At 46.3% G+C, this 483,611-nt stretch overlaps 6 protein-coding genes, 5 long non-coding RNA genes and 2 pseudogenes across 25 annotated transcripts; 7 read left to right on the top strand and 6 right to left on the bottom strand.

Annotated features, from left to right (window-relative positions):
• Positions 1-23,343: 23,343 nt before the first annotated feature.
• Positions 23,344-23,958, bottom strand: LOC123852784 (uncharacterized). The gene is made up of 2 exons (XR_006793007.3): positions 23,791-23,958; positions 23,344-23,504 (listed from the first exon to the last, which is right to left on the bottom strand). It is a non-coding gene; the product is annotated as an uncharacterized LOC123852784 (long non-coding RNA).
• A 706-nt stretch (positions 23,959-24,664) lies between these two features.
• On the top strand, positions 24,665-35,544 carry LOC123852783 (uncharacterized). Of its 2 annotated transcripts, none has more exons than XR_010407342.1 (4): positions 24,665-24,897; positions 27,912-28,053; positions 29,658-30,411; positions 31,803-35,544. It is a non-coding gene; the product is annotated as an uncharacterized LOC123852783 (long non-coding RNA). The 2 variants fall into 2 exon arrangements; XR_006793006.3 differs by having other exon boundaries at positions 31,806-35,544.
• A 1,068-nt stretch (positions 35,545-36,612) lies between these two features.
• IMPA2 (inositol monophosphatase 2) lies at positions 36,613-81,097 on the bottom strand. Its single transcript, XM_045887097.3, has 8 exons — positions 80,782-81,097; positions 64,415-64,548; positions 56,466-56,570; positions 54,144-54,189; positions 51,833-51,941; positions 39,166-39,274; positions 38,275-38,426; positions 36,613-37,160 (listed from the first exon to the last, which is right to left on the bottom strand). Exons 1-8 carry the CDS (start codon positions 80,875-80,877, stop codon positions 37,045-37,047), a joined length of 867 nt encoding a protein of 288 aa, XP_045743053.1. The 5' UTR covers positions 80,878-81,097; the 3' UTR covers positions 36,613-37,044.
• A 42,012-nt stretch (positions 81,098-123,109) lies between these two features.
• LOC123842358 (uncharacterized) lies at positions 123,110-129,879 on the top strand. Its single transcript, XR_010407343.1, has 5 exons — positions 123,110-123,230; positions 125,721-125,875; positions 126,078-127,002; positions 127,495-127,634; positions 128,129-129,879. It is a non-coding gene; the product is annotated as an uncharacterized LOC123842358 (long non-coding RNA).
• Positions 129,880-140,622: 10,743 nt separating this feature from the next.
• On the top strand, positions 140,623-158,083 carry LOC135362524 (uncharacterized). Its single transcript, XR_010407344.1, has 5 exons — positions 140,623-140,808; positions 143,910-144,033; positions 153,946-154,137; positions 157,176-157,351; positions 157,830-158,083. It is a non-coding gene; the product is annotated as an uncharacterized LOC135362524 (long non-coding RNA).
• Positions 158,084-173,634: 15,551 nt separating this feature from the next.
• On the top strand, positions 173,635-189,923 carry LOC135362525 (uncharacterized). The gene is made up of 5 exons (XR_010407345.1): positions 173,635-173,681; positions 185,915-186,056; positions 186,726-186,880; positions 188,027-188,226; positions 188,603-189,923. It is a non-coding gene; the product is annotated as an uncharacterized LOC135362525 (long non-coding RNA).
• A 94-nt stretch (positions 189,924-190,017) lies between these two features.
• On the top strand, positions 190,018-243,854 carry LOC123842162 (protein sidekick-1-like). Its single transcript, XM_064577996.1, has 11 exons — positions 190,018-190,476; positions 190,837-191,023; positions 203,596-203,636; positions 203,927-204,169; positions 205,179-205,277; positions 206,227-206,419; positions 209,758-209,893; positions 210,314-210,413; positions 241,976-242,056; positions 243,059-243,206; positions 243,711-243,854. The coding sequence occupies exons 6-8, from the start codon at positions 206,309-206,311 to the stop codon at positions 210,346-210,348; spliced, it is 282 nt and encodes a 93-aa protein (XP_064434066.1). The 5' UTR covers positions 190,018-190,476; positions 190,837-191,023; positions 203,596-203,636; positions 203,927-204,169; positions 205,179-205,277; positions 206,227-206,308; the 3' UTR covers positions 210,349-210,413; positions 241,976-242,056; positions 243,059-243,206; positions 243,711-243,854.
• Positions 219,542-241,994, bottom strand: LOC135362526 (uncharacterized). Of its 3 annotated transcripts, none has more exons than XM_064577994.1 (11): positions 232,394-241,994; positions 230,924-230,994; positions 230,426-230,450; positions 228,625-228,692; positions 227,955-227,979; positions 226,484-226,557; positions 226,045-226,069; positions 222,338-222,412; positions 221,007-221,091; positions 220,539-220,624; positions 219,542-219,680 (listed from the first exon to the last, which is right to left on the bottom strand). In XM_064577994.1, the coding sequence occupies exons 1-10, from the start codon at positions 232,560-232,562 to the stop codon at positions 220,582-220,584; spliced, it is 660 nt and encodes a 219-aa protein (XP_064434064.1). In that variant the 5' UTR covers positions 232,563-241,994; the 3' UTR covers positions 219,542-219,680; positions 220,539-220,581. The 3 variants fall into 3 exon arrangements, with proteins under 3 accessions (XP_064434064.1, XP_064434063.1, XP_064434065.1); XM_064577993.1 differs by having other exon boundaries at positions 219,544-219,683; XM_064577995.1 differs by having other exon boundaries at positions 219,548-219,816.
• Positions 243,855-250,292: 6,438 nt separating the features above from the next.
• LOC123842678 (protein FAM246B-like) lies at positions 250,293-252,184 on the top strand (annotated as a pseudogene).
• Positions 252,185-252,333: 149 nt separating this feature from the next.
• MPPE1 (metallophosphoesterase 1) lies at positions 252,334-301,318 on the top strand. 9 transcript variants are annotated; one of them, XM_064577998.1, is made up of 17 exons: positions 252,334-254,987; positions 256,847-257,032; positions 257,699-257,853; positions 259,000-261,547; positions 265,891-266,008; positions 269,103-269,271; positions 270,121-270,251; positions 277,507-277,682; positions 288,344-288,716; positions 291,717-291,825; positions 295,243-295,346; positions 296,508-296,582; positions 298,408-298,540; positions 298,672-298,737; positions 298,869-298,991; positions 299,741-299,881; positions 300,854-301,318. In XM_064577998.1, the coding sequence occupies exons 9-17, from the start codon at positions 288,448-288,450 to the stop codon at positions 301,034-301,036; spliced, it is 1,203 nt and encodes a 400-aa protein (XP_064434068.1). In that variant the 5' UTR covers positions 252,334-254,987; positions 256,847-257,032; positions 257,699-257,853; positions 259,000-261,547; positions 265,891-266,008; positions 269,103-269,271; positions 270,121-270,251; positions 277,507-277,682; positions 288,344-288,447; the 3' UTR covers positions 301,037-301,318. The 9 variants fall into 9 exon arrangements, with proteins under 9 accessions (XP_064434068.1, XP_064434069.1, XP_045743060.1 ...); XM_064577999.1 differs by lacking the exon at positions 277,507-277,682; XM_045887101.3 differs by lacking the exons at positions 252,334-254,987; positions 256,847-257,032; positions 257,699-257,853; ... (2 more) ...; positions 269,103-269,271; positions 270,121-270,251 and adding an exon at positions 278,428-278,621 and having other exon boundaries at positions 276,918-277,682.
• Positions 296,489-445,671, bottom strand: GNAL (G protein subunit alpha L). 4 transcript variants are annotated; one of them, XM_064577997.1, is made up of 14 exons: positions 444,908-445,049; positions 403,044-403,290; positions 402,704-402,776; positions 401,948-402,002; positions 401,679-401,798; positions 345,268-345,365; positions 314,594-314,648; positions 313,338-313,411; positions 312,754-312,812; positions 312,326-312,446; positions 310,248-310,378; positions 307,877-307,944; positions 303,782-303,912; positions 296,489-297,382 (listed from the first exon to the last, which is right to left on the bottom strand). In XM_064577997.1, the coding sequence occupies exons 2-14, from the start codon at positions 403,183-403,185 to the stop codon at positions 297,319-297,321; spliced, it is 1,191 nt and encodes a 396-aa protein (XP_064434067.1). In that variant the 5' UTR covers positions 403,186-403,290; positions 444,908-445,049; the 3' UTR covers positions 296,489-297,318. The 4 variants fall into 4 exon arrangements, with proteins under 4 accessions (XP_064434067.1, XP_054366351.1, XP_045743055.1 ...); XM_054510376.2 differs by lacking the exon at positions 403,044-403,290 and having other exon boundaries at positions 444,908-445,671; XM_045887099.3 differs by lacking the exon at positions 296,489-297,382 and having other exon boundaries at positions 299,877-303,912.
• Positions 320,458-323,004, bottom strand: CHMP1B (charged multivesicular body protein 1B). Its single transcript, XM_045887106.3, has one exon. The coding sequence runs from the start codon at positions 322,875-322,877 to the stop codon at positions 322,278-322,280; it is 600 nt and encodes a 199-aa protein (XP_045743062.1). The 5' UTR covers positions 322,878-323,004; the 3' UTR covers positions 320,458-322,277.
• A 964-nt stretch (positions 445,672-446,635) lies between the features above and the next one.
• On the bottom strand, positions 446,636-447,446 carry LOC123853283 (large ribosomal subunit protein eL8-like; annotated as a pseudogene).
• Between the last annotated feature and the right edge of the window lie 36,165 nt (positions 447,447-483,611).

A 483,611-nucleotide genomic window follows, 5' to 3' on the forward strand; every position in this document is an offset into this window, starting at 1 on the left:
GGTCAACAAACCTCATTTGACTTGCTTGAAGGGGTGTTGAAGCCAAAAGCAATTTCCTTCCAGAGTCCTGGACTCCACAGGGTCTGCTGTGGAGCACAGAGCTGTGTTTTCTGCTTGATGCCACTGGGACTGAGGCTCCTCCCACTGAGACCCTGCTGTGGCCTGGATGTTTGTGTCCCACCCCCAAATTCATATATTGAAGTCGTAATGCCCAATGTGATGGTATGAGAAGGTGGGACTCTGGGAAGGTGCTTCAGCCAGGAGGGTGAAGCCCTCACGCGTAGGATTAATGCCTTCTGAAAGAGGTTCCAGAAAGATCCCTAGCTCCTTCTGCTGTGGGAGGACAGAGCAAGAAGGTGCCGGCTATGAACCAGGAAGAGAGCTCTCACCAGCTCTCACCCTATCTCAGGCTTCCAGCCTCCAGAACTGTGAGCAGTGAATTTCTGCTGTTGATAAGCTGTCCATTCTGTGGTATGTTGTTATAGCAGCCCACATGGACTAAAGCATATCCCCGATCTGATGGACGAGAACGGGGTCCAGGTAAGTCAACTCAATTCACCTTTTAGAAAACTTTTTATTGTGAAAAATTTCAAATGTAGGGACATATAGCCAGAACGTTACGTGAGCACCCTTACGCCCAGGGCCTGGATTCAAGCACTGCTAACGTTTTGACATATTTGCTTGTTATTTATCTGTATCTTTATCGAACCTCTTCACATAAAATTCTTCAGCTTGCATCTCTGAAGAAACAAGGACCTTCTCACACATACCACAGTGACATTAGCACTCCTAACAAAATAAAAATGATCTCTTAATAACACCTAGTACTCAGTCTATAGTCAAGCTCCCCAAACATCCCCACCTTATGTATAAGGCACTTTTCTTGTGCCTGAGAGACAAATGTATTAGACCTGTTCTGGAACAGTGAAGGTTAAGATCACAGGAGATTCTGACACACCAATAACCAATCAGGGGAATAGGTGCAATTAATTTACATCTTTTTAGGGTCTAGAGAGGCATCTGGATGTTAAGGCACTTGGGGTAGGCTTGTTAAGGACTGATGAATGAATGAATGAGGTGCTATGTTCATGGTAATATGTGAATGCAAATTACAAAGGGAACAAAATGTTGACTTCTGCCTGCAGGGAGTCCAGGAAGGGACCCTGGAGCTGAGGCTTGAAGCGTGAGAGAGCATGTGGTGCACGGGGGCGCTATCCTGCATTGCTTGGCGTGTCTGGCATCCTGGGTGGGTGTGTGGGGGCTTCTAGAGGAGAATGCCCCGTGACCAGTCCAGGCAGCCATGCTGGAGTGAACCACTCCGAACACATAGCCACCGTTGCTCTCAGTGGGGAACCAGCAGAGGTGGTGGGGTGACCTGCTCAGACGTAGATCTGAGAAGACCACTCTGGGGTGGCTCAGAAGCTGGACTGGGCCAGGGGGCCTGTAGGTGACCCACGTGACGGATGTCAAGGGCACTGACAGTGTGGGGGAGGGGAAGGAGTAGAGAGGGGGCAGGGAACATTTCACAAGACCTGATGATGGACAAAAAGGAAAGCAGCTGGAGAGACTCTGATAAAATTTCTGATCGGATAGCTGGCGAGGCAGTGAAGCCCTTACTGGGAGGAGAAACACAGGAGGGGCAGCGAGGTTGTAGCTGAGATGGACATTATGCTGAAACGCACTGGCCGGTGGGCTGTGCCAGGCAGAGATGCGGGGTGGGCCCCTGGGCCCGTGGCCCACACTCAGGAGGCCCTCAGGGCGAGGACCCAGCTGGAAGCCAAGGCTGGCCAGCTACCTATCTGCCCCTAAGTGGGGACTTGTGCCATACGAGTGGGTGGGTGGTCCCAGGAGGGCATGTGGAGAGGGAGTGGAGGGCAGGGGCATGTGTTGTTCCTCCGCGTGTGGTGGCCAAGCCCAGGAGACCGTGGAGAAGAAAGTGGGTGAGAGACTGCACGTGCCCGCCGTGAGGAAAGTGCTTTCTAGCACATTTCCACAATAAGCTCCTTTCTCAGGCAACATAATTTAATACACCTTTATTCAGCAACTCCCATGTTCCAGTGCAACCTATGTTCCACCAACAGCCCATCTGGCCACGCTGCCTAGGCTGGTGATGTCAATCACTCCAGCTCCCAGAACGTGCAAGATCAGAAATCCAGTGTTCTGTGTGGACTTCAGCCACTGTTTGTCCACAGAGTCCCTGCAGAGTCTGTGTGCGGTGCCCCCTTGGTGTCGTGCCTCAGGGCAGGCTTCCAGAGGCTGACCTCCCTGGCTCCCCGCTCCCTCTGGGGGTCCATGCAGCCTGGTCTCCTTCTCCCAGGTGGGCCTTCCCTCTCCCTCTCCAAGTCCTGGCCGAGCACCCCCTCTGGAGCACGGGCTCCTAGCCTGGCCGGACCGCGTTCCAGTGCGACCGTGGGCAGGTCACCTAACGTCTCTCAGGCCACAGTCTTCATCTGTAAAAAGGTGCAGGGCTCTTTCGCTCATCAGGCCGGGGGGAGAATCAAGTCCCGTGAGGGAAGAGTGCCCAGGCGCAGTGCCCGCCAGAGGGCTCTGTCAGTGCGGGTGACCAAGGCCACCGTGATGCAGGTGATGGCCAGCTGGACTTCCACTCCCAGCCAAGGGTCAGTACCTGCTACAGAGCTGGACGACATTATGGAGGACACAGGTGCTTAAAGCTCAGAGACACTTGAGCAAGCATCTAACCCGATTTCATGTGTTTTACAACAAAGTGGATAAAACAATGAACACTGAGTCGGAACCCTGGACTTGCAACTTCCAGATTCTGTGACTGTGCGCAAGTTTTCCTTGCATTGCTTTTCTTATGAGCTTCACTTTCTTTATTTCTAGTAATCCCTGACCTTCTGTATTCCTTACCAACTCTCACGGGGTTGCAATGAGGGTTAAATGAGATAAGTTTTTGAAATACATCATCAGCTGTCAAGCACTAGAAAGTGTTAGGTCTTATTACGGCACTGATAAGGAAATTGAGCTCTGGAAAGGGGCTAACTCGAATTCTGTTGACCGCATAACCAGGGCATCTTCTGCAGAACTGTCAGTAAGGCAAAGAATTACTTTCACTTCCCATAGTCAAAGTGCCCAGTATTCTCCTATTTCCATATTGCTTTCCAGGAAAGCTTACCGTTAGAAAAAAAAATCCCATATATTTACTTATACTAAGGTATAATGATTGCTCTCCCACTCAGCAAACATTTACGGGGCATTGCCCTAGTTATCCCGCACCCCAGCCTCAATCCATTCTCTGCTCTTCTTTGCCCAGCCCTAGGCTCCAGGACGCTGACCCTTGGGGTTGCACTAGAGGTGCCTTGCCCTTTGGCTTCCAACTGGTTTCATTAATGGGAGGCACTGGTGGCCTTTCTCTAAAATTAAAAACAATTGTATTGCAAACTCTAATATGCATACAATAAAGTGCACAGTTCTTTATTGTATGACTCATAGAATTTGTATGTTTATAAGACACTCAGATCAAGATAAAGAATATTTGCAACACCCCAGTAGGCTTTCTCTTGCCCCTTCTTGGCAGTACCCCCGCCCTCCCGCCCACAGTGGTAACACTATTTTGGCTTCTATCACTATCGCCACAGATGAGTTTTGCATGCTTTTGAACTTCAGATAAACTGAATCCTACAGGATCTTCTCTTTTATACTTGGCTTTATTTGCTCCACCATTTGTCTGTGAAATTCATCCACATCGTTGCATAAATTAGTAGTTTGCTCATCTTTATTATAACCAAATAGAATTCCATTGTGCATTCCAGTTTCTCTCATTGGGACTGGGCTTGAGAGATGGGTCAGAGGAGCTCACCCTGAGTGAGGGTGCAGACATGTACCCAGATATTTACAGCAAGGGATGCCATGGGAGGAAGGGGGAAAAGCATCCATTTTTCCCCTCTAGAAAGGCAGGGAAGATTTCAGAGAGGAGCTGAGTGTTGACCGCATGGAGGAATTGTCTAGAAAAAAGTAAAGAGCCATCCAAGGGGCAAAAGTAGTGTATCTAAGACATACAGGCATGTAGTGCCTGGTTCTCTCTACATAAAATGGCTCATTTAGTTGGATGGAGGGCAGAGCAGTCAGAGGGACAGAGTGACATGGGGAGGGGACACATTTGAAGAGAGGGAAGATTTTGCAAATCTCCGGAATACAGTTCTCATGGAAAGACATGTCTCAGGAACAGGCTTGTCCTGAGGTCTGGCCTGGGCATCTGCATTTCCACCAGAGCGGCTTTGGGTTCTGGGGCCTCTGAAACCAAGTCACAGACACAGAGAACGATGCCTTGGCCATGAGCCAGGTAACAAAAATTCGCGGTGAATTTTCACAAAATTGGGGAGCATTGCTTGTGGTCGACTACACTGTCTTTTTTCTCACGCTTTCACTAAGGTCGAGACCCGGGATCACAATTAGGAAAGAGGAACTGGAAGATGAGGCAGATAGATGTGTTTATAGGCAGGAGGGCAGGGCTATGGATGGGGCATCCGCCCATTCGCACTTTAAAGTCCCAGGGGCTGCCGAGGCCAAGGTATGGCAGAGGTCTCCAGAAAGCCAGAGTACACTTTCTTCAGTATTCCAGTAGCTTCCGTTCCTCACCCAGAGGAACCATAACCAGGCCAGAGTGTCAGGCACACTGTGTGCGGGGGTGTTCCAGCTCCGCCACGCACTGGGAGTGAGACCCTGGACAAGTCACCCAGCCCAGCTGAGGCCATGGATCTGAATCCGAGTGGGGTCAGCATGCAACCCCGTGAGAGGCGGGGCAGGCAGGACACCTCTGTGGAGTGAGGAGCCCTCGGTCTGGACAGCTGTTTCTCCAACTAGATTAAAGGCCAAAGTGACTTTAGATTCTGGAATGGGCATTAAGGTTTTCATGATTTCTTGTGTAGCCTGCATGGAAACCTCGGTGTTGAGTTACTGCCTGCCTAAGCCACCGTGTCACCCCAATGCAGTGACTCAACCTTTTCGGGTTCAAGATCCCTTGAACAGCTGAGGAAAGCTCTAGACCTTTTCTCCAGAAGGTCTCCTATGATCAACCCTCTTTGTGGGGTTCCATGTGCCACAGGCTGCGAGGCCTGCTCAGCTGGGAGGAAGGGCCTACCCCTGTGGCCCCAGGCTGGCCCTCGGTGAGCAGACTGCCGGGCTAGGAACAATCCAGGGTCATCGGCTCCCTGTCCCTGACCAACACTCGTGTTGCTGTTCTCATTACTAGGGATGGATGTTTCTTTTCCCTCAAAATATAGGAACAAAGGTGATGTTCTGTTCTGCCGACTTCAATTTGAATTTTTCTCTCCAAAGAAAGTGCCCAAAGAAGCCTGTGTTTTGGGGCTAATTCCAGGGTGAACAGTCCTTGCCTTTCCCAACTGGGCAGAAGGGCAAAGCAGAACTCTGTTTTTCGCAACGAGTTGTGCCAACATCAACAACAACATGTCTATAAAAAATAGCACTGGACTCTTCACACAAATACCTTGTCATTATGAGACATTTTTACAGATAGGGCAACATTTCAGACCGCTGTCACCAGTTCTGGCCCCATTCCTGCCAGTTCCTCTGTCCTGTGTGAATCCTTTCATGCCCTTTTCTAGGTGATCATATACAGACGAGTATTACTGTGTGTATTTGCTTACATAACTGGGGTTGTATTATATGTAGTGCTCTGCAACTTGCTTTTTCTTTTTTCTTTTTTTAAAGATTTTATTTATTTATTTATTTGAGAGAGTGAGAATGAGAGAGAAAGAGAGAGCACATGAGAGGGGGGAGGGTCAGAGGGAGAAGCAGACTCCCTGCCGAGCAGGGAGCCCGATGCGGGACTCGATCCCGGGACTCCAGGATCATGACCTGAGCCGAAGGCAGTCGCCTAACCAACTGAGCCACCCAGGTGCCCGCAACTTGCTTTTTCATTCACCAATATGTAGTTCTTCCTGTCTTAGTACGCATCGCCCACCTCAGACTTTTGAACTGCTTCATCATATTTCACAGCATGGCTATAACCTATTATTCTCAACATCTCCCCTCTTGCTCAATTTTGAGCTGTTTTCAGTTGTTCATGAGTAGAAACAGTTGCTGTACTAAACATCTCTAAATGCATCCTGTGTGCATGGGTGTTTCTCTGGGGTATAACACCAAGAAATGGAATTGTTGCTCTTAGGGTATGCACATTTTTTTTTCAGTGGGCTCCTCGCCCAGCGCGGAGCCCAACACAGGGCTTAAACTCACGAGCCTGAGATCAAGATCTGAACGGAGATCAAGAGTCGGACACTTGACCGACTGGGCCACCCAGGCGCCCCATTTTTTTAAGTAGGTTCCATACCCAGTGTGGGGCTTGAACTCATGACCCTGAGATCAAGAGTCACAGGTCCCACTAACTGAGCCAGCCAGGCGCCCCAGGGTATGCACTTTTTAAAATGCAAATAGATACCACTTTCTTATTTCTGACATGTATGTAGGCTTCTTGGCACCCTGTCCTTCCTCACTGGTCATTAAGCCGGCTGGCAGGCCTCCCTGGATGGCCCTTCTTCCCACTTCTGTTAAACTGTTTTCATTACAATAATAATTTAATAGCTGTCACTTATGCTTTCCTTCAAAACTTATTCAAAAACTTACCTTTTAATTTTTTTAATTAAAAAAAAATATTTTATTTATTTATTTGACAGAGAGACACAGCGAGAAAGGGAACACAAGCAGGGGGAGTGGGAGAGGGAGAAGCAGGCCTCCCGCCGAGCAGGGAGCCCGATGCGGGGCTCGATCCCAGGACCCTGGGTTCATGACCTGAACAGAAGGCAGACGCTTAACGACTGAGCCACTCAGGCGCCCCTCAAAAACTTACCTTTTTAAAGCATGTAAAAATGGTTTTCAAAAACTGAAAAAGAGTGACTTGTGAGGAATATGCTTAAGGAAATGTCCAAACTCACTAGTGATCAAAGGAATATATATTTTAAAAATAAATTAATTTTTTTTTAAAGATTTTATTTATTTATTTGAGAGACAGAGAATGAGAGAGAGAGAGCATGAGAGGAGGAGGGTCAGAGGGAGAAGCAGACTCTCCGCCAAGCAGGGAGCCCGATGCGGGACTCGATCCCGGGACTCCAGGATCATGACCTGAGCCGAAGGCAGTCGCTTAACTGACTGAGCCACCCAGGCGCCCTAAATTAATTTTTATTTATTTAAAATAAATGCCACCTTCTGCCTCCTGTCCTTTAGTAAAGATTTTTTAAAAACCAACACTAGTAAGAGAGCAGTAAAATAGGAATTTATACTCTTCCTGCTGGTTGGTGTCTAAACTGTTCCACCTCTTTGGAAAGTAGTTCAAGAGCATGTATCATGAACATGAAAAATGATCATTACCCTTGATCTGTTCATTCTGCTTCAGGGAATTGATTCTGGCAAACCCTGGTATCGTTCATGCGTGTTTTATCGTCTCCATCGGCCCCTAAGCTCCCAGCATCTCCCCCAGACCAGGTACCCCAGGGGGGATCCAGCCAAGGCTGCAACATCACGTGGCTCAGAACACACGCACACACCCCTCAGTGGCCCCGTTCCTTACCTGCGGTGGGCCTGAGCCTTAGTCCCTGGCCTGGGGCCTCGCCCTCCGCAGCCACCAGCCTCCACTTCCCCTCTGCAGGAACGATCCTCTCTGACCTTGTCTGGTTGAGGAAACCTGCCCTTGCCTCTTCCCTGTGTGGTTCAGTGTCTTCGGGTGGATGGAGCACAGACCTCGGGGCCTGGAGAGGAGGCAGCTCCCACCTCCGCTTGTGCGTGTCCAAGCCCCCCAGGACTCGGGGTGCCCCCTGCCAGTCAGGGTCAGCCCTGGCTGCCAGGACTCAAGGCTTCAGCACCTTGATGGGGTTGGTCATGTTCTCAGGACAGACTCTTCTGGTCCTGACTGCAACCCCTGGGTGGGAACAGAGAGGCCTTGTGTGAAAACGGTGTGGTTTTGACACTTCGGGAGGATTTATAGCAGGGCAATCAATAAAGCCTGTGTTTCAGGCTCTTTCACTTTATGAATTAGTCAGCACATTGATTAAATGAGGTGTTTGGATTCAATGGCCACGCACTCAGAAAGGGGGAAGCTTTCGTGCAAAAGAAATGAACAAAATACCAAACAGACTCTTACATACAGAGAACGAACTGGTGTTTGCCGAGGGCAGGTGGCTGGGGGAGGGGGTGCTGAAATAGGTGAAGGGGACTCAGATGCACCAACTTCCAGTTATAAAGTCAGTCAATCACGGAGGCGCGTGGGTGGCTCAGTCGTTAAGCGCCTGCCTTTGGGTCAGGTCACGATCCCAGGGTCCTGGGATCGAGCCCCGCATCGGGTTCCCCGCTCAGTGGGAAGCCTGCTTCTCCCTCTCCTACTCCCCCTGCTTGTGTTCCCTCTCTCGCTGTCTCTCTCTCTGTCAAATAAATAAAATCTTAAAAAAAAAAAAAAAGACTGTAATAAGGTGGTGTGGTGATGGATGGTGACTGCGCTTGTGGGTACTGCTCACAGAATGGTCACTATGTTGTATCTGACTAACATGACCTTGTATGGCAGCTAGGCTTCAATAACAATAACAACAACAACAATAATAAAAGGAATTGTGCTAAAGCAGAATCTTCTACATCTTCTCTACTTCATTATTACATAACACCTAGGATTGGCTTAGAGACAGGCGGTTCCTGCCTTTCCACTTTATAATGAAGCCAATTTGTGATGGGGGAATCCCAAGGATCATGCCCATAGATGGTAATTGCTCGAGGGAGAGCAAAAAACCCAGGAATCCCCTAATAAGAGCTGTCTACAGATTGCATTCACAATTCATATACAACATGCATTTTATTTTTGCTTTTTAATAGATATATCCTAATTAGTATTGTCTTCCTGAGCCCCTCCATTTTTTTTTCTTTTAAATTTGCAATTTCTGACAGTCATTCAGTATATGGATCTGATGAGTTGGTCAATAAATATTGTCAAAAATAGAAAGAAAAGATGAGAAGGGAAAAAACCTTGCCACCTTTTCTTCTCTGTGAATTGAAAAATCATATCATGTTTCTCTTTATCTACCTAAGTAAGTGGGAAGGAGATAATTAAATAAGGCCCGGGGTGCCTGGGTGGCTCAGTCGTTAAGCGTCTGCCTTCAGCTCAGGTCATGATCCCAGGGTCCTGGGATCGAGTCCTACATCGGGCTCCCTGCTCCGCGGGAAGCCTGCTTCTCCTTCTCCCTCTCCCACTCCCCCTGCTTGTGTTCCCTCTCTCGCTGTGTCTCTCTCTGTCAAATAAATAAATAAAATCCTTAAAAAAAAAAATAAGGCCTGTAAAAAATTCTTAGGCGTTGCTTATAATGTCTCAGGTGAATCTTTTAGAATGAGCTAGGAACGATTTGTAATACCCAAATCATACTTTGTACCTGTGACACACACATAAGCGCGCACACACACACACACACACACACACGCTCACACATATTCACAGGCCTTGGTCAGAATCTCAGTGTTGAATTACGTGAAGCCTGTCTTTTTAAGTTGCTCAGAGAACTACTAATAGCATTTGTCTTAGTGGATGGCACCGGGGATAAGAGAGACAGAGATGGAGAGGAAATTTAATTTTTATTCTATAATCTTTTTGAATTTTGTACCTTTTAACTGAGAACACATACATGTATTACCAATTCAAAATATTAATCGATCAGTGTTATTTTTTTTTTATTGAGAGTGCGCATGGCAGTGGGGGAGGGGCAGAGGGAGAGAGAGAATCTTTTTTTTTTTTTTAATTTTTTTAAAAGATTTTATTTATTTATTTATTTGAGACAGAGAGAATGAGAGACAGAGAGCATGAGAGGGAGGAGGGTCAGAGGGAGAAGCAGACTCCCCGCCAAGCAGGGAGCACGATGCGGGACTCGATCCAGGGACTCCAGGATCATGACCTGAGCCGAAGGCAGTCGCTTAACCAACTGAGCCACCCAGGCGCCCGAGAGAGAGAATCTTAAGCAGACTCCATGCCCAGTGCCAAACCCAAGACAGGGCTCCATCTCCAACCCCAAGATCATGACCTGAGCCAAAATCAAGAGTTGGATATTTATTTATTATTATTTTTTTAAAGATTTATTTATTTATTTGAGAGAGCAAGAATGAGAGAGAGAGAAGAGAGTACATGAGAAGGGGGAGGGTCAGAGGGAGAAGCAGGCTCCTCACTGAGCAGGGAGCCCGATGCGGGACTTGATCCCGGCACTCCGGGATCATGACCTGAGCCGAAGGCAGTCACTTAACCAACTGAGCCACCCAGGCGCCCAAGAGTTGGACATTTAAACAACTAAGCCACCCAGGTGCCCTGATCAGTGTTATTTTTTTTTTTAAGATTTTATTTATTTATTTGATAGAGAGAGACACAGCGAAAGAGGGAACACAAGCGGGGGGAGTGGGAGAGGGAGAAGCAGGCTTCCTGCCCAGCAAGGAGCCCGATGCGGGGCCCGATCCCAGGACCCTGGGATCATGACCTGAGCCAAAGGCAGATGCTTAACGACTGAGCCACCCAGGCGCCGCTGATCAGTGTTATTTTTTTTAATTTAGCTCCAAATGCTCTTTAGTTGTTTCTGTGTAAATATACAGACATAAAATTATGGAGAAATCCTAAAAAGAAAACTAAGACTGACTGAATGGCAAGTCAATCCAATAGGCAAAAGGAAAGTCTTTTTTTAACAGGGCCAGAAGAGCTAGATATTTATATAGAAAAAATAATTTTTGGCCCATATTTCACTCCATCTACAAATCTTAATTCAAGATGGATCACAGGTCTCAGTATAAGAGCCAGAACCATAAAGCTTCTAGAAGAAAACAATAGGAAACAATCTTTGCGACTTTAGGGTAGACAAAGATTTCTTGGACATGACAAAAAGCACTAATTACAAAACAAAAATTTGATAAATTGTACTTCATTAAATTTTAACATGTTCTGCTTATCAAACAATAATCTTCAGAAATTGAATAATCAAGCTACAAACCGGAGAAATATTTGGAAAAATATATCTTTTAGCCAGCGTGTTTAGAGAACTCCTACCAGTTAACAATAAAAAGATGAACAATCCAAATAAAATTGGACAAGAGACTTGAACAGTCACTTCACAGAAGATCTACAAATGGCTAGTAAACACATGAATGGTGCTCAGTGACATGGTCATTACTGGTCAAGGCAGTTTCAGTATCTGAAGATCAATCAAGATTGTTCACATCAACAGACTAAAGAAGAAAAACCAGGGGCGCCTGGGCTCAGTCTGTTAAGCGTCTGCCTTTGGCTCAGGTCATGATCCCAGGGTCCTGGGATCCAGCCCCAAATTGGGTTCCATGCTCAGTGGGGAGTCTGCTTCTCCCTCTGACCTTCCCCCCTCTCATGCTCTCTCTCTCACACTCTTTCTCTCAAATAAATATATAAAATCTAAAAGAAAAAAGAAAAGAAAAACCATACAATTATCTCCGTAGATGCAGAGAAAGCATTTGACAAAATTCAATAACCGTTCATGATGAAAACTCTTAGCAAAATAAACATAGGAAAGAATTTCCCCAAGCTGGTTAAGGGTATCTACGAAATAAAACAAAACAACTACACTGGAGTTCATGAAAATTTAAAACTTTCATGCATCAAAGGACACTAACGGGAAAGTGAAAAGACAAGACACAGAATAGGAGAAAATATTTGTAAATCTGATAAGGTTGTAATGTCCAGAATATATAAAGAATTTTAACAACTCAACAATAAAAATAACTCAATTAAAAAAATAGTCAAAGAATATAAATAGACATCTCCCCAAAGAAGATATACAAATGACAAATAAGCACATGCAAAGATGTTCAACATAATTAGACATTAGGGAAATGCAAATCAAAACCACAATGAGATAGTACTTTACACCCAGTAGGGTGGCAATTTAAAAAAAAAAAAAAAGGAGAACAAGTGTTGGTGAGTATGTGGAGAAATTGGAAGCTTTGTGCATTGTGGATGGAAATATAAAATGGTACAGATGCTGGGGAAAACAGTACGGTGGTTCCTCAAAAAATTAAAAACAGAATTACCATATGATCCAGCAACTTTACTTCTGGGTATAAACACAAAAGAATTCAAAGCAGGGACTCAAACAGATATTTGTACATTCTTGTTTATAGCAGCCTTATTCACAATAGTCAAAAGGTGGAAGCCACCCAAGTATCTGTCAAGGGACGATTGGATAAGCAAAATGTGGTACACCCATACAAGGGAATACTATTCTGCCTTCAAAAGGAAAGAATTCTGACACATTCTACAACATGGATGAGCCTTGAGAACATTACACTAAATGAAATAAGCCAGTCACAGACGGACAAATACTGTGTGATTCAACCTCTATGAAATAGTCAAATTCATAGTGACAGAAAGTAGAACAGAGGTAACCCAGGGCTAGGGAAAGGGAAGGAATGAGAAATTATCATTTTGGGGGGCTTTTTAATTTTTTTTTAAAGATTTATTTATTTGAGAGAGACAGAGTGAGAGAGAGAGTGAGCACATAAACAGAGGGAGGGGCAGAATGAGATGGAGAGAGAGAACCTCAAGTAGACTTCCTGCTGAGTGCGAAGCCCAACCCTGGGCTCGGGCCCACCACCCATGAGATCATGACCTGAGCCAAAACCGAGAGTCCGGCACTTAACCAACTGAGCGACCCCGGTGCCCCTGGGGGCTTTTAATTATTTTATTTTATTTTTAAATTTCAATCCCAATATAGTTAACATACAGTATTATATTAGTTTCAGGTGTACAATGAGTGATTCAACAATTCTATACAACACTCAGTGCTCATCATGATTAAGTGTGAGAAGTTAACATTTAGTGGATACAGAGTTTCAGTTTGGGATGATGAAGAAGTTCTGAAAATGGTTAGTGGTGATGAATGTACAACAATGTGAATGTATTAATGCCACTGAACTACATATACTTAAAAATGGTTAAAATGGTCAAATTTTACATCACATGTATTTTACCACAATAAAAAATAGCAAAAACAACAACAAAATACTTGAGTAGAAATCTAACAAAATACATTCAAGATCTGTATTCTGAAAACCACAAAACATGGACTAAGAAATCAAGGAAGATATAAATAAATGGGGACCAGACATCTTGTTTGTGGATTCAATATTGTTCAATACTGATAAGATGCCAATTCTCTCCAAACCAAAGCAACCCCAAATCAAAATGCTAGCAGGAATTCTTTCTTTTGGAAATCAAGAAGGTGATTCTAAACTTTAGATGGCAAGTCAAAGGAGCCAAAAGAATTTTGAAAAAGAAGAATAAAATTGAAAGACTAACTCTGCCTGATGTAAAAACTTACTATAAAGCTACAGTCATGGAGACAGTGTGGTATTGGTGAAAGGAGAGACACACTGACCAAAATGGAACAGAAGAGAGTTCAGAAATAGATCCACACATATATGGTCAACTGATTTTCAACCAAGTGTAAAGTCTGTGAAAAAAGGCTAGTCTTTCAACAAATGATTCTGGAATGTTGCATATCCATATGAAAAAATGAACTTTGATCCATACCTCGTACCATATACAAAATTAACTCAACCTGGATCATAGACCTAAATGTACAACCTAAAACTATAACACTTTTAGAATATAAAATAGGAGAAAAATATTCTGAGCTTGGGTTAGGCAGACATTTCTTAGCTACAATGTCAAAGTCATGAACCATAACAGAAAAAAAAATGATAAATTGAACTTTATCAAAATTAAGAACGTTGGGCGCCTGGGTGGCTCAGATGGTTAAGCGTCTGCCTTCGGCTCAGGTCATGATCCCAGGGTCCTGGGATCGAGTCCCGCATCGGGCTCCCTGCTCCTTGGGAGCCTGCTTCTCCCTCTGCCTCTCTCTCTCTCTCTCTGTCTCTCATGAATAAATAAATAAAATCTTTAAAAAAAAAAATTAAGAACGTTTACTCTTCAAAAGGATTGTCAGGAAAATGAAAAGTCAAGCCATGGATGTGGAGAAAATATTTGCAAATCACATATCTGATAAAGGTTTTCTTTTATTTTTTTAGAAGATTTTATTTATTTATTTGTCAGAGAGAGAGCACAAGCAGGCGGGAGCAACAGGTAGAGGGAGAAGCAGGTTCCCTGCTGAGCAAGGAGCTCAATGCGGGACTCGATCCCAGGACTGGGATCATGACCCCGGCCAAAGGCAGATGCTTAACTGACTGAGCCACTGATAAAGGTTTTCTATCTAGAATAAATAACTCAATGACAAGAAAAGAAACAACTCAATAGAAAATGGGCAAGAGATTTGGAGAGACACTTCACTAAAAAAGATAATTCATGTACAAATAAGCACACTAAAAGAAGGGCAACATTATTAGTCATTAGAGAAATGCAAATTAGAATCATGATGAGGTACCACTATAAGGATTGTGAAATTTATCTATTTATTCATTCATTCATTCATTCATTTACTTATTTTTGAAGGAGAGAGAGAGCGCGCGCACATTTGTGCGCGCAAGTGGGGTTAGGGTGGGGTGAGGCGGGGCAGAGGGAGCAGGAGAAAGAGATTTCCAAGCAGGCTCCATGCTCAGTGGAATAGAAACTTCCACCCAGTGGAATAGAAACTTATGTTCACATAGAAGCCTATATGAGAATGTTTATAGCGGCTTTATTCATGATGGCCCCAAACTGGAAATAACCACCTAAATGTGCCTCAACTGGGATTCGGTAAACAGACTGGTATATCCACATAAGGGACTACTACTTGGCAGTAAAAAGGAATGAATTCCTGCTGTGTGCAACAACATGCATGAGCCCGAAATGCCTTCTGCTAAGTGAAAGAAGCCAGATTCAAAAGACTATGGACTGGGGCGCCTGGGTGGCTCAGTCGTTAAGCGTCTGCCTTCGGCTCAGGTCATGATCCCAGGGTCCTGGGATCGAGCCCCACATCGGGCTCTCTGCTCAGTGGGAAGCCTGCTTCTCCCTCTCCCACTCCCCCTGCTTGTGTTCCCTCTCTCGCTGTGTCTCTGTCAAATAAATAAATAAAATCTTAAAAAAAAAAAAAAAAGACTATGGACTGTGTAATTCCATTTATATGACATTTTGGAAAAGGCAAAAATATAGCCACCCCAGAAGCTGGGGTTGAGGAGAGAGTGACTACAAAGAGTATACCGGGGAATTTTCGGTGGGGGGTGATGGGCTGGTTGAAACTCTTGGTTGTGGTGGTAGTTACACAGCTGTATGCATTGTCAAGTTTTGCAGAGATGTACATTACAAAGGGTGAGCCCTACCATATGTAAATCATACTTCAATTTAAAAAAAAGACTGGTAGGAGTGCAAAATGGTATCACCCTGGAATTCTCTTCAGCAGTGTTGTGTTTTTTTTTTTTAAAGATTTTATTTATTTATTTGAGAGAGAGAGAATGAGAGACAGAGAGCACGAGAGGGAAGAGGGCAGAGGGAGAAGCAGACCCTGTGCTGAGCAGGGAGCCCGATATGGGACTCGATCCCGGGACTCCAGGATCATGACCTGAGCCGAAGGCAGTCGCTTAACCAACTGAGCCACCCAGGCGCCCTAAAAAAAAGACTGGTAGGAGCGCAAAATGGTATCACCCTGGAATTCTCTTCAGCAGTGTTTTGTGTTTTTTTTTTTTAAGATCTTAAAGAGGGAGAAGCAGGCTCGCCGCTAAATGAGGAGCCCGATGCAGGGTTTGATCCATGGGATCATGACTTGAGCCGAAGGCAGATGCTTAACTAAGGCACTAAGCCACCCAGGCACCCAGACCATCTTTTGTCACCTTTTACTTCCTTTTCTTCATTGACCTTGCTGCTGATCAGAAATTCATCAGAGGCCAGTGCAGTAACAGAGTATGAGACCCATACCAAGCACTGAATCCCGACAGTGACCCTGGGTGAGCAAAAGCTCATGCTTTTCTCAAAGCCTAAAATGTGTCTTTGGAGGTAATGTAGAAACACAGTTGGAAGTTATTCCAAGCCAAAGACAGCAAAGGTCATCTTTTGTATGTACCCAGGGACAAGATCTTCTGGACTGTAGTAGCAGCTCTTTCTTACACAACAGCTCCTGGCCCCATTTGGCTCCTGGCTTGGCCCTCTACCCCTACCCCAGGTGCCCCAGAAAGCCTGCAGGGAAGGATGAGGTGTGTATCTATTGCCAGCCACTAGGTGGCATTAAACACACCACGCTCCCAGGCACTGGGGGACGTAGAGAGTGCGTTCCAACATGACTGGCTTTTTCACCCACCTGCTATCTTCTCTCTTGCCCCACACCAGTCCTCCTTCTCACATTCTAGGCTTTGCATAAAGTTTCTCTAGCCATAGTTGTCAATAGGCGAATTGGCAATAGCCCTGGGGAAGCCCTGAGGTTTATACTCATGTCTGTTGGTTTGCAAGCTTGGATATTCTATAATGCTCTGGACAAGACAAGATTATGGCCAATGTATCCAATCGCTTAGGGCTTTTCAGAATTTGGAGTAGCAATTATGTCATTTTTGCATGCCCTGCACATAGGCTCAACACAGGACGGCTTCTTGTGTCCCCGAACAAGACCTTACAAGTCCGCTGGAGAGCCAAAACCAGCTTCAGGTACACTTAACAGGCTGGGAAGCTAGGGATTTGGCTTCGGCTGGAAACACCATTTCCCCATATCCTTACCACCGGAATGGGGACTGTACATCCCCTCCAGCCATGGCCCCCGAATGACTGCATTCTGTCATAAAGCAGGGGTTAATCTCCTCCCCGCTGCCTCAGGAATAAGATGCTAAGATAAATCCATACTTGTTATGGTTCAAGCTTTGTAGAGCAGTGACCTTTGATAGAAACCGCTTCCCTACTTGGCTTCATAGTTTTCACTGATTCTAAAATAAGCCATGTGTCTTGAATGAACCTACTCATTCCTTCTAGGTATCAAGTACATTTGAACCACGCCATTACTAAGAGTTTATTTTGTAGCTTTCATACCTGTATAGGACTTGCCACCATTTATACTCTACCGCCAGCCAGTTTAATTTAATCTGACAGGTGTTTACCAAGAGCCTGTTGTGTGCTCCATCCTTCTGCAAATAGGGACCTGCTCAGATAGCTTTGATGGTACCTCATTGCCTGTAAGACAAATCACAGTCTTTAGCATGGCTCATAGGGCCCCGTGATCTTCTTCCAGTTCGTGGGGCCTGGCATTGGTTAAGTAAGCCTTCACCAGAGGCTCACTATTGATTATGATCATTTCTCTGGCCTCCCCGTCAGCCCTCACTCCTATCTCCCACCCTCTGGTCACACTGGCCACTGGCTGATGCTGAATTTACTACACACTGTCATGATGATTCAGCATCGTTGTTCATGTGATTTCTTCTGCTCAGACCGCTTCTCTTCGTCCATCCAAATCCTAACTCATCCTTCGAGATTTAGCTCAGATGTTACCCCTCCTGTAAGGCCTTCTGGTGTCCTTCCCCTGTGACATAATACATTTCTCCTGTCCATTGTCCCCCAGCACCTTGTTCTTACGTTTTTTACAGCACTGATCATTGATAATCTTATATGCCTGTTCGTATACATCTTTAGTTCAAATGGTAAATTTCCTGAGGACAGGAATCATGTCTTATTATGAGTAACTCCAGCACTTAGCTCAGAACTTAACTGTGGTAGATGTAAAAATAATAACAAACATTTCCTGTGAGTCCTCTGTCTGGCCAAGAATGGTGCTGAGTGCGCTACGGATCATTTACTCCTCACCCTATAAGTAGGTGATATTATTACCTATTTTACAGAGGATGAAACCTAGGCACAGAGAGTACAAGAAGCCTAAGGTCTTACACAGGAAGTTAGTAGTGTTATTGGGATATGTTCAATAAATTATTATTAGTATGTTGAATGGAGTTGAATTAAGATTCATCCTATTCTGGGAAGATGTCAAAAAAAAAAAAAAAAAAAAAGCCATGATCCCTGTCCTTGAAATACTTAACTGACAACACTTTTTTTTTCAAGCATTTTTTTAAATTAACAAAAGAGATCGGAACACTCAAATTCAAAGGCACTGTGGGACTCAAAAAGCTCGTTTCCAGGGCGCCTGGGTGGCTCAGTTGGTTAAGCGACTGCCTTCAGCTCAGGTCATGATCCTGGAGTCCCGGGATTGAGTCCCGCATCGGGCTTCCTGCTTGGCAGGGAGTCTGCTTCGTCCTCTGACCCTATCCCCTCTCAGGTATTCTCTCTCTCTCATTCTCTCTCAAATAAATAAATAAAAATCTTTAAAAAAAAAAAAAAGCTCGTTTCTAAGTTGCAGAATCAGCACATACTGGAAAAATTCAGTGACGTTTGAAAATGTAAGATTAACTCTTTTCCTTGAGTTCCTTTCCTTGCATTTGCAAACGGATCGAGTGGCCACCGTTTGAGGGATTCTGTGGCCTTGGCAGGATCTCTTAACTTGTACTGCACCACATGGAATGCCATTGCTTTGATTTCTCATGCAGGAAATGAAGAAACTGCGTACCCTTAACAGCTGATACCTATGATTCTGTCGAGTGACTACGAAGTATGCAAAAAAGACCATGGAATTTGCAAATGTGCTGAGGTTTGTCACTGGTTCCATCACATCCCAGGAGTACACCCAGTGGGGGAGCCATGCCACTGGGCCCCCGAAATGGACCCACGGCCGCTGGTTTTGGCTCCTGAGCGAGATACGATTCCAGCTTTGATCTGTTGGAGAGGCCACGGCTGTCCCTTCAGGTGGTCGGTTTTCTCCAGTAAACGGTGCTCTTTTTCTGAAACTCTTCTTTTTTTTTTTTTTTTTTTTTTTAAGATTTTATTTATTTATTTGACAGAGAGACAGTAAGAGAGGGAACACAAGCAGGGGGAGTGGGAGAGGGAGAAGCAGGCTCCCCACAGAGCGGGGAGCCCGATGCGGGGCTCGATCCCAGGACCCCGGGATCATGACCTAAGCCGAAGGCAGACGCTTAACGACTGAGCCACCCAGGCGCCCCTTTCTGAAACTCTTCTAAACGCAAAGCTGTAAACAGTCTGTGAACCAAAGATTTCCCATTTTTCCATGCTCCATGTTCAGTTTTTTTCTTTCTTGGGGCATCATACCTCTTAATGACAAGTTTAAAATCATTCGTTAGCAAAATTTCCATCAAGGTTGAAGCTGCAATTTCACTGCCATCTGCTGTGAAGATGGCGGCAGTTTGACACCTTAATCTTCCTTTTGGAGGAAGGAACCGACTGCTGTTAACGCCGGTTTGACCACAAATCGACAGCGCGCTCTTCTGGATGGCCAAGTTAAGTGTTAGCAAGGGAAGGCCGACTCTGTCGTTAACTGTTCCTTCATCACGGGGCACCGCTGAACTCCGAAGACCGGACTGATAGTGTTGGAGATTTCCACACCGCTTCACACACACAACCTGGTGCGTCCGCGATCGCGGCCGCGCAGGCGCTCGGCCCTGGGGTCCGGGGGTCGGCAGCAGCCGCGGGCGCCGCGGCCAGGGGCGCCTCCGGACAAGGTCAGCGGGCCCGGGCCAGCGCCCCGCAGCGGCCCCCCCACCCCCACCCCGCATTCTCGGGGCGCCCTGCCCTCCCGGCGCCTCCTGCTGGCCCCCGCCCCACAACACTCTGTAGCTCACAAAACTCTGCGTGTCAGTGTCCAGAAGCAGGGCTCCAATTCCATCTTAAATTTCACTTAAAGTCATTAAATGCCTTTTCCAAAGTAATTATTGCAGCCATGAAAAACAAAAAACAACCTTCTGCCAAACACTTGAGTAACCTCTGGATGAACTCGTTCAATTCCATCTTGTTCTCTTACCGGACTCAAATTTTACATCGTATCTTTACTTTGGCCATGACCTATGTTGACATTTTGGGGTTATCCACGCACTATGGCATATTGCATGGAATAATGGCATTTACTCTGTCACGATGCCTAAATCCCGTGTCCGCACAGTCATGGATACGGAAAAGCAGAGCAGCGAGGTTCTCCCTGCCTTCAACGGACAGGCATCTCAAATCACACCCTAAGGCTCCGCATAAACTCCGAGCCGAATTTTTTGCAGGGCGCCAACGTCTGAGAGCGCCTGCGGCCTCGGGCGCCGCGCAGTTCGCCACCGCCGACAGCAGGGGGCGGCCTCGGCCCAGCACCGCGCGGCCTCCGCCGGGACCCCAGTCCCAGGCCCAGGGGCGCAGAGAATCACCGGCGGGGCGGGGGGTGCCGGGCCAGTTTCCCCAGAAGCTGAGCTCCTCTCTGGGGAATTTGGTCCAGAAGGTTCGGTCCGCAGAAGTCACCGCCCAGTGGCTTGTTCTGGCGAGGATGTGCCTCCCAGGACCCTCGCGGCCCTGGCTCCATGAAGAGGAGGGGATCGCAGGTGGGAGGCGGGACTCCCGGGGAATAGATGTAGTCCGGGGTCCAAAAGCTTTGGTGCGCCCTGGTTTGCAGTGAGACCATAACGCGGGGACACCCCTTGGGCGTTGGAAGCTGGTTGCGACATTCTTCCCAGCCTCAGGGGGCTAACTGCAGCTGGCTCTTAAGAAGGACACACCCTGTCCAAATATCTCTTTCTCTCCTGGCAAACCTTCCTTCTCTGGGGAGTAAGGGAGTGATTCACAGGGAGGCTGGCCCTGAGCTACGGGCAGTAGGGGGGTGGGGTGGGGGTGGAGGGTGGGGGTGGGGGGTGGGGAAGTTAGACCATGTAACATGAGGGCGTGGGAAACTCACCTGCCTCCCTCGCCTGGGTGCCTTAGTGCTGGCAGGATTTCAATAAAATGAAGAGAGAATCAGAATCCCCAAAGATCTAAAGGCCATGCTGAGAAGATGGACTGCTACAGGGAAAAAATAAAAAGCCCTACATAGAAGTCTAAAAAGCTACCTCTGCAGGACCATGACCAGGGAGGCATACCTTCATAGCAACACATGTGATTAAGGATTTTTTTTTTTGAAGGCTTTATTTATTTATTTGATAGAGAGAGAGAGTGAGTGTGCACACAGAGGGAGAGGGAGAAGCAGACTCCCTGCTGAGCAGGGAGCCCAACTCAGGGCTGGATCCCAGGACCCTGGGATCATGACCTGAACCAAAAGCAGATGCTTAGCCAACTGAGTCACCCACGGGCCCGGTGATTAAGGATTTTGACTTAATTTTTGTTGTTGAAAACTGAAGAAGAAAACTGCATACCTGCTGTGTGTGTGACCTTAAGTCATTAATATCTTTTTTAAAAAAAGATTTATTTATTTAGAGAGAGGGAGAGCAGGGGAAGGGGCAGAAGGAGAGAATCCTGAGCAGACTTCCTGCTGAGCTTGGAGCCTGAGGGGAGAGGGGGAAGTGGACTCGATTTTAGGACCCTGAGATGAACTGAGCTGAAATCAAGAGTCGGATGCTCAACAAACTGAGCCACTCAGTTGCCCCTTAAGTCATTAATATCTTCGTGAGAGTCACTCTTCTCCAAGCCAGGGAGGCTGCAGACCTGGCCCTCTGTGCCACGTGGGTCCTGCAGCATGAGAAGGGTGGGGAACTGCCTCCCTGTCCAGGGCAGAAGCCTTGGGGGCACCTTGCTGAGATTTGAGATGTGGAGAACCAAAGAAGTCACAACATGGAAACACTTCTGGTAAGCGGCAGTTGGAGGCTGAAACCTAAAACAAGGATGAAAGGGCTTTTCATCATCCGGACCCTTACTGAGATGGTTTTGGTGAATCTGGTCCGGGTGCCAGATGTGCACAGAGCTTGGCCGACTCTGGGGGTGAGAAGCGAGGCCATCCGGGGGATGGGGAGGGGACAGAGGCCTGCCCGTGCTGGGTCAGGCCATCTAGACCTACGCAGGCGAAATGAGATTGCACAGCATTTCAGCATATCGGAGTGGCCCTGAGCCATTCGGGCCCTGCACGTCTTCCTCCTCCCCCAAGGCTGATGGGGAAACTAAATGACTGTTACTGTTGCTTTTCTGGCAGCGAATCCGTCAGGCATACCTGCAATCTACTGTAAGGCTAGTGACGGGAGTGGGGGGGGAATCTGTAGGATAGAGACCAGGTCATTTACCTGGGCAGGAGGTTGGACCAGGTGATTCCTATGCCTCCCCCACCCCCACCTGAGAGACTCCCTTGTTAGGTGGAAGAAACCTCCAGGAGATATTGTCCAAGTCCCCAGATAAGTTATGCATGGATGTATCAGATCATCCTACCGAACAGAAGACACCCTGTTGCATGCCTGGTGAACAATGAAATTGCCTCATGGAATCACAGCTCGCCTACCAACCGCTGGAGAGGCCGGGTGACAAAAGTACTCTCTGAGTGTTTTCAGCATGAAGTGGTAACTGCTGTGCTTAGTGCCCAAGGCCCTCTGAGTTGGCCCTGTGTCTTTAGCATCACCTCCCTGTCCCTCTCCCGGATGACACCATGCCCCTCCCCAGCCACGCAGCACTCGGAGCTCTCCTTGCATGGCATTCCCGCGGCCAGTGCTCCCACTCCACCTGGAATGCCCTGCTCCTGATTCCTGACCTAACCCTCCCCCCCACCTCCTCAAACTCCACGAAGCCTGGGCCCCATGCTCACGGGTGCTGCCGGAGCCGGGGGCGAGCCCCTCCTGTCAGCCCTCTCCAGTGGGACTTCTCGGGGCCGGGCACTGGAGGGTAGGGGCTCCAGGGTTACCCAGGCCTATGTTTGGTTTTTGCCCCAATCAGTACACAACTTTCATTGCATCTTTGAAATACCACAAATAAGTCTGAGGACTCATCAGTCATCTTGCTGCTTCTGTAGCTGGACAATTGAAATCTTATTCATCAGCCATCTCTTGAACTGTTTCTTTTTCAGAAACATAGATACCATCCCCAAACTTTCTGGTACCCTTGTTTTGTTTTTGTTTGTTTGTTTTTTATTTTTTATTGTTATGGTACCCTTGTTTTTAACTGTTGTGGCTTGCTGAATCAAAGCAGCTGAATTTGATACAAGTTCAATGTCATTTCAAGAATTAACTCATCTTGGGGCGCCTGGGTGGCTCAGTTGGTTAGGCGACTGCCTTCGGCTCAGGTCATGATCCTGGAGTCCCGGGATCGAGTCCCGCATCCGGCTCCCTGCTCAGCAGGGAGTCTGCTTCTCCCTCTGACCCTCCTCTCTCTCATGCTCTCTGTCTCTCATTAAAAAAAAAAAGAATTAACTCATCTTTCTGGGCCTCAGCCACACCCTGCAGATGTATTTTTACCCAAGAAATGGCAGATTTCAACAAGAGAACCATTCTCCTGTAGAACGATGTTGATGGGGAAGTGAGCAGACCAGACCTTACGTTTTGCTGGAAGCCAGTGTAACACTTGCTCACATTCTGGACGTGAGCACAGATGTGCGAACAGTAGCCAGTTCCTTTCTGTGTCCCCACCATTTGTAACCTGGAGCCTCTTCTTTTTCTTCTCAAGGAGATGGACTTCTACACCGATGTGATCCAAGTCTCTCTGCAGGCTCCTCTGGGGCCCTTCATAATAACAGCGCGTCCCTGCGGAGTCCTGTCGACATTTTCTGGAAGGTCGACCGTCTAATTGCTGAGAATGGCCTTCATTCCTGTCGTGGATACAGCAGAGCCAGAGGCGGACGAAGAGTCAGACGGGAACCTCTGACCCTCAGGAGCCGAAACGAAGCCGGCTGCTCCTCGCATGTGAATGTGTGTATTCTGAATCTCGCCGTCCCCCATCCCCCGAGGCCCCAAATCATGCCCCACCTGCCACGCCCACCCTTGCGATCCCTCCCCTCCCAACCCCAGGCTCCTGGGGCCTCCCTGGCCGGGTGTGGTGGTGGCGGTCCTGCCCCCGGGCCACCTCCCCGCGCCCTGGGTGCCTAGAACCCGCACCCGGAGTTGAAGCAGCCCTTGGGACCTCCTTTCCGACACTAGGTCCTCAGCTTTCTTTCCCTGCCGTCCGCCTCTGTTTGGCTGGGAGTTCCGAGCGTGGCACCGGGCTGGGGCTGCGTGGTGTCGGCGCGGCGGGGGAGGGCCGGGAGCCGCGGGGGAGGGCCAGGCGCGGGCGGGGGAGGGCCGGGAGCCGCGGGGGAGGGCCAGGCGCGGGCGGGGGAGGGCCAGGCGCGGGCGAGGGAGGGCCGGGAGCCGCGGGGGAGGGCCGGGAGCCGCGGGGGAGGGCCAGGCGCGGGCGGGGGAGGGCCGGGAGCCACGGGGGAGGGCCAGGCGCGGGCGGGGGAGGGCCAGGCGCGGGCGGGGGAGGGCCAGGCGCGGGCGGGGGAGGGCCAGGCGCGGGCGAGGGAGGGCCGGGAGCCGCGGGGGAGGGCCGGGAGCCGCGGGGGAGGGCCAGGCGCGGGCGGGGGAGGGCCGGGAGCCGCGGGGGAGGGCCAGGCGCGGGCGGGGGAGGGCCAGGCGCGGGCGGGGGAGGGCCGGGAGCCGCGGGGGAGGGCCGGGAGCCGCGGGGGAGGGCCAGGCGCGGGCGGGGGAGGGCCAGGCGCGGGCGGGGGAGGGCCAGGCGCGGGCGGGGGAGGGCCGGGAGCCGCGGGGGAGGGCCGGGAGCCGCGGGGGAGGGCCAGGCGCGGGCGGGGGAGGGCCGGGAGCCACGGGGGAGGGCCAGGCGCGGGCGGGGGAGGGCCGGGAGCCGCGGGGGAGGGGGAGGGCCAGGCGCAGGCGACGGCCCCGTTTCGGGTGAAGCTCAGCCACAGAACTCCGCACACTTCCAGATCTTCGTCTTCCCACGTCCTTTACAGGAGGCCTTTAGGAGGTGACAGAGTGCCCCCCCCCCCCCCGCCATGTCTTTACCAGCGGTAAGGGAAGGTCAAAGCCGCTGAGAGGGAAGCCTTTGGCTCCTGCAAGTCTGTCTGCTCTTGTGGTGCGTCTGTCGGATGCAGCCATGTGCGCGCAGGTTCACATACTCTGCCCGACCCCGGGAGCAGCCCAGGTTAACCTGTTTCACTCGGAGGCCCAGAGAGGCTCCACGGGTAGCTCGGGATCGCCCAGCTGGTGAGTGGCGCCCACGGGCACGGCCCCCGCACGTCCCACCATCCACTGGGAACGCAAAGGGTTGGTGCAGAGGGCCTGCTGCTTCTGGAAATCATCCGGACTTTGAGGCCACTGATTTGGTTCTTTGCTTATGCTTTTAAAAGTCTGTTCTAAGGGCGCCTTGGATGGCTCCGTAGTTAAGCCTCTGACTCTTGATTTCGGCTCAGGTCATGATCTCGGGCTTGTGGGATCCAGCACCCCCCGCCAACCCCCCCAGCGCTGCTGAGCGTGGAGCCTGCTTGGGATTCTCTCTCCCTCTCCTTCTGCCCTCCCCCCAGGCACTCTCTCTCTCTTAAAAAAAAAAAAAAAGGTCTGATCTATTTTTATAGCTTGCCTCCATGGAAAAAAGCATGATGATTAAAGCGTGTTGCATATTTTAATGTGGTTACTACTGAGGAAAGCAAGGGGAGGTATTTTCTGAGATTGCCTAAAGTCTTGAGTGCAGAATGATTATAGAACTGATTGTGAATGGCTTAACAAGTCAGGCAAAGCCTGTGTAAGCTATGGTGTAATCTGACTAAATATTTCTAGCTTCCTCCAATACCTGAACCATTCCATTTGGCTGTGAAAGATACCATGATCCCTTTCACTCTTGAATATTCAATAGTAAAAAAAAAAAAAAATCACCTAGCATTTCACAGCTCTGGATACCGCCACATATTGTCCTGTGACATCTTCTCAATAGCCCTGGGAGAGGGGTTGGACAGGTTCCACGTTCCACCAAAGACCGAGAGAGGGCAAGGGACTTCAAGGTTACACAGCTACTTTAGTGTGAACTTGGGACCAGAATCTGTTTTCTGACTCCTGGTTTGGATAGTGACATTCAGTGATGTGCTAAGACAAATGTTCTCCCTTTTATTTTGGGCTAGATCATCAAAGAGTAGGTGAACAGTATTTTGCAAGGAAGTCAATGATAGGGTGAGCAGTTTGGTTGACTCTGAAGATCATAAAAGTGGGCAGCTTGTTTGAGCTCGTTTGGCTTCTGGGAGGCTTGTCGGGGCAGCGGCACTCGGGCGTCAAGTTCCACGGTGGGCTGTGCTCTGTGCCCCAGCCTGGCCTCTGGCTTCAGGGTCTCAGGCACCTCCCTGTTCTCCAGGGGGTCTCTCCGCTTCTCTGGAAGAGGCAGTGACAATGTTCATGCCAAAAGCTTCCCAAAGCCAGCTCGGGACTCTGAGCAAGTGCAGAGCGCAGAAGTAAACACAGGTGGAGACACCCATTTAGGCCGCTCGTAGGGTGCTCTCTCAAAGGCTTTTCCTGTGGGGAGTTATTTCTTTGAAGAAATCTTCCATTAGACACTGAAGAACTAAAAGGCATCATGTGATTAATAATTGTTACACCTCGAAATGCATGAAGAAAGTAAGGAATTTCTTGTGTGTCTGCATTTTTACTCAGAACTGTTTGAGTATATCCTGAGCAAATAAAATTTTGCAAATCTAAGCCTAAGAAGATCATCAACAATTTGGTGAGACATGAGCATATATTTTATTTTATTTATTTTTTATTTTATTATTATTTTTTTTAAGATTTTATTTATTTATTTGAGAGAGAGAGTGAGAGAGAGAGCACAAGAGGGGGGAGCAGGAGAGGGAGAAGCAAACTCCCTGCCGAGCAGGTAGCCCGATGCGGGACTCGATCCCGGGACTCCAGGATCATGACCTGGGCCGAAGGCAGTCGCTTAACCAACTGAGCCACCCAGGCGCCCCGTGAGCATATATTTTAAACATTCATTCAAAAAAGCCATACCATTTATTAGAAAGTCCCATTCAACAAAGTCATAAAATGGCAAATCGGGCTGTTTCCAGAGAGGAAAGAAAACCCAGCCTCCTCAAAGATGACTGTCATTGTGATTCAGGAACTAGTCAGGAGCACAGAGCATTAGAGCAGTTCTGGGTTTTCTCGAGGGTGGTCAGACTTGGAGTAGGCTCCGTATCCTCAAAGACACGACTATTACAAAAGGTAATTAAGATACGGTGCTCACAAGAATGTGAACCTATGGAAATATACAAAGAACCCAGAGTTGCTTAAAAACAAAATGTATTTGCTATTCGAGCTGGATAATACACACCTCTTCTCCATTCCTGCTGGGAACTTTGGCGAGGTGTGGTCTTTACTAGTTCATAGGCTGAGGGAACAGAATCTAGAAAAAGCCTTGGAGAACTGTAATGCACAAATGTTAGGTATCAAGTGGGGCCTCGGTTTCTTTCCGTGGTTTGCCCAAGGTCGCATGGCTAGTTGGTATAGAGCCAGGAGTTGAATACAGAACCAGTTCTGATCCTTGTCCAGTGTGCTACTCACACTTCTGTACGCTTCCCCTTGAATCTTAAGCATTAAAAAGTTATGCTCAGTAACCCACATCAGTGTTTTCAGAGTCACAGATGTATGCCTAAAAGATACTAATTTATGTTCGGAATGACCTTACCATAATATTAAATTACCTTAATAGTTTGGTATTGCTTTTAAGTTTCTCTTTCTTCCTTCCAATACATGTGGGTTTTGAGGAAGGCTCTCTTCTACTACTATCTTTGTATCATAAGTAGGTTCCCTCGAGGCAGTATAAAAACGGATAAAGGTTGTCTGTGTATACATGTAAATAACCTACAGATTAGGAGACTGATACTTAGGGAAAATTTTTTTGAAATGATCACTGTCAGGGTACAAGACGTCTCTCCAACAGCGCATGTGCTGAGCCCAGGTGATAAAACAGTGGTCTGAACACCAACAGCTGCTCTCAGAGCCCAGCGGTTTCCAGGAAGCTTGGAGAACCAAGAGGGCAGGTGTGTTGTGCGTGCTCTTATTAACCACGGCCTCCACGTGTATTTAGTATGGACACGGTCACTGCAAGGATGGTGGGACAGCTGTACTTGGAGCATGCCCCTAATGTAATAATGCCATTTATTTTTACCTTTGGCGTTTTTGTATGAAGCAATGACTCACATCCGTATCTGAAGCCTACTGAACTCTTCGCCTTTCTCCAGGTTCTTCGTTAGGCAATGGAAACACATCCCAACTCTGGCAGCCCCAAAGTTTGCGTCTTTGGTATTTCACGTGCAAGTCATTAAGTGTCTGCTCAACACGGAGGACAGAAGCCTGTCGTGATGACAGCAGGGGCGGTTCATGGTGAGAGACACATTTTAGGGAGGGGACTCATTAACGCAATTTAAAAAAGTGACCCTAATCTTCTCTAATGGAAAACTTAGTAAGTTAGCTACACAACTTAGAAAATTAAGTTTACAAAGGGTCTCATTTGCTTACATAACTATTTTTAGTAAGAATGTGAAGGCTCCCCTCTGGGCTCTGAAGTTCCCTGGAGCCCGGTCCTGCTCGTCCCCCCGCCAGATCTGCATGGCCTGCTCCCTTTAGCTGGAGTAGCTTGTTTCCATTTATGTCAGTAATCGTTTTTGTTTTTAAGATTTATTTGAGGGGCGCCTGGGTGGCTCAGTTGGTTAAGCGACTGCCTTCAGCTCAGGTCATGATCCCAGGGTTCTGGGATCGAGCCCCGCATCGGGCTCCCTGCTCTGCGGGGAGCCTGCTTCTCCCTCTCCCACTCCCCCTGCTTGTGTTCCCTCTCTCGCTGTGTCTCTCTCTGTCAAATAAACAAATAAAATCTTTAAAAAAAAAAAAAAAGATTTATTTGAGAGAGAGAGTGAGACAGCATGCAGAGGAAGAGGGAGAGAAGCAGATTCCCCGCTGAGCGTGGAGCCTGATGCAGGGCTCCATCCCATGACCCTGAGATCATGGCCTGAGTGAAAAATCAAGAGTTGGATCCTTAGCCAACCGAGCCACCCAGGCACCCCTATGTCACTAATCTTTAAAATGTATTAAAACTAAAGTCATTCAGAAAACCTTCGTTGAGTGCTTACATATTTCAGTTGCTCCAAATTAACTTGAACAAAGAACATTTTAATGATATGAAAGATCTGGGTGTGGGGGTGCTTGCTGGAGGAATGGTGTGCCTCTCCTGGGGTTCAGCAAGAGGCTGGATGCTGGTCAACAGGGCATGCAGGACACTCGAGACTCCCAGGGGTGGCAGAAGCTTCAAGTAGTTAAGGCCCTTGGCCCTGAAGTTCTATGGCCCTGTATGCCATGTGCCAACTTCCTGCAGGTATCAAAATGGGGGGCCTCCCCTGCACATTAGACTCCTTAGTCCCAAAGGAGATCCCAGTCCTCACATCTGAGCCCTTGAACTGTGCACCTTTTGGGGGTTCATCTGATCACCCCATTCAGATCAGAAAAAGAAACTCCTTTTTGATAGCAAATTTACCAATTAATAACCCAAGGGGATGTGGTGGTAGGCATCTGGGTAACTGACTCCCAAAGGGACTAATCCTCTGGGGAAGTTCACTGGGGGCTCTACTCTTTGCATTGAGCAGGGGGCCTGCATGCAGCTTGCGTGTGAGAGGAGAGGCGGGTGGTGTGGGGGAGTTAGCAGTGAAGGGTCCACCAGTGTCCAGAGAGGAGACACCTTGGGGGTCAGCCTGGGGCGTGCCGAGGACTCCTCACAGGTATGGCCCGATGAAAGTGGCCGGGGTTATTGTACAGGCAACCTCTGAATTTGAGGAGCCAGAGACAGCAGATGCCACGGAGGCTCCCAAACACTCCATATTTGTTGGCATTGATGGTAAATTAGGAACATGAGGGAAAAAGGGCAGGTTGCAGTTTTCTCCATCTTAGCCTGACTTTCTATCTTTTTTGTTTGTTTGTTTGTTTGTTTGTTTTTAAAGTAGGCTCCAGGCCCAGCATGGAGCCCAACCTGGGGCTTGAACTCAGGAGCCTGAGATCAAGAGCCAGACGCTTAACCAACTGAGCCACCCAGGGGCCCCTGACTTTCCCAATTCTTAAACTTCAGAAAGGATACCTGGCTAGTCAGCGAACATCCTTTATGTAATTCCATCTCCTACAGAGGGAAAAAATAAAGCCCAGAAAGTACAATTTCTCCTCATTAAATAAATGGATCACAGAAGCAATCTAATTTCTCAGAGATTTGTTTTTGAGTTATTCATGTTTCTTCAGTTTGTCCCATGTCTTGGATTTCATATACTAACATGTGTTAGGTTAATGAAACAAGGAGGCCATCAGACCGACAGGGCTCTAAACCAACCCAAACCATCTAAGCCTGTAAATGCCTCAAGGTTACAAAAGTGAAACCTAAGGACCACCAATCCCAAGCAGCCAGCTAGGACTCATGCTCTATTTCCTCACTTTACTTCTGCCTTTTCTCTATAAAAGTTTCCCCCCAACTCCTGTCAGTGGATCTCTCTTAACTACCTCCAGTTTGGCACTGCCTGGTTGGAAGCCATTTTTGCTCAAACTAAAATGTTAACATGCCTCAGTTGATCTTTCAACAGTTTTGGTGTATATGAAGGTGAACCACCTCCCCCCACCCCCATGGCCCCCAGGAGCAAGGAGCAACCAGGGGCAGATACCTGCTGAGCCCAGTGGGCTCACTGCTTTTCTCACTGCATCTGGATGCTGCGGGTAAGAACTGAGCTCTGCAGTTTCCACATTTAAAAGAGCTCTCTGAGTTTACTTGAGGATTTCTTTTGGTCCTTGAGGTCCAGGGCCAGACTAGGTCCAACTTAAGCTGGACTGGACCAAGTGAGGCCTCAGGGAATAAACGGGGGGGGGGGGGGGGGGGTTGGGCAGGGAATCGGGGTAGAAAATGGGTTCCTTTGAGTCCAAACAATCTGGGACTCCTCCATCTGGGACCCTGGCTAACTATACATACCCAGGATCCTCTTGCATTATGGTGGTCAAATTGGGAACTTATAACCTAGATGAGCTTATCCATTTATGAAATGCTCTAGAGAAAAGAAAGTTCCGAATTTCCCCAAAACAAAGGAATGCATTTTTTATTGATATGCAGAAGCTTCTAAGAAACTGAATGAATCAAAAAATGTTTCTTTAAAAGATTCTGTACAAAAGGCAAATGAAAAGCTTATACAACAATGGTGGTGAATCTAAAAAGAAGTATACACTAACTTGTCTGAGTGCTCCTTCCCTGTACCCTCCTCTCCCCAAATATTCTGAATCTGTGGGTCCCTTCACTCCATTGCCTTTGCACTCTGAAGATGAGCTAGAGGTTAAACCAATGCCTTTTAAAGTGAGGTCATCTGCAGAGCCTGGAATACCAGATGTAACCACCTTTCTCCATGGTCAAAGGCTGAAGCTTCAAAGATTCTCCAAACACTAAAGGGAGTCCTTGAAAATTTTATGAGTAATTTATAATTTTTTTAAAAAGATTTTATGTAATCTCTACAGCCAACACGGGGCTGGAACTCACCACCCCAAGAATAAGAGTTGTATGCTCTACCAACTGAACCAGCCCCTAAATGTCTGCCTTCATTATAAACAAGGGCATTGGAAAAAGGAAGGCCTGCTGCCAAACCTATCGTTTTATAGACCTCTACCTATTAATTCACACTATTTTTCCATCAGGGGAGGGCTTAAAAAATTTAATTATCAAAATAATAAGCATTGATGGAGTTCCAAGGGATTCTCCAGGAAACTGCTCCCCATGATACCTCTAAACGAGCAAGGGGAAATGAAGAAAAAATCAATGGAGAATCCTACACAGTATTGGTGGGTCTGCATAAGCTTTATCAACAATAAATCCCACTTTCATAAAATAGCCAATCCCTCAGAGTAAAGAAAATACTTCTGTAGTAAGGGTTTCTCACCAAATCAAAGGGTACCTGTATCTAACCCAGTCCAGATGATATTAGGGCCATTTCCAGGAAACCATACTTTCCTTTTGTGTGGCACTGACCCCGTAAACCTGTTAGGAGAAGATTGGCCTTCTGAACTGAGGAGTCATATACAATTTAACTAGGAGGAAAAATGACCTGAGCTGCTCTCCTCTCTCCAAGCAGGACTTGATGAAATGGAGACCGGAAAGTGTGAAAGTCCCGATCTCTCAGAAGTGCCTGAATGCCTATGGGCTTCTTCCTCAACCAACAAAGGCAAAATTAAGAGTGCTGAACCCATAGAAATCCAAATAGATCATTCCAAACCTCTGCCTAAATTGTCTCAATATTCATCAAGACCAGAATCTCCTGAAGAGCTCTCACCGACTACAGAAGACTTAACTAAGGACTCCAAATCCCATGCACTAGTCCCTGTAATGCTCCAATCTTCCCATTAAAAGACCAAATGGACAAGGTGTGTCCAGGATCTGCATGCAATCAATAAAATTGTGATCTGAAGGTTCCCGTCGTTCCAAATCTCAACACCTTGTTATCTAATGTGAAGTGGATCACAGTGGTGGGTCTTTGCTCTGCTTTCTTCAGCATCCCAGTTGACAGCAAGAATCAATATTTATTCATCTTTACTTGGAAAAACCAACAATATACCTGGATGATAACGCCACAAGGGGTCACTGAAGCCCCATTCTGTTTGTCCTGGGTTTTATATCAAGATCTTACAGTTCCTCAAGAATGCTATATTCATCAGTATGTAGATGCCTTATTGCTATGCTTCCCTCTAAGGGAAGACTCAGAAATAGATTCAGTTTAACTATTACAGCAATGAGCTTGTAAAGGCTGTAAAGCTTCCAAGGAAAAAGTCCAATTCTCAAAAGAGAAGGTCCGCTATCTAAGACATGATTTGAATGCAGAAGGCATTTTCCTCTCACCTAAAAGAATAAAGACCACCCAAAACTTCCCCAGAACTACAACTAATAACAATTTCCTGAACTTGCAGGGTATTGTAGGTCTCGGGTTCCACATTTTTCTCTGATTGCATCGCCTCTGTATGAGCTTACAAGGAACTCAATTCCAGAGCCCTTATCCTCGGAAGCTAATCATGAACAAGCCTTTTTTTTTTTTTTTTAAAGATTTTATTTTATTTATTTGAGAGAGAGAGAATGAGAGACAGAGAGCATGAGAGGGAGGAGGGTCAGAGGGAGAAGCAGACTCCCTGCCGAGCAGGGAGCCCGATGCGGGACTCGATCCTGGGACTCCAGGATCATGACCTGAGCCGAAGGCAGTCGCTTAACCAACTGAGCCACCCAGGCGCCCCCATGAACAAGCCTTTAGCCAACTAAAATTAGCCCTGCAACAAACTCTGGCCCTAGGGCTCCCAAATTATACTAAACCTTTCACCTTATTTGTCCATGAGAGCAATAACCAGGCTCTAGGAATTCTAACCCAAGAGCATGGAGGAAAACACAGATCTACTGCTGACCACAGCTTACAGGTAGACCCAGGAACCAGAGGACATCCAAGCAGTAGCCACAGCGTCTCAACTGGGGGGGGGGGATCCTCAGCTGAACCGGTGTTAGAACATGACCTAATATTACAAGTACCTCAGGCTGGTCAGAGTCTATTACACTGCGATCAGATTCAACATTTTCAGCAAGTAGATGAACGTCTTGTGAGAGTCTTCTCCTTTCACCTTCGAACCTCCTTCTATTGTGCTGCAAGTCACTCAAGCCTGCTGCCCTGGCCCAGTGATGGTATGGATCTGCGTAAACGTGTAGATGTGGTATCACGGTTCTTGACCCTTCGCATGACTTACAGGACAAATCATTAGAAATCCCAGATTTGATACTCTTGGTCAATGGGTCCTATGCTAAGAATGCAGGAGGGCAGTATCAAGCAGGAACAGCGGAGTTACATGCCCTCACGTGTTAGCCACCCAAGGATACCTCGAGCACATATGCCTTTGGGTGGTCTTTGCCTTTGCTCCATGATGGAAACAGAAAGTTCCTCACTTCTGGAAAACTGGACTTGGAGTAAATGAACTGCTCTCTGCCATTCTATCCCCTGACTGAATTGGAAGGATTAAAAACGAAGTTCATACTAGAAGACAGAACCTGAGTATCAGGGAAATGCTCTAGCAGACTTCGATGTGAAATCAGCCAGCACTAAAACTGTTCCAATATACAACTTGAATGAACTCCTAAGACCGAGTCTAACCAAATTATTTATGATAATCTATATAAAAGACAAAATCAGGCACTTGAGCTGGAACGACAAATGTTGAGACCAAGCGTGCAAATTTAATATTAGATGAGGATATGCTGAGGGCCTGGATGGGCTCCTGGTTCTTCCCGAGTCCTTAAAACTGCCATTACTAGAAGTGCTACCTTCTGCAACTCAATGTGGCACAGAAGAAAATGACCTAAATTATGAAAAGTATTGGTGGGAGACCGCTCCAAGGTCGCAATGTCTGATTGATCAAACCCCTAACCCTGGGAAGACCATTAAGATGGCCCATTAGATGGAGCATTCTACCATCTTTGGGGCCATCTGAACACTTACAAATGGATTTCATTCAATTGCTCCCACAATGGGTTATCAATATGTCCTTGTCATTGTTTGCATTTTCTCAGGACAGACTGAAACCTTGCAGAAGGGCTGATGCCATCACCACGGCTAAGAAACGCTTAGAAAAGACAATTTTCTTTATGGGGTATCCCCAGAGAGACCTCCAGTGATGGGGAACTCATTTCATTGGGCAAATAAACAAATAGGGTGCTGCTAACGCAATGGCCTGACTACTGTCCTTACCATTCTCAGTCATCCAGTAAAGTCGAATGGACACATGGTAACTTAAAACTAAAGCTAGCTAAATTAACAGAATCGACTGGACTGCCCTGGCCAGAAGTTCTACCATTGGTTTTGATGGCAATGAGATCGACACTTACGGGAAAGCACAAATTAACATCTCATAAAATAGTAATAGGAAGACCTATGCCTTTGATGATAGAACCACATGTGTCTCCCGCACTCATAAATTCTGGTATGACTCAGTATTGTAAAGCTTTAATGTATTATGCCAAAGTGTATTTCTACCAGGTAAAGGAAGCTTTTCATGACCCTCCTGCAGATGGTTTAACCTTCCACAACTTAGAACCTGGAGAGTGGGTCGTTTTGGAAACGACACCTAAGAAAGACTTGAATGAACTGCTAAGTAGAAGGGACCATACCAGGTTCTCCTCACTACCCAGATGGCAGCCTAACTTCAGGAACTTGAACCCTGGGTCCACAGCTCATAGTTGAAAGGGCTCCTCCAGACTCTCGGAACTATGTATCAGCCAGAGATGTGAAGTTAAAATTGACCACAGAGGTTCTTCCTCAGAATCATATGACGCTTGGGGTGGACAACTCTCCCAAGATCATGGATCCAAATCTTCATCTCCAGCATGAAACCTTTATCCCTTTTGCCTATTGGCTATCTGCCTTTTCTATTAATGTGTGGGAAGACAATACTATAATTAGGATTTCATGAAAACAACAGCTACCGTAGGAAACTAACTGCTGGATTCGTCATGCTAAACCAAAATCAGGACTTGAAGGGCATCCTGAAGGCCACTGTGTGCCTAAATTGTCCTGCAGGTCCGTTTTATAAAGTTAACATACTAAATCTACATACTCTTGTTTCTTGCCTCAATTTAACCCAATCCTGGGATGGGAAAACAGGATTCACTGAATGCATAGACAAAAGATGCTGCAGGACAGCCAGTGTCGGTCAGACCATTTGTAGGCTTGCTGTTAGGCCCGTCCATTTGGGCAGTCTTTCAACATGTGATAATACACTATGTGAGTCTTGGATGAAGAATGCCAACCTCTATACCCGGGAATGGGTCTATGAATGCTAATACTTGAGGGAGCCCTATATGTACCTCCTGGCTACACCTTTACATGCAGAGTTTGGGGCAGTGTCCTGACATCTGGAGGGTGAAAGGACAAAGTGCCCTGGCTGTGTTTACTGTTCCATTGTCCCTTCATAATACCTTGGAAACGCAACAGTGTTCCATTCCCGTGAATTTACCTAAAAGAAGTTTACTGGCAGATGTTAACCCCTCTAGAGGCGCGTCATTTGGAAGGTCCCTTCCTCCTTGGCTTGGAGTTATTACAAGTGAACATTCCATTAGAAACTTACCCTTACCTCTGGCAACCCCCGCTGAGTCTAACAGCCGTCTCTCGCTGCGGTGGTTTTACATAATGGGACTGCTTTAGGTTACTTGTTGGCTGAACAAGGGGGAGTCTGTGCCATGGCAAGTAGCCCGTGCTGTTCCTAGATCAACACCCCTGGTTTTGTAGAAACTCCAACGCAAGAAATGAACTGTTTAAGCTCCTCCTATACAGGTTGATACCTCATCTGATACATCCTCTGATTCATTTGAAACCAACTGGTTTGGTTCACGGCCGGGGGCCAGGGCGAGGAGTTTATTTACTCAGTGTCCTGGTATTTTCCTCCTAATAGGATCACGGTCAGTCCGGTGTGCGTGTTCGCTCAGGTCTCGCACGCTTGCAGCCATCAGCACGCTAGACAGTCGCACTGCGCTCGGGTCCTACGAGGTTTCAAACCAGAGTCAATGGCTGAGTCCCTTACTTTGCTTTCGCCTTTTCTCTATGAAGGTTTTTCCCCAGCTCCCGTGGCCAGAGTGCTTCCGGCCACTTCTGCTTTGGTGCTGCCCGACTGGAGTTGGTTTTGCTCACATAAATTCCTAAAGCTTTCCTATGCCTCACTTTTCTCTGTTAACACACACATGATAATTACTGAAGTCGTGTTCGCAGTGCTTATCAAAGGCAGCAGAGAGCAAACGCTGCCAACTTTGGGCTTTAATATGCAAGCTTTCCCAAAGAGCCTGGATCTCCAGCCATGGGTGCTGTGGGTTGTTTGGGGAAACAGGTGACACACTTACGGAGGGACACAGATAAGCAGCAGAGCGCCATTACTTTGATTTATTGCATTCTGAAGTACCATGGGGGAGGGCCTGAGAACAAGTCCGCTTTATCAGCAGTTCTAAAGCCGCATTACCTGAGATTTACATTCTGGAGGGAAAAAATAGAGACTGAATTTTTAATATGTACATCATCCAAAATTGGGGTTTTGGCCCTGATAGAAGAACTTGTATGAGCCTGATAAAGGCTGTGTGAGATTAAAGAGAGACACCAGCTAAACACTGCATCCCGGTGAAAGACGTGGATTTAACCAGAAAGCCACATACTTTAGCATAACACCTCCCTTTGGGGCTTGTCAGAGACACTTGATGCGTGCAGACCGCTCGAGGCAGCTTCATCCCTCGGGCTCGCCGCCAGCCCCAGCATTCCCGGGAAGGCCCAGTCCGTGGGTCACATTTCTCTGCCTCTCTGCTCCCTTTCACTTCTCATCATCCCGCCCATAGTTAATCGTCTGTAAGGCCTGAGCTATGAGCGTCGCCATTTCTCGGGTGCCCGCAGCAACCACTCTGCAAGACATGAGGTCGAGAGGTCCACCTGAGGACAGAGAGAGAAGAGAGGGCGCCTGAGTTCCTGGAGAAGGCAGAACAGTCCCAAATGAGGACTCGGCACACGCACATTCCAAGGAAAACAAAGGTCCAGGGCCAGGCGCGAGGCAGGACCGAACAGCAAGGTCTGGACGCGGGCCTGACCTGAGCGAGGGTGCGGCCTCTCGGCACCTGCTCTGCTGTCCCAGCAAGACAGCGGTCGAGGCTGTGCTGGGGGAATGCAGGCTCAGGTCCAGCAATTGGGACCGAGGTTCACAGGATCAGTTAGACCAGGACAGGGGAGAGTTCTCAAACGTCTGCTGCATGGGTGGCACCGGGGACCCCATGTGATGGAAGTGCCAACCTACAGGTCTGGGTGGGGCCTGTCTGAGCCGTAACCCAATGCAGGCTGGCTAACGAGTCGTGACTAAAAAGCTAGAGAATGGGATCTAAAAGGATCGACCCAGTCTCAGACCCCTTGTTCCTAAAAGTTAGACTAGGAGGGGTCTGCCTGAAGCTAAGCAGAGTTCCGGGGGCAGAGACACTATGGGATTTGCCCCCAGGGGGTCAGTCACTGGGACATGAGGACCTTGAAGTTGAAGGACAGGTCAGCTTTTGGGGTCCATTCCCCTAAAACCTCACAGGGTGCTGAGCTACAGGGTGTGGGGGTGCTAGCCTCCTCTTCATGGGTTGGCGAGCGTGGGGTCTGGTGGGGTCAGAACGTGCACGCCAGAAAACGGTCAAGTGTACGTGAGTGTGTAGTGGTGGTGCTGCCACCGTGTGGCCTTATCCCGACCCTGGGGTCTCTCTCCCTGCCCCGAGGGGTAGCGTAGCGAAGCACAGAAGCTGAGAAGGCACTGGCCCACTGCTTTTCCAACGTCCTCACATGGTCTCTCACCAACAGATTCGGGGTGGGGGGGGGCATTTGGTCTGGTAGTGTTACTGGCTCTAATCTGGGGGACACTGGGTCTGGTGGCCTCACCTGGTTTAGCCTGGGGATGCTGGGTCTGGTGGTGTGACCACGTCTAGACTGGGAGGACACTGGGTCTGGTGGGACACTGGATCTGGTCTCTGCTGTCATTTCCCTGGGGATGGACAGCGGGCCGAGGGTCAGAGGGGCTCACCTGAAGTGTCCATCACAATGCCACCTGCCTCTCTAATGATGACTGTGGCAGCGGCCAGGTCCCAGCAGTGCAGGCCAAACTGGTAATAGGCATCCGCGGCCCCCGAGGCCAGGTGGCAGAGCGCCAAGGTGGAGCTCCCGATCACTCGGACCCTGGAGGAGAGGGAAGGGGGCAAAGGCTCCCGTGAGTGCCGCTGGGCCCGAGTCGGATGTCTCTTCAATAGCTGACGTCATCCAAAGTCACCCCCTTGCCGGGCATTCCCAGTCATTAAACATGAGCCATGGGGCTTCTCTAATAAGCTCTAGATTCAAGATCTGGGGCGCAGAGCAGCGCCACCCAAGAGAACTTCCTGTGAGGATAGAAACGTTCTGCACGGTGGGAGTTACTGGCCGCCGGTGGCTGCTGGGCACTTGAAATGTGACCACTGCAACTGAAGAACTCAAGTCTTAACTCTACGGCACTTTCCCTTAAATTTAAACTGCCTCGTGGGGCTAGTACCGCATAGACTAGAGAGGGTGGGAGGTGGGAGCAGATTCACTTGGACTTGGATTTACTTTTCCTGAATGTTTGCTGAAGTGATGTCATTTATGAAGGGCTCTAAGCCCACACACGATTCGCTGGTTGGGGGCCTTAAGGTCCGTCACTTGGCTTCTGGAAGCTGCTTGGAAAGGAACAAAGGTCTCCTGCCGGTTCCCTGACAGCTGGCTGCACGAGGTACACCCCGGCCGCTGAAGCGTCATGCGGCTCCCCCGGCATCCACGTGGGGTGCGGGTGGGCCACCTCCCATCACGGGGGATCTCTTCCTCTCTCCCCGGGGAGCTGTGAGCAAGACCGTGTGCTTGGCACTTTCCTCTTTGGCCCCGGGGTGTTCTGGGAACTGAAAAGTCATACCCATGAGCTTTGGCGTGCAGTAACCTCTCCATGTTGCTCAGGAACAATTTCAGAGTGGCAGGGTCACGTTTGGGGCCGATTTCCGTTAGAACCAAGGCCTTGGAGATATCTGCAGTAGAAAGAATGCCCCGTGATCAGGAAAATCAAGTCTCGGTTCTAACTGAATAGTCAGGGTTCCCTCTGAAGCAAACCTCAAGTATCTGCCTCTCCTTCCCATTCACGAAAGTACCATCTGTTGAGAGGTTTACGCCATGAAGTTTTTCTGATAGCTGTGTTGAAACGGAAGGACACGGTGAAGAGCGGTCAACAAAACCCGCACCTGACTATTCCATCCTCACTCCTTTAAGGCTGCTTTCTGTTTCAGATTTCAGAGGGAGCAGATTCTCAGTTCTCTCTCTTTTCAGGGATAGTTAGCATTGAAGAACCTGGAAGAGTCAGGTGGCTAATGAAAATCACCATCATTCAGTCATAAATAAAAGCAAAATGACTCCAAACTGGGACCACCCAATGTTTGAAAGACAAAAAAGAGAAAAAAGCCTCATCAAGTACATCTGCCTTTAAAAACCTTTCTCTAGGGATGTCTGAGTGGTGCCGGTTAAGCTTCTTACTCTTGGTTTTGACTCAGGTCTGATCTTGGTGTTGTGAGATTGAGCCCCATGTCGGGCTCCATGCTCAGTGTGGAGTCTGCTTGGGTTTCTCTCTCCCTCTCCCTCTGCCCCTCTCCGCTCTCTCTCTCTCAAATAAATAAATAAATCTTAAAAACAAACAAACAAACAAACCTTTCTCTAACTGCTACGATAACAAAGATAGAAATACCATCGCTGCGGAGAAAGCAACTTTTAAATAACAACTTTGGAAAGGGAGTTCTCAGGAGTAACCCCACTGGGCGTAAAGAAGGCCAACCCCGTGGCCTATGGCCACCTCGGTGGGGGGAGGGTGGCAGGGAGCTCAGGCCAAGCAGCCGGTTCCAGGGCGGGAGCAGGAAGCTGGCCCAAGGGTGCCAGGGGACGTGCCCGGGCCCCCTTCCCGTGCCTGACTCACGGGTAGGCGGTCACAAGCAGTTTGTCTTTGCTTTGCTATAGGCCCAAACACAACCACATTTAGTCTGTCGTGTCTGGTCAGGTCTTCTGGCTGAGCACAGTCAGCCGCAGCAACGTATTCAGATAACAGAACCAGGCCACTCCACGAACTGGAAGGGAAGCACACTCCGCAAGTTATGTCCCTCAATGGGTCCAATCCTACGTCGACACCTGCAAAGTCTCTCACTGAGGGGCCGGATAACGGTCCTCCTCTCAGAATCTATATCCATTTCCCCTTTTCTTAAATCAGAGGCTCTCATTGTCTACTTTAAACCACTTTGTGAAAATTGCTTGGCTCCACACCAGTTACCTGCCTAGGAGGCAAGGCCTGAATCACTCCCTGCCACACACACCAGCACCAAAGCTGAGCTACTGACGTACCTCCCACGTGTCCAGTGTGCATGCGAGGGGCTCTGGCCACGAGCAGCCGGGATCCCCGGGGACAGGCCACCGCCCAAGCTCCTGATTCTCTCTCTGGGCTGCACACTGAAAACATATTTTCCCAGGGGAGGGAAAGAAGACCTCTGTCGAAGAAAACGACATCAACGGAACTAGGGACAGTAAGTGCTTTAAATAAACAGTCACTGAAGCAATGAGCACTTTCCTTCAAACACTAGCATTAAAGCAACATTGGTAAGAGTCTTCTTGTTCAGGTTGATTTGTTAAATTAGTAGTATTTTAAAAATTTATGAGAGGAATGTTGGAGTTAAGTAGAATTTGGCTGGCTAGTGTAAGAATCTAATCACTAGGGATAACACTTTTGGTGGGGGGGGGAATGAATTCTAAATGATAAATATTTTCTTCTGTTATAAACATTCTCGAAAGATAACATATTGAAATTTGGGGAGTGACTGTTAAATTAAAAAGGACGAGGTGTCCTAGAGGAGGCCAAGGAGGGAAACAGAAGTGAAGCAGCAGGGCATGTTGCCTGATCTTGCTTCTAATTTCCTTATCTAACTTCAAATCTTCCACACCCACCCACATACAAACACTGTACTTTAAAAAGCAATTCATTCTGTTACTTGCTGGTTTGAGAACACATCGTATCAAGTACATCTTTCTCCACCATCCCATACTCGTGAGGGGCTGCATGCTGTTCCACTCAATGGAAGGACTGCCATTGGTTCAGCCACCCCCACAGATAAACATTCTCAACTCCTGTTATTATAAACAATGCCGTCTCTTCTCCTCTGTAGGCTTGCCCACCTATGTTGATAGTGTTTTCAGGATAGAAAGATAGAAGTGGGATTTCTGAGAGTACGCATATTTTAGATTTTGATAATTTTTCTCCAAATTGGCCCCCCCCAGCTGTATCAGTAGACCATTGTCCCCTCCCCACTAAGGTATGATTCTGTACTATTATCAAGACCCTAACAGTATCCCTCACTCTGCAGTATATGCTTCAAGAGTGATTTTCTCAGAAAGCTAAGATCAAGAGAATAATCCCTACATATAAGGCATTTCCTGGCTCCAGGATCTCAGTCACCCTGGGAGGATATTAAGGAAGACATTGACAATTTCCTTCCAGGAACTAGAAAGCCAATTTCGATAGGGAGATAGCACCTACTTTTAATCAGGTTCCTAAGAAGTGACTACTTGGATGTTACCTAGACTTACTGTGATGATCATTTTGCAATATATACACATGTTGAATCATGATGCTGTGCACCTGATACTACACAATCTAGATGGCAACTACACCGCATTACAAAAATGTGACTACTCGTTCAGGCCAAGGCCTAGCCCAGTCTGTCCTTATCAGAGGGCTGGGCTGGCTGCAGGGTGAGGGAAGAGGAAAGTCCCTGGAGGGCCAGCCCAGACAAGTAGATACCCCTACACGCAGGGCTGGTGCAGGAAGAGCAGAGGGTTTCAGACTAAGTGCCCACAAGGCCATTTCACAAAGAGAAACTAAGCAAAGTGTGGACACAGTAGCTCACATTTACCAAGCTCTTGGTCTCTCCAGACAGGCCAGTGCTAAGCACTTTCTACTTACGCCTCCATTCCTCTGCTCCATTTATGATACATTTATGATCCCACTCCTCCTTTGCCTTCACTACTGCACTGCCCTTGTTTCACAGATGGGGAAACCAAGCCTAAAGAAGTGACCTGCACGACCCTCTCCCCTCTCATGCTGTTTCTCTCTCTCTCTATATATCTTAGAGATAAAGGCCCTTAGGTGGTGAGGCCAGACTTAAACTCAAGCTGTCCAGTGATTATGTGAAAGAAAGGATTTCTTCCCATAGTTTTCAAATCTGTGAGGAAATATCTCTGTATCCAGTTCTTCCCTCTCCCACTGCTATGTATCCATTCTTTCTCACTCTGGCTAATATTTTTTCCCAAATGAAATCAAGAACAAGGAAAAAGGAAGCCTGAGTACTGCCACCTACAGGCAAAATGGTCTCTATGGTTTTATTTTGCCGCAGACAAAACAATCTTTATTTATCATCTTATGATTATTTCTAGCTACCCATAATCACTGATTTTTGCATTTTGTTATCCCTTATACTATATTTACCATAATATTTTAGCTCAATTAAATGCTAACAGATATATGTATCTTTTAAAGATTTATTCATTTTAGAGAGGAAGAGCGCGAGCAAGCAGAGGGAGCGCAGAGGGAGAGGGAAAGAATCCCAAGTAGACTCCCCGCTGAGTGCAGAACTGAGGCAGGGTGATCCCAGGACCCTGAGACCATGGCCTGAGCCGAAATCAAGAGTCAGACGCTCACTGAGCCACCCAGGCGCCCCCCACCATGTACATATTTTTTAATTTAAAATATTCTGGGGGCGCCTGGGTGGCTCAGTCGTTAAGCGGCTGCCTTCGGCTCAGGTCGTGATCCCAGGGTCCTGGGATCGAGTCCTGCATCGGGCTCCCTGCTCGGCGGGAAGCCTGCTTCTCCCTCTCCCACTCGCCCTGCTTGTGTTCCCTCTCTCGCTGTGTCTCTCTCTGTCAAATAAATAAATAAAATCTTTAAAAAAAAAAAATTCTGTAATTTCATGGGTGTGTTTGTGGGAGGCAGTTATTGCTTAATGGGTAGAGAGTTTCATTTGGAGAGATAAAAATTTTGGAAACAGATGGTGGTGACGGTTGGAAGACACTATATGTAATTAATGCCACTAAATTACACATTTTATTTTTTTTAAGATTTTATTTATTTGAGAGAGATAAAGAGAGAGAGAGAGAAACAGCATGAGAGGGGAGAGGGTCAGACAGAGAAGCAGGCTCCCCGCTGAGCTGGGAGCCCGATGCGGGGCTCGATCCCAGGACCCTGGGATCATGACCTGAGTCGAAGGCAGTTGCTTAACCAACTGAGCCACCCAGGCACACTAAATTACACATTTTATTTATTTTTTTAAAGATTTTATTTTATTTATTTGAAAGAGAGAGAGAACGCGAGAGAGGGAACACAAGCAGGAGAAGTGGGAGAGGGAGAAGCAGGCTTCCTGTCAAGCAGGGAGCCCGATGCGGGGCTCGATCCCAGGACCCTGGGATCATGACCTGAGCTGAAGGCAGACGCTTAATGACTGAGCCACCCAGGCGCACCCAAAATTACACATTTTAAATGACAAATTTTATGTTATATATATTTTGCCACAATAAAAAAAATCCAAAAATTTTGAAGTAGAGCATCTCTGTATACTTTTTCAACAAACAGATTTTAGGATGAAAAAAATTGTCCATTAATAGGGACTTCCAACAGTTTGAAAACCCTTGTTCTGGCTGAGCAAGGTTAAAATACCCCAAGTATCAAAGAATAATGTTGTCTTAAGAGAAATTTTACAACTTAAAGGTAAGAGAAGAAGTCATTTGTAGACACCAAAATATGTACTCATGGAAAAAGAGCTGATCATGCTTTAACGTCTGGGAAACACCCCCTATGAACACAAACTGCTTTTGCTGAACACACAGCCCCCGTGACGGCCCTTACACCAGTGGGTATTTTTACACACATGTCCTAATTCTTTCAGACTTCTTATAGACCATTAACAGCTACTCATATGAAAATAAAATTTAATTCGATTTAACTTAAAAACATAAGTACTAGAAAAAAAAAAACAAACATAAGTACTAGACAGATGGAAGGTTGATGGTTTGGTGGGGGCCAGGGGAGAGACAGAGTGTGGGGAAAAGGTGCTCAGTGGGCACAGGGTTAGAACTCGAAGCCCCAAGTGAATGTGCAGCATTGTGAATGCACTAATTATCAGTGAACGGCTCACTCTAAAATGGTTAATTTTAGGGGCACCTAGGTGGCTCAGCTGGTTAAGCGTCTGACGCTTGATTTTGGCTCAGGTCGTGATCTCCGGGTTGTGAGATCGGGCCCTGCATCGGGCTCCATGCTGGGCGTGGAGCCTGCTTTTAAGATTCTCTCTCTCCCTCTGCCCTCCCCTTCCCCCACACGCTCTCTCTCTCTAAAAATAAAATAAAATGGTTAATTTTATGGTATTTGACTTTCAGTTCAATATATTATTTTAAAATATTTTAAAACTTGTTCTTAATAAACAAGTAATTTGAGGGAAAAAAAGTATTGTTTAGAATTCTGGTGAAGAATTGGAAACTTCTATAATGGCCACATAGTTTTTAACTTCTCCAAATCCCCTCTGATAAAAACAGAACAACTACAAGAGCAAAAACGCAAAACTGCAGACACCACCTACGAAAGAAACTACATCTACAAAGTATATCCAAACCACAAAACACAAGTGGGTGGGGGAAACCTCCAACAGCTACAAGACCATGTGTCATCAGGAGGAACAGAGAAGCACTGAGCATCTGCTGCACACGCCAGAACAGGAGAACCTCAAAATCACCAACAGCCACTCCCTGGAAACCAGCGTGGGCCAATGTGAGAAGCTCACATGGAGAGAGGCCACGCACACCCCAGTTCATGAGTCCGTGGCACTAGGGTGCATGGTCAGGGCTGAAGGGAGGGAGCTACCAGCCCTACGATCTCTCATAACTGACTTCTAAGGACCTCTTAGGGGAAGAATACAGCACTGGACAGAAACACATGGGAGTAAACTTCAAATTCCAGAGCTAGAAAAAAATACCAAAAATGTCCCGAACTCACCCCCACCCCCACTCTCCACAAGCTCCTCCCAATTTCAGGAATACAGATTTCAAGTAGAAATAAATAATTAAAAAGAATTATGGGTGGGGCGCCTGGGTGGCTCAGTTGTTAAGCATCTGCCTTTGGCTTGGGTCATGATCCCAGTGTCATGGGATTGAGCCCCACGTCGGGCTCCCTGCTCCGCGGGAAGCCTCCTTCTCCCTTTCCCACTCCCCCTGCTTGTGTTCCTGCTCTCGCTGTGTCTCTCTCTGTCAAATAAATAAATAAAATCTTAAAAAAAAAAAAAAAGAATGATGGGTGAGTCTCACACACACTTACATGGGGAAAAAAAAAGAATAAGGAGAAGAACAACATCTCTCCAGTCAATCAAGGATTGAAAGAAAGATTTGTCCAAAAAACAGAAGTACTTTTATATAAAAGAAAGAAAGAAAGAAAGAAAGAAAGAAAGAAAGAATGAAAGAAAGAAAGAAAGAAAGAGATACATTAAAAAATAGCCTAACTAGAAAGTGGAGGGGACAAAACTTAGGAAGACTTGGAAAAGAAAATATTTCAGAAAATAAGACTAAACTGAAGGAAAAAGAATAAATAAACAAAATAGATTGTGCTTTATAAGAAATGAAGGGCAAAAAAAAAAAAAAATTGGTGGAACTGGTAAAAAGGATTAAAGCGAAAGTGACAAATAGAAAAGATAAGCAGAGAAGATCCAACATCCGTATAATAGAAGACCCAGAAGACAAAAACAAAAGAATTTGGAAATGAACAAATACTAAAAACTATAATTCAAGAAAATTCTTCTGAAAGTTAAAAAAAAAAGTCTTGAAATTGAATACTGAAATGATGTACCATGACACCTTTAAAAAAAAAAAGAAGAAAGAAATGGTGAGCCATGATGTGCCTAGGAAACTGAAAACAAGAACACTGAGATATACTCTATTAAAATTACTGTACTCTAAAGAAAGAGAAAAAAAAATCCTTTGGGCATTCAAGCAGAAAACTGAAGTCCCTTATAAGGTAAAGAAAATGAAACTGTCTTCAGACTTTTCAACAACAAGGTTATGCCAGAAGATGACCGAGACAACTTGACTGTCAACACAAGAAAATGTGAGCCATGTGTTTTATTACAAGAAGAATGGATTTCCAAGTATAAAGGCCACTGATAAGCTGTTATAGACATGTAAGAACACAGGGAAGGATTGTTATTATTATTCCCAGGAGGTCTTCCTGAGAGACCAATTGGAGGAAGTTCTCGGAGTGTGGTCCCTGAGCCTCTTTCAGGAATCTGTGAAGTTAAACTAAAGTATTATTTGCCTTTTTCATGGTATTAACACTTGCACAGAGTAGATAAAGCAAGGCAGGACATCCCGGTTCTGGTGGTCAATGCAATCTTCTCTGCTACACTCACATTCTGGGGGAAAATGTGTCCGTTTTACTCCAGAATGAAGAAGCTGCAAATATTATGAATTGTATTAAGTCTTGAAGCCTAAGCACACGTCTTTTCAATATTCTGTGTGATGAGGTGGGAAGTACACATGGAGGGCTTAGATAAGCTATACAGATTCAGAACTGGGTATTTGGAAGACATTTTCTTGAAAATGAAAGAAATGAGCCCATCACTTCAATTGCTAAGGTTGCCAATGATAAAATTCAAGCTTTCAAGTGGAAATTAGAATTTGGGAAGACTTGTATCTACCACCAAAAGCTTGACACCTTCCCAACACTTAAAGATTTCGCATAAGAGTGGTGATACTAATGAATATGACTTCTTAGCATTTTAAGATGCAATAGGTCAACATTTAAAAGACCCTGAAAATCTCAGCAAACCCATATTTCCAAATGACCAATGCATGATGTTACAAAGTCATCCATAAGCAAAAGATCCATTCAAAGTAGGAGACTGCCCAATGGATTTCACAGTCACAGGGTACAAAAAAATTCATTGATATGTCATTAGATTTCACACTGCAACTAACCTTTAAGAAACCACCCCACTTCTTGAGTTTGGGTGAGGCATCAAAGAATATCCTCAATTATCTGAAAAGTCTGTTAAAATATTCCTCACTCGTCCCTTTTCCAGCTATTAATCTGTGTAAGACCCGATCCTCTTCATACATCAAGATAATACATTACAACAGACTGAATATAGAAGCAGATATGAGAATCCAGTTGTCTTCTCTTAAGCCAGACATTATAAAGGGATTTGGAGAAAATGTAAAACAAGGCTACTCATGAAAAACTGTTTGGGAAAATATTGTTTCTCATTAAAAATATATATATATTATTCATGTTAACATGTAATGAGTTGCTTATTTTAAAAGTTTCTGTTTAAGTTTCAAATGCATAAATACCAACAGATAACTTACATAAATGAAAGCTCTTTGGGGGTCTTCAGTAATTTTTTCATTAGTATAAATGTATTGGTCCTAAGATCAAAAAGTTTGAGAAATGCTGTACTGGTGAATGAGTTTAAGCTTCACACAACCAAAACGACTGGAGATACATCAACATAAAGGGCTGGTGGGGGGTAGTAAATCTAATTTATTTGTGGAACCAAGACCACCCACTAACCGATAATTCTAGGGTGAGAGCTTCACACATGTGGCTGGTTGCCCTGCCAACCAACACACATACAGCACAACCAACCAAAGGTGGAAAGGTAACAAGGAGAGGGTGTGACTAGTAGGATGAGCTAGCCAACTGCCTTGTCGTAACTTAGAGTAAAAGGCTATTGTGCTTTAATCATATACTGGAGTATATGAGGAGGGGGAAGAAGAGGTTACAAGCTAACTTAAATACTACTGAGAATAGGGAACCAAGAGACAGTAACCCAAAAAAGAGGACTAGGGATAGTACAGAAAAATTTTATATAAAGGAAATCACTGGAACAAAAATATAAACCTTTCTAAATATGAAAGTTATACCAAAACAGAGAATAAAAGCAAAAAGAAAAAAAAAACCAACTGCTTATTTAAAAAAAAAAAAAAACATACACATACCTAAAATAAACAATGGAACAATAACCACCTCTTAGATGGTATTCCTCAGGGGGAGGAAGAGACTAAAGGACAAGGACAGAAGCTAAACCTCTTCAAATATACTAGGTTTTATAGATTTGACTTTGGAACAATGTACCTTTTATAATTATATATTATAAAACTATATAATATGTCACGTAATTATATATAATACCTTATATAATTATAAAATAAAATCAATTTTTTAAAAACTAGTCCTCCTAAATTAAAAACAAAGTGGGGCGCCTGGGTGGCTCAGATGGTTAGGCGTCTGCCTTCGGCTCGGGTCATGATCTCAGGGTCCTGGGATCGAGTCCCACATCGGGCTCCCTGCTCCTTGGAGCCTGCTTCTTCCTCTGCCTCTCTCTCTCTCTCTCTCTGTCTCTCATGAATAAATAAATAAAATCTTAAAAAAACAAACAAACAAAAAAAAAAACAAAGTGAAACAACTGCATCTAAGTGATTATCCTCAGTTGGTGGGATAGGCAAAGGGGACAAAGAACCGCTTCAGAGATTCTCACAGCAGTCCAACTCCAGACCCTTGTGGGACAGACATTCGCTAAGGACGGAAAGAACTCTAAAAGACAAGACAACACAAAACATCCTTCCCACTGCTTTGGGTAGTGGTTTGTCGTTAGTAGGCCAGTATTTTTATTTAGAATCTATAACTAGTGTATGTTGTGGGACAAAGAGGAAAAGTGACTGTGTGACATTACCGAATTTATCGTTCCTGGTGTCACCGTGCATGCAGGTTCCAGCACAGGGAGAGGAGACATAGAGTTAGGTAGAGACTTGTCGTCATGAATATGAACTGAAAACACCAGTATGAACTCATAATGTTTTTTATATTTAAAGACAACTTCCTAGCTCTGTCCACTGAGAAGACCTAGCAACAAAGACTGACCCAAGAGCCACAAGGAGCCCTGAGAATTCAGGGTGGGGCCTTGAAGGGCTGTTTCCCACAGGATGAGACAACTGGAAATTTGAACACTGGGTACTTAATGACTTTAGGAGTAAGTGATAATTTTTAGAGGGGTGTGTCATTGGTATTGTGATTATGCATTCCAAAGAATCATGTGTGTTATAGAGATACATATTGAAATACTGACTAGAAAGTGATACTTAGTCTGGAATTTGTATCAGGGACTCGCTGGGGGTGGTGCGAACTGGGTGGCGCTATCAGGGTCGGCCTTGAGTTGACAATATTGGACACATGGTGAGTCACGAGGGTTGACTGTACTTTGTCTACCTTATATATGTTTGAAATTCTGCATGGTGGGATGTGAAGAAAAAGGTTCTAACTGAAATTCTGGCCTCAACTGAATCCTCTACCCCACCCAGTGTAGTTCTGTTTGCTTTTTACTTTGTAAGTGGAAGCCTCCTGGAAAGGTGTAAAAGGAGTAAGGAAAGGAGATAGAAGGATCGGTGGTGGGCGTCCTGTTTCCTCCAGAAACGTGTCGTAACCTTAACAATGGGCGTTAAGGATCTCGTGCAAAGACTGAAGTTTCTTCTTTGATAACGACTCTCATCTTTGGGTACCACGTACCAGGGACTTTACTGAGCACTTTCCCTCGTAGAACTGCATTTAGTCCTCAGTTCCCATCATGTCACCCCGCCCAGCACGTGAGGACGAAGGTTCGGGAGGCTAACTGACAGCTCACAGCACTGCAGGGGGGGCAGAACCGGGACCGCAACCAGGTCTGCACGACGCCTAACAACTGTGCCGCAGGGTGCGCTCTGTCCTCTCCATAGAAACCTCGTCACCCCGCAAGTACTAAACGACCAGCGCCGAAAACAGCACATCAGCCTCTTTTTAGAATTTTTAAAAAATGAGCTCCAGAACACGGGCGGTTTTGAGACAGGTGGGAGCCCCAGCTGTGCTGCAGAAGGGGTTTGTGGCAGGGTTTGCGCAGGACCAGAGGGCCTACGACGGGCCAGATGTAGAGGTGATCCCAAGGTCCTGCCCACGTGGGGCTGAGAGCCCTGCTGAGGACGTGAAGTTGTCAGGCATGACTGAGCCACACAGGCAGCCGACCAGGAAGCCAAGTGTGTGTGAATGGAACTGAGTGTTCTAACCGAACGGAATATAGAGTAAAGCTCACGTAAGCGTGTTTAATGACATGCTTCCTCACTACTGACTTACAGTTTGGCCTGAGTGGTTACCTCTTGGCATGTGTACCTACAATTAATGCTACTTTTTGTACAGCCAAACAAAACATTTCTGGGAGAGGGAGACATGGGGCAGGGCTGGAGGCTGTTCTGGAATCTCTCTGGGACTCAGAAGCAGTAACTGGTTAGCGTGTCCTGCTGGTCCCACCTCTGTCTGAAGGCTCATGTGATCTTCCCCTTCCCCTGGGCATGCGCGTGACTCTCAGGGGCCCCTGGGGGAGCCTCCTTGGTTTCCCCGCGGGGCTGGACTGCCGGCTCTAGGAACACAGGGCTCCTGTCTGCCCACCCACCCAGGGCCCCTTGATCGGCGACGCTCTCGCCAGACCGCAGATCACAGCTGGAGAACTCACTCTCCTCACTCACTGAGGGGCAGCTGGAGGGCAGGGACACACCGTACTCCTCTCACTGCCTCTAAGGCCATCTAGACACACAGGTATCATCCAGGGAGGAAGACAAGGCAGAAAAGAAAAGGAAGAATGAAGACAGGGGGAGCATGCCTCATGATGTCCTGCTGCAGAAATGTGCAAGTGAGAGGTTCGCAGCAACTGTGCTTAATACCTTTTTAGACCCAAACGTGGACACGAGGGAGCTTTCAAAGTCTCTCCTCATCTAGCTGCTTCGAGGCTAGGGCTCGTCTTTGACTTCTCCCCCCTACAGTACGGTGCTTGTCCCACAATGTGAAAAAATATCACTGACATCATCGGTGTGAAAGAAAGGCCCAAAAGATGCCGAAAAACCTAAGCTGGCGTATTGTTACCGATACGCAGTTATACACAGTTTGACATAACTACAGTCGCCTTATGGAAGCTACTGGATGTCCTTGAGGTTCTGGTTTAGGAATAACGCTGTGGTGTGTGGAAACACCACTTATTTACACAACTCATTCCCATGGCCACCCATCTTACAGAAACTGAACCCATGGCAGTCCATCCACACCCAGGGGGCCACGGACTGCATCTGGGTGACGTTGCCCCGGGGACGTCGGGATGACCGATGTCTACCTGGACGCTCTGAGGGCCCAAGCACACTTCTGACTCTGCCCTTGTCCTTGGATTGCTAGAGACCAAACCATACTGGTGACTGGGTTTCTCTGAGCATGAAAGCTGAAATATTCGAGGGTAAAACAGAACGAGACTATTTAAAGCTCCTGGCCACATCCACAAAAACATGAAGACCCAGAACTGGCTGGCTTTCCAGGTCCTCAGGGACGCAATGTCCCTAAAGAACTTGAACCCTCAGCAGGGGAGTTCCAGCACCGTCTCCCAGGATGGTGATTTTGGCATTTTCCATTCACACTTCTCACTCTGAAAGGAGCGGAGACGAGCCGCATGAAGCCCCACCTGTCTCCCCGGAGACCCGGAGTCGCTGGCCATTGCAGAAGGCGCCCCGGCCCCTCCGGCCCGTGTACAGCCGCTCCTCTGTGCAGTGGTAAATCACTCCAAATTCAAGCTGCGGGGTGCAGGGGCAGGACGGAAAACAAACATGCTTCACTAATTTGACAGAGACAGTAACACAGTAATTCAAAGGGGAAGGATTCTAGGTGTTATGACCAATGTAATGGAAACTACCTTTCAAAAGGGAGTTGGAAAAAAAATTAGTCTCTCGGTTCAAAACCGGACATGAAAGCAAACTGCCTTTAAAAATGTATTAAAACGAATACAGCTTTATTAAAAATTAACCTCATAGGGCGCCTGGGTGGCTTAGTCGTTAAGCGCCTGCCTTTGGCTCAGGTCATGATCCCAGGGTCCTGGGATCGAGTCCCACATCGGGCTCCCTGCTCAGCAAGAAGCCTGCTTCTCCCTCTCCCATTCCCCCTGCTTATGTTCCTGCTCTCGCTATCTCTCTCTCTGTCAAATAAATAAATAAAATCTTAAAAAAAAAAAATTAACCTCATAATCAAACATTAGTAACTGGAAGTTACTGAAAAAGCTTAACTCTTCAGAAAGGCCTCTGTTTTGGGGGGTGGGGGCTGGGGAAGGCTACTTGTGACTAACGCACTCCCATAGAAACCCTCAAAGTTGCTGACGTGTGAAGAATTAAGAATACACCTGTAAAGCCTATGGACTCGGACTCCAGGACGGCCAAGCAGGAGAGGTGATTCACCAAGGAGGGGCGCGGCGCTGAGCAGGCGGGGCGCCAAACCACTGCCACGCTGCGTACAGCAGGTGACAAACGCCTCAGAAAGCAGCCTCCCAGTCGCAAACAGTAAAAAGAGGCGAGCATGGAAAAAAACGCTGCCTTACACTCCTGTGCTTTGTTTCTTTCCTCCACCGACTCGTCACTATTCGGGGTTAACAGGGGCAAGTGTGTGTGGTCTGGGGGTTGGCCATGTTTTCGTCTCGCTGGAAAATGGAGAGAGACCCGGGCCTAGTCTCTGGGGAAGAGTCTCAGCTGGCCTGGGGTGAGCTCGACCACAGTGGAATGGACTCCCTGACAATGCAGGAAAAGGGTTTATTTCTGGGGAGGATCATTCAGTCAGCTTTCCAGCAACACTTAACTATCTTCCCTCCTTCCCACCACCCTGGCTTTAAGGGGGTTTCCAAATCAGAGTTGTCCTAGAACCATGCAGGCCTCTAGACCCTGTGCCCCCAGGGTGGTCGGGTGGCCCGGAGGCCTTTGCCAGAAGGAGAAACGGGTGAGGAAGGCTGGAATGCGCCCCTTGACGAGAGCCCTCCACTACACACCCGGCCCACCTGCACGCACTCACACCAGGCCCATCAGGCCCATCGGAGCTGCAGGCCTCCCCTCCAGAGACCTTGCCCGCTCACCGCAGTTTTGTCCTCCCCACCCAGCTACGGACATGCCGTCATGAGTCTCACCCTCTGAGCTTATAGCTCAACCTCCTACTTGGTCTCAATGACACCGAACAGAGAAACAAGGGAGCATGTAACTCCTTAACCAGATTTTGATATTAAAATTCTTATGTATCTTCACCTTCACCTTTTATGCAGGTATAAACATCCCTGGGTCTCCATGCCAGGGAAATCGCTGCTAGTGTTGAGGATGAAGACGAGAAAACAGTGCCTAGTGGAGGGCTGCTTTTGGAAAACACTGAAGCCCCAGTCCTATTTAAATGTAACTATGGTGACTGCACAGAAGTGAAGTCTTTCCTCAGCATTGCTGCTTAAACTGATTAATGCCCTTGATGTGGGTCTCATGCTGTCGCTTAGCTCCAAGGGTGATGGGAACCCTGAGGCAGCCGTGTTCTCAGGCTAACAGCTAGGGAAAGATGGAGAAGAACTAATGAAAGACAGGGATTAAAAACGTCCTTCAAAAATAGGAGTTTCTTCTGTGTGGGACTAGATCACACGCCCCAGGGGTCAGAGGGGGACTAACGTGGAATATTTGCTCAGAACTTTCCTTTCCATGCTTCTTTAGTAGCATCACAGAAAGACCATGGGGGCAACAAGGGCCTGCCACCACGGGGGTGGGCTGGCCATGGAGCCCCAAACCCACACACCCCAAAACCAGTGTTCCTTTGTTTATTTTCCTGGATCTGAAAAACACATGCTTGGATTTACTAGTCATGACTAAGGCACATGACAAAGACAGAAAAACAGGAGTATGGGGACCAAATCCAAAAAGGACGATGCTAAGCCAGGCCCAAGGGGTTTAGGACCACCGGCCTCGGGGAACCCATCCACCACGTACCTCTTGGTCTACAGCAAATCCAATGCTCACTGCCACGGTGGGAAATCTGCAAAGAAAAACAGAATGGTTTACACTCTAGAACGTAAACCGTCTCATGCAAATTCTTAGGAGCCTCTGTGTGGCTACGCAACATTGTCATTGGAGGTGCAGAAGGACCTTTCTACAGTGCGGGTGGGCTTGTTCATTTTAAATTCCTTCCCACAATTTCACTAACTGCTTCCAAGACAAACAGGCTTAGCGGTGTGTAAGACAGCTAACCCTGAAAGAAGTATTCTGAAAGTCGTGTACAACTGCTGTAATTCAACAATGACCATCAAGTACCCAACTGAGAGGGATTTTAATGATCAGCTGTCCGGTTTTCAGAGACATAAAGGGACAGTAGAGACCTCCAAAAAGGCCAGACCCATGTCCCCGGTAAGGTGAGGAGGGGCCCCCAGGAGGCGGTATCATAGCCTCCCTGCAGAGGCCGGATCTGGGTGACAACACCCCCCACCCTGTCTCCTGAGTGAGCTCCCAAGCGGCCAACTGCAGGCCTAGGCCATCGGAGGTGGGCTGTGACGTCGCAGATTGCCCGTGGTTTTATTTTGTGATTTTGTTGCTACTGCTGTACCTCTTCAAGATAATCTGTCTTTTATGTGAAGATCAGCAGAGCTCACCAGCAAGTAGGAAGGAGAAGCCGGGTACTTCTAACCTACAGGAAAACTATGACACCAGTCCTCCGCAGAGGTGAGCCTGGACTGAGGCTGCGGCGGCCGGCACGGTCATCGGGTGGTTGGCTCCCCGAGCAAACACACCACACGCCAGGCTCCACTTTAGTACCTGGGAAAGCTCTCGCCCCCACCTGCTTCAGCCCTGACGCTGCCGGACCCAAGAATGAACAGACTACCTGAGCTGCAGTGGGCAAAGGCTTCTGATGTCTTTAGGCCACAAGGATCGCCGCACTGTGGCCCTTCAAGGTGTTCTGGAAGCTGAGGGCCACCGGGGCCCACAAGAGGCCCTCTGGTGGCTGTGCAGGTTTTGCCGCATGACACGGCTCAGCGCCCCCGCCCCCGTTACCAGCACAGCACTGACAAGTGAGACAGAAGAACGGGAGCTTCACTCAGTGAAACACACCTATGAGGGGAGACCTGAGGCTCCGCCGAATTCCTGCCTGGGGCGGGGCGGGGCGGGGCGCGCGCGTGCCTGCGTGCGTGCGCGTGTGTGTGTGTGACGCTTTAGTTCACATTCGTCTGTTGACGCTGTTGCGGTCACCAGATGGCACTATTCCATTGCCTCAAAAGGCAACGTGTGGGCATGACCGACTACATTCTCAAGACAAGCCACGTTAAGAAAAGGGTGATGATTAACACGATAGATCAGGATGACTTTACATATTTACAAATAAACACACGATTTGATGCAAACACAGAGCACAGCACCGGGAACGAAGGCCACCCTAGTCTGGCTGTGCTCCTACTTTTTCACTCTATATAAGGAAACAGAGTGTTTCCCGCTCATCTGGGGAGGGGGCTCTCAGAGTGGGGTTCTGCACTGCCGGTGTTGCCTGTGTGCTGAGAAATGCACACGCAGGGGTGCCTGGCCTGGAAGGGCCCGGGGAGGGGTCCGGAACCTGCGCCAACCAGCTCTCCAGGAGGCCCCACGTATGTTCGTGTCGGAGAACCAACCATCTGTGGAAACCAGGTCACTTTCGGTGCCCTTGTGTCCTTGGACAGCCCCAACAGCCCCGCAGGGGTCAGAGCTTCTGGAGTCGAGGCCGCGACCCTATCACCTCCCTGAGCTGCAGCTCGCCTCCCCTCCCCCCGAGGGCCTCTCTGACCTCCCTGAAACCTCCTGCTTTTTGGCTGTTATTTGCTCAGTCAGATTAGGCCTGGCCCGCTGCCAGTGGGTTCCTCATCCCGCCTCATGACTGCATGAGGCTTACTCTCACCTCCACGGGCAGCTCTGGAACGCCAGCCCTCGGGTGCTGCTGTCTACACCCGGGCTCCTGAGGCTGCTGGGCTGCACATGCTTGTTTCATAGCCCTGCTCGTTTCTCCAGGGGCTTCCTTAAGGGGTCCTTGTTAATTCAACCCAACATTTTAAAGATGACAAACACAACAGTTTTAAACAAATGAGTATCTCCTACATGCTGAGAGTATCTCACAGAAGGAGAACCTCCTTTTAAAAAAGATCAATACAGACCACCTTTCTAATGAGACTATCAACCTACTAGCGGTTTGTTTATATGCTCCTGCCTCAAAGAATGCTGCTTTGGAAAAGACAAAGTCTTAGAGAAGAGGACAGGTTAAGGGCCAGAACAGGGGCGGCCCGTGCTGATGCTTACCTGTGCACAAAGTTGCAGGTGCCGTCAATGGGGTCGACAATCCAGGTGGGGCTGGGGGTGAGCACGCACTTGGCCCCGGCGGCTGCAGACTCTTCCGCAATGAACCTGTGGTGGGCAGGGGCTCAGCCTGAGAAAACTCGCCAAGAACTCAAGACAAAGCGCTTCAAACTGCTTCTGGTCCCATCAAAGACAAAGCAGACACAGCAGAGATTTCATTTTGGCTTCTCTGGGTCAAACAGAGGCAGAGTCTGTAAAGGATCATCTGCTTTTCGATCTGTCTGCTAGCCTACTTACTCAGCAGGACTTAGAAAACATGAAGTGACACCTCAACGTAGGAGTTTTGGGAAAGCATCGGGACATGTGAGTGGGCCAGGGGGACAAATATGAGAATGAAGAATGCTGGGAAACAGACCTTATCACGCAAAGCTAAACTCTGCTCTAATTTTAGTCTGGAGGAGGAAAGGCCAAACACAAATGATAGAGCACGAGGAACACTGGCCAGGGAGCAGAGCCCAGGACTTGGGCTTTAGCTCTCCCACCAGTGGTGCTGTGGCTGGCGTGGACTGAAGCTGGACCCGAGGCACTGAATGTCACCTACAGCTGACACCTCCCAGGTCTGTCCCCAGCCTGGCCTCCTCTGAACTGAAGACGAGGTGACAACTGTATCCGCCCACCATCCGGGCTCAACAGGAGCTGCCGTATCTCCTGAGGCCCTTTCCACCCTGGTATCTGGCCTAGGAGCCCCTCGGTGGGCCACACCTTCTCCTTCATGCTCTGGTATCCCCCAGCCTGTAGGAACACAGCCAGCCCAGGACTCAGGCTGCATGTTGTCCTGCACCAGCGACAGTGGCCCCTATTCCCGGGCCCTGCCTTTACAATTAGGCCTCTGCAGACAGGCGCTCTTGGAACCATCCTCACTTGAGCAAGCTATTTCCCGTTAGGAACCCAAACAAGCAAAACACATCCTGATCGAAAGCTTACTCAACAGGGCTTGGCACACTGAGTGCTTGGCCCACGTCTCTGTCACGTAACAAACCCAGGTCCACCAAGAGTGGGGCCTTCGCCCCGTGTACTGCCTTGTCACCAGGGCCTGGTCCACGGCAGGTGCTGAGCAACCACGTGTTCTATGCGTGAATACAAGGCCTCGTGGAGAGCTTTCTAGCAGGTTCTCATGCTATGTCCAGTCTATACTGGAGAAAAAGGAGGCCTGAAGATAGTATGTTTGTCCTGAGAAGGATACATGAGTCCTGCTCATTTATCTGTCCTCCTGTGGCATCTGGTGTGTCGTCAGTTGTGGTCATCAGGCAGCTGCTTGGCCCCTCCTGCTCGGCTTCAAAGCGCTCCCGGAAACCACTTTCTCTAGAGGAACCAGGTGTCCTAAGATGTGGCAACAACGAACTTGCAGATGAGATGGACATCATACTGTCAATAAGAACACTGAGCTGGAAACCTCTAACTGCTCCGCCCCAACACGGTACCAATGAGCTACTGGTTCAAACTATTTAAATAATTTAAATTAACAAACTATTTAAATAATTGAAATTAAATGCAATTTCAAAAAACTAAGAAGTTCTTTACTCTCACTAGCTGCCTCTCAAGTGCTGACCTCAACTGCAACACTGAGAAAGAAGAACCAGTGCATTCTGATGTCACTGCTCGCCCCCCAGCACCGTCACATGCCCCGTAACTCATCTGGGACCACCCCTTTCCATTTCACGGACTATGAAAGTCACGCCGTCCATGCACACGCAGAGTTGTCTACCCCCTCTCTCTGATAAAGGATCTGAAATAGGTCCGTGTGTGGGAGGAGTGAACATGTATCATTCTCCGGTTATGTGTTTCTACCGCCCCAGCTGTTGCCCCTGGAGAAACCCCCGCAGGAGAGGCAGAGCACTGGGGCCGGGCAGCACCGACGAAGGCGCCTGAGAAATCCATCCCCTGAAAAACAGCTGCAGTGCAGAGAAAGCTTGGGCCAGCAGCCCGAGCCCAGAAGCTTACAATCTGGGGATGCATGCTCCTGGTCCCCTCCTCCTGCTGGGAACTGTGCCCCTCCCCTCATTCCCCTCCGCGGAGTTTTGGGTCATCTGGATCATGTGATCCAGGCAGGCAGGTCTACACCGCAGACACGGCATCAGGAAAGACATGAAATTGGAGGAGCCAAGCCGGGCACGCTGTGACTCCTGACCATGGTGGGGAGGCAGGTGATGAACATGCAGAATCACTGATGATTATGCGTGGCATGAGCTCTGCCAAGTTTTCTTAGCCAAAGACTTAAGGAACTACATCTCTTTTCAATGTCTTCTTCTATAGCTACATGCTTTTCCTCCCATGCAATGGCTTGTGATTATGTTTCCAAAGAAAAGGGTCCACACCCTAAGAACACACACATATAGGGATCAAGTGCCAAATCTTAAATTGGGCACAAGGTTGATAAAGCAGTGAGACGACTTACTAGTAGGTCAAGATAGAAATGGAAGTAACTCACATCCAAAAACAAATTCCTAGGAACTGAGGAGGAATGTGGAAATTTCTTCCTTTTTAAACCTGATTTAAGTGGGAAGCTGGTACCTACTAGAGTTGTGGGGTCTCACTGAAGGAAGAGGGAAGAGCATCTCTGCAGGGCTGGCAGCAGACGCGCCCGTCAGGGAGCATGCCCGCGGCGCACCGGTGTGGCTTCTCAGGACACGCAGGGCCCGGAGCGCTGCTGGCTCACTAGCAGAGTAGGTGGGACGGATGCGGTCTATAGGGTCACCAAGCAGCATGTTCAAAGCAGCACCCACAATGCTCCTGTTGACATAGCTTTTGTCCTGCACAGCATTTCTGGTAGGGTAGGAAGCACTCAAAGGAACCACACCGAGCCCTGGACTTTCCCAGCAGTGGATTCATGCCCAAGAGTTCTTGTCTCTACTCAGCTGCCCAAGTCAACGGAGGGGGAAGGAACGTCCGTCACCTCGCTATTTGCTTCGCACCCGTGGGTGACACTTTGGGGCAGGGCCTTGGCCCGTGTCCCCTCCTCTGAGGCACCAAAAATACCTCCCTGGTATGTGAGGAGGGATGTAGTTTATTCACTGAAACCTGACTGTCTTCATGTGGGAAGCAGAGAGAACATTCTTCAGTTCTCTGCAGAGGGAGTGGGGAAATCAACTTGGACAGACGGAGGTGTGAAATAACAGAGACCTTAATAAAAGCATTTGGACAGCTACATAAAATCCATAACATAAATAGAAAAAAAACAAGCCATGTGCCTAAATTTAGGGAGCTCAAGGGCCTTTTCATAAACCTATCTACCATACAAGAGGAAAGCAGCAACTGGGGTAAGGTTCAAAGCTTGGTAACAAGTTAGAATGATATCTTTTTGCATAATTTAACTACTTTTTTTTTCCTTAGAGTCCTAACAAACCCTTATAATTTTTTCCCCCTCTAAACCCTTATAATTTTTTTTTTAAGATTTTATTTATTTATTTGACAGAGAAAGACACAGCAAGAGAGGGAACACAAGCAGGGGGAGTGGAAGACGGAGAAACAGGCTTCCCGCCAAACAGGGAGCCCGACGCGGGGCTCGATCCCAGGACCCTGGGATCGTGACCTGAGCCAAAGGCAGACGCTTAATGACTGAGCCACTCAGGCACCCCTAAACCCTTATAATTTTGACAGCCAAGTGTGTTTAGGCCTTTTTCCCCTGGCTGGTTTGTTTATTCTGTGACAAGGTCAGGGTCACCCTTCGGTTCACTAGGGAACCAATTAATGCTCTTAGGCCTGGCCACCATTGCAGCAGGCTCCGCAGCCCGATGACATGAGTGCCCGGCGCAAAACAGTGCGAAAGTGGTGGAAAGTAAGCGTTAGCCGGTGGTGGCTAGGAACATATTTTTTCCAAGTCCAGGGCACACAGGGCACGCCACAGGGCCTGGGAGTCACCACGACAGACAAGGCTGCGTCCTGCTGAGGGGAGCCCAGACCGGGACAGAGGAGGCAGCTGGGTGTACTGAGCGGCTGGGCTGCTCTCCCCGCTCTGCCTGCGCTAACCCAGACAAAAGGGACACGGACAGGGTGTATATAAATATGGTTCAGTGATGCTGCTGAATTATTTCCAAAGTTGCAGAACTTGGACCTGATTCAAAATCATCAACTAAAAACAGGTTTAGGCACCCCACAAAGGCAGGCCTGGATGGAGACTGAGCTAATGTGGTCAATGCCAATACTGTGCTTTAACTGTCCACCTCGACCTGCTGGTTTGCTTTCTGTCATTACCACCTTATGATGACCTTGGCTGGGTGCCTCGGTCCTAGATGAGGAGGCTGAGACCCTGAGAACGGGTGATGGGTGATTTTCCAAAGCTGCGGGCAGTAGCAAGTTTAAATCTAGAGTTCTCGGGTACTCCTATCTTCCAGATCGGGGACACAGACTTTGGATTTCAGAAATGAGTACAATAAAATAATAAAACAGGGAGCCTATGCCAAGTTGTTGCTTATTTTATTAAAAAAACAGTTGCATTCTTGGGGCACCTGGTGGCTCAGTCGGTTGGGCGGCTGCCTTCGGCTCGGGTCATGATCCCAGGGTCCTGGGATCAAGCCCCGCATCGGGCTCCCTGCTTGGCGGGAAGCCTGCTTCTCCCTCTCCCTCTCCCCCTGCTTGTGTTCCCTCTCTTGCTATGTCTCTCTCTGTCAAATAAATAAATAAAATCTTAAAAAAAACCAAAAACCTATATATTATAAAACTCCCAATCATGTGATATAATTTGTAGCATAATTTGTTAAGTCATTTTAGTAATTTTCAATCACTTTTTGATTTTTAGGAAATGTTCATGTGATCTCCCTGTATAACTTGGTGGCTGCTAGCTAAAAGATGCCATTGTCTGAGCCATGGTCTGACACAGGGAGTGACATCGATAGACATTGGGTGACTTGTATGGAGACTCCTCTTCACGTCAATGGTATTGCTCTTGGTATTCACGAGTTCTACAAAACCAACAGTAATTCCATTCAAAGGACTTCTAGACTTCTCTAACACTGCCTAAGATTTTATACAATATCTCTGTCGTTAACCAAGCCGTGAAAACACATTATTAGAATGCCATTATTTATTAAATGGCTTCATCTTGTTGATTTTTATTCATTTTCAAGCCATGGAACATAATTCAATAACCTGAAATAGTGTAAAACATTGTTCTGGGGCGCCTGGGTGGCTCAGTCGGTTGGGCGGCTGCCTTCGGCTCGGGTCGTGGTCCCAGAGTCCTGGGATCAAGCCCCACGTCGGGCTCCCTGCTCCACGGGGAGCCTGCTTCTCCCTCTCCCTCTGTCTGCCACTCTGCCTGCTTGTGCTCTCTATCTCTGTTAAATAAATAAAAAATAAATAAAAAAAAAACAGTTGCACTCTTTAATAGTTTCATAAATGACTAGAAATGGGGACCAGCATAAGCTCAAAATAACAGGGAGTACTTCCTAAAAAAAGACGATAGGCCAGTTTATGCTAACTTATTGTTCTGAATGCAGAAAAATTACAATACGCTACTTTACTATGTGTATGCAATGTTTTCTCATTGCAAATTTATCAATTTGTCTATGATCTAAAATACAATTAAATGCTCCCAAATTCTTCTGAATCCTAGTCATTGGCAAAAACCAAAAAAAAAAAAAAAAACCCACTCCACACTTGGTATAGATATGTTGAGAAATGATTTCATCTACCTAAGTTTTCTAGGCAAACCGAGCAGAGTACAAGGACATCCAGGCTTCCCCGAGTCCTGGTATTGCCCTCAGAGCTGAGAAGCAAGTGGCTAAGAGCCAGAAGTGACCATGGGGCAGCCACATCTCATCCATCCCAGCCTGGCCAGTATGAGCTGGAAGTGCTTTGTGAACTGCTACTTTAAATCATGGATTCCTGGTCAGGTGTGTGTATCTGCTTCTCCCAGGGCTTTTCAGAGAAGGAGGCCTGGCATTAGCAGGTTGGAGAAGCCCACGTGGGCCTGGCACACACCCTAGGTAGGGTCCACTGCTCTGGGTCAATGGTTTTCTAAGGGGGCTTCCGAGTTTGGCGATCCCCTGGCGACCCCGGGCTGCAGGGCAGAGCGGGGGTGGGGGTGGCTGGTGGGGGGGCCTGGGCAGGTACGATCACTCATATAACACACTGACTTTTATCCGGGGATATGCAGCAATGAATATTTAAATACACCTTGTACAAATGGAATCCATGCCCCATACTGACACAAGAGTGGACCCAAACCACTTAGCAACTGCTGCCAAGACATGCAGCACGTATGTAATTCCATAATTGGGGTTCTCGGGAGTAATCTAACTGAAACCTTCCGGAAGCCTGATACATATGTCTAGTCTTGCAGTGACCTCCAGGCCTTTACCAGGACCCCACAGAGCCGAGCCAGCCCTCACTTTTGCCACAGCCACCTGGGCCAATACCACAGAAACCTCAAGTACCAAAACAGTTCCTCAACCAGAAACAACATGTCGGTTACTGTGTCCTTTTTCCTCTCAAAGAATAAAATCAATCTATAGAATTCTTTTGACATTATCATTTAACTTGCGTTTCAAAAAGTTAAAAAATCATAAATGTTTTAGAGCTTGTAAATATCCTAACAGGTGTCAGGAATCCTGACTTCACACTGAATAAGGAAGTAGGAAATAACAGACGCTCACAAACAAAGGTTGTCAACAAAACAAAACAAACACGACCCATTGGCAGAGAGAATTTTGACCCTGAGATGACCTAACCAGTTAAGAGGAAACAACAGGGGAAAGAGGAGGTATGTTTGAATGCTGGCTTGTCCCTTCTTTCATTTAATCATTCACAGGGAAAAACTCTATTGCGCCCACCCTGTGCCAGACGGATGCTGAGGGAGACTACCCTCCACGCCTCTGCTGTGTAAGCCCATCAAACATGGAACCTTACTGTAATCAGCAACCCATACCCAGAAATCCAATCCCACAGGCAGCCTCCCCTGAGGAGAGGGAGCCCTCCCTTGTCAGGAGGAGGATTTCCAACTCTCTCCTGCAGAGCTCCAGGGGTGAGGGAGGGCCTGAGGACTGCCCTGCTTTGCCCAGAGTTCAAGGGGAGTCTTCCTCTGAGGTCTAGGGTTCCCTTGGAACTAGATGCAAAATGCTGCGTACATATCTGAATTTTCCTGAGGAAAAGATTAATGGTTTGCATTGGATTCTCCACATGGTGACCCCAAAAGCGTTAAGAACTTCTGCTCTAAATGAATAAATAAAATCTTAAAAAAAAAGGGGGGGGGCCCGCCTGGGTGGCTCAGTCATTAAGCGGCTGCCTTCGGCTCCGGTCATGGTCCCAGGGTCCTGGGATCGAGTCCCGCATCGGGCTCCCTGCCCAGCAGGAAGCCTGCTCCTCCCTCTCCCACTCCCTCTGCTTGTGTTCCCTCTCTCGCTGTGTCTCTTTCTGTCAAATAAATAAATAAAATCTTTAAAAAAAAAAAAAAGAACTTCTGCTCTAGAGAAGGTGGAGTCCTCATAAGGGCCTTCTAGGGTGGAGAGCAGCTTTCCCTGTCACATGTGCTGGCCTAACAGGGGAGAACGCGTCCCTGAGAACCAGCAGGGCCGCACCAACAGACGTGGACCTGGGGACGCATCCCTCTTGGAAAGTCTGCGTGGGGCCACCATGCAGACACAGGCAGGGAATGTTACTTGCTCCAAGTCCTCCCAGAAATATGTCAAGTGGCTTAGCAGAGGGGAGCAGAGCACTTCCCCTGAGCATGTTAGAGAAGTGGAGCCTTTTCAGTGTTTGTAAGGTAACAGACTGACGTGAGCGTTGTCAAGATGACAGTAAGATGAATGAAAACATTATGTTTACCATGCGATCAAAACACGGGAGGCCGACTGTGAGGCTCCCTGTTTCACATGTGCCCCCAGCGACCGGCGGCGTGGTACCCCGCGTCAGACAATGGCAGCATGTTAACGGGGTCCCTTCTGGAGGAACACACCTACCTGTGTGAAGGAAACCTTTTTTGCAGCTCAGAAATAATTAAACCTTCCACAAGGTGATCTGTTTCTGTCACGAGGTCAGCAGCTGATGTTTTTGTGGAGACGCGTTTTTCCTCAGAAAGGGCTTTTCTGATGATCTGAAATAGAAGTACAAAAAAGTACAGGAGGCAGTGAAATGGATGAGCAGCCTGGTCCTCCAAATATGCTCTCGCCTCTGGGCGTCAACTCTGAACAAAGTGGGTGGCGGGCGTGGGTCTGAGGGCCACTGGCTGCTTCCATCACGGGCAGGCCGTGGGGGCTTAACATCATACCCAAGAGCTCCTGTTGGGGCGTCTAGTGAGCCTAACTACCCACTGTTCTTTCACCAGAAAGACGGGCTAACTTGTTGAAGCTTGTCCTACCTGTGGAGCAATTATTCTTTGAAGGAAGAGAAAAAAGAGCATGAAGTGGTTCTAAAGAGCATGAAGCTTCATCCAATGTAAGATGATGTAACTAACATACCTTTGCCCCCAGAGTCCCAAGAATTTGCTCTCATTGTAAAAGCGTATTTTCCCTAATTCACTTTACGCATCACATGGAGTGGATCACATGCTCTTGAATCCAGATTATAAACATTCAAATGGGGAGACCTGGGAGAGGTTAAGAGGTACTTTACCAGGAAGGCACGCTCTCCCTGCCGCTCTGGTCAGGGCGACACCTACCGGCCAGGGCGGATGCGCCTACCGGCTGGCTTCGACCCCAAAACCTCGCTGACCCCCTGGTCTGGGCTCACAGGCAGACTACCCAGTGCAAACCTGCTGCAGCCAAATACAGAGGCAAGGCTTGGAGGGTGCCTCCCGGTGCCTCTCTGCCCAGCCCAATCCAGCTCCAGAAACCCCTGGAAGGCCCAAACAGGAAGGCATGTGGAGTGGTTAATCAGTCACAGGACACTTTGGGAAGGACCAGGTCTACTCTGTGAAATAAAAAGCACTCCTTCTCCAGCCTGGGCCTTTCTTTCCATTTCCGTCTGTTGTAACAACTCAGTGCCTCCCTCAGCGTGACGACAAAGTCAGGACACCTAAAAACGACTTCAGACCTTTCCTCCAAAACTGGCTACCACCCCAAAATCCTGCATTTCTTCCCAAAGCACCATCAGTCACTCAGTTACCCAGACTCCACATCCTTTGCCCCCCATGAGCCTTACCCGTCCACCTTAGATCATGTTTCCCGCGGGCCTGCTTCATGTCCAGCCTGTGCTGGTACTGACGGTGCTGAAGAGGACAGCAGGAGATGACCCTCAAGTCTGCAGGGAGGAGGAGGGCTGCATGTGGAATTTCAAAGAATAAGCAGGAGACCCCGAGACATCGAACGATCCCCACGTTTCATGCTCGTCACATTACCGGCCCCTGCCAGTGCCAGACCCAACAGTGCTGAGCCTGGACAGGTTTCCTTCTGTTTTTCATCTTGGTTGCTAACAGATACATATTACAGAAAATCTAAAGTGTAATTTTGTAAATAATGCAAAAGACAAAGCATCTAGTGCTCACGCAGAATCCATTAACATTTCTGTGCCAGTCCCCAGACTGTCTGCCACTTGGGACCTTCCTGGCCCTTCTATGTGCAACATCCTGCTTAGCACAGTCGGGCTAATTAATCTTCTTAAAACGTCGATTTGCACACAGTACGTTCCCACCAAATGAATCTCCACAGGTTCCTTGTTTACAGGTTTGAAACTCCTCAAATCTAACTCATGTAGCACTGCCTTGTCCTCTAGGGATCCCTGAATTTTGGGCTAGTCCAGACCTCCTCTCTATAGGTCACTTGGCAATGAGCTTGTATCTTATACGGCAATTCAGCGTGGTGCATGGGGGTGTGTGTGGTGGTGTGTGTTTATATGTGCACGTACGTGGTGTTTGTGTGGTTTATGCATGTGCATGTGAGGTATGTCATTTGTGTATTTGTGTGTGTACCTGTGTGGTTTATGTATATGTGCATGTGATGCGGGTGTGGTCCCTTGTGTGTGGGGGGAGGTGTGAAGGGAGTGTGTGGTTGTGTGGGGTGTGTATGCATACGGTTAGAGGGAAGGAGAGAGGAAGACCAGACGACATGCCACCAGAGTTTCTCAAACTTCACTGTGCATGAGTCACCTGAGGTCTTGCTGGCATGAAAACTGGTCAAGTAGGTGTGGGGTTTGGGGTCTGACATTGCATTTCTGACAAATTCTGTGGTGACCCCAATGCTGGGGGCCACACTGGAATAGTTGGGCTGAGAGCAGGTTCTCAAACCCCAGAAGGAGGAAGGGTCCTCAGGGGGCTGGGATGTTCTGACCCAGTGCCACACATGAGTCCAGGGACCGCCACCCTGAGGGGACACGGGCTTCATGTTACACTTGCCCCTCTCCACGTGTCTCGTTGAGCATTCACACAGTTCAGTGTTGGGATTCCAACCATGCACCCTGCAGTCTCTGTGGTGGAACTAGACCAATTTTTCAACATGCATCAGCTCCTATGACATTAATGCTTAGAACTGCCCAACAACTGCCATGGCTTTAGGAAAAAGCCCCAGACCTACAAATCTCACCTCTCACAGGTCACCCCCATGCTCGCCATCCTTCCGCCATTCTGGTCTTCTGGCTGATCCTCACCAAATCTCTTTCTGTCCCAGGGACTTTATATTTTCTAGTCTATCTGGAACTTCGTGCCATCTGAAATTACCCTGTTTGTCCCTTTGTTGACGGTATGTCTCCCCAGGAGAGCAGGAGCCGCTCGCTTTGGTTCCCTGCCACGACCGCTTGCCTCTAGAATCGTCCCTGGCATAGAGCAGGTGCACAAAATTCTTTGAATCATGAAGAAAATACACATCAGACTGCTTGAGTAGATTTTGCACATTTTTTCCAACTGGACCATTACTGTGTATGAACACTGACCACCTTGGTCTCTTTGTTTTACATCACTGTGGGTTTTGGTGACCGTGTGAGAAAGTTAAGATGAGCTTGGAGTCTCCTCCGGTAGCCTCCATCCAGTGGCCCCACCTCCTGTAGCCAGCCCCAATCGGCTTTAGGACACCCGTGTCCACTTACCACACGACAGCCAGAAGGGCTTGCTAAACCCCTGATCTTAGGCATGGGTCTTCCCAGCATAACGCACTTCGTGGCTCCCTAGCACTCTGAGGATACAAAACCCCCGGAAGTGACCTAACCTTCTTGAGAGTTGATCTCTAGCAGAGACTATTTGATCCCAAATAGCTAGTATTCTCTTCTTTCTTTCACGAACAGAAGCCCCAGGTTTAGCAAGGCTCAACAGTCCACATCTCTTTGCCTCTTGTGCAGGGAGGTGTGGCCCTGTGTTCTGCCCAAGAGGGGTGAATGGAAGGGATATGTGCAACTTCTGAGTCACACCCTTAAAAGGCCACTCTTTGCACACTACGCCCTCCTGTCCTTTTCCCCCTCGCCACCAGCTGGCGATGTGGCTGTGGTGAGAGGTCAGCTTTGGTCACGTGGGGAGAGAGCACCTCCTTAAAGCAACAAGCGACAAGGCACCCTGATCCCTGAGTGACTTCGAGAAGCAGAGCCCCTATTCCCCAGACTTCTAACTGGGCTGTTGTAGGAAAGAGAAAGAAACCTGCCTTGCTTCTGTCACTGGTCTGTGAAGGAGGCCGAACCACCAACCTAACAAATGGGCCTCACCTAACCTCTGCATTCTCATGTCCCCCCCACCCCCCACTCCATGACTGCTATGCTCCAGCCAAAGTAATCATTCACCCTCAAGCCTCCCCCCCTCCACACAGAACCACCAGCCTTCTTCTGGCCCATGTGTTCTCTTTGTGACTCAGCTCAGACATCACCTCCTCTATGACGAGTCTCCAACTTCTGCAGGCGGAGGGGCATCAGTCTCTAAGCATGCTGCTAGGGAACTTGTGCAAACCAGACAGCTGGCCTCTTGGGATTCCACATCAGGCCACGCCGGTGAAGGAGCCCTGGCTGTCCTGTCTCTGTATCCACCTCCCACAGGTAGATTTTGCACCCTACGCAGGGGCTGCTCCACGATCAGGTCTTGGGAGACATCTGAATGAAGATTTCTTGGCTGCTACAGGCTGAGCTGATTGGTAACTCAAGCAGGAAGACTTTCCAGCAAGTGTTCTGGTGAAGCTGTATCTAATGGCCCTGGTATTTATGCATTTGGTCTTCCAGATCCAAAATATACCCGACTCTGGTGTTGAGGGGCTACATGCTCAGGACCTCTGTGGGCAGTTTGGGGAAGGTCTGATGTCATCTGGGCACACTTTCCGGAGGACCCAGGCCCCTCACTACAAATCACACAGAGGGGAGATTTATGGATTCAGGAAGGGAGTATTGAATCATGTGCTTTTTCAAAATATTTCTTGTCTGTGTCTATTAATGTTTATTACTCTTGTGCTATGATCATTTCGATGTGGGCATGGGTCACAAGGAAAGCCATGGAGCTTGCATACCCCGTGTCCCAGTGGCAGGGCAGGCCACACCGCTGTCCGTGTTCACTGGCAACCTGCGGTGGGGTGCGGTGGCCAGCCCTCTCTTTCTCACCCGCTGCTGCTGCTTCCGGCCCTGGGTCCCATCCACTGGGACACCTTAACTCCTCCCTCTCACCCGCTGACACACCCAGATAGGTAGATCCCATTTCTGAATGATTTCCAAAACCAAATTCTGCTAACCTTCTCCCATGGCCTGTCACCACCAGCCTCCAAACCTCCTCCTGCCTTGCTCCTTTGAAGTGTGGTCCACAGCGAGCACAGCAACCGCTCCGGAAAGCAGATCTATCTCCTGGCACCCCCCTGTGGCTTGCTGGGTCCCCCACGAGGACGGCAGGCCCATGTCCTGTGGGTGAGGACCTCTGTGGCCAGCCTGGGTGGCACTCGTCCCCCTTGCCACCCTCAGTCACTCTCTGTTCTCCCTTCCACAACTTTGTCTTTGGACACGAGTTCCTTTCTTTTCTTTCTTTTTTTTTTTTTTTAAGATTTTATTTATTTATTTGAGACAGAGAGAATGAGATACAGAGAGCATGAGAGGGAGGAGGGTCAGAGGGAGAAGCAGACTCCCTGCCGAGCAGGGAGCCCGATGCGGGACTCAATCCCGGGACTCCAGGATCATGACCTGAGCCGAAGGCAGTCGCTTAACCAACTGAGCCACCCAGGCGCCCCACGAGTTCCTTTCTTCCTGCAGAGGCCGACCCCATTTGCCCTTGAGGACCCTGCTCCCACCCGGCTCCTCCAGGAAGCCGCCTGTGGAGCCCTCTGCCCACTCACCCTGGGTGGGGCCCTTCCTCTTGGCTCAGCGGTTCCCTAGCACCTGGCACATCTCAGTTACAGCACACTCACATCACTGGAAGGCACTGCCCAGTCTCTCCCACTAGATGCTCCTAGAAGGCAGGAGCTCTGCCTTCCATCAGAGCAGCTCCAGGACCCAGCCCTCCCTCACTAAGCAGGCCCCACCCTGCCCCCCGGGCCCCAGGCCCCAGGCCCAGCAAGGCAATAGGCATTGTATGTAATGGATTTCCAAGTGTGGGGAAGCTATATGTAAACTAGCCTCCTCTCAGTTGCCCTGGACTCGGAAATGCTAGTTCTTTTAGTTCTTCGGGGAGTAAATGCACATGAAAAATTCCTGTGTGGAACGTAATTCCTACTTGGACCCATTTCATAGCATCACTAGGGAGCACAGATGATACCCCCCCAGTTTGGAATCATACGGATCTGAATTCCACCTGGGAGACCGCGGGGCGTGTGGGGGGAATCACTGAGCTTCTTGGAGCCCTAGTTCCCTCATCCGTAGGAACAGTCGCACCTCAGACACTGGGTGGTTGTAAGAATTAAAGGAGGAATCCTACATAAAGGTCTTGGGACACAAAATGGTGTACATATACACTCAGACCCATGCCACTCTGTTGTGGCAAATACCTGACAGAACTTAATGACCTACGACAAAAAACCAAAACCTGTACCCAATGTACAGATCTCAGACGGGATGACAAAGACTTGGTTAAGAAAAGTTCAATTCATAAATGTTCCTACCCTGCAAGGAATAGCGGTGAGAGAGTGCTGTATTTTTTCAAACAGCCCGGATTCTCACCACAGGCCCGTCCACAGGGGGATGGCCCCCGAGGCTGCCAGGACAGGTCGCCACCACAGCCCTTTACAGCTATTTTCACTCCTGGAGATCATAAACATTCTCATTCTGCCAGCAGTTAAGTCAGTGTATGCTGTTTTTTAATTAATGTTTTTCAGCTACTCACTAACGAAGCATCCACTCCACAGACCTCCTGGACTGGGTCTCTCCTTCCAGATAACATTCTATTAGTGCATAACATCGAAAACACAGGCTCTTAGTCACTGACACCTGAGTTTCCAGTCTATGTCAGTGTCAGGGTCCTGTCCCAATGCCTCCTTCTTGTCTGTGCACCATCTTGATTCTGTGTTTCTGTCCCCAAGTCTGCTGTACAGTTAGTCTCCCAGACCCCAGAGCAACCTGTGTGTGCCCCAGAGCCCAGGGAACAGTTCGCCTAGAGAACTTGCCAGAAGTGGGGCTTCCGAGAGGCAGCAGGTCTGTTGGACTGAGAAAACGTGGCTCATGGGGGTGGAGTCCTGACAACCCTGACCGTACGTTTCAGGTTCTAGACAGATTCGAGCTCAAGTGAGTGTGATGTGACGGTTCATCTTATGTGTCAACTTGACTGGGCCACACTAGTCTGGGTTTTTGTGCAAGGGTGTTTTTGGATGAGATTAACACTTTAACCAGGAAAGCAGACTGCCCTTTGGAATGTAGGTGGGCCTCGTCCAATTAGTTGAAGGCCTGAACAGAGGGAAAAGCCTGATCCTTCTGACAGAGAACTGTCCAGCAAACTACGGCTGACTTCATCTGCAACATCGGCTCTTCCTGCCTACAGCTTTTGAGCAGGTTCACTGGCTCTCCCTGGGTCTCGAGCCTGCCAGGCCACCAGAACTTGCTGGCTTCCGGTTGGTTCTGTTTCTCTGGAAAACCGTAATACGCAGGACAATCAGTAAAACCTACAAAGTGAATTCCGCATGGCTATCATGTAGCATAAGGGTCAGCAGTCAATATCCGCTAATACCTCACAAATGAACCTTAATCACGGGAAAGAGGAAGAGCTGATTAAAGCAGAGGTGGGCCATGGACACCAGGTTCTCCTGGGCTCACAGGCCAGCGAGTCTCAAAGCTCTCCAGTGTAACTGTCCCTCTTTAGCTTCATGGCTACGTTTCCTCCAACTTGCCATCTCCACTTTCTAAACTCCCGTCACCCGCCACCCACTGTCTTCCTTGCACCCCAGCATGACTCCGAACCAGCCTCACCAGGCACCCGGCCACCTCGTGTGTCACATCCTGGGGACACCCTCACCCATACCTCAGCTGCCTTTTCTGTGTCACCTGACCCTCTCCACCTCAGGCCATTCCTTACAAGTGTCCAAGATCTCAGGCTGGGCCCTGCCAGCAGGGGCCGCTCCTGGGACCCCACCTACTGCATCCCTGTGGCCGGGTCCTCACCCTGTGGCACTCGGGCTCACTCTGTCCTGGCACCATTCCAAGCAGTCATGCATACCAACCAGTGAACCCTCACAATAACTCTGACATAGTAATAATTATCTTGCCATGTTCAAGATGAGGAAACTGAGGCACAAAGAAATGAGGAAAGTTGCCCATGGACATAGCTGTTAAGTGCAGGAAAAGGGATTCCACAGCAGGTACTCCCAATTTTCCATCTCTGACCAGAGCCAACCCCCTCAGGGATTCCCTAGTCCCTGACCGGTGTGGAGTTCTCAAGCAATGCAATCGACCCAGCTGCCTGAGCCAGAAACCCACAGGCTCTCCACAACGAGGTCTCTATCACCTTATAATTCATGGCCAAGGCCGCCCACCACACCATCATGGAGACTCACCTTGGTCAGTCTGAGCAGGACACCCCCCTGCAACCCCACCCTCCACTGAGGGCCTCCCTGTGCCCCGCCCCCCAAACCTCACCCACCCACTGGCCTCACTCTCCTCTTCCATCTCAAGCTTTAGTCAAGGTGCCACCCTTGGCTTTCTCTCCTCGGGGTGTCCATCTTCTCTCTCTGCCCTGACCCCCTTACCTCCCCTTACCCTCCCCAAGCCTGTTACCTAACTTCTCTAGTTTTTCCTTTTAAAGTCACAGAGCAGGTATGACTCCTTTCAGGAAGTCGTTCCATCTTCCAGGGCCTGGGAAGATCGCCACCACAGCCATCCTGCATGCTACTATGATCATCAGCTTAGGCCTCTGTCCCAGGAGGCCTGCGGGTGGGGGGTGGGGGCTGAAATGCCCACTTCATGCCGAATGTACCACCCAGGCAGCCCAGGCACTGCCCTGGCCCCTCTGGGGTTGGGAGTTGGCCCCCTGGGGTTGGGACAGTGGACACAGAGACCCTGAAACTGGCTTAACACATGGATGGGATACTGCCCCTCAGCTGAATTCTTCCCTCATCTCCCATGGGAGAAAAATGTGAGCCTGCCAAGCCTTCAGTTTCCAGACTGATGAGGCTGAGAGGGAGGACCCGGGATGCAAAAGTCCCCTTCTGATGGTTATATTTTAGATAACTATGGTATAATATCAAAATTTAAAAACTGACATTGGTAAAATGGGTGTTGTAGCTGGACACCCTTTTACCACATGTGTTGATTCATGGAACCACCACCTAATCAAGACACAGAACCATTCCATCAATACAAAGATCTCCCCCTGCTACCCTTTATAGTCACACTCCTCACCCTGCCCCCTTCCTCATGTGATCCCTACTCACTGACAACCACAAATTTCTTTTCCATCTTTATAATTTTGTTGTTTGGGGAATGTTATATGAATGGAATTGTACATTACTCAACCTTTTGAAACTTGAGTTTTTTCACTCAGAGATCCATCCAAGTTGTTGGGTGTATCAATAGTTCATCCTTTTGGGGCGCCCGGGTGGCTCAGTCGTTAAGCGCCTGCCTTAGGCTCAGGTCATGATCCCAGGGTCCTGGGATAGAGCCCCGCATCGGGCTTCCTGCTCAGCGGGAAGCCTGCTTCTCCCTCTCCCACTCCCCCTGCTTGTGTTCCCTCTCTCACTGTGTCTCTCTCTGTCAAATAAATAAAATCTTTGAAAAAAAAAAAAGTTCATCCTTTTTTGTTCCTATGTAATATTCTATGATGTGGGAATATAACCATCAGGAGAAACTGGATGAAATCAGACATTTAAAATATTAAAAAAAAAAAAAGAAAGAAAGAAAGAAACTAGACCTCTCTGTACTATTTCTGCAATTACCTGTGAATTTATAATTATTTTACTATTAAAAGTTTTCTTGAAAATTCCTTGGGTGGGGGGGAAGTCCCCTTCTCCTCTCTACACCTCAGGGTGTCAGGGCTGAGCTCCTCCAGCCAGCCTCCCACGCCTAGGCTGGAACTCACCAGCATCATTTCCATGCTCTGGCTAAGAGGTGAGATTTCAGGCTACTCTCCCCTCAGCCCCGAAGACTGTCCTCTCCACTAACGAGCGCCCCATTTGGGTTAGCAAGTAAATATCTCAGGGCCACAGACAGGCTGACTCACCTCCATGTGGGAGTGCCACCAGCCTTTGCTTCCATCCCTTTAGTAAGATGGGGGATTTCACGGGCTCCTCCTGTCAGTGCAGATGCAAATGTCTCTGAAACAAAGTGCTCCTTCTCATCCCCCAGCCCAGCTCCTGTTAGCAAATGGGCATAAGGAACAAGTCTCTTCCCCGACAACAGCATACAAGGAAAATGGCCAGTTGGCCTCAAACACAGGGTCAGGGAGGGGTGGGCCCTGGACACTTGGACCGCATTGCCCCCGAAAAGGGCAGGTGCTACTCTGTGCCTGCCAGTTGTCTCTCGGGAGTTCTGTCTTGGCGGAGGTTTCAAATGTTGGCAGAAGTTTTACAGTTGTAAGTGCAGACTGACCCCCACCCTGTGGAGCTAGGCAGAAACCGGAGGCCTGGACCTGGGGCACAAAATGCCACCTGGGGCCAGGGGAGGTGAGGGGCAGAAGGTGGGCAGTGGGGAAAGTGCCACCCACCACCTCCCTTCCTCCAGGAGCTGGCACACTGAGCCCCAGCGGGAGAGGAGTAGGGATCTCTTCTGAAAGAAATGAGTGACCCAAGACCTCCACATACTGACATCGGGGAATCTCCCAGAGAAAATCCAGGAGCTTGACTTGGGATCATTGTAAGGTGGAGTCCGTGGGTGGACAAACCTGCTCTCTCCTGGTCCAAGGACCTGGCCTTAAATCCCATCCCAGGCCAAGGGCTCCCAAACTGGCGTCTCCACCCTCAACCTCTCCCCTGAACTCTGGATGCAAACACAACACCTCCACTTAGAAATCCCCTGGCAATTCAAGCCTGACGTGCTCAAAACACACTTGACTTCCACTTCCAAACCTGTTCCTCCTGCTGTTTCCCCACCTTGGGAGACGGCAAAACCATTCAACCAGTTTTGCAGGCCTGAACCCTTGAAGGCATCCTTGCCCACCCCACCACCCCACACACACACTCTGCGTCCACTCCAAAGGCAGGCCTGACAACTCAGCCTGGGAAACGCAGCTGTCTACCACCTTCTTCGCTACAGCCCAGTCAATCCGCCCTCATTTCTCACGTGCTCTATTTGAACAGCTCCCTATCAGATATCTGATGCTCGTCCCCCATGGAGTTGTAGGGCCCCATACAGCAACCAGGGCAGGCTCCCGACTGCCCTGTAGGGCCCCAGACAGGACTGCCCAGAACTTCATTATCACACTCAGAGTAAAGGTACAGTCCTTTCCAGAGTTCCTCAATAAGTATTTGTTCAGTGGGTGAATACATTTCTAATTAGTATTTTAGTACCACCATTGTAAAAACAGGAGATAGTCAAGCCAAGCAACACATGAAAAGGCACTTAGGTTCATTAGGCATATGGGACATGCAAATTAAAACAATGAAATACAACCTCAAACCCATCCAAATGGCTATAGTGGAGAAGACAGACAATACGAGTGTTATCCAAGATGTGGAGCAACATGGGCCCTAACCCGTGCTGGGAGGAGTGGAAATTGGTACATCCACTAGAAAACTACCTGGCAGAATTTCATACCTGATGACACAGCAGTAATTTCACTCCTATTATTAAAATATCCCCAGCAGAAATGCATGCATACATACATGACCAAAAGACACATGCAGGAATGTTCATAGCAACATTATCCGTAACAACTCCAAGTTGGACATTATCCAAAGTTTCCTCAAGAGCTGAATAAACAGTCACTTATTCACATAACAAAATACAGCAGTGGTTCTCAACGTGCTGTCTCCAGACCAGAAGCAGCTTGGTAGAAATGCTAATTCTTGGTCCGGCTCCTCACCTAGTGGATCAGAAACTCTGGGGATGGGAGTGAGTCTACCTCAACAAGCCTTCCAGGTGCCCTCTGATGCACGTGAACATGGGAGCACCACTTCTCCACAGCAATGAACCCGATGAGTTTGACCACACTGAGGAGATCGTTAAAAATTCTGTTGGGAAGGTGGAAAATGACTGTTGGTAGGTACACAGAAAGCTAAGCAAATGAAACACAAAACTTTTTTTTTTTTTTTTAAGGGAAATACAAGTTGCCTAAGAAAGCAAATATGTAATACAACTATATACCCAGCTCAACCAGGCAATACAATTGTGTGGTCATCAGAATGTGAGCACGGATAACGACGGAAGCAATCAGGTAATGCCGCCACACAACATAATAAACACTGTCTAAAACAGATGACTCAAGAATGAGCAGTGGAAGCCTGTGATTTAGAAGACAGGTGTAACTATCTGAAAACTGAAAACAGTGACGTCTGGGGAGCAGCATGAGGATGAGGGACCGGGCACTGCTGTTCTCATCACAGTCCTCTCAGGAGTATTCTAGTTGGATCAAGTTGCCTGTGTGAATAATTGATAAAAATTAAAATCCCAAATCCAAAACACTGTGTTGGCAAAGCCAGCCAGACAAGGGCGTTATACTGGGTCAGAGCCCACTGCTGGGTGTTCTCTGCCCTGGGGTGTCAGAGGTGGACAGAGAGCATCTACATTCAGAACACGTCGGGGAAAGCACACCAACCAGACCAGGGACAAAGCTGGGAAGACGCACAGGAATGAGGAGGAAGGTCATGTGGGAAGGTCCGTGAAGGAAAGGTTGGGGAACTGAACCCTGGAGGGAGGGTACAGTTTTCCAGGAGCATAAGGAAGGCAGGAAAATACAATCAATGTGTGTTTGGAAAACGCCAAGTAGTTCAGTGTGGCCAGCCAAAGGGCTGGTCCATGCGGGGGCTACGGGGATAGCAGCTGCCTTCTCCAGTCCAGACTGAGCTTTGGGAAGCAGCACCCGCAGGGTATGTAAGGCCAACTGCAGAGCCTAGAGGTCTGGAGTACTGACTGATGGTGGATCCCGGGCTTCTGTTTCCCTGCTTGTCCTGAGATTTTGTTACCACCAGTAAACAGAGATGAATTTCCTGTGAAGCTAATGCAGCTGGGGCTCCAAGGGTCCCGCCCTCCCAGAGGCTCTGTGAGGTCCTTAGCATCGTGTTCACATGGCCACACGTGAACGCCCTTTCAAGTGTGCAAAAATCAGCTGTTTTAACTGCAGATGTAACCACGGTCTCTTCCCACTATGACCCCCATTACATTTTGTGTCAGGTGGCAACGGAGTGGGTCCTGGCATTTTTGGCTACAGGCAACTTGAGTGGAGATGAAATTTACTTTGGGCTTGATGGGAGATCTGCGGGGTTTGCCGTCACACCTGTCCGTAAGTTATTATTAGCCATCCTGTGTAGGAATGGCTTCCAGAAATGCTTCTACTGTCCACCACGCCGACTGACTTGGCCTGGGGACATAAAGGGCTGGGCCAGGGGAGCATGTGTGCATGAGCTGTGGCAACTGGCACATGGGGTCATGAAAGAAATAAGCAACCACATGGAACTAGAAGCCAGTCTGCAGAAAATTCTTCCATCTCTTACAACTAACATATAAAAGAAAATTGACAGGATTCTCAAATTTGATGGCAATCCTAAATATCTATATAAACCTACCCAATAATAAATGTGAAGCCTAAATAAACTTTTCTAAACTATCAGTAGTCAATTTCAATTAGTCATGCTACAGGAAAGCCTGAACTTATCTTTCTTTTGGCTCCGTAGAAAATAGCACAGAATCCTTGTCATTCGAAGGCACAAGGAGCATGAAGCAAAAAAGTGTGAAAAAAGTCTTACAAGAGATTGAAAAGCAGCTAAAGGATTACTTTTTATGCATTCCGATTTGTTAGCATCTTAAAATTTATACTGCTGTGATTTTTCTTTTTTTTTTTTTTTTTTTTTTTTTTTTAAAGATTTTATTTATTTATTCATGAGAGACAGAGAGAGAGGCAGAGGGAGAAGCAGGCTCCCAAGGAGCGGGGAGCCCGATGCGGGACTCGATCCCAGGACCCTGGGACCATGACCTGAGCCGAAGGCAGACGCTTAACCATCTGAGCCACCCAGGCGCCCTGCTGTGATTTTTCTTATCCTAAATAATGTTTATACCTAATTTTGAATTTGTAATTTTGTATTTTTTCTCCTTAAAGAAGGCTCCTAAATGTCTAAGCTTCACACCCAACAAAATCTGGATCTAGTCTTATGGGACGATGAAAAAAAGCAGTTTTCTAAAATACTTCTGTTCACACATCAAAGATGATAAACACCCATTTCGATGAATATTACTACTTGTATTTGTGGTGTGTGATAACAGTGGGACTAAAGTCACTGCCTTCCCCAAAGCCCCATAGCTGGGGAGGGGCTGCTGCAGGGGCCCCAGCAGGGGTGGTTGGGCGCGCAGGAATGGGTGGTGGAGAGGCAAGGAAGAAGGGAGGAGGAGCCGGGGAGGCCACTGTGGAGAGGGCAGCACTTTGGGGCAGGCTGCTTTTGTGGAGACCTCTCAGGATGGGGTAAAGGGGCGGTGGCAGCAAAGTGTGTAGGACTGCCCTGACCCAAACCTATGTCTGAAAGATAAAGGGCATTGACATTTATCTCTTGGGAGGTCCCGCCCCGCCCCCCATGCCCCCACACTACTTTCAGCATATAGAACCCTCAGGACTCAGGAATTCAGCACACAGAACTGTCTCAGGAGCAGCTGAGAGGAACAAACTTAATAAAATAGCAGAACTTTGGGTACTGATGAGGGGGTGGGCATGTTGGGTCACAAGGCCACTGTAACTGACCAAATACTCCTTTAGCTAAGGAGGATTCAGAAAAGGATCACCACTACCTACCTTTTCATCCCTCTTTGGGCTATCCTCTGGGCTAAAGGCCAGATTTTCTCCAATCAGCACCCCATTCCCGTGAGAACGTTATTAAGACAATCTGTCCCACTTTACACAGGTTGCAATGACCTTGTGTGGCTTCTGTTTGTTCCAGCCATAGACCATTCCGGCCACTCTCCCCTCCACTGCCCGGCAGGCAGGAAGCATCGCATAATGCCCAAGACGGAGCCCAGGACTCTGGGCTCCCTGACCGGACTCCTAATGGCAGCATCTTTATTTTGCCCCTCCCCCACTCTCAAAAAAAAGTTTGTTGTTGTCAGGTTGTGAAAACTTAAGATATCTCTTAATAAGACCCTTAGAATTGTGTCTGCCATATTGCAAGTTCTATATAAGCATCTGTTCAATAAAATAGATGTTTTAAAGACACTTCTGTTTCTTCAAGGATTTAAATTTGAAAAACCATAGAAACCCATAACAAATCACCAGGGTTTACAGTGTAGTGTCAGAATCCTAAGCTGGCTTCTCCTTAAGGCCTCAAGGAAGAAGAGTTTTATGGTAGAACCTAAAAGTTACTAAATATCCTGATGATGCTCATTCTGGAAAGGAAGTGAGGGGCCTGAGAGGGAAGGAGGGGGAGAGCAAATGTTCCCTGCACATAGTGGATCTGCTTTCCAGGAAGAAAGTCCTGCAGCTGCAAACTTCAGCATTCTAGCACTTAAGGTTGGGAGTCCTCCTTTTCCTATAGGAAGGAAAGGCGACAGAGCCAGGGGATGAAGTTTCACAACCCACCTTTTAAATCTTGCCTTCCTTACAGGCTGAATCTTGAATCCTTCAAACCACAGAGGGAGGGCCCTCCAACACAAAATGTGTCTACTCAAGTGTTGAAATTAACGTTTAAAGGGGATTAGAGGATTCACACCAACATAAAGCCCTGTCCACCGAGCACGTGACAAATTCAGGGTTGGTAAGTCTGACTTTAACACCTAGGAAGAACCAGCAGAGCATCTTCATATTGCTAGACCTGAAAAAGAAAATGCTGTTTGGATATAAAAAGTCAATCTGCTCACACTGCTACTTCTGTCCAAATCACCAGAACACAATCATGTACCTTAACAAGGCAGGAGTAAGCCATCTATCTCCCCACTCTAACCTGACCCTGACCATCCTGGGACAACCACCACCGCTCATTCACTGCACAAGGACTTCCAAACTTTACAATGTGTCAGGCACTGCTTGGGGTACTGAGGAAAAGGTGGGGAGCAAAACGCAAAAATGACAGTGAGAAAAGAGGAGCTGCACTCCCTTTTCAAACTCAAGTCGCAGGTTCTCTTTAGCTATGCTGCTTGATTTTCATCCTTCTTCTGGTCAGTGTAACAAGTTCCTCCAAACACTGAGGGAACCACTTTTCAGCTGTGGGCCGGAAGAGGTACAGATTCGGGGTGCTTGAAGAAAGACAATCAAACAGCAAGCCCGCCACAGCTCCGGCGGCAGGGATTTAAACCTGGGGGCAACCACACCCACGTCCTGGCCACAGGATCTATTCAAAGGTCCTTAAAAACAAACAGCTTCGGCATTTAAGCCTGGGAGGGCTTCTTAAATCCCAGGACTCTGATTTGCATAGCCAATATATTCTAACCTACTCTCTCTGACGCAAAGGTCAAGTCACCTACAGTTAGACACTCAACTGCCAAAGGAGAGCATGCTTCATGCGTGGCTGCCACCGGAGAAAGAGGCGCTCACCTCTCCTGGCTCCTGTGATGGAGAAGGTAAAGGGATGGTCCGTGCCATAAACCAATACAAAGACTTCTTTCACCATATCACGCCCTAGCACCCTCGGTCCGCGGATACCAGACGCCCACCGCACGCGGTCAGGCCTCGCCGGACCCACTCCGCACCCGGGGGCCGCTCCTCCTGGGCCGCGCGCTGTGCCGGCCCGGCTGCCCTGAGCCCCGGAGGGTCTCCTTCCGTCCCACAGGACTTCTGCTCGGACTTGGCGAAGTTTCGAGTGGGCACCCAGCGGCCAGAGCGCCGCCCGGCCCGGGCCCGCTGGGGCTGTGCTCTCCAGGACCCTGCCGGGCGGGGGAGGAGGGCCGCGGCGCTCACCTGTCCCGCCCGCAGCGCCAGCTGCACAGCCGCCTCGAAGCACTCCTCCCAGGGGCCTCCGGCGGGCGCCGCCTCGTCCTCGCCGCTCGGCTTCATCGTGGCCTCGCCGGGCCCCGCCACCTCTAGCCCTCCTCGCCGGGCCCCCACCGGCTCCCGCCGCCCCGAAGCCAGGCTCCGCACTGCTTCCTTCTCGTCCCGCCACTCCGCGCCTCGGCCTCCGCCCGTCCCACAGCTGTGCCCGCGGGAAGGGCAGAGACCCGGCCGCCGCCAGGGGAGCCGCGCGGCGCGTCTCGCGTCCCGCCCGGGCCCTGCCCCGAGGCCCGCCCCTCTCCCCTCTCTTGGCCGCGCCTCCCACTCGCAGCCCCTCCCAGCGTCGAGCCCCGCCCCCCTCCCCCGCCCGTCTGTACCCCGCCCCTCCCGGTGCCTAACCCAGCCCCTCCAGCACCGAGTCCCGCCCCTCCCAGCGAGGATTCGGGCCCCACGGGGAGCCCAGTTCCTCCTCGCCCCGGATCCCTCTACCTCTGGCCCGCCCCTAGTCCTGCCCTCCTCCCCGAGCCGCGCCCCTCCCCGCCGCGCGTCTAGCTCCTCGCTCCGCCAGGCCCCGCCCTGAGGCTGGCCCCTCCCCGTCAAACCCCGCCCCGCCAGCCCTCGGCCCCGCCCAGAGCCCCGCCCCGCCCCGCCCGCTCCATGCTGAACCTTCCCCACCACCCTCCCGCGCTCACCGTCCCCCGAGAAGGGTGGGTGCTGGGGACTGTGGGCCTGGGACAGAAGCCCCGGAACACGACTGGAGCAAGGTCTCGGAGTGGGGGCAGTGCGCGCCCGTGGCTACGACTCCAGCCGGGCACCGGATATGCAGTGGGCGCCCACGCGTCTGCGCCAGTTGGGGGCGCCTCCGACCCTCTCGCCGGGTCCAGGCGGTCCGCGCGCACGTGGCCCGAGGGGCGGCCAGGCCGAAGAAGCTTCTTTCATCTGCTGACGGGTTGCTCTTCCTCACTCGACAGCCACAGGACGCCGGGGTTGTCAGCCTGCTCGGTCACCCGCGGGCGCCCGCCCTCACAAAGCGCCTGTGTTCCCAAATGTTTGGATGCAAAGGAGAAGCCTTCACCCCAGCTAAAAACCACACACTACGATGACAGTGGGTTTTATAAACTGTCTGAACTCAGAACTCCGATGTGGAGCCCAAACTGTGACTAGGCTTTATTTGCAATGAGGAGTGACCTTTTCGACCTTGGATTCTTTAATGCTGCTGAACACTGGCACCACCTAAACATAAATACAAGGCATTTCCTGAGAAGGTGTCTCTCGTTTCCAAGAGTTTAATTTCATAAGCCGCTCTGCCTACCCTTTTATAAAATATGCTGACCCATATAAAGTTATTCTGGAGTGTCACTTCTCAGTCTGGGAGAACAATGGGAGTTTGTATGAGAACCTTGATGGGACGTATTTTACACAACATAACAAGGGAATAAATGCTTTTAGATTTTGTGAGCACTTTATGTCGAAACATCTTGTAAAGAAATTTTAGGTTTATGTGTAAGAGATGGAAATTACAAACAAGGAGGAATTAGGAAGCCAGAGCTGGGCAGCGCACTCTAGCCTTGCCCAAAAGCTTGGGAAACTAAGCCAAGAATTGCCCCAGCTTCCACAAAGGCCATTTGGGGGCAGCTAAAAGCGTGCTCTGCTCCATCCTTTTTGTTCCCATTTTTCTTGGTTTTCAAGATATGGAGCTAGACTTCTGAAAAATACTTAAGACTATGTTCTGGATGCTTCACTTTAAAACTAAATGCATTCAGTTGTTGATCTTCATGGCAGGTTTTCATTAGAGGCCCCTTCCAACACCAAGCAAAATTTGAAGTTACAAAATTTCTCTTTGGTGCCTTCTTAGTTCCCCTTTCTGTACACCTCTCCCCCCTACTCCCTGTCCTGGACCAATCTGGGACCTCAATTATATCTTTAGATAAGCTCTTATGCTTAGCCTATCTAAACATCTCGAGAAGAAGACTTCATAACTTCACTGATGAACTCTGAAATAGCTCAAGATAGAATTATGTGGTTTGGAGTATGAAGTTTGGAGCCAGCCACATTTCCCTAAGTTAAAATACTGGCCTCCGGCGCCTGGGTGGCTCAGTTGGTTAAGCGACTGCCTTCGGCTCAGGTCATGATCCTGGAGTCCCCGGATCGAGTCCTGCATCGGGCTCCCTGCTCAGCAGGGAGTCTGCTTCTCCCTCTGACCCTCCCCCCTCTCATGTGCTCTCTCTCTCTCATTCTCTCTCTCTCAAATAAATAAATAAGTAATAATAAAAAAAAAATACTGGCCTCATTTCTTCCTTGCTGTGTGGATTTGAGCAAATTACAAATAACCCTCTTTGCTTCAGTTTTAATTGTTCCTCAAAAATTTTTTTTTTGTAAATATTATATGGGTTAGGATCCATGTGTTTGGCACTTGTGTGTTTGCTACTATTATAAAAGACTGGCTCACCAGTGATCAGCATATTGCTTGGCACATTATAGGAGTTTAGTAATTATCTGTTAATCATTGAATACTGAAATCAGCTTTGTCTAATAGAGTATCCAAGTTTCTCATGCTTTACTGACCATTCTCTGTGGAAACAACATAGTTTTTGACCATCACGACCTATATGCTAGTCTGCTCGTTACCTCTTTCAGAGGCCCTGGGAAATCACATTTACCTTATTAAGCCCCTAGAGTACAAGGTTCTGCCTTGAAAAACTACTTCTTAACTGTCCCTTCTACCTCCACCCTGAGGGTGCAGCCTCAATGGACACTCTAGTTACCAGGGGGTGGAATGCAAGGTGACTACACAGGGGCCAAAGAAGAGAGGAGATTGGGGGGGGGGGAGGCAGTGAGAGGGTAGAAGGGCAGACAGGACAGACTGTCTCTTTTTTGTCTTGCCTTTTATATCCTTATTAATCTGGCTGTCCCCTCAGGTCCTTTCTGGAAGAAAGCAAAGTCTAAATAAAATGTCAACGAAGTTCTTCTACCCACTTCTCTAGCTTCCCAGATTACTTTGAAATCTGATCTTATTCTCTAGAACCAAGACTCACAGATTGGGACATTTGATGAGCTTTGTTGTTTCATCTCATCTGAATCTCTAGAAGGAGGCCCAGGATAACATTTGACCATTCTTAGCCTTGGGTGTGGAAAGTTGGTGTTATGGGCTGAAGTTTGTTGCCCCCCAAATTCATATGTTGAAGGCCTAACCCCCAGCACCTCAGAATGTGACTGTACTTGGAGACAGGGCCTTTAAATAGGTAATTATGTTAAAATGAGGTTGTTAGGGTGAGCCCTAATCCAATATGACCCGTATCTCTATAAGAAAAGGGAATTTCGGGGATGCCTGGGTGGCTCAGTTGGTTGAGCGTCTGACTCTGGGTTTTAGCTCAGATCATGACCTGAGGGATCAGTACTCAGTGGGGAGTCTACTTGAGATTCTCTCCTTCCCCCCCACTCCTGTGCTCTCTCTCTAAAATAAGTAAATAAATCTTAAAAAAAAAAATGAAAGAAAGAAAAGAGAATTTGGGGACAGACACAAAAAGAGAAAAAGGTCAGCTACAAGCTGAGAAGAGAGGCCTCGTAGGAAACCAAACCTGTGGACACCTTGACCTTCGATTTCTTGCCTCCAGAACTGTGAGAAAATACATTTCTATTTTTAAGCCATCCAGTCTGGGAGACTTTATCATAGCAGCTTTAGCAAACTGATACAGGTGGGAACCAAAGAGGGCTGCCTGTGCATCACCACACTTAGGGTATAAGGAGCTTTTCTCAGCCAAGAAGCTTTGTAGAGGGCCATAGGGAGCCTGGCTCCCCAGGATGGAACAACAGAGCCAACCCTTCTGCCCGCCACCCAGCTCCCTGCCAAGCTGTGTGTGGGTGGGTGGGGGGGGGTCACTTATGCAATAATTGGAAGCAGCCAACACCACAACTTCTCACTAAATTAAGTCAGACAGGTGATTACCAACAAATGCTCTATATTTAAATATCACCCAACATTCTGTGCATGGCTCCGCAACAAAGAACAAGTCTAGGAGTCCTTGCAAAGCTCTGTTCCAGAGGAATTGTCTATAAAAAAAATTCTCCGGGGGCGCCTGGGTGGCTCAGTTGGTTAGGCGACTGCCTTCGGCTCAGGTCATGATCCTGGAGTCCCGGGATCGAGTCCCGCATCCGGCTCCCTGCTCGGCGTGGAGCCTGCTTCTCCCTCTGACCCTCCTCCCTCTCATGCTCTCTGTCTCTCATTCTCTCTCTCGCAAATAAATAAATAAAATCTTAAAAAAAAAAAAAAATTCTCCGAAGGTTATTTGTCCTCATTTACTTCCATGGTAAAAAGAGATGCTTTTTCCTACTCTGGAAAAGCCTCCCAAGTCATTATTCCCATTGAGGAAGGGGTGAATGTGGTGGTCATTACCCCTCCTGGGGTACTGACAGATGGTGCTAGTTTTTCCCTCAACCCCCCGGCCCTTTCGGGTCTCGGGCACCCCCTCTCTGGGGCACTGTGGATATGGGATGCTCCCCAGGGGAGGTTCCCAGCTTGGTCTTTCCAGCTTGGACAGTTTCTCCTGGGCTGGCTCACCCTCCCCCAAGCTGGTGTCGTGTGGAAGGAAATCAGGTCATGCATGCTTCCCAAATCGTGCCAGGAAGGGGCCCAGGCTTCCTAAAGTTTACCAGGAAAAGACCTCCTCTCCTGCTACCCCCCAGCTCCGCCCTTCTGCAGGAGGGGGCAGAGTGGCGGGCCTTAAGCTTTAACTCTTCCCTCCCAGTGCTCCTTCTCCGCCCCTCCCCCATCCCGTTCTAGTGGGGGTGGGAGGGACACGGCCTCTGCCGCACCATATCTTTTTCAAAATTTTTATTGTTTTGTCAGCACTGACCAAATGGGCAAGCTTTGTTCTGAGTTCTCATGATAGTGCCCCTCCCGCCCCCTTAGGGTAATTCACCCTCAGATCTCACTGCTTGAAGGAGGAAGTTTCTTGGGGTTGCAAACGAATGGAGAATGGGATCTTACTAACAAACTCCTCCATCTGCCTGTATTTTAAAACTGGATTGTTTTCAGGGAAATGTTTCTCTGCCTTTTTATTGAAAGCTTATGTTCCATTCGCAAAGCTTTTTTTTTTTTTTTTAAACCTAAAACGCCATTGTCACATTATCGTGGAGAAAGTTTGTTTGTTGCTACATACAAAATGCTACAGTTATTAATAACATTTGAGAGGAAGACACACAGTGAGATTCTGCTGCATTTAATCCAATTACCGAAACACTTGACATTTTGAAGTGGATGGAACAATGACCAGCCCTGAGTCAAGGCAATTCATCTCAAAGTTTTATGTCTTCATTACACAGATGCCGGCTTTTGGAAGTGTTGGTACTTGCACTTTCTTTTTCAGGTTGTTTTGATAACTGCGGAAAGGGGGAAGTACATGAATGTGCTCAGTCCTGCCAGACCTTTCTTCACCTGACAGTTCTTCATTTTTCACATATCCTTCTGCGTTTAAAATACTCCCTTTTTTGTAATACTAGTCTGCATCAGCTCCCATTCTTAGAGTTAAACAAACAAACTTCCTGAACCAGCTTTATTGCATAAAGCCCTTTTAAAAGTTCACATGCCTTTGGAAGGCAGATTAAGTTTATTAAAATGGAGTTTCTGGCAATTATCAAAATCAGTCATGTTTTCATTAGGCAATGTTTTTTATTAAACTTTAGAAAATCTGTTCTGGGGGCGCCTGGGTGGCTCAGATGGTTAAGCGTCTGCCTTCGGCTTAGGTCATGATCCCAGGGTCCTGGGATCGAGCCCCGCATCGGGCTCCCTGCTCTGCAGGAAGCCTGCTTCTCCCTCCTCCACTCCCCCTGCTTGTGTTCCCTCTCTCGCTGTGTCTCTCTCTGTCATATAAAAAGAAAGAAAGAAAGAAAGAAAATCTGTTCTGAACTTAAACATAGAAAGTACTTTCTAGGATAGGTAAATATGTGTGTGTGTTTACATGTGTTTTTGTATACACACTTGAAGAGACAGAGAGAGAGAGAGAGTGAGAGAGAGCACATCACCATACACCTTTGGGGAATATATAGCTGACAGAATAAAGCTAGCAAATACAGAATCTCACTAAGAATTTCCATTTCTAAGGCAGCCACTGCTATTAAGCTAGCATATTTTTCACCTTGAAGGATGAATATGGGATCTAAATGAGATAAGTACATGCTATTCGTCTGTCACTAAAAGGAAATATTTTGATCAGCATTAACATTTGAATCTCTTCTGCCAAGGGAGGAAACCAATTTAAGGGGGAAACAAAACAAAGTAAGTTTCATATTTTTGTGTGGATTTATTCGTTCGTGCATTTGTTCATTCAACAGGCATTTCTTCATTGTACATTGGCCCTTGATGGTGAGGAAAACAAGAAGAGAGGGCGATGTAGGGTTCTATATTATCAGTTATTCCAGTTGGTGGCCTTGTACATGGAAGGCAGCCACCACCAAGGGCCCTGAATTGAGTTGGAAATGTCTCTGCACAGGGGAAAATATGCAGGCTTCAAGAGAAACAGGATGGCAAAACTGATGGATGAGTGGAGCAACAGATTGTCATTAGATTGTCTTTGGAAATTGGTTTGCAGAGTCAGACAAAATCCAGGGGGCAGATGCAGAATTCAATCAGCTGTCACTGTCACATCAGTGAGGGCTGTGGTCCCAGCAATAGGAAGACTGTGACAATGATGCAGAATTCTGTCAAGTTCAAAAGCAGGCATTGTCTTCCTGGAATTGGGTTGAACATTGTTCCTTCAGTGGATGAGCATCTTTTAGCTGTAGCAGGATATGGAATTCAGTGAAGAAATACTAAAGAGAACCAAACTCATAATACCAGTATCTCCATACTAAGGGATTGTCTGTGAATACGTATGTATTAAATGTATAAATGTAATCTAATATGACTAAATGCACTTAATAAAACAATCATATTAAAATAAAAAATCACTTTTAAAAGTGATTGTTTAGGGGCACCTGGGTGGCTCAGTCGTTGGGCGTCTGCCTTCGGCTCAGGTCAGGATCCCAGGGTTCTGGGATCGAGCCCCGCATCGGGCTCCCTGCTCAGCGGGAAGCCTGCTTCTCCCTCTTTCACTCCCCCTGCTTGTGTTCCCTCTCTCGCTGTGTCTCTCTCTGTCAAATAAATAAATAAAATCTTAAAAAAAAAAAGTGTTTAAATTTGTTAAACAGAAAATGAATTAAGTTGAACTAGAAACTTGGTAATAAATATTAATTTTTAGGACCAAAGCCACTCCTTTCATTTGCACAAATACCATCCTTGAGGACACTAAACAACTCGCTGACTCATATGACTCTCCCTTCCAAGAATATTTCTCTTGGAGGTAATGGTGGTTGTGGGGGGACCATCACTGAGACCAGAGACAGAAAACGAAGTAAAACAAAGATATTCTTTTTATTCCCATCTAAGAGAGCTCTCTTGAAGTTGTTAAAGTTAACTTCTGCAAAGTCAATCCTACTTTTCATGACTTAGGCGGGAAAAGTGTTCGTATTTGTATCATAAGCATTGTTCTCATGTCAGCTGCATTCCAGAACTTAATTTCCCTTTCGTTTGCTGTTTGCAATGCTTTCTAACGTTTGTAACAAAGGACGCACTTCAACCCTCAAGTTGCTAGAGTTCTAGGTTTCTTATTTCACATCAGTAGACTGTTGTATTAAATTTGTGTCTTAAAAGATGGTTTTACTTAAGATGAGAGCCTATTTCCCCAGGATTCCAAATAGTTTTGTGATTCAAGGTGAAGTCTTCCGGGAACAGTGCAGAAAGAGAAAGGGGCTACCGTCCACTTCTCCCTAAGTCTTGGAATCAAAAACAAGGAGACACATTTTGAGGCCATATTGCTAAGGTTAAGCCAGAGTTTGACTACCCAGGTATTGCATGATCCCACCCACAGTAAGGGCATCATTAGAGCAAACCTGGCGCCTCCTGTCTCAAAGCCTACTGCAGAGCACAGACTCCCGGGAATTCCTCAGGCTGCCAACATGGCCACTCGTGAGGAACCCTCAGGAAGAATGTACATGTTTGTGGTAGGCTCCAGATTTAAGCAGGGCCAAAGAGAGCACATTCCTTATTTTGCAATGTGAGCACATAGAAAATAAGTAACCTGAGAGGATTCTGAAATTTGCCCAGCACATGATGAACAGAAATCTTAGGCATAAAGTCCAGCTGGGTCAAGGAGTTTCTATCTCCTTATGCTTGGCTTTACTGGATCAGCAACTCAAGCTGGCACCTCTTGTCTGTGTCACAACGGCTTGAACATCTCTAAATATAATACCCATCTCTCCTCACTGTGCAAAAAAAAAAAAAAAATTATGCAAACACGAACAGATGATTGGAAACGTTCATTTTCAACTGATTTACAAAATTAAAAGATTTGTGAAGACACTACCAAAAACATAGATTCTAACTTGCTTAAATGAATAAAAAATATTTCAAATAAGAAATTTTAAAAATAATGCAGCATTATTCACAATAGTACGTGAACAACCTAAGTGCTATTGACAGATGAATGGATAAAGAAAATGTGTGTGTGTGTATACATATATACACACACACACATACACACACAATGGAATATTGTTCAGCCTTTAAAATGAAGGAAATCCTGTCATTTCTGATAACATAGATGAACCTGGAGGGTTATTATGCTAAGTAGAATAAGCCAGATGGAGAGAGCATGGTATCACTTATATGTGGAATCTAAAAAAGAAGTTGAACTCATAGAAACAGAGAGTGAGGGGCGCCTGGGTGGCTCAGTCGTTAGGCGTCTGCCTTCGGCTCAGGTCATGGTCCCAGGGTCCTGGGATCGAGCCCCACATAGGGCTCCCTGCTCCACGGGAAGCCTGCTTCTCCCTCTCCCGCTCCCCCTGCTGTGTCCCCTCTCTCGCTGTGTCTCTCTCTGTCAAATAAATAAATAAAATCTTAAAAAAAAAAAAAAAGAAAGAGAATGAAAAAGTGGTTGCCAAGGACTGGGGTTGGGGGAAATAGGGAGAGGTTGGTAAAAGGTTACAAACTTTCAGCTATAAGATGATAACATCAGAGGATCTAATGTATAACTTGATGAATATAGCTGATGTGACTGTGTTGTAGAAATGAAGTTTGTTAAGGGGGCACCTGGGTGGTTCAGTCCATTAAGCCTCTGACTCTTGATCTCAGCTCAGGTCTTGATCGCAGGGTCGTGAGTTCAAGCCCCGCGTTGGGCTCCATGCTGGGCATGGATTCTACTTAAAAAAAAAAAAAAAAAGCAAAACAAAACAAAACACTGAAATGAAGTTCATTAAGAGAGTAGAACTTAAATGTTCTCACCAAAAAAAAGGGGAGTGCGGTAAATATACGAGGTGATATATGTGTTAACTCAATGGGGGGAACTGTTTCACACAAATTAACTCAACGTATCAAATCATCACATTATACACTTTCAATATCCTACGAATTTATTTGTCCATTATGCCTCAGTAAAGCTGAAAAAGAATAATAGTAGATGACACATTGTCCAGCAGTGAATTTTTTGTGTAAATTAAATTACTGTTTTGGATTAACTCGTTCTTAACCAAATTACTTTGGATCAAATGGTCTGCCACACAAAATGCAGATGAAGGATGTATATGAGGAAAAGATAGAGGATAGGATCAGATTTTTCCAAAAGTGTAATCTCACCCTTGTCCTAAGGCTAACGGGACTTCTAGGGGGTTTGCTTGCTTCTAGGAGAAGAGGGGAAGAAAGGGAGGTGAAGTGGGGGACCGCAGTGTCAACTCAGACTTGCTTATCCTTCCAGGTCCTCAAATCATGACCTGCAGGCTCTTTATGGCACAAGAGACCCTTTGAGTGATTCCCAACTTCCCCCAGTGCAGGGAGCTTGTCTTCCTTGTCAGTTGCTCCAGGGTCTCTATGGAAAAGGCTGAGGCAGGGAGAGAAAGATTTGCTCAGTACTCAGAACACAGCAGCAGCAAAAATGGTTCATAGCTTCCCTACCTACTAGGATTACTAAGAATCAAATGTCTTCAGAAGAAATACCCTGTGGGACGCCTGGGTGGCTCAGTCGGTTGAGCATCTGCCTTCCGCTCAGGACCCGGCACCAAGCCCCACATTGGGCTCCCGGCTCCGCGGGAAGCCTGCTTCTCCCTCTGCCTGTCATGTCCACTGCTTGTGCGCGCTCTCTCTCTCTGTGTCATATAAATAGATAAAATCTTTAAAAAAGGGATTTCAGAATTTTGAGCTAATTTGCTATTTACTCAATAAAGGAAATGTTAGGGGAAAAAAAGAAAGAAAGAAAAGAAAAGAAATACCCTGTGATGCCTGGGAGGGGGAAGAGAGCGTGAGTACTCTTTCTAGAGATGTGATTTATGGGGCAAACAGCATTGTCCTCTCAAAGAGTGATTCAGGACGTTGAAGGAGAATTGCATGTGAATGTGATAAATTATCCTGAAACTTCAAAGTATTTGGATGGGGCTTGGGTAACTTCTCTTTAGTACGTCTGTTCTTAGGTAGAGCAATTAGTCGTATAACTGGTGCGTGTCCATGTGAAAGGAGAAGAGGTGTGGACTAGGGCAGTCTGTGTCTGAGCCCTTTGCAGTCAGTCCTGGCCAAAGCTTAGGTCAACTCCAACAGCAAATGTGGTAGAAAGCTATTCTCTTTCTGGGCTTTGAGCCCATCCTCGCTTCTCATGCACCCTCCTCCCATTGCTGATACTGTGCCAGGCTTGATCACTGAGCCCCCTGATACCCATTTCACTGTTAGACCCCTGCTCCCAACACACACACACACACACACACACACACACACACACACACTCAGCATCTTCACAGAAGGCTCTTCCTCTCTCTTCTGGTCCTAAATGAAACCTGGCTGTCTCTAGTAATAAAGCACCCCTTCCGAAGCTCTTCCACATCCCCAAGGAGATGGGGAGAAGGAGGTTAGCACTCCTCACACTCTCCTCCAGCTCCCCAGTCTCCCACCCACACCATCTTTGCCTGGCTCTTAGTCACCTCTGCAGTCCATTCCCATATTCCACTCCCTGACGACCTGTCCATACTGCTTTCTCTCCTGTACCTATTCCCACTACCTTAACTGTCCCAGTATTTCCAGGAGTGGAGCACTGGAAAGGTTGTGACTTCAGACCAACCTGGGTTCAAATTCCAGGTATGCTACTGGCTAGGACATCAGGCTTTACCTGATGACTTAACCTCTTTCAGTCTTCACTTGGTCATCTATAAAGTAGATATCATACGAACTTCATAGGGCAGTCTAGAGAAGTAAATGAAGTAACGTCTAAAAGATCTGGCACATAGTAGGTGCTCATTAAATATTGGCTTCTTCTTTGCATTTCCTCAACTTCAGTGCTGCTCAGCAATGCTTTTCCTCTCCCCTTCACTGACATTTCTAAACCTTCTCTGCTTACTGTTCAAATGCCCTATTGCCTATTTCACTAGGAGGTAATTCACCCTGGTACACACAACACCTTTCCCCTGTACCCATTTTCTCCTGATTCAAAGGAAGAGGTGCTTCTCTATTTCCTCCCCATTGAGCTCTGGACCGGCTCCTCCATTCTCCCTCTGGACCTCGCTTCATCAATTACCTTCTCTCTCTGGTATGTTTACTCCCTACATTCATTTCCACTGACTATTTCTTCCTTTTTGCCCAGCCCCTTGACATCTGATGTCTGCCTCTCCTTAAATGTCTTCTGTTGAGCCCCACACCCCTTCTAGTTGCCACTTTCCCATTGTGTCTGGATCTTCTTGAGAGAGTCCTCCCTCTCCTCAGTGCCCAGCTTGCGGGTCCTCAGCCTGCCGCAGCATGGCTTCCTACGACACCCTGCCTCACGTGTTCTCAAATGTCACCAGTGCCCTCCTGAGGCCTGCATATCAGACACTTTTTCATCTTTTTTCCTATTTCAGTTCTCAACAGCATTTCCCTCTGGGGGCTACTTCTCCTTGGAACTCTCTTCTCTTTGTTTCCTGGACCTCAATATCTGCTGATATGTCTTCTGCATAACTCTGGCTACTCCTTTCTCAGTCTCCTTTGAAAACTCTTGGTTCCTCTTGTCTAAGTCCTCTCTCCAATATTTACTGGGTGCCTACCGAGTGCCAGACCTGTGTGGATGGATGTGTTGCAGAGAGACTAAGACAATAATAAGAGAAGCGTTTGTTTAGTTCAGAAGTGGTGCAAAGACCAGACCCACCATTGGGAGGGTGAGAGCATGGTCACGGGAGGCTTCACGGAGAGGTGAGAGGAAGAGTAGGTGTCCACAAATAGGAGAGGAAAGAAAGATTATTTCAGACAGAGGAAACATTCCCAGGGCAATGCCAAAAAGGTAGGCAGAAGTAGATTTACACAAGTAAAATTCTGAGCAACTCAAGTCTCAGAGGTATTATGTTCCTCTTTTTCAGTGTTCTCAACTAGTGTGATTTCGCCCTTCAGGGGACATTTGGAAATGTCTAGAAACAAGTTTGGTTGTCACAATGTGAGTACTACCAGCATCTAGTGGATAGAGGCCAAGGATACTGCCCACAATGCAGAATTTTCCAGCCTAAAATGTTAATAATGCTGAGGTTGAGATATCATGTTTTATTTTAACTCTAGTCTGAGGAGTCTGGCTCTAGGCCAAAATTCTAATTGTGATTTTTCAGACCAGGCCATAGGTAATTACAAAGTTTTACCTGGCAGGTCCCATGAGGGGCGGACTGTGCCTTACACATCCTAGGCTTGGTACTTAGCCAGGGCACTGCAGTTTTCTGGAGAGCATCGAAAGATTCCGAGGTCAGCCCCACTGTGCTCTCCCACCCCCAGCCATGCTCTGAGGAATACCTGCAAGCCTGGCCCAAGCACCCCCATTCTCAGGCCTCTTTTTGTGGGGGAGGCGCCTCAGATGAGGCTTTTCTCAGGACCTCTGCCAAGACCACCTGGTCTGGGGGGCCTTGAAGACACTTCTCTCCTCTCTGACTCACATGCAGTACTTTTCCACTCTTAGCCTTCCCTGCTCTACCTCCCCCGGCCCCCAGGTCCTAGTGGCTTAGCTCTTTCTGAGCACGGGCTGTAGACCTAGTCACGTTATGCAATTATTTGGCTTTCTTTGTCTTTGAATCTAGTAGGCACTTCATGATTTTCGAACTGAATAAATAAAAGCATGTGTCGTTTTTCCAGATGGCAAACCCAAGAGAGGTAATTCACAGCAGATGATAGAAAAAGGCTTCAAGGAATTTTGTGGACACCTTGGCAAAGGAAAACTTAACTGGGGTCCATAGAAACTCCTCTCTTTAGGTCTCAAAGAGTAACTGTGCAAGTGTGGAGTGAGTGCCTAGGGTTACCTAGCAGTTGCAGGGATCAGCACACGGATGTGTTAGGATTCCTTGATATTTTGAGCCATGCAGGTTAGAATCCATTATACTCTGGCTGGGTAGGTCATCCTGGAGAATCTTGTTCAGTTTTTGGCATGTTCTAAACAGTTATTTGCTTAAATTGGTGATTCAGGGCATTTCAATGTGCAGCCATGCATGCACAGGACACAAAAATGTCACAAGGGCACAAACTAAAAGCTCTCTTTTCATCGTGGGCACCTCTCTTACTTTCCTTCTCCAGAGGCAATTACTGTTTACACACTGTTCTTTAGGAGGGTTGATAACAAACCCAAATATGTCCAAGGAAACAACTGGGTAAATTAAGGATGCTTATCGTGGAGAAGGAAAAACTTCTCAACATGGTGGAGAATAAGGTGACATGAAGAATTCTCAAGAAAAGAGATTGGGACAGAAATGGATTTGCTCTGGCCTCTTATGGAAGAGAAGCTTCTGGGCCCCCCACTTGCACTGGCTTCTTTGAAGCCTTCAACCTAATATCATGTTCATAATTGTTATTCTTTTTTTTCTGAAAGAGAGCTCTCCCCAATCCCCAAATTGAATAAGATTAGCTCCACTAATTCTGGATCCAGCCCTGAGCTAGAATTAGTCTACATAATTCTTTGGGACAAAAGTAGGATTAATAGTAGAAAGTTACAGTGAGGCAAACATTGCTCAAGATCTGGAAATTCTCCCAGTTAGAGCTATTAAAAATTGGGATGGGCTGCAGAAAACCAGAGAGTGCGTCATTGGATGCTTTGGGTAGAGGCGTGTGAGGCAGGGCTGTTGTAAGCGGGGCTGATGATCTCTTCCAACTCTAGGAATCAAAGTCTCTGAGATAAGCTACAGAGCACTGGGAAAGCATTTTTTGGCTATGTATTAATAGCAGGTACCCCAAGTCCAGACACATATTAGTTTGCTAGCTTTAAGTTCCTGCATTATAATAAAGTAATAAAAATACTAAAAAGCATTCAGTATTTTAGGATAGACTTTCTCAAACATAGTCAAACCAGCAGGAAGTTACTGAATTTAGTTTGCAGTAGACTCCTAATCTATTACTCCTAGTCTCCTGCTCCTCTAGCTATGCTCTCAGATGCTGAATATGCATGGTTGTATTCTTTCCGAAAGCTCTCCGGTGCAGAGAGAAGTAGCAAGCACCCCACCATCCCCGTAATGTTTGTTGCTGCTGGACATTCAAGTGCAGTGGCCACTGGTCCTTCAAGGCACATCAGTAGACACTTCCTCACAATGAATCTCTGGTCATAATTTCACTAATAGTGACACCATCATATGCTTTGGGTTACTAGTGTCCCTTTTTCATCAGGAAGAAGCTCGGCACTGCATTCAAGACCAAACACATCTGGATCAATCCCATATTCTGACCTTTAAAAGTCTGTTTTCCTGGACCACTCACACCCAGTATGATATTGATTGTGGTTCTCAGGACAAGGGAGAACTGAATGTAAGAAATTGGCTAAGCAGGTAAAAAGGCAAAAACAGAAAACTGTTTAGTCAGCAACGATAGTGGGGGCAGGAAGCAGCTCCCAACCTTAGGGCTGGCTGGGGAAACAAGGCAGAGGCTGGGATCGCCAGAACCTGTCCGCTGGGAGGGGTGCCCTGGGGCTGGGAGCTGGGTCTCTTCAGAAGGTTGCTATACAGGCAGGACAGAGGCTTGGAAGAGGGGCCTTGAGGCAAGGCTGCTGCTGGGTGGAGCTGCCACCTCTGAAAGACCCAGGCAGGCTGGCGTGGGGGTCTGGAAAAGAGCTGGGAGTTTGCCGGTGTGATGGTGACAAGAACAGCCTGCCAGCAGGTGCCCATTCCCTCCTCAAGCCTCCCAGTGTCCTCTCAGCACTCCCACTGGTAGATCCTCATGGGGAGCCAGCTGGCAAAGGGAGATGTACTTGCAGAGGCTTAGCCTTGGCATCTAACTGCAGAGCAGAGAAGGGGGGTTGCTGAGCTGGAAGGCAATAGCTTAATAACCAGCACAACCTCCCCTATCTGCCAGAGACACCCAGACCCCTCACAATCTGGCCTGCTGACCAGACTTGCCTTCTCTGTGTCTCCTTCCCACCCTGATGAAGGGTTGCTATCCCTCACCGTTTCTCAGGGAGAACGGATGATGCCCACCTCCCTTATGCTCCATTATACCTGCCCAGGTCATTAAAAAAGCACTGGGAACACTTCCCATGTATTGGTCAACATGTATCTTTCTCCCTATTAAAATTCTTAAGCCCCTTGGTGGAAAAGAATGAGTTTTCATTTTTGTGTCTCCAAAGCCAAAGCTACGGTTGGCACATGGTAGGTACTTTAAAAACATTTGCCGAGTGAATGAATCTGTCTTAGATGTTTGCCCAATCATGGCACTGATATTCCAATTGGAAAAGGTCATATAAAACATTGATATATAAATTGAAAGTCTTATTATTATTATTATTAAAGATTTTATTTATTTATTCCAGACAGAGATTGCGAGAGAGAGCATGGGGGTGGGGGGGGAGAAGAAGACTCCCCACTTAGCAGGGAGCCCAACCTTGGGCTCTATCCCAGGGATCATGACCCGAGCCAAAGGCAGACACTAACCAACTGAGCCTCCCAGGCGCCCCACAAATTGAAAGTCTTTAAAGGAAAGTGAAGCATACTGAACTTTAAAAATTATTTTTGAATTTTTCCTGGTTGGTAGAAAACTCTAACATAACTTCTGTTTAGTAACTAAATGTACTAGGTAGCTTTTCAGGAGTCTCTAAAACTCTAATATAACTTCCTTTTAGTAATCAAATGTATTAGGAGCTTTTCAGGAAGTTTAAAATCCCCCATCTCTGTGTGAGATGGATAACACATGGGAAATACTTGTGGTCTGAGAACAGAGGTGTTTTCATATATGGAAGGGTTTTTCTCTTTTCCCATTTTCTTTGGGAATGATGGTTATAGAAACAGCAAAATAGTACTAAATTTCCTCCCAGGAAAGCACACTGGCCCCACAGAGGACGCTTCTCAGTTCTGAAGAGGGCATTCCCTCTCGCAGCTGTCCCCTGGAGAAGGGATGGGCTCAAATGATGTCTTTAGGCTCATGATTGGCCCAGTGACAACTTGGGAGGCTAAAATAATGCAGACAATAATAACTCGAAAGGCGCATTAATCAAGGGGCACAGACACTTTAAAGAGTATGAGGCTGACATTTGTGCCCACTAAGAGTAAAGGAGCGCCAGGCAGCTCAGGACTCGGAGGAGACCAGAGTGGGTCCTTGAGTGAGTAGGCCTAGGGGAGGTGGGGTGGGGGGACCCAGCGCACTCAGCCTATTCTCTGGGGCTGTAATTCCCAGGTGGGCACCGGTCTGCCCCCAGTGACATTTACAACCACACAGAGTAGTAGGGACAACCCTGTGAGATTTCCATTCAGCTAAGTGTATTTCATGTGAAAAAATGGTCCTTGACCGAAGTCATGTCCTCTCTGCATTTTGGTGTTAAAATGTCACATCTGTAATAAAATGATTGTGATGTGAAATGGCAGGGATTTGTTTTTGCTTTTCCTTCTCATTTGGCCACATAAATGATGGACAAATCTATGTAGGTCACCAAAAAAAAAGTTTGTTTGGTTGGTTTTTTTTTGAGACATTGCTGGTGTGTGGAATCTAGAAGTCTGGGAACCATAATTGAAGGCATGTCCCATGGGACACCCCCGCCAGCCCCCACCATGAGTCTTTCCTTAACCAAGAGGGGAAGAATTGGGGGGAGGGGTGTCAACAGAGAGTGGCTCTTCATCCTTGCTAATAAAGAGCAGAAAAACAAGTCATTAGTGAGAATCCCTAGAATTTCCCAGGCTCAATGAGCTTCTCGAAGTACTAAACAGGGATCTCCCTCTTCCTCCTCACTCTCTCTCTCTCCCCCACCTCTCCTTCCTTCCTCCCTCCCTCCCTCTCTCTCTCTCTCTCTCTCTTTTTTTTAAGATTTTGTTTATTTATTTGACAGAGAGAACAAGAGAGCACAGACAGGGGGAACAGTAGAGGAAGAGGGAGAAGCAGGCTCCCTGCCAGGCAGAGAGCCCAATGCGGGGCTCGATCCCATGACCCTGGGATCATGACCCTGGGATCATGACCTGAGCTGAAGGCAGACGCTCAACCATCTGAGCCACCCAGGCGCCCCCTTCCCTGTGCCTTTCTTTCTCTATCTTTCGCAAAATGCCCTTCCAGGAGGAAAAAAAAAAGAAGAAGAAGAAGCCCACTAGAAAACACAGTTGCTATATAAGTATTCCAAAAATGGTATTAATCTGAAAAAAAAATCATGTGGGTTTTAGAGAAAAGAGCCTTGGCCTTTTCTGTAGCATGGGCAACTGCATCTCTTTTACTTTTCTAAACCCGTGATAGAGAGCTGTCAATTGAGTTGTTTGATGGGAGGTAGCATTATTCCTCAAAAAGAAAAGATCGTGGTTTGTTTTTTTATCAATACTTAATGAACTAAAATTATAAAATTAAAAACCAAATGTTCTTCACCCTTTATCCTCTATTGATAAGTCTTGCTCAGCTATTCAACCACCTAATAATGTTAGAAAGTCAAAAGACAACTTTTCCTCGTTCTTTAATCAATGCTCAATTTGTGCATAAATTTGACAGATTAAATTCCCCTAAACAACAGTATTTCCAAACTTGACTAAATTATCTTAGATAGTTCAAGCTATAATTATGAATATAATATCTAATTCTTTTTTTTAAGGTTTTATTCATATATTTGACAGGGAGAGAAGGAACACAAGCAGGGAGAGTGGGAGAGGGAGAAGCGGGTTTCACACCGAGCAGGGCCCAGGATGACCTGAACGGAAGGCAGACGCTTAACGACTGAGCCACCCAGGCGCCCCTATAATATCTAATTCTTTCAAGTACTTCAACTTGGAGTTTTTGTAATTCTCAGGGGCAAAATTGCCTTGCACACTTAAGTGTGCTTATCCATCTAATAATCAGAACCCAACAAATCAGGTTCCCCAACATCCTAACAGCAGTCAAAGCATACATAAAATAGTGTAATGATTCTAAAACTTACTACCACAACTATATAAACACAACTTAAATAAGTCCCATATAATATGGGCTTGATTTCCTTCTTCATCCCAGAGTTAAAAATGTACTCATCAGCCAAGGCATCGGATCCCACATCCCAGGCAAGAGAGCAGGTATGGGATCTTAGGACTGGCGCAGAGGCCCAGCAGATCAGGCTGGTACCCTCACTCCCAAGGACCTCCTTGCCACCTGGTAACTCACTTCTTTGCCTTTATGGATTTTTTACTCTGAATGTTTTTTTCCCCTGATCATAGCTACCCCCTGCCTGGTCCCCACCTCCTTCTCTCTGGTCCCCTATAACCCTCAGAGGAGCCCAGGGTCAGTCCTGCACCTGCAGATCAACTCTCCATGCCCTGATTCACACTGCCGGACATTAGTTGCCTAACAAAATACGAACCTGGTATATAATCAGGGGTTATCAATACATGCCGTTTTTTGAAACTGTTATTAGAAATTTATGTATAGCTTTCCTGAAGCATACCTCATACTGTTTGCCTCTTTTGAGGTAATAATTGGACTCACGGTTTTCTAAAGAATTATTATTTTCTTTATAATGCTCCAATTGTCACAATGTAGCCCATGGGAGCCTCTGATTTAAACTGGTTCCTTGGTAGTCTTGAAATACCCTGTATCTTTGACAGCAAGCAAGCTGTGTCAGGCTGGGTTTTATTTTCCCTCTCTTACAGCACAGAATCAGCTGCTCTGAGTGCAAGCAGCTGAGAGACCCTGGGGAAATGACACTGATTTAAGCCACTTTAGTGAATGTCATGAGTTCACATTTTGTATCTAATTTTACCTCCATCTTTACTGAGTTCTCTTTTTATTTAAAGCAATCTGATGTAAAATAAGATTTTCAGTGTTTCCTTCCCTGAGCCACCCACTTCTCCCATCTGACATATCCATATCCTCTCGCCAACTTTTTTTTTTAAGTAGGATCCATGCTGAGTGTGGAGCCCAAAACAGGGCTTGAATTCACCACCAAGATCAAGAGTCTGATACTTAACCAACTGAGCCACCCAGGCACCCCTCCTCTTGCCAACTTTAATGCATCATACTATACGCTATTTCCCCCAACCATTTGATTAAATCACACCATTTAATCTTTCTGTTACACAAGTGTGTACCTATTTAGATCTTGAAACCCTCGCTTGGAGTGCCTGCTCTTTTATTTTTTAAATTTTTTAAAAGATTTTATTTATTTATTTGACAGAGAGAGACATATTGAGAGAGGGAACACAAGCAGGGGTAGTGGGAGAGGGGGAAGCAGGCTTCCCACCGAGCAGGGAGCCTGATGCGGGGCCCATCCCAGGACCCTGGGACCATAAACCAAGAGCCGAAGGCAGACGCTCAACAACTGAGCCACCCAGGCGCCCCAGAAGACTGCCTGCTCTTTTAAAATCCTTATGTATCTCACTGGCCGTTGTTCTGGATTTGTTTGACAACTGCCATACTCTATTAGGAGCCAGAGCCTAGGGGGTTAGAGATAGAAGACTGAAATGTAAATATGTTTTCATATCTCTCATAACTTCAAAATCAGTAAGATGCTTTGTGACTATCAGGCATTAATGTTAAACTGTTTACAAATGAACTACTAATATTTACATACCAAACCACACTTCGATTTTTTTTTCTTTTTTTATACACTTCGATTTTTTACTGCATTTTTGTTACCTTAGTGTCTGTGCCTGGGGGTGGCAGAAACAGAGAAAAGAGAGGGGACAGGCCCTTTCAGTCACTTTTGGCTCAGTTCACTTACAAATATTAATTCTACAAGCATGTGAGTTCCTACTATGTGCCATGCCCTGTTCCAGGCCCCAGGATCCCTGCCGTTGTGGGGATTACATTCTAGTGCCAGCAAATACTCTCTACTGAGTAAAACATGTTTGCTTTCAAAACTTGATTGAAGCATGCTGTAATTCCCGAGGAGACTGGAGGAGCAGATAAAGGCCCCCTTACTCCCGACATATAATCTCTCTAACTGAAGTGCTATAGCCTGGAACGCTTTTAACAGAGAACAATGCCTTCCAACTAAAAGGCAGGAATCTGGGACACAGTTACATTTTGAGTCACTGAATTGCTATGAATGATTTTCCATTGAAATATAAATGTTAACATTCCGCCTTTGCTGGCTTCTTAGAGAGATTAGAAAGTAGGAATGTACTGAGAATGTGCACCCAGGAGGACTCCAAGATTGAGAGAAGGAAGGCAGCAGAGAGGAGGGGCTGAAGATGCCTGGAGCTGGTCTGTGTCCAAGCCTATCTAGATGGCTTCCCAAGAGCACAGAGGCCTGCAGGACAATGGTGGCCTGCGCTCTGCTCTTTGCCTACAGATTTTATTTAATCTTTTAAAACTTCTTATTGAGGTACATATATATTCAGAAAAGTGCATAGAACTTAACTGAATTTTTTCTTAAAAAGTTTTTCTTGTTCTTAAACCTAGAACTCAACTGAATTTTCACCAACTGAACATACTATGCAAAGGCCGCAATTAAAATGCAAGGTTTTATTTTAATAATATGAACAATTTTGCATATGAGTGAAATCCAAAAGGTCAAAAGGGTATGTATGAAATGAGTCTCTCTCCTACCCCATTTTTCAATCACCCACTTCTCCGTCCTAGAGAAAAAACATTGTTAGTAGTTTCTTAGCAAATGGGCTCCATTTATCTTTATTTTTTTTTATTTTTTTATTTTTTTAAAGATTTTATTTATTTATTTGACAGAGAGAGACACAGCGAGAGAGGGAACACAAGCAGGGGGAGTGGGAGAGGGAGAAGCAGGCTCCCCGCAGAGCAGGGAGCCCTATGCGGGACTCGATCCCAGGACCCCGGGACCATGACCTGAGCCGAAGGCAGTCGCTTAACCAACTGAGCCACCCAGGCGCCCCGCTCCATTTATCTTTAAAACATTTTGATTCCAGTATAGTTAACATACAGTATTATATTAGTTGCTGGTGTACAATATAGTGATGCTTCGATTCTATACAATCCTCAGTGCTCTTCCTAAGTGTACTTTCTTAATCCCCTTCACCGATTTCACCCATCGCCACCCCCCCACCTCCCCTCTGGTAACCGTCAGTTTGTCCTCTACTGTTAAGAGTCTGTTTTTTTAACTAATGAATTTCTTTTTTGAAAGATTTTATTTATTTATTTGAGAAAGAGAGAGAGTGAGCATGAGTGGGGAGGAAAGGCATAGGGAGAGGAAGAAGCAGACTCCCCACTGAGCAGGGAACCCCCACTTGCCAGGACCCTGAGATCATGACCTGAGCTCAAGGCGGATGCTTAACGGACTGAGCCACCCAGGCCCCCTAACCAATGAGGTTTTTTTGTTTGTTTGTTTGCTTTTTTAAGATTTTATTTGTTTATTTGACAGAGAGAGAGAGAGCACAAGCAGGGGGAGTGGCAGGCAGAGGCAGAGGGAGAAGCAGGCTCCCGGCTGAGCAGGGAGCTCGATGCTGGGCTCAATCCCAGGATCCCGGGATCATGACCTGAGCCGAAGGCAGTTACTTAACCAACTGAGCCACCCAGGCGCCCCACCAGTTTTAAATCAGACTTTCTGACATCTGTATGATGGCTGGGTGGGGGGAGGGACGGTGAAGTCCTGGAAGGTTCTTTATGTGAGCCAAATAAGGCCCCTGAACGTGTCCCAGCCTCCGCCTGGCCCAGGCTGCCCAGGGACAGTAGCCAAGGAGAAGGGTCCAGGCCCCAGGTTCAAGTCTGAGGCCACCCCAAGGCCCGTCCGAGGAGCCCCCCTCCGAGTCCCGGGCCCCTCCCCCCGTGTGTGACAGATCGGAGGGGGGGGCACAGAGGCCGGAGGGTGGGGTGGGAATCTGAGACTCAAGTCTTACGGGCCCTTGGCCACCAACGAGGAAGGCTCCGGGCGGATCCGCCACAACGGTGGGCAGAGGGCCATCGTCAGTCCTGGGAAAGGGGACTGCAGGGAGGCCGAGAGGACGGCCTTTCCCTGAGAGGGTGGAAGGCAGGGCCCGCCAGGCCAAGAAGGAAGGTGGGGGAGGGGAGACCGCCGCTCCGGGGATTTCGGAGGGGGCGGATCCCCGGGGTCTGGAGGCCGTCCTGCCCCCGCCCCCCCGGGGTCCCGAGAACTGTCCTCCCTCCGGGGTTTGGGGGCGGTTCTGTCCCGGGGTGTCCGGGGACCGCCCCCTCGCTGGCCAGGCTGCCGCGCGGAGGCTGGCAGGACCCGGCTGCGGTGGCGCGGCCCCGCGGTACTTTTAGTTTGCGGAGCTCGGGGAGGGATTTTAAAAATAGCCTGGCTGACGTGTGAAGAGCGACTTTCTCTGGCAAGTGATGAGTGCCTGTTCAAGTGCAAGCCTGAGGACTGAGTGAAGAGGACAAACAGGGACCGTGGCCGCCCGCCGGGATGAGCGTCCAGGCGGCCGCCCGAAGTGGGGCAAAGGTCGCGCGTGGGACCCAGCGCCTGCGGCGGCGCAGATGCGCTGGTGCTTGTGCCCGAAGCTCGGCCAAGGCGTTTGCATTTTCAAGACAATAGAGAAAACAGAATTTTTCATAAAAGGATTTTTTTTCCCCTTGAGGAGGGTACACGTTTACCTAGGTCACCTTTTGGCCTTCCCTTTCTTCTCTCTCTCTCTCTTTTTTTTTTTTTTGGCCTTCCCTTTCTTAATAAACTGTAAACAACAGTCTCCTTCACGTATTCATCTTTACCTGGTGCCAAATGAGGAGCTAGTTTAACTCATTAGCACTTCAGTTAAGTTTGGAGCTAGTTATTCATTAGATAACAGGTATCTATGGACACCTGAGTTCAGTCCCGAGCTATGCCATTTCGGGGGTATGAAGGAGTAATATTGGGTTTCTGGTCCTCAGGTTTATCATCTCGCTGGGAAGCCAAAACCAGCACCTTGAATGTAATACATGACACGATAAGCTTATGCAGTTTGCGTTCAATTGTGAAATCAGACGACGATTTTTCTAAGACTTCGGAGAAGAGATCAATGAGAAAAAAAGGAATCAGGTAAACATTCCGAGAAGGGGCCTCTCTTCGAGCTTAGATGAGATTTCAGTAAGCACTCATTGGGTTACACTGAATTAAACCTCCTAGAATCTTTGTTGCCTTTTATAACCGGAAGGCGGGGTGTTAAGGGAAGGCTCTACCCACACTTCGATATTCCCGTCGCCCAGGTGAACGCATAAGGTATCCCTAGCACCTCGAAAGCTCCCCGTGTGCCCCACTGCTCCCCCCTCCACGAGGTAACCATGTCCCAATATTAACACCACGTATCCATTTTGTTTGCTTTTGAACGTTAATATATGCCTTCTGTGCCAGCTCTCAAGCTGCCGCCTCTTGGTTCCAAACCCACCCTCCTAGTCTGCGGGCGAGACTCCCTCTACCGCGACCCCTCCGGCGGCTGATCGACTAGACTCCCCGCCAGGCCGGCCGCAGAGAACCTGCGGCTGGGCGGAGAGGGGCGGGACTTGCTCCTTCCTGCTGGCTTCCTGTTGGCTTCCCTTCCTGCCAACGTTACCCTAGCAACCTGCTCCCCGCCCCGTCCCTCCCCGCCCCCCCCCGCCCCCCCCGCTCCCGGGCGGTGGCGGCGGCTTCCTGCCGCAGTAATTTCATCTAGTTTGTAAGTTTCGCAATACTTACAGAACCCGCCTCAGCGCCCCCCAGACGCCAGTCCCAGCACCAGAGGGCGGCGCCGGGGCCCTGCCTCCAAGTGGCTGGATTTCAGGAATTCCAACTTTTTTCTTTTTGTTCCCCAGTCCGAGGGGTTGGTAGCTACCTCCCGGAGACCTCTTTTTGACTTTTCGTCGTCTAGGTAATAGCTTTATACCTAGTTAACAGATCTTTATAATACATTCTCTCTATTGGGATAAGCGGTGTGGTTTGTCTCTCGTTACTGGATGCTGACTATAGGATCTATTCAGGGTTAATTCTTTGGTGTCTGGCTTCTTTCGCGCATCCTGTGAGACTCCGCTGTCTTAGTCCGTGCCGCTAGAGTTCATGAATTGTCGCGGCTGTTGATTAGCACTCCATCGTGTGGACACGCCGCCATTTATTAATCCAAATACTGTTGGTGGACTTGCAGTTTGGGCTATTATATGATGCTGTTGTGAATATTCTTGCACGAGTGTTGATGCCGAATGTGCGTGCATTTCTGTACGTGTGTCCTAGAAGTGGACTTGCGGGGTAGGGTATGTATCTGTTCATTCACACGGTTAGGGAGATCATTCACGCGGTTTTCCAGAATGGCTGTACCAGTTACACACCCCACCAGCAGAGGTGCAACGAGAATTCCCTTTCTGCATATCCTAACCAGTTCTTGATATGTCAAACTTTAAAATTTTAGCTATTTTGGTGTATGTGTGGTGGTATCCTATTGGATACATCATCTATGTAACAAATTAGCCCCAAATTTGGTGGCTTAAAAACTTCATTATCTCACGTTCCTGTGGGTCACCACTTCTTTAGGGTGACTTAGCAAGGCAGTTCTGCTCAGGGTCTTCTCCTCAGAGTTTGGCTCGAGGCTCCAGTTCCTCACCGTTTGGGTCTCTCTTGGACTCTTTGAGCAGCCAGCCGCCTGACATGACAGCCGGTTGCCCACTCTACTCTGAGTGATTCATGAGAGGGGGCGAGGGGGAAGCCACACACTTCCATCTGCTTTATTCTCTCTGTTGGAAGCCAGTGTTTACTCCTAGAGGGCCCTCAAAGGAACTAGTCCCCATGTCGTGAAGGGAGAAGTAGCAAAGAATGTGTGGACTTATTTTATCTTATTTTATTTTTAAAAGAGTTTATTTATTTGAGAGAAAGAGAGAGCACAAGCATGGGGGGGGGGCACAGGCAGAGGGAGAAGCAGGCTCCCCGCTGAGCAAGGAGCCCGATGTGGGACTTGATCCCAGGACCCTGGGATCATGACCTGAGCCAAAGGCAGCCTCTTAACCCACTGAGCCACCCAGGCATCCCTGGACTTATTTTAAAACCCTCACACACATCATGGTTTTCATTTACAGCTGGTTACTAACAAAATTGAGACTGTACATTTGAATATCCTCCTTGGTGAAGTGTCTGTTCAAATCTGTTGCTCATTTTTCACTTTAATGTTTTTTTTTTTTAATTGATTTGTAGGAGTTCTTTGTATATTCTGGACACAGGCTTTTGTTAGAAGTCTGTGTTGCCAATATCTACTCAGGCATGGGAAATTTCTCTTTAATGCTGTTCAGTGTTTTCGAGTTTCTTGCGGTTCACATACATTACTTTTTTTTTTTTTTAAGATTTTATTTATTGGGGCGCCTGGGTGGCTCAGTTGGTTAAGCAACTGCCTTCGGCTCAGGTCATGATCCTGGGGTCCCGGGATCGAGTCCCACATCGGGCTCCCTGCTCGGCAGGGAGTCTGCTTCTCCCTCTGACCCTCCTTCCTCTCATGCTCTCTGTCTCTCATTCTCTCTCTCTCAAATAAATAAATAAAATCTTAAAAAAAAAAGATTTTATTTATTTATTTGACACAGAGAGAGAGACAGCTAGAGAGGGAACACAAGCAGGGGGAGAGGGAGAAGCAGGCTTCTGGCTGAGCAGGGAGCCCGATGCGGGGCTTGATCCCAGGACCCTGGGATCACGACCTGAGCCGAAGGCAGGCCCTTAACCGTCTGAGCCACCCAGGCACCCCTCACATACATTACTTTTATATTTTAAAATATCTTTAAAAAGTAAAGTTCTCATAGCAGATGGACAGGGAAGCAGACGGCGGGGAGTTAAAACATCAGTGGATGTGAGGGAAGGAAGGCGGTAGGTGCAGGACAGCTATTCACTGGAAATTAGTCACTGACCTGAACATTCCAAACTCTTGTTTGAGGGCAGACGTTTAAGAAGCCTTGATTAATAAAGTTCTGTTTTCTGTTCCAGATTTTGAAGATGATTCCAAGGATAACATACTATGTTCCTGCCTTCCCAAAGAGCGTTACCTTGTCCCCAGGGATGCACATGTTTTTGGTTCTACTGTTGGCTTGCTCACAAAAAAATGCATTAGCCCAGAGCTCAGCATGTGAGCAAGAACACTGTATTTATTTGTAAGAAACTAGCGAAGCAGCAGAAACATTGGCTGATCTCAACAATCTCTAATCAACGTCCCCTTTCCCGAGGTTTCCTTGGGAGTTGATTTATCTTTAATTTGTTATGGGAAAACTTTCTCCATTATAAGCCCTTCACCAATTAATACAAATATTTTCAGATACCATAATTCTTGGTACTTTGTTGTCCTTTGGCACTGAACATAAAACTCTGTCTTGAAAGAATTCTTAACTTTTCAGAGCCCAAAATGATATGAATGGAACAATATTATGTGTGAGGTCATAGCGTGTTTTTAAACAGTTCAACATGAGATATAACATTAAAATCTTCCCGATTTCGTCTTCCCTTCATAATGTCTCTTGGCATCCTGCTGACTGATTTCTCACCTAGCTCCTCACCTGGTTAGGATCTACTGTTTGAATCATCATATGAAGAAGAAACCTATTTTGATACTAAATGGATCACTGTGAGAAGTCTCATCACAGCAGAGGGCAGCTTGCGCCATCTGCTGGGGACATTCTCGGCAGAGTCTAGTTAGTTCACAGCCTGACCACTTTTAGTATTTCTGACTGACAATTATTTGCCTTGAGACCCTCTGTCTTTAAGATTATGTTTCAGACAAAAGCAAAATATAACTTAACCTAGAGATAAAAACAAATTTAAACCAAAATATGTAGAGTTATCCCAGCCATTATCTGCTTTTACCCCCAAAGGATGTTCTAAAGAGGGGCTAAGGTAATAGGTATAACGAGAAAATAGCTAATTTCTTTAGGGCGATCACAGTGGGGTGTGTGTGTGTGTGCGCACGCGCGCATACACGCATTCCCACCAAACTGATGTCCCTCTATCTCTTCCTTCTTTCCTTCCTTCCGTTCTTTTTCATCTTTCTGTCTCTCTTTTATTTCTTTTCCTCTTTCCTTCCTTTGACCCTTCCACCCTTACTCATCTTTCGCTTCTTCCTCCTTCTCCTCCTCCTTCGTTCTCTCCCTCTCCCTCACTCTCTCTCTCTCTAATGAACAAAAATAAGTTACTGAGAATCTGGTATGCATCCAGAACAAAAACTGTGAGTGAACTAGCTCCATGTATATCCTTCTGTTGGCAAACTTCCCCAGCTTCAAACCCCTGCAGAATTCTGTGATGTGCACTGAGGAAACAGAGTGGCCAAATACTCAGTGTTTGTGTGGTTCTCGGGTGCCGCACTCAGAATACCCGGTCACTAGCCAGGCTGTTGGGATCTCTGCTTCCTAAAGAGACAGAGTGCAAAGACTTGGGCTTATAGGTTCAAAACTTGGCCCTCAAGACTTGTCAGCATCCATTGCTTCTTTGATCACCACCTAGCCTGCAGAAATGCTGAGTCCCTGAACTCTCTACTGTCTACTGGATTCCTACCCCCTCATCCCTGCCCTTTGCCCCATACCTGCACTCCTCTCTGCCCCCCACCCCTGTCCTGGGAACACCCTTACTCTGTGATGGTCTGGACTGCTGGCCTTCTTAGTCTGGTCTTCCCTGCTCCCACTCTTGGGCCCCAGCCAGACCCCACCCAAGGATAGACTTCATTAGCTCTGTGCTCCTCAAGGAAGGGCTTGACAATGAGTTGATTCCCTGTGAGTACCTGGTCCACTGCTTTCTTTGCTTGGTTACCACTGGTTGCTAATTCACGCTCCATCCAGTTGATCCAACTGTGAGTACCTTAAATCCTTATTTTCTTCTGGATGTGATGGCTGTGTTTCCACACTGATGATGCTAGTAGGTTTTACTTGCAGAGATTTAAGAAAATTGCTTTGTCTGATATGAATTGGAAACCCAGTGAACTAGCTACTTTATCAGATGGGTTAGAATGAGTCATTGGAGGTGATGAGTCTTAGGGTCACAAGGACTTGTGACTCAGGACTTACTTGTACTTACTTTGTGCTCACAGAGCAGTCTAAAAGTTATATTACTTTTTCTTTTTATTGCTCCTGAATATAGGGGGAGTGTGATCATGTCTAGTCTTTGACAGGTGTTTGAGATAATTAGTATTTGAACATCTCTATGTTAGAATAAAAAGCAGCCTCTTTCGTCTTACATTTCTTTTATAAAGTTATGAAAATAATTTTAAATACTATCTTCTGAGACTATTATGTCTTCAGAGGAAATTGTTCAGATTTTCTCAGAAGTCTACACTTTATTCTTCTGTCCTGTCTTTCAGAATGATACCTACTATTGTGTGAACCAAGGGTTTTGGCAGGCAGTTTTGCTCGTGAAGGTACAGACAGCACAGAGCCAATGACCATCACACTCGATTTTAAAAACCATAAATAATTACCATAACAAATTAAAGAAGCTAAAGTTTAAAGTGTCATAATGCAATGGAGTACCTTCTTACGGACTGGTGATGGCGATAGTCAAGAAAACAAAGAACTTGGAGATTCTCAAATTATCTAATTTGATAATGGGATTTCCTTGTTGACATATTCAATAATATGTATTGAAGCAAAGGCTGGGTAGCATTTTAGTGAAAAAATCAGAAGTCCCAGCCCTCTCCCTGACTAACTGGTGACCTTGGATAGGTTACTTAACCTATCTAAGCTTTAGTTTCTACACCTGTAAAAAAAAAAGAGAGAGAGATGATAATAATAGATGAAACCTATTATTTCCAACAAACCATAGGATTGTTGTTCTCATTTAATTTTCTTTTTTAAGGTTTTATTCATTTATTTGAAAGAGAGAGAGAGCGAGCACAAGCAGGGGGTGGGGAGAGGGAGAAGCAGGCTCCTCGCCGAGCAGGAAACCCGACTTGGGGCTCGATCCCAGGACCCTGGGATTATGACCTGGGCCGAAGGCAGACGCTTAACCAACTGATCCACCCAGGTGCCCATCATTTAATTCTTTTAAATGAGTTACTAGTGCTTAGTATGGGGCAAGGTATGTAGTAAGTGCTCAATAAATGTTACCTAAAGAAGCAAATTAGTTTCAGGTTCCTTTTGGTAGCATGTACTTTGGTAACCTGATTCGTGCCCTTGGAGGATCCTCACCCTCGTTGTACCAGAGGTAGTCTGTGTGACCAATAGAACGTAGCAGAAGTCAGCGCGGGTTACTTCTGTGATCGGGCTATAAAAGGCTGGGCTTTCTTCCACCATCCTGGGCTCTCCTCGCTCCGGGGGAGACATTCAGGTTGCTGACAGTTTGGCCACTTAGCAAGGCCCCAGGGTATTTGGCTAACAGGTGGCAGGACCTGGAGGTACCGACAAACCCGTGTGTGAGCCTGCAAGTGGATTCTCTGCCCCGGATGGAAGCAGCCCCAGCCAATAGCTTCACTGCAGCCTCCTGAGAGACCCCGCACCAGATCCCAGAGCCTAAAATAGGGTGCATCTCACAGTTGATGATGACTTAGATTTCAAGAAATATTCTCGTCTCTCTAAATCATATCATAGTTGCATGATCAATCTTTTCTTCCCCCCCTCTGAACCATACTTCTTAAATGGCCACGATCTTTATTTTTGGAATAAATGACGATATCTGAAACAGAGGTGCCTGGGCACATTTGCCATCTAGAGGGATTTTGGCTATTACTGACCAACCGTGAGACTAACTTATCAATATGCAATTGTTTTTACATCGAAGGTGCTGCTAGGGATGTTGGTGATGGTTAAGAGGAGCCGATGACTTACAAACCTGTAAAGGTGTTCTTGGCAGGCACCGAGAGAAAGATTGTTGATTGTGAATCACAGATATCATGGGATAGGATGAAGCTTGGGGGGAGGGTGTCTCTTTCTGTGCTCCCTCCCCACATCCCACATCCACATTAACCAGTGATGGAAGAATGTGAGGTGAGGTGAGGGAAGGAGGGAGGAGGTAAGGAATATAAATGAGATGCTTCAGAATTTTTTCATGGTAACAAGAAGATAGTTTGTCAGCAGAGGAAATTTGGGTCCCTAGAATTAGACTCTTATGTGTGTATTTATTTATTTATTTATAAGATTTTTATTTATTTATTTGATAGAGAGAGAGATAGCGAGAGCAGGAACGACAAGCAGGGGGAATGGGAGAGGGAGAAGCAGGCTTCCTGCCGAGCAAGGAACCCGATGCGGGGCTCGATCCCAGGACCCCCGGGATCATGACCTGAGCTGAAGGCAGACGCTTAACGACTGAGCCACCCAGGCGCCCCTCTTATGTGTTTATTTAAAACTAATGTAGATTGTTAACATTCTCATAATGCATTTACTAGGTCATCAGAGAACTGATGTATTCATTGTAGGGCATGATCTAACAGAACTATCATGAGCTCCATATTTGTTACATAATTATTATTTCTGCTTTGTCAATGCCCTGCAGACTCCTCCCTTTCTATTTTCTCTCCATCACCCTAATACAAGCACTTGGGCTGTAGTCTTTTAGCTAACCCTCCATCCGTGCACCATAATGCTAGCGCATTGAGTTTCCTAAAGCACTACAGTGCTCACAAATTGCACTAGATGCTGTGGTCAGTGGAATAACGCCCCCTCCCCTGCCAAAGATGTTCACATTCTCACCCCCAGAACCTGTGAATATGTTACCTTCCATGGCAAAGGAGAAGTAAAATTGCTGCGGTAAGATCAGAAAGATAGTTGGTCTTCGTCCCCAGTTCCTGAAACAGAGCTTCTAAAACTCTTGGAATTTCTGGAATGATGAGGTGTTCCAATGAGGTGACTCTTGCCATCCTAGATAGCATTGGGGTAGAAGCCAGTCTCCAGAAAGGTCAAGAGTTGATCAGAATCTTGGAAATTTCAGCTTCATCCTCCCTGCCCCCCAGCCTCTGGGGTGGAAGGAAGAGCTGGAGATTGAGTTCATTGCCAATGGCCACAGTCATGCTTAAATAATGAAACTTCCATAAAAACACCTGAATGATGGGATTTGGGGACATTCTGAGTTGACAAATACATCCACGTCCTGGGAGGGTGGCATACCTCAACTCCACAGGGATGGAGGCACCAGCACTTGGGGCACTTCTGGTCCTTGTCCTATGTACCTCTTCATCTGGCTGTATTTGCATCCTTTAAAGTAAACTTTAATAGCCAGTACAGCACTTTCTTTGATTCATTGTAGTAATGATTGAATGTTGGTGGGGGTGTGTGGGAACTTGGGACTTTGTAGCCAAGTCCCAAGCCAAGAAATGAAGCTATGCTGGGGACCCAATACTTGCAACTGGTATCTAAAATGAGGGCGGTCTTGTGGGACCAACCTTTAAATCTGCGGAATCTGACAATAACGATAGGTAGTTAGTGTCAGAATTGAATTGAGTTGTAAGACACCCAGTTGGTATTGGAAAGTTGGAGAAGACACTATGTATTTGGTGTCAGGAGGAAAGAAGCTCCTCGGTTGATTAGTTGACCTTGAAAAAGGGAGAATATCCTGGATTATCTATGTGGGCCCAATATAATCACATAAAATCCTTAAAAGTAGATGAGGGAGGTAGAAGCGGAAGTCAGAGTAGTGTCATGGGAAAAGGATTTGATCCACCAAGGCTGTGATGTGTCTTCTGGAGAATGTCTGTGTTCTATGAGCTTCATTCAGGACATGAGTTACAGTGCTGTAGGCTGTGACTCCAAGGATAATGCATCACCAGTATGTATAAAGAAGGTGTCTTTAAACAGAAACACTCATCAAACGAGTTTCTATAATGATTTGCCAAACACTGTGACCGGTGGCCTGCAGGAACCTGACTTAGCATTTTCCTGAGGAACATGGCTCAGTATTCACTAATTCGGTGAATACCTCAAAGAAAGAGAAATGATCATATTCACTCATACAAGCTAACACATTATTTTTTTTTTAAGTAATCTCTACCCCCAGTGTGGGGCTTGAACTCACAACCCTGAGATCAACAGCCTGATGATGATCTACCGACTGAGCCAGCCGGGTGCCCCAAGCTAACACACTATTGACTGATTGTGAGGGGAAAAACAGAGCAGATAATTTTTTTTTTTTTTGTAGTGAAGTTATGTGATGTATTTTGTAGTTTGCATGGCACATAGTGACTTTTATTTGTTGTAAATATCTTTTATTTGTTGTAAATATCTTCCCATGTCTGGCCCAACTTGGACTGGGAATGAAGTGCTCCCAAATACATCATTGTTCCCTAATAACTGTATAGTTTATATAAGCCGTATTTGTGTAAGTAAAACTAGAACATGTCTATATTAGAAAATCAAGGGCTCAACCTTCTCATTTTGGGTGGGAAGAATATTTCCTCTTATCTAGCTCATTAATTTTCAGTTTTTCAATGATATAACTTTAAAGGAATTTTGAAAAACTGTGTACCCCCTCACCCACATTAAGATTTCCTCAAATATTTTCTTCCTAAGTTTAAATAGTTGCAAAGGATTTAATTCCTAGTCTAATGCAAATATCAACACATATAATGAAACTGTTACATCTGTCTTTTAAATGGATCCAAGGAAATATAAATGCCATAGTGATTTATATCCACCTCTATACATTTAAAAAATGAACAAGCTCTTTTTTAAGTCAGAAATCCTACATTTTCCTCTCGTCTTGAAATCATATTTTCGTTATATACACTTATGCTTGAAAGTCTGTTACTGATCTCTGCATGAAGATATATATATAAATGAAAATTAAATTTTTATTTATTTATTTATTTATTAAAGATTTTATTTATTTATTTGACAGAGAGAGATAATGAGAGCAGGAACACAAGCAGGGGGAGTAGGAGAGGGAGAAGCAGGCTTCCCGCTGAAAAGGGAGCCTGACGCAGCGCTCGATCCCAGGACTCTGGGATCATGACCTGAGCCGAAGGCAGATCTGTAACGACTGAGCCACCCAGGCGCCCCCAAAATTAAATTTTTAGAAAGTCTCTTGTAACCACAAAGCTTTAGGTGTTTAATCATTCCCTTCCGGATTAATCCAGAGTGAGGTTGATGAGAAATGGTTTTTGACTTTAAGGAGAATGCATTCTTCTTGGGAAGGCAAGACTCACATACAGGAAACACTAAGATGACTGTCGAGCTGTGTTTGCAGAGTCTATGCATAGAATTTCATAAAGAGGGTGGCCGCCAGGAGCTGGAGTATCTGGACCACCAAGCTGGAGTTGCATGGGTAGAGAAAGGACATCTTCAAATCTGTATCAGGATAAGTTGCTAATCTTTCTGGAGGGGGGGGTTGCGTGAAAGTATCCAAGTTCAGTTACCTGTGGCCCAATTAAATTCTGTTTAAGGCATTGTGCTAAGTGCTGGGGATACAGCAGTGAATAAAGGATTTAACATACTACTATGGGCCATTCTTTGTCCCAGTGGTGATATTGGGGACCAGAATATATCCAGAAAGAGATCATCATTAAAGGGGAAAAGGCAGAGAAAAATGACAGGAATAGCAAACAGAATAAAATGCTAAAATTAAAAGATAAAAAAGGTAATTACAATACTGGAATTAGTAATAACTTTTACTTCTGATACAGTTACTGTAGTTGAAATGCATTTTTTTTTCTTCTCAGAATGGCTGGGTGTACATATGAAAAGTAACTGGACTATGACATGGTCCAGAAATTAATTAAATCATTTTAATTACTCTGGATTGTCACAGGGATTGACAATGATTAACACAATCTCAAAGGCTAGTTTATGTGTCATAATGCAATTTGAGGTCTCTTTCTTTTTTTTTTTTTTTAAGGTTTTATTTCTTTGAGAGAGAGACAGAGAAAGTGAGAGAGAGCATGAGTGGGGTGAGGGGCAGAGGGAGAAGCAGACTCCCCACTGAGTAGGGAGCCAGATGTGGGGCTTGATCCCGGGACTCCGGGATCATGACCTGAGCTGAAGGCAGATGCTTAACCGACTGAGCCACCCAGGTGCCCCTTGAGGTCTCTTTCATGTAAAACCCAAGATTTAAATGGAAAAGCCCAGTGGAGAAATTGTGCATAAAGACATCTACAAACCAGAGGAACTAAGAGCAAGTACTTGGAAAGGGGATTATCAAGGAGCTACAAGGGGCTTAATGGTACATGGTACATCCCCCTATTTATTTGATTTTCCTCCTTTATTTTATTTTTTAAAAGATTTTGTTTATTTATTTTAGAGAGAGAGAGAGAGTGCAAGTAGGAGGGAGGGGCAGAGGGAGAAGGCGAGAATCTCAAGCAGACTCCTGGCTGAGTGTGGAGCCCAAAGCTGGGCTTAATCTCATGACCTTGAGATCATGCCCTGAGCCGAAATCAAGAGTCTGGCACTTAACCGACTGAGCCACTCAGATGCCTCACGCGACCCACCACCCCCTTTTTAAAGAAGAAGAAACTGAGGCTCTGAGTAAGATTAGTGAATTGGGACTCCAATTCAGGGTTTCCACTCCTTAGACCACTCTATAAGTCTCATACTACAGATCTAGTATGGATTAGTTTTGTTTCTTTTATTTTTACAAGTTTAGTTTTGATGAGGAAATAATTTTTTAGACTCTGTACTGACAAATTTAGACCAACTTGTCAGAGGTAATCTTCATGGGGTCTTTATTTTAGGGTGAACATTCAAGAGAAGAGGAAGAATGTGAATTCCAAGAGGAAAAGTAGAACATCTCTGTATACTAGTTGTCAAGCTGATGGGTCCCAGAGTACAAAGAGGTACTTATTAACAAAGGCCATTGGTTTATTCTAAGCCTTTGAAATTCTTCCAATGAGATGGATATATGAAAGTGATTAAGATGACAGTGATTCTTGGACCCAGGATACTGAAGGAATATAATTTTGGGTTTCATGATTTAATAGACATTTTCCTAGAGCCCTGGGAGAAGTCCTGACAGCAGGTCTGTGGCTGGGATATTGATGCAGTTATAGAAAATCCTAGTTTAAAAAAAAGAAATTTAAGGAGCATCTGGCTGGCTCAGTTGGTAGAGCATGAGACTCTCGATCTCGGGGTCATGAGTTTAAGCCCCACGCTGGGCATGGAGCTTATTTTTAAAATAAATAAATAAATGGAGATCTTACATCATGACCACAAGTGGTAATCTTTTATCAATTGCCATAAGGAGATAACACATTTAATAAATACAAATATCTTCAAAAAAAAAAAAAGAAATTTAAGTCCTATAGGAGCTCCTGGCAGAAAAAAATGTATATTTGTAATGTATTAAAATTCACAGGATTACGGGGCACCTGGGTGGCTCAGTCGTTAAGCGTCTGCCTTCGGCTCAGGTCATGATCCCAGGGTCCTGGGATCGAGCCCCACATCGGGGTCCCTGCTCAGCAGGAAGCCTGCTTCTCCCTCTCCCACTCCCCCTGCTTGTGTTCCTGCTCTCGCTATCTCTCTCCCTGTTAAATAAATAAAATCTTCAAAATAAAATAAAATAAAACTCACAGGATTACTAAGATGTTGATTACTATAAAAATAGTCATAAAATTTTCAAACTTAAGTGAAAACAAAGTAGGGATCATGTTACTACATTGTGGGGTTGGGCAAAATGTGTGGGAACTTTATTGTCTTATGAATATGTTTAGCACTTGTAACTCTAATACACATATTGTGCTCTATTTTGTTTAAATTCCCAACCTCGGGGGCGCCTGGGTGGCTCAGTCCTTAAGCATCTGCCTTCGGCTCAGGTCATGATCTCAGGGTCCTGGGATTGAGCCCCACATCGGGCTCCCTTGCTCCGTGGGGAGCCAGCTTCTCTCCCTCTCCCACTCCCCCTGCTTGCGTTCCCTCTCTCGCTGTGTCTCTCTCTCTCAAATAAATAAATAATATCTTTAAAAAAAAAAAAAGACAAAGTGAGGCATATTAAAATTTTTAAGAGTTTACTTGATATGGAAGCAGCCTGTGTCCATCAATAGATGAATGGACAAAGTAGATGAGGTATATATTTACAATGGAATATTATTCAGCCATGAAAAGGAATGAGAGCTTGTCATTTGCAGCAACATGGATAGACCCAGAGGATATTATGCTAAGTGAAATAAGTCAGAGAAAGACAAATACTCCATGATTTCACTTGTAGGTAGGATCTAAAAAACAAAACAAAAAAAGCAGAAACAGACCCATAAGTACAAAGGACAAAGGGATGGTTGCCAGAGGGGAGGGGGTGATGGATGGGCAGCGTGGGTGAAGGGGCGTGGGAGGTACTGGCTTCTAGCTGTGGAATGAATAAGGCATGGGAATAAAAGGTACGCCACAGGGAACACAGCCGATGGTATCGTCAGAGTGTTGTATGGTGACAGATGGGAACCCCAGTTGAGGTGAGTGCAGCATAACGCACACAGTAGTTGGATGACTATGTCATACACCTGAAACTAATGTGATGTGCGTGAACTATATATACCTCAATAAAAGAAGAAAAGAGTTTGTCTGAGCAGAAGTCTCTTCACGTGGGGCAGTGCCAGACCGGAAGTGGGTAGAAGCACTCTAGGGACAGGAGCCTGGGGAAAGACTCACAGATGGAGTGGAAGCCAAGTGAGAAAATGATTGTCTACAGCTTAAAGCCTGGTTGGCTGTTTGTGCTTGGTTGTCCTCAGGTTCAATTGCACAACCTTGAGATATTTATAGGCTTTGGTTTTGTTTTGCTTAGGTAGGTAGGCTGCCAAGAGTATTAGAGACACTTCAGTGTGATGGCCTCCTTGTCGCATTAATTCAACAATCTTAAATATCTGGTAGAAATAACGTAAGCTTATTTGAGTAGTAAACCCAGGGAGAATAAAAATGGCATGCCTGCATGGCCTGCTGACAACTTTGAAGATGTATCTGTTTTTATTAAACCAACAATAATAAATTAGCCTTATGTACCAAAGATTATTCCAGCTCATGTGAACTTGAAAGCTACTTCGATTAGTTCCTATTTTTCTGAAAGTTTTAGGAATATCTCTTTTATATATGTGCTTATGTTTTCTAAGCCGATTAAAATAGATCTCTTTTTTTTTTAAAGGGGCAGATTTTAAAGATTTTATTTTAGAGATAGAGATAGAGAGGTGGGGGAGGAGCAGAGGGAAAGGGACAAGCAGACTCTGTGCTGAGCGCAGAACCGGACACAGGGTTGGATCCCACCACCCCGAGATCAGGACCTCAGCCAAAATCAAGGGATGCTTAACTGACTGAGCCACCCAGGTGCCCCAAAATAGATCTCTTATATGGAATTTTATGGATTAATTCTGGCAATACCATCTGGAGGCATGAAACACTACATGTACATATCCTACAAACACAGACACACAAACATGCGGGCAGACACAAAAAGAGTCTTAACACTTTCATCCTAAAATTTTAGCCACGAGTCAGGCAAACATAGAATTCAAACCCCACAAGTTTATATAAAATAGTTGGATCCAAAGTGTGCTCCTGGCATATGGAACAGGTTTAGGTAACCTGCTCAATTTTACCAATATTTGTGGAGAAGACTTTTAAGATTTTTGTTTGCCCTGATATGTAATGTTATAGAGGTATGAATTGAATTTTGGGCAAGAGACCGTTTGGAAACACCAACAGGTGTTTGGAGGATTTTGAAAGCTCATCTGAGTGGATAAAATATCCAGTCCATTTTCAGGAAGTTAGAGTAAGATGCCCTTCTGTCAGGGAACCAGTCACTACTACCTCCTTGGAAATTTGCATTCCTTTCTTGCTTTCTTTCTTTCTTTTTTTAAGATTTTATTTATTTATTTGACAGAGAGAGATAGCGAGAGCAGGAACACAAGCAGGGGGAGTGGAAGAGGGAGAAGCAGGCTTCCCACTGAGCAGGGAGCCTGATGCAGGGCTCGATCCCAGGACCCTGGGATCATGACCTGAGTTGAAGGCAGACGCTTAATGACTGAGCCACGCAGGCGCCCCTGGAAGTTTGCATTTCAAAGAAAGGACTCTTAGGTTCTTGAAGGGACAGTTCCTATTATCAGAGGTTTGGGGCAATTACTATTTAAAATTTCCTTTTTTTTTTTTTTCTTAAGTGCAGAACGGTTCTGATTTCCAAGGTCCTGACTTTTTACAGTGTCTCCAAGGCTTGTCAGATGAACAAGGGGGATGTGGGAACTGGTAAGAAGGATGGGTGGGCTTTAAATTCTAGGGCCTCAGTTTCTGTCTTTGTAAAGATTCAGTTAGTAAGATAGGGACAGTTGTTTTTACTTTTAACCCCAAAGAATTCGGTCACCTCAGTGATAATATGAAGGGGCTGATGTGCCAGTCCTACTACATTGTCTTGATTTGTTTCTTTACTTCAGGAAGATTTCCAAGTAAGATGAAAATCTAAGGATTCCTAAATTCTGGATTTAGGAATGTGCCTTTGGGATGTTTTTTATAAGCAATTCCACAAAGGCTTGAGTTTGTTTTCTTTCCCTCTGAGTACATAGTTCCATTTTAGCCCAGTTATTTATAGGTGAGGGGCCTTAAAAATAGCTCCTTGCAGGCCCTAAATACTGGCTTCCAATTGGGCAACTTCTGACCATAGAGCTCTTTTAAAAAAATCCTTTCAAGGGACACCTGGGTGGCTCAGTCAGTTAAGCGTCTGCCTTCAGCTCAGGTCATGGTCCCAGGGTCCCGGGATCGAGTCCTGGGGCCTGGGATCAAGCCCCAAGTCGGGCTCCCTGCTGAGCGGGGAATCTGCTTCTCCCTCTGCCTCTGCCCCTCCCCTAGCTCATGTGCTCTCTCTCTCTCTGAAATAAAATCTTTTAAAAAAATCCTTTCAAATGTATTATTATCAGGTTTGGCAAAGATAAACAATGAATTTTCCTGGCAGTGTTGAACTTCCCACTTTTTTTCTTTCCAAAGGTATACCTATTATAAAGGTGACTCAAAACCTCAGTAAGCCTTTTTATAGCTTAACCAGGGACGCAAGAGGTATTTCCAAAGAGGGTGCAAAATGCAGCCACCATCCTCCTGAGCCCCTGCCAAAGACAGACAAAAGAAACACTTAAGTGAACTGAGGGCTGGCAATCGTTAATAAGACGTCAGCATCAGTGGGGTGCAACCCACATCTCTGTCTGGTCAGCTATAATTTCTTGGGCCTCCCTCACCTGAAGGTTGCCTGCCTGCAGATGCAGGTCTGACATGCTGACACAAAATGGGACAAAAAGGAAAGCAATGACTGTCCCTGGGGGAGCAAAGATCAATAACCAATGAGTACTCAAAACCTAGTGTCACCCAAGAGTAATACTTAAAGTACTAGTTCTTCAAGTGTTTCCTCCTGCTAATCTACATTTAGATCATTGGATCAGAAATCTGAGAAGCTGACTTGGTATGAATTTTTACTTTTTGCCAGCTTTGTCAGACATCCTGAGTTCTCCAAAATGATTGAGGTGTCCTGCCTGTCCTGTTGTGATAGTCAAAACTCTAGGGGAGTAAAAACACCACATCTTTTCCTTTACTCTCTGAGGTTCTGTACCTGAGGCCTGTGAATTAAAGCCATAAGAGACAGATTAACAGGAGAAAAGGTTTATTTTGCATGTACACAGAGACTTCTCAGAAAAGAAGTAAAGGGGCACCTGGGTGGCTCAGTCATTAAGCGTCTGCCTTCAGCTCGGGTCATGATCCCAGGGTCCTGGGATCGAGCCCCACATCGGGCTCTCTGCTCCACGCGGGAAGCCTGCTTCTCCCTCTCCCACTCCCGCTGCTTGTGTTCCCTCTCTCGCTGTGTCTCTCTCTGTCAAATAAATAAAATCTTAAAAAAAAAAAGAAAAGAAGTAAAAACTCAGAGAAGCAGTTAAGCCCGGGGCTTATATGTCATTTTATTTCTTTTTCTTTTTATTTTTTAAAAAGATTTTTATTTATTTATTTGAGAGAGAGAGAGTGAATGAGAGAGAGAGCACACGAACAGGGGCAGAGAGAGAGGGAGAAGGAGAAGCAGACTCCCCGCCGAGCAGGGAGTCCGATGCAGGACTCGATCCCAGGACCCTGAGCTGAAGGCAAGATGCTTAACCAACTGAGCCAGACAGGTGCCCCCCCCTTTTAAGATTTTTAATGTCATTTTATTTTTATTTATTTATTTATTTGAGAGAGAGAGAGAGAGAGAGAGAAGCAGACTCCCCGCTGAGCAGAGATCCTGACCCAGGGCTTGAACCCAGGACCCTGGGATCATGACCTGAGCTGAAGGCAGCTGCTTAACCGATGGAGCCATCCAGGCGCCCCCTATATGTTATTTTAGAAAAGGATGATGATTGCAGAGAAGAAACTAGACAAAGGAAACTGGGGATTTGGTAAATTGTAGGAAGGTGACTAGGAAATGTATGGTAAACAAGGGTTATTTAGTAAAGTTTCTTATGCAGTCTCAGGTGATATACGACTTGTCTCCTTAGTTCTCTTCCCAATACAGGAGAGAAGGACAACTTTACAAAGGGAAATTTCCATTACAAATGGAAGTGAAAGGTATTTTCTGCTTTTAGTCAGGTGGGGGGGGGGGGTTGGTGCAGAGAGCTCTTGCCGTGTTTGTTGTTTCTCAGTGCCTTCATTTCAAAACAATCATCATGCCAAAGTGGCATACTCTGGTCCCCTTCACAAGTTTCCATAGTGAACAGGTTTGGGACAGGTCCCCCCAAAACGTACCCCTTTGGCAAGTAGACTATCTTGAGCTGAAGGCAATGGGGACGCTGTGGGCCCAAGAAAAACTTTTGCCCCTCCCTTAACTACATAGAAGAATCTCAATGGGGGTCTGTCCCAGAATAAGAATTATTACCAGAAATAGATTTTATCTGAGTGACCCATCTGTATGGTAGGGCAAACATCTCATTACTGAACATTTGCTCTTCTTATTGCCCTGTGAACTGCATTCCTTCTCTCTGAAGTCCCAGACCCCACACCCTTCTTCTTAGCTCGAGATGACATATATATCTCATTTTGCTTGACTGTCTTTGGAATTTCCGTGTCTGTTGGATTCCCCAAATGTATGACATGAAATTTGATTTTCTTCTCGTGTCAGTTTGATTCTTAGTCCAGCTAGAGAGACCTTGAAGGGGGCAGGATATTCTTGCTCCCTGCCAATAATGTACACCCCCCCAGCATGGCTCATTTCAAGTGATGTGTCCAGTGTGATCTCACTGCTTGTGGATTGGGGAAGAGGTGTGCCCAACCAGCTTCAGCACACCACTGCCTGTATCTCCTTTCTTCCACACCAACAGTCCTGGTGTCAGGTGCACAGGGACTGATAGATTAGAATACCCCCTAGTTATTAAGTTGCTACCCTGTTATACTTGCAAAAGGGTTAGAATAACATTACAGATAAAGTTGCTACCACGATGCTTACTGCAAACAGCAATTTGTTTTTGCATTGTGCTCTCCATTCTGCCCCCATTAAGAACAAGAAAAAGTTGTACTCCATCTGTTTTGTCAGGGTAGACAGCTATTACATTACCACACTCTCTCTTTTAACATGAACTTGGTCTGAGTTCAAAAGAAACTATCTCCCATGTTCACCACTGGTCTTTACATCAATGTCTCCTCCTAGCCATTTTGACTGTCTGAAGCTTGTTTTCTGGAAGGAATCATGGGCACTCAATTCTCTGAATTCCTGCATGTTGATAACAGTTTTCTATGACCCTTACTCTTGAAATTCACTTTTGCCACATATAAGATCTCCTTATTTGCTGCAAATACAGATTCCTTTGTGTGACTCCACACCTGGCTGGGTCTCTAAATGTAACTCAGGAGGAGCAAACTCACAGTAGTTCCCAGACACAGTAACTTCATTTTCCTCTCCCTCCCTCTATATATAGCTTACAGTACTTAAATGTATAACTTATAATATATGATATGTATATGCAGCATGCAACTTATAACATACACATGATATAAGATTTATATATAATCTATGGTATTTTATATAACACATGACATTTATATTTACTAGAGTATATACAAAATGATATAAGTAATAATTCAATATAATGTACTGTACACATTTAATATATGTTTATGTAATGTATATAAGATAATTTTATAATATGTGATATTTATTTATAATAATTTATAATATATATCACTTTTTTTTTTCCTTTTCCCCCTAACAAGGTCCCTGATGCCCTGGATAGCAGAGTACCACAGTCTGACAGGCCCTGGAAGGAAAGCTGGAGGCTCTAAGGTGACAGAAAGAATGGGGCTTGTTTGGGAACAAAGCAGTGCAAATGCCTCCCCACCCCAGGAGCTTTTCTCTTCGGCCCTAAAGGGACCTCCTTGTCTATGAGGGAGGAGGCCATAGAGGAATCAGGACAGGACAGAGAAGCCCCAGAGTCCGCTGGCTGAGGCCACACTGTTGGCTTTCCCCTCCTCCCCTCCCTAGGGGTCTCTTGCCCTGGGCCCCGGTAGCATGGCAGGTGATTATTTTTCATGACAAGAACCACTCCAGGTATGGGCGGGTCTGTCGCTGTCTGAACACCAGCCTGGGCAAGGCCCCCATGGGGTGGCGGATGGAGCAGGAAGGAGGGAGGGAGTCAGAGCTGAGCCCCCACGCAGCTGCGGGGACACAGGTTCTGCAGTCACACTTCAGTGAAGACACCGCCTGCCAAGTGTGCAAGAATGAGTAGAGTAGTTCCCTGGTTCGTCTGGACCAGAAGCCTGTCCACACAGGCCCAGTCCCACAGCGCCACCTGCTGGGCTGAGACACCAAGTCGTCCAGCCCATCTGACACCTCCCAGAGCTCCTGGAATGATGTCCAGACATCTGCAATTGGATCATTCCAGTATCACTGCCCAGAGCAGTAGAAAGAAGAAGAATGTGGTGTTCGGGCTGACAGGTTTTTTCCAGATCACTAATGACCTCCGGATGGTTAAATACATGGTGTATTGCACACTGCTTATGTTACCAGGTATTTCAGGATTACTTGACATTGGAGTTTGCCTCTTCCAGGAGCTTGGGGTCATAACAAGTCTACCATCATCTTGAACCAAGGAAAAGGCTTAAAGTTCTCCGAGTACCAAGGTGGTTCACACCTCATAGTAATTCCACATGGACCCGTCTTCCAGTTTGACCGTTGTTGTTGTGGGTTTAGATTCCCCTCTGAGGTCCCCTCAGCCTGCACTGCAAGGACGTTTGATGCCTGTCCCTGCCATGGGAGCAGAACACTGTCAGGGTCATGCGTCCTCTGCTCCTGCTGACTTTTCTGGGTTCAAAGTTTCCTTGAAATTCAGCCTGCAAAATGCTTATATATTTGACTCTCTTGTATACTTAATATGTTTTAAATCAGTTTTACAATTTTAACTAGTATGAAGATTGTTATACACAGAACGTTACTATAATTGGAGCCCTCCTCTATTGAGGGGTTCTTCCATCTCCTGCACTGAAAATCCTCATGGCCTAATGTGGAATTCATGGGGGACGAGTGTCTAAAATCTGGGTCCAAAGAACAGACATTTATCCCAAAACCCTCCAACAAGCAGTTGCAGGGCGGGGCGGGAGAGGGGGGAGCAGTGACCAGTAGACATCCTGGAATTAAACTGGGGGAAACAAGCTCATGGAAGGACAGCACTGAATGTGGAGATGGTGTTGGTTGTACCTTCACAATATTAAGTCATCCAACCCATGGATGTGGGATCCTCTGGATTATTTAAGTCTTTTTAGTATTTTTAGCTATCCTTTGTACTTTTCAGTTTGCAAGTCTTTTGCTTACTTGGTTTAGTTGACTCCTAAAAGTTCTATTTGTTTGGATGCTATCTTAAATGGAATTGTTTTTTAATATCCTCTTGGGCTTCTTCATTGTTGATTTAGAGAAAATCACCTGGTTGTTGTAGGGAATTTACTACATGAACTCCTGTAGGAAATGCTGGACAGATAGAGCTTAGGGTGATAAGGACACTGACCTCCCCGCACCCAGCCCCTTTCTGCTGGTCGACGAGATCCCACTCTGTCCTCCAGCCTCCAGCATCTCCCACCACCTTCCCCCTGGACCCAGATTCCTCTTTCTCTGAGAAATTCAGTTACATCAAAAGTTAACCTCTCAAGCTTTGACACCCACCTTGGACTGTTGGATTAATTGAAGATGGAGGAAAAAAAGTGTGTTCCACACCGCTAATTCAACTTTATATTTACACTGGAACTGTGCAGTTAGAAGCCTATAAGATTCTGATTATAAATTATTCACAGATAATTATACTTTTATTGATTCATATACTCCAATACTGAGACATTTTCAATTGTTTTTACAATTTATAAAAATTGTTATGTATTTATCCTCTACAGTAAGAGCCAGATATTCATCAATTGCAACATTTTCACATATAATATCAATGTTTTGGCCAATATCAAAAATAAATAGATATCAGTAGGATATGACATGTGCATGTTAAAAGTTCAGGGATGCTTGCCAGAGGGCAATTCATGTTGAGGGGATGGGGTCTGTTGAAGTGAATCCCTACGTGAGGAGGTTGCCAAAGTCCATCATTCCTCCCCCAGATGTGTGGGTCTGGCCCACCTCTCAGCTCCCCATGTGAGGAAGGAACTGAGTGAGGACACTCAGGAAGACACATGGATCTTCACCAGAACATTAGTTTCCTTGGGATGATGCATCTTCTCTGTATGGGGTATTTGTCTATGACCATACATCTATTCCATGTATATGTCCCCTCTCTGTTTCTAGTCAAGGACAAAGGTACCTATGAGAAGGGAAAGGTGGAAACAGAAATAAGGAACAGATTCTCAGAAGGGATGTAGAAGAATGTGGTCCAGGGAAGGGCTGTGCATCCTGCACTTGACAAACGGGGAGAGAGGTCCCTCGAGGAATTCCAGGTGAAGGTAGGATTCCCACCCCCCCCATACTCTGGGAAGGACAGTTGTAATAAAGTGTGGGAGGGAACCGGCCAATTACTCTTTGGGGCAGGATATTAGAGTTTGGGGGATGCCTTGGAGTGGGGAGAAGGTGAACCAAAGAAGAGTAGGAGGAATGAAGAGCATCTAAGGCAGAGAGAAAGGACCCCCTCTGTCTAATTCACTGTAGGTTCCCAGCATATAGCCCCTGCCCCTCCAGAGGGGAGCTGTCTAAGGAACCTGCAGAATGTGGTGGAATGACTGACTGAGGGCATGAGGAAGCTGGACAGGCACAGAGAACGTGCAAGATTGATCCAGTCACTGGGGCACCTGGGTGGCTCAGTCAGTTAAGTGTCTGACTCTTGATTTCGGCTCAGGCCCTGATTTCTGGGTTGTGAGATAAGCCCCTTGTTGGGTTCCACACTCAGTAGGGATTCAGCTAAAGGATTCTCTCTCTCCCTCTCCCTTTTCCCCTCTCCCCTTCTCTCTCTCTCTCTCAAATAAATTTTTGTTTGTTTCTTTGTTTTAAGAAGCAGATTGATCCAGTCACTGCTCAAGACACTGTCAGCTTAGGGGTACCTGGGTGGCTCAGTCGTTAAGCGTCTGCCTTCAGCTCAGGTCATGATCCCGGGGTCCTGGGATCGAGCCCCGCATTGGGCTCCCTGCTCCACGGGGAAGCCTGCTTCGCCCTCTCCCACTCCCCCTGCTTGTGTTCCCTCTCTCGCTTTGTGGGAGTTCCACCCCCACACTCCTCTCAAGACACCCCCTAGCACTTCCTCCCATCAGAAGAGCCTTGTTCCCAACTGTGCTCCCTGATATTTGCTCACATGGGCAGGGACCTTAATTGTGCTGACTTGGATGTTCCTGCTGCCCTAGACTCCTTGCTCTTGGTGTTTATTGACTCTGACCTCTGCCAGAATATGAAGTCAAGGAGAATCTTTTCCTGTTTTGATCACCTGTGCATCCCCTGGTCTTGCATAATGTCTAGCAGAAAATAAGCATGGATCTGTGTCTATTGAATGAATGAATCCAGGAGAAGGAAACAGCTGTGTGGAGAGGGAAGAGCATTTCTATCAGAGAGAACAGCAAGGAGCAGTGAGGATGGTGTGTTCTAGGTAAGAAAGGCAGCTGGTTGGGGCTGGAGGGGTTCGGGATGTTGTGAGCAGGGATGAAGACAGGTGGGGTAGAACATAGAAAGGATATCGTTGGGTAGAACTCGGTGTGATGTTGAGTGGGGAGGATGTGGTAAAACACACACCACACACAATTTGCCATTTTAACCGTTCTTCAGTGCTCGGTTCAGGGGCACGAAGCAGCTGCCACACCATCCGTCTCCAGAACTTTTTCATCTTCCCAAACTGAGACTCTGTCCCCATCAAAGAATTCCCATCCCCTGGAAACCTCTATTCTCCTCTGTCCTTATGAATGTGCCTATTCGAGATCCCTCCTGTTAGTGGACTCCTACAGTAGTCGTCCTTCCGTCTCTGGCTCCTGTCGCTCAGCCTAATGTCCCCTAGGTTCCCCTAGCCCTTAGCTTGGGTCAGAACTGTCCTTTTTTACTGGGATGAAAGACACCTAACACAAAACTTCCTTCCTTGCTTTCTAAGGCTCAGCAGTATCCCATTGCGTGTAAACACCGCATCTTGTCCGGTGTTCCCGGGCCGCCAGGGGCGGGCGGCACTGCAAGTCGTCCCTGCGCGCAACGCATGGCGGCGCGCCATTCCGGTCTCGGCGGGAGCCTGGTTGGGTAAGTTACGTCCCAGGGACAACTGCGCGTCCGGCCGTCAGGGGGCCCCGGGGAGGGGGGACGTGGCCCGCCCGAGGTCACAGGCGGGGCGGCCAGGGAGGCCCTGGGACCCCGGGGCGGGCGGGAGCAGGGCCCCCGGCTTCCAGGGGCCCCGGAGGCAGAGCGCTCGGCCCTGCCGCCGCCTCCGCCCAGCCCGAGTTTGCCCTCCAGTGAGGGGGCCCCCGGACTTTCGCGGGGTGCCTGTGCGCGGCTAATGCGAGCCGGGCCTCCCCGACGGGTGACGGAGTGGCGAAGTGACGTGTCTGGCTTCTCCCGTCACCTGCCGGGTGCAAGCCGAGCACTGGGTGGTCCCGCTCACTAGTAGGGCTGGCCACCCCCGCCTTTGTTTCTACGCCCTATCGATGCCGGGAAGATGGGAAGAGGCTTACCGAGATGAGAAAGCAAACTTCCCCTGACTCCCTTTTTTTTTTCCTTTTTGTCATTTTCTCGTAAAGGCTCACAGTTGCCGCTGCCGGTGGCCCTGTTAAAATCAGCATTCCTCGGAAGTTTGCCCACTTCAGCAACATCTGCTAAATGCCTGTGTGCCAGACGCTTCTCCGGGCTCTAAGGTGCCTGGGTCAGGTGGGGGAAAGAGGCGACTGTAAACCTGGTTCAGGTATCGAGGAGAGCCAGGACGTCCTCACGCCACGGAACAGGCCGATGGTACTGTATCCGTGCGTAAGTTTATTATGAGCGTCGCTGAGATCAAGCGTGGGCCGCGCACCGTCTACAGAGAGTGAGAAAACGAACAGCAGTCTTGCTCGTAAATCTCCTAGAGACCACTGGTGCCCGGAGAGTGCTTTTCCTTTCTTTCGCCGGACTCTTGTACCCTGGCCAACCTGTAGTTGAAATTCTCCCCGTGATCTGGCAAATGGAGTTGCCTCCCAACCTATTTTCCCAACAAGCTTGTCATTAAATGTAATCTGTGATATGAACATGGTGGATGTTACATTAATAAGACAGAAATGAAGCCCAAAAGACTTCAGAGTTTCATCACTGATGTGAGCGACTTCTTCGACCGTGGTTTACAAATACAGTTGTTCCTCAACGCTTTGTGCTGTTTACAATATAAAGGCTACAGGCTTGACACAAAGTTAAGTTGAACTACATTGTTAATTTTCTCTATTACTTTCTTGAGTCTAGACCGGGGGTTGGGTCAGATGGCAAATATCTTCGGCTCTGCCAGACACATGTCATCTCTGTCGCATATTCTTTGTTTTGTTTTGTCTACCACCCTTTTCAACCTTCAAGCTCTGAACTATAGAATTTTCAGATTCCCGCAATATAAATATTCCTCTGACGGCCTACTGCAAGCTACCGACCTGGACTGTCTGAGTGCAGGGTTGAGAATGCTATTTCCAGCACATGGATCCAATAAATGTAAATTACCCCAAGAGCATAGGTCATGGTAGGAGAATTGGGAAGTAATGTGTTTTGAGACCTTGTTGTCAACAGTACTGATATCACTGTAAACTTGTATAATTAAACTTTTGATAATATCTGTTTAACAGCAAGCCCACAGAATTCCTGAAAATTTAACGTTGGGTTCTCATGAGTCGGCTCCAGCTCGGCACTAGTTTTACCTCTAAGTGGAGATGGGGGTGGGTAAGTTAGGCTTCTGGGTTGGTGGTCAGTGTTCAGTTTTGTCACCTGGGTTCCACTTAGGTACACCCCAAGGGGACTTCCAGTGAGTCAACAGCCTGTATCATCCCCTCCCTGTGAGTGTGGGCTGGACCGGTCATGTGCTTCTAACCAGTAACAGAATTTGGTGAAAAGGGTAGGATGTCCCTCCCTTGATGATGTCATGTCAAATGGGAAGGATGATGGATGTCATGCCCATCGTGCTCATGTTCCCGGGATGACTGGAGACAGACTCTCCTGCTGGCCTGGCAAGAGCAAACAGCCAAGTGAACAGCCCCCGGAGGGGGCCATGTGGCAGGGGACTGTGGGCAGCCTCTGGGACCTGAGGGTGGCCTCCAGCCAGCAGCCAGGAAGAAGCTGGGACCCTCAGTCATGCAATCGTGAGAATATGCATCTGCCAGGGACCTGAATGAGCTTGAATGACTGGCACCTCGAGATGAGAAGAAAGCTCAGCCTATACCTGGATTATAGCCCCATGAGACCCTGAGTCAGACCCAGCTACAACTGAGCCCTTGCTCTTGCCCCACGGAAGTGGAGGTAAGTGCATTTTTTAAAGATCTTATTTCTTTATTTGACAGAGCAGCAGAGCACAGGCAGTGGGAGTGGCAGAGGAAGAGGGAGAAGCAGGCCCCATGCTGAGCCCAGAGCCCGATGTGGGGCGTGATCCCAGGACCCTGGGATCCTGACCCAAGCCAAAGGCAGTCGCTTAACCGACTGAGCCACCCAGGCGGCCTGGTAAGTGCATTTGTTAAGTTTCCAAATTTGTGGTCCTTTGCTACACTGCAGCAGAAAGTAAACACAGCGTTATTCGCGAGATTTATGTACCTTTCTGGGTGTGTGTTACATTTCACAATTTTAAAAGGTTGGGGGAGGAAATGTACACAATACACAATAAAAATAGAAGGAAAGAACTGTACCCAGGTGTTGGCCAGAATGCTCTTGGACAGTGTGACTCTGAGGAAACTCACAGTGGGTTTCCTTTTTTTTTTTTTTTTTTAATGCTTGATGGAGAATTTATTTTTTGTGAGTTTTTTTTTTATTATTATGTTATGTTAGTCACCATACACTACTTCATTAGTTTTTGATGCAGTGTTCCATGCTTCATTGTTTGATTATAACACCCACTGCTCATTGCAATACATGCCCTCCTTAATACCCATCACTGGGCTAACCCATCCCCACACTCCCCTTCCCCTCTGAAACCCTGTTTGTTTCCCAGAGTCCATAGTCTCTCATCGTTCGTCACTGCCTCTGATCCCCACCCCTTCATTTTTCCCTTCCTTCTCCTAATGCCCTCCATGCTATTCCTTATGTTCCACATATAAGTGAAACCATATGATAATTGTCGTTCTCTGCTTGACTTATTTCACTTAGCATAATCCCCTCCACTTCCATCCATGTCGATGCAAATGGTGGCCATTCATCCTTTCTGATGGCTATTATTCCATTGTATATATGCACTACATCTTCTTGATTATTCTTCTGCTAAAGGGCATCTCGGCTCTTTCCACAGTTTGGCTATTGCAGACACTGCTGCTATGAACATTGGGGTGCTTGTGCCCCTTCTTTTCACTACATCTGTATCCTTGGGGTAAATACCCAGTAGTGCAATTGCTGGGTCATAGGGTAGCTCTATTTTTAATTTTTGAGGCACCTCCGCACTGTTTTCCAAAATGGCCGTACCAACTTGCATTCCCACCAACAGTGTAAGAGGGTCCCCCTTTCTCCACAACCTCTCCAACATTTGTTGTTTGTTGCCTTGTCATTTTTTGCCATTCTAACTGGTGTAAGGTGGTATCTCAATGTGGTTTTGATTTGAATTTCCCTGATGGCTAATGATGTTGAACATTTGTTCAGCTGTCTGTTAGACATTCATATGTCTTCTTTGGAGAAGTATCTGTTTATGTCTTATGCCCATTTGTTGACCGGGTTATTTGTTTTTGGGGTGTTGAGTTTCAGAAGTTCTTCATAGATCTTGGATACCAGCCCTTTATCTGTAATGTCCTTTGCAAATATCTTCTCCCATTCCATGGGTTGCCTCTTAGTTTTGTTGACTGTTTCCTTTGCTGTGCAGAAGTTTTTTATCTTGATGAAGCCTCAAACGTTCATTTTCGCTTTTGTTTCCCTTGTCTTTGGAGACGTGTCTTTTTTTTTTTTTTAAAGATTTTATTTATTTATTTGACAGAGAGAGACGCAGCGAGAGAGGGAACACAAGCAGGGGGAGTGGGAGAGGGAGAAGCAGGCTTCCCGCTGAGCAGGGAGCCCGATGCGGGACTCGATCCCAGGACCCTGGGATCATGACCTGAGCCGAAGGCAGACGCTTAACAACTGAGCCACCCAGGCACCCCTGGAGACGTGTCTTGAAAGAAGTTGCTGTGGCCCATGTCAAAGGGGTTACTGCCTATGTTCTCCTGTAGGATTTTGGTGGATTCCTGTCTCACTTTGAGGTCTTTCATCCATTTAAAGTTTATCTTTGTGTATGGTGTAAGAGAATGGTTGAGTTTCATTCCTTTGTATATAGCTGTCCAATTTTCCCAGCAATATTGATTAAAGAGACTTTTTTTCCATCGGATATTTTTTCCTGATTTGTAAAAGATTAGTTGACCGTAGAGTTGAGGGTCCATTTCTTGGCTCTCTATTCTGTTCCATTGATCGATGTGTCTGTTTTTGTGCCAGTACCATGCTGTCTTGGTGATACCAGCTTTGGAATATAGCTTGAAGTCAGGCAACATGATGCCCCCGGCTTTGTTTTTCTTTTTCATTTCCTTGGTGATTCAGGGTCTTTTCTCTTCCCATACCAATTTTAGGATTGTTTTTGTCCGGCTCATTGAAAAATGCCATTGGTATTTTGATCAGGATGGCACTGAAAGTATAGTTTGCTCTGGGCAGCATAGACATTTTAACATTTATTCTTCCAATCCATGAGCATGCAATGTTTTTTCCATCTTTTTCTGTCTTCAATTTCTTTCCTAAGTTTCCTGTAGTTCCTAGAGGACAGATCCTTTACCTCTTTGGTTAGGTTTATTCCAAGGTGTCTTAAGGTTTTTGGTGCTATTATAAATGGAGTCGATTCCCTAATTTCTCTTTCTACAGTTACATTGTTAGTGTATAGAAAAGCAACCGATTTCTGTGCATTGATTTTGTATCCGGCCACATTACTGACTGGCTGTATGAGTTCTAGTAATTTGGGGGTGGAGTCTTTTGAGTTTTCCACCTAAAGTATCATGTTATCTGCAAAGAGAGAGACAGTTGGCTTCTTCTTTGCCAATTTGGATGCCTTTTATTTCCTCTTGTTGTCTGACTGCTGAGGCTAGGACTCCTAGTACTATGTCAAACAATAGTGGCCAGAGTGGGCATCCCTGTCATGTTCCTCATCTTAAGGGAAAAGCTCTCAGCTTTTCCCCATTGAGAAAGATATTCGCTGTGGGCTTTTCATAGATGGTTTTTATGAGTTCGAGGAATGTTCCCTCTATCCCTACCCTCTGAATAGTTTTAATCAGGAACGGATGCTGTATTCTGCCCAGTGCTTTTTCTGCATCCATTGAAAGGATCATATGGTTCTTGTCTCTTCTTTTATTAATGTGTTCTATCACATGGATTGATTTGCAAATGTCGAACCATGCTTGCCTCCCAGGGATAAATCCCATGTGGTTATGATGGATAATCCTTTTAATGTACTGTTGGATCCTATTGGCTAGGATCTTGTTGAGAATTTTAGCATCCATATTCATCAGGGATATTGGTCTGTAATCCTCCTTTTTGATGGGGTCTTTGCCTGGCTTGGGGATCGAGGTGATATTGGCCTCATAGAATGAGTTTGGAAGTTTTCCTTCTGTTTCTAATTCTTAAACAGCTTCAGGAGAATAGGTATTATTTCTGCTTTAAATGTTTGGTAGAATTTCCCTGGGAATCCATCTGGCCCTGGACTCTTATTTTTCTGGGAGGTTTTTGATCACTGCTTCAATCGGTTACTGGTTATTGGTCTATTCAGGTTGTCAATTTGTTTCTGTTTCAGTCTTGGTAGTTTATAGGTTTCCAGGAGGCATCCATTTCTTTCAGGTTGCTTAATTTATTGGCATATGGTTGTTGATAATAATTTCTAATAATTGTTTCTGTTTCCTTGGTGTTAGTCATGATCTCTCCCCTTTCATTCATAATTTTATGAAATTGGGTCCTTTCTCTTTTCTTTTGGCTAAGTCTGGCCAGTGGTTTATTGATGTTATTACTTCTTTCAGAGAACCAGCTTCTACTTCCTTTGATGTGCTCTACTGTTTTTCTGGTTTCTATTTCAATGACCTCTGCTCTAATCTTTATTATTTCCTTTCTCCTACTTGCTTTATATTTTATTTGCTGTTCTTTCTCCAGTTCCTTTAGGTGTAAGGTTAGCTTGTGCATTCACAATTTTTCTACTTTTTCGAGTGAGACTTGGATGGCGACGTATTTCCCCTTAGGACCGCCTTTGTAGTATCCCATAGGTTTTGGACTGATATATTTTCTTTCTCATTGGTTTCCACAAATTGTTGTAAGTTCTTCTTTAATTTCCTGGTTGACCCAAACATTCTTAAGCAGGATGGTCTTTAGCTTCCATGTTTGAATTCCTTCCAATTTTTTTCTTGTGATTGAGTTTCAGTTTCAAAGCATTGTGGTGTGACAGTCTGCAGGGAATAATCTCAATCTCTTGGTATTGGTTGAGACATGATTTGGGACCCTGTATGTGGTCTGTTCTGGAGAAAGTTGTGTGCGTTCGAGAAGAATGAGTTTTCTGTTGTATTAGGGTGGAATGTTCTATATATATCTCTAAAGTCCATCTGGTCCAGTGTGTCATTCAAAGCTCTTGTTCCTTTGTTGATCTTCTGCTTAGATGATCTGTCTGTTGCTGAGAGTGGAGTGTTGAGGTCTCCTACTATTAAAGTATTATTATCAATAGGATTTTTTATTTTGATAAACAGTTGGCTTATGCATTTGGCTGCTCCCATGCTGGGGGCCTAGATATTTACAATTGTTAGATCTTCTTGTTGGATAGACCCTTTAAGAATGATATAGAATGATATGTATCTCTTACTACAGTCTTTAGCTTAAAATCTAATTTGTCTGATATGGGATTGACTGCCCCAGCTTTCTTTTGAGGTCCGTTGGCATGAAAAATGGTTCTCTGTCCCCTCACTTTCAGTCTGGATGTATCTTTAGGTCCTAAATGAGTCTCTTGTAGACAGCATATGGATGGGTCCTGTCTTGTTATCCAATCTGCAACCCTGTGCCATTTCATGGGAGCATTTATGCTGTTCCCATTGAGAGCAACTATTGAAAGATATGATTTTAGTGTCATCATGTTGCCTGTGAAGTCCATGTTTCTATCAATTATCTCTGTAAATTTCTGGTCTATATTACTCTTGGTGTCTTTCTTATTTATAGAACCTCCCCTTAATATTTCTTGCAGGGCTGGCTTGGTGGTCACCTATTCTTTCAGTTTCTGTGTGTCTTGGAAACTCCTTGTCTCTCGATTCATTCTGAATGATAGCCTTGCTGGATAAAGTATCCTTGGCTGCAAGTCCTTCTCTTTTAGTACCGTGAGTATGTCTTGCAGCCTTTTCTGGCTTGCCAGGTCTCTGTGGACAGTTCTGACATTATTCAGATGTTCCTCCCTCTGTACGTAAGAAATCTCTTCCCCCCGGGTGCTTTCAGGATTGTTTCCTTGGAGCTGCGTTTTGCGAGGTGTACTATTACATGTTGTGGCGTTGATCTGTTCCCATTGATTTTGGGAGGAGTCTCCTCTGTCTCTTGGATGTGAATGCATGTTTCCTTCCCCAGGTTAGGGATGTTCTCAGGTATGATTTGGTCAAATATATCTTCTAGTCCTCTCTCTCTCTCCACTCACTCAGGGATCCCAATAATTCTGAGATGGGAACGTTTCATGGCATCATTAATCTCTCTCAGTTTCATCTCTTGGGCTTTAGGCTGTTTTTTCCCAGGCCTCCTCGGTTTCCTTCTTTTCTATCATCCTATCTTCTAGCTCACTAATTCATTCTTCTGCCTCATTTATGCTGATAGAGTATACAGTTTAGACTGCATTTCATTCATAGCATTTTTAAGTTCTGCCAGATTAGATCTCATTTCTGCCCCTAGAGATTCTATAGTGTCACTATTATTTTTCTCAAGCCTTGATATTGACTTCATAATTGTTACTCTGAAATCTATCTCTGACGTCTTGCTTATATCCATATCCATTAGGTCTGTGGCAGAGGCCATAGTCTCTGATTCTTTTCTTTGTTGGGGGTTCCTCCTGTTAGTCATTCTGTTGGGGAGGGTTGAGGGAATGTACAGAGTACAAAGTCCTTCATACCTCGAGACCGCTGGTTATTTTCTGCTTGTAGGTATGCAGATATATATTCTTACATCTCAGGCTGATTTCTTGGGTGTTCAGAATGGTTTGGTAGATGTCCAGCTAAATTCAGGGGACCAGTTGAAATAGGGTCCCCTACTTCTCCACCATCTTCCCTCTGTCTCCAACAAAATGGGCGTTTAACAAGTGGCTTTCAAATCCAAGAGAACAGACGATGAAGTATCATGGAATTTCACAGTCAGAAGGGCCCCTGGCATGCTTTACCCTAATACTTCTCTCTTGCCCTCTTTCAAAATTACCTGGTGTCTGGATAACTCCCTCCAGAGACACAGGCAGCTCATAGTGTTAACTTTCTCCTTCCAGCAAGCTTAAACTGGCCTCCCAGTAACCTCCCCACACTGGTCTGGATAACACTCCAGGAAAACAAAACTCGGTTTCGTTTTTCCACGCAATAACCCCTTGGTCCCTCCAGAAGTGTATTTCTATGGTGTCGTTGTCCAAGCTTGATGTTCCAGAGACAGGGTTTCAAACACTTGCTCACCATCTTTCATCTTCCTGGGAATACAATAGCTTTTTAAAGCTCCATTCCTAGAGAGAGGTACCTCGAGAGCGCCCCACTGACTCTTTGAGGACCGTAAAAAGAGAGCACCCCACTGACTCTTTGAGGACCGTAAAGTCTCTACCTTTTGTCAGCTTTAAAGATCCAATACACATGGGATTCCTGTGGAGAGGCACAGAAACTATTGTAATCAAGGACAGCAGCCTGAAACCCCATATCCCTCCTTCCCAGAGGAGTGGGCCCTACACTGCCAAGGTCCGTGCTCTTATGTCTGAAAGGTTCAGAAGAGGCTGGCAATGTCCCTGGGGTAGGGCAGGTGCTGAGATGTGACCAGAGAAGGCTCCGGCAGCCTGGGAAGTTGTAGTAAGGACACGAGGAAGCCACGAAGTGGCTGGCAATGGCTTGGAGGCAGGAAGGTAATATTGTAGGAAATGGCCTCAAAGAGTCATTGGGCCAGAAAAGGGGCACTAATGACTGTGAGGGGTAATGGGCTAAGGGCCCTGGGAGGTGTCTGGCCACAGCTCCAGGGGGCTGGGAATTTGTGGGCAAAGTTGGGAGCGGTGTCAATCAGGGCCATTCCTGGGGTGAAGGGGCTGCCAAGAGGTGCTCTCGGCCAGGGTCCTGCCCCTCGGTGTCCCCACACCGCCCACCCACCGGAGGTGCCCCCGGGGCTCTGTGGGCAGTGCTGTGGCTCCCGTTCGGGACTTATGCATGGCAGAGGCCCCAGGATCATGGGCAGCCTCGGCCTACCACCCCCTACATTAATTCTGAGAGCAGTGGCACAAGGTGATGGTGTCTGGGATGCACCAGTGACTTCAGGGGGCCATGGCAGCAGCCCTGTTGGAACCCTAGGGGGTCAATCGGGGTGGTTGACACGCAGACAGGCTCCCAAGAGGGGCTCTCGGCCAGGGTCCCTCCCCTTCATGTCCCCACACTGCCTAACCGCCAAGTAGCCCAGCAGCTGGGGGCTCGCCTGCAGTGTGGGCTGCAGCCAGTGACCCCTGCCCAAGACCTAGATCTGCCCCTAGAGATTCTATAGTGGCAGGGCAGAGAGGCCCCAGGATCAGGCACCACCACTGCCTATGGCTCCCTACAATTCTCAGAGCTCTGGCGCGGGCTGAAGACATCCAGCCTCATGCCAGAGAGTCAGAGAGCCATGGCGGTGGCGCCGTTGGAACACTGGGTGTTCCCTGGTGGAGGGGCTGCCAAGCGGCGCTCTCAGCCAGGGTATACCGCCCCTCGGTGTCGCCAGGCCGTCCACCTACCAGAGTACCCCGTAGCTCTGGGTTCGGCCCCCAGTGTGGGCGGCAGCCAGGCCTACGCGTGGAAGAGAGGCCCCAGGATCAAGCCCAGCCAGTGCCTATCGACACCTACAGTTCTCAGAGTGCTGGCCGGCTCACTGATTCCTCCGGCAGCGTGACAGTGAGGTCAGAGGGTCACAGCGGCAGTGGGGGCCGGAGGCAGCCGGCAGGCATCATCGGCAGGCAACGGTGGCAGGCAGGCAGAGGTAAGCTGCGACAGGCAGATGGCTGCAGCAGGCAGCGGGGCAGGCGGGGGCTGGCAGGCAGTGGCGGCAGCAGGTGTAAGTGGTGGAGGCAGGCAGCAGTAAGCTGTGGCAGGCAGGCCATGGCAGGCAGCGGGGGCAGGCTGCAGCGGCTGCAGAGGGCAGGTGGCGGCATGGGCAGGAAGGCTGTGGCAGGCAGGGGCAGATGGCGGCAGTACGCGGTGGCAGGCAGTGCGCTGCAGGCGGCAGCCGCAGGCAGTGGTAAGCGGCGGCAGGCAGGCGGTGGCGGTGGCGGGGGTAGGCAGCGGCGGCAGGAAGCGGTAAGTGGCAGCAAGGGGCAGCAAGCAGCAGGCGGCAGCGGGGGTAGGCAGTGGCGACAGGCAGGCAGCAGGAAGCAGCCGCGGTGACCGCGTCAGGCAGCACACTGCAGGCGGCAGTGGCAGGCGGCGGCAGCGGCAGGCGGCAGCAGCGGGGGTGGGCAGTGGCAGCTGGCTGTGGCAGGAGGGGGCAGATGGCGGCGGCAGCGGGGCAGGCAGCGGGTTGCAGGCGGTGGGGGCAGGCAGTGGTAAGCGGCGGCACGCCGCAGCAGGCAGTGGGGTAGACGGTGGTCACAGGCAGGCAGCGGGAAGCGGCCGCAGTGGTCGCGCCAGGCGGGGGCAGCAGGCAGCACAGTGTAGGCGGCGGTGGCAGGCAGCGACATGGCGGTAGGCAACGGCAGTACGTGGCGGCAGGCAGCGGGCTGCCGCGGCAGCGGCAGGCAGTGGTAAGCGGCGGGAGGCAGGCGGCGGCAGGCCTTGGGGCAGGCCGCTGCGGCAGCGGGGGTAGGCGGGTGGCGGCAGGTGGTGGCAGCAAGCTGTGGCGGAGGCCGTGGCAGGTGGCGGGGTAGGCGGCAGCGGGCGGCAGGCAGGCGGCGTGGGCAGGCAGGCGGGGGCAGACGCCGGGGCAGCGGGGGTAGCAAGTGGCTATACGTGGCGACAGGCAGCGGGTTGCAGGCGGCCGAGGCAGGCAGTGGTAAGCGGCAGCAGGTGGCAGGAGGCAGCGGAGGAAGCGGCAGCAGTAAGGGTGACAGGAAGCTATAGGCAGGTGGCAGCGGGTGGTGGCAGCCAAGTGGTGTCAGGTGGCGGTGGCAGCGGGAGTAGGCAGTGGCAGCAGGCGGCGACAGGCAGGCAGCGGCAGGGGCAGCTGGCAGCAGCGGATGTGGCAGCGGGCTTCCGTGGAGGCGGCAGCAGCGCCAGGGTTGGGCAGCCCCGGGGTCATTGGGTGGCAGCGTATGGCAGCCATAGCAGCAGGCGCCGTTGGCTTCAGCTGGAGTCAGCGACCCGGGCAGCAGCAGCGGGGGCGGAAGTAGGGGACCGGCTGCGGTAGAGGCGGGGTCAGCGGTAGGCGGGGTTAGCGGTGGCAGCATGGGGAGGGGCGCCGGAAGCGTCAGCAGAGTGCGCCGCGGCGACAGCGGCGTCAGTGGGTGTCAGGAGCTGCGGCAGCAGAGGCGGGGTGTCAGCGGCGTCAGCGGGAGTCAGTGTTGGGCCCCAGCGGCAGCAGCGGTAGGTGCCGGGTTAGTGGGCGTCAGTGTGCCGCAGCAGGTGTCAGGGAGGCGGTGGAGGCAGGGGCCACGGCTGCGGTAGAGGCGGGGTCAGCAGTAGGCGGGGCCAGCGGTAGGCGGGGTCAGCCGTGGCAGCATGGGGAGGGGCGCCGGAAGCGTCAGCAGAGTGCGCCGCGGCGACAGCGGCGTCTGCGTCAGGAGCTGCGGCAGCAGAGGCGGGGTGTCAGCGGCGTCAGCGGGAGTCAGTGTTGGGCCCCAGCGGCAGCAGCGGTAGGTGCCGCGTTAGTGGGCGTCAGTGTGCCGCAGCAGGTGTCAGAGGGAGGCGGTGGAGGCAGGGGCGTGCGTGCGGTAGAGGCGGGGTCAGCGTGGCAGCATGGGGAGGGGCGCCGGAAGCGTCAGCAGAGTGCGCCGCGGCGACAGCGGCGTCAGTGGGCGTCAGGAGCTGCGGCAGCAGAGGCGGGGTGTCAGTGGCGTCAGCGGGAGTCAGTGTTGGGCCCCAGCGGCAGCAGCGGTAGGTGCCGGGTTAGTGGGCGTCAGTGTGCCGCAGCAGGTGTCAGAGGGAGGCGGTGGAGGCAGGGGCCGCGGGAGCGGTAGAGGCGGGGTCAGCAGTAGGCGGGGCCAGCGGTAGGCGGGGTCAGCCGTGGCAGCATGGGGAGGGGCGCCGGAAGCGTCAGCAGAGTGCGCCGCGGCGACAGCGGCGTCTGCGTCAGGAGCTGCGGCAGCAGAGGCGGGGTGTCAGCGGCGTCAGCGGGAGTCAGTGTTGGGCCCCAGCGGCAGCAGCGGTAGGTGCCGCGTTAGTGGGCGTCAGTGTGCCGCAGCAGGTGTCAGAGGGAGGCGGTGGAGGCAGGGGCCACGGCTGCGGTAGAGGCGGGGTCAGCAGTAGGCGGGGCCAGCGGTAGGCGGGGTCAGCCGTGGCAGCATGGGGAGGGGCGCCGGAAGCGTCAGCAGAGTGCGCCGCGGCGACAGCGGCGTCAGTGGGCGTCAGGAGCTGCGGCAGCAGAGGCGGGGTGTCAGTGGCGTCAGCGGGAGTCAGTGTTGGGAGTCACTGTTGGGCCCCAGCGGCAGCAGCGGTAGGTACCGGGTTAGTGGGCGTCAGTGTGCAGCAGCAGGTGTCAGAGGGAGGTGGGGGAGGCAGGGGCAGCCGCAGCTGGTGGGGGCAGCAGGCCAGGGCGGTAGGGGCAGCGTCAGCGCTGGGCAACCATTGCCAGCAGCCAGCGGGTGGCAGAGGGTGGCAGCTGGGGCAGCGGCATGGGCGGTCGGCAGCGGGTGTCAGTGGTGGCAGCGGCGGGGGTAGGGCCAGTGGCAGCGGCCGCATCGGTATGTGGTGCATTAGTGGGCGCCCGTGTACCGCAGCCAGCGCCAGCGGCGGTAGGTGTGGAATCAGGGAGAGCCGGTGGCAACAGCGTCGTTGGAACCCTGGCAAGCTGCGGCTCCGAGGAGAAGGTGCCCCTCAGCCTGGTATCCGCCGGCAATGGAGGGGGCAGCAGAGGACCCGGAGGCCGAGCCTGAGGTGGACTGCCAAGTCGTGTTTCCTTGCATCGGGGAGGCCAGGTGAGTTTGGCCTCGGCCCTGGGCCTGAGCCTCAGTCTTTCCATCTGTAAAGTGGGCAGAACAGCAAAACCTTAGGGTTATGGTGTAGATTCAACATAGGTAACAGGCTTTGTCTAGACTGGTTCATGGAACAGGTTGTCATTCCTATTATTGCACTTCCAGCTGCGTGATCTTGGGCAAGGTATGTAATCTCTGTGCCTCAGAATTCTCCTTTGACAGCTGGACCTGCAAATAGTACCTATATAGGCTTGTTTGGAGGATTTACTGAATTAGTAAATAGGATCCATTTCCAAAGTCAGTGTAGACCATGGTTCCTGGCATGGGATAAGCGCAGTACCAGCGTTTGGGATTAGTATTATACAAATATTGGTTATTGTTATCGTTAGTGCTGGGGAAGGAACACCGTGATTGCCATCCTCATGATTATCATCATGAGTTAATTGAGGAGCTGCTCTGTGCCTGGCGCTGGCTAAGCATTCTACACCCTTTATCAGTTTGCACATCTCAGTGGGCTAGGATCCTGATAGGCCTCTGAGTCTTAGAGACGCAGATAATGCTTGGAACCAGATTTCAAGCCCTTGTCTTTGCAGCTCCAAACCCTGTGCTTCCAAGCTCTCCATGATTGGGGCGTATCTGAAACCCTCATGCCTCCATGCTTGGCTCTGCACCTTACAGCTTAGAACAGGGCCTAACAGAGGAATACAGAGGGATAAGTATTCTCTATTTCTGTTACCGTTGTTGTCTTTATTCACTTGCAGTGCTTAACAAGGGGCACAGATGTAACGGCGGTGGTTTTTTAGATTCCGTATAAAAGTGAGATCATACAGTATTTGTCTTTGACTTCTTTCACTTAGCATCATGCCCTCAGGGTCCGTCCATGTTGTTGCAAAAAAGAAAGATTTCATTTTTTGTTACGGCTGAAGAGTATTGCAGTGTCTACATGCACCACATCTTCCTTATCGATTCATCCCTCCATGGACACGTAGGTTGTCCTCTTATCTTAGCTGTTATGAATAATGCTACAGTGAACATGGGCGTTCATACATCTTTTCAAATAGGTATTTTTGTTTTCTTTGGCTAAATGGCAGGAGAGAAATTGCTGGATTGTAGGGTCGTTCTAGTTTTAATGTTTTGAGGAGTCTGCATACTGTTTTCCACAGTGGATGCACCTACTTAGGTTCCCACCAACAGTGCACCTGGGTTCCCTTTCCCCCACATCCTCGGTAACGTTTTTTATTTCTCATCTTTTTGATACTAGCGCTTCTAACCAGTGTGAGGTGGTATGCCATTGTGGTTTTGATTTGCATTTCCCTGATGATTCATGATGTTGAGCACCTTTTCATCTACCTGTTGGCTCTATGGATGTCTTCTCTGGATAATGTCCATTTGGATAATCCTTCCACTTCTTAATCACATTGTTTTTGTTGGTGTTATTGAATTGTAAGAGTTCTTTCTATATATTGGATAGTAACCTTTTTCAGATCTATGATCTGCAAATCTTTTCTCTGAGGTAGTAGGTTGCCTATTTATTTTGTTGGTGATTTTCTTTGTTGAGTTTGATGTAGATGCACTTTCTTATTTTTGCTTTTGTTGCCTTTGCTTCTGGAGTGTGAGCCACAAAAATCACTACCAGGACCTATGTTGAGCAGCTTTTCCCTATGTTTTCTGCTAAGAGTTTTAGGGTTTCAGGTCTTATATTCAACTCTTGAGTGCATTTGGAGTTAATTTTTGAGTATAATGTAAGATAGTGGTGCAGTTTCATTCTTTTGCATGGGGCTGTCCAGTTTTCCCAGTACCCTTGATTAAAGAGACTGTTCTTTCCTCCCTGTATTTTCTTGGCTCTGTGGTCATAAGGTACTGGGCCATAGATGTGTGGGTTTCCTTCTGGGCTCTCTCTTCTGGGCTGGGGATCTGTGTGTCTGTGTTTATGCCAGTATGCCAGCAATTACTGTAGGTTTGTAATAGAGTTTGAAACTAAGGAGCCTGATGCTTCCAGCTTTGTTCTTTCTTAAGATTGCTTTTGCTATTCAGAGTCTTTTGTGGTTCCATGCAATTATGAAAGATTCTGTGCTTTATGTCTTTTAAAAATGTGTTTGAAATTTTGATAAGAATTGTACTGAATCTCTAGATGGCTTTGGGTAGTATAGACATTTTAACACTTAATTTTTCTGATCCATGAGCATGGAATGTCCATTTTCTTGTGTTGTCTTCAGTTTTTTTTTAAAAGATTTTATTTATTTATTTGACAGAGAGAGACACAGCAAGAGAGGGAACATGAGCAGGGGGAGTGGGAGAGGGAGAAGCAGGCTTCCTGTGGAGCAGGGAGCCCGATGTGGGGCTCGATCCCAGGACCCTGGGATCATGACCTGAGCCGAAGGCAGACGCTTAACCGGCTGAGCCACCCAGGTGCCCTGTCTTCAGTTTCTTTCCTTAATGTCTTGTAGATTTCCGTGTATCAGCTTTCACCTCCTTGGGAAAATTTATCCTTAAGTACTTTATTATTATTTTTTTTTGATGCCGTTGTTACTATGATTGTTTTTTAAATTTATTTTTCTGACAGTTCATTTTTAGTGTATAAAATGCAATAGATTTTTATGTATCTTTTATCCTGCAACTTTACTGAGTATATTTTAATACTTTTTGGTGTTGTTTTTACGTTATTTTACATATAATATTATGTCATCTGAAAATAGTGGTCTTCTTCCTTTCTAATTTGGATTCCTTTTATTTATTTATTTTTCTTATGTAATTGCTCTGATTAGGATTTTCAGTACTACAGTTGACCCATGGCCCACGTGGGTTTGAACTGTGTGGTCCAGTTAAGACATGCTTTTTTTTCAGTAAATACAGCTATTGCTGTAAATGTATTTTCTTTTCAGATTTTTTTTTTCTTTTCAAAGTTTCATTTAAATTCTAGTTATGTAACATACAGTGCAATATTGGTTTCAGGAGAATTCAGTGATTCATCATTTGCGTACAACAACCAGTGCACATCATAACACGTGCCTTCCTTAATCCCCATCACCCAGAGAGTCCATCCCCTGTGCACCTTGCCTCTATCAATGCTCAGTTTGTTTTCTATCATCGAGAGTCTCTTACAGGTCTGGTCCCAGGAATTCAGCTGAATAGGGATCAAACCATTCTGAACACCTACGGACTCAACAGGAGATCGAAGAAAAGAATAGCAACAGCTCTCTGAACAGAAAAGCGACCACTTTCTGGAAGGTAGGATGTGCGGAGAAGTGAATCCATGGTGATATTCGGGAGGATAGATGGTGGGGCGGGGGAGGGGACCTCCGTCGGCGGCTTCTGGCAAGTGATAGAGCCACGGAGCACAAAATCTGAACTTTCAGAAGTCGGCTCTGCTGAGGGGCGTTGCTCCAGTGGCTAAGCAGGGGGTGGAACCCTCACAGGATAGTGTGGTCTCAGGACCCTCAGGGTCACAGGAAGAATGAGGGGTGCCTGAGTGCGGTAGAGCTCCCAGGTATTGGAACGGGGAGGCCGGCTGCAGAGATGGAGCCGAGCAGTGGGCTCTCAGCTCAGGGTTGCCATAAACCGTGATCTGTGGCACAGTCGGGCCACTGCTTCTCCAGCAGGGACCCAAACAAGCAGCAGATCCGGGGAGACTCCCCTTCCTCCCCTGGGGGGAGCGGTGCGGGAGCGCACCACAGGGATCTGCTGGGTTTGGAGACTCCACATGGGGTCGTGTGCCAGAGATAGAAACGCTTGGTCACAGGCCAGGTGAGCATGGAGTGAGGCCGGAGACCAGGGAGATGGGAGTGATTGACTACTTTTCTCTGGGGATGCACTGAGGAGCGGGGCCCCGAGTTCTTGGCTCCTACGTAGCGGAGATTGGGAGGCCGCCATTTTCACTCTTGTCCTCCAAAGCTGCACGGAAAGCTTACAGGGAACAAAAGCTCCCGAGAGCAAACCCGAGCAGATTACTTAGCCCGGACTGGGCAAGGGTAGGGGCAATTCCGCCTCCGGCAAAGACATTTGGAAACCACGACAACAGGCCCCTCCCCCAGAAGATCAGCAAGAACAGCCAGCCAAGACCAAGTTTGCCGAACAAGGAGAATGGCAGAACTCCACCGCTAGGGGAATACAGCACATAGAATTCATGGCCTTTTTACCATGATTTTTTAGTCTTTCAAGGTTAATTTCTTTTCAACTGTCTTCTCTTTTTTTCTTATTTGAAACAGCCATCAAAATCCAGGAGGCATAGAGAACCCCTCTCAAAATCAATAAAAATAAATCAACACCCCAACATCTAAGAGTAAACCTTACGAGTCTCAGAGACAAAGAGAAAATCCTGAGCACAGCTCGGGAGAAGAGACATGTAACCTACAATGGTAGAAACATTAGATTGGCAACAGACCTATCCACAGAGACCTGGCAGGCCAGAAAGGACAGGCATGATATATTCAGAGCACTAAATGAGAAAAATATGCAGCCAAGAATACTAGATCCAGCTAGGCTGTCATTGAAAATAGGAGAGATAAAAAGCTTCCAGGACAAACAAAACCTAAAGGAACTTGCAAACACAAAACCAGCTCTACAAGAAATATTGAAAGGGGTCCTCTACGCAAAGAGAGAGCCTAAAAGTGACATAGACCAGAAAGGAACACAGACAATATACAGTAACAGTCACCTTACAGGCAACACAATGGCACTAAATTCCTGTCTTTCAATAGTTACCCTGAATGTAAATGGGCTAAATGCCCCAATCAAAAGACACAGGTATCAGATTGGATAAAAAAACAAGACCCATCGATATGCTGTCTGCAAGAGACTCATTTTAGACCCAAAGACACCCCCAGATTGAAAGTGAGGGGGTGGAAAACCATTTACCATGCTAACGGACACTAAAAGAAAGCTGGACACTAAAAGAATCCTTAAACCCCACAAATCAGATTTTAATCCAAAGAGTGAAATAATAGATGAGGAAGGACTCTATATCATACTTAAAGGGTCTGTATCCAACAAGAAGATCTAACAATTATAAATATCTATGCCCCTAACATGGGAGTAGCCACTTATGTAAGCCAATTAATAACAAAAGAAAAGAAACACATTGACAACAATACAGTAATAGGGGACTTAAATACCCCCCCTCACTGAAATGGACAGATCATCTAAGCAAAAGATGAACAAGGAAATAAAGACTTTCAATGACACACTGGAAAAAATGGACTTCACAGATGTATTCAGAACGTTCCATCCCAAAGCAGTGGAATACACATTCATCTCTAGTGCCTGTGGAACATTCTCCAGAATAGATCACATCTTAGGTCACAAATCAGGTCTCAGCCGGTACCAAAAGAATGGGATCATTCCCTGCCTATTTTCAGACCACAATGCTTTGAAACTAGAACTCAATCACAAGAGGAAAGTTGGAAAGAACTCAAATACGTGGAGGCTAAAGAGCATCCTACTAAAGAACGAATGGGTCAACCAGGAAATCAAAGAAGAATTAAATTCATGGAAACCAATGAAAATGAAAACGCAACTGTTCAAAATCTTTGGGATGCAGCAAAGGTGGTCCTAAGAGGAAAGTATATAGCAATACAAGCCTTTCTCAAGAAACAAGAAAGGTCTCAAGTACACAGCTTAACCCTACATCTAAAGGAGCTGGAGAAAGAACAGCAAATAAAGCCTAAACGCAGCAGGAGAAGAGAAATCATAAAGATCAGAGCAGAAATCAATGAAATAGAAACTAAAAGAACAGTAGAACAGATCAACGAAACTAGGAGCTGGTTCTTTGAAAGAATTAACAAGATTGATAAACCCCTGGCCAGACTTACCAAAAAGAGAAGAGAAATGACCCAAATCAACAAAATCATGAATGAAAGAGGAGAGATCACAACCAACACCAAAGAAATACAATTATAAGAACATATTATGAGCAACTCTATGCCAGCAAATTCGATAACCTGGAAGAAATGGATGCATTCCTAGAGATGTATCAACTACCAAAACTGAACCAGGAAGAAATAGAAAACCTGAACAGACCTATAACCGCTAAGGAAATTGAAGCAGTCATCAAAAATCTCCCAACAAACAAAAGCCCAGGGCCAGATGGCTTCCCAGGGGAATTCTACCAAACATTTAAAGAAGGATTAATACCTATTCTTTTGAAACTGTTCCAAAAAATAGAAATGGAAGGAAAACTTCCAAACTCATTTTATGAGGCCAGCATTACCTTGATCCCCAAACCAAAGACCCCATCAAAAAGGAGAATTACAGACCAATATCCTTGATGAACATGGATGCAAAAATTCTCACCAAAATACTAGCCAATAGGATCCAACAGTACTTTAAAAGGATTATTCACCATGACCAAGTGGGATTTATCCCTGGACTGCAAGGTTGGTTCAACATCCGCAAATCGATCAATGTGATACAATACATTAACAAAAGAAAGAACAAGAACCATATGATCCTCTCAATAGATGCAGAAAAAACATTTGACAAGTACAGCATCCTTTCTTGATCAAAACTCTTCAGAGTATAGGCATAGAGGGTACATACCTCAGTATCATAAAAGCCATCTATGTAAAACCCACAGCGAATATCATTCTCAATGGGGAAAAACTGAGAGCTTTACCTGTATGGTCTGGAACACAGCAGGGATGTCCACTATCACCACTGCTATTCAACATAGTATTAGAAGTCCTAGCCACACCAATCAGACAACAAAAAGAAATCAAAGGTATCCAAATTGGCAAAGAAGAAGTCAAACTCTCACTCTTTGCAGATGATATGATACTTTATGTATCTACCCCAAAACTGCCTGAATTCACACAGGAATTCAGCAAAGTGGCAGGATATAAAATCAATGCACAGAGATCAGTGGCATTCCTATACACCAACAAGACAGAAGAAACAGAAATGAAGGAGTTAATCCCATTCACAATTGCACCCAAAACCATAAAATACCTAGGAATAAATCTAACCAAAGAGGCAAAGGATCTGTACTCAGAAAAATATAAAATACTCATGAAAGAAATTGAGGAAGACACAAAGAAATGGAAAAATGTTCCATGCTCATGGATTGGAAGAACAAATATTGTGAAGATGTCAATGCTACCTAGAGCAATCTACACATTCAATGCAATCCCCATCAAAATACCATCCACTTTTTTCAAAGAAATGGAACAAATAATCCTAAAATTTGTATGGAACCAGCAAAGACCCTGAATAGCCAGAGGAATGTTGAAAAAGAAGAGCAAAGCTGGCGGCATCACAATTCCAGACTTCCAGCTCTATTACAAAGCTGTCATCATCAAGACAGTATGGTACTGGCACAAAAACAGATACATAGGTCAATGGAACAGAATAGAGAGCCCAGAAATGGAGCCTCAACTCTGTGGTCAACTCATCTTCAACAAAGCAGGAATGAATGTCCAATGGCAAAAAGTCTGTTCAACAAATGGTGTTGGGAAAATTGGACAGCCACATGCAGAAGAATGAACCTGGACCATTTCCTTATACCACACACAAAAATAGACTCCAAATGGTTGAAAGACCTCAATGTGAGACAGGAGTTCACCAAAATCCTAAAGGAGAACACAGGCAGCAACCTCTTTGACCTCAGCCGCAGCAACTTCTTCCTAGAAAAATCGTCAAAGGCAAGGGAAGCAAGGGCAAAAATGAACTATTGGGACCTCGTCAAGATAAAAAGCTTTTGCACAGCAAAAGAAACAGTCAGCAAAACCAAAAGATAAGTGACAGAATGGGAGAATATTTGCAAATGACATATCAGATAAAGGGCTAGTATCCAAAATCTATAAAGAACTTATCAAACTCAACACCCAAAGAACAAATGGTCTGATCAAGAAATGGGCAGAAGACATGAACATTTTTCGAAAGAAGACATCCCAAGTGGCCAAGAGACGCATGAAAAAGTGCTCAACATCGCTCGGCATCAGGGAAATGCAAATCAAAACCTCAATGAGATATCACCTCACACCAGTCAGAATGGCTAAAATGAACAAGTCAGGAAATGACAGATGTTGGTGGCGATGCAGAGAAAGGGGAACCCTCCTACACTGTTGGTGGGAATGCAAGCTGGTGCAACCACTCTGGAAAACAGTATGGAGGTTTCTCAAATAGTTGAAAATAGAGCTACCATATGATCCAGCAATTGCACTACTAGGTATTTACCCCAAAGATACAAATGTAGGGAGCCGAAGGGGTACGTGCACCCAGATGTTTATAGCAGCAATGTGCACGATAGCCAAACTGGAAAGAGCCAAGATGTCCGTCGACAGATGAATGGATAAAGAAGAAGTGGTGTATATATACAATGGAATATTATGCAGCCATCAAAAGGAATGAAATCTTGCCATTTACAATAACATGGATGGAACTGGAGAGTGTTATGCTGAGCAAAATAAGTCAATCAGAGAAAGACATGTATCATATGACCTCACTGATATGAGGAATTCTTAATTGCAGGAAACAAACTGAGGGTTGCTGGAGTGGTGGGGGGTGGGAGGGATGGGGCGGCTGGGTGATAGACATTGGGGAGGGTATGTGCTATGGTGAGCGCTGTGAATTGTGAAGACTGTTGAATGACAGATCTGTACCTCTGAAACAAATAATACATTATATGTTAAAGAAAAAAAAGAAGAAAATAGCAGGATAGGGAAGAATGAAGTGGGGGGGAATCGGAGGGGGAGATGAACCATGAGAGACGATGGACTCTTTCTCTGTCTGGCCTGTTTGACTTAGCAGAATGCCTTTAAGGTCCAGCCATGGTGCAAGTGGAAAGATTTCATTCTTTATTCTGGCTGAGTAGTATCCAGCGTGTGTATCTACCACAATTTCTTTATTCATTCATCCACCCATGGGCACTTAGGTTGTTTCTAGTTTCCTTGTTGTACATAACCCTGCAGTGAACACAGGGGTGTATATACCTTTTTGAGTTAATGTTTTCATTTTCTTCGGATAAATACTCAGAAGGGGAATTCCTGGATCTTACAGGAGTTCTCTTTTTAATTTTTTTGAGGATCATCTGTACTGTTTCCCCTTGTGGCTGCACCAATTTATATTCCCACTAACAGTGCACAAGAGTTTTCGTCTTCTTTACATCTTCACCAAAACTTGTCATTTCTTGTCTGTTTGGTAATGGCCATTCTAACAGGTGTGAAGTGGTGTCTCATTGTGGTTTTGATTTGCATTTCCGTGATGATTAATGATGTTGAGCATCTTTTCATGTGCGTTGACCATCTGTAGCTCTTCTTTAGAAACATGTCTATTTGGATCTCCCTATTTTTCAATTAGATTGCTTGTGGGTTTTTTTTTTTTCCTGTGGTTTTGTTTTGTTTTGTTTTGTTCTGCTGTTGAGTTGCATGAGTTTTTGTATTTTGGATATTAACCCCTTATCAGATATATGATTTGCAAATGTTTTCCCATACTGTAGGTTGCTTTTTTATTTTGTTGATGGTTTCCTTTGCTGTTTTGAAGATTTTTAGTCTGATGTCGTCCCACACTTTTTAAATTGTTTTTACTTTTGGTATCAGGTTAAAAAATCACTACCAAGACCTACGTCAAGTGGCTTTTCCCTGTGTTTTCTGTTAAGAGTTTTAGGGTTTCAGGTCTTATATTCAATTCTTGAATGCATTTGGAGTTAATTTTTGTGTGTAGTGTAAGATAGTGGTGTGGTTTCATTGTTCTGCATGTGACTGTCCACTTTTCCCAGTCTTGTTGATTAAAGAGACTGTTCTTTCCCCCTTGTATATTCTTGGCTCCTTGGTGGTAAGGTACTGGACCTTAGATATGTGGGTTTCCTTCTGGGCTCTCTCTTTTGTTCTGGTGCTCTGTGTGTGTCTGGTTTTTTGCCAACACTAGATTGTCTTGAATACTCTAGCTTTGCAATAATCTGAAATCAGTGAGTGTGATGCCTTTAGCGTTGTTCTTCTTTCTCTAGATTGCTCTGGCTATTCAGAGTCTTTTGTGGCTTCATACAAATTTTTGGGTCCTTTGTTGTATTTCTGTGAAAAATAGAATTACAATTTTGATAGGAATTGCATTGAATCTGTAGGTGGTTTGGGAAGTGTGGAGAATTTAACACTATGAATTCTTCTAATCCAAGAGCATGGAATATCTTTCCATTTCCATGTGTTGTCTTCGTTTTCTTTCCTTAATGTCTTGTAGTTTTCAGTATATAAGCTTTCACCTCTTGGTGAAGTTTCTTCCTGGGTATTTTATTCTTTTTGATGCAACTTCACGTGGGATGATCTTCCCAATTTCTTTTTCTGATAGTTCGTTATTAGTGTATAGACATGCAACAGGTTTTTGTATATTGATATTGCATCCTGTACCTTTACTGAATTCGGTTGTTAGTTCAAACAGTTTTTCCATGGAGTCTTTAAGGTTTTCCTTATATACTCTGCCATCTGCAAATAGTGAAAGTTTTACTTTTTCCTTTCCAATTTAGATGCCTTCTGTTTATTTTTGTTGCATAATTGCTCTGCCTAGGTTTTCCGATACTATGTTGAATAAAAGTGGCGAGGAAAGACCAGGAAAGTTCCTAACGTAGAGGATCTTAGAGGAAATAGTAACAGCTAAAACTTTTCTCTCTTGGATGTGATGTTATCTGTGGGCTTGTCCTGTATGGCCTTTATCATGTTGAGGTATGTTCCTGCTCTACTCACGCTGTTGAGAATATTGATCGTAAATGGATGTTGAGTTTTTTCAAATGCTTTCTGTGCATCTCTCGAGATGGTAGCATGATTTTTATTCTTCATTTTGTTAACGTGATGGATCACTTGGGTTGATGTGCACGTGTGAACCCTCCTTGCATTCCTAGAACAAATCCTGCTTGATCATAGCATATGATCCTTTCAGCATATTTGTGAACTTGGTTTGCTAGTATTTTGTTGAACATTTTTGCCTCTGTGTTCATCATGGATATTGGCCTGTAATTTTCTTTTCTTGGGGGGTCCTTGTCTGGATTTGGTATCAGGATAATGTTGGCCTCAGGAAATGATTTTGGAAGCTTTCTCTTCTGTTTTTTGGAAATGTTTGAGAAGGATTGGTATGAATTCTTCCCTGAATGGAAGAATTCACCAGTAAAGGAATCTGGTCCTGGAACTTGGTTTTTGGGAGGTTGTAAATTGCTGATACGATGAGCATTGGGTGCTTTATGTAAGTGTTGAATCACTGAATTCTGTTCCTGCAACTAATACTGTACTGTGTATGTCACTAATTCGAATTTATTTATTATTTTTAAGATTTTTTTTTTTTTACTTTTTTTTTTTCAAGATTTTATTTATTTGACAGAGAGAGACACAACAAGAGAGGGAACACCAGCAGGGGGATTAGGGGAGTGAGAAGCAGGCTTTCTGCTGAGCAGGGAGCCTCATGTGGGGTTCGATCCGAGGACCCTGGTATCATGACCTGAGCCAAAGGCAGACACTTAATGACTGAGCCACCTAGGCGCCCCTAAGATTTTATTTATATGAGAGAGCGAGGGACTGTGGACAGCAGGAGCAGGACGGGCAGAGGGAGAGGAGGAGAGAGAGAGTCTCAAGAAGACTCCGTGCTGAGCTTGGAGCCTGGCTTGGGGCTCGGTCGCATGCCCCTGAGATCACAGCCTAAGCCGGAACCAAGAGTTGGACGCTCAACCGACTGAGCCATCAGGTGCCACAAGGAACTAGAATTTAAATGAAAACTTATAACATAAATATGAATAAATAAAGCTCTGATTCTTTGAGGTTGTCCAAATTGTTGCTGTGTACTTTTCACAATAGTTCCTTTGAGCCTTTGTTTTGGTGGTGTCCGTTGTGATATGTTAGCCAACTAGAAATCGTGGTTTTGAATAGCCTTGGTGTGACTATTCTCAGGGAGAATGAGGTGAGTAGCTTGGGGAATGGGAGCAGGAGGGCCATGTGATTGCTGACTGAGGGGGACCCCAGGCTGTGCCCCATGGACGCACCTGCTCTGCAATAGCCATCGTTCCCTCCCACTGCTCACTTGTGTTCGTGGCGCCTGTCACAGGGGACCTGTCAATGCCCCACATTGTGGCCTAGGCAGTGCCCGTCACAAAAACACCAAATGGAACAAATGGCGTGGCCTGAAACCTGTTACATTTACAAAATTCTAGGGAGAATCCTATGTTCAGGAACCTCTGGTAATTTCCTAAGTTGGTACTTACTCTTGGTGTTAAAAAATGAAGGGGTACGCAGTCTCGGTGCCTCACATGGTGATTTTGTGGTTGGGATTTACCTTGTGCTAGGGGAGGTCATAGAATGAGACAGAACATCCCTCTTTGCACGGTAGCCCGGTCACACCCATAGCATCTGGCTGTGAGCTGTGGGTAGATCAGGTGCCCTGGGGTGAAATTGTGAGACCTGGAACAAGATCATCTCACCAGCAGGGGCCTGAAGCCAGTGTAGGGACACACCCCTGCAAGCCGCTTTGCATTGCTGGGGGGATTACAGAATGATCATTTGATCCCTGTCTGTGTTTGAAAATGGCCAAGTCATTATTGTGAAACCCGAAAATCAGGCCCTGCTGAGAGAAGAGAATCCTTCACCAGTGTTGGCGGGGACCTGAAACCCTGCCCCTCCATTCATGTCATCTTTCCTGAGTGCCTGCCCTGGGCAAGGCAAGGGCTTTGGGGGGAGGCCAAGATAGATGCAGTCCCGGTGTCCAGGGACCCAGGTTCCCATCAAGGCGTGTGGCCTGTCAACAAGTACATGGTGAGCAGAACAGAGAGGAGAAGTCACTCCGTGCCATTTGAGGGGCTGGAGGAAGGTTTTCTGGGTCAGTGCTAGGATTGTAGGCCCACTAGGAGTTGGCTGGATGGACCCAGACTGGCTCCTGCCTGTTTGTGATGAACAGAAGGGAGGAGAGTGCGGAGCAGAGAGGTCCATGGGAGGCAGGACCTGCGTCCCTGCTGCGGGCCTGGCTGTGGAGCCGCGGTCCTCAGGAGGGGCCATTGTGTCATGGGGGCCCAGCGCTCAGAGGCTGCATCTGTCACCGCGGCAGTGCTTTCCCTCTCAGATGCCGGCAGAGGAGGAAGGATGTCGGGGAAAGAAAGCGGAGTGGTGGTGGCGGGGTGGCAGGAGTGCAGGGTTCATGAGGGGGTGATGTCACTGACTCATGGTCCTCCTGTCCCCCCCGCAGGGTACCAGATCACCTACCACCTGGCCAGGAGCAACCCCAGCACATTCACCACGGTGGAGGTGGGTGCCTTGAGAGGTAGTTCACGACACCGAGCTGGCCCCAGAGTCGGCATACATCTTCAGGCTGCCGGCCAAGACGAGGCAGGGCTGGGCGAACCGCTGGAGGGCCCCGTCATCACCACTGAGAAGAGAGGTAAGGCCCGAGGCCCAAGTCCACTGTCGTGGTGCTACGGGGAGGAGAGCTGGGCAGGAAACGGAGCCGGGAACTTGCAGGGTCCACGGCTTCCAGGTCAGGCCCTGTACCGTCACATGTCTACACAACCTGACGTTTATCAGCCAGGCAGGAATGTCCCCGGTTTAATGCTGGAGACTGGGCTCAGAGAGGTTGTGTAACTGGCCCAGGGTGGCTCTGAGTCACCGTGTTGGAGGGCAGCTCCCTGAAGGCAGGCACTTGGTCTCTGATGTTCAAAACCACGTGCCCAGCTGAGCAGGTGCTCAGTAAAGTTTCCTGTGGAGCAGTCCTCGGGAGATCTGTCTTCATGGACGCCGCTTCTGTCCCAAACACTGGCGAGGTGCTTATTGTACATTGTCTTGCTTTATCCTCACCAAAGCCTGGGGAACAAAGCACTGTGAGCCCCAGTTCTACAGAACAAGTGGGGGCCCAGACAGATTCAGTCAGTTGCCGGGGACGCAGCTGTGGGGCAGTGATGTGAACACCCTCCACACACCCCCCAGACCCCCTCTTCCCACACCAATCTTCTGTGAGTTCCCATCTCAGCGAGCCTCTGACCTGCCTTTCAGCCTCGCTGTGGAATCTCCTCAGTGGGCTCCATCCCCAGGGTCACCCCAAGTCCAGGTGTGGAGGTCAGGGCCAGGCCCAGAGGTCTGAGGGAAGAGGACAACAGGGAGGCACTTGCACGCAGGACCGACGGGTGGGCTCGGAGAGATGACCTGTCCCGCTTCCCATCTGGTAGTGCCTAGCACCAGGTTTTGGAGATGTGTGACTTTAGGCAAGACCCTTCCCCTCTCTTTGCCCGGGAGCCCACCTGGTGGCTTCTTGGGAAGCACCCGCAGGGCCCCATGGTCCACAGACCTCCAGGGGCAGAGCTGGTGCCATGGCTGCGCTCAGAGTGTGAGCCAGCATCCCAGAATGTGATCACCCTAGGACAAGATCTAGAGCAGATGGTCTACGTGAGGCAGGGGTTGAACCCAGAGTGCTTGAAAAACAATCCAAAGGGCCGATTCGAAACCTACCAAAGATAGAAGGGAAAAGAGGCCGGTGTGCACTGAGCTCTTGCCACGTTCTGGCCACCTTCCAGGCATTGCAACCCCCTTGCTCTCTCTACTTCCACACATCAGGCCGAACCTGTCCTCTAGGGTTTTTGTGGAGGCTTCATTCCACAGGCTAGACTGATGAAAGCATTGGCCATTGGCCATCGATTGAACCTCCAGCCCCTCTGCCATCCTCAGAAGTCATGGACGGGACCAAAAGTTCCAACCCTCTGATCACAAGGTTGGTTGTCCTGGTGACCAGCCAGGACATTAACATGATGCGACACCTTTGTCACTCTGGACAAAGACATGTATATGAGAAACAAGTTTTCTCATCTGAATGGCTAAATAGATATTCTTCTTACAAGTCACAACATTGCAAACATGGCTCCAGTCTCTGCTTCTGTGCTCAAAGGATGCCCTCCCAGGGGTATGTGCAATCTCTCTCCTCTTCTAAGGATGTTTGGATCTCCTTATTGCCTCAGTATTTGTTAAATGATTGCTGGATTCTAAATTGCTTCTCAAACTATGCCTTTTCTTCGTGTTCAGCAACTGATCATGTGGAACACTTGGGCTTGCCGTGTGAATTAGCTATTATAATACCTTGCTCATGCTTATCTGTCCAGACTTTGCAGTTACATTTGCAAGCAGCTTTGCTATTAGTGACACCTTCAAGCTTGAAGGTGGTCCTCTTGACTTTAGGTGTCATTGAAAAGACCCCTAGATACTTTGTTTTGGGGTTTGGGGGGCATTGGTAAGTTTAGCTTGTATTTGTAGGACCCAGGACTCTATATATGCATTTATGTCAGGTAGATCTCTAGAAGTTGTAATTGTTGGGTTAAAAGGCAAATGCATTGAAAACCTTGATAAATAAAACCAAATTGTCCTCCAAAAAAGAAACCAGTCCCTGGATTAGGGTGCTTCCTACTGCACCGTGACTTGCTCTTAACTGCAAAGTCTGCAAAACCCTGTGCCCATATAAGCTGGCTTCCACAGGTAACAGGGGTAAGGACACCAACGTATCTTTTAGGAGGACACAGTTCAATGCACAACAGAGGAGTTTTCCTACAACAAAGCTGTGGCCTCTACTCTGGGACCAGGACAGCATTTCCTAAGATGCTGGCGGCGTCCTATGGACAGCGGCTATGTAGGCATAACGGGGAATTCAGCGTGCATCCCTGTCTCTGGACAAGCTTCACCACCCTGCTGCAGCCAGGGGTCCTGGGCGTGCCCTTTGTTCATCTGTCTGGTCGCAGCTTGAGCGGTTCTTGTCCTTATTTGCTGAGTATTCCAGAGACCCGGGACCCAGAGCCCCTGGCCCCCTGGCCTGCACTCTGGCTGCTGCAGCCCTCCCCAGACTAATTAACCAACAAATTGACGGGAGGGAGAATGTGAGCTGGGCATCCCTGTGTGCATCCTGGTGTGGGTTAAATTCTGAGATTCACAGCCTGGCTACCACCATTCACGTTCCACAGGGTCTCAAAACGTCAGATAAGCACCTGCCCTACCCTAGGCCTTTCCTATGCCACCTGACATTGGAGGGACCACGGGGCTTCCAGCTTAGGTCTGAGTCAGGGCAGAATAGGGGTGATCTGGCATGCAGAGCACTCACTGCCCCCCCCCCCCCGCCCCCAGTGAGGGTGCCACGAACCTGGGTGGCTGTCAGTGACAGGGTGTGGCCAGCCAGTAGATGATGCAGAACCAGCCCACATGCATAGTTCCCTTAGAGTTTTGGTTTCACTAGGCATTGGGCAGCATCTTTGCCCACCTGCTACCTGGGCCGTAGTCCCCGCCTTAGCCTGGGGTCCTACCAAGTATTCGGTATAAAATGCTCAGTGTCCATGTACCACACACCAGCACCAGGAAACCCGGGCTCTTGGGGTCTGATCCTCTATCTGGGGGCCCCTGTGCTCCTCTTCATGAATGTGGCACCTGCCTTTTTGTCTGTAAACAACCTAGAACCCCTGTTTGGATTAGTGACTTCCTCCAGCGTAGTTGGCTGATTCAACTTGAAGCGGAGGTCTCGAGACCCCGTGGGCGGGCTGACCTTGATGTATGTGCAGCATCCAACAGACGAGAGCCTGAACAGCCTTCTTCAGGAATATGGGATCTACTACTGGGAGCTGGAGTCAGAGGTATCCTCAGCCACCGTGTCCAAGATGCTCAAAACCCCTTCGGCTTCGGCTGAGGTCCCAGGGGAGACGCTTCCCTGTCCTGACATAGGCGTGCCCTGAGCACCCAGGAGAGGGTCTGTTGTGCATGTTCAGTCCGTGCAAGCCATGCTGGGAAATGCCCTGAAGGGCCAGGGGAGATGGGGCTCACCTCCAAGAGGCACAGCCACTGGGGTGGACCGGACAGGGGTGGCAGCCCAGGTGTTAATAGAGAGGGTGTGGCCCATGGAGTGCTCTTGGGCTTTGGGTCTTGCACCCCTGAAGATCAGGGGAGGATTCACAGAGGAGGAGCCATTTGAGATAGGTTGTCTGGGAAAAGGGATTTCATCAAGGACACCAGGGAAGGTAAGACTTACAAGGGCCCAGCAAAGCTAAATGTTCAAGGAGTGGGAAGAATGAGGTGTTCCCGGGCCAGCTGACCCCTGTCTCTTTCCACCTGTAGCTCTGAGAAACACCGGTGTTATGAGGTCATCCTGACGGCCTACAACATCATCAGCGAGAGCCCAGCAGCGCGCCCGTGGAGGTGTTCGTCGGCGAGGCCGGTAAGCTCTGGGCGCCCCCGCCATCTGGGAGGCCTGGCCTGGCGCTCTCAGGGGCCGAGCAGCATGCCCGTGTTGAGGAGCATGGTGCCTGTGCGAGGCCAGGAGGCTCCAGGTCCCTGCTGGGAGAGATGGGACATGCTGAGGGCTGGGATGACCTGGTGGCCAGAGAGACCCATCCAGTCTTGCTTTCAGACCTGAGGGTTCATTTCACACCCGGAGCCGTCCTCATGTGTCCCAGGTCGTGCTCCCAGAGAGAGGCAGCTGCCTCCATGGAAATCTAGGCACATGGGGAACTTGGCCTCTGCCGGGAAACTTTGTGCTTGGTCGCCCATGGTCTCTGGCAGGCCCCGGCAGCGGCCCAGCCCCCACATCAGCCTGACCTGCTCACAGCTCTGTCGCAGGTCTCAGAAAGCCATGTGGATCATTGTTTGTTCCCCTTTTAATAGGATGCAGCTCCTGAGTTTGTTTCCAGGGCTGTCCCTTCTGTGGAGGCTAGCAGAGAGTGGTCATGACTCCTTGAGAGCAGATTGGGCTCCTGACTGGAGGGCCCTGTCCCCTCTCCCCTTCCTGTGCCGGGGCTCCTGTGCAGGTCAGCTGGGGCAGGTAGAGGGTCGTGCTTCAGCCAGGAATGACAGGAATTCCCTCTGAGCACAAAGCCCCAGGCTTGCAGCAGGAGGTGGTTCAGCCCCTGGGCCAGCCCACAGAAACGTGTCCAGTGACCTTTCGAAATTTGGAGAGGTTACTGTTATAAAACAAAGAACAGCACTGGGGGCCTAACTTAGCAGGATTTTTCTAGAATGGTCAAGCAACCCCTGCAGCAAGTGAGAAAGAGTGAAGTACGATGCCTGGAGTGTAGGTTGTGTTGGCTTCTCTGTAGGTCTGTCGCCAGGGGTTAGTCTGGCTGGTGGGGTGGGGTCCGGGGAGCCAGCATTTGGGGCAGATGGGACTCACTTCAGAGGAGCCCCCCGAGCCCGAGCAGGAGCATGGGCAGGGAGGGGAAGTGCCTCACGCCGTCTGGAAGGCGGGGGCTCCAGTCCTATCTGGCACCTGGGCCCACGTTGGTCCCCACGGGGGCTGGGGTGAGGGGAGCGCACGGCCAGCCGGCTTCCATCCGCAGCACCTGAACTGCCCATGGGCGGCCTGCAGCCCAGACCCGGGCCACTGGAGGCACAGCCTGAGTCACAGGGGCCAGGGCAGAGGCTCAGAGGAGAGGACTGGAGCCAGCCAGGGAGGGAGGCAGGCAGGCCCAGGGAGCCGTGTCGGTCGGCCAGGTCACCAGGGGCCTGAAGGCCAGCCCCGTGCTCTCCGCCGTGTGTATCGGGGCAAAATGCACGCAGCGTGAAGTGTGCCGCCCCCACCGCCTGGAAGCAGATGGTGTGGCACGGGGAGCACTCACGCTCTGGCACGGCCATCACCCCTGCGTGGGCGGAACCCCCCTTCCCAGAGAAAACCCCCTTTCCATCCAGCTGTCCCTCCCTCCCCTTGTCCCGCTTCCCAAGCGTTGCAGCCTGGAGGTTACCGTCTGATTTCGGAATCTGGCGATGCTGAATGTCTCACAATATCTGTGCTCTCGAGCTGGCTTCTTTCACCAGACACGTTTTTGAGGTACAAAGCATGTGTCAGCACCTTGTTGCTTGTCTCAGCTGGGGAATATTCCAGTGTGTGCACATATACTTTGTGTCTCTCCTCGGCTGTTGTGGGTTACGTGGCTTGTCCTGGCCAGCCGGGTTCTGTGAGGAGAGCTGCTGTGAACACTGGTGCATGGGTATTTTCCAGCAGCGCTGAGCTGATGCTGTATCCAGCTGGGAAGGGGGAGCCGTGGAGGTTGCAGCCGGGGGTCTGGCCTTGAGGTGGGGTGCAGGCTCCTCCTGCACCCTGGGGCCTTGGTGAACTGGGGTTTGATTTCCTGAGGCAGCAGGCCCAGGCACCTCTGTCCTAGGTCACAGTGAAAATTCTGTGAGACCGAAGAATGAGAGGTCTTTGGCCTGGCGCCTGGCCCAGGGACGCACGGACAGCTGTCTGTCCATCTGCACTCCAGGGGTGGGGCAGGGTGAGCAGCCCCTGACCACCCCTAGCTCAGCTTCCCCTCTGGCATCAGCCCAGTTTTAAAGGCAGAATGTGCTCCCTCTCCCAACTCAGACGGGCCCATCTACAGAACCGAGATAGTCATGGCAGAGGAGAGGAAAACCGGTGTCAACCCCTAGAAAGCTCTGACCCAAGGGGGTGTTGGCAGCAAGGAGCAGTCTTGGTCCAGGAAGTGACCGAGGCAGCCAAGCTCTCGGCCTGGGCCTGAGGTACTGGCCCAGACAACCCTGATGTTCAGAGCCTAGCCAGGGGCCAGGAGACTGCGGTCTGGTTCCAGAATGAGGGGGCACACTGCATAGCCCACAGAGTTAGCTACAGGGACTCCAGAATTTCCCGAGTAGCAGTTTGGGGGAGCGGGCAAGTGCGGCTCACTGGTGCATAAAGAATGGGGGGCCAAGGCCAGGGGCTGCCTCCCCTGCATGAGGCAGCTGGTACCAATGCAGGGCTGAGTCCAGGTTTTGGGGAACCTTCGGAAACCACCCTTGGGGTGACCCCTCCTGTTTCACCTGGGCCGGAGATACTGTCAGGGATACCGTGTGTATGGCCTTGCCCTCATAAATAAAGGCTCTGTGAACAGTGTTGCAAATCCCTTACAACCTCTCTCATTCTCTCCTTGGGAGAAAATGCCAGAAATTGACTGCCTGGCTCAAAGGACATGAACATTTTGTGCTTGGAGAAACTGAAAGTCATTGACACGTCGTGCCCTGGGGACCAAGATGCGGGTCTCGTGGCCTCTCTGCTTCCACATCTCCATCTTGCCTGATTTGTTAGGTGAGAATACATCTCACTAGCATTCGGTCCGCAAGCCTTTCATCCCTACTGTGCCATCAGATGCCTGTGAGTGTACACGGTGCTGTTTCTCGCAGGGTCTTAGCGTCCTGGTGTTTTGTTGTCTGTCCCTGAATTTCCTTTGCTAAAATGGTGTGGTCAAACCTGTCGCTCTGCAGTGTCTCCGCTTCCTGTCCAGGAGCCCAACGAGGACCCGGATTGTCTTACAAATTGTCATAGTTCCATGGTATCTGTCAAGTCTTTAGCGCATCTGGAATTTGTTTCGGTGCTTGGCCAATGTGAGCTTCTCAGTGATATTTGAACACTCACAAACTGATATCAGTGGTAAAGTGGTCCTGACATTCATTCAGAATCGTGTGCTGATTCTTTAAATATATGTAAGCATGTTGGGAGAGAGAATTCATATGCCATACAATTCACCAGTTAAAGTTTACAATTCAGTGGTTTTTAGTATATTCAGCATATGCTATTTTCATATACTTATTTTATTTTATATATTTTACATTTCTTATATATTTTTATACATAAGATATCATAGTATATTTAGTATATCCATCTCAAATCGTATTTTAGAACAGTTTCATCACCCCCAACGGAGACCCTGTACCTTGGGATACACCCCCCCATGTCACCAGCACCCTTCTGCCCCAGGCAAACACTAATTTACTTTCTCTCTATAGATCTGCCTTCTGGGCACTTGAGACAGGCGGCATCGTACAATACATGGTATTTTGTGACTCCTTTTTCATTTCATGTACTTTCTACATTCATCCACACGGTAGCACGTTTCTGAAATTCGTTCTATGTTATTGTTGGATTACACTGCATGAATAGAGCACAGACTACCAGCTCATCAGTAGATGAACACATGGCTACTTCCACTTTGGAGGGGTGACCAGGAATGCTGCCATGCACATTTATGTACACAGTTTCTGTGTTTTCATTTCTGTTGGGTGGAAACCCAGGAGGAGAACTTCGGGCTAGATGATACCTCTGTGTCTAGTGTTTTTAGGAACTGCCAAAGTGTTTTCCAAAGTGGCTGATCGATCCCGTTTCTGCCAGCGCTGCACGAAGGTTCCGATTTCTCCCTGTCTTTGCCAACATTCTGTGTCCTCTGTCTTGGTGCATGCAGCCATCTTGGAGGTTGGGGTATGTTTCCTTGTGGAGGTTTTGATACCCATTTCCCTGATGGTTATGATGTTAGGCATCTTTTTGTGTGCTTTTTGGTCTTTTCCATATCTTCTTCAGAGAAATATCTGCTCAGACCCATTGTCCACATTTTTCAAATTGGGTTATTTTTTAAAAATCAATTATTACTCAGTTGTAAGAGGTTTTATGTTCCATATCAGATACACATCTGCCAACATTTTGTCCCAGTCTTCTTCAGTCTTACACAATTCACAGCACTCACCATAGCACATTCCCTCCCCAATGTCCATCACACATCCACCCTACCCCTCCCACCCTGTCCCCTCCAGCAACCCTCAGTTTGTTTCCTGGGATTAAGAGTCTCTTACGGCTTGTCTCCCTCTCCGGTTTCGTCCCGTTTCCTTTTTTCCCCTCTTCCCCCATGATCCTCTGCCTTATTCCTCAAATTCTACATATCAGCGAGATCATGTGATCATTGTCTTTCTCTGATAGACTTCTTTCGCTTAGCATAATACCCTCTAGTTCCAGCCACATTGTTGCAAATGGCACGATTTCATTTTATTGATGGCTGCATAATATTCCATTGTATATATATACCACTTCTTCTTTATCCATTCATCTGTAGATGGGGATTAGGCTCTTTCCATAGTTTAGCTATTGTGGACCTTGCTGCTATACACATTGTGGTGCACGTGTCCCATTGGATCACTACATTTGTCTCTTTGGGGTAAATACCCAGCAGTGCAATTGCTGAGTCGTAGGATAGGTGTATTTTCAAATTTTTGAGGCACCTCCATACTGTTTTCCAGAGTGGCTACACCAGCTTGCATTCCCACCAACAGTGTAGGAATGTTCCCCTTTCTCCGCATCATCACCAACATCTCTCGTTTCCTGACTTGTTCATTTTAGCCATTCTGACTGGTGTGAGGTGGTATCTCATTGTGGTTTTGATTTGTATTTCCCTGATGCTGAGTGATGCTAAGCACTTTTTCATGTGTCTGTTGGCCATTTGGATGTCTTCTCTGTAGAAATGTCTCTTCATGTCTTCTGCCCATTTTTTTATTGGATTATTTGTTCTTTGGTTGTTGAGTTTGATATGTTCCTTATAGGTTTTGGATAGTAGCCCTTTATTTGATATGTCATTTGCAAATATCTTCTCCCATTCTGTTGGTTGTCTTTTGGTTTTGTTGACTGTTTCCTTTGCTGTGCAGAAGCTTTTTATCTTGATGAAGTCCCAATAGTTCATTTTTGCCCTTGCTTCCCTTGGCTCTGGTGATGTGTCTAGGAAGAAGTTGCTGGGACTGAGGTCAAAGAGGTTGTTTCCTGGTTCTCCTCAAGGATTTTGATGGATTCCTGTCTCACATTTAGGTCTTTTATCCATTTTGAGTCTATTTTTGTCTATGGTGTAAGGAAATGGTCCAATTTCATTCTTCTGCATACGGTCTAATTTGCCCAAATCCTTTGTTGAAGAGACTTTTTTCCATTGGACATTCTTTCATGCATTGTCAATGATCAGTTGACCATAGAGTTGAGGGTCCATTTCTGGGCTCTCTATTCTGTTCCATTGATCTATGTGTCTGTTTTTGTGCCATTACCATCCTGTCTTGATGATTACAGCTTTGTAATAGAGCTTAAAGTCTGGAATTGTGATGCCACCAGCTATTCTTTTCTTTTTCAACATTCCTCTGGGTATTCAGTTTCTTTTCTGTTTCCATACAAATTTTTGGATTATTTGTTCTATTTCTGTGAAAAACGTGGATGGTATTTTGATAGGGATTGCTTTAAATGTGTAGATTGCTCCAGGTAGCATAGACATTTTCACAATATTTGTTCCTCCAATCCATGAGCATGGAACGTTTTTCCATTTCTTTGTGTCTTCCTCAGTTTCTTTCATGAGTGTTCTATAGCTCTCTGAGGACAGATTCTTTGCCTTTTTGGTTAGATTTGTTCTTAGATATCTTATGTTTTCGTGTGCAATTGTAAATGGGATCGACTCCTTCATTTCTCTTTCTTCTGTCCTGTTGTTGATGTATAGAAGTGCAATTGATTTCTGTGCATTGATTTTATATCCTGCCACTTGCCTGAATTCCGATATGAGTTCTAGCAGTTTTGTGGTGGAGTCTTTTGGGTTTTCCGCATAGAGTATCATAGCATCTGCGAAGGGTGAGAATTTGACTTCTTCTTTGCCAATTCGGATGCCTTTTATTTCTTTTTGTTGTCTGATGGCTGAGGCTATGACTTCTAATATTATGTTGAATAGCAGTTGTGATCGTGGACATCCCTGCTGTGTTCCTGACCTTAGAGGAAGAGCTCTCAGTTTTTCCCCATTGAGAATGATATTCACTGTGGGTTTTTCATAGATGGCTTTTATGATGGTGAGGTATGTACCCTCTCTGCCTACAGTGTGGAGATTTTTCATCATGAAAGGAGGCTGTACTTTGTCAAATGCTTTTTCTGCATCTGTGCAGAGTCTCATATGGTTCTTGTTCTTTTTTTAATGTAGTGTATCTCATGGATTGATTTGCGGATGTTGAACCAACCTTGCAGCCCAGTTATAAATCCCACATGGGCGTGGTACATAATACTCTTAATGTACTGTTGGATCCTATTAGCTCCTATTTTGGTGAGAATGTTTACATCCATATTCATCAGGGATATTGGTCTGTAATTCTCCTTTTTGATAGGGTCTTTGTCTGGTTTGGCGATCAAGGTAATGCTGGCCACACAAAATGAGTTTGGAAGTTTTCCTTTCCAACTCTCTTCTTGTGTTTGAGTTTGAGTTTCAAAGCCTTGTGGTCCAAAAATATGCAGGGAATGTTCCCAATCTTTTGGTACCGGTTGAGACCTGATTTGTGACCCAGGATGTGATCTATTCTGGAGAATGTTCCATGGACACTAGAGAAGAATGTGTATTCTGTTGCTTTGGGATGGAACGCTGTGAATAGATCTGTGAAGTCCATCTGGTCCAGTGTGTCCATTAAAGCCCTTATTTTCTTGTTGATCTTTTGTTTACTTGATCTGTCCATTTCAGTGAGGGGGTTGTTAAATTCCCCTACTATCCTTGTATTGTTGTCGAGGTGTTTCTTTGATTTTGTTATTAATTGGCTCACATAATTGCCTACTCCCATGTTAGGGGCATAAATATTTACAATTGTTAGATCTTCTTATTGGATGGATCCTTTAAGTATGATTAGTGTCTTTCCTCATCTCTTATAGTCTTCGGTTTAAAAGCTAATTTGTCTGATAGAAGGATTGCCACCCCAGCTTTCTTTTGATGTCCATTAGCATGGTAAATGGTTTTCCACCCCCTCACTTTAAATCTGGAGGTTCCTTTGGGTCTAAAATGAGGCTCTTGCAGACAGCGTCTCGAATGGTCTTGTTTGTTTGTTTGTTTTTGTTTCTTATCCAGTTTGATACACTTTGTCTTTTGATTGGGGCATTTAGCCCATTTACATTCAGGGTAACTATTGAAATATATTAATTTAGTGCCATTGTATTGTTTGTAAAGCGACTGTTACCTTATATTGTTTCTATTCCTTTCTGGGCTATGTTACTTTTATGCTCTCTCTTTGCTTAAAGGACCTGTTTCAATATTTTTTGTAGGGCTGGCTTGGTGATTGCAAATTCTTTTAGTTTCTGTTTGTCCTGAAATCTTTTGATCTCCCCTTCTATTTTCAATTATAGCCTAGCTGGATATAGTCTTCTTGGCTGCATTTTTTTCTCGTTTAGTACTCTTCCACAAACCTTTTTATCATTTTGGTTTCCATGAAAACACCACCCCTTTCCGAGAGGCCTCCCTGACAAGCACACCTGAGACAGTCACTCTCCAATCCCCAAACCTGTTCCAGCCCCTATCCTGTTTCATTTCTTGCACAGAACTACGTGTGGTCTGAGATTATCTTGGGGATAAAAGACCTGAAAGGAAACAGGTTCGAATGTTACCAGTGGTTCTATCTTGGGTGAGATGATGGACAACATGATTTTAATTCGCTGCTTTCCAGAGCTTCCACAATAACACATATTATTTTCTTTCTTTCTTTTTTTTTTTACAATTTATTTTTTATTTTATTTTATTTTTCTTAAATTTTATTCTTATGTTAATCCCCAGACATTACATCATTAGTTTTAGATGAAGTGTTCCATGATTCATTGTTTGTGCACAACACCCAGTGCTCCATGCAGAATGTGCCCTCCTCAATACCCACCACCAGGCTAACTCATCCTCCCACCCCCCTCCCCTCTAGAACCCTCAGTTTGTTTTTCAGAGTCTATCGTCTCTCATGGTTCATCTACCCCTCCGATTTCCCCCGCTTCATTCTTCCCCTCCCGCTACCTTCTTCTTCTTCTTCTTTTTTTTTTTTCTTAACATATATTGCATTATTTGTTTCAGAGGTACAGATCTGAGATTCAACAGTCTTGCACAATTCACAGCGCTTACCAGAGCACACACCCTCCCCAGTGTCCATCACCCAGTCACCCCATCCCTCCCACCCCACCCCCCACTCCAACAACACTCAGTTTGTTTTCTGTGATTAAGAATTCCTCATATCAGTGAGATCATATGATACATGTCTTTCTCTGTTTGACTTATTTCACTCAACATGATACCCTCCAGTTCCATCCACGTTGTTGCAAATGGCAAGATCTCATTCCTTTTGATGGCTGCATAATATTCCATTGTATATATATACCACATCTTCTTTATCCATTCATCTGTCGATGGACATCTTGGCTCTTTCCACAGTTTGGCTATTGTGGACATTGCTGCTATAAACATCGGGGTGCACGTAGCCCTTCGGATCCCTACTTTTGTATCTTTGGGGTAAATACCCAGTAGTGCAATTGCTGGATCATATGGTAGCTCTATTTTCAACTTTTTGAGGAACCTCCATACAGTTTTCCAGAGTGGCTGCACCAGCTTGCATTCCCACCAACAGTGGAGGAATGTTCCCCTTTCTCCGCATCCCTGCCAACATCTGTCGTTTCCTGACTTGTTCATTTTAGCCATTCTGACTGGTGTGAGGTGGTATCTCATTGTGGTTTTGATTTGGATTTCCCTGATGCTGAGCGATATTGAGCACTTTTTCATGTGTCTGTTGGCCATTTGGATGTCTTTTTTGGAAAAATGTCTGTTCATGTCTTCTGCTCATTTCTTGATTGGATTATTTGTTCTTTAGTTGTTGAGTTTGATGAGTTCTTTATAGATTTTGGATACTAGCCCTTTATCTGATATGTCATTTGCAAATATCTTCTCCCATTCTGTCCGTTGTCTTTTGGTTTTGTTGACTGTTTCCTTTGCTTTGCAAAAGCTTTTTATCTTGATGAAGTCCCAATAGTTCATTTTTGCCCTTGCTTCCCTTGCCTTTGGCGATGTTTCTAGGAAGAAGTTGCTTCGGCTGAGGTCAAAGAGGTTGCTGCCTGTGTTCTCCTTTAGGATTTTGATGGACTCCTGTCTCACATTGAGGTCTTTCAACCATTTGGAGTCTATTTTTGTGTGTGGTGTAAGGAAATGGTCCAGGTTCATTCTTCTGCATGTGGCTGTCCAATTTTCCCAACACCATTTGTTGAAGAGACTGTCTTTGTTCCATTGGACATTCTTTCCTGCTTTGTCGAAGATGAGTTGACCATAGAGTTGAGGGTCCATTTCTGGGCTCTCTATTCTGTTCCATTGATCTATGTGTCTGTTTTTGTGCCAGTACCATGCTGTCTTGATGATGACAGCTTTGTAATAGAGCTGGAAGTCCGGAATTGTGATGCCGCCGGCTTTGCTTTTCTTTTTCAATATTCCTCTGGCTATGCGGGGTCTTTTCTGGTTCCATACAAATTTTAGGATTATTTGTTCCATTTCTTTGAAAAAAGTGGATGGTATTTTGATGGGGATTGCATTGAATGTGTAGATTGCTCTAGGTAGCATTGACATCTTCACAATATTTGTTCTTCCAATCCATGAGCATGGAACATTTTTCCATTTCTTTGTGTCTTCCTCAATTTCTTTCATGAGTATTTTATAGTTTTCTGAGTACAGATCCTTTGCCTCTTTGGTTAGATTTATTCCTAGGTATCTTATGGTTTTGGGTGCCATTGGAAATGGGATCGACTCCTTAATTTCTCTTTCTTCTGTCTTGTTGTTGGTATATAGGAATGCCACTGACTTCTGTGCATTGATTTTATATCCTGCCACTTTACTGAATTCTTGTATGAGTTCTAGCAGTTTTGGGGTGGAGTCTTTTGGGTTTTCCACATAAAGTATCATATCATCTGCAAAGAGTGAGAGTTTGACTTCTTCTTTGCCAATTTGGATGCCTTTGATTTCTTTTTGTTGTCTGATTGCTGTGGCTAGGACTTCCAATACTATGTTGAATAGCAGTGGTGATAGTGGACATCCCTGCCGCGTTCCTGACCTTAGGGGGAAAGCTCTCAGTTTTTCCCCATTGAGAATAATATTTGCTGTAGGTTTTTCATAGATGGCTTTTATGATATTGAGGTATGTACCCTCTATCCCTATACTCTGAAGAGTTTTGATCAAGAAAGGATGCTGTACTTTGTCAAAAGCTTTTTCTGCATCTATGGAGAGGATCATATGATTCTTGTTCTTTCTTTTGTTAATGTATTGTATCACATGGATTGATTTGTGGATGTTGAACCAACCTTGCAGCCCAGGGATAAATCCCACTTGGTCATGGTGAATAATCCTTTTAATGTACTGTTGGATCCTACTGGCTAGTATTTTGGTGAGAATTTTTGCATCCATGTTCATCAGGGATATTGGTCTGTAATTCTCCTTTTTGATGGGGTCTTTGTCTGGTTTGGGGATCAAGGTAATGCTGGCCTCATAAAATGAGTTTGGAAGTTTTCCTTCCATTTCTATTTTTTGGAACAGTTTCAGAAGAATAGGTATTCATTCTTCTTGAAATGTTTGGTAGAATTCCCCTGGGAAGCCATCTGGCCCTGGGCTTTTGTTTTTTGGGAGATTTTTGATGACTGCTTCAATTTCCTTAGTGGTTATAGGTCTGTTCAGGTTTTCTATTTCATCCTGGTTCAGTTTTGGTAGTTGATACATCTCTAGGAATGCATCCATCTCTTCCAGGTTACCTAATTTGCTGGCATAGAGTTGCTCATAATATGTTCTTATAATTGTATTTCTTTGGTGTTGGTTGTGATCTCTCCTCTTTCATTCATGATTTTGTTGATTTGGGTCATTTCTCTTCTCTTTTTGGTAAGTCTGGCCAGGGGTTTATCAATCTTGTTAATTCTTTCAAAGAACCAGCTCCTAGTTTCGTTGATCTGTTCTACTGTTCTTTTAGTTTCTATTTCATTGATTTCTGCTCTGATCTTTATGATTTCTCTTCTCCTGCTGCGTTTAGGCTTTATTTGCTGTTCTTTCTCCAGCTCCTTTAGGTGTAGGGTTAGGTTGTGTACTTGAGACCTTTCTTGTTTCTTGAGAAAGGCTTGTATTGCTATATACTTTCCTTTTAGGACTGCCTTTGCTGCATCCCAAAGATTTTGAATAGTTGTGTTTTCGTTTTCATTGGTTTCCATGTATTTTTTAATTCTTCTTTAATTTCCTGGTTGACCCATTCATTCTTCAGTAGGATGCTCTTTAGCCTCCATGTATTTGAGTTCTTTCCAACTTTCCTCTTGTGATTGAATTCTAGTTTCAAAGCATTGTGGTCTGAAAATAGGCAGGGAATGATCCCAATCTTTTGGTACCAGTTGAGACCTGATTTATGACCTAGGATGTGATCTCTTCTGGAGAATGTTCCATGGGCACTAGAGAAGAATGTGTATTCCATTGCTTTGGGGTGGAATGTTCTGAATATGTCTGTGAAGTCCATTTGGTCCAGTGTGTCATTTAAAATCTTTATTTCCTTGTTCATCTTTTGCTTAGACGATCTGTCCATTTCAGTGAGGGGGATGTTAAAGTCCCCCACTATTATTGTATTGTTGTTGATGTGTTTCTTTGCTTTTGTTATTAATTGCCTTATATAATTGGCTGCTCCCATGTTAGGGGCATAGATATTTACATTTGTTAGATCTTCTTGTTGGATAGATCCTTTAAGTATGATATAGTGTCCTTCCTCATCTCTTATTACAGTCTTTGGTTTAAAATCTAATTTGTCTGATATAAGGATTGCCACCCCAGCTTTCTTTTGGTGTCCATTAGCATGGTAAATGGTTTTCCACCCCCTCACTTTCAATCTGGGGGTGTCTTTGGGTCTAAAATGAGTCTCTTGCAGACAGCATATCGATGGGTCTTGTTTTTTAATCCAGTCTGTTAGCCTGTGTCTTTTGATTGGGGCATTTAGCCCATTTACATTCAGGGTAACTATTGAAAGATAGGAATTTAGTGCCATTGTATTGCCTGTAAGGGGACTGTTACCGTATATTGTCTGTGTTCCTTTCTGGTCTATGTTGCTTTTAGGCTCTCTCTTTGCTTAGAGGACCGCTTTCAAGATTTCCTGTAGGGCTGGTTTTGTGTTTGCAAATTCCTTTAGTTTTTGTTTGTCCTGGAAGCTTTTTATCTCTCCTTCAATTTTCAATGACAGCCTAGCTGGATAGAGTATTCTTGGCTGCATATTTTTCTCATTTAGTGCTCTGAATATATCCTGCCAGTCCTTTCTGGCCTGCCAGGTCTCTGTGGATAGGTCTGTTGCCAATCTAATGTTTCTACCCTTGTAGGTTACATATCTCTTCTCCCAAGCTGCTTTCAGGATTTTCTCTTTGTCTATGAGATTCGTAAGTTTTACTATTAGATGTCGGGGAGTTGACCTATTTTTATTGATTTTGAGAGGGGTTCTCTGTGCTTCCTGGATTTTCATGCCTGTTTCTTTCCCCAAATTAGGGAAGTTCTCTGCTATAATTTGCTCCATTATACCTTCTGCCCCTCTCTCTCTTTCTTCTTCTTCTGGGATCCCAAGTATTCTAATGTTGTTTCGTCTTATGGTATCGCTTATCTCTCGAATTCTGCCCTCGTGATCCAGTAGTTGTTTATCTCTCTTTTTCTCAGCTTCTTTATTTTCCATCATTTCATCTTCTATATTACTGATTCTCTCTTCTGCCTCATTTATTCTAGCAGTTAGTGCCCCCATTTTTGATTGCACCTCATTAATAGCCTTTTTGATTTCTACTTGGTTGGATTTTAGCTCTTTTACTTCTCCAGAAAGCGTTTCTCTAATAACTTCCATATTTTTTTCAAGCCCAGCTAGTATCTTTAAAGTGATGATTCTGAACTCTAGATCTGACATAGTACTAATGTCCGTATTGAGTAGGTCCCTGGCAGTCGGTACTACCTCTTGTTCTTTTTGATGAGGTGATTTTTTCCGTCTCGTCATTTTGTGCAGAGGAGAGTAGATTAATGAGAGAACAAAATGCTAGCAGAGTAACCACGTCCCCAGAAAATATACTTTAAACAAATCAGAAAAGACCTGAAGCAGTGGGATAAGAAAGGGAAAGAGAGAAAAAAGAAAAAGAAAAAAAAGAAAAAGATAAAGATAAAAACAAAAACAAAAACAAACAAAACAAAACAACAACAACAAAAGAAAAACCAGAATGTGATCAAATATGATCTATATGGTATATAGATCAGTGCCACACACTAGATTTGGGGTGTATTTTGGTCTTTTAGAACAAAGTGCCTCCCAAAATTTTAAAGAAAGAAAAACTTATATATGTATAAAAATAAGGGTTGATATGATGAAGGGATGGAATATGACTGTAAAAATGGAAATTATAAAAAATTTTATAAAAGGAATTGATAAGAAGTTGTTTGAAAAAAGAAAGAGGAGGATTTAAAAAAGAAAAAAGAAAAAGAAAAAAAGGAGAGGATGTGATCAGGCAGGGGAATAGAAAACACCATATACTAGAGATTTAGGGTATATTTTAATCTGTTAGAAGAAACTATCTCAAAATTTTAAAGAGAGAACAACTTATATATATAAGCCAAAAATATGGGTAACTACTATGAAGGGATAGAATATGACTCTAAAAATGAAAAATAAAAATGTTTTTTTTAAAAAGGATTGATAAGATGTTGGTTGAAAAAGGGAAAAAGAAAAATTCAAAAAGAAATAAAAAGACAAAAAAGTTAAAAAAAAATTAACTTTAATAGACTAAAGAATCATGGTAAAAAAGCCGTGAATTCTATGTGCAGTATTCCCCTAGCGCTGGAGTTCTGCCGTTCTCATTGATCGGTAAACTTGGTCTTGGCTGGCTGTTCTCGCTGATCTTCTGGGGAGGGGCCTGTTGCCGTGGTTTCCAAATGTCTCTGCCGGAGGCGGAATTGCCCCGCCCTTGCCCCCTCCCGGCTAAGTCATCTGCTCGGGTTTGCTCTCCGGGGCTTTTGTTCCCTGCGAGCTTTCCCTACAGCTTTGGAGGCGGAGAGTGAAAATGGCGGCCTCCCAATCTCCGCCGTGGAGGAGCTGAGAACTCAGGACCCCGCTCCTCAGTGAGCCCCCAGAGAAAAGCCGTCAGTCACTCCCGTCTCCCCGGTCTCCGGCCGCACTCCGTGCTCACCCGGCCTGTGACCGCGCGCCTCTATCTCTGGCACCCGACCCCGGGTGGAGTCTCCAAACCCAGCAGATCCCTGCGGTGCACTCCTGCGCGGCTCCTCCCTGGGGGGAAGGTGAGTCTCCCCGGATCTGCCGCTTGTTGGGTCCCTGCTGGAGGAGCAGGGGCCCGACTGTGCCGCGGATCACGGTTTATGGCGACCCGGAGCTGAGAGCCCGCGCCTGGGCTCCGTCTCTGCAGCTGGCTTCCCTGCTCCGTTACCTGGGAGCTCTGCCACACTCAGGCACCCCCGGCCTTTCTGTGACCCCGAGGGTCCTGAGCCCACACTGTCCCGGAGGGTTCCACCCCCCGCTTAGCCCCCAGAGTGACGTCCCTCAGCGGAGCCGACTTTTAAAAGTTCCGATTTTGTGCTCCGCGGCTCTATCACTTGCCAGAAGCGGCTGACGGAGGCCCCTCCCCTGCCTCCTATCCTCCCGAATATCGCCTCGGATTCACTTCTCCGCACGTCCTACCTTCCACAAAGTGGTCGCTTTTCTGATGAGAGAGTTGTTGCTCTTCTTTTCTTCGATCTCCTGTTGGGTTTGTAGGTTTTCAGAATGGTTTGATCCCTATCCAGCTGAATTCCTGAGAGGAGACGAAATCCAGGTCTCCTACTCCTCCGCCATCTTGCTCCGCCCCCCCCCCCCCCCATATTATTTTCTGATCAGAAAAGAGACAACAGGTGCACGAAAACGTGGTCTGCAATCTCTGGGCATCTCTACCTTCATAGCAGTGCTGCTGGCTAACAGAACATTTCCCTTCTAGATGGTTCTCCAGCAGAATCTCCTTCCAGATGATTGTGCTTGGTTGTAAAAACACTGGCTTAGAATTCTTTGACTCTGTGTCCCTCCAGCCAGAGTGAGAGCGACCTTATTAGTGAGTTGTCTATGACCAATGGGAAGAATTGTAAGTGATGCTGTGTGACTTCCAAAGTCAGATCAGAAAAAGCCCTTTCTCTTTGGGTGCTTGCCCCGGAAGCTTTTGGAGAAACCAGGTGCCATGTTAGAAATACATCAGCTCTGAAATCTCCACGCTGGAGAGGCCACCTGCAGGTGCTCCAGCCCCCAGCTCCAGCAACGTCCAGCCTGAGAAGTGAGGCTGCTGGGTATTCCATCCTGGATGCCCATTGCCACCCAGTCCTCAGACCGCTGAACATCAGCCATCATCTGGTGGCAACAGCATGAGTGACTCAACTGAGAATTGCCTTGCCAAAACCTCCCCACTTTCTTGTCCCCCCAAATCGTGAGCAAAATAAAATGGGTGCTGTTTTACACCCATGAGTTTCAGGGTAGTTTGCTTTTGCAGAAACTGAAACTATTTCTCCACAGAGAAATAGTGTTTTCCTAGTCGATTCAGAGAGCCTGGTAATGACCGGTAATGACCAGAACAGCAGGGTGGCACACCCAGGGGTCCCTGGAGCTGCGACACGAAGCATTCCTCTAGGACGAGTCCGAACACCAGGTAGGGTAGGTCCTGCTGGATCCCTTGCCTCAGTCAAAGCTACATGCCCCGCCCTCCCACACATTTCAGACCTCACTCACTCATGGGCAGGCTTGGACTCAATCCAGAAGACTTGGGGCTGAGTGAGGCAGGAAGCACTTAGGTGACTCTCACCCAGCAAGGTGAGACTCAGCCTCGTGTGTGTGGGTCCTTTAGCCTGACCTTGCTGTGTGACATCGTTGACGTGTTCCCACTGGATTCCCAGAACCTGCTGAGGACTCTTTTGCCAAGCAGCTAGCACGGCAGAGTGGAAACCAAGAAGACAGTGGCGTCAGACAGCCCTGAAGACAGTCCAACTCTGCTACTTTACTGGGTGTGCATTTGGCTGCCATTAAGAGAGAATGTGAACAATGTGAGTTCTTAAAAGAGAGGATTGTTTAACTCACAGAAATCTGGAGTAGGCAGTTGCTGGCATTGCTTTAGCTGCTTTAATAATGACACCAGAGACACAGGCTGGGTTACATCTGAGGCTCAGGATTTTTCCTTCTTTGTCTCCCTTCCTTCTTACCTTCCTCCCTCCTTCCCTACTCCCTCCCTCCCTCCCTCCCTCGCTCCCTTCCTTCCTTCCTTCCTCTCTTCATGGACACAAGATGGCTGCAGCAGCACCAGATATTATATCTGCTTACAAGGCAATGAGAAGAATTGTGAGAAGTCAGGTGAGCCACACTCACCACTCCCCCTTTTTTCCCCAAAAAACAAAAAGCTTCTCAGAGTCACATGAAGCAGTTTTTTCATTAAGTTTTATGGGTCATAACTGGATCACAGGGCTCCCTCTAACTGCAGGAAAGGCTGAGGAATTGGGAAACAGCTTTGCATAATTGCCTTTTTAAAAAAGATTTTATTTATTTATTAGAGAGAGAGTGCACGTGCAGGGAGAGAGGCAGAGAGAGAGGGAGAAGCAGACTTCCCACTAATCAGGGAGCCCGAGCTGGGGACCTTGAACCCAAGACCATCCCAGGCCCCCAGGATCAGGACCTGGGCCAAAGGCAGACGCTTAACTGACTGAGCCACCCAGGCGCCCCTGTCATGATTGTCTTTATCATAAGTCATCACTTCCGGCTGGGCGCCTTGCGGCCTTAAATTCGAGTCCCTGTCCACAAGGAGAAAGGAGATGAGGTGTTTTAGAGACAATCAGCCGTATCTACCCAAGCCACATGACCACTTTCATGTCTTAGTGACTCTGAACAAGACACTCAAGGCCTGTGAGTCTCAGTTATTTACCTGTAAAATGGAACTCCCACAGTCCTCAGCATCTGGCTGGGTGCCTGGCTGCCTGGCTGCCTGAGGATGTCCTGAATGGAGGCATTCCTGGAATGAAGCCATGCTGCTTCATCTAAATGCATCACAAAATGTCTAGAGTTAGCCTGGTGGTGGTTTACATCGTGGCAACAGAAGTGATCACCGTTCTGGCCCTGAGACCAGCAGTCTGCTTCACAAGGAAAACAGGACACATCTACATGCTGTGGAATAAATTTTGTGCTGCAAGCCACAGTCACGCGGAGCTAGAGTGGGCTGGGGACATCAGACAGGTGTCACTGCAGCCACGACAGCGCATCTCCCGGACCTCTGCTCGCTGCACCTCTAGGTCCCGTAGTTGCTGAGCCAAGAATGGGCCACTGGGGCCCTGGAGATCTCTCTGCATTTACTCAGTGCTACTTACACATTCCCTTCCTGGAGTGTTTTGTTTTGTTGTGTTGTGTTGTGGTTTTACTTTTATGGTAGGATCATTACATATGATTCTACGAAAGGTACACCCAGCGGGCGCCTGGGTGGCTCTGTTGGTTGAGTGACTGCCTTCAGCTCAGGTCATGATCCTGGAGTCCCGGGATCGAGTCCCCATCGGGCTCCCCGCTTGGTGGGGAGTCTGCTTCTCCCTCTGACCCTCTCCCCTCTCATGCTCTCACTCTCTCTCTCTCTGAAATAAATAAATACAATCTTTAAAAAAAAAAAAGGTACACCCAGACCGATTTCTGTGCTGGAAAACCAGCTCACATTTTGCCCAGAGGAATGTTACCAAGGTTTGTTCTGCTTCCAACACTACCTGAGATACATTCTCCCCTCCTTGTCAGATCTTGTTGTCCTTAATCAAGTGGATTTTCTTCCGTCAGCCTAAATTACTACCTGCTGCAGTGTCTTGGCCCCACATAGAACTCCTTTTTACCACTGTCTCCCGAGAGGCTAAGTCCTTGACTCCTAACCAGAATAAAGTGACTCATTCAACTGGTCCACTGCCTTTCAGAATGAACATGGCAGCATGGCTTGGAATTTTCCTCCTAAAATAGGTCCCCTGTAATAAATATACCCCCAGAATAGGCAGCAGCAGGAAGGGAAAGGCACATTGGAGTCATTCCATGATGTGCTAAACAGGTGGTTTAAATTGTCTCTTTAGAGTAGGTAATTATGTTGCTCTTGGGTGTAAAATCAGCATGATGAGCAAGTAAGCATGAAATTTTAGGAGGCTGTTTTAGGAGAGGGGGTGGAGATGACCCAGCAGACATAAGATCATCTAAGTTACCAGAGTTACAAAGAGTAATGAGAAGAAGAACAGGCTTGGTCCTGAATCGTGAGGTTAGCTTTTTACTTAGTTGTTGTCTGCTTCTCATCCTGGGCTGAAGGTGAATGTCATCCTAGGAGGAGCTGGGTGTCAGTCGTAGGAGTTGAAGTCCATTCCTTTGGTTGATTCCCTCTAATTTGCTGTCCCAGGAAGTGGTTAATAGGGCCTGGTGAGGTCCCTTCTGTCCTGGTTGTGGAGAGTCTTTAATTTGGTGTCTCTTCTGGTAGACAGAATCACCTGGCGTCAGTCCATGCTCTTTGTTCTTCTTCATTTGGGCTTTTGTTGAAGAAGGAGTTGGGAATTGTTACTCAGCACACTGTTCGTGGTTTTGACAGACACACGTCCACTCCGTAGTGCTGACATGTTTGGAAGTACTGATCTGTTGAAGTGAGATGGCCTCCTTTCTTTGTTACCTGTTCCTAAATGTCGCATTCAACAATTCTCAGAACACTTCACCATTGTGTGTATTTGTAATGTACAATTGCCAGTGTTTGAGCTCCTGTCTCCATTCACAATAAAAAGAAAAATTCTTTGTGAAGTATGTTCCCAGTTAGAGTTTTCTGATGTGACTGTCGGGGGAAGGATTTTCCACCTTGCTTTGGAATCAGTGTTTCCTCAGTGTAAGGATGTCCTTGTTCACTAAGGATATGAGATAAGTGAGGACTTTCCCTTCCTCATCCCACTGAGAGGATTTTACTTTGCGTGAGTCCTCCCAGGTCCTTGATATGTTGGCTCCACGTGTAATGGGATTCCCACATTGATTTCCTTGGATTTCAGCGGCAGCGATGATCCAGGGTGTCCCAGGAGGGTTCCTGCACCTTCACTACTGCATCAGGGATGAGGTGCACCCCGAGTTCTTGGTGTAAGCTCAGGCTGGAGCTCCACCTGAAGCTTCTCCCCCTATGATGCAGCTCTAGTGTTTCCCCCCACATGAGTTCATGTGAGTTCATCTCCGAGTGATGGGTATTGAGGAGGGCACGTGCTATGATGAGCATTGGGTGTAAAACGTAACTAATGAGTCATGGAACACTACATCAAAAACGACTGAAGTACTGTACCGTGGCTAACTGAGCATAATCAAAAATAAAAATAAAAAAAGTGCCTGAAAAAAAAAGGGAAAAGAGAAAGAGGTAGAGAGGCATGAGGGGAAGGAAAATGTTGAGAAAGCTTCGAGGCAAATATGAGTGTTTAAATTTGACCTTGATCAAGAATGAAATGGAATTGTCTACCAAGGAGCAGAAACACATTATAGGACATTGGTGATTACAACCTATTGACAAGTTAAAATGTGAGAAAAAGCACGAGGATGGGATGCTGGGGGAGATTAAGATGGGGAAAATCAACAAAAGCGAGGGACTGAAAGAGGTGCCATGTCACAGTTTCCCACCAAGACTAACAGAAATCTCCTGTTCTCCAAGGCTACGGAATGAGCCGCAGGTTAGGTGGTTAGAGACGAATGTGTTGAAAGAAATGTGACAGTATTGCAGGGGTGTTTCCACATGGGCCTTACAAGAGGTGAGAACTGATGTAGGAAAGACATTAGGGTTTGAGGCTGATAGTCAAGAAAGAGTTCTTGAGACGTTGGTTGCAAAAAGGTGATTTTATCACAGCACAGGGACAGCCAGGAGTGCCAGCTTCTGGTCCACAGTTTTGACCCTTAGATCTTGAAGGTTGTTGAAGGTGGAAGGTCTCATCTTCTGTAACTTCTTCCTGCTGAAGAGGGGCGTAGAGATGTCCCTACCTATGGGTCACTGTTGGTCAGTTGGGGGCTTCTATATGTAGGAGTTGCGAAAGGCTGAGTCGAGGGGAGACTGTTTGTGTGGCTCTTCCTGAGTGGAAGGGGCCATCTGTCGTCTGGAAGTTATTGCCGTGAAGGATTGTGGGCACCAAGTGGAGAGACACTGGAGAAAACAACAAAACATGATTAGAATAACCGAAAGAAAGGGAAGCCCAATTAAGAGTCTCTTGATAGTGGATGAGAATCCTCCCCCAGTCCAAGAGTGTAGCCAGTTTTTAAAGGCAAGAGGGATCCTTTAACGCACCGATTTGAGCATTCATGTCTGTCAGAAACCCAGAAATCTTTTTGTGATAATCTGGAATGGACACCCAGCATTCTGCCTTTGTAATAGCACACGTTCCACCTTGTGCAGCAGGTAAAACATCTAATGCGTTTCTGTTGTGTAGAACTGCTTTACGCATTTGAGTCATTTCAGTATTTACTAGAGAAATACTGTTTTGGGTATCATCTAGGGCCTTGACTGTGTACTTCTTAAGGGCTACCATGCACCACACCACACCCTCCAGTCCCAAAGAGGGAACAGAGATGGATGCTAGGTGGCCATAACAGTGGAACACAGAATGTGTCCAAGGTTGCTTTAAATTTGGAAGGTTGGCTGGGTTGGTGATGGTTTTCATAATGCGCCCATGCATCCAGGCAAAACCCAAGAGTACAGTGGCGTATCCAGCCTGGGGGAAGCCGTGGCCACAGGTTAGAGGTGCATAGCCACTGGGTCTCAGCCAGGAGCCAGCCATCTAATACGGGGCCTCCTTGAACTGCAGTCACGATTTCAAGGGCTACTCGGTTTTGGAGGGCCCTTCTTTGAACGTGCAATCATTTCAGGCCCATATTTGACTGGGGACTCATGGCTTGATCATAATCCCCTTTTCTTTAAATTGCTCCATGGGCATATAGGGCTAGGAAGGCATTTTTGGAGTCAGTATAAATACTTTTAAGGCTTTTGCCAATTGCAGTGAACGGGTGGGCACTCTTTTTTTTTTTTTTTTAATTTTATTATGTTATGTTAGTCACCACACAATACACCATACAATACATCATTGATGTAGTGATCCACGATCCATTGTTTTCGTATAACACCCAGTGCTCCATGCAGTACGTGCCCTCCTTAATACCCATCACCGGGCTAACCAATTCCCCCTCCCCCCTCCCCTCTAAAACCCTGTTTGTTTCTCAGGTCCATAGTCTCTTATGGTTCATCTCTCCCTCCAATTCCCCCCACCCATTTTTCCCTTCCTTCTCCTAATGTCCTCCATGTTATTCCTTATATTCCACAAATAAGTGAAACCATATGATAATTGATTTTCTCTGCTTGACTTATTTCACTTAGCATAATCTCCTCCAGTCCCATCCATGTTGATGTAGAAGTTGGGTATTCATCTTTTCTGATGGCTGAGTAATATTCCATTTTGTATATATGGACCATATCTTCTTTATCCATTCATCTGTTGAAGGGCATCTCGGCTCTTTCCACAGTTTGGCTATTGCAGACATTGCTGCTATGAACATTGGGGTGCATATGGCCCTTCTTTTCACTACATCTGTGTCTTTGGGGTAAATACCCAGTAGTGCAATTGCTGGGTCATAGGGTAGTTCTATTTTTAAATTTCTGAGGCACCTCCACACTGTTTTGCAAAGTGGCTGTACCAACTTGCATTCCCACCAACAGTGTAAGAGGGTTCCCCTTTCTCCACAACCTCTCCGACATTTGTTGTTTCTTTCCCTGTCCATTTTTGCCATTCTAACTGGTGTAAGGTGGTATCTCAGTGTGGTTTTGATTTGTATTTCCTTGATGGCTAATGATGATGAACATTTTTTCATGTGTCTATTAGCCATTTGTAGGTCTTCTTCAGAGAAGTGTCTGTTCATCTCTTCTGCCCACTTTTTGACTTGATTATTTGTTTTTTGGGTGTTGAGTTTGAGAAGTTCTTTATAGATTTTGGATACCAGCCCTTTATCTGTAGTGTCATTTGCAAATATCTTCTCCCATTCTGTGGGTTGCCTCTTTTTAATTCTGCTTTGGGGGCAGACGTGTTTGCGAACAGGGCTTTGGCCTCAGCAGTCTGAGTTAGACTGAATAGAGCACAGCCAGTTTTTCTTACCCCTTTTCCATGAAACTGTTGCCATTGCTAAACCAACTGTCCTCTGCATTTTCCTAGGGGCATCTTAAATCTGGTCGATCCAATAACCTCTGAACAGTTACGCTCTGTAGAAGTATAATGGTCAGGTCCAGACATAAGGGTAGCTGGGTTTCAAGTTGGACAGGTTTTAGGTATTATTTTGGGCATATCTATAAGCATAACCTGGTACTTGATAAGTCGGCCTCCTATCATCTGTTGGTGTGCTTTGGTGTGTATGACACTCTGGGCCTGACGCGAAGTCATTCCAGTCAGGGATGGTCCTGAAGTGGACGTTGAGGCTCCTTTTACCAGGAGGGCTGTTGTATGCTTAGCTAAAGCCTCTGTTTGCAATTGTACCTCAATAGGGGTGGCTTCTAGGATCAGTATGACTATGAGGGGTAAAACCATGAAGAAGCGCTTTTTGTTTGAGGTCCAGCCTTAGTATGATAATTACAAGGCATCACTGGCAAGTGGGAGAAAACTAGTCCGGAGATAAGGCCATCCCCAAGTGCATCAACCAGCCCATTCTTAATGAAAGTGGGGCCATCCATTATCTCCGGAAGTCCACAATTAACCCTACGGAGTCGGGTATGCTATGGCTTTTAGGGGATGATTCCATCATCCCAGCCACATAGAATGGGTCAAGGTCCTAGTTGAGTTACACAGTCGTTGGGGAATGAACCCGATTTTCCAGTTGTTCAAATAATCCTATGCCCCTGGGGTCCTGTTATTATCCCCACAGAATAGCAAGCAAGGAGATTGCCTATACATGAGCTACTGTGGTAGTTTTTCTGAAGTTTCCCTCTAGTTGTCTAGCTTAGGTAAACAACAAATATTTAAAGACAACCAGAGTTAGAATTTAACGTCCGCAAAGGTGGGTTATTGAAACATAATTTTTCTCTCTAAAATAACCCTCGTTTCCAGAGATAGCCGAATCAGGAGTCATTTATTTGAAAAACAAGTGCAGTTTTAACAAACTTGGCCAAATTATTTGCATAAGCTCAGCAAGAATAGTGATTGATCATGCAGATCTTTTAGAATCTGCTTTGCTGGAACTTATCTAAGGAATCTCTAGGTTGAACTTCGAGTAGTCTCTCTAGGCCAGAAGCCAAGCCAAGAGCTTGCCATCAGACATGCCTGCAATACCTGTAGATTTGGGCAGATTCCTCTTGCCGGGGTCCCCAATATATCCTGAGGTTCCTGCACCTGCCAGGAAGTGACATTCTTGACTCACCTGGTGAGGCTGCTGGGAACTCTGTAAGCAAGGTATCAGGCCATCATTCCCAAAGGCCTTTTTTAAGGCTTCAGGTTTCCTAAAGTCAGCCTTAGTTCCTTAAAGCTGTTTGGTCAGATCTGAGTGTGTGCATGCCGCTCTCAAATAGGACATTCCAGGCAAAACCTTGGTAAAATAACCTATGTTTCCACGATGTCCACTTACAAGAAGAACAGATTCCTATTGAGCTTATGCAAATGCTTACGATTGCCATGGAAGAAAGACTATTTACTGAGACCTTTTGAGTTTGAGGGTTCAAGGAGAGAGAAAAGATAAATGCTTTCATTTGCTTATAAATTAATATTTTACCCCATTTCTGTAAGTCATAGATATGTAGCACCCCAGTAACTGAGACCCAGGGTTTCCCCAATGTGCAGGGTGATGCTTGGGGCCCCAGTGTCTCTGCTGTGGTGTCTGAGTGCTCCAGAGGTAGAGCTCAGATCTGGGGCAGGCTCTCCTCCCTAAACCTGTCGCTGCTCCAGAAACACACACGGGCTGAGGGGGGCTTGTTCTGTGGTGCCACTGCCAATGTTTCGCCCAGCATCGGTCACAGACCTGAGCATGGACATGACAGGGGCCCTTCAGGGACCGTGCGGCAGGGGAAGACGGCTGGGATGGCTGCTGCCCATCCAGTAGATTCCAGGGTGGCCGCGGGACCCGGGCAGTCCTGCTTCCTTGCATCCCTTAGGCTCTGCATTGTTGCTGGGGACTGGACAGACAGTGGGAGGGGAGCAGCCCCTGAAGCCGACGGGGGAAAAGACTGGAAGGCTGCTGAGCCCCACAGTCCCAGGTGGGCCCATTCTCACCGGACAGTGCACTGTTGAAGGCCCAGAGCGTCGCCACCTCCTCAGAGTGTCAGTCATCAGCTGTGACTGGAAACCCAGGTCTTCGTGCGGTGGCCGACTCAGACGGCCTCCTTGTTTTGTCCTCAGGGGTCCCAGTGCCGTCCTCTGGTCAGCCGCACAAGTCTTTTTGGCCTGCAAGGGTCAGGTGTAGGAGAGCAGTTCCTCCAGGCATGTTTCTTCTCAACCTGCAGATGGAGCCAGAAGTCATTCTTGGTTCCCTTTCTCTGTGGATCTCTGGAGCGTCTGGAGCTTCTGGGTCGTGCTCAGACTGTCCTGTTGTGCAGTTATGGGAAACAGCAGGTGGAGTGGTATGAGATCGTGAGTGGCGTGTGGTTTAGGGCAGCTCTTACAAGAGGCCTACGGTTTATTTGTCCAAGGGAAGCATCTTGAGAGCTTCAAGGAAGAGCAGAACCAGGCATAACCATCTTCCCTGGCCAGGAAACACCCAAGTGGGGGTCCCAGGCCCGGCCTCTCATCCCCAGGCCCCTCCAGCAGGGTGAGCTCTGCCCTGCGTACTCCCAGCCCGGCTCCCTGCTCAGCTGTTCAGGGCTGCTTCCCAGAATCAGTGGTGAGGGGTCAGGGTGATGCTAAGAAAGGGCTGAGGAGGGCTGCGGAGTGATTTCATGAGCACTGCAGATGCAAAGCCTCAGTGCCTGCAGGAGACCAGGTCCTCCAGGGTGGGCCTCGTCAAACCAGGGAATGAGGAGGAGCTAGGAAGAGGTGCTCATGGGTGGCAGAGAGAGGAAGGGCAAGAGCTGTAGGAGGAAATGAATTACAGGCACAGTGTTGCTCCTTCCATCGGAATCCTCTTCCTCTGTGGAGTCCTCTTCGCATGCAGAGAGCAGTGGTGATGCTGGGGGGGCCGTGGGAGAGGACAAAGGAGAGTTAGTGGAGGTGACAGCCTTTGGCCTGTTGCTCTCGGGATGCTGGGCTCTGACCTCAGTTTGATGGGTCCTCGGCTCTGAGTCCTCCCTGGCCTTGGTGCCTTTCTCTGCACAGGGTGGAAGTGGGTCTCTGAGCTCCCACCTGTTTTTTCCACCTCCAGTTCTCTCCTTGACCAGGAAAGAAGTCTGTCATCCTGTCCCTGCTGTAGGCACTCACTGTCCCCATGACTATCTCTGCAGGACTTTGCCTTCCTCCCTGCTTGCTCCTCTCGCTTCCTGCTCCCCTTCCTCCTCCTCTCCTAAGGATGCTCCTTTCCCTTCCCACAGGGTGGGCCTGACTGGGGAGTGAGGAGCATGGCCAGTGCTGTGAGCCCGGGGAGGGGGGTTGGGAGAGGAGCAGTGACTCCCTGGCCCTGCTGCCCAGAGGCTCTGTCCTACGCCTAGATGACACCTGGTGACAGGTCAGCGGGGCCGTGACAGCGAGTGGGTGCCGCAGGCCCAGCCGCACCTTCATACAGGCCTCTTGGACCCCCGTTCCGCCACCAAGGGTCTCCCGGGCAGCTGCACAGGGGCCTCTTTCCCCTGGAGGCATGTGCGCAGGTCAACTTCGGGTGGACTGTGAAGGCTGGCGGAAGCTAAGGGCCATAGCAGCCTATGTAGTGCAGCCAGCGGAAATGTTCTTTACCTTCTCCGGCTCTGGGTGTCCTCTTTAAGGTACAGCCACCAGGACAGAACCAGGAAGTTTGGGTACAGGTCCTGGACATTACGAGCGAGAGAGTTTACCTCTCTTCCCGCTCCTGGCTCTCACTAGCACTTAGTGTCCTGGTGCTCGTGTGCGGGAGAGGGTTGTTGTGGCCGCCGAGTCATGTGCATTTAGGTCAATGACAAGAAAAGTACAGAAGCTCTCGTGCACAATCCCTGAGAGGCAGTGACCAAAGAAACCAAACTTTGACATTCGGCAGCGGCAGAGGGAGAGAAGTGCAGGTTTTATGGGAAAGATCATGAAAATAGCCCTCCAAGGAGTGATGATTCCAAACCCAGCATACACTAAACGCCCACAGACACAATTTCTCTCCTTCTCAGTCAGAAAAGATGAAATGAACAAATCATCCCTGTCGCCAATGTTTCCCTTTCCTTTCTGATTTCTTATCCACCGTCTTCATTCTCCAGAGCGGCAGGTGCAACCCCACGTGCCCAGGGGCCTTCTCCCACTATTCCCTACCTGAGTACTGTTCGCTGAGTGCTTCCTCCTCACTGCTGGAGTCCTGTGGGTTTTGCCCGCTCTGCTTCGGAGGAGGCAGGGGGATCTGTGGGCATCTTCGAAACTGTCACAATATACGGAGAAGCAGCCTGACAGAACTGTCATCCCCATTAATACCACATGACAGATTGTGAAAAGTGGTCTTCCGGTGCCTCCCTGACACGGGGTGGTGGGAGGGTTTTCATGTCTGCCAACTGGATGCTTAATGTATGCTTTTATATTCACTTTCATTAATCATCAGTGGCATTTAAAATCTGTGCATATTTTGATTAGATGTTTGGATTTTTTTAAACCGTCTCTTCTTGACATTTTACCACTACGGTGTCGATTACTCCCTTACTCGTTACTAACACATGAGTGCAAAGGTTTGGTCATTTGCCTTTCATCTTTCTGGATAGTGCTTCATCATTAAGAAAAGTAACCACTGAAATAGTTTCACCATAAAGCATTAATGTTGGTCCCTTCCTAAATAAGTGGACAGTTTTCCATGAAAAGCCTGAAGATGTAGGCACAAAGTCCCTCTAGTAGTTGATCAGAAATTCTTGTGTCTCAAAATATTTTTTTGAAAAATGTTAACTTTAAGAATATCTCAGAAACCTCCAATGGCTTGTCTCTTCTATGTCTGGTGCCACTGTATCCGATGACATTATCCCAAGAGACCCTGAAAAGGCCCATATTTCAACAGCCTCTCCTCTGTTCAGTCCATACTTTATGATGCTGTCAGAATTAGCTTCCTAAATAAACCTCATCGTGACGCTTAAAAAAAAAAAAAAAAGAGAAATTCTTGTGCCTTGTGCTTCTCAGCAGCCCAGTGATCCCCACAATCCCCAAACTGGAGGCTGCTCACAACTGAAGGTGGCCCCTGTGCAGGGAGGCAGGCAAAGCAGGAGGGATCCTGGCAGTCCCTGCCTCCAGATGGCAGAGGGGTGGCTCTCAGCATCCCCCCTGGGTGCACTTAGTGTCAGGGCATGAGAGATTAATAATGCATCAGTCTGCAATTTCCTCAGCAGTTAGATTCAAGCTGGAAAGGGATTTGCTTCAAGGCCTCTGGCATGCAGTAGCAGGTCAGCGATCGCTCTCCCTTCTCACCTCACAAGGGGATGAGATGCCCCAAAGCAGCTACTGTGCTCTGGGTCTTTAGAGAAGCCAAGTGGTATATACAAACATTCCTTCTCAACCCCAAAGGACTGCCCGAAACCGAAAAGAAACATACGAAAAAGTCAAAGCCATTTTTGATACGTGCTGCAACTTCTTAAGGTCTGCACCGGTGAGATACATGGGAGTACAAGGAACCAGATGCCTCCAGTGCTTGCTAACTCCTTCCACGGCAAGTCTCTCACTCGACATGACCATCTCAGGAGGCAGGGCTGTGACAAAGGGAACATGTGATCTGTTCTTGGTGGAGAGCCAGCCTGACTGTGCTTTAGCTGAGCGCAGGAACCCTAGTGGCGTAGTCGCAGAGGGGGACTGCCTCGCAGAGCTGCAAGCCAAGGCCAGAAGGGCAAGAGGGAGGCTTGGTTCCATCATTCATGTCATGGACTTGTTATGTCAGTGGCTAGACTTCCCCAGCATGGTCTGTACACAATTCATCATAGACCAGAGTTTTGGGGCCTTGAGTGTGTCCTCCTCGTCTGGTAAAGAGAAATTAATCATTCCACAGAATGTCTCAGCTGCTGCTTCTCCAGTGTGGTCCACACACTTTCCGAGAAGTACAGCAAGAGCTGAGCCAGAGCACGCACCGTGTCTGAGCAGTGGCAGCCTCCACACTTTCACAAGGGGGGGGATGGAATGGAACCCGAGGCTTTGGTCCAAAACCCTAGTCTCTTCCAGGCAGCCGTCCCTACGGAAAGCAGTGATTGGTAGGTAAGGGAAGAGGCAGGTGGGACAGATTATAAATTCTTTGGCAAAGAGAAAAAAAAGAAATCCCCCAGGAATATGGCCAGCCAGTTCCAAGTATCTTTGCATTTACCCTGCTCTTCCCTGAATAATTTCACAGCCATGTCCCAGGAGCCACTGTCCCTGTGAATCAGGACAGGCGTGGAAAGCCCTTGGCTGAGCCAACTTGCTGTGAACTCTTCCCCAAGGCCCTGCAGTGATGAATCCACAGGCTCATTCTGCCCGTCCCCTCGTGGCTGGCAGGAGGACGCCTTGGTAAGATTTGGGTGATAGCTACTTTCCATCCTAGATGGTCATACTGTAACCGAAACTTAGTCTCAAGACTAAAAGCTTGTGTCCTTAATTATGTAATATGAGGTATAAGGAAGGAGGAGGAGGTCTTTTCAGCACCTCTCAAATCATGCAAAATAGCCTGCTGTCCAAGGCCAACCCTGGGCATCTCTGTTGTACACAGTGGGGTCCGTCCCAGTTGGCCTGGAGGACAGGTGGCTGGCAGCGTCGTCCGCAGAACGTGGCCCTGCACTGACCCAGTGTGCTCTGACATGAGTAGCAAAACAGAAGGATCAACGTTTTGAGAGGGAAAATGTTACAGATCAGATGAAAAACTTCCTAATCTTTTCACCAGGATAACCCCTGTTCAGTGTCGCAGACGATAGGCATTCCTACACTGGGATAAAAGTGTGTTTGATTGTAGAAAATAGAGATTATACTTGACACCTTTAATTCCCACTTTTTAACTACCCTATGCTGTCACCATTTCCCAATTATTTGAAACAATTCAGAGCATAAATTTAAATCAAAGGATAGGTCATCAGTGTATTTCACCTTTACCTATCGGACACTCGGGTTAATTCTCATGTAAATGTCTATTTATTTGTGTATTTGTTTCATGAACATTGGCCTGCCTCACGAGAGGCTGGGCAGGGAGGCTCCACGCACACGTCCCCGTGTATTCCGGTTGGGGGGCGGCAGTGTTGGGAGGAAAGTGCATTACATTTCGGGTCAGGACTGAAACATAGAGGCAGGAGGCGGAGGTAGGATTCAGATTGTTCTCATGGCACAGACACGTCCTGCAGGGACACCCACTGTGTCCCAAAGAAACATTGGCACAGCTGGATTTGAGAAAGTGGGGAAAGCTCTTGGTTCTGGGTTTCAGCACATTTTCTCAGGGTCGTGGGCAGGTGTCAGGTGCTCGGGGATCTCCCTCCCCAGGGAACCAACCACATTCCTGTCCCGGATCCATCACAAGGGACAGTCCCTTCATCTCTCTACATTTCCGTGCCCTCCACTGTAAACTATGGCTTACAGCCCCTGCTTCCCCTCCAACGGTGCTGGTGTGGGGATTACAGGAGGAGATGATACATATTCTCGGTGAGCTGTAAGCCTCATTCCCCTGTGCAGGATAAAGAGTCAGCTTCCATCGCCCATGCAGTGGAGCCATCCAAGTCCCGTGTCTGGCTTCACCCACTACCAGGTGTCCAGCTCATTCCGTAGACCGTCGATACCTGAACACCTACAGAGCAGTTGTGAAGCACCAGACAGTTACTGCGCTCCAGTCTCTACTTGGAGGAAATCACTTTTAGCGTCACAACAGCGCACTAGTGAGTAGGCGGTATGAATATTTCCACATCTCAGGACAGGGAACTGAGGCACAGAGGGCTCTCGGTAACTCTCTCAGGTACGTGTAGCTTGTAAATGGGATGTGAATCCAGGCCATCAGGCGTGGTCACTGTGCTTTGCTGCGTTTCTATAATATCTCTGCTAAATAACCGTGGTTGCCCACAAAACCTGTCAGGTGGGGGATTTCAGGGCACAGCACCCTGCAACATCTTCCTAAGTCCCACTGTGCGGGAAGACTTTCTGCTGGGCAGCTGGTGAGTAGGGGGAGCAGAAGGTTGAACTAGGAGTAAATTATGACTCCTGCCCCAATGGTCTTCTGCCAGCAAGATGCCAACACTGCTCTCTCTTTCTGTGCAGTTCCCGGGACTCTGTGTGGACGATCAGCCTGAAGGTGTGCAGCCCCCCGCAACCACATCAGCCCCTTCCACACAAAGAAGGAAGAGTCCACTTTTCTCTCCATAATCAGATGTTCTCAATCGGGAACACCGAGGAAAGTGCTGTGAAAATTTACTCATTACCTCAAGAATAGTTACTATGGTTTCTTCAGTGTTGTATACTTACGAGAGAACTACAAAGATGCTGCCTCACATTTTTCCATTTCATGTGAGCAAATTTAAATTTATTAAGTGCATCATTAGCATCAGTGCAGAAATCAAGATGCATTTCTAACTCAACATCAGAAGTGCACTCAGGTAGGAAGCAGTGGGTCAGGGCTCCTGGGCCAGTCGGGTGGACCCTGCCTCTACCTAGAGGTCAGCCTCTGTCCTGCCAGGGGCAATGAGGCGGAGCACTCACTTCAAGCCTGACTGTCCCTGTGGTTGCCCAGACCCGCCCGGGCCGCCCTGCAATTGTCCATGCGCAGGATCACTTTGCAGAGTTTCAGGGCTCAGGCACAGGGAGCATTGCTGTGCCTGTCAATCATTTGTGCCTCCAGCTCTTGCATTTCCTCTCTCTGCTGCCCACGAGCACCTCTTCCTAGCTCTTTCCCATCCCCTCCTTTTCTGATGCCCACCCTGAAGGAGCTGGTCTCCTGTGGGCATCTGCAGTGTCCAGGAAACTTCTCTGCAGCCCTCCTCGGCCCCTTTCTAGCTAGCGTCGCCCTGGCCTCCGACCCTGGGTCTGCACCCTTGAGTCTGGGGAGCAGCCCTGAACAGCCCAGCGGGCAGCGGGGTTCGGACTCAGCAGGGCTGAGCCCACGCTGCTGGAGGAGAAGCTCCAGGAATTGAGGATCTGCCTGGGGCCCCCACTCGGGTGTTTCCTGCCTGGGTGGCACTGGTCATCCTCCAGGCTGCTTTTGCTTTCAGCTCTCAAGAAGCTTCCTTTCCATCGACTTAAGAGAAGAAGTAAGAGGAAGCAGTTTGGAAGTCAGAACAAGAGGAGGAAATAACCAGTGTGGTGAGCCTGGCATGAAAAGGGGAAGACAGCCTTGTGCCCGTGCTCTCCATCACTTCACTGATGGACTTGTTGTCCCTTGAGGAAAACGTTCCAAAATCATGGGGGGCCTGCTCTTGCATGTGACCACAAAGTGGAGACAAGGGGGTGGTCGTGAGTAGACCACGGGTCAGACCCTCAGGAGCTCAGTCTCGCATGTAAAGATGCTGGGGCAGAGGACACAGATTGGCCTCCCTGCCTTCCAGGCATTTCCTTTCAGGAAAACATCATGGCTTCGGATTCAGGCAGGGATTGACATGTAGGGGTGGAGGCTGGGTCAGGCCAGTGCCCTTTTCTGGGCGGGAAATTTGGGGGAGGAGGGAGGGGAACCCTGAATTCAGAAGTCGAGCACATAAGCTAGAGGACTCAGGGGGTTCAGGGATCTCTGTCCCCAGAAAACCAACTACTTCCTTCTCCCTGAACCATCTGTCATTGCACTGTGCCTCTGGGCAAACCATTTAACCTCTCTGCATCTCAGTGCCGTGAACCACAAAACGGGGGGCATAGCCCCTGGTCCTTGCATCCCACAGGGATGATGGCGGAGGAGAGGATACGATGACAGATATTCTCCATGAGCGGTAATGCATCGTGCCCACGTAAATGCTGAAAGGCCACCTTCCCCCCTCCTCTGCCCTGTAGCCATCGACGTTTCCTCTCTGGGGGGCAGTGACCCCTATATTTCTTGCTTATTCTTACAGACCTGTCGTATTGGAACACTCATGCAGCACTTATGAGGGACCGCTCATTGACTTGAGGGGCTATCTGGATTTTCGTATATGAAGCTTCATAACATAATACCAGTAAGTAGGCCCCATGCACAGAACAGGGGTCCAAGGACAGAAAGGTCAAGTAACTTTCCCAGTTATGTGTGGCTTCTAGTAGGATTGGATACCGGCCACCAACACCATCCTCTGTGCTCTCCGCTCACTATGAGAGCTGCATTTGGAGATTTTCTCATCCAAATGGTGACGTCCCCTCCCAGTCCGTGGGGTGTCAGGTGCACGCCACATCCAACAGTCCTCTCTAAGCCCAGTTCAGACTCAGTTGGCTCCCCAGGCCCCGGTGGACAGGAATGCAAGTGTGACCAGGGAATGAATGAGGTGTTCCCAGGGTTTTCCCCAGCTGCACCTCAACAGTTCTGTTTTTGGTGTATTTTCTAGGATCGTGGCTTAGGTTAGAAGGAAAAGATCTTAAGGGGTTCAAACCCGGGAGTCAAAGCAAAATCATCTGCAGCCAAGAAATTTTCCTGGCTGTCCCCATCTGTGGTTCAGCAGCACCCACACAGACATCTGGCCAAACGACGGGGGAGATTCATGTATATCACTTCCACTGACTACGACGTCGAAGGTGCTGTGGGTGTGAATCAGTTCGTAGATTCAAGAGAAGGAAATGCAGTTTGTGCAGCAGAGAGTGGGTGTTGGGAGGAAGGAAGGAGCGGGGAAGGACACTCAGAACCCATGCAGCTGCTTCCCATGCTCAAAAGGCCTTAGTCCAGGCTGCACAGAGAGTGGGTCAGATCTTTGTCTAGGAGACATGGGGGCTGGAAGACATGCATTAGCCACTGAAGGGCCAGCCTGGGCAGCCCCCTCCTAGTTCATTAACTGTTCCACAAGCAAGTGTGGTCCGTTGAAGATGAAGCTATTTCTCTGAGCAACTGTCATGTGTGCAGTTGGTTTGGAACGTCCTGGGTTCTGAGCCAGTTGGGAGTTAAGACTACTGGTCATTCAGGGTGGGCACTGGCACCCTGGGAATTCTCACTGCAGGGCAGTTGAGAGAATCCAATTCTGGGGCTGCAGAGGTAAGTGAGGGGGAGCTGGAGACATGTTTGGGTACCCCCAGTCCATCAGAGGGTCTTCATTTGGGAAAAAGGCATAGTGTTGGTGTCAGGGACTGAAGTGTAGAGCCAGGGGACTGCTCAGGAGTTGAGCCATTGTCTTGGGCCATCACCCCCTTGGGGCACCAGATGACCCCTTGTGACAGTGTTGGGTAGGAGGATGTGCACCTGGGACTGAGGATGGGGCTTGGTTCGGTGTGCAGGGCATGACCTCGTATCTGGGTGATCGGGGAACCATCCATATTCTCTGCCCCAGAACCCTCCCTCATCGTCACTGCGACCCTGAGCACATCACTTAATCTCTCCAAATTTCTGTGCCCTGCACCATAAAGTATGGCCCCAGCCCCTCCCCTGCCCACCCCATGGTGCTGATGTGAGCAGAACAAGAAATCACCGTCTCTGCACTGTCGGAAGTCGAGTATTGATGTCTCCAGCCGTTCCTGTTGAGGGGTCTGTCCCTCTCCTCAGTTCTCTCCTTCCCTGTCATGTATTTTAGAGTCCTCTCGTTAAGTGTGAAATGACATGATTATCTCCTTGAAGAGTGGCCACTTTTAGTACTAGTCATTGTCCTTCTTTGTATAAAAAATGTCATAACCTTTGTTTTAGATTAACAAAAGTGGCCTAGGTGTTTTGTTAGATTAATATTTGCTTGGTGCCTATTTTCCCGTCATTTAACCGTCATTTAACCCTCCACCTCTTTTGTCCTGGATGTAAAGGCTGACTCTTGTAGAGAGCACAGAGACCGCAGATTTTTATCCCCACTGCCAAGCTCTGCCTCTTAATGGAGGGTGTAATCCATGTCAATTTAAGTTACTTACTTTTCAGGTAGCATTGCAATCTGTCCTTTTTCCATTTGTTTTCTACGTGTGTTATATTTTTTTGTTCTCACATGTCTCCATTACTGCTTTTCTTTGTGTTATGTCCCGGAGTATTAACTAAATCCCCATGTTGTTGCTTTTCCTGTGTATTCTGGCCTATATTCTTAGTAGATTCTCCAGACATTGCAGTTCACATCTTTATTTATAACATTCTAATTAGATTAATACCAGATTAATTTCCAAGGCATACAGAACCTTTAATCAATCGACGTCCCCTCCTTTTGCCATTATTGTCCTACATACCGCATTTCTACATTTCGACATTGTGAGCTGATCAACACCAATTGATATTGACTTCATGTAGATTTCTTGTAAATCAGAAGAAAAGAATATATCTTATACGTTTATCCCATATACATTTTATGCACTTACACATTTATACTTGCTTGTATATTCATCTCTGTAACTGTTTCTCCATGGAAGATTGAGTTACTGTGTTGTCTTTTCCTTTCTGCTTGAAGGACTCCCTCTAATAGTTCTTGCAGGGCGCCTGGGTGGCTCAGTTGGTTAAGCCACTGCCTTCGGCTCAGGTCATGATCCTGGAGTCCGGGATCGAGTCCCACATCGGACTCCCTGCTCAGCAGGGAGTCTGCTTCTCCCTCTGACCCTCCCCCTTCTCATGCTCTCTCTCTCTCATTCTCTCTCTCAAATAAATAAATAAAATCTTTATAAAAAGAAAAGATTAATAGTTCTTGCAGGGCTTGTGACAGCAGGGGGTTCTCTCAGGTTTTGTTTATCAGGGAATGTCGATGTGTCCTTCATTACTGAAGGAGGTCTGTGCTAGATGAACATTTGTTGCTTGACAGATTTTCTTTATTTTCTTTTTTCTTTATTTATTTTAAATTTTAAAATTTATTATTGATTGATTGATTGATTTATGTTAGTCACCATACAGCAGATCATTAGTTCTTGATGTAGTGTTCTACGATTCATTGTTTGCATATAGCACCCAGTGCCCATGCAATACGTGCCTGCCTTAATACCCATCACCAGGCTAACCCATCCCCCCACCCCCCTCCCCTCTGAAACCCTCAGTTTGTTTCCTGGAGTCCATAGTCTCTCCTGGTTTGACTCCCCCTCTGTTTCCCACCCCCTTCAGTTTTCCCTTCCTTCTCCTAATGTCCTCCATGCTATTCCTAATGTTCCACATATGAGTGAAACCATATGATAATTGTCATTCTCTGCTTGACTTACTTCACTTAGGATAATCCACTCCAGTTCCATCCATGTCGATGTAAATGGTGGGCATTCATCCTTTCTGATGGCTGAGTAATATTCCATTGCATATATGGATCACGTCTTCCTTATCCTTCCACTTTTTAATCACATTGTTTGTTTTTTATTCTTTTCTTTACTGGGCAGGAGCTTTTGAGTTTGATGTCGTTTTGCTTATTTTCTTTTTTTTCTTTTGTTGCCTTTGGTTTTGGAGGGTGATCCAGAAAAATCACTGCCAGGACCTATGTCGAGCAGGTTTTCCCCTGTGTTTTCTGCTAAGAGCTATGGTTTCAGGTCTTATATTCGAGTCTTGAAACCATTTTGAGTTATTTTTTGTGTATAGTTTCATTCCTTTGCATGGGGCTGTCCAGTTTTCCCACACCGTTGATTAAAGAGACTGTTTTTCCTCCTTGTATATTCTTGGCTCCTTGGTCATAAGGTACTGGACCATAGATGTGTGGGTTTCCTTCTGGGCTCTCTCTTCTGGGCTGGTGATCTGTGTATCTGTGTTTATGCCAGCATGACGGCAATCACTATAGCTTTGTAAGTAGAGTTTGAAACCAGGGAGCCTGATGCCTCCAGCTTTGTTCTTTCTTAAGATTGCTTTGGCTATTCAGAGTCTTTTGTGGTTCCATACAAATTTTAAAGATTCTTTGCCTTATGTCTGTGAAAAATGTGTTTGGAATTTGGTTAAGAATTGCATTGACTCTCTAGATGGTTTTGGGTAGTATAGATGTTTTAACACTTAGTTCTTCTAATCCATGAACATGGAATGTCCATTTACTTGTGTTGTCTTCAGTTTCTTTCCTTAATGTCTTGTAGTTTTCAGTGTATAGGCTTTCACCTCTTTGGTTAAATCTATCCCCAAGTATTTGGGGTTTTTTGGATACAGTTTTAAATACGATTTTTTAAAATTTATTTTCCTGTTCATTATTAGTGTATAAAAATGGAACAGATTTTTATGTACTTTTTATCCTGCAACTTTACTGAATTTGTTTCTTTTAATATTTTTTTTTGGTGTTGTTTTTAGGGTTTTTTACATATAATATGTCATCTGAATATAGTGACCTTTACTTCTTCCTTTCCAATTTGGATGCCTTTTATTTATTTTTGTGTGTGTGTAATAGCTCTGCCTAGGATTTCCAGTAGTACAGTTGACCCTTGGCCAACATGGGTTTGAATTGTGTGGTCCACTTAATACATTTTTTTTTCCCAGTAAATACAGACATTGCTGTAAATGTATTGTCCTTTTCGATCTTCTTTTTTTTTTTTGTCTTTTCAAATTTGTATTTAAATTCTAGTTATTTAATATACAGTACAATATTGGTTTCAGGAGAATTCAGGGATTCATCACTTGCAGACAACACCCAGTGCTCATCATAACACGGGCCCTCCTTAATCCCCATCACCCAGTGAGTCCAACCCCCAACCACCTCCTCTCTATCAACAGTCAGTTTGTTTTCCAGCATCAAGAGTTTCTCATAGTTTGTTTCCTTCTCTGTTCTTTGTAGTCCCCCTCCCATATATTGATCTGTTTTGTTTCTTAAATTCCACAGGAGTGAAATCACATGGTATTCGTCTTTCTCTGACTGACTTATTTTCCTTAGCATAATACACTCTAGCTCCATCAGGATTTTCCTTTTTTTTTTTTTTTTTAAGATTTTATTTATTTATTTGACAGAGACACCGCGAGGGAGGGAACACAAGCAGGGGGAATGGGAGAGGGAGAAGGAGGCTCCCCGCAGAGCAGGGAGCCCCATGCGGGGCTAGATCCCAGGACCTTGGGATCATGACCTGAGCCGAAGGCAGACACTCCATGACTGAGCCACCCAGGTGCCCCAAGCTCCATCGGGATTTTCTTAATCACATTCTTCTTCTCTAGCTTACTTTGTTGTAAGAATATAGTCTATGATACATATAACATTCAAAATATGTGTGAATCAACTCTTTGTGTTACTGATAAGGTTTTGGGTCAACAGTAGGCTATTAGTAGTTTAGTTTTGGGGGAGTCAAAAGTATACTCAGATTTTCAACTGCACAGGGGTTTGGCACCCCTAATCCCTGCATTATTCAAGCGTCAACTGTATGTTGAATAAAAGTGACAAGAGTGGGCATCCCTGTCTTGTTCCTGATCTTAGAGGAGAAGCACTCGGTTTTCACCATTGCATAGGATGTGACTTCTCAGGTATGACCTTTATTATGTTGAGTTACGTTCCCTGTATACCTGCTTTGTTGAGAGTTTTTATCAAAATGGGTGTTGCATTTTGTCAAATGCTTTTTCTGCATCGGTTGAGATGATCATATGATTTTTATCCTTCATTTTGTTAATGCAGCCTATTGGTTTGATTGATTTGTGGATGTTGAACCCCCCTTGCATCCCTGAAATAAATCTTTCTTGCTCATACCTCTTCCTGTATTGTTGAATTTGGTTTGCTGATATTTTCTTGAGGATTTTTATATCTATGTTCGTCACAGATACTGGTCTAATTTTCTTTTCTTGTGGTATCTTGGTAGGGTTTGATAAGGGCAATGCTGGCCTCCTAAAATGAGTTGGGAAGCATTCCTTCCTCTTGTTTTTGTGGAGAAGTTTGAGAAGGATTGGTATTCATTTTTCTTTGAATATTGGTAGAATTCACCAGGAAAGCCATCTGGTCCTGGACTCCTGTTTGTTGAGAGGTTTTTAATTCGCCATTTCATCTCTATACTGGTAATTGGTCTGTTCAGAATTTCTGTCTCTTCATGATTCAGTCTTGGAAGTTTGTGTGTTTCTGGGAATTTATCCTTTTCTTTTGGATTGTCAAACTTGTTGGGGTGTAATTGTTCATAGTAGTCTTTTATGAGCCTTTGTCTATGGTATCAATGGGAACATCTCTTTCATTTCTGATTATGAGTCCTCGTTCTTTTTTTTTTTACCTTGAGTCTAGCTGAAAAATTGTCAGCTTTTTTTCTTTTCAAAGAACCAGCTCTTTTGTTGACCTTTGTATTGTCTTTTTTTAAATCTTTCTATTCTCTTCATAGTCTGTATTTCATTTATTTCTGTTCTGATAGGTTACTTCCTTTCTTCTACTAACTGTGGGCTTCCTTTGTTCTTTTTCTGTTTCCTTGAGGTGGAAAGTTAGGTTGCTTATTCAAGACATTTCTTGTTTCTTGAATTAGGCCTGTATCACTATAAACTTCCCTTTTAGAACCACTTTTTTTTTTTTAAGTAAGCTTGAAGGGTTGCCTGGCTGGCTCAGTCAGTTAAGCTTCTCCCTTTGGCTCAAGTCATGATGTTAAGTTCCTGGGATGGAGCCCTACATCAGGCTCACTGCTCAGTGGGTGGAGCCTGCTTCTCCCGCTCCCCCTGCCTGTGCTCAATCTTTTTGTGTCTCTCTCTTTCTGTCAAATAAATAAATGAAATATTTAAAAACAAATACATTGAGCTGTATGCCCAGTGTGGTGCTCAAACTCACAGCCACAAGATCAAGAGTCACAACGCTCCACTGTCTAAGCCAGCCAAGTGCTGCATTCTTGGAACCCCTTTTGCTGCATTCCATTAATTTTGCTCTGTTGTATTCCATTTACATTTGTCTCAAAGTATTTCTTGGTTTCTCTTTTGGTTTGCTCACGGACCCATTTGGTGTTCAGTAGCATGTTGTTTAAGCTGCATGTTTGTGCATTTCCAGGTTTCTTCTTGTAATTGATCTTTTGTTCCATACCACTGTGGTTTGAAAAGATGTTTGATTTGATTTCAGTCATCATTTTGGAAAATTCTAGGCTTCTTGAATTTATTGACTTGTCGTGTGGCCTAACTTATGGTCTAGCTTGGAGAGTGTTCTGCGTGTGCTTGAGAGGAATACATTCTGTTTTTGGACGGAGGTAAGTCCCTCTAATTACCTTGTTGTCTGAGGCTGATATTTCCTTATTGATCTTATGTCTGGATGGTCTATCCATTGATATGAGATATGAAAGTCCCCCACAGGATCGCTGCTCATTTCTCCTTTGAGGTTTGTTCATATAAGCTCTACATATTTAGTTGCTCCTCTATTGGGTGGGTAAATATTTACAAATGTTGCGTCATCTTTTTGGATTGATTCCTTTATCATAATATAATGCCCTTCTTCGGCTCTTCATACAGTGTTTGGATATTTTTTTCTCCTCCATTGGACTGAGAATCAGAAGGTCATTTGTTAGCTCTGCAGCCTTGAACAAAGCACACCCCTTCTCTTAGTCTGCTTTTTTTTCTCTATAAAATAGAAACAATAAATTCTTCTCCCAGGACCATCTCATGACTCAAATAAGAAAATGTGTATAAAAGTGCTTGGTAAACTATACATACTGCCCAAGTACAAAAAGTTATAATGCTCATGATTATGCAACAGCCAAATGTTCAGGATAAGATTTTTTAAAGACCTATTTATTTACTTCAGAGAGAGAGAGCATGCACACGCATGTGCTAGAGAAGGGAAGGGCAGGGGCAGAGGGACAGAGCGAATCCTCAATCGACTCCCTGCTGAGCGTGGAGGCCAAAGCGGGGCTCTGTCCCAGGACCTTGGGATCATGACCTGAGCCAAAATCAAGAGGCAGCTGCTTAACCAACTGTGCCACCCAGGTGCCCCAGAATAAGATTTTAAAAAAATAATATTTATTGAGGGCTTACTGGTGTAGGAGTATTCTGAGTGACCTCTATCTCATTTAATTCAAAAAACTATTTTTCTTAAAGAAAATTAAAAATAAAAGCTACCCTAAAAGTAAATTTTCATATTATCCTCAGAGTTGGGGAAACACAGGCACAAGAGAGGTGAGGTGAAGTAGGGGCTGCTGGTTGGCTCAGTTGGTTAAGCTTCTGCTTTTAGCTCAGGTCATAACCCCAGGGTCCTGAGATTGAGCCCTGTGTTGGGTTCCCTGCTCAGCGGGGAGTCTGCTTCTCCCTCTGTCCCCCCCAACCTATGCCCAACTCTCTGTCGGCCTCTATCTCAGATAAATAAAATAGTCAAAAAAGAAGTAACTTGCTCAATGTCATAGTAAATATTAGAACCAGATACAGACCTGAGTGTGTTTCTGAGGTCTGTGTTCTTTCTAAGTTTACCAAATATATACATAGCCCTCAAAATATCGTAGATTAAATTACTTTAGTCTTTCTCAAAACGAGCATTGGAAGATGCTATAATTCAGGTCACCCGGGTGGCTCGGTCAGTGCAGTATGAGACTCTTGATCTCACAGTTGTGAGTATGAGCCACATTGGAGATACAGCTTAATTAATTAAAAAAATAAAAGATGGGGGCGCCTGGGTGGCTCAGTTGGTTAAGCGACTGCCTTCAGCTCAGGTCATGATCCCGGGGTCCTGGGATCGAGTCCCGCATCGGGCTCCCTGCTCTACGGGGAGCCTGCTTCTCCCTCTCCCACTCCCCCTGCTTGTGTTTCCTCTCTCGCTGTGTCTCTCTGTCAAGTAAATAAATAAAATCTTTAAAAAAAATAAATAAATAAAATAAAAGATGGTATAATTGGGCTTGTTTTCTTTTTCCTTTTGCCCCCTTCACCCATTTCTCCCACCTCTAACTCCCTACCTCTGGCAGTCACCCATTTGTCCTCTCTAGGAGCTCAGTTTTTTGTTTTTGTTTTCTTTGTTTTAAGGTTCCACAAGTAAGTGATTTATAGTATTTGTCTTTCTCTGTCTGGCCTATTTTACTTAGCAGAATGCCTTCAAGTTCCATCGAAATGGCAAGTGGAAAGATTTCATTCTTTATTATGGCTGAGTAGTATTCCACTGTGTGTATCTACGACAATTTCTTTCTCCATTCAGCCACTGATGGGCACTTAAGTTGTTTCTGTATTTTCATTGTTGTACATAATCCTGCCATGAACACGGGGTGCATATACCTGTTTCAGTTAGTGTTTTCATTTTCTTCAGATAAATACTCAGAAGGGGAATTGCTGAATCCTATGGTAGTTCTCTTTTTAATTTTTTTGAGGCACTTCTGTACTGTTTTCCATAGTGGCTGCACCAATTTGTACTCCCAGCAACAATGCACAAGAGTTTTCCTCCTCTTCACATCTTCACCAAAACTTGTTATTTGTCTGTTTGATAATGGCCATTGTAACAGGTGTGAAGTGGTATCTCATTGTGGTTTTGATTTGCATTTCCGTGATGATTAATGATGTTGAGCATCTTTTCATGTTAGTGTTGACCATCTGTATGTCTTCTTTAGAAAAATGTCTATTTGGATATGCCCATTTTTATCTTAGATTGCTTGTGGGTTTTTTGTTTGTTTGTTTTTGTGGTTTTGTTTTGTTTTGCTTTTGAGTTGCATGAGCTCTTTATATTTTGGATAATAACCCCTTATCAGATATATGATTTGCCAATGTTTTCTCATTCAGTAGGTTGCCTTTTTATTTTGTTGATAGTTTCCTTTGCTGTTTGGAAGCTTTTTAGTTTGATGTAGTCCCACATTTTTTTAATTGTTTTTACTTTTGGTATTAGGTTAAAAAAATCACTACCAAGAGCTATGTCAAGTAGCTTTTCCCTATGTTTTCTGCTAAGAGTTTTATGGTTTCAATTCTTATATTCAAGTCTTGAATCCATTTTGAGTTAATTTTTGTGTATGGCGTAAGATAATGGTGCAGTTTCATTCTTTTGCTTGTGGCTGTCCAGTTTTCCCAGCACCATTGATTAAAGAGACTGTTCTTTCCCCCTTGTATATTCTTGGCTCCTTGGTCATAGGTACTGGACCATAGATGTTTGGGTTTCCTTCTGGGCTCTCCCTTCTGTTCTGGTGATCTGTGTGTTTGTTTTTATGCCAATACTAGATTGTTTTGATTGCTCTAGCTTTGTAATAGTCTGAAATCAGCGAGTGTGCAGCCTTTAGCATTGTTCTTCTTTCTCTAGATTGGTCTGGCTATTCAGCCTTTTGTGGCTTCATACAAATTTTTGGATCCTTTGTTCTATTTGTGTGAAAAATGGAATTAGAATTTTGATAGGAAGTACAGTGAATCTGTAGATAGTTTGGGGAAGTATGGAGATTTTAACACTATTAATTCTTCTAATCCGTGAGCATGGAATGTCTTTCTATTTACGTGCGTTGTCTTCAGTTTCTTTCCTTAACGTCTTATAGTTTTCAGTATATAGGTTTTCACCTCTTGGTGAAGTTTCTTCCTGGGTATTCTATTCTTTTTGATGCAACTTCAGCTGGGATCATCTTCCTAATTTCTTTTTCTGATAATTTGTTATTAGTGTATAGACACACAACAGATTTTTGTGTATTGATACTGTATCCTATACCCTTACTGAATTCAGTCATTCGTTCAAACAGTTTTTCTGTGGAGTCTTTGTTTTCCTTATATACCATGTCATCTGCAAATAGTGACAGTTTTTCTTGTTTCTTGCCAATTTAGATGCCTTTTGTTTATTTTTCTTGCATGATTGCTCTGCCTAGGATTTCCAATACTATGTTGAATAAAAGTGGCGAGGAAAGATCAGGAAAGTTCCTAACATAGAGGATCTTAGAGGAAAAAAGAACAGCTGAAACTTTTCGCTATTGGATATAATGTTATCTGTGGGCTTGTCATATGTGGCCTTTATCATGTTGAGGTATGTTCCCGCTCTACCCACTCTGTTGAGAATTTTGATCATAAGTGGATACTAAGTTTTGTCAAATGCTTTCTCTGCATCTCTCAAGATGATCACATGATTTTTATTCTTCATTTTGTTAATGTGTTGGATCACTTTGATTGATGTGCATGTGTGAACCCTCCTTCCATTCCTGGAACAAATCCCACTTGATCATAGTATATGATCCTTTCAGCATAGTGGTGATCTTGGTTTGCTAGTATTTTGTTGAACATTTTTGCCTCTATGTTCATCAGGGATATTGGCCTGTAATTCTCTTTCCTTGGAATGTCATTGTCTGGATTTGGTATCAGGGTAATGTTGGCCTCAGGAAATGAGCTTACAAGCTTTCTCTTCTGTTTTTTGGAAAAGTTTGAGAAGGATTGTATGAATTCTTCCCTGAATGGTAGGATTCACCATTAAAGGCATTTAGTCCTGGAACTTGGTTTTTGGGAGGTTTTAAATTGCTGATTCGATGAGCACTAGGTGCTTTATGTAAGTGTTGAGTCACTAAATTCTACTCCTGAAACTAATGTTATACTGTGTATGTCACTAATTAGAATTTATTTATTTATTTACTTTAATTTACTTATGATTTTTCTTAATTTTATTTATTTGACAGAGACACAGCGAGAAAGGGAACACAAGCAGGGGGAGTGAGAGAGGGAGAAGCAGGCTTCCCGCAGAGCAGGGAGCCTGATGCGGGGCTCAATCCCAGGACCTTGGGTTCATGACCTGAACTGAAAGCAGACGCTTAATAACTGAGCCACCCAGGAGCCCTTAAGATTTTATTTATATGAGAGAGAGGGACAGACAGGCAGCACGAGTGGGAGGGACAGAGGGAGAGGAGGAGAGAGAGAGTCTCATGAAGACTCCATGCTGAGCCTGGAGCCTGACGTGGGGCTCAGTCACATGACCCTAAGATCACAACCTGAGCCGAAACCAAGAGTCAGACACTCAACCAACTGAGCCATCAGGCACCACAATGAACTAGAATTTAAATAAAAATTTGAAACATAAATATAAATAAATAAATTGCTGATTCTTTGAGGTTGTCCAAATTGTTGCTGTGTACTGTTCACAGTAGTCCCTTTGAGGCTTTGTTTTGGTGGTGTCCATTGTAATATCTCTACTGTCATTTCTGATTTTACTCCCCTCTTTTTCTTTCTTGGTGTGTGTAGCTAAAGTTGTCAATTTTGTTTTATATATATTTTTTAGATTGATTGATTGATTGATTGATTTGAGAGAGAGTGCACAAGAGGAGAGGCAGAGGGAGAGAGAATCCCAAGTTGACTCCACACTGAGCACAGATCCTGACACGGGGTTTGGTATCAATTCCCTGAGGTCATGACCTGAGCAGAAATCATCAGTCGGATGCTTAATCAACTGAGCCACCCAGGCACCCTATCTTTCCTCTTTTTTTTTTAGTCCCTCTTTCATTTATTTCTGTTCTGATCTTTGTTGTTTCCCTCCTCCTACTGACTTTGGGCTCTGTTCTTCTTTTTCTAGGTCACAAGGTGTCACATTAGGGTGTGTGTTTGAGACTTCTCTTCCTTCTTGAGGCAGGCCTGTATCGCTCTAACCTTCCCTCTTAGAACCACTTTTGGTGCCTCTCACAAATGTTGGTATGTGTTTAAACAGCATTGAATTCTATTTTGTCTGATTATAGCCCTTCCAGCTCTCTCTTGGATCCCACTTGCGCAGAACATCTTTTCTGTCCCATTACTTTTGGTCTTTGTTGTCCTTAGGCACATGGATGGGTGTTGTGTTTCCAGCCACTGTATGTCCTTTGATTGGACATTTCACCGGGTTCGTTTTAAGTCACTGTCCACCGTGTTCTGCTCTGGGTTTGCATAAGCCAGTTGACTTGAATAAAGAAAGTCCAGACCCTGGATTTGTCTCTCCTTTTACTTTCACCTTGGAGTTATTTGTAATAACAAAGACTGTTTATTGAGTCCCTGCTGTCGGTGAGGCCATTGATGTGTGTTGACCCACTTGATTCCTTCTGTAACCGAGCGTGATAGGGACAATCCTTTTCCCCATTCTAGAGGTGAGGAAACTAAAGCTCAGAGAAGCTCAGTCTGTGTGTCTAGTAACTATCCATGGAGCTCGGCCTCTGTGCCAGGCCGTGGTGTAGGCCAAAGATACAGAAGAGACCAGAGGGGTCCTTGGGAATCAGGACGTCCTCTAGCAACCCTTCTGCCCTCTCTGAGCGCCGGCCATACCACGCTGGCTCTGGACATGCGCACTGTGGACCCTGCTCCTGCCACTCCAGGGCAGGCGCTGTGTGCCCTGTCCGTGAGGGCGATCCATCCTCCCCGCATCCAGCTCATGGTCAGGGGCAGGGTCACTGAGGGGGCGGCCTGGAGAAGGTTGGGAGATGACCATGCCTTTTTCTCTTAACAGGAAGGACCTGCTTCTGTCTGAATTATGGAGTCTGGTACTAGGTAGGTACCAGATGGCCAGGGCTGGGGGTGGAGGGTGCGGGAGGAGGGCCTGAATGTGGACAAAGAAAGGAGTCCAGTCCATATTTGGTGATATTTTCCTTCACAGAGCTAGGTTCTAATTCTGACTTCCTGCTCACAGCTGTGTATCTTGGCACTTCCTAGCCCTGAGCCTCAGTTTCTATATCTGTGAAAGGGATTATTTGAGGATTAAATGACAATACGGGGAGGGAATGTAGAGCAGTTAGAATTTTTATTGAGGGACATTTAGTTTGTTTCCTTTGTCTTTTTAGTTCTTCCATATGACCTTTCGTGAGCACCTTTATGCGTAAAGCTCTTACCAAGTACAGGATGATCCTCTCAGGACATTTCCCAGAAGTGAACTTCTTCAGTGACAGGCAGTGACCAGCCTGATATGTGCTGTCAAGTTTCTCCCAAAAAGCTTCCAGCAGGACTTTCAGCAGCACGGACTGAAAGAGCCAGTTTTACATGCAGCCTTTCCGAGCCAGGGGTCTTATTTAAAGATAGCTTGGCTGGTAAGTGAAAATCAGTGTCTTATTGGGGGGTTGTAGGGTCTTTAGCTTTTTGTTTTGTGTACAGATTTGTTCAAATAAATTCAGTGTCAGTATAATGAAATGAAAGATAAGAGAACCCACTGCCGTGTGAGAAGATTTAGACGACTGTATTTTGTTAGACTCCAAGAGCCCCAGCCTTATTTTTCTTTGAACTTTTGACATTAAATATTCCTATTCCCAGACTTTTACAGTGTGATTTTGAGAGCTCTGTTCCTCTGTTCTTTGTTATAATCAAAAAGTAGATACTTCAGAGCATAACCCGCATTAACCAGGTTACCTCCTACTAAATTAGACACAGTTCACATTACAGTTCTGGGTGGAAACTGTGCCCATAAATGAAGCCTATTTTTTGCTGGAACATTCTCAGGGGTTGCAGGCATGGAGTGGGGGGCAGGTGACATGAAAGGACCCGGGACAGCCTGTGGTGCTGGTGGGCCTAGCCGTACCTCCCAGGCATGTTTGGGAGTGAGGCCCGTGGCCTTCTCCCTGAGGAGCTGAAGCCTTTCCCGACTTGCCCCTTTTCTCCCTGGGTCTGTGGACTTCAGTGAAGGATCTGGTTCACAGTGTCAGAGCACGCCCTCTCACTGTGTTCAGGGGCCTGCTCTTTCAGAAACCATCAATGGCTGTCTTTCAAAACATCTGGAACAACTGAAGGCCCCTGAGGGGACTCTTTCAGAAGCCCTTGGAAAACTGCATCTTAACTCCTCGTCAGATGAGTCTGCTGCGACTCCTGGCTCCATCCCAGGGGAGTCCCTAGTCCCAGGAACCTGCCATTTGAAGTGTGTATGTTATGGCATTGGGAACTTTGCCACCTGAGTCCTAGCTAGACACCAGCTCACATTTTTGCTTCTTTTTTTGGAAAAGTGCCAGGCACATCTTTGGATTCTTCTTGATCACCCCCTCCTTTGGTCTTGCACACGGTCTGCACACAGATCGTTGCATTGATAGAACTCATTCTTCCCTTCTGCAGATTCCCAGAAGGCACTGCTAGGCGTACGACCCTCTGTTTAGCCAACTAGAAATCGTGGTTTTGAATAGCCTCAGTGTGACTGTTTTCAGCGAGAACGAGGTGAGTGGCTTGCGGAAGGGGAGCAGGAGGGCTGTGTGATTGCTGACCGAGGGGGACCCCAGGCTGTGCTCCATGGGCGCACCTGCTCTGCAATAGCCGTCGTTCCCTCCCACTGCCCACTTGTGTTCATGCCGCCTGTCACAGGGGCCCCGCCAATGCCCCACATCTTGGCCTAGGTGGTGCCCGTCACAAAAACGCCAAATGGAACAAATGGCGTGGCCTGAAATCTGTTATATTTGTAAAATTCTAGTCAGAATCCTGTGTCCGGGATCCTCTGGTAATTTCCTAATTGGTGTTAAAAAATAAAGGGGTACGCAGGCTCGGTGCCTCACATGATGGCTTTCTGGTTGGCATTTACCCTGTGCTAGGGGAGGTCATAGAAGGGGACAGAACATCTCTCTTTGCACGGTAGCCCGGTCACACCCATAGCATCTGGCTGTGAGCTGTGGGTAGATCGTGCGCCCTGGGGTGAAATTAGTGAGACCTGGAACAAGATCATCTCACCAGCAGGGGCCTGAAGCCAGTGGAGGGACACACCGCTGCAAGCCGCTTTGCATTGCTGGGGGGATTACAGAATGATCATTTGATCCCTGTCCGTGTTCGAAAATGGCCAAGTCATTATTGTGAAACCTGAAAATCAGGCCCCGCTGAGAGAAGAGAATCCTTCACCAGTGTTGGCGGGGACCTGAAACCCTGCCCCTCCATTCATGTCATCTTTCCTGAGTGCCTGCCCTGGGCAAGGCAAGGGCTTTGGGGGGAGGCCAAGATAGATGCAGTCCGGTGTCCAGGGGCCCAGGTTCCCATCAAGGCGTGTGGCCTGTCAACAAGTACGTGGTGAGCAGAACAGAGAGGGGAAGTCACTCCGTGCCATTTGAGGGGCTGGAGGAAGGTTTTCTGTGCCATTTGAGGGTGATGTCACTGACGCATGGCCCTCCTGTCCCCCCTGCAGGGTACCAGATCGCCACCGCCTGGCCGGCAGCAGCCCCAGCACGTTCACCACGGTGGAGGTGGGTGCCACGGTGAGGCAGTTCATGGGCACTGAGCTGGCCCCAGAGTCGGCATACATCTTCAGGCTGCCGGCCAAGACGAGGCAGGGCTGGTCGAGCCGCTGGAGGGCCCCGTCATCACCACTGAGAAGAGAGGTAAGGCCCAAGGCCCAAGTCCACTGTCGTGGTGCTATGGGGAGGAGAGCTGGGCAGGAAATGGAGCCGGGTACTTGTAGGGTCCACGGCTTCCAGGTCAGGCCCTGTACCGTCGCATGTCTACACAGCCTGACGTTTATCAGCCAGGCAGGAATGTCCCCGGTTTAATGCTGGAGACTGGGCTCAGAGAGGTTGTGTAACTGGCCCAGGGTGGCTCTGAGTCATCGTGTTGGAGGGCAGCTCCCTGAAGCCAGGCACTTGGTCTCTGATGTTCAAAAGCACGTGCCCAGCTGAGCAGGTGCTCAGTAAAGTTTCCTGTGGAGCAGTCCTCGGGAGATCTGTCTTCATGGACGCTGCTTCTGTCCCAAACACTGGCGAGGTGCTTATTGTATATTGTCTTGGTTTATCCTCACCAAAGCCTGGGGAACAAAGCACTGTGAGCCCCAGTTCTACAGAAGAAGTGGGGGCCCAGACAGATTCAGTCAGTTGCTGGGACGCAGCTGTGGGGCAGTGATGTGAACACCCTCCACACACCCCCCAGACCCCCTCTTCCCACACCAATCTTCTGTGAGTTCCCATCTAGCCAAGCCCCTGACGTGCCCTTCAGCCTCACTCTGGAATCTGCCTCAGCAGGCTCCCTAACCAAGGCCACCCCAAGTCCAGGTGTGGAGGTCAGGGCCAGGCCCAGAGGTCTGAGGGAAGAGGACGACAGGAAGGCACTTGCATGCAGAGCCGACGGGTGCGCTCGGAGAGATGACTTGTCCTACTTCCCGTCTGGACGTGCCTAGCGCCAGGCTCTGGAGCTGTGTGACCTTAGGCAAGGCCCTTCCCCTCTCTGTTCCCTGGCGCCCACCTGGTGGCACTTGGGAAGCACCCGAGGGCCAGCACCGTCCACGTGGTGCCATGGCCTTGCTCAGAGTGTGAGCTGGTGTCCCCGCGTGTGATCACTCTAGGACAAGATCTAGAGCAGATGGTTTAAGTGAGGCAGGGGTTGAACCCAGAGTGCATGAAAAACAATCCAAAGGGCCGATTCGAAGCCTACCAAAGATAGAAGGCAAAAGAGGCCGGTGTGCACTGAGCTCTTGCCACGTTCTGGCCACCTTCCAGGCATTGCAACCCCCTTGCTCTCTCTACTTCCACACATCAGGCTGAACCTGTCCTCTAGGGTTTTTGTGGAGGCTTCATTTCACAGGCTAGACTGTTGAAAGCATTGGCCATTGGCCATCGATTGAACCTCCAGCCCCTCTCCCGTCCTCAGAAGTCATGGGTGGGACCAAAAGTTCCAACCCTCTGATCACAAGGTTGGTTGTCCTGGTGACCAGCCCACATCTTCATTAACATGATGCGACACCTTTGTCACTCTGGACAAAGACATGTATATGAGAAACAAGTTTTCTCATCTGAATGGCTAAATAGATATTCTTCTTACAAGTCACAACATTGCAAACATGGCTCCAGTCTCTGCTTCTGTGCTCACAGGACGCCCTCCCAGGGGCCAATGTGCAATCTCTCTCCTCTTCTAAGGATGTTTGGATCTCCTTATTTCCTCAGTATTTGTCAAATGATTGCTGGATCCTAAATTGCTTCTCAAAATATGCCTTTCTTCACGTTCAGCAACTGATCATGTGGAACACTTGGGCTTGCCGTGTGAATTAGCTATTATAATACCTTGCTCATGTTCATCTGTCCAGACTTTGCAGTTACATTTGCAAGCAGCTTTGTTGTTAGTGACCTTCAAGCTTGAAGGTGGTCCTCTTTTTATTTTTATTTTTTTTAAAGATTTTATTTATTTATTTGACAGAGAGAGAGATAGCGAGAGTAGGAACACAAGCAGGGGGAGTGGGAGAGGGAGAAGCAGGCTTCCTGCCAAGCAGGGAGCCCGATGTGGGACTCGATCCCAGGACTCTGGGATCAGGACCTGAGCCGAAGGCAGACGCTTAACGACTGAGCCACCCAGGCGCCCGAAGGTGGTCCTCTTGACTTTAGGTGTCATTGAAAAGACCCCTAGATACTTTGTTTTGGGGTTTGGGGGGCATCGGTAGGTTTAGCTTGTATTTGTAGGACCCAGGACTCTATATATGCATTTATGTCAGGTAGATTTCTAGAAATGTAATTGTTGGGTTAAAAGGCAAGTGCATTGAAAACCTTGATAGATAAAACCAAATTGCCTTCCAAAAAAGAAACCAGTCCCTGGATTAGGGTGCTTCCTACTGCACCGTGACTTGCTCTTAACTGCAAGGTCTGCAAAACCCTGTGCCCATATAAGCTGGCATCCATAGGTCACGGGGGTAAGGACACCAACGTATCTTTTAGGAGGACACGGTTCAACCCACGACAAAGGAGTTTTCCTACAACAAAGCTGTGGCCTTTACTCTGGGACCAGGACAGCGTTTCCTAAGACGCTGGTGGCGTCCTATAGACAGTGGCTGTGTAGGCGTCACGGGGAATTCGGCGTGTATCCCTGTGTCTGGACAAGCTTCACCACCCTTCTGTGGCCAGGGGTCCTGGGCGTGCCCTTTGTCCATCTGGTACAGCTTGAGCGGTTCTTGTCCTTATTTGCTGAGTATTCCAGAGGAGACCCGGGACCCAGAGCCCCTGTCCCCCTGGCCCGCACTCTGGCTGCTGCAGCCCTCCCCAGACTAATTAACCAACAGAAATTGACGGGAGGGAGAATGTGAGCTGGGCATCCCTGTGTGCATCCTGGTGTGGGTTAGATTCAGAGCCTGGCTACCACCATTCATGTTCCACAGGGTGTCGAAACGTCGAATGAGCACCTGCCCTACCCTAGGCCCTTCCTATGCCACCTGACATTGGAGGGACCACGGGGCTTCCAGCTTAGGTCTGAGTCAGGGCAGAATAGGGGTGATCTGGCATGCAGAGCACTCACAGTCCCCCCCCCCCCCACCCGCAGTGAGTCGGCCACGAACCTGGGTGGCTGTCAGGGACAGGGTGTGGCCAGCCAGTAGATGATGCAGAACCAGCCCACGTGCATAGTTCCCTTAGAGTTCTGGGTTCACTAGGCATTGGGCAGCGTCGTCACCCACCTGCTACCTGGGCCGTAGTCCCTGCCTTAGCCTGGGGTCCTTCAAGTATTTGGGATGAGATGCTCAGTGTCCACATACCACACACCGGCATCAGGAAACCCGGGCTCTCGGGGTCTGATCCTCTACCTGGGGGCCCCTGTGCTCCTCTTCATGAATGTGGCACCTACCTTTTTGTCTGTAAACAACCAAGAACCCCTGTTTGAATTAGTGACTTCCTCCAGCGCAGTTGGCTGATTCAACTTGAAGCAGAGGTCTTGAGACCCCGTGGGCGGGCTGACCTTGATGTATTTGCAGCCTCCAAGAGACGAGAGCCTGAACAGCCTTCTTCAGGAATATGGGATCTACTACTGGGAGCTGGAGTCAGAGGTATCCTCAGCCACCGTGTCCAAGATGCTCAAAACCGCTTCGGCTTTACAGGCTGAGCTCCCAGGTGAGACACTTCCCTGTCCTGACACAGGCGCCGCCCTGAGCACCCAGGAGAGGAACCGTTGTGCATGTTCTCTCTGTACAAGGCATTGTGGGAGATGCCCTGGAGGGCCAGAGGAGATGGGGCTCACCTCCAGGGGGCACAGCCACTGGGGTGGACAGGTCTCTGTGGCAGCCCCGGTGTGCACGGAGAGGGGTGGCCCATGGAGAGCTCCTGGGCTTTGGGGACTTGCACCCAGTGTGGCAATCAGGGGAGGCTTCACGGAGGAGGAGCCATTTGAGATAGGTTGTCAGGGAAAAGGGATTTCACCGAGGACGCCAGGGAAGGTAAGACTTACAAGGGCCCAGCAAAGCTAAATGTTCAAGGAGTGGGAAGAACGAGGTGTTCCCGGGCCAGCTGACCCCTGTCTCTTTCCACCTGTAGCTCTGAGAAACACCGGTGTCATGAGGTCATCCTGATGGCCTACAACATCATCGGCGAGAGCCCAGCAGCGCGCCCGTGGAGGTGTTCGTCGGCGAGGCCGGTAAACTCGGGGTGCCCCCGCCATCTGGGAGGCCTGGCCTGGCGCTCTCAGGGGCCGAGCAGCGTGCCCGTGTTGAGGAGCATGGTGCCTGTGCGAGGCCGGGAGGCTCCAGGTCCCTGCTGGGAGAGCCGGGACCTGCTGAGGACTGGGCTGACCCGGCGGCCTGAGAGACCGGTCCAGTCTTGCTTTCAGACCTGAGGGTTCATTTCACACCCAGAGCCCTCCTCCTGCGTCCCAGGTCGTGCTCCCGGAGAGAGGCTGCTGCCTCCACGGAAATCCAGGCATATGGGGACCTTGGCCTCTGCCGGGAAGTTTGTGCTTGGTCGCCCATGGTCCTTGGCGGGCCCCAGCAGCGGCCCAGCCCCCACATCAGCCTGATCTGCTCACAGCTCCGTCGCAGGTCTCAGAAAGCCATGTGGATCATTGTTTGTTCCCCTTTTAGATAAGATGCAGCCCCTGAGTTTGTTTATAGGGCTGTGCCTTCTGTGGAGGCTCTCAGAGAGGTCATGTCATGTTCAGAGCAGATTGGGCTCCTGTGTGACCCGAGGGCCCTGTCCGCTCTCCCGCCCTGTGCCGGCGTCCTGCGCAGGTCAGCTGGGGCAGGTAGAGGGCTGAGCTTCAGGCCAGGAACAACAGGAACTCCCTCTGAGCACAGAGCCCTAGGCTTGCAGCAGAAGGTGGTTCAGTCTCTGGGCCTGCCTGCAGAAATGTGCCAGATGACCTTTCGAAATTTGAAGAGGTTACTGTTATAAAACAAAGAACAGCACTGGGGGCCTAACTTAGCAGGATTTTTCTGGAACGGTCAAGCAACCTCTGTAGCAAGTGAGAAGGAGTGAAGTACGATGCCTGGAGTGTAGGTTGTGTTGGCTTCTCTGTAGGTCTGTCGCCAGGGGTTAGGGGTCTGGCTGGTGGGGTGGGGTCCGGGGAGCCAGCGTTTGGGGCAGATGGGACTCACTTCAGAGGAGCCCCCGAGCCCGAGCAGGAGCATGGGCAGGGAGGGGAAGTGCCTCACGCCGTCTGGAAGGCGGGGGCTCCAGTCCTATCTGGCACCTGGGCCCACGTTGGTCCCCACGGGGGCTGGGGTGAGGGGAGCGCACGGCCAGCCGGCTTCCATCCGCAGCACCTGAACTGCCCATGGGCGGCCTGCAGCCCAGACCCGGGCCACTGGAGGCACAGCCTGAGTCACAGGGGCCAGGGCAGAGGCTCAGAGGAGAGGACTGGAGCCAGCCAGGGAGGGAGGCAGGCAGGCCCAGGGAGCCGTGTCGGTCGGCCAGGTCACCAGGGGCCTGAAGGCCAGCCCCGTGCTCTCCGCCGTGTGTATCGGGGCAAAATGCACGCAGCGTGAAGTGTGCCGCCCCCACCGCCTGGAAGCAGATGGTGTGGCACGGGGAGCACTCACGCTCTGGCACGGCCATCACCCCTGCGTGGGCGGAACCCCCCTTCCCAGAGAAAACCCCCTTTCCATCCAGCTGTCCCTCCCTCCCCTTGTCCCGCTTCCCAAGCGTTGCAGCCTGGAGGTTACCGTCTGATTTCAGAATCTGGCGATGCTGAATGTCTCACAATATCTGTGCTCTCGAGCTGGCTTCTTTCACCAGACACGTTTTTGAGGTACAAAGCATGTGTCAGCACCTTGTTGCTTGTCTCAGCTGGGGAATATTCCAGTGTGTGCACATATACTTTGTGTCTCTCCTCGGCTGTTGTGGGTTACGTGGCTTGTCCTGGCCAGCCGGGTTCTGTGAGGAGAGCTGCTGTGAACACTGGTGCATGGGTATTTTCCAGCAGCGCTGAGCTGATGCTGCATCCAGCTGGGAAGGGGGAGCCGTGGAGGCTGCAGCCGGGGGTCTGGCCTTGAGGTGGGGTGCAGGCTCCTCCTGCACCCTGGGGCCTTGGTGAACTGGGGTTTGATTTCCTGAGGCAGCAGGCCCAGGCACCTCTGTCCTAGGTCACAGTGAAAATTCTGTGAGACCGAAGAATGAGAGGTCTTTGGCCTGGCGCCTGGCCCAGGGACACACGGACAGCTGTCTGTCCATCTGCACTCCAGGGGTGGGGCAGGGTGAGCAGCCCCTGACCACCCCTAGCTCAGCTTCCCCTCTGGCATCAGCCCAGTTTTAAAGGCAGAATGTGCTCCCTCTCCCAACTCAGACGGGCCCATCTACAGAACCGAGATAGTCATGGCAGAGGAGAGGAAAACCGGTGTCAACCCCTAGAAAGCTCTGACCCAAGGGGGTGTTGGCAGCAAGGAGCAGTCTTGGTCCAGGAAGTGACCGAGGCAGCCAAGCTCTCGGCCTGGGCCTGAGGTACTGGCCCAGACAACCCTGATGTTCAGAGCCTAGCCAGGGGCCAGGAGACTGCGGTCTGGTTCCAGAATGAGGGGGCACACTGCATAGCCCACAGAGTTAGCTACAGGGACTCCAGAATTTCCCGAGTAGCAGTTTGGGGGAGCGGGCAAGTGCGGCTCACTGGTGCATAAAGAATGGGGGGCCAAGGCCAGGGGCTGCCTCCCCTGCATGAGGCAGCTGGTACCAATGCAGGGCTGAGTCCAGGTTTTGGGGAACCTTCGGAAACCACCCTTGGGGTGACCCCTCCTGTTTCACCTGGGCCGGAGATACTGTCAGGGATACCGTGTGTATGGCCTTGCCCTCATAAATAAAGGCTCTGTGAACAGCGTTGCAAATCCCTTACAACCTGTCTCATTTTCTCTTTGGGAGAAAATGCTAGAAGCAGACCCCCTGGCTCAGAGGATGTGAACGTTTTATGCTTGGAGAAACTGAAAGTCATTGACACGTCGTGCCCTGGGGACCAAGATGCGGGTCTCGTGGCCTCTCTGCTTCCACATCTCCATCTTGCCTGATTTGTTAGGTGAGAATACATCTCACTAGCATTCGGTCCGCAAGCCTTTCATCCCTACTGTGCCATCAGATGCCTGTGAGTGTACACGGTGCTGTTTCTCGCAGGGTCTTAGCGTCCTGGTGTTTTGTTGTCTGTCCCTGAATTTCCTTTGCTAAAATGGTGTGGTCAAACCTGTCGCTCTGCAGTGTCTCCGCTTCCTGTCCAGGAGCCCAACGAGGACCCGGATTGTCTTACAAATTGTCATAGTTCCATGGTATCTGTCAAGTCTTTAGCGCATCTGGAATTTGTTTCGGTGCTTGGCCAATGTGAGCTTCTCAGTGATATTTGAACACTCACAAACTGATATCAGTGGTAAAGTGGTCCTGACATTCATTCAGAATCGTGTGCTGATTCTTTAAATATATGTAAGCATGTTGGGAGAGAGAGAGAATTCATATGCCATGCAATTCACCAGTTAAAGTTTACAATTCAGTGGTTTTTAGCATATTCAGCATATGCTATTTTCATATACTTATTTTATTTTATATATTTTACATTTCTTATACATTTTTATACATAGCATATCATAGTATATTTAGTATATCCATCTCAAATCGTATTTTAGAACAGTATCATCACCCCCAACGGAGACCCTGTACCTTGGGATACACTCCCCATGTCACCAGCACCCTTCTGCCCCAGGCAAACACTAATTTACTTTCTCTGCCTTCTGGGCACTTGAGACAGGCGGCATCGTACAATACATGGTATTTTGTGACTCCTTTTTCATTTCATGTACTTTCTACATTCATCCACACGGTAGCATGTTTCTGAAATTCGTTCTATGTTATTGTTGGATTACACTGCATGAATAGAGCACAGACTACCAGCTCATCAGTAGATGAACACGTGGCTTACTTCCACTTTGGAGGGATGACCAGGAATGCTGCCATGCACATTTATGTACACAGTTTCTGTGTTTTCATTTCTGTTGGGTGGAAACCCAGGAGGAGAACTTCCGGGCTAGATGATACCTCTCTCTTTGCTTAGAGGACCCTTTCAGTATCTTCTGTAGGGCTGGCTTGGTGATCGCAAATTCTTTTAGTTTCTGTTTGTCCTGGAGGCTTTTGATCTCCCTTTCTATTTCCAGTGACAGCCTAGCTGGATCTAGTATTCCTGGCTGCATTATTTTCTCGTTTAGTACCCTTCCCGAAGCCTTTTTATCATTTTGGTTTCCATGAAAACACCACCTATTTCTGAGAGGCCTCCCTGACAAGCACACCTGAGACAGTCACTCCCCAGTCCCCAAACCTGTTCCAGCCCCTATCCTGTTTCATTTCTTGCACAGAACTACGTGTGGTCTGAGATTATCTTGGGGATAAAAGACCTGAAAGGAAACAGGTTCGAATGTTACCAGTGGTTCTATCTTGGGTGAGATGATGGACAACATGATTTTAACTCACTGCTTTCCAGAGCTTCCACAATTAACACGTATTCTTTTCTGATCAGAAAAGAGACAACAGGTGCTCGAAAACGTGGTCTACAATCTCTGGGCATCTCTACCTTCATGACAGTGCTGTTGGCTAACAGAACATTTCCCTTCTAGATGGTTCTCCAGCACATTCTCCTTCCAGATGATTGTGCTTGGTTGTAAAAACACTTGCTTAGAATTCTTGGACTCTGTGTCCCTCCAGCCAGAGTGAGAGCGACCTTATTAGTGAGTTGTCTGTGACCAATGGGAAGAATCGGAAGTGATGCTGTGTGACTTCCAAGGTCAGATCAGAAAAAGCTCTTTCTCTTTGGGTGCTTGCCCCAGAAGCTTTTGGAGAAACCAGGTGCCATGTTAGAAATATATCAGCTCTGAGATCTCCACGCTGGAGAGGCCACCTGCAGGTGCTCCAGCCCAACAGCTCCAGCAATGTCCAGCCTGAGAAGTGAGGCTGCTGGGTATTCCATCCTGGATGCCCATTGCCACCCAGTCCTCGGACCGCTGAACATCAGCCATCATCTGGTGGCAACAGCATGAGTGACTCAACTGAGAATTGCCTTGCCAAAACCTCCCCACTTTCTTGTCCCCCCAAATCGTGAGCAAAATAAAATGGGTGCTGTTTTACACCCATGAGTTTCAGGGTAGTTTGCTTTTGCAGAAACTGAAACTATTTCTCCACAGAGAAATAGTGTTTTCCTAGTCGATTCATAGAGCCTGGTAATGACCGGTAATGACCAGAACAGCAGGGTGGCACACCCAGGGGTCCCTGGAGCTGCGACATGAAGCATTCCTCTAGGACGAGACCGAACACCAGGTAGGGTAGGTCCTGCTGGATCCCCTGCCTCAGTCAAAGCTACATGCCCCGCCCTCCCACACACTTCAGACCTCACTCACTCATGGGCAGGCTTGGACTCAATCCAGACGACTTGGGGCTGAGTGAGGCAGGAAGCACTTAGGTGACTCTCACCCAGCAAGGTGAGACTCAGCCTCATGTGTGTGGGTCCTTTAGCCTGACCTTGCTGTGTGACATCGTTGACGTGTTCCCACTGGATTCCCAGAACCTGCTGAGGACTCTTTTGCCAAGCAGCTAGCACGGCAGAGTGGAAACCAAGAAGACAGTGGCGTCAGACAGCCCTGAAGACAGTCCAACTCTGCTACTTTACTGGGTGTGCATTTGGCTGCCATTAAGAGAGAATGTGAACAACGTGAGTTCTTAAAAGAGAGGATTGTTTAACTCACAGAAATCTGGAGTAGGCAGTTGCTGGCATTGCTTTAGCTGCTTTAATAATGACACCAGGGACACAGGCTGGGTTACATCTGAGGCTCAGGATTTTTCCTTCTTTGTCTCCCTTCCTTCTTACCTTCCTCCCTCCTTCCCCAATCCCTCCCTCCCTCCCTCGCTCCCTTCCTTCCTTCCTTCCTCTCTTCATGGACACAAGATGGCTGCAGCAGCACCAGATATTATATCTGCTTACAAGGCAATGAGAAGAATTGTGAGAAGTCAGGTGAGCCACACTCACCACTCCCCCTTTTTTTCCCCAAAAAACAGAAAGCTTCTCAGAGTCACATGAAGCAGTTTTTTCATTAAGTTTTATGGGTCATAACTGGATCACAGGGCTCCCTCTAACTGCAGGAAAGGCTGAGGAATTGGGAAACAGCTTTGCATAATTGCCTTTTTAAAAAAGATTTTATTTATTTATTAGAGAGAGAGTGCACGTGCAGGGAGAGAGGCAGAGAGAGAGGGAGAAGCAGACTTCCCACTAATCAGGGAGCCCGAGCTGGGGACCTTGAACCCAAGACCATCCCAGGCCCCCAGGATCAGGACCTGGGCCAAAGGCAGACGCTTAACTGACTGAGCCACCCAGGCGCCCCTGTCATGATCGTCTTAATCATAAGTCATCACTTCCGGCTGGGCGCCTTGCGGCCTTAAATTCGAGTCCCTGTCCACAAGGAGAAAGGAGATGAGGCGTTTTAGAGACAATCAGCCGTATCTACCCAAGCCACATGACCACTTTCATGTCTTAGTGACTCTGAACAAGACACTCAAGGCCTGTGAGTCTGTTATTTACCTGTAAAATGGAACTCCCACAGTCCTCAGCATCCGGCAGAGCGCCTGGCTGACTGAGGATGTCCTGAATGGAGGCATTCCTGGAAGGAAGCCCTGCTGCCTCATCTAAATGCATCACAAAATGTCTGGAGTTAGCCTGGTGGTTGATTACATCGTGGCAACAGACGTGATCACCGTCCTGGCCCTGAGACCAGCAGTCTGCTTCACAAGGAAAACAGGACACATCTACATGCTGTGGAATAAATTTTGTGCTGCAAGCCACAGTCACGCGGAGCTAGAGTGGGCTGGGGACATCAGACAGGTGTCACTGCAGCCACGACAGCGCATCTCCCAGACCTCTGCTCTCTGCACCTCTAGGTCCCGTAGTTGCTGAACCAAGAATGGGCCACTGGGGCCCTGGAGATCTCTCTGCATTTACTCAGTGCTACTTACATATTCCCTTCCTGGAGTGTTGTGTTGTGTTGTGTTTTTACTTTTTTGGTAGGATCGTTACATATGATTCTATGAAAGGTCCACGCAGACCAATTTCCGTGCTGGAAAACCAGCTCACGTTTTGCCCAGAGCAACGTTACCAAGGTTGTTCTGCTTCCAACACTAACTGAGATACATTCTCTCCTCCTTGTCAGATCTTGTTGTCCTTAATCAAGTGGATTTTCTTCCGTCAGCCTAAATTACTACCTGCTGCAGTGTCTTGGCCCCACAGAGAAATCCATTTTACCACTGTCTCCCGAGACGCTAAGTCCTTGACTCCTAACCAGAATAAAGTGACTCATTCAACTGGTCCACTGCCTTTCAGAATGAACATGGCAGCATGGCTTGGAATATTCCTCCTAAAATAGGTCCCCTGTAATAAATATACCCCTAGAATAGGCAGCAGCAGGAAGGGAAAGGCACATTGGAGTCATTCCATGATGTGCTAAACAGGTGGTTTAAATTGTCTCTTTAGAGTAGGTAATTATGTTGCTCTTGGGTGTAAAATCAGCATGATGAGCAAGTAAGCATGAAATTTTAGGAGGCTGTCATAGGAGAGGGGGTGGAGATGAACCAGCAGACATAAGATCATCTAAGTTACCAGAAGTTACAAAGAGTAATGAGAACAAGAACAGGCCTGGTCCTGAATCGTGAGGTTAGCTTTCTACTCCGTTGTCGTCTGCATCTCATCCTGGGCTGAAAGTGAATGTCATCCTAGGAGGAGCTGGGTGTCAGTCGTAGGAGTTGAAGTCCATTCCTTTGGTTGATTCCCTCTAATTTGCTGTCCCAGGAAGTGGTTAATAGGGCCTGGTGAGGTCCCTTCTGTCCTGGTTGTGGAGAGTCTTTAATTTGGTGTCTCTTCTGGTAGACAGAATCACCTGGCATCAGTCCATGCTCTTTGTTCTTCTTCATTTGGGCTTTTGTTGAAGAAGGAGTTGGGAATTGTTACTTAGCACACTGTTCGTGGTTTTGACAGACACACGTCCACTCCGTAGTGCTGACATGTTTGGAATACTGATCTATTGAAGTGAGATGGCCTCCTTTCTTTGTTACCTGTTCCTAAATGTCGCATTCAACAATTCTCAGAACACTTCACCATTGTGTGTATTTGTAATGTACAATTGCCAATGTTTGAGCTCCTGTCTCCATTCACAATAAAAAGAAAAATTTTTTGTGAAGTATGTTCCCAGTTGGAGTTTTCTGATGTGACTGTCAGGGGAGGAATTTTCCACCTAGCTTTGGAATCGGTGTTTCCTCAGTGTGAGGATGTCCTTGTTCACTAAGGAATATGAGATAAGTGAGGACTTTCCCTTCCTCATCCCACTGAGAGGATTTTATTTTGCGTGAGTCCTCCCAGGTCCTTGATATTTTGGCTCCACGTGTAATGGGATTCCCACATTGATTTCCTTGGATTTCAGCGGTAGCGATGATCCAGGGTGTCCCAGGAGGGTTCCTGCACCTTCACTACTGCGTCAGGGAGGTCACGCACCCCGAGTTCTTGGTGTAAGCTCAGGCTGGAGCTCCACCTGAAGCTTCTCCCACTACGATCCTGCTCTAGTGTTTCCCCCACATGAGTTCATGTGAGTTCGCCACCGAGTAATGGGTATTGAGGAGGGCAAGTGGCTGTGATGAGCATTGGGTGTAAAACGTAACTAATGAGTCATGGAACACTACATCAAAAACGACTGAAGTACTGTACCGTGGCTAACTGAGCATAATCAAAAATAAAAATTAAAAAAAAGTGCCTGAAAAAAAAAAGGGAAAAGAGAAAGAGGTAGAGAGGCATGAGGGGGAAGAAAATGTTGTGAAAGCTGCGAGGCAAGCATCAGTGTTAAAATTTGACCTTGATCACAAAGAAATGAAATGGAATTGTCTACCAAGGAGCAGAAATACGTTACAGGACATTGGTGATTAGAACCTATTGACAAGTTAAAATGTGAGAAAAAGCACATGAGGATGGGATGCTGGGGGAGATTAAGATGGGGAAAATCAACAAAAGCGAGGGACTGAAAGAGGTGCCATGTCACAGTTTCTCACCAAGACTAACAGAAATCTCCTGTTCTCCGAGGCTACGGAATGAGCCGCAGGTTAGGTGGTTAGAGACGAATGTGTTGAAAGAAATGTGACAGTATTGCAGGGGTGTTTCCACATGGGCCTTACAAGAGGTGAGGACTGATGTAGAAAAAGACGTTAGGGTTCGAGGCTGACAGTCAAGAAAGAGTTCTTGAGACGTTGGTTGCAAAAAGGTGATTTTATTACAGCACAGGGACAGCCAGGAGTGCCTGAGGATTGTCACACAAATCACATGGGGGGCGGGGCGGTGTTCGGTGCCAGCTTCTGGTGAACAGTTTTGACCCTTATATCTTGAAGTTTGTTGAAGGTGGAAGGTCTCATCTTCTGTAACTTCTTCCTGCTGAAGAGGGGCGTAGAGATGTCCCAACCTATTTGTCACTGTTGGTCAGTTGGGGGCCTCTATATGTAGGAGTTGCAAAAGGCTGAGTCGAGGAGAGACTGGGTGGGCTTCCCCTGAGAGTCTTGCCTACAGACTGAGCAGAATCAATAGAACCTCAAACTCACATGGAGAAACGGTGCCAGGAGGTGACCCCCTACCTGCCACAAGGCTTCTTGGAGGCTCAGGGGGCCCAAGGAGTGGGGCAGCTCCCACGTGAGTGGCAGTCCTACATGTGTCAGCTTGATACCGGGGCCTACTATGTGCCCACAGGTATGCACCGCTGGGCGAGGTGAGCTGTTCTGTTCACATTAGCCCGGGGGCCGGTCTTATTTACTCGTTCCTCAGATGCGTGAAGTGGCGATTGGGCCACCCCACCACTATCTCATCCCAATTAGTGATGTTCTGAAGGAAGCTCTCTGCTGAGTTTTGCAGGTTGGGAGGGCAGGCCTGGGTCCTGCAGAGTGGGGATCAAGAACTCCCGGGGCCCTTTTCCAGAAGAGCACAGTGCATACACCTTCTGGGCTCCGGTCCCTACAGGTACCCATTGCCCTCCCTCCAGGGTCAGCAGCTGCTGGAGGATATAGCCCGACCAGCACAGGAAGTTGTACGGATCAGGGTCAGGTTCCCCGCGGGATGTGCTCGGGGCATCCTAGAGCCTGCAGGGACTAGGACCTTGCTCTTGTCTCCTCTTTGTGCTCAGGCGCTAGGGCAGCCTCCCAGGTTTTGTGTGGTTTCCTGAGGGGCCAACAAGTGAGTCAGGGAAGCGATGGAGAACATGTGTGCATGTGTGCCTTCCCCGTTTCCTGCCAAACTCACCCCATTCATAAGTCCTTCTCTTCTGATTGAGAGACGGCTTCCCTTATTTTGTCTCACAATTCTGTAGAAGGGAAGCATCTTGAGGGCTGCAAGGAAGAGCAGAATCAGGCATAACCATCTTCCCAGGCAGGAAAGACCCAAGTGGGTGTCCCAGGCCTGGCCTCCCATCCCCAAGCCCCTCCAGCAGGGTGAGCTCTGCCCTGCGGACTTCCAGCCCGGCTCCCTGCTCAGCTGTTCAGGGCTGCTTCCCAGACTCAGTGGTGAGGGGTCAGGGTGATGCTAAGAAAGGGCTGAGGAGGGCTGCGGAGTGATTTCATGAGCACTGCAGATGCAAAGCCTCAGTGCCTGCAGGAGACCAGGTCCTCCAGGGTGGGCCTCGTCAAACCAGGGAATGAGGAGGAGCTAGGAAGAGGTGCTCATATACGGCAGAGAGAGGAGGGACAAGAGCTGCAGGAGGAAATGAATTACAGGCACAGTGTTGCTCTTCCATCGGAATCCTCTTCATCCATGGAGTCCTCTTCGTGTGCGGAGAGCGGTGGTGATGCTTCGGGGGCTGTGGGAGAGGACAAAGGAGAGTTAGTGGAGGTGACAGCCTATGGCCTGTTGCTCTCGGGATGCTGGGCTCTGACCTCAGTTTGATGGGTCCTCAGCTCTGAGTCCTCCCTGGCCTTGGTGCCTTTCTCTGCACAGGGTGGAAGTGGGTCTCTGAGCTCCCACCTGCTTTTCCCAGCTCCGGTTCTCTCCTTGACCAGGAATGAAGTCTGTGTCCTCATGTCCCTGCTGTAGGCACTCACTGTCCCCATGACTATCTCTGCAGGACTTTGCCTTCCTCCCTGCTTGCTCCTCTCGCTTCCTGCTCCCCTTCCTCCTCCTCTCCTAAGGATGCTCCTTTCCCTTCCCACAGGGTGGGCCTGACTGGGGAGTGAGGAGCATGGCCAGTGCTGTGAGCCCGGGGACGGGGGTTGGGAGAGGAGCAGTGACTCCCTGGCCCTGCTGCCCAGAGGCTCTGTCCTATGCCTAGATGACACCTGGTGACAGGTCAGCGGGGCTGTGACAGTGAGTGGGTGCCGCAGGCCCAGCCGCACCTTCATACAGGCCTCTTGGACCCCTGTTCCGCCACCGAGGGTCTCCCAGGCAGCTGCACAGGGGCCTTTTTCCCCTGGAGGCATGTGCCCAGGTCAGCCGTGGGTGGGCTGTGAAGGCTGGCGGAAGCTAAGGGCCATAGCAGCCTATGTAGTGCAGCCAGCGGAAATGTTCTTTACCTTCTCCAGCTCTGGGTGTCCTCTTTAAGGTACAGCCACCAGGACAGAACCAGGAAGGTTTGGTACAGGTCCTGGACATTACGAGCGAGAGAGTTTACCTCTCTTCCCGCTCCTGGCTCTCACTAGCACTTAGTGTCCTGGTGCTCGTGTGCGGGAGAGGGTTGTTGTGGCCGCCGAGTCATGTGCATTTAGGTCAATGACAAGAAAAGTACAGAAGCTCTCGTGCACAATCCCCGAGGGGCAGTGACCAAAGAAACCAAACTTTGACATTCGGCAGCGGCAGAGGGAGGGAAGTGCAGGTTTTATGGGAAAGATCATGAAAATAGTCCTCCAAGGAGTGATGATTCCAAACCCAGCATACACTAAACGCCCACAGACACAATTTCTCTCCTTCTCAGTCAGAAAAGATGAAATGAACAAATCATCCCTGTTGCCAATGTTTCCCTTTCCTTTCTGATTTCTTATCCACCTTCTTCATTCTCCAGAGCGGCAGGTGCAACCCCACGTGCCCAGGGGCCTTCTCCCACTATTCCCTACCTGAGTACTGTTCGCTGAGTGCTTCCTCCTCACTGCTGGAGTCGTGTATGGTCTCCACATGCAAATCTGTAGCAACTGAAAGAGGAACATTCCTGTTATTAGAGGGAGAGACTCAGCCATTCATACCACTTTAGTTGAGCTGTCTACGGGTCATGCAGCATCTGCCCGACCTTTCTGGTATGGTGTCAGATGTTCATGGGGCTGGTGGACTCAGCCATTCAACAAGCCAGGGATGACAGTTTCAAACCTTCTAATGAGAGCAAGATGCAGGAATCACCTCAGAGTGTCCGTTCCACATACCCGTTACAGCTCTCCCCTCCAATGTCAGAATCTGAAATTCCAACAGGAATGGGACACTTGACATGTGACTACTGTGAGTGAGCCATTGGACGTTTTATTTTATTTTATTATTTTAGTATACTTCATTGAGTTAACGAATAACTGTGTCAAATGGATTGTAGACAGGCTCCTTGGATAGCACAGCACTAGTAGCCACCAATGAGCTAGACAAAACCCCTGCTCCCCTGCTTATTTCTCTCGCATTAATTGCTGGCCTGATACGACCATTTATATGTGGGTAGTCCCTGGGCTCACGCACACCTGCCAGGCACTATTGGAGGCCTTTGGACAGTAAGAGAGTAAGGGGAACACTAAGTTCCTAGAAGAAAGGGTGTACACATTCAATGCAACACCTACCCAAATCACAATGTCATTTTATAGAAATAGAAAAACTGCTAAAATATATATGGAACGACAAAGGAACACAAAAAGCCAAAACATTCTAGAGAATAAAGAACGAGGTGGTGGCTCCATCGATGCTGACTTTTTTTTTAAATTATTATTATTATTATGTTCAGTTAGCCAGCATGTAGATGCTGACTTTAAAATACTATCTATACCTACCTACACCAAGCAAAAGGCATGGTGCTGGCATAAAAATAGGCAGGGACACGTTGGAGCAAAATAGCCCCCAAATAAATGCACTCATTCATGGCACAATGATCCTTGACAAGACTACACATTAGAAAAAGCATAGTCTCCTGAAACAACTAACGGAATGAAAAGGCAGCCTACATATTGGAGACAATATTTGCAATCCTTCTATCAGAAAATGTGTTCATTTACAAAAGGGAAAAGAAAATATGAACAGTATTTAACCAAATTAGAGATTACGGAAAAGAGTGGAATAGACTTTGCTGCAAAGGAAACAAATCACTGGCCAACAGACATCTGAAAAGATGCTCAACCTAAGGCATCATGGGGGCAACGTAAATCCAAAGGCTGATGAGCTATCACTTCATCTGTTAGGGTAGCGAGGACCCAATCCAGAAATTGAAACCCAAAATCAATGTTGGAAGGATGCAGAAAATTTGAGTCTTTGTATGCTATTAGTGGAATGCAGAATGGTGCAACTACCCTGGAAACGTGTGTTGAGTGTCCTCAAACAGTTGTCAAAGGAGCTCCCATAGATCCAGCACTCGCACGTCTGGGTGTCCAGAAAAAGGAATTTAAATCATTATGTTGAAGATACACCTGCAGTCCCATCTTTGCAGCATTATGCACAGTACCCAGGGTATGGAAAATAGCCCAGGGTTCACTTACAGATGAATTTCAAGGACAAATTGGTATATCCATACAATATCCAACTTATTTAGCTTTTAGAGGAGGAGGAATACCTGTCATTGTGGACCCATGAATGTCATCGGGGACACTAATGTGAGTGAAAGGAGCCAATCACCAAGAAACCACTACTGTCTGATTGCATTTACATGAGGAATGTCAAATAGAGTCATGGAAGCAGAGAGCAGAAGGGTGGTTGCCAAGAGTTTAGGGAGGAGGCAGTGTGTTGCTGTTGCATGCTTGTGGAGATTGAGTCATGCCAGATAGAAGAATCTAGAGACCTGGTGCAAAACCATGCACATTGAGTTGACAGTAATGTGCCATACACTTGGAAATTCGTCAAGAGGGTAGATGCGTTGTGACATGTGTTTATACCGCAATCAAAATCTACGTGATCTAAAGTATGAAGCTGAAAAGGACCGACAGAGTTTGGTGGGTGGGAAAGAGGGGAAGGGTCGCACAGCTAGATGGAGAGGATGACAGAAAGCTGCTCTGTCCAGGTGCCAAAGAAGATGTCTACACAGTGTGACCCCAGCAAGTTGGCCACGACCTTTCTCATCCCCATTCACGAAGGAGCTAACATTATGCTACGTGTGGGCAATGTGGGCTCAGATAACACTGGTGCTCCTGATCTCGAAACTTTGCAGTCAGCCTCCAGCAGTGGAAACTACGATGTACAGATTAAGGATTTCTAGGACAACCTTCCTTCTTTCAGTGGGACAGTTGTTAGTAGAGCAAACGAATGACATTTCAGAATCAAGCAGTCTATTTGTTCCTGTTTCTTTGAGGAAAATAAGTGTTTGAAAATCAGCTCCTCTTAAAATCCATGTTTCTCAGAAGATTTATGCTCCAAAAGAAAACGGAAACCCTAATTTGGCTCTGTTTACATTCACAGTGACTTAAAAGAACTACCTTGACTTGTTTACTTGCAAAAGCCTTCAGAATCAAACAAGCCCCTCTTGCACTGGCAGATGGACAGGGAAGGGAGTGGTGATTCTCCCGTCACACTGTTGAGGTTTGAGGTTCTCTTTCCCCACCTTATGATGCACAGGGCACTCTTCCTCCTTGGTAGAGGCCCAGGTACCCACAATGATGCTCAGTCCCTGAAGAGGACCTCATTTCTCCTTTCATCTTACACTTTTTTTGGCCCACCTCAGAGAGCCACACCTAGGATCAGTGGTGGGCTTGTGATTTTCCATGTGAGAATGACAGTTTTATTCTTAGACACCGTATCTGAAGGCAAATGGTACATATCAAAGGAGAAAGACGGAGTGAATTGGCCCCCACTCTTCCTGGCAGCTGTCTTTCTCAGGTTCCCCCCAGATCTGGGTGTGGCCCGAGGCTACCCAGAAGCCACCTGCAGGAAGAAGGAGTCTGTTCCAGCACTCAGTGCTTCATACTGGGGTGGGAAGACTCACTGTGGGGCCTCCAAAGAAGAGCATTGTGTGTGAGTGAAGTGGCAAGAGCGGGGGACCATGACCATTCATGCCACGCGACCTGCCATGAGGTGAGAGTCTCATGGACGCTGACTCAGGAACACAGATTGTGAAACACGAATCTGTGGTTATTCTCTTCCTAGTTAGTGATGAGGTTTGTTTTCCAGGTGAATTGATGTGTATTTGCAAGGAAGGAACACATATTTAAATTGTGCATGTTGAAGTGTTTTCACATGCATATACATTCATGATTTGATGGTGATGGGAAATTTCATTGAGAAATTGGGCACCATTAATTGCAGTGTTTAAGGAAACATACACCTAGGGGAACACACCACTCGCCAAACTAACACACACGCACACACACAAACCCTGAGAATCACAGCACATGGATTCACATGTAGACACACCTACTGCCCCCCACACAAACCTACACCACCTAAGGGCAGCACAGTAGCTTCCGGGGACAGTGCCATGTGGCCACGGGTCTTTACCCGGAAAATCCCCTTCTGGTACTTGGACCCTTATTCTCATTCCAGCAGGACCTGGAATCAGGGCAGCTCTCAACATTGAGCCTGCAATAAAGCCCCACTTTTCCCATTTTCCACCTTGTTCCAACAAGTGCGTGACTCTAGAGTACAGAATACTTACCACTGTCAGGTTCCAGCAGGGCCACCTGTGATTTCAGAGAAGAAAACATTATGAGCATCGAATCATGCCTTGTCCTATTTGCACAGCTCTTTTGTGATCTTGGGGATGGGAGAAAACCAGGTGGGAAAGGGTGACAGAGGCCAGCGAAGCCCAAAGCATGAACAGAGCAAACTTAGTCATGGACACAGGCATCAGATCCTCCTACAGGATGCATGTCCCAAATCATTGGCAAGGAGGAATGCTGCTACCCGCTGGCCTGCACAGTGTAACTGATCCTGCTGTTTTTTCCAATGTCTTTGGAATCAAGTATCAGTTGATAATAGACTCTCACTAACCATTCTCCCCACCACGTAAATTGTACTTGCTGAGATTTTTGTATCTGACTTCAATTGAAAGAGAAAAAAAGAATGTTGTATCACACAAAGAAAGGCCAGCTTACCACCTTGGTGAAGAATGGGCCCTCTGCCTCTTCACTCTCCCAGGAAAGGTTATTCATCAGGCCATCCCGGGAAGCTAGGTAGATACACCCAGAAACTGTCAGGACACTGGTGGGGCGGCTCAGGAATTGCTTTGGGAGCTTTGCTTGGTGTGGACATGCGCACAACAGTATGGCAAGGGTGGTTCATGAGTGTGGACTGATCTGCTGCTGATTCAAGAAAGGTCAGGGAGAGGAGCAGGAAAGTAAAGAGAAACACTGCTTCTGAATTTTAGCTACAGGGAATTGAATCAGGCTGAAATCGTGAATCTGAAAGAGGTTAAACACTAATATGCATGCTACGTTTTACTGACACAGTCCTGTGACCCTACTGACTCTCGGAAGTTCAGCAACACTGCGCCTGTGTTGTGGCCATTTTCAAGAGTTTCTTTGCCAGGATAAACCTACGTTGCTCCTAGCTAGATCTCATCTCTTCTAGAAGATTGGAATTCATTTAAAGAACACCGTGTTGCAGGGCTACATTCAATCCTACCAGAAGTACCCTCCAGTTTTGTATTTGTTCACTAATGATTTATCATGAGGAAAATCAAAGATACAAGCTTTCAACATACTGACATGCCTGCATTTCAAAATAGCCACCGTCAATGACGTGCTGTTTCTTTCCAGTCTTCCGTTTCTGTGCAATGTGTGTGTGTCCTTTGAGTCCGTGGGAAGTTCATCGCAAGTGGCAAGTTCATTACAGAGGGCAGGTCTGGTGAGAGCACGGACACTCTCTCACCTGGCCATGCAGGAGATTTGCAGCAAGTTTGGTCGGGCACCCACCTAATGATGAAGCTTTAGTGGGAGTCCCCATTTGCCACTTGCCCTTCAGCATGTGCTTTCAAGATGTGAGCATTTTTGAAGGCTAAAGATGATTTTTTGATAAACCAAAATGTCTTCCTGATTCTTCTCTGCTTTGGTCATGTATGGGAATTGTCCCCAACTATGACAGATGTTGGGCCCTTCATTTCTGCCCCATCCCCATCCTAGGAAAGGGAGCCCTAAGCAAACCTCCAGGTGTAGCTGTGGTCAGGGAGGAATGTGGTGTCCTACGTGGTGTGCACTGTGCGGATGAGGTTTACCTTTGGAAAGGTGCCACTTCTATTGATGTGTGTAAGTGGGAAATGTCTTCCGGTGAAACATACGCACTCAACACACCCACATGCACAATCCCATCCCATCGACTCACAGAAACAACCCCCAACCCTCATGCACACCAGCCACACCACCTAAATGACCTACTTGCTTCCAGGGACTGTAGAACAGGGTCATAGGTTTCTACAGGACAGTCAGTTTTTCTCACTCAGCCCCAGCCTCCATTCCCAGCAGGAGCCCAGAATCAGGGAAGCTCTCCAGACCAAAGGGGAGGTGAAAGCCCCACTTTGTTCATCAGCTAGATTTGTCCTCAAGAAGTGACTGATCTTAGAATACGTACTTGGACCATTTCCGGTTGCCTCCTCCTACAGTTAGAGAAAGGGAAACACTGTGAGGATCATATCATCCTGTGCACACCGTTTGCACATATCTTTTGTTCTCTTGGTGATGTAAGCAAGCTAGGTGGGATACAGTTACTGAGTTTATGATGAAAAAAACTGATAAAATCGCCTGCAAAAGAGGCTCCACCTTTGATAATCAGATCTCACAAGTCCATTTGAGTCAGCAAATACAAAGTTATTTTCCACAGACAAAATTATCTCCTAGAAAATGCTCGCTACATTGTGTAACTAATTGGTGGTGAGGTTTGTTTGTTTGTTTTAATGCCCCTCTAAATACGGGTCAGTTAGTAGTATACACTCACAGGAAACTCTCAACACCGAGGACATTGTATATATCCTCTGGAATGTACATGCTCAGTTGTTCATGGAAATGGCAATGGTTGTACTTCAGCCACAGAAAATGACTTTACCATGGAGCCTGAGTTTCCCAGTTGTTCAAGCGTGTGCCTTCAGCTCAGGTCATGATCCCAGGGACCTGGGATGGAGCCCCACATTGGGCTCCGTGCTCAACGGGGAGCCTGCTTCTCCCTCTCCCTCTGCTACTCCCCCTGCTTCCTCTCTCTCTCTTCCTCTCTCATAAAAATACAATCTTTAAAAAAATAACTTTACCTGAAGGAGAGTCGCAGTTTCTTCCTCTGCCTTTGAACTGGGTCCTTCCAGCAGGCCCTCGGGACCAGCTAGGAGGATAGAGAGCCACTGTGAGGACACTGGTGTGGCTGCTCAGAAACTAGTCAGGGAGTGTGGGTGGATGAGGACAGGAGGCGAGTGTGTGCGTGTGGGTGGGTAAGATGTATGGACTGCACCGCTGCTGGGCATCCTCCTTTGTGGACGGAGGAAGGGATGCGAGAGGAGCAGGAAGGAAATGAGAACAGGGCTTTTGTCTCTCTAGCTAAGGTGAGCCTGATCAAAGCGCAATAGTCAATCAAATACATGTAAACCCTAAAGTGGCATCTGTGTGAGGACTGAGTCCCGTAACCTCTCTTGACTGAAGTGCCACTAAACTGTCACTCTCTTCTTCTTTGGAAATCAGTTCTTGCCCCAGGATCCCCATGTGCCGCTATTCTGTTTGTCATGTTTGTAAGATTTTGCACTGCATGAAAAGCAGCCTTTCTTGCAGGGCTGAATTCAGTCCTAGGGAAAGTATCCTAGTAGTTCTCTTCATTAATCATTTCTCCTAAAGAAAATCAAATATACAATATTTGAAAATATTGACACCCTTCCTTGTAAAAAAAAAAAATAGCCACTGTCAATCCGTTTGATATATTGCTTCCACTTTTCTTGGGCTGTACAAGGTGGTTGTGTCCATCAAGACAGTGGTTGTCCACACTTGCCCAGGCCATCTGACCAATGGGAAGTTCCTTACACAGAGGAGGCCTGGAGTGAGCGCCAGCTGTGTGGATGATTTGCAACAGGGGTGTTGGGCACAAACCTTACAACCAAGGTTGACCGTGAGTGCCTATTTGCCAGTGGTCCGTGAGTGTGTGCTTACAGAATTTGAACCTTCCTGAGGCTTATGGAAATCTTACCAAGTACACTAAATGACCTCCCTGGTTCTTCTCTGTTATTGGTCATGTATACACAGCGACCCCAGCTATGACAGATGTTGCCCCATGCTGTCCTCCATGGGGCCATACACTTTCCAGCATCGATGGGCTTGACCAGGACGATGTGGCCTTTCTATGTGCACTCGAGTCCAGGGACCAGGCCAAAATCGTTGATATGGGCTCCTATAGTTGCCCTGCTTTATGTGAGCATGGAGGCCACTGTGTAATGTTGGGCAGTGTAGGGGACATTGGTAGGATCTAGTGTTTTGGCCGTGTAAACAGATGCTGGTGCTCCTTTGCTAGCTCGCTCCTTTGCTAGTTCATGACCACCTGGCTGAGTGATCAGTGCAGGTCCATAGCCCAGAGCGGTATTCAGATTGACATCGGGGTTCCCAGCTTGGCTCTCCATGTAGGAGGTCAAGGGTTTGGAGCATTCATCTCTGTACCTTTCCCATCTCAGGAAAGGAAATGGAAACATCCTCTAGGTACAGCTGTGGTGAGGGAGGGAATGAGTATGTAAAGTGTGCCATGGTGTTTTGAGTGTTTCGGAAGGGTGCCAGTTCTTTTATGATGGAAGTGTGAGAAATACCTCCTCAGATTGCACACATTTACATTAACAATCATAACACATAGACATACCCACACACACACATGCGCGTGTGCGCCCTTCAACCCACCCTCACACGAGTCCTACCTTCTATATGCCATAGTCCTTCCAGGCCCTGTACAACGTGATCACAGTGCTTTATGGGACAGTCTCTCTCAGTATACCCCAACCCTCATTCCCTGGAGGAACCCAAAATCAGGTTGCAAACTTCTTTTTACCCTAGACTTCACCACAAAGAGTGATACTCTTAAATACGTACAGTTTTCGTTTCTCGCAGCATCCACCTGTGATTGGAGAAAATAAAACACTGTGAGGATCACACCATCCTGTACACTGTTGACACAGCTCTTTTGTTTGGTGCAAGGACTTCAGGTAATTGGATGGGTAGGGTACAGTGGTTGAGCCAATGTGCCCCCACCCAAATGAAAGAGGACATATGTATTGATGTTTGAGCTTTTCATGGCAGATCTCTGAAGTCCATTCGGATCAACAGAGAGAAAATTCTTTTTCAAGGCAAACCATTTTCTGCTGAAGAAGGTGTTTGACCCCATACAGTTTGTAACTGAGGCTGTCCTCTTTCATCACCCGTTTTGTGTCCACTGTCAGTTCGTAACAGACTTTCACTGAGCATTCCTCCCAACAAAGGAGACTGCTTATGTCATCTCTAAGGTGTAGTGCCGGATTTTCATCCTGCATTGACTGAAGAAGAAATCAAGGAAGGGACATTCCTATCTCAGAGAAAGAGAGGTGAGCTTACCTCAGGGATAGGTGGGGCCCCTTCCTCTGTCCTCTCCCTGGGAAGGTCGTCGGTCTGGCGCTCCACAGGATCTAGGAGAACACAGAGCAGCTGTCAGGGTATTGGTTGCGCTGCTCAGGAATGACTTAGGTAGTTTTGCCTGATGTGGCCCTGGGGCCACAGTGAAGATATGTGATCGGTGAACAAGCCGGGCCAATCTCCTTGGCGTATGAAGAAATACAGTGGAGAGGAGCAGGAGGGAAAAGAGAAACGGGGCCTTGGTTTTCAAGCTGAGGGCATCTCCTCAATGGGAAATCGTCAGTCTCAAGGCACAGTGTGTTTCATGGCGCAGTCCCCTGAGCCCTCCAACCCACTGTGAAGGCCAGCCACAGTCCCACTTCCTCCCCCGTCACGGGACCAGTTCAGCTTTCATCCCGGCGTATATGCAGCGACGGTATCTGTCCTCTTTTGCCTCGGATTATTAGGTTTTTATGGGATGGAATCTATGTAGTGTTAATGCTTTTATTAATAAGTGTATACTCAGCGACACTATTTACATTCGTAAGGCTTTGTAGACAGCACTACCATCTATATCCAGAGCATTTCCATCCTAAGTAACCTCTGTACCCATGAAAAATGACTGCACCTCCCCCCTTCCTCCCTCCGTCCTACTTTCTACTTTCTGGGTCTACGAATTTCCCTACTCTCGCTTCCTCAGAAAGTGGGATCGTGTAATACACGTCTTTCTGTGCGTGCCTTCTTTCAAAAAGCATCTTCGTTTTTCAAGGTCCATCCATTTCGTAGCATATGAAATACTTTAGTTTTTTATATGACTGAATAGCATTCCATTATGTGTACGTATCTCATTTAATGTGTCCTTCCCTCACAGGATGGATTTTTGGGTTGTGTCTATCTATGGCTACTGGAAATACTACTGTCTCGAACATTGGTGCACAGATTTCTGTCTGTTACCGGAACGGGAATACTTGACATTACACATTTGTCAAACGTGTAGAATGGTAAACACAAAGAATGTATTTTATTGTAAACTGTGAACTTTAGTTCTTTAAAAGTTTGAGGTTGTTTCATTAATTGTAAGGTGTATTGTACACACATGTAAGATGTGGTTAATGGAGGAAAGTGGAGGGGTGGGATATGGAAACTTCCTGTCTTATCTGTTCCAATTTTATTTTAATCTAATCTGGTTCAAAACATTGTCACCTACTTACTAAAACTCTAGAAACAGAGTTTCATGGAGAGATGTATATTGACTTGTGTTCAACAAACAGCTAAGGTCCATACATTCCGCTAGTAGACAGTTTTTTCCTATGACACATGGATCCAATTTCAGGGAGAAATTCATCTTGACTACCTACTTAATGGTGATGGACTTAATAAATTTAAATCTGTCTCAGCATTTTTATATTGTTCTGTCTGTGCTTCTGAATGACTTATTCTTAAATCAACTTAATGGGTAAATTTCCACCGTACCTTCCTCGGTGTCCCCGATTTGGAAGACCTGGTTGTGGAGGGAGAAGCGGACTCTTTTCTTTTTCTCTGTGGAAGAGGCCGACGTGGTTGTGGGGGGCTCCACAACTTCCCTCTCTCCTTCCACACATGGTCCTGGGAAATGCATAGAAAGAGAGAGCAGTGTTGGCATCTTGCTGGCAGAAGACCATCGGGGCAGGAGTCCTAATTTACTCCTAGTTCAACCTTCTGCTCCCCCTACTCACCAGCTGTCTAGCAGACATTCGTCCTTCAACGCTGGCCTTAGGAAGATGTTGCAGTGTGGTGTGCCCTGAAATCCCCCAACAGACAAGTTTTGTGGGCAACTACTGTGATTTAGTAGAGACGTGATAGAAACTCAGCAAAGCACAATGACCGCGCCCGATGGCCTGGATTCACATCCCATTTAGAAGGTACCCATAGCTGAGAGAGTTACCGAGAGCCCTCTGTGTCTCAGTTTCCTGCTCTGAAATGTGGAAATATTCATATCTCCTACTCACTTGTGTACTGTTGTGACGCTAAAAGTGATTTCCTCCAAGTAGAGCCTTGGACATAGTAAAGGACTGATGCTTCACCGTTGCTCTGGAGGTAGTCAGGTTCTGATTTCCTATAGAATGAGCTAGACACCTGGTAGTGGGTGAATCCAGACATGGGACTCAGGTGACTCCACTGCATGGGAGGTTGGAAGCTCACTCTTTATCCTTCACATGGGAATGAAGCTTTACAGCTCACAGAAAACATATCATCCTGTCTTGTAATCCCCGCACCAGCACCACTGGAGCGGAAAATATGGGGGTGGTAGCCCATATTTTACAGTGGAGGGCCCTGAAAGTTTTGGAGATGAAATGGCTGTCCAGAGTGGCCACGCTGGTGAGTGATGGATCTGGGACAGGAATGTAGTTGTTTCCCTGGGGGGAGAGATCCTGAGGACCTGGCACCTTCTCAGGGCTGCCGAGAAAATGTCCTGAACCCCTGAACCAAGAGCTGCCCTCACTCTCCAAATCCACCTGTGCCCTGCAGGAGGTGTCTGTGCCATGAGAACAGTCTCAATCCTAATTTACCTCTATGTTAGGGTTCCGGACATAAAATATGCTGCAGGTTCTTCCAAATGGAGCTCCAGCAAAGGATCAGGGAAGTGCAGCTTGGCCACTTTCCCCAGTTCTTTGCAGTGTCAGCTCAGTCCCCCAGGGCCTTCCCAAAAGCCAGTTGAGCACCCACTGTGACGGACAATCTCCTTGGCTCCAAGCTGATTCCAAATCCAGGCTATTCTAAACCCTACCGAGAATTCGCTTGCTTTCAGCTGACCAATTCCGAGGATCAATTCATGGGAATTAATGTGGAAGTGGCCATCAGGGTTGGGGATGTTTGCTTTAAGGAAATAAATCTATGATGCTGAATGTCCTACTATTGATCTAAGGAATGGTCTGAGGGGCCTTGACTAAAGTGAGACTACACTGGTTGGAGTGAGTTCCTCCCTACTTCTTCCTACCTACCTCCCACATCCACTCTCTACTCTCAGGTCTCTTCATCCTCTAGACACTGTGGCGGTAGGGGACAGTGTCCTGTCTCCTCTTAGAGAGTCCCTCCATACACAGGACCTTCAGAACTATCTTTGGATAGGACTGTCTTTGGAGAGAGACAGTCCATTACTCAGCTGCCAAATGTTCATTCCACCTACCTGATGGCACGGTCCCTTCTCGTTCACTCCCAGGCAACATCCAGACAGCCAGTGAACCTCCACATCAACTCATGAAAATACCACAAGATAGTCCAGTTTCTCTCCTAAAAATGTCTGCATTTAGACTGCTCGCAGTTGCTTCCAGATTTTGTCGTCCACCTTGAGAAGAGGTGACTTGTAACTCCTTTCCCTATAATGTGTTGCTGGATGGCATCAAGATTCTCCTGATCCAATGAGAGCAGTGTGGTTTGTTCCCTGTGTGCATTCTTGGTATGACTATGTACGAAATTGGCACTGAGAAATAGTACAGTTTTCTGGATTTAGAAGCTATTTAAGGAAGCCAGCGTCATTGAAAAATCAAAAGTATCTAATACGGAAAACGTAGAATATTCATCTATCAGTGTGGACAACTTGGAGGGTGGACAGGAAAAGAAAAAAAAGGAAAGAAATTTCTCTAGAAGTGAGGCAGCCACCTTGAGAAAAGAGAATTCAGAAAATCCATATGAACATACCTGTACAACAGCAATTCAGGTTGCCCATCGTGGGAAACTTCACACCTGTTACCAAACTGCCAGGGCTCGGCTCACAGAGTGACAGTTGGAATGGGAGGAAAGGTTGCATCATCGGTCACCATGGCCATGGGTTGGTCATGATAGAACTTTCAGAGTGCAGGCAGCTCTGCACACTGTGGGTTGATGGAGGGAAGTGGGTCTTGGATGGGTAGATGGACGATGGGTATAAAAGAGGGCACTTGTTGTGATCACCACTGAGTGCTGCCTGTAAGTGATGAATCACTGAATTCTACTCCAGAAACTAATACTGCACTGTATTTTATAAACTAAAGAAAAAAAAAGGATACCCCTGGAGGGGCCACAAAGGAGACTTAAATTTTCATTTTATATTTGCTATTCTAGAAAACTTTTATTTTTATTTATTTTTTTAATTTTATTTTATTATGTTTGTCACCATGCAATACATCATTAGTTTTTGATGCAGTGATCCCCGATTCATTGTTTTCATATAACACCCAGTGCTTCATGCAGTACATGCCCTCCTTAAACTTTTATTAATAAAACATTGTTTTGAAAAGTCTTTCCTGGGGTGTCTGGGGGCACCGCAGGTTTAAGTGTCTGCCTTCAGGTCAGGTCATGCCCCTGGAGTTCAGGCATCAAACCCGGCATCAGGCTCCCTGCTTTGTGGGGAGTCCGCTTCTCCCTCTGCCCCTCACCCCACTCATGTGCTCTCTCCCTCTCTCTCGCTCGCTCAAATAAATAAAATCTTTAAGAAAAAGTCCTTCCTACAGTGCCCCTTTCCCCCGGATGGCCCTGTTTTCCTTCCAGGAGCCCCTTGGAGCCAAGAGTGACAATTACTAATGTTATCTCAGGGGCGGACTGCTAAGTATACAAACCTATCTCCCTCATTTTCCAATAAATTTCATTATTTTGGATTTGAAGTTTCCTTTTCTGCAGGGGACAGAAAAATACTCTTGGAAAACACTGGGTTTCTCATGTGTTTCAGATTGTAAAGACCCTTAGTGCTTTGACCTCCCTCTCTCTTGCCCTCCATCCTGAATTTCCGTTCTGTAATGAGGATAGTTCTGAGTGGACAGTGGGTCCTCCCCACCACTGGATGTGGGCTGCCATGGCGTGTGTGCAGGTCATGGGTCCAGCCTACTTTTGCAGGGGAAGACTCATGAGATGAGGCAGGTCATAGCTGGGCAGGATCCTCTTGGCTGCTGAGGTCAGTCTGTGCACTCTTAGTGTTTAGACCCACAACCTGTCTGCGGGGTTCACCCCTTGTCCATCCACTCCCTAGAGCTGTCTTGCAGGGGGCACATACATTGTAACCATCTGCCGGACTGGCAACATGCTCTGTGTGGTCCCATGCAGAGTGAAAACTCAGAACCCCTTGGCCAAAAAGCCAGGGGTAATAGGCAGTTCCAGGCAGTAAATATAAAGTGTTTTTCTTTAAAATATTTTATGACTTAAAAAAAAAAGGACACAAAAAAAGATAGTAGGATTGAAAAAAAACCATGAGTAACAGCATAAATTTACACATGATAAAATCCTTTTGCTTCTTTAGGTAATGCAATCACAGCATTTTATTCAACTGATATCTAAATAGAGCATTTTTCTGTCACAGTTTTAGAAAACTTTAGTTTGTCATGAAAATGTATAGTTTAAGAACTTAGTTTTTGAATAATATCATCAAGTAATCTCTGTCACTTTGGCACATGTCGGATAACAAGTAATTTTAGTTTATGACTTTGAGGGGAGGTTTTTTTGTTGGTGTGAATATAAGTATACCTATTTAGGGTACCTTATAGGCTATGATGGATGACATTGGATGGATTTCTGATATTATGTCAAAATAGAAATTTTATTTATGACACCCAGAGCTGATTCTTGTGACCAAATTTTCCCAAAAGATTTAAGTGTAAACAAATCAATGTCAGGAATCTGAATTTATCTTGAAGTGTACTTTGGCATTTTAATGTTTCCTCTGGTGTTTACCATAACCTGATGATGTATAAATAGCCTAAAGTGGGCTTTGCATTTGTACCTAATTCCTGTCAGTCGAGAAGTAGATGCTGGAGAACAGCTGAACTTCAATTTGGGGGAATTAGGGACTGTCATCTGGGAGACACAGAGTGGAGAAATCCGGTGTGCCCCTAATTTTGAGCAGGGAGTGCGGGTTTATGAAGGAAAAGCACAGGCACTTGTTTTGACAGAATTGATTGCGAGCAGTGAACAGCTGTTACATTGTCTCTATTTCAGTCCAAAGTGGAAGGATGTGTTGGAGGAGGTGGTCCAGTTGCAACTGAGCAGTTACAGGTGCCAGAAGTCCAAAGTTCATGGTGTTCTTGAAATTGAAAGAGGAGACGTGCTTATGCTTTACTTCATTATTGTCCTTTCCATTCTAGTTGGAGTGGCTCTCTTAGCAAAGCTTACTTCATTTTGCATCTTCTTTCACAATTCCAGCCCATCTTTTTTCTGACATCTTTCTGACAGGAAAACATCATTGCTCAAATTGTATTTTCCTGCCCTCCCATTTCATTGCCTGGGTGGTTGGCAACCTGCTCCAGGCCCATCATGCCCCTGGGAGGTGGAAGTTACCTAGTTTATTGATAATCCATGCTAGGTGAGTCTTAGGACTGCGTCTTAGTAAGAAGATTTGAGGAAATCACGTCTAGATGTTACCTAGGATCTCATTTCTGGGTAGATCTGATGATGACTTCTGTTCTTTGAGCAACAGTCATTTTTATATTTTCAGTAGTAGTACAAGGAGAAACGCAAAGTATAAGCAATCGGAAAATTGCAAATAGTGCAAAATTAAAATATTCAACAATAAAATTTATAGATCTAGACACAAGAGAGCCCCGAGTCCTGAAGGCAGGCAGCTGAAGTATCAGAAAACTTAACATTCAACCACGCTGGGGTTACGGTCAAATGTCTTTTCAAGGTTTTGTCTAGTGTGTGTAACTTAGCAGTTTTTAATTTTTAATTTAAGAATGTCATGCTCTTGAATATATGTAAAGGCAGTGAGGGAACAACAGTTGGTATCCAGAAACCTTTGAGAGTGTGTTTACCAGCAGTAAAGTAAAAGAGCAAAAATCACAACAATTCCCACAGAGAGAAAAATTGGCCCACGATTTCAGCAAGTTTAGGAGTTTCTGTTAAGATTTTTGTGTTTTGAATGTACTACGGTATTGGCCTGTCCCTGCCTCTTGAGAAAGCTGTCCCTTCAGATGTCATCTGCTTCTTTTTTTGGGCTATAATCAGATGAAGTCTAGCCATTGGTTTGGTTGTCCAGTTGGAGGTTGCAGCCATTTTAAAGAAATGGTAGACATGAATCCATGAGTCAGTGCCTTGTGATTGAGCAGTTAGGAATAGCTGGTATGAATCCTCCCAGAGAGACTGGAGGGAGTCTTTGGGGACTCCTCTCCAGGTTGAAGGCCACGTTTGATAATCTGTCTCCCAGGCGCATGGTGCAGACAGACTGTTCCACCAATTACTCATTTCATGGAAGGGCCTATTTATAGCTGTCATTTCTTACTAAGTCGTCATACCACCTTTATGTTGCTGGGTTCATATGCCCCTTGATCACATCTCCCTGGTCTTCCAGCAATGATTTCAAAGCATGAATGTTTATGTCTCTCATGGGGAGTGGATCTCAGATTCAACAGTATGAAGGGAAGATCTTTGGGCTTTGGCAAATGGAAAGATGCCGTGGGTTTTGCCAGTTGGGATTTTATGATGCCATTTGTTTCTTCCACAAAGTGGAATGTTTGCGGATGATAGGCCCAGTGGAAATGTTGCGCAACTGGCTACATGTGGCAAGTGGCCGAGTATTTGTCCTGGGAAATGGGTCCCTCAGTCATTGTGTATTCTCCAGTTTGGAAGTATTTTCTTCAGTAACACTAATCTACTCCTGAGGTTGTAGCCCTTAGAACAGGGAAGGCTTCTATCCGGTAAGTACACTCACAAACCATTAGTAAAACACATTGTATCCTGAGATGGTGGCAGCTGGATTGCACTCGTCACATCTATGTTTCATTTATTCCTGCTGTGATCTTGATTATGTTCTTCCTTATACTAACCTACATCTTCATTCTTTCTCTAGGCCCTGTAGGCATAAGGTTAGACTGTTTGAATTTTTTTCTTGTTCCTGTAGGTAGGCCTGTGTTGGTATAAACTTCCCTCTTGGAACTGCTTTTGCTGTGTCTGAAAGACTTGGGACTCCTCTGTGTTCATTTTCATTTGTCTCCATGTCATTTTTTATTTCCCCTTTGTTCATTAACCTATTGATGGTTTTGTAGCATGGTGTTTAGCCTCCATGCCTTTGTGGTTTTTTGTCCAGTTTTTTTTGTTTCTCTTGTGGTAGGTTTCTAGTTTGATACTGTTGTTGCAAAATTGTGTATGATTTTAATCTGAAATCTATTGAGATTCGTTTTGTGGCCTAAGGTGTGAATGAGAAAGTGCCATTTGCACTAGAAAAGAATGTAGGTTCCATTGTTTTTGAATGGGAAGTTTTGTGTGTGTGTGTGTGTGTGTGTGTATGTATATGAAGTCCACTTGGTCAGAAGTCTTATTCAAAAACACAGGGTTCTTGTTGCTTTTCTGCCCCGATGATCTTTCCACTCATACACATGGGGTGGTAAATCTCTGCTATTTCTGTATTACTGTCAATTTTTCCTTTATGTCTATTAATATTTGCTTTAGGTATTGAGGTGCTCTAGTGTTGGGTGCATAGGCATTTACACTGTTACATTGTCTTGTTGGATTGATTGCTCTGTGCCATTATGTAATGCCCCTCTTTGTCTCTTGTTACAGCCTTTGTTTCAAAGTCTATTTTGTCTGATACAAGTATTGCTACTCCAGCATTATTCCACTTCTGTTCGCATAATTTTTCTTTTTCCATCCTTTCGCTTTCAGTTTCTGTGTATCATAGGACTGCAGGGAGACTCCCTTGAGCAGTGTATATAGATGGGTCATTTTTTGTTTGTTTGTTTTAAATTGATTCTGCCACTCTTTATCTCTTCATTGGAGTATTTAGGCCATTTACTTTTAAAGTACTTATTGGAAGGTTTGTACTTCTTGCCATTTTGTTCATTGTTTTCTGGTTGTTTTCTGTTTCTTCTCTTGTTTGTTTGTTTTATCTGATCGATGACTTTCTGTAGTATTATGTTTGGCTTTCTTTCTCTTCATGTATCTATTTTTCATCTATGAGAGGTTTCGGGTTTGTGGTCACCATGAGGTTCATGTATGACATGTGAAGTATAAGGCAGTCTATATTAAGTTGATGGTCACTTAAGTTTGAACACATTTGAGAACTTTTTACTCCCCCCTCCACACTTGATGTGTATATTGTCCTATTTTCCACCACTGTATTCATAATTTTCTCAAGTCTGTTTATTACCTTTTCTTTTCCACTTAAAAGAAGTCCCTTCCCGTTTCTTGTAACGCCATTTTAGGGGTGATAAACTCCTTTGAGTTCTTTTTGTCAGGGAAACTGCTTGCCATTCCTTCAATTCTGAATGCTCACCCTGCTGGTTGGCGTATTCTTGGTTGTAGGATGATTCCTTTCAGACTGTTGACTAGATCATGCCATTGTCTTCTGGGCTGCAAGGTCTCTGCTGAAAATTCACCTGATGACTTTATGGGGTTTCTCGTACACAGAACTTGTTTCTCTCATGCTGTTTCTAAAACTCCTTACCCTTAACCTTTGATACTTGAATTATTACATCATCCTGTGGGCCTCCTCGGGTTGCTCTTGTTTTGAAATCTCTGTGCTTCCTGGATCTGGATGTCTGTTTCCTTCTCCAGTTGAGGAGAGATTTCATCTAATATTCCTTCAACTATGGTTTCTGTCCTTTCTCTCTCTGTCTTCTCTATCTGGGACCACAATAATGTGACTGTTTCCTTGCTTCATGGTTTCCAAGAAATCCTTTAACTTACCCTCATCTGCTGTATTTATTTATTTTTTTTCTTTTTATTGTTCAGATTCCAAGCTCTCCATCACCTGGTCTTGCAGATTACTGATCCATTCTTCAGAATCCACTAATCTACTTTAGATTCCCTGTGTTGCATTTTTGGTTTCAGTGATTATATTCTTTAGCTCTGTTTTTCTTTTTTAATTTATATCTTCTATGTCTTGTTGAAGTTCTCACTGAGTACTTCCACTTTTGTCTCCAGCCCAGTGAGCATCTTTTATGATCAATACTTTAAACTCTTTATCAAGCATATTGTTTATCTCTGTTTCATGTAGTTCCTTTTCTGAGGTTTTGTATTGTTCATCCATTTGGAGCATATTTCTCTTTCTCCTCAGTTTGTTTGACTTTCTGTGTGGTGGTTGTTATTGCTGTTGTTCTTTTTTATGACTTAGGCAGAAAAGCTACTTCTCCTAAACTTGAGGGAATGGTCTTGTGTCGGGGAACCCCTCTGTAGACTGTGTGTGCCTGGTGACGGAGTGGCTGGCCAGAGCTGTGGAGGGCGTGTGTAGGGGGCCTAGGACACTTTGTATGGGCTGCCTGATGGGATGGCCGGAGCGGAAGTGGGTGTGAGCCGGGGTGGTCGCAGGGCTCCCTGGGCAGAGAATGCGCTGACAGGACATCTGAAGCTGGAGTGGATGGGGGTGAGGGTGGTCCTGGGGCTTCTCCGCTCAGAGGGCTCCCTAGTAAGGCAGCTTTAGGGGAACTGGTTTCAAGGTGGGGTCTCCCAGTGTGCTCAGTACCAGGTGAACCGTGGTGCAGTAGTTAGAGCTGGGAAGCAGGTTTGTGGGTCCTGGGGTGCTCCCCAGAGTGCATGCACTGATAGGGCAGCTGGAGGTGAGGTGGGAGTCTCGCCAGGAAACTGGGCTGCTGGTGAAGAAGCCACCCTGCCAGGGAGGCTGAAGCCAAAGCAGGCAGGAGTCAGGAGGTCCCAGAGCACTCTGCACCAGAGGTGCCCTAGCAAGCCTTATGGAGGTAAATTTCTGTGGACATGGACTCTTCTGGGTTCTTTCCACCTGTGGCACATTGGCCAGACAGCTGGATACGCATTGGGCGCTGACCAGGGTTTCTCAGTGAGCGGTGCTTCGGGGCCCCCGGTGGGATGGCTGGGACTGGTGTGGCCTGGGGGCCTGGGGCTGAGATGATAGGCGAGCTAGGACTCCCAGACCCTGCTCCTGTGCACATTATCAGTTTGGAGGGATAGTGTAAACCATGGTAGTTGCCAACCCCTCCAACTGGGAGAGAGTTCCAGCTACTTCTCTGCCATATGGCAGGGCTGTAGGGCTGGTTTATTTCTATTCCAGGTGCCCTTTTAAACACCAGCTTTTCTTCTGTGCCCCGGGGCTGACAAACCTGCCCATGGTGACTCAATACTATCCCTCCCCACTATACTTTGCAGTGTCAGGAGTGGGGATTGCCTTCCTGACCGTGCCTCTGTCTCCCTTACTGGTGGTGTAGACACGGTGTGTCGACAGACAAGGTGAGTTCAGGGACTTTCTACATCACCATCTTGGATCAGCTGGGTTTCTGCCCCCTGTAGCCCTGGGAAGTAGTCCGCATCCATTTTGGCACCTCTGCTTTCATGTGAGTGAGAGTCCTACCAGGGCCCCTGGTTTTAAACACCGAGCTTGCCTCTGGCTGACTCTCTCACCCGGATTACTCAGTTTTCTCTTGCCCTATGGACATGTGTTCTCAGGTGCCTCCACCTAATTCAGAACACAGGCGTCAGTATGCACATGGCTTAAGCCTTGCTCACATTCGGTGTTTCCTTTTTCTTCTGATGCATGTAAATATTGACATGTTTGTGTTCCCATCTATGTCTTATCATTTAAAAAAATCTTTTCTTAACCATTTATGTATCAGTGCATTGGGAGAAGAGGGTCTCACAACATACTAGTGCAATTCCTACCTGACTGACATTTCTCATTCGGTTTCTACTGGTCTGGATTGGGAGTGGTGGTCTGGACTCCAAGATGATGGCTAAGATGAAAGTGGTGGCAGTGGACAGAAGCACCTTGACTCAAAATATATATTTTGTAATGAATTGTATAAAATCTCTTGGCTGAATGTGGGTGGTGAGGTATGGGAGTTTCGAATATCTGTCAGTCTTCTGGTTTGATCACTGGAGAATTTTTGAATCATTTATTGAAGTGGGAGAGCCTGGAAGAGAAAGCTTGTTCTTAAGTGGTTGCAATCCAGTTTCCTTCTGACCATGTGGAGATGAACCATTTGTGAGACCTAGAAGTGGACCTACCATGCAGCTGGATGGATACATGAGAGGCTCAGGAGAAAAGTCTGGATGGAGGCAAAATAGGAAGTTGTCAGCTGATTGATGCTACTGAGAGCCTGTCTCTGCAGTTTATACCTTCTGCTCTCGTCAGTCAGGCTGATTGTTCATAGCCACACGTGTTTACTAATTCTGATCTGACCCATTCAGCTTCCAGCCCTCTCTATTCAGATTCTTTAAGTTTTCCTCCTGCAGGTCACCTGATGCCTGAGTTTTCTGTGACACAAGTAATCCTTAACATTTGCGTGGAAAGGAAACACGAGTGCCCCCGAACTCCATCCTGTGAACATGGGGAGACTTAACATGAACAAGTGGATATAGGACAGAACAGGTGGTTATCCAGGTAAGGGTGAGGGGAGAACTTTTGTCGGATTTGTTAGGATGTTTCTACCAGCACTGAGGTGATCATCTCACGAGCATTTTTCCTCCACATAGGAAGTCATAGTTGATGGAGACCCTTTGTTCATAATGCAAAGTTCTGCCAAGATCAGACCCATCATAAATAGAAAGAGCCACATTCTCAAAAACAAACGCAATGCCTTAATTTGTTAAAATGAAGAAAACTAAAACTTTATTGGTTGGTTCTAAAGAGGAGTTAAAGTACATCATGCTCTTCCTCCACGTATTTAGGTCCTCCTTATTGTAAATGGCCACAATTCATCTAATCAATGGTAGGTCAGTTTTAAGGGCAATATTTAAGAGAGTATGCTCATAACTGCAGAAGTAGAGCAATTTCAGAACGTACAACTTCCAATTTCATCATTCCTAGTGCGATCCTATTCTCAACACATGAAGCAAAATCATGTGGGCCTCCATAGTTATATGTAAATATATTTGTCACTTTCAGCAGCCATCCATCAAATAAAAGGAGAATGAAGAGAGAAAATGAAGGTCTGTCCTGGAACAGAAATCTGAATATCGGAGAACAAAATTGCATCTGTTTCCATAGAGTTGAATCAAAGCTCTTTGATCGATTAAAATAATCCATAAACCGCACAGCTTCCAACCCCAGACCTTTTTATTATCTATACCACCAGGTACAATGATTATTCCTGAATAAATCAGAATCAGGAAAAGCGGTAAATCAGGAGACCTTCTGTTGTTTTAAAACAATGAAATGAAAAGACACTTACAATTCAATAAGAAAAAAGAAAACCAAAACAACTCAACAGGAAAAAAGAACGAACACCAGCTCCACCCCAGCAACCTGATGAATCTCAAGTAACCTTAGGTGGAGAAGGCAAGACCCACAAGTGCACACACGGCCTAATGCCATTGTTACAGCAAAGACAAGCGAAACCAAATGACACACTGTGTAGAGATACTTACATCCATGACAAGATATATATATATATATATATATATATATATATATATATAAAAGTCAGGGAAACACACAATTCAGCATAGCAGGTGCCTTTGGAGAGAAGGAGAGGACTCATTGGTACTGGAGCAATTCCTGGGTTGGGTCGCTGACTCACAGTTGTTCTGCTGGGATGCTTTTAGCAGACACGCATGTTACGTGGTATCTTGTGTGTTATCATACATGACATTAAACATATAATACAGAGAAAACTGATCTCCTTCGAACTAAATTTTGAGACAGGAAGGTGTAGGGGAAAGATCTTGATGTGGGTATTAGTTACAAGGGTATACATAGATGTCTGACATGACGTGGTTCAAATCCTGGAAAGCGGTCTACACTCACACTCCCTTGTCTCCATCTCTCATGCCAGACTCATGAAAGGCCTCGAGGGGGCTCAGTGGGGTGGGTGGGGAGTGGTTAGGGCTCCCCTCCTGTGACATGCGCCCTCCCGTACTGGCCCCAGTCCATCCCCCCAGTCCTGACACCCCCTCCCTGCATGAATATCACCCCCAACTTCATCCCCCTATGCAGCCCAGGCCTCCCTGACACCAACCTCCCCCACTTATACACTCTTCATCCCCTCCCCTGCCACCCCACCCCATTGGGGCACGTCGAGGGTGAGGGCAGAGCGCCTGGCCACGGCCAACTCCAGGTGGGATGGGGAAACCCTAGGATTGGGCTGAGTGAGGACCCTGCCCAGGCAGGGGACACTAGAGACACAGCCAGTCCTGCAAGCTGGGCCTTCCACGATCACCCCCGCCCTGCAGGCCTGGAAATAAAGCCAACACTGAGTGCTTACTCAATGCCAAGCCCAGTGCAGACACCTTCCTTCACGGAGAGTGGATTTAGGCCATGCCTACTGTGTGCCAGGCACAAGTTTCTGGACCTTGAGGATGCCGGGGTGTCCCTGCCCTTTTGGAAGTCAAACCCAAACAAGGACAGAGACCAGAGACCCCACATTCCAGGAGGAAATGCAAAGTTTGGTGAGTGCCAGGTAGGCAGATGCAGGGGCAGCATGGGGAAGGGCCCCCAGGTCAGGGCAGGCCTTTCTAGGAGGCCATGTAAACTGTGACCTGAGACAGAGGGAGCAGGATGTGCACAGGCTCGGGGTGGGGGGTGGGTGGGTGCTGGCCTGGGGAACAAGAGGAAGCGGGTCACTGAGGGGGCAGGTCCAAACCCTGGGGGCACGCAGGATCCCGGCCTCTTGCAGGAGTCAGGTGGCAGTTCGCGGAGGATGTTGGGCAGAGGTGGGTCTTAATCAGAATTGGGTTGGGGTTCCTGGGTGGCTCAGTTGGTTAGGTGACTGCCTTAGGCTCGGGTCATGATCCTGGAGTCCCGGGATCGAGTCCCGCATCGGGCTCCCTGCTCAGCAGGGAGTCTGCTTCTCCCTCTGACCCTCCCTCCTCTCATGCTCTCTCTATCTCATTCTCTCTCTCAAATAAATAAAATCTTAAAAAAAAAAAAGAATTAGGTTGATCAGGCTCCCACTGAGAAGAAAAGGGTGAAACCCAAGGCCTGGAGAAGTGAGGCAGGTGGGGGCATGGGGGGGATGAGGGGCCCGCTCTCATCCAGGGGGATGGCATGGGGGTGAGAGGCGTCTGCCAGGATCTGGGGTCACCAGGAGGGTGTGAGTAGGAGACCATAGCCAGCTGTGTTAGTGCTGCTAAGAGAAGCGGGTTGAGGACAGGGAAATGCCCTCTGGCCACAGGGGAGGTGAGGGGACCCTGATGGGGCAGGCTGACCCAGCCCTCAGACCTCCCCATACTCCCCTATACCGGGAGTGAGGAGATGAGGGGCCATGCCAGGGACCAGTGGTTGTGTGGATGGTCCTGACGTGGTGACCCCCTCCCCCAGCTTGTAGAAGGGGAGCCTCTGAGGAGCCCTGTGTGGTCAGAGAGTGTCCCTCAGAGGCGGCCCTCCTCCCTCTGTTCCACGCAAACCCTCTTGCCCCACCTGTGGGTGAGGGAGTGAGGAACAGAAGTTAAAGGGTTCACTTGCCCAGGTTGTGCAGCTGGGGGGTGGTCAGGAACCCAGAATGGTCCCACTGGGAGCCCAGGCTGGGCCTGCAGGGCACACAGATCCTGGCGGGCCTGATGCACCATCTGGGGCGGGTGGGGAGGCTGAAGGCCACGGTCAGGACTGGTCAGAACCACCCCAGGCCAGACGTTCTAGGGCTGCTGACACCAGGATGAGGCAAACAAGGTCATTATCAGGTAATGAGCTCATTACTGAAGTCAGGCAAGGTCCTTACTAGGTAATGAGTTTGCCCTTGCCCCAGGACAGTTCCTAGGGAATGCCTGGGTAGCCAGAGCCACCAGGAGACCGGGGAGCAGCTCCAGGGCCTCGTAGCCAAGGGGTGTTCAGGGGCAGAGTGTGCCCAAGTCCAGTCCCCACAGGAAGCCCCGGACCCTCTCGCCCCTTCTTTAAATGAGGAGCCACCTGCAGCTCAGACCTGCCCTTCAGGCCACAGGCCTCCCATGGCCCCTGCCCACCTCCCAGCATCTGTCACCACTGCCACCCTCACCATCTCTTGGCCAGCAAAGACTGGTCCTGGGCTCTGACAGCTGGGAACACTGAAGCAAGGCAACAGGGCCGCCAGAGCTCCGTGAGGCAGCATGAACTAGCCCAGAGTGGTGCCTTGAGCCATGGCCCAAGCCCGAGCTGCCCGCTTAGTCTACTGACGCTCCACTACGTGGCCTGCACTTCGGGGCCCCAAAGGTACCACAGCCTTCCTTTCCTAAGAGCCCTGGGGCCAAGGCCCAGGCCCCAGCCAAGCCAGGGGCCTAGTCAGTCTGGCTCCCACAGCAAGCAAGCGGCACAGCTGGCTAGAGACTGGGTGGGCATCCATGCTCTAGAGTCCGTGCTGAGGGCCGGGGTCTGTGACCAGAAAGGCAAGGGGCAGCCCACTCCAGGCCCAGCTCCAAGGCTAGCCCCCTTCTCCTCCCAGGGTGGCTGGGGGCTCAGGGCAGACCATACTTCCCGCTTCCCCTGGGGGTCGCCCTCCCCAGACCCTCAGAGCCAACCCGGGAGGGTCTCCCCGCCTTGTGCCCCCCTTCACTGAGAACCAGGCTGGGCCAGAACTTGGTGTGCAGACAGTTGCGGAAGAAGACAAAGACCACCGTGCCCTGAACGCTCACACTCAGTTCTACCTCGTGGGGTTGGCGGAGGGGGTGACCTGGGCATCTGCATTTCCAGACACTCCCGTGATGACTGGGAGGCTCCCCTGCCCCCTCCGAGGCCACCAGGGCCCCTCCGACATACAAAGCCCGCCTGGCCCTGCCGACTGAACTCTTCCCTGGCTCCCACCACCCTCGGCTTTGGAAAATAAGACCTCCTCTCTGGGGGGCCGCCAGGGTTTCACGGCAACAGAGAGCAAAGGTGAGGCAATTCAGTGACGCGGAGGCTGCCCCCCTTCTCCAGAAGAGGCAGATCCCAGGGTTTTCCCTCCTCCCAGGCTCTGGGTTAATCAGTGGCCAAGCCCGCTGATCGCCCAACCCTGCCTGTGCAGAGGGGCCCACCTGAATGCACAGAGCCCAGACGGGGACAGCTCCCGGAGCTGTGAGAGCCAGCCTCCCCACCCCCAGCAGACCAGGCCCTGGCCCTGAGCACACAGAGGGGGCCGGAGTGGGGAAGGAGCTAGGCCCTGCACTGGGCCCCACTCAGTTCCTCTGTGCAGGGGGCCAGGCAGGCCGGCCTATGAGGATATTCTAGAAAGCAGAAGAACCAGAAAGCAGGCCTGTGTGCCAGTCCCCCTGGCCCGGTCAGTAGCTCTGTTCCTGCTTCTTGTCCCATTCCTTCCGAAGCTACCTCTGTTCTGACCAACGAGCCTAGGCAAGGGCTCCCCAACCTATCCTCTCACCTCCAGTCCTCAGCTTCTGCTGGCCCCCCCACCTGTGAGGCTCAGGCTACAGTCACCACAACCTATTTCTTGACTATCGCTGCCCTTGACCTCAGGGGCTCAGGGTCATGTTGACCACAGCTGCCTGTTCACCCCTCACCAACGCCTCTGCAGCCCCCCTCTGGGCTGGTCAGGGTCCCCGGGGCCTCTCCTCCCACTCTGCACTCGCTCCTGGGTAATCTGTCTGCCCATGACTTTGGGACTCTCTGCCACCAGCCATGACCTCATATCTGCAGCACCTGCAGGATCATCAGCTCTTCACCGCAAAGGCTCTGTTCCTACCACATCCCTCCAGCAGCCTCAACAGTCAGAAAACTTCGAGGCCCCTCTCTGCCCTGGCAGCCCAGCCCCACCCTTCCTGGCTCTCATACCACATCACAGATCTGGAGTCTGTCCACCATCACCCCCCCCCGCACCCCTCCCCAGCCTTTCCCAGCCTCCTTGCTGTGCCCCCACCACAGATGTTAGGGGTCTCCTTCACTTCACAGGTGAGGCTCAGAGGAGGCAGAGCCCCTGGGTCACCCAACCTGACTCCAGCAGACCTGGGGAAGGAATCCAGGGCATTTTTGTCTGCAATATTTTAATTACTGAGGGGAGGGGGGGCAGGAGTATGGTTAACGAAGCCCTAGGGACCAGCAGAACCAGACACTGGATATCACAGGGGGTCAGGTGACTCAGCAGGAATGGGGGGCTCTGTGGGGTTTGACAGAGTGCCAAATTCTCACCTCCCCTTCCACCTTCCAGAGAGGCTACAATGAATGAATGAATGAATGAATGAATGAATGAATGAATGAATGAATAGGGGGATCCAGAAGTCTTCATGGTGGCCTGGGTCCAGGGCTGCCAAAGAACAGGGTTGGCAGCACCCTCAATCACACACACACACGGGCACAGAGCTACATAGTGGCTAGGCCCCTGTGCGCTCAAGGGACACAGGTCCCTGTGGCTACCTTGCCATCCCCTCCCAGCCCAGCCTGGATTCACACCAGACCCTCCCTCCCCACAATTTGCTGGGGAGGCCCCCAGGGTACCCAGAGTCCTAACTAGGCCCTAGGGTCCGGTGAGAACAGCATGCTGGGCAGAGGGATGCTGCCCACAGTGCACTGCCCATGACCCTGTGATGGCCACAGGCAGTTGTATGGGTGAAGGCACCGGGGTGAAAAAGGATGGAGTCCAGTGGTGAGGACAGCCCGCACAAGTGGGAAAGGTGTCAGGGACAGGAAAGCCAGCAAGGATGACTACGAGGATCTTGAATGCCAGGCTGAGGAGGTGCACGGGCTGACCAGGGTGGGTGGTAGAGGCCCTGCACTACTCAGGACCCTCAGCCCCAGACTCATTCACTCATCTACTCCTGCCTCCAACATCCCGCATGTTTAGTACCTCTGAAAACTGAGTGACCCAGTCCTCCGGTGCTCAGGACCCCTACTGAGGATCCAGGTGGACAGAAAACAGAGCCATTGAAACACGGGGGCGAGGAGCCTGAGTCACCTGCTGGGGGCTGGGGTGGCTAAGGAAGGCTGTCCTGCAGAGGAGGGATGAATGGGAGCCGCCAGGCAAATGGTGGTGGTGGTGGGGGGCGTTCCCAGCAGGAGAAACCGCCTGAGCAAAGGCTCAGAGGGGCTGAGGTTGTTGGGTAAAAGAAGACATGTCCAGAACGCAGTGTAGGGTGGGCTGGGACATCCAGTGGCTGAGGACTGGGGCACAGCAGAGAGCCACCCAGACCCCTGAAGAGCTTGAATGGGGGCGCCCAGGAGGAGGACAGATTCCTGCAGCTGTAGGGGTGGGGGCGGGGATAATAGCGACCTGGACTATGGTATGGAAGTGGGGGCCCTAGCGGGTGAGGAGGACTGGGGACTGGCGGGTCCAGAAGCACACCTGCCTTCCCCTGACTGTGATGGGGACAGCAGTTTGGAGTACAGGGTGCAAGCCTGTTTCCTGACGGGTCTGGGCGCCCAGGCTTCTGCAGCCTTCATTCCATGTCCTGTCACCCCCTGCCCAGAAGCCAGTCCAAGCTGCTCAACCCGCCAACGACAGCGCAGTCCCCTAGAGCAGGTCCAGCACACTCAAGCCTGCCTGCATTGCCCCGCCGGGGTCCCCTGGGGCTCCATCCACCCGCCCTCCCCACCCCCGCCCTCCCGGAGTTCCCGGCCCCCCCAGGCCAGATCTCCCGAGGCCTCGGTCGTTCCCACAGCCGTCCCGGGGGCCATCTCCACGGAGCGTCGCCGGGGCCCCAGCGGTCGCTAGGCTGCGGGCTGGGGCTCCCGACCAGGCCCGGCTCCGGTGGCGGCGGCGGCGGCGGTGGCAGCGCGGATGGCGGCGGCCCGCGGGCGCCCGTGGGTGCAGGCGCGCAGTGCGTACGGCGCGAGCGAGGCGCTGCGACGGGCCGTTGGCCGCCGGCGGGACCCCGGGCCGCAGCCCAAAGGGCCGGGCCCTGAAGAAGCCCGCGCCCCGGGACGCCTGGCTCGCCTGCGGGTCCAGCTCCGGGCGGAGGCGGCGGCGCTGGCCGACGCGCCTCGGCTGCTGCGGCTGGTGGAGCGCGCGGGGGCCGCGGCGGGGGAGGCCCGGGCGCCGGGGGCCGGGGAGCGAGCGGCCGCGCGCAGCAGCGGCTCCGTGTGCTCCGTGTGCGGGGAGCCGCGCGGCGGGGCCACCTACCCGGCGGGCGTCCTGGAGGTGAGCGAGCGGCGGCTGCAGGAGGGCCTGGCGGCTGTGCGCGCCGAGCTGGGCGCGGGGCTGGAGGCGCTGCGCGCGGAGCTGCGAGCGGAGCTGGACGCCCTGCGCGAGCTGCTGCCGCCCCCGCCCCCGCCGCCGCCCCCGCCCGCCGGCCGGGAGCCCCGCGCGGCCCCCCGCGCCGCGCCCCGCGGCCCGGCCCTGCTGCGGGCACTCGGCACCATGAACGCCCTGGCCGCGGTCGCGAGGCCCGCCGACGACGCCCCGGACGGCCCTGCGGACGGTGGCGCGAACAGGGCCCGGGCCAGAAGAACTTCAAGAAGACGCCGGTGCCGCCCGGGGCCCCGCAGGCTGGCGGGGATTGAGGGCAGCCCCCCGAGGGTTGCCGGGACGGGTGCTGGAAGCGCCCTCGGGCAATGTATTTGTGTGGACAGACCCAACACCCCCGTGGATGGAGAAGGGGCCTCAGGCACCGCCTGCTAGCGTTCGGGCTTTGGGGTTGGACGTCGGGCCGCGCACAGGCTGGGGACTCCTGGGGATCACGTCTGGGGAGTGCAGATGGCTAAGCGCAGCGGGGGATCAAGGCTGGAGACTGAGTCTGGGCAGGCGGAGGGGTGGAGCCCCTTTTGGCCTCAGAGCTGCAGCAGGGTCTGGCTCAGGGGTGTAGCAGCGCCGGGGACAGCCTCGGGCCGAGCCCAAAGGTCTGTCTCAGGGGAGAGTGTTGGTTTTTCCTGTTCGGTGGTTTTTGTTCGTTTTTCTTAGGGGCCTTGGCCAGGAGGCAGGGCCTCCGAGCACTGAGATAGTGTGTGACCCACACATTACCCACCAGACTTCAGGGACACATGGGTGGCTGGGACATCGTCATCTGGACACAGCCTCACTCAGGGCAATGCCGCGGGGATATACAACCGCAGTCCACGGGGCTTCAACTGGACGGCAGCTTGGCCCTGGCCAGCCTCACTCTACTGACAGACCCAGCCTCTCACTGGACAACTTTGCCTGCACACAGTGGCATCTGGTCTGAGCTTCGCTGTGGACGGTGACGCCAAGGACACTTAACCCTTCAGTTAGCCTCCCACAGGCTCTTCAGAAAGTGTCACCCTACGCTCAGGCTGCACGGCCGAACTTCCCAGTGTCACCTGGGCGCAGTTTTGCTAGCTGTCCTTGTCACCAGGACCCACTCACCTAGCACAGCCTGCAGCAGGCTGTTAGAAGAAACTGTATCCCAAAATTTTAAAGAGAGAACAACATATATATATATATATATATATAAAATAAGGTTAACAACTCTGAAGGGTAGGATATCACTCTAAAAATGAAAAATAAAAAATATTTTAAAAAGGGGATTGATAAGATGTTGGTTGAAAAAGGGAAAAAGAAAAATTCAAAAAAAAAAAAAAAAAAGAGACTCTCTGTCTCCCCGGTCTCTGGCCGCGCTCCGTGCTCGCCTGGCCTGTGACCGTGCGTTTCTGGCCCTGGCGCCCGGCCCGGGTGGGGTCTCCAGGCCCAGCGGGCCCTGCGGTGCGCTCCCGCGGGGCTCCTCCCTGGGGGGAAGGTGAGTCTCCCCGGATCTGCCGCTTGTTGGGTCCCTGCTGGAGGAGCAGGGGCCCGACTGTGCCGCGGATCACGGTTTATGGCGACCCGGAGCTGAGAGCCCGCGCCTGGCCTCCGCCTCTGCAGCCGGCTTCCCTGCTCCGTTACCTGGGAGCTCTGCCGCACTCAGGCACCCCCAGTCTTCCTGTGACCCCGAGGGTCCTGAGGCCACACTGTCCCGGAGGGTTCCACCCCCTGCTTAGCCCCCAGAGTGACGTCCCTCAGCGGAGCCGACTTCTAAAAGTTCCGATTTTGTGCTCGGCGGCTCTATCACTTGCCAGAAGCGGCCGAGGGAGGCCCCTCCCCCGCCGTCTATCCCGAATATCGCCTCGGATTCACTTCTCCGCACGTCCTACCTTCCAGAAAGTGGTCGCTTTTCTGATGAGAGAGTTGTTGCTCTTCTTTTCTTCGATATCCTGTTGGGTTTGTAGGTGTTCAGAATGGTTTGATCCCTATCCAGCTGAATTCCTGAGACCAGACGGAATCCAGGTCTCCTATTCCTCCTCCATCTTGCTCCTCCCCCCAGTAGTGTACTATTTTAATAAACGTCCAGTTGTAAAATCCTTACCACAGGACAGTTCCATGTTCCTCCTTCTGTCCTTTGTGCTCTTGTCATAGATTTTATATCTACCCATGTTAGTACCCCCACAGTACAGTGTGAAGTTTTGCCTTAAGTAGTCTCAGGTCTTTGCAACAAATGAAGAGGGAAGAGTTGTTAGTATGTATTTGGGGACAGATGCTGAGTCACTGAGGATTCACTGTTTCTCTTTTGAGTTCACTGCACTGTTTGCTTCCACCAGTGAATGTGGCAGGAGGTAGGCCACATGACTTATTTTATAAATCAGTATTGCTGCAGGCATTTAAAAATATTGTATGAGGTGGTCTATCCCGAATTACAAAAGAATTACCGTTCATCAACTGTTAATGAGTTGCTTGGTGGGCAGTCAGGTTTTACAGAAACAACCTTCAGCAGGGTGTTTGGAAAGTGCCGGGGCCTCAGTGTCCCCAAAGCAGCACTCCAGTCCCCAGCGCCTACCCTGGAAGTAGAACAGCACCATCCTGGAAAGATGCATCCTGACATTGCAGCCCCAAGGGTAGCCCTGGGGACTTCTCCCGCACTAACTGCTCAGCCAGGGCGCTGCCTCTGTTCAAGGCCAAGAGGGGTGCATTTCACCGTGGCTGCCCTCCAGCACAGGAGTTGGCTGTCAAGGTTTATAAGGTCTTGTCTGGGGGCAGTAATGGGGAAAGAAAAGGTCTTTAGCAAAGAACTGGGTGCATCAGCCCAAAGTCAGCTTCATTATTGATAGTCTGGTCTCCAGCAGAATGTTCTAGGCCCCAGGGCTGCAGTGGAAAATTTCACCAGAAGGATTCAAGTCATTCCTACTACAATTTCTTGAACGTCAACAGGAATTAAACAGGAGGTGCCAGGATACCATAAATACACCACCATCAGCAATGATTCCAACGTACAAAGTCACAGTGTTGAAAACATGTAGGCTGAGTATATTTCAGAGCTGTGATGGGCCAGAGGGATCCACGGGGGGGACATTGGGGGTGGAGGCTGTCCATGGTCATGTAGGAGCTCTTGGGATCAGACCACAGACAGAACCTGCGTCTTCTGAATCTCAAGCTGTTCCTCCTTCATTGCATAACATCGTCAATGAAGAAACTGATTCAAGGCCTCTCACCGATTGTGTGAAATAGGTAGGTGGCTTCCTTTATGTATATCATTTATGCTCAGAACTCATGGGTCCGCAGTGTTACTCTTCACTACCACACTCTTATTCTCTGGACCCTCATTCTCCAATAGCTGTGGGAGGGACTGGGGGAGGGAGAGGAAGGGAGACTGAGCGGTCTCCCGTGAAAATGAATATAGTTTCCCTTATCATTAAAGACGAAGAAACCAAAAAGAGAGTCTTCCCCATTGGTTCTCTCACAGCTTGGGGGAGGCAGGTCCTAGTTCACACTGAGTAACACTTGTTATATAAGCAGATGTCTGATTGAACAGCAACAGAAATACAAGGTATGTGCATGCAGTTGAGGACCTGATAAGATCAGTTGGTTAAGGTGACATAGGAAGAGTAACCTGAATTTCAAACCTTTTTTCTGTTTGGGAAGAGATCGTTGCTCTCCACTGCCTGATCGTCGAAGGGGTAAAATTTCTGCAAATGCTGGGACAGGAAGGGGTCCGAAACCAGGAGGCGGTGTGTGTTGTCAGGAATGCCCAGGATACCGTCCTTGCCCACAGGACCCCGGAAAGTGGGGATCCACACAGGTGAGTGTCCGTGCGGGTTTAGTGGTCTCTCCTCCCCAGACTCAAGTGAGGCGGGCTGTGGTCAGTCCCTCCAGAGTCCAGGATGAGAAAGGGGAAAAGGAGGAAGTGGCTGGCTCAGAGCCGCCCTGTGCAGTGATGTGGTTGTGCACTGCCAGGCCTTCGGGCCGTCTACACCGTCTCCCGTGGGGCCTTTCTATGCGTTTTTTCTCTTCATCGACCCGCTTTGCCAACTAGGTAGATTTCTCATTAAGTGATAGAAGAAACGTGGAGTAATAGCCGTGGCCACATGAGCACAGTGCCGGTTAAACGAAAGCTGAGACACACGGTGAGGTCCTTTTCCTAACTTGCTTTGCTCGGGGCTGGGCATGAACTCCGCCCAGTGTTACAAGGGCACAGTTGCCCTGGAACGTGTGGCTGGAGACGTGGCTGTGGCGGGAGAGTCAGGGCTGAGGTCAGCGCTGGCGAGCTGCACCTGTGAGCAGCCGGGGCCGCTTTCCCATGACCCCGATCATGCTTTTCCGAATCCGTTCAGTGCGCCCCGTGTGGAATGCCCTGAACGCAGGGTTTGGCTACACCGTGCTTAGCTGCACTCGCTAGTTGAATTCTGAGAAGAGCCTTTGGTTGGTTGCCAATGCCAAGTGCTCGTGGTTTCTAAACCCAAATGCTGCTTCTTGACGCCAGTCCACACCAGGACTCCTCCGTGCACCGCACTCAGGGCTCTGAGCTTCTGGTGACACCCTCGCTGGGGACACACGGATGCAGCCGCTGTGAGCGCTCCCTCGGGGCCTCCCTGGTGGCTGATGTGCCCCAGACCCGGGATTCTACGGGGAGAGGGGGAGGGACGGGGCTCCTTGTTGTTCCTGAAACTCAAAGTCTTAACAACGGTGGTTGAGGAGCGAGAAGCAGGAGTCTGGCCATTTCCTGGATACCCCCAGGCCGGTACAGGGTTGTCCTGCTGCTGGCAGAGTGGGGGGAATGGCCCGGGCCGTGTTAGTGATTGGCTTGCAGGAAATGGAAAGTGGATCCTCCTCACAGCCTGCCTGCCTTGCTCTAGAATTTGTGAGACACCATCCAGAGCAAATGTCCTTTCTGTCACTGCGAGGTAACCTGGGCCCTCCCCGGGGCCAAGTACCCAGTCACCAGAGGGAACGGCGCAGGGGAAGCTCTGCAGGGACTGTCACACAAACTGCCAAAGCCGCACCGACCAGGGCCCGCCACGCTCCTGTGGGTTTTGCCCGCTCTGCTTCGGAGGAGGCAGGGGGATCTGTGGGCGTCTTCGAAACTGTCACAATATACGGAGAAGCAGCCTGACAGAACTGTCATCCCCATTAATACCACATGACAGATTGTGAAAAGTGGTCCTCCGGTGCCTCCCTGACACGGGGTGGTGGGAGGGTTTTCATGTCTGCCAACTGGATGCTTAATGTATGCTTTTATATTCACTTTCATTAATCATCAGTGGCATTTAAAATCTGTGTATATTTTGATTACATGTTTGGATTTTTTTAAACCGTCTCTTCTTGACATTTTACCACTATGGTGTCGATTACTCCCTTACTCCTTACTCACACATGAGTGCAAAGGTTTGGTCATTTGCCTTTCATCTTTATGGCTAGTGCTTCATCATTAAGAAAAGTAACAACTGAAATAGTTTCATCATAAAGCATTAATGTTGGTCCCTTCCTAAATAAGTGGACAGTTTTCCATGTAAAGCCTGAAAATGTAGGCACAAAGTCCCTCTAGTAGTTGGTCTTTAGGAACCTGGTGCTTGAGCTCTGGGATGGTCAATACATGCTAGGATCAACCGTCAGAAATTCTTGTGTCTCGTGCTTCTCAGCAGCCCAGTGATCCCCACAATCCCCAAACTGGAGGCTGCTCACAGCTGAAGGTGGCCCCTGTGCAGGGAGGGAGGCAAAGCAGGAGGGATCCTGGCAGTCCCTGCCTCCAGACGGCAGAGGGGTGGCTCTCAGCATCCCCCCTGGGTGCACTTAGCGTCAGGGCACGAGAGATAATAATGCATCAGTCTGCAATTTCCTCAGCATGGAGTTTCAAGCTGGAAAGAGATTTGCTTCAAGGCCTCTGGCATGCAGTAGGTCAGCGATCGCTCTCCCTTCTCACCTCGAAAAAAAGAAGTCACAGGGTGATGAGATGCCCCAAAGCAACTACTGTGCTCTGTGTCTTTAGAGAAGCCAAGCGGTATATATAAACATTCCTTCTGAACCCCAAAGGACGACCCCAAACCGAAAAGAAACATACGAAGAAGTCAAAGCCATTTTTGATACGTGCTGCAACTTCTTAAGGTCTGCACCGGTGAGATACATGGGAGTACAAGGAACCAGATGCCTCCAGTGCTTGCTAACTCCTTCCACGGCAAGTCTCTCACTCAACATGACCATCTCAGGAGGCAGGGCTGTGACAAAGGGAACATGTGATCTGTTCTTGGTGGAGAGCCAGCCTGACTGTGCTTTAGCTGAGCGCAGGAACCCTAGTGGCGTAGTCGCAGAGGGGGACTGCCTCGCAGAGCTGCAAGCCAAGGCCAGAAGGGCAAGAGGGAGGCTTGGTTCCATCATTCATGTCATGGACTTGTTATGTCAGCGGCTAGACTTCCCCAGCATGGTCTGTACACAATTCATCATAGACCAGAGTTTTGGGGCCTTGAGTGTGTCCTCCTCATCTGGTAAAGAGAAATTAATCATTCCACAGAATGTCTCAGCTGCTGCTTCTCCAGTGTGGTCCACACACTTTCCGAGAAGTACAGCAAGAGCTGAGCCAGGGTAGGCACCATGTCTGAGCGGTGGCAGCCTCCACACTTTCACAGGGGGGGATGGAATGGAACCCGAGGCTTTGGTCCAAAATCCTAGTCTCTTCCAGGCAGCCGTCTCTACAGAAAGCAGTGATTGGTAGGTAAGGGAAGAGGCAGGTGGGACAGATTAGAAATTCTTTGGTAAAGAGAAAAAAATAAATACCCCAGGAATATGGCCAGCCAGTTCCAAATATCTTTGCATTTACCCTGCTCTTCCCTGAATAATTTCACAGCCATGTCCCAGGAGCCACTGTCCCTGTGAATCAGGACAGGCGTGGAAAGCCCTTGGCCGAGCCAACTTGCTGTGAACTCTTCCCCAAGGCCCTGCAGTGATGAATCCACAGGCTCATTCTGCCTGTCCCCTCGTGGCTGGCAGGAGGACGCCTTGGTAAGATTTGGGTGATAGCTACTTTCCATTCTAGATGGTCATATTGTAACCGAAACTTAGTCTCAAGACTAAAAGCTTGTGTCCTTAATTATGTAATATGAGGTATAAGGAAGGAGGAGGAGGTCTTTTCAGCACCTCTCAAATCATGCAAAATAGCCTGCTGTCCAAGGCCAACCCTGGGCATCTCTATTGTACCCAGTGGGGTCCGTCCCAGTTGGCCTGGAGGACAGGTGGCTGGCAGCGTCGTCCGCAGAACGTGGCCCTGCACTGACCCAGTGTGCTCTGACATGAGTAGCAAAACAGAAGGATCAACGTTTTGAGAGGGAAAATGTTACAGATCAGATGAAAAACTTCCTAATCTTTTCACCAGGATAACCCCTGTTCAATGTCGCAGACGATAGGCATTCCTACACTGGGATAAAAGTGTGTTTGATTGTAGAAAATAGAGATTATACTTGACACCTTTAATTCCCACTTTTTAATTACCCTATGCTGTCATCATTTCCCAATTATTTGAAACAATTCAGAGCATAAATTTAAATCAAAGGATAGGTCATCAGTGTATTTCACCTTTACCTATCGGACACTCGGGTTAATTCTCATGTAAATGTCTATTTATTTGTGTATTTGTTTCATGAACATTGGCCTGCCTCACGAGAGGCTGGGCAGGGAGGCTCCACGCACACGTCCCCGTGTATTCCGGTTGGGGGGCGGCAGTGTTGGGAGGAAAGTGCATTACATTTCGGGTCAGGACTGAAACATAGAGGCAGGAGGCGGAGGTAGGATTCAGATTGTTCTCATGGCACAGACACGTCCTGCAGGGACACCCACTGTGTCCCAAAGAAACATTGGCACAGCTGGATTTGAGAAAGTGGGGAAAGCTCTTGGTTCTGGGTTTCAGCACATTTTCTCAGGGTCGTGGGCAGGTGTCAGGTGCTCGGGGATCTCCCTCCCCAGGGAACCAACCACATTCCTGTCCCGGATCCATCACAAGGGACAGTCCCTTCATCTCTCTACATTTCCGTGCCCTCCACTGTAAACTATGGCTTACAGCCCCTGCTTCCCCTCCAACGGTGCTGGTGTGGGGATTACAGGAGGAGATGATACATATTCTCGGTGAGCTGTAAGCCTCATTCCCCTGTGCAGGATAAAGAGTGAGCTTCCATCGCCCATGCAGTGGAGCCATCCAAGTCCCGTGTCTGGCTTCACCCACTACCAGGTGTCCAGCTCATTCCGTAGACCGTCGATACCTGAACACCTACAGAGCAGTTGTGAAGCACCAGACAGTTACTGCGCTCCAGTCTCTACTTGGAGGAAATCACTTTTAGCGTCACAACAGCGCACTAGTGAGTAGGCGGTATGAATATTTCCACATCTCAGGACAGGGAACTGAGGCACAGAGGGCTCTCGGTAACTCTCTCAGGTACGTGTAGCTTGTAAATGGGATGTGAATCCAGGCCATCAGGCGTGGTCACTGTGCTTTGCTGCGTTTCTATAATATCTCTGCTAAATAACCGTGGTTGCCCACAAAACCTGTCAGGTGGGGGATTTCAGGGCACAGCACCCTGCAACATCTTCCTAAGTCCCACTGTGCGGGAAGACTTTCTGCTGGGCAGCTGGTGAGTAGGGGGAGCAGAAGGTTGAACTAGGAGTAAATTATGTCTGATTCCCCTGTGGTCTTCTGCCTGCAAGATGCCAACACTGCTCTCTATTTCTGTGCAGTTCCCGGGACTCTGTGTGGACGATCAGCCTGAAGGTGTGCAGCCCCCCGCAACCACATCAGCCCCTTCCACACAAAGAAGGAAGAGTCCACTTTTCTCTCCATAATCAGATGTTCCCAATCGGGAACACCGAGGAAGGTGCTGTGAAAATTTACTCATTACCTCAAGAATAGCTACTATGGTTTCTTCAGTGTTGAATACTTACGAGAAAACTACAAAGATGCTGCCTCATGTTTTCTATTTCATGTGAGCAAATTTATTAAGTGCATCATTAGCATCACTACAGAAGTCAAGATGCATTTGTAACTCAACATCAGAAGTGCACTCAGGTAGGAAGCAGTGGGTCAGGGCTCCTGGGACAGTCAGGTGGACCCTGCGTCTACCTAGAGGTCAGCCTCTGTCCTGCCAGGGGCAATGAGGCAGAGCACCCACTTCAAGCCTGACTGTCCCTGTTGTTTCCCAGACCCACCCGGGCCGCCCTGCAATTGTCCATGCGCAGGATCACTTTGCAGAGTTTCTAGGCTCAGGGACAGGGAGCATCGCTGTGCCTGTCATTCATTTCCTCCTCCCAGCTCTTGCACTTCCTCTCTCTGCTGCCCATGAGCACCTCTCTTCCTAGCTCTTCCCCACCCCCTCCTTTTCTAATGCCCACCCTGAAGGATCTGGTCTCCTGTGGGCACTGAGGCCCTGCATCTGCAGTGTCCAGGAAACTTCTCTGCAGCCCTTCTCGGCCCCTTTCTAGCTAGTGTCGCCCTGGCCCCAGACCCTGGGTCTGCACCCCTGAGTCTGGGGAGCAGCCCTGAATAGCCCAGTGGGCAGCGGGGTTTGGACTCAGCAGGGAGGAGGAGCTCTGGGAACTGAGGATCTTCCTGGGGCCCCCAATTGGCTGTTTCCTGCCTGGGTGGCACTGGTCATGCTCCAGGCTGCTTTTGCTTTCAGCTCTCAAGAAGCTTCCTTTCCATCGACTTAAGAGAAGAAGTAAGAGGAAGCAGTTTGAAAGTTAGAACAAGAGGAGGAAATACCAGTGTGGTGAGGTTGGCATGAAAAGGGGAAGACAGCCTTGTGCCCGTGCTCTCCATCGCTTCCCCGATGGACTTGTTGTCACTTCAGGAAAACGTTCCAAAAACGTGGGGGGCCTGCTCTTGCGTGTGACCACAAAGTGGAGACAAGGGGGTGGTTGTGAGTAGACCACGAGTCAGACCCTCAGGAGCTCAGTCTCGCATGTAAAGATGCTGGGGCAGAGGGACACAGATTGGCCTCCCTGCCGTTCCAGGCATTTCCTTTCAGCAAAACATCATGGCTTCAGATTCAGGCAGGGATTGACACGTAGGGGTGGAGGCTGGGTCAGGCCAGTGCCCTTTTCTGGGCGGGAAATTTGGGGAAAGGAGGGAGGGGAACCCTGAATTCAGAAGTCGAGCACATAAGCTAGAGGACTCAGGGGGTTCAGGGATCTCTGTCTCCAGATAACCAACTTCTTCTTTCTCCCTGACCCATCTGTCATTGCACTGTGCCTCTGGGCAAACCATTTAACCACTCTGCATTTCAGTGCCATGAACCACAAAACAGGGGGCATAGCCCCTAGCCCCTGCATCCCACAGGGATGATGGCAGAGGAGAGGATATGATGACAGATATTCTCCATGAGCGGTAATGCATCGTGCCCATGTAAATGCTGAAAGGCCACCTTCCACCCTCCTTTGCCCTGTAGCCATCGACGTTTCCTCTCTGGGGGGCAGTCACCCCTATATTTCTTTCAACGGTTCTATTTTTGGTGTATTTTCCAGGATCGTGGCTCAGGTTAGAAGAGGGAAAATATCATAAAGGGTTCAAATCGGGGAGTCAGAGCAAAATCATCTACAGCCAAGAAATTTTCCTGGCTGTCACCATCCGTGGTTCAGCAGCACCCACATGGGCATCTGGCTAAATGATGGGGGAGAGTCATGCAAATCACTTCCACTGACTACGACGTCGAAGGTACTGTGGGTGTGAATCAGTTGGTAGATTCAAGAGAAGGAAATGCAGTTTGTGCAGCAGAGAGTGGGTGTGGGGAGGAAGGAAGGAGCGGGGAAGGACACTCAGAACCCGTGCAGCTGCTTCCCATGCTCAAAAGGCCTTAGTCCAGGCTGCACAGAGAGTGGGTCAGATCTTCGTCTAGGAGACATGGGGGCTGGAAGACGTCATGCATTAGCCACTGAAGGGCCAGCCTGGGCAGCCCCCTCCTAGTTCATTAACTGTTCCACAAGCAAGTGTGGTCCGTTGAAGATGAAGCTATTTCTCTGAGCAACTGTCATGTGTGCAGTTGGTTTGGAACGTCCTGGGTTCTGAGCCATTTGGGATTTAAGAAGACTACTGGTCATTCAGGGTGGGCACCGGCACCCTGGGAATTCTCACTGCAGGGCAGTGGAGAGAATCCAATTCTGGGGCTGCAGAGGTAAGTGAGGGGGAGCTGGAGACATGTTTGGGTCCCCCCAATCCATCAGAGGGTCTTCATTTGAGAAAAAGGCATAGTGTTGGTGTCAGGGACTGAAGTGTAGAGCCAGGGGACTGCTCAGGAGTTGAGCCATTGTCTTGGGCCATCACCCCCTTGGGGCACCAGCTGACCCCTTGTGACAGTGTTGGGTAGGAGGATGTGCACCTGGGACTGAGGATGGGGCTTGGTTCGGTGTGCAGGGCGTGACCTTGTATCTGGGTGATCAGGGAACCATCCATATCCTCTGCCCCAGAGCCCTCCCTCATCGTCACTGCGACCCTGAGCACATCACTTAATCTCTCCAAATTTCCGTGCCCTGCACCATAAAGTATGGCCCCCATCCACTCTCCTGCCTACCCCACAGTGCTGATGTGAGCAGAGTAAGAAATCACCATCTCTGCACTGTCGGAAGTCAAGTATTGAAGTCTCCAGCCGTTCCCGTTGAGGGTCTGTCCCGCTCCTCAGTTATCTCCTTCCCTTTCATGTGTTTTGGAGTCCTCTCATTAAGTATGAAATGATCATAATTATCTCCTTGAAGAGTGGCCACTTTTAGTACTAGTCATTGTCCTTCTCTGTGTAAAAAATATCGTAACCTTTGTCTTAGATTAACAAAACTGGCGTAGGTGTTATCTTAGATTAATATCTGCTTGGTGCCTAGTTTCCCATCATTTAACCCTCAACCTCCTTTTTTCCTGGATGTAAAGGCTGACTCTTGTAGAGAGCATAGAGACTGCAGATTTTTATCCCCACTGCCAAGCTCTGCCTCTTAATGGAGGGTGTAATCCATGTCAATTTAAGTTAATTACTTTTCAAGTAGCATTGCAATCTGTCCTTTTTCCATTTGTTTTCTATGTGTGTTATATATTTTTTTGTTCTCACATGCCTCCATTACTGCTGTTCTTGATGTTATGTCCCAGAGTATTAACTAAATCCCCATGTTGTTGTTTTCCCTGTGTATTCTGGCTTATATTCTTAGTAGCTTTCCTGGGCATTACAATTAGCATCTTTATAACATTCTAATTGGATTAATACCAGATTAATTTCCAAGACATACAGAAACTTTAGTCAATCAATATCCCCTCCTTTTGCCATTATTGTTCTACATACTCCATTTCGACATTGTAAGCTGATCAACACCAATTTATATTGACTTCATGTAGTGTCCTTGTAAATCAGAAGAAAATAATATTTTTTATTTAAATTCAATTAGCCAAGGTATAGTACATTATTGGTTTTTGATATAATGTTCAATGATTCATTAGTTCAGCATTGAGTATCCTTGTAAATCAGAAGAATATATTTTATGCATTTATCCCAGATACATTTTATGCACTTATACATTTTACTTGCTTGTATATTAATCTCTGTAACTATTTCTCCATGGAAAATTGAGTTACTCTGTTGTCTTTTTCTTTCCACTTGACAGACCCCCCCTAATGTTTCTTGCAGGGCTGTTGACAGCTGAGAGTTCTCTCAGGTTCTGTTTGTTTGGGAACGTCTTGAAATGTCCTTCATTACTGAAGGAGGTCTGTGCTAGATGAACATTTGTCGCTCGACCAATTTTCTCTTGCAGCAGCTCTCATGTGTCACCACCCTGCTGCCTCTGGCCTCTGTGGCTTCTGATGAAAATTAGTCATTCACCTTACTGTGGACCCTCTGTACACCAGGAGGTCCTTTTCTTGTGGCTTCCATGATTCTGCTTTAACTTTGGCCTGGAACCATTTTACTATGAGGTGGATTATTCCTCTCCATCTTTGTTGAACTTCTTAAATGTTGAGATGAATGAAATGTGGTGAGATTTGGGCTATTATTCCTTCATGTATTCTCACTATCCCTTTCTTTCTTTTATTTTTCTGGGGACTGTCTTGTGCCTGTGTTGGGATGCTTGTAAGTAATACACAGGTCTCTGGGACTCCGTTCATTTTCCTCCCCTGCTCTTAGTTTTTTAAATTTGCTGTTCATAAGACTGGATGTCAAGTGACCTATGTTCAAATTTACTGGTTCTGTCTTCCTCCTGCTCACATCTGCTGTTAAGCCCCGTTGTGGATGTAAATTGTCACCCCAAATTATATATGAGAGCCATAGTCTCAATCAGGTCTTTGCAGATATAATCTAGTTGAGATACAGTTACACTGGACTAGAGTGGGCCCTAATCAAATGGCTGTTGTCCTTACAGGAACAGGTAGTTTTGGACACACAGACACAAGAGGGAAGGACATGGAATGACAAAGATGGCAGTACAGCAGCTGTAAGCCAAGGGAAGCCCCGAGTTTTCAGAAAATACCAAAAGCTGGAAAAAGGCAAAGTCAGAAAATTCCCTAGCTCTTTCGTAGAGAGAAGAGCCCCTCCTACAGCTGGACTTTGCTGACAGCCAGTCTAGCAGGCAGGCCTGTGTCAGGAAAGCAATCTTAGTCCTGCTTTGCCAACACTTTTGTGCATAGAACCAGACTTCCTTTTTCTCTTGTAGATCTATTGTTGTTGTCGTCGTCGTCGTCGTCGTCATCATCATCATCATCATCATCATCATCCCAGGGGCAGGGGAGTATAGACTGGGCTTAAAATAATAGAACATGGCAACTCTGGGTATCAGATTCCTATGCTTCCCCAAGATTTGTTGTTTCCGCTATTTTTTGTCATTGCTCTTTTGTTTTTAAAGATTTTATTTATTTATTTGACAGAGAGAGAGACAGCAAGAGAGGGAACACAAGCAGGGGGACTGGGAGAGGGAGAAGCAGCCTTCCTGCAGAGCAGGGAGCCTGATGCGGGGCTCGATCCCAGGACGCTGGGACCACGGCCTGAGCCAAAGGCAGCCGCTTAATGTCTGAGCCACCCAGGCACCCCTCATTGCTCTTTTCTTGTGAGTGACCCTTCTGAACTAATTCTCCAAGCCTGTCATCTCGCTCACATGTGACCACTGTAGGTCCTGCTTGGCTGCTGGGTGGTCACCAGTGTCTGGGCAGAGACCGCATTAGCAGCCTCGAATGGAGGAGCGGCTCAGGCTGTGCCGAGGGCTCCCTGGGCATGTGGGGCCGTGTCTTGCACACTGAGCCAGCAGCTGAGAACTCTGCCGGAAGCCTCCCTTCCTGCATGTGCACAGCTTCAGGCTCAGCCCAAGGTGCCAGTGTGTGGCCTTGTCAGGTCTCTCCTGAGCACGCACACAGCCCTGCACTGGTGCATGTTCTAGATTCCTGAGAAGAAGTTGGGGCTTCTCAAAGCCCCTATGGAAACCTCACTCTTCAGCTCTTCTTTTAAGGTTTTTGTGAGTCTGTTTTTTGCACCAGTTGTTATCCCTCACATTAAACAACCACAAGTTGAACAGTTGCCTGTATTCTTTTTGTTTTATGTAATTTTTTACTATTATGCCAGGGAAAGACTTGTTATTCTGGGCAGCTTCCAAGTCAGATTGAATACAGACAGTTGAACAGATGGGGTCTTACAGAGACCCATCAGATTGGCCCATTAGCGATCAGGCTCTAGGAGGGAGGTGTTGTGGGGGCTCCAGCCCTGCTCTGCTCCCTCCAGTGGCTGCCACCTTGTTGACTTTGACTGTGAACGTGGCTCTTAGTTTTCTGAACTTCCGTGGACCCGCGGGGCAGGGACTGGGACCAGGACAAGTTATAATGGCAGAAATCTCATGCTTCTGTGATTCAGCTGTTTTTTGGTTTTGGTTTCCTGGAGTCGATGTTCCCTCTACTGCTGCCGGTTCTGGTTAATTGCCAGAGTTCTGAAAATACAGATGGGGACCATTGTTGCCAGTTTCCTCCATTGCTCTCTTGGAAGAGAGAATCTCTAAATGCCATTGTCACCTTAGTCAGTGACCACATCCTATTCTCTTGAATATTCTCAGGCCATGATTGTGACTGATGATCCCTGGGGTCAACAGAACATATGTCTCAGATGAAACTCTTCATGCAGTCGTGTGAGACTGTTAGGTCGCACACATGACATTCAACGTAAAAATAGAGGTGAGTGTCTGTTTAAAAGAAGTTGTCTTAAAAATCCTATACTGAATATTATGACCTAAGCTGGCTGATATTGACAACATCCTACCATTGGAACTACATTGCTGGACAGAGTTGTGTTGTGTTGTATTCCTCCTCTGACTTAAAAACCGTTTTAACTTATTGTAGGTATGGTTTTAGAGTGGTGGAGTTTGATGTTTTGTTTATATATGCTTTCTTGCATTTATAGATTTATTTAATTCATCCTCACAGTCAAAGAGCTGTTTTGGAATATATTTGAATAACTATTTTTGGCCATGGATGTTTCATCAAATAGTATGTTGATAAGGCTTGCACTTTATGGAAAAGAAACAAGAACACATGCAGGGATTCTAAGATAGGATGTAAAGCTTCCAGTCATTGTAAATCCACATTGTATCTTTAAAATACACGCAACTGTGGTTAATAATAGCTTTCATAATCAAAAAGAATGCACAGGCTGAGAATTTTTGACTTGCATAAATCTATTTCTTCTACATATCTACAAGATTTGCCAGGGAGGTAGCTCAGGATGTGTCTATTATCCTTTAATTAATTGGAATGTCTTTAATGTTTGGGAGATTTTATATTTTAACATAGTACTTGAATAAATAATAGTAAATATTAAATAAAATAAATCTCAAAACTTTAAAAAATAACAACAACAAAAAAAATACATGCAAAATTGTCCCCAGTGCCCAAAGGCTCTCCTCAGCCTTCAAGAGGATGTGGCTGATGTTTGTCCTCCTGTTTTCTTGACCATTGTAAACATCAATATCATTCAGATGTGTGTGTGGCACGTGGCTGGGGAGGTCTTGAATTCTCATTGAACCTCATGTCATGGAAGTCTGAGCCTCATGACAGCATTCCTGTGGATTTGGACTGACTCTGCACCCTGAGTTCTGTCTAAGCAGCGTGCACATCCTGCACTTTCCTTGTTTGGTGATAAATTGTCAGTTGCTTGAGAAAAAGCTCTGGTTTTATTGGCCTCCCCTGGCCTCCTCCTCAGACTTGCCTCATCACCTCCTGATTCCATGCATATGCAATTCCTATGCAGGAGACATCCTCTCCCCTACTGCCTGCCCCAGTCATGACCCAGGGTGTACCCCAGTTACCCTGAATGTGTTCTTCAGATGGGGGTTCAGCCCCCTCCCAGAGAGCCTCCCAAGATCTCCCACAGCAGAATTGTGCCCAGGTGATCTGTTTCAGGAATCTCCCAGTGGATTAATTTTTTATTGTATGGTTATATTATGTGCATCACCCCAGAATAATTAGGATTAGTCCCTAATACCCCACATTGAAGTTTCAGGTGTTTTACAGCATGTACTTCTTGATTGACAGGAATTATGTACAAATGGAAAGCCAGCTTTGGCTATTTATACATTATCAGTTCATGGCACATATCAGAGGAAACACTAAAATGCCAAAGTACACATCAAGTTAAATTCAGATTCTTGACGTTGTTTACAGTTAAATTTTTTTGGAAAATTTGTTTCACAGGAATCAGCTCTGGATGTCTTAAATAAAATTTTTATTTTGACATCACGTCAGAAATCCATCCAATGTCATCCATCATGGCCTATCAGGTACTCTAAATAGCTATACTAGGAATCACACCCCCAACAACAAAAAATCCTCTCAAAATCATAAATTAAAATTAGTTGTTATCTGACATTTGCCAAAGTGATGGAGATTACGTGATGATATTATTAAAAAATTAAGTTCTTAAAAGTATACATGAAATGACATAATAAACTTTTATAAAACTGTGCCAGAAAAATGATTTATTTAGATATCATTTGGAAAAAACAATGGTAGGATTGCATTACCTAAAGAAGCAAAAAGATTGTTTTGTAATGTGTAAATTGATTCTGTTACTCATGTTTTTTCCAATCCTGTTCTGTTTCATAAGTCATAAAACATTTTTAAGAAATACACTTTATATTTCCTGCCTGGAACTGCATATTTCTCCCAGCTTTTTGCACAAGGGGTTCCGAATTTTCACTTTGCAAGGGACCACACAGAGCATGTGGCCAGTCCCGCAGGTGGTTAAAATGTATGTGGCCCCCTGCATGACAGCTCAAGGGAGTGGATGGACAAGGGGTGAAACCAGCAGAGAGGCTTTGAATCCAACCACTCGGAGTGCACACAGATTGACCTTTGCAGCCAAGAGGGTCCTGCACAGACGTGACCTGCCTCATCTCATGAGTCCATGTAAGGACTCCCCTTGCAAGAGTAGTGTGGACCCATGACCTGCACGCACGCCACGGGAGGCCCCATCCAGTGGTGGCGAGGACCCACTGTCCACACAGAACTACCCTCATTACAGACCTGGAATTCAGGATGGAGGGCAGGAGAGAGGGAGGTCAATGCACAAAACGCCTTTAAAATCTGAAATGCAAGAGCAATCCAGTGTTTCCAAAGAATATTTTTCTGCCCCCAGAGAAAAGGAAATCTCAAAACGAAATTAATGAAATTTATTGGAATATGAGGGAGATATGTTTGCATGGCTCAGGCAGTCCACCTGAGAGAACATCACTAATTGTCATCCTTGGCTCCAAGGGGCTCCTGGAAGGAAAACAGGGCCATTCTGGGGAGAGGGGCCCTGTAGAAAAGACTTTTTCAAAAAATTATTTATTTTTTTATTTGATAGGTAGAGAGAGAGAACATGAGTGGGGTGAGGGGCAGCGGGAGAAGTAGGCTCCCTTCTGATCAGGGATCCTCATGTGAAGCTCAATCCCAGGACTACGGGATAATGATGGAACCGATGGCAGACGCTTAATCATCTGAGCCCCCCAGGCACCCCAGGAAAGACTTTTTTAAACAGTATTTTATTAACAGTTTTAGAGAATAGCAGATATAAATTTTAAGTCAATGTGCCCCCTCCAGGGGTATCTTTTCTTTCTTTCTTTTTTTTAATTTTAGTTTGTTAACATACAGTGCATTATTGGTTTCTGGAGTAGAATTCAGTGATTCATCACTTACATACAGCACTCAGTGCTGATCACAACAAGTGCCCTCTTTCATACCCATCGTCCATCTACCCATCCCAGACCCACTTCTTTCCATCAACCCACAGTGTGCAGAGCTGCTTTCACTCTGAAAGTTCTGTCATGACCCATTGCCATGGTGACCAATGATGCAACCGTTCCTTCCATTTCAACTGTCACTCTGTGAGCCGAGCCCTTGCAGTTTGGTAACAGGTGTGAAGGTTCGCACGATGGGCAACCTGAATTGCTGTTCTACAGGTATGTTCATATGGATTTTCTGAATTCTCTTTTCTCAAGGTGGCTGCCTCACTTCTAGAGAAATTTCTTTCCTTTTTTTTCTTTTCATGTCCACCTTCCAATCTGTCCACACTGATAGATGAATATTCTAGGTTTTCCGTATTAGTTACTTTCAATTTTTCAATGAAGCTGGCTTCCTTAAATAGCTTCTAAATTCAGAAAACTATACTATTTCTGAATGCCAATTTCATACATAGTCATACCGAGAATGCACACAGGGAACACACCACACTGCTCTCACTGGATCAGGAGAATCTTGATGCCATCCAGCAACACATTGTAGGGAAAGGAGTTACAAGTCACCTCTTCTCAAAGTGGATGACAAAATCTGGAAGCTACTGTGAGTAGTCTAAATCCAGACATTTTTAGAAGGAGAGAAACTGGAATATCTTGTGGTATTTTCATGGGTTGATGTGGAAGGGTTCACTGGCTGTCTGGATGATGCCTGGGAGTGAACGAGAAGGGACCGTGCCATCGGGTAGGTGGAATGAACTCGGGGTAACTCTCTCAGGTAGGTGTGGCTGCTAAATGGGATGTGAATCCAGGCCATCAGGTGTGGTCACTGTGCTTTGCTGTGTTTCTATTATATCTGCTAAATAACCGTAGTTGCCCACAACAACTGTCAGTTTTCAGTGCACACCACACTGCAACATCTTCCTAAGTCCAACTTTGAGGGAGGAATGTCTGCTGAGGAGTTGCTGAGTATGGGGAGCCAAAGGTTGAACTAGGAGTACCTATAATGTCTAATTCCCCTATGGTCTACTGACAGCAAGATGCCAACTCTGCTCTCTATTTCCTTGCTTTTCCTAGAACTTTGTGTGGAAGATCAGCCTAAAGCTGTGGAACCCCCCACAACCACATTGGCCACTTCCAACGGAGAAGGAAAAGAGTTTTCTTCTCTCTCCATAACCAGGTGTACCCAATCGGGTATAGCGAGGAAGGTACTGTGGAAATTTACTCATTAGGTTGATTTAAGAATAAGTCTTTCATTCAATAACATAGACATAACAGAAGAGTATAAAAATGCTGAGACACATTTTTCTATTATTTCATAGATACAGATATAAATTTATTAAGTCCATCACCATTAAGTATAGAAGTCAAGATTAATTTCTCCCTGAAACCGGATCCATGTGTCATAGGAAAAAAGAGTCCCTGATGAATATCTAACTTTTACATCAACATGGATGGGACTGAAGGAGATTATGCTAAGTGAGATAAGTCAAGCAGAGAAAGTCAATTATCATATGGTTTCACTTACTTGCAGAACATAAGGAATAGCATGCAGGACATTAGGAGAAGGAAGGGAAAAATGAAAGGAGGGAAATCAGAGGGAGAGATGAACCATGAGAGACTATGGACTCTGAGAAACAGGGTTTTAGAGGGGAGAGGAGAGGGGGGATAGTTAGCCTGGTGATGGGTATTAAGGAGGGCACGTACTGCATGGAGCACTGGGTGTTATACGAAAACAATGGATCATGGATCACCACATCAAAAACTAATGATGTATTGTATGGTGACTAACATAACATAAAAAAAAAAAAAAAAAAAGAGTCCCTGAGCGGAATATAGGGACCTTAGCTATTTTTTGAACACAAGTCAATATAGATCTCTCCATGAAACTGTTTCTAGATTTTTAGTAAGTAGGAGACAATGTTTTGACCCGGTTTAGATTAAAATAAAATTGGAACAGATAAGACAGGAAGTTTCCATATCCCACCCCTCCACTTTTCTCCATTAACCACATCTTACATGTGTGTACAATATACCTTATGATTAACGAAACAACCTCAAACTTTTTAAGAACTAAAGTCCACAGTTTACATTAAAATACTTTCTTTGTGTTTCCCATTCTACACGTTTGACAAATGCATAATTGTCAAGTATTCCCGTTCCGGTAACAGACAGAAATCTGTGCACCAATGTTCGAGACGGCAGTATTCCCAGTAGCCAGACAGATACAACCCCAAAAGCCATCCTGTGAGGGAAGGACACATTAAATGAGATACGTACACATAATGGAATGCTATTCAGCCATAAGAAGAAACTAAAGTATTCAATATGCTACGAAATGGATGGACCTTGAAAAACAAAGATGCTTTTTGAAAGAAGGCACGCACAGAAAGACGTGTATTACACGATCCCACTTTTTGAGGAAGCGAGAGTAGGGAAATTCGTAGACCCAGAAAGTAGAAAGTAGGACGGAGGGAGGAAGGGGGGAGGAGCAGTCATTTTTCATGGGTACAGAGGTTACTTAGGATGGAAATGCTCTGGATATAGATGGTAGTGCTGTCTACAAAGCCTTACGAATGTAAATAGTGTCGCTGAGTATACACTTATTAATAAAAGCATTAACACTACATAGATTCCATCCCATAAAAACCTAATAATCCGAGGCAAAAGAGGACAGATACCGTTGCAGCATATACGCCGGGATGAAAGCTGAACTGGTCCCGTGACAGGGGAGGAAGTGGGACTGTGGCTGGCCTTCACAGTGGGTTGGAGGGCTCAGGGGACTGCGCCATGAAACACACTGTGCCTTGAGACTGACGATTTCCCATTGAGGAGATGCCCTCAGCTTGAAAACCAAGGCCCCGTTTCTCTTTTCCCTCCTGCTCCTCTCCACTGTATTTCTTCATACGCCAAGGAGATTGGCCCGGCTTGTTCACCGATCACATACCTTCACTGTGGCCCCGTGTGCACATCAAGCAAAACTCCCTAAGTCATTCCTGAGCAGTGCAACCAATACCCTGACAGAGTAGCTAGAGAATCCTAGGTGATTCTCATGAGGGATCCCATACATCAATCCCGAGTCTGAGGATTCATGTTTATACCACCTTCTTGTGAAGCTTTTGGCCCAATCCTGCTTTGGTGTTTCTTTGAAGCCTGCCTGACTCCAGTGTGTTCTTTCTGCCAGACCCCATTGTGGGGAGGTGGCCTGGTGGCCTGGTTAAGCTCCTCAGGTGACTGCTCTCTGCAACGGTCCTTGTTCTATCCATTCTGCTTGGAGGCTTTGATTTTAGTATAGCGACTTGCATCAGAGGATTTTTTTCTCTGTCTTCCGGCATTATTGTGTTTTCTGTTTTTTGTTTTGTTTTGTTTTGTTTGTTGATGTTGTTGTTTCTGTTTTGTTTTGTTTTTTTTTTTTAATGTTTTCACGGTCCCTTGTCCCAAGTGCCATGCAGGACAAAAGCTGCTTGCTATGAACCGCTGCGGGCTCAGGGCAGTGCCGAACCACGAGAGACGCAGCCATCTGCAAGGTTCATTAATATTTCACGGCCATGCTTCAGTCTGGGCCATGAAGCAGCATCATCCATCATTTAATGCTACTGCCGTGCTGTTCCCTAATGCGTCATTAGTGTTTTAGGATGGCCTGGCCCCCAGAGCGCTCTGCATGCGAGCTGGCAACCTCAGAGGTCAGGCTCTGGGCAGCTCCCCTGCGCCAGGGCGGAGACAGCATGCTGCACAGAGTAGCCCAGCTGAGCCGTCTGCTAGCCAGAAGCACCAGGAGTCCATGGAGTTTACCCCAGAACTTTCCACAGCTCAATCCATTTCTGGTTTTGCACAAAGCCTTCCTACATGGAGATGGAACAACATTCATGGACGTAAAATTTTCCCAAGAAAGAACTTTGCTGTGATTGAGATTGTACCAAAAATATAAACAGATGGATGCTTTACGAAAAACAGCTAGTAGATGAAAACTAATTTTATTTGGTCAGATTTTAAGCAGCTATATTTCCACACTTGGAAGCATATGTCCTTATGATTTGCTTTGTTTTAGACTTGCTAAAAAGCCATCTTGGTCCCCACGTTTTGTGTATTTGGTTGAATATGCCATCGTGTAGGCAGGTCAAGGTGGGGCTAAGGGATAGAAGCATTTCACCCTGGCCCAGGTGCTCTGGGCATCATTCCAGGTGATGTCCTGCCCTGGGGACTCCAGAATTTTCCACTCTCACCCTCTCATATTTTCTACTCCTCTGCCCTCCATATATCAAAAGAGACTCTCCGAGATGATCCATCCAGTCCTCGGCATAACTTCAAGGCAATGTGCTAGGTTTCCTGATGGTGCTGGCATGTAGGAATTCGCTCTGGCTAAGGGTAGAAAAATTTATGTTTGCTTTTCAAAATCTCTCTGGTATAATCCAGTGGGAGGAGAATGATTTCATGTGAGGTGTGAGAGTCTTCTTAGTGTTACTGAACCCATTCCAAGGGGGAGACTCGCCGCCTTTTCTAGTTGTCTTTGAGACCAAACTTGGGGCCACCGATTATGTCTCCTGGATTGTCATTTATTAAGGAGGCTGACCAGACATTTCCAATTATTGGCTATTTGGTTCTGGGCCTGGAGTCTTCGCTTGTCAGCCATCATTTTTATAAGGCTGCACACATACTTCACTCTCCTCAGTAAACTTGACCTAGTTTTTCCAATGGGCATTTGAGTAACGCCTGAGCAGATATAACTGATCAGGAAGTGAATGACAGGAAATGGACCCCTACCTTCCATCTCTCGAGCTCTAGTTCCTCAGTTGCTTTAGACATCCCTTTCACGGGGGTGGTGAGGACAGAACATTGGAGCCAACTTGGCTGGAAGGATGGCAGAGCCCACATTTATTGTGCATCTTCTATATGTTCTCATGATACCTTAGCTCTAGAGTCATCTGGCCAGACCTCCTCGAGGGCAGGATGGAAAGGGAACATCCTCAAACCTGGCCCATTGTCAAAATCATCTGAAAGTACTTAAATACATAAAGATTTGTAGACCCTGGCCTCCTAAGTAAGAGTCCTGGGGAGTCCAGAGTTTCTATTTTTTGACAAGAGCTGGAGATGATTCTAATGATTAGATGTACTGTCCTTAAACACAGATCCATGACCAATAGTTCAGAATCAGCTGGGCACTGGTTAAAAAAGGGTATTTCTGGGCCCTAGGTATATATGATCTGATGGTTGAGTCTCGTAGGCTTCAGAAATCTATAGCTTTCTAAAGCTTTCTGTTGATTCTGATCCTCAGAAAGATCTGGAAACTCCTGGAGTAGAGAGGATGGATGGAGAGTGGAAGCCTGCAAGCCCACAAAGGGGCGGCTGCAGTAAGCCAGGAGGAGGGTGGGGGCAGAGCCGCAGGACGAGAAGAGCAGAGGTTTAGGGGACTGGCCCAGAGAGACACCTGCTGGACTCAATGGCCTGAGCGAGTCTCAGACTCGCTGAGGTCCTCAGCTTGAGTGAATATTCTTAACAACTATAAGGCAGGAAAGATAAAGAGAGCTGAGGTGAAAATCATGATTTTGGTTTTGGTCATGAGCTGTCAATGGGTCATTAATGTAGAATCCCTCCGAGCAGTTAAGAGAAGCAGAACAGACAGAAAAAAAGTCAGACTAGATGTCTAGAACTGCCTGCATAGTGGGGACGTTCCATCTGTGGGCATGGGTGACATTCAACATCTGTGACACCAGCTTGGAAGAGTGAATATTCAGAAGAAAAATGGACCCTAGGGAGGCTTTCAGTGCTGATCTTAAATACTTTTAAAAGGGTTGCTTTGTATCTTGGGTGCATGGGCATCTGCAGGCACAGTTCTGTTCCTCTTGGATGATAGCTTGTCCTGTCTACAGCTGGAACTTGGGTTCCTTATGAGGAAGAGCACACATAGCTGCCTCTCCACTAAGAGCCAGGCTCTTCACATTCCTTCTGTGGCCCGGAAACTCCTGGGCTGTTCTGAACTCCAATGATTGCCGCTCAGTTCGGGTTGGAGACTGGTTGGTATCATCTTACCCAAGGCAACAATGCCATCAATAAGCCTAGAGCCTGATGCCTCCTGAGTAATGGAAAGACATCTTTTAAAAATATAACCCAACTATATATAAATAACTTATACAACTCTACATACACACACATACACACACACCCCCCCAACAAATAATCTGATTTAAAAATGGGCAGAGGACCTGAATAGACGTTTTTCCAAAGAAGACATCCAGATGGCTCACAAACATATGAAAAGATGCTCAACATCACTCATCATCAGGGAAATGCAAATAAAACTCACAATGAGATCTCACTTCACACTTGTCAGGATGGCTAGAATAAAAAAGACAAGAAATAACAAGTGTTGTTGAGGATGTGGAGAAAAAGGAACCCTGTTGGTGGGAATGCAAACTGGTGCAGCCCCTGTGGCAAACAGTGTGGGGATTCTTCAAAAAAAAAAAAATAGAACTACCAGATGATCCAGTAATACTAGATATTTACTCAAAGAAAATGAAAACACTAGCTTGAAATGCACCCTTATATTTATTGCAGATTTATTTACAATAGCCAAAATATGGAAGCAACCCAAGTGTCCATCTATAAATGAATGGATAAAGAAAATGTGGTATACATACAATGGAATATTGGTCATAAAAAAAAAATGAGATCTTGCCATTTGTGACAACATGGTTGGACTTAGTAGGTATTACGCTAAGTAAAATAAGTCAGACAGAGAAAGACAAAGACCATATGATTTCACTTATATGTGGAATCTAAAAAATAAAACAAAAAACAGAACAAAGCCATAAATATAGAGAACAGGACTGATGGTTGCCAGAGAGGAGGGGCTGGGGGTTGAGCAGAATGGGTGAAGAGGAGTAGGGAGAGTCAGGGACTGCCTGGAGGGCAGATCACTTGAGGGCGTTTCTTCCCTCTCCTCCTCCATGCTGAAAAACCAAAGGCCACTTCCTGAGCCTTTTCCCAATCCTTCCCCTCTGTCCCAAGGAGCAACTGAAAGGAGACTTGGCAGAGGATGATGGCCACATACACTGAAGGCCAGGAGGAACCAAGACAGGGCCTGGGGAGGACTGAGCAAACGGAAGAGGCTGAGAGCTGTGAGGAGGGGATGGGGCGTGTTGGGGGGACCCGGGTGCTTACGGTAGCCGGGGCAGACCACCTGGCAGGTGCACGTGTCAGAGACTGCACCCCTGCACCAAGCCTGCAGACATGGGAAATAGACTAAGCAGCTTCTCCCCCACCCAACCCCTCTGGGCCTCTCCATACATTACATTGCTTGATGTAATACAGTGACCAAATGCTTTCCAGCATCCGTGCATTTGCCGACATAAGCCTGGGCTCCAGCCACCAAGCCTGAGGAGCTCACTGAAATGAAGCAGCCAAGCTGCCAAGCTGTGCTAGAGCACTCTCCCAGAACGAATCCCCTGGCTTTTCCCAGAACTCTTGCTCCTGTATCTCAGTGCTGGTCGCCTGGCCTGGGACTCATCCACATCTTCGGATGCTCCTTCCGCATCATCCCCTCTCTCTCCTGCTTGTTAGTGGCCCCTGGCCACACCACTCTCCCATGGGCCACGAGTTGGTGATGGAAACTGCATCTTCCAGTTTCCTGGGTGAAGGTGGCCTTTCAGAAGTGCTTTCCCAGGGCGCCTGGGTGGCTCAGTTGGTTAAGTGACTGCCTTCGGCTCAGGTCATGATCCTGGAGTCCCGGGATCGAGTCCCACATCGGGCTTCCTGCTCAGCAGGGAGTCTGCTTCTCCCTCTGACCCTCCCCCCTCTCATGAGCTCTCTCTCTCTCAAATAAATAAATAAAATCTAAAAAAAAAAAATGAAAAAAAAAAAAAAAAGAAGTGCTTTCCCAGACCCCAGTGGTGGGCCAGAGGGCAGGGCAACAGGGGCCTGGAGCTCCTTAAATACCACTGGAGGTTTCCTTTCCTTCTATGATGTTACCTGGATCATTAGCTTCAGTTCCTTCCTTTGGCAAAAGGTTTTAAACTAATGTTTTGTTTTAGCTCTAAATATTTGCCTAACATCCCCCCAGATGATGGAACTTGTCCTGAGTCCAAAACCGTTGGGTACCTGGGCGCGGCAGCCAGGGCGGGGAGAAGGCCTGACTTGCGGCGCTGGGCTAGCAGCAGGTGCTTGGCTGAGGGCTGTGCCCCATGCGGCGCCTTAGGTCCTCCTGGCTGGGGTTTCTCACCTGTACCGCCCGAAAAAATGAGAATTAGAAACGTGGATGTGTGGAAATAAATGTTAAACAAAGACTTCGGAGAAAGTCTTTTCCCTAAATCTACCGATTTCTCTGACCCGAAATGTGATTCTTGATGCATCGCTTTAGAACTGCAAAACAGCTGCATGCTGCGGGTGCCACTGAGTGCTAGCGACATGCACGCCTACGGTGGTGGCCGTCCGTCAGCTGCCCCAGCACTCGTCTGCATTTGTTCCCAGGAAGGGGCTGTGCAGAGGCTAACCACGCATCCGTGTAGCTGCTCCGCCTACTGCGGCGTCAACCCCTCCCATAGCCTGGATAATTAACTGCGCCTGAGGACGAACCCCGACCGACCCGCTGGGCCACGTGCGCGGAAACAGGAAGTTGCCTGGATGCTCGGCGGGCCGGAGGACAGGTGAAGTGATGGGGGCCCGGCTCGCCCGGGAGGCTTGGCTTTGCGATCTGCCTCGCTGGGTGCTTGGCCGCCCGCCGCAAGCAGGATTCTCCATGTTTCCTTATGACCATGCTATGATATTTAGGCTTCTAGGTTAATTGCTATTTCTTGTTACTGCAGACTGGAACCTCCTTGCCTTTTTAGGATTGAGAGGTAGCTGAAAAAACGGTGTTCTGGGAATTAGTCATTTACTTGCTGGAGAATCACGATTACTTAAGGCCCAGGTAGCAAATCGTAGGCGCCTCTCTCTTTCTAGTTTGCTGATGTAAATTGACAAAAAAAAAAAAAAATCCGTCTTATTTAAGGTGGAACATTTAACATTCGAATAGCCATTGATGACACTGTGGTAATATATTTAAGGTAATGGACAAGTAAGAGAAAAAACTATGGATCAGTGCATATTACACATTTTTTAGTGCTGTTTTTGGGGGGAGGGAATTTAGATATTTAATGATGGCTTTGAAGTTAAAACTCAGTCAATGGATGAAGTGTTTTGTTCTCAGTTATGGATTGCAGCTGCTATTTTTATGTGTTGGGCAATACAGAGCAGTGTGGCATGCGTATATTGTATGTTAATATTTTGTGCTGTAATTTACCAGAGCTATTCGTGAGCAATGACATGTCAGTCATTTTTCTTTAGCTGGTTTTTTGTTTGTGTGTTTGTTTACTTTAAACACTGATCGGGTTCCTTCTCTGTGTGCTGCAGGGCAGCACCTGCTGTACCCTCTGGGACTGATGCATTATCCACTTTAAAAAGTGGTTAACCGAAGGAAAGATTCTTCAGCAACAACACACACATATTTGCTTTATTTTGCGCTCTGATTTGGGGGAACACAAGCCAACTTAGAGCTTCTTCATCTCATCTCACCAGTCTCATCTACCAGTTGTATTGTTTAAAAGGTGAGAAGGTGACTCAGTGATATTCCCTAAACCCAGGCTCCCAAGACTTCTTTTTATATATAAAGGTAGTATATTTTTTTTTATTTTTTATTTTTAAAGATTTTATTTATTTGACAGAGAGGGACAGCGAGAGAGGGAACACAAGCAGGGGGAGTGGGAGAGGGAGAAGCAGGCTTCCTGCTGAGCTGGGAGCCTGATGCGGGGCTCGATCCCAGGACCCTGGGATCATGACCTGAGCCGAAGGCAGATGCTTAACGACCGAGCCACCCAGGCGCCCCTATAAAGGTAGTATATTTAGATCCAAAAGGAAGCCCTTGCTATAGGACATCGTTAGCTTGTAGGGTCCTGTGTGTGTGTTCGTGTGCCTCTTCCTTTTTTTAGAAAATTGTGGCAAAACCTGCATAATATAAAATTTAACATTTTAACCATTTTTTTTTAAAGATTTTATTTATTTATTTGACAGAGAGAGAGATAGCAAGAGCAGGAACACAAGCAGGGGGAGTGGGAGAGGGAGAAGCAGGCTTTCTGCCGAGCAGGGAGCCCGATGTGGGACTCGATCCCAGGACCCTGGGATCATGACCTGAGCTGAAGGCAGACGTTTAACGACTGAGCCACCCAGGTACCCAACATTTTAACCATTTTAAGCTTATAGTTCAGTGACATTAAGTACATTCACATTATTCTTCAACTGTCACCACTATCCATTTACAGAACTTTTTCTTTTTCCCCAGTTGAAACTCCATATCCATTACGTAATGACTGCCCATCCCCCCAACCCTGGCCCTGGCAACCACCATTTTACTTTCTGTCTCTATGAATTTGACTACTGTAGGTCCCCCATATAAGTAGAATCATACAGTACTTTGTCTTTCTGTGTCTGACTTATTTCACTTAGCATAATGTCCTCAAGGTTCATCTATGCTGTATCATGTATCAGGATATGATTAAATTAAAAAATATTTAATTGTGGTAAAATATACAAAAAATTTACCATCTTGCTAATTATTAATGGACTGTTTTCTAGAGCAGTTTTAGGTTCACAGCAAAACTGAGCAGAAAGTAGAGAGTTTCCATATGATCTCTGCTCCCACATAGCACGCTATCCCCCATTATCAGCATCCTGCACCAGAGTCACACATTGGCTACAATTGATGAACCTACACTAACACATCAGAATCACCCAGAGGCCATAGTTTACATTAGGTCGGCTCTTGGTGGTGTATATTTTATGGGTTTTAACAATGTATGACATATATCCACCATTATAGTATCATACAGAGTATTTTCACTGCCCTAAATATTTCCTGTGCTCTACCTGTTCATCTATCTCTTCCTCCCCCTTACCCACCTCCAACCACTGATCTTTTACTGTATCCATAGTTTTGTCTTTTCCAGAATGTCATATAGAAGGAATCCTACAGTATGTAGCCTTTTCAGATTGGCTTCTTTCACTTAATGATACCCAATTAAAGTTCCTCATGTCTTTTCAGGGCTTGATAGCTCCTTTCTTTTTAGCACTGAATAATGTTCCATTGTCCGCAGGTACCATGGTTTATTTATCCATTCACCTATTGAAGGACATCTTGGTTGCTTCCAGGTTTCGGCAATTATGAAGAAAGCGGCTATGTTTATGTCAGGTTTTTGTGTGGACATAAGTTTTAAACTCATTTGGGTAGAATACCAAGCAGGTGTATAGCTCAGTCCAATTAAGTGTATTCACATCGTGGTCCAAGCAATCTTTAGTGCTTTTCCATCTGGCAAAATTGGAACTATACCCATGAAACAACATCTCGCCATTTTCCCTTTTCCCAGCCCCTGGCAACCACCTTGCCATCTACTTTCTGTCTTTATGAATTTGACTACTTTAGGGACCTCATATAAATGGACTCATAGAGTCTTTGTCTTTTTGTGACTGGCTCATTTACCTTAGTATATAATGTCATCAAGATTTATCCATGTTGCTGGTGGGCATTTTATGAGTGCTGATTCCTGGGCCCAAATATTGAAGGTTCTGATTCAGCAAATTTGAGGTGGACTTCAGAAATGCCTGTGTTTGGGGTGCCTGGGTGGCTCAGTCAGTTAAGCATCAGCCTTCAGCTCATGTCCCAGGATCCAGTCCTGCATCGGGCTCCTTGCTCAGCAGGGAGTCTACTTCTCCCTCTGCTTGCTGCTCCCCCTGCTCATGATCTCTCTCTCTCTCTCAAATAAATAAATGAAATCTTAAAAAAAAAAAAAAGATTTATCCATGTTGTAGCCTATGTCAGAATTTCTTTCCTTTTTAAGGGCTGAGTAATATTCCATTATATTTAGATATACATATAGCACATTTTGCTTATCTATTCATCTATCCACAGACATTGGGGTTGATCCCATCTTTTGACTCTTGTGAATAATGCTGCTGTGAACATGGGTGTACACATATCTGAGTCCCTGTTTTCAGTTCTTTAAAAAAAATTTTTTTTATTCTTTTTTTTAAATTTTTTTTTAATTTTTAATTTTTTAAGATTTTATTTATTTATTTGAGAGAGCGAGAATGAGAGAGAGCACATGAGAGGGGGGGAGGGTCAGAGGGAGAAGCAGGCTCCCTGCCAAGCAGGGAGCTCGATGTGGGACTCGATCCCGGGACTCCAGGATCATGACCTGAGCCAAAGGCAGTCGCCCAACCAACTGAGCCACCCAGGCGCCCAAAGAAAATTTTTTTTATTCTTTTAGAGATTTTATTTATTTGTCAGAGAGAGAGAGAGAGATCACAAGCAGGGGGAGCGGCAGGCAGAGGGAGAGGGAGAAGCAGGCTTCCCGCTGAGCAAGGAGCCTGACGTAGGACTCGATTCCAGGACCCCGGATCATGACCTGAGCTGAAGGCAGACGCTTAACCGACTGAGCCACCCAGGCGTCCCACCTGCTTTCAGTTCTTTTGAGTATATACCTAAAAGTGAAATTGGTGGATCATATAGTAGTTCTATTTTTAATTTTTTGAGGAACCACCACACCACTTTTTGCAGGCACTGCACCATTTTATATTCCTAGTAACCGTACACAAGCGTTAACAATTTATCCTCATCCTCGTCAATGCTTGTTATTTTATTTTTTGTTTTTTAAAATAACCATCTTGTCTCTCCCCCTCCCCCTTTTCTGTTTCTCTGAGTGACTTGCCTGAGCTCTTGTACTAGGAAAGAACACAACTGGGATATATACTTCCCCAGCTGCCCGGCTCATGCCAGCCCCGGGGTTTAGGAGAGAAATCAGGCGCTACCAGGCATTTTCATGTACTTCCCTTTTAGAAAGAAAGCTGTTTTCTCCAAAAGGGCTCGGGGAAGATTGTCATTACTTCCCTGTCATCAGAGGGTCATGCAAGGTTTTCCTTTGTAAGAGTTCCACACAGGGGCTGTGAGAAAATGTGTTCTGTGCACCTGTTTGCCCGTCTTTAAATTCCTGCCTGTCCCTCTGACCAAGGGGAACAGGACATCTTCTCGAATCTGTTCCTCCTGTTTCTATGGCTGGAGACTGTGACGCATTTAAAGACCAAAGGAGTGATAATATATGTTTGTAATTCTGAAATGTTTGGGACAATAAGGTTAAATGTAGGCCATTTACTCCACAGATGTTATTGAGCACTTACTGTTTGCAGGCACCATCCTGGGCACTGGCAGAGGCGGGATGTGAGGATGGGCAAGGCAAGGTCCCTGACTTAGGGAGCTTACAGACTAGTGAAGTCAGAAATACATTTTATATCATGACCAGGACACACAGATCCATGTACAGAAAAGTAGAGACAAGAGTTTTGTGAAATCAACTTTATGATGCCTTACCTTTACTACGTATACTACAGGCTAATGTTTTCAATTCTGTTTTATTCTATCTTGTTTTTTAAAACTCTGGTCACCAACCACTGAACCGATTTCATAAACCAGGGATGGGTTTCTTTTAGCTTTTGGAAAAATTACGGGGTGGTAAATGTGACTGACGTCATCATGTGTGATGTCAGGAATAAGGTGTGTGTAGGGGGTAGAAATCAAAATCGCACAGATTCTGCACTTGAGTTCTCACCAGGGCCTCCTGGGACCTTTAATATCAAACCTTGCTCTCTTATAGACGAGTCAGGAAGGGTCCTGAGAGGCGTTGTGTGTCTGCCTTTTGATCCTAACCAGACTGAACAGTGTTGGGAGGCCTGTGTAGTTTTCCTGCTGGGATATCATTTGATGAGCTTAATAAAATTGACAGATTCACTTTGGAGGGTGGGGGTGAGTTGAAAACAATCACATTTTAGGAGCGCCTGGGTGGCTCAGTCGGTTAAGCCGCTGCCTTTGGCTCAGGTCATGATCCCGGGGTCCTGGGATCGAGCCCCGCATGGGGCTCCCTGCTCAGCGGGAAGCCTGCTTCTCCCTCTCCCTCTGCCTGCCTCTCTCTCTCCCTCTGCCTGCCTCTCTGCCTACTTGTTCTCTCTCTCTCTCTGTCAAATAAATGAATAAAATCTTTTAAAAAAAAAATCACATTTTAGTAATTTTGCTTTTTGAACCCAAGTCTGCTAATGCAGAGAAGTGTCTAACATGGACAGAGTTCTTCATCACTTAACCACAAGAAGGCAACACACAGAGAGAATAGTCTCTTTATTGAAAGCAGTCATGGCCTAGTTGTACATCTAGCGATATAAGATGGATAATCACATTTTTCCCCCCTGTATTTATGGAGGAGGCAAGAAGAGTTGGCCGCATTTGGGCCTGGGTAGAGCACTCCACAGTGCTCTGATGAGGGACCAGGCCCCCCTTTCATTTTATCTTGGAAAGAACACAGTTTCTCTTCATTAGCCTGTAACAGCCGAGACGTGGAAGACAGAGCAGCATTTGGTTATTCGGGCTGCGCGGATGTGGGGATTTTAAGTCACTGACCTACTCATTATGGTTGAGATACAAGTTCAGGTTTACATTTAGTGAGGAAAGGGTCTAGGGACTTTGGATGTCAAGTGTTAGAAAGTCCAACTTGGTACATGAGTGGAGAACGACGGCCACAGCTTCTAGATTCTCTGCAGTTGCTGGGCTTCATTCTCCTTACTCTGGTTAAGGCTATTTGACTTGAGTTCCATTGCTTCTGAATTCACCAGAGTGGAAGGCTTGCTCTCTAATCTAATCCTGACATACCTGCCTCACAGAAGGTTTCACTGTTTAAAAAACGCACATTTGTGAACATCATTTCTGTCAACCCCATGACATCAGTGGTGGCAGCACTGTGACCCCCATTGTGAGGCTCAGAAAGGGTAAGTGGCTTGCCCAGAGTCACATAGCAGAGCTGTATGTTGGGCTTTTTCCAGTTCAGCGTAGCTGTTTTCTGCCGGTTGGTATTCATAACCTAGGATGAGATACTGGAAGAGGAAAGAGTGGAAGGTTCCCTGTAGAGCTCTGAGGTTTTCTTCTTTCCTCCCAAGAAAGGTACGCTCCGTTGTGCCGGGTCTGCCCCTGTGCTGGAAATGTCCGTTGCTCCCTATTCCTCGTGGTCAGCGTGTTCTTTTCACAGGTCAGCTGCGGCCATAAATGAGGACGCCGTGCTGTCCCTGAGGTTGGCTTGAGCACAAGGAGAGGGCACTTCATGGGCATCTGGAAGCAGCCATAAGGGGGGAGCTCATTACTCATGTGTGCCTGGCGCTGGCCTTGCTGTGGCATTTCTAGGGGGACGGTGGGCCCCCTGCCCCACCCCCCATCGGCCATGGGCCCTAAAAATTACTCTGGCTTCATTTCAGGAGGGAAAAGGGGGGTGTGGGTGTGTGTGTTTTGGCCATCGCCTTGAAGACAACATTGGGGAGTACTAATTTGCAGAGTAGTACAATGAGCTTGGATAGAGAAAGCAAAGTAGATTTCCAAGATTTGAGCAAAAGGAATTTTGTTTAAGGATTTGGTGTCAGAAGTTGTCAAACAATGGTTTTCACCCCATGAGGAGTTCTGTTTCTTATACCACAGAGCTGAGTCACATGGTGTTAGGGTTTTCACAAGAAAATATGTAACAGTACCAGCTAGCTTGCTCTCCCTCTTTCCCTGTCCTTCATCCGTTCCTCCCTCCCTCCATCCTTCCCCGCCCTGCCCTCTTCCTTCCTCCCCTATTCCCCTCCCCCTCCCCTCCCTCCTTCCTCCCACCTCCCTTCTTCCTTCCCTTCCTTTATTCTAAGTCCTCTGGCTGGAGGGCTCTTTGTAGGATATTTTTTATGTCTTTACAGAAAAAAGAACATAGATGCTTGTGGGAAGGGCAGGGACTCCCCCAACCTTTTGTTTGCCCCGTGGCCCTCCTTATCTGAGCTGTCAGCCTGGGGCCAGAGGCCGGCCGGGCGTCAGCAGGATCAAAGGTACATGGGAGCTGGGTGGGTCGGGAGAGCTCCCCTGGCTTGTCTCTGTGTGTCCTGTCCTGCTTCCGTGGCTCCAGGGAAGCTGAGGGGCTGCAGCCTCTGACCCCCGCTGTGTGCTGCACTTGGACGGCAGCCTGGGCCTGCCTTGCTCCAGGCCGCTCCTGTCCCCTGGTCGTGTTCCGGACCTTAGTTACAACTCCCGAAACCAGCTTCTTAGATGAAAGGAAGTGGGTGTAGAGGAGCAATTACGAAGTCGTCATTCTGGTTTTCAGCTCCGGGAAAACCTGGAGCCTCTAAAGAGCAAAAGTCTGCTTGTAGGGCTGGCCCCAGGAGGCCGGGCTCCCTCCTCCCGGCAAGTCTGAGGAAACGTGAAGGTTTTTGGGAAGTTTCAGCTGCTGTGGTTAGGATTTCAGAAGACTCTTGGGCCTTTTGAAAGAAAGTGAGATAGTAACACCAAATGGTTTCTTCTGATATATTTGATTGAATCAAACCAAAGGAAATGAGATGGTATTGAGAAATACATTCATGATTCCTTTGAGGCTCTCTCTTTCTCTCTTTTATGAGCATCACCCAAATAGAGGATCCATGTTCTTCGTCTCCCTGGTGAATGGTTACTAGGGGCATTTGTACCTCATTCTGGAGTTCGATTGCTGAGAGGTGGATGACAGCAAGAGACGCGTTACTCTGTCCTCCTGGGCATCAGATGAAGCACTGGCCTCACCGGGTGGAATCATGCACAGGGGGACCGCGCTCCCTGAGGGGCCTGGGACTGTCCTGGCTTACACCAATGTCCCGTCTTTATTATCCTTAATGCCACTTTTCCCTCTCAAACATGTCCCCGGTTGGAAGATAAAGCATCCGGTGATTCTAGAGACGTGGCACACGTGGTTCATCCTTTGAGAAACCGACTGGGCGAGGAGGTTCTGAGGAGAGGACAGGGTGTGTCACGTGGTCACCGGTGGTCGGACCTCTTGATAAAGATAGATGGGTGTTCGGAGTAGAATTGCAGGACGAGTGTTTGATCCCTGATTACATGCACCCCTGCCTTTGACCTCCCTGTCTGAAAGGACACATTTACAATCTGGGATTCCTGTCCTGTTCCCTCTTCAATCAAGCATTTACTGTAAATAATGCCATTCGAGAGCAGGCAGAGGAAGGGTGAACATTTGGGCCCAGAGCCATTCCTGCACCTCCGATCCTGTCATTTCTTCTTTTCTGAAAAGCCACAGATGTTGTCAGTGCTCCATTTGGAGGAGCAGGAAGGGCATCCATCATTTATCACTTTCAATTCTGAGGTTCTGTTTTAAACTTTTGATAATGGCTCAAAATATGTGTTTGCCCCCATTTATTTTTCTTTAGGTAAGATTTAAAAAATTTTCTGTAGCTTAATGGTTGGTTGTTATGTAGAACGCCACTGTGCTGTAAGCTAGGGACTCTTACAGGGACTCAGGCTTATGTGCAGATGTGGACAGTTCTGGAAACTGAATTTTGCAGAGATTATTTTAGACCCTCCAGGAGAGAGAGTGTTCTTGACCCCTTGCCTATCAGCCATATGAGGTTTCCTGGATTCATCTTAGAAAAGCGTCCCCCCCAGGAAGGGATTTTCTATATTTATTGGCTCAGTGAGGATCTGTGGTCAGTGGCCCTCTAAGCCTCCCCCGAGAGACTTCCGGAGCTTCTCCCTTTCCAGTTCTCTGCAGCTATCAGGTCACTGCCCTTTAAGATCCTGGTCGGGAGCCTAAGGTGAGGAACTTCAGTAGCATGTCATTTCTTTTTTTTTTTTTTTTTTTTAAGATTTTATTTATTTATTTTGAGAGAGAGAGAGAGTGCACACAAGCTGGGGGGGAGGGGCAGAAAGAGAGGGAGAAGCAGACTCCCCGCTGAGGGGCTTGATCCTGGGATCCTGGAATCATGATCTGAGCCGAAGGCAGACGCTTAACTGACTGAGCCACCCAGGCGCCCTGCGTGTCACTTTTTTTTTTTTTTTAAGTATTTTGTTTTAAGATTTTTATTTATTTATTTGACAGAGAGAGACACAGCGAGAGAGGAAACACAAGCAGGGGGAGCGGGAGAGGGAGAAGCAGGCTTCCCACGTAGCAGGGAGCCCGATGTGGGGCTCGATCCCAGGACCCTGGGATCATGACCTGAGACGAAGGCAGACGCTTAACGACTGAGCCCCCCATGTGCTCCGCGTGTCACTTCTTAAAGCCTGTTTCAGGTCATCCTTGTACCGACCTTTCTCTTCAGATGTGTCAGAAGTGGATGCTTTTTTTTTTTTAAAATAGGATACAAACTTCATTTATGATTCATTTAAACATTTTAAAGTTTCCCATAGAGAAACCACTGTACATAGATGGCTTCTAACAGAAGGCCATCCAGAATTTTAAGGCTCATTTGCAGGTGAAAACCCATATTCTTGCAAACATATAATCCAGATGCCGTGTTGACAGATGGGTGGCTCTGTGAGACCCTGGTCTCTGAGCCCAGAGTGGAATGTATTGCTCGCATCCCTGAAGCACATTGTCCATGAATATTCAATTCTTTTGTGGAAAAGCAATATGGAAAAGTGCTGAATTCACACCAGAGGCAACACAATACAGGGGGCTGCTGGCCTGTTGATTTGTAAGGTCGAGGTGTGGGAGTCAAGTTTTGGGAGTCAAGTTATACTTACTTAATATTTGTTGACTGTTCCATTATGTCTCCTACCTTTTTTTTTTTTTTTAAAGATTTTATTTATTTATTTGAGATTGAGAGAGAGCACGAGTTGCGGGGCAGAGGGTGAGGGAGAAGCAGGTTCCCCTCTGAGCAGGGAGCCCAATGTAAGGCTCAATCCCAGGACCCCGGGATCATGACCTGAGCTGAAGGCTTAACTGACTGAGCCACCAAGGTGCCCCTTATGTCTCCTACCTTAACATCCTCTGGAGGGATTCTTATTTAATGATTTCCAAAGTGGCAGTGAAACTTTATCGTGTTAGAGGGAGGATCATTCTTATAGCATGATCCAACATATTATCCTGTACAAGTACTGGACACTTCATTTATTTGGGAATATAGGTGCGATTCTATAACTCATTAGTTCTTTCTTTTTTTTTTTTTAAGATTTTATTTATTTATTTGACAGAGAGACACAGCGAGAGAGGGAACACAAGCAGGGGGAGTGGGAGAGGGAGAAGCAGGCTTCCTGCGGAGCAGGGAGGCAGAGGGAGGCGGAGGGAGGCGGAGGGAGCCCGATGTGGGGCTCCATCCCAGGACCCTGGGATCATGACCTGAGCCGAAGGCAGACGCTTAACGACTGAGCCACCCAGGCGCCCCTGTAACTCATTAGTTCTTAATAGAAGGAGTGTTTATGGCATTATTAAGAAACGTAATCTGATCCTTTCTCTTCCCCCTGTAGGTACATGGCTAAGCGCTGGACACCTTACCAGGATTCCACAGTTCTCTCATGGTGAATTCTTGATGGATTTCACTCCTCGATGCTGGTGACTCCTGGCAGGAGACATGGCTCTGATTCGGCTGGGGTTTGGAAGACAGCATCTTTGTCTGCTAAAGAGAAGGAGTTCCTTGCTGTTGAAACTCACAGCTGTTGTCTTTGCCGTGCTTCTGTTTTGTGAATTTTTAATCTATTACTTAGTGATCTTTCGGTGTGATTGGCCTGAGGTGAAAACTCCAGCCCACGACAGTGGACAAAAGACTCTGAAAGCCATGTTTTTGGCTGATACCCACTTGCTTGGGGAAGTGCGAGGCCATTGGCTAGACAAATTACGAAGGTAGGAGCTACAATCAGGAATCTTTCTGAAATTCTACAGGCAAAAAGGGTGAATCCCTCTCCCTATAGGTCAGGGTGGTCATTAGTTATTTACCTCTCAAAGAGAGACATATGGGGCATTTGACTTTTCCTTGAACATACTGTTTGCAGAGCATCTGTTATTTATAAGGACCCAGGATTTGGGAGGCAGGTCTGGGTTTGAGTCTTGTGACTTTGGACCATTTCCTAGGGCCCCTCCAAGCCTGACTCTGCCTCCTTGTTTGTAACTGGTTAATACCAGAGACTTCACAGGCCGTGTGAGGAAAATGCCCACGGCAAGGTCTGGCACATGGGTGTGGTCGGCCTGGCTTGGTGGTCCCCCCTGGCAGTTGCTGGTGTGTCTTGAGCCCACTTGGTGTCTGCCTGCTCTGGGCAGCCAGAGCAGAGCAGATGTGGTGGCTGTCACCCTGGGGAGAGGATCAGGTCCTGCCTCTCCAACTTAGACTGGCCCAGCAGAGTCCACCTGCTTTCCCATCAGAAGGCTTTTTAGGGGCGCCTGGGTGGCTCAGTTGGTTAAGCGTCTGCCTTTGGCTCAGGTCATGATCCCGGGGTCCTGGGTTCGAGCTCCGCATTGGGCTCCCTGCTTGGTGGGGAGCCTGCTTCTCCCTCTTCCTGCTGCTCCCCCTTCTTGTGTTCTCGCTCTCTGACAAATAAATAAATAAAATCTTTTTTTTAAAAAAAAGGCTTTTTAAAAAATTTAATTGTGGTAAAGTACACGTAACATAAAAGTTACCATCGTAAACAGTTTTAAGTGTGTATTTCAGTGGCATCAAGTATATTCACGTGGTGGTGCAGCCGTCACCGCCAGCCATCTCTAGAATGTTGTCTTCTTCCCAAACTGAAACTTGGTCCTCATTAAATACCGACTCCCCGTTCCCCCTTCTCCCAGCCCCTGCCCCCACCATGCTCCTTTCTGGCTCTCTGGATTTGACTCCTCTAGGTCCCCCATATAAGTGGAGTTGTGCAATATTTGTCCTTTTGTGTCTGGCTTATTTCACTGAGCAGAATGTCCTCCAGGTCCGTCCGTGTTGGGGCATGTGTCAGAATTTCCTCCCTTTTTTTTTTTTTTTAAAGATTTTATTTATTTGAGAGAGAATGAGATAGAGAGAGAGCATGAGAGGGGCAGGGTCAGAGGGAGAAGCAGACTCCCTGCTAAGCAGGGAGCCTGAACTTCCTCCCTTTTTAAGGCGGGGTGCTATTGCAGTGTATATTTAGACCATGTTTTGTTTCTCCGTCCATTTGTTGATGGATACGTCCACCTTTTGGCTGTCGTGAATTACGCCCACCAGAAGGTGACTGGTGGGCTTTCAGCCACCAGGGCAGCAGAGTTCTCTTCTTGCCCCTGGTGACCCCCCCACCCTGACCCCTTTTCCTCATGACTGCATTTGTGCCTCCCCAAACAGGTCTTTATCCTTGTGAGCAGGAATATCCCTGGAGGACTCTGGATATGGGTGAACCTAATGTTGAGTGGGAGGGGGAGAGGTGTAATGTCCCCAGGGGTGAGGGAAGAAGGCAAGACAAAAGAAGGAAGGGTGGAGGGGCTGCCGTCCTTCTGTACTCGAGTTTTAAACCAAAGGAGGCATGAGGTAGAGAAGGGCCTGGGTGAGACCTCCTTTGACTTCATTTGGGCCTTACCAGTTGAGCCTTCTTCCCTGCCCTCTTGCTGCTGCAGTTTCTAGATGCTTTCTTCTCCAGGGTGAGTAACATTCAATCGAGAAAAACAGAACTGGATTTTGGGAGGTATCTTGAGTGGAGGTGTGCGCCATGCAACAGTTTATATGGGGCCTGGATCAGGGTCCTCGCTGACCTCAAATTATCTTTCCCTATTTCTGTGCCCTGGGATGTCACAGTCCCCTTTGGTAGGGGAGAGACTGTGAGGCTTGGAAGTTTTGCTTAAGGAGGTTGCCTTAAAAAGGAGGGAAGAATTGGGATCCTTAGGAAAATGACACAGGTCAGAGTTGGCCAGGGAGAGTGGTTCGAGAAAGCACTGACATTTGGACGCCTACTCTGTGTCAGTGCTGGGCCCATGACAAATGCTATCTCATTTAATCCCATAACTTCCCTGTGAGAGTAGGTTTTATTATTCCCATTTACCAACGAAGAATAGGAATCAGAGAGAGTAGGTGACATTCTCAAGGCGGGACAAGGGCTTATGGGTGGAGCTGGGGTGTTAAGTCGTTGCCTGTCAGGTCTGGATCCCAGGCGGGATTCTTTTTTTTAAAGATTATTTACTTATTTGAGAGAGAGAGTGAGTGAGAGTGAGCACGAGCTGGGGGTAGGTGGGGCGGAGGGACAAGGAGACTCCCTGCTGAGCAGGGAGCCTGATACGGGATTCTATCCCAGGACCCTGGGATCATGACCTGAGCCGAAGGCAGACGCTTAACCGACGGAGTCCCCCAAGCGCCCCCCAGGCTCTTTTCATTCACTTGTCTTACCTACAGATGAGTCCTTGGATGTCTGAAATCTACAGGATTTACAGTTTTGATATTGGCTAGTCTGATTCTCCCATTATCTTCCCCCAATTCTGAAGGCAGGCAGGAAGTTGAGGTCCTTCAAGGAGAACTGAAATTTAAGGCAGATGCTATCATCTTGGTGTGGTGCAAAATCAGTCTACACAGGGCATCTTTGGAAGCTGCGTTGAGCTCTCCCTGACCTTTGGGGCTTGTCGTGACTGAGGGATGGCTTCTGGGGTGCAGTGTGGGGTCTGATCTGTGGGTGCCACATAGGGGAAGTCAGCCTTTAAGATGTGTGGGCGGGGCAGCCCGACTCTCCCTCAGCCTCCTTGTTCCCCACATTTAATCAGATATGGACTCTGACCTTGCAGGCCTGGATGGGAATGCAGGGGTGGGGCCGTGGAAGGAGAATGTGACTATTCGGTTCACTTTTTAAATGGCCCATAAGACAGATCTAGGCTCTACTTAAGAAAGAGACTGATGCTGTGCTTTTTCCTGTTGACCTCAAGGGAGTGGCAAATGGAGAGAGCCTTCCAGACGGCTCTGTGGTTGTTGCAGCCAGAAGTCGTCTTCATTCTAGGGGACATCTTTGATGAAGGGAAGTGGAGCTCCTCCCAGGTAGGACCCTGTGGTCCGGGCACCCTAATCCTGCTTTGAGGGTCCAGGACAGGCAGCCCAGAAAAATCCATGAAGCAGTATCTGTGAGGCTTGGAAGTTTTGCTTAGCACCAACACTAAACATGTATAGTCCCTCTTGAAGCTTATTAGGGTCTGTATCTCATGCCAGTCTTGGGTCAGGCAAGCTAATCTTAGACAGTTGACCCTTGCGCAGTGCCGGAGTATGGACGCTGACCTTGTGCAGTCAAAAATCTGTGTATAACTTCTGATTCTCCCAAAACTTAACTACTAATTGCCCACTATGGACTGGAAACCTTGCTGGTAACACAGTCAGTTAACACACAGTTCGTATGTTACGTGTATTCTATTCTGTATTCTTAGAATAAAGTCAGCTAGAGAAAAGAAAATGTTGCTAAGAAAATCATAAGGAAGAGAAAATACCTTCATGGTACTGTACTGTCTTTATAAAAAAAGTCCGCGTATAAGCTGACGCACTCCCAGTTCAAACTCATGTTGTTCGACTCTCCACTGTATTTGTTTATATAGGAAATAGGTAGATTAGTCAGAGCTCACTTTGTTGGAATGCACATTCCCGTGAGCCTCTCAGGAAGTGGAAAAAGAGGCAAGGTGCATGCAATTTCACTTGTCACCAGAATTACGGAATACATATTGAAATGTAATTTGACTTTACACTTGATTATTTAACCATGAAATTATGAGAATTGTGCTATAAAAGTTACTTGCTACCCTCCTTTTAAATTTTTTAAATTTATCAGAGAGAGAGTGAGTTGGGGGAGGAGCAGAGGGAGAGGGAGAAAGAAACTCAAGCAGACTCTGTGCTGAGAGCAGAGCCCAACGTGGGGCTTGATCTCACAACCCTGAGATCATGACCTCAGCTGAAATCAAGATTTGGATGCTTAACCACAACTGTGCCACCCGGGCACCCCTCCTCTTAGCAGAAGGAGCCATGGGGGCCTGGTGTGAGCTTCCTGCGCCTTCAGGGGCCTCCATCTGGGTGTTGAGGTGACCTACGTCTTTCCATAACCAAAGAGAAAGGCTGTTTTCACCTTAGCTATCAAAATATTTTACTTACTATATTCCTGGAATTAATGGAAAAAAGAAAAAACTGTTTTGCTGCTTAGTTAAAAATGTTTGGTCATGAATGGTTTTAGGAGGGATTTTGGAGGGTGGGATATTTAAAAAAATTTTTTTTATTTAAATTCAATTCAATTAACATAGTGTATTATTAGTTTCAGAGGTAGAGTTCAGTGATTTATCAGTTGTATATAACAACCAGTGCTTGTTACATCAAGTGCCCACCTTAATGCCCATCATCCAATTACCCCATCTCCCACCCACCTCCCCTCCAGCGGCCCTCAGTTTGTTTCCTAGAGTTAAGAGTTTCTTATGGTTTGTTTCCTTCTGTTTTCATCTTATTTTTCCTTCCCTTCGATTATGATCCTCTGTTTTATTTCTTAAATTCCACATATGAGTGAAATCATGTGGTATTTGTCTTTTTCACTTAGCATAATACCCTCTACTTCATCCACATTGTTGCAAATGGCAAGATTTTATTCTTTTTGATGGCTAAGTAGTATTCCATTGTGTGTGTGTGTGTGTGTGTGTGTGTACATGTATATATGAACCACATCTTTATCCATTCACCTGTTGTTGGACATCTGGGCTCTTTCCATAGTTTGGCTGTTGTGGACATTGCTGCTATAAACACTGGGGTACATGTGCCCCTTCGAATCATTATGTTTGTATCCTTTGGATAAATATCTAGTAGTGCAATTGCTGGGTCGTGGGGTACCTCTATTTTTAACTGAACCTCCATACTGTTTTCCAGAGTGGCTATACTGGGGTGGGATATTTTTTAAAAAGCCATTGGCATTTCCCAGGATAATCCAAAAGCTTTACAAAGAAAGTCTTGGTCCAGATCTGGTTAGAAATCCACGGTTTGGGGTGCCTGGGTGGCTCAGTTAAGTGTCTACCGTCAGCTCAGGTCATGATCCCGGGGTCCTGGATTGAGCCCTGCATCGGGCTCTGTGCTCAGTGGGGAGCCTGCTTCTCCCTCTCCCTCTGCCTGCCTACTTGTGCTCTCTCTCTGTCAAATAAATAAATAAAATCTTTAAAAAAAAAGCAACCCACTGTTTATAGGGTCTCATAATTGAATATGAGATAATGGAAATACTATATGTAACTAGCAACTAGTTATAAAATGAGGTTGGATGTATATGTTGCTTTTGCAAATTAAGGGCAGCATTTTATGTTTTTCTTTTTTTTTTTTAAAGCTTTTATTTATTTATTTGAGAGAGAGAGAGAAAAATCATAAGCGAGAAAGGAGGGGCAGAAGGAGAAGAAGTAGATTCCCCACTGAGCAGGGAGCCTGACATGGGGCTCGATCCCAGGACCCTGAGATCCCAAAGGCAGATGCTTAACTGACTGAGCCACCCAGGCACCCCTTTTTGTTTTTCTAATTTTGTTTGTTAAAGTGAAGTCTTTGTAAATATATTGAAGGACTCTCTCTCTAGCATATTTCTCTAGATTGGGCCTTACTTAAAACTTTTAGGATAAAGTTGATTACTATCCAACTAAGTATTGTCTTCCCTGTGTTTGTCCAATTTATATTTTTAGGCTTAATAAGAAGCAGAATGATACAAACATAATTCTCGAGCTTTAATAGTTAAAGTAAATGTCAGAATAATGTTGAAATTTTGGTTGGATTTTGTCTTTTTTTTCCCCTACATCCTATCCATTCTCATTCTCACAGTGGTAGCCACAGGGAAATGCTAAGATGAGGGATGTGCTCATCCTTGTCTTGGTTGAGACACATGAATTTACTTGACATTTCCTAAGAGCCTGTTCTATAGTGTCCATATCTGGAGTGATTATCAACCTGGGGTCCATGCATGGGCTTCAGGGAATCTTTTTAGGGGATCTTAAAATAATGGGTATATAATTGCCATCTAATTTTTTTTTTTTAAAGATTTTATTTATTTATTTGAGAGAGAGAGAGAATGAGAGACAGAGAGCATGAGAGGGAGGAGGGTCAGAGGGAGAAGCAGACTCCCTGCCGAGCAGGGAGCCCGATGTGGGACTCGATCCCGGGACTCCAGGATCATGACCTGAGCCGAAGGCAGTTGCTTAACCAACTGAGCCACCCAGGCACCCGCCATCTAATATTTTAATATGGGGGAATACCATTTAAAAGCTGACATCAAATTAAATAAATTAAAATATTAAGTCTTGGAAAAAGCAGTATGACATAGAATTAGAAATTCTAGGTTCTACATTAATCTGATTTGGATGGGGGAATTAATTTCTCATCATCAGAATAGGGAGTGTGTGTTTTTTTTTTTTAGCCACAGGGAAGAGAGGGTTCTCTGGGTCTCAGCAGTGACCCGTTCTGTCATAGGCCTGGGCAGATGATGTGGAGCGGTTTCAGAAAATATTCAGACACCCACGTCACGTGCAGCTGAAGGTGGTTGCTGGCAACCATGACATTGGCTTCCACTATCAGTAAGTAGTTCAGTGAAGCATTGCACCCTGAGAGCTTCGTTAACTGTAACTTTAAACCTGCCGCCATTCAGGTGAGAGCCTTGTTTGTGCTGTGGGGGGGACATTTGGTGGCCTTGAAAGATGTAAGCCCTGGAGCATAAACTCCACAATGGTGAAGGAAAATTTTTGTCTTGGCACATTGTACACCCTTTACGAATCTCTGTTAAATAAATGATTTGTATGTGCCCTTGGGTGATTCTAACTTGAAACTTACATTAATGACCAATTATTTTCTTTGGGACTCAGAAAACAAGACCATTTAGACTTCTGTAAATAATATTTACGTAGTGCTTATGATGTGTCAGCCTGTTTTAAGCACTTTATTATTTTTTTCCTCCAAATTTTTGTTTAAGTTCTAGTTAGTTAACATATGGTATAATATTAGTTTCTGGAGTAGAATTCAGTGATTCATCACTTACATACAGCACCCAGTGCTCATCATAACAAGTGCCCTCCTTAATGCCCATCCCCCATCTAGCCCATCTCCAACCCACCTCCCTCCAGCAACCCTCAGTTTGTTCTCTATTTAAGAATCTCTTATGGTTTGCTTCTCTTTCTCTTTTCCCCCTTCCCCCATGTTCATTTGTTTTGTTTCCCAAATTCCACATATGAGTAAAATCATATGGTATTTGTCTTTCTCTGCCGACTTATTTTGCTCAGCCTAATACACTCTAGCTCCATCCACGTCATTGCAAATGGCAAGATTTCATATTTTTTTGATGGCTGGGTAGTATTCCATGTATATACGCTGCCTCTTCTTTATCCCTTCCTCAGTCGATAGGCTCTTTCCTTACTTGGGCTCTGGTGTTGCTATAAACATCGGGGCTAAGCCCTTTACTTCGATATATCAACTCACTTCATCTTTTCGATGGTCCTAGTATTTTACCCATTGTGCCGTAAGGAAACTGCGGCTCTGGGGACTAAGTCACTTGCCCCAGGCCTTGCAGTCACTCAGTGGTGGAGCTGAGATTTGCCCCTGGCAGCCCGGGGCAGCTGGGGCTCTCCCCTCCCAAAGCTAGCCCGGCGCTCAGATCCCGAGTTATTTCCCGTGTTTCCGCTAACTCTTAAGAGGTCCTAAAATGGCTTGCTCTGAAAAATGTCTCTTTTTACAATTGAATATAGGATGAGCACATACAAAATAAAACGATTTGAGAAAGTTTTCAACCCCGAAAGGCTGTTTTCTTGGAAAGGAATGAAGTGAGTATTATTTGTGAATTCTTATGAAGCCCCTCTGTCCTTTGAACTTCATTTTTTTTTTAAGATTTTTTATTTATTTATTTGACAGAGAGAGACACAGTGAGAGAGGGAACACAAGCAGGAGGAGTGGGAGAGGGAGAAGTGGGCTGTCCGCGGAGCAGGGAGCCGGATGTGGGGCTCGATCCCAGGACCCTGGGATCATGACCTGAGCCGAAGGCAGACACTTAACGACTGAGCCACCCAAGCGCCCCTGAACTTCATTTTCTAAGGGAGCTGTCATCCTGGGTCGGAGCCAGGCTCCGTGTGACCTCCTATACAGTTTCTGATGAAGGCACCGCAGGCCTCATCCCTCCCTGATGGTCACTGTCAGGGTTACCAGCCTGGTGTTCCTTAGCAAGCTGCAAGTGGACTGGCCAGTGTATGACTTTGCCCAGCCACTGAGGGCATTTTCTTCCTGCCTGCAATGTCTCTGGGTGGTAGAAAATTCATCAGCCCAATCTGTAAAGGAGCATATTTTTATTTGTTCAAAATGTACTTCCTTCCCCTTATAAAGGATGCTCTTGTGGGTATGCTCACCCAGGATTTGGGGGCAGGTGTGTTTACTGTGCTTTGGCTGTGTACCACCCCCACTCCCCTCAGTCTTGATTTGTAGACCAAAGCATCCCGACCCTTTCGTCTGACCATGAGCACCAGCTCCCCTTCTGTGTGGCCATTTTCGTGCTGTCTCCGGACCCTCTCAGGTCTGGGTGTGTGTTCGCAGTGCAGTGGACAAGATCGGACACGTTGTTCTGGCTGCAGACCTAGTAGAGAAAGAAAAGGTGGGAGAGGAAGCCTCCTCCTCTTTAGATTGTGGCCCCCATGGGTGTCCAGCACTCGAGGCTTTGGCCGTGGCAGCTCACTGGGTCGATCACAAGAGATGATCTGTGACACTCCCAGAGACCAGGTCAGGGGTTCTCCACCAATGCTCACTCCTCCCCTCCCCTAGGACCGAGTCTCTAAGCTTCCTTTCCTGAGTCCTATAAAGACTTGACATAGTTTTAGTTCTTTTTCCCTTAGCGTAGAGTTTAAGAAACTTTAAACACACTGATCATATTTCAGGTCATTCGGTTTGTCAGCTCCTAATCGCTAAGATTCTTTAAATTTCCCGCAGTGTTTACTGACAGGTACCTTCTTCATGCCCAGTGGTAAGTGTGTAGGAAGTAAGAGTTACTTAATGGGAGTCTGTAAAAGTCTCATGAAGGTGGAGTGGTTTGTAGAGGGCAACCATCACTGACTTTATCAGCACCCTGGTCTGGGATCCTCTGCAGCAGTTAGCTCTGGCCCGCACAGCCCTCCCCGGCCCCCCAGCCTGGTCTGCTGCGTGTACCGACGTCCGCAAATGCTGCGCACGGTTCGCTGAACGTCACGGTCACAGCGCTGCGCGGTTCCTGAGGACTTCCTCGTGGCGGGCAGGTGGTAGTACTGCATTCGGTCCCCAGCAGTCCGTGGCACGGGTGTGCCGCTGTGTCCGCGTCTTCACAGGCGAGGCACAGGGTGACATGGGGGGCGCAGTGGTGCTCCGATCTCAGAGCTCTGTAATCGGGAGTTCTCGCCCATTCAAGGCTAAAACTTGACCGTGTCTTCGACCGCGCTCCCAGTGCAGCGCTGTCGTGCTTTCTTAGTAACTCGTGCCTACGACACGGCGGTCGGGTTGAGGCTACGGCAGCGCTGGGGCGCGTTCTTCAGGCCGTGGGCGCTCAGCTTTAGGGTCTCGGGAGCAGTGTGGCCGGAGGCCGGCCCGGGAAGCCCAGGGGCGCTGACTCTGCGCCTGCTCCCTCCGCCTCAGTTTTGTGCTGGTCAACAGCGTCGCCCTGGAAGGGGATGGCTGCCACATTTGCTCTGAAGCCGAAGGCGACCTCATCGAAATTTCTCACAAACTGAATTGCTCCCGCGAGGTAGGAGAGCACCTGAAGGCACAGGTGCGTCTGCCCTGGCATCTTCTGTGGGGGCGGTCGCTGCACTTTGTGTTTGGTGCATCCCTCAGCGCCCCCTTCCTTTCCTACCGCTCGGGGAGGCCGGCTCTGGCGGCTTAACGGATTTCTCACCGCAGAAACGTGGCCCCGGCCGCTGCCAGGGGGCGCCGCTGCTGCCCGCGTCGGCCCCGGTGCTCCTGCAGGTGAGTGCGCACCGCGCGGCCCCGGCTCCGGGGCTCCGGGGCTGCGGGGCTGCGGGGCTGCGGGGCTGCGGGGCTCCGGCCCCTCGGCCAGCGCCTGCTGGTCACACGGGACCCTCTCCAAATGCCGGCAGCATTTCCCGCTTTTCCGGAGGAGCGATGCGAATTGTTCCGGGGAGGACGCCGCGCCTCTGGAAGAGCGGGCCATCCCGTTTAAGGAGAGATACGACGTGCTCTCCCGGGAGGCCTCACAGCAGGTTTGCGGGGAGCGGGGGCCCACCCACCGACAGACAGACGGTCGGGGCCGGGGGGGGGGGGGGGGCCCGCCCGGGGGCCGAGGGCGGGGGTGTGGCAGATTTTCAAGTCATCCTTTTGTTCCTCCCGCCGCCCCCTCCCCCCCCCTTTTTTCTTCAAGAATTTATTTAGTTTTTTGAGAGAGAGAAAGCAAGAGACAGGACATGAGCAGGGGGAGCGGGAGAGGGATCATGGGATCATGACCTGAGCCGAAGGCAGACGCTTAACGACTGAGCCACCCAGGCGCCCCATGTTTCCTAATATCAAGTTAATAATATCCTCAGCTATTCTTTATCCAGAGTTTTTTTCATCAACTGAAATGTATTTGAAAATGTGAATGGAACTGAAGAATTAATTTGGGGGGACTTAAGATGTGCTTATGTATGTTTATAAATGTATTTATATTATATAAACACATTTGTATAGTGTATGATATACAACAAAAATATAAATATATTTATAAAATAAATTTATAGAAATATTTGTAAAAATATAAAATCTGAGATGAGAAGGATAGATTCTCCCTACAAGCCTGAGCTTACTTTTGATCGGGTCTAAACCAACCAAAGGATTTTAAGGAAAAAATAAAGCCCCCTAGCAAGTAGGGATTTTAGATTTAGCTTCATGAGATAAGTGGGTGGCCTGGCACTGGGCCCCGAGGGGGCTGTGTCCAGGCCCTGACCGCCTGTTGCTGTCCCCCCGGGCGTGGCAGCTGCTCTGGTGGCTGCGACCACGCCTCATCCTGAGCGGCCACACGCACAGTGCGTGCGAGGTGCTCCACGGCGCCGGAGTTACCGAGATCAGCGTGCCGTCTTTCAGTTGGAGGAACAGAAACAACCCCAGCTTCATCATGGTAATATGAACGTTTATTTTCATCCGAACGCTCTCATAGAAGTATTGAAATCAACACAGTAATCAACTATTTAATTGCTGCAATCCGTAAAAACATACAAACCCTGTAAATACAGACTTGCCCTGCCCCCCATGCACACTTGGTTTGATCCACTGACCCCTGTCTGCACGCCTCTCTGGGGACACAAGAGCAGGGCATTGCCCTGGGGGGGGGGTATCCTGAGGGTTGTGTCATCTCCACAGACCGCACCGTCCTCAGATGGGAGGCTCTGCGTTTCTAATTTTCTTAAGAAACGGGATGCTGTCTTTATTGGCTGTACGCCATCATCTTGTCTTACAAGACATCATCTTGTCTTAGGGCAGGAGAATGCTACAGCTCTTGCAAGTTGACTTGACATGTTGTTTCAGTTAGTGGCCCCCCAATGTTGATTTTACCCAGTTCCTAATGCTTTTATGTCAGGTACTTTTACTTCATGAAAAGATTGGGGAAACCTTCATGTTTTCAAATTCAAAGTAAATGAGACCATTCCTCAGTGTCATTCCACATCGCAAAAACATCTACCAAAAAAGCCCCCTGAGTTGCCCCTGGCACGTGCATTTCTGGGTAACAGGCTGCATGAAATGGCATGAGAAATGGCCTTGTTGTGCTTGTTTCTCAGTGACCACTGATGTGACTCTCTAGCCCCTTGCACCTCTGTCGTGTGTGCCCACTGCACTGGGGACCTGCTGTGCCAGGGGCTAGTTTCAGTGGGGAGCTCAGCTCCGCTCGGCACACCGGGAGCCTTCCCTTCATGTCTCCAACCAGTGCTTGTGGTTGGTGGGTGGAGGCCGAAGGCCTCAGAAGGAGAGCCACTTCCTGGCCTCACCTGGCTCAGCCAAGATGGCTGTCTTTCCCCTGTTGTGTCTAAGTCTGTTGTGTGGTGCTGTGGGAGGGCTCTCACTGCGGCAGTAACAGTTCTCATTGCCTTTCCAGGGCAGTATGACGCCCACAGAGTACGCCCTCGCCAAGTGCTACCTCCCCCACGAGAACACCGTTCTGGCCACATACTGTGTAGCAGCTGGGCTCCTGGTGGTCCTCATATTAGTTCACTCTGGGCTTCTACCCTCATCTCTTATTTTTGGCTGGAACCTGCTCAGAAAATTTAAGACCACGTAAAGAGCAGGAGACTTTTGTATTTCATAGTAAATAACAAAGCCCAAGAAACTGGACCTTGGGCAGGGCTCATGTGAGATGAGATCAAAGGAGGCTGTCTTTACACACATCACAGAAACTGTAAATCACTGATGCGAATTCCTGCAGAATAAATAGTTGATGGTACTGTTCTCATGCTATAAAAATGGAACGTGTACTCTACAACAAGTCTGTTTTCTCATTTTATCAAATATATGTATAATCAAAGATCGTGTCTGTACAATATGTAAAAGCTATTAAAGTCATCACTTGCATGCACTAGACTGTCCTACGTCCCCCAAGGTAGAGCCAGCGGCCCAGGAACACACTCGGGATTGTGTTTGCACAAACACTGGGTTTGCTTCTGTCCCCCTACAAAGTGGTCCTCAAACTCTTATATGTTATAAAGCTGTACACTTAAAATAATAAAAGTACAGATGCCACAAGCAGGAATATATTGTTTTCGCAGACTTTTGTACTTCTGTGCTAATAATGGAATCAGATTTTTTGAGAAGTGTAATTTTCTCTCCAGCAGACCAGGCTGTTAAATGTGAATGTAATGCCCGTCCACGATCCAAAGAAACTTGAAAAAAGGACTGGGAAGTGGCTTTTGGTATTTAAAAATAAATATGTTTTGATAATTTTAAGCCAGATAAAATGTGTTCTGTGTGTCTTCTACGAGCCTGGCTCTGTCTCTGAATAGGAAGTTCAGTTGCAAGGGAACTGCTGAGTGATAATGTAAGTAACAGCGTACAACTTCGCTTTTTGTGTACACGTGGGGGTGCAGCTCTGCAGTTCTTCGTGTTGTACGTTGAAAGCGCAACGGAAAGACAATAATTTCCATTTTACGTGTCTCATTTCAAATCAGAGTTTTACACAACAGGAACGAGAGGCCCAGAATTTAGTGATGCTGACATAAATTACGTGTTTATGACACTGATCGCCTGGAAAGTTGTCATCCTCTCTTCCCTGGACAAGTTGTATTTAAATCTGGATGCATTTATAAACGATTATAAAATGCTGCCTTCTAGAGTAAACTTTAAAATATTAAAGACTAAAGGAAATGAAGTGACGTCAGCTAGGCTATAAATGTATTTATATTATATATTTATATATATATATATAGGCTATCACTTCTGGATTCGTATTGTTGAAATACAACTTTGGGCGTGTTTGCAGATTACCTTGGACCTAAGAAAACTAGCCTCCAAGGCGTGGCTGTGGGTAGAATATGAAGCATCACTGCTAAAAGCGATTGTCTCTTTCTAGATACTGTATCGTACTCTAACTTTTGCGGCTGCGTTTGCACATCTTCCGCTTGCGAGAAACAGGCATAGATTTTGACTTTGCATTTCAAATAAGGGTTTTGTAGTATTTCTTCTTCAAGAGGCAAATGGAGATGCCATCTTTTGATTCTCTCAGGCTGGACACAAACACAGACACCCCTGTGTCTCCTTCTTGCTACTTGTTTACAATAGAAACTGTGGTCAAGGGAGTGGTTCAAAAGCTCAGGCTAAGGGAATGCTTGGCCTATTTCTACTCAGAGAGCTTGTAAAAGTCTTTAAATTGCAAAATAATCAAAAGACATATTGTCTGGAGGAAAAAATCCTTGGTTTCTGAAAGAAGCTTGTGAGGTGGGTACAAAATGGTAAGATGGGAATGATTCGTGTGTATAATTTATATATATGTGTGTGTATATTTATATTTAATCAAGGATATTTTTAAAAGTACTAACCTGATAAAATATCCTAAATTCTACAGATACCATTCTCTTTTTTAGAGCAAGCAGCAGGTACTGTTGACATTTAGCTGTTCAGCACGAGAAAAACGCATTTCTTGTACAGATAGAGCCAAAATCAAGGCACAAAGATCTACAAGGATTTTTTAAGTAGTTATATAAAATAATGTTACATTTGGTGGTCTGTACAGTTATAGTAAACCAGCCATAAAACAACAACAACAACAACAACAACAAGATATGGAAGGAGACTCTTGTCCAAGCATAGTCCGAGTCTGGAGAGTCATTCTGAGACAGGACACACTGCAGCGGTGCGTGTGGTAGGTTGTCTGCCTAAATGTGAAAGGCTCAAAGTAGGTCTAATTTAATGCCTGAGGTTGGCAGCGACTCAAATGGGACTGAAAAAAGGGTTTCTCTCCACTCTGTGACTTGAGGTCTGGCCTAGCTCGTGGGCCAACGCAGCTCCGAAGGGGCGGCCACTTGTCCGCCTGACCGCATCGTACCCCTGCCTCTGCAGTCGTGCTTGATAAGTTGGGAACAAAGTGCCATTCCTCCCCCATTTATCAAGCTCCTGCTGAATCAATAAAGCACTGAGTGGATGAATAAGCGGGGCCCTCACCCGGCCAGATTTCACTGCAGCACCACCCGCGTGAGCGTGGTCTGCAGTGGCACAAAGGGGTGCGGGTGGGGGCGCTGGGGGAGGTTGCGCTCAGTGAAGACAAAAGCTACAAACCAAACCCGAGGGGAACAGAGGTAGCCAGAGGCTTGGTGGTCACACGGGAGCCAACACAGAACAGGACAGGTGGCAGCCGGACGAGACTGAGAACACCCTACTTTCGACCATGGCTTGGGGCTGACGGTGCTGGAGTAAATGCCCCACCTGGCAGGGTGGCCAAGGGAGGAGAGGCAGGTGGAGAGAAGGTGCGAGAAGGCGCGCCCCTCGCCCCCCTCCCCCCCTCCCCCCCCCAGGGCTGCCTCACAAGAGTTCGTACTGTTTGAGGTGCATCCTCTGGATGATGTCACGGCAGTCGTTGAACACCCTGCGAATGTTCTCGGTGTCCACGGCACAGGTGAAGTGCGGGTAGCAGTAATGTTTGCCATCCCCTGTCGCTGTGCTGATCCTCTGCAAAAAGAGAAAAAAAAGCTGTCTGTGCGGCAGGGCCCTGGCCACCACGCTCAGGGGTACGTGGGAACACTGCCACCACCCCATTAGTTCTTGGAGAAGGATTCAGGCAACACTTTGAAGACAAGAGGATCTGGGGTTGTGGTTTGGCATAGGAACGCTTAGCTTATAGGGACTGTTTAAATACTGAACACTGCTGGAAACTCAAAGAACCTCACACTTACCTCTGCCCACAGAAGCTTAGGGTTCAGCTGAGATAGGGCATACATTTAAAAGACAGCCACTTACAGAAATCGGGAGAATTTTCCAGAAACGAATGTCAGTCCTAAACCAGGGCTAGCAAATGGAACTCTCTGCATAGTGGAGATGTTCTGTAGTCACCCTTCCAATACGGGAGCCACTATTACTAGCTGATGCAACAGAGATGGATTTTAGTTTAATTTGGTTGGGTTTACATATCCACATATGGCTAGTGATTCCATGTGGACCGCAGATCAGTCATACTGCCTCCTTCACCTAGAGCTTGAGTGTTTCCTGGGAGTGTCCCCTGGTTAGCAGTGGGAGGTTCATGGCTTTTCTCCCAGAGGAGAAAAAGCATGACTGGTCATGATTCACAAGGTGCATTGGGAAGCTAAGTGGGGCAATGCGGAGAGAGGCTGTCATGGGCTGAATTGTGTCCTCCCCACACCAATTCATATGTTGAAGTCCTAATCCTTAGCACCTCTGAGTGTGACTATTTGGAGACAGGATCTCTTTTTTTTTTTTTTTAAGATTTTATTTATTTATTTGACAGAGAGAAAGACATTGCGAGAGAGGGAACACAAGCAGGGGGAGTGGGAGAGGGAGAAGCAGGCTTCCCGCGCGGAGCAGGGAGCCCGATGCGGGGCTCGATCCCAGGACCCTGGGATCATGACCTGAGCCGAAGGCAGACACTTAACGACTGAGCCACCCAGGCGCCCCGACAGGATCTCTTTTTAAAGAAGTAATTTAAGTTAAAATGTGGTCATGTGGGCGGGCCCTAATCCCGTAAGATGGGTGTCCTCATAGGAAGAGAGGACATTGGGACACACACACACAGAGGAAAGGCCATGTGGAGACACCATGTGAAGACACAACGAGAAGGTGAACATCTACAAGCCAAGGAGAGAGGCCTCAGGAGAAACCAACCCTGTTGACACTCTGATCTCAACTTCTAGCCTCCAGAAGTGTCAGAAAATGAAGGCTGGGTAAGCCCCCAGTGTGTGGTGCTTTGTTCTGGCCGCCCCAGCCCGCGAAGGCAGAGGTCACGTGGAGCTTTCCTCATAGGTGCCCACAGGGATCCCTGCCCGTCCTCCTTATCCCCCCGCCCTTCCTGCAAAGCATCTTGGGAATCAGCTGTTGGAGAAAAACCGAGACCCCCTGCTGTGCTGTCTAAAGATGTTCCTCAGGTTATGACAGTCCTCCTGGGAGGAGGACGGACTTATTTTAAGCAATAGTCAGGCTTCTCTTGAGCAACTACAATTTTTACAAGACTGATGGACACTGAAACGTGTGGGTTAGGTAGCTGGAGCCCTGCAGCGCTCGGGGGAGGGACCGGCACCCGGGGAGGGGGCGCGCAGTGGGTGAGGGAAGAACAGGCTTCTTTCTGTACTGATGGGACCAGTGTGTCCCTGCCTGAGCCACACGAACATAAGGCAGAGCCGTTATAGAGGGTGCCGCAGTTGGCTTATCTCTAAACACACTAAACATTTTCTAACACTTCTAAACATTTTCATTTTAAATGACAGAAATAAGCTTGTCAAGGAAAGCTGGGCCGTTCCAGACTGCTTGCCTGGCTCACCTGAGCCTCATCTCCGAGGCTCTCTCTTAAGGAGATGATGTTCAAGGTAAAAGAAAACAGGGGAGCTCATAAAATGCCAGGATGGGAAGGCCAGTTAAAACATGCAGGCTTCTACCAGATGCCAGAGCATCAAGACCCAGGGTGCTGACCTCATGCTCTGCCTTTGAAACCTTCTGCTCTAAAAGGTTTGGGGGGACGCCTGCCCGGGAGGGCCCCCTGGCCCAGGTCTGGACGTGGGCTTGCTGGTGGTTTCCAGTCTGAGGCGACAGGGCTGCCTGAGGGTGACGAGGGGAACACTGGGGGCTGGCCACCCGGCCCTCCCTCCGTTCTGAGGTCCTCCTGCTCTGGGGATGATTTGGGCCTCCCCGTTGTGGGAGGAAGTGACCCTGACTGCGACAAACCTCCTGGTGGCCAGTGCCCTCCGCATGTGAGGACATGTGAGGAGAATGCTCCCACAGTGTGTGGCCCTTTCTCACTGAAGGGCTCTTCTCATTATGCCTTCCCCCTTCTCTGCCCAAGCCCACCTTTCCCTCCTCAAGGCCAGGCCCCCCCACATACCTCTCCCTCTCCATGTACAGCCTTTATTCCCCGCCCCGTCTCGGAGCCTTCTATCGTCGAAGTTATTGTTTTGCCCACATTTGTTCCTGTCCAGATTCAGCACCGATCAATAACCATGTCTGCAGCCCGCCCTGCTGCCTTCGCAGTCTGGGGTCAGGGGTTCCAACTCAAAACTCCTTAGATGACTCACTGACCCGGGCAAATAACACCATAAAAAACGTAAGTCAGGAACCCCTAGGCTTTTATTTCCCTGACTTGCAAGCTGCATGCAAGCCAGATTGAGTCCACTGTTAGAGAATAAAAGATTTCTGCCCAACATCCGAATGGTGGGGGCATGGCTATTCATTTTGGGAGGGGGTAGCTCTGTTTCTAATCTTTAAATGCCTACTGTGCACACTTAGTTAACTCTCAGTTCTCATTAGAACAGCATTTTATGGAACACCTTTTATGTGTTTTTCTATTTTATGGTCTTGCAAGATGCTCCTCAAAAAGGGAGCCTGTGATATGCTACAAACTAATCAATCTACCTTACTGACGAGATTGGCCATGCACACCAGCACAGCAAAGGTTCCGGACAGTCTGACGACAGAGAAACCTGTCTCACTTGATTTACACAGCATTTCCCGGACTTCCTCACTGCAGGGCCTTTCCCCGCGCTGCCTGTTAAAGTTGGGGGAAACACTGTTCATCAGAACTTACTTTGGGGACTTGATTTTCTTCTCCTTTTACTTTCTCATTCAGTATAGGATTCAGGAGGCGACCAACAGGGGCCGTTGTGGGAAGAGGATAGAGAAAAAGGCTCCCCTGAGGAGTCAGGCTGGTACCCGATCCCCAAGGAAATGCCAGGCACGCTGTGGACCATCTGCACTGCAGACTGGGCTGACCCCCACCTCCCTGGAAGCACACGGTCCATGTGTCCAGTGCTGTCAGGCACTGCTGGGAAAATGTCCTTGGTGTTGTGGCATCTACTAGTTTCAAGCTAGTAAAAACTCACAGGTAGCTACATGCTGCAAGTTATTCAAGAGACTATGTATGGATGGATGGATGGACAGATAGATAAATAAAGCAAATGTGACAAGATTTTACCAATTGGTCAATTTAGGTGAAGAGTATCTGGGAGTTAATTGTATAAGTCTTTTGCTTTTTATGTAAGTTTGAAATCATCTCAAAATAAAAAGTAAAAAAAAAAAAGAGAGAGAAAGAGATATCTGAATTTATCTGAAGGTCTGAATTAGCCTTTTGGGGGTGAATGAAGGGAGAGGTCTGTCAAAGGTCTCTTTCCTTTTGGAAAATACAACAAGTGACCACAGTCTGGCTCTTCTCAGTGCCATTCCCTGGGGCCTTGGGCACAGTAGGAGAAGTGCTACTAGGCTCCCTGTTCTTGCTTGGCAGCTGTGTGACCTGAGGTGAGTGGTCCAAACTCTCTGAACCTCGGTATGCTCAGTGGGGAGAGGAAGCGACACCTTCCCTCATCTCTCATAATTCAGGGGGAGATTAAATGAGATCATGAAAGGGTAAGTAATATGTACATTGCAGAGAACAATATCACTCTATGGTGGTAAGAAAACAAAGACTCAAACTGCTTACCAAAAACAGGTCTCGGATAAAGAACTTAGCCCGCGTCACTTTGGGATCTTCTCCTGCATCTGGTGTTGCTGCAAAAACGACAAGTGGAGTTTAGTTTAAATAGTGTGAAACAAAGGTACAACTCTATGGAAAACAGAAGAGGAATTAGAAAGCTGGGCTCCCGCACACTCATGGCACTGGACGACGCTTGGAGCAAGGCCAAAAGCTAAAATGGAACTTTATTTCTCTCATCTAGCTCTGATAAAAGTTTTGTTTTTGTTTTTGGCGGTGGGGAATGACTCCCATTCAAGTAAAACGAGAGCCTGTCTCTGAACACTGACCAACCCCGCGGCTGCCTTCCCCTTCCGAGCTCTGGTGAGAGAGAAGGTTCTAGAGGCTGTGGTTTCAGCAGTGGCTGTGCTCACCTGGTCTGCATTCTCCTTCCTTAGCCTTGTTCTAGGGAAGACCTCCCGGTTTGCTGTTCCTACCACCGACTCAGGGTGTGTGTGGGGGGAGCACAGGATCCACTGAATATGTGTGTGGGAGGAGCACAGGATCCACGGAGGGTGTGTGTGTGTGGGGAGCACAGGATCCACGGAGGGTGTGTGTGGGAGGAGCACAGGATCCAGGAGGGTGTGTGTGGGAAGAGCACAGGATCCACGGAGGGTGTGTGTGTGTGGGGAGCACAGGATCCAGGGAGGGTGTGTGTGGGGGGAGCACAGGATCCACTGAGGATGTGGGTAGAAGAACAGGATCCACTGAATGTGTGTGTGGGAGGAGCACGGGATCCACGGAGGGTGTGTGTGGGAGGAGCACAGGATCCACAGAGGGTGTGTGTGGGAGGAGCACAGGATCCAGGAGGGTGTGTGTGGGAAGAGCACAGGATCCACTGAATGTGTGTGTGGGAAGAGCACAGGATCCAGGGAGGGTATGTGTGGGAGGAGCACAGGATCCACAGAGGGTGTGTGTGTGGGAGGAGCACAGGATCCACGGAGGGTGTGTGTGTGGGGAGCACAGGATCCACGGAGGGTGTGTGTGTGGGGAGCACAGGATCCACGGAGGGTGTGTGTGTGGGGAGCACAGGATCCACGGAGGGTGTGTGTGTGGGGAGCACAGGATCCACGGAGGGTTGTTGTGGGGAACCTAGCTAGTAATATTTCCTGGCCAGGCCAGGTTTGGCCTCAGCTTGTGGTGAGATTAAGTCCGTGTTGGTAGGGATCATAAGTAGGACTGTGGTTGTGTTTCAGAAAGAATTTGGCAGAAATTCCGAGAATGTTCTGGAAAGTTGAGTGAGCAGAGTAAGGGAGCCTGGGCAGGACGTTGTCTGGACCAGACCCAGAGCTGAGAAAAGGCGAAGGAGGGCCAGAACCAAGACAGAGAGGAGGGAAAGAAGGAAGAGCACAGTGGACGCCTGAGTGCTGACTGTCCAGGGTGCGGGGCACGGGGGCCTGGCTACTGGGAGAAGAAAGAAGGCCCGGCTTGCTGGCGCCCGTAGTCCAGGGAAGAGAGGGCAGCGGCAGCCAAGCTCTGCTGACTTCTTGTAGGCAGGTGACTGGCCACCAGGCTGGCCGAGGTTAGCCGGAGGATCACCACGAACCACTTCTTACCTGAGTTTCCCTAGTTTCTAGGAAAGTCCCTTTCATTCTGCTTTATGTAGTTGGGGGTTCAAATTTTAAGAAGTGGTATCGTTTCGCTGCAAATAAATCCCTCCCACGAGGTGGCCCAGCGTGTGCTGAGAACTGAGGAGCAGCCGTGGGAACCGGGGTCTGCCCGGGGTGGGGCCTTCTGTAATTTAGCACTGAGAGGCCCCCACTCAGTGCCTGAACCCTGCAGGTGGTTGGCCACCCTGGTGGTGGCCAAAGTCATCGCTGGGGACAAGAGAGGTGGACGTGGTGGCTGAAAGTGTGGGCTTGGGCATGAAGGTTCAGAGGCTACCTGTCCTGGCAGACTCTACCTGAGTGACCTTGAACAACTGACTACCTCTCTCAGCTCACTTTCTACAGGAAAACAGGCAAATAACAGAAAGGGTCATTTCTGGGATTACAGTGAGAGTCAAGGTCGGCTGACACAGTGCCCAGTTCACGACAGACCCAACCAAGGCACCAAGAGACAGAACTTAATTCAGCCAATGACATACTCACACCCAAAGGTGCCCTGTCTCCTGCACAGTTTGAATGCAAAGTCAAACCTTGACATTCTTACACATGGAATCCGAAATAGGACACTGTAATATGCTCGTATTTTAAGGTGGGGCAGTAGTCCAGAGGATTGATTCAAATTAATTGGAATTCCCTAAAATTGTCAGAACTGTTTGCACTACAGTAACAGGGCTATTAAAAAAAAGCAATCAATCCTTTTCCTTAGTCAGGAAAAACTAGTTTTGAAATCTTACCATCTTCAGGAACAGTATAATTTGCATACTCTGGGAAATAATCTTCAATTTTTGATTTCCCTGCCAAGACTTTTTCTGCCAACATATCCTGTTTGTTCAAGAACAAGATGATAGAAATGGTCCGTAACCACCTGAAAAGAGAAATAAACGTACCAAGTTCACATCCACGAGTACATGAAAGTACCTGTAACATAGGAGTTGCTTGCTGAAAAGAAGAACACTGCCATCTTCCTGAAATGTACAGGATTTAGAATTATGTGATACACCAATCTCGTGGACCCCTGCTCCAGCTGCAAGCAAGACGTTCTTATAATGAGTAAACCGTATAATAAATAAATAGAGATAGTTGATTTAGCAGTTCAGTATTTTCAAATTCATCTTTCCTGGGAATGTAAATTTCTTGGCACCAAAGCTAAGGGTTATTTATGGAATAAATACACCTGGATTTTTGCGCGGCAGTTTACTAATAAAGGGTGGGAAAATGAGATGTTAGAGCGTTAATAACAACAACAAAACACATGAGTCATTAGCTAAACACACAGAATGTGATTTGTAGCTGGCTTGGCTCTTCCTGTGCTGAGTCTGAGCAGGCTGAGGTTCTCCAGAGGTGGAGCAGGATGTTAGACTTTGGTCAAGGCCACAGCATTGGACAGGCTAAGGAGAGGGGCTCAGGTACAGTGACAGTGAAGGATGGGGAAGGTTCTCTCTCTGTTTTATTAAACAGACACAGAGCACGGGCTTAAGATGAACTCAGTATGTGCATGAGCAAAGCCTTTGTAAATTCTATTATTTCAAAGGAATGAAGCTGATGATTAGTGCACAGGAATCTTACTATGAAGTAGAAACACAATCCATTCTTCCTCCAAATGGAAATAGCTTTACTGTTCCTTGTTATAAAATAGCGAATCCTGGTAAAAATGAATTTTTAATTATAGAAAAATTAATCATAGAAAAAAATCAAATGTAATTACTATTAGAGGCAACTATTAGAACTGTTATGTTTTTACTTCCAGGTTTTTTCCTATCATCAGACATATTTATAAAAACAAGATCATGGTGTTTTTAAATCTGCTTTTTCATTTAACAATATTGTGGTCATTTTCTCATGTGACTTTGTGTGTTTACATATATATATATAAATATATATAATATGTAAATATTATATATAACATATATATGTTTATATATATATAAATTTTTAATGACTCCAAAGTGTTCTTCCGTATAGCCAGTATTTCCTCTTTTTCTTTCTCACTGTCTTAATACTATTCCACTGAGAACAGTTGTTGAACACTTTTGATAGAGAAAAACTTCTCTGATAAACCAAATGTTTTGCAAGTTCAGCTTAATGTTTCCTGTTCCTCCTTGGTGATATTTCTTCTTAAATAGTTCAGAAGATACTTTGATTTTTAATATCTATGTGTGTATTGTGTATGTGTGCGTTTGGTGGGTATTCCTTTCTAAAATAATCACCCTTTGCAACAATAGCAGTTTCAAACATGACTATGCTGTGCTTTTGACCCGTAAGGGATCTTCTAGAGATTATCTAGTTATTTGTGGATGGTACTTTCTAAGTTTCAAAAACCAAACAAAACCAGTTTTGAACCCTAGAGATAATCTTGAGCTTTCAAAACAGATATCTGAGTTTTCTTGACAAAGCACTGTCAGAGCGTCATCAAAGAATACTCCCCATACTAAGTGTGTCTATGCATGAGATGGGCCAAAAAAGATCCTGCTGACGGTTCTGGATTTATCAGCACGGAAAGAAAATATATCTGGAGAATAATAATGAAAGTAAGCTGAGTGGTATTTTTCATGAAAGAAAATTTGCAATTTCCAGAGGTGCAACTGAATTTCTTTCTTTTTTTTTTTTTAGATTTTATTTATTTGACAGAGAGAGACACAGTGAGAGAGGGAACACAAGCAGGGGGAGTGGGAGAGGGAGAAGCAGGCTTCCCGCCGAGCAGGGAGCCCGATGTGGGGCTCGATTCCAGGACCCTGGGATCATGACCTGAGACGAAGGCAGACGCTTAACGACTGAGCCACCCAGGTGCCCCTGAATTTCTTATTTTTATCACCTGTTGTTCCAGATGCTTTCGAAGAGGTCCAGGGACTCTCTGAGCCTGTTGGTGTTGTTATCTTCCCGAATCACCATGTTGTAGCTGCTGCAGGCGGCGACATAAATGATAGCTGTGACGTCTTCGTGGGAGAAGAGAGACAAAGAGAAGCGCCTCCGTTAGAGAGCCACTGCGTGGTCATGATAAGGTCTACATCCAACTGCTACTCATTTTCACCCCGGGATTATGAGAATGACTTAAAGAAGCACTGTGTGTTTCAGTAATGTACCCCATGAGCCTATGCTAAATGTAAAGCTGGGATGCTTCGATTCCTGATGAGATTCACATTTAAGGCACGTAATAGATGGTCTAATTCAAAGCTACTGAAGCACAATAGCAGGAATGAGTGTGAGAATTCATCCCTATTCTTGAGAAAGCATAGCAATCACCGTTAAAGCACTGGATCCATTTTCTTCTCTCGTCCCTCTGGCCGCCGACGTCAAACATGCTGTGGAGGAAAATCAGGCACGATCATTTGAGGCGAGACCCCCTCCGTGTCCCTCCTCTGCCGTGGCTCCGGGCCCGTGGCACTGCTCCCTGTGTGGCCTCGGCAGATGGCTCTGCCCGCTCTGAGGTTCTGCACCATTGCCTGGCCCGGGAGTCCACACCCCGTTGTTTCTTGGGGTCACAGGCCTCACCGTGCAGTCACCAGGCCGGCTCGGGCCCCTCTGCTCAGGGCAGCCCTCAGGAGGCATCCCCCTGCCTGGATGGCTGCTCTGGATAGTCCTCACCTTCTCAGGTGGCCCTGGCTCCCACCTTCCTCCCTGCCCTACACTTAACTGCATGCCCTTTAGGGCCACAGAGTCTGTATAGACTTATCCAGAAGGGTAGTGAGGCACAGTTGGGATGACTGAAGCCCCAGGGTCCAGCCCATGGCAGGAAGGCCGGGCTCCCTGACCCCATTAGGCCCCAGCAGGCAGCCAGGGGGGTGTCCGACTCCCCATCTCTGGCAGGCCTGCTCTCAACGACTTACTGAAAGTTTACTTTGTCCACTTGGAATCGGGTCTCGAAAATCCCTGATGTCAGGACTCTGCATCTGAGAAGATCCTGAGAACAAGAAGACAAACCAAGTGGCATCACCGTTCTTCAGAAGGAAAGCCCTGAACGCAACCGCAAGCATAGTAAACAAGTTTTTCAAATAACCACTTCTTCCAATTGTGAGAGAGACAATGATACTTAAAAAGTCAGACAAATGCTCTGCCCCCAGCCCCCTGCCGCCCCCCCAAGCAGAAAGTCACAATTAATGTGCTGGTTTGGTCTTAGAGACTTAAGAGCTGTGCTTTTATTTTCTTTAGGATTTTTTTTTTTTTTAAATCACTTCTGCAGGGGTCCCAGGGCGTCCTGTCACAGGTGCAGCTGACACGGGGTCCTGGTGGTGCTCTGCTGCTGTGCCTTCCTGGAGAGCCACCTGCTGCGGGTGCACGCCGATGGGTGAGAAATCAAAGGCTCGACTGCTCTGTCGGATAATTTTGAGCTCTTGGGGTCAGCCTCTCGGAGTCGTGGATTTCAGGGGAGAGAGGAGCTCAGGCCTCCAGGGGAGGCAGAGAAGAGAGAGCCGCCAGGAAAGGCCCACAGCCAAGGCCCTCCAGGGGACACAGACACTGGGGGAGTCTCGGACGGGCAGTTCGAACGGAGCCCCCCAGCTTCCTTGGAGTTCACTAGCTCCTGAGGTGTCTGTGGGGCTCCTAAGCTGAGCAATTCGGAGTGATCCGAGTCTCTGTGGATGCCTGATGGCCAAAGGTTCCAGGGGGCACGGAAGCTCCCTCCCTGCTACTTACACATGGGCAGTGGGGCACTTTGATCCAGCTTAACCCAAAGACCACACTCTGAGTCGCACCTGGAGAGCATGCCTGTATGTGTGACCCAGCCCAGGGCCCACAGTAGAATGGGCAGAGTGGACGAAGCCGGAGAAGCAAAGGTTGAGCTTGCTGCGGACAGCTGCAAGAGCAATGGGAACTGCACGCTGCTATCCCACAGACAAAGTTGTTATGACGTTGGCAGGTTAGAAATCCAGGACATTTTAGAGAGCTAAGTCAGGCGCTGCATCACAGGGTATGGTATATATACCCTGTGCACATGCAGGGACAGTGGACACAATTGCAGGAAGTAGCTGTTTTATGGACTTCGCCCTTTCATCCATTTACAAATCATCAGTGAACAAACACTGACAATTCCTCAATCTCGCCAAGTTCAAGCAGGTAGGTGACTGCGGGCTCTGGCTTCACATACCTGGTCTGTGGGTGTGTAGTCCACCAAACTGACACTGTCGATTCTCTCCAGGAAGCTGAAAAAAAAGCCGGCACATGCTCAGAGGTGTTCTCGGGTGGCTTTCTCCTGGGCGGTGGGTCTAGGGGATGGGACAGTCACCGAGGCACCGGAGGGCAGGGGCAGGTGGGGGAGCTGGGGTACATTCTGCCTTTCCTCCCTGACTATGTACCTGCCTAGACAGCACAACATTCCTGACTGAGGGGCTAAGGCTGCATTTTCTTTTCTTCTTTTTACCTCTGCTTTCCCCCTTTCCTCTTACCCACAGTTGGGGGGGTGAGGGGCTACTCAGACATTGGGAAGGGGCACGGGGCCTCCTTCAAGGCTAAGCTAGTGGCAGAAGGCCATGTGGCGGTGTCAGTACAACGCGGGAGCTCGGAGATGCTCCTGTAGCGTGATGAGTTCCTAACAACGTCCGAAAGTTGCGTGCGAGTGTGCGGGCGTCAGCAGGCTTCATCTGGTGCGCACCTGGAGGGACACACGGAGTGAAGGGACAGGAAATCACGTGGTATCTGCACGTGGAAGAAGACGTGGACGCGAGGGGCCCCGTGGGCACGTGCTCTCCCTCCTCACAGAGAGGCCCCCTGCCCATCTTAGCTAAAATCTCCACGCCAACCTTGCTTTATTTTTCTACGTGGTACCTACCACGGCCTGACATGATTCCCATTTATTTGTTTTACGCTTATTATCTATTTCTTCCTCCAAAATGCAAGACCCACGGGGCATGTCTCGGTCTTGTTGGCGCACGTATCCCCAGCACCTAGTGCGGGCCTGGCCCCCCCATCTTTGTTCGATGAATGAACGTCTGCTCCCTTCCTCCGCCCGCAGCTGAAAGAGGTAAGTGAGCAGGTGGCTGAGAGGCCCAGCCCATAATGGACACTGTGGAGACTGTCAAGACACAGGAGGACATGGGGACTGGTTAGCTGGTGAGCAAGGAATCCTTCTGGAGCAAGGGCTTCAAAGGGAAGGAGAACATGGAGGGGAAGGAGGGGTTTGAGTGGCCCCTGGTCTCCTGACTGTGGGTGAGGCTCCAGCCCTGGGGAGGGTGAACGTGCCCCAGACTAAAGGGACACGGCCGACTTCCTTGCCTGTCTAACTCAGCGTGGTTTGGGTTCCTTTACTGAAGTAAAGTAATGGAGCATTAGGCCTTCCTCGAATGCTCTAATGCTTGTGGGCATCTGCACAGTGCAGGACAGGGGTCACCCCCGCCCCCCATCTCCACATGCTCCCTCCACTAGCCTGCCTGGCAGGCCCGGGAGATGCTTCCAGCATGGGCAAGAGGGAGGCCAAAGACACATTAAGATCACTTAATTCCCTTGGCCATTGTATCTCCTTCCTCCTGGGGAGCTAAAGAGAGCTCCCAGTGGTCCAGGATGGTGGCCTGGTGCTGGGGCGACATTTTGGTGGCCCTTCACCCAGGCACCCTGTGCACAAGGGCCAGCAGCTCCACACCCAAGGCCTCCCTTAGAGCTGCAACAGAGGCGGCCCCTGGCCTCAGCCACAAGCCGACTGTCGGAAGGGGCGAGAGTGGGTCGGCTGGCGGTAGGGATTTCCTGTCAGAGACCGGAAGTGGCAGGACAGCATCAGGAATGAAGTCATGTCAGCTAGGGTGGTGGTGGGCGGGTCTGTGGCGGCACCGCCTGCCATGGGCGTTGTCGGAGTCATCTGCTCCTGGAGAAGGACTGCAGAACTATGGGCTGGTGGCAAGGTTGCAGAGAAGCCAAAGGGGCCGTGATCCGCCTGGGGCCTCTCTGGATTGGGGGCCGCGAGCCCCGGGAGGTGCTGCTGTGTGCCTACCAGAAGGTGGGTGAATTGGCTGGGGGCAGAGCTAGTTCCCGAGGGGGAGGAGTTTGGACAGAGTGCAGACAACCCTGCGAGAGCCACAGGCGGGGGCCCCTTGCTAGCTGGGGAAACGTAGGAGGCCGGGCTTGCTTGAGGCCTGGTTTGAGAGCCATAGTGTCCTTTGGCTCAGTCCTTGCTGGCCTTGAATTTGGCAGAGTGGAGAGCACATCTGAAGTACACAGTGAGTTCCCGCCCATCTGGCATGAAAAGGGCAGAAGGTCTCTGTGACAGAGTGAGTTCTTGGCTCCTGGAAAGGGGGCTCTGGTCTGTAGCCCAGACAACAAGGTGGGTCCGGTGGGAAGATGAGCTGCCTCCCTCACATTGGGCTACACTAATTGATTACAGAGATGGTCTGTCCTCTTGGCAGGAGACATATAATACTGAACATGTGATACAGAAACCAATCATCTCCGAATAAAGGGGCTAGAAAATTAAATATGGAGGTTTTGGCTATAGTTAGAGTTTAGGAAACACCCAATTTCAAACAGGATGCAAACAGGGTGGAGGTAGGTGGGTGAATTGATTCAGATGGTAATAACTAGTATAAGTAGAAACAATGAAATGTGGTTAAAAAAATACATCAAAAGTTCTTGATAGATGTGATTAAAGACTGCCTTCCAAAGGAAGCGGTGGGAGTACCTTACAGAACGCTATTAAAAATAAGCGGTTCAGAGATGCCAATAACAAAGGCAAAGATGTCAAGTTTGTACCCATCCCTAATCTCCAGGATGGATATTGGAAGTTCCTTCCGGCTCTGATAGTTAATGATCTAAGTGAGATCCGAGAGGCATCAATGAACATTTTCAAGAGTCCCTTCTACATCGTTCCTGATGCTGAATGGTATTGTGAGTTCATGCATTTCAAATTTGTGCAATGAAAATAAAACGTGAAAATCCCTCCCCCGAATGTGAATGTGTCGCCTAGTTCTTTGAAAGACCCTCTAAGGCATAAAGGAATGAAAGAGAAATCTATAGTAGTAGATTTCTGCCAGCCTTTGGTTCAGTGTATTTTCCAGCATGTTTTAGAAGTGCTTCAGATTGGAGCTCCTAAGATAGTATCTATAGAGAGATGCGTTTTAAAAGGGTCTTCTAAATCACACACAGAATTTCGTTAAGACTACATGTTAAAGGGTTAGTAAAATTGTCTTCTTAAATATGCCACTGCCTCTTTAGTGGAAAAATTAACCAGATTTAAGAATCAACCTTGGAGACAGTTCACTCACACTAGATACAGAGTTGCAAGATAGTACCAAACTATACTTTAAAAAAGTCACGATAGTGATATGGACTCTACAAAAAAGTAGTTAAAAAGCAATTTACTTTGATTTTTTTCCCATTATTTCCTGCTACCGCTGAGGATATTCATGTTTGCAGAAACATTTTCATTCTCGTCATTTAGATCCCCTTCTGCTGGATACTGGCACAAGATAGTGCATTGTGTATTTCTCATCTGCTGTCTGCTATCCCACTAAAATGGCTCAAAAGTCACAGTGTTCTTGTGACCATGCAGTTGGTCATGAGGACGGACAAAGGATTATGAAAAGATGAAAAACACTTCTGTTAAATACCTTTAAACAATGAGATCTGAGAAAAAGCACCAACTAAATGTAATTAAAAAGTATCCGTAAATATTTTGTTTGTGAAAATGTAGCAAGCTGGAACTGTCAAAGGTTAGTAAGAAACTTCTCTCAGTGTGTTACTGAAATTTACTTCCTGGTGCTAATGTACATGATATAAAACTACTCTGGAGGAGAAAAATATTACCCGCACAGTGACAAGGTACCAGGCAGTTCTGTCGCGCGGCAGGTTAAGATCCGTGCTACTTAGAAGGGGGTCCTCAGACCAGCAGCAGCACCTGCAGACCTTGGGGATGAGGATTTGCAGCTGAGCCATATCCCCTGGTGGTTCTGACCCGCAGTATCCCCGGGGACTCAGTGACCCCTGTGCATGTCAAAGTTTGCGGAACACCTTTCCTCTCCGTTTTTCCTGCCACCCTGCTCTAGGCTGTCTCGCTTCACTGGGATTATACAGTTTTCCGACGATCACGCTCCTGCTTCCTTCCTCGGGGTAAAGTTCACATTTTCAACCTGGCCTCCAAGCCCTTCCCAATCTGTCCAACCTCTTCACTCTTTTTGACGTCTTGACATCGAACAAACCCTCCACTTGCAAATCCCCGTATGGCTTTGGGCTTCTCCGACCTTTGTGTAATTCCCACTTCTTTTTCTTTGAAGCCCCAGATTCAACCCTACCACCTGCAAGAAGCCAGTTCTAACCACTGCCGACACTGATTCCATTCTCTGTGTAATGTTCATGATTTGATTAGCATGGGCTACTCCCTTATACTGTGACTTACTCCCTTTTTAGAAGTCAAGGTATAAAACACGTCATGTGTGTCAAGTGCACTAATCTTAAATGTTCATCTTGATGACTTTGTAACGTTTGCATACATTCATGACCGTTTTCCTCTTTACGCGTATGGTTTATCTACCTAACTGTACTGAGGACTGTTTAAGGCAGAAGTGTGTCTTTTTTTTTCTCTCTAGAAAGAAGCCCCAGATAGCCAACATCTGATATACTTCAGTCTAAATCTTTTACTGTATTCAGTCATTCTGAATAAAAACTGCTGAATTGTTTGTCCTGCTACTATTCAAGAGGGAGGGAGGATGTATAAACCCTGAAGAGCAAGAGCGAACATTTCAATTTGGGGAAATGCGCTGAAGGAAAAGGACACAGTGCTTCTGAGACACAACAGGGCTTTGGCTGAGTGCCCACTGCACCCCCTTTTACTCACTGTGTATGTTGTCATTAGAGAGCTCTAGGCATGATCACGGGTGAGAGCCCCAAGGGAGCTATGCATTCACGCCAGGGACACGATCAGAGCAAACTGAGCTGGGTACCACACCAGGCCCAGTAATTGTGACCAAGACAGACATCGTTTTACCATCTAGTCATAGAAAAACAAACCTAGATAAACCATTTTACTAGTGCATCAGTTGATTAAAAAAAAAAAATTACAAGTGGATATTCATCAGTTTATTCAACGTCCACCGGCTTGTAGCTTTTTGCCAATAGTATTGAAGGTCTTGAGCTTTGGATTTTGGCTACAGAAATGCCTCCTAGAGAATGGTGTGCTTATTACAAGGAAGCATCTAGAACCCAAGGTCCCTCACTTCTGCTTTATGATGTGAGATTTGTTTGGCTAACTTGAGACTATGTTCAGTTAATAAGGTTAACAGACTGGTGCTAATTTTAGGTGGCTCTTTGCCAAATCAGGACACAGGGTAGGCACGTGGTGTACAAGACTCATAGCATGCCTCCGTCTGAAGGGCACACATATGCATGATCACTTCCAGAAGAAACTGCTTTAGTAAGCCTTTTCCAATTGCACAGGTATCATCTGAACTGCAATAAACTAAATAGTTCATAGAAGTATATTCCAAATCCATGTTAAAACTGTGCATGTGAAGGCAGAAAATAAAAAAGCAGAAATAAGAGTGAAAATGGTACCAGTAGCTGTACGGAAGATTAACTATATCCTTGGTATGTTTGAGTTTGAGCCTTTTATAAATTTTATCTATCATTAGCCCAGGTTAGTTTCAAGATGAGGAAGAATCTTGTTGCTAGGAAGAAACTATTATAGTAAAGAAGTAATAGCTAGGGTTTCTTGAAATATACATGGACATTCCATGTTAACAAAACAGAAATTAAGGTGTTAAGGGGGAGTTTGGAAAAATACCACACTTTCTGAACCAAATCTACCTCTGAATTCTTTTTTTTAAATAGTTTTTTTAAACAGGATGCACACTCACATGCAGTATCATGCAGTTTAAAATGATTTATTTGACAAACTTCTGTGGCTTACATTTCAGCATTTCATCAACTGCAAAAGTGAGGAAATAATTCATGGGCCTGGTATGCTTTTGAAAATATTTATGGTTCATAAAAATGTACATTCATATAGTTTGAAATGAACATATTTTAAGAAAGTTCAAGCATATATAAGCATTGTTTAATCTCACAAAATATATTAATTTTGTTGGGAATATTTGTACTATAAAAGGGTCTTTAATTTACCAAAGGATTTGACACTAGCTATATTTTAAGTTGTAATTATTTTTTCCAGTCTAAAGAAGGGTTACGACTCATGCTATACTCACACAGCTGCTTCTGTGCAACCATGTGGATGAGAAGAGACACCAAAAGGGGAGAGTTCTAGAAAGAAGATACAGGCCAGACAATCGACAGGTGTCTCTTATGGAAGACTTCGGAACAACATCCAGTCAGATATAAAGACACTTAAATATGAGGGTCAGTCCTCATCTGCATATACCTGTTCATTTTTTTTTTTTTTTTAACACACTCATTCATAATGGAAAAAGTAATGGTGACTATTTGGTCATGAATCTTTCAAAGGGCTTGTAAGAGTCCCTGTAAGTATCTTCTGAAACACTGGAATTCTTTTATGGGGAAATCTACCAGTGAAGGAAAAGGGGAATTTCAAATGTCCTTAAGTATTTGACTTAGATTAATATACTTGCCAAAGCCAAAGCAAGTTACTGTTCTCCATGTTTGGAGGCCATGAGAAAGTGGTGGCTACAGGCTTTACTTTGCAGCCAGAGAATACATAGTGCTGTTCCAGAAAGACAAAAGGCAGCACAGATGGGTTCTAGCCTTAGAGGGTCAAGCTTGCTGTCCCATTCTGCATCTTTCCCTCTTCCCAGACGTCCAGATGGCTGCATGTATATTTACGTTATTTGCATGGCTAAATAAAACATCCAATTTATATTTCTAAGGTTTTTCTCAACAGGTTGTTGCTTTAAAAGAAAATAATCATTGCAAATAATTAGAACTTAAAAAGCAGTTCTAATTTTATATCTATTTTTGGTTATAAACAATTAAAGAAAACCTACAAACACACCACCCCAGGGTTTTCGCAAACCAATCAACAGTTCTTTGGCAATGTTAGAGTAATACGAGTGCCATGCTAATTAACATACTTTATGACAAGTCTAATTAAAGTGTTGAAATAGGAAAAGAACAAGAAATGTGTTCAAGATGTTCATTTGAAACTCATGTTCAACCGTGTCTTTTGAAAAACTCTTTAATAAATGAAAATATAAATGAGCAGTTTTTACTTCTAATAAATGAAATTATGTGGCATTTTTTCCAGTTATAAAAGAATAACTACCACACAAAAAATTTGTGGAACATAAACAGTAAGAGAATATTATGCAGAATGCCCTACCATAATTTTAGTATAAGTTATGAGAACAGATCAATAGAACAGTAGTCTGGATGTGATGGTAAAGAAAAAAAAAATACACAGAAATAGATAGCACTGTCCCCTTAGGTTGAATGAGGTGTTGACAGCCCTGTAATCAATTAAGTAATCATTCTCCTCTCTCTAATTTTTATGCACCACCTGTCAACTCTAGGTATTACCAATTACACTAAATTAAAAAAAGTTCAATTTTGAAGAATTCAGGCAGAAAACTGAATACACGGAACAAGAGTTTTGACCAAATTTTTGAGAAAGATTCATACACACCAAATTAACTAGTTCTGTTAAGAGGCAGCTATAAAAATACACATCACAAGCTATACGGAACTTTAAAATCCAGTTAAGATGGAGGAAGCCTGGAATTTTTTAGTGTATCTGGACAGCACTGTAAACCCAAAGGTAGAAGCATCTTAAGTAAAGAGCATTTCAGCATTCTGGCATGTTCAGTTTCTACTGTATAATATATAATATACAGAGCATTTCAGAAGGTGGCTACGGCCAGGAAACCTCAGAGTGGGTTCTGTCGTCACACCTGATCCCGCAGGCGGGCCAGTCTCTGGGATAGTTCATCCTGCTCGGCGGAAGCCACGCTAGTGCCCACGGAGCCCGTCTGCCCCTGCGGCAGCTCCATGTTGAGGTCTAGGCCAGCCTCGTCTGCCATTTCCTGAAGCAGCATATCCACTTGGTTCTGGGGAGTGGTCAGCGTAGTCGTGCTGCTCATCGTGTCTTCCATTTGCTGCGTCTGGACGTCCAGCGTCTCAAACTGGTGCTCAAATTTGTCCATCAAAGCAGAGATCTTCTCCAAATTCACAGTCTTCAACGTCGCATCCATCGACTTAACCACACCGGCCATCGACTTGGTCACCTTGCCCATCGTCACCGCCGTCTGGACTCTGGCAGCCACCGCATCGACCCGCGCACTCATTCTCAAGAAATTCACCGCCTGGTTCTTCTGGCGAATGGCATTTTCGGCGTGTATCCTCGCCACTTCCATGTTGCCCTTCTGAATGGCCTTTTTAATCTTGGCCTTTTCGGCCTTTTCCTCCTTGTCGCATTTTTTGGCACTCCTGCCGAGTTCTTTGGCGGCGAACTTTAGGTTGAACAGGTGTTTTTCCATGTTGGACATAGTCGGACGGCTCCCTAGGGTCGGTGGCCAGGGCCAAAATGGGCTCGGAGGAGGGAGAAAGACGAAGGCCCGCTCCCCGCCGCCGCTCCTTTGTTTTGGTCCCACTTCCTGTTTCTGCCGCGCGCGGCGCAGACGGTGACGTCAGAGCCCGGCGCCGGGGCGGGGCCGGGGGGCGCGGGGCGGGGCCTGCGGGACGCGGGGCGGGGCCGGGGGAGGCCTGTGGGACCCAGAGGGCCAGGGGACGCCCCCGGAGGCGGGGCTCGGGCCGGACCAAGCAGACGCGGGCGGGTTCGCGCTGGACGCTGCGGGTGTGGATTACGGCGCTCGCTCTCTACGTGCAGTTTTGCAAGTATTTAAGCATTAGTAAATTCACAAAATCTAGTGTCCACGCACCCCTGGGAATATATATATCGAAGTAGGCAGGCTATGTCTAGAACTACACGTAAAAAAATCTCAACTCCAAGTTGGAGTTGAGGCCTTAGGTATCTGGTAAAACGGCTGAAAACCGGCAAACCGCCAACTAGGTTTGCAGACTAATGCTTGCTTTATTTGCATGGGTAACTGCCACTTTCTCAGGGGAACCTGAACCCGCGGATCATTAATTCATTGACAAAACAAAACAGAAGTTGCATCATTGACTTGCTTGGAGTATTCTGATACCCTTTTACTGCAATGGGTGAAAACACCTTCACAGCCGTGGACCACCATATTCACGCTGCGGCTTTTAAGTTCAGCTTACAGCTGTGTTGCCAGCAACTATCATCCAAAAATCCTTCTGTGGTTTAGTAATAAAAGCGCCCATCTTTTGCTGACACAATTCTATCTATTTGATGTTTTATAAATATCCAAGGAGCTTCACTCACATTTAAGTTTGACAGGCTACACTGTCATTTTAAATCATGCAGGCAGAGAATGGTGAAGTACTGGGACCCACACCCACTGGCATACATCAAAACTGTCACTATGTATTATACTCTTTAAAAACTCAGGCTTTCAAATGGCAGCAATGTGTGCTGTAGTGTTTTTTTTTTTTGTTTTAGAAAGATTCTTCAGGTACAGGCAATTAACAAAATAGAAGAAGGCCCAACCTGCCCTAATGAGCTAGGTTGAAAATGAATACTGAGAGCTAGTTCTGTTTAGAGAGAATTTTAATTTGGTGTCTTACCGTCCCTTTCCTGTGGTAACTTGACAACAGTCTTGAAACACAAGGTAAAGGAGTGCTGGTGTCTCATGCAACTTCCGAAAACACAGTGCTGATTCTATCACTCATTTGCTCCAAAACCTGGGCATAAACGCTGAACTTCTCTAGGAGACATACTGGGTCCCCACCTTTCCGCTATGTGCCAGTCAAACCAGACTGAAGCCTGAAAGTCTAGGATCATTTGTGTGTGGAGAATGAGGTACACTCGATGCCCCTCCCTCTGTGTATACTGTCCCTGCTGCCTGGGCTTACCCCCCATGCATCTCTGCCTACTGAGATCCTGCCCTTTCTCAAAAGCCACCTTCTCCAGGAGGCCCCTCCTCCGTGCTGTCTCTGTGCTCTGTATCTCTGCCCCAGCACACAGGGCATAACTCCTGATTCGGGGCCTGTGGGTTCAGGGCAACTACTATATTATGAACCACGTGGAGGCAGAGAACAACCTTATTCCTTTCTCCCTAAGGAACCCAGACATCTCTCTGCACATAGTAGGCACTGAGTCCAAAAAGCCTTGCTGAATTGAATTGTGGTTGAGAGGAGCTGGAAAATTACCCTAGTTAGCAGTATAGCCAAGATTACTTTTTTCCCTCAAGTAGTAGAACTCTTTCTTCACATGAGACACTTCTAGAAACAATATGAAAAGCAAATAGAAGGGAAGAAATATGTTTGAAGTGGGGATAGAGGGCCTATATCTCTTTCTCTGCTTGCCCCCCCAACCCACCCTCTCTTTCTTTTGGGTTCCTTGCAGTTAGCATAGCGGTTCCTTGACATGTTCCATAGTTCCCCTAATGACAAATACTAACTAGGTGAGAGGTTTTGGAATATAATCATGAGAAACTCTGATAGATGAAGAGGACGATGACAACGAACATTTATTAAGAACTGATGTGCCAGGCATTGTTCCAGGCACTTTACATGAATTAGCTCATCTCATCCTCACAAACCCTATGGGGTGGATACTACTAACACCTCCGATTTACTGGTCAGGAAACTGAAGCACAGAAAGCTAAGCAACTGGCCTGAGACCACACATCTGCTAAGCGTTAGGAATAAGATTCTATGGATACGGCGAGACCGGTAATAAAACAAGGCAGAGTCCAATCAGTTAACAAGAATTAAAGACTAATCATCTTTGGCTTAAAAGAAGACAGTGACTTAGCTGTTCTTTTGAGAAGTTTGAGGAATTGCACTGACTGAAAGGTTAATGTGACCTAAGTAAGGTGATAAAAGCAATTAACATGCCCTGAAGCTACAGTCTTTGACAGATGGCAAGTCTCTCTGGGCTGGGGTGGAGTGCCAGAAGCCATATTTTCAGATTTCACGACAGCCTGGAACACAGAAGAGGCCAACCTCACCTTTGGCCAGTGCTCCCCCTCCTCCCCCTGAGCTCAGGAGTAGCAGTCCTCAGGCCCCGTTCTCTTCTTGACCTCTATCAATACTCCAGCCATCCCCACTGTGTTCAGTATGATCTCTAGCTAACACCCTCACTCTTACATTTCTAGAGCAAAGTTTCCTTCCGCGCTCCAGTATCCCCAACTGTCTCCTGACACTGGAGAATTTGGGGTGCCAGACTGTTTGGCAACTCCTCCAACAGACTGAACTCTCAGTCCTAACTCCCAAAACCTGCTCATCCTACTTCTTAAATGGCATCTCTGTTCGTCCAGTTGTTCAAGCCACATTCTTAGGAATAATCCTGGACAACTCCCTTCTCTATATCTACATTCCGTGGCTAAGTTTTTCCATTCTTTACATTCCATCAAGGGTGAAAACCTTCAGGGTCTGTTTCTGACTAGCATGCTTTCTTTTTCATGTATCTAGCAAAGGGGAGATTATTTTGAGTTTATGAAAGATTACCAAAGGAAACTTTGGTTCTGTGGCAATTCTGACTGCACATGAGAATCTTCTGGACTCAACTCATGGTGCAAAGAAAGAATACAGACCTTCCTTGATTTACGATATGCTACATCTCAATAAACCTATGGTAAGTTGGAAATATCCTAATTTGAAAATGCATTTAATACACCTAAACCTACTGAACATCATAGCTGAGCCTCGCCCACCTGAAACATGCTCCAAACACTTCCATTAGTCTACAGTTGGGCCAAATCATCTAACACAAAGCCCATTTTATGATCAAGCATTGACTAGCTCATGTAATTGACTGAATACTGTACTGAAAGCCACAAGCCCAATGGCTGTATGGGTACAGCATGGTTCTAAGTGTGCTATCCTTGTGAGCACGTGGCTGTCTGGGAACCGTGTCACTGCCACTGCTCAGCCTTTCTGGAGAGGAGCTTGCTGCACATCGCTAACCTGTGGTAAGATCCACATTCCAAGTATGCTTTCTACTGAATCTGTATTGTTTCCACACCACTGCAAAGTCGAAAGTTCTAGTTGAAGTATCCTAAGTCCGGGAGCCTCTGTATACAGTTTACAATCCTGGGACTAGTCAGAACTTCTGCAGTAATAACACCATCTTCTAACACCCATCGCCAAAGTAGAAACTTTCTTCTTAGGGATCGTAAGACAATTTTGATTAGAGTACAGACATTTCTAGAAAGCTGCGAGTCAAACCAGTTAATTATTTTTATCATAAAATGAGGAAGGAAAGTATGTTTTAATTTAGCTCCTATGGCCTATTCTTTTTCTTTCTTCCTTTGAACCAATACAAATGTTTAAACTTGAGATATTTAAGCAGGACATATGGCTTGATTTCACTGGAAAAGACTCATTTGCTAAATCTAATGACATTCCAAAATAAAAGAAGGAACTAAATATACATGAAAAATAATTTTATTGTGTGTGTTAAATGATTACTGGCTTCTCACAGGTAATTTTCCGGTGGTTTTGAAATGTTACGCCTTGAATTCTCTTTTAGAGAGAAATTTCACTCACCATAATCTGTATCTATGTATATATTTGTGATTTGCTCAATAGAAGTCTGTCCTTTTAGATCTTTCCATGGTGACATTTTGGTTCTTGACCTCACACCTGGTACTGATTAACCTCTGGGACACACAGATGCTTAGTAAATTTCTGTTGAATGTATGAATGCATCCAAAGAAAATGGCATTGGATATTATATCCACTTGGTGACCATTTCAAGGTCTACATTACATATTTATATATTACTGTATATATTACATATATAATTGTTTTTATCACTTTTTTTTTAAAGATTTATTTATTTGAGAGAGAGAGATCATGAGCGGGGGGTGGGGGGGTGGGTAGAGGGAGAAGCAGGCTCCCCCCTGAGCAGGGAGCCTGATGCCGGGCTCGATCCCAAGACCCTGGGATCATGACCTGAGCCGAAGGCAGACGCTTAACCATCTGAGCCACCCAGGTGCCCCATGTTTTTATCACTCTTTTATTTTGGAACACAGTTATAATTTAAAACTCCAAGAGTCCTCAAACCTTGGGAAATTGCAAAGTCATTGTACCTCAAATTATGTTAACATGATGTCAAGGTTTGAAAGATGAGAGTAAGAAAGAGTTAGAAACAGGTAAGTTGCACTTGAGTGGGCTTCCACATTGCTGTGCATGCAGGCTGGTGATGTCTGGGTTATTAGTTCTCATGGTGATGTAGGAAGTTAACACTCTTAGGAGTATCTGAATTCCCTATGTCCTGATGGTCTAATTTGGCATCTACAGCTGTACTAACATAGGGATTCTCCTGTTCCTTCTCTACACTGAATAACTTATCAATTTGATGACAGGCTGAAGATTAAATCTGGATATTCCTGGCCCTTTTAAGGACAGTCCAGGGTTTCTTTTCGTGCTGAGTAAAGCAATGATCACCTTGTTCTAGATGTTCACAGAACTGCGGGGGGGTGGGGGTGGGGGGAGGCTCCATATGCCTTCCCAGTCCCCTTCTTGTAACAAAGAAAGATCCAGATTTAGGAAAAATCAGTGGCAGTCATTCTTTTTTTTAAAACATAGTCTCTAAATATTACTTTTCCTCGCTTGGGTTTCGTTAAAGCATAACTCTAGACTCTTTAGTTCAGTCTTATTTTAAGACGATTTGGGACTTTCCCAAGTAAAGGAAGCAATATGAAAGCAGAGGGGGCGGTGGGCAGTGTGGTCCTGACTGGGCATGGGGCACTGGGCTCTTCTTTTCTGTCCTGGGCAAAGCTGTGTGATTACTTGTGTGACCCAGACCAGGCTAGCTCTCCTCACTGGGCATCATTTCATCATTTATAAAACTGGAAAGGCATCATATAAAACTCTGATCTAACAGTGGGTAATAATGCCTTCATCAGGCCTTGGCAACCTCAGGAAAGACTGTTCAAAACCACTAAATTAAGAAAATCCGTCAGAATAATTCAGGCAAAGTCTCAAAATAGTGTGTTTTGGCAAATACGTGAAGCAACAAAGACTCTCATATACTACTAGTGGGCGTGTCAGTAGATACAATCTCCTTGGGAAAAAAATTAGCATTCTCTAATAAAGTTAAAATATACATCCCCTATGAGCACCAATTCCATGTCTGTAACCCACCCTAGAGAAACTCTCGCACATGTATACCAGGTGACAAAACAAAATGCTCAGAGCATCATTATTTGTCATAGCCCAAACCTGGAAACAACCCAACTGTCCATGAACAGAACAGAAAAATAAATTGTGGTATATTTTTATAATTGAATATTATGTAGTAATGAAAATAAATAGCTATAACCATACTTAACGCATGAATAAATCTTAAAAACTTAATCTGAGCAACCCCCCCCAGAACAAAATGGTATACACTGTATAATTTCATTTAAAATAATCCCTGAAACAATCTGTACAGATTTACTGTAAAATTTACTAAGAGAAAATGTGTATTATCTAAATTGCCCTTTCCCCAGCAATTTGTGATGGATGTTTGCAGATCTTGCAGAAACATGTGGAGGAGATTAAGCAAAAAAGAGAAGGCAGACTGTGTCTATTTCTTTGTGAATCCTCCACTTACAGAATGTTCTGTAGAAAGAAAATCTACTTCTTTGATGCGGTTTCTGCCTCAGAGGGAGAGAAAAACCTGAGTAGAAACTAAACTACGGAAGGAAAACAAAAACCTGAAATATTTTTTGTCTGTGAAATGAGCGATGTATTCCTCTTTCCAATCACTGTTCCCATTTTTCACCAGAAATCTTTATAATGCTACTTTTTTTTTTTTCTTTTTAAGAGAAGCTTATTTCCCTGCGTAGAAACACACGGCAATATCTCCTGCTGCCTGACTGTCTAATGGGACGTTGTGGGGGCACCCTGCAGACGCAGTTCTGGATGGAGAGCAATTTCACAACTACGGAGCTGGGGCAAATGAGTGGGACTGCACACCGGCTTGTCCAGGCCACGCTGGGCAAGAGGAAGCTGGCTGTTCTCATGTCACTTTTTAAAAAACGTGAACATTAAGCTTACAACCCACGAGTTAAAAAACTGTTCAGGTGCACACTAGGCAGTAAATTTCGCTGCATATGAAAAGCTTCTCTTGTCCTCCTTTTGGTATACCCTTGTGAAATAAGATCGTCAGAAGCTGGGAGCATCCCCACAGCTAGTTTGGATAGAGTCCTAGGAGGGGGTGGTGGTGGGGTCTTATTGCTGCTCCTGGGAACAAGCATGTGCTGCTGACATACTCATATCCCTAATCAATGCTGCGTCTGACCTGCCACGAGACACAGCTTGTAAGTCACATCATCTCAGTTAAATTAAGCTTAAGTCAAGTGGTTTAGAATACTCATGGCCACAGAACAGAGAGTACTAGTTCTAACAGCTGCATATTCTGGAACCATTTAAAGTCCTTTCAATTCTGGTTTAACCCCCACTATATACAAAAAGGAAGGAGTCATTGGCCATTAGTGCCCGTGCAAGGCTAAGTCTGGTAATCCCTTTTGGTCAAGGAAGAACTGCAATTAAACCTTTGAGCCCACACATAAAAATTTGTTAATTTAAGCTGGTATCTTTAATTTTTTTTTTCTTTTTAGATTTTATTTATTTATTTGAGACAGAGACAGCGATAGTGAGAGAGAGCACAAGTGGGGAGGAGAGGGAGAAGCAGGCTCCCCGTAGAGCAAGAAGCCCGATGCGGGGCTCGATCCTAGGACCCCGGGATCATGACCCGAGCCGAAGGCAGACGCTTAACCGACTGAGCCACCCAGGCGCCCTAAGCTGGTATCTTTAGTTAAGAAGAATCACCATATTAGGGGCACCTGGGTGGCTCAGTCGTTAAGCATCTGCCTTCAGCTCAGGTCATGATCCCGGGGTCCTGGGATCAAGCCCCACATCGGGCTCCCTGCTCCATGGGAAGCCTGCTTCTTCCTCCCCCACTCCCCCTGCTTGTGTTCCCTCTCTCGCAGTGTCTCTCTCTTGTCAAATAAATAAATAAAATCTTAAAAAAAAAAAAGAATCACCATATTAGAAACCAAATACAACTTAATTCAGTGAGCCCTACTAGAAATTATTTATTTAAAGATTTATTCATTTTATTTTTTAATTTTAATTTTAATTTTTTAAAGATTTGGTTTATTTATTTGAGAGAGATAGAGAAAGAGAGATCACGCGCACAAGCAGTGGGGAGGAGCAGAGGCAGGAGAGAGAAAAGCAGACTCCCCTGCTGTGCAGGGAGCCCGATATGGGACTCGATCCCAGGACCCTGGGATCACAACCTGAGCTGAAGGCAGACGCTTAACTGACTGAGCCACCCAGGCACCCAAGATTTATTCATTTTAGAGAGAGAGAGTGCATGAGTGACAGGGGCAGAGGGAGAGGGAGACAGAATCCCAAGTAGACTCCTTGATGAGCGTGGAGCCTAATGCGGGGCTCAATCCCAGGACCTGGAGATCATGACCTGAGATGAAACCAAGAATCGGACCCTTAACCCACTACACCACCCAGGCACCAAAAATAATTTATTTTAACACTTCTATTTAGAATGTAAAAAGCTTTATAACAAAGCAGAGTATTTCTTGTCACTTCTATATTTCTATAATGTGCTATGACAGGATTCAGTTTTCTCTGTGACAGTGATCACTGGTGGCTTAAAAGGAGGCCAAAGATTGATACATATTTTTTTAAGTGTTGACTTCGTGGGGTGCCTGGGTGGCTCAGTTGGTTGGCTCATGTCATGATCCTGGGGTCCTGGGATCGAGCCCCAGGTAGGGCTCCCTGCTCAGCTGAGAAGCTGCTTCTCCCTTTCCCCAAACCCCTCCCCCTGCTCATGGGTGTGCTCTCTCTCTCTCTTTCATGCTCTCTCTCTCTCTCAAATAAATAAATAAAATGTTAAAAAAAAATAGAAACCTTACCTCTTTTAAAAAAAAATTTAAAAAGTGTTAACTTCAAAATGGTTTTGAACTCAGTCATCAGGTGCAAGATACCTCAACTAAAACATAATGGATATGCATTCTTGTTCTATCATCTTTGATGGGGTTGGGCTAGAATCTTCCAGCTCGTGCCTGTATCCCACAAATATTTACTGAGTTCACGGTTCAGGGACGGTAGGTAGGTCATCCGCAAACGTGATGCATGTATAAAGTTCCATAAAGCAGGGTATTTATTTCCCCCAGGGTTTCTTCTCCTGGAGGTGCTGGCTGAGCTTTCCTGATGAATTCCACCTGTGGTGGTTTCTTTTCTAGGACCCACCAGGCTGCCTCAGGACATGATTAACCTGTCCTAAATATAATAAGTCCCAGCCAAAATTAACATCTGGAAAACAATAAATAGTGAATCTTAGCATACTGCAGGAAAAGGAAAACATACTTTTTTTTTTTTTTTTGAGTAGTTCAGGGGTTAAAGGAGAACTCATAGCCAAATGAATTTCACCTTACACTACAGTGTGAAACTTTGTGAATTCTTCAATGTCACTTACATGAAATAGAACAAGGAAACAACCACAAGTTGCAGTCAACATGGTTCCTGCTCACTGGAAGCATCCTGGTGTTTCCTTTCTGCCAGTGGCCCAGGACGGTGTCCCACTACCTGCCCTAGGTCCTTACAAGGAAGCCGACCTTTAGAATCTAATTGTGGAAGCATGTGGTTGACCAAGGGTAGAGAAAGAAGCTGTAGGTAGAGCCTTCTGTGGAAGGGTGCCCCGTGGGCTCTCTATTTTCAGCGACCAAGTATACGATTTGTTCAGATCACACCATGTGTCAGAGGAAGAATCCGAATGAGAAACAGACCTTCCAATCTACATTCATCTCATGCTGAGTTTCTGATCTTAAAAGAGATATGAGATGTCATTAAACATGTTCAGTTGAGAATAAAAAATTTTCTTTTTTGCAAAAACGGCCTATTAAATCTTGTAGATTTTAGAAGAAGATATATTTAGTCACTGCATGCATTTTGGCAGAGTATGGCAAAGCAATTTCTTTCTTAGCAGTTACCACTTGTCTCAGGTAGCTGATATGAAGACTCTTTCTTTCCTTCCTCACAGAAGTAATGCAGAACATTCACCTTAATGCAAAATATTAATTCCAGATTCACAGTAATACAAAACAGATTAAGCAACAAAGGCATACCATGCACGTAACTGTTGTCACATGAATAAAAGTGCTAGTAGGCAAATGGACATTCTATTTGTGCTTAGATTTCCTTAATCTAAAAATAATAATAGAATAAACTTGCATTTGAAAGGTGGCTTTTCACTGATACCACAGATTCTAATTATTATGTGATCAATGTGGTCTGGTGTAAGAAAGATATGTAATTCTAACCACTGACACACATACTATCCCAAGGAAGGTTTTTTTTTTCTTTCTCCCTGTTTCTTTGACGTGCTATCAAAGGGCAGCTTCCTTACTCGCTAAATCTGATTTAGAGGCTTTAATAAATTTCTTGATACTGTGAACATGGTCTCGTTGTTTACTGGAGGGAAGTGGTTGTATGATCTACTGCTACGGTATACAGTTTTCGCTGAGATGGTGGACATGTCTGTCCTAAAGGAGGCTATGTAGTAGCGGCCATCAATAATCCTTTTAAGGGCTGAGTAATATTCCATTGTTAGGACAGACCACATTTTGTTTCTCCATTCATCATGTGATGGACATTTTTCTTGTTTCCACTTTCTGGCTATTTTGAATAATGCTTCTATGAACAGATACCGTGCCTTGATCTGAGCTTTACGGCAAAATTGATTCTGTATACATGAGAATGGTGAATACGAATGGTAGAGAACACAGAGAAAGAAAAGCTATCAAAGTCCATTCGTTTAACAACTATTTCTTGACCACCTACTATGAGGCAGGGGCATGGGTCCAGGTGCAGTGGTAAGCAACAATTCCACGGCAGCAGTCAACAACGGCACGTGAACCATCCATAAGGAAGAGTTTAAAAAACTTGATTAGATTTATTATTCATTCAACACATATTTAATGAGTTGTTACGGTGTCAGGTTCTGCATGGCAAGGAGTAACTCAAAATGCCACGGAAATAACTTCTGATAAAATTACCTGCTAACTTCCATGACAATGCTTTTTTAGAGATTTAATATGTCTTGATGACATCTTTTCAGCATGAGAATCATATTTTCAATCAGTGTTTTTGCTTTTGCATTTCTTCTCTTTCCTCTCTTAAACTGATTTAAAAAGGAAGCATGTGCAAAATGTGAAATGTTAAAAGTCTTATACTGAATGCTTTCCATAGCGTTACGACTGTCGCCACACTCAGTTCGAGCGCACAGATGAACCAGAATGCACTGTACAGGGTCAGGAATATGAACTTCAATCAAGCAATTGTTCACTTTTGAATGGAGTCTCTTCCCCTGCCTTGGAATTAAACTGAAAGGCCCTGGAATTAGGAAATCCCAATGATCAGCAGTCTCCAAATTAATTTTACTGAGGTGTCCAAGGTAAGATTTAATTAAGCGAGTTCCAACAGGGCATCTCAATTTAAGATGCGGGGCGCCTGGGTGGCTCAGTCGTTAAGCATCTGCCTTCGGCTCAGGTCATGGTCCCACGGTCCTGGGATCGAGCCCCGCATCGGGCTCCCTGCTCGGTGGGAAGCCTGCTTCTCCCTCTCCCACTCCCCCTGCTTGTGTTCCCTCTCTCGCTGTGTCTCTCTCTGTCAAATAAATAAATAAAAAATCTTTTAAAAAAATGTCAATTTAAGGTGGATTTGAAGTGCACGATTCAATGGTGTTTTGCTTATTCAGAGTGGCGCAACCATCTCCATAATCACTTTCAGGACATTTTCATCACTCTGAAAGGAAACCTCGTACCCGTCAGGCAGTCACTCCTCATCTGCCCCCGCACCCTCCCTCAGCCCTGTGCAACCCTAATCTACTTTCTGTCTCTATATGTCTGTTCTGGGCATTTCATAGAAATGGAATCATACAACATGTGGCCTTCTGTGTCTGCCCTCTTTCACTGAGCATAATGTTTCCCAGGTTCTTCCATGTTATAGCCTGTATCAGTGTTTCATTCCTTTTCATAGCTCGATAATAATCCACTGTACAGACAGACCACATTTTGTGTACCCATTCATCAACTGATGGGCAATTGGGTTGTGTCCACTTTTTGGCTCTTACGAATAATGCTGCTGTGAGTATTTGTCTTGAGGTTTTTGTGGGGATGCATGTTTTCAATTCTCTTGAATATGTATCTGGGAGTGGAACTGCTGCTGGGTCACATGGCAACTCTGTGATTAACTTTTTGTAGAGCTGCTAGACTGTTTTCTGAAGCGGCTGTACCATTTTGTATTCCCACCAGCAATATCTGAGGGTTCCAATTTCTACACATGCTTGCCAACATTTGTTTTTATTTGACTTTTCGATTATAGCCATCCTAGTGGCTGTGCAGTGGAATCTCATTATGGTTTTGATTTGCATTTCCCAATGGCTAATGCTGTTGAACATCTTCTCATGAAGATGTACTGGCCATTTACATTATCTTATTGGGGGAATGTCTATTCTGATCCTTTGCTCATTCTAAAATTGATGACAACATTAATATGAAAATTATTTAACCTTTTATTACTGAGCTGTAGGAGTTATTTATATATTCTGGATACAAGTCCCTTATAAGATACATGATTTATAAATATATTTCCCCTTCTGTGAGTTGCCTTTTCACTTCCTTGAACCACGAGGACCTCTATAAAAGCATCTATCCTGGCTTTCATCTGCAAACTATGCTCACGATATGAATTGGATGGAAATGCAAGGCAGATGAGAGTGGCTTCAGAATCTGAGAAAATGGGTGCCCTTGTGAAAATCCACTTATTTATAAGCTTAGGGCCAGGCCTCATCACCTTTACAATTTAGCGTCTGGTGGCACCTGACACACATTTGAAGCTCACATAATGTTGAACTTTTAACCTAAAATAGTCTCTCACATCTTTAGGCTTAAGATTTGAAATCCTGGATAAATGAAGTCATAAGACGGCACGGTGTGGTCCTGTGTACTCTTAGGCGATTTGTTTTCCTCCTCTTTGGGTTAGTGTGAGGATTAATTTGTTTGCCCCACCTCGCAAATTTCTACAACTGTGGGCTATCTTGCAGCTACCCGGGGAGGCTCAGAAATCTGGGACACACCTGTAAGTCTCTCTGAAGCTGTACGCTTTGTTCATCCTCGATTTAGTGGTTTTCAATCTGAGGTCCTTGGGGTCCTTGGAAATGTTTCAAAGAACTCAGCAAACACTTCAGAGAATTGTAATAACGCCCCCCTACAGGCAAATGTCTTATGTGGCATATTATAATGTGTGGAGTACCACTGATGTGTTAACTTGTGCTGCTATGTAATTTATTTTTCTGTAGACTTCTGTACACGTGTATATCCCTCCCCCTACATTTTATGATGACACATTTCAAACATACAACTTGAAATAATTTTATAGTGGATGCTTGAACACCCACCATCTAGATTTTGCCATTACCATTTCACCATACTTTAAAAAAAATCACATATCCATCTTTCTACCTTACTTTTGATGCATTTCAAAGAAATCGCAGACACCACTTCACTTCCTCCTAAATACTTCAACATGCAGATCTTTGTCTAGACATCAATATTTGTTCACAGTTTTTTTCGTCTGCGGTTACAATTCAGGTCCAAAGAAACACAACTCTTGAGTGTACCTTTGCTGAGTTTCGACACATGTGAACGCCTGTGTGCTCCCAGCTCCTATCAAGCTGTTATGCACATAGTTTCCACTTCTGGCAGCTGTGGTGCCGTTTGGCAGGAAGGCTGTAGGGGTGCACTGGCCGTCGCCCAGATGGCGCCGCGCCTGACCCGCAGTATAACCACGACGGTAAGTTCCCACGGGACACGGACGATGCGGCGTCCCGTGCATCAAGACCCGTTCCATGCTGAGCCCAGGCTCGTCACAAATGAGCAACTGCCACATCACCACTGGTGAAAATGCGGCACAGAACAGAATTCTGTCTTAAAGACGATCTTTGTGCATTTAAAAGTTAAAAAACCAAAACATCTAAGTGTCTATCAGACCTCGCATTTATATTTAGAAATGTGAGGAGGCTGCTAGGAATTCAACTTGGAAGAGAATTTCTTACTCTTCTCCTTTTCACATTCGGCATCATTTAACTTAAAATGTTTCTGGTGATTACAAAGCACATTAAAAAAACCCACAAAAGCCAACAAAAAACCCTGTTTTTGCTACTATTTGCTGTTACTCATCTACATAAATCAGAGTATTCCCAGACACCCTTTCCCCAGCAGGAAGTAACTGGACGTTGAGCCCTAGTGAAAGACTCAACTGTCATCTATGAGCACTGGGTTTCAATTCTGTTTCTATCAAAATGGCCACACAGATCTTATACAAAGTAAATGTGATCCATGTGGCTATCTAAAATAAATTTCTAATAAAATACCGCTTTCATTTGCTATATTTATTCTAATAAAATATGACTTTGGTTTGGTATTTGATGCAAATTGCATTTGGTCCTGCAGCTTCAACTTTGGAAACTGGCCTTAGTCTTCATTTATTTTTTATTTTTTTTAATTTTATTTATTTTTTAAAAAATATTTTACTTATTTATTTGAGAGAGAGAGAGAGAGATATCACGAGCAGGGGGGAAGGGTAGAGGGAGAAGCAGGCTCCCCACTGAGCAAGGAGTCTGACGTGGGGCTTGATCCCAGGACCCTGGGATCATGACCTGAGTTGAAGGCAGACACTTAACTGACTGAGGCACCCACGCGCCCTAGTGGCCTTAGTCTTTAAGCTGGGCCCTGTGGAGTGTTCCTCGCCACCAACTGAGCCACCGTAAGGACCATGGGAGAGGCTAAGGGTGACGCGCTGGGCTCCTCACTGCTGGTACACCGCACAGGACACTGTTTGACAAGGGTTCTATTTCTAAGAAATAACTGGGGAAATAGAGCTCTAAGGCAGCAAAAACATTATTATTATTTACCATATATAGTTCAAAGGCTTGATTTTCATAGCCTTCAAAATGAATCTAACAATATCTGGGGAATGAGAAACACCAGAAATTACTGTGACATGCTGGAAGGGACAGGATTTGTAGCCCCATCTCAGCATCCTCTCTTTATAGGAAGCATGAGGATTAAATGAGGTGATGTGTGGGAACCCACCAGGATTCTCCACTCAAGGGAGTAGTTTTCTGAAAGATTTAAAAAAATTTTTTTACGCATGTGAGAAATAGGAAAAAAAAATACCTATTGGTCTCTGATCCTGATTCCTGGCACAGAGCTTCTGAACCCCTTGTAAATTCCTAAGTGGGAAGAGCGCTAGGGGCATCTTCTGTTCTAATACTTCGTCTTTGCCCCCATTCCTGACACTAGTTCTTTTTTTTTTTTTTAATTTTATTTATTTGACAGAGAGAGGGAACACAAGCAGGGGGAGTGGGAGAGGGAGAAGCAGACTCCCCGCCGAGCAGGGAGCCCGATACGGGACTCGATCCCAGGACCCTGGGATCATGACCTGAGCCGAAGGCAGACGCTTAACGACTAAGCCACCCAGGTGCCCCTCCTGATACTAGTTCTTAAATCCCTTGTACCTTCCTGTGTGACAGGAACATCTTTTGTTTTAATGAGGTGACTCTGGGTGGGCTCCTGGATGGGGCTGGTCACTGCAAGGACCAAGCCATGATTAGAAGCTTGGAACTTTCAGCTCCCCACCACCCCATCCTCCAAGAAGGGGAGAGGGGCTGGAGTTAAGAATAGATCATGCCGAGGTGATGGAGCCTCCCTAAGTACGGGGTCTGGAGAGCTTCTAGGCTGGTGAACGCATTGCACGCACCAGGAGGATGGCACATCCCAACTCCACGGGGACAGAGGCTCCTGTGCTCGAGACCCCTCCTGATCTCTCCCTGCACATCTCTTCATGCGGCTGCTCATCCGTATCCTTTATCATTTCCTTTCATAAACCAGTAAATGTGAGGAAGTGTCCCTGAGTTCTGTGAGTTGTCAATAGTAGGGCAGACGCTGTAGATCACCTATCCCTTGAGCCTGGTGTCTGCAGTGGGGGCAACCTCATAGGACCGAGCCCTTAACCTGCGACATGCGACAGGGGTTCCAGGTAGACAGCGTCAGAATTGAGTTGAGTGGGAGGACACCCAGCTGGTGTCGTGATGCACTGCCTGGAGTGGGAAAACACCTCACATGTCTGGTGTCAGAAGGGGTGTGAGTGTGGTCGCAGGGGAGCGTGAGGGAAACGCAGGGGGAGAGGTGTAGGCTTCCTGCTCACACGGAAGCATGTGTACCACGCAAGCCCTCTTCAAAATTCCTTCTCAGGGCAGGGTTTCCAAACGGGCGTGGGAGAAATGGATATAACCGGGGGCTGACCGACAGTCTATCTGGTCTACCTACTTCGCCCTGCCACTAAATTTATTCTTCATACCTAAAAAAAAGTGGACTGTACTGCCCATAAACAGGAACATTTCCAATTCTGCAGATCAAGAAAATAAATCTGACAACAAATCTGGTTAGAGATGAAGGTCAAAATGAGAGCTGAGAAGAACGTTTATGTGCCCCCAGGCGGTTTGATTATATGTTTAATGAGTTCAACAGTATATAGTAACATACACATTTTAACTTATAGTTTCTCTTATTTTAAAATGACCTGGAAAAAAAAAGCAACTTTGAAGTTGAAACTTCATTTTTGCTAATAGTTTCCTGATTGTCCTGAAAGCTTAGATTCAGGAACTCTGGAGCCATGAGAACCAAACAGTGCTGGAGACTAAATGTGGGAAATGTCATCAGGACCCCTGACAGATGGCCAAAGGCAGACAGGGACACAGCAGAAAGTCCCTGTACCTTTCTCCTGGCTTGAATTTCCTTTTTTCTGGAATATTCTCTCTCTTTGCGAGTATTCTAAAACCAATTATTCAAATGGGTGCACTCCTAGAAGTGCTCATCATGTAAATAATTGGTACAAAGCCTAAGAACCTACACTGTGAGCCGTGGAGTTTCAAGTCACATTAAGCAAAGTCTGATTTTATAAACCTGTTCTAAAGATCCAATTTTCTCTGATTTTCTTTCTCCCAAAATAGCTGTTTCCATGGCTACATAATCACTTATTATTAGGACTTAGAGGAAATGCATTTTGGGGGATAATGCAGTAGAGACTGTCTTTTAATTTTCACAGTGGGAACTGGGCAATTCTGGATAAAATATAATCTCTGGTGATTTGCACAGCTTGCTCGGTGCTTCGAAGACACTCATTTTCTCCCAAAGTACAATACTTAATGCTCAGTTATAATGACTGTTCCCACACTCCTCTAGCAGGGCAGTCTGGCTGGCCCGCCTTACCGCACCCTCTGCTCAAGGATGTGGGGGTGGCCACTGACTGGACCTGTGGGCCCCTGGGACAGCAGGTAAGGCTACGGCCAGATGCAGGCCGCCTGGCTTTTAGCAAAATCGATCTCTCTGTTTCCTCTGGGATCTGGCCTGCAGATTACAGTGTGCACCTGCTGTAGGATCCAGGGATGAGAAGAGCAGACAGGGAAAGTGAAGTTGCAATGCCCAGACAGCAGGAACAGAAGAGCTGGTCCCCTCAGTGCCTTTGACTCAATAGTGGTTTCCCAGAGAGACTCAGAGCAAATTCCCCTTTTCTTGAAGTAGCCTGAGCAAGTTTCCACTCCTTGCACGCCAAATAGCATAATAAAGATCACCATAGCTTTTTTCATTTCATAGGTGCTTTATAATTTGGGGGTTCCCGTTTGCTTGTATATGTTTGCAGAATTGGAGTGGCATGCATTTGTGATTGATGGAGGCCTTATAAAAAGCAGGCCTTGTAAATGCAGGCATAGACTTTCATCTGTCGTTGACAAGAGGACCCCCGGCTCAGCGAGGACACTGTCCCCCATCCTGCCAATCTTGACCAGTGTTCCCATTGCTTTTCCTGCCCTGAATCCCTCCCTCCTCCATAATCTTCCTTTTTTTTAGATTGAGATATAATTCACATAACATGTATTTCACATAATATAAAATTCACCAGTTTGAATTGTACAATCCAGTGGTTTTTAGTATAGTCACAAGGTTGTGCAACTATCAATACTATCCTCCTATTCCAGAATATTCCCATTATCCCCAAACGAAATCCTATACCCATTAGCAGTCACTCTCCATTTTCCCTGCCCCTGGCAATCAGTAATCTATTTTCTGTTTCTGTGGATTTGCCTATCCTGGACATTTCATATAAACTGGATCATACAATATGTGGCCTTTTGTGTCTGGCTTCTTTCACTTAATATAATGTTCTCAAGGTTCATTTATGTGGTAGCATGAATCAGTGCTTCATTCCTTTTTATTCCAAATAATATTCCATTGTGTGATGGATCCTGTTTTGTGTATCCATTCATCATCTGATGGACATTTGGCTTGTTTGCACTCTGGCTCTTGTGAATAATGCAGCCACGAACGTCCGTGTATGAGTTTTTGTGTGGATGTATGCTTTTTTTTTTTTTTTTTTAGATTTTATTTATTTATTTGACAGAGAGAGAGAGAGTGAGAGAGGGAACACAAGCAGGGGGAGTGGGAGAGGGAGAAGCAGGCTTTCCGCCGAGCAGGGAGCCCGATGCGGGGCTCGATCCCAGGACCCTGGGATCATGACCTGAGCCGAAGGCAGACACTTAACACTGAGCCACCCAGGCGCCCCTGGATGTATGTTTTTAATTCTCTTGAGTAAATATCCAGGAGTGGGACTGCTGGGTACCTCTGTGTATAAGCTTTTAAGGAACTGCCAGACGTTCCCAGACTCTTCATGGGCAGCTCTGCCTTAACAGAATTTCAGCATCACTGAGAAGCACCTCTTACCCAAAATATTCTCCTGGCTTCTGCCATGGAAGAAATTACTTTAATGGAGCTTAGAATTATTCCCTTTATAATAAGCGTTAAGGTTCAAAATGCAATACTGTTGAGCAAGGGAACAGAGTGACTCAAATTCACACCAAGAGGTAAGTCAGATCTTTTCTCAGAGCAGTTTTGATGAAAGGAAAAAAGAAAACGTGTCAGAATGCTGGGGATCTGCAAGGGGGAAGGAGGCCACAGAGCCTGAATCTGGGGTGGGCTGTGTACTTTTATAGGGACAGGCCAGCTTTTCCTCTCAAGTACCATAGTGAATACCAGGCTCCTATTTTGCGAATTCATTTATTTCAAATAGCACCTACTGAGCACTGACTTCATGAGAGAATATTCACCTGGACATTTTAGGAGGAATAAGACACATTCCCTGAGGAGTTAAAGATTACGTGGGTTGGACAAGTCTCAGGGCTTTCCTCTGAGATCACGTCACTTCATTGGTTGGATGCCGACATGTCCTTTCTTTTCTTGGAGGGATGCTGATGACTGGTGGAGGCAGCTTCTATTTCTTTAACATCTAATTTGGCAACACAAAATTTGGTAGCCCTATGTTGGTCTAACAAATTACTGCAATATTCCTTGTTTTTTAAAATCCCTCATCCCCACCTCAAAATCTGAGTTTAGAGGAAAAACAACAGGTATTAAGAGACAAAGGCTATTGATCCAACTCGATTCCCACATGTATTAAAATGGATAAAGAAAGCAATGTTGTAGCAGTTAGGATTAACTTAGATAGTGAGGTCTAGGCAGGGAATTGCTTTCTGAGATTCTGCCAGACCCAGAGTTAAGAAAGCCACAGCTGAAGCTTCGGTGCCTCGTTCCTGACAAGTTGGGGAGGGAGTCTTGACCTCACGAGCGAGGCAGCGTGTGCCCATGGCTCTCACTAATCTAAAAGGATGGGACCGAAGGAATGTCAGACCTTGGCTCTGTGACACCTATTTCTGAGAAACTCTGGTCTTACGTGCCTTAGTTTACCTCTCTGGACCTCAGCTTCCACACTGGTGATGTAACAGCAAGAGCTGACGGGCTCACGGGCACTATTTTGAGGACTTTGGAGATATACATGTTTAATTCTATGAGAGCCGTATGAGAATGGGACCCATAATTGTCCCCATGAGTTTGCCCAGACTCTCACATGACTGTCAGTGGCAGAGCTGAGATCTGAATCCTAACTGCCTATTGTCAAGGCTTATACCACTTCTTCCTTTTAAAAAATTTATATCTGCATATTCTACGTTAAATTAAGTCATTCATTCTATTACTGGAGTGGTGTGAGAATAATTTGATACTGAGTAGCACTGTGGCGCTCCCTCACGACGTCTCTGCTCAAGAAATACTGGAAAAGGATGAGAAAGCACATATTCCCATCAACTTGAAATGCCAGTGTAAGTGAATTTAATATTATTATGAGCTGTGCTTGAAACTTCCATCGCTAGCATTAACTTAGGATATTCTTTCCATCTCTACAACACCACTGTGGCTTTAATTTTTTAAATGATTTTATTTATTTATTTGATAGAGAGAGACACAGTGAGAGAGGGAACACAAGCAAAGCAGGGTGAGTGGGAGAGGGAGAAGCAGGGAGCCTGATGCAGGGCTCGATCCCAAGACCCTGGGATCATGACCTGAGCCAAACGCAGATGCTTAACGACTGAGACACTTAGGCGCCCCCCCCCCCCGCCCCCGCTGTGGCTTTTAAACAACCTAGATGACATGTTCGAGAAAGAGCTAGTGAGAGCCCGAGGAAAGATAAGGGCCCTTCGGGGAGTGGTGTGCCTCCTGAGACCCTCCCAGGGTGCATCTGAGCTCCACTGGGAACCTTGCCCCACTCCACCTCCAAACCTAACCGAGTCTGGCTCTTGTGGAAGCAAATGTACATACCAAATGACAGGAGAGTAACCACAGCAGTGCATCCACAAATGTCAACTAAAGGGCACGCTGATTTAAAAAGGGAATATTGATTTAAGGTAAGTCTTGAAGGACTGGTGAAGCATGGCAGGAGACGAGAAATTTTAAATACTTTTCTAATTCACAGAAATTTTTAATTAATAAATAGTTTCTTCAGCATATACAGTGGAGGGCCATTAATGCTTTTGGTGCTCATTTCAGCATGTATGCAGCAGGTGGGGGCTGCATCGCCATTTCACTACCCCTGCCGCACCCAGAGCGCTTCCTAGACACATGTGCCGCCCACCAAATGCACATGGACTGGGGGGAGGATGAGCCAGCTCTTGGTCACCATAAGAAGGAGGTTAAGCGAATCTTAACATCATCACTCCTCCCCCATCTCAACCCCGAGATCCTCCCCTCTCCTCTGAAGGACTCCCTCTCTGCCTACTTCTTGGATATGGTTTTAGGCTCCTCCTCCTGAAACCAGCCTCTGGGGATTGAATTTCCTTGTCCAGGACCCTGTCCTCTATATATTCTGCCGGTCTCGATTCTGAGCTCCAGGCTCTACAACCAGCTGTCTGCTTCATCTCTCCCCTTGGGAGTCCCCTCAGGTATCTCCAACCTAACTTCTCCAAACCGGGGCTTGATATTGTCCCCCGTCCTCCCATACACAACATCTTCCAGGTTCCTCCCTCTCAATAAATGGCACCGTGACCTTCCCTGTTGTCCTCCTTGATCCCCACTTTCTTCTGCCCCCGGCATTCTGATTCACCACCTCGTTCTGCCCCTTTGGGTCCCAGGGCTCACCTCCATGGCTGCACCTGACCCGAGCCATCCTGCTCGGGTCCTTGTTCCCTTCTTCTAATACTCCACAAAGCAGCCACAGTGACCCCAACAATCTCACTCATGGAACCGATGGTCACTCACTGCATTTGGAAGAAACCCAAGGTCCTTGGCAGGACCTTTGGCAATTGGGAGGGTCTGGCCTCACTGACCTCTCTCATGTGTTTGAGAGTTGGCCACTCTTCCCTTACCCATCTGTCCCCAGGCTGGCTTCCTGTCACTGCCTGGGACACGCACAGGACCCTGTCCTCGGGCCCTTGTCATTGGCTTCTCTCGGTGCCTGTCACGAGGGGATGGTGCCTGAACTCTGGGTAAGGAGGGGCTGGGGAGGACGCACAGCTACCCTGTCCTTGAAATCAGTATTCACAGTGTAGCTCCAGCAGGGGGTTCCAACTACTGTGAATTCCCAGATTGTATGCTTATGGAATCTCTTCCACAGGTATGAATTTTTAGAGTTTACAGACCTAAAATGTAAAAGCGCTCATTTCTTGCTGTCCCAAGTGTTATATAAAACAACTTTAAATACAGTTTTTGTTATCAAAATAGCAAACATATCTAGAAGTTCTTGATTAACATTCTTCTTGGGCCCACTATTGTCTAATGGTTATAGAATGAATCTAAAATAGCAAAAGAAAATAGGAAAATGAGCATTTCAGGGAAAAACAATGAGCCAGCCTAGGCACCAGAGTCCTTTCCTTATTTCATATTTCTCATTGCATTTTTTCATCAAGGCTTTACTTATTCTATTAATTACCATCCACTTTCAAGGTTCTAGTCTACTTCTAACATGTATAGGATGATCGCTTATTTAAGTAAGAGCTTGGGTTCAATTGCAGATGTGGATATTATTTTAAAATTTAATTTGGGGGCCCTGTTCCAAAGTGAAAATATAATAACGAATATCTAAGTACATTCTAATTTACAGATATGCCTGTAATTTTATAGAAAGCAAAAAGACGAACAGAACTGAAATCAAGGGTCTGGGTAAAATGAATACACCTGCTTCTGGTTCTTCCTTGAAACACTGATTCCCATTGGAGTTTCAGTTTTCCATCTGCCAAACCCGTGCCCTTTTAAAAGTTGATTTCTGTAGTAAGATGTTAATGCTTTGTTCCTTGCACTCAAGAGACTTCAGTGACCTTGGGAGGGCAGCATAACCGAGGGCGAAAGGGTAGCTTCAGAGAGGCCTGGCCATGCTCAGAAGCTGACTTACTATTGTGCGCAGTCAATCAGCTGGTACTCGTTGGACCTCTCAAAGCACGCCTTCACGCCTTCATCATCCCAGAGCTTCTTCACATGATCGAAGAATTCCTAGCATTTGAAAAAGTTCGAAATAAGGAAGCACAAGTGTTACAATCTCTTGAAAAGTTAAAAGTAAAAAGAAACTGCCAAAAAATTTTTTGCAGGTAGCGCATGAATTATTCTCCTTGTAGGAATCGACTTCACACACAGGAAAACTCATAGGACTCGAGAGCGGCCTGATCAGAAATGGATGCATCTGTGTTATCGTTGCTCGATTCAACCTGTCAAACATTCTTGTCCTTCCAGAAAGTTCCCCCAAATTAAAATTATGAGTCAAAATAATTTTGTGGCATTCATCAGCTATATATACAACAGCTATTTTAACAAAAATTTTAAAGTTCTTCGTACTCAGTCACCTGCCTAGTGGTACTTGTCACTTCATCAGCGAAAAGTGTGCCTATTCCAATGGTAAGTTCTGTTTTAGCTGTTGTCTTTTAAAGTTTCCGTGAGCCATGATTATGAATAGCCATGATTGAGCAGATGGGTTAAATTCGGCCCAGAAGCATTAGGTACATCAGAAGTAAACCTTGAAAATTTCACCCTTTGGGGATACTAAGTCGCTGTTTTCTGGCATTTTCTAACACTATGAGTTACATGTGAACTGTGATTTTTGGTTCCCTCAAGCCCATGTGGGCGCAGAGCTTAATTTCATCCATTATGGCAAGCAGCACCCTCCGAACCAAGAACTCTCCTTCTCTCAAAGTAAGAGGTGGCTTTATGAATTCATATTTCCAAAATTACCCAAATTAAATTAACAGTGGTATGGAAGCAAATGACAACACATCAGCTGCTAAATATAAAAGAAGTTACGTAAATTTTCACAAACCCGTTCATTAGAATATTTATATCCCTTCCCACATTAGTCATCTGCCCTCGCAGCAGCCCCAGGAAGCACCCAGTCCCATCTCTGATCTGCACCAAAGGGTCTGGGGCTTCTGACACCTCATGTCCATAGATTTTTTGGAGAAAAAAAAATAAAGGGCTGATTCTTTTCTTGAAGATTCACAAGTCCATACAAGGGTGGACCTGAGTACTGAGGGGGCCCTCTTTGAAAAAAGAAACATAAAATCACAAGTACACAATTAGGTACAAAACCTTAGAAGGGGCAGGAGGGGTGAGGGGCCATGAGGCTCTGACATCCTAGGATCAGGGATAATCTTTATTTTATTTATTTATTTTTTTAAAGATTTTATTTATTTATTTGAGACAGAGAGAATGAGAGACAGAGAGCATGAGAGGGAGGAGGGTCAGAGGGAGAAGCAGACTCTGCCGAGCAGGGAGCCCGATGCGGGACTCGATCCCGGGACTCCAGGATCATGACCTGAGCCGAAGGCAGTCGCTTAACCAACTGAGCCACCCAGGCGCCCAGGGATAATCTTTAAAGGTCTGCCACGTCTCTATACCTATCGTGTGTCTGGCTGCTCATTGTCATCAACAAATCCAAACTACCCACAGGTGACAACGAAGGGGAAATCTCCATATGAAGGAGAGGAGCTGAACCTCTCAGTTTTTGTCTCCCTAGATTTATGGCTCCTTCTGGAATCTCCCACTACTGCTCTTGACACTCCAGTGAGGGAGTTTTTATAGGCTTCCTCAAAAATTTTTTTCTTCTAAGAGCCATATGAAGACAGACAGACAGACAGACAGACACACACACACACACACACACACACACACACCCCCAAACGAAAAATACTCTACTTTCTATTGTCGAGATGGTCTTGAAAGACAATGTTAACCTCTGTGTCATGGTGATATTTGGAATCGAGCCCCATATCTCTCCTCTCCTGCAAACCCCCAGTGTAGTAGTTTCTTGAATAAAGTTCCTTACTGTCTTTATCAGGTGTCTGAATCATTTTTTTCTTCAGCAGGCTGAGCTGAAGCCTCTGAGACAGAATTATAGAGGAGTGCTTGAATCAAGAACCAAGATGCATGATTTCTGGGGTCCGTGTTGAAAGCAGTAGTAAAACAGGAATTGTGGGCACTGTGTTTTTAAAGCAGATGCTTTGGACGACACCAAAGGAACATAAAAGCAGCAACAATCTCTGCTTCGGCTTTGTGGTTGGTGAACAAAGACATTGGACTAGAATATAGCTAGGTCTCCAGGATTCTCCATGTTTACTTTTTAAGGGGTTCTAACAACCTCATGGAAAATTTCAGAGCTGCTACTGCCGTTGCTTCTGCCTTTTATTAGAGAAAAATGCAAACTTACAAAAGCAGAGAGAATTCCCCAGGCCACTCATTACTCAGCCTCTGTGTTTACCAACACATGGCCAATTCTCTCTCTCTCTTTTTTAATAACTCATGCCTTTCCCCACATTTGTTATTTTGCAGCTAATCTCTTATGCCATGTAATTTTATTTCAACATTACTTCTGAAAGATAAAGGCTCTTAAAAGTCATAGCCAAAACACCACTATCTCAACTAAAAATATAACAACAAATAAGTCAGCCAATGCAGCCTCTCTAGCTGTACTTAACCGGTTGTCCAGAGCCAGGCTAGAATTCTCATGCATTCGTGAAACCAGCTGGGAAATAAACCTGAGGAGTAATTTTGGTATGCCTCTATTAGCAGCTAAGATGAATAATATCAAATAAAACTAATTTCAGTGTTGTGTGTGTGTGTGTGTGTGACTGAAAATAAAAAAAAGATGATTCACAGAGAAATGTAACCTGCTTTTGACAACTGAGAATATGTAGAAATTGAGAGTATAAAAAGAAAATCACTGATATTTAACTTTTTTGGTATTACTGAATGAGAATCGCCTTGTGATCTTCATGTATTTAGCAACTGAAATATGCAAACATTTGTTACTCTTATTTAAAGGGCCTTGACACGCTATGAATTGTGTAAGAGTGATCAATCACAGACCTGTACCCCTGAAACAAATGATACGTTATATATATATATATATAACATATAAAAAAACCCCAGATATACTATATATACCTTTATTAAAAAAATAAAGGGCTTTGACATAGCACAACCTACAAGCTTACCGAGTCACTGAGTTGTATAGCTGAAACTAATGTCATATTGTGTTCAGCTCTCTCAAATTAAAAAAAAAAAACCAAAAAAACCAAGGGAGTTTGAGTTGTGTTATAGAAAGTAAAAATGATAATGATACCAAATTTAAACTTACTTTTAAAAAAGGCGAGGCTTTAACATTTTCACAGCATCATTCTGATTTTTCAAATCAAAATTTAAATTAAAATAAAAAAATGCAAATATCTAACTCCTCCATTTCATGTTACAGCATTTTCCTTCTGGTACTGCAGTCTACCTTTCCCTTTCCACACGAAGTACAAAGCTAACCTGGGATTCTCAGGTGAGTAACAAGTTTTTTCTTTTTCTTTTAAATTCCTCATAACTGCTCTGAAATGGAAATCATATGACAATAGGAAATGTTAAGAATGCAAATTCTTGCATGAGATCCCTGCTGATGGAACTTTTTGGTTACACTAACAGCCGGGATCTATTTTTCATTTTTGAAATAAGAACCCAAAGGGTATTTCTTGTCTCTGGAAGGGAATGCTGTGAGGTGGTTTGGAGTCAACGCTCTGGCTACGCACGCAGGTCTTGGGAAGAACTGCTTTCACACGCAGTGCGGGTGGAAACTGTCACTAGGTTGAGTGTAAAAACATTCTTCCTCATGCTCATTGCCCGATATTTCTTCTAAGGTGACTTATGGAAAATATCTCGAATTTTAGTATCAGGAGTACTTTTTTTTTGCATTTCTGAAGCAAACGCTTTTATATTTTACTGTTAATGTTTAATCTTCAGAGCCCTGTGGCTCTTCTACGTTTTCATTTACATCACTGAGTTGACTGCAGGAAAGCTTGGAAGTCCCGTTTTGGGGTCAGTCCTCATGTGTGTGTAGGGCTTGGCCTTACACTCTGGATGCTAACTTCACTTCTGGCCTCACATAACTTATCTCCTGTTCCTAATTCTGTTCTCCTGCATTTTCAGTTATTTTATTACCTTGTATTTTATAACTTTGTGAGCAGCACTAAATCCTTCCTGGAACAAGCCGAAGTATAAATAAATGTTTGATGGAACTTTTTATGAGAACATAGTGGATAACGTCCACCACCACAATCAAATAGACCTTAGAAACAGGCAGCTTCAGGTCAGAAGTCATTTATTTACATGGAATTTTCTAAAGCTCAAGTTTAGGTCTGATTCATTTAAAATACACACACTCAATTTTATCCCTCGGATAACAGAATGATCGAACAGGATTTGTCATTTGTTTTTTCAAATATCTGGTGGATATCAAGTCTGTGTGGGATCTATCATGCCTGCTGACACTGTGATTTTGTTATTCATAATCTCTGTCCATCCTCAAATCTAATTTAATACAGTATGTCTAAAATTCTATTTAGAAACAACTTTCAGAAACTGTTTAAAAAAAGAAACCCAAACATTAAAGTCATTAGCAGTCCCCTCGCCCATGTCTTTCCTCTGACCACCCTGGGCAACCCTCTTAGCAAGTAACTCATATAAAAAGAGGTCACGCCTACCATTTACTGAGCACCTCGTATGTTCCAGGCAATGTTCTAAGGGCCTTATGTACAAGGTCCCATCTGAGACAACCCTGCCTTGTAGGCGATTCAACTCCCATTTGACAGATGGCAGAACAAGTATGATTAAGGATACTTTATCCTTGCTCAAGCTCTCCTGGAAGGAAGTGGTCAAACTCTGAGGCCAGCTACCTTCCTCTTCCTTTCTCTTCCTGCTCCCTGCGCCCGGGAGACCAGGGAGGACAAAGGCAAATTTATAATATACCCCACACTTGCCTACTTTTTTCCCTTTAGGACAGCCTACTTTAACTATTCTTAGAATCATTTTTAACAGCTTTTGAGGTATACTATATATACCATAAAATTCACCCGTTTCTTCATTCAATCAGGCCACCACTGACACAAGCAAGTTTTAGAACACTTCATCATCTCCTTACCCAATTCTTTGGAGCTAAGCCCGGCCCCCAGCCCTGGTCTCAGACACAGTTAATCTTACTTCTGTCCCTACAGTTTTGCCTTTTCCAAGAAATTTCATATAAATGAAATCACCTTGTCTTTCGTGTCTGTCTTCTTTGATTTAGCATGGAATTTTTGAGTCATCCATTTTGTTATGTAAATGAGCAGTTTGTTCTTCTTAAAAAATTGCTGAGTTCTACTCTGCTGTGTGAATATACCCTGTTTTGTTTATTCATTCAGCAGCGGATGGACATTTGGGTTATTTTCAGTTCTCGACTGTCGTGAATAGTGCTGTTTGGAATATCTGTGTACCTGACTGGGTTGATTTTACCCAGGAGAGGAATTGCTGGATTATATGGGATGTGTTTAACTTTAAAAAACTGCTACACTGTTGGGGCGCCTAGGTGGCTCAGTCCTTAATAGTCTGCCTTCGGCTCGGGTCATGATCCCAGCGTCCTGGGATTGAGCCCCACATCGGGCTCCCTGCTCCGCAGACAGCCCACTTCTCCCTCTCCCACTCCCCCTGCTTGTGTTCCCTTTCTCACTGTGTCTCTCTCTGTCAAGTAAATAAATACAATCTTAAAAAACAAAAAACAAAAAACAAAAAACTGCTACACTGTTTTTCAAAGTGGCTATTCCCTTATACACTGTCAAGCGATCCGTGTCTAAGAATTCTAGTTACACCACATCCTCAATAGCTGGTTTTGTCCAGTCTTTTTAATTTGAATTACTCTGGTGGGTATGTAGTGGCATCTAATTATGGTTTTAGTTTGCATTTCCCTAATGACAATGAGTTTGAACATCTTTTCATGTGATCATTGGCTACTTGCATATCTTCTTAAGTGTCTGCCCAAATATTTTGCCCATTTATTTATTTATTTTTAAAGATTTTATTTATTTATTTAACAGAGAGAGACACACAGCGAGAGAGGGAACACAAGCAGGGGGTGGGAGAGGGAGAAGCAGGCTTCCCGCTGAGCAGGGAACCCGATGAGGGGCTCGATCCCAGGACTCTGGGATCATGACCTGAGCCGAAGGCAGACGCTTAACCATCTGAGCCACCCAGGCGCCCCTATTTTGCCCATTTTAAAAAAATTGGGTTGTATGTCTTCTTACTATTGAATTTTATTTCTCTTACAAGAATAAGACATTTGAAAAAATTGTCTGGGTTTAAGTCCTTTGTCAGCTACAGGTTTTGCAAATATTTCCTCCCAAACTGCAGCTTGCATTTTAATTTTCTTGAGCATCTTTTGATGAGCAAAGTTTTAAATTTTGCCGATGTCCAATTAATCAAATTTATCCATTTAGCATTATGCTTTTTTTGTGTTCTAAGAAATCTTTGCCTAACCCAAAGTAAAAAAAAAAATATTTCCCCCAAGTTTTCTTCTGAAAGTTTTACATTTATAGTTCTTACATTTAGGTCTATGATGATTTATCTCAGTTCATTTTTGAGTATGGTGTGAGGAATAGGTCAAGTTTCACTTTTTTTCCATACGGGTAACCAGCTTCCCCAGTGTATTTATTGCAGACTACCATTCCCCACTGAATTACCTTGGTACCTTTGTTGAAATAGACCATATACATGTGGGTCTATTCCTGGACACTGAGTTCTGTTTCATTGACCTGTATGTCTATTCTTCTGCCAACAACACACTGTCTTGATTTCTGTGGCCTCATAGTAAGTCTTAAAATTAGTAGTGTTAAGTCTTCCAACTTTGCTCCTCTTTTTCAATGTCATTTTGGCTGTTCTAGGTCTCTTGAATTTCCACATACGTTTTGGAATTGGGGCGCCTGGGTGGCTCAGTCGGTTGAGCGTCTGCCTTCAGCTCGGGTCATGATCCCGGGGTCCTGGGATCGAGCCCCACGTCGGGGCTTTCCCTGCTCAGTGGAGAGCCTGCTTCTCCCTCTCCCTCTGCCTACCGCTCTGCCTACTTGTGGTCTCTCTCTATCTCTCTGTCAAATAAATAAATAAAATCTTTAAAAAAAATAGAATTAGCTTGTCGATTTCTATGAGAAAGCCTGTTGATCTGAGATTGCACTGAATTTATAACTCACTGAAGGGAGAAGTGCCACCTTAACAATAATGAGCGTTCTAATCCATGAACATGATGTATTTATTTCTTTATATCTTATTTAAATCCTCTCAATAATACTTTGTAGTTTACTGTGTATAGACCTTTCATATCATCTGTTAAATTTTTTCCTCTGTAGATTTCTTGGATGTTATTTATTTTTCTTTTAAAGATTTTCTTTATTTATTTGAGAGAGAGTGAAAGCAAGAGAGATCACAGAGGGAGAAGCAGACTCGCCGCTAAGCGGAGAGCCTGATGCGGGGCTTGATCCCAAGACCTGAGATTGTGACCTGAGCTGAAGGCAGACGGCACCGACTGAGCCACCCAGGAGCCCCTTGGATGTCATTTTAAATGTACAGGTTTTTGAAGTTTCACTTTTGGATTTTTGTCGTTTCTAGTACATAGAAACACCATTGGTGTCTGTATTTGAGCTTGTGTCCTGTGACCTTGTTAATTTCACCTGTTAGTTCTAGAAGCTTTAAAGTGCAGCTGGGACAGAAACGGTTACCTGCATAGCTCTGGCCTCTCCCTCTTTCTCTTCTTAAACCATGGCCCATACGGCCTGGGCCAGAATCAGAATTCTCTGTGGTTCCAAGTACAGGGCTCTGAGCCAAAGGGACTTCACTGCCCACGGTGGCCAACTTTCATGGCTTTTGTTGCCTTTTTTTTTTTTTTTTTAAAGATTTTATTTATTTATTTGAGAGAGAGAGAATGAGAGAGAGAGAGCACATGAGAGGGGGGAGGGTCAGAGGACGAAGCAGACTCCCTGCCGAGCAGGGAGCCTGATGCGGGACTCGATCCCGGGACTCCAGGATCATGACCTGAGCTGAAGGCAGTCGCTTAACCAACTGAGACGCCCAGGCACCCGCTTTTGTTGCTTTTAAACACTTTTTTTTCTTCAAAAAAAGCTATACTAAGATTTGTCTAGCGATTCTATCTTTTATTTCCAAATTATAATGTTACAAAACAACCGTGGTATGTATAAAGTTTTAGTTACTCAGATCCATGAACCATAACAGAGAATTAAATAAATCGATCTTATAGTGATGAGAACATAATTTTCCTCAAGTAGTTTTCTTCCACAAACTTAATTTTTTAGCTTTTGATTTCTCCTTCACAGTACTCCCACACTTATGCCTAAGAATCTCTCTGTAAAATCTTCATTCTCTGAGAAAATTGTGCACTTGGAGAATGCCTAAGAGACTCATCAGAGAAACTTATTTGTGTGGGAACAGAAATAAAATAATTAGGTATTTTCATTAGGGGTAAGAGACTCAAAGAATCACGACTTCAGTCCTTGCTTCCAGACAATTCTCTATCAAGTTTTCTGACAAAAGTTCTCCTTGGAACATCAGGCATGAATTATATAACACTTTAAAGTATTATTCTTGGTCTTCTTAGTCACTCTGAATCCTTTGTGCTGAGAGGCAAAATGAAGTGAGGAACCCTCCTTTTTGGGAAGAAAGTTAGATTTAAAGGAAATGTCTTTAAAAGTGCATTTGCTATATTCCTACTGGTAACAATTATAGAATTAGATACACATTTCTTTGGGAAAATTCTAGCGTAAAACATACTAAATTTTAGTGTAAAACATCTGTCTAAGGAGAGATCATAAGATATTTATGGTTTGAGCATGGATTTTTGTATTTGAGTGCCTGGGTTCAAATCCTGACTGAGACTCAGTTTCCTCCTCTGCTCCACAGGGATATACCGGTTCTCCTGGGCAGAGGTTGGCCGGGCCAGATCAGTATCTGGCAAACAGGTGGAGGCAGGTGGCTGAGGAGGTGCACGTACGTGTGAGGGGGGAGGGCAGGAAGGACATGAAGAAAGGATGGCTGCACTGACAAGACCAGAAGCGGAATGGGGTGACGTGAGGGGGGCAAATTCGGACTCAGGACAGTCAAGAAGTCAAGAGTGTGATGACCAACAGTGTGAAGTGCTGACGAGCGGTGAGGGTCAGGGAGAGTCCTTTGGCTTTGGACACAGGATGGCACCCAGAACGCAGTGCTGTAGTTTTGGTAAAAATGTGGCAAGACCTGCCAGATTCCAACAGCCAAGAGAGAAACACATGGCGAGGACACAGAAGTCAAGTGTAGGCTCGAGAACTGAGTTCTAGAAACATCTACAGAACACTGGGTGCTGGATGTGGGGAAGAACGGCAGGAGAGGGATGAGCTCCGATCACCAGCACAAGGCAGGTTACGGTGTAGCTGTGCAAAGAACCAACAACGTGGGCAGTGCTTAACTTCCAACCGAGTGCTTCTGATTCCCGGATTTGCCCTAGGCTTTCAGACCCTGCAGGAAAGGCCCCCCGCGAATGTGGCTTGTCCAGATTTATGCACTTACCTCCCAGAGCCTTCTCTGGGAGGTAACAAACAGCCGGGGAGGGACTGAAGCTGGCTGAGTAAAACTGTGGCAGGTTACTAGAAGGAAGGGAAGAAAAGGGCGCAGAATACTTCCAGAATAACGTGTGCTACGACTTGGAAAATCTGCCTTAACGGCCGGGTGCCGTGAACTGAGCCTCTGCACAGGGAGAGGGGGGCCAGTGACCTCACGGGACCAACAGCTCTGCTCTGCAAGAGGTGCAGCCAGGAGCCATGATGTGGGGCAGCTACCTGTGTACCCACACCCTAAAATTAGCTGACGGTGCCCTCAGTGGGAAAGAACAGAATCACACGGAATTTTGTTCCATGAAACGTGGGACCCTGCAGCTCTGCGGCACCAAACCGGTGAGAGCCTTCTCTGGGAGGTAACAAACAGCTTCCAGAAAATTCGACACCTCGCACTGCATCAGAGGCATTGGGTGACTGAAATCTCTATGTAGATATAAAAGAAGAGCATTTCAAAGGCAACTGCTTGCTGAGCCCCTTGGCAATGCTGAAGCAGCTGCAACTCGGACAACAGACAACTGACATAAAAGGGAAAGAAAACTGTTCCAAACGCCAAACACCTCACAGTTCTATCCTTGCGCGCTTGTGCAAGAGAGTCTTGCAGATTTCTTCCAGTTCGGGGACTCTCTGATTTCAAGTTGTATATTTTCCCTCTTCCTTTTTATTTTGTATGCAACAGTTTTATTGAGATATAGTTCATATACCATACAATTCAACCATTTAAAGTTGTATAATTCAATGGTTCACAATTCAAAAAGTTGTGCAACCACGTCCACAATTGCTTCTGGAACATGACCCCTCCAAAGAAGCCCCATACTGTCAGCAGTCACCCCCCACCTTCCCCCCCTCCCAGCCTCTGGCAACCACCAATCTACTTTTCATCTCCTTGGATTTGCCTATTCTGGATATTTCATATACGTGGAATTGTATAAGACGTGACCTTTTGTGTCTGGCTTCTTTCACTCAGCATCATGTTTTCAGGTTCATTCATGTTATAGCACGAATCAGTGCTTCATTCCTTTTTATTGCCAAATAATATTCCACTGTGTGATGGATCACATTTTGTGTGTCCGTTCACCATCCGATGGATATTTGGGTTGTTTGCGCTCTTTGGCTCTGGTGAATAACGCTGCCACGAACATCCGTGTACGAGTTTTTGTGTGGATACATGTTTTGAATTCTCTTGGGCACCTACCTAGGAATGGGCTTCCTTTCTCTCCCCAGGGAAATAGCTGGAACTGTTCATAAGAGTTACTAGTTGGATTTCTGATTCTACACGTTTGTTTTCTTCATCTCAGCGTTTCATAACCTGAAGAAACACTCAGTTATGTGTCCTCACTGAGGCAGACGGTGCGGCAGATACTACAAAATGGTCAGTCTCGTCCAGCTTTTGAATGTAGTTCAGGTTTAAATTTGAACACAGACAGACCTGGCATTCTTGAATTCCTGACAATTGCAAAACAAGAAGGAAGTCTCAAAGATGAGCTGAGGGCCCAGCTCTTTCTGCGGGACCGGAACCCACCCATCTGTTCTTCTGCTCCTGCGGCCGGCAGGCCCCTCCTGAGCTCCTGTGGGGCCATGTTGTGTGGAAACGGGAGGCACAGGGAAGAGGCAGAGCCAGGTCTTTTCCTGTGGAGCTGACAGGGACCAAGTGAGTGTCTGGAAGGAGAGGTGTCTGGGGCAGAGGGGGTGATTATTCCTTCCATACCCTCCACCCAAGGACTCACGCAAAACAACAGGTATCGTTCATTCATTGACTCAGCAGATGTTACTGAGGGCCTGGGATGGGTAAGACTTGTGAGGGGCAAGAAGAACAAAGTTAAAAAAAAAAAGAAAAACAAAGGGCCTGGTGGGCAAGAAAGGGGGGTTTCTTGTATGGGTGATGATTAGGCCCCTGACCTGCCGGTTGTTGCATTCAGTGGTCTGTTCTCAGTCTGGTCCTCTCTGGCCTGTCCTAAGCAGCCTCTACCACAGCTGACCACTGCCTCCGTACTCCAGGCTTCCTGACTTTCCTTCTATCCCATGGGCACTCTTGCTCAGTGCTCTTTGCTTGGTCCTTCTCCCTCCACAGCCTCCAAACACTCATGGGTCCTCCTGGGTCTCCTTCTCTGTCTAAGCTCACTTACTTGGCCATTTCTTCCATCTAGTGGCTTCCATCCCTTGAATGTTCTAGTGACTCTCATATTGACATCTCCAGCTCTGGTTTCTGTACCACTGCCTGCCTGACATCAACACTTGAATTCTAACAGGCAACTGCAACTCAGGGAAGTCCAGAATGGGAGGCCTGATTTTCTCCCTAAAACACGTTCTGCTTGAAGTCTTTCCCCGTTGATGGCAATGCCATGATTCACTTGCTCAGTCCAAAACCCCTGGGGTCATCCTTGACCCCTCTCTCTCACACCTGACATGGATCCTTAAGGAAATCCCCTTGGCTGTACTTCCAGAACACACCCAGATTCTGATTACACCTCAGACCTGCACCGCTGCATTCCTGGTGGAAGGTGTCATCCAGGACTGGGAGGTATTGTCACAGAATCCCACCTGGCCTGTGTCCACCCTTTCCTGCCACAGTCTAGTCAACTCTGGAGCCATGGATTATTTGAGAACATAAGTCAGATCACAGTACAATTGGGTTCAAAACAATCCCATGCTAAGAACCCAGTGTCCGCAGATGGATGAACAGATGAACAAAATGTGGTAGAGACAGAACAATGGAATTATTCAGTCTTAAAAAGGAAGGAGATTCTGGAGTATGCTACAACATGGATGAACTCTGAGGCTACAATGCTCAGTGAAACAAGCCAGACACAAAAGGACGAATACTGTATGATTCCACTTACATGAAGCACCCGGAGTAGTCAGATTCATAGAGAAGAAAGTAGAATAATGGTTGCCAGTGGGTGGGGTGAGGGGAATGAGGAGTTAGTGTTTAATGGGGACAGAGTTTCAGTTTGGGAAGATGAGAAAGTTCTGGTATGGATGGCGGTGATGGTTGTACAACAATGTGGATGTACTTAATGCAACAGAAACGTACACTTAAAAATGGTTAAAGTGGTAAATTTTATGTTTTGTATATTTTACCACAATTAAGAAAAAGAGTGTATTAAGAAAACCAAACCAAACCCATTCAGTGCTTCCCATCTCAGAGTATAAAATTCAAAGTCCCCACATTACCTAACCCACCGCCCCCCCTTCCCTTTCTGACCTCTTGCCTGGCTCACTCTTCTCTGGACACAGGCCTGGCTGTTCCTGGGGGAGGCCCAGTACTCCGCTGCCCCCCCGGGAACTGTGCATGCTCTTCTCGCTGGCTGGACCCTCTTTAGGCCCACATTGTCCTAACAACCCTATATAAAACAGCAACTCTAACGGCCACCCTGAAGTCTCTGGCCTGCTTTGTTCTCCTTTCTCCTCCCCCCAGCCATCAATACACCGTGAGCTTACCTATTTAGTGGCTGTGATCTTGTCTGCCGCACCAGAATGTCGGCTCCATGAATGTAAGCTCTTTTGTCTACTGCTGTATCCACAGCACCTAGAATCGTGCCTGCCAGATACACATTCAATGGCTATTTTTGGAATCTATGAATGGATGGGAGGTCACTGGGGGTTTGGATCAAGAGAACCCCAGAGCTCTCCTTTAGGAATGTGAATCCAGGGATGACAGGAATGTGGATCACAGTGATAAGCCACTGTATAGAGCAAGACTGGAATGAACTTGCCAAGGGAGAGAGGGAGCGAGAAAGCAGGGAAGGATGACAAGGATGGGACCTCAGAAATTCCCTAGATTTGGAGGATTAGAGGGCTGGAGGAAGAGGAGAGCCAGGAGAATGAAAACCAAGATGTACTTGGGGGGCAGGGCCGCTAGCAAAGGTGGAATTCAACTGGATTACCAAGGTAAAAATAAAAAACCACGTGTAACAAGGGGGTAGACAGATGGCTTCCTTTGAATTAGTTGCGTTATTCCAATAAGAACTGAAAACAATTTCCAAAGAACCCCACAAACAGAACGGTTCTAGTTCTTAATCTCTCGGTGAATCTTTTAGAGCCAAATGAAATGAGTAAGCAGCAATGGGATTTCAGGGGGAAGTCCAAACGAAGGATGATGTTTATTTTATCAGTTTTTTCCTAACTTGACTCTAAATATCAACAAAATGATATTTTCTCGGCAAATGGAATATCAAGAGGGAATAAATTAAGGCATCTGTCAGATTACAGGAAGAAGAAATATTTTTTCATAGCATTTTTATCCTAAATCTGCCTTTCTTCCGACCACAAGAAAAACGTCCCTCAACTTTCAGGGAAATAGGTAACAAAGTTCATATTTGAAAAAGCTTTGAAAAAATAAACACTGTATATGATGGTTAAGCATCGCACTGATCATTGTTCTAAGGACCAGCCTGGGATCACGTACCTGAGACTGTCTCCTTATTCCCCACCCACGGAGCACTGTCCTTGGAAGCACCTGGTACTTAAAGATGGTGTAGAAGAGCAGTTCCAATGTCTCTCCTTGGCTGTCTAGTGGACGTCTTAAACTCAACATGGTCAGAGTTAAACTCCTGATCCCCCCAAACCTGCCCTCACCACAGCCTTCATATGTGAGCGGATGGCAACTTTGTCTTTCCAGTTGCTCAGAGCAAGCATGGTCATCTGGATGCTTCTCTTACCCTTCCCGACCACATGTAATCCATTAGCTCTACTTTCAAACTGTCTCTGGGGCTGAATATCTCACCACCTGCATGGTTCTAACCACCAATACCTCTCACTTAGATTATAGCCAGAGTCCCCCGTCGAGTCTCTCTGCTTCCACCCTACGGTGTTTTCTGAAACTGGAGTCAGGATGATGCTTTTACAGTGAAGGTCATCTCAGGTCACTCCTATGGGGCCCTACTCACTCAGAGTCCCCACAATAACTCTAAGACCCTGTTTCTTTGGTGCCCCTTTCTCCATGTGTCTCTCTGGTATCATGCCATCATCAGTCTCCTCCTGCTCCCTGTCCAGCCACACTGGCCCCCTGCTCTTCCCTGCACTGCAGGGGTCTCCCACCCCGGGGCAGGGCCTTAGCAATACTGCTACTCTGACTACCTGGATTGTCCTTCCCTGGTCTGTCCTTAACCTGCTTCTCAATGAAACCCTCGCCGACCATCCTCTCTAAAACCACACCGTCCTCGCTCCTCCGCTCCCATGCCCCTGAGCCTGCCCCAGTGGTTCTTGTTTCTGCAGTGCTTAGCACACCTTAAGATACTCTTTCATGAACTTATTTATTATGTCCTACTTATGCCCTGCATTCCCTGCTAGACCCATGAGGGCAAGGATCTTCATGGTTGTTCTCTGATGTCTATCAAGCACTTAAGACAGTCTTGAGTAAGAGCTCAATAAATATTTGGCTCATGAGCAAGTGGATAAATAAACTGTTCTGGGAAGTCCTCTTCTCTCATTCTGTCTTCTACTTGCTTTATTGTCAATGTTCACCTCCATACCAAAAGTTTATGCTAATTAAGAAAGCTGAAAATTCATATACATGATTTGTTAGTAACTCTGAATTGATGGGAACCCAGTTTGTGTCTAAAAGTTATTTTAAATTTTATTTATTTATTTGAGAGAGAGAGAGAGCACGAGCAGGGGGAGCAGCAGAGGGAGAGGGAGAAGCAGGCTCCCCGCTGAGCAGAGAGCCTGATGGGGGGCTTGATCCGAGGACCCCAGGATCATGCTCTGAGCTGAAGGCAGATGCTTACCCAACTGAGCCATTCAGGGACCACTGTAATTTGACGTTTAAAGGCATGTTTGTCCTGGTTCTCCCCCACGAATAACTTAAAAAGTAATTCTTCTGGAACCCAAGAACATTATCAAGCTCAGAGAGTTCTAGAGAACTCATGTGATTGATAGTGTGTGAAAGAGCTTCCTTTTCTCTGACTGACAGAGCTGAGCCTTCCACACGGGAGCCCCGCCTCACCTCAACACACCCAGCAAGTCCAAGGCTGCCCAGCCCTTTCCTGGCCCGTGGCCGGCGGTGTAATTCAGCAAGGTCAAGTTCTACCCAGGCCTGTGGCTCGAGGGACATTCTACCAAGGCAGTTGCCTTTCTCCTTCCATTAGCTTTTGCCAGGATTTATACCTCTCCTCTTATCAAACACTATTTCTACATGGCAGTAAATTGCCCCCTGCTACTTACACACCTCCCCCAGAATGTCTAGCAAGAACCCTTTATTCCATACTTGTAAAATGCCTAATTATGACCAGCAATGTTCACAGATAACAAACAACCAATATGCACAGGTATTCCCTCCATTTATACTTCCATACAGCTGGTCACACAAGCCTCACATAATTCTTAAATACTGGGCCTCACTACCAGGGTTCATAGGACACTTGCTGTTTGTCATTTTATCCATCCATCCTTCCATCCACCATTTATTCATCTATCCATCCATCTACCCATCCACCCACCCATCTACCTATCAACTATTTTGTATGTTTTGTGTTTGAAATAAATATATGGAGGTAAGGGTATATACAAATACATAGTTGTTGTCATTTTTTAAAAAGATTTAATTAATTTATTTAGAGAGCACAAATGGGCGAGTGGGGGGGAGGGGCAGAGGGAGAGGGAGAGAGAATCCCAAGCAGACTCCCAGCTAACACAGAGCCTGATGTGGGGCTCGATCTCATGACCCTGAGATCATGACCCAAGCCAAAATCAAAAAGTCAGACACTTAACAGACGGAGCCACCCAGACTGCCCTATAGTTGTCATTTTTAAGGCTGTTGGTCCACAGGGGGAAAATCTGAACGTGGGATATTAGATTCAACTTACAAAATAAAACAAACAATAATAATAATGCAGTAATAATGCACTTTGGTTTCACGGCCTATGAAGAGTAGAGAGAGATGGGCGAAAAGGAAAGGAAGGAGACAGAGGAAACAGACACATATTGGGGACAGAAAGCATGAAATGAAGAGGAAGGGAAGATGGGAGAGAGGATGAGAGGCCAAGAGAAAGACTCAGGGGCACAGAGAGACAGGGGTTCACACACGCCTGGCAGCCAGAAGACAGTGGGACGTTTTGTAAGTGGTGTCATTTTCAGACGTTGCTACTAAAACGTTAAAGCTAGTGCTTAAAAAAAAAAAAGCCATAAGCAACAGTAGTACTAACAGGGTGGGTCAGTCTTTAACAAACAGAAGGCTGTGGCTGGCATGGGCTGGATGGTGACCCGATTATATCGCTGGGTTATTGTATAAAAGCAGTGAAACATCCTCACTGTAGAAAAGATAGAACATTTATGTTTAAGACAGGGCAATTAAAAGATGTTACAAGACATTTAAAAATGATGCTGTAACACCTGTCCTAAGAAAACAAGGGTACTCACAGCAAAGCGCTCAGAGCGCTCCTGGGCCAGAGAGAGAGCTCTCCCACAAGCAGTCTCAGAGCTAACGGTTGCCTCGTGCCTGGGGAAACAGGCTTGGGAGCTGAGGGCTCATTAGTTTGACGTGTAATTTCTAAAGATGTTGTTAGAAAGGGTATATTCATTTAAAATATGTTAAGCTACTGAAGTGCTTTGAGCTAACGATTTGGCATCCACATTTGATGCTAAACGTCCCATTTTATGATATAAACACTGTTAATTAATTCCATGAAGACGTTTGACAACAAATATATCACCATTATATTCAAAAGACATAATTCTGAATGTGACAAATGTCAGCAAATCATTTTATGTATGCATGTTGTAAATACAAACACAGTTCACACATCCTTGAGGAACTGAATCAGTGTTGGCCTTTTATTGTAAAGATGACAGAAGACTGGGAAAGACTTAAACACTACCTACTTTAAAGGCACAAAGAATGAAGAGAGTTAGCTACACAGGGGAAGGTCCAATCCATCCGATTCTGTGTTTTGCCATCCTGAAGCTGAACTTCCCTATAGCTGTGGAATGAGAAGCCTCCTGTCATCAACCCCACGGGTTCCACAGCATCTCTCGGGGTATGTAACAATAACCCAAGGGCAGGAGTATCACAAGCGTGTTGTACATGTCTGCTGCCAAAAACTGTACCTGCTCATTACGTATCTGTTATGGGAAAGTATTTGCTAGAGTATGTTTCTTGTAGAAAATCTAATTTACTCATGGAGGTTATAACGTTTACACCAGCACTGGGTGATTAGTCCGCTAACTGTTCTCTCTCCAACTCCACGTAATGACATTAGTTCATGGCTGGTCCAAAACCACTGGGACCTTTCTGTTTTGCTTTTTTCTGTGTGGGTGGGTTTGTAAAACATACATAGCAGATTCTGACCGATTTATTTCTAAAGTCAACCGGAAGCTTATTTCTTTGATAACACTGTCCCCAAAGAGTTATCAAAAAGGAATACTAAATAATCAAGTAATTCAAGGGATGGAACTTTGTATACCATAAACAAAACATATTTTAAAAAAGATTTTATTTTTATTTATTTTGAGAGAGAGCGAGAGCGTGCATAAGCAGGGGGAGTGGAAGAGGGAGAAAGGGAGAAGAAGACTCCCCGCTGAGCAGGAAGCCCAAGGTGGGGCTCGATCCCAGGACCCTGGGATCATGACCTGAGCCGAAGACAGCCGCTTAACTGACTGAGCCAGGTGCCCCTAAACATTTTTTTTTCCTGACTGGAAGGAAGTTAAAATTAAATTAGTCCCCTAAAGCAGTAAATATTAACAATATAAATCAAAAGCATTAAAGATGTTGTATCTTTAAGCAGTTTTATTAGGAATTTATCCTAAATTTAAAAAAAATCAAGAGTTGTAAAAAGTTAATGCAGTATTTTACATATATAATAAATTACAAATATTGTATAACAGCAAAAATTACACGTCTACAATAGGAAATTTGTTAAATGAGTAATGGGATACTCATATGATGAATACTCTGTAGTCATTAAAAATCAGGTTGTAAAGTCATATTTATTAAATGAAAAATATTTCTAGTAAGTTTAAAAAGTAGGTTTTAAATCGGTAGCAAGCTAAGATCCCAATTTAATAAAAAACAGGTATGCTTGTCCATAAGATACTGGAAGGACGTCACCAAAGGTTTATAATGTTTATCTCTGGGGAATGGGGCTACAGAAGGATTTTATTTTCCTTGATGGTATTTTCCTGTATTAAAAATAAAAAAAAATCCTACAAAATGCACCCTCACCACATTAGTCAGCACATTGTTGGTGTTGGTTACCTAACACTGGCTTTCTGCTTAATTATGTTCATCCCTGAATATACGGCACGTCTGCACAGGAGTAATGGGACAGAATGGAACGATCATTTTCCTCTATTGCAGTGACAATCTCCTGGTTGGTGGAATGTTCTGGAGTCTTGCAGCAGACCACAGCTTTGATAAACCTCATTGCTGGCCCCTCCATTCCTCCATGGACGAAATGCCACAGTCCCCAGTCACCTGGAGCTGATGAAATGGGGACTGTTTTACCCCTACGGGGGTACCCTTTCTCCTAGAGAAGTCTGTTCTCCTCCCCAGTGGAGTCTGAGGAGATCCAAAGAACCCGGGTGAAATCCAGACCTTCAGCTCGGGGCTGGTCTTCTCGGCCGCGCGACCCGAGTCTGTAGGAGACCCGGGGCCTGGTGTCCTGCTGTCACCAGCCCCTGACACAGCCAGATGGCCCAGATGTGCAGGCAGGACCACAAACACCACGACACTCAAGTTTCAAGGAAATATCTGTCTGCAAAAGGTCTCAGCTAAACCTTTCCCCTAATGGGGTTTATATTAAGTATAAAGCCTGTTGTTGTATCTGCCCTGTGTCACTGTCCTTAAATCTGTAGTGTAGCATAAATGGTACTTGGAAAAACTGCAATATTTTAAATCATTTTAATCTACTTCCACTAAACAGAAATTTAAGGAAGCGAATTTTTGCTGATGATGGACACAAACATCGTTAGGTGCCTGTTTATGTACAACTTGAGATTTTTTTTAAATTGAATTGAAATTTGCATCATATAAAATTGACCACTTTAAAGTGTGTAATTCAGTGGTATTCGTAGATTCACAATGTTGTATACTCACCATCTCTGTTTAAATAGGTTCTAGAACTTTCATCAGTTCAAAAGAAAATCCGTGCCCATCAAGCAATCTCCATTCTTTCTCCCCGCTAGTAACAGGCAACCACTGATCTGCTTTCTGTCTCTACGGATTTGCCTATTCTGGAGATTTCACGTAAGTGAAATCATACAACGTGTGGCTTTTGTGTCTGGCTTTTTTCACTCAGCACAATGTTCCCCAGGCTCCTCCTTGTTGTAGCATGAATCAGCGTTTCATTCCTTTGTGGCTGAGTAATATTCCATCGTATGTACAGACCACGTTCTGTTTATCTCTGCATCTGTTGAAGGACATTCAGTTGGTCCCACCTTTTGGCTGTTGTGAAGAGCGCTGCTATCAACATTAGCTTACGGATGTCTGTTCGAGTCCCTGCTCTCAATTATTTGGAATCACCGGGTCATATGGTAGCTCTGTTTAACCTTTCGAGAAACTGCCAAACTGTTTTCCACTGCATCTTCCCCTCCCACCAGCAGCACAGGAGTGTTCCCATTTGTCCACATCCTCACCAACACTTGTTTTTTTTTTTTTTTTTAAGATTTTATTTATTTGAGAGAGAGAGAATGAGAGACAGAGAGCATGAGAGGCAGGAGGGTCAGAGGGAGAAGCAGACTCCCTGCCGAGCAGGGAGCCTGATGCGGGACTCGATCCCAGGACCCTGGGATCATGACCTGGGCCGAAGGCAGTCGCTTAACCAACTGAGCCACCCAGGCGCCCCCAACACTTGTTTTTATCAGTATTGTTTTTCATTACTTTATTTTATTTGCCGGGGCGGGGGGAGGGAGAGGGAGAGCATCTCAAGCAGGCTCCACGCCCAGCACAGAGCCCAACACGGGGCTCCATCTCACGACCCCAAGGTCATGACCTGAGACCAAATTAAGAGTTGGATGCTTAACTGACTGAGTCACCCAGGAGCCCCTCAGTGTTGTTGTTGTTGTTGTTTTTTTTATGATAGCACTCCTAGTAGGTGTGAAGTGGTATCTCATTGTGGGTTTTTTTTTTTTTTTAAAGATTTTATTTATTTATTTGAGAGAGAGAGAATGAGAGAGAGCACATGAGATGGGGGAGGGTCAGAGGGAGAAGCAGACTCCCTGCCGAGCAGGGAGCCCGATGCGGGACTCGATCCACGGACTCCAGGATCATGACCTGAGCCGAAGGCAGTCGCTTAACCAACTGAGCCACCCAGGCGCCCCTCTCATTGTGGTTTTGATGTACATTTCGCTAACAGCCAACGATGCTGAACATCTCGTCATATGCTTATTGATCATTTGTGTATTTTCTCTGAAGAAATGTCTATTGAAGTCTTTTCCTCATCTTTTTTGTTACTGAGTTGTAAGAATTCTTTATATGTTCTGTTTACCTACATCTTTTATCAGATATATCGATTTGCAAATATCTCTCCCATTCTGTGGGTTGTTTTTTCACTTTGTTGATAATGTCCTTGGATGCACAAAAATTTTAAGTTTTGATGAAGTCAAATTTATGTAATTACAATTACAAATAAATTTATGTATTTATTTACTTTGTTGCTTCAGTGTTTGGCGTCATAGCTAAGAAATCATTGCCAAATCCAAGGTCATGAAGATTTACCCTATATTTTCTTCTAAGTCTCTTTATAGTTTTAGCTCTTACGTTTAGGTCACTGATCCATTTTGAGTTAACTTTTGTGTGTGGTGTGAAGTTACGTATATTGTTTAAAGGTAGTTTAAAGATTATTTTTCAAACACACATGAATATTTTTCAGGAAATGACATATTTCAATACTATAACAAGTCCATACTACAGAAATATACCTCATTTTATTAAGGAATTTTGTAGTGTCATCTTTCCCACAAATGGAATATGAAGAGTCTCACACAGAATTTTCATCATCATGTCACTGAGATGGCAGTTTGTCAAAGACATTTTGAAACAAGAATTACCTTCTCCCTCAAAACTTGTCTTCACTGCCCAAGTATTCCCTAAGTGCCAACAATCAACCAGTCATTCAACAAATACTTACTGAGTTCCAACTGTGTACTAGGTACTGTGTTAGGGGTTGGGGAGACCATGGTGATTGGGAAAGAGTTTGAAATTTCGCAGATTATGTGCCTAGCACAAGGTGAGGTGCTGGGGAGATGGACCACAAGTATAAGCCACCACTCCTGGTCTCAAGAAGTAAACTCTTTAGTAGGGAGACCATACTCAGGTGTACCAAATAATTAGAAAATAATAAAGGGCAGTAAATTACTGAATATAATATAATGACTAAGTAATGGTGCCAGCTAGGGAAGCCACAGCAAGTGAAAGCTGCAGAAATCGGGAAAGGGAGAGATCAGATTGGAAAGGTCTCCAAAGAAGTAGGCTTAAACTCCAAAGAATCAGCAGGATGTGAACAACGAAGGTGGTCATAGTCAGGAGACTCTGAACAGATTGGCTGAACTTGTGAGGTGGGAGAAATTGATAGTGGGGAGCCCCGACGGTAAGCCTGGTGGCCGCCGTGGAGGCTGTGCAGAGATGGACACGGGAGAGCTACTCGAGCCCAGAGTCCTTTGTCTCATCCTCCTCTGGGTCCTTGCCACTAAACCAATGGAGCAGAAAGCTCTACACATACGTGTTGCTGGTGGGGCTCAGCAGTCCAGGTGACTAAAGTTTTCCCCGGTAACAGTGTTTTACCCAAATGTGTCACATGCACAGCAGGTTGATTTGTGTGTGTGTGCACGGCTACCAGATGGACACAGTATCTTATTTTAGATAGTGTGAAGTTGGTTATAGTTGGTTTTTTTTTTTTTTTCATTTTTAAAACTTTTGAAATGTTTTACCAAGAAAAACACCCAGGAGAGAAGCCACCTCATTTATTTCAAACAAACAAGCATGATCTCTTGGTACTCAACCTTCTGTTTAGAAGGCAAGTAACAGTCCCTGATGGCTTCTCTGATCACCTCTCAAGCCTGGGTGTCCCTATCACGCAACAAGGGAGCTCTGGCTACAGAAAAACACCTTGCTGTTCCTGCTACTGTGGCTGGCGATGCAGATACAAAGGGACAGGGAATTTAAAAATAACCGGGGCCAGGAGATCTCTTTACAGTGTCAGCATCACTTTCTTGGAAACCTTCATTAGGATGCTGGCGATGGCTAACGGGTCCATGCAGACTTCCCAACACAATGCTCTCCTTCACAGCCACCAAAGGGACAGCTCCGTGAGAGATGACCCTCCTCCCCAAATCAGGATATCTTGCTCTGTACATTCTGAGTCGTAGTTTTATTTATTTATTACTAAGTATTGAAATAGTTTTGATAGAAAAATCAACAGGCTGCAAAGCACAGAATGTTACGTTATGTTAAATGCCAAAGGGGTTTCAGACACAAAAATCAAACATGTGAACAGACTCGTTTCCACCCCCAGCATGTCCCCTGAGAGCCACCCTAATGTTAAGAATTACCGAGTTAAAATAAATGTTACAACCTCTTGGTGCATCTGCATGAACAATGAGGTCTCTCTTGAGTGTGAATGCCACACTATAATAAACAACACCCCCCCAAGGGACGCAGTGATGTCAGAGTGTTGGAAGCTGGGGAGTCATGATACACTAACGAACGCTCTGGAGAATTCTCCTGTCCCAGCAATGGTGCCGTGAGGTCCCTGGGCGCCAAATCGCACCCCCACCCACCCACCCACCCACCCAAGACCCAGGGTGACTTATAGTCAAACTATTAAAAACCATTCTTCCACTTTAATTTTTTACTTGGAATACATCTGGTCTCTCATTACTTTAAAATAAAAGCACCATTCCTGGGCCACTGGAGAGCCCTAGAAAACTGAAGCCTTGAACTTGGTTTTCTAGAATTTTCTTCTTATTTTCAATACCTTTCCTTCTTCTTTATTTGCCATAGAATTGACATATAACATTATATTAGTTTTAGGTGTATAACATACTGTTTTGATTTTTTATATATAGCAAATGAACCTTTCCTTCTTCAACTGCTGCTACATATTGCAAGTAATCAGACTGGTGATGTACTTCAAACAAAATGTTTACTTTGTGACTTTCAGGCTGAAACACAGCAGAGTCACCGGGTCACAGGCTACTTCTTGTTACATTGACATTTGATAACGGGGCCTTTTACAGCTCCCGGGTCTACACTTTTCATTTCTCAGCTCAAAGCCAGATGAGCATTATGTGTATAAATAGCATGTGAAACTCTGTGTCAGTGTAAGCTTGTTTCCAAATTATGATAGTAAATGCCAAGATAAAAGTGGAGATAAAATGTAAGTGGGATGAAGGAGATACACAGAATACTTTAGTGAAAAATGCACTTAAAAAAGAATATCTTTGTTTATATTTGTAATCCAGAAGAGCATAATTGTGTTTTCTGATCTATGGGGAATCTGTCTATACAGAGTCTTCCCACCAATATGCTTCACAGGTGTTGTCACCTTGCACGCCCCGAACGTGGAGTCCCCCAGGTGAGCTATGAACTGTGAGAAAATGCTGAACACGGGTCAGCCAACCATCTGGAAACAATGCCAACATGGTGGGAATGTACTACTCAGAGGCTCTGAACCTAGAGACCCTTGCTGGGGCCAGAATTTCCACTACCATTTTAAGCTTCCTTAGTCACTCACAGCTTCCCAGGCTTAAATGCACGGTGCCAGAACAGGACTGTTTGGGGCTATTTTTGGCCATTCTGTCCATAGTTTTGCCTGGGACTAGCCTTGACTAACTTCTGGGCATTCCAAAGCAGTCCCCGAGTCCTTATGACTGCAGCTGGGAGCTTCCCCCTAAACCCCACCTCAGCCGCCCCTCCGTGTCCGCCAGGCCCGGCTGGGGTGAACTGGCAGGCTCAAGAAGGCCCAGCTCCTGCTCACTTGACTGGAGCCCAGCCAGGAGGGGGGCAGCTGCCTGAAATGACACAGGGCTGGCAGAGGGACTGTAGCTTCAAGTCCTCTTTCAAACCGATCCTTCACATTATCATCCACGTTCTGTTTTCAGGCAAAGATACTGTTGATGACTTTTAATGAATCAAGATTTATTCTGAATCATAAATATAAGAAGGGCTACAGGGAAGTGAAGTTATTTTATTTTATTTTTTTTAAAGATTTTATTTATTTATTTGAGAGAGAATGAGAGGAAGCACATGAGAGGGGGGAGGGTCAGAGGGAGGAGCAGACTCCCTGCCGAGCAGGGAGCCCAATGCGGAACTCGATCCCGGGACTCCAGGATCATGACCTGAGCCGAAGGCAGTCGCTTAACCAACTGAGCCACCCAGGCGCCCGGGAAGTGAAGTTATTACTACGACCGTGACCGGTCCCTGCAGAGAAAGCTTTGTTAAGTCAGGCAACCGCACTGGTGACCACTCAGCATGTAACTAGAAAGTCCCTGCACATCCACAGAACATTCGTGAGCACAGCCTCGCTTGACTACGCCCCGAGAACCACACGCTATTCCACCATCCCTTCCACCCAAGGGTGCGGCAGACACCATTGGTGAGCTTGTAAAAATAGATTCCTCAAACCTTCCCCCAAGAATTCCTGAATCAAAATCTCGGAGGGCAGGCTTAGGAATCTTGCTTTAAAAGCTCCCCAGGTGATTCCAGAAGTGCAGCCTGATTTGGGAATAATGCACTGACCCCATGGCTGAGGAGAAATTCTTAGGGCTCCCTAAGATCTCAAAGGCCTGATTATGGGAATGGCTGCAGTTTTGATCAAGGATTCATTGAATGGGGACAGAAAGAAATAAAGAAGGGAAATTTGCAGAAGGAAGTGGGAAACTGGCAGTGTCAGAGACCAGGTGCTAAAATCCACTCTGGGCCTTTCTTTATTATCAAGCCAATCTAGTGCAGGTTGCCCACGATCCGCTAAATACACGTGAAAACTTCATGACGGAAATAAAATTCTCCAAGGCTGATAGACCTCAAATATAGGAAATCATCCAACCAGGATGAACGTTTATCAGTTAAATGATGGCTGTCAAATGATGCTAAAGTCTGAAATGTTCTATATCCATATCTTATGTCAATGTTGCAAAAAGTCACTAATGATAAAATTAGGTGATGCCGTAAATGTTGAGAACTCTCCCTGAATATCATATTGTCACTTCCAGGCACAAGAGCTGTTGCCAAAAAAGTGATGTGTTATTAGCAGAGACTTTAGTTCTAAGATCTATACATCTTAGGCGTAGGAATGCGCTGTTTTCAAGTTTGTCCAGAACGGGCTTTTGCCACTTTCAGATTCTTATTTTCCTTTCTATTTGGTCATGGGAAGTAGAGACAATTCTAAACTAGGACCTAGTTCAATGCTATGATCTCTTGGTCTTTAGCTCCTCAGGAATGTCGGTCTTCCCTTCCTTACTAGGCCATGAGCCCTAGAACAGAGATTATTTAAAAAAATCTTTTCCATACCCCTCTAAGCCCCTAACTCAATTTCTTGAACACTGATGGCACTAAGCGAACATACGCTGCCTATGTTGGCTTGGGATGTACAAAGCGAGCTGAATTAACAGAGAAATTAAGAAACGATGTTCTTAAAATAAAAAAAGATTTAAATGGAAATTTGTGAAAATCTATCCACTACACTTCCTTAGTCACATGGAAAGAATCATTACCAAACACGATTTCTCATTCAGATCTGACCCCCTCCACCCCGCCGCCAAATGGATTTCTTTTCAGTGGAAGTGCTAATGCTCAAAGGGATAGGAAGAATAAACTGAGTTTCTATTCCCTTTACATATTCTTCTTTACATTTCAGTCATCTGGGGTCTTGGAGTAAACTGCCCTGTGGGGACATAATCACGGGTATCCCCTCCAGGGTGAGCAGGTACTCCGTATTAGAATGTGTCCTGCATTTTAGGACTCTGAATTTATAAGCTGGAATAAACATACACAAAACAGAGGGGATAAACTTCCCCTTCTCCTGATTTCTGAGAGCTGGAATTCTTCACCCTGTTTCTAAGAACATCCTTCACAGGTAAGGAATAATAAAAGAGAGGCAGAACCCACTTTTCTTCTCTCTCCTTTTTAGAACAGGGAACAAGTCATTTTCTTTCACTTTAATAATTTTCTACCTTGAGAGAGGAATTCAAACGTCTTTCACTTGCCAGGGGAGTGGGAGGAAGGTGGGTGGAAATCTTTAAAGACCTTCAATAACAGCTTGACACAGAGCTGAGCTGGCGCTGTAACCTCTTCAGAGCCGAGGCCACGTTTGGGATTTCACTGGAGGAGGGGAAGGAAACCGGGGCTCTGGTCAGAATGACCCCTTCTGGCCTCCCATACACCAGCTTAGACCCAATTTAGGAAAGGCACGTTGCAGAAAAAACAAAATGAAAACAATGCAATTCACTTTTAAATTCACCAGCACAGACTTCTTTTACCTAAGCGAATTAACTGTGTGCTAGAGAGAGATACAACAACGCCCTTAGAGAGGCTAGATGGGGTGCTTTCTGGGATAATGCTCTTGCAGGGGCATGGCCTGCACTGGGTGGGTCCTCGCTGGCAGCACGGTGCCCGAGCTGGGGGCGGGGGCACCAGTGCTGGCAATTCCAGATGCTGGCCCAGCATCCGGTTCCTTCTAATTGTTAGACCTTTGTGATGCATATTTTGTTTGTGCTACTTGTTGGGAGGGCCGAGGCACTCCTGCTTACAATGGAGCACCCCCACTTCCAACTGTTGTGAGGATCTGCACCCCCACATTTCCAGGGTGTCGCTAAGGGTTGGCAGCACAGGAATGGGCAGAATCCAGGGGCACCTGCCTAAGCTTTGCGTCAGCTTTCCTGGACCCTTTCACCTTTCAGCTTTATAGACTTAATTTCCAAATTCCACAGGGGCAAGTCTTAGAAAAACTGTCTAGCAGACTTCACTGGAGTGAAGCAGGGGAAGAAATTTCAAATGGCTGATAGAGATGGGCCCTGAGTGTGGGGCTTGACAAAGAGTATGAATCACAGTAATTCTAGACTTTGGAGGAACTATAAATGCTACACTCTCCGGAACTTTCTCTCCTCGAACACTACTGTGCTAATTGTCTTCTGGTTCTCAGTTTTAAATAGTAGTGACTGAGTAATGCCTCTTGTTTATTCCCCTTTTCTAAACTTGACTTCTTTGTACACCGTGAATCATATTATTTCCTCCCACTTTTCTGACTCCCTCATGTACAGGACACCCAGGCCTGCGCAGCTTCCTCAAAATTCAACAGAACGCGCACAGCGAGTTCCTTTAAGGCTCAGAAATCAGGTATTGGCTTTTTTTCCTCTCCCAATTCCACTGAGGCTGAAAAAGCCTCCCCCCACCCCATGTATCCCATTCAGATTCATAATATAGTCCTCTTAAACACACACAGACCAGAAGCCAAGAAGTAAAATGCTAATCTGTATGTTTTCAGTGAATTGCTAAATGCCCTAAAAAGTGCATGCATAAAAGAAAATGAAAAGAACAAAATTACACAATCTGTCTCCGCTCTAGCAATACATAATCATGTGGCTCTTTCTGAGCAAAGGCATCAAGAAGAATACGTTCAAAAACACAGCATTAGGCTTACCGCAGCTTTCGATAACTAAGGTGTGGCGAGGTAGGGTCTCACAGTTACACCTGCTATATACACAGAGAACATGGCTGTTGGCTATGTTGGAAAAGGGCCATGTGGTTGGATTCCATCCCAACATCGGGCCATGGGAATGGCATAAGAGACTTAGAAGCAGTCAGCCGGACGAGCGGTTATGCCCATTTGGCTGGACACCTCACCACTGACCTGAAGAAAGGGAAGTGCTGCAGAGAAGGTTCTACAAGAGTAAGAGGTTCTTGTCAGCACTTGGAGAGCAAAGACAAGTGTGCCTGGGCCCTTGAGGAGGAAGCATGGCTCCCAGGCCCAGGCAAGCTGGGCCCACTCCTAAGTGAACACTCCCAACATGGGCTGCCCTTCATGATACCCTCCACCCTCTGAGGGTGCAGTGGGGCTCGGAGAAGCACAATGAACAGCTAACAAGTGGTGCTTCTCACCTGGACCCGTGTCTGTCAGTAACTCTAATGCTGAGGCTAGTCAAGAAGAAATCATTATTCTCTTTGCCCACATCCTCTGGCTCAGCCCTGCCTGTCTGATATGGCAGACACTAGCGACAGGTGGCTTTTGAGCATCTGACATGTGTCTTGCTCAAACTGAGGTGTGCCGCACATGTAAAATATACACTGGATTTTGAAAATTGATTACAAAAAAGATAAAATATCTCATTAGTAATTTCTAGAAACTGCACACCAAAGTAATATTTTGGATATATGGTGCTAAGTAAAATACATTATTAAATTTTACTTGTTTCTTTTTACATTTTATAAATGTGGCTACTAGAAAATGTAAAATTATGTAGTTTATACTCGTGGCTCACGTGATATTTCTATTTTCTGTATCTGGTCAGTGCTGGTCTAGAGAACGAGTTCATTAAAAAAGGAGTGGCCACAATTACATGTATCAATGCAGTCACTCTGAGACCAGTAGAATATCTTGGCTTTGCAAACACATAACATAAATGTTTGATTTTAAATTTTTCTTCTGTATAGCTAATACGGAGTACTTACAATGTGCAACACTGAGCGTAATCTTTCACTATACTAACTCATTTAATCCTCACTGCAACTCTGTGAGGTAGGTACCATTATCATGCCCATTTTCAAGGAGAACAGACTGAGGCACACCGAGAGCAGGCTGAACTCTAAACTCAGGCAGCCTGGCTCCAGGGAGCAGCCTTCTCACTACACCCATTTCTGTTGAATGTTGAAAGTTTAAATTACTTTTATTTATTTATTTTTAAAGTTTTATTTATTTATTTATTTGACAGAGAGAGAGAGAGACAGCGAGAGAGGGAACACAAGCAGAGGGAGTGGGAGAGGGAGAAGCAGGCTTCCTGCCGAGCTGGGAGCCTGATGTGGGGCTCAATCCCAGGACCCTGGGACCATGACCTGAGCTGAAGGCAGACGCTTAATGACTGAGCCACCCAGGCGCCCCTAAATTACTTTTATTTTTTAAAACTTATTTTTATTTATTTATTTTGCGTGAGAGAGAGCGCATGTGCACACAAGGGGGAGGGATGGGGAAAGAGAGGCAAAGAGAGAAGCTGACTCCCTGCTGAACAGGGATCCCAATTCGGGACTTGATCCCAGGACCCTGGGAAAATGACCTAAGCCAAAGGCAGACGCTTAACTGACTGAGCCACCTAGGCGCTCTTAAATTACTTTTAAAATAACCTGAATTATATTCAGCATAAAAAAGAAATGGGAGAGGCATCCATCTCTGGAACTGGAGTCTGATTAAGTGCAAGAATGACTGCTAGAAAGTGATATGAAACTTACAGAACTATAGTTACTTTTACAAACACTGATTTTTCTGCCACATCTTCTGCATAATCAGAGTCTGTTCTCATGAAGGTAATACCCTCAGTAACTGTGACAATGAATCTTAAAGCATTGTCATCTATCACAATAAATACAAATCTCAAATAAAAGTCCTGAGATTTATGATTCTCTTTATCGTGCAGTATGCTCACATAGCCCCTTCAATATCATCTATATAAAATTTTCTTTTAAAAGAGGACATGATACAAAGAAGAATATATGTCAATAGATTTTAAAAAACCAGAATTTCTTTTCAATGTGGACTGTAGGTGAATAGCTACTGGTTAATGACACAAGGTCATCATGGTCTTCTTTTGTTTTATCTTATTATTTATTTGTTCAATAATACAATGAACACCACAAGCCCCCTCCTATTCCCCACACCGGACACATCAGTAACTGATATTTACCCAGGTGCTCTCCCATATGCCCTTTTTCTGCTTCATCTCCACTACCCTGGAGACTGTGATGACCATTCTCTCCTCTTGGAAAAAATTTTAGCACAAATATATGTATACTGAAACAATATATATTTAGTTTTGCTTGTTTGTGAATTTTACAGAATGGTATTGTATTATATATAACCTTTCAACACTGCAGTTTTTCATTCAACATTAAGATACTGCGATCCATCCCCATCTGTTATGGTGTGGGTGTAATTCATTCACTACCACTGCTGTATACTTCACTGTGTGGCCATTCCACATATTATACATCCATTGTCCTGTTAGTGGGCATTTGGGTTATTTCCAGTCTTTTGTTCTTAAAAACAGTACCCCTATGAATATTCTTGAACACATTTCCTGTTACATATTTCTAACGATAACACTTATTTATTAAAACAAATCTAATTTTGGGGCACCTGGGTGGCTCAGTTGGTTAAGCGTCTGCCTTCGGCTCAGGTCATGATCCCAGGGTCCTGGATCGAGACCCGCATCGGGCTCCTTGCTCAGTGAGGAGTCCACTTCTCCCTCTCCCTCTGCCCCTGCTCGTGTGCTCTCTGTCTCAAATAAATAAATGAAATCTTTAAAAAAATAAATAAAACAAATCTAAAATTGAAATCCATTGTAATCCCTGCCCTTCTGGCAGCAGCATTTCCTAGGTTTTCCTTAAAAACGGCAGAATAAACAAAGACCCACTAGCTTGATGACTCTATTTTGTGCATTTCATAATTCCCTGTCCATATAACACATATAAATAATAAATTATACATAAATCACGAAGAAGTTTACCATCCTCACAAAAGACAAGATTTATCTTCCAAGAACTCCGTAATTTGTTCATTATGTAAAATGATGTTTTTTTAAAAGAATTATGCAATTAGCCAAGGAAATGTTTACAACTGCTCTTTTCTTTTTTCAAAGCAATCTGATGTTTAATTTTTCACAAAATGCTATATTTTCTCCATTCTTAATGTTCCACTGTTTTGGTGATAGACTTTTGAGGGTATGGGGGTGTATGGGAGGCAAATGCTATCACATTAAGTGTGCATATCTATTATAAGAGATCTGGCAACCTCAGAAATTCTACATTTTTAAGAGGTGTACACTAGGAACTCTCAATCCCAGGTTGGGCTCTCCGGCTTGGGTGACATAAAGGACCCTTGAGTTGTTCACAGCTGAAGTTCAATGGTTAGGTGTTTCTAAGTCCAGTTTTTTATGTATAAATTGGGGAATGCTTTATTGATAGGGACCGCAGATATGGCAAGGACAAACAAAACCTATTTTCCTTACACTGAAAGTCTTAATTTGAGAGCCTGTTTGGAGGTTCTAGCTGAGAAGCATCCCTACTTGTATACCCTTGACCAAAGAACGGTCCTGCTCTATCAGGGAAGGTCGTCCTGTCAATCAGGAGGGATGCACATGGAGCAGTGAGGGAGGAAGGGGCCACCACCTCACCAGCCCAACCAGCAAAATCAACCCTGGTGATCAACCGGGTGACAGGTGTCACAGCCAACCGCCTTCCCATCCCAAAGGGTTACTTTGAAACAGCCCTAAAAATCACTCGTAAGTTTCAGTCATTCATTGGTTGATACTTAAAATTTAACGTCTAGAATTTCAATCCTGTAGCCACAGGCTCCGAGTTGGTTAAAATGCGAAGACACCTGGTAGGGGTAAAGGTTAGTAGTCTGTTATTAGTCATTCACACCTTCGGGAGCCTTAGGTCTTGCGGGTTGGGCATGGAGTTGTCAGGAACATGTACGTCAAAGTCTTTGTGTTTCCTGCTAATTTTTATTATAATTCAAGTCCCTTTTTGGTTCTAGCTTTTGAATTTGGCCAACGGTAGTAACAGTAATAATTTACACTTATGTTGTTGTTGTTTTTTTTAATTTACCAAGCTTTTTCATGCATAGGATCTAATTCATTCCCCAGTGCAACTCCATGAATTAGGTATTACTCTCCCTATTGTACAGATGGGGAAATTCAAAGGCAAGTTGGCTAAGAGGCTGTGTCTGGCCAAGAACTGACTTAAATCTTTTTACTCTTGGGCTCATTCTAATGTACCACACTTCACTGGGGCTGACTGGAATAATTCTGAAAAACTGTTTGGACCCATCTTCCATATAGCTAAAATATTTTTATTTTAAGGAGCTAAACAGTTTCCCACAACATAACTGTATTTATTCATTTTTTTTGAAAACCTTAAAATATTTAAAGATCTAGAGTTAGCGCATCTTAAATTTGACAGAAAGGTATCCTTTTTTAGGTATAAGAGGCATAATACGAAACTTTAGATATGCGCTCTGACGTATTAGGCCTTACGTATTAGGATTCAAATAGTTAAAAGCAGTGCGCTAGGCTAAACCCCTGGACAAGGGAGCAGGAAGTGACTAAGCAAAAATCCCTCAACTTCAGGGACTGGTTTCAAGTCCCTATAGAATAACTTTAAGTAACAGCACATGCAAAGAAGTTTAAAAACCTAAAAATAGAAACTTATCACAGAGATATTTTTATGCTACAATGGAGAAATGTAACACATACCACCTGAGACCCTAAGAAAGAATAGGACTATACAACCAAACACTGCAAAAAATGCACTAAGTGAGCCAACGAGATTCATGTTCTAACGGAGCATGTATTCCAACATTATTAAAGACCTCTCTCAACTGGTGCAGTAAGCTGCAGAATTCTTCAAGTGAGTGGAAAAAGAATCTCTAGTTGATACTTTCCCCCTTGATTTCTGTTCATGATGGCACGATTAAATTTTTCCAGTAGGATGCAATAAAACCGCAATAGTATGTGCGAGAAAATGCTGCCTTTCAAGCAAAAGTTTGGTTGATGAACCGTCCTTCAGGGCAGTTTCCAAGCTATTCCAGTTTCCAGGTTACCCTAGACTTCACCTAGGGAGTGCCCAGGAAATTCTACTTGAAGGAATGAATGATCCAGTCATTCCCATACTTCCATTTTCATCTACTTGCATTTTGCTCCGAAAAGAAACAGAGTGGCTATTAGATCCGATTATTTACGGACTAGCTGGAGGTAGGTCACAGTGAACTGAAAGAATGTCCTATTATTCCAGGTAATTTCCCCTTTTCAGGCTGTTATAGGAAGTTGAGCCCCTGCTACGCAAGTTCCCGTCAGCAGGTCCCTCTCTGTAAGAGAGTTTACCCACTGATATCAAGGCATTTCATCAAATGACTTATTCCATCCAACGTCCACCAATCAATCTCACTAATATCTGTCAAGGGCAGTAATATGGATACCACATACTTGCAAACCTATGGGATGAGACCTAGTAATGGAAATTTTGGGTGTAATGGCCAACTATTAGAAAGTCTAGATTTGGGAAACAAAAAGTTGCTTCCATCCTAATCATTGCTTGTAATCTCTTGCCCTACATTTGGCAACACCAGGAGACCCATTCTCCAACCCACAGTGTGTTTGTCTCCACTCCACCAAGGCCACGGTTACTGGGCTAGGAAGAGCGGGTCCCTCCATGACGTCTGCACCCTGTTTCTAGTTCTTTCAACAGTCATAGTCAATGTATCTCCTGATCCATGATGGGAACTGATAAAAACAGGTTCTTGAGAAAGGGGATTTTTACTTTCTATATGAATTTTCACCCATGTACCCCTTGCATTGTTTAAATGGGACCTTTGTCATAATTCTACTGGCTCTCTGAGCCGAATCAACCTTTCAGGGATCATCTTGCTCAGCACCCATTTTTGCAGATGATGCTACAAACCCCCCAGATACTGAATGATGTTTCCTTGGGTTTCATCGCTTGTACTCACTGAGGGGAGGAGAAGCTAAGACTCTTCCTACAGAGTTTCTCTGTCACATCATCCTGCCTCTGTGGATGTGACTCCAGGCTCTGAAGACTTGCATAATGATCTAGGGGATGCTCACTCGGTCTGCAGTTAGCAGGATTTTTGAAGAAATAACTGAAAATAAGAGAACTAAATGGGACTTAATTTGGACACAAAAGGAACCTTTTGTTCTGATATTCTGGAGGTTCTGATATTCTGGAGAATTTAACTTCTTTGATATTGAACTACGTTCATCTGTTCCAAGGATGGGTCAAAAAAACACAAACAAACCACTTTTCAACTCTGAAGGCAGGCAGCCAGCCAGCCGTTCTTCCCCTGACTCAACAGCCACTACTCACTGTGTATGTGTCATGGGTGGTTGTGAGAGTCCCTTCCCGAATAGGACGGGCAACACAGTGGCCTGTGGGAAGCAAGACAGTCATGGGAATCTTAGGTAGCAGACAAGCTGGTAGGCAGGTGTAAACTCTGGAGCCCAGAGGCAGCAGTGTGATGGCATTTAAAATGCAGACTCCAGGGGCACCTGGGTGGCTCAGTCGTTAAGCGTCTGCCTTCGGCTCAGGTCATGATCTCAGGGTCCTGGGATCGAGCCCCGCATCAGGCTCCCTGCTCGGCAGGAAGCCTGCTTCTCCCTCTCCCACTCTCCCTGCTTGTGTTCCCTCTCTCACGGTGTCTCTCTCTGTCAAATAAATAAAATCTTAAAAAAAAAAAAAATGCAGACTCCGGACCTGAACCCACCACTGACTAGTCGTGTGTCCTTGATCTCTGCACTGCAGCCCCTCGTCTATAAGACGGGACGCCACGAGTCCCTGCTGCTGGGGCATTGTGAGGATTATGTGAGCACGTATGTCTGCAGCCCTTAGAGAGGAGTGAGTGCTGTGTGAGTGTCTGCTCTCCTGGGGAGGCTGAAATCCTCAGCAACCTTTCCCACAGAGGTGGGTGCCCATCTAGCTTACCTAGGGTTTTTTTTCTTTTTTTTTAAGATCTTATTTATTTATTTGACAGAGAGAGACAGCAAGAGGGGGAACACAAGCAGGGGGAGTGGGAAAGGGAGAAGCAGGCTTCCCGCGGAGCAGGGAGCCTGATGCGGGGCTCGATCCCAGGACCCTGGGATCATGACCCGAGCTGAGGGCAGACGCTTAACGACTGAGCCACCCAGGTGCCCCTGAGCCACCCAGGGTCTTGATTAAACAACTTGCAAAGAAGAGCATGAAGAAAGGCATTCAGTAAAAAAATTTCCAAGTGCTAATTACATTACAGCCTGAACGATACGTTACTCTCTTATGTCATCATTCTTATTAAGATTTGAAGACGCTTTTCGTGAGCATACTCTTCGCATTCCAACTGCAGCGTTCAAATGAACACCTTGCTTGGATTAATATATCTCTGATTACGTTCCTTCATTCTTCTGATGAACAGTTTGCTGAATTCTGAGCACATGGTACTGTGAAACGAAATAGTATCAGTCTGGATACCTGTTGCCCAGGCCTTCACAGGCACAGAAGGCGCAGTATGAACAGAGCTCCTGAAGTAGGTCAGCTGGAGTTAACAGGGAATTTCATGTGATTTTAAGCTGTATGGCTCATTGTACCTTAAAGTGAGAAATTCTCACTGATTCTGTGTCATCTGACACACAAATGGTAAGAATCCTGATCCCACAAGGAACGACTGTCACTTCCAGTCGGGCTGTGAATGTGGGCAAATCCCACCTTCTCCCTGGGACTCTTGCTCCTCATCTATGACGTCACTCCAGCTGTCTCTGAACTTACTCATGCACGTCGTAGACTGAGTTTTCACAAGAGGACCAAAGGAAAGAAGAGTGTAAAAAATGCATTTGGCCTTCTGATTCCTAATGTTGAGGAAAAGTAAAATGGTGTTTTATTTTGATACAATCTTTAGGCTTTTATGATTTATTTATTTTTGAGGTTCCATTCCTGGGGTGCCCCCGTGTTATGCACAAATGACTGGTAGCATAACAGCTAAAGAAATCTGACAAATGGCAAAGGGAACCTACAGCACATGATCCAGTAGCAAATCTTAGTGATGAACAGAAAGCAAATTTTCAAAAAAATTACTTTAAAGTTTTCAACAAAGCCAAAGGATGAAGAGAAGACTGTCGTATTTCTAAGTTTTAAAATCTTATTACAGGAGTTATCTCTCAATATTATACACGTCAGAAAGTGTTGCTCTTGAAAGATTTGAACCTTCTCTTCATTAACATGCCCTTTACATAAAAAAACTTCTTAAGAGTATGGAATTCTGGGCGCCTGGGTGGCTCAGTCGGTTGAGCGACTGCCTTCGGCTCAGGTCATGATCCTGGAGTCCCAGGATCGAGTCCCGCATCGGGCTCCCTGCTCGGCGGGGAGTCTGCTTCTCCCTCTGACCCTTTCATGCTCTATCTCATTCTCTCTCTCAAATAAATAAATAAAATCTTAAAAAAAAAAAAAGAGTATGGAATTCTTTTTTTCTAATGAGCTAATTGAAATAGTGTTGTTATCTATAATAACATTTTGTCTAATCAAAACAAGAGTAGCTGGAGAAACTAAGAGAGCAACATGGGTAGCTGAAATTTAAGAACAAGAAAGGTGGCTTTTGAGTCAAGTACCAGCAAAAATGCAAACCTGCAGAACTGTATGGAAAAATGTTCCAGATCCTACTGAAAAAGGAGCAATTCTAGAAACTGAAGCTGTTTATTTTTAAGATTTTATTTATTCATTTGAGACACAGAGATACAGAGAGAGAGAGAGAGAGACGGCATGAGCAGGGAGAGAGGCAGAGGGAGAGGGTGAAGCAGGCTCCCCGCTGAGCCGGGAGCCCGATGCGGGACTCTATCCCAGGACCCTGGGATCATGACCCGAGCCGAAGGCAGACGCTTAACCATCTGAGCCGCCCAGGCGTCCCGAAGCTGTTTATTTTTAGGCATCACTGGACCATGACAATGGATGGATAAATTCTAAGTCACTTCCATCCAGACTCTTCTCTCTAGGCATTACTATTACAGTTAAACCCTAGGGAAACCAACAGTTAACAAGATTCTAGAGAGCCTATCAATCCAAATCAAAGATTTCTAGATACTTATGGGTTTCAACTTTTTCAGCAAAACTTTTTCCCCCTTATCAATGACTTGTGATTATAAACCTTTCTTGAAGCAGTGCAGACTTCTTCTTGAAAAGCTGGTATTTCACTTCTTGCTTCTTAAAGACCCAGGATATAAATCCCAAGCATCAGTCACTGTATTTGTGATGTAGACAAGTGACACCCAAGGAAATCTGTCCCCACACAGAATGCCTCTGAGGATTTGCTTTTGAGTTCTTATGCATGTGTTCTACTCATTTCTGTCTTTTTCCCTGTTGTTCATAGTACTTTGTCTGCCCCTTCTTAATTTTCAATCTGATACAGGCTTACTTGTTTCAACTGTAGATAGACCCTTTGACATTATGGCTTAGAGTGTGGGCTCCAGCAGCAAGTAAGTGCCAGCTCTCCCAGCAGAGCTCTGTGATGTGGGGCTAGTTAATCCACCTGAACTCTTCATCCACTTCATGGAGTTTGTATTGGCGGCTACTTCATAGGGGGTGCATACGTGTGTGTGCATGCACGTGCACGTGCGTGTATGAAATGAGATGATCCATGTAAAACCTTAGAATGGTATGTGCTGCAGAGCTCAGAATCCAATGATACCCAAACCAATGGCTTCAAGATATTTTCAGAAATGAGGGCGCCTGGGTGGCTCAGTTGGTTAAGCGACTGCCTTCGGCTCAGGTCATGATCCTGGAGTCCCGGGATCGAGTCCCGCATCGGGCTCCCTGCTCAGCGGGGAGCCTGCTTCTCCCTCTGACCCTCCCCCCTCTCATGTGCTCTCTCTCATTCTCTCTGTCTCAAATAAATAAATAAAATCTTTAAAAAAAAAAAAGATATTTTCAGAAATGAGAGCTCATGTAAGGATAGATAAGCCATGGGGACTTGGAACAAACCCAGCCCAGCCACCCTCTTCACCCTTACACGCAGTGAGGGTCAGCGGTTGGCTATTCATCCCTCCCTCAGAGTTGGGAAATGATACAGAGCAATTCCTTCAAGGTGTTAGTTTTGTCTTCAGTGATCAGGACTCGGAAAGCAGTCACAGTTGAGGGCAGGTTCAGCAGGAACTCTCTGCCTACACACCGGGCTCTCCCGAGAGACGGCAGCCAGGCCTCTGCTGTGGGAAGAGCTGTCATTGCTCGGATGAGGACCGGAAAGATGGCCCCATCCGAACCCCGCCTGCCCGCAGGGAGACGATCATGCCATCAGATACAGGACTGCACTCAGAGACTGATTCTTATCTGAGACGCACAAATAAATCAGCAATTTCCACCGACCTGACCTCTGGAAATAAAGATCAAAATGATGATGGTGAGTGGCCTGCCCAAGTCACAGCCTGCTGCTGGAATCAGGCTGACTCTGCGTGTGGCATGGACCAGTGGTGACAGGAAGGTGACAGAACACGTTCTGGAGTCCGAGCACCTGGCCTCCAGTCCTGAACCACGTGCTTGCCGGCCCCACGACCCTGGGCACATCAACTGCTTCTCTGTACTTGTGTTTCCTCCCGAGGGAAAGGACCAGACGGCAATGGCACCTGCCTCAGGGTGCTGCTGGGGATACCCCACCTGGGACAGTACTTGCCCTGAAGAGCTGTGTGAGCAGCACTCACTATTTACCAACTTCACCAAAAACCAAACCCAAAACCAACCCAACCAAAAAAACCCCAAACAAAACCCAGATGAAAACTGAGGTGTAAAAAAAATGTTTGTGATATGGTTTCATGCATTTTAAAATTCCAATTTGGTTTTTCTTTATATTTTTATCTAAACTATAGAATTTACTCCAGGTGAAAACATTTTCTGCAGAATATAGTATTTTTAGCTCTCCCCATGAAAGCCCAAGCCTTGAAAAGCTACAGAAGAGAGAGAGAGCCCCCTGCAAACGCGACAGTCTGACCATGAATCCTGAGCCAGGCTTGCTCTGGGGCCACTGGCAGAAGTGCCAGCGAGCGTGCACAGGGCAGGCGTCCCATGTCGGTGGCAGCTCCCATCTCCCTGCTCCCGAGGGCCTTGCTGGGCTCAGGAATGCAGCAAGGATCCTGAGCACTGCACTGCTTCTCGGTGGGGAGGGGGTCCTCACCACTCCCCCGCCCTGTGAGCGACAGTACTCTGCATGTTTCTGGCACTCATGTTACCTGACAGCAAAATGCCTAAGGAAAGTTTCCAAAGCTCTAGCACTTGGCAACACCTAAAAAGGCACTGTAAATACATTTATAAATGTCACAAGAAAGGCAATTAGATAGTAGCTGATATTTATTGGATATTTACAGGGTGCCAGGAACAGTGCCAAGCACCGAGATGCATTGGTGCATTTAATTTCCATCACAAGATAAGCATTATTATTATTATCCCCACTTTACAGATGAAAAAACTGAGCACAGAGTTGTCATTTAAACTGTCCAAGGTTGGGGCCCCTGGGCGGCTCAGTCGTTAAGGGTCTGCCTTCGGCTCAGGTCATGATCCCAGGTCCTGGCATCGGGCCCTGCATTGGGCTCCCTGCTCAGCGGGAAGCCTGCTTCTCCCTCTCCCACTCCCCCTGCTTGTGTTCCCTCTCTCACTGTCTCTCTCTCTGTCAAATAAATACATAAAAAAATATAAAAAAATAAAATAAAATAAACCGCCCAAGGTTATAGAGTAGCGGCAGAAGTAAGACGAGAATCTCCGTAACGTTAAAGAACCTTTCCTCTAGGCACCAAAATGACTCAGATACAATTGTTTTAATACAACTATATATGTAAAGCTATTATTATTAAATTTCTGGCACTATTTTGTGTCCTTTCTTTTCAAACAAGAGTCTGAAGACAGTATACCAAACTGACTATGGGAACTAGTTCAGAGACTGGTTACACAGAGCACCATCCTGTTTTCTCCCACCTCCAACATACACCGAGACTCTTCCAGGGTAACTACACATCAAATCCTTTACACAGACGGCTTGAGGTTATTGTTACGACTGGAAACAAGCAAACGCGTCACGTCCTTGGCCACCAAGAATGTGTAACTTCGACCAAACAAGCACTGAAGCAGCTCGAATTAAATGGATCAGGGTGTGGGACATGGGACGTGCAGGCACGGGGACGCCGAGGGGCCGGCGAACAGGATTTGCCACCTCTCACCTCACAGGTGGGGAAGGCTCCCACAGGAGATGGCTCCTTGGAAGGCTTCCGCCCAAACGTATGTTGAGACTAAGGATGTGAGGAGAAGCACCTCAGAGGAGAGAGGGTGATGAGAAGGGGGCACCACGTAGATGGTACTGACCAGAGTGAAGCAGAAAGGCAGGGGAGAGGGAGACTTCTGGAATAGGAAGGAAAGAGCCTCGCCCTGCTGCAGCCTGGCCAGCAGTGGTGGCCCTCATTGACGACCCGCTGTACAAATGCAAGGCCATCTCCTGGCAGCAGGGGATGGAAGGGACTGAAGGCTGATGGGTGGTACTCAATCCATAAGGTTAAACCACATGAAACTGCATAATGTAGGTCAAAAACGGCCATTTTTGACCAAAAAGGGCAGTTTCTTTTTTTTATAATCTGTATGTTTGTACCTTTTAATCCCCTTCCCCTATTTCATTCCTCCCCCTAACTCCCCCCTCTCTCCTCTGGCCACCACCAGATTGTTCTTTGTATCTATGACTCTGTTGCTGTTTTGTTTGTTTGTTTGGTTTTGTTGATTCAACATATAAGTGAAATCCTATGATATTTATCTTTCTCTGTCTGATTTATTTCAATGAGCACAGTGCCCTCTAGGTCCATCGATGCTGTCACAATGGCAAGACCTCATTCTTTTTCGTGGCTGAGTAATATACCATTGTATATCCATTCATCTATTGATGGATGCTTAAGTTGCTCCCATATCTTCACTATTGTAAATAGTGCTACAATAAACATAGCAATGTGTATATTTTTTTGAATTAGTGTTTTTGTTTTCTTTGGATAAATACCCACAAGTGGAATTGCTAAATCAATATGGTAGTTCTACTTTTAACCTTTGAGGAACCTCCACACTGTTTTCCATGGTGGCTGCACCAATCTGCATTCTCACCAACAGTGCATGAGAGTTCCCTTTAATCCACATCCTCCCCAACATTTGTTATTTCTTGTCTTTTTGATAATAGCCATTCTGACAGGTATGAGGTGATATGTCCTTGGGGTTTTGATTTGTATTTCCCTGATGATGAGTGGTGTTTAGCATCTTTTCATGTGTCTTCGGCCATCTGTATGTTTTTGAAGAAATGTCTATTCAGATCATCTTTCCATTTTTCATTAAATTCTTTTTGGGTTGAGTTATGTGAATTCCTTATAATTTGGGATATTAACCCCTTATTGGTTGAATCAGTTGCAAATAACTTTTTCCCTGTAGTCAGTTGCCTTTTCATTTTGGTTGAAGTGTTTTGTTGATAGTTTCCTTTGCTAAGTAAAAACTTTTTAGTTTGATATAGTCCCACTGGCAGTTTCTTATTATTCAATTTAATAGAGGATAAAAGTCTTCTATATAAATGCAGATCTTGCATTTAATGAAAATGAGAACTGAATGAGAAGATGAGAATGAAAATAATGAGATAAGAATGAAAACAATGAGAAGAGAGCTGAACGAGGAATTAGGAGACTCTGTGTTCTAGTCCTGACTCAACCTCTGGGTCAACACATCTGGATGACCCTAGACGAGTCTCTTAAAGTTCTGCTGTCACATCCTGCTCATCTATAAAGTAAGTCTACTGGACACACTTAAGTTCACTTCCAAGTGAAATGCTACGAATCAAGGAGAAGCCACCATAAGAGTGTAGAGAAGGAGGCGCAGTCAAAATGAGGTGAAGAAGTCAACTGCATATGAGCCGGGATCAACTGGGGTAAGAGCAGTGCTGAGGACAGAGCAAGGACTTGAAGTAGAACCCTGCAAAGATTTAGTCTCCCAAATTTCTAGGTCATGAAAACCACCAGAGAAGCACGAGTAGTCATTTGGCTTAAAGACAAAGTAGTTTCAATTTTATCCTCAATGAAATCGACTTGGGCCATTTAAAGCAATCCTTTTACTGAAGCTCATATATTTTCTAAATTTTTTGTAATTCTTTTCTATTACCTGTACAGCTGTTTTTATTTACTTCTATACCATAGCATTCCTACCATAACATTTTACACTGGAGTTAAGTATAAAAGTCTCCAGCTGAATTACCTAAAAATTAGCTTCAAGAGAGCCATGACGCTAAGAATGTCTCACCATGATATTTCTGCAGGACCAGACTCTCTTTCTGAATTCCAGTTGTGAGAAGGACTCCTCGGATGTGTCACAATTTGTATGTGGTACTGCTCCGGCCACATTACCCTCCATCCCCAGTCTACCTGCCAAACTCATTCATTCTTTTTTTTTTTTTTTTTTTAAAGATTTTACTTATTTATTTGACAGAGAGAGAGAGAGAGCACAAGCAGGGGGAGCAGCAAGCAGAGGGAGAGGGAGAAGCAGGCCCCCCGCGATGGAGCAGGGAGCCCGATGCGGGGCTCGATCCCAGGACCCTGGGATCATGACCTGAGCCGAAGGCAGACGCCTAACTGACAGAGCCACCCAGGTGCCCCTCATTCATTCTTCAAAGTCTGGTCCAAGCCTCACCTTCCCTGGGACAGCGAGGGGTCCACCAAATGCTCCCTCACAGGCGAATGCCACCTTCTTCTGCATGGACAACACATCTCAATGTATCCTGGTTATTTATTTAAACCCTGTGCACCCTGTCACTCCTTCTGGGTACCCAAAAATTCACCTCGGTATTTCCAATGCTTAACACAGCTCCTGACACATATCAGGTAATCATTCTTGAAGAACTGAATAGAATTGAATGCCTATTCAGATAAAACTGATAATGGTTAATTTGTAAGATAATATCTTCTAGTAAATAAGAGAAATTCACGTGATATGATGTACTAATTAATGATAACTTTTTAGCAGTAAAAATAGGAAGCACTGATGATAATCTTTATTGACTTAATTATTTTTTTAAGATTTTTATTTATTTGAGAGAGAGAAAGCACATGTGGGGGAGAGGGAGACAAGCTCCCTTCCAGGACCCTGGGATCACGACCTGAGCTGAAGGCAGACACTTAACCAACTGAGCCACCAGGTGCCCCTTTATAGACTCAATTCTTTTTTTTTTTTTTTTAAGATTTTTTATTTATTTGGTAGAGAGAGACACAGCGAGAGAGGGAACACAAGCAGGGGAAATGGGAGAGGGAGAAGCAGGCTTCCCGCGGAGCAAGGAACCTGATGCGGGGCTCGATCCCAGGACTCTGGGATCATGACCTGAGCCGAAGGCAGACGCTTAACGACTGAGCCACCCAAGTGCCCCTAGACTCAATTCTTTCAAGTAGATGCAGATGCCAGTTGGTGTCATTTTAGTTTCTCAGGTAGGTGATTACACAGCTTAACAAAAACAAATAAAAATACAATGGCTTAAGAACAATTTAAAAAAAAACCCTGAAGAAATATAACACCTAGTACTTTGAAATGATATGTCATCATTTAAACTGCAAAGCAATAGGACATTTAGATACTGTCAAAATTTAGGAGATTGGGTAAGAAGAGGAAGCTTGAGAAAGAGGGGCTAGGGCTCCTCCAATAATTTCTCAAATCAATCATATTCTCACCAAAGGTATTCTTTTTTTTATTTTTTATTTTTTATTTTTTATAAATGAAATAGTATTTCATTAATTTCATTAATCAATAATTATTTCTATGAGAGATATTCAAAAAATGAAAGAGGAGGATTTAGTAATTAAAAAGATTATTTCCAGTTGGAAAGATCAAGGAAGACTTTATAAATAGGTATACGTGAATAGCTTTTTTTTATTATTATGTTATGTTAATCACCATACATCACATCATTAGTTTTTGATGTAGTGTCCATGATTCATTGTTTGCGTAGAACACCCAGGGCTCCTTAGAGTTTACTGGGGGATACACGAATATACTGTTGTGGATAAAGAGAAATGAAACCCGATAATGACTCCATAAAACTGTTAACATTATTTTTTTATAAAAATGAAAACGCAAGTAGCAATTCTTGTTTTTCTACAAATACTCATTTGAATGAGACTGCATAGATGGTTCTAGAACCCAACTGAGAATCAGGGGTAGTAAAACTCATTTTTGAAACCAAATGTCACACTCTTATCTGATGGGCGGATGGAAGTAGGGGAAGAAAAATAAAGAGAACATGCCTGCTTTCCTTTTCCAGAGATACCTGTAAACGCAGTTTTTGCTGTGATAACATCTTTCCTTCCTTTTAGGTCTTTTTGAAGCACAATCATTGGACTAAATGTAATATGTTGAAAACACTGTTCATAACTTACATAATACTTTGTGCAGGATTCAGCCTCCGTGTGTGTGTGTGTGTTTTAGGTGTGTATGTGGATAAATACGTAGGATAAACGAGATTATGGTAAGGTTCATTTCACCTCAGTGCGGGATGAGCAAGTTCAAATAGAAATGAATGAACCAACCAGTATATTTATTTATCTTTTCTTTTCCTGTATTTACGTGCTTTATAGAATGAAGAAAATACAATGAGCCTGAACAGTTTTTACTACTACTGTTTCCTTAAACACTAAGTAATTATGTGCGTGAGTAATAAATCGACTGCCACAACTGTGACTTCAGTATTTAAGCTAAAGGAAGACAGTCTGTTTTTCTGAACACCATGGAACCCAGTCGGTAGACCATGGGCTCACCCTGGGTTCAGCCAAGTTCACGGTGAACAGTGAACCCAAGATAGTGAAGCGGCTACTCTGGCAAACGGATCTTGATTTTGCGACGGGGATGTGCTTCCTGACCAGGTGAGTGCACGTGTGAGTCCGTGGATTGCCACTACCTCCTCCTCTCTGTGCTCTCCTGCTCAGTCCCCCAGCAGCCATGCTCCAAATCCACAGAGTGTCGTGTTTTTTAATGAAACGAATAAAAAGTGTTCCAGGTGGGCTGGCAGCCTGCGTCCCATCTCCCTAACCCTCCATCTCCTTTCAACACCCAGCTTGACTTGAGCTAAGCTGGCTCTTCCCACCACGGTCCTTAGCTCTTCCTGCTTTGCTGATGAAAACACAACTCTCCCAGGAATCCCACCACATCGGTGTGACCACGAAGCCTTCGGTCTGAGCCCTGTTATCCTTAGGACTCTTCTCTGAGTGGCTACACAATTTCTGGTCTATCCCACGTGAGGAAGCATGACATTATACGACACTGGGCTGTTCATTCATTCTATAGCACATACTGTAGATTGCTGTACGTACATCTTGTGTCTTCACTAAGACATCGGGTTCCTGAGGCTAGAAGTCTTGGTGTAACTTTGTGTAACTCTCAGCCCTAAGTACAGTGCTGAGCACATGGCAATTACCTTTTGGTGACTTTAGCACACATTTTTTAGCATAACTCTGTGGCAAAGGCCATGGCAAGCAAGGAGGAGATGGTTCCTACCCCCAATAAAGGCATGTTTATTGGCAAAACACGACATGACCATGACCTGAGCTTTAAATAAAAAGGACAGGTAAACATTTGAAATCATGACACATAATCTGCTTTCTGAGTGAGTTTAAGCCTTGTTAATTGGAGGAATTTAAAGGGAGCAGATAACTCCTTTCTTTGGTTATTGTAAGCCCTTGGCATTTGTTGAGTACTTACTAAGAGCTCAAAACGGACCTTTGGTAAATCAGTATTTAGATAAGGACAAACAGCATCCAAACTGTTCTGGGAATCTTGCTCAGGTACAGGTAGGTTTTGCAGGTGGTAAAGCAAGAACCGGTGGGAAGGAGGAACATGCAACGTGCAGGTGGAGGTAAGCATGTCACATGGGAGGAAACCAGGGGTTTATCCTTGTGCAGAAATTTCAAGGGCTGGGAAGTGTGGGCGGGGCAGAATGTCCTAAAGCCAAGAAGGAATACTACAGGATGGGCACAGAATGAATGGGGACCTCATGTGAGAAAGGGCATGCGGTCTGACCCTAAACGGTCAGAGAAATAGCCCCAAAGGGCCACCAACTGCTCTGACAGGTTATTCCACGCAGACCCTTAAGGTCAAATGCCCTCCAGGTAGTCCGCTGGGGTTAATTGTATATGGTAAGGTTCCCCGTAGAGGCATGAAGGCTGTGGCTTCTACCCTTTAAAACATGGCTATTTAATGGATGCCTAATACAATTTTTCTATATTTTCATAATCAAGTACTCTGGCATTTTGTCTAAGCTCCAAGACAGTTTCCTTACAATTTAATGTTAAATCTTTAATATTACATTTTATTTCGAAAACATTTACTTGGCAATTCAGGCTGGATATCTTCTCCATACTAATTAAGATTAACTGCAATTGTGTTTTATAACTGACTACTCACTATGAGATAAAAATACGTTAAAAGGATTGCTCTCTGAGGGCCCTAAGTTAATTTTATGCCACACTGGTTGTCTCTGGGTGTGAGACTGGGTGTCTGGGGCCGGGAGTAAGAGAGAGACTTTTCACTCTTTCATATCTTTTGGATTTTGTGCCGTATACAAATACTTCCTATTCAAAAAAAACCCCACAAATACAACTTAAAAAATGAAAGTGCTTTGTGTAGTGAAAATGTTATGCATAAAGTCGATTTAATTTAATCCCAATGCTATAATAGAGGCAGAATAAAAAAAATGTACAGGATTATTTTAAGAGGTGAGTAAAAAACCCCACACATTCTGGATGATGTTCTCATGCAAAATGAAAAAAATTTAAAAGTCAGTGTTTTAGAGGAATCTTTTCAGGAGTAAATTCATTATTCTGCCTCTTAAAATCTCAGTGTACCTTTCTCACAAATCACATGTGTCAACTCATTCAAGGCTTCATCTGACAAAAGAATAGCCTACTTGTCCGCACCTTCCACCGTTTTCTGAGAGAGAGCTGCAAAGTTCAAGGCATTTTCTCTCACAGTTACAAAAAACTGCAATGATAAGGACAACATGCTTTAATGCTAAGGTATTTTTAATGTCATATTCTTCTGGAAAGAACAAGCGTCCTTTGAAGTGAACTTCTGCTTTGGTAAGCCAAGTGACAAACTCCCAATATATCAAAATTTGAGGTGAGCCTTGACAACAAAAATCTCACACTTTCAAAGGATTTGAAGTTTCAATGACATCTTCCTTAAGGAATTAAAAAAATACGTGTCTCACTTTGTGACCCTTAAAATGTATCAGGAATTAAAAAAAACCACGTTGCCTTACTTTGGGGCCCTTCAAATGTATCTTCTGTAAGGAAAAACACTTTAGGGAAGAGTTGCCTTGTGGCTCCGGCCCGGATTTCTTGATGTGTTGGTATAGACCAGGGGTCTTTCCGCACGCTTTTATTATTAAGAGCACAGAATGATACACTTTTTATTATGTGAAAGGCAGCATCATGATCTACACTGTATTTGGTTTTCATTGTAGTATTTAGAAGTAGCCAAAAAAGTTGCTAACAGTTTACCCCCTTCAATATGTATTGCACATAAAATTTATTAGTCTGCTAAAATTAGACAGTGTGAACGTTTTGATAAGAACAGGGTATTTATTTATACAACCCCAAAAAACATTCTTAGAACATACTTAGGAATTACAGAGGGGAAAAGGGCAGCAGACCCCACCTTCACGAAGAGATTCATTGTTAATGTCCGTGATGCACTAGGAAGGACACAAGGTCACTCCTGTGCTTTTGCTGCCAAAGCCCTAACTACATCTGGTCACAACACATCAGATGAGCCACAGTGAAGGCACTGCACAAAATTAATGTCTGGTCAAGGTCATGACAGAAAAGAGGGCCGAGGAACTGATAGGAAAGGAGACATGGACATTAAATGTAGTGCTTGATGCTGGATTGGATTATTGACCAGAGTTATCACTATCATTATTATTACTATAATTTCACTATATTATTATTGGGGCAACTGGTGAAATTTGAATAACATTTGTAGGTTACAAAACAAGAGTATATCAATGTTAAATCTCTTCATTTTGATAGCCATACTGTGGAAAGTAAATCCACAGCACAGTATTAGGTAAAGGAGCACACGGTCTGCAATCAACTCTGGAACGGTTCATGAAAATGTGTGTTGGTGTAGATAGAATGGGGAAGCAAATATGGCCGACTAGCTAGTGATGAATCTGTCTGATAAGTGTCTGGGAGTTCTTTGTACTACTTTTGCATTTTGGGGGTAAGTTTAAAATTGTTTCAAAATAAAAAGTTATCCTTTATTAGGAAAACCCTTATGATAACATTTCAAAGAAGAAAACAGAATTTTAAAAAAGCATCCTCATTGAAGCTCCAGTGTAGTTGATGGCTCTAACGGGAATATTTTATTTAAAATAATAGCAATTCCTTTCATTAGTATTCCAGATGTGCAGAATGAAGTATGGGGGTTCCATCCCTCCTTGTGTTTTGACATAAGCAATGTAAGGCTTGGAAGTAGGTTTCTGACAGAGGAAATGCCCTTTGCCCAAAAACAGATGAGCTCTCAGAGCGCCATGCCAAGAGCAGACATGCAGGAGTGGCCTCTTAATGAATTCAGGAGTGGTCTTTCCAAAGACAACTTGCATTTTGTCACTCCCTGACTAGAATAACTGGATGATTCTCCATTGCCTTGAGGAGGAGGCCCAAATCCTCTGGCCTCAGCTCAGCATGAAGCTGGTCAGATGGGGCCCCCTCATATCCTTCCAATAGCTCTCCATAAATACCTCTATTGTAGTGTTATACAATACCATCAACTTTGTTTATAAGTCTGTATTCCCTCTAGATGATAAACTCTTTGAGGATTCTTGGTATCCACAGACACGTAAGTTTGTTGACTAAATATTGAAGAAGCAAGGGGAGCTAAGGTAACCTCTTGCTCATCCACCCCTTCCCCTCAGCAGCACCTTCACACTCAGTTTTGCAAAAACGGTCTTGGGGATCATCAATGTTACCCACGGAAGACTGCTGTTTAGAGTACTCTGTTACAAAAGCCTGTCACTGGAAAAATAGCCAGGGAAGCCATGTTCCATCTTTGCCAACTACCAGGGCGCTCCACACACAGAAGGAAATCGTCAAACTTCCTGCCTCCCTGGCAAGTTCGTTTCCTCTGTTGCTGCCATTTCCTCAGCTGGAGCTCTCAGGCTAGATGGTCTCTAAGGCCTCAGCAACCATCTATTTTCAACACTCCTGTTTTTAAAATATGACTTTGACAACACCCTAGAGAATCAACATGGCAGCCTTGCTGCAAGACACAGGCACTCACCACTTCCAGCAAACTTCAGAAAAGGAAAAAAGAAACCAAAAACTAAAAATCCAGCTTTGCAGGGGTGCCTAGGTGGCTCAGACGGTTAAGCATCTGCCTTCGGCTCAGGTCATGATCCCAGGGTCCTGGGATAGAGCCCCACATCGGGCTCCTGGCTCAGTGGGGAGCCTGCTTCTCCCTCTCCCTCTGCCTCTCCCCCTGCTCATGCTCTCTCTCTCTCTCTGTATGTCTGTGTCTCAAATGAATAAATAAAATCTTAAAAAAAAATAAATAAATAAAAACCCAGCTTTGCAAATTAAAAAAGAACGGCTGTTGTTTATTTTTAAGAAATAATTTTTTTAGGATTTTTTTTTTAAACTGGAGAACATACCCTAGGACATTTAAAATATTTTATTTAGAAAAGGTCAAATGCTGATAACTTTCCTGAGGAGACACCTGTTCTTGAAATGCGATGTATTTCAGTGTTAACTCCCCTTGCGGAGGGAGGGGGTGTTTCAGGATACAGCTCATCTTTCTATTATTAGAAAGCCTGTGTTGGGGTGAGCACTGGGTTACAAGAATGAGCCAGAAGCTTGCTGGAACTTGTGGCAAAACTGGGCAGAGATTGTAGCCCCAGGGAGAAAGGTGAAAAGTCTGACAGAGATCTGGCAGATCTAGGGCAGTTCCAGTGGCCTCAGAGAACCTGTCGCTCGGCAAGGCACAGAACAAAAGGGGAGGACAAAGACGGGCAGAACTGGTGGGAAAGGAGGAAGACCACTGATGTCACTTCCAGAAAATCTGACTGGAAGTAAGTGAAGGAGGAGGAAGAGGGCTGAGATCCGGGGGGGCTTCGGATGACAGAGGCCAAGTGGGAGACTGGCTGGGAGATGTCCCACCTGGACAACGGTGCTGTGAGGAGGCATGCAGGCCAGCGTTCCTGGAGCAGTCAGGGCCAGTCCATGGCTTGACAGCCTCGTTGGGGATAATTAGAGACACCTCCTCCCAGGTATGTTGTGAGGTGTTGGGGACATCAGCTCTTGGCACTGACAGAGGACACGGTTTATAGGTGCTGGCTCAACGCAGGGCTGCAGGGTGGGGCTGGCCGGTGGGGGAATAGCTAGAGGGTTCAGTTGTCTCCCCCTTTGGACCCAGAGACGGTGTGCAGGCAGCTGGGTGTTCATCTGAGGCCAGCAGGGCTCAGGATGATGGATGGTGATGAAGAGTGCCTACCAGGCACACCGGCACCCAGTCAATTCCAGAGCCCCTCCCCTTCTACACAGCAGTAATGCTAATCTGCAGGTGCACCTCCCATGTGCCAGCACTGCTTCAAGCCTCCTAACAACCTCACGCGGTCGGTATTGTGATCACCTACCCCCATTTTACAGTTGAGAAAAGGCAGACAGCAATAAGGTGATTTGCTCAAGGTCACATAGCGCCAGGGCGGTCAGAATCTGAGCCCAGGTGTTCTGGCTCCAGTATATTCCCTCGAGACAGGGACACTGTCCAGTCCGCAGACTCAGAGGTCCCGGGCAGGTGTCTCTGGAGCACTTCCTGCCCCAGGCCGACGCTCTTTCTAGGTCCTGCCTTGGCCCTTGAAAGCGCAGAGGCAGCCTGAGCCCCGTGAGGTCAGTCTCCCCTTGGGCTCTGGTTCAGAGCAGTCAGCTCCCCGTCTGGGTGGTTCAGGACCCTGCCAGGGGCAGCTGAGATGGGAGAAGAGTGCGCTCGGAGCACAGCCCCAAGGCGCCCCTGTGTAAGTCATCCCCGTTTATTAAGGACATCTGAAATGATCCAAGATGACTTTTCTCTCGGATGCCATATATACAGATCTCTAAGAGTTTCAGAGTACTGTGGAACACACAGTCGTAGTTCCCACATTTTACACTTTCAATGTTTCCTTTCTCTTTTAAAACGCACACTAAGCCTCACTCCCTCCAAAGACAAAGAACAGGGTGGATGCTTGGGAGGTGGATCTAAATGCCATCTTGAGTGAAAGCGCCGGTTTACCGTACGGAAGGGAGCCTTCCTTTCTGTAACGCAGTGTGATGTCCCAGGGGGCCAGTCCCCTGACTTGTTACCCCCACAGCTCCCTAGAGAAGCGGACAGAGGATTCTGTCAGATTCTAAGAGGCACTCAGGAATTGTTTTCAGTGTGCTCAGCTGTGGGGTGTGAGTTGTCGGGGGAGAGGACGGGGGGGGGGCAGTCCGGAGAGAAGAAGCCTGTTCCCTGGGAGCTGACGCAACTGGCCTGTCATTTTCCAACAACAGCGCTGGGGAGCCCAGGGGGCTCTGATGAGGTTCGGGGGCAAATGCTGGGGTCCCGGGTGGAGACGCAGCTTGGGCTCCAGAGGGAGAACCTGCTCCTACCTGATACAGATGGTGGGCTTCAAAGACTTTTTGGATGGTGGCGGTGGGGGCGGGGATGAGAGAGGTCAGTGGGTTAAATAACACTATAGACGCTAGACCACTAACCTGATGACGTGAGTTCCGGAATCCTGCGGGCCTTCCCCAGAGGCTGGGACCAGCACACGGGCGGGAGCGGCTGAGCGCGCCTCACCATTGGACGCTTCGCTTCCCGCCCCCCCGTGGCGTGCGCGCGCACCCTCCTAGGGGCCGCTCTCGGAAGCCCGGCCCCCACCGCTGTTCTGGCCGCGTGGCGGGCTACTGGCTTCCGGTCACGTCTTGAGAGAGCGGCGGATCTAAGACCCACAGCGGGCAGCCGGGCTCCCAGGCCTTGCCCCTGTGCACTGCGGGGAGCCAGCCTATTCCTTAACCAAAAGCCCCGTGTACTTTGACCTGGGAGGAGCGGACAGAGTCATTCTCGCTCTCCAGGTTTACACTGACACGCAGTTCTGATAAAACGTCAACGTAGGTCATGCCAGGTGGTCATGACAGAGCACTGAGCAACATGTCAGACTGCTGTCACATTTCTCAGGAAGCCTTAGTTTTCATCCTCCCCTTAAAATAACCTAGCAAACTACAATGTTAAAAGAGCTAATAAAATACCCACATTTTAAGAAGAAAAAAAAAAAACAAAAACCACACGAATGAATTAATAGTTCAATTGAATTAATTGCTCCTGGTTTGGTATCGTGCTAAGAGTTTTTTGGGAGGTGGAGGGGGAATCTGTCATGATCGTCACCTGAGACTATTTTCTATCACCTCGTGTAGATGAACTGGATGCAAAGGCATGGTGCCAACTAGTAAAGGGGTTCCTGGATGGACCCCAGTCCACAGGAAGACAATTTTGGATATATGCCCGAGAAAAGAACTAACTAGGCACCTATCAATGAATTATACCACCCCACCCCAAGCTGCTCCATTATCTCACATCTGGATCGCTACAACTGATTCCCAGACCATGGCGCCACTGCAACCTTGCCTTCCTAGGACCCATTCTCCACCTACAGCCAAAGTGATCTTGATAAAACACAACCAGGTCATGTAATTGCACTGCTCAGAGCTCTCCAAAGGCCCTCCCAGATCAATACACACCTGGCCTACGAGGCCAGGGAGGTCTGGCCCTGAATGCTTTCTCTAACCCCCACAGCAACTGTTAGCTGGCTGGGCGCTATTCACTATCTACACCGGCCTTCTCTGTTAAAACTTAGGTTTCCTATAGTTCAATTGAAATTCAAGTGGAGGGGCACATGGGTGGCTTAGGTTTCCTATAGTTCAATTGAAATTCAAGTGGAGGGGCCCATGGGTAGCTTAAGCGGTTAAGCCTCTGCCTTCGGCTCAGGTCATGATCTCAGGGTCCTGGGATTGAGCCTCTTGGTGGGCTCCCTGCTCAGTGGGAAGTCTGCTTGCTTCTCCCCACCTCTCTCTCTCTCAAATAAATATATAAAATCTAAAAAAAAAAAAAGAAATTCAAATGGAAGCCATTATGAACAGCAAAAAAACCCAAACCCCAAACCAAAAACAACCAAAACCAAAAACCAAAAGGTAAACTTAAGTGTAATATTTTTAGAGAGAATCATTAAGATACTCAAGATAAGGTTAGACTTTACATTATAATGGGCAGTCTCATGTAATTTTAAATATATATTCTTCTAATTTTTCCTTCTTAAAGAACTCTGAAGTTAATTTTTTATGATAAAATTATAGCTACAAGAAAATGAACTTACGACCCTTAAGGAATTGGACTGTGACACCAAAAGATTTTCTCAAGGATTCAATCTCAAAAAGTCCTAGATTTAGTAAATTTGTGTTATGTTTACTATTAAGATAATTGATTTAGCTCTATTTTTATGACTTTTACAGTAATATACATTTTCTTTAAATAAAAGTTAATTTTTTCCAAAAGTATCAAGTGTTATTAGTATATAAGTGAGAGATCTGTCTTAATATCTTTTTCAGTGAGGGTCATCAAAATGTAAATTCAAGAACTATTCGATTTGCTGATATAAGTGATGAATATTTCAGGGCACGATGGAATAAATATTACTGAAAATTGTGTGCACATTAAAATAAAAATAGCATTTTCAGAAAGAAAGTTATATATTTAGGTATTAATTTCCTTATTTATACAAGTGTTGACTCTATTATAAACATAATCACATTGGACACAGCACAGGCACATAAGACAACAGAATGCTAGGCTTAAAATCTACCAAAAAGAAAAAAAAAGCATTATCTCTGAAAGAGCATAACTGCATTTGTGTCTGCTGGGTCCTAATTCTCTTTTATTTTATGGATAATGAATTATGGTTTCTGATAATCATTTTTAAGTAGCCTTAACACATCTATGTAAAAATACGTGTGTTCAAAGGACATGGTTTCTCAAATTTTATTTTTTTGTTAAAAATATTCATGATTTAGGGGCGCCTGGGTGGCTCAGTCGTTAAGCGTCTGCCTTCGGCTCAGGTCATGATCCCAGGCTCCTGGGATCGAGCCCCGCATCGGGCTCCCTGCTCAGCGGGAAGCCTGCTTCTCCCTCTCCCACTCGCCCTGCTTGTGTTCCCTCTCTCGCTGTGTCTCTGTCAAATAAATAAATAAAATCTTTTATAAAAAAAAATATTCATGATTTAGCTCAAAAAACACTTTCACAAGTTAGGTGCTTTAGATCCTTTAGAATCCACCTGGGAATGACTGATTGTTTCTGAACTTGGGGTTGAGTATGAAATCCCTCATTGTGTGTGAGTCTATCATATGAAGAGAGAAGATTTGTGATGAACACATCTCAATTCTAATTTCTCATTACATGGCAGGAATAACTTTTTCCCCTAAATCAGAACCATATATGAGATGTTTTATGATTACTTTCAGGCAATTATGACAGGACAAATTTGAGAATCTAAGTATGTGTCTCTACATATGTAAATCTAAAGTTGAATGGGGGGGCGCTGGGTGGCTCAGTCCTTAAGCATCTGCCTTCGGCTCAGGTCGTGATCCCAGGGTCCTGGGATTGGGGCCCCTCATCCAGCTCCCTGCTCGGTGGGAAGCCTGCTTCTCCCTCTCCCACTCCCCCTGCTTATGTTCCTGCTCTGGCTGTCTCTCTCTGTCAAATAAATAAATAAAATCTTTAAAAAAAAAAAAAAGTTGAATGGGAATGCCACCCCTGATTTGAGCTAGGACCTTGTAGTTTGGGGTGACTTCTTCCATATGTACAATGTCACACAGTACTGGAGGACATCCTATAGCTGTAGCTGGCTGAATCACTGCTCTAGTCCTACCCCCTACACCCCTGCCCTATCATCTCCTTTACCCCTCCAAGCCATCCAGTTAAAGACACAATTCAGTAAAAAAGCGTGCCCGCTGTGCCAGACACCCCAGCCCCCTTTTCTAGCCAGTTTGCCACCTCTAACTCCGTCCTGTTAGAAATTCTAGAGCTCTCAGGGGCTACACTGGAATGCTTATCAGATGCAAAAATTACAGGAAAGGATGCAAATAAAAGCTTTCAAAAAGGGTCATTCTTATCTGCCATCCTGCTACAAAGCTTCCACAACAAGGGTGCTCTGCTGCAGAGTCAGGGTAGGGGTGAGCAGGTGCACACTGGCCCAGACTTCAGTCAGAGCAGGACAGGACCTGTCTATTTTACACACACTGACTTCTGTATCACCTTCCTTTCGAAGAGGGGATTGTGAGAAAGAAAAACGTCTTAAGAGCACTGTGCCAGGTACCGAAACCTTTAAAATTCTGTTACTGTTGGTATACGTACACACACACACACACACACACACACACACACAAGCTCTTTTGGTACAACTGTAAGAAAAATGACTTTCTGAGAAATCTAACAAATATATTTTCCTTTGACACATGCTTAATCAAATGACCAAATAACAATGCTTTAAAGAAATGTATATCTACCAAACAAGAAAAAATTACTATTCATTTTACCCTTTCACATAAGCAATACTGCTACCCAAGGAATTAGGAAAGCGGCCATAAATACTGCAGATGTGAAGCAAACTACGTTTTTTTCCCATCATAGAATAAACATTCAGAAGTGATCCATGTTATTTACAGCATGCATTCTCTTCTCATTTGAGCTACAGGATGCACATCTTAAGAGTGAACTGAATTCTGTTCTACTATTCCCCCGGGAGCAGTCACTTACCATAAATATTTCTCTCTGCTCATGTCATTTCTATTCTTTTGTTATCTGGGAAACTGCTTAATTGTTAATTTAGAAATACATATAGGAAAAAGTACTATCAATATTTCCTAAAGGTAGGCTATTTTCCTGATTACCAATCTCACCAATACATTCATAAAAGCATTTCTTAAAATCCTATTGTCTTTAACATTTTTAACCAATGTTAATATTTTGGTATGAAGGAAAAAGCATTTCTCTCAGGCAGAGAGCTAGATTTTGAAGAGAGTCAAAGATAAAATAATACTAACATTGATTCTCAAGCAATCTCATTAAAAATGGTTCTCTCTTCCACCATTTAAAATATTTCAAGAAGGATTTACTTACCTGGGAATATTCAAAGTCGGTGATAGGAGCTATACTCTTGATATAGTCTGATCGAAATTGGTTTTCTGGGTTGGCCAGTGGAACTGGAGGTATGATAGTACTCATCGCTGAAACAATTGTCTAAAATGGAATGAAGAAAAAGATATATGGATAAATACAACATTTAGGTTCCTCTTATGACAACTAAAATACACAATTTCTGTCTATACAGTTTTAGAGAGCAGAGTATTTAACCTTTCTATTAACCAAACATTTAAAAAAATCCTTACCACAATAGCATCTTTAACATTTTTCCGGATGTCCAGAATTTTCTGTTTCTTTTCCCTATATTAAAAGAGAATTGTTATTAATTTAATTTATCTTTAGAAATGACTTGAATAAGCTGAATGGGATTTTAAACTTCCAGCTGCAGCATGGGGCTAGACTGGTTTTTCTAGAGGTCAACATCAACCCCCAAGACAACAGTTGCAAAGTTTTTAACTGGGAAAGGAAAACATACTTATTTTTCTAATTTGTACATTAAGCAAACTTGAATGCACACATTACAATGTGTAGTTTTAAACTACACAGGTTACACAAAGCATGGCAACGTTGTTAGGAGTACTGCATATAAAAACTATACAGCTACACTTGTAAATATATCTTACTTGACTTATCCATATGTTGATAGATATGAATTGAAATACAGGCAGACCAAGGATATAGAGATAAGTATATACTGACATATTGGTTAAGTGTGCTAAGTGCAGTACCAATAACACAGACCAATATCGCAAGAATATCTAATAAATCCTATTTTGTTAGGGAAGTTATTTTATTTTTTCATCTAGATGCTACCAAAAGAAGAATTTGCCTAAATATACCAAATTCAATAACACGCTTTTATCTCACTACCCCCCCCCCCCGCAAAGGTCTATTCAATGATCAAATTAATTATTCAGAGAAAGCACGTTTGGAAATGCTGGAGAGAAGTGAAAAAGTTTGCATGCAGTTTGGAAGCAAAAGCGAAATTGATCATTCCTTACTCAGGATTAAATCCATTGACATGCAGGATCCTCATTTGTTTGACGATAGTGCTCTTCCCAGACTCACCAGCCCCTGCAAACAAATAAAAAGAATGCTGTGGTCCGTGGCCCAATACCGTTGCCATTTCTCCTGCGAACCCAGACAGCAATTACCCTACCCCAGCGTAGGCATTTTCCAGTACACTCCAGCTCGCGACTGGAGGAGCGGGTCCCGGTGGCTGGCGGCGGTGAGCGCGGCCCCCGCCCGGCCCTGCCCTGCCCGCCGGGCCCCCGCGCTCGCTGCGCTCGGGGCTGTGCGCTCCGCTCGGGCCGGGAGCCGCCGCGCGCCCTCCGGCCTTACCCAGTAGCAGCAGGCGGTGAGTCGCTTTGTAAGCCAGACGCTCCTTCTGCAACTGCTTCTCGATCTTCTTGTTGGCCTCGCGTCGTTCTTTTTCATCGACGCCCTGGTCTTCTGCCGTCTTGCTGTTGCCCAGACACCCCATGCCTGCCCGCTTGGATGGACGTCAGGCAGAGTTAGGTATTTGCACAAAAAGCAACAGAGAGTTGTAGATGTGTGTGGATCCTGCGACAGCTTCTCTTCCTTGCCGCTGAAAGAGATGCTCTGGTCTCTCGGTGTTTGCCGATCAGAACAGGCGTTCCTTCTCCCTCCCTCTGCCCTCCGCAAACTCCCAACTAAAAAGGATGCGAGGAAGACGCGCGGAGCCAAATAAATGCTTTTAAAAGATACAGGTTTAGAATTTTCTGCTGGACAAACCGCACAGAATGAAGGGAGACCGGGCTCTGCTGGAGCCAGCCAGGGTGGCGCTGCGCCCGGCGCTCGCCCCTCGTCCCGCGCCCCCACCGCCCGCCGCGCTTAGCCCGGCTCAGCCCCGCCCCCGCCTGCGCGGCCGGGGAAGCGCCCTGCGGGAGCGCGACACTGTCCCGGGGCCGCCGCGTGCTGGCCCACAGCGGCGCGGCGGGACGGAGCGCGCCGCCGGCCCCCTCCCGGCGACCGTGGGCACCTGCCGGCCCGCTCGCGCCCCGCTGCCTCCGCCGTCGGACGCGCGCCCCCTCCCGGTTCCGAGCGACCCCCCGGCCTCCGCGCGGTAGGGAAGGGGAGCTGGCCTGCTCGCGGGGATCTCGCTGGGGCACTAGCGCTATCGGTGCTGGAGGGGTCGGGAGCTGACCTCTCCGAGCCCGGCCCGCGGGAGGCTCACCCGCGCGGGGTCCGCACCTCGGCAGCGTGCCTCTCTCGCACCCCGAGCCCGGGAGACTGGGTCTGGGCGTGCGCTCCCCGCCGATGCCTCGGACGCCTCCCTGCTCCCAGGCAGGCGAGGACTCGCGCAGGATCATGCATATTCTATCAGGGAGGAGGATCTGTAAGAGGCTCACCAGTCACACCGCCTTTGTTCCGTTCATTTTCTAGACTATTCCAGCGCACCCACGCCGCCGCCTCCCTTAGCCTCTTGTCTTTATCTCCAGCCCCCGTTTCTCCTTCGCAGTTCTCTGAACAGCTCTACTACTTTCCTAGGAGACACTATGGCTTCGAACTTTGGCTTGGAGCCGTGGAACCGAAGAGGGTCGAGACCGGTCTGCGTTCTCACTCACGGGGCTGAGTGCGAGTTCCCCCGGTTACTGCTACCACCGGCCCGCAGAGACGGTCCGTCCGCGGCTGCTCTGCACTCGCATTCCTGGACTTGCGGGAAGGTCGGCAAAAGAGGCCACCCGGCCTAGAAGTCAGGGACGGAGATCACTTCCTCGTGCGGCGCTGTTGTGGCACGGTCATGGTCTCAGGCTCTGGGGGCCCGAGGCCCTGCACACCGATTCTTCTACGTGGCCTTGTTCATCTGTCTTCAAGTGCCTCAGTTTCCTCCCAACCCACGTTTCTCTCACATTCAGCCAGGCCTGATCTTCTTTACAGAGAGCAAACAGCACCTGGCGGGGCTCCCCGCACTCTGCTGCCTCATTCCCTCTGTAGGCTGCACCCTGGGCACAGCGGGCCTCACTTGTCAATGTGTCTCACTCAAATCCACCAGCACCTCCTTACATCGCAGGCTCCTTGCTGGTGCCACCATCTCCCCCTCTTGCCCAGGGCTCCAAGAGTGAAAACGGGAATCTGACGCTGGCTTATCTTTCCTTACCTCTTGTTCACACCTCAGCTCCTGGAAGCCTGGCTTTGGCCCACCTCCCTGCACTGAGAATGTTCTCATTAGGGTCATCAGTGGCCTCCCAGGCACGAAACTTCATCCTTGAACTTTGGTCTTTACTTTCTTTGACCTCTCCATGGAGCTGGCGCTGACCCTCCCTTGGGACTGTCTTGTTCTTTGGCTTGCATCGCATGGTGGTTTTGATGGCCTGCTCAGCCTCCGGCTGGTGGAGGTACCTGGGACCCCACCCACCCTTTTGCCCCTGTGCACACACTCCTGGTGGGGCTGACTGCATCCTCCATCCTCTATGTGTGCAGCTCTAACTGTGGCCACATCACATCTCCAGCCTAGCTCACCCTCTTGTCCCCTGCCATCCCCAAGCATACCTCCACTTTCATCTCCCTGAGGTACATCCTCAGCTCTACCTGCCAAGGGCTGAGCTCATCCCCTACACCTGCCCCCACACCTCCAGCCTTTTCCTTTCTGTTCTCTCTCTGTGATAAGGGTCCCTGATTTTCCAAACCAGAACACGGGACTCATTCCTGACTCATTTTCCTTCCTGAAAACCCAAATAGTTACTGTGTCCCATGGAGTCAGTTTTCTAAATACCAAATATCTCTTCCACCCTGTCTTCCATTACCATGGTCTTAGATCACTAATCTAACGTGGATTTTGGCAATGGCCTCCTGCTTACTTACTCTAGTGGCCCATGTTGCCACAGTGACAGTACAGATCTGCCATGTCTATCCCCACCACTAACAAGGCCTCGACCATGATCCTTCAAGACTGGGTTGGAGTAAACTCTGTGGCCCCAGCTCTCAAGCATCTCCCTTTCCCAGCACTGCCCTGCCTCCCCTTCCACCCCCGTGGACTTCCTGAACACCCACTGGGTTCGCATGCTGCTCCTGCCTGGAATACCTGGAATATCTTCTTCACTTGGCCACCTCCTAATTATCCTTCTAGCCTCACTACTCCTTCCACATTCAGTGTTAGACCCCTTCCCCGTGTTTCATAGTCTCACCAGCTCCCTGCATTGTAATGGTTTATTTACAGCTTTTTCCAAAGTCGGCTAGAACACGGCCTCCATGAGGGCCGGGCCTGAGTCTGTCCTTTACACCTGCTGCACCTGTGTCTAGTCCAGTGCCTGGCCTGGAGGAGGTGCCCCATGGATCTTCGTTGAATGGATGAATGAATTCCTGAAAGCCAAAGATAACTCCTGCTCAAAGGGTGGGGTCTCATGAAAGGAATTTTGTCATCAGATTTTAAGTTCAGGAAGCACTTGTCCAGTTTGGTACAATACTGAAAATATTAATACTTTCTAAAAAACAAGAGCAATAAATTATTCTTCTTGACAGAGGCAGAAGCGAACATACAGTGCCATACCATAGGCTGAGCTAGGTTAAAGGTTCTAGTTTTGTGGAAGGGGACTGTTTATCACCACTGCCAGGCCTCACACTTTGAGTTAACACACATGTACACACATGGTCATATCAACCTGGCATGTACTGTGGGTAATGGGGGCAGTCAGGAGGCAAGAAAAGGTATGTAAAAATTGCATAGTACAGTGGGATGTTCATAAGGGTTAGTCAGTTTTCTTAATGCCAAGATTTTTTTAAAAGATTTTATTTACTAATTTGAGAGAGAGAGAGAGAGATATTGACAGAGATAGTGAGAGAGAGCACCAGCAGGGAGGAGAGGGAGAAGCAGGCTCCCCACCAAGCAGGGAGTCGGATGCGGGACTTGATCCCAGGATCCTGGCATCATGACCTGAGCCGAAGGCAGATGCTTAACCAACTGAGCCAGCCACCCAGGCACTTCTAATGCCAAGATTTTTATAAACAGTTGGAAGAAAAAGTTTCAAAACAAATCCCATGAAAACTTATAAAGGGAGAATTAAGCCAGACCCCAAAGCTACACTTTTAAGACAGCCTGATAATTCAGTTACCCTAAAAATACAGCAAAAAGTTTCCACTTGTTCAGATCTAGGATTTAAGGGTGTCAAAAAAAAAAAAAGAAAAAAGAAAATGGGCCCCAAATCGAGTTGCTTATGCTAATCCCACATCACAAAACCGATAATCACAGTTTTGAGTTTCCTAGAAATGAAATATATTTTTTAAAGATTTAATTTATTTATTTGACAGAGATAAAGACATAGCGAGAGAGGGAACACAAGCAGGGGGAGTGGGAGAGGGAGAAGCAGGCTTCCTGTGGAGCAGGGAGACCGATGTGGGGCTCGACCCCAGGACCCTGGGATCATGACCTGAGCCGAAGGCAGACGCTTAACGGCTGAGCCACCCAGGCGCCCCTAGAAATGAAATCTTAAACCTGTCAATCTGGAATCGCCTGATGAGCACAAGTTAGGTAATCTGCTTCATACACCCCTGTTATCCCTTAAGGAAAAGTAACCTTGCAATAATCAACCCGATTTTTAACCTAGTATAATTTCCTTGTTTCTGCTCCCTGCTGGTTATGAAAGCCTTTCATTTTGTGCAACTTGGAGCTCCTTTCTTTCAGTTAGATGGGATGCTGCCTGATTTGAATCAAGTTTTGCTCAAATAAACTCTTAAAAATTTTAATATGCCCGAGTTTATCATTAAACGAGGTTAAAGATAAATTTTTATATTTGAATTCTAGTAAGATTTAGATGATCATATATGATGAATAATACACCCAAGAAGTTAGTATGTCAATACAATAATAATAATATGTTCAGTGTAAAACAGCCTCTCCTAGTTGTTCACTCATTGCGGGCACTGTGCTAGTCCTTCCCATGGAATAATTTCTGTAGCATTTGCAATAACCCTAAAAGGAACTATTGTCGCCATTACTTTATAGGAGCTTCGAGGGGCGAGTAAGGGGTGTATCTGGGATGTAAACCCTTGTATCCCAGCTGTAATAGCTGCACTACACGACCTAGAGGGTGCTCCACAGTACGCAGCTAAACATTCCAAAACAGAGAAGTAATGTCCGTATACAGGGATGCAACATTTCTTAATGAGAAATGCAAAGGTAGTTTTACCCACTCTGTTATCAGGTAGGCGATCAAGACACCTTCCCCTCCCCCCCTTTAAGCCAATCATCTGGCCTTTTCCTAGTCTGGTCTCGGAAATTAATCCTCATTTGTGTTTTAAACCATGGGATCAGAATCCAAAATCGCAGGTGGCTCACCTGCAGTGGCGGGAGCGGAGCTTTTGGGGAGCATCGAGGGCAGCCTGAGCCACAGGCAGGGCGAGCCTCTGTCGCCAGGCAACGGCTGTGCGGCGGCGGCGCCCGCTCCCGACGCGCGCGCCCGCTCCCGACGCGCGCGCCCGCTCCCGACGCGCGCGCCCGCTCCCGACGCGCGCGCCCACCCGCGGCGAGCAAGGGCCGCCCTGCCGCTGCCGGCCCGCGGAGGGGGCGGCGGCCGGGGCCGGGAACCGCCCGTGCCTGCCTAGGAGGGGGGCGGGGCCGGGGGAGGCCCTGGGCCCATGGAGCAGGATTGGGAAGGCACAGAGTCTGGGGCAAAAGGACAAAGGTCAAAGTGGTGGCTTCCTTACTCTTGTCGATATTTAAGACAAGGCTGTCTCAAGCGTTAGTGCATTTGGAAGTTTAATTATTTAAATTTTGTTTACACTTAGTTTTGTGAATTTTGAACCATGATTTTTTTTTTTAAGATTTTTGTTTATTTTTTGACAGAAAGAGACCCCAAGAGAGGGAACACAAGCAGGGGGAGTGGGAGAGGGAGAAGCAGGCTTCCCGCGGAGCAGGGAGCCCTATACCGGGCTCCATCGATCCCGGGCTCCATTGATTTGGGGCTTGATGCATACGGGGCTCGATAGATACGGGGCTCGATCCCAGAACTCTGGGACCACGACCTGAGCCAAAGGGAGACCCTTAACGACTGAGCCACCCAGGCGCCGCTTGAATCATGATTTTAAAATATGGTTTTGTTTCAGACCCTCTGATTGAAGTTGGCCCATGTTGGGAAAAAACTGCCCCTGTTCTCTGGTGAGCTGGACTCAAGTCGGCGACAGCAATACGACGAACAGCATTTGTTTCTCACTATAAGGAGGCTCTCCGCAGATCAATTAACAACGGAGATGAAAAATTCAAGGCACCTCTTTTCGTTATGACAGGCCTAGATCACTATTTTAAAATGTATTAACTGGTCTCATGGTGGCGTTTTATACTTTCAAGGTTACTAAAGGTTAAAACGGCACTAAGATTTTCAGAACGGATATATCCAAAGATTTAGAAGAAAAGGAACAAAAAAGTTCAGGAAAGGTGATTAGTCCCTAATTCAATGCAAGGGCAGTGCTCCAGGAAATTACAGGTTACAGCCAGTTTTGCAAACCCCAAGGTGCCAGAATGGCCACGGGGCAGGGGATTGTGTGCACACTGCCCTCGTGCGGCTTCCTGCCACGTTAGACAACTTGCTGTGGTTTTTCTCTCTGTCTCTCTTTAAGATTTTATTTATTTATTCGAGAGACAGACAGAGTGAGAGCTCGAGCGAACACAAGCAGGGGGAGTGGCAGGCAGAGGCAGAGAGAGAAGCAGACTCCCGGCTGAGCAGGGACCCCCCCCCCCAATGGGGGACTCGATCCCAGGACCCCGGGATCATGACCTGAGCCGACGGCAAGACGCTTAACTGACTGAGCCACCCAGGTGCCCCATCTCTCTTTTTTTTCCTTAGTGTCTTGGCAGAAATAACCTGTGCAGATTATTTTCCCTTCTTAGCCTTGGAGCTTGCTCCATGACCTAATTACCATACACTTTAAAAATACTGTGGTAAAACGTTTTACATTTTTTATAGAAAATCCGGGAAACTTACTCCATTTACCCTTTCTGTACATAATACTCTGCAATCAAATACTTGAGAATTTATTGAAATGATTTGTCCTTTTTCTCCCTTACTTCTACAGCTGAAGTGATATTATGTAGCTTTTGGAAGGTCCATCCATAAAGGGTAGTGATGCAGTCTTTTTAACTGACAACTTGGAAAACCAAAGCAGCGAATCAGTAGGAAAGGGAGGTTAACCGTCTTTGACTCTGCCCTGTGTCCAAAAACCCAGGACTGAAATACCCTCATTGGAATACACAACTCAGTGTCATAAACAGGAGTTTCATTACAGTATAAAAACACGAGTTGAGAGGCTACTGAATAAGTTAAAACAAAACAACAATAAAAATCCCATAAAGCAGAATGGGAAATCTGCAAACAAAATGAAACTATTACAGTTTTGCAGTTCAAAACATCAGTGAAAGCCAGCAAATGGGGTCAGGTTATGAGACAGGGACATCAGAAGGGCAGTCTGTGGACTGTCAGCATACTGCAAGAGAAACCACACACATCAAGGTTGCATTCAATACACATTTTCCAAACAGAAATCAAATAAGGGGCTCAAGGACCAGAGGAGGAGAGAAAAGTAGCCTTCAAACCATGAAGATTAGCATCCCTAGCTATTTCATCCCTATCTTCAACCTCAAATAGCCTAACAAAATATGGAACTACAGTAGATTTTCAGACACCTGTTGTTTAATTCAGAGATTTTAATATTGATGTAAAGTTGCAAAGACAGTCTAAACAGTTTCAAAGATATTTCTTTCTTTACTAATTAACACACATCAGGTATAAAATGTAGAACTTGCAAACAAATCTACCATATGTGAATAAAGCTTAAATGTTTTTTTTTCTTTTTCTTTTTAAGAAGCTTTTGTTTTAATTCCAGTTAGTTAACATATAGTGTTATACTAGTTCCAGGTGTACAATATAGTGATTCAACACTTGCATACATCATCTGGTGCTCATCATGACAAGTGCACTCCTTACTCCCTGGCACCTGTTTTACACGCCCCCCCGCCCCCCGCCGTTTGTTCTCTATAGTTAGGAGTCTGTTTCCTGAATAAAGCTTAAATCTTAAGGAATCTTTTATGATAAAAAAATAGTTTTAGCACTTAGTTCTAGATGCCATGAGTTTTCTATTCCTCAGATAACTATATTCACCAACATAATTTTTTTTTAAAGATTTTGCTTATTTATTTGACAGAGAGAGAGAGCACAAGCAGGGGGAGCGGCAGGCATAGGGAGAGGGAGAAGCAGGCTCCCCGCTGAGCAGGGAACCAGAAGCAGGGCTCCATCCCAGGACCCTTGGGATCACGACCTGAGCTGAAGGCAGATGCTTAACTGACTGAGCCACCCGGTGCCCCATAATTTTTTTTTTTTAATATTCAATCTCATGCAATCTCCGGGGTTATAAGAATGTGTCCAATGACTAAGAGTTCTCTTCAAACCTCTTTTTTATAAAGTGAATCACCCTCTTCCCCTGATTTGGAGCAAAAAGAGACAAACAATACAATGTGCATTTTAAATGCTTACCAACGTTCTCTTGGTGTCAGTGAGGTGCCCTTGTGCGAAGTCAGAGCTTCACGAGGCACGGTGACATGAATCCTAGTTTTAACACACTGATTCGGGGTTGGACTTCAGCAACGCCTACCTACCTCACAACTGTTCTCATAATTTAAGCAAATCCAATAACAATATGCTATATAAAGCAAGATAGCTAAGAGAATACACTTTTGTATATACACAACATAGATTCATGGCATTGAACTTGTGTTTATTTCTTCCTACAGGCCATCATCTGTAGAGATGTACCACAAAGAGGGTAAGGAGCCTCAGAGGCCAATTTTTACCTTCTTGAGCAGTTGGGGAAATAAGACTAGCATACTTCCATCATTCAGAGGGTGATAATATGCATGAACCCAGAGCTGGGAGGTGTGGTAGGGTCCCTGGGGGGATGAGAGGGTCCATGGGATTGGCAAAAGCTTTACCAGGGAGGAGGCACCCCAGGTATGCCTTGAAAAACGGGGTTGGACCAGGTAGGGAGAAGGAGCACACTTCAGACGAGAAGGATCTGCATAAGTAAAAGCAAGGGAGAGGGAGTAGGTATTGTATAGGAGGGAATGGGACATACAGCGCACACTGTGTCTCTGAGGTGGGGTGAACCTAGTGAGCCACAGGAAAATATAGATTCTTGGTATGGCAATTTTTCTTTTTCTTTTAATTTATTTGACAGAGAGAGAGATAGCCAGAGAGGGAACACAAGCAGGGGGAGTAGGAGAGGGAGAAGCAGGCTTCCCGCCGAACAGGGAGCCTGATGCGGGGCTCGATCCCAGGACCCTGGGATCATGACCTGAGCCTAAGGCAGATGCTTAAAGACTCAGCCACCCAGGCGCCCTGGTATGGCAATTTTTCTTAAGGTAGAATCTCTCCTATGGTGTGTGTAGCTTAGTGGTTAAGAGCATGGGTTGCTGAGCAAGAATGGCTGGGCTCAAATCCCTCTTCTGTTGTGCGGTTCTGTTTCTTTCTCTGTAAATGGGTGAGGGCGATGGCACTCACCCCACAGAGTTATGGCGAGAATGATAGGAATCAATTCATCTTATCACAGTGCCTGGCAAATAGCAAGGTCTCAATAAATGTAGCAATTATTATCATTCAACATTAATTTAACAAATACATATCCATTTAACTTCTCTACATGAAGCAGCATGTTGTCCTCGAGGAGCTCCTGATTTTTTTCTACTAGGCAGAAACACGAGCAATGACATATAGCACAGCCAACACAGATTTGTTGAGAGGCTACCTACACTCAGCTGAGCTAAGTACTAGCTGCTAGTTGGGAACATAAAGGCAATGAGACGTGTTGGAAATGGAAAAAAAAAAAAAAAGCCCAGGTGATGGATGAATGGATCAACAAAATGTGGTCTATGTGTATGATAAAGTAGGATTCTGCTTTAAAAAGGAAGGACATTTGGGGTGCCCGGGTGGCTCAGTCACTTAGGTGTCTGATGCTTGATTTTGGCTTGAGTCATGATCTCAGGGTCATGAGATCGAGCCCCGTGCTGGGCTCTGTTCTGGGCGAGGAGCCTGCTTGAGGATTCTCTCCCTCTCCCTCTCCCTCTCCCTCTGTGCCTCTCCCCATCCCCCCACTCCACTCGCATGCACTCTCTCTCTTTAAAAAAATTAAAAATAAAAAATAAAATAAAAAGGAAGGACATTCTAAAATATGCTGCAACATGGATAAGACTTAAAGACATTATGCTAAGTGAAAAAAGCCAGTCACAAAGGGACATTTACTGTTTGATCCCACTTCTGTGAGGGACCTCGAGTGGTCAGATTCCTAGAGATGGCTAGTAGAATGGTGGTGGCCTGGGGCGGGGGAATGGGGACTTAGTGGTTTTTTTTTTTTTTTTTAAGATTTTTTAATTTATTTATTAGGGAGAGAGAGAGAAAGCACAAACAGGGGGAGTGGCAGGCAGAGGGAGAAGCAGGCTCCTCGCTGAGCGGGGAGCCCAACGCGGGACTCGATCCCAGGACCCTGGAATCATGACCTGAGCCGAAGGCAGACGCCTAACCGACTGAGCCACCCAGGTGTCCCCCTTTTTTTTTTTTTTTTTTTTTTTAAGATTGGGGACTTAGTGTTTAATGGGTACAGAATTTCTGTTTGGGAAGATGAACAATTCTGCAGATGGATGGAGGTAGTGGCTGTGCACAACAATGGGAATGCACTTAATGTCACAGAACTGTACCCTTAAAAATGGTGAATATGGTAAATTTTATGTTATGTGTATTTTACCACACGAAAAACAAGAAAAAATTCACATGTAGAATCTTCATCATGACAATGATGGAAGAGAGAAATCTTTCTCCGTTGTGGTTTCGGGATATTTGTTTTGAATTTTTTGATTAGATTTAAGGGACTTTAAGTCCTTGTTTAGAAACACTTGCTGCAATTATAGTTTCTTACCAGCAGGTGGCAATGTAGAGCTGGAAGGACAGGGGGAGCTGGAAGGATGCCTTTATAGTGGTACATTTACATTCATTCATTCACCATTATTTTTTTGAATGCCTATGCATATATAGCCTTGAGATTTTAAGGATTAATTAGGCATTATCCCCCAGCTCAGGCAGTTTACTAGTCTAGTAGAGAGGGACAGACATGCAATCAAGTAAATGAGGTAAAGTTCTCTGAATTCTGTAGAGATTACAGCGGGAACCCGCAGGTGTGTGTGGTCAATTATAAAAGTGAAGAAAAAAATATCATTTCCTTTCCTGGAGAAATGCATGCTTAACCTTGCTAGTCACCGTTCATCTTAATTTAAAAAAGACACTGAAAGGTGCTTTATGTCTAGCGCCTCATCTGATCATCACAGCAGCCTACAAGATGCACATTATTATCCACATTTTGCAGATAAGGCTGTTGGCCTGAAAGCCCCACAGGGTCCTGAAAGGGGTGGAGCACCTGTCTGATCGCAAAGCCTGTGCCTTTTCCAGAAGGAACTCTCTGGCCCTTCCAGATTGAAAAAAAATTCACACCATTCTTCTTCCACTAATTCCAAAAGGAAAAATCAAACAAGCCCACCTCCTTTCTAACTCAGTTAGGCAGATTAATCTGCATATAATGACTGATGAATTAATTAACTCTTTGCCCAGTTGCCTTAGCAACTGGTTTCTTTTGGAATTTGGCTTGGTTACAGAGTTTAAAGCAACAGTGTTCCTTTGACAACAGTCAAATTGTATATGAAATTAAATGGAACATAGACACATTTTTTTTTTTATACCACAGGTGGGAACTATGTAGCTTTCTCAGAAAAGTTGGAATGGCTCTTCCTAAAGCTTGCAGGGCTGTTGACAAAGAACAATGGAGATAGAGCCTAGTATTTGTCTATATTTGCCATTACATGATTTGTTACCATTTGTCATTAAGTAGGAATGATTCAACAGATTTAAACTATAAATAAATGAAAGACTGACATTCAAAAGAGGTCTTTGACAGCAGATAAATCCCAATCCATCTTAGATGTATTATAGGATTGAGCAAATACAGAAATGTGTTAATATTGTTATTGACAGCCAGGATTTTCAGAGAGGAAGAATGATGTACAAATACAGAATGAGGGACTCAAGGGAAAGCCTGTGAGGATGAACTGGGATTGTAGTGGTCGCTGTGAAATCATAATTTCCAAAATATATATGTATATGTTGATAGTACGGGCATGCACGTTTGTACATCTGTATGCATACATATATACATGTGTACAGATATATGTATATATAGTTGACCTTGAACAATGCAAGGTTGGGGTGTCGACCCCCTGCACAGTTGAAAATCTGTGTATAACTTTTAACTTCAAAAACTTAACTATAGGGGTGCCTGGGTGGCTCAGTCAGTTAAGCGTCTGCCTTCGGCTCAGGTCATGATCCCTGGGTCCTGGGATGGAGCCCCGCATTGGGCTCCCTGCTCGGCGGGGAGCCTGCTTCTCCCTCTCCCTCTGGCCCCTCAAATAAATAAATTCTTAAAAAAACCAAAAAGACCCCAAAACTTAACTACTAGTAGCCTACTGTTGACCAGAAGACTTACTGTTAACATAAACAATTGATTAAATACATATTTTATATGTTATATGTATTTTATATTCTTAAAATAAAGTAAGCTAGGGCGCCTGGGTGGCTCAGTTGGTTAAGCGACTGCCTTCGGCTCAGGTCATGATCCTGGAGTCCCTGGATCGAGTCCCGCATCGGGCTCCCTGCTCGGTGGGGAGTCTGCTTCTCCCTCTCCCGCTCCCCACTCTTGTGCTCTCTCTCTCTCTCTCTCACTCTCTCTCTCAAATAAAAAAAAAAAATCTAAAGTAAGCTAGAGAAAAGAAGATGTTATTAAGAAAATCATAAGGAAGAGAAAATATATTTGTGGTACTGTACTGTATTAAAAAAACTGCATATAGGTGGATTTGTGCAGCACAAATTTGTGTTGTTCAAGGGTCAAGTGTACATGCATGTATTTCTTCATTTTGTCTGCTGAAAAGGCCAAGAAGTTAAGACACTCCAACAGCAGTGAGTGCACCTCCTGCCCAGGTCTGAGTCTTAGTCTTACTTATCACCACAAGGAACCAGGGCTCCTCAGAGAAATGGATGATACCAGCCTGGGGGGCAGGGTAGCTGCAAGGTAAGCCTGGAACATGGTCACACCTGAAAGTAAGAAAGTGCTTTAGAACTGTTGGGGGTATGTCGATGGGACACAAGAACCAGGTCAAAGGGGCTCTCATTTAGTCAAATCTGGGATGATAGGAGCACCCAAATATTTGGGTACAGAAATGAATTCTAAACCACTGAAAAATATAGGAATATTATGTGTCCGTGCCAATAACAAAGAGATAAATAAATAAATGGTGGAGAAGGGAGGGCTCTTGCTAGCTAGCTGCTAGAGAATGTGAACAGAGTCCTGGAATGGGAGAATCAGCATTTGCAACCAGCATAGCGAAGTTTGGGTCAGGCAAGATCCAGAAACAGAGGCTCAATCTGGGGAACTTTTTTTTTTTAAGATTTTATTTATTTGTTTGAGAGTAAGAGAGAGAGAGAGCGAGAGAGAGAGAGCACAAGTGGAGGGGAGGAGCAGAGAGAGAGGGAGAAGCACGGAGCCCGACTCAGGGCTCGATCCCAGGACCCTGAGATCACGACCTGAGCCGAAGGCAGACCCTTAACCGATTGAGCCACCCAGGCGCCCCTAGGGGAACATTTTTTTTAAGAGATTTTATTTTATTTTATTTTATTTTTTTTAAGATTTTATTTATTTATTTGACAGAGAGAGAATGAGAGAGCACATGAGAGGGGGGAGGGTCAGAGGGAGAAGCAGACTCCCTGCCGAGCAGGGAGCCCGATGTGGGACTCAATCCAGGGACTCCAGGATCATGACCTGAGCCGAAGGCAGTCGCTTAACCAACTGAGCCACCCAGGCATCCCTGGAGATTTTATTTTTTAAGTAATCTCTACACCGAACATGGGGCTTGAACTCACGACCCCAAGATAGAGAGTTGTATGTGCTTCTGACTGAGACAGCCACAGAGGAGCATTTTCATGAGGAATAGAATTTCTGTATGGTTTCCTCACAGACTGCTCATCAGTTGCAGAGTAAAACATAATAACTAGTCAGTGGAGAAACTAGACAACAATTTGGGTAATTAAAATTAACACTATCAAAGGAGGAGGGGTGGACATCGTCTGCGTCCAGATGCAGATCCTGAGAAGGACACCCATCATCTAGGTAGTATTCTGGCCAGAGAGGCATAACCTGAACCTAAGTCAGGAGGAAACGTCGGGCAAACCTGAACTTTAACAGAAGGGAGGGAGGGGGACTGTAGTCCCAACCCAAGCCTGGATCCCGTGCTGGAGGGGCAAATCTATACAATCTATGCAAGACATAATCGGCTCAACTGATGAAACTGGAATACGGATGGGAAATTAGGTGTATTGATGGCGTCAGTGTTAAACTCACCGAAGTTGCTACCTGCACCTCGCTTCTGTAAGATGAGTGCACGCTGAAGTCTCTTAGGGGTAAAGGGCCGTGATGCTGACTACCAACTCTCAAATGAGTAAGGAAAAAATCATATATCTATATCTAGACCAAAGATTCATAGAAAGAATGCAAATGATAAGGCATATGAGGCAAATGCTAGCAACAGGTGAATCTGGGCGACAGATATCTGAGAGTTCTTTGTCTTCTTTTTTTTTTTTTTTTTGGTTAAGATTTATTTATTTATTTGAGAAAGAGAGAGAGCCCACATGTGCACTTGCATGCACACAAGTTGGGGGAGGGACAGAGGGAGAGAATCTTCAAGCAGACTCCCCACTGCACGTGGAGCCAGATGTGGGGCTGATCCCATGACCCCTGAGATCACTACCTGAGCTGCAACCAAGAGTCAGATGCTTCTCTGACTGAGCCACCCAGTCACCCCCCTGAATAAAAGGGGAAGGCGCCCCCTTCCAAATAAAAAGTTAAACAGGGGCACCTGGGTGGCTCAGATGGTTAAGTGTCTGCCTTCAGCTCAGGTCATGATCCCAGGGTCCTGGGATCGAGCCCCGCATCGGGCTCCCTGCTCGGCGGGGGGCCTGCTTCTCCCCCTCCCTCTGCTTCTCCCCCTACTCACGTTCTGTCTCTCTCTCTGTATCTCTGTGTCTGGAATGAATAAATAAAATAAAATAAAATAAAATAAAATAAAATAAAATAAAATAAAATAAAATAAAAAGTTAAACAAAACAACACCAGAGGGATTCTTTGCTCCACAAAAGGCTCAAAAACGCGTTAAGAATCAAGTGCCCCTAGGGCATCTAGTTTTGCACAGAGTTCTCTCCAGGCTGTGTGTCCTTGTTCAGTCAGCAACCTACACAGCCGCAATATTTCTGTTCATGTCCTTTAGTGGTACATCGAGTGCATGGAGTACAGTAATAACACGGTGTTAATGTTGGACAGCTGAGAGCACCTGACCGCCTCTGTGATTGTTAGAGCTCCTTCAGCTTTGCGGTTGTCAAGCCTCCGAAAAGCACTTGCTGTCCTGCCTCCGTCAAACGGGTCCTCGGCGGTTCCACGTGGGACTCACACCACACACCCATTTGGCCTGGAAAGGGCTGTCTCCAATGGTGGCAGACTGGGTCTGTGGGAAGTTTCAAATATTCAAATAAGAAATGTAAGTCAGGCCTGTGTCCCTTCAGGGCTGAGGTACCGGCAGGCCCATTAGCCCCCATGTCCACTACCTTATGTGCAGCAGAAAGGATCCCACGCGGGGCGTTCTCTTGATTTCGCAGACCCACGCTTTTGTGCCCAGGAGGCTGGCCTCTGCGGACTGCCTCGTCTGGGCTCCTGCTCCCAGCTGCCGAGGGCGCAGAGGGGACGGAAGGATGGGAGTAGAGGTCAGAGTGCTTCCCGCGGCTGTCTCCCTGTCCCGCTGTGGTCTGGCTGTGACTTTCTCCTTCACTGAAAGCCGCAGTTCCTGGCCAGAGGCCCTTCACTCGGCTCCAAGAACTGCTGTGGCCTCCTGCCCCTCAGGCCCGGGCTGGCGACGGCCCCCTGCTGTTGCCAGCTCTGGGATGCCACGCCATCCCTTCTTGGCTTCCCGAACCCTCTGCAAACTTTTATAAATAATATGTTCATTGGGCGCCTGGGTGGCTCAGTCGTTAAGCGTCTGCCTTCAGCTCAGGTCATGATCCCAGGGTCCTGGGATCGAGCCCCGCATCGGGCTCCCTGCTCAGTGGGGAGCCTGCTTCTCCCTCTCCCACTCCCCCTGCTTGTGTTCCCTCTCTTGCTGTCTCTCTCCCTCTGTTGAAAAATAAATAAAATCTTTAAAAAACAATATATATTCATCAAGCTCCCTTAAATAACGTGGTTTGAATGGGACAGTTGTTTTCTGTCAGGATCCTGACCCGAACGGGGTCCTTCCTCTGAGCGGATGTGTCTCTGTGCCAGGCCCATGGTTTGGGAAGCAGAGCCACCTGGATCTGAGAGTCCACTGCTATGTTGGGCAGGTGTCCCCGTGCTGTGATCTGACATGCTTTCAGAAGGAAGAATAATCCCCACACTGGAAAGATGAGGGAAGGGGCAAGTGGGGGGTTCAATCTACACAGAACTAGAGGCCCAGCCAGGGCGGCGAAGATAATACACATTACGAGGAAGAGTGGAAGGGAGAAACATTCAGAAAAACTTGCAAGAACTTGGGGGCTCAGGGCTCGGGAGAGTGGAAAAATGCTCAAGATCCTTAGAATTGACTAGAAGACAATATATCGAACATGAAGCATTTACGGGTCATTATTGCAAAGAAGCAAGCTATTCTTCTACAAAGATCATTGAGATAACGTACAAGCTAATTTCGTAGGCACCGTATAAATATTTGGCCACATGTATATTTTTCAAGTTTTGATTTTGAACTTACAAAATGTTGTAATAGCATAAAATTTTTCTGCATACCCTTCACCCAGAGCCTTCCTTGTTAGCATGTTGCTGCATTTGCTTTATCATACACTCTATGTTTTCATACTTCATATGCAGATGCTTTCTCCAGAACTATCTGAGGGTAAGATGCAGACATTCTGTCCTTGTCAATGCGTATTTCCTAAGAACGAGATTCTCTCACTGAACCACAAACATCACTACAGTCCTATTAGCTAATCTACAGTCCACATTCAAACTGTCTATCTTTTTTAGTACATCTGGGAAACGTCCACCCCGCAGTTGATGTGGGAAAACTATGAAGGATGCTTTTCATGCGCTGAAGGAGGATGTGACCACCAGCAGCTTCCAAACAGCACACCAAAATCTCCTCTCCAACAAGGGCCTGACCCTCAGGGCCTTTGGCAAATATGGGTTGCAGAATTCTGGTGCAAATCTTTCAGGACAAATGCTATACAAAGGCATTGTCCAGGGTGCCTGTTGCTTTTTCAAATCCTCATTCAGGAGATTACCTTTACTATTATTTAGCTTTCAAATAAGTTAAAAATAAAATCAATGCCTCCACATTAGAAATAAAACCTCACACAAGTATCTTTAATAAAAGCAATCTCATCCCACCCGTGGAAAAAAAACAATAGTTCTGGAGGCACACTGTTGGCCCAGGGGAAGGGGAGGTTTTCACTTTTGCTTCTGCCCTTCCGCATTCTCTGCACTTTTTACAATTAATTTATATTCTTTTTTTAAAAAAGATTTTATTTATTTTTGACAGAGAGAGAGAAAGAGAGAGAGCAAGCGCACAAGCAGGGGGAACGGCAGGCAGAGGGAGAAGCAGGCTCCCCGCTGAGCAGGGAGCCCGATATGGGACTTGATTCTAGGACCCTGGGATCATGACCTGAGCCGAAGGCAGTTGGTTAACCAACTGAGCCACCCAGGCTCCCGCAGGAGACTTTTTTTTTTTTAAGATTATTTATTTATTTGACAGAGAGAGACACAGCAAGAGAGGGAACACAAGCAGGGGGAGTGGGGGAGGGAGAAGCAGGCTTCCCACCAAGCAGGGAGCCCGACGCGGGGCTCGATCCCAGGACCCTGAAATCATGACCTGAGCCGAAGGCAGACGCTTAACGACTGAGCCACCCAGGCGCCCCCCCACAGGAGACTTTTTAGAAAGAGGTTTTATTGTGGAAATTTTCAAAGATATGCAAAAGTAGACAGAAGAGTATAATGAGTCCTATGTAAAATAATCGACAATATTGCTTAATGTCATAAAATACGCAGTCACGGTCAGTGTGGGAGAAGGCTCTTGACATCGGGCCTCAGGTTTCAATGAGAGTTCCCACACTCTAGTTCCAAGATCTGGATGTCTCAAGGACCTCTGGATATCCATCCTCTTGCCAATCCCAAGCTGGGAATGATTGCTGCAGGATTAGTGGTGAAGTATAGTGAGATGAAGAATGTGACTTTCCTGGCTGCTGATGTTATTTGATCGGGTATATTGGAACAGAAACTAAAAATACATCCTATACTTACAAAAACACACACCCAACTCCAGGCACAATTCCTACAATAGAGTAGGAGAGTGACAAAATCGTTATTGATCCCATGTTGATTGTATGCTAGGAATGTGGTCATTTCTTTGTCATCCCCCCAACTTTCCTTTAAAAGCTGAATATAGAACAGTATATAAAGTACAGTATATACTATAAAAAGTATATGAAATTTGATGTCTTTGAATCTAGTTGATCAAGTTTTTACTATACATGCAAATAATCTAACCACTGCCCGTTCTCCAGAGCTGGCTGGAGCCTGAGAGCAGTTCACTGAGGCCACATCACCATGCTTTTGGCCCTCTGAGCTCCAGAGATGAAGGTTTCAACCTAATCCAGTCTGTGTGATTTGATCCTTTTGCATAAAGAAAAGGTTACTGCTCTTGCTTACCCCCTCAATCCACGAAGAAACCACGGAGCCTCTGGAAAGACAGTTGCGTCTGTCCGAGAACATGAGACACCCCCCACCCCCAACCCCGATGCTTTAATCTTTCCTGGTGAGTTGGGAGCATGAACGTCTTGAAAAGTCTTGCAGTGCAAACCTTCCCACAGTGTGGCACAGATCAGTCAGGGAGAAAGAAGAACCACTTCTTCACTGCTAATTCTCTGTCAGCTCCTTACCTTCTCACCTGCCCGATATTTAGTTGGATTTTGTTGGTGTGGAGTTTATCACTGATCTCTGCAAGTATTTATTGAGTGCTGATGACATGCCAGGTGTTTCAAGGAGTGAGGGACTCACACACTGATGAGCTGTGGGTTCTGTTAAGGATTCTATTCTTTATCCCAAGGACGGTGGAAGTCACCGAGCTGTCAGAAGCAGGGCAGTGATGGGGAAAGTTTGGTCGCAAAAGAATTCTAATATTTGGAGAACCGATTACATGTAGGACAAAACTAGAATCAGGTGGCAGTGAGCAGGTGGTGGTGCTTTCTCCGGGACAGAGGTGACGGGAGCAGTTTTGCAGAATGAACGGGTGTGTGACCTGACCAGGCATATGCAGAATCACATGTGCACACAATGTGCTTGGATTTCTTTAGCACAGAAAAAATATTCCCGGAAGAGAAGAAAGAGAACATACAGGTGAGGGAATGGGATCTACTGCTGGTTTAACTCCAATTCCAGAACGCTGCTGGGTGTCCAGGTAAGCGCGGCCCCCACCCCTCCAGGTCTCATCCATGGGCGCCGCGTGGGAGCCCATGGGGCAGGGCATGCATCAATGCATCAGACAGCCTGCTTTAACTTCCCTTCGACACAAGGTAATGGAAGAAATCGCCCAGTACTCACTATTTCATACCTAGGAGCTTAATACATGCTAGTTGTCCCACTAACAGAACACCAACGTGGGTGGCGGCCACCCCAAGTAACCAGTATTGACTCCTAGGGTCCCTGGGGCACAGGTGGTAGATTGCTAGAAGCCTGTTCCCGGGGCTCTCGGCGCTTTCCTGTTCGACAGCACCACCTGGCGGCTGGGTCTAGGAATAACCCACGTGTGAGCACAGAACTTCAGCACCTCTACACGTTCAAATACCCGCGGGACTGCCAGGCACCACCTCCTTTTCCTTCTCAGAAGGACGGTGCAGACTTTCATTTCTCCTTTTCCCCCTGTTTGCTATTTCTCAGGTTAATCAAAGCTCAGAAAACGGCTATTTCAAAAATACACAGTGTCTCCTTTATCCGTTCCTTCTTCCCCTTCTCTCTTCCTAATATTGCTGTTTCCCCTCTTCTTGAATGTCCCCGTACTTCTGCTTACATTATTGCTGTTAGCTGTTAAATTATTGTGTTCATTATCAGTTATTGGGTTCTACTGACTTAACACTGACATTGATAAAAAACAGCGACTCAAAGTATATTGACATCTTAATTTGTTTTGAAAATTCCATATATTCCCCCTAAATTTGTCAATGTTGGTAAAGGTCCATATTTAGAAACTTGAAATTAAGACTCTTGATATTGCTAATGTACAACACAATTAAATTATAACAATAGAGGCTAAAATCGACATTATTCACTCTTGAGCAGATATCCTGTGGGCTAGCACATAAAGTGCAGAGTTGTGGGGACTCTTGGTTTCAGCTCAGGTCATGATCTCAGGGTCATGGGATTGAGCTCTCTGTCAGGATCCTTGCTCAGTGCAAGTCTGCTTAAGTTTCTCTCCCCCTGTCCCTCCCCTCCAAGATAAATAAATAAATCTTTTTAAAAAAGTGCAGAGTTGGAAGGTTCCTGGGTGGCTCAGTTGAGCAGTGGAGTCTTGGTTTCAGCTCAGGTCATGATCTCAGAATTGTGGGATCAAGCATCCCTACCAGTTCTATGCTCAGTGTGGAGTCTGCTGAAGATTCTCTCCCTCTGCCCCTTTCCCCCTTCTAAGATAAATAAATAAATCTTAAAAAAAAAATAAAGTGCAGAGTTGCATGTGGTTAAGAACAAAAGGCTCTCATATCCAGAATATTTAAGGAACTACTATAATGCAACAGTAGGAAGACAAATAGCCCAATTAAAAATGAATAAAGGATTTGAATTTAGACATTTCTCTAGAGAAGACACAAATTGTTGTGGTGCCTGGGTGGCTCAGTCGGTTGAATGTCCGACTCTTGATTTAGGCTCAGGTCATGATCTCAGGGTCGTGAGATTGAGCCCGGCAGCAGGTTCCACCCTTAGCCTGGAATCTACTTGTCCCTCTCCCTCTGCTCCTACCCCCGCGCACACGCTCTTCCTCTCTCTCTCAAATCAATCAATCAATCAATCAATCTTAAAAAATTAAAGAAGACACAAATTGTCAATCAGCACATGAAAAGATGCTCAACACTATTAGTCATTAGGAAAATAATAATCACAACCACAGTGAAAACAATTTCACACCCACTAGGATGGCAAAATCAGAAAAACAGACAATAACAAGTGTTGATGAGGATGTGGAAAAATTGGAACCTGTACCTATTGCTGGTGGGAATGTAAAATGATTCAGCTGCTTTGGAAACTGTTTTATACTTTGTCAAGAAGTTAGACAGAATTACCATATGACCCAGCAATTCTGCTCCTAGATATTTACCTAACAGAAATGAAAACAGGGCACCTGGGTGGCTCAGTCATTAAGCGTCTGCCTTCGGCTCAGGTCATGATCCCAGGGTCCTGGGATCGAGTCCCGCATCGGGCTCCCTGCTCTGAGGGAAGCCTGCTTCTCCCTCCCCCACTCCCCCTGCTTGTGTTCCCTCTCTCGCTGTCTTTCTCTGTTGAAAAATAAGTAAAATATTTAAAAAAAAAAAAAGAAAGAGGGGCACCTGGGTGGCTCGGCGTCTGCCTTTGGCTCAGGTCATGATCCCAGAGTCCTGGGATCGAGCCCCGCATCGGGCTCCCTGCTCTGAGGGAAGCCTGCTTCTCCCTCTCCCACTCCCCCTGCTTGTGTTCCCTCTCTCGCTGTGTCTCTCTCTGTCAAATAAATAAATAAAAATCTTAAAAAAAAAAAAAAGTTCAAAAAAAAAAGAAAGAAATGAAAACATACATGTACCCATAACTTGCACATGAATGTTCATGCCAGCATTCTTCATAAGGGCTAATAAGTGGAAATAACCCAAATACCCATCACCTGAGTGAATGGACAAATAATGTGGCACATCCATGCAGTTGACTATTATTAGGCCATGAAAAGAAATAAAGTCCAGATAAATGTTACACATTGATGAGATCATGTTTGTATAATTATTTATGTGACATGCCCAAAATAGACCATTCCATAAAGACAAAAAATAGACTAGTGGTTGCCAAGGGCTGGGAGGGGGTGGAAAATAGGTAGGGGATTTCTTTTGGGGGAGGGTGAACACGTTCTGGAACTAGACAGTAGTGATGATTCCACAACTTCGTGAATACACGAAAAGCCACCGACTTGTACAATTTTAAAAACAATGAATTTCATGGTATGGGAATTATATTTCAATTACGAAAGAAAAAGAAAATTATATTTCAATTAAGAAAAAAAAGACGACAGTCTTTCTGGATTGAAATTAAAATGCATAATGGGATGTCCATGTTCTCATTTCTGTTTTTTCTTTTTAAAGATTTTATTTATTTATTTGACAGAGAGAGACACAGCGAGAGAGGGAACACAAGCAGGGCGAGTGGGAGAGGGAGAAGCAGGCTTCCGGCCGAGCAGGGAGCCCGATGCGGGGCTTGATCCCAGGACCCTGGGATCATGACCTGAGCTGAAGGCAGACGCTTAACGACTGAGCCACCCAGGCGCCCCCTCATTTCTGTTTTGTCAATGGTTATTTCTGATTTATTTTGTGCCAGATTCTTCCAGATTATATAGTGGCCACAGAAATGAACCAGAATGGACATGGCTCCAGTTGAATATAGAATCTGATAACAGATTTAAGCTACGTTTATAAGTATCTACAATATAAGGTAAAAGGTGTTATAAGGGAAGTGCATATAAAATGAACAGAGACTTCCAACAGAAGGGATCAGGGTGGGTTTCAAAGAGGAGGTGACACTTGAGATGGCCTTTGAAATATGGAGAGGGTCTAACCATTGAAGGGTGTGGGGAAGGGATTCCACGGGCAAGGGACAGGGTAAAGCTGAGGAGCCAGCAAGCAGGGGGCACAAAGAGGTCCAGTCTGGTGGGTTCACACTGCGGATGAAAGGGGGAAGTGGTTCATGAGAAATGGGGGAGTTTGCACCTTTTGGCTCCCCACTATAAAATAAGTAGGTCCTGGGGATGTAATATATAGTGTGGTGACTATAGTTAATAATACTGCATTATATATTTGAAAGTTGCTAAGAGAGTAGATCTTAAAAGTCCTCATCACAAGAAAAACAATTTTTTTTTTGTAACTATGTGTGGTGACAGATGTTAACTAAATTCATTGTCGTGATCATTTTGCAATATATACAAATGTTGTAAGCCTGAAACTAATACGTTACAGGTCAATTATGCCTCAAAAAATACTAGAACAAAGTAACCTTAAAACAAAGTTTGCCATCTTAACTCTGTACTCCTGATCTTACAGCATCGTGCCCCATAGCACCCACCTGCTGGGGCACAAGAAGAAAGGATGGGCACCCACAGGCATTTACACTTGGTGCTGAGGATCCTCCTTGCTTATTACCATTCTGGTCATCTTCTGACATTCATTTATTTATTGAAAACCATTCCTGCAGTCATCATGAAGGACACTGGAGACCAAGTAGGAGACAAGAAGGATGAGGTCCCTGGTCCTAGGAGCTTTTTGGCATCAGACATTAAGCAAACGCATTAATGAAAATATAATTGTGAAATGCAGTAAGTTCTGTGAAGAAAAGAGACAGTTACCCTGGGGAAGAATAAAATGGGCAGCAAGGATGGCCTCTCTGAAGAGGAAGTGATCATTGAGCTCAGATGTGAAGGATAAAATGGAGTTCATGTAGGTGATTTGAAAAAAAAAAAAAGGAGCAGTTTTCCAGGGTGGAAACTGCAATTGTGGAGAGCTACCAAAAAGAGGGACAGAGAGAGTCAATTGTAAAGTACTCCTGAAATGGCAGTTACTGGTGGCATTTCACACACACACACACACACACACACACAGGCAGAGGCAGAGGCAGGGGTGGGGAGTGGTAAGCAAAGCAGTTGGGTCATGAGGAGACTTAAAACAACCCAACTTTGGGCAGGGAAGCTTGTTTTCTTTCTAACTTCTCAGGAAAAAAATATCCCATGTCTGGGAGTTAGATAATGAGACGGCCAATGGGTCTATGAACCTTCGATCCTACAAACATCATATTCTGAATGTCATTCCCACGGTTTTAGAAAAATGACTTACATATCTTGTCTGCTGCCAAATATCAACTTATACAAATACAAAGACCAAATAACAAATCAAAAATATGATACCAGAGATCTTTCCCTCCCAATGGTTCTGACGTTTCTCAATGAGACTTCATCTGCTAAATGGTCCACCCACACCAATGTGTTTAAACTCTCAGAACCTTAAGTTGATGCCTTAAGATTTCTCCCCAGAGAGGAAGCAGTCCTTCATCAGTAGGCTCCCAAGGAAACAATTTGCCTTCAAAATGCATAAGTGTTTTTAGCTCGCAATATTGATTGGTATTATAAATTCACTGTTTAAGACAGGGATCCAGGAACATTTTTCTTTCCTTACAATGATGTAGCAAATAACTATGTTTCTGTTCATTTCATCACTGTAAGGAAATAAAAATATGAAGAAATTGATAGGCCTCTTATCAAAGATTAACTATTTCTGAAACTAAGGTCAGAAAAATTTTAGAAAATATTAAGTGAATTTATCTTAAAAAGCAACTTAGTATGGTGACAGATGGTAGCTAGACTTAGTGTGGTGGTCATTTCATAATGCATGTAATGTTGAATCACTCTGTTGTACACCTGCGACTTACATTACATATATATACATATATACATATAATATATACATATATATTACATACACATATACATATAATATTGTATGTTAACTAGACTTAGGTTTTTTAAAAAAAAGCAACCCTGAGGTTTGGGACAAGAACAAATGCCAGTTAGAAAATTTTTAAACTCTCATTTGAGCCCTTCAGCCCAGAATTGTGAGGCCTCTTTCCCATGGGTTCTTGAGACTCTGTGATGGCAGGTCACTGGCCGTGTATCTGAAATAGCAGACAGAACATGACAGAGTTGAGACCTGGAAGGGACGGGGCATGGATGGCACTGGCCGTTGGGATCCCCAGACTTCCTGTTTACACGCTACGCGTCTGCCTCAAACTTACATGAGCTTGAGCTGGAGTCCTATCATTTATGATAGAGTCTGGATTAAAACAAGCCATGTGCAATTTCTCTACACAGTTGGCCCGATGAATGGCTTCTTATCAGGCTTTCTGCCTTTGAGTTTCAGGTTTATAACTTCAATTTGGGGTCCTGGTGTAGAGAGAAGACAGAGGGGAAAAGAACATAAAAGGAGAAAAGCCTCGTAGACGGTCCAATAATAAAGTAGTTTACGGTCCCAGGATGCCTGCCATTATGTAGGAGCTCAGTCAGTGTCCATTATGTAGCTCAGTAAGTGTTCAAAGAAGCAGTTAGTCTGGACACAAAACTCCTCTTCCAATCCGGACTACACGACAAGAGAGTAGCGACACCACCCTTGCCCCCTCCCCCATACTGAAGTCCCACTTCAGAGTTTGGTGTTGAATCTTTGGGATCATTAGAACACATTCCAACAAACGGTAATTATCTTCTTTCTGTATGAAACATATTAAATTTAGGTATGATGTAGCAAGCCATAATTTGTTATCTCATTACATAATTAGAATCGTCCTTGTTGAATTGTAACGTATCTATCTTTTTAAAAAATCCTTTTTAAAATAGCAAACATTTACTAGCCTTTTACAATGTACATTCCAGGCACTACTTTTTTTTTAATTTTTGTAAATTTTTTAAATTTAATTTTGTTTATTTATTTGAGAAAGAGAGAATGAGAGACAGAGAGCACGAGAGGGAAGAGGGCCAGAGGGAGAAGCAGACTCCCTGCTGAGCAGGGAGCCGGATGCGGGACTCGATCCTGGGACTCCAGGATCATGACCTGAGCTGAAGGCAGTCGCTTAACCAACTGAGCCACCCAGGTGCCCTCCAGGCACTACTTTTAAGGGCTTCATTAAAAAAATAGATTACAGTAAAATACATAGATCTTAAGTGTATAGTTTGATAAGTTTTGACACACATTTACACTTGTATAGTTACCACTCCAGTTGAGATACAGAATATTTCCATGACCCCAGAAAGGTGCCTCATGACCCTTTCCAGAAATCTGGCCCCCGAAAGTACTATTCTGATTTCTATCATCATAGATTGGTTTTACCTGTTATTGAATTATGTATAAATAGTCATAAGTAGATACTCTTTTATTTCAGTACACACTCTTTTGTATATCTACATAATATTTATTTATTTATTTAAAAAGATTTTATTTATTTATTTGTCAAAGAGAGGGGGAGAGAGAGAGAGAGAGAGAGACAGAGCACAAGCAGGGGGGAGTGAGAGGCCGAGGGAGAAGCAGGCTCCCTGCCAAGGAAGGAGCCCGATGCAGGACTCGATCCCAGGATCTTGGGATCATGATCTGAGCCGAAGACAGATGCTTAACTGACTGAGCCACCCAAGCATCTCTATGTACATAACATTCAAAAAATTCATCCATGTTGTTATGTATTCTATTAGTAGTTTATTTTTTTTTGAATATTTCATTGTATGAATGTACGTAATTTGTTTATTCATTCTCCTGTTGATGAAAATTTGAGTTGTTTCCCATTTTTGGCTATCTTTGTTTTTTCTTTTCCTTTTTAGATAGGTTCCATGCCCAGTGTGGAGTCCAATGTAGGGCTTGAATTCACAATCCTGAGATAAGACCTGATCTGAGATCAAGAGTCAGATGCTGAACTGACTGAGCTGCCCAGATGCCCCTGTTTTTGGCCATCTTGAATAAGGTTGATATAAACATTCTGTACAAATCTGTATGTAAACACATGCTTTCATTTTTGGGGGGTAAATTCCTAGGAGTGGTATTATTGAGTCTTGGGATAGGTATATGTTTAACTTCTCAAAAAACTACCCATTAATTCTTTAAAGTAACAGTACAATTTTACTTGTACCACCAACAAAGAGTGAGATTTTAGGTTCTAGATCAAGGCTTAGCAAACTTCGGTTTGCCACCTGTTGGTATATAATCCATGAGCTAGGAGGAATTTAAATGATTGGGGAAAAAAACCAAAAAAATAGTATTTCATGACACTTAAAAACTCTATGAAATTCAAATTTAAGTGTTTGTAAATAAAGTTTTATTGGAACATAGCCACATTCATGTGTTTCTGTGTGGTACGATGCAGCACTGAGTAGCTGCCACAGAGATCCTGTGGCCTGCAAAACATAACATATTTACCATCTGTCCCTTAGAGAGAAAGTTTGCTGAACCCTATTCTACATCCTGGTCAACATTTGGTGTTGCTGGATTTTAAGACATTTTAGTGCGTGTGAATTGCTATCTGTGATTTTAATTTGCATTTCCTTGATGACCAGTGATGTTGGCAGCTTACTGGCTCTTCATGCGTCCTCTTTTGTGAAATGTCTGCTTCAAGTCTTTTGCCCATTTTAATCGGGCATCTTTTTATGTCAGTCTGTAGGATTCCTTTTTATGTTCTGGAGAACAAGCATTTTGCACCTGTGCTCTGAAGACATTTCCTTCCAGCCCTCAGCCTCAGCCCCGCATGGGGGTCTCTCTGAGGCTGGCCACAGTCTGTCCGTAGCCAAGGAATTCCCACGAGGTCTGCTGGGTTCCTCCTTCTGCACAGCTTGCTTCTGGCCTTCAGCCTGTTCTACAAACCCTACCAGCTTGGCAATTCCGGACCACACTCAGCATCCCTGCCCCACCGCACCACTGACCTCTACCTCCCTGTACATGGTGGGAGAAATCCTGCCAGGAGCATGATCCTATTTTACAGATAAGAAATTAAGTAACTACGGGTGTCTGGGTGGCTCAGTCGTTAAGCGTCTGCCTTCGGCCCAGGTCATGATCCCAGGGTCCTGGGATCGAGTCCCACGTTGGGCTCCCTGCTCCGCAGGAAGCCTGCTTCTCCCTCTCCCGCTCTCCCCACTTGTGTTCCCTCTCTCGCTGTGTCTCTCTCTGTCAAATAAATAAAATCTTTAAAAAAAAAAAAAGAAATTAAGTAACTAGATGTTCTTTGCTTAAAGGGAGTGAGAACGCTTCCTGGCTGACCTGTAACGTTCTTGTCTAAGTCCTGGTTGTCATACCACAGCATGAAGCCATTATGTCCTTCAGTAGGTGAACGGATAATAATACATCCAAACACGATAGCAACGAGCTATCAAGCCATGAAAAGGCAAGGAAGAACCTTAAATGCATGTTGCTAAGTGGAAGAAGCCAATCTGAAAAGACTACATAATGTAGGATTCTGACTATGTGACATCCTGGAAAAGGCAAACCTCTGGTGGACGAGTTTGCCAGGGCTGATACAAGAAATTACCACTGGTGGAAGTTTCTCTTTCAGAAAAATTTCAACCTCCGCCCCGAGCTCACAAATTCACAAGAAAACTTGACCACTGCTGAGCCGTCGACCTGCTGTACGTGATTTCTCACAGGTTCGGTTCTCTACAGGCTCTAAGAATAGCCTAACATGCAAAATAGTACCATTTGCGGCGAGGCTCCTAGAGGCTCCCATAGGCCTTGGATTCTGGTCTCCACACACATCCAAATACCTGAGGCCCTTTCTTCTTCTTCTTCTTCTTTTTTTTTTTTTTAAAGATTTTATTTATTTATTTGAGAGAGAGAGAATGAGAGAGAGAGAACACACGAGAGGGGATAGGGTCAGAGGATGAAGCAGACTCCCTGCCGAGCAGGGAGCCCGATGGGGGACTCGATCCCGGGACTCCAGGATCATGACCTGAGCCGAAGGCAGTCACTTAACCGACTGAGCCACCCAGACGCCCGGCCTTTTCTTCTTAATAGCGGCCCTGGTGTCTCAGTTTAAACTGTGAGGATACTTTTACTCAGTAATCACACAATTCAGATAAAACAGCCTAGCACATTTGGTCACAGTGTTCTGTTCTGAGAATTAAAAGTACATAGTATGCACAGGAGACACTCAATAAATTGTAGCCTCCCCCCTCCCCCAGGGAAAACGCTCCTCCTGGAGTCCTCCCCTTCTCTCCCACCCACATCTAGTAATCTGCCTTCAAAATCTAGCTAGAAACTGACCACTGCTCCTCACTCCATTGCTACCACCCCATCCCAAGTCTCCACTGGCTATTTGATTTATTACCAATAGCCAGAGAAAAACCCAAGGTCTTTTTAGTGTCTTATATGTTCCTAAGTGGTTGGCCACCGGCCAGGCTTATTCCTTGAACACATGAGGTTCATGCAAACCTCAGGGCCTTTGCACTTGCCTCTCCCTATCCTGAGACGCTGTTCTCCATATAGTTACCTGGTCCCGTCTTTTATCCCCTTCAGGCCTTGGTGCACATACCCACGTTCTCAATGAAAGCTTCCTGACCAAGTTATTTAAAATTGCAACCCCACACTCATTCCGCAGTCCCTGTGCTCATTAGTTGTCCTTTAGCTGGCAGCAATGATGGAGCACAGGGGAGGTGCCTCCTGGGCGGTGCCAGGAAGAGAACTCGGTATGGAAAGGGTGGGAGGAGCTAAAATCCTAGCATCACTTCATTTTTTGGTTCTGTTTAGCTGCCGGCCTGCAGGTGCCCTTAGAAAATCCCATGATTCTGGGCTGTTTCTTTTCTTTCTTTTTTTTTTTTTTTTTAAAGATTTTATTTATTTATTCATGAGAGATAGAGAGAGAGAGGCAGAGGGAGAAGCAGGCTCCCCGCGGAGCGGGGAGCCCGATGCGGGACTCGACCCCAGGACCCTGGGATCATGACCTGAGCCGAAGGCAGACGCTCAACCATCCGAGCCACCCAGGCGTCCTGGGCTGTTTCTTTAGATCAAACTTGCGCTTTGTCCCCTGTAAGTTGTAGATGATCCTGGGAGGGGAACACATCAGACCCCGCCCTTGCACCACCACAGATCAGCGTCTCCCAGTGTTTTGGGAGAAGCGGTGTTCCGTCGGGGTTCCACGGTTCCCATGGCTGGGAACTTCAGAGAGGATGCTCCCAGCAACCTGGGATGGGGGTCCTTCGCTCTCCTCTCTGTCGCCCCTGCCCAGGGAGGGGGTTGCAGGGGAGATGCAGGGAACAGACTACTCAGTGGACGACACAGGGGATGGAGTCTCTAAAAGGTGGCTAGTTGAGACTAGCGGGGGAAAAGTCTGTTCACCCCGCAGCCGTGCTCCTTTGGAGCCTGACCAGGTGCTGCTGAGTCCTCCCCTCCCTTAAGAGGGAGCATCGGGGAGCAGAGCCCACGCTGGCTGCGGAGGGCCAGGGAGGGAGACCAGACATTTCCAATCGGACTGGAAACGCTACAGAAAAAATGACAAATGTTCTTGTACCATCTTTTGGCCCCCCATTGAATGACAAGTCTCTCATAATAAAATGTCGTTTTGGTAATGGACTTAATCTCTACCTCATTTAATAACTTGATAGGAATGACTGAAATGCCCCACTTAAGAGCAAGTTGCTGTAGGGAGAAACCGGAAGAAGAAATTGATATCAAGAAAGAGGAGGAGAGACAGAATGCAGGAGTGGAGCCTGAAGACCCCACTGCAGGGCACCTGGCTGGTGCTGGGGACGGGGGCGGGGGGGGGGGTGGCGAGTAAGCGGGCCAGGCAGCGGGCGCTGGCCCTCAGCACCTGTGGGTTAGTGGGAGCAGGGACAGATTCACGTGGGGGAGCCTGTCATCACCACCCGGTCACTGGCAGTCCCTAGCCCATTCCTCCCTGTCCCGCTCTCCGCCCTAAGACCCTGGGCCTGCGTCCTGCGCCCCCACTGGGGGTCGGGGCACAGAGGGCCAGGCTGAGAGCTCCGGTGGAACTCCAGTGTCTTCCCCATGTGTCTGATGGGTTCTCCTTAGCACACTGAATTTCTTTGTACAGTAAAAACCTATATAGTTTAAAAAAAAAAGAGTAACTCCCGCTACACTGCGCTGTGATACACCGCGGGACCCACCGCCATCCGCGGCGGTCAGGCTCTTTTGAAGAACGGCTATGCTGCTTTTTCCTTTTTTTTTTTTTTTTTTCTTTTTCCCATTTTGGCTTGAGTAACAGGATTTTTGAAACCCATCATCTATTTTCCTAAGTGAACATTCAGCTACACTTGATTTGAATCAGGGACTATTTGCACTTAGGAGTTTTAGGCGAAGGCAGAGGCTGAGGCAGAAACAAAAGCCCTCCCTTAGGCCGCGGCAGGAAGCACGTCTCTCTGGGTCCACTTTGGTGGCTCGCTGACACCAGATCACCCCTCTCCCTCCATTCACAGGTGGCCGCAGAGCTCCCACACCTGTACCCGCCTGAGACCATTGACCCTGACCCCCCGCACCCTGTTACGAGCTGATTATTGTACCCAAGCCCAAATGGGAGAGGTTCCTTCTGAGAACATGCCATTAGATCCGAAGAGGGAAGTGGATCTGAATATTAAATAGACATTCTCCATTAGGCACAGTGGAGTGTGTTGGACCAATCGCCTCTCTGTCTGCTTTTTAGTTCTATGCAGCGCTCAGAAATGGTTGATGCTCAGCATGCTGCTACATTAAAAAATCATTCTACGGTAAAGTGCCAGTTAAAAGAACTTCAGAGATAAAGAATTATGTAACTGTCCCTTATTGGCCCAGGAAGGAAAGCGATTCAGTAGATGGCTCTCCCCGCCCACCCCCCACCCCCCACGGCGTCTGATCGGCTTTCTTCAGCACTTTGAATTTCTCTGTACAACAAAAACCTGTAATAACCAAAGAAAGAGGACACTCCCTCATGTTCCAAGAAGGTCACGTAAGTCAATTACAGCGTATCTGAGCTGGACTTTGAAATCTGCAGCGGATGCAGTTTTAATGCAGCTATGAAAAACATGCTGTTTTTTGCTTTTTGTTTGTTCTGAGAGGAACCTTAATGTTCTGTATTCCAACAAACCGCTCAAAATGGAAAAAAACCAAACAACCCTTAACTTTATAAGCAGAAATACATTCAGCTTGTGTATCTTCACTCGTTAGTGAGAAAGCTGTCCGGAAGTGGGACTTGGGTAACCTCCCCCTGGGAGCTCCTTTGCGCCGCCTTGTCCCTCCGTCCTCAGTCCTGCGTGGGTGCTGGACTGGGCTGTGTCGGAGGGGTGCTCAATACCCTTGTCTCCTGCGCGAGGCCCTGAGTTCCTGAGGACGACCTCGTATGCTGACCCCCGGCAGAACTTGGCTTGGAGCTAGAGTCATTAACTGTGATTGAATTAGCAAATGAATAGCCCACCACACAGGACCGGCATCCTTTTGAACGGACATCCATTTGCTCTGCCGTCAAGCAGCTGATGGATCTGCAACTTAAACTCTTCTGGGACAAGCTGGCTTTGGTCTTGTCCTAGGTTTCCTTCTGGGGCGGGGGGGGGGGGGGGGGGGGGGCTGTGGGCTTACGGTTTGTCTACATTGGCTTCTGAGGCTGACCAGCCCTTGGGGGCTCAGGTAGGGTGAGGCCCGAGCACTCCCGGGGATCAGCACTCCCCTTCTCATTCTGTCTTGCTCCATCCTGTGGGCCCTAATCTCCTTTCTGAGTCTTGCTCTGCTCGTTCAGAATGGTGACTTTTGTGTCTATAGATTTCGGTAGCTGGCCTACCTCTGATGAATTATCTTTCCCCTAAAGAAGAAATACAATCTGGGTCTAAGTTCATCTGATGATTCTGACTTGACCTGATGCCTCTTACTGAGAAGCCACTTGTGGGGAAAGAAGAATCAGAAATTCAGGGCCTGACCTCCCAGGGGGAGCATGCATGGAGATGCAAAATTGTACTCTCTTGATTCTCCTAGAAGGTCCTACAAAACATGGTCGCTTCTCTGCTGCTAAGTTAAAGGTTCACACTGTGGCTTGGCATTTATTCTTATAATTATGTTCTTTCAAACTATAAAACAACAGTTCATTAGAATTATACCATCAAAAATTCCTTACCCACTATGGTGCAGGGAAGAGTTGCTGATGCCTGGATCCTGGGTAAGCTATTCCCCTCACCCCCACGTGTCTTAAAACCACTTTCATCAAAACTTAAAAAAAATCTGATGCTGTCCTTATAGCAGTAGTAAATAAACAGAGTGTCCATTGCTTTAATGTGGACAGGTTTTGAGGGTCAAATGACAGCTCCTGAATTTCACGATGAATATATTCCTTAAAAAAAAAAAACAAGATAAACTTTTAATTGTTTTCTTCATGCCTCTTCACAGTCAGTCTCCCATGATGGCTTAATTCATAAAAGGCAGCTTCTAGTGTTGATTTCTGAAGCACTTTGATGGTTGGAGATAAAAGGAGTGATCTCCTTCCCATTCCACACTGCTATATCCTGCCACTCAAACTTTCTTCATGTTCTTAAACCGTCAGTCCTATTTGGTCAGCACCCCAGGTCTCTGTGACATCCTGGGAGCTGTGAGCACTTCTGGGTTCTTTCTGTGGCTCTATGACGAATAGGCAAACCAGGCTGCCAGGTGTGACCTCCCGGCAGGTTTCAGGATGCTTCTGCAGGGGGTATGCATCCAGGATCTAGAGTAGCATTGTGCATTTATGTGCAAAGACCAGCATTCCCCTAAGCAATTAAGTTCCTACCTTCCTTGTGCTCTCCTGCGAATAACACATCCTAAAGAAGGAGGATATCCTGTAATATTGTTAGACTTCTATGTGAACTCTAATAACTGTATTATTAACCCATGCTGTGGCCATTCACCATAGTACGTGCACGCTCACACTGCTGTTTCTTTTGTAGGCTTATGTCCTTTTCCTATAACCACGGTGTGGATTTCTCCTGGGCTGAGACTATGTCCTCTACCCCTTGGAATCTCTGTATTACCCAGAAAAGCGCCTGCCACATAGTAGGCTCTCAAAGAAATGTTTGTGGTTGGTGAGCAGTAGAAGTGATTCAATGAATAAAGCTACCCTCGTACGTAGCTCAGGGTATGGATAGAATTGCTCCTTGTTTTCCTCTTATGCCAATAGCCTCTGCCTGAGTTTTTCCTGGGAGACTCCTAGGTCGTGTTTCACTTCCTGGGAAAGAAAACTCGCTTTTCAGTTGCAGAAAAAATACACTGAATCAATGGCAATCCAAGGCATAGGGATGTAGGCCTTCGCTGGGTCTCTTCCGTTAGGATTAAAGAGGAGCTGATCTGGTGGGATGTTTTCACACTTCCTCTATCAGTCAGCAGCCATGCCCTGGCTCACATTTGCCTTCTGACGGCCTGCGTCTTCTCTGCTCCGAGAATGGCAAGTGAAGGGTTGATGGGGGGTGGGCGGAGGAACATCCTGTCTCTCCTCCGTGGCATCAGGTATGACCCCTTTCGACGGCAGCAGTGTAACGACGCGGTGCGTGCTTCTGAGCAAGACACGGAGATCAGGCAGCCCTACAGAACAGATGGAGGGGCGGCCTGGAGGGACAGGGCACTGTGTGCTGTTCCCCAGCATGGGGAGGGGCTGGGTGGCCATGTGAGTCTAAAATCCTTCTTGGGAGGGGAAGATTTACCCCCTGGTACTGCAGATGGAAATGTATTCAAGTGGTGGTTTTTTATTCGTAAACCACAGCTTTCAGTAATGGGACATGATCTTTCCTGCTTTGGTCAACGTTTTGGACTTTTTAAGAGGAGAGTCTGATGCTCATGGCCCTGAGCTCTTCCTCTTGGGATCCTAATTCAGGGATAAGAATCTTTCTCTCTTTCTATTCAAGGGAATTTAAAAAATCAATTAATTAATTAATTATATTTATTTATTTTTAAAGATTTTATTTATTTATTTGTCAGAGAGAGAGAGCACACAGCAGGGGTAAGGGGCAGAGGGAGAAGCAGGGTCCCTGCTGAGCAGGGAGCCCGATAGTGGACTTGATCCCAGGACCCTGGGATCATGACCTGAGCCGAAGGCAGATGCTTAACCAGCTGAGCCACGCAGGCGTCCCAAGATTTAATTTTTTAGAACAGTTTTAGATTCACAGCAAAAGTGATTGGAGAGTGCAGAGATTTCCCATATTCCCCCGCCTTCCTGCAGCCTACCCCTCTACCAACATCCCGCACTCTATATGAACAGAGCCATACGTTTGTTACAATTGATGACCCAACACTGATGCATCTTTGTCCCCCGAAGTCCGTAGTTTATATTAGGGCTTACCCTCGGTGTTGTATAGTCCATGGGGTTGGACAAATGGATAAGGATGTGTATCTACCGTTACAGTATCGTACAGAGTACTTTCACTGCCTTAAAATTCCTCTGTGCTCTGCCTATTCTTCTTTAGTAAGTGAATTTTAAAACACTAGGGGGCAGTTTTCACCAGATCCCTAAACACAATTAGAGTCACTGCTTCAGCTGATGGTCTGATTCTCCTCTCTTTTTCAATTAAAGAGTTTGTTTTGGTTTGAAACCAACTAGACAAAATAGCTAAGTATTAATACATTTAGACATGAAGTAAATTATTCTGGGTGCTGTGGGGTAAGGAACAATCACTCAGGGTTCTTTGTTTATTCCGATTGCTTTTTTTTTTTTTTTTAAAGATTTTATTTATTTATTTAACAGAGAGAGACACAGCGAGAGAGGGAACACAAGCAGGGGGAGTGGGAGAAGGAGAAGCAGGCCTCCCGCCGAGCTGGGAGCCTGATGCGGGGCTCCATCCCAGGACCCCGGGATCATGACCTGAGCCGAAGGCAGACGCTCAACGACTGAGCCACCAGGCGCCCCTATTCCGATTGCTTTATTTATGTCGTGGGGTTTTGATAGTCTCCTGGTTATCTTTCAAGGTCATGAGCAGATTTTAGGTCTTAGTAGATTTGTCTTACCTTTGACAATGCTTATGCTTGGAGACTTTTCATAGACTGAATTAGCTGGAGAATTTGCTAGATCTCTTGGTCTCAACTCAACTAAACAATGTGCTTGCTGCCGAAGAATTTCAGTCTAAGCTGCAAATGTGTCTGCCAGTGTCAGGAGCACAGTTACGGGTGGTGGAGGGAGGGAGGCTGGCTCACGTACCTGAGTGCCAGACGGCAGTCTCAGGGCCAGCGCCAAGCCAGCCAGGAACCCTTGTGAATGGAAAGGTCTGATAATTCCTCTCCTGTCTTCCTTCTCTTCACCTGCAGGAGGCAACCACCTGTACACTTTCTGTGGTTTCATTTGGATCCTTCTGAACTGTTTCCTTAAGGCCCACTTTGAAAGGTGTGGTCACCGCTGTTTTGCCCCCCCCGCCCCAAGGGGCTCTGTAACAGCTCCACCGTTCCCAAGTCCCGTGGTCTTCAGCCTCCTGTACCACTTTGCATAAATGGGCAAACACAGTGGACTCCGTTTCAGTCCTTATCCTTGAACTCCCCGCTGAAACTCCTAGCTGCTCCCTTTTTCCTGAAACTCCTTCTTTCTCGGCTTCTCCCAACGGTCTTTGTTATTCTTTATACCTTTCCTTCTGCAACACTCTTCTGAAAGATGGGAGCTTTGTGTTCTTCTGTCTTGGGCCCTCTTCTCTTCTTACTGCGCACATTCTCCCGGGGTGGCCGCCCACCCCCTCAGGGCCCGTCGCTGGTGGGTTACTCCTGTGTGTCTATCTCCAGCTCAGTAGGCCCCCGTGGGTTCCAGGCCCTCGGTAAAGCCCATCTGCTTCCCCAACGATGCCCACTGGCTTCTCATGGTGGCTCTCGTTCAACACATCCAAAGGGGAGCTCATTGTTCTCTTTCCACTCCACCTGCCTCTTCCTCTTAAATCCTTTATGTTGGGGCATGTCATTGCCATTTTGCCTAAGAGGGAAAACTAAGAGTTCACGGAGACTCCTCTCCTACTCCTCCTTTCCGCCATCTCCTCGGTCACCAGACTCAGTGGATTCCATTTGCCTCCGTCCCGATCCTTCCTGGTCCTTCTTCTTTGTTATTACTATGTCGGCCTGCGTTCACCTCTTCACATCTCGAGACTGGACCATTGTGACTGTCTCCAACTGGCCATGTGCCAGTTTGGTGGATTGAGGCCAGACCGCCTAGGTTTGGATCCTGGCTCCATCCCAGAGAGGCTGGGTGAGCCTGGAATGTGGTTAACTGTTTTAGGTTGTGTGATCTCATGTGACCGTTTAGTTTACAACGTTGAGTGTGGGTATCACGGAGAGAAGTGGTTCAGCTGAATACAGAAATCAGAGACTGTGCCAATTTATGGAGTGTTTATCATGTGCTAAGCTCTACGCCAAGTAAGTTTATATACAACTTTTTCAATTAATTTCACTGAATCCTCTCAGTTACCAGGTGGCATCAGGATTATTATTGATATGGAAACTGAATCCCTAAGCTCAGGTCACAAAGCTGGTAACTGGGTATGCTGGAATTTCAGACAAAGTCTGACTCCAGTGCCTTGTTCTTCACCACCCTGCATCTCTTCATGGATCATAAGTATACCCCAAGTTTTGAGAGTATTCATAAAAAATAGTTATGTATTCCACAGACACCCTTAACCACAGTAGATGACATTCAGTTGGAGTCCTTTTCAGGGCCAGTACTAATCATCCGCATGAACATGAAGTTGTTATGGACTGAACTGTGTCCCCTCAAAAGTCATATGTTGAAGCCATGATCCCCAGTGTGACTATTTGGAGATACGGCCTTTAGGAGGTAATTAAGGTTAAATGAAGCCATAAAGGTGGAGCCCTAGTCCAATAGGGTTGGTGTCCTGGTAAGAAGAGGGAGACTGCGCCCTCTCCTGCTACGAGGACCCACGAGAAGCTGGCCATCTGCACGCCAGCAAGAGAGCCTCCAACCGGCACCGAACCCTGCCGGACCCCGGTCCTGGCCTCCCCAGCCTCTGTGAGGTGTGAGGAAATCAATCCCTGCGGCCCGAGCCACGCGGCCTGTGGTATTATCACAGCTAGAGCTGACTAAGACCCGAGTCAAGAGAGCAGCTTTGACCGAGTGCTCGGACCTGCCGGCGTTTGGACAGGTCACAGAACAGCTTGAATTCTGGGGATGGAATCTGGCTTCACATAAACGAACGGGCCGCATCCCGCCTATACAATTGTAGTTAACAGATTATACAATAAAATGACACAGAAGTTGTGACTAAAATGCCACAATCGCACGGCATCCCCTTCGTGTACGTACGTAAGGAAGTGTGACGCTGTTGTGCCTTTGGGAAAGTGAAGGCACAGCGGAGTATCTGGGATTTCCACTGACTTAAAAGCCACGGTGCTACAGGAGGCTGGGGCAAAAGGAGGGCAGCGACTCGATGGGGATGTGCCCCGGGGTGTCCTCGCAGCCTGAGTGTACCGGACATCTCACAACTGCCCTCTTGGCCGCTGCATGCTTTACCACGGATTAAGAAGAAACAATGGCATTTATTTGAAAAAACAAGTGATCAAAACCCCACAGCAAAGAATATTCCATGTGTTTGTCATGGCACCAAGCACTTCCTCTTGCAGCAACTGCGGACCCAGACAGGTCATTCTGGTTTATACTAATGGCCAAATGCAGAGGAAAAGCAGCACATGTCCCAGAGAGATTGCTTCCCTCTAGAGAGACGTTTTCCTGGCAGGGAAACAGCAATCACACAAAAATATAACAGGAAATAGTTGAATAAAGTAAAAAACATAAATCCTACCCACAGTGGAAAATTTTAAAATTGAATAATAATCTGGAAAAAGAATAGTAGCAAATGAACAGTTGGGTGGTACCTGACGGCTCTTCCCCAGTAGGAATGTGGTGAACAGGGAATTCACATCATAGTCAACAAAAGATGTGGAAGGAAAAAATCAAGGACATCCGCTACATTACAAGTCCGGGAGCTCAGTGGTAGACAGATTCACTCAAAGAATGGTTAATGTAGCTTTGCTTGCTACAGGTGTTTGGACGGATGAAATATTTTGATCCTACACCCAGTTTTGTCGACTGTACTTTTACTGGGTGTAGACCCCAGGCTGCCGCACCTGACACCCAGAGGTCTGTATTGCTTGGGATAGAGATCAGAGGTAAGAACTGGTGGCCTGTGGACTGCATCAGGCACACAGACTGTGTTTTATTAATTTGAGCCGACGCTTAAAAATAAGTAGGTGTCAGATGAAAATGGGCATTTCCATCCTGTTATGGAAATTCAGAAGACCTGGCGACACTGGGCTTGCATTCTCACAGGGCAACAATGTGTTGAAGCTAGGACACGTTTAGACAGGGCACGTGCTCTCCCTCTGAAACCTCCTTCTGAATTGTACCCTGCTGCCCCCCATTCGTAAGTTGAAACCCTAACCCCCAAAGTGACTGTATTTGGAGACAGGGCCTTTGAGGGGGCTGTTTAGGTTAAATGAGGTCATAAGGCTGGGTTCCTAATCTGATTTTTCCCTCCTCCCTTGTGCACAGGCTTACAGAGGAAAGGCCATGTGAGGACACGGCAAGAAGGCGGTCATCTGCAGGCCAGGAAAGGAGGTCTAAGGGAAACCAATTCTGCTGGACCTCAACCTTGAACTGTCAGCCTCCAGAACCATGAGAAAAAAATGGCTGTTCTTCCCACTGCTCGGTCTGTGGCACCTTGTGATGGCAGTTCAAGCCCACTAATATAGAGCTCAGGCTCTGGAGAAGAGAGTTGTCTGAGAATTCTTCCCTGTGGCCCACCCTACACACTTGTCATCTGACCACTTCTCTGAGACCATTCCCTCCCCATTCCTACTACACAGTTCTACTTCTGACTCTAGGATCCCTTCAGGATCTGTGGCCTTTTAACTGGAACTTCCATCTTATCTGCACTCCACCTCTGTTCCCCCTTAAAACCCAGCCACCCCATGCCTGAAAGAATGCTCCATCTAAGAGTTAAAACAGAACCACATCAGTCTTGCTGTCAGGCCCTCATGGCCACAGTGGCTCCCAGACTCTTGTGTTCCTAGCACCATGTGGGGTACTAAGTCCTGTGCAGGAAACAAAGCTCAGGTCATCGGGATGGACCATGGGGGTGTTAGCATGCATCAAAGCACCCATGAAGCGTGTGGGCTGTAACAAAGTGCCAAACAAGAGGTGCAAATAGAATTCAATACGGACACGAGGGAGTTACACATTTATTCCCACGGGAGGCCTGGCCATGTCTCCTGGAGGAGATATCATCATGGAAGATGGGACAACCTCGGACTAGTGGGCATGGAGTATGGAAGGGCCCTAAAGTGCATGCGTCCTTCCTGAGCCTGTGAGTTCTCCAATGCACATTCTAGAATAAGTAAGTGAATGGGGTCAGTGAGAAAGATAAATGCCTAATCAATATAATGGCAGCAGAAGCAAACATTTGAGGCCATGAATGGTCAGTAAATCGTGCTTTTGATTCAAAGATTTCCAGCTCAATCCACTCTCAATCCTAACAAAACCAAGAACCGCTCTCAGTTTAATTCAAGTCTATACGAAATCTGATAAACAATGTGAGCCTGACACAACAGCATGTACTTTCACATTGACATCATCAGGTGGAAGATACAATGTACTTTACCCCAAAGATCTGAGTCAATGTCATTTCCAATATGATGTTAGTATACAAGCTATAAAGAGGGTAGTCATTCAACATATGTACCAGAAGTTGGCTCTTGGACCACACCATTCCCTTCTTTAGATATTATCTCTCAGTTCCTTTTCAAAGAATCATAAGCTTATTAATTTTTACATATATCAAGCATGTTCTGCTTCAGCTATCCTTTTATTTAAAAAAAATTCTGTTCAACTGCACAATCACATTAAAACATTGCATCGCTACAACTCTAGACCTTATTTATTTTATTCTTTTATTTCTTGAGACCACAGTCCTCTCCTTTTTGGGTTATTTTAATCTGAGGCACTTAAAATTTTTGGCTTGAGTAATTTCAAATTAGTTTCTTTCCAGAAAAATAAGTGGGTAGGAGCATACTTTGAGCGCTTGCATTTCTGAAGATCTTAGACAGAAGTAATGGTTTAATGAGGTATGAAATTCTAAGATTACAATTCTGTATTTTCAGACCTCTGGAAACATTGCTCTGTCATAGTGTAGAAGTTAGTACTGTAGATGAAAACTGTTTCTGATCTGGTCCTCTTCCCTTTTCAGGTAAACTGCTTGCTTATTTTTTTTTTTTTCTTCTTTGTTTCTCCCCCCAAATTTCCCTTTATCTTAGAATTCAGCAGCTAGGTTTGTGTTGTTTTAATTATTCATTCTTGCAGTAAGGGAGCTCTTTCAAACTGAAGACTTATTTGGTTCTCTAAATGTTAAATAAAAGCCGCCTTCATTTATAACCAGGTATCTTACTCAAGTCATGGAATGGGTTCCTTTCCTATGCATAGCAGAGCACAGAGGTAAACAGTTATTTTTCCTAATATCTCACAAAATTTGGGTCAAAGCACACATGTTAAATGTTTGTTGTTTGCCTTACAATTTAAAAGGCAACAAGCAGCATCAGGAATTCATGATTTTTTTTTTTTTTTAATTTTTTATTCTACAGTAGAGTGCACAGAAAATGCTTTCTGGGTGCTAACTTGGAGAAGCACTGCTATGCTTGCTACAGCTAAAGCTCTGAGAAAAATCCTAGCAAACCATGTAGTAGTTTGTTCCCTTTGAAACGCTGGTGACTTGGTGCCCACTTTCTTGCAGGCCCTTAGCACCATGCGCAGCTCTTGGGGAGCCTGCCACGCTATTCTGCTTCTGGTTCTGAAAGAGAAGCAAACGTTCTGGGAGCACTGGGGTTGAAATTACTCAATGAAATAGAAGTGCTATATCCTCAGCGGTTGAAGTCACTTCTCCAAAGGGAACAAGCCACACCTACCGACTGCTCTGCCCTAATTCTGTGATTGGAAGGAAAGCTTTGCGGTCACGCTAAAAGATCTTACAGTCTCCTGCCATTTGTGCTCCTAAAACAAAGTGCAGAATGACTACACCGTTGCAGGAAATGAGATGCTCGCGTTAGCCATCCCTGTGGATTGCAGACTGGGGAAGTAATCGAGGGGGGAAAATTCCCAGAGAAGCTCATTAATTAGTAATAAATAGGCAATTGGCCAAAATCACAAGGTGTGGAAAGCAGCAAAATCACCCGGTAATGCGTTCTCGGCCAAATCACGAAAGTAAATAATTTCCGTGTGCAAATCAACGTAGCGACGATTTTAGCCTGCCCCACCTCCCCGCACGCTTCTGCGACCGTAGCCCACCCGGTGCGGAACGAGAGGGGCCCTGCGCCCGGGGCGGGGTGCGCGCCGACGGCACCTACCCAGCAGCAGGAGCCGGTGCGTCTGCTGCAGGTCGCGCTTCTGCTCGCGGAGCATGCGGTCGATGCCCCTGCTGACCTTCCTCGCCTCGCGCTCCGCCTCGCCCTCCTCGGCTCGCAGCTGCTCCGGACGCCGCCGCCGCTCCTTCTTCGGGGTGGCTTTGGGCCGCGTGCACGCCGGGCTCCCGCCGGCGCCCCGAGGGAGCGGGGTCGGCGCCGCGTCTCCCCCCACCGCCGCCGGGGCTCGGGCGGGGGTCGGGGCCGGGGCCGGGCCGGGCCGAGCGTCTTCCGCAGGCTCTTCCGAGGCGGCGCGGGGGACGTCCTCCGGATCCCCGAAGAGCAGCGGCCGCAGACTGTAGCACAGACCCATGTGGACGCGGGGTGCGGGGGGGCGCGGGGCTCAGGCTGCGGCCCCGGCGGAGGGGCGGGAGGGGGCTGCACCCGGACCCGGCGCGGCGCTGCCGCCCACAGGCTGCGGGCTGGGGGTGCGGAGGGCCCGGGCCGGGCGCCACGGCCCCTCACTGTCCCGGAGGGCCATTTTGCATTTTCCGCTGGGTGCAGGGGGTGGCGGCCGCCTGGGCTGGAGATCACCTGATAACGCGGCGAGCGGGCCGCGCCGACGGGCCTCCGCGAGCCCGGCCCCCGTTACCGTAAAAACCGCCGCCGGGACCGGCACCCCGTTACCGTAAATACCGCCGCCAGGGCCGGCCCTCGTTACCGTAAATACTGAAGCCTTGGTGGTTCCATTGTAAATACCACCGCCGTCTCCACTCTGGTTACGGTAAATATAGCCGCCTGGCCCGGCCCCCAAGACCGTAGGCACCGCCTTGCGTTCGAGTCTTCCATACCGTAAATACGGTTGCCCGAGCCCGGCGTGCAGCTGCGGACAGTGCCGCAGTGGCGGTGGTGGTGCCGTCACCACCCAGAACTGCCATTGCAGCACTTAGAAAACCACCGTGGCTTCGATCTGGGACAGTGGTAAATAAGAACGGGAAGCCTGACAAAGGGATAGAGATGCTAGCTTTCAGATCTTGAATTGCCGGATGTATTACCTGCAGAGATCACCGCACCTTGCCTCTCCTTTTTCACTTACATCTTACACACAACCAGACACATCTGCACGCTTTTGATCCTTACCTTAATTCTATTATGCCTTTGATCTCGACAAAAATCTCCAAATCAGGAGGTCCATGACATCATTTTTAACAATCACACTTATTAAAACATTGAGAAGGAGAACATGTAATTGTCATATACTATTTTTATTTGTTAAAACGAATATATGAAATTGCACTCTGTATCCTATTTTTTAATCCACAGTATAAGGTCAGAGAGGAGCAGAGGCATATTCAGACCGGGTGCCCTTTCTCCACGCCTCCTATGGATACAACCCCAACGGAGATCCCCACTGTCTCTATTATTTCCCACTTAATATCCATCATCTTATAGAACAACTGTTGAAAATTTCGGTAGTTTTTAAGAACTCTGCTATAACACGTGTTCCTTAATTTCTACTAAATGACATGAAATATTATAACTGATAAATATACGTAATGTAAATCCCGTTAATTGCGGCAGATTGGTCTGTTTAATGCAATGCCCTGCTAACAAAGGTACACTGTACCAACTGGCACTTGGTGTAAATATTACATTTGATTAAATATTTTATTATTTTGTTTTGAAAGAGAACTTTTTATTACTTTTATGTACAAAAAATTCAACAGCGTCTGCTCATTCCAGTTTTGTGGCCAGTTCTTTAGCATTTGCCTTTTCCAGCTTGGCAATGCGAGCCGCTGACTTTGGACCCAGGACGTTGCCTCCCCAGTGATGGTGGATCTCATCATATCTGTCATTGTAATTGGTCCTGATGGCTTCCACCAGCTTAGCCAGAGCTCCTTTGTCTTCCTATGTGAAGGCCATAGTGGTGCAGGTCTTCCTGTGGACCAGATACCCCAGCCTGGCCTTCCCCTTGACAATGCAGTAGGGAACCCCCACCTTACGACACAGGGCAGGCAGGAAGACAACCAGCTTAATGGGATCCACATCATGTGCACTCACTATGAGCTGAGCCTTCCTGTTTTCTGCCCAGGTGGTGACATATTAACCCCTGCTTGAGGGACAGGCGGCCTCTTAGTGGGGACATCCCCTTTGCCAGCAGCTTTCTTCTCAGCCCGGGCCAACAGTCTCTGCTTCTTCTCTTGCTTTGTCTCTGGTCTGTATCTTCTTCTCTTGCTTTGTCTCTGTATCTGTATCTGAGTGTAAGCGTTGCCGTTTGGTGGTCCAAGGCCTGGGTGAGCTGGTTAATCACAACAGGCACTTTGAGACGTTTATAGAGAGTAGCCCTTTGCCGCTGTGGCCAGATGTAGCAGGGCGATTTGACAAAGCAGGGGAGGTCCCTTTTGGACTGGGTCTCCTGTCCAATGCCAAAATTCTTGGGCCTTTTCTCAAACAGGGGATTGACTACCTTCTTGGTCCCCTGTTTCTTCACAACAGCAGGAGCCGGGGCCTCCTTCTTCCCCTTAGCCTTCTTTCCTTTTGGCATCTTGGATGGCTGGAGGGGAGGGTACATTTTGATTACATTTTTAAAGAAGGAAATTGGAGAGCTAGATTCACATTTATTTTAGGGCCCTGTTAAGAACAAAAGTATATACTATGTAATGTTTTGGACCTAACATTATCCCCCAAATTTGCCAAAATTAGCTGCACTTTTAGGTTTTTGTAGAAGAAAGGAGGACCATAGAAAATCTAACTTGAGAAAACAGAAAAAACTATGAAGTATCAGTGTGATTTTCACTGTTCATTCACCCGCCCATCCTCCACGTATCCTTTCACTTATTTAGTATTTATCAAACGCCAACAATATGCTAGGCATTCTGGTTGGTATCAGGTGAAGCAAAAGACATGGGTCCTTGTGGTGTTTATACACTAATGAGGTAGAAATATGTTCAATCATATACATACAAGTTAATAAATTTATGATATATTTCAAATTATGCAAATGTTGTGAAGGGAAGGAAGAGGGTTCTCTAAGAAGTAATAAGGGAAGGCCCAATTTAAATTGGAAAGGGAGGCAAAGAAAAGGAAAACAATGATTCAAAGGGATACATGCATCCCTATGTTTATAGCAGTATTATTTACAATAGCCAAGATATGGAAGCAACCCAAGTGTCCATCAAGAAGAATGGATAAAGAAGCTGTAATATATATATATTATATATATATAATACAATTATAAAATTATATTACTAATATATATTGCATATATTATATATAGTATTATGTATACACATATATACACACTGAAATATTAGTCAGCATAAAAAAGAATGAGATCTTGCCATGTGCAACAAGGATGGACCTAGAGGGTATTATGCCAAGTGAAATAAATCAGAGGAAGACAAATACCATATGATTTCACTCAAATGTGGAGTTTAAGAAACAGAACAAATGAACAAAAAAGAGAGACAAGCAAAACCCAAACTCTTAAATACGGAGAACAAACTGGTGGCTGCCAGAGGAGAGGTGGCTGGGGGGAAATGGGTGAAATAGGTGATGGAAATTAAAGAGTACACTTATCATGATGAGCAATGAGTACTGAATAGAATTGTTAGGCCATTATATTGTACATCTGAAACTAATATGACACTATATGTTAATTATACTTCAGTAAAAACAATGGTAGGGGAAGAAGTTTGTATGTGATACAGGGAAGGCCTTTCAGAGGAAGGGATATTTGAACTGAGAAGAATATATACCAATTCCTTTCCTGTTATAACTTATTAAACTTTATCAACTAGTATCACAAGAGTGGATAACATTTTACATATTAAAACCAGGTGAAAACAGAAGCAAATATAGTATAGATTTTATTTTTATTTATTTTAGAGAGAGAGAGCATGAGTGAGCACAAGTGGAAGGAGGGGCAGAGAGGGAGGGAGAGAGGGAGAGAGGAGGAGAATCTCTCAAGCCGACTCCATGTGGAGCGCGAAGCCTGACACTGGGCTTGATCTCACAACCCTGAGATCATGACTCTTTTTTTTTTAAGATTTTATTTATTTATTCATGAAAGAGAGAGAGAGAGAGAGGCAGAGGGAGAAGCAGGCTCCCAAGGAGCAGAGAGCCCAATGTGGGACTCGATCCCAGGACCCTGGGATCATGACCCGAGCCAAAGGCAGACAGACGCTCAACCATCTGAGCCACCCAGGCACCCTGAGATCATGACTTGAGCCTAAACCAAGAGCTGAACGCTTAACTGACTGAGCCACCCAGGTGCCCCTAGTATAGATTTTTAAAGTACATAATTTGTATCTAGATGGGAATTCACTCACATTTAAGGATTTACTTAAGAGATAGAAGACAATGTTTTCTATTGGTACCCAATATCATAAACTGAAAATAATTTCTTAAAATCCTGTTAAAAGAATCCTAGGAAGGGGCGCCTGGGTGGCTCAGTTGTTAAGCGTCTGCCTTTGGCTCAGGTCATGATCTCAGGGTCCTGGGATCGAGCCCCACACCGGGCTCCTTGCTCAGCAGGAAGCCTGCTTCTCCCTCTCCCACTCCCCCAGCTTGTGTTCCTGCTCTCACTGTGTCTCTCTCTGTCAAATAAATAAAATCTTAAAAAAAAAAAAAGAATCCTAGGAAAGAATTGTTGGGGGCCCATCTTGCCCATATTTCAATTTCTTTCAACACTTTTAATTACATATCAATTACACAAAATTGGATTATGTGTTCTCTACATAGGATAAATTAAAATAAAATATTTAATATTTATATATCACTTTAGTTAAATTTAATGTTTTCTCTTTAATTCAAGGTTGATTTTTAATTCATGAATAATTAGGTCATACAAGTAAGCAATTTCTAATGCCAAAGAATGATTATGAATCTGAAAATAGAAATCATGAGGTGACTTTAAAGTAAATGTAAAATTATAGCATGTAAGGTATAATTTTATATTTAATCTTAACTGATGCCAAAGGATTATTTCAGCCTAAATTCATTTTCCTTTGAACTTTCTAAGAGCAATCAGAATTAAATATAGTGAAAGGTTTATGTCTAAGGTCTTTGTATGGAAATCATGTTCAGTTGATGAAAGTGGCATTTTATTGCTGCACATTTTTGCAAATTTTCACACTGTTTAATTGGAAACTTGAGTAAGATTGTAGAAATGAGTTAAGACCAATTTGGCTTCTTTCTCCCCAGTTGGAACTATAGTTGAATAGTATGATGTGTAGTTATAGAGGATTGATTAAACAATGATACATTCTCAAGAATGCAATAATAATGTATCCATTAAAAATGAAAGAGGGCTGATTTCCCATAACGCAGGATTTCTCAACCTTGGCACTATTGACTTTTGTGGCTAGATAATTTGTTGTGGTGGGGAACCGTCCTGTGTATTGTAGGATGTTTAGCAACATCCTTGGCCTCAACCCAGTAGAGGCCAGTAGCACTCTTCCTCAGTAGTGACAACAACAACGAAATGTCCCCAGATATGCCAAATATGCCCTTAGGCAAAACTGCCCCTAGTTCAAAACCATGGTTGTAATAGTTTGGCAGAGTAGCTCAGCTGGACTAATCAATTAAAAAATATGATATTTATATCTCCTATATTTTTTTAAGATTTTTATTTATTTATTTGACAGACATAGACACAGTGAGAGCAGGAACACAAGCAGGGGGAATGGGAGAGGGAGAAGCAGGCTTCCCGTGGAGCAGGGAGCCCCATGCGGGGCTCGATCCCAGGACCCTGGGATCATGACCTGAGCCGAAGGCAGATGCCCAACTACTGAGCCACCCAGGCTCCCCATATATCTCCTATTTTAATGTACTGGAGAGTAACCAGAGCAAGTCTACCCTTGAAAGGTAAGTACAATGGGTAAGATTTGTGATTTTAAGACTTTTTGCTTGAGGACACTTCCTAATTCACCATTTGTGGGTAGCAGAAAGCCACAACATTACTGGCAAGACTGGCTACATGATTAGTGGGGCTCAGTACAAAATAAAAATCCAGTGCCCCTTGTTGAAAATTTAAGAATTTCAAGACAACAATAACAGAGTATTAAATCAGGCATGAAGTGCTGTATGACTTTGCAGATAACATGCCCATGAAGCTGGGCCTACTTATTGGGTTGATATATCAGAGAATAGAATCTGGAGGTGGGGAAACAGCCAGAAAATTAGTAGTGAAATCCTAGAAAGGAGGGAACGTTAGAAATGTGAGCCCCACAAATCTGTATATAAAATCCACTCAAATCTTTGGCTGACTAACAACATTACAGGAGGAGACCCTGGGGGCCTGACAAAAACACCTAAAAAATGTAAAGGGACAGAGGAAAGATTTCATGGTCTTCTTTCTTCAAGACAGACAGATTTTGAATTCAGCTGTATTAACTGGCTTATAGAACAAAACAAAGCAAAACAAAAATCACTCATTAGAGAGATATAACAAAAAATAAAGTCTCTACAAGATGTCATTTATGATTCCCAGTGTCCAATAAAAAGCATTAGACAAACACACAGACAGAAAAATGTGACTCATAGTTAAGAAAAAAAAAGCAATAAATCGATGCCTAGACAAGGACTTTAAAGTAATGATCATAAATATATTCAAAGAGTTAAGGGGCGCCTGGGTGGCTCAGTCGTTAAGCGTCTGCCTTCGGCTCAGGTCATGATCCCAGGGTCCTGGGATTGAGCCCTGCATTGAGCTCTTTGCTCGGCGGGAAGCCTGCTTCTCCCTCTCCCACTCCCCCTGCTTGTGTTCCCTCTCTCACTGTGTCTCTCTCTCTGTCAAATAAATAAAGAAAATCTTTAAAATCTTAAAAAAAAAGAGTTAAAAAAAAAGAGTTAAAAGAAGGAATGAACCAATGGATAATCTAAACACAAAAATTGAAACTGTAAAAGAGAAGCAAATGGAAATATTAAAACTCAGAAATACAATAACTGAAATAAAAAGAAATCACTGGATGTGCTTACCAGCAGGGTGAAGATAGAAAAAGAACAAACTGATGAAATTAAAAATAGATCAAGAGAAATGATCCAACGTGAAGAACGGAGAGGAAAAAAACAACTGAAGAAAAATGAACAGCTTCTCTGAGGTCTGTTGATCAATATTATGTGGTCTAAACAAAGTGCAATTAGAGTCCTAGAAATAGATGAGAAAGAAATTGGGATAGAAACAATATTTGTAGAAGTAGTGGCCCCAAACTTCTGATATTTGATGAGACAACATTAACTTACAAATCCAAAAAACCCAGTGAACCATGGGCAGGATTAATATAAGGAAGAACACACACAAATGTGTATGATAAAAGCACTGAACTTCAAATATGAAGAGAGGATTGTAGAAGTAGCCAAACAAAACAGATACATGATGTATAGGAAGCAGCATATGAAAAATGCTGGCTTTTCCTCAGGAACAGCGGATGTGGAAAGGCAACAGAACAGCATAGTTGAAATGCTGAAATACAGAAAACCCAGAATTTTATATCTTGCCAAGCTATACTTCAAGAATAAAAGTGAAAAAAAAGTAAGATTAAAGAAACTATGAGACAATGGGCATCAGCTGACCTGTACTATGAAAAATGCTAAATGGAAGTCTTCAGGCTAAAGGGATAGGACACCAGATGGTAACTCAGATCCAGAGGAAAAATAAAGATCAGCCCAAATGGTAAATATATGGGTAAATCTGAAGACTATATGTATTCTTTTTAATATTTCTTTTAAAAACATATGCCTATTTAGGGAAAAATATTAATAGTGTATTATGGGTTAATAGTGCATGCAGATGAAATCTATGGAAATGTTACAAAGGGTGGAGTGGGCAAAGGGACTATACTCTCATAAAGTTCCAGTGTTTTATGGAAAGTAGTGTAATATTAACCATAAGTAGATTGTGATAAGTTACCGATAGAATTTCCTTCAGTGACGAAAATGTTCTGTATCTGCATTTTTCTCTAAAGTAGCCACTACTGGGCGCCTGGGTGGCTCAGTTGGTTGGGCGACTGCCTTCGGCTCAGGTCATGATCCTGGAGTCCTGGGATCGAGTCCCGCATCGGGCTCCCTGCTCGGCAGGGAGTCTGCTTCTCCCTCTGACCTTCCCGCCCTCTCATGCTCTATCTCATTTTCTCTCTCAAATAAATAAAATCTTTTAAAGTAGCCACTACTAACATGTACTTACTGCACACTTGGTATGTGGGTGTTGTCACTGGAGAACTAAATTTTAATTTTAATTACTTAAAAAAACCCAAACTCTTAAATACAGAAAACTGGTGGTTGCCAGAGGGGAGGTGGGTGAGGAGATGGGCAAACTAGGTGAAGGGGATTAAGAGGTACAAACTTCCGGTTATAAAATGAATAAGTCCTGGGGATGAAAGGTACAACATGGGGAATATAGTCAATAATACTGTACTAACATTGTATGGTGACAGATGGTGACTCTACTTACTGTGGTGAGCACTGAGTAATGTCTAGAATTGTCGAATCACTATGTTGTACACCTGAAATTAATGTAACATTGTATGTCAATGATACTTCAATAATTTATAAAAATAAATGTACATGGTCACATGTGACTAGTGGCTACCATTTTGCACAATGTAGCCCTCGAGAAACCACTAAAAAAGAGTGAAAAGTAGGATACCTGAAAAGCTAATTGCAGAAAAAACTGAAATACCAAAAGGTATTCAAGTAAGCCTGAAGAAAGAAGAAACAGAGAGAAACAAACAAATGAACCAAATAGAAAACAAATAGCAAAATGGCTAACTTAAATCTATTTTAATAATTAAGTGTAAGTGGACTAAACCTTTTAATTAAAAGACAGAGAATGTCAGAGTGGATAAAAAAGACCCAACTTGGGGCGCCTGGGTGGCTCATTCGTTAAGCGTCTGCCTTCGGCTCAGGTCATGATCCCAGAGTCCTGGGATCGAGCCCTCCATCAGGCTCCCCGCTCTGCGGGAAGCCTGCTTCTCCCTCTCCAAACCCCCTGCTTGTGTTCCCTCTCTCGCTGTGTCTCTCTCTGTCAAATAAACAAATAAAATCTTAAAAAAAAAAAAAAAGACCCAACTTTCTGCTGTTTATAAGGAACATGCTTAAAATATAGACACAGAGAGGCTGATAGTAACAAGAAGGAAAAAGATTTATGATGGTGTATTGGTTTCCTGTGCCGCAGTAACAGATTACCACGAGCTAAAAAGTTTAAAACAACAGATACTCATTTTTTCACAGTCCTGAAGGTCAGCAGTCAAAATGAAGGTGTTGGCAGGGCCACGTTCCCTCTGCAAGCTGTAGGGGAAAATCCTTCCTGGCCTCCTCCAGCTTCTGCTGGCTCCCTGGGCTTATCGACGGTGGTGGCCTCACAGCGATCTCTGCCCTTGTGTTCACTTGCCTTCTTCCTGTGTCTGTGTGTCCTTTTCTGTCTGTTATAAACACAGTCTCGTTGGTTTTAGGAACCACCCTAATCTAATGTGATCTCATCTCTATCCTTACCTTAATTATAATCTGCAAAGATTTTATTTCCAAATAAGGACACATTCTGGGGTCTTTTTTTGGGCGGGGGGGGGGCATGAATTTTTGAGAGACATTGTTTCATTCAGTACATATGGAAATATTAATCACGAGAAACCTGGAATAGCTACATTAATATCAGGCAACATAGAATTCACGATAAGGAGATTTACTGAAAACAAAGAACACTACTTCATCATAATGAAAGGGTCAATACGTCAGGAAGATATAACAAATATAAACACTATAGCCAACAATTGCAAAATGCTCCTCCCAAGTTCAAGGGAAATGTTCACTGACATAGACCAGAACTGGGCCAAAAAACATATCAGCAAATTATAAAACACTCAAAGTCTTATAGAGCATGCTTTCTGACCATGATGGAATTAAGTCAGCAGGACAATAAAGTATCTAGAAAATCCCTACATATTTGGAAATTAAGCAACTGACTTCTGAATGATCCATGGTACTTAGAAAAGTTTAATAAAATTAATAAATTCCTAGCAAGAAGTAGGGAAAATGCAAATTATCAGTCCCAGGTATAAAAGAGGGAGCACTGTTACAGCAACTACATATGTCAAAATGATAAATAAGAGTATTATGGACAAATGCATTTGACGATTTAGGTGGAATGGACAAATTCTTTGAAAAATACAATTTAACGAAACTAATACAAGAAGAAACAAAAAGTCTGAATAGTGGAGTATCTAGCAAATACATGGAAATTGTTACTGAAGGTGTCCCCACAAAGAAAACTCCAAGTATTGATTACTTTACTGGTGAATTCTATAAAACATTAAAGGAAGATAATAATACCAGTATTAAAGAAACTCAGAATAAATAGGGAGAAGAAATTTTAAAACTCGGTGACTTGTTTGAAGCCAGCACAACCTCAAGACAAAGACTTGACTGATACAAAATAGAACCAGGACATTTTAGACCAATATTGCTCAAGAATGTAGATGCAAAAAAGCTTTAAAAATATTAGCCAGCAATGTATAAAAAATAATAGTCACAATCAAATAACATATCCCCATGATGCAAGGTTGATTTAACATGTTCTCTGGATTTCCAAATGACATAACTGTTAATATACAAAATACTGATGCCTGGGTGGCTCAGTCCATTAAGCATCTGCCTTCGGCTCAGGTCATGATCCCAGGGTCCTGGGATCGAGCCCCACATCGGGCTCCCTGCTCAGCGGGGAGCCTGCTTCTCCCTCTGCCTGCCGCTCCCCCTGCTTGTGTGCACTCTCTCTCTCTCTGACAAATAAATAAAATCTTTAAAAAAAAATATAGAAAATACTAAGGAATAATCTTAAGAGCATTCTAGAATTAATGTGTGAGCTTAGCCAGGTCTCAGGATACCAGGTCAGTATACAAAAATAAATTATTTTACTATATACTAACAAAAACACCACCACTATCACCGCCATTGGAACACAAAATTTAAGAATTCCATCTACAGTTGAGCCCCAACCTACAAAATAAGAATAAATTTGATAAAATATGAGAAAAACCTCTACACGGAGAGCTACAAAACATTGCTGGGAGAAATTAAAGACCTAAATAAATGGAGAGGTATAATGTGAAAGACTCAGTATTGTTCTTTCCCCCAAATTAATCTATACGTTCAATGCAATATCAATTATAATCCAGAAGCCATTTTCATAGGTGTTGATAAGCTGATTATAAAGTTGATATAGAGATGCAAATGACCTAGAATATCTATAGGAATCCTGGGAAAGAGGACCAAAGCTGGAGGACTTACACTACCTTTCTTCAAAACTCACTGTAAAGGGACAGTAATCAAGATAGTGTGGGATACAAGGACAGGCAAATATGTCAATGAAATAGAATGCTCAGAACAGAAATAGAACCACACTAACATGGTCTACTGGATTTCAAAAAGGTGCCAAAGTAATTTAATGAGAGAAAGGTTTTTCGACAAATTGCAACGGAACAACTGGATGTCCACATTAGAACATCCACACAAAAGAAATGGGGATTGAACACAGTCTTAACCATGAAATCTGAAACTATAAAGCTTTTAGAAGACATGAGTGGATAACTTTGTGACGTGGGGATAGACAGATTTCTTGTGTAGGACACCGAGAAATTAACAATAAAAGAAAAATTGGACTTCATAAAATTAAAAACTGTTTAACCAGGAGATGCCATTAACATGAGTAGTCTGAAAGTATTTGCAATACATGTATTGACCATGAGCTCCCACAAACCAACAAAAATAAGACAATTCAAAACTGTGAAATACTCGAATGCTCCATGAAGGAAGAAGATATGATTGGCCAATAAGCAAATGAAAAAATGATCAACATCTTTAGTCCTCAGCAAAATGCAAATTTAGATTACATCAACTAAAATGGCTAAAATTGAAAAGACATTCAACACCAAATGTTGGTGAAGATGTGGAGAAACCAGAACACTAATGTTTTTCTAGTGGGAAAATACAATGGTCCCATCACTTTAGAAAAACAGTTTTGCAGTCTTATTTTATAAACTTACACATTTATTTATCTTTTAAGCCAGTAATTCCACTCCTAGGTATTTATCCAAAAGTAGTTTAAAGATGTGACCACAGAAAGACTTGTAGAAGAAAACCTAGCAGGCTTATTGATAACAGCCCCAAACTGGAAACAACACAAATACCCATCATCAGGACAATGACTAAACAAATTGTGGTATATTCATACAATGGAATATTACTCCTAAATAGAAAGAAACAAACTACTAATGAATTTTACAACATGGATTAATCTCATTGACATTTTGCTGAGTGAAAAAAGCCAACACAAAAGACTACATACTGTGCTTACTTGAAGTTCTGGGACATAACTAATTCAAGTTGAAAAAAAATTGTAACAATGGTTCTCTGGCAGATAGCATTGAATGAATTTTCAGAGAGATAAAGAAGGTTCAATAGAATAGGGGTGTGCATTATCCATTTTTCAAAATTGTACAACTAAGATGTGGGAATACATTATATGTTATGTTATTTATTCATTATGTTATATATTCTTAAAAAACCTTAAATCTGGTGGAGTGTGGGAAGTGGGTCGATTTCTAGATGACATAAAAATGGTGGAATGTTTATAATTGTTGAAGCTGAGTGCTTAATACATTTGGTTCATTATACCCTTCTGTTTACTTTGTGTATGTTTGAAATTTCCATAATAAAATATTTAAAAATCAGGAATTAATAAATTAAATATATTATGCAACATTATGATAATGAAAAATGTTGACAAATTTAAGGATATACAAAACATTCATCATAAATGAAAAAAAGGAACTTCTACAACAGCACATTTTGAAAAGAAACATCTGAATGCATAGAAGGTCACTGAAAAACTGCATTCTAAAGTGTGTAAACAATGTTGAATATGGGTGATTTTTCTTCTTTGTGCTCTTTTCCACTTTTTCACCCAATGAACATGTATAGCTTCATCATTCTATTGACATCTTTCTTGCAGTTCGTGCAGGTAGTTGATATCTAGTTCAATCCAAACCTGGTCTGGGCATTTGGTTATTCTGTATCTCCATCAGTGCAGAAAAGGACCCTAAGACCCAGGAGGGATGTATTTGCTTCTCCTAACCAGATTCCAGGTCGCTGAGAGATTCAGAGTACAGGCAGACCTTGGAGATACTGCAGGTCATTTCCAGACCACCACAACAAAGTGAATACAGCAAAAATTTGAGTTAAAGAAATGTTTTGGTTTGCCAGTGCATATAAAAGTTACATTTACACTATATTGTAGTCAGTCTATTAAGTGTGCACTAGCATTATGTCTAAAAGAATAATCTATGTACCTTAATTTTAAAAAATTATTTCTAAAAAATGTTAACCATCACCTGAGCTTTTATTTTAGCAAGTGGTAATCACTGATCACAGATCACTGTAACAAATATAATAAAAATGGAAAAGCGTGAAATATTGAGAGAATTACCAAAATATGACACAGAGACAAGAAATCAGCAAACGCTGTTGGAAACACAGTGCTGATAGACTTGCTCAAACCAGGGTTGCCACAAACCTTCAATTTGTAAAAAAAAACAAAAAACAACCCAATATCTGCAAAGCACAATAAAATGAAGGACAGTAAAGCAAGGCATGTCTATAGTGGGTTAATACACCCATGGGGTGTGCACACTGGTTTGCTGGAATTCCAGTAGAAAATAAAAAGACATCTTGAAAAACTTGTATTTTATATCTAGATTCTTTTAATATCTGTTTTGTGTGTATTTTTTTGTTGTGTTTTTGTTTACATGCATGTGTTAAGGTTTTGAGCTGAAATATTTATTCACTGACTGGGTAAACAAAACTATTGGAAGACACTGATTTAGAGGATATTTGGCCATCTACGCCACTTGGGGATCTCCTCGCAAGGCAGGCTGGGAGGCCCAGGGTGGGACCTTCCTGGGCTGTTGGAGTGGGTTTCTGGTGGGGAACTGGAATGGCATGTGGTTCTGGTTGCTGGTCTCTGAGCAGAGACCAGCATGTTTTTTTTTTTTTTTTTTTAAAGATTTTATTTATTTGACAGAGAGAGACACAGCGAGAGAGGGAACACAAGCAGGGGGAGTGGGAGAGGGAGAAGCAGGCTTCCCGCCGAGCAGGGAGCCCGATGCGGGGCTCGATCCCAGGACCCTGGGATCATGACCTGAGCCGAAGGCAGACGCTTAACGACTGAGCCACCCAGGCGCCCCAGAGACTAGCATGTTGCTCGCAGCCACAGTCAAACTGATGTCAGGAGGATGGTCCCCAGCCTGATGGAGGCAGAACAGAAATCAGGGCAGCTTTTACTCCCAGCTCACCTAAATCCACATGTTCAACAGCATGTATCTGTTTTGTTGTTGTTTCGAGTTTTTATTTAAAATCCAGTTAGTTAACATATAGTGTAATATTGGTTTCAAGAGTAGAATTTAGCGATTCATCACTTACATGTAATGCCCAATGTTCATCACAATAAGTGCCCTCGATACCCATCACCCATTTAGCCCATCCTCTACCCACCTCCCCTCCAGCAGCCCTGTTTGTTCTCTATAGTGAAGAGTCTTTTATGTTTGGCCTCCCCTTTCCCTACGTTCATCTGTTTTGTTTCTTAAATTCCACATATAAGCACCCCAATGTTTATAGCAGCATTATCAACAATAGTCAAAATATGGAAAAAGCCCAGGGGCGCCTGGTTAAGCATCTGACTCTTGGTTTTGGCTTGGGTTGTAATCTTGGGGTCGTGAGATCGAGCCCCATGTCATGCTCAGTGTGGAGTCTGCTTGAGATTCTCTCTCCCTCTCCTTCTGTGCCTCCTGCTCATGCTCTCTTTCTCTAAACTAAATAAATCTTTAAAAAATATGGAAAGAGTCCAAATGTCCATTTATGGATGAATGGATAAAGAAAATGTGGTATATATATACCATGGAATATTACCCAGCCATAAGAATGAAATCTTGCCATTTGCAATGATGTGGATGGAGCTAGAGTGTACGAGGCTAAGCAAAATATTTGTATCTTACAAGCAGTTTTGATGCCCCCTTAAAAAACCTGCATGTATCCAATTTAATTTCTAATTATAAAGCCCCTAATATTTCCTACACAAAATAGCTTTTTGTTCTAAAATAGTACCCAAATGGTTCAACAATCTTCCGCAGTTGGGGAATGAGTGGATAAAGTGGGGCATAAAGAAGTGAAATCACTAACATCAAAGGACACTTATGGAAATGGACTTAGAATATTTTTGATATTCTTTATATTTAGACGGCTGAGAAAGCAACACTTAGCAAACTGAAAACAACCACACTCTAGAGCTCCAGGAAGAAGGAAATCAGGAAATAAAGGGAGAACATAATTACCATACTTTCCTTTAATGACTGATAAAACATTATAACGATACAATCTAAAATTAGATGTTTTCCTGCAGTTTCATTTGCCTGTTCCAAGGGTATCAGGTTGAATTGTGCATGAAGACGCTACTTCAACACAGTACTCAAAAATGACCAGTCTTCATCTGTAATCACATCAACATTAAGCTATGAATATCCTGGGTATGATGAAAATAATCATTTAACAATGAAACAGACAGGAAGCATTTTGACAACCTAATGAAACCTGGAATGCCACACAACTTTCAAATCTCAGCTTTCATAAACCAGGCTAGTCATCGAACCATGAGAGACGATGGACTCCGAGAAACAAACTGAGGGTTCCAGAGGGGAGGGGGGTGGGAGGATGGGTTAGCCTGGTGATGGGTATTAAAGCGGGCATGTTCTGCATGGAGCACTGGGTGTTATACGCAAACAATGAGTCATGGAACACTACATCAAAAACGAATGGTGTACTGTATGGTGATTAACATAACATAATTAAAAAAAAAGTGTAAAAAACCAAACAAACCAGGCTAGTCATCTTGCATCTCAGACTACGTTTCTATTGTCAGCCAATCAATCACCAGGACCAAATTAACGACTGGCTCATCATCCACAGTGTGAACATATTGGGTGATCTGCGTATGTGTATGTGTTTTGGAAGTGTGTGTCTAAGCGTCTGATTGCTTCCTGCATCAAGAGCCATGCCTGGCACATAGTGAGTACACAGGAAGCATTTGTTGTTTCATCAGCTACAGTGCCATCTGTGTGTGACGCATCATCTCTCAGAAACTTCTCTTTTTGTTTAGTTTCATTTTTATCAGAGTCATATACACATACTTTAGAGGCAAATTGTTCTCTCATTTATGAAAAACGGCTTTCCTTTGCCAATCTTCCCACCCATTTCTGGCTTTCAGGAGGCAGCCAATTTCAACTTTCTTAGCTCTTTTTTTTTTTTTTTTAATATTTATCTTACTCCTGTAATTTACATGTTTCCACAGCTACTGCTTGATTGTTCAGTTTCAGGCACAATCTATGGGTTTCCCATTAGGGAAGCTGGGACTTCAGCTCTCATTAACATCCCCTGCTTGCTCCCTCCACCCTTCACATTGACTCTTTTGTAAAAAAAAATTGAGTTGCAATTGACATATGACATTCATTATATGTGAAACATAATGATTTGAAATTTGTGTATGTATTATGAAATCATCACCACAATAAGTCTGGTTAATATCTGTCACCATACACAGTTACAGATTTTTTCCTTGTAATGAGAACTTTGAAGATTGACTCTCTTAGCAACTTTCCATATATAATACAGTATTATTAACTACAGTCACCATGCTGTACATTACATCTCTAGGACTTTTGTACCTTTTGACCCTTCACCCATTTGTCCACCCCGCAACTCCCATCTCTGGCAACCACCAATCTGTTACCTGTATCTATGAGCTGCATTTCTCTCTTTTTTTCTTTTTTTTTAGATTCCACATATAAATGAGGTCATACAGTAGCTGTCTTTCTCTGTCTGACTTATTTCATTTAGCATAATGCCCTCAAGGTCCACCCATATTGTTGCAAGTGGTAGGATTTCCTTTTTTTTATGGTGGAATTATATTCCATTGTATATATATTTCCTTGATCCATTCATCCATCCATGGACACTTAGGCTGCTTCCATGTCTTGGCTATTGTAAATAATGCTGCAACAAACATGGGGGGGGGTGCAAATGTATTTTCACCACTCTTCATGCCCTCTCAAAAATCCCAGTGATGGGTGCCTGGGTGGCTCAGTTGGTTAAGCGACTGCCTTCGGCTCAGGTCATGATCCTGGAGTCCCAGGATCGAGTCCCGCATCGGGCTCCCTGCTCGGCAGGGAGTCTGCTTCTCCCTCTGACCCTCCTCCCTCTCATGTGCTCTCTCTCTCATTCTCTCTCTGTCAAATAAATAAAATCTTTAAAAAAAAAAAAATCCCAGTGATTTGTTTTATTTTTAAAAAGATTTTATTTATTTATTTTAGAGAGAGAGAGAGAGCACGAGAGCAGGGAGCTCGATGTGGGTTTCCATCCAGGGCCTCCAGGATCATGACCTGAGCTGAAGGCAGATGCTTAAGCGACTGAGCCACCCAGGGCACCCCCCATAGTGTTTTATGAAAGTTTAGGTCAGTATTTAGCATTTACATCATTATGATCAGGTAAATTCTTGCTATTTTAAAAGATTTATTTATTTTTTAAAGATTTCATTTATTTATTTGAGAGAGAGAGAGAGCACAAGCAGGGGAGGGGCAGAGGGAGAATTAGAAGCAAGGCTCCCCACTGAGCAGAGAGCCTGATGTGGAGCTCGATCTCAGGACCCCGGGATCATGACCTGAGCAGATAGCAGATGCCTGATCGACTGAGTCACCCAGGTGCTCTGGTAAATTCTCTTTACAGCTGAGCCACTTAACTGTATTAGAATCACTTTTCCATTTCTGTATGGTGTTATATTTCCTGTAGAGTGAGTAATCCTCTGTCTACTCTGGTTTTCTACATTCTCATCACTAATTCAAATCTATATTCCGCTGTCCTCTTCCTACCATTGTAGGAATCACCTCTCAACACATTCAAACATTAGTATTATCAATTCCGTTGTCTGCTTCCATCTGGACTGGTTTCTCTCTTTCTCAGCCTGGTACATGGGTATTGCTGGGGCTCTCCCTTCACTAGGAAATTCCTCAACCTAGGTATTATGTTCACCTCTTTTCTTTTGGTCTTCCCCTCCCCCCATTTTATTACATTGTTTAAAAACAAAAATTAAATTGTCATGTAACATTTCATCATTTAGACATACATTATTTTTCTTAATCATTCTGATTTTTTCTGTAGGAAATGTTGCTAGAAGCACTATTACTGCTACTGAAATGAATTAACTTTTAACTTTTCTTTTAAAGGCTATTTTTTAGAGCAGTTTTGGGTTCAAAGCAAAATTGAACAGAAAGTACAGAGATTTCTCATATAGCCCCTTGCTGCCACGCATGCGTAGCCTCCTCCGTTACTGGTATCTTAACTAGATGGTTGCATTTGTTACAACTGGCGCACCCACTTGACACATTACCACCACCTAATTTTATAGTTTATGAATTACGGCTCACTTTGGTGGAGTGCTTTCTGTGGACTTTGGCAGATATAGAACACAGGTATCCACCATTAAATATCATATAGAATAGTTTCACTGTCCTAAACATTCTCTGTGCTTTGCCTATTCATTTCTTCTTTCCCCCAATTGCTGGCAACAACTATCCTTTTATTAACCATAGGTTTGCCTTTATCAAAATATCATATGGATGGAATCATACAGTGTGTAGTCTTTTCAGATTGGCTTCTTCACTTAGCAATACACATTTAAGTTTCCTCCATGTCTTTTCATGACTTGATAGCCAATTTTTTTTTAGCACTGAATAATATTTCATTGTCTGGATGTAAAACAGTTTATTTATCATTCACCTACTTGCTTCCAAATTTTGGCCAATATAAATAAAACTACTATAAACATCTGTGTGTGGGCTTTTGTGTGGATATAAATTTTCAGCTCCTTTCAGTAAAAATACCAAGGAGCATGATTACTGAATTGTACATTATCACCTCTCTTGTATGCAGGGTTCCCTACTTTCTGGCTGCTATGACTTTCTCTTTCTTGCTTTACTCCCTCTAATTGCATCCATGTGCTAAGTTCTTGCTCTTTTCTTTCATTTTTTACGGTATTACCTATTAGATTCCTTCAATACAGACACTTGGTGTTTCAATCTTGAGAAAATTTATTTTTTGATTTTTATTCCTTTCTTTTCTCTGGTCTTTCTAAGAAATCTGATCATTCAGATGTTAGACTTCATTATTTTATTTTTCTTCTCTTATTTTCCAGTTATTTGTCTTTTTGTTTTACTTTACTTTTTGTGTGATTTTTCTTAACTTTATATCCCAAGCATTCATTGCTTTAAAAAACCCACAATACATATATTGAAATATAACTCACAGTCATAAAATTTACCCTTTTAAATTATACAATTCAGTGTTTTTTTTCCTAGTATATTCATAAAATTGTAAAACCACCACCTCTTTCTAATTCCTGAACATTTTTATCATCCCCAAAAGAAACTCTGTATCCATTAAAAGTTACTCGCTGCTCCTATCTCCTCCCAGCTTCTGGCAACAACTACTAATCTTTTTTGTCTTTATGAATTTCCCTATTCTGGACATTTCATATAAATAGAATCACATAATACATGGCTTTTTATGTCAGTTTCTTTTACTTAGCATAATGTTTTCAAAGTTCATCTATGTATTAGGACTTCATTCCTTCTCTTGTATACCATATTTTACTTATCCATTCATCAATTATGGACACTTGGATTATTTTCATTTTTTGGCTATTGTGAATAACACTGCTATGAATATTTCTGTACACATATTGTGCAGACACATGTTTTCATTTCTCTTGGGAATTGCTGGGTCATATGGTGACTATGTTTAACTTTTTGAGGAACTGCAGTGGCTGCACCATTTTGCATTCTTACCAGTAATATATGAAAGTCCAAGCTTCTCCACATTCTCACCCACACTTGTTATTTTGTCTTTTTGATTATAACCATGATAGTGTGTGTGTAGTGGTATCTCATTATGGTTTTGATTTGTATTTCCCTAATGACTAATGATGTTGAGTCAAATTAATGATGTTTATTGATTTTTTAAATAAGATTATTTATTTATTTGAGAGAGAGAGAGAGAGAGAGAGAGCATGAATTAGGGGTGAGGGGCAGAGGGAGAGGGAGAAACTGATGCCCTGCTGAGCATGGAGCCCAATGCGGGGCTTGATCCCAGGCCTCTGAGATCATGACCTGAGCTGAAGGCAGATGTTTAACTGACGCCCTTGATGTTGATTGATTTTTAAAGTCTACTGTCAAACTCTTAATTTCCAACAGTTTTTTTCTTTGGTTGTCCTTTAGATATGTATATAAAATAGAAAACCATCCCATCTCTGTTTACTGGAGACATATCTTTCCTTGCCTCTGTGAGCATACTAATCAGTATATTTTGAAATTTTCTTATTCTTGAATTTATTTTTTCCAAGTTTCTTTTTATATGTTTGTTTTAGTGTCTTTCATTCTCTACATTTTCCTTCAAACTGTCCAGTCACTCTTTGAACTTATAAGTGTATTGGAAGCTCTGAGCACGTGGGCATTACTGTTCAACTCTGTGGTCTTCCCTGTAGGGTGATGTGGCTGGAATGTTTCATGGCAGGAGAGGGGGGATTCCTAATTAAGTATCTTCGGGTCTTTTCTTCTGGATGATTAGATTCTCCAGAAGTTTCCTTCATGTTTTTGCCCAGAGAGTCTAAGCTTGAGCTTGGCCCCTAGCATTGTGACAGCTGAGTGGGGAATCTCATTATTCAACATGTCAACTTTCAGTTAATCTCCCTATTTTCAGCTCCATGATCCCTCCTTCAGCAGTACCCAGTTCAGACATCCTGACTTATCCTCTGCAAAGAGCAAGGCTTGGGGCCTCTGCTAGGACTGGTGAGGAGCAGTAGTTCAGCTATAGAGAGTGGAGAGCGGATGTAGGGGCTTAACTGCTTTAAAAAAACTTTTAGCACTAAGGTTACCCTCATTTCTAGATTTATGTTCATGTCTGTTATGTTCCTGAGTCTTTGGGAGTCTAATGGCATAAATCAGGTGGTTTTCTGATTTGCCCACTGTTGCCTTATGATACAGCTTTCTTCAAGCTGCTACATCAACTACAATTGATCCATCTGTTCTGGCTTCCAAAATTTTTTCTTCACTCCTACTATCTTTTTCTTTTTAGTTTTATTTCAGGTTAGTGAGGTTTTGGGAGATAGCAGAGGTTAAGCACTTTTGGTCAGTTTCGAAATAGATAAAAATGAACAAGTATCAAGTTCTCTGTGCACCTTGGGATCACAAAATACACACATATAATGCCTTGATATTAAAGGAAGCCTTCCTTTGACTCCATTTAAAAAAAAAGACTTTCTCATCTGGCAATATTAGTCGGATCCAGCCTGCTCTTTTTGGACACCAAAACTCGTGATGTGGAGAACTCAGTCAAGGATAGCTTTTGTCTTGACACCAAAATCATGGTTACAGTGACAGTTTGTTCATCCAGAAATAGTACAATAATTTATGTGTAAATAATATTCAGATTTATGAAACCGTGATCTTAGGCCCTCCTACGGCTATATATCCTTTGGATTAACACAGATGTAGTGTCTTCAGTAAACATTTACTGTTGACTGTTCTGTATGAGGTCTTGAACTAGGTGCCAATGGTGGTGGGGAAGTAGGGAGGGGAGAAGTACTTTACTACCGTTAAGATAGTCCTTAATAGTCCTTCTTTGTGTCAGAATGATTAAGTCTGAGCTCTTGCTTCATCTCCCCAAGAAACTAGAAGAAAAAACACAGAAGCCTTGTCTTCTCATGGCCAAAGATGGAAACCCATTTTCATCGATACCTCTGCTTTCTGTCTTCCTTTTGGGAGGGGTCTTTGCTTCTATTGAAGGCTGTCCCTCTGCATCTGCTGGGGTGGGGGGGTCACACCTTCTCACTCCCTCTAGCCTTTATTTCCCACAATTACTGCTTCTCTTTCCTGCACCACACATTTCTTACTTTCTAGTCAATCATTCCCAGTCGGAATCCAGGTCCAATTCATTTTTTGGGCACCTGTGCCCACAGTCCCCTGAAATCAGCTCTGGTCAAAGTAACCAAGGACCTGCTTGCTGCCACAGCCATCTGGCACTTCCATGTCAACATCGAGCTCAGCTACATTTGTCACAGCTCTTGGAATTGGTCTCTTTCATCTTTTGTGACCACTTTCTCCTGATTGTTCTTTTCTAGCGGCTCCATTTCACTCTCCTTTGCTTAGTTTCTAAGTGGTGTGAGTGTTCAGACTCAGTCTTTTCTCTCTTCCCAGGTCATGGTTAAAATCCAGCCCACGGTTTGAATCCTTCCTCCATGTTGGTGACCCCAGTTTCCTACCTCTAGCTCACACCTCTTCCTGAGTTCCAGGTTCCAATACTTACAAACTAATTGAAAATTCCATTTGCATGTCTAATGGTCATCTTATTATTTTTTTTTAAAGATTTTATTTTATTTATTTGACAGAGAGAGAGAGAGAGACAGCTAGAGAGGGAACACAAGCAGGGGGAGTGGGAGAGGGAGAAGCAGGCTCCCGGCTGAGCAGAGAGCCCGATGCGGGGCTCGATCCCAGGACCCTGGGATCATGACCTGAGCCGAAGGCAGGAACTTAACGACTGAGCCACCCAGGTGCCCCTGGTCATCTTATTTTAACATGTGCAAAATGGAACTCATCCTCCTTCCACCAAATGGATTCCTTTTTCTGTCTTCCCCAACTCAGATATAGGGGACCACAGACCATCCATTGTTCAAGACAGAAATTTAGGAGGCCTCCCCTCTTCCTCTACTTCACGCTCCACATCAGTCTGTGATCAAGTCCTGACACTTCTCCCTTCATATGTACCTCAAATACTCGAATACTTCTGTCTCTGCTGACTGCACCCTAGGTCAAATGATTGCTTTCTTTTAGTTGGTTTTCTGCAAGAGCCTACTCTAAGTGATTTCCTGGCTTCCACTACAAAGTGGCTGCATAAATCTGATTATATCATTCTGTTTCTTAAAAGCCTTCAGGGATTCCCCTTTGCATTGGGAATAAGACTCCCACCCACCTCCTTGCCCTGACTTATGTGCTCTGCATGATCTGGTTTCTGCCTACTTCTCTGAGTCTTCTACTACTTCCCCATGACATGCACCACTGTCTCTGGCTTTCTCTCTGTTCCTCAAACACCAAGTTCATTCCTGTCCCAGGGCCTTTGCAATCGCCTTTTCCTTGGCCTAGACAGCATTCCCAGGCAGCTAGAAGCTAACATGACTGAATGGCTAGGCATAAGGAACAGGAACTGAATGTAGGCTCCGTGGGAGGAGGAAGCCAATTTTTCGAATTCCCTGTATCCCTTGAGTCTAGCTCATTGAATGAGCTAAAGTTGTTTTAAACACGGTGTCCAAAAGAAAGAAGTGATGGGGCAAAGCGCTGAGAAGCATTTGGAAAGAAAGTGGGGTGCTCTTGCTCCCACCCCATCTTACTTCCCATCCCCAGAGTAGATTCTCCACGTGTGGGGAAGGAGAAACAGAAGAGTAAGGAGTTGTGTCCTGCTTCCTGGCTACAACTCTGGGACTTTAGCAAAACCCAGAGGGAGGTAATTATGAGGTCATGCTGCAGTTTGAAACCAGGGCCACAGATAGTCTTGTATGCCAGGAAAGTTGCAGAACCAGTGGACCTGAGGGATGAGGCGGCCATGCGAGAGAAAAGTCTCTGAGGGGACTCAGGAGTAGGTGGTCACCACACCCAAAGTCACAGCATCACATTTGTTCACAGTAACATTGACAAAACCCCAAGAGTGGGGGTTGGGGATTGGAAGGTGGCATGAGGCTGGCTCTCCTGGCTTATGAGAGCACTTCATGCAACCTCTTTCCAGCGCCCATTCAGTGACAGCATATTGGGAGTTTGAGATTGGCTATGGTGGGAGTATTTATACCATGGAAAAATAGCAAATGCTAGAAATCAGGACTTTCTCTTTTTCTTTTCTCCGGACATCCTGGTTTACCAGTATACCACTGGGAACAAGCCAGTGATTGACTCAGGAATTCACTCAATCTGGGTGAGGTCTCCAAATAAAAATTCAGTTGGATTATAGGAAAATACCTGTTATTCTCGGCATGCATGTGATAGCAATTTATTTTTCATTTTTTCATGCTGAGAATTGTCTTAGATGGGGTCCCCAGGGGCAGACCCTGAGACAGAGATTTGGATGCAAGTGATTTGTTAAGGCACTTCTCCCAGGAGAAGCTAGTTAGAGAGTAGGGGAAGTAAGGTAGGAAGGAGCCAAGCCAGGTGGGATTTTAGGTGATGTTTCAGCTTTGGCCTGATCCCAAGGGAAGCCCTGGAGCCTACATTATACTGCAGTCTTGATCCTGCCTCGAGGCACGGGGGGGTTGTCCCGCACCTCGGTGATCAGCCACTGACCACAGGTTGCTCAAGGGACCATAAACTCCCAGTTACTTCCAGCAACCAGCACATCTAGTTGAAGCCATTCTAGTAGCCCCAAAGGTCATCTTCTGAAGAAGGTTGCAGAAGTAGAAGCTGGGGACAGGTTTGTGTCCTGAGGACATAGAGCAGCTGAGCACCTCCTCCAGGATAGCACCCAGAAGATGCAACTGATTTATTCATACTCCTTGGTTCTTGGCCCAGTATCATCACTGGTCTATGCAAGGTCCCTATCTCATTTTATTTTTCCTGCTTTTTCCCCAATTCCCACTTCCGTGTGCCCCCCTAGGTACCCATATTAATGTGTTGGGTGAAGATCAATACCAATTACAACATGTGGACATGTAAGCGTCTTTGAAGATTACAGGTTTACCCAAAACACCTGTGTGTGTGTGCTGGGGGGTGGGGGGAGTTACAGCAGTTCAGGTAGGTTTTGGTTTTAGGAAGGGACCACGCCGGCCCAGAGGGGAGAAGGAGCAAGGCAGAGAAACACTCCCTAGGGATATAGGAAATACGTCCTCCTGCAAAGGTTGGCACAGGTGACTCCAGGACGAGCCTGGGCAGTCTGCATCATGGTGGGTCTGCAGGGTGTGGCAAACTTTGGCAGAATTCTGGCCACTGTCAAGAGCAGAGTACCCAGCTAATGTGGGCACGGGAGAGGGAAATTCATGGCAGTGCTCTCTGGGGAAGCCAGGATGGCTCTGACCCACCTTAGAGTCATTCTTCATAGTGATGGCACTCTTAGCTTACAGTAGCCAGCTGTAGGGAAGCAGGGTTGGAAAGACAGTGGGAGGGTTCCCAGTCCTGGGTCCCATAGCACCACTGCCTGAGTGACTACACAGTCCTAGGAATCCAATCAGACTTCCAGGAGGACATTGGGAAGAACGGGGCCCCAGGAAGCAAACAGATATCCAGTTCACTCTTAGCAGAGTGGTTCCTAGGATGACCGGTGGCAAAGAACACTCAAGAGCAAGCGGGGGTGCCGCATGTGGGAGCTTAATTCTATTCCTTAAGAGATAGTTTATTGTGTTAGCAAGAAGACTCAATTCAAAACCTGCTCAGTGGTAGCTCTGGTCTACCATCCACCTCTGATGGGTGGGCTTGGCTTCCTGTCTGCCTTGATCGTGGGCCATGGTGCCCCCTCCACCCAGGGGGCTCTGACTGGCACGTCCCTACTGTGTGACTCCTTCCCTCTGCCATGCCTAATTGGGTCAGATGGAGCCTTAACTTTGGATGAACCGATGACAAAGTCAAGAATTAGTATCAAGAAAGTTGGTCATTCTCTGTTTTGATATGTAAGGTGCTGACTCAGGGAAGCCAAGGGGACCTGTAATTGGAAGAAGCCAGTCTGCAGATAGAAAAGAATGTAACAGATGTTCAGAGAGGACCACAGGTAAGACCAGGGAATGCTGAGGGCTTCTCAGAGTTCTTCCCAGGACCTGTTGGAGGCCCAGCTGTGATTTTGGCTTGGGGGTCTAGGAGACAGACCATCGGCAATGAAAGCCCTCATTCTTGCCTCTCCCATTTTCTCTATTTGGGGACTTCCTCCCCATTCTTTGGAACAGCCTCCCAAGACCTTTCTGGGTTGGGCCTGGTGCTCCCCTTCTGTATTCCCAAAAAACAGTCTGTGTTTTCCACCAGACTCAGAACTCCTTAAAGGGGACTAGACTCATCTTTTTAAGCTCACCTGTGGATTCTTGAGCTTGGCAATACGCAGAGCTCAAACAGAGTTTTAAAACAGAGTGCTCCACAGAATACATGGCCCCAGGGATGCCCCAGGATGAGGACAAAACCTATCCATTGTTTTTGACAATGAGCAGCTCACTGGTGTCTTTGACAGAAGACAATGTTGACCACATGGTAAGGGAAGACAGAATGCAGTGATTAAAGAGTGGTCAGGAGGGGTGCAAGGGAAGGGGGAACACACTGAGGAAAACTTTCAAGAAATTTGGTTGTGTGGGAAAGACAAGGTCGTACCCGGGTGAGGGTGGAGGATACATGACAGGATGTGGGGCACAGGTGAGCCCGGCTGGGGAGAACGTGGGCCTCCAGGGCAAAGGCTAGCTGCCCAGCAGCCCCAGTTCTGACTGTGCAAAATTTGAAATGATAGATTTCTGGACACGGAGTCCAGATGTCACAACCTTGGCATTGAGGCAGAAGGGAATGGCAGACCCAGGACTAGACTTCAGACAAATCTTTGGGGGGGGGGGGTCGACCTAGCCAAAACAACACTCCACAGCACTATATTCTTTTTTTTTTTTTTTTTAAGAAATAGTTTCCGTGTGATCCTGAGTCTCTGACAAAGTATTTATTTATTTATTTATTTATTTATTTATTTATTTTTAAGATTTTATTTATTTATTTGACAGAGAGAGACACAACGAGAGAGGGAACACAAGCAGGGGGAGTGGGAGAGGGAGAAGCAGGCTCCCCGCAGAGCAGGGAGCCTGATGCGGGACTCGATCCCAGGACCCCGGGATCATGACCTGAGCCGAAGGCAGTCGCTTAACCAACTGAGCCACCCAGGCGCCCCTCTGACAAAGTATTTAAGTGTGTCTTCAAAAGGCTTGAGGTTCTGAGGGAGACAGTCACCAATGCTTGGCCCTGTTGGGAATCTCTCAGGAAGGGAGCTAGTTCTGGGGGGAGCCCAGAGCAGGCTAAGAAGCCAAGCAAAGACGGTGGAAGAGATGAGCGGCAGGTCCCGTGTGGGGGGCAGGGACCCAGAGGCGGTTCTGAGTTAGTGGCAGTTGCTTGGAATCGGTTGATAGGCGGGGCAGCGGTTGGAACCCCAAAGGCAGTTGGAAGAGTCAGGTTCCACAGCAGTCTGTGCCGAGCAGGTGCAGTGGGCCACCGGCTGGGCATGTAGGCAGAGGGGCTGTCACCCACACGGCGAGTGTGGACTTAAAGTCTTTGGGCCCCAGTTTGGGGTTGCAAGGGCCTGAGAAGGAGCAGGACAGGACTCTGGGGGCCCAGAGTGTTCCTGCCGCAGTTGCAGGCTTGGGAGGAAGTCTGTCCTAGTGGGGCAGCAAGCAGGGCAACGATGGGGTGAAGGCCTTGGAGGACAAGTTTTCCCTCTTCTCTCCCCTCTCATGGTCAGGCTGGCCCTCTGTGCCTGGAATACACCACTGGCCAGTGGAGCAAATGGGCAGACAAGAGATTCTTGGCGTGGGCAGCAGCATGTGTTGGGTGTGTTGGACTATAGGATGGGCCTCTGTTCCCTAGGAGGCTGGCTGAAAGGGCAAACGAGCAAAGGGGCTGGGATTCAAACGCGCTGTTCCCCAATTGCCACATCACCTGGTTCTCAGCATTTCTCAACAGGGGCATAGCTACTGCCTTCCATGGTTGTTTTCCTGACTCCAATCTACTCTCCACAAAGCAATTTTAAAACTTAAAAAAAAACAAAAAACAAAAACCCAACAAAATTTAAACTTAAAAAACAACAAAAAGCAGTCCTGGCAGTCCTTATCAACTCTCTGTAATGCTCTCTTCGGCTTATGGGGCCCTGTTCCCAGCCGTGGCATGTTGCCCCGTGGTCTGGGGCCGTCATCCACTGATGAAGCCAGCCTATTGCTCCTGCCTCAGACCTCACGGTCTGCTGCCTTATCCTGGAAACTTCCCTACCTCTGTCTGGGGCTCCTCCCCCTTTATCTGGGTCCGGCAAAACCTCCTGCTTCCTTACAGGGTTTCCTCCCTGGCGGGCCGTGCCGACCTTGGGAGGCTCTGTCTCCGCATCCTGTTCATTCACCCAGGGGCCCTCTCACACAGTGCAGAACGTATGCGCTCAGCGTCGGGCTCCCTGGAGGTGGTGGCTGTCCTGACGGGTTTCTCACCCTGCACCCAGAGCTCAGCACGCTGGGCGCAGGTGCCCGTCTGATGAGTGAGCGCGTGGACCCTCTGGTTTCACTTGCCGGGAGGAGGGCTCCATTGGTGTGTTAGTCATGTGCTTACAAGTTTTGGTAGCTTTGACTTTTACAGTCTGAATCTGCAGGCTCTCAATCAGGCTTTCGAGGCATCTGGGCGTTTCTTCTCGCTCGGGCCCGGGTGGGTGGCATCTTCCCCACCCTCTGAACCAGCTAGCTCTTCTGGATCATGTCTTCTGGCTGTGCCTTTTCCAAATCGAACCCTCCCCCCTGCTTCTCTTGACAAGCCTGTTGTTTCCAAAATTTGCTCTCTGCTGTCTTCCTCTCTGAATTATTTTCAGGATTTGTTTTGAGACCATTCACTTCTGTCACTCCATCACGTATCATGTATTGATAACTGTTTCTGTGATTGTGTGTCTTGTCTGTCTTTCCTCAAGTACTTTAAGTTTTTAAAAGTCAAAGACTATGAATTTTATACTTTTCACATGCTTCCTACTAGAATGTAAAAGCTTGTCGTTGCATGAAGGTAGTGATTTTTAACACTGTTTTGACCACTCTTGTATCTTTGGGGCCTTGAGTCATGCCTGGGGCATTAATAAATGTTAGTTGAATGAGTTAGTCTCGTAAAGTGTGGCGAGAAGAATATCCTTATTCCATAAAACATATTTTGTAATAATAAAATCAACATGGAAGTAACATTCCATACTTTTGAGTTATTTTGAATGTTACTTCAACGTGTCGGCTGATTTCTATCATGTTGAATCCAACCAAACAATCTGCTCACAGGGTTGATTTGCCACATCCCATCAAAGAGGGAAATGAAAAAGTAGCATTTTGGTTATAGAAATTTGCTTTATAGCCTAACATTTTAGGGACACAATGCTTGTGCAGCGTAGCATATAGTGAACAGAAATTGGAAGGGAGGGGGTGGGATCCATGAGGAAGTGCTCTGGTCTGTGAGTCAGGACACACGTCCCAGACTGAGTTTCATGATTAACTAGCTGTATGACTTTGGACCAAGAACTTAACTTCTCTGGCATTTGCTTCCCTCATAAAGATGAGGGGGTTATATTAGGTTCTGTCTCATTTTGACATTGGGGGGTTTATTTCTGGATCAGATAAGCTGCTTCGGAAGGTCACCCTGATGCAGTGGAAAAAGTTGTGGACAGGGATCCAGGACCCTTGAGACCCTGGGGTGACAATAAGGCATACCAGGACCTTAAGTAAGTGTAACCTCAGGTACATAGAGGTGCAAAATGCAGATAAGACATGAAGTTAGCCTTTGCTAACCTTAAAATTGAGTTTCTGCGCCTATAAAGTTGATGAGCAGGGAACTTAAGCCCCGAGGTCCAACCAGGGGTAGCAAAAATGTGGCCTCTGAAGATTTCAGGGCGATGATCCATGTGCAGAATGGCATATGGTTAATTAAAACAATCTACAAAAGAAGGGCAGCAGGAAATATGAAGAATATGATATTTTAAATTTAAGTCTTTACGCTGTGACAGGCTACACCCCAATTTCATCGTTAAGTGTGTGGTATTGGAGTAGTTCCTTGCCCAGTTCGCTCAGACATGATACTCTGGACCTCATTTTCTGTAGAATAAGGGAGTTGGAATAGATGGTCCTTGGGCTCCCTTTCAACTCTGCTGATCTGTGATTTAATTTTGCATCCCTGAAATCATAGGTAGCAGATATGTTTTGACCTGATCCTACCGTCTTTGGTGTGGTGACTTGATACTCCCTGTTGGTGGAAGGGTCTGCATGCAGAACGTGAAAGGCCACAACCACTGTAAAGCTACTGTTCACTTGAATGCTGTTGGGTAGAGGATTTCTGTCATCTCTCACCCGGGGCTTCCTTTATCAGTGACAGTTCAGAGAGATATCCTTGTGCATCCAAGGTACTCGTCTTGTTACTGATAGGACACACTGGCAGATATGATGCCCAAGAGGTTCCCAAGCTTGCTCGGCCCACAGATCCCCCTTTCACACACACTGAAGTGTCCTCATATAGTATCTGTCATTTCCACTGAAGGACGGACTCCAGGTTCTGTCTCTGTTCCTTCCTTCCTCTGGTAAAATTAAAGAATGTCACAACAGTGTGAGCTTTTTCTCTTTTTCTTTGCATAGCCAAGATTGAGGCATGATTTTTGTAAACATGCTCACCTAATTTACCGACACAGCATTTCTACTGGCAATTCTATTAATAGTTACGATTAAGGGGCACCTGGGTGGCTCAGTTGGTTAAGCGACTGCCTTCGGCTCAGGTCATGATCCTGGAGTCCCGGGATCGAGTCCCACATCGGGCTCCCTGCTCAGCGGGGAGTCTGCTTCTCCCTCTGACCCTCCCCCTTCTTGTGCTCTCTCTCTCTCTCTCTCAATCTCTCTGTCTCAAATAAATAAATAAAATATTAAAAAAACCAGTTACGATTAAGGCCATTTATAATAACCATAACATGGGGGTGAGGGGGTGGGGGGCACGCATCCACCCCAGGGCTGGGGGGAGGGGGGAGGGCTCAGCTGCTCCAAAGGCACAAGGACTCTAAGTGGGAAATGGGCGGGTTCCCAAATGGGGGTTGGGCAAAGTGGTTTCATCCCTCGTTATGGAATGAATGAAGCTAACGCCTCTTCCCAAGCCCCCCACCCCACCCCCCACCGCTGTTCTCAGGAATGGGGGATGCTCTTAGGGAGGCTACATTACTGTAGGTTATAGTTGCTTTCATGTTTACTGAGGGAGGCAGAGGTGCTCAAGGTTTCAGGCATGGGTGCTTAACATCCTGTGGGCCCTTGTGTATTTTCCCATGAGTTCCTTCAGGTGATGGCTTTGTTCTCTCAGCTCCCAAAGTGTTTGCCGAGATGCAACAAACCATGTGACAGAATATTCTTTGCACCTGGAGTCAATGTATTTTCTTGTAAATGGTTAAGAACAGGTTTGGTGCCATTTTGTGTCCCAAAGGCTGCCCAGTGAAGTTGGAGACCCAGGGTTTAAATGGAGGTCTCTATTTTTACAGCTGGGTAACTGAGGCTTCGGCATTTCACCTCTCTTTCCCGACTGGTAGGATGAGGGTGATCCCATCAGTCTTTTACCTTAAAGAGGGTTTTGTGGGGATCAAATGAGATTATGCATGGGAGAATGCTTTCATAAAAGCAAATAGTTACATGGATAAAGGTCCTATATTTAACAATGTAAACTATGAATGGTATGCTCTTAAATGTTAGTGTGAGTGAATGAACTTAAGTGTTTTAAATGTTTTGTCCACTTTATAAAGCCCACATCTACATTCAGTCAAGATATCTCTCCCTCTTTTTGCTGCCTGAATAAGTTACCACATCGTGATTCTGCGCAACGCACAGAGTAGCCCACGTGGGAGAGGGAGCCCCCAGGGATGACTGGGGGCCCTCAAAGACTTCTCATTTGGGGGACCTGGTGTATAAAGACATACTTAGGTCTAGGTACCCAACAAGATCTAGAATGTGGCATGCCAAGTAGTCACACATCTCTCGTTTTGACACCCTCACTCATTGCTGGGGTCTCGCTGAGGTGAGTACACCACTTCTAAAGAGAGATGTGTATTCCAGAAACCCCAGTCAACTTCTCCATTTTGAGTGATTATTTTAAAAAGTTGTTTTCTAGAAGCAAAAAATTAACAGTTCATCTTGGTAAGGAACTCTAAAGGATCCCACAGCACCAGTCTGACATGAGATGGGGTGGTGGCTGGATAAGTCAGAGGTTGTGACTCTGTGAGCTTCCCTGGGATGGGGGCAGTCTTGGGGCACAGACTCCGGGGGTCTGTGCTAGTAAGAGCAGAGTCAATATTCCTTAAACTGAACTGAAAAGGACAGTTTGAAAAACCTTACCTTTCATCCTTCATCTTACAATTATATTAGAGGAATTTTGTGGTCATAAATTACCTATATTTGGGGGAGCTGTAATTTAGAAATAAACCGTGTCTACCCTTTTGCCCACCTTGCTCCCCATCCTTCTAAAAAACAAAGGGGGAAATTCTTAACTTTTCTAAGGAAAACATTACTTAAACAGTAGTCTGAATAATAATCAGATCCATAGCCAATTTCAGGAAAATCCTTTAATGTTTTTAAAAGAGAGACAGAATATATCCCTGTTTCAAGTGCGCATTTCTGTGCAAATGAACTCCCATAATTCTACTGCAGGAAAGTCACTATCCCCCTTGAGGTGGGGGAGTGTGAGCAACCTAAGCCACAGGCAATGTGAGGGGCCTCAGACTGTAAGCTGGCACCTCATCCGTCCACTCCGACTGGCAGAGATGATTTGGTTGGTTCACACGGTATTTTAAGAAAGTTTGAATTGGTTAACGACGTTTAAACATTGGGGCATGCCACACAAAAATTGGTGTTTCTGGCTTCCCTAGAAAAATCCAGATGACAGGGCAGCCTTGGGCATGTGTTTGCACAGGGCAGAAAGGGGCCTTTGTGGGGTGTTGGCTGCCAGGGGGTGCTGCTCATGGGGCTAGGCTGGCCCTGCAGTTAACTTCAACTTGTGACTCGGGCCGCTAGGGTCTTCACAGGAGGAAGCGGGGAGGGTAAACTACCCAGGGCAAGTCGTTAAAGGTTTTAAAAATGGAACTTTTTGGTGGAGAGTCCAAGCAAGAAGCAATAATTAGCTATGACAGGGCAGGAAACCTAAACTTCGTAAACTTGACTTTTCTTTGTTGATTTTACACAATTTACTCATGTTATTAAAGTCCTTTAGAAGATCTCAGCCTTTTCAGATAGGCTGAGGGTGAAAAAAAAAAAAAAAAAAAAGAACGTCCTGAGTTGGAGGGGAGGAAAGCTGGCTTTCACTGTGGACATCCAGGCCCGGCACGCTTGGTTCAGGAAGGATCCCAGAACCACAGCCAGGTGGTGCCACACACGACCTCCTTGCTCCCCTTCCACCTGGAGACAGGAGGGTCCTCTTCGCTTATTTTTTGGGGTCAGTTTTGCTTTATTTTCATTTGTCAGAGAGAAAAGCTGGTTGATGGAGAATGGGGGCAGAGAGGGGTATAAAAGAAAACCCCATGGAGGAAAGGAGAGCTCATGTGAACGGAGACAAGAAGTTCCTTTTTTTCTTATTCTTAGGGAGATTTTGAGTTTTTTTGGGGGGGGTGCTGGGTTGGGAGCGCTACAAGTTTATTCGTAACTTTTTGGGAGAGAAGGGATTCACAGTACGGCTTGGGAATTCACTTCTTACTTATTCGGGGTGTAACATTTTTATTTCGCTGTTCAGGAAGAAGCTTGCAATACGTTTATAGGTCAGGATTTGGCTGAGGCCCAGATGGGTAGTGGGTGTTCTTGTAGCCTCGCTCAGGGCTTGTGATGGTTAGTTAATGGGTACTAGCGCCCGTGTGCTGGCTCGGTCCTCTCACTCAAGGACAGTTCCTGTCAGGGACGCCCAAGGCCTCACCCTCCGTCACCTCCACTCTGCACCTGCTGCCCACTCTCAGGTCAGACCTGGTATGTTCTTGCTTCTGAAGAACAAGCATCTATTGAGTTTTGCAACGATGAACAATCTGGCTCTTCCTGAGGTTCTGAGGAGATATGAAGGGACTCCATCACTTTCGGCACCCCTTTCTCTGTCTTGCTCTTTCTTAAATCCCTGTCACGGCTCTTTCTTCTAGGTCTTCTTCTCTCTGAATGGTTTCTCCAAAGTCCCTTCAAGCTTACTGCCTTTTCTTTCCTGTCTGACTTCTTGAAATCTCCTTAGCTTGCCTTCTTGTCAGGAGAAACTATAGAAAAATTTACTAAACCCCGCCTGCCTGTTCTCTTCAGCAGACCCCTTGGGTTTGGGATGGAGAGGGTTTAGTTCCTCCCAGTGAGGAGAAGCAACAGTTAGTTATTACTTGCTAAGTGATGATCTGACTGCTCGCTTTCAAGTGCTCTCCTCTAGGCATGGACCCCAACAGGGAGACTTGCTGTTTGAGCAAAAAGAAGGCCAAACCCTGTATTTCTGTGTATAACCAGAAGTAAAAAAAACAGGGTAATAAAAAAAATAAAGCCTTATTTTAATGTAAGACCACAACTGCCTTGTGTGGAGGGGACCCTGGTGCGTCTTGCATGGACGGTGGGGTTTGTGCGTGTGGCCCTGAGCTGAGGGAACGGGCAGGCTGGAAGGCTCTGCATTAGGGGTGGGAAGGGGAGACTCTGGAGCCCACCAGGCTGGGTGCTGAGGGGATGGGAAGGGATCTAGAACAAAGGCCATGCCTATTGTGGACTCTCAGATTTACTGTCAGAATTGCGACAGACACTCTTGCATTCCATGTTCGCAGCTGAATAATTTGTAGAATCCATATTGCTCACCAATGCTTTTGTGCAAGTTGGTTCTTTTGGGGAAACGTGGAGAAAATGTTGTTTCATGACTTGGGTTGGTGGGGTGTGGGAGGCGTGGGGGTGACCCTGGGGCGTGGGGACCACGGGGGATGGAGAGCTTGAGCACCCATGAAGTAGGGACTTGTCTGGGAGTCTCCACAGCTGTTGGGAGGCTTAGGTTTCCGGTGGCTGCTTTGAGGGGGTAGCAGGAGTTGGGCTGGGGTTCCAGGCCCTTCTGTGGGGTCCAGGCCTTAGAGAGGGCTCTGCAGATGTAAGAAATCACCTTTTGTTAATGCCTCTTACAGTTGCTCTAGATTTTCAGGGTTTGAAAGAATAAGGAAGTCCGGGCTGTTATCAGGGAGGAAGCTGGGGAAGGGGTTGAAGGGAGTCCAGTGTCCACGCCGCCACCAGTGTCTTGGTTGGGCACCCCTTTCTCTGTCTTTGGCAACCCCAGCATTTAGAGGCTTCTTTTCCCCCTAGCTTAAAAGTTTCGTTTAGTTTCAGTCTCACCGACTGCAATTCTGCCTGTCTTTCACTTTGCTGAGGACGGTTAAAATGTGCTTTAGCTGCCCAGCAGGCCCGGGGCCCCGGTACTGTCCCGGGCGCCATGCTGCCTGGGCCTCCTCCTTCCTGTGCCTGCAAACCAGAAGTAAGGACGGAGTCTATCTACCCCACAGGGTTGTTGTGAACAGCAAAGGAGACAGCAAGTGCAAGGTGCGGCTTTAAAAAGAGTCCCAAGTGGCTATGCAAAGGGTACCCGTTGTGTGTGGGACCCACGTGAAGAGAGTAGTGTGATATTGAGGTGGTTTAGGGCGCGATGGACTACCTACTTTTGAGCCACCTGAGCTCAGATCTCCTTGACTGTACTCTGAATCACCGCACGGCCTCTCAGAGAGCCCTGCTGATTCCATCCTGTCTCAGTCGGCCCTTTCCCCTCGGTGGTGGCCAGAAGGACATCTGAACACGCACACCTCACCCCTTACACCAAGGCGGGTATTTCAGTGGAAACCTGGCTGTGAACTCCAGGCAGTGCGTTCACCTCTCCCGTTCACCCCCGCCCCCCCCCTCCGCCCTGAACTTGGCCCCTCAGCTGAGTGCCTTCGCACTTGCTCTCCTCACATTTCGGAAGGCTGCTCTTCTTCTTCCCAAGGGAGCAACCTCTCCCATGTGCTACCACCTCTAACAAAAAGTGAAAATAATTATTCTACCTGTATTTTTTGGTCCTGTATGCAAAATTGACTTGGAATCATGAAAAGCTGCCTTCCCCGCTCCCCCACCGCCCCACAAGACCCGTAATAAACATGCGTTGTACACTTCAGAGGTCAGACAGGCCTGCGATTTACTTTGGACACTTTTGGCCCTCCCCCTTTGGTGGGAATCTCAGCCCCCTCCCCAGTCGGTCTCTGTCACCTCCACGCAGTCCCTCCCCTGGATACGGTGTGAGCCTTTGTCGCAGTATATATGCTGATTTCTATTCGGTCAGCTTTGCGCCTGGAGGGTAGGAGGAGGATGCCTTCCCCTACACAAAATCTGAATTCCCCATCTGGGCTTAAGAGGTCTGCATGGTCTGCTTTGTGCCCGACTCTTTGAGCTCAACTCAGACTCTTCTTCTCCTGGGTTACCTGCTCCTTTGGCCTTTGTCCTGTATGTGGGGCGTGCCAAGCTGTGCCTCCTTGTCCCTCTGCTTGGGAGAGCTCTTCCCTCGGGCCATCCCCCTTGTGGTTAAGAGATGCATCAACTCACACATCACACCTCAGAGGAGAGATGGTGTCCGGCCCCCCCCTTCCCCCGCCACCGGTCTTTGAGAGTGGTGCAGACACTGTCCACCACACCATCCTTCGTCATCTCCGCTTTGACTCCCCTGACTCACTTGTCTGCTTTTGGCCCTGTGTCCTGCACTGGGGGGGGCAGCTCAGTTCAGTTCACTCCAGCGGTGCCCGCAACCGTACCTAGCACCTGGTCACTCAGGCTACCCTACTGGATAAATGTCTTGTTTCTCCAACTAGATTGTAAACTCTTTTTTTTTTTTTTTAAGATTTTATTTGTTTGTGAAAGAGAGAATCAGAGAGAGCACATGAGGGGGGGAGGGTCAGAGGGAGAAGCAGACTCCCTGCCGAGCAGGGAGCCCGATGTGGGACTCGATCCAGGGACTCCAGGATCATGACCTGAGCCGAAGGCAGTTGCTTAACAAACTGAGCCACCCAGGCACCCTAGATTGTAAACTCTTGAGCACTGGAACAGCCTGCCCCTCCTTTGACTCCTTCTCCAAATGGCCTGGCACACAGGAAGTGCCGGGTGCACGCTGGTTCATAGGTTGTTGAATGCGGTCGACGATCAGTTAGGGGAGAGCCCGATTGGAGAGGAAGAATCTGGAGTAACAAGTTCCATGTGGCGCTGTGAATCTGCTCCCACATGCTATGGAAACACTGGGAGCAGGTGACATGGGACAAGCTTTGATTTGGATTCTAGTTCCACTGCTACCACTAACCAGGCGTGCATCCTTGGGCAAGGGTTTTTACGTATTCTCCAAGGGAGTAGGTCCCCTAGACACCCTCAGCTCTCACACCTGTGAATACGGGGATGAGGTGAGGGGTTACCTAAGGCTTCCTCTCAGCTCTAAATTCAGACCGGCGTCCTCTGAGGCCAGCACCGTCGCCAGCATCAGGTGGCTTCCACTTGGTTTTTTGAATATTTGCTAATATTGGTAGCTTAATCCTACGCAATAAGACGCATCCTTCTTTCCAGGACAGAGAACAGGTGCAAAGGTGAGAGGCATAGAGATGCACTGAGAAGTTGGGTCGGAGGTGTAGGCAAGAGGAGGAGGGCCCCATAGCTGAAGAGCAAAGGCGTCAGGCTGGGTCCTGCCCTGCTGTTCCTTGCGGGTTGCTCACGTGAACGCTCCAAATGCAGCGCGTCGTTCCTTTGTGAGAACTGGCCTTGAAAAGCAATCTGGTGTTGGAGGTGGGGAGGGCAACGAGTGAGCAAAAGTTGAATTTTGCAAAAAAGTTTAATTCCAGGCGATGTTGTGTACAATTTCCACACACATTCCACAGAGGAAAAGGAAAGGCTGGTTCACAAAATTGTTTCAGTGAGTGCTTGGGCTGGTTACCCCCCTCACCCCCAAAAGCAGGAATTGTGTGCTTCATAGGGGCGTGGGAGTGGGGGCTTTCTAGATGGATTTAGGACATATCCCTTGTGAATGGCAAATGTGTATATGAATAAAAAATGAGTCGGGCACATGCCCAAAGCTCCTGGGTGGGGGGGGTGCCCGTGCTCCTTCCTCAGCTGTTCCCACTGGTACCTCTGCTGGTTCCCACCCACACATTTCTCTTCTCTCCGTTCCAGGGCTAATCTGAACCCCGGGCCCGGCGAGTGACCGCGGTCTCAGGCCACAGCTGGTGGGGGCTCTGAAACTGTCCTTGTGAGCCTTCTATCCAGGGGGCTGGGAGCTCCGTGTGCCCACCGAAGGCACTGAGGCGCCCATTCCCCCCATCCCTTTCTTTTTCCCTGTCAAGTCACTGCAGCTCGTTTGAGTGGTCTTCTGCCTCGCCCTCCCCGTCTAGCACCGCAGGCCCCCCACCGGCACTGGAGCTTCTGTGGCGAGGGTCCTGACCCCCCAGCCTAACTTCTTAGTCCCCTTGGCAGGAATGTGCTGGCCCTTCCTCCAGTTGCGGTCAGAGCCTGGCCATGCCTGGACAGTTTCTGTAAACACAGTGCTGCCGTCCACACCGCCTCCCGAAGCCGGGCTCCTCACCTGACCACTGCAGCCGACCACTTCCACGTTAGCAAGCCCCAAGTTGCCAGAACCGTTGGGCCTCTTTTTGTAGACTTACTAGGTGGATGAGTGTGCTTGCCCTGGCCAGCAGGGCCAGCTTCGGTCGCTGCCAGGCCTCGCTCGGGACTGGCATCCTTTCCCTTCCTCGACACGTTCAAGGTGCTGAAACGACATGGCATTTTTGCTCGAGTTCATGCTGTGCTTAGCGAAGCGTCCCCGAGAAGGGAAGTTACCTCATGTTTGAAAACAATCCCAAACTCTAGCTT

The sequence above is a fragment of the Mirounga angustirostris genome, unplaced genomic scaffold (assembly GCF_029215605.1).
Source record: "Mirounga angustirostris isolate CCGP_5_RB_7025 unplaced genomic scaffold, mMirAng1.0.hap1 SCAF_14, whole genome shotgun sequence".
Taxonomy (NCBI): Eukaryota; Metazoa; Chordata; class Mammalia; order Carnivora; family Phocidae; genus Mirounga; species Mirounga angustirostris.

Excerpts from the sequence above, each read along its gene's own strand:
- IMPA2 (XM_045887097.3), bottom strand. The coding sequence starts at position 80,877 with ATGAAGCCGAGCGGCGAGGACGAGGCGGCGCCCGCCGGAGGCCCCTGG. Across the intron at positions 54,190-56,465 it reads ACCTGCAACTTTGTGCACAG|ATTTCCCACCGTGGCAGTGA; the intron begins GTAAGCATCAGC and ends TTTTCTTTGCAG. Across the intron at positions 39,275-51,832 it reads CCGGGTCTCCGGGGAGACAG|ATATCTCCAAGGCCTTGGTT; the intron begins GTGGGGCTTCAT and ends TTTCTACTGCAG.
- LOC123842162 (XM_064577996.1), top strand. The coding sequence starts at position 206,309 with ATGGGCACTGAGCTGGCCCCAGAGTCGGCATACATCTTCAGGCTGCCG. Across the intron at positions 206,420-209,757 it reads CATCACCACTGAGAAGAGAG|CCTCCAAGAGACGAGAGCCT; the intron begins GTAAGGCCCAAG and ends ATGTATTTGCAG. Across the intron at positions 209,894-210,313 it reads TTTACAGGCTGAGCTCCCAG|CTCTGAGAAACACCGGTGTC; the intron begins GTGAGACACTTC and ends TTCCACCTGTAG.
- LOC135362526 (XM_064577994.1), bottom strand. The coding sequence starts at position 232,562 with ATGCCAACACTGCTCTCTCTTTCTATGCATTTCCCAGGACCATGTGTG. Across the intron at positions 226,558-227,954 it reads GGCAACCGGAAATGGTCCAA|CTTCCCGGGATGGCCTGATG; the intron begins GTACGTATTCTA and ends GTATCTACCTAG. Across the intron at positions 222,413-226,044 it reads CCTGCTGGAACCTGACAGTG|TTGCTACAGATTTGCATGTG; the intron begins GTAAGTATTCTG and ends TTCCTCTTTCAG.
- MPPE1 (XM_064577998.1), top strand. The coding sequence starts at position 288,448 with ATGGCTCTGATTCGGCTGGGGTTTGGAAGACAGCATCTTTGTCTGCTA. Across the intron at positions 288,717-291,716 it reads TGGCTAGACAAATTACGAAG|GGAGTGGCAAATGGAGAGAG; the intron begins GTAGGAGCTACA and ends GTTGACCTCAAG. Across the intron at positions 295,347-296,507 it reads GACATTGGCTTCCACTATCA|GATGAGCACATACAAAATAA; the intron begins GTAAGTAGTTCA and ends AATTGAATATAG.
- CHMP1B (XM_045887106.3), bottom strand. The coding sequence starts at position 322,877 with ATGTCCAACATGGAAAAACACCTGTTCAACCTAAAGTTCGCCGCCAAA.
- GNAL (XM_054510376.2), bottom strand. The coding sequence starts at position 445,274 with ATGGGTCTGTGCTACAGTCTGCGGCCGCTGCTCTTCGGGGATCCGGAG. Across the intron at positions 402,003-402,703 it reads GTCAATGGATTTAATCCTGA|GGAAAAGAAACAGAAAATTC; the intron begins GTAAGGAATGAT and ends CTTTTAATATAG. Across the intron at positions 314,649-345,267 it reads CTGATTGACTGCGCACAATA|CTTCCTGGAGAGAATCGACA; the intron begins GTAAGTCAGCTT and ends CTTTTTTTTCAG.